The 576716-nt window shown below is 38.5% G+C and overlaps 3 protein-coding genes, 1 long non-coding RNA gene and 2 other non-coding genes across 16 annotated transcripts; 5 read left to right on the top strand and 1 right to left on the bottom strand.

Annotated features, from left to right (window-relative positions):
* Nucleotides 1-20290: 20290 nt before the first annotated feature.
* On the bottom strand, nucleotides 20291-20832 carry SF3B5 (splicing factor 3b subunit 5). Its single transcript, XM_050316507.1, has one exon. The coding sequence runs from the start codon at nucleotides 20743-20745 to the stop codon at nucleotides 20485-20487; it is 261 nt and encodes an 86-aa protein (XP_050172464.1). The 5' UTR covers nucleotides 20746-20832; the 3' UTR covers nucleotides 20291-20484.
* A 20519-nt stretch (nucleotides 20833-41351) lies between these two features.
* On the top strand, nucleotides 41352-57029 carry STX11 (syntaxin 11). Its single transcript, XM_050315463.1, has 2 exons — nucleotides 41352-41401; nucleotides 53875-57029. The coding sequence occupies exon 2, from the start codon at nucleotides 53880-53882 to the stop codon at nucleotides 54744-54746; it is 867 nt and encodes a 288-aa protein (XP_050171420.1). The 5' UTR covers nucleotides 41352-41401; nucleotides 53875-53879; the 3' UTR covers nucleotides 54747-57029.
* Nucleotides 57030-60158: 3129 nt separating this feature from the next.
* On the top strand, nucleotides 60159-66967 carry LOC126640650 (uncharacterized). The gene is made up of 2 exons (XR_007629106.1): nucleotides 60159-60266; nucleotides 61299-66967. It is a non-coding gene; the product is annotated as an uncharacterized LOC126640650 (long non-coding RNA).
* Nucleotides 60187-60269, top strand: TRNAL-UAA (transfer RNA leucine (anticodon UAA)). The gene has a single exon. It is a non-coding gene; the product is annotated as a tRNA-Leu (tRNA).
* Nucleotides 66968-67680: 713 nt separating the features above from the next.
* On the top strand, nucleotides 67681-457115 carry UTRN (utrophin). Of its 11 annotated transcripts, XM_050314404.1 has the most exons (77): nucleotides 85500-85645; nucleotides 86565-86723; nucleotides 142689-142750; nucleotides 157831-157923; nucleotides 159394-159471; nucleotides 162751-162843; nucleotides 163678-163850; nucleotides 172233-172348; nucleotides 173428-173624; nucleotides 174153-174356; nucleotides 175506-175687; nucleotides 176404-176554; nucleotides 177944-178063; nucleotides 178794-178895; nucleotides 181865-181972; nucleotides 182534-182713; nucleotides 184025-184179; nucleotides 186484-186607; nucleotides 188368-188455; nucleotides 190151-190386; nucleotides 190655-190835; nucleotides 193480-193625; nucleotides 195292-195504; nucleotides 201553-201666; nucleotides 202269-202424; nucleotides 203382-203552; nucleotides 205346-205525; nucleotides 207103-207237; nucleotides 207747-207896; nucleotides 209254-209415; nucleotides 209757-209885; nucleotides 210314-210487; nucleotides 211060-211215; nucleotides 212654-212824; nucleotides 214670-214849; nucleotides 217305-217433; nucleotides 217588-217758; nucleotides 218287-218436; nucleotides 218755-218778; nucleotides 219553-219690; nucleotides 220541-220687; nucleotides 225762-225953; nucleotides 227764-227936; nucleotides 232242-232392; nucleotides 233711-233886; nucleotides 234782-234917; nucleotides 237015-237164; nucleotides 238388-238472; nucleotides 240022-240227; nucleotides 241368-241485; nucleotides 244684-244889; nucleotides 246281-246435; nucleotides 251727-251916; nucleotides 331159-331331; nucleotides 338995-339151; nucleotides 365975-366104; nucleotides 377976-378244; nucleotides 380275-380421; nucleotides 381923-382001; nucleotides 386657-386717; nucleotides 397053-397114; nucleotides 398120-398194; nucleotides 405034-405235; nucleotides 410675-410760; nucleotides 418033-418190; nucleotides 420587-420753; nucleotides 423178-423289; nucleotides 430718-430854; nucleotides 432446-432484; nucleotides 432727-432792; nucleotides 436140-436205; nucleotides 442791-442949; nucleotides 443303-443546; nucleotides 449695-449803; nucleotides 451264-451350; nucleotides 453281-453303; nucleotides 454952-457115. In XM_050314404.1, exons 2-77 carry the CDS (start codon nucleotides 86645-86647, stop codon nucleotides 454958-454960), a joined length of 10473 nt encoding a protein of 3490 aa, XP_050170361.1. In that variant the 5' UTR covers nucleotides 85500-85645; nucleotides 86565-86644; the 3' UTR covers nucleotides 454961-457115. The 11 variants fall into 11 exon arrangements, with proteins under 11 accessions (XP_050170368.1, XP_050170361.1, XP_050170363.1 ...); XM_050314406.1 differs by lacking the exon at nucleotides 85500-85645 and having other exon boundaries at nucleotides 173428-173591; XM_050314409.1 differs by lacking the exons at nucleotides 85500-85645; nucleotides 220541-220687.
* TRNAN-GUU (transfer RNA asparagine (anticodon GUU)) lies at nucleotides 228362-228433 on the top strand. The gene has a single exon. It is a non-coding gene; the product is annotated as a tRNA-Asn (tRNA).
* Nucleotides 457116-576716: the final 119601 nt, after the last annotated feature.

The following is a 576716-nucleotide window of genomic DNA, read 5'->3' on the forward strand; positions in this document are numbered from 1 at the left end:
AAGTGCATCCAGGGGAGACAGAGCATGCAGGGATGCAACCATCTGTCTGGATGAAACTAACCACCTGTAGGGTTGTGCAGCCTTGGAGGCTTTTCATTTAGAAGATAGAATTCCATTGAGAATATGGATAAGTCAGGAAACAACCAAGATGTCATGATGCAATGAGTATGGACTTGTTTCTAAGGCACTGTGACATCTACTTCTTTGCAGGAAAGGCATTTTCTGTAATTAGCCCAGCTGATATTAATGTAACATCTAAGACTAAATTATAGCCCAAACCAAGACAAGTGATATTTGGGATTGCTGATACTTTCTCTCTTGTTTATTCAAATGCTTCTTTTTCAAGTCATGTGAGGCCAGACAAATAATCACTATATGCTGGAGAATCCCTGAGCAGAGAAGATGCAGCATACCAGCACCTTGCTTTCTGGATTTTTAGAGAACTCACTGAAGCAGGTCCTCAGCTGGCACGATCTCAAAGACCTTCTTGCCTCAACTCCTTTCATCCTCTTCGGAGCTCTTCTAATTACACCAGTTAACGAAACAGCTTTTTGGTGTTTGGCAAGCAAGCTTACTGACTCTTGACTTCTAGAATGTTTGTCATTAACTCAAAGGAAAGATAGCTGCAGGCTGTGAGATAGAAATGATGCTCCCAACAGTTTGTAGGGGCAGGTTTACAAATGGAAGAGATAGGCAGACAGAGGCATGTAAAAGAAGAATTTTAGTGAGCCAAATTGCCTAGATATTTATTGGCAACTTCAAGGGTTCTGTACTGCAGACAGTTTTGCATCTGTTTAACATTAAATCTGAGCACTGTGAAAGGATTATTTACATGCATAAGACTAAGCATCTATTTTACTTCAAGATGAATAGAAACAGTTTTAAGGATATTAATCACGTAATTCTTTTGAGTTGAAGTGTACACTAACTTCTGTTGGAGGCCACTAACAGAGAGAAAAGCGTCTGAAAGAGAGCCAGGAAATACCTTTCAGCTGTGTAAAACTCCTACATGCACCTGGTAACCACTCCTTTTCCTTATAGGTTGTCCTGTTTCATTAGTAGCATATGTACAGGTTGCTAGAAGCACAGATAGCTGCATGGTGTAAAAGAAATGCTCATTTAAAAAAAAAAAAAAAAAGAAGACAGCATAAAAGATATAATTGTTATGGGCAAATCACTAGTAGCAAATAACTTGCTGTCTTAATTTTACCTCTTCTTCTGGTGATCACTCGCCTGGAAAAAGTTTCTTTAATGTATTTTTTAATTATTTCAATTTATGTGCTTTGATAACCCTCCCACTGGAACAAAACCAAGTATTTCTGTTGTTTTCATAACAAAGTGGTTATTAATAATAATGACATGTATTCTTGAAGACATTTGGAGTATTTACCCAATTCAGTTTCTAGATACAGATTCCAAAAACAACTACCAGAAGAAAGTGAAAAGTTGTTTCAGTTAAATGAAATTGCCAGATGAATGTCAGTGGAATTTGAATTCTTGTGTGCCCATCTGGTAGACTCGTTTAAACAAAAGCTCAAGAAGAGGAGATTATGTCATTGAAGAATGCCTGCACACAAACAAGAAGCAACTAAATTTTTTCAGGCAGCTGTAGAGCTGGCATGCCTTGCTTCTTGAGTCATTTATGTCTGAAATCATATCGTTCCATGCCATTCCCCTATAGCAATGGCAACGTTTTGACCTTGGTTGAACTCGATGCTTTTAAAGGGTCTTTTCTAAACTAAATGATTCTGTGATTCTGTGACTTTTAGTCACAGACAAACTGCCCAGGACTACTCCTATTGGGCTCCATTTTAGCAGCTCCTCCTTCCCACAAAGCCAAGGCAAGGCAGTTTGGTTTCCAGCCCTGTGGCATCAAGGGCCATGACAGGAGCTGTAACTTTCTCAGTGGAGCAGACGGTCTTCTGCCTTCGTGTGCTGTGCAAACACACTTTGGTCCAGAGAGCAAACTCCATGAAAACATCTACTGAGGCATCTGGTGAGGCCACCCAGCCAGGAGGGCCTTGGTGAAGGCTGAGCCAACCACATGAAGCAGAGAAACACGGGAAGAGCAGTTGGAAAGCGCCGTGGCTTTGCTCAGGCCGTGCTGGGCGTTGGGGGTTCATGGGGTTGCAGCCCCAGAAACATATGGCACGCCAGCCTGCCACCTCCAGAAGTTGGCTATATTAGTCCACTGCTTCAAAGTGTCGTTCATTTTTTTAGATCAGCCTGCCTCAGGAGGAGTGTCTCAGTTATTGCTAACATATTAGCATCTCCTTCCAAATCCTGATTCTCCATCATAATTTTCCTGAATAGACACTAATTATCTGACATGATGAGAGTGAGTGTGTGGTGGGTTGCCCCTAGCTGGATGCCAGGTGCCCACCAAAAGCCACTCTATCGCTCCCCTCCTCAGCTGGACAGGGGAGAGAAAATATAACAAAAGCTTCATGGGTCAAGGTAAGGGCAGGGAGAGATTACTCACTGATTACAGTCATGACATGTTGCTCTTTCCTTTTTAAGACGAGAACTCCTCACATTCTTCCCCTGCTCCACTGTGAAGTCTCTCCTTGGGAGATAGTGCTCCATGAATTTCTTCAATATGAGTCCCTCCCACAGGCTGCATGAATTGTTCCAGTGTGGGTCCCTTCCATGGAGTGCAGTCCTCCAGGAACAGATTACTCCAGTGCAGGTCCTCACTGGGTCTCAAGTCCCACCAGCAAACATGCTCCAGTGTGTGCTCCTCTCTCTTCCCAAGGGTCCACAGGTCCTGCCAGGAGCTCTACTCCAGTGCACGCTTCCCAAGGGGTCACAGGCTCCTTCAGGCTTTCACCTGCTCTGTCATGGGGTCCTCCACGGTCTGAAAGTGGATCTCTACTCCAACCCTGGGCTGCAGGGACGACTCACCATGGTCTCCACCACGGACTGCAAGGGAATCTCTGCTCTGGCGCCTGGAGCACCTTCTCTCCCTCCTCCCTCTTCACTGACCTGGATGTCTGCAGATCTGTTTCTCTCACATATTCTCACTCCTCTCTCCAGCTGAATTTGCTGTTTTGCAGGTTTTTTTCCCCCTTCTTATCCCAGAAGTGCTGACACTGTCACTGATGGGCTCAACCTTGGCCTGTGGCAAATCCCTTTTGGAGCTGGCTGGCATTGGCTCTACTAGATGGGGAACTTCTAGCAGCTTCTCATAGAAACCACCCCTGTAGTTCTTCCACTCCCAAAACCTTGTCATGTGCACCCAATGCAGGATGGCAGTAAGAGATTTCTGCTCCTCTCCATTAAACTGCTTCAGCTTCTAGAGCAAATTATTATTTTCCTTTGAGTGTTTATACATATTGAGATAGCTGTGTTATTCCACAATGTGATTTTGTCAGAACAGTGAGTGTAAGAATGCCATGTCATGATCCCCTATTCCTCATCTCTTGGTGAGACTGAGTTGTTATAATTCAGCCATCACTGCCTCGCCAAACACCTTTCAACACTACAAGTAGTCAGCAATAAAATAGCAGAATATAAGTACTACTTATAAAAGTCTCTGCAAAATTTACATTTAAAGCCTGAAGAACATGTTCCCTGTGTTCCTGAACAGTGTCTCAAAACCTGAGTCCAGATTTGGGAATGACAACCTAATGAAAAGCAAGGTGGGTAAATGAAGAAAGCCCTGAAGCATGTCAAACCTGGGTGCCACTGACTGCCTGAAACGTGCAATGCCCAGCGGTATGAGATCTTTGCCAGTGTAATGTCTGGACATCAAAGTTCACACCCTGGGAACTGTCAGGAGAGAGACTAATTGACACAAACTTTGATGATGGGCACCATCAGAGATGAAACACTGGCTGTCCTGGTTCAAGACCATTTCAACTGCTAAAGCTCAGTCAGCACAATGAAGTGTTGAGTCCTGAAAGCTTCGTCATGGCAAGCAGCAGTCTAATAAAAGGTGTATCAGCTTGGCCACCCTTACCATGGGTTCTTCCAAGTTAAACACAATTGTGGCTGCTGCTACAACAGGAGAAAATGCTTCATCCGTCTCTACTGCCCACACAGTGGCAGAGCACTGAACTGGAAAGGCACACAAACTGATTCTAAACTGCAGTTCCTGCATTGCCCTTGTGCATCCACATTGCAACTGGCAGTAAGTTTGAGACATGGCACTGAAAAAAGCCTCCAGCAGAGATCTGGGGGAGTTTGGAGCTCTACACAAAACCCTGACCTATGGCATTTTGCCAAAATAAACATATTTTCATCACAACTCCAAGGGGTAGAGGCCATCTGAGTTGCGTGGAGAGACCCTAAAGCACAGCCTAGCTATGTGATGGAGAGTTTAAGACTTATAAACTCCCATTTTCATCCTCCTCTCCTTAGCTCCTACAGGAGGAGCTACAGTACTCTGACAGAATTTAGGAGTGTTGAGGGGACAGCCCAGGAGGGGCTGCCCTTACTCACTGCTCCTCTTTGCCTGATGACACCGTGGCCAGCAGCTCAGAACAGTGATTGCAGGGACAGTTCCATGTTGCCAGCCCAGGCATGGTGATTGGGATGGGGATGGGGACAGAGAGCTCTGGTCCTGTGAGGAAAAGGTTCTCACTAGGCTTAGTACTCGCAGGATGGTGAGAGGATGTGGTCTGCTTTGTGAATTTGAGAGCCTCAGAGGATTCATCTCCCAGCTCCAATAATTGTCTGCTGGACCCATATAAACTCCACTGATTTGGAGAGTTGTCCAAGCTTGTTTTCCCAACACTCCCCATGCTCCCCCACTAAGAGCAAGTGACAACCCGTTCCTAATAGTCATGGCTATAAACTCATGTTCCTGGAAACTCAGGAATGAGAAGGCAACTCTGGTTTTACAGCAGTACAGCATATTCCTTCTCTGAGGTCCTTCTGTTAAAAGAGCAGGCTATTGTTATGGTCTCTCTGGCAAGAAAAAACCTAGGATTAATCAATGACTAGGTCTTACTGTTTCCTTAATGACTGCAACTGATTTGGTCTCACAGTGTTTTTTTAGGGATATTGTTTACTCCAGCTTCAGCACTACTCAGGACACTTGGAATTCAAATAAACTGCATTGTGTTGCATTTTCTGGCAGGCACCCAGTGCAATGAGTTTCAAACTAGTGTTTTATTTTGACAGCTACAAGGCAGAGAGGCATCTCACTAGTCAAGACTAATTCTTCCAGTTGCTACACAGCATGACCCTATGAATTTACTGTCAGTCACATCACTGAGGTCACATTAACCCTCAGTAGCAGTACCCTGAAAACATGATAAAGTGAAGATGGTGATCGGCACAGTTAGAGACTTTGAACCTGTGGTACTTAATATACTTAATAATACTTAATAATCTGGAATTAACTGTGTGTGCATCTATGACATTTGGAAGAAAGATAAAATATTTTCAACCTTTAGGGTGACTCAAATATTTAAGTAGACTTAAATATCTGGAGTTATTTGTGGTTGCAGATTCTTGTGGGACAGATATGAATTTTCATTAATTAAGTAGAAGAAGAATAAATGTACTTTCTTGAGGTCAAGAAATCTTCACAAAAAATATTCCCCCCAAAGGTGATGTTTTTATATATATATATATATATATTTGCAAGTCAAGGTTTCTTAAAGAGAAAAAAAATCCAGCATAATGAGAATAAAGACAAAGTATCACTGAGACTCATTAAACCCTCTGGGCCAGGCATAGCACAGGCTATTTAAGGATATCTTTAAAGAGGAATCCTGGCCAAGGCTTCCTCCCTCCTGCTCGTTTTGCATACAGGAATTAGCTGGAGCCCCACTGGTTCCTCACACACTTCAAATAAGTCTACTGCAGCATTGAGATGTTTGTGCTTCCCCTTCCTCTTCAGAAAGAGCCCTCCTGCCAAGCAGCTCCATTGCCTAAATCTTCACATCAGCCTGGCGACTGGAAACAATACTGCCATTGCACAAGCCGATCCTCAAAACATTGAAGGGTTGTGCCTAATTTCTTCATGAATGGTCTTCCTGTCACCAGGGCCATGAGGAAGGACAGATCCCCGCCTCAGCCCTAGCTGCCACCCTGCAAGAGCAGGCTGTTCCTGCTACAGATATCAGCAGGCGCTGCTGATATCTGGCTCTTAAAACTTGTCACCCAAATGTTTCCCTCAGACAGATGGCCCCAAAGTGACAAAGGGCTGCCTGGCTGATCTCCGGGGGGCAGCTCAGAAGGAAACATGTCTCCTAGGCACAGCTGGGGCTGCTGGATGGGGCTGGAAGATGCTACTGACATGGTCCAGCTCTGCCTGCCACCTGGGCACTAGAAGGATGCTTCGCTGAACATGACACCAGCATGCTGTGAGGGGCACGGCTCTGTTGCTGTTGCCTCAAAAGAAAGATTTTTCCAGCACGTGACAGCTCTGCATACATGAAGCACCAGTTTGGAAACACACTATAGGGCCATCCTGGCAAAGCTCTTCTCTGGTATTTGTGTTATTCAGGGTGTTCTATCATTCAGCTTTGCATTGATGAAGTTTTTTGTCCTCTTCAGGGACAAGGTACCTTTATTTGAGACGCCTGGCATGGGACTGTGGATTATGGACTTTTGGGATCTGAGTGCCACAAAGGGAGAGGGAACTCAACCTGTCAGAGGAAGAGCCATTATTGGTGTGAGCACCCTGTGACTGCAGAAGGCACCTCTGAGTCTCAGGGTCCTGCATTTCCTTCCCTTTCTGTTCAGACTTGCAAGCACCCTGGAGTCCAAGTAGCATTTTCAAAAGGTCTTTTCCAATTGCACCCATTTCCCTGTCCTCTCCAGCATTGTTGCTTTGTCTTCCCTCAGTTTTCCTTTGCCTAATCATATTTCCTCTTTTTATTAATTTTCATCCCCATCCTCAGGTAGCATCTCACCATTTCTTCATCCTTGTGGTTCCCTTATTCCTTCCTTTTCTTTACCACATCTTCCTTAGCAATCCAGGGAGAAAAAGTGGAAGGAGTCTGTTGGGCTTTTCTTCCCATTATTAATAATTCCAGACCTCCTTGCTCTTACTCATCCTCTTCCCACCATCACCACTTCATCCAACTCCTCTTCCTGCCCCATCCTGACATTGCTGTCCCATGATAACTCTTGGATGACCTCCTTTGGACTTTACCTTTTCCTCACATCATTACCCTCCAACATCCTCACTAACTCTCACCTCCACACTGGTGCCTATTTGATTTCCTAGCATCTTTCCTTTCTTGCATTGATTTGCCCTGCAGCTGCAGTCTATGTTTCATAGCCACTGAAATGGATCTTGCCTTGACCATGGACTGCTCCCTTGTTCGTCTGCTTGGCTGCGATGTTGATGCCTGCTTTAACACTGCTCTCTGTGTTTGACTGGTCAATACCAGCTTCCTCTAAGTCCCTTCGGCCCTTTCCCTGGATATCATTTTTCACTTACTCTCTCCTCTGAATATGACAGTTTCTATGTCTCAGCTTTCTTCATCTTAGAATCATAGAATCAGCCGGGTTGGAAATGACCTCTGAGATCATCAAGTCCAACCCTTGATCCACTACCACTGCAGTTACTAGACTATGACACTAAGTGCCACATCCAGTCTCTTCTTAAATACCTCCAGGGACAGAGAATCCACCACCTCCCTGGGCAGCCCATTCCAATGCCTCTCCTCAGCCTCTCTAAAATCTGTCATTTCTTCTCACATCATTTCACAGCCCTCTCCCTTTCCAGTTATCTTCACTCTTGCACCCAATCCCTTTGGAGCATTATTCCCAATCCTTTTCTCCCAAACTCTCTGTTTTTGCCCTCTTGCTTCCTATCACCCACTGGCTCCACCTCATCAAAGGCTTCTCCTTCCACCTTTCAGACCTTCCCTATGTGACCACTCTTAGCCTCTGTCATCCTTCAGCCTTTGATGTTGCCTCACTTTCTCCCATGTAGGCTTTCTGCAGGTGATAAATTGCTGGGAAGGGCTGATCTCTGCTCAAGCCTCATCTCTTGAACAGGGTACTCAGTTCTCTTATTTCTGATCCTGTCTAAGCAGAATAGCTTCTCTTCTTCTGTCCTTCCTTCCTTCTAGCCCCACTGTGAAAAAGGTAATTGTACCATGACCTGTCTACCTTGGGAAACTGAGACAAATTCATTGGAACTCATTAAAATTGTGGAGTGAAACTGGCTTAATAGCAGCAGGCAGGTCATCTTGACTTTGAATGAGAACATCCATAAAGAAGATGAAGATGAGACTTCACTAATTCCCTTTGCATTTACTCTTCTAGGTAATCTAGATTATCTCTGCAGGCACTCACCTTTGAAAAATCCTCACCACATCGTGGTTATTTCTCAGCAGTCTCTGGTGCCTTGCTCTTGTATGTCTTCGCCTTTTCTGCCTGTAGATACTTCTTGGAAGGGTTCATCTCTTTCCTCCTGCCCTATAACACCCAGAAGAACCAGACTTCCACCTCTGTTGGACTCTGGCAGTACCAGGAGGAACAAGGTCTATAGGTGGTGTGCCTCAGAGTCAGGTCTGAGCTGGGTGGCAGCACCCCATCCAAGCTATACTGCAGGGGGAACAGCCATCAATTTTCTGGGAGGAAAAGAGGTTGCCTGAAGGAAAACTGCTGTTGCAAGTAGAATGCAGGATTCAGTATTTCCTCATACTTGGGATATTTGGCACAGAGGTTATGAAAATAAACGACAATCAACTCTTTTCTAGAGAAGTGGGTACAAAGATGATTTTTATGTAAATTCTTTTCAGAAACCAATTTTCCCCATGAGATTGCTGACATTTAAATGCATTTCAAGAGCTAAGAGAAATGCTTAATTTGTTCTCTGCTGCCAGACAGGAACACTATGTTTCAAATTTGTCTCAAAAACTTCCTGAGCAAGTGGGTTTGCCTTGTTAACCTCACTCTTATTTGTGGTTAACTTCCACTATGTGCCAATATTTCTATGAGCCTATTGATTGTTTTTCAGGATATGAAAGAAAGGAATGCTTTTAATACACATTGTACTTATCTTCATTGTTAACAAATTGAAATAACACATAATCTAAATAGAGATAAGGCTTCTGTTTTGAAATAAAATGCTCAGAAATTTATTTTTCATTTCTTTCTCATGAATACTGAACTACTCATTCAGATTCAGCAGGTCAAGGTTTTGGCTACCCCTCTTGGGTTTTGCTATCTTGAGCAAATGGTTTTGTACCATTCACTGAAATGGTGTAAAACTGAAAGAACTGATCTTCACTACTCAGTGTTGCCAGCCACTAGATGGCTAACCAAAGCAATCTGTTGCATTCAACACCAAAGAGATTTCCAATGGATCAATTTAAGCAAAATGTTTTTCTAAATGTCTCTAAGTTAGAGTGGTGGGAATTTAGCCTTAGGACAAACAGGGGCTAGGAAGACTGCCCCCTAGAACTGATCCAAGTCTCTAAAAGGGCAATAAAATATAAAGGCATAATTTCTAGCTCAATGAATCTGTAGGGAACAGTTGCTATATATTTGCTTTATTCTTCTCCTCTTCCCTAGTCATCAGCCTTTGGCCATCCCCAAAGACAGGACATTGATCTAGGTGAAAATCTGGTGCGTTTCAGAAAAGACATTCTGGGGCTGTGATGTGAGCTGCCACTCTGAGAGCAGCTGCTTTGGTCACAGTTTCGGCAAAAGCTCACATGTGGGCAAGGCGTCAACATCTCATGCCATCCACATCCTCCAGGAAAAAAATCTACGTGGACTTCCACCAAAAGGTAACTGAACCCAAACTGGCCCATAAAAGAGCATGAACAAGGGCTGCTCTGAATCAAACACTCCATGCATCATGAAGATGCTACAGCAGTAAAATGATTAGAGCTGACAAGTTAAGACCTCAGTACAGGAGCACTCTCCACTGCAAGGCCACAGGGGTTTAGGTGCCAGAGCCTTCCCTGAGAACTTGCATGAGGTACATGGAGCCCAGCATTGTGATCCACCACACAGGAATCAAGCTGACCAGCTTCTGGTCCATGGTACACAAATCAAGGCCAGGTCGGATGGGGCTTTGAACAACCTGCTCTAGTGGAATATGTCTCTGTGGCATGGGGGCTGGAACTATTTGATCTTTAGGGACACTTCCAATCCAAACCATTCTACCATTCTATGACAGCCATATCTGCTGGGACTGAGGCAGAAAAATGAGGTGAATGCCCATCTCTCCCCCTCATTAGTTTCCCAGTAACTGCAAAAATAGTCACTAGCATCTCCAGGGGCACAATGATTCTTGCTTTTGGTACAAGGATTCTGGACTTTGATGTTGCTTAGGTGATGATATTTTGGCTCAGTTAGATTGTGCTGATACCAGACAGGCTGGGATCACTAAGACTCCCGAGTTTGAGGCGTTATGGCCTGGGGAGCTGTCATGATGATCCAGGACTTCCTCTGCAAAACAAGGAGAAGAGAACACACATTTCAAACCCTCCAATCCAAAGGACTTTGTAAAAATTCCTTCGGTTCTAGTTTATTGACAATGCCTTAAGCTCCACCTTCTGGAGAAGGGTTAAAGTGCAGGGAGAGACAACGATCAAAGTCAAGTTAGAACTGCAAGGTTTTCAAGACAATATTATTCAAGTATAAAAATGCTGGAACTACACTAAATATTTCAGGATAATGCACTGATCTTCATCAAAGTTTCCACAAAACAGTTTTAAAAGGCATCATAGTGTTTTATTTCAAGTAGTTTTATTATGCTGGATTCCATTTTCTTCACTTGATATAAACTGTCATGCTATAAAATAAACTTTATGTTTCAACTATCCCTAACCAAAACAGTTTGGAATACCTTGTTACACAAAACCTTTCAGTATTTTATTTTTTCATTTCGTTGAAGTGAACAAAAATACACGTTGAAATGTTAAAGTTTCTCTGAGGACAGTGGCTGCTCCTCCAGCAAGACCCCAGAGCCTTGAAGTTTTGTGTTGCTCATGGACAAACAATTCTTCTCTTTTCTACGCACAGGGATAGGTGCAGACAGCATCAGAAGTTGCTGACACGAGGTTCCTGGCTTGTCGGCAAAGTCTGCATCACCGACATCCTCTCTTAGGTGCTGTTCAGCAAAGACATGGGCAATTAAAGCGTGGAGGCCAAAGCAGAGTGTCAGGTGTGTATGGCACAGTTGTGGGCAGCAGGATGAAGTGTTCAAACAGATGGCTGACCATCTCAACCTGGACTGTTAGCCTGGGCCTTTTCTCTCTTGTGCTTCTCCTCACACCTCTGCCCACCACCTGGCCAAGACCAGTCTGTCAGCCCCTTAACTAAGTCTTCCTCCCTCCACAGCTTCCCCTTCCCAGGGTTTGCCAACAGGACGAGGAATCAGGAGAAGGACAAAGGCAGCCAGAGTGAATCTTCCCACACCTTGCTCATGTAAGAATGGCAGGGCATGCAAGAGGGAGCTCAGCACAGCCTGCCCTTGCTACTTTTCCCTTTCAAGACTGTACTGACAGCAAGTCAGCAGTTGTGGGAGCCCCCTCTGTGTGCACAGGCCTCCCTTTGCAGGTCACTCTGCTCCAGCAGTGGGGACCAGGGTTTCCAGTTGCTGTTGTCTTGAAACACACTTGGTAATGGCATTGCAACCAGTGGCAGCCCAGCTTGTCACACCTCTGTCCATGAAAACCCACCCCGCTGGTAAATGAGTTCCTGAGCAACTGGGTAATGTGAAGCAGGGACTGTTTGAGTAAGGAAAGACACACGGTAATGCTGTTGAACCAATAGCTCAAAGGTCACATAACCAGCTACCCAAATAATTTAATCTGACTATTTTAAGCAGTTTTCTCTCTCTTCTCAGTAATGGCAGTGAGCACACACAAATCAAAACTGGTACCATCATAATGACAGTCTGGGTCATGAGATGACTCTATGAAGTTGTAGAAGAGCATGAAAAAACAGCAAAAAAGCCATCTCACTCAAGCTCTAACCACTGTCAAGTCTTTTGGAAGTACCATAACAAAAAATATTTTGAGGACTTCAAAGCTGAAAATAAGCAGGCATCACAGTGTCCTCCTCCAGGTACACATAGAAACAAAGAGGAAATCACAACACAGAGAGGCCTTCCCAGGAGGTACAACAATATCATTACATTAAATCAACTAGTTTGAAAAGCAAGGCAAAAATGGAAGGACAAGAGCTGCTGTTGCTTCAGAGGGCTCAAGCTCTTGTGTTATCTGTGCTGCTGACTCCTATCCTTTGGAAGATTGTATTTTCATAAGCCACAACTTCATAGCATCTAGAAGACAGATTTTCAAGATTAATCAGTCTTCCTTTAGTTTGAAAGTGAAATAGATAGTGTGATAAAGCGAAATAGAGTGTGCCAAGGTGATACTGGGAAGGAACAGCACTTAAAAACACATTACTTAACTGCTGACCCAGTCTGTGTATAATACACGTATATACACACACAGATGCACACACAAAGTGACAGTCCATCATGAGACTTTTTTACCTCTGCTGTTCCCAAAAGCCCCAGAGCTCTCTGTTCCTATGCCATGAGAGAGAAAATAATAAAACAGAGGCAGTTTTAAAGAGCAATTTGGATATGTTTTTTTCAAAGGTAGGAGAAGGATTGGATCCAGCCACCTCACGGGACACTGGGGCTGGACCGTGCAGCCAATCTTCCATTATACCATACAGACTGTCTGCACTGCCTTGTGCCCAGGGCTAAAAAGGACCTTGTCCTCACCACTTCCCTTCTTCTTATAGTGCCCCCACTCCCTGCTCCAGAAAATCCATGCCAAGGTGAAAAAATTTCCTTCCACCTAATCAGCTTGAGTCATTTCCCTGTTGATACCTTCTGACCAATTCCCAGAAACAGAATGTCTTTCCCATATGGCATCTCACTTACCAGCAGCATATGGGGAAGGAGATGACTCTGTAGAACTGTGCTTCCCTTACTGGAGGAGCTGGAAGATGGGGGCAAATGAGTCAGGGCTGAAGGACGCTCCTGAGATCCAGGAAATGACAGAGCCCCACAGAACTGTCTTACATGCAAGCAGATGTTGCATGATGTTATAGTTCCTGATCCTGGTATAGAGTACAAACTGCATTCCTACAGAGCTGGCTGCTGGATTTGGAATGATCTCCAGGAGCACCACAAGCACAAAAAGCAATTATAGCTGTACACTGTTCATCCAGCTGAGTCCCCAAAAAGAAGCCAGCCCTTTGCATCCTGATTTGGGCACCTACAGCTAGACAAAGCAACTGGTCTTCCTCCCCTTGCAGCTGCACTCCCCGATGGTGAGAAAGCCACCAGCTGCCCAGTGCAGTGAGAAAGGACAGTTCAGGTGGGATGCAGTGAGTGCTTCAGCAGGTGCCTATGGGCTGCAGCACATCGCACCAGTGACCAACCTCGCAATGTGGGTTTATCACCGCCTGGAATGGGACAGACACCACCAAAGCTGCTGAGAGTTGCTGCTCCCCATCTAGACTGCTTTTAAAAACTCCACTTTTGCTCCATTTTGCAAAACTCCATTTTACTGTTTACTCTAGCCATAGCAACTGCAGGGAAGAATTCAATTTTGGAAGGTCTCCAGTCTGGACTAGTATCTCTAAATGTGTATATATATAGCTAACTTGGAGCTGCAGCCTTCTCCAAATTATTCCGCTGGGCAGTTGACATAAGCCAGTTGCTCACTGACAGCCCAAAGCAGAGCAATTATTCATAGTCTAACAGGCTTTGCCAAAGGTTGGGGTTTTGTTCTTCAGACATCATCAAAAGAAGGACACTGAGGTATCAGCACCAGGAAGAAGTGTTGAGTGGCTACAATGTCAAGCAGTAGCAGTGCTTGTTGTGTGGGGTGTGTCACAGTGTAGATGGCTGTTTGCAGGGGAAAGGACAGAAAACAGAGTAAGGAGGGGGAAGCAGTGGTCTGCACTGAGGCTACACCAAAGCCAACAGCCAAGTTCAGCACTGAGCTCTCACTGCTGACATCAGGGATGCAGTGAATAAAAGTGAGACATGAAGGAGGTTTGGGAAAGGCCTGGAATTCATTAGTTTCCCGTTTGAGGAGGAATAGTGGGACTTTGTTCCCTGGGAATTCAGATACAATGCTGTCTTCTTTATTGCAGCAGCAACAGTCCCTTCCCTTTAATCCCCCTATGCACTAACACAGCTGGGACATGATTTATCTCTGATTAAATCCTGGCAGGTAACAAAAAAAACACCACCCTGCAAAGTGAGCCATGGAATTACATGGTAATAGTCTCCAAACCAAGCAGAAAACTGAAGAAAACCAAGTTACTCCTTTGATTCATCCTGCATGCCCCATGGTAGCTCAGCAGCTGGCAAATCAGTCGGCAAGGAAAAGGAACAAGCCACCAAAGGCTGGAGCTGTCCCTTGAAGTATGAATCCCTTCCAAATTAATACAAAGGCCTCAAGGATCCACCACTGGTTTTCAAGTGCCTCAGGTGGGTGCCTGCAGCTTGGTGGGGTAAGCTGAGTGCTGGCAGGCCTTGCGGGTACAACTGGAGTGCATGTGACCTCAGAAGCATCCCACAGCACCTCTCCTCCATCCTGCAGAAGCAACAGCCCACAGATCCACTTTGCCTGGCAAGCACCAAATGCAGCACATTCTGTTTGTGACTGGTGGCTACTGCTATTCAAAAACTCTTTGTATGTGTGGGAAGATGGCTGGACGTAAAAATTAGAGGAAACTGAGAAGCTATATTCACATCCTAACTGAAGTTATAACAGTATAGAAATTATAGGGTAAAATGCAGCTGCTGCTGCTTGGATGGAATGCTGTTGGCAGCTCCACGATGATTCCCCACACAACAGCAAGCACCTGCTAAAGGGGATGGAATGGAGGGTGGAGCAGAGTGGAGGCACCATGGCCAGGTTTTGTTGAAATCCTTGCAGGGAGGGGAACTCAGTGGTACTTTACATCTGATAAGCCACATAGCACCTGTAAATCAAAGGAGATAGGAACAGGTATCTTGCTGATGAGCCAATAACTATGGTGAAATCTCTCTCCTTGGATGAAATCGATTCATTAAAGCCTAACTGTAATATTAATGCATCCCTCCAGCCCCAAGTTACTCACCTCAAGGTACAACTCCTCTCCACTGGGCACGTGCTCTAGATTTTTTTGACTGTATCTTTAAAAGCAAAGTGAGAAAATTTTACACCAATCAGCAACAAAGGTATTTCTGACTAAAGTCACTCAAGCTCCACCTAAACATAAGGAAATAGTATAAAAGTAAGTCAAGAATGGGGGAAAAGCTAGGGAAGACTCCATTGTAATTGCTAGGATCAATCAGTGGGCTAAACCTGTCTTCTCCTCCCCTAGGGATGCCTATTGGGTAAGAACTGTACGCACACTGAATATTTTTATTGGGATTAGAACTTGTCTATGTATTGCTTTAAATACGTTTTTGCAGTCAGATACCATCACTGGCAACCTTCAAACCCATCACAATTTTATATTAGTAAAGTGTTATACTGCAAACTGTTAGTGGTGGTCCTTCCTGGGCACTAACAGTTGCCAGCAGTGGGGAACACACTCTAATAAAGTGGGAAGACTCACTGAGGGGTCTTCCTTACACTGCTGGTGTAGTTGCCTAAAAAAGGCAGTCAAATCACCCTCCAATCCAGCAGGACTGTTCAGTGAAGAGTCCCCATAACAGAACACTAACAAACTGGTCAGGCACAAGGGTCTTGGCTTTCCTAGGGCACTGACAGACAAAACACTAAGGGTAAAACCCCCACAGTAAGGGTTAAGGAAATTCCACCCTTTTCATTTGATAGTATGACCCACCAAACACCCCAAGAATCAACCAGATGAAGCTGTGACATACAAGAAGGGAAGTATTATTTTGTGGGTGTGTAAGTCTGGGTCTCTTGAATCACCTGTCCACTGGGAGAAAAGGGAGATTACTGTAAGCAAGGATTGCCCTGCTTTCTTGGCTGCCATCCCCTATGCTTTGGGACCCAGTCACAGTGCTCTGGTAAATTCTCTGCAACTCTTTGCTCCCCAGTCTGCAGAGGCACTCTTACCCTTCAGCAGGAGAGACTTACCCTGAATTACCGCAGATGGTTCCCTAAAGGGCTAACACCAAATACCTGAGAGTTACAGCCAGGGCAATCAGGGCTTAAACTTGCAGCACACTGTAGTTACCTACTTTAGGGCAGCTGTCTGAGAGATTTTTTCTGCCCTGTTTTTTCCTTGCAGTGATGAAAGGAAAGCGCCTCCAAGAAAAGAGGCGAAGACTCCATACTTGACACTAAAGTAAGGGTGTGTAATAGGCACTAGCTACAGAGCAACTTGTATATCCTCACGGTTAATTTACTGCAAGTCACTTGTTCTTGAGTCCTTATCTTCAGATAAAGTTACCTTATTGCAGGAAAAGAGCATCCCCATAGAGCAATGGCCAGGAACAGGCATTTTACTTTGCATTCACATCCTCCCTTATTTTCTTTGTGCAGACAAGGCCCGAAGTTCCCTGCTTAGCTTTGCCAAGAAAAATGCTCTGTTCCTGGTTCATGATGTTAGCTTTCCTGGGAATGTCCTTGGAGAAGTGGATGGAGGAGGGGGCAGGCAGATTAGCCTTCTGTGATTCAGTGGGAATCTCCAGATAAGATAGCAAAAGCCACATGAGATCTAGGCCTGGATGACTAACAGACTGAACGTTCAAGTGCCCTGCTCAGCAGGCTGGTAAATCCTCACCTGCAGCTGAGCAAAGCCTCAAAGGGCCAGCCTGTGGGCCTGCACTGCCCCCTCCAGTCTTGACTTTCTACCAGGACAGTCATCTTATCCTGCTGCTGAGATCCCACAGGCCTGGCTGCTTCCTGTGCCTTGCTTGATGAGCATATGGTTTGTCTCTTTCCCTTAGAGCCTCATCATTAAACAACCAGTCAAAATACTGGGAATAAAATCACAAAGTGAAGTGTTAGGGAGCTGCCTGCCAAAGTCCTTGCTCACTCCAGCTTCCCAGGGTCATCCCAGGACAGCTGCAGTTAACTTTGCAGTGCTCACAGATTTGTGGGCAAATAGCTGATTCAGAACCAGTGTCTTAGGAGGAAAACATTTTAACAAGCAATGAAAGGCAGAATATAGCTCTTTAAGCAACACTTCTATGAAGGCCTGTTTGCAGCTCCCTAACAAAGTCCCAAAACTCTGGAGTGGGTGTAAACCACTTTCCCAGCCTGCGGGGCAGTCTGCAGAAAACAGCTCACTAATGCAATTGCTTCACTGTGCAGACATTAACTAATGTACTGCTAAAAGCTAACTATTTCTGCCTATTGGAAAGTTCTACTAAATTTTTAAGGTATCCACCTATTTTTTCAAAGGATCTTTGCAAGATAGCATGTGATTCTGTTAGTTATCTGTGCCTTCAGCTGGATAGCTGAATCAATTGCTGCCCTCTAGTGTAGCAAAAAAAAAAATTAAAAATCACTTCTAATGAAAAGTAACTCAAATATAGGAACTGAGTAAACTGCCAAGATTTCTCAATTTATAAAATAATTAGCAAACCTCATTTATGCTGCCTGTTGTAAGAGACAGCCACGTTACCAAAAGAACGGTAATAAACACAATTAAAAATTAAGGGGGTAATGCACTCCTACAGTAATGATTTCTGGATTAAGTGAAACTCATTTATAAGTAAAATAAATGATCTCAGCATGAAGTTTCACATACTTTTTCTGTAAGATTCAAGCTTGCTTCTTCTTCTCTTGAATCATCTATAATTAAGGCACCGGAAGCAAACTTTTGTCTTTCACCTGGCATCCTCATACTTCTCATCATATTCATAAATCCTAGATAATATCATTTCAGTGTTTCATTTTTAGATAAAGTCATTAAATATTATATGTAATATCTATTTTTTTAAGTAAAAGCACATATATGTTCTACTCTAAAAGGAATTTACAGTATTAACTGGTGGAACAAGAACAGGTGAAATTCCTTCCTACTAAATACAATGCACATCATGTTGGAAATAATCTGCATTTCTCATGTTTCACATTATGTGAAATTAAACTACAGAAACTCAGGAAAATGAGCCAAATATCACAGCAGGAAGCCCATTTGAAGCCATACTCCTTGGATGTAAAAAAGAACATAATGCAAATATCAAGGCAATTTATAAAACAAACACTACCCTTCATCTTCCAATTAGGATAGAGGTAAAAACCAGATACATTCCAATAGGTAATTGACACTGTTCTTACAAGGCTTTACCTTTTCCAATCGTAAAACGTAAGAGTTCACTGCCTTTGCTGGTTTTAAAACTGCTTTAGGATTTAGGAAAAATACTACAGCCCAGGAACAACCTCCCAGTTCTCTTCATGTTTATCTTGAATTTTAGGAATTACAACTTTTCTTTGTTTTTCTCTATTTCCTAAGAAGGTGTTTGTAATGTTTCATCATCATTACTTAGTACAGACACTCTATAACCCCAATTCAACCACACTAAAAACAGAGGTAAGTACCTAACTGGGATTCAAGCAAGCATATCCAGAACCAGCAACTTCATTCATCACGTAACTCTTGACTTCTCCCTGAAGGCGTTTGGCCTTTATAGTGAAGAGCTGGCCTGGAAACAGGATTAATCTTTACTAATGTGTCATGTATTTCTTGCTCACATTTTAGAAAGTATTGATAATATCCATGGATAGAGCGAATTGTTAGTTTTTACTCAGAGAAATCTTCCTTGAAATGTTCTAATTTATGAAGGAGTGATTAAATCGTATGGTTTCTGGTTTTCCTTCCATGTACATGATTCAAGACTTGTCTTCATAAAACACTGCAGCTTTCAAACCATTAAAAAAAGCACCTGCTATCCTCACTCTAGCTTTTCCACTTCCCAAGGCCCAGCACTAAGGCTCAAGCTCCTTTGCCACCGCCTGTTGCACACACCAACTGCCTGCCAGCAGAGGAGACGACTTATGAAACCGCTCATGGGGCAACACGATGAAGTCATTGATGCTTCTGTTCTTGTTTTCTCTCAGAACAGAGTAGCTACAGTGTATGTAAGGCAAGAGAAACAGGAACAAGCAGCTTTTGCCATGGAACTCTCCCGTGCCACCCTTTTTCACTAAGCATGCTGCCTCTTCCTATAGGAAAAGGTAAGTTTCTAAAATCTGGTAGGAGAACAGTCTTTTAAGAGGAACTGTAACAGGAAACTTGCTTGATTTAGATATAAATTTTGTCTGATTTTTGCAAGACTGCATTGCATACAAGTGCTTGAACTCAACTTAAGGAAAAAACTTTCAGCTGCATTCCTTAGTATGTGAGGAACAGATGCTCTTCAAATTACCTGCACAAGCTTGCAGGCAAATTGAAAAACAGTTTTCTACAAATCCCCCTCATTTATTGGAAACTGAAGCAACTCCCCACAAAACTTGCAAGTAAAATTTCTTTAGGACTTCATCCATGCCCTCATCTTACTATGTGCAACCAAGTTTGAAAAATGCCACCTTTGAATTCTTCAGAAGAGGGATGTACTGAATTGAGATTACCAATTTACCAAAAAAAAAAAAATCATTGATAAACTCCTCTTAATAGAATCATAAAACACTGGATTTTCCTCTCCAATGTTAATATAAATAAACAAAAAGAGTCCACAGCAAAATCAGCCCACCCACAGTTACTATGCTTCATGTCAGAAATGAGAGCACTCTATTTCTCTAAGCAACATATCTCTAAGTTTTACTCGGAGGTCTTTCCATTCATTAGAATTCAAAATTTATTTTTACTGCAATAGAAATAGAAAGTGAATAGAAAGCCTATTTTAAGTGACAAATCAGAATCAACATGAATTCAATATGCAATCTAAGACTGTGTCACCTCAAGGCATTTTACTTCAAAATACTAGTAAATAACTCTCATGTTCTTATTCCATATTAACAGTGCTGAACCCCACGTTAATACTCTAGTTTGGCGTAATGTAGAAAAAAATCAAATGCTGTATGACTAGAAATTACAAAAAAAAGGGTAGCTAGGTTGGATCAGAGAGGATCAAGGTTTTAAAAACTTGAAAGTACAGGAAAGAGGAAGACAAGGCAAGAAAATGGGATTTAGAGAAAAGCTGTTTTAAGAGATTTAAAGCACTAGAGCAACTGACTGAAGCTATACCACGAGCCACCGAACACATTAATGCTAACAACAACTCAGACCCTCTGAGTACCAGCAAGCTTCCCCTCACTCCACAAAACAACAGAGTTCTGTAAGAAAGCATCAATCAGCCTGGCCGGGAAAATGCTATCTGTGAAGTATCCGAGACTTGCACCTCGGATGGTTGCACTGAAACCCTTAACACCGAGCAACAGCGTTCCTTTTGCAACAAAAAGCTCTTACTAGCAGATTATAAAACAGAACATTAGAAATGCCCAGCAGGCTTTATTGTTTTCCATTTGAAAAAAAATCGGAAGGGCTGTAGAGTCAGAGGAGCCGGCGCTGTCCGGAAACAGGCATTTTACAAGACCTGCCCCCGTCAGTGCTTCGAGGGACCCACGGGGGAGGGCGGCGGCGGGGCAGGAGGATGGTGGAGGAGGCGGCCTAGGACTCGTCGGGCTTGTCGGCGGGCGGCCCGCAGGGCTGCAGCATCTTCTCCATCAGGTTGAAGCGGACGCGCGCCTTGCTCTCGTTCTCGGCGATGGCGAAGTAGTTGAGCAGGTCGAAGTGGCCCATGTAGGAGCAGTACGAGTCCCGGTGCTGGTTCACCAGCCACTCCCACTTGGTGGTGTCGGCGTGCCCCGTGCCGATGTACTTGGACTGCAGGTGCTCGAGCTGGCTGTGGATAGTGTAGCGGTCCGTCATGGCGCGGCGGGGCGAGGGACGGCGAGAGGGATGGCGAGTGCGACTGCGAGTGCGATGGTAGGCGGAGGTGACGCGCCCCGGCACAGGAACCCTGTTCCGGCGGGAGCAGCGGCACTCCCTCGGCTTTTCCTGCCGCGGAGCCCGACGGGAGAGCGCCGGGAAAGGCCTCCCGGGAGCTGTAGTTCCTCTGCGCCCCGCCCTGGGGGCTGGGGGCTGCGGGGCGGGCCCTGGCGTGGTTAAATATTGATCTTGTGATAAAATAAAATAATTTACAACCCCAGGCCGGCGTCTGCAACACGTCGTTGTTTTAAGGCACGCACTTGAGGATTAAGGCCTGGCTCCGGACCTCGCGTTCTCGGCGCGGGTGCAAGGCTGCGCCCCAGTTAAGCCAGGCGCTTGACTGAGCGCCGGTCTCAAGCCCCGAGCCTCCAGTTACTTTGTATAGCACAGGCTCGGCTTTGGCGTTGCTCAGTTCGCCTGAGAATCAAAGGGGCGTGCACCATCGAATCTGGCTACAAAACGCCCAGATACATGGATCGTGGGGAACGACCTCAGAGAATCTGTGTTTTCCTGGAGATGTCAGAAAACAGAAAAGCAAAGCCCCGAGGCTCATGCTTCAGGGCACAGCTTATCATAGCTCCTGACACTGCCTCTGGATAAACTGCATCTCTTCCTAAACAAGGGACGTGGGAAGTCTGGCTCTGGAGAAGGAAAAAACTACCAGAAAAACTGCCAGGAGGTGCCAAGAGCAACCCAACACTCCTTTTCATTAGCCCTTTGCTTGGTTAGAGGGCAACACAGCCCTTTCTGTGGTAGAGAAATGGCACAAGAAGTCCAAATAGAGAAAATTCGAAGAGGTGCACCACATTTGCGGGTCCTTCCAAAACAAGAAGCTTGGTAACGTTACTTCTGCTACGTGCAGCTGAGGAAAAGTACTGTACGTCCCATCCCTGTTCCTTTGTAAGGCGGAGAGCTCTGAGTCACTCTTCCCTAGGCAGGCTGTGAAGCTGAGTAGGGTCAAGGGATTTAAGCCAAAATTGAATATTAATGTTGGAAAGGATTTTTTGACAGTGCAGATAGTATTTTATGTGGATGTTAAACTCACAAGAAGATATAAACCCCACAAAAATTATAAATTGCATTGCCTATCTTCTTTGGTGAAAGTTGCACTTGAAATAAATTTTATCACTCACCAAAGCAGTAGTCTCTTTTTTCCAGCTCTATTGAAGACCTTACATAAAGTTCAAAATGCATGTAACGATGTGTGCTTTCGTATGATAGTAGTGTTTTTAATTACTTGGTTTAAAATAGGAAAGGCACATTGCAAGAAATTTTCCAACACTGAGCTATTTCTTCCTGTCCTTGTAAATACCCTGTAGTCAAAAGAAACCCATAGAAATGTTCTGTGAAAACCCAGTTGATTCTAAGCCCCTTGTTTAAAAGCAAGCTTCCTATAAAACCAAGGCCATAGAAAGCAATGCAAAACCAATGTTCTGAAGTGTCCTTACCCTTTAATGCAAAGAACTAAATGAGGATTGCAATTTTTTATTATTATTATTACTTTTACAAAGATCTGTTGAGTCATTGCTGTTAAGGCTTATTTAGCAGAAAGCCAATTACACAGCTGGATACAGCAGTTGCATTCTGTGGTTGCCTTCAGGGAGACCAAGAGAGGAAAAACAAATAAAACTCTTCAGGAGTTTCTGTGTATGCCAGTATACAGAAACACAAAGACAGACATATTCTCAACATGGGAAAACTTTCATTTGTTTTTTACATGGCATCTTTTTATAAAGAGTGGGATGGCGTGAAGAATGCTACCTTTTAATAGGTGTTCAGTGCCAGCACAGTGACACATAGGGCTGCACATAGGGCTGTTTTGAAGTTATCCTCTTGGAAACTCTAATTCAGGAGATGTATTGATTAAAATAATCAGTCTTTGGAACAGAAAAGATTCCCAGCAGCTTGTCCATCCCTTGCAGCTGTTGCAGAAGTTTCTAATAGTAATAGGTTCATTAAACCAAACAAATGTTAGAATTCTAGTTAAAACAAACAAACAAACCAATAAACCAAAGCCAACAACAACAAACAAAACAAAAAAACCACCAAACCTGAAAGGGAAGTGTAAACCTGAAGTTTCCAGCAAGTCTTTTAGTGGGCCAGATTAAAACACTGCATTGAGGCATCCAGTGCTCTGGGAAAACATACACCAAAACTTCATTCTGTATTGGCTTTGATCAAAAGCCTTTTGAGAGTACCAGACAAGCTTACCAACACAAGGAAGAAAAAACAGGTAGCAAAATTAGTAGCCAACAGGCAAGTATCAACTATTTACAAGTCACTACCTAGCTTTAAATTTCAGTTGGAAAATAGAAGTTTCATCTGCTAGCTTTGAAGAATAATATTCAATTATATTCCCTTTCTCTTCATTTTTTCTTCTACAGAAAAATAAAATCTCTTGTTGGGCCTTGTTTTTCATGTTAGGTCCATGAAAAATTGGTGTCCACACTTGGGCACTTTCACTTCAGGTTTAGGAATACTAAATGGGTGGGGAAAAGCAGAGAGAAAGCATGTAAGTATGCAGGTGTGCACATATGTAGATACATAGAGAGAGAATTACTGCTCAGTGGTAATATGCTTGTGTGATTAGGATTCCTGAATAAATTAACATTTTGGGATATTTCAAGGTTATTGTACTGAATACCATTAAATGTAGTTATCAGAATATACAACAACCGATGCTTACTTATGGAAATCACATAACTGCTGAAATTATCCATTTGAAGAGAAACGCCGCATCCCTTCAAGCCAAGTTTCAAATGGTGGAAGACACGGAGAGGATGTAACGAACTGCGGAGGCCGCTGGATGTCAGCGTTGGACCTGCATAAAATCTTCTTCCATGAAAACAGAGTACCTGATTGCTCCTCCAAAATGTAGAGAAAGAGGGTAGAGGGGACCGCAAGACCAAAAAAGACAGTGACAGTGGCTGCCTACTGCAAGATATAACCGAATTTTTTCTACTGACTCTTTGGGTAGAAGTGTGAAGACATAAATACCCCACAAACAAGGGGATGTAACAATTGTAATAGATAAATCCAACACACAGAGAGACAGATAATAAAAGAAGTGTGCCTTCTTTTTTTTCCCAGACATTCCTCTATTCTTCACTCTGCTTCAGAGGAAAAAAATGATTGAGACTTCATTAACCTGGAAAGAATTGTGCTTATTAATTGTGCTAATTGTGCATTAAATAATGATAAGAAACCAATGTCTGCATGTGGCACGTGAACCTTTTTTTTAAGTATGCATTTCCTTAAAAAATATGTTGCTTCAGTTGTAGCAAGGTTTTTAAATCATTATTTGCAGAGGTCACATTACCACTTAGAAATTTTAGGCTGCAAAACTTACTTTTCTATAATTGCATGGTCTTTTTCTTTCCTTTCTTTTTTTTTCCTTCGTACTTTCCATGCCATCACATGCACTGTGAAAGCCTTTTGGTAATGTATGCAGTTTTGTAAGTGCTGTTAGAGCCTATGAACATTAGCAGCCTCGGAAAGCCCTTATTCTAGAAGATATTTTTACTGCTTTTCTCAAAGATACTGTGAAAAGCTCTTTTTCACAAGCAAGTCTCTTTCTCCACCTTGTTTTGCATAAAGTCCTCTAATTTCTTTTCATTGAGTTCAGAATCATGAGTCTGCTGCAGGGTAAGAATTTGCCTTCACACTGCAGCTGCCCACAGCCTTGGGCCTGCTTCTGAGACAGAGGAAACATAGTGTTTTGTTACTGCTTTGATTTTACGGTGCATAAATACTCAAACATCTGAAAGGTTCTTTTAGGGTTGCACAGCTGATTATTTAACAAAGCTATCAGATTGGAAGAACATGGAATAAAAAAACAGGGAAAGAAACAATACAGTGTGTATCATGCCATAGAAGGCATACACTTCATGCTACTCTGTATCTATGTAGTTAATCATATTATCTTAACTCAGACTGAAACTGGAGAAATTCATTGCTGAAAAATTGTCTTGGCCTGAGGTTCAGGACAGGCATCATTTAGGATTGGTGACATGCTCAGCTTTGATATGTTATGGTGTATCAAACCTTGTGACAGGTTTCACTGAGTAATTTTCATGTTCTAAGAAATGAAGTGTTGGTTTGAAAATCAACTCTTTTTAATGTCAGTTTCAACATTTTTAAGGTATTTGTGTTTTGGTTTTGTTGCACTCTATGCCACCAAGGTTATGCATTGAACTTTATTGAAAATCCCCAAACAATTTCTAAAATAATGTATTCTATTATAATACGCTATTATTGCATGGTGGAAGAGGGAAAACGTAATGGTCCTTATCAGGCTAATTGACTTTGTTTTAGACCCCTCTCTACCAAACTGAATAGACCTGTGACCTGTGCTAAAGGTGCTTTGCCTTAGGGATCACAGAGATTCCACCCCATAGCTTCACACTCCATCAGTTGCTTGCAAATATTACCGGGATGTGCTACTCCTCCTGTATAGGTCTGAAAAACAGCTGTGTGCCTTAGGTGTGCAGCACAATTTAATTAGCTGAATTTAGGTGCCATCGAGAATTTCCTAGCAAAGTGTAGGAGCATCCTAAAAGTAGAGACACGGTAGGGGTCACTGGCACAGCGCTTACAGAGGTTCTGATATAAGGTGGTGATTTGAAGAATGTGATGTGGAGGGAGAGAATGGAGCAACTCTACCAAGAGCACAGTGGAGGTCTGGGAAAGGCAGCTCTCACTTGCTGTTTAGAGCAAAGCCATCACTTTGAAAATAAAAGCTCCTCAGCTAATGTGATTAGTTACTTCTTGAGGCTAAAAATAGAGGCAACAATAGTCTGCCAGGTGAATTGAAATTGCTTGTGTCCATATATATTTATGTAATGGAAAAGGTTTATTCTTGTAATGCATTTTGAAATAAGATGAAGTCATAATAGTAAACACAACAGAACTGGAGAAGACTACAGGACTATCCAAGATGCAGCTGTATTCTGCCTATTTTCTTTGGGTGTCTTTCCTTCATTCACCTCAGATAAACTCCCACAGCTAATACAGCTATAAATTGTGTTCAATAAGGTATACAAAAGTAGCAGTGATGAAAGATACATCTTTAAATAGGCCCTAGAGAAGATATCAGAAATCTACACAAACTTAAATTAGAAGAAGTCGATTTGGTCATTGAGTAGTTCTGTGTATCATATTACTGTGTTCTTTCTATGTGTAGAAAAGAGAAAGGACAGAGGAATTGACTTTCCTTTTTTTAACTCTGACTCTGGAAGCTGCTTAATTCAGCTTTTTCTTTTTTTATCTGCCACACAAGTATTGTGTTTAGAAATACTGATTTTTACAGAATAGTACTTAAAAATGTTCTATACAAGGAAGCCTATCTGTAATCAGCCTTTTCTCCCTCCAGCTTCCCCACTACACTCACATGCACAAGTATTCATCATTTCACCTCCTCCTCTGCAGTAAGCACACAGGACATTGGTGTCATCACCCTTATCTAGACAAAAAAATCCATCATCTGTATTCTGCACAAGGTCGATTCATCTGTTAGCGCACGGCAAGTCAGTTCATAGAAGTAAAAAATAATAGCAGGAGAAGCACGGAGCCACTGAAATCAGTGAATCATCAACAGCAAAGGAGAGAGCGGGTAGCAGTGGATATTTAGGATATTAGTATCATTACAGATGGAAGAATATAATTGTTCCTTCCATGCATCTATAGGAAAAGGCATACCAGTTAACCATAGAATTACAAAATCACGGTTTGGGTTTGGGTTGGAAGGGACCTTAAAGATCATCTCATTCCAACCCCACTTGTGTGGGCAGGGACACTTTCCCCTGGACCAGTTACAAACCCCCTGCTGTGGGGTGGACACCCTCCACTAGAGCAGGTTGCTTAGAGCGCCATCCAACATGGCCTGGCACACTTCCAGGGATGGGGCATCCCCAGCTTCTCTGAGAAACCTGTTCCAGTGCCTCACCACTGCTATAGTAAAGACATTTTAAGATCAAAAGTAAGTCAATCCTCCTTCATCTTAAGGCCATTCACCCTTGTCCTATCACTACATGCCCTGCTAAAAAGTCCCTCTCCAGCCATTTTATAAACCTCCTTTCACTACTGGAAGGCTACCCTAAGGCTGCTTTATATACCACTTGTTTCTCTGCCTGGGTTGGGAACTTTGAAATAAGAAATGTACATAAACCTCATGCATTTATTGTAAAAGTAAAGCTCTCACTAATAAAGTCATGCAATGTATCTCACTTTCAGCTTTACCAAAGTTTTGCTGTTTATTACTTTTAAGGCATATAGAACATAATTATTCACAGCACCAAGCACCATAGAAAAATTAATATATTGAAATCACAACTTGTGGTAACTCAAGATAAATGACTTCTTGATGACTGTTTTCATTGTTGGCAATGTCTTATTAAGCTGAAAATTGCTTAATTGACTGGATCCTCAAAATAATAAAGTAAACCCAGAGTGTTGAGACTTGGCAAGGAATAAGCCACTGGAAGCAAGGTATTTATAGTCAGGAATGGGCAATGATAGTAATGTATGGTGATAACCATCCCATCTATGCATTTTGGAATGTGATTTGATATCTTGAAAGAGAATTGTTGGTTTTGGAAAGCAAACTTATGCAAGAAGTGCATCAGAAAGATGTTATCTCTCCAAGACTGTAATATTTCTCCCCATCAGAATTATGCAGAAACTTTGAAACCAACCAAAAGCCAAAAAACTACTGAACAAAAAAAATCAACTGACCCTGGAAATTTTAAGTAAGCTTTTAAGTAGGTGATTTTTTTGCTGTTGTTTGTAAGTAAAATGCATTATTTGCATTCTTTTTTTTTTTTAATTTTTAGCTTCTGTATTTCTCTTACTTTGTGTTTGCTTTTCTCTATAAATGTTTGAAAGTATTTATTTTTATGATGTTTGAGGGCACTTAGTTTTAGAATATTAAAGCTGAAATATTCACATATTCAACTGATTGCAGGCAAAGAGGCTTTAAGAAATGCACCAGTCATTGTGAAAGCTGTTGGCACTGGAGCCGTGATGTAGAGCCCCAACAGGATGTGCGTAGATCACATAGATGACTGCTGATGCATTTCTCAGAGTAGCTGTTGTGAAGCACAGATGATTTGATATTCACATGCAGCTGTGTGTTGAAACCCATTTTTGACATTTTGGAAAAGCCTGCAGTATGGAGTGAAAACATTTGTAAACCATAACTCTCTGTTCCCTTTTCCCTATCTTTTCAAGCCTCATGTAACTTAACAACGAGCTCCTCTTGGCTAAGGTGTTCTCCTACAGTGTTTGTATTGCAGTTCACCCAATGGAGCCTCATTCACAGCATCATGGTGGGATGGTTATAATACCAACTACCATGGCTATTTGTGATGTTCACCTCTGGGCATGGGTGACATGCCATAAAGACACCTGGTTTTTAACAGGACTAGTGGGATATATTTCTTACAGTTGGAGAGAGAGAAGTGCAGTCTATCAGGTGGCTTCTTCACTTTCAGGTCCAAATGCAGTCTAGAAGTTCTGTCAGTAGACTTAAGAACTTAGGTTAGGTATTTCTAGTGCTAAGACTATTGGCAGCAGTCGTTCATACTTGGCACCTCAAAAGGACCAAGCCTGAAGGATAAGGAGAGCTTATTGTTAGTGCCAGCAAAAAGTCAGCATTCAAGGAACAGGCTGGGGCAAAGATTACCGTGCCAATGTGTGCATGAGTCTGCGACTGCCTGTAACTGTCAGGATACCTCCACCCTTGTCACACTCAAACACGTCGGAAATTATTTTCAAGGCTAGAAAGAAAAGTCAAAGACAATTAAAGAAATTAATTCTCAACTACATTTGCAATTACAGCAAGTTATCAGGCGATTTTTATTAGTAAGGGATGAACACACAACAGTAACAACAGAAAACACTGTCAGAAAAAAATCTAATCTCTATTAGTTAAAGGACCATGAACATTGGTCAGTGTAATCCCATGACAGTTTTTGTCTCCTCCATTTAATTAATTCCTTGTGTGACCATGAGCTGAAGATTATTCTCCTGTAAAATGTATTTACTCTATCTCACATACGTAACTGCACTCAGAATAAAGGCTCCACAACCTTTTCCATACCGTGGCTGCCTACTGAATTTATCACTGTGAAAAGGGCTGCTCTGACTGACTCAGCTGTAGAACTGATTTGTTTTGTCAGTGGAGAACAGACTTGTATAGCTGCTGAGTCACAAACTGGCTTGCATAATTGGAAGGGTAAGACAAGCTTGTTGAGTGACTCAGTTTGCAATTTGATACTCATCTTATTCCCAAATGAACATGCACCTGTATTTTGAGACAGCAGGGATAGATAATTACAGTTTGAATCATTTCAGAGGTACCCATGGAATGTCTCCTAAAACATTCTGCTGTTCAGTTCTCTCTCCTGTAACCCCTGGGGACCTGGCCAAGTGTTTCTTCCTTCACAGAGGGGGAAAAAAAAAAATCTGAGTTTTCTATCACTACTAAAACCAGTCACCCTTACGATCCTAACAGATCCCCCAACGGAGATTAAATCAAAAGCACAGTATCAGTACTTTTCACCCTTTTTAAGGGACTAATATTGCCCTATTTAAAGGACTTAGCTATAAGCTCTTTTCAGTGGTAAGTTAGGCTTAGGAAAGAGGGTGGATCTTTTATATACGTGCAGACTTCCAGAAGGGTGGCGTAGAAATCATAAGCAAAAATCTCCCTGCAGGTGTAGGCATATTATTTTGACTCCTGTTTTCGGAATAAAAAGTTGGTCTTTTAGCTCAGAAGACATGATGCTCAAGAGGAATTAGAAAACACTTTGCATTGAGAGTTGTTTGTCTGATGGCAATAGCCAAAGAAACAGAGGCATATAACTGTGCTTTAAGAAGAAGCTAGCCATAACTCTGGAGAAAAAAAATTGCTTGAAGACAGTCAACTACTTTATGGATGTCATTGTTTCCTTTATAAAACATATTAGGAATTGCAGTAGTCTTTCTTCTGAGCACTGTAAGGTATCCTACAACCATTAACTCTTTACAGCTGTACTAAGAAAGGAAAATACTGTCCTAGCCAAACAGCAGGATGTTGACACAAGCAGCAGTGAAATCCCTTGCCAGAAGCCCCATGCTGACCTTGTGGCAGAGCAGGCTCCTTGCTGGTACTTCGCTGTCCCCATCACCCAGCTCTGCCTCCAGCTCCCCATGAAGGTTTCTCACTGACTCAGCTCAGCACATCACCCCTAAGTGAGGCTTGTTTATGACTGTAATGATTTGATTTGGGTAAATTAGCCCTTTGGAAAATTTTATTGTCAGTTAAGTTTCTGTTTCCTCCTACGTCCTTGAGCAGAGTCTGAACTGAGCCCACACTCACACTGACACATTTCTCACCCTTCTCACACTGCATACCAAGGAGCTCCTCTGAGAGCTGCATTTTGATTTATACACAGAGACAGTCATATCTTTAACTCCAACGAGTTCTGCTACTTCTGCAACAAATCTGAAAATTTCTACCTTCTTACCCAAACCAAAATGAAATTCTGTTTTCCCAGGATGAGCTGGGGGCAGGGGAAGGTGACTCCAAATACACTTACTTGTACCAATATGCTCCATACAAACAGCATGTTGTTCATTGGCCCTGATGATATCTTTTCAGCTGTTTGAATGCTTGAATGCAACCTTCATCTCAGGAAGCCCACAGCTATTGGTTATTAGGGAGCTGTCTGAAGACAAAGGTCACCTTCAACCTCTTCTTTACAGTTTTCTCCTGAATGTTATTAATGGCTTGTAAAAGAACACCCTTTGGGCTAAGACAGACCTTGGATAGCAGGTTTTTTTCAACGAATGATACTCTAATGAAGGTACACTAGTGCAAAGTGTTTCTTACAGCTAAGTGGTACTACTGAGTTTGAATTACTCTGTCTGTATCTGGGTGTGAACCCCTACTTCCCCAAGGTTTGGGGCATCAGAGCTGGGATTTTTGTATCAGCTCATTAGGAAGACAGGACAATAACAAATCTGGTTGTGATTTGCAGTTGTGTAAGTATCTGAGTTCTAGGGGCTAGTTTGGGCTTGTCTGTAGGATCTGGGAAGGATTTCATTAAAAATAAATGTTCTAACTGCCAAAGGCAGCTGCCAGAGCATTTGTATAATTAATTTCATTTGCTTTCTGGTTCTTATCTTAAGGGCATTGGCTAAAGGATACACATGGTCTATTCACTCACCTGGACACATGATCCTTATCACTGAATCTCAGAATGGTTTGGGTTGGAAGGCACCTTAAAGATCATCCAGTTCCCACTTGCCTGCCATGGACAGGGACACCTGCTACACCAGGTGCTGCTCACAGGCCCATCTAACTGGGCGTTGAACATTTCCAGGGATGGGGCATCCACAACTTCTCTGGGCAACCTGTTCCAGTGCCTCACAACCCTCACAGTAAAGAATTTCTTCCTAATATCTAATCTAAGCCTGGACTCTTTCAGCTTAAAGCCATTCCCCCTTGTCCTATAACTACATGTCCTTATAAGAAGTCTGATTCTCCTCTCTACTAGTAGCAAAATATCCCCCTGCCTATCCTTCATACAACGCTTCCTGTAGTTTTTAATATCAGACATGTCTCATTTGATGCCACATTCAAACTTGCATTGACTTTATTGAAAGCAGAACTTGGCAATTAATTTTAAGTTTTATAGGCTTATTAAGTAGCGCACAGTTTTTTCTATGTCATCTGTATAGCATTCATGCCTAAGAAATTATTTAAGGGAGAAATTACTTAAGTAGAAAGATGGCTGTGGAGAGTCATAAGCCCTTAGAGAAACAAAATATCTGTAAGAAAAAAGTAGAGACATGAAAAGACATGTAGTCTTTTCATGAAAAGAGAGAACTAGCACTCAGGGGATTTGGATGCAGCTTCTAGTTAGATCAAGACTTGCTGTACACCTCGAGGCATTTTGACACTTCGTGTGATTTCTTTCCCATCTATAATACATGGGTAGTAATACACATAGCAGTATTTTAAAGTAATTGCTTGCAAATTGGTTTAGGGAGCCTGAAGTGGAATGTAGTTTATAAATGTAATGCAATATTGTTATTGCTGTCACAAAAAAACCTAGCTTAGTCCATCAATTTAATTGTCACCAAAGTTACATGTATGGCGGAGTTTCTAATGTTATTTGGAAAATCATCTTGCAAGTGAAATTTTGTCCTTCAACAACTGACACGTCTCATTTCCTTTCATCTTGAGGGAATAGGATTCTGAAAATTTGCATAGAGTACAGGTTTGAAAACTGATGGGCATATTACTGGGTGTGTAAGAGAATTTGGGGAGTGCTTGTTTTCATCTAATCAATCTGTCTTATCACTTGTAATATACTGCAAACACTTGCTAAACTGTTAAACTGTCCACTACAATTCTTTGACCAAGTCACAAAGAGTCTGGATACACCTTAGCACCTACTAATCCCATATCAGCTTGGCAAAGTGCCCTGTCAGGCCACCAGCTGGTGCCAGGCGAGCGTGTTTTCTGTCTTGTGCTGACAGACAGAGTGTGGGTAGATTGCTCTACCCAGACATTTGAATGAAGACAGAGTTGTTTTCAAAGACAGCTACAAACAGATGAACTGCAGATATGTATCATTAGAAATAACAAATCTCTGGAAAATAAACTCAGTAGATCAGTAGCCAAGATTAAAATGAAATGTAGGTGTGTTGCTGTGAGAATGTTGACTCTGAAGAGCTGGCTTTGCTGTAGCAGATAATGAGACTACCTTAGACGCTGTTCATGCAGTAACAGGCACTGGATGGTGAGTCTGACTACTCTTGTGTTGTGGTATGTAGGATGCGGGATTTAAGGGCTTTCAATTTAGAGGCATCTTTCAGCACCATCTTTCAGGCCTCTACAGCTGTTGATTTTGGACCACGTTAGAATCACAGATTAGAGATACCTCAGGAAGTTATTTTCTCCAATCTCCTCTCAAAGCAGAGTCAACACTGACTACTGACCAGGTACCTCTGGACTTTGTCCAGCTGGGTCTTGAAAAACTCCAAGAATAGAGAGATTCCACAACTTCTTCAGGCAATCTCCTGTTCCAGCGCTTCATTGCCCTCATAATGGGGATTTGTCCTTGATGTCCTATTGGAACCTGCCCTATCCCAATTTATGAGCATTGTTTCTTATTCTCCTGCCATATACTTGGGCTGTATCAGTAATTTCCTCTTCAGTATGTTAAGGCTGCTGTTAGGTTCCCTACATCCTATCTTCTGTGGGCTAAACAAGCCTGGTTCCTTCAGCCTCTTCTTACACTCCAACTCTCTGACCATCTTAGTGACTCCCTGCTGGATTCACTCAAGTTCATCTACATCCTGATCATGCTGGCTATCCCAACACTGTTACTTTCTTACAAAAAGAAAGGAGAGGGAGCAAGAACTCTTTCTGTGCCTATAACATACCTCTAGGCCATGTAGCTCTACAACAACAGGGAGGGTTATTTATCTGCTTGCTCTTTATCAAGAGTAAGGAAAGTGTAAGGCAGCAGAGAGAACATTACTAAGGTTTCCTCACATCCATACATTCTCACTGACCAGAGTAGCCCCAGAGATTGACTGTGACTTTGAATTGTAAGCTAACCCATGAGGGGCTAAATCCTATGTGGAGAATCTGGTCAGAGAGAGAGAGAGCGCAATAGAGCCATATAGGTAACAGAGTAAACTTAAGAAAACTGTATATTCCAAGATGGCTGGATATGGAAATACAGGGAATCTGTCACCTCAGTGTGTCTTTTGCCTATCCCTGCTTCTCCCCTCCGTGTTTGCTGTATGGTTTAAAGGACTGCACTGCATTAATTGAGTGGATGACCTGACCCCTTTGAGGAATGAAGGGGGACAAAAAAAAATCTCTGTAAAGAAGGATTATCCTAGATGTAATTAATTTAACTGCCACTAAAGCTGCAGATATGGCAAGATTTCAAACATCGCTTCGAAAATTTTCTTGCCATGTCATATAATGGATACATTTTTCATCACAGATTGATGTGTCTATCTCCTGTCATCTTCAGGTAGTGAGCCTGTGAAATTTGATATGCAGGTATTCAGTGTTATTTAGGATGAAGTATAGATTAATTTTCTACCTGTAGTCTGAGCAATGATTATTGGTGAACTTTAAGCCAATTTGCTGTTGGATATTTCAGTGTATTAATTTTGCTTATCTGTTATTGAATTATTTTGTGAAGCTCTACTTCCTTTTAAATTCACACCAAACTGGTACTCACAACAATTGTATATGCTGTGGAGTTTATACAAGATGTGAACAGTATTTTAAATTATTATTTAGATAGTATCTTCTCTTGCATGATTAAATGTTAGTTGGGTTTTCTTTCATTTATCATGTTGCAAAAATTTATTCTGTAAGGTGGAAATAGCTTTTAACAACTTTCCTACCAATATACGTGTTACACTGCCAGTGTTGGCTACCAGGTTTGCAGTAAAAACAGTGGTTCAAGGCTGTGTAGCATAAGGGTGTGTGGCATTGTTTTCTGTGCTTGTTCCCTGTCTATGTAGTATTTCTTGGGGGAAACTGCTTACTGACATTGGTCAAGAAGCAAGGCTTACATTGTTAGGCATGGTAGCAATGCATAGTAGATGACAGACTTTTCCTGAGACAATTTGCTTTCAGTAAAAAAAGTGTAAATTAACTTCTCAGTATTAAAGTTACAGCTACCAGATTTACCTTACAATATTTTTAGTATGATATTAATAATAGATCTTCTGTAATCTCTTGAAAACCTCACTATATCATTGTAACTGTTTATTAGCTTAATAAGAAATACACACTCTGGCTTGAATTTTGAAGAACTGATTTACCCCAACTGAAGCTCTAGTCTTACATTTTAGTGTATTTAAATATTTTGCATTTCTATAAATATTTAAGTACACTTTGACACATGTAATAAGACTGAGGCTAAAAGAAGGTTCAGGAAGTCATCTAATCCATTCTCCCACCTCAATTTAAAATCAGCTATACCTAAATAACTTCTAGTAGATATTTATCCAGCTTAAAATAGAGGCACAGCCAGGATAGGTTGCATTGCTGAAGCTGAGAGTACAAGGAAGAAATAAGAACTGAATAGGTATGCACAGTGCAGTCCTCCTTATCTGCCACAGTAACATATAACCTACATAGAGATGCAACTTGTAAGATATATATATATATATATGGTATATTTTATATTATATATAAAAAACATATATTCAGACCAAATAATTCTCTCTAGATTGACAGTTTGGAATAGAAGCTGTGCGCTCTGGTTTTGGTTCACCTGCTGGCTCTTCCCCATAAGTTTGCTCACTCAGTTATGAACTGAGCAAATGTAAAGGCCAGCATCTGACGATTTCAGAGATCCAGAAGTTAAGGGTTCCGTATAACAGTGCCAGTACCCAGCTCCATCCTGATGGATGCACATTAAATTAATTTGAAGCTGATAGTTACTCTTCATGAAAAGATGACTGTATCCCTTGCTGATGATTGTACCCATTTGCTGTCTCTGAGCGCAGAGTGAGCCAGGCAAAGCTGGAAGCACCTGGGACTCACACAAGACTCCAGCAGATTTGAGTGGGTTTGATCTCTCTGTGACCAAACACCAAGGCAGTTGAATCCATCAAAAGCTGGTAGCTTTAAAAAACAGTGAAGGTTTTCAGCTGCCTCTCTGCCTTACCCACTTTCATGTAGAAATGCTTCATGTACCAAAATACTCGCTGGTAAATGAGAGTAGACTTGTGGGCTCCTGTGGCATTACTGTACAGCTGTTCAGTGCCCCCAGTACTTCCTGCCTTTGCATTTCTTAACCCTGAAGCTTGAAGTGTGGCTGGAAACAGTGGCCTCTCAGAATCCTGGGATACTTGCCACAGCCAACAGGCAGGTTTCAAAAATAAAATATAAGCCTTCACTTTTCTCAGATAAGTTCTTCAAGGTGTTTGACAAATACCCCTCTACTTTGACATGTACCATTAGTTTTTATTTTGGGTGGAGTTTTCTTCCTACCTAAAACACTAGCATTCAAACATTAACAGGGAGTTTGTTTCATTCCAAGGAAATCTATCATGCTGTTCCTGTGTCCACTACAACTTGCCTAGATACCATCCACCTGGCCATCCACAGAGGCAGCAACTGGTCATGACTGGGTTGTGAAATTCATTGCTTCCTGGCTATGTATTCCCAAATGATTCTTCACTCACCTTCAGCTAAACAAAAAGCTTTTATTTTCCTTCTTAGATCTGTTACACATCAATACCATGCTACCCTTGGGAAGGTCTACCACAAGGCATTTGATGTAGCCACAAAACCACCTGAAAGGTTTCCACTTGTGCAGCATGCTTTCGAGGAAGGTAGTCCACATGGTATAGGAACACCTGGTGCAGTTTGGGCAGGCTCCCCATCACTTTCTGGATGTTATATTGCTTGTTGAAAAGCACTGGCATCATGAATAAGGTGATCTATCAACACAGCTATGTAAAATTTATGATCGTGCAATTCTAGGATGGAATTGTTGTATTTCATCAAAACTTGATGGGTTTTAGAAAACAACACCTTTTCTCTGAATGACTATTTTGAAAAGGATGCTCCAAAAAGCTATGGAACTGTTCTCATTTTCCAATGCCTCTCTTTGTGAAGGTCTATTTATTCTTTAGCTCACTCTTCTAAACCATTTAAGGCTTTTAACTTCTGGAAAAAGAAACCTTTTTATTACCCCCCAGGTACTTCTCTCTTCACACCTAATGTACAGCCTGGTCATTTTCTGCTCAGAGAGTAGTAATGAGGCAAAAACAGGGCATGTACTTTTTGACACTATAAACTTGCCCCTAGAATCTGCTGTTACTGCTGTATCCAAATCTGAGTATCTGCTATGTGTCTTCCTTGCCTGACTCCTGTTTGCCATAAAGATGCCTTTGTCTCTGCTTTATCAGGTTGCAGAGTGCTCCCAATAGTGCAGAAGTTAACTGATCTTAATCTATGGGCACACAAATGTGCAGGAGATACCTCACTCATGTCTGATAGCAAGAGCTGGAATACCCATCTTTACCAAAGTATAGGAATAGCGTTAAGTAATACTTCTCATTAGGCCTGCTGATGTGACAGGATCCTTCTCGTGTTAGACACATGGGCTGTGCTCTTGCACTGAAAGCTGTGACAGCAGGCAGAGAAATCCAATGGCTTACCTGATAATCAGCCATGCTTTCAACTCCTAGAAATTGGTATAGTTCCACTGGCTCCAGTTAACTATGCTTGTTTACATCCATCAAGTAGATGTAATTTTGAAGTTGTTAATTTGTTGGTTACTAGCTTAATAAAACATGCTGGCACCTGCCATTGTCTCTGGAGTCAACAGAAGTCCCAGGGCTATTTCCTGTACATCCAATCTGGCATTTAATACAGCTATAACTAGATTTGCAGCTCTGTAAGAACTCATATATGGGTAATGAACCTTCACAGAGCTATGCATGGGTGCCAAGTTGTGGTTCACAAGGAATTCAGGGGCACTACACCCAGAGCTGGTTTCACGTGCCTTTCAGGCATAATTGGAGAAGAATGTTAAATTCTTTCCTAAATAAGCAAGAGACAGGGCCCTGGCACAGGGCATCCTCTGACTCCACAGCAATTACATCTGTATAGCTTTCAACACTCCATCCCTTTCTAACAGTCGTCTTCCTTCCTAATGAAAGAGAGAAAAGGAAAGCAAAAACACCTGTGGGGCTCAATACTTACAGCACTGTTATCCCCTGTAAATCCAAGTATCTCCACAGGCTTCAACAAAGAATTAAGGTGGATTTTAGCCAGCTGCAGAGACACTTGGCTTTTGAATTCTTTTCAGCAGTCTATTCTTCATGTAACTAAGAAGGATCTCCTTACATCAGCAACATTTAGCTATGAAGCTGTTCTGTAACATGAGTAGCTTTTGTGAGAGGCTACAAGAAAATGTGAAAATGTGAAAAGTCAGAACTGAAGTGTTTGATGGACCTTACTCAAGCTGGAAATACCGCAGCTGGAGAATCGGTTTCTCTGGTAAATGAACACAGTGAAAGAACTTCCTAGCATCAATCTTTTGATGTCTCCCTTCACTCACCTTGGCAACTGATAAATCATGTACTATCAAAATGACTTACTGATCCATGAGGTTAAAAGGAAAAAAGTTATTTGTACAGGACCATGAATCATTACTTTCATGGAATCAATGTAAGCTAGATTACATCAGACCTGATTCTAGTTTAGAAGAGGCTCATTTGTACTTTACATCCAGAAAAGCATACATTAATTTTATATATGTCTGAGAACTGGCCCTAGGATACAGAAGTGAACTGGCAGCAGTTTGCTCTATTTTCAGCTAAAAGTTTCACAAATGTCAATTATTATAGATTGACACTTCTATAAGTCTGTACTTGAAATTAGTACAAATGTTATGGGTACAAACTGTTTTGAACAGATGGGTAAACTCCAGACAAATAGCGACCCTTCACGGAAGGCACCTGGTGAAACTGCTCTTTCTGAAAATTGATATTCCCCAGAACTCCAGATGCCCTGAGATGCTGGTAAGTAGTAGCAAAGAGAAATCTACACATTCATGTAATTGCTAATTTCTTGGTCTTTGGAAGAAACTCAGTCAGTCTATTCCATTACTGTCCTGGTTGCCAATGTCATTAGAAGCCTCAGGCACCAGAGCAGAGAGATGATGGGTCTCCCACATGCAGACCATCCCTCTGCTCTGTGTATTGTCCTCGAAATACTGCACATCCTCAAGGTATTTTCACATACATGAGACTCCAATTTGTTTATATATTACTTTTCATTACACATTTATGAGCAATGAAAGTAATTATGCTTTTCCTCTTTCTAGAGAATGAGGAAACTGAAAGCAAAATGTGGCTCATCCAAAATAATCACTCAAGACCGAGGTCAGGATTGGGAGTCTTTAAGGAAAAAACCCATAGCTCTTCAGGGGAAAAAAAAAAAAACAACAAAAAACAAAAAAAAAAAAAAAAAAAAAAAAAAAAAAAAAAGAGAGGCTTGTTGTCTCCAGATGTATTGTCCACTTACATTGCACAAACTCCTTTAAAAAAATTATTGGCATCTGTGCAAATGAATTCTGCTTTTATCTATGTAAACTGAGCATCTCCTTTCACTGGTAAATGACAAATTTTCATTAAATATATATCCTATAATAAGACATAGCACAAAGTAAAAAAATCACTGTGTTACTTTTGTGGCTTTGTACGTAATACTGCTCAGGATTCATGGGAGGGAAAAATGACAAGACTGAAAAATCTATTAATTTTTTTGGGAAAATCACTTTTTTCTGTCTAATAATTTTCATTATCAATCTACACTGTTCATCTTATTTCAGAAGTGATTGAAATGAGCATAATAATCCAAAGCAAGTGTCTTTTGTACCCATGATGATATGAGAATCTTTTCATATGACTAATCTGGTTTTGTTTCCCATAACACCATGCAAATGGACAACTTGGTAGGATCTAGCAACATAATATGCTCAAGTGCTTCTGGATCCTTGTTTGTCAGTGGTGAATTTTTTTTAGCCACCTATTCGTGTAGCTTAATTAGCAAGATGTCTCTGAGAGTTTTCAACCTTCTTTAACCTCTTCTAATCTAGATGGCAACATTTATAGAAATAATAGTTTTCTCTCACCCTCCATTCTTTTCTTAGAAGATTAATATTTTAACAATATTGCTACCTTGCCTTCTACTCAGCTACTGAAATTTTAACTGAAGTGTCTCCCAAAGCAGAGGAGACTTGACAGTCGTCTATTTGGTCTTCCAAATCCTCCTGAAAATTATAGGCAAGATACCAGATGTTTCTAGATGAGTATTTTGCTCATTTTTGATCATCAGACACATCAATCAATGCACTCAATAGCTTTGCCTGTGCTGAAACAACAGCAGATTAATTTGTAATTCTTGTTCCATGCCATACAGAGCAGCCTGTACCTGTGATTACCCATGACATCACATCAGCATGCAGCTTTATTTTCAGCTCCAGTAGTGTTAACAACCTTAAAGGCCCATTTGCTTTCTGTGGTCCAGTGGCAAAGAGAAAACCAGCTGCCCACACACTGCGGATGCTGTAGCTGGGCTCACCAAGCAGCAGCTTGGAAAAGAAGAGAAAGCATACTCATAATTCAGTGCCTTCAGGTAGTTTTAGGAGACTAATGGGACACACCCATAAATTTCTCTTCAGCATCAAGGTCTAAGGGAAAAATGCCAGCAAAGTTCTCCACATGGAAGAACCCTGCAGTGCAGTCTTTGATTTTTCAAGGGGAAAGAGCCTTTCTGTCAGATATATTTTTAGCTAATTTTAACCATAAAACCCCTAGTATTTACATATTGCTCAATTTTTTGCTTACACAACAGCATAGAAAATAAGGAGGGAGGAAGCTTCCTGTGTCTCTTCAACTGTCTCCATCATGACAAATTTGGTCTTGGTCATGCAGGAATTGACACAATTTATGAGAAATTTTTGAGCCTTACAGCTCAGGAAAGCAACATTGCTCTTTCAGTTAAATCTTTCATCAACAGAAAAGTAACTTCTATCCTTTAAAATTTCCAGATTCAAATTGTCTTCAGTTTCTGTGGTGAAACGGTGAAAAAAGTGCTTGTTCAAAATACCTATCCAAGATGTTCAATAAACCCAAGAACTTCCCACCTCAGAGAGAGGTGAACAACCTCTTGTTGAGAGGTGAACAACTACTCGTGTGGCTTATTAATGTGTACTATTAGTGTGTATCAAACATTGTGATACCAAAGTTTTGTTAGGTTTTTTTCAGTTAGAATGATGGGGAAGGTGTTTTGTTTGGGTTTGTGGTTTGTTTTTTTTTTTTTTTCCCAGGAATGGTCAAAGTTATCAGAGTTGAAGCCAACGTCCAAAAAATGGGCTAAATTTGACCTGAACCGTGAAGCATGGTGAAAAGAGCACAGCTTCTCATCCCCACACTAAGCAGCAGCAGTTTGAATTACATTCGCAGAAGTTCCCTTGCCGTCCCATTTCATCACGCGCGGCTCGGGCCAGCAGGACGGGGGGACACGGGACGATGGGGGGACGCGGCCGGGGGAACCTGCCCCTGCCCCTCTCACGGCGTCGCCTGATCCCAGCTGTCCCCTCGCCCCCTCGGATTTCGCTCTTTGTCGGCCCCGCGTCTCACCGCACCACCGATCCCATCCCCGCGCCCTCGCAGCCCGGCGGTGGGAAAACACCCGCTTCCCGGCGAGGAGGCGAGGGCAAGAAAGGGCAGGGGACGTCCTCGGGGACGACGGCAAAGAAACGGGCCACCTCAGCGCACCCACGCTTCCCAGCACCCACGGGCGCGGACTTTCCCCGCGCTGGGACCGCAGCGAGCCGGGCACGGCCCCCAGGGCGGGGCGGGGCGGGGCCCGCCATGCAAATCACGGCTCCGGCAGCCAATGGGCGGGCGAGCCGGGCGGCGGGGGCGGGGCGCTCCACGGGACGAGCGCTCGGCCCGACGGCGCGGGCGCGGCGGCCGCATCCAAGCGTGGGGAAGCGACGTGGGACGGGACGGGACCGGCCAGGCTGCCCCGTCCTGCCCGGCGGTGAGTACCTGCCGGGGCGGGGGAGGACGAGACAGCGCTTTCCTGTCTCGGAGGGGGCCGGGCCGAGCTTGGCTTCTTCAGCCCGGGTACCTCGCTGTCGGCGGCGGGAAGCCGGTGTCGGCTCCCCGTGTCGCCGAGCTGCGCTCAGCATCAGCTGGGGTTCCCGGACGCCGACCCGCCTGGAGCTGCTGCCGGACGGAGGGCAGTGTTGGGCTGTGCCGGAGCGCTCCGGTGGTGGCGATCAGGCTGCTCCTTCACCTGCTGTAGGGGCGAACTCCGGTGCGTGCCCGGTGCACGGCAGCCAGCCCAGCCGGCTGGGCGGAGGGGCTGCGGGGCGTGCGGAGCGCTTTGCACTTCGGTTTTCCATAAGGATAGACGAAACTGACCCGTTTTAGTCGAGAGGGGAAGTCTGAAGCCCGGAGGCAGGAGGGACGCCAGGGGCTGCGGACCGGGGTTTTTGGGTCCAATGATGCCTTGTGCTAACTCTGTTCCTCATGGAGGGCAAAAGGGATGGCTGGGTTTTCACAGGACGAGTGAAAACGAGAGGCGCTTTCCAATATGAGTCTTCTGATCCACTCCCAACGTTGTCTGCATTTCCAGCTGCCTTATTTGTCTGGCCTAACGAGTATTAAGATTTCGTTCATAGTGCTCATACGTGGTTATGAATAACTCCAAAGAAGATTTTATAGAAAATTGGGTCTATGGGCAAAATTTTTCTCCTTTCTTGGGCATCATCATGGCCAGATCTGGAATCGCGTGCAAAAGTTACAGTTCTTTGATTGCTTGCTATGAATTGATACTCATTTCCTTTCCTACCAAGAAGAATTAGCACTTGTGTATGTCTGAGATAACTACATGTCACTGTGATACCAAGAAAGGAAATGACTAGAATAACAACACTGGCCTGAAACGGACGCTTGCACTTCTTGTTCCTGTTCTTCAGATGGTATTTTAGGAGCTGTTTTTTAAGCTGCCAGGGATCAAAACAGCAACATATGATTGTTTAGGAGAATACAATTTGAAAGATGCTGCTTTCTTACCAGTCATGATACTAACTATTTAAATAGTGGTGAGACTACAAGATGAGCATAACTTTTTTTTTTTTTTTCATTCAAAACAGACAAACAGGATAAAGATCAGCCTTCTTAAGAAAAGATGGCTTAGGTGCCCAACTGATGGACTTTTTTCCGCCTTTTTTTTTCACTGACTGCCTTACATGACCACTGCTCTGAAACTGAAATTGCATGTTCGGTCATATGGCATCTGGTGTTTTGGCTGAAACTAAAACTGCAAGTTAAACTCTTGTTGTCAAAAGAGATCTCTATGAAGAAACTAAGCATGGTACAGAAGACCTCTTGAGACATTAAAATGAGTAACATGTGATAATAATATCTTCTGGACACTGCAGATAAACTAGAGGCTGTGATGCCATAGAACAAAACTGCATGTTCTATCAGTCCTGGAGAATTTGGGTGCTGTGGGGTTAGGCTCCACGTCTGGCACTTTCCACTATACTATAACAGTAACCAAGATCTGCTCCAGAAGGAGAAATGGTAGTTGCCACTGCTGGGTGAAAAGAGTCACCCAGGACACACAGTGAGCCTGGGAGCAAGGGCACTGAACAAATCATGGGAATGCGAGGCCATGGGGAGACTGTAAGGCATTAACTAATACATTTGGTGCATTGTAGGTGTGTACCTAAACCAGGCCTGAGAGGGATTTCTGTATTCTGTCTCTATCCTTTAAGGAAAAGAGTCCCACAGTGCTTCCATAGAGAAATGATCGAGTTTGCAGCTAGTCACAGGCAGTTCAACACAGGTCTCATGTGTGAAACAAACTGATTACTTAGTGTGTTTCCAATGTCCATACAGGGATTAAAGTGATCATTTCTCTTTTCATAGAAAACTCCTTTTATGCATTGGAGTGCTGTGTCTCTCTCCTAGTCTTCTGCATGAAATGAGCATAATTCCTTCCACTCCTCTTCCTCCAGGGCTGTATATTCTAAACCATTAGGAGACAATGCCAAATATGCTCTCTTTGACTTTCCTAGTGCGATAACTGGTGCAGGATACACTATTCCAGCTGGGGTTTTATCTATGCCAAGCAGAGTAAAACCAGTCCTTCCCATGCCATTTTTCATATAAGACATGGGGTTTTGTTGTTTTTTCTTTTTTTACAATGCTGTTATATTGTGAGCTTGTTTTATAGCTTGCAGTCTGGTATAACCCCACCAATGCTTTTGTGCTATAAAACTAGGTGGTTGCCTACTTTCTATCTGAGTGAATAATTTTATCTCAATGTACCAGGCTCGTTTCTATTGAAATCCTTATATATTTTTGTTAATTCTTCTCTTATTTGTCAAGATCACCTTAAATTCTCGTAATTTCTCCTCCCTTCCACCACCAAATGCTTGCTTCCTCTCCCTTCCAGTTCAGCATCACCTGGAGACTGTACATGCTTGTGTTTGGTTACACTTTCCAAGTTGCTAGTGGAAAATATGGATAATCTCTAGTGTAACAGAGACACATCATAATGCTGACATATTGAAAACCAATACTGATGATGAAAAGACAGCTGCTATGTTAAGTATGAAGGTGCTGGACCAGATACACTGTCTAGTATGTCTTATCTGGCCCATCAATTTTCTTTTACTCTGGTCATCCCTCTAGGCAGGGAGGGCAAAGCATGGTGCAGAAATTACTGAGACAATGTTAATTTGATCCAACAAACTCATCTCAACACAAAATGTGGGGTTACCACTTTTTGCAGTTTTGCAGAGAGGCCATTTGTGGTTACGTCTGCATTTTGGGTTACTCCTCAGGATGTGGCCCCCCTCATTAACCATCTCTGGTGAGGAACATCATTCCCAAGGAGCAGCAGCATCACTCCTGCCTAGGACTGGCTCTTGGGAACCCCCTCTTGGGGTATAGGGAGGCTCCACATGAGGGGGAGCAATGCAATTCGGTTTCTACATCTGCTTTGATAGATTTTACTGATTGCGTCGAGTGTCTGGATATCTTATCTAGCCTATCACACAGTGTTAGGCACTTCTCATCTAGACCATATTTATGTAGTTTATCAGAGAGAGAAAATGATGTCACATATCTTGACTTCAGAAAGCTTATCATGTGTGCAGCTTTTGCTCTGTTTGCTGTGACAGTTAACATGCCAAGATTATTTTTGACTAACTCATGTTCACAAGAAGTTACTGCACACTCCAGCCTTTCCTGCTATGCCTTTTCTCTGTGCTGTGTTTATGGCAGTGACAACTCACTTATTTTTGAAAGCAAGATTAAGGTTTACTTGAGCTTTGGATATGTCAAATCAGGAACAGATTCTCTAAGTGCTGCTGGCCAGCATGTCCCTAATTACACCTATATCTTGCCTCAACTTCACCGGTACTTTGAATGGGCCTATAAACACCTATGGACTGTGAAGTAGTGTAACTGCCATAAAGGCTGCCAGCACCTGACATGTCCTGGGGCTGGGGCTGTGGGTATGCATGTGTGGCTGTGGAGCTTATTTCCTGGCTAAAACTATTTTGGTGCAGGTACAACTTTGTAGATTTTGCAGTAAGATCCCAAACTGAGCCTCATATGTACTGATCCGCATGAACAAATACCAAGAAAACACCCTGTATTTAACCTTAAAGGGATTTTTCTTAAATTAAAGAGTACTTGATCTCAGATTATAATGCTTTATTACAAGCTTTAAATATATATGTTTTTAAAAAATAATGCTATGTACTAATTTTAAAGTGTCAGTAGAACGTGTTGCTTCTGACTGATGATCACATGCAGCCTCATATTTCTACTCACATGCCAACATAACGTGTTAATCACTTATAAATACCACTGTGTGGTAGCAATAGTAGTTATATAAATGTGGTATGTACATAGCTATTTCACTGAGCCAATGTGTTTCAGGGAAGCCGAAGTGATTAATTAGATAATGTATGCACTCACGGCACTGTAGGGCCAGCACGGCCTATGAGTGGCTGTCTAATTTCCTTGCGCAGTGACTCGTAATGATGCCGAGCTGTAGTAATTGCCAAGAAATGCATGGATGGCTGTCTCACCGTTTATGTGAGCGGTATGCTTCTGTCTTAACTACTTGCTGAGCCTGTGGACGTACAGTTCATGCCCCCTTGTCTTTATCCAGGACAATTTTACCTGAAGGACAATTTTACCTTAGTGTGGCCTATGGTAGGAAGGGCACACTGCAGTAGTCAGCCTATGGCATGTACTGGAAAGCACTGAATAGACAGCCATGGTGGGATTGTTTTCCCTCTTTTGAGTAAAATACAATCCCATGCATGTTCACCAACTCTTTGTAATGTTGTTGTGTTTTTAGCAAGCTGTGTACATTAAAGCCAATTGGAGTCAGCTCACAGGTCTCAAGAATTCCAAGGATTCAGCAAGTTTTCAGTATCTGCAGTTGATAACTATATATTCTGTTTCTGGCATCCTTAAGAAAATGACGTGGCCAAATTTGGGGTGTGCATTACCTTTCCTGTTTTTAACTTCCATTTATATACAGAAGCATGATGATTTCTGGAGAGAGTTCCCAATTTTGGGAGGGGCCTCAAACAATGCACATGAAGACTTTACAATTTTCAGTGGGCCATGTAGTGAAGATGGAGACACCTTTTTTGTCTACAGCCCTGATACATCTGCTACACCCCAATCAACACCAAATCTAGTTACAATTGCTCATTTATATGACTTGTGAGAAAAACATTGAGGAGATACCGAGAATCCATTTTATCATCTATCCAGATTGAAAATTCATCAGTGGGGATCCACAGCTCTCCAGTGAAAATTTAGACAATCTAGTAAATAGTAGCAGTCAACAACCTGTGTACAACAAGCTGTCCTCTCCATGCAGGAATAATGTTTACTATTGCGGCTACTGAGCAGTATCAAGTTAAAACTTGAGAATTTTTTTGTAAGTCTCATCATAAATACGTGAAAAATGCAGTACATATTATAGTGCATGGGATGCATGCCATCAACTTCTCCTGGTTTTGATACTAATGTCTGTGAAATCTTATAACCAGTCAACGGAAAACACCAAGATGGTTAACCTTATTGAATACATCTGGGAAGTATGAGATGCACCTTAGATCCTTGAATTTATAATATGCTGTTGTACAAAAGTTGAGAGTTCCTTTATGTTGAAGAGATTGAATGCTGGTAAAGAAACTGAGATAAGTCAAAGAAGTGCCTCCAAAGTTATCAGTATTCAAGCAATTATTGCCTCATTACTTTGAGTTAGAAGCAACAAACCATCTGAATTTTAATTTTTATTCCTAAGCCTTTCCTAGCCTTTATGTTAGGAAAGGAACCACTCGAGACTTGGAGATTCTGCAAACTGTGAAACAGCATGCAAAGAATGGAGCCATCCCTACTTCTCTGAATATATCAGCTTGTAATAAAAAATGTATCCTGATACAAACAGAGAAATTGACACTTCATGCAAGCTTTTGGAAAAAAGTAATGCCCTAAAACATTTGCAACTGAGTACATTTGTCACTGGGGTGATGGCAAGTATAAAGGAGGTGTTCTGCTCTACACAGGCTTTGACGACCACGAGCAGAGCAGTGTCTAATAGTCTTCAGATGCACTTGCATCTTCTTGCTGGATTTCTGTAGCTTTATAACTTGTGTTCAGTGTTAACCAATGGATGTTCAGTCCTGGATACATTTTGTCTATTTTTAAACACTGCCCAGTCCAAGAAACTCCAGAGAGGATAACTTTCTTTCGGTGAGGCCATAAAAAATTTTGAAATGCTGATCTCTGTCATAGTTGCTAATATTGCTAATACACAGATGTGATCTTGAAACAACTCCAGAAGACAAACTGTTCTAATCATTAGATTATGATTTTTGGTGTTTCTTCAAGCTCTTAGACAGCAGAAGTGAGAAAAAAGAAAGAGTGATTTAAAAAATTCAAGCCTGCTGTGCCACTAGTGATGGACATGGTTGGGGAGACAGGGAATTTGGTCTGAAAAGATGACTACCACTCTGTTATAAGTCAATTAGAAGCTCTTATGGAAAGAGGAAAACCCACTGTAAAAAAACAGTCTGTTTTCTAAGTTAATTAATAGTCAGATGTATTATTGGACAACAGGTAAAAACATTAAATCTGGTCTAAGACAGTTGTTTCCAAAACAGAAAGTTACTAGAGATTTGTTATTAAATATGAGACTCCAACTCGTAAGGGCTTCAGCTGCATTTAACACTTTTTTTTACTTATGCTTGACTTGCATTTTAGTGCAACAGCAACATGCTATTTGTATTGTAACTGACAGAGCAAGTCCATCTTGAGTTGATTTCCATCAATACCACATCCACTACAAGCCATATGGGAAGTCACTGAAATGTGCTGACACACACTTAGCTATGAAGTAATTTTGCCTAGGAGCAGGTTATTTCCTAATTGTTCACCACTTGTTTTTTGGCTCACATCTATTGTGTGTCATGAGATCAAAATCGCATGATATTCAGAGACAGGATGAGCCACATGGGTTTGTAGTAGGACTTTTACCTCGTGAGGGAGAGAAGATCTACTGATAGAAGTTGTTTTTAACTGGCTTGTTTTGAAATATCTGTTGTTCCTCAAATAGACCACTTCATCTGAAGTAAAATCTTCATCTTGTAAGGAGGCCCTGCTTGAGGCTGAAAATATTACTGATTAGACTTTTGGTAACCCACAAGCTGGTATTAACTAGCACAGCTGCCTTTTATGAGTGCTGAAAGTAGAAACAATGTACACTGCCTTCTTTCCCAGCTGCTGGTGATGGAATATGAATGCTGTGCTGAAACTGCTTCTTTATTTCAGTGTTTGTCCCCAAAAATGCAGATATACAAATGTTAAAGCTGAAATAAATATAGGTGTTCAACTCATTTGTTTCTATAGAAATAACTTCTCATCCTTAAATTATTTCTACGTAGATAACAGGCTGAAGAACATTAGCATGGCAATGGAAATATGTTATGCAGGACTCCCTTTTGTATGTATATGCGTCAAAAAGAAAGGGGGTTTATGCATATGCAGAGTTTTTGATTTTCAGAGTGGATTTTCTTTCTTGGCTGAAATCCCATGTCATACAGAGCTGTGTGGGTCTGCAGTCTTATTGTAATAATAGAATTTGTGTCTTTCTCATGCATCATGGGCATCATTGTGGTAATTAATACCAAGAAGCAGCACACTAACGTGGAGAGATTAGTACTGAACACATCCTCAGCTGACTGCATTTGCTGAGTGTCTGGCTGCAAAGTTGTAACCTCTGCAGTCATCACCTGGTCTGCTTTTTATTTCCTCAAGGTGTGTTTGGGTGTACACGCCATGATGGACTGCAGGAGGAACTTCATTTTTACAAGGACAGATTTACTTAGCCCAAAATTACAAGCATGGAAGTACATGTTCCAGGTTGAAGATGCACAGTATTTTAAAATAAAATAAAACTGACAGCTAATCTATTAAAACTCACACTCTCAGAATTAAGGTATCTATACACTTGCAGTTGTTACACTAGAGTAGTTCATGTCTTGATATTCTAATGTTTTAGATATATCTTATGTAAACCTGTGCAAGTAGTTGAATATATTTAATATTTATATTCAAATTAGCAAAGTTTTGATCTAAGGCAGAGTACCAGAAGAATTTAGAGTAGACCTTTGGACATTAATCCAGCCTGCCTCAAAATACATGTAGGTAGTTCGGGTTGCTGAGGGCCATGTCAAGTAGACTTTTGAATATCTTCAAGGATATTTTTTTAATATCTTCAAGGATGCAGATTTTTCTGGGCCCCTTTTCTATTGTTTTTGAAGGTTTGGGGTTTTTTTCTTCATTTTCCCCCTCTCTGCTTTTCCCTTGTTTTCACTTAGGTCTGTTGCCTCTTGTACTCTTGCTGTACATTTCCATGAAGGGTCTAGCCTTGCATTAAGCAGTTGGTGACAGCAACAAGATGTCCCTTGAGCTTCCTGTTTTTCAGGCTGAACATTCCCATGTTTCTCAAGCCTCTCTTCATATGTCAGGTGCTCCAGCACCTCTGATCATCTCTGTGGCCTCCCCTGGGCTCACCACAGCATGTCTATGACTCCTGCACTGGGGAGCCCTGTGGCCTCTCAAGTGTTGGACAGGAGAGGTCCCTTCTCTTCCTTACTTTGCTACTCCAGCCCAGACATACTGCTGGTTTATTCTCAAGTTCACGTTATGAGCACACCGAGGTCCTTGTCTGCAGAGCCACTTCCCAGCCAGGGAGCCCAACTTCTACTGCTGCACTGGGCCTTGTATGAAGGGAGAGGCTGACTCTCATTTTACAGATTGAGCGCTGGTAATTGATACTGGGTATCAATATACTGCTGTTCTGATTACAAACAATCCTATCAACATAAAAGTAGATGCAAACTTTGCTGAGTAACAACAGCATCTGATAAAGAAGGTCAGCTTCCCTAACCACTGATCCGTTAAGCTGGAATGTTTCAAATTGCTGTTCCCCCTTGCTCTCCCATGCTTATTTGTTTCAGATTTTTTGTGTCAGTTCTGTCCCTGACACTATTCAAGGAATGCTTGGAAGGTTTTGTCCTCTCTTGGGAAGATCTGGTTCCCCTTTGTTTGAAATGAGAATCTGAAATAGGAAAAGACCTCTGTGGTGTTGTTGCATTCCAACCTGCTGTTTTTCTTTATGCAAAAAATCCTAAAATGTTGTTTCTCAAGGTAGCAGTTTCCAAATACTCCAAATAAATTATCTTTTTGAACATGTGTCTTTGGCCATATATTGCAAAAGGTAACCTACAGAGTACTTGAGCAGGTTCAGGCATAAAACTGAGCAGGTGTCCTCTGCAATTTATAGTGTTTGTGGCCTAATATGATGCTGAAATACAGGCAGAAAGTTATTTGCTTTCTGTCCTTCCATCCTGTCCAGGCACTGTATGTAAATAAGGAAGAGCATCTTGAAAATGTGAAGCTGATGTGGGAAGCAGGCTAGGTGATGCACTTTAGAAACAGAGTGTAAGACAGGACTGAGGCAGAATGAAATAAGATGCCAAAAAGTCCCTGATTTTGCAGGACTCTGAAGTCAGGCTTGAATAGATGGCATCCATTTGTTAGAAAAGTGCAATCACTTTGGCTGTGGAGCCATATCCCTGATGGGTACAGGTCCTCAATGCAGAGTTAAAAGACTCTAATTTTGACCTCCTTGAATGTAAATTTTGGTATGTAGTTACAAATAATGTAGGCTTTTAGAGCTAAGCTGAGGATTGGCAGTGCAATTGTAACTTGATCCTTCTGTTCCACTTAGAATTGGATTTTACTGGATCAGCTGAATCATGGAGACTGTGTGTGATGCTTTCCACATCACTGGAGATGAGCTCCTCGCAGTGGCCTTGATCCATGTGTTCATTCACTGATGTCCAGCTCATTACTCTGTGATCATACTTTCAAAGTGCCTGAGGCTTGCAGCAGTGACCGAAGTCAGAAGCAGCTGACTTCTAAACATTCCAGGTACAAGGAATTGTGCTTCATGTGTCTCAAGCGGGCATCATAACTGATCAAGAGTGATAGTGTCGTCCTTAATCCCCCCCGGACGGAAACCTGTGTCTGAGTATGAGGCTCTTGGATCTGCCCTCCCCCAAAAGACTGTTAGGAGTTTATGGAGCTTTCCAAAGATCTTGCAGGAGAAATCCCTGAGGAAATGAACAGCATTTCAGTAGCATAGTCAATGCGACAGCTGTTCGTGAACTGCATGATGAGTATTACATTTTATGTTGTACAATTTTTATTCAGCCTGTACAGACTGTAGGCAAAGACTCGGTGGAAGTGATAGTAGATAGGCCAGTGTTTAATCACATGATCTTCCTGTGTGTTGGCAACATTGTGGTGCAATCTGAGGCAACGCTTCACAGCTCCTTACTCTTCTTTTAATGCTTGACTTTTCAACCTTTCCTGCTGTATTAAAAGAAAAAAAATTGCAGTATTTTTAGAGATGCTGCAGAATTACTATACACATGAACTTGTTGCAGCATTAGTATTTTCATAGTGTAAATTACTGTGTATTTGCTTCTCCATTTCTTCCTGGGGAAGGAAGGATAGACCTACTCTTACAAAATTATGAGTTTATTATGCAGGAGCTCTTACTCAGTGTGGTTTTCTGTTTGTGTTTCCATTGCCAAGCACACACACAAAATGTAATTATTGTTGAGCCTGTTGTTAGCCTGCTCTCTGTGGAAGGCTGATGAAATTTAATTTTTCTGAAGTTTAAGAAATGGTAAGCACAAAGTTCAATGTAGTCCTGCACACATATGACTTAGTTTACATGAATGGCACCTTTCTGCTGTGGATGGCCATTTTAAAGTAAAAAAAAACAAAACTGTTTGCTGTTTCCAATTGTAGATGCTAAACAGCAAAAGAATAAATGCTGAACACAGCACATGGTAGTTAAAGGATCAGACTAGAGATGGGAGAATGATCAACTCTAGGGAAGCCAGTAAGAGTCAGAAATGGAGTCAGACAAGGAATGTGACTGGTTTTCAGAGTCACATCTACATTTCAGGTGAAAAAGATCTCAGAAAGTGATTAGAAGAGATCTGAATAATCCTGACATTGCTTGATGCCTTTGATTGTTCCATTTCCACCACGCTGTGTAGAAAATGGTCTATTTTCAGACAGGAAGCGTAGATATTGTCACTGTTTCAGTGCCTCTAGGCAAACTTGGCCGTACAGTTTTAAAGCCAAGTAAACCTGAAAACCTGACTTTTAAGCTGCAGCACACATTTTGGTTTTTACCTTTCAGATGCGGATTTTTCATCTTGATGTTGTGGCATGAGGTGAAAGTCTTGATTTTATTATTGCTGGGGAGGAGATGAGAAATCTTCTGTTTTCTAAAGCTTTCGCTATATGATTGAGTTGGATCTATGTTGCTTATGTTTTAAATTCAAACAATCATCTTACATGTGTGCATTCCTGAATGAAAGCTCTTCTCTCAGGATATTAATGGACTTGCTTGATTTACATTGCTTGTGAAAGGATAGGTGTAAGTTGAAATTTACCTTTTAACTCCAATATTAATGTGACACTTCTCAATTCCAGTATATACCCCCAATGAACCATGCAAGCCCGAGAAACTTTGCCAGTGACAGAATCTTTTCCATCTCTTCCATAACATCTTTAACATGTCTTACAGTCCCATGAAACAGATTATAATCTTGTAGTTTTAATTCACATTAGATTTAGGCCTATTATACTGGGTATATACACGAGACTTTTCTTAACCTGGGAATAACTGATGATCCTATGAAGGGGATGTGTCGTTCACAGCAGAAAGCATTTTTGTAAATGCTGTGAAGATACTTTAATTCCTGGAGAACCAAAACTGAATCCTCAAAAGAGATCTAGAGATGTCCTACTTGGTGCTCCTTCTTAACTTGATTCTCTTTCTTATTGATTTAAATGAGGTCATGGGATGTACAGCGCTTATGATGAAAAATTTTCATGTTCCTGCTTGCTGAAACAGTGCAAGCTTCTTGCTGGAGCTTTCAGAATTTATTTTCTGCAAAGACTGTAGGTCTAGATTTCAAATAGGAGACTTATGTTTTGTTACCATGTAACTGGTCTGCACAGATTACTCATTCTGTGGCTTTTTAATGAATTTTTTTTTGTAGTTAAGTATTTCTGAGGCAAACACATTGGAAATGGATCCTGATCTGTAACAACAGTGTTACTTCATTCCTTCAATAGAATTTTTCTATCATAAAAAAAAAAAAGGAGGGGGTTTGAATAGATGGGTTTACATATACAATGCTGCTATTGCTGTGTTATTTTGTTAATGCCTATGGTCAAGGATAGCATCTGGAGAAACTTGCTTTTCCTTTTTTTCCACATCAGTTTTTGAAACTTTTCTTTCCCAACTGTATTGGTAAATGCCATTTGTGTTTCTGTGAGGCTTCCTACTATTCTCCCAGGAAAAGAAATCTTAGAAAGACAGAGGAACTGTGACATTTTGGGCAGTTGATGTAATGAAGGGTCAAGAGCTAGAGGAGATTTCTCTAGTGAGCAAATTACGTTATTAACATGTCTACAGATGCTGATAACTGAAGGCTTCCTTTCAAGGGTTTGGGTTTTTTTCTCCAAGTGAAAGACTGCCATTTGGGAGGGAGGTTGAGTATTGTCTTATTATTCTTTTGGATTTGTCTTCAGGATTTGTTGTCTTCTCTCTTGCAGTTTTTTAGTTTCTAAGCTTTGTACTTTCTAGAAAAGCGTCGTAGCAGCAGAGTTTTGTATCTGATATCCATTACTGTATAAAATACTGTGAACAAATTTAAAATCTGATATTTCAAGTTATCTTTGATGTAGTTATGTTTGTTATCTATGATATAGTTATCATTATGATGTAGTTATTAGTTATGAACTTTCAACTCTTGTAAATCAATATTTCAGTTACTTCATTCCTCCTGTTCCTCTGTTTTACAGGCAAGATGAAAGACCGTCTAAGTGAGCTGCGTGAAATTGCCAGGTTACACAACCAACAGTTTTCTGATAGTGAGGATGATGAAAATTCACCCCATGATATTCTCCTTTATGAGACTGATTATGCCTTGGAAATTCTTCATAAGGACATACAGAACATCCGGACAGAAAATGACCACCTAAAAGCGGATGTCAACCGGCTCAGAAAGCAAAACACCCGCTTCCTTACTTCCATGCGCCGTCTGAGCAGCATCAAACGAGACACTAATTGCATTGCCAGAGACATTAAGGCCCGTGGAGAAAGCATCCACAGGAAACTGCAGGTGATGAGAGATTTCTGTGAAGATGCAGTTACAAAATATGGAGCTATGTCTGTCATTGCCAGGGTAGCAAAGAACCACTATGTTGACCTCATGCACACATTTCAGGATGCTATGTTTGATTACAATGCAACAGAGATGAACCAACGGGAGAACTGCAAGATTCGAATTCAGCGGCAGCTCGAGATCATGGGCAAAGACGTTTCTGGCAACCAGATTGAGGAGATGATCGAGCAAGGCAAATGGGATGTCTTCTCTGAGAATCTCTTGTCGGATGTTAAGGGGGCTCGCTCAGCCTTGAATGAGATAGAGACACGACATAAGGAGCTGGTGAAGTTAGAAGGTCGCATTAAGGAAGTTCACGAGCTCTTTCTGCAGGTGGCCCTGCTAGTGGAGGAACAGGCAGACACTTTTGATGTTATTGAGATAAATATGCAAAATGTTGAGGACTACGTAGGAGATGCTAAGGATCAAGTAAAAAAAGCTTTGGAATACAGAAGGAAACATCCCCTCAGAACAATCCTCTGCTGCTGCATATCATGTTGCAGAAGGTGACTATCACACTGGACCTATCACAGACTGACTTGAACGTCTTCAAAATCATGTGTTCTTTCCAGTGACTTTTCTGTAATGACAACCCCTAGAAATAGGGGAGCTATTTTGCAGTTGGTTTTGTTCATTGCCTTTTTTCTAAAAGTGCTGAAAGCTGTTCTATTTAAGAACTCCTAGAAATGTTGGTAAAACTATTTTTAATCCAATTTTAATTGAAATATACTCTGTTGCTGTCACTAGAGGTGCAAGAAGATCTCTGCAGTGATACTTGTTTGAGATAGGCAAGAAAGAGGAATGAATGGCCTAGGGAAGATGAACAGTTTCAAAAAGTAAGTTTGTTCTTATTTGTCAAGGTGAGGCTGCAGGCAGCGAACCCTTACCACCCTGGGTAACACAGTACACAACAGAATCAGGGGTTTTTAGCTTTAACTATCTTGGAGCCTGCTTGATGCAAATATTTGACCAGACTTTCGCTCCACTAATTTGACAAAATACCAAGCCTGTTAGCAGCAGCGGGACACAGAATTAGTTTCTCTTTCAACTTGATTTCCACCTGTCTTGAATCTCAACAGAAGTGACTGCACTTTAAATGATAGTGTGCACATTTTGTTCCATTTGTGTGCAAGTGACTGCTATTTTCCATTTTGAGTGCCTGCAACTCTGTCAAGGTGGCTAGAAGCACTGCAACACTGAGGCATCTCACTCACTTTTAACTTGAGCCGCTGTCTGTACTCTCGGTTTCAAACCTGCCATGCTTTCATGCTTCTAATACATTTTTCTGCCAATTAAGACTTCAGCCAGAAGAGATGCATGCAGTGGCCTTCTGCAGAAATACCCAGCTGTATTGCAGACAACACTTCTGGGGTTGAGAAAGCATTTTATGTCCTGGCACATACATACAAGCCATTTTAATGGAATGACTGGCTGTCAATAGACTTTTATTTTTTTATAAGTATTGACTGAATATGGGGGGGGATTATATTTATTTTAAATAAGATGAAGGATTACAATTTTTAACATGCAGTTTTATTGGTGTACAAAAATTGTAACTTTTCTCCCACTGTTAGAAATTCTCCTGGGAAAGCAAGTATACCTGAAGAAGAAAGAGTTTCATGTCATTTTAGTGCTCTTTTTGAGCTTAAAAATAACCTCTCCTTTTGTATAAGGGGAGTCTGCCCTTACACAAGGCAAACCAGTAAGTTTGGAGTATGACAAGGGAATAGAAAATGGGCAGCCTGGTAAGCACTGAGCATTTTCAGTGAAACATATATTCATAAGGTCTTGTGAGTTATTACAGCTCCTGCTTCTGGAGGTTTTCCAACTATATTTCTAAGTGGCTTTCTGATACACTGTGATCTATTGCTATCCTTTGAAACAATGCAGGACATTTTTTCAAAAGTTAGTTACTTTTTTTTTTTAAACTGATTATTCTATTTGTACCTATTTTAATAAACATATTTCAACATTTCAAGTATTTTATATTTGGGAGTTTTCCTCAGATGTGTATAGATGTGCATCTTCCTGCACTGATTGCAATGAAACTTCCCTCTTCTGTTCTTTTGCACCCTACTTTTATATGTGAAAAGACACCCAAACATTTCTTACTATTTGTATTAATATTACAAAACAGTAAAATAAATTCAACTTCCAAGCTTTCATATCCTGGTGGGAAATACTTCTTAGCCAGACAGGCTCTTTTACACAAATAGAAACTAAATGGATAACTCTTCTCAGAAAGTGAATGTCTCTTTTTCTGTAGCACCTCCCTGTCATAACATGGAAGACTCAGGAACACCAATCTTCTAAACTGTGAGGTATTTTGATATTCAGTGTGTCCTGATGATACCAGTGTTATGCTTGTCTGTGGACCTCTGCAACAACCCAATGTTCAAACTTGAAGTGGGAGAAAGGAGGGTGATGAGCTGCCACCCTTGCCAGTAGCTTTGGTGCTGCTCAAGAAGACAAAGTAATTTATTCTGTAGGTACTGCCATTCAAGTCAGTGGAACTGTGCATTTGTAGAGAAATACCCTAAAACTCTGAGGGTCAGCATGTGGGAATAAATCAGTGAAGAATGAAATATGTATTTCCTTTGATCTGGATATTCCTAGCATGTGCCAACGTTTTTGATAAAAAATATGTGCATGTTTTTCTTTGTGTTCATTCCTTTTTTTGCACATATGTATATTTACAAATGGAATAAAAGATTTAATAAGGGAAACTGAAAGCGCAGAGTGTTGTACATTGAATCAGTAGCTGTGAACAGTTTCTTGCATTGTCGAAGTTTAGTTTAAAAGTTGATGGACTAAACTCTGGAGTTGGTGAAAGATTAAACAATACCCATAAAGGAAAAAAAAAGGTAAACTAGATGTGCTGCATATTGCGAGACTTAGAAATTTTTTTCCGAAAAAAGCCAGGAAAAATTAGTTTCACGCATTGTAAGATGATTCTCTAATGCAAGAAAAAAAATAAAATTTATTCTGGCAGTTCTAAAAGATCTTGATGGTTATCTTGATGGATACACAATACTTACACACAAATATTTAGTTCAATTTGAGGTACAGGGAAAGAGAGTGAAATGAAAAGGTAAAAGAAAGGGTAATTGTAGACTTTCTCTCCTGACTTAAGGCTGTTGGTGCAAGGAAGAAAATAAGAATTATTGATATACCCGCTGAAGTCCCTTTAAAACTATTTTTAAGACACATTGTGAATTAGAGGCACTTAAAAAATGACTTCCAGTAACTGAAGAAATCATTCTCTTCCTTGCAAACATTGCTTAATACTGTGGGTTTTTCTTTGTCTTTCAGTTGTGTAAGAACTCAAATTTTGCCATCCCATGAACTTGCCTAATCACATTTAAACAGACTTCTGAAAAAAACTGATCACACTATAGACTCATGCCACACAGGATGAGTGGAAGAAGATGATAAAAGTTGCTTGACAACATGTTAGCATGCTAACGAAAGAAGCTGCAGGATGGACATCCCTCTGCTTTCTAAGGAAAGCTGCCTTTTCCTTCTGAGAGTCAGCACAACTCCTGTGTGTAGCATATTCTGTGGGTTGGTGAGGTTTTTCTTCCTCTCTTCCTTCATGTGGCAAACCCTAAAACTGGGTTTGAGGAGTGAAGTAGTTAAAATGTGAGAGGGGATGGTTTAGCTTTTAGGACTTTGGTTTAGTTTCCTACTGGAGTTGAAGCTCTTCAACCCACACAACTACACATCTATAATCTCAGCCCTTTCTAAGGAGCACAAAGGAGAACTGGCAACCAGGCACACTCTGCTCCTTCTAAAAATGTAAGACAGCACTGCCCAAATCTAAAAAAGAAAAAAAAATTCCCTATTACAAAATACAATGTTTAGTATATAAGGGTGAATTTCAAGGATATGTGTATGAGTCTCCATTTCATCTTACGTGATTTTTGGGGGTTTTTTTGAGTCACGGGTTTAATTTTGGAGAAATGGCAGTGGAACAATTGCTTCCTCAAAGTGAAGGACCCAGACTATGGACACACTTGCACAGGTATATCTGGCATGTGTCCTGGGAGAAACTTCTCCAGGTAAACGCATGGCTCTTGCTTTAAGACCTGAACCACGGTAGCTATTTGAAATTGATTTGAAAAAAGAAAGAGCTACATGTGCTTGTGCTTCTATTTCTAGGGCAGTATCACAGATAGAATGAAGGCAGGAAACTATTATTTAATAGATACTGTATGTGGTGATTATGGTTAATATTTTCAGTATTAACATGGAGCCATGCTGTTTGTTTCTCTAGTATGTAAGAAAGCAACAGCAGATCTATCTTATTGCATGTTCTTAGCATATTATGCAGTGTCTTTGTAATAGCTCAGCCAAAGCAAGTAACAGCCAACAGAAGACAGCTTCACCATCACACCTTACCTTACAGCACATACATTGTCAGGGCACAAGGCCTTGACAGGAAAAATTAACATTTAACTGTGTTTCTTAGAAATAGTGTTAAATGTGAATAGAGAAGGGGAAAACCTAACTGGTGGTATTTCTTTACTCAATACTTTGCTGAAAGGCACAACCCTACTGAATGGAGAGCAAAGCCAGCTGTGGCGTGATGTCCATTTCAAGCAAATGATACAGCATGGCAAGTTCCAATTGAAGAGCTGTTCTTTCATTCACGGGCCCCAAGTATGTAAATTAAAATGAAGGATAAAGGCATGAGTTTCACGTCTGTTCTTCACGTATATTAAATGTAAATTAATGTACAAAGTATGTAAAATGATTCACCTGTATGGTACGTGAGAGACATTTTCCCTCACAACCATGCCTAGCATACTGCAGGTCTCTGAGCACTCACAGCCTAAGGGTTCAGGCACCTGCAAATTGGAGGCCCAGACCCCTGACAGAGGGGTGTGGGCAACCAGGGTGTCCAACAACCGAGCAGGGGGTGTGTGCCTGTTCTGCTCACGGAGAAGCAGACGGTCTCTGCATGCCTCCTTGTCTGCTGGAGGCTGGCACAGTCCAGTGTCCTCAGCCTGTGCTGTATGGAATATGTTCTTTATACTTCAGGGGCAGGCTAACAGGTGGCAAAGTTTGGTGGGATAAAGGATGTTCGTTTTCTCCACTACAAAACAGCACAGAGAGCAAGAGTGGGACCCTGTGCCAGGGGGAAGACAGGCGAAGGAACACTTTCCCATTCCCCATCTGACACAGGGAAGAAGGGGAAGGTCTCAGGGCAGGCACTAACCGGGGATACTACGATAGGTGCTTCCGTAGGCCCGGCATTCAGTGGCGACCGCCAAAAAAAAAAAAAATCTTTCCCCTGCAATACTTTTCTCCTAAATAAGCGTAAGTAATACCTTTGGACTTTAGTGGTTTTGGTTCTCCTTCCTTTTACGAGCAAGGATACATTCCAGGAAACACTTGCATGGGAGTAATAAAGTGCCGGTGCTTTATGGGCGCAACCTCTCCGCAGCCCTCTCACGCCGCCGAGGAGCCACACCGGCACCACGGCCCTCCCTCCCTACTCCGAGGAGGACCGAGCCCGCAGTGCCCGGACCCGCAGTGCCCGCAACCCTCGCACCTCGCCGCCCCGGCCCAGCGCCGCCCGCCCCGCTCTCCCCTCAGGGGCGGGCCCGTGCCAGCTCCGCGCACCTCCCCCGCCTCCCCCTTCCGCTCCGGGCCAGGCGCCCGTCGGAGCGAAAGCGGCGGGGGAAGGCCCGGCCCGGGCCAGCGCGGCCCTAGCAGAGCTCAGTGGCGGGGCAGCGCTCCCCGCCGGGCCCTGCCCGCCCTGCTCCCGCTGCCGCCGGGAGAGGCCGCCCGCGCGCGCCGCCCCGTGCGCTCCGCGCTGGGAATAAAGGCGGGGGAAGGGGCGCGGAGGGGAAGGGGGCGCCCCCGAGGGTCGAGAGGGGCCCAGGGGGCGGGCGGGAGCGCGGCCATGGATGTAGGAGCGGCTGGGAGCGATCCCGGTATCTGCACCAGGATGGCCGAGTGGTTAAGGCGTTGGACTTAAGATCCAATGGACGCATGTCCGCGTGGGTTCGAACCCCACTCCTGGTAACTGACGTTTTTTTATCGGGAGCCGGCCCCGTCTCCGCTGCCGCGCAGGGCGCGATGTCCCGGCAGAGGCGCGGCCGGAGGGAGCCGGGGGCCGCCGGGAAGCGGCGGGAGGTGGCCGAGGGGCGGGGAGCGGCGCCGGAGCGGGCGGGCGGCGGTGCCCGGCAGCCCGTGCGGGTGTCCCGGCGCTGGGCGGCCGCAGGGGGCACTGCGAGCCGGGGGCAGTGCTGCGGCGCCGCTGGGGGCTCGGGCAGCCACCGCTGATTCAGCTCTAAAGCCCTTTTAAATATCATTTTTTAACGGAGTTTGCATACACACATATGCATATGTGGGTATATATATACACGTACACGCACGTATATATTATATATCTGTACATATATATTAAATACACGTATATATGCATATGCACGTGTATAGATTCATGTATACACACACATATGCATGTATACATACATATACATATGTATACACATATATAAATGTGTATACACATAAGTTTATTTCTGTATGTATATTTCGCAAGCCACTCGGCCTGGGCCTCGGTGGTGGAGCCTCGAGTGGCAGTGACAGGCACCTCCAGCTTTGTTGCCCCTGGATCATGACTTGCTGCTCTACAGCATCATTTAGGGGGGTTTTTAGTGTAGATTTTTTTTTCCCATTTCCAATCCCTTCGAAGGGTCCATGTCAACCTGTTGGAGTGCTTTTATGATGTGAAAATGAGGGTAAATGCCGCACGCACTGGAGTGCAGAACATCCACAGGTGTCGAGCCTGCTGAGGTCTCCTTGGCCGATCCCAGAGGGTGGCGGGAAGAAGCCTGGTGCAGAAGTGCTGGCTGTGCCCTAAACTCTGACATGGGTTATGCTAAAGGTTAAGCAGAATACATGTGCAGGATTTTCAGCCTCACATCCTGGTTTAGTTTTCTTTGGCCGGACAGATGGAGCAGTTGTTGCACATGTTGTAGTGTTTAATTTACTGGAGAATGGCTTTGTTGTTTGGGATTGTGTTTTTGGTTTTCTTGTTTTTAACAGGGTAATATCATTGCCTTTAATACATCAAAAGTGAGGGAAGTACAAATCAAGACTGACACATTTTTAAATATCAGTATTTGTCAGAGCATCCTGGTCAAATTCTCATACAGGTAAATATAGTTTTCTTAGCTACCCTGTTCCAAATAATTTGAGCTGAAAAATTATTCTAAATTTTTAGTTCAAATATAACCTGTAATTATACCAACTAATTAAAGGATAAACACAAAAGACATAACTCCTGGTGGGCCTTCTATGAAATAGAAGGTGAAATATGTCAGGATATTTTATTACATGCTGCATAAAATGATCTGGCATGATAAATGTGGGCATGGTATAAAATATGATAGTCAAGAGGGAATTATGGAGAGAAGTGGAGTCTGTGGTGAATTTCTAGGAAATGCAAGTACCTGTGTTGTCTTTTTTGAGTGTTACCACAGTTAAATTGTAAATGCAAAACATACCACACTTTCTAGAACTGTTCGTTAGAAAGCAGTACTGCTAGGTTCAGATATTTTATGAAGTAAACATTCATTGCTATTCTTCATTAAGGTACAAATTAGTTAAAAGTGGGTGCATGTTTGAAGCTACATTTTACCTGTAATCCAATGGTAAAATGCTGCGCTTGGAAACCCACATCTTTGCATATAAATTGTGTAGTTTTGCTTCTGTGCTTCTCTATGAACATGTTTGTACATACAATAAGTGTTCATGTAGATTTTGTGGATGCAGTGCTGATCTTGATGAAAAGTTGGTCCCAGCTATGTGTCAGTTACAGGATGAATTAGTGGTGGCTATTCTGAACTGTGAGAAAGAAAAACAGTAAAAATAATCACAGTTCTTACAAGAACAGTAATCACTGAACAGAAAAAGAAGGCAGTGTTTAGGATAAGGAAATACAGAAAACTGGATTTCTTGGTTAAAATTGTTTCTGTTACAGGCACAGCCCTTTCCTTAAGAGACTTGTTTTGCAGAGAACTTTGCTCGGTCCTCTGGTGAACCTGTGTGTTTCCTGCTTCTTATAACAGCTTGTTAGAGCACATGCTGATCTGGAATGGAATGGAAGATTTTTTTTGAACCTTTTCTGCTCTGAAGAAATACTCATAAAATCTACCTGCAACAAGGATGTCCCAACCCCTTCCTATGCTTCTCCATAAAGGAAAGGTTAATCTGTTGGGGTTATTTGTTTCTATTTTAGGTAAAGTGGCAGGGTGATGTATTGTGTTTTAATTCTGGAGCTGACCATGATTTCAAGACTTTTACTTTATTGAGCAAGTATTTTTCTTAGGTTTTACTAGCTTCCTTGTTAAACCCTCATGAATTATTGGTGGTTGCCCTTGCAATGTGACATTCTTACATGCACTTGTTGTACTCTGGCCTTTAGTTCAAACAATATTGCTTTCCACTGGACTCCGTTCTGTGGATGAGTTGTTTTTCTAAAAAGCATCCTTGCCTTGTTTGTTGAGGAAAATGGAAAAAGTATAGTGACTAATACTAGAAACTAGAATAAAAAAGAAAGGAGATTCATATGCTGACAGTTGAATGCTACCCTGATGAACCAGGACTGTTTTTCTTGCCTCTGCATATATCCTGTTTGATGAGAAGCCGGACAGTTAAAATAGATTTTTCATAAGCCATCATTTGTTTTCATGTTCCTTATTTCATGGTCTCCGCCTTGAGTACCTCAGTCTGATTTGCAGAAATGCAGAGCTTTTGCAAGCACAGGTGAAATCAATGTGTCACCTATACTTTAAGCAGTCTCTGAAAAGAATTGTATTACTTGTCTCTGAGCAGTCAGAATAACTTCAAGGAGAAGTTATTGGAGATACTTGGTGTTAATCTTTCCATGCCTCAATTTCCTGTTGTATAAAATAGAGGTAATAAAAATACACCATTTGCAAAATGGGCTGCTATGAAGTAAATTCTTTCTTGTTTCTGAAGATTTCAGATGGGCTGCTTAGATAATTGGGTCATGTTAGACATCCCATGAGTGAATCCAGAAAATAACATGAAATAGACAAGGCACAGAGCCACACTTTGAGCTGTGAATACCCTGTAAAGTATTGATTACTGAACAACTGATTGAATAACTGATTAGCCAGGAAGCACTGCATAGTGTGTGCTGAACAATGTGGGAGTCTTATAGGAAAACAGCAAGCCATAGTTTAACTCAAAATTCTGTCTCACTTCATAAACAGAAGGGGATCAAATCAAGAAGAAGGCAAACTATTGGTGAAATATTATTTAGATGATATTTCAAATTAGTTTAATCCTTTTTAAAAACTTTCAGCATCTCGAGTTGGTTTTTTTTCAGTTACATTTTAGTGTGTGATGGAAGTGTGTGAGTTGTTACTTGAGTTAAATCATTTTCCATCATTCCCAGTGACCAGGATCTCATATTGAGGAAAAATATGTAAAAAGAGCTGCAAAGTTCTTAATCTATTACATAATGTATGTAGGATGATCAGTAAACCCTCTGATTTTCACAGCAGTCTAATTTAAAGTATATCAAATAGGATTAGTCTCTTATATTAGCAGAATTAACTGCATGTTAAGTACTTGGTAATTCTTGACTTGTTCTCATTTTGGGACTTTTGTGGTAAATAAGAGGGGTAGACTCTATTTTCTGGATTTTGTTCTCAGGATGCTTGTTCAAAAATTACCACTATTTAGTGTAGACAGTTGTGTCAGTGTTTATGCATGTGTTTGCATAGGTTCATTTTCAACAAGTGCTGGGCTGTTCATCTGCTGACTGCCTTCGATCTTACCTACAGATTCTTGGAATCATTTCTGTTGGACTTGATAGCCAAAGCAACCAAGTGTCATTAGCAGTGTTAGCTAATTCTGCCTCCTTCTCCAGGGTATTACAATACACACTCCCAAGCAGATCCTTGCACTGTTTTATTGCTTAATTATTTTTCTCGGTTTTGATAAGGAAAATGAAGAGATTTTCTGCTAGGTTGGTTCAGTCCAAGCAGCAAGCTCTGGGGGTTTGAGTTGTGGTAGTACAGGGAGCTCAACCATCCTGACTGCGCTGTTGATAGGACAGAACAAGGGCCTACATATCACTTACTGCAGAACAAAGCCCTTCAATTAGTGCAGATGGAGGTAGCTTTACTCTTATGACTGACAGATGAGCCCTTCAAGTCACGATCATTTAAATCACCATCATGCCCAGCATTACCCAGAGTAGGATGGTCTGACATAGCTATCAGAAGAGACCAGGTGCCCACTCAGCTACTCCAGTTATTGTCTGTTGTTTTAGCTCAAAGCCACCTTCGCTGGCAGAGCAAAGGGCAGTAGCTTTGCGCTGGAGTGAAGAGCTGTGGACACGTGTTCCTGTTTCCCAGTTTCTTTCATCAGGAGGAATATATACAGGTGGTAACATTTTACATCAGCACAGCATTATTACTGAAGGATATTACCTAAAGTGTCAAAAGACTGGCTATGCACTAGATCACCTCCAATCTGCAAACATTCTCCCTTGTGCTGGCTTAGCTGTGGTGGCAGCAGCCTCTTTCAGAGGGATAGAACATACAAGTCATAATTTACACTACAGCAGCAAGGTTTACCAGACTCTCTACTAAATGAGGGGCCCTGAATGCCCTAAAATGAAGGCAGTATAATGCAGAATATTGATGCTAAGATTTCTGGGATCTTAGGGCATTGGGCTTAAAGTATGCTAGCAGGCATTTTCTGGGATATTTTTGGTAGACTTTAATTTACCTGAATGAATTCTTTCTTCCTGACAGGGAAGAGCTTGGGTCTGAAGACTACAGAAAATGTGCACACTCTTCTGAAAATGGTTTTCTTAAAAGTGCAGCAACAAAAGTGCCTTCTTTCCCTTAATGATTTTGAGAGTGTATTTTCCAGATTCTTTAATTTTCCTTGGTTGCTCCTTCTCTTTCGTCATCTGCTGAACTCTGACCTTCTTTCTGGCTTGGAAGTGTTACAAGATCTTTCCTTCAGACCTCATCTGCTTCATTTTTAAGTATTTGTTGAAGTGGTTCGTGCAATTCTTGGCAAGAGATCACTCGCTGACCACGTGACTTAATAGATTTGTGACACCCGTCTCTTGCTATTTCATCATGTGTTCCAAATCTTTTCATATGAGAGTGGAATCCCTGTTAGGAAGTATGGACTGCATTTATGAGTGTTGTTTTACAGCTAATCCACGTTCAATGATTGATGAGCACATGTATTTTGTTTTCACTTGTCCTGTCTTATATCTCTGTAGTTATTTTCTCTCACACTCCCATCTTTTGCTTTTTATGTGCATACCAAGAAACAGATTCAGCTGGTCTAATGCTTAGCTGCTGCTGAAAGAGGCAGAGATAATGCCTTTCCCCAGCGCTGGCTGTTCTGCACATTCCTACTGTTTACCTCTTGTGTCGCTCAGTCTTTGATTGTCAAGTAATATGTCACTGATCATCACCATTGGTCTACTCTGGCCTCCAATCGGGAGGCCTGGAGACACACCATCTCTAACGCTGCTGCTGCTTTTGAGAACACACGCAGGATCACTCTCGAGGAGAAAAGACAATGCAGAAAGAATCGCGTCTCGTCGATATCACCTGGGGAGTCTTTCTGCTGTGCCTTCTGCAACCGGACTTGTCTATCTCGCATTGGCCTTTTTAACCATCAGCGTGCTTGGAGCAAGCGTGGGCAGAGCCCCTCTCAAATCTTCATTCGCGAAGCCTAGCCATGAATATGTCACAAACCAATAATTTTCATGTCCCTTGGATCTAGAGTTCATCTCTTAGATTATCTCATTATAAGAAATGTGGAATTGGAGAGAAGTTTTGGGCTCCCTGATATAGGCAATATAGATCCACTAACTGGTTTTATTTATCACAGAATGGAAGAGGCTGAAAGGCCCCCCTGAAGATCATCTAGTCGACCTCCCAGCTCAGAGGAGGGTCAGCCTGAGCACTCATGAGTTTTGAATATCTCCAAGGGTGAAGACTCTGGGCAACCCATGCCAGTGTTTGACCACCCTCACAAGTAAAAAATTGGGGGTTTTTAATGTCTTAAAAATAAGTGTTTTCTGCAGGTTAGACTACTGTAAGTTGATCCAAGCTTTTCTTTAAAATGGTCTGGGAGCTATAGCTCCCAGACATCCATCCAATGACATCCATCTGTTGAGCTGAGAGGAGGTATTGCAACTGATAGCACTCACCTTCATCCAGTACTGTGGCTAATTACTCCTCATGCCTGATACAGAGGTTGCCTCTGAATGAGGAATTGCAAAGCATCAGCATAGTTCAGAAATCCCATTTCTGTAAAGCTTTCCAAATCCTTTTGTTACTATACCAGAACAGAAATAATTGATGTATTTAATTATTATGACTTCTATCTTTTATCATAATATTTTGGATTTTGTTTGTTTGTTTGTTTTGCAGTATTATTTGCTGTGAGAATAGCTGACTCTTTGGCTACATGTAGTTTTAATGTTTATTTAGCTAGCTTAATAGCCATGGTTTCCACAATCTGTGTTTCGATAGCACTATGACAGTGCAGTCTATATCTATGCCAGTTAACAAATCCTGTAGTGTTCTGTGACTGAAAACAGACTGAGACATGCCTAACCTGTTGTGCTGCATTCATTCGGGTGACCTGCCCCAAAAGTGATTTGACACATTAGTAAAGAAGAAATACTGAAAGCAACTGGATCCAGTGTTTGTGATGTCTCTGCCCGCCCAGTGCCTTTGAACAAAATATTTTTCTACAAAAAAGAATTATTGAGTAGGATAATAAAAAAATTTCATGGTATGAATGCATAAGTTAGATTACTTTAAGGGAAGGAAGCAGTTAGTGCCTCCTAATAGAGAGTACAGAGAGACATCATGGGTGAGAGAAAGTTTCTGCTCTGTTTGAAGTTGTTGTTAGGAGAGAGGTCAGCCATCAACACAAGAAAAAAGAACTCTATGACGAAGCAGGTAGGGTGACTGTGTCCAGCTGAAATATTGACAAACTCGAGCAAGTTACGAAATGGATGAGTATATGAGATAAGAATGGGGTGGGATTTGGAACTGTAATTAAAATGCTCTAAAACCAGAAGTTGTGGTTTGAGATTCTTTTTCTATGCCTGTTTCTCTTGCTTTTCTTGGTAAGTTGCCTCCAAGAGGGGCTTAAGTAGATTTTCGGAGTGCTCCTGTTTTAGGCTGAGCTCTGCAGAGAATGTGTCAGGAGACCTTCAAGTGCACCCTGGTACCCACAGCCCCCAAATGGAGCCTCTGTGGGTCCTTTATAGGCAGAATTAAAGGCTATGCCTTGTATTGATATGGAAGTCCTTAGCAGACTTGTCTCCATATTCAGGAATGGGCTTAGACTGTAGCATTAACTCTCTCAGAACATTTTATATTTTTAACAAAAGTTATTTTACCAAGGTAGTCTTAACTGTCAAACTGGGAGATGTTTACTTTGCATTGTACATTATTTCCTTTTATATAGTGTTAGTCGTTTACAGTCTTGGCATGACTGCTTCCCAGGTAGTAAATATTTTCCAGCATAATTAAAGCAATTGCACTTCCTTTGCAGGCAAAACCTCTGAGATGGTATCTCTGGATAGAGATGTTGGAACTGACCAAGAAGCTGCTAAATGCTATTTATCTGTTAACCAGTATCTCAGGTACCATCTTTCTGAATCACCATCCCAGACCACATCTGTATTTACGGAGACCTGCTCTGGTCCATAGGTCATTACTTGGGCGATTGTAAACATTTAGCTACAAAAAACTACTGTATTTTTTAATCTTATTTTTTAGTGCATTATATATGTTCAGCCAAAAAAAAGAAAAAAGGAATCAGAGAAAACAATTTGAAGACTTATCTTTCATCTGTGTGAAAATCCATGCAAGGCAATGTAACACAGTTAATTCTTAAGAAGGTAGCTGACTTCCCTCAGCAAGGTATCTGTATGGGATACACTTCTGAGGATATACCCAATTAGTTCTGCTGCTGCAACCAATGTTTATGGACATAAATTAATTGATCTTGATCCTGTTGCTGCCACTGTGTAAGCAGCTTGTTTATCATGTTTTGTTTGGACAGGTTCATAAGCCTGCTTGGATAATTAAAGTTGTAGCATCTGCACAATAGTTATGTACTTAAAATTACTGTGTCTTGGAGTCACCTCCCTTTATTGATCTTCAGACTAGTGCAAAATGAAATCGAAAATACAAGACATTCAGGCAAAAATACCGTTAAGTGCAGTAAAGAGTACAGGGTACTGCAGGGCTTGAAGTGCAAGGGCAGGACTACAGTATTTTTCCCATCTCACAAGAAAGTGGTAAGAGTCATCTGAATATTAAGTGAAGAAAAAGGACGTAAATCTATATGGATAAAATTAAATTATGCATAGGCAATTAGCTTCTGCAGAAGAAGAGAACGTAGGTTGTAAACTCTTTGAAAAGCCCTTCTCCCATGGCACCAAATGATTTAAATCACAGAGTATTCTTTGGGGGAATATTAGAGCTGCAAAAACTAGCCTGGCCATAACTTTATGTAATTGATAAATTAAATATGACTATTAACTCTTGACTGTTTGGAAAATAAAGGTGCAGTTTGCATTAAGGTTGATATCACAAGGTTGAACTGGATGATTTATTTTGGAAAAACACTTGAATCCTTTTTAAATACATTTTACAAAAAATGTGTAATGCTTCAGGTAGCTGCTGCATTCTGTATCTAAGCCTTTATTTGATAAAAGGCTCAGGGATAAAAAATTCTTGTACAGATATTTGGGGAATACCTTGTGTATTTCCAGGACAAATATTATTAAGTGGATTTGAAAGAGATCCACCCGAAGATGAATTTTACCAGTAACAAAAAAAAACTTTCTAAAAGGAATGCTTCTCATCAGGTGTAATCTTACTGCCTAAACAGTTGCTGTATAGTGAGATGACTGACCTTAAATTTAATAATAGCTGAAACTTGTATTCCTCAATTACACAGATGGACTGTAGATCGAGTTTGACAACCTTATTTATGATAAACTACTTTAGGAGTGAAATAATATTCTTTGTTGGCTTCTTCTGTGTTTTGCAAAGTGACAGTGTCCATTTTATAAGTGGCTATTGCAAATCAAAATGAGCCTGGAGGACCCTGGTCTGCACCCAGCCTCACAGTCAGGGCTGGCTGTGGAGGGGCAGTGAAACAACACTGCTGCCAGAGCCTGGGGAGGAGCAACCAGGACCCCACCCTATTGCCATAGGGCCTGCAATGGCCCCACTGGACTACAGGGGCTGGGTTGTACTTCTGCAAGCCACTCATCCTGGACTGGATCCTTCTAAGGAGCATCACAGCCCTTTTCACCCCCTGTTCTTGTACCATGCTGTGTACACCTAGGAATTGCAGAGGGAGTTTAGTTCCTTGGGCACAGTGTGGGGTAAATGCCCTTCCAGGGGTAAATGGGGATTGATGCAGCCTAGGCAAGGGTGAGAAGGGTCAGGCTCTGAGTGGGCAAACAAATCTGTGTACTACATCACTTCTGAGAGAGGATCCTTCTCTTCCCCATTGCTTTCTTTCAGTTTCGAGGGTTTGATGTATCCTTCCTGATACCTTGTACTAAACACTAGTTTTAGTCTCTAGGTATGGAGGCAGTTTTTAAAAGGAAATGAAGGGGGTTACCACCAGCAATGCAACCTTCTCCACAGGTGCAACCAATTGCTATATAAGAAGTGGGGCAGAGCTGAGCAAAGAGCAGAACTGAGCAGAGGTGGGCAGGCTGGGTGAAGGGACTGTGTACTGTAGGACTTACACCTCTGTATGGATCAATTACTGAATCATTCCCCTCTTAATCTGTTAGGTCACAGAAGTGTATTTCTATCAGGAACTTGCATCAGGAAACAAATGCCATGGTTTAGCTACTGTGTCTGGGGCAGGCTAGTGGGATAGTTACAATTAAAACCCTAGTGGGCTTTGTATTAGTTCTTAATTTTTTTTTCTAGGATCCTGCTCTCACCAAATTCACCCATTTAAATGGTGTTTTCATTGGCATGGCTTGCATTCATTTCTGTTATGTTGATCTGCTCATTTTTTGCCCTGGCTGGTGGAAGTCCTCAGGTGTAGGAAGCAGATGGACAGGAATTTAAAGGGGCTTCTGACAGTCCATCAGTTTCATGGTCAGTCTGGGCTGCCCCAAAAAGCAGGGGTGTGAGGGGCATGTTATAGGCAGGCAGTCTGGTCATGAGCAGAAAGCACTGACAACCTTCTTGCCTTACTAAAATGTTTATGTTTTTTAGTTACTTCACAAGAGAAAGTAGCAGAGTGTGGGAAGGGAATACTGACATCACCTATGATATAGGGTTGCATGGTCACGTGTCAGGGGATCTGAAGGTTGCCTGTATGTAAAGACTATTGACACAAAGTCTGGGAATTGTGCAGAGCTTGAGGCATGTCCTGCCTTAGGCACAGCCAGAGAGCAGCCTGAGGGCTACAACAAACCAGTCAGACTCAACTAAAAGTGAAAATATTTATGGGAGGTTGTCCGTTTTCTCTTGTGACTCGTGGATGTTGTTTCTTGTTCACCCAGGCTCTGAGCCCTATCAGTTTGCATTTAAATATAGCTTTCCCAGGTTTTCCAATCTACTGTTTTCCCAGAGGAATGTCTGTTCCTGGCATGTAGCCCTCCCTTTATCATATGGAAAATCATCTCACTCACTGAGTCTTGGTGGCTTCTAGAAGATGACCAGCAGCTTAAAGATTGCTGACTACCAGACTCCTCCTCTCTGCCTTCAGATCGAGGCATCGTGGTTCCTTTGATCCTACACTTTACAATGCCCCATGCCTGCAGTTTCTTCAGCACAGCCCTGGCCATGATCCTGAAATACCTTGCCAAGTAGAGAGCAGTGAAGGAGGTTTGCCTTCCCTGCAGTCTGAAGCAGGTGGCATGGGCAATCAACGAAGCAAGTGCTTGCAGGAGGAGTGGTGTTGTGACATGTGACGCCTACGTGTATCCAGTTCTCCTATGTCTAATTGTCACAGACAATGCCAAGCATATGTGCCAAAGCTGACAAGATCAAGTGATGTTTTTGCATATACTCTCCAACTTAACCAAATACTGTACTTGCAGGGAAATTTTCTCAAGAAAATCTAGAGGATTAGACTAAATAATATCCATGAGTGACATTTGAAATACAGAGGCACAGCACTGTGTTTAACCTCATAATTACTAATTGATAGAGATGCTCTAAACCACAACTTCCTTGCTTTTTTTTCTTTCTTTTTTTTTTTTTTTTAATAGGAATTTAATTTGCCACCTTTGGAAAAAACTTGATTCTGTATGATTCTGCTCTCAAATCAAGTCTCACTGTTGCTCAATTTTTTGAATCGTTTACAACTGCTGATTTATACATTGGTTAATGCAAGAGTGTCATGGCTAATGAATAATGGCTAGTTTAGCTGTTAAGTTTTTAAGTTCTCTTACTGTTGCTTTGGGTCAGAGAGAATAAAGGTCTGGTATTTTAAGGGATTTGGCATTTCTAGGTAAAAACATAAAATGTCCAATCTCTAAAGATAAGTAGGGAGGAATACTGGAAAACTGATATCTCAGTGGAGCTGTAATGTAACTTGCATGGTGGTTGGTTGTATTCACCAACATATCTTAGTTTTTGATTTCTACTTGTTATAAAACCTTTTGCACTTATTTTTGTATTGATTATATGAGCATTTGATGCCTGTTGTGAAGATTTTGCCACTGAAACAATTGTTTTCTGAGCACTTCAGTTCTTTAGGTAGTCCCATCAATGCTTATAGCTTTGGGGGCTTTAAAACTGAAGTTATTTTAACATATGGTAATGGTACTTGATAGTTTCCTCTGGGAATCCCACCCACTGTATTAGCTAAAACAACTGTATGAAGAATGCTGTTCTCATGGCTCAAACACTTGTAATGCTGTCCCACCCAAACTAACCTCAGTGTGAGTGTGACTTCTAATCCATGACTGCGATAAGCAATGGAACTATTTGTTACTGTCCCTCTGATTTGAAGGTATTTCTTTCAACCAAGTTAGTATTTAACTTCCTTTAGTTTACTCTTAACAAAAATACAATCATGTCATTTTTAAGTCAGGTATTTTCGTCTATTGTACTAAAGAAAGGCATCGCTGATTTGCTCTGAGCAGGTGGTATAGAATTCTGGTAGTGAAATCAAATAAAATACACAGTGTGAAAGGATATATTTTCCTAGGTGAAGGAGAAGATTGGCTTACATTAGGTGAAACATTAATGACAATTTCACTGAAATGAAATCTTAGTGCTACAGTTTGTTCTAGCTCCACTATATTTTTAAACTAGAAAACATCCTAGCAATTCATCCTAGCATGATAGCAGGACTGTTTTAAAAAAGTATCAATTTCATCATGCATGTGTGTGGATCACAAAATTCCAGAAGTATCTCAAGTTATCCTGTCATAATAATGCAGGATTTTTTAATGTTATGATAATTTTTGGATAATTTCTTCCATGATGCTTTTTCACCTAATTTCCATACTGCTGCTGCTAGCATTTTGTACCAGATGCTGTTCTGTCATAAAAGCAGCTGCTTCCTGATTCTTTTCTGCCTGAAAACTTGTCTACTAGTAAAAGTAAAGTATAGTAAAGTCTAGTTCAAATCCTGCTCCATTTCTATCATTAGACCATCCCACTGACATTAAAATTACAAATACCTTTATATGCTCCATGCCCTAAATACTCCATTATTGCTTTTGCTTTAATAGAGTGCTGTCCTTATGTATGCCAGATGTGGTTAATGGAGGTAGGTGACATGGATGCAGTGCTATCTCACTTATTTGATACCTATACCTCTTGGAGAGCCTGATTGCACTTATTTTTCTATGGAAAATCTGTAAAAGTGGGGTCAGGTCATGCTACAATGGGTAGCTGGCCCCAATGCCTACATGCACATAAGCAGAGAGAAGAATGCCTGTTCTAGCTCAAAGAAACAATAAATATCTGCCTAGTCTGTAAATTAGAGGGAAAACTGCATGGGAGATAAGATAAATATGAGCTTATCAGCTGATAATATTGCTGTTTCTCTCCCCCTGTATGCAGCAACAACCAGATGGATGGAAGCAATGGCCCTGTTGGCAGGGAACTTCGCTCAGTCCTGGAAATCCATGTGTTTGACAGCTCCAGGTTGGTATCTGAAGCTTCAAGTGGGACTTTGCTGCCCAAATGTAGAAATGAAATGCCTCTTTTTATGCTGGAGTAGATATACTGATGGCCAAAAGGGGCAATGTGTTTACTTTCTTTGCCTTGGCATCACACTCACACTGCTCCTCTTCACGCTGAAGCAGTCTGCTTTGGAGTCAGCTGAACAGCAGTGCTGGAGAAGCAGACCCAGTATGAACATGAAAGCGAGAAGGGAAAGTCCGCTCTCTGGCCCAGCCCTATCACAGAACTGCCTACTTAGGTGCCCACCTGGCCTTGCAAGTTGTCTTCTCTTTGGCTTTACAAATCCAAAGTAATTGAGCTGTTCAAGAGCAAAGTGGATCATAAAGGTGTGAGAGGCAAATATAATCTGAATATAAATCATGCATGGTCAAAGGAGCTGGGGTGGTGAAGTTAATTTCCAGGGAAGATTAAATGAATCAGAAGGCAGACCCTTTTGAGGATGCATTGCAACATACATTCTCTGAAAAAAATCTTCCCCCAGAGCTCCTGGCAATCTGCAGACCTCCCCAGACTAAACCTAAGAGCCTTCCTGTAAATAAAGAAGGGACATGCTCTGGAGGCAATCTGGATCTCTGTGAAAAGCCTCTTTGTTCCAGTCTGTGAGGTCTGGAAAGTTTGTAGACAGCAGAACTATGGATGCCGACAGGAACAACTTCTCCAGCTTCTTTGGCTCTCTGATGGGAGAGTAAGTGGCTGGTGGATCTGAGACCCCATCCCCACAGCTGAGGGAGACTGGCAAAGTTACTGAGGTATCTGGGAAATGTAAAACCTTACTTTCTCTCTCTAACTACTTTCTGCCTCTCCTGGTGCAGAAAGGTGGATGGCTTCCAGCTGAAACAGTTGATGGAAAATTCCTGTTAAGGAAGAAAAAGTAGAGGCTTAACTCTGGTAAAGACTGTAGTAATGGGCTGAGGCCAAAGCTAGGAAGGCTGGGCATAGGCTGGTGCCATCCCACTGCGCCTGTTGCCTGTGAGGGAGTCAGAGATGCTTCTACTGCTGTCAGGCTGGGGGATGGGGAATCAGGTATCCACACTGCTTTCTCTGATTGTTCCCTTCTCACTGCACCAAGTGAAGCTCAGGAAAAAATCAGAACTCAGCACTGAAACAAAGCTGGGTATGGTTAGTGTTTGGAGACGATGCTCTGTAAGAATGCAGAGAGCATCTGAATCACTTCACCACCCATGAATTATTCTACAAATAAAGTTTGTGTTGTTTAGTTATAAATTTCATGCTGGAGTGGTTAATCTTGAATGTATATAGAGAAGAGCACCCAGAAATTAGTCATACATTTATGATTAGTGACAGATTTGGCTGAATTTGAAAGTATATCCTAAAGATGAAAAGCAGTCCTCAGATTAACAGAATTTCCGATCAGCCCTAGGATATGTAGACTTCCTCAGGCATTGTTGCAAAGGTTTTGTTTTCCTTCATTTTTCCTATTCAAATTTGGTAACATTTCTGTTGCTAGTGTTACTGTGCCTCTGTTTATTGGTTACTATTCCTAAAAACAAATCCAGGGTTTGGCTTTTGTGGGAAAAGGATGTGGAGTGGGGAAAGAGAGGAAGGCCCTTCGGAAGATTTGTGGAATTTGATAATGTTACAAATGAGGCCAACCACTATTTTAAAAATTGCTGTTCAAGTGTTTTATTTCTGGCAGGAGAGGCTGAAGAAACCCTTACCCACTTTTGTTCTAAGGCTCAGGATGTTCTTCCAGTTGTGTTTTTCTCTCTACCACATACTTTTATCTTTTGCAGATGTCAGTGGAGGGTTTTGTAACACACTGCTTGAATTCAGTCTCTCATCCTGAGCTCTTGATGCAGCTTTGCACTTTGCATCTTTATAAATAAATCATAAATTTTCACAAATGAGTTACCTATTGTTTGAGGTGGCAGAATATTTTAGTTCCATCGAGGTTAAGAATTGTGATCTTTAAATGTTTGTTTTATATTTTTGGCCTGCTGCAGTTACAATTTATATCCAAAGAGGTATAAAGAAGAAGTGGGACAAAAAGCCTCACTGAGCTGCAGCTGTAACAGAGACACACACATCCTTGGTATTGTTATTATTCATGACTCCTGGTGTAACTGTAGGATGTAGGAGTCACATTCTTTGGCAGCTCAGGTCTGGGCATTGCTGAAACATAGGACTGAAACTTCCCCAAGATTTTACCTGACAAGAAATAACAAATGGAGGTATGTAGTGGAGCACAGGGAAACAGCAAAATGCCACAATGTGAAGAGGTATTTGTCTGCCCAGAGCTTGCCTGGTTTTCTGGCTGTACCAGCTGGTCATCTTAAAGCTATTCCTGCTCCCTGCAGACCTTGCCACAAGCAGTCCTGGACGCAGTGTCACTTGCAGCACATCTACCTCAATACCGGTCAGCATGATGGGCTGCAGACATCTCATACGATACATCTCAGAGCCTGCTGTAATACTCTTACTTATGATATTTTAAGAGTTCTCTCTGCTGTATTAAGAATATATAATTGAGGGTTTGCTGTTCCTTTTTGGTGAACAGCCTTTTTGGCTCTTCTTTGAGCCCTTTGGGCTCAGCACTGCACTGGGAGACATCCAAGGTTTTGCTTTACTCTCTTTTTGGGAGTGGGACCTCCAGGAGGAGTCATGCATCTCATTCCACACTCAAAATAGCAAAGCTCTTTCTGTGGAAAAGTAAACTGTGGTGGTTCCTGAGAAAATAAATGCTACTGAATGGTGCTGTGTGGACATACGACAGGGAGAACACACTTCAAAATGCAAAAAAAAAAACCTCGAAGATTTTTTTAAGAAGAAGTTAGAGAATGTGGTAGATGAAACAGGAGTAAAAGCATTTCTACTGGGCAGTACCACCCCTTTGGCTGAGGGCAGGTTGAGAGGAAGGACTGAGTGCTTCGCTAGGGCATAAACACATTGAGGTGGAGGACAGAGGGGTTCCTGGGACTACAGGGTCCCTGGCTCAAATGGGATTTCTGTGTGCTCACTGAATCCCAGCCAGAGATCCCAAGGAACATGTCTCAGGGAGTTTACTACACACAAATGTTTTAAACAAACAGCAATGAAGAAGGGGATTCGGGTTGAGCCTGCAGGGGTCTCTCCCAGCAACTGTGCTCTTGTATTTAGTAATTTCAGCAAAACTTTGCTGTGAGCATTTGCATCACTAGCTGACATATACTTGCTGAAACCAGTTTTCTACTGCACTCTAATTCCTCATATCCTTTGTCAGGACTGTTTCTGTTTTGATACTGACAAAATGTTGCTAGCTGGTGATAGCTACTTAAGGCAAAGGACAGATGATTTTATATTTCATAACAACTGTTTCACAGGATTTGCAAACATTGTTTCATTCCCAGCTAGCTTTTCCAATCATACAATTTTATATGTTGGGGTTTTTTTTTCCATGCTTGTGGAACATCATATTTCAGACTAGATTTAAACTCTGAATTTGCCAGAACTTGGATACCTTTGTATTTTAAATATACATTCATCCTTTTAACAGTAGTTACATTTATCAGATCATATTCATGGAGTTTTAAAACATACCTTCTGTCCTGGGCCAGACATAAGCTGTATGGTTGAGGGGCTTTGTTCCTCTATGTTTACATTCTGTTGAGCTCAATGGCACCTGATCCTGACAAAGTGAGGTCTTTGCTACTTCTGTGCTAGAAATAATACTGTCATCCTGTAACTGTTAAATGTTTTTAAGGTCAGTCCATAAGTACTTGAAGCATAAGAGCTTGAATGTTATGTTACAATTATGTTCTAATGGCAAAGTATAGAGGACACTCTTAAGAAGACTCTTGCTCTCACATGGTTGGAAAATTCCCTGGAAATGCTAGTAGGGCTTTATTTTCTGAAATGCAGAGTCCACATATGAATTCTCTCCCATCAAGGACAAACTTCAGCATTGCTCCCATTTCAAACGTTTGGCCTCTGCAAGTAACCTCCGATTAGATACATCAGTGATGTATTAAGAGTTTTCGTTGCTCCATTATTTTCTTTTGACAGTAACTCCAAAAGAGGATCTTTTTCAGAATAGGAAAATTGCTTCAACTCTCTTTTCATTCAGTTTTGTGGTCTCTTTCTTCATTTCAGTGATTAAGGGCTTGGCAGGGCTGGACTTCTTTTTTGGTTTGGAAGATAGCTTTGGTTTGGAACATCCGAAAATAAATTATGTCCAAAAGTTTCCTCTTTGTCTGCTGTGATTTCAAAGCAATTTTCATGGCTCAGTTCAGGGCTGCATAGTAGAAGAAAATGGAAGAATAATTACTGCCTGCAGAGCTTCTAGCACAGCAGTTATTTAACTAGCTGCAAAATAATTTAAGGTACAGGCAAATTTCTTATTCTCTGAAGAACTGTGTACTTTGAGCCAAACATTTTTCCCTGCACTAAGCACATAGTTCCTGTGGCAGTCAGGCAGCAGGCATGGCCCCAGAATGAAAGGCGTACTAGCAAGGGAACCAATGGCATTCCTGCCTGTCTTGAGATGTGAAACTCATCTCTGTCAATGCTGATCGGTGTGCTGGGTGTTGTAGCTCCCCATCGCCTCGGGAAATCTTATCCTTTCCAACACTCCCAATGACTTAAAAAAAAAAAGAGTACTTTTCGCATTGTGAAACCCACAGTGCTCATTAGGTTCAGACCTCAACCTTGGCCCTGGCTGCGCAAAGCAGACTGAAGGTGGCCCTAATGGAGCAGCCAAGATTTCCTGCTCATAAGGGAATATTTCACAATAGACAGCACAGGGCCAGCCAGATGATGGCATGTAGAGTGGGGCGGCCAGGTGACACGGCAGATCTCTGTCCTGTGCCTCACTGGGGGCGGCTCCACTGGTGTCCACTCCAGGAGGAACTTGGAGTAGGACGAGAGACTTCAATCAATATGATTTACATGATTAGCTGAAATCGCTTTGACTGTGTCGTGGTAAGTGACCTCATTCAGGCTGAGTTTTCATGAAGGGCATGGGAAAATGTTAAGTGATTCAGAGTAAGTTTACCTAGGCAGCATGGGGATGTACAAGTGGGCTTTGTCAGATGCCACAGCTTGCAGAACATCTTCTGTTTTACAGGCATAGCCAAAGAAAACCAGACACCACAAAACAAACTTGTAACAGAAGTCTTTGGTGGGTATAAAAATTTATATAAATTACTGCCTAATTTATTCTGTTGACTAAAAAGGACTATTTGTTTGCTCAGAATTAAACATTTATATACATACCTGTAAATTTTCAAATCTAGTGTTATCACAGAGACTTTATTTATTTTAGTTAAAAGCCAAAATCCTTGTCATTTCAAGTAAAGAAAAAGCCACTTGGTAGTAGTAGTTAAAAGTTATTTAAGCATTCAGCATATTAAAAAAACTACATGTTTCAGAAATGGGGGCTAATGGCAAGCCCATATGGAGTTAAGAGTGGGGTTAGGGTTAGAGGCTCCGAGGGCTCGCTTGCAGTGGCAGGTATGGCAGGACCTGGTCAAGCTTTGTCCTGGCCCTAGGCTGTCCACCTCTGGTTGGAAAGCCATATGTGTGAGGGTTTGCTTGGGGCAGTGAGAGTGCTGCTGCACAGCTTCTGGACTGTAGCAGCCTTGCAGCTGGAGGGATCAATGCTGAAGCATTTCAAGCCTGACTTCTGTCTCAGTCTTGTGTGCCCTGTGTGATTCAGGGAGGCAAAAGACACAGGCTGTCAAGTTTAGGCTATGGGAGAGTTTACTTGGATAGAAAGTATTTTGTGGGTAGGAAAATGGGACACATTATCCATAGCACAGGTTTTTGCTGGTGTTCTTGGTGTCCCAGGGAGTGCCATTATCCCAGTAAAGACATAAATGAATTGTGTTTTCCAGCAGAGAGACATGGTATTAATACTTGTGCAGTCTTGTATGTAAAACCTTAAATTCTGCTTCTAATTAGGGAACATGTTAAGGGGTTGTCGTGGTTTAACTCCGGCTGGCAACCAAGCCCCACACAGCCGCTTGCTTGCTCCCCCATCAGAGGGATCAGGGAGAGAATTGGAATGGTAAAAGCTGGAGAACTCGTGGGTTGATATAAAGACAGTTTAACAGGGAAAGCAAAAGCCACACACACAAGCAAAGCAAAACACAGAATTATTTCACTGCTTCCCATGGGCAGGCAGGTGCCCAGCCTTCCCCAGGAGAGAGCAGGGCCCTATCACATGTAATGATGACTTGGGGAGACAAACACCATCACTACCAACATTTCTCCACTTCTTCCTTCTTCTCCCCAGCTTTATATACTGAGCATGATGTCATATAGTCTGGAATATCCCTTTGGTCAGTTTGGGTCACCTGTCCTGGCTGTGTCCCCTCCCAGCCTACCATGAACTCCTATCCCTTTTGCCAGCGTAGTAGTACAAAAAGCAGAAAAGACCTTTTGCTCTGTGTAAGCCCTGCTCAGCAATAACAAAACCATCTCTATGTTATCAACCCTGTGTTCAGAACAAATCCAAAACATACTCCCATACTAGCCACTGCAAAGAAAATTAACTCTACCCTAGCTGAAACTGGCGCATTCCACCCCTTATTCCATACCATTTACATCATGCCCAGGTCCCACACTATTCAATACAACTTTATTTTTCACCACCTCCCTTCCCCTTCTTTGCTATAATACACAGGTATCGTTCCCTTAGTCTACGGACAACCCCTGAAAAATGTCCATAAAATGCCCACAAAATGTCAGATGAATTAATTTAGTACATGACTTTAGTCTCCATCTGTTCTGGTGGTCATTCGGGACAGGAGAGGTGCTGTGTTGTGTAGAGTTACTGGGCACCAAAGCTGGCTCAGGTCGGGTACCAAACTGAATGATGATACATATAAAAAATAATGATGATAATTTGTGAAAAACTGTTTTGTTTCATTTCTCCAAATTTGGTTTGTAGTCATTCTGTATTGGGAGCACTCATGGAGTACTAAGGAGCTACTATTTAATTTTGGTAATAAATTGTGTCTTCTCTCACTGCCTACCCTTGAAATAAAAAGACATAGAAAGAAATGTCCTTTCCACTGACTATTTTTGAAGACTGGTGAGTTCTTTCATTTCTAAAGTGTTTCGAAATTGTCTTTGCCCAACTATCATATTATTTCTCTTAATATATAATATGCCTATGATGGAAGATGCACTTTTTTTCCCTACTGCAAGAGTGAACCAAGTTACTAAAGTAAAGCAAGTTACCCAAGTTTCTGTGTTGTGTTAACACAGGAATTCTTTTTCTTTTCTTAACCCCTGACTGATAAACTTGATGAAAAACTGTACTTATTCTATAGTTGTACAAGCATTAGGTATTTATGTGTCCAGCCACTAAACAAACCTATGCCAATAGCACAGGCAATAGCACAGGCTAATCAAATGAGAATGGAACAGCACTGAAAAAAGAGTCATTAGTGATAGAAATACATAGAAAAACTAACTAAATAAAGAGAAATCAACTTGTGTTAGGAGTGACTGACTAAGAACTCACACCTGCCCTTGCAGAGGATTGCCTCAAGGTATTGGTCAAAGGTTCCTGTCTTGCACAGGCATTTCTACTGTTGATTTTTTTTCAGTCCTCTGCTGCAGTTAATAGGGTAATGTTGGGAGGTAAATTGATTAGTGTAATTGTTCATTAATACAGTCTAATGTACTTTTAGAGGTTATATTCTTCAGAATGATGATAAATTATGGTAGCTCCAATTAATGTCACTGCAGCTAAAGGGATGTCAGCGTTTCTATTAATACAGTGCAATTTTCTGGGGTTTTATAATTAAGCTATAAAAAATTGCTGAAACTTAAGATACAAGTTTCCAGTGTATTTTATGCACACAATATTCCCTTGAATCTGATGTAATCGATATATCGAATATATCGAATCTAATAAGATAAAAATAAAGTGGAGACAATCTACTGAGGATACAGATCCCAACTTATGGAAGTGGAAGTATACTAAGTGGAATACACTGCCTTCTCTTGGGGTTAAACCAGGTGGACCTGTGGCAGTGCAGGTGATGGGCATTTTGCTCAGAGGACATCTTGCACCTGGGGCTGGTGTCTTTATCATGATTCCTGCTGCCCTCTGCCTTACTCTGTCCCCCTCATTCTCTGCACCCCTAATGTATAGTTAACTTGGTGTAGCAGAACAGTGTTGAATTTCTTAAGATATATTGATGTTCTTGGAGGAGCTCAGAAGGAGCTTGCACATAAAGGCAACTGACCTCAGAATAAAAATGACCAATTTAACATTAAAATAAGATCCCATCCTAAGGAGTCAAAAGTAGGAAATGCTGCCCCTTTAAAAATTGTGCTGATTTTGACTATTTTAGTATCAGATACTTGGTTGAACAAGATAACTCTAACAAATTCAAATTACAGGGAAAGGATGAGAAACCAGCTAACTATGTTATCCTGACGTACTGAAGTCTTTCAAAGGTAATGCCAAAGGAGTTAGAAAAACTTGGTCACTTTTCGTATAAAGAGAGAATGTTTATTTAATATGTCCTTTTATGTATTTTTCTCCTCAGATTAACAATAACAAAAATAGTAAGGGAGTTGTACTAACTGGTTAGTGCAGTATGTCAGCACCAAAGCACCAAGGAGCTGTTACTTGAATTCAGATGCAAGTTCTGCAGGAAAAAATGTTTGCTAAGTAACAGCCTGCCTGATCTGATAACTGAGAGTGGCAACACAATGATGGGCTATACTGAAAGGGGCAATAAAGATGCTTTGCTTACAAAGCAATCCATTTGGTATCTGGTGTCTTCCTGAATATGGAATGGTTTTCTGAAATCATGACAAAATATTGATGAATGGGCGCGTGCATTATTATAGCAGTCAATCTCAAGGTAATGAGATACACAAAATTCCTAGTTATATTGTAATCCTGTCAGTTATGAGTGTATTCTAAAAACAGAAATACTAAGAACAAAGAAAAGAGAAGGAAAAGAAAAGAGAAAGAAAAGAGAGGGTAAGATGAGCTCAGAGCCTCACAACAGCATTGTTTCCATGCACCAAGGAATAAAGTATTTATTTACTTTGGTCAAAGTTCAAAGGCCTCACATCATCTCATCCCCTTTCTCCACTGTTTCTTTTTCTGTATTCCATTTGTCTTTCGTAACGTTATTTAGGAGTTAATGGACTTTTCCTTTATTTTCCTATTTTATTTTGCATATACAGAAAAGTAAGTTGTGCCACACAATCCATGTTTGCAGTACCTAAGATATTTGTAGATGAATGTAGGTTTTAGAAATACAACTGGGTGGAGACTTTTTTTTTTAAATAGTGCTAGTTATCATTTTCTAAGTCTGCAAATCACTGGAATACGAAATTAGAAAGACCTAAAGCATGCACAGGTACAGAATATTAAAGGCTAGTGTGGTTTTTCTGTGTTTTTTTTTTTTTCTCTGATGGAGTTGTGCCTAAAGACCCTGATGTAAAAATTATAGCCCTTGAACTGAGAAGCCTAAAGTCTGAACAACTGGCTCAGAAAGCTCAGGCTTTGATCAGCAGCAGAGTAAGGATGGCTCTGGACAGAGGTATGTTTGAAACATGCCAGGAAAAAAATTCTCCTGCTTCCCTAAGATAGTGTGCAGTTTCGTTATTCTATTAGCCTTCTGTTGGCACTTTGCAGTTCAAAGGAAGATAATGATGCTACTTCTGTCTAAAACAGAAAAAAAAAGAGAGAAAATACTATCAGGTTGAACCGTGTCTGGTTTTGAGAAATAATTTGTAGGTGCTTTCAGAGCAAGATTATAAAAATCGGGACCTTGGACTTTACACACAGAGATTTGAAATGGGATATACCAGTTCTCCCCTCCTGCTTATCAGCTTGACTGCAGCTTTTAGCAACCAAAGTTATTGCTACCTGATAGTGGTCTTGGGTAACCTCTGTGAAATGAGTAATCCCCTCAGTGCAGCCTACAAAAGAAAAGGCTTTCTTCCACTTAGCATTTCCTTGCATTAGGCAAGGCAATGTGGTGCTTTGGGATCCCTGTCCCTGCACTGCTGCTGGATACCCAGTAGTGAAATGACAGTTTCCATCTGTGCTGACTCTTGAGTGTGCACTGGGTTCCACGGATTTATATGTCTCTTGAACTGTATGAAAAGCAGCTGTTTTACATCTGGGTTCTGGATTTCCAGTGTTTGGGTGTATTTTTCATTATTGGACATTGGAAATCCAGCATGCAGGCGGAATGCATGGGACGGGACAGAGAAACCATCTGTTCAGTCAAGAGCATCAAGGCAGCAGGCAGGGAACAAGTGGTGCTCCTCTAACCACAAGCATTATGTTTGCAGTACAGGTTTCTCAGTGTAATGTAAATAAATAGGCATAAACACAGACAATACCTTTCCAGCAAATCCAGCCTACTGCTCAGTGCTGCCTTACAGTCAGACACTGATATCCGTGGTTTTATAGTGTCTGTCATCCATGAGTTGCAATTCTCAATAGATTCACAACTTCAGTCACCACAACATTTCTGACACACTATTCTTTAATAAGTAAGAACGAACCATTAATGACTTTGGATTACGCAGATCAAGTATGAATTAACTATTTCACACTGAATCACCCTGGAAATCTAGGGAATGATCCAAACTAGTCATCTTCACTTTTGGGGCTTCCTCAAAAAAGCACACTATCTGCCAGGCCCTCCATTGTGCAATACAGAAACAAAAGACCCAGTCCCTGTTGCACATGCACTGCACAGATCAAAGGTTGAGGAAAAAAATGTTAAATGCAGTTAGAATTACAATAACAGTAATTTACAGGTAGCATGTTTTGTTTCTTTGAGGTATCTCTTTTTTTCCTTGGGGGAAATATCAAAGTTAGGTTAGGCTAAAACGTATGCAATCATTGTTTACTCTTGTTATCTGTAGTGCCTTGTAAACCCACGAGCTATATACTAGTAAAAGACTTTTGAAGACAGATCTTTGTCATTTCACATTCCTACCAATTTCTGTTCACCTGGAGATACAGAATAAGAATGTTGCCAAGCCTGAGCTTCCTCCTTTCTGCTGGCTAATAAATTCTGTACCTCCTTTTCTGCAGACTGCTGGCCTTTGTTATTAAGGCAGTGAGGTACTCAGTGTTGGAAATGCATCTAACCTTGAAAACGTTCTGGGCTGGATGGCTGAGGCCTGGCAGGTAACACTGAGGAATTATTCAGCTACAGTTTCTCTCTGATATTGCTGAGACTTCAGACTAATGCTTACTGAGATAAATACAGGCCACGTGTTCAGCAGCCTCACAGCACAGGTGAGTGCAGATTACTGGCCTGAGCAAACATGAATAAATTCATTCCCAGATGGCAAATTGTTGCAATGAATTAATTAGTGCAAGCTAAATATTTTCCTAACGTTCATACATCAAAAATGACTACAGACACACAGCATCCAGGTCATTTTTACTCATCCATACTGTCCCTTTCTTGCCCAGCTGAAAAGCACCCGGGACTTATCGCTGCCAAGCGACCCCGTGAGCTGAGGCACGGGCACCTGGCCGGTTTCAGGAGAGCTGGTTCCCGCTGTTATGTGCATATTTGCCCTAAGTGTGCCTCAAATTTCGTCACGCTCCCTGACTTCGCTGTCCGCGGGGAGCAGCGAGACTCCGAGGTGCTGCGCGACCGCGCTGATTTGTGGAGGAAAAGGAGCAGAAGGAGAGGCGGGAGCGCACAGGTGCGGCCGGGAAGGCCCCAGCGGAGCAGCTGAGCGGTGACCACCGCCGGGCCCGGCGCTTCCTCGGGCGGTGCCGGGGGAGCAGCGGGGCCGCGCCCGCCACCGCCCGTGGGCTCGGGGCGGGGGCGCGGCCGGGACTCGCCCCGCCCCGCCCCGCCCGGCCCCTCCCCTCCGCTCTGCCCCCGCCCGGCCCAGCCCCTCCCGCCCCTCGCTCGGAGAAGGGGCTGCGGCCGGGACAACCCTCCCTCACCCGCAGCGCTGGCCCGGCCAACAAAGGGGGCGCCGGGGTAGAGGGAGGGGCCTCCACAGGGCCGGGCCGGGCCGGGAGGGGAGGGGCGGGGCGGAGCGAGGCGGGGAAGGAGGAGGAGGAGGAGGAGAGACGGCAGCGGCTCGCACAGAAAGTTGTGGGTCCGCCAGCGTAGCGTCGCGGGAGCTGCCGCCGCCGGGAGCGGGGGTGCGGGGAGGAGCCGGGCTGTGCCGTGGGGGAGCGGAGCCGCCTCCCGCCGCCGTGTCCGAGGGGTGAGTGGCGGCGGCGAGTTGCTCTCGGCGGGTGCCCCGGCAGCGGCTGGGCAGCCCCGCGGGGAGGGGACGGCGCCGGGAGGGGCGCGGCGGGGAAAGTTTGTTCCCCAACTCGAGCAGCGGTGGGGGAACAGGGGGCAGTGCCCGCGGTGGGCACACCTGCGGGCGGGGCGGGACGGGGCGGCCGCGGGGAGCCGGGGCGAGGATCGGCCCCGCCGCGGGGGTGCCTGAGGGCGGTGGCGGCGCTGCTTCGGCCGCGCACCCTGCGGGGAGGAGGTGCCGGCACGCCCGGCCGGTGCTGGGTCAAAATCCCCGCCGGGGTAGCGGGGGCGGCGGCTCTGCTGGGACGGCCGGGCGGGGGCGTGCGTGCTTGGGGCCGTGTGTGGGGCCTGTCCCGCGGGACTCGGCTCCCCCACCCGGGAGAGGGGCTGCGCGGCTTCTCGCACACGTGGCTGTCGCGCCCCGGGCCAGCCGGGGGAGCGCACCTGGCTGTGTCTCCTTCCCCGGGCACACGCCCCGGCCCGGCGGGAGCGGAGCTCCCTGGCTTTGCCACCCTCTGGAGCGGGGCTTTCCCGTTCGGTGCCAGGTGGGTGACGGGTGGTGGCGGTGATGTTGCGGCAAGGGCCATGTCCTGCCCCTCGGAGGGTCACGGGTGGGCACGGCGCGCCCTGACGCCCAAGGGTGACTGAAGCTTGGCTTTCCCGGCTGGGGATTGAACTGGCCGGCAGCACCTTTCGGGCCATCTCGCTTTTTAAATGCCATAAGGTGTCCCACGTCTGGGGCACAACGAGTGGCCGATCGGCTGCCCTGCTACGCGTGGCCATGGCCAGCAAGCCTCCATCCCTCCCGCCGTACGCGGAGTCACACCTGGCATAGCCTGTGGAGTTACCGTGCCTCTGCTCCTGGTCCTGTGCTGCAGGTGCTGACCCGGGGCCCTCCATGGGAGCCTTCCCCCGACGGATTTAGGCTCCGCCCGTGGCGTACCCCAAGCCCACGAACATGGCCCGTGTCTCCGACCCGGAGGAAGGACCTGGCGGGGGACACAGTGAATTCAGCGATATTATTAAGTCGAGATCAGGTAAGCTGTCGAGAGGAACGGTGTCTTCCTGTTTTTCCCGCTATGCATATCTTCTGACATCAGCTTGCATTTTTAAACATTGCACGTTTGTCCAGCTGTTTTTTTGGGGCATATATTGGTAGTACAGTGAATGACTGATGCTGTTCGTTCACCTCTCCTAGTGTTACTTACTAAGTAATAGTGATTGTAGGTCTCTGGGTTTGTTGGTGTTTGTTTGTTTTTTTTTTTTGGACACTATTAGTCAAGTCTGTTTGTTTGGGATCCACCTCCTGCATTATAATTACCTCTACTTTTGTAAATAACCATCTGCTTAAAGTGCTCTTATGCAAGCTAGTGTTGGCAGCTTTTGTGTTTATTCTCAGACACTGAAAATGGCAACTGTGACCGCAATACTGTACCTCCTAGAAGTGCATTGCAGTAGTACTCATGCAGTAAATTAATGTACTTCCTCCTTAATGTAAAACAGTTGTCTAAGGCTACTCACTCAGGCATTTCCTCTAGCAAAACATTCATGTAACAGATCTGAAGGTTATTGGAAAAACATGGAGTTTCTTTGGTTTTAGTGTGTTGGAGTCCCCTGAGGCTCTGATGGATGCTGGGGTTGGTAATGAGGTACCCTCACTTTAGCAGCAGGAGAATGGAGGTTTTGGAGGGACAGCTGTTTGTTGTTTAAACCTTTAGAAAATTGTGCTTCATCTAGAGACTGGATGCTCGCTTACTTACGCTCACAGTCTCCCTTTGGTTTCTTAAATGCAAAATGCTCCTGTTATCAAAAGACTTTCCTCTGTTATCTGAAACCTAGCAGTGTGGGTTTTTTTAAATGTTCCGTACATAAAAACTCCAACTATTCAATTGGTCATGATTTGATACGTCAGATTACGTAGGATGCGGGTTTGAATCTGGATCCCACTGTTGTTTGAGTAGTTTGTTTCTAAGACCTTTCTGAGGCAGTCTTCCTCTTAACTTCTGGAAGTGCAATTTATGAAACAGATGCTTGTGGTTTTTCATCTTGAATTCTGTAGCAGTGGTTTATGCTTTCTGCTGTTATTCTGAAACCTCTGGGCATAACTTAATTTGATTGTAAGTGCATAGTCAGCATCTCAAAGGGCTTTGAGTTTGGGTATGGCTTGCAGACAGTTTATGCATGTATGTGTGTAAGTATTACAGTTTTATAGGATGTGTGAGGAAACATGGCTGTATCGGAGGTTTTTCATGAATGAACTAATTGTACAGTAAGTTCTGTTGTTTTGGTTAGAACAGATCTCCTGTTAAAACCCCTTCAACTTTCTTCTTGTGTGTTATTGAGAAAATGCTCTATATTCTCATACAAGGCTAAAAGACTTGAGCATTAGATTAAAAATAGTGAGTGATGATTGATCTTAAATAATTAATGTTTTCTAAGTATTACACTGTTTTGCATCTGCATATGTGCTTTCTTTGAGTAAATTACTCTACTGCATAGTTCAGATCTGAACCATTCACTACAAGTAAACCTGTAGGAGGGATTTCTTAATGAAAGGGCTGAAGTTTCCTGAAGTACAGATGACAGCAAACTAAAGGCTGGTTGTCAAGACTGAGGAGAAAATATTTTAAGCTATGCTTTGATTTCTTTTTTCCCCCCTAGGTATCTTGGAAAGAGAATGCTAAATTTGATACTTAGTTAAAAAAAAACAAACAAACAACTAAGTTTTCCTGCTGGGACGATTTATCTGGTATGAAAAGCTCTTCAGTCTAAATTATTTGAAATACAGTACAAGTGTTGTCATCTAACTTACTAATATTTGGGGTAGCTAAGGAGTTTGGCTTTTGAGGCTCAAGAGATCAGAAACAAACAAGTTTTAGGATTACCACTTTCTTCTGTCATAGGAAATAGGCCATTACTGTGTTTCTTGCTGCTCTGTTAGTTCTTCTCCTGTGATACAGGAAATTTCTTTAACAATTTGATTACAGAGAGCATGCAAATATGCATTTAGTATTTTCAGTCAGGAGCCCCTGGTGGTCCAGTGGTAAAGGCGCCGCGCTATCACCGCGGAGACCCGGGTTCGATTCCCAGTCAGGGCCACTCCCGGGCAGGTGGAGCTCGTTAGCCCTTAAAGGCAACCCACCTACGTCCTAAGGACTCGCTACCAGTCCAAGCTCGCTTGGCCCCGGCAGATGAACCTTAGGATTAATAGGGTGAGCTCAGTTCCGCGCACACTGTGTCTCACCTAAAAAATCCAATGCGCAGGCTGGAAGGTGGAAAGACCTTCCCCGGATCTTCGCTCGCGAAGACTGGCCATTATTATTATTAATTATTATTTATTTTCAGTCAATAAATAAAATACAAAACCCACCTACAGTGGGTGAAAAATCTCTTAAATGATTTAATATGTGATCAAATGATTTAGTCTCATAACACTTTTTTAGTGCGTGTTATTCCTATGCATTTTTAAATAAGAACACAGAAAATAGTTGACTATTCTTGTAAATAAAAAGAGATAGATGTATAATGTCCTGTGTAAAGATCACTTTCTCTCTGTGTTCTCCTGGGCAATTGTCTTTTTCAACATGTTTTTCATCATTTCTTTTGAACAGATCACCAAACTGTCAGGATATCATGGTTATTTAAAAATATTAATCTTCTAAAAGTGATATTTAAGATTCATGGCTAAATATTTTTTCTTGTTGTTATAACTTGGAAGAAAATTATAATTTGAAATGCCAGAATCTTTTGAGGTCATGCCTTAACAAAGAGCGATACTAGTAAAAATGCTTCTAAATACTTGGATACAAGTGTAAACTTTAGTCTTTAGCAGCCTGTCAACTGAATATATTGTCTGTTCTGTAGTCAGGGCTGCTTTAGTGATCTTGCTTTGTAAAACTGTGAAACAATTAGAAAACTGTAAAGGTGGCATTGTCAATATGTGCAGTGCATTGGTTATTGAAAACCTGAGCCTTGATCCAAAGTCGCTCTTATGAGACTGTACTAAGACACATGAAGTTTTACATTTGCTCAGGGCTGTGTGGCGCCCACCTGTGCTTGTTTTTATTAGCAGAACAAACTACATAATTTTTGCTTATTGACTTGTAATTGGGAAGCTACCAGCATACCATGTGAAGGATGTAGGAGAACTGCAGAAAATCATAATTTTTCTGTAGAGCAATCAAAATAAATTAACAGTTTCTATTCTAATCAATTAATAGGATTTCTATTTGTTGCTTATATATATATAAAAAAGGCAACATCCTGTGCATCTCACAGGATTTCACAGGTGAGGAAGAAGTAATTTTACAAGGACTCAATTTATTCTTTGGGGAGTTCACACTGAGAGGATGAAGGATAAAACACATTTAGTTACCATCGCTGCATGTTTTTGATTATGTTGGAAGTATTTTTAATTCCAGTAGTCAGAAAGAAAACTTTAAATACATGTGCTACAGTCTGTAGTTGTTATAGGTGATAAATGCTTCATCTTCCAGAGCAGAGATTTTCCTTGCCTGTAACATCACTTCTGTTACTTGTGATACGAAAAAAAATTAAGACATTTTTCTGTTGTCCAATTAGCATTTATCATTTTCTGCTTTGGATGTAGCTCCTCCTTGATTAGGTAGTTTGTTAGCACTGATCTATATGTAGCTACAAGTTATTTTTAAGATACGTCTTCTGCACTTAGAATAGAATATGATGGTTACCAAAGCTGCCTATGAAATAACTTTTGGCTATGGTGTCTATAAAAGAAGCTGCCTTATGTTTGCAGAAGGACAAACAGTCTGCTTCCCTTCTTCCTGTACTAGTGGTGGATGCTGATGGTTAAATGATTAGTGAGTAGGATTCTTGTTCCTGGATGGTTATGTTAGGTTTATATGTTTATAATTAATGTTATTTAGTGCTATGAGCCTGTGCTATGCCTGTGTGTCTGTATGATTGCTTCCTATGGAAAAGCAGTTTTCCCTTTTTTACTTGCCTGTAGTATGAAGTAATGTTTATGGAACTGATTTATGTCTTTGGAAAACATCTTGTGAAGATAGGTGAGTTTTTCTCATTGCAATAGCTTTTGGGAAGGAATGCTGTGGGATGATTATCTTACAGTGGTAAAAACAGTGCTGTCATCACTGTGCTTGAAGAACAGATGAGTCTTTGCTATGATTAATTATGGAAAAAAGATAACTTAAAATCTGTCGTGGTAGCTTGGAATGGTAATATATAATTAAACAGTAAGACGTGACAGAAAAAACATTTCTGGAAGGTTATGCCTCTGGTGCATTTTAAGATATGAGTTCCTATCTAAAATGAGGGGAATTTAGTTCTCCCTATCTACCTTTCATTTTTAATTATATTAAATATATTTGAGTGAAAGATTGCTTTGAGAAATTGTAACTTATTTTTGGAGTTTTTGGGCAAGACTTATTCTGAGAACTGCTGCTTTTGTCTGTCTGTCCCCATGAAGCAACACTTACTTGGCTGGCAGCCCCCTTGCTCAGGGATATCCCTGTCCCACAGTGCCATATGTTGCCTTTGGAACCAGTTCCTTTGGTTGTGCCTCTTGCTGCCAGATAGCTACAGACCAAATGTCCTACTGCTTGTTTTCCATTTTGACTCCATTAGTGTGAAATTGTCAGGAGTCGTCATAGTTGCAGGCGGACCCTTAGGATTGTGTCAAGTGGGTGAGGAGTTGGTGTAGCCAGATTTTCATTGTGTGAACTCTTCAGGGACTTTTGTGCAGAGTGTGTGGACAAGGGATTAATGATGAGCAAGAAAGTTGCTACTCCTTGTTTCTTCACACTAAAATTACTTTCTTGAAGACTAAAGACTTTCTTTCCGTTGCTGTAGCCTGGCTTCTTTTCTGTCACTTATATCACTTCCTTTTCTTGGGCTGTCTGGTGGGGACAGATTGAGTGCTGCAATGAAGACAGTTCTAGGGTATTGCCTAGCGTTTATGAAATGACACATATACAAGTACCAGGCTGGTTTCTTCCAGTGTCTTGATTGGTAGGTGAAGAAATAACATATGCTGCTTCGTGTGTTTGAAGCACGACTCTGCCTCGGAATAGAAATTGAAGCTCCTCAGGGAGGAAGATAAAAAAGCAACCCAAAACCCAAACCATAAAAGTAACCCATTGATTTGTGCCAGGAAATGAGGACATAACCCTGAACAAGAACTGCTATGTGAAGCCCCATGTGTAATGTCTTAAGTGTTTCTAAAGAGGTCTAACAGTTGGTGTGGGGAGAGGCTGCTGCTGATGTGGGACCCCCCCACTGATGAGGATCCTGTGGAGGAGGGGTGCGCCTAGGTGAGAAGCAGACTGGGGCAATGTGGAGTTCCTGCCTACACCTCCCCCAGTACATTTTTGAAGCTCTGTCCTTCCTTTTCCCCTCAGCCCTTAGGTATGGGGAAAGAAGGAAGATACTCATACAGTATCATGAAAATATTTTCACGTGCGAAGAAATTCTAAAAGCTCACAGCATTGGACAGCTTAGCAAAGAGTGAGCTGTGCTGTCTAAACACCTCTCAGTAACTGCTCCTAATTTTGATCATCAACTTGACTATTTTTCTTAGAAGAACTACTTTTCTGTGGTGTGCGTTGGGATTGATTCTTGTGAGCAAGGAAGAGTAGGAAAGTATTGTTATTAAAATCTTTTTAATGCAAGTAAGGAATAGGTACATCAGTGTAGGTGTATAAGGGGAAGAGCACTTGGGCTTGAGCTGAACTGTTATTTCAGGGCAGTTTAGCTGCTCTGCTGCCAGGTAGCAACATGGATTAGTGTTCATGATGTGTTGCACAGTATCCCTCCTTCAAAGGAAAATGCACGATGGGAAGAGCACAGCTGTTTTCACTCCTCCTGGAAACTGAGGTACTCCCATCACGAAGTTGGGGAAAACTGCATTTGTTTGGATGCCTTAATAACAGTCTGCAAAATGAATAACAGGGTTTAAACATCATGTAGTGGGAGGGAGGAGTTGCATTGTCTGACTCCTTATTGTGTTGATGAAAGAATAAGTTATAGTGCTTCATACTTTGTCAGAAGTCTGTTTTATGTCTTTCTTCCCTCCCTGTGTTTTGGGGATGCAACTGAGTTGTAATTTCAGAAAGTGTCAGTATGTTCTCAAAAGAAAGCTGGAAGTTTTAAAGGTAGCAACAAATATGACAGGCTAAGGAAATGGAATAGACCTCTGGAATCTGTGGATTTGACAGAAGCAATAGTACAGCTCTGTTGCAAGCTGTAGTTTTGGGAATGAGGCAAGAAACTACTGATTTGTAAATATAGCCAGCTGCAAAGTCAGTGAAACATCTGCTATTGAGAAAGAGTCAAACTGCCATGTATTTATTTATTTATTAGGGTGTATGTTGTCTCTGAAAGGACATCCACGCCACCTGATACTGTCTTGTAGAGAGTAAAAAGAGAAACTTGTATTGTTGGACCAGAGTTGGGCTCAGCCCTGAGTGGAGCCCAAAAAAGCCCCCCACCTGAAATACAAACACTTGCAGTTATATTTTGTTGTCACTTATCTGTGGGACCAGCAGATTGGGGCTGATACACTCACTATCCCTGACTCAAAGTGCCTATCTAAGTGGTCGGGAGACTCTGACATGCTTGTGGATTGTGCCTACGGACACTGGGCCTGGGCTGGGAGCTGGTTGTCAGTGGGGAGGCTGCTGGAAGACAGCCAGATGTAACAGGGAGGGTGGGGGCAGTTGTAGTTCTTTCAGCCAAGGGCAGGGATTGAATTTGGGTGTGTTTTGGGCTGCATCTTGCCTCTGTCTGAATCAGCTCTGGATCTGGGCTGTGGCAGTGCAGGAGAGGCCAGTTACGAGTGGGGACATCGACACATCTACAACTGTGGCAGTGACCTTGTGGAAGTTTCTTATGCTCAGAAATATGTTCACTCTTTGATAATTTGCGTTTTTAGGTATTCATTAATCTGTTGAGTGCATGAGACAGATGCATGAAACATGTTGAGATGCTAGAGAGGAATAACTTGAGCATTATGCAGCTTGATTGTAGTTTCTCTTGTAAGGAGGCACCTCCTGTCCTGGGGAGACATTCTCTAGCAGCTTAGCACATGTTCAGGTGAGTGGGTCTCCTGCTGGGTGTGGAAGAAGTGGTGAAGAGCTGCTGAACCTGTATCTGGTGGGAGGCAGGCTGACTGTGTTTCAGTAAAAGACTAACTTCTCACTGGATGCATGATGGTAGAAAAGAATTTGGCTACGTGACAGAGATTAGATATGTATTCTTAAGGTTATTTTGCTGATTGATATAGGAAATGTACAGCAGTACTTTCCCTTCACCTGGTTATAAACCAGGAGGACCCAACATCCAGACACAGATTTTGTAGGAGGAATAAGACAAACGTATAAGGACTGGCTGGTCACTGGCTTATGCATTTTGCTGTGGAGAAACATGGACTTAAGCTATGAAAGAACATGCTTTGATGGGTCTATGGAATTCATTCTATAAATAGCTTTGAATTAGTTCCCTTGTCTCTGCCTCTATTTCCCAGCATCAAATGTGGGTTTTGCCCCCTTCCTAATTTAGATCATGGCAGAAGACCAAAGGTGAAATATGCTCCTAAAATGTGATGTTACAAATTATTAGTGTGATGTGTAAGTTCTGAAATGTTTTTTGCTATCTTTTTTCATTCTTAATTTACCATGCTATCCTGGATGAGCAAAGAACAGCAGTCTGTGCTTGAATAACAAATGGAGGAGATTTATTTGAACATTTTATGGCAGCAAGTTTGGAATAGAGTGAAGCCTTTTGGTTTCTGTTATTTTAATAGTTATATTATAAAATATGATTGTATTAAGAGAAGAGAATAAATAAAGTAATATTTAAATGCCAACAGACCAGGACCATTCTATTGCCTCTTTCCAGGCTTTGACTTCTGTTAAAGCTTTATAATGAACAACAGCTATGGTCAGTATAAATCATTTCCAGAGAGAGTTCATTGCCTTTTTTTTTTTTTTTTCCTGGTTTCCACATGTACATCTTGTTCTTGGATGAGACTTCTTGTGGAAATTCACAGGAACATATTGTGTTGACACCGTGCCTCTTTCAACTTCCATGGAACCTTTTCTCAAGAAAGTCTAGTAGTGTCCTTCTGAATTAGTTTTGCCCTGTCCAGGATAGTGATGTGTAATTATTTCACTCTGAATGCTTTTTCTCTGTGCTCAGGAATTTCTCTTCAACCTGGCTGTTGTGCCCAGTTCAGAGCTTGTTGGTTTGACTTACTGAGCTTCAAAAAAAAAAAAAAAATTAGCTTATTTAACACACTGTTCATTCAGAATAGAGTTTATTAAGTTTAATCTGAGAGTTCTTAAAGGTTACAATCTAGATGTGAAGTATTTACTCTGGTTTTTTTACTAAAAAAAATATATTTACAAGCTTTATAATCTCTGCAGAGGAGTAGTCTGTGTGATGGTGTCACTCATACAGTGCCCATGTACTTGCCAGTGAGGGTGTCATGTTTCATTGACAAGTTCAGATTGGAGCACTGAGCTAAGTCAGGACAAAAGGACACTTTTAAAAAAAACCCCCACCACCCCCAAACACTGTTCTGGTTTCTCCAGACATTTGAGGATTTATTAAAGCAATGAAGCGTATTTTTGGAAGATTACATTGATAGGACAAGTCAAATGTTGACCATTGTATTAATGTGGAATTGGTTTTATATTTAAGTGCACAATCAGCATGTCCAAAATTGAACTGAAGAAAGAGGAGGGAAGAGTTCAAATGAGGTTGTGTCCATTGTCCCAAATGCCATACCACTCTGAATTGGTTTATTTCTATTTTGAATGCTATTGAAACCCAATTAAAGTTCATTATTTGCCCTCTGAATGTTAACAGAAAGCTCCTTGATTACAGGAGAATCATTATTGAAAGAAAAGAGATTGAAAGCACTCTCCTATTAATAATTTTAGTGAAGTGCTTTACAGAGTTTCTGTAGATGTCGGGCTCCTAACCTGATGTTCTGCACTGCTGCCTCTCCAGGCCTGTTTCCCTCTTATTTCCCCCTCCTGGTAAAGAGCAACACATAAAAATTAGAGGTGTAGAAGTGAGGTTTTTGCAAGAATATTCCAGTGCTAGTGAGAAGGTTCAAATGCCCAGGTATATCACACCACTACCAGGAAAAGCTTTTTCTTCTATTTTTGGGCGTTGGGAAAATGATGGCATCAGTCTGTGACTTTCTTCCATGCAGATGTGTTTCTTGTCCTTTCTTATCCAAAGAAAACTAAATCCAGTCAAGACTTACAGAGCTGCTGAGATGCAAGGATGGAATGACTGCTGCATCAGCCACAGTGATATCTGTTACTTCTCAGTCCTCCAGCAGAGCCTCTTCTTGAATGACAAAAAGATTAGCGCACTGTCTGCATCTTTCTTAACCATCCGTGTGTGCGTGGCAGGAAAGATCATGAGGACCTACTATGAAGTCTCAGGACTGACTTCTTCAAGTCTTTATGTAGACCTTCCTCTGGTCAAGAGAAAACCTAAATTTTATTTATTTATTTATTTATTTATTGAATCTAAAGCAGCTGTTTAGAGGGGTTTTCATTTAGGCTGTAATGAAGTGGTTCCTGCAACTTGAGAAACTTGAAGTTAATGAATTCCATGTAAACTCTATTTTGTTGTTCATGTTTATTTTAAGAAGGGGAAATAATTTTTGTACTAGATTACCAAGGCTATTTGTCTTTCCAAACCTTTGAGCTAAAAATTTCCTGACGTTGAAACCTTCTTCTTTACTCCTAATCTGCTGAAGTGGGTTTTCTGTCACTACATGGTAAATAACTTCCCCTTCTCAGCAGGCAGTGTTAAATATTTCATCATTGCTAAAGGATAATAGTTACTTTGCTTACATAGTGACTAACAGTGTTGGGTGTGTTCATCTCCATGAAGAAAACGAAGAGACGGAATGTACCTTTTCTGATCTTTCTGATTGAAACCCCCCAACTCTTTGGTTTAAAAGATCAGTTAATTTTGAGCAAGGCACACAACAGGATTGTGGTGTGACAGATCTCTTTGTGTGTTATAGGGTACCATATCTAAAGAAAGGAAGAAATTAATGCCAGGAGTGCACTGGGGAAGGTGAGGACCCATGCATGTCTTGAGGCATCAACTGGGGCAGAGTCTTGGTGGTAACATACCATTTTCATGTGTCACACAGTGTGAATCCAGCAGTTCCCAGAATACATGGAACAAACTGGAAGAGTGTGTACTGGACTAAAGCAAAGTGTACTACAGCAAAATCCCTGCTCACCCATCTCCTGTTAGCACTAGTGGTGGTCTACTTTCACTTTTGAGACTGGGATATTTATAAATCTTACTTTGAAGCTCCATGTTGCACACATAAAATGTGATAATCTGTTCTCTTCCTGAGTGTGTATGCTTGCCTTGATGTATATATAACTGGTAGGAATTGGAAATTGTGCTTGAAAGAAGATGCTTTGGAGCATTTAACTGGAAAATGGTGGCATCAGTTTTTTCCATGCAGATGCTTTTCTTGTTCTTTCCAAAGTAAACTAATTTAGTCAAGACTAAGACTAAGAGCTGCTGAGATGCAGGAATGGAATGACTGCTGCATCAATGTGGGATCTTGAGTCAGAGATATCTATTATAGAAAGGAAAGGTTTTGTGGCACGTGCAATCCAGAGATGCATGCAAAAAACATAATGGCAACATAGAATAACCAGACTAATTTAAAACCAGGATGACTTTGTACTTGTTTATGATGTTGATTTTATTATTATTTTTCTTGTCTCTGGGGATGACTTGTGACTGAATTAGTAAAATTTAAAAATAGATGTCCTGTTCAATTCCAAGTATGAGGATAATAATTTTTGAACATGATATGCAATTAAAAATAATTACCCAAAATAAACTAAAAAACCCTAAATGTTGCTTTTTGAAAAACATACTTCTATTCTTCCCAGAAGTTGCTCTTTTTTTGCATGCATGTACGTGTTCTGTTCTTCCTCTGGCTTGGTCAACTTCATGGTTTTTCTTCCAGCTGAAGGAAGACTGCAGCGATTGACTCAGTGTGTGCTGCAAACCGTATGGAGGAAGAACAAAAGAGATAGTAATGCTTTTTTTTTTTTTTTTCCTTCCTACCATCCTCCTGGTATGAGGATGGTATGGTATGAGGAAGGGTAGAGGGACGAATGTGGTGGTGGTGGCTCCTGCTGCACTGGGATATATCCTGGTGTGTGGCAGGGCTGTGTATGGACACCTGAGGCCCCCTGTGCTTTTGTTTTTCAGGCAGCATCTCTGCTGTAATTAGAAGGTAGTTTGAGACAGTCTAAAAGTCCAGTGAAACAGGTGGAAAATGTTATACTTTTTTTTTGCTGCTGAATGCTGTTGCCTCGTTGGCTTCTTGTCCCTGGCCTGGCAGGCATTTTCAGGGAAGGAGGAAAGGAATCCTCAAGGATTTAGCTGCTGCTTTAGATTGTCTTCACAGATGATAACTCCAGTGAAGTCAGGGTTGTTTGCAGAGATATGTCTGTGAATATTTGTACAGAAAAGACTTGTTGGAAAATGAGCTGAGGGCAAAAATTACTAAGGAGAAACTCAAGGGCCTGGTGCTCCCAGAGCAGCTGGGTGAGGGAAGAGCCCTTAGCTATCCAAAAAGGGTCTAGGTGTTCTAAGGCATCTTCCTCATAAGTTATCAGAATGGCTGGTTTGTTCCATCAGTGCCAGAGTGTGTGCTTGGTGCTGGGGCAGCCAGTTGGCATCTGTCTGCTGTGCAGCAAGCACCTGGTTCCTGTGCTAAGCCCTGGACCTCAGTCATTGAGCACAGTAAAAAATGCACATCAAAAGCGGTTACTCTTTCCAAAACGTGGGGTGGGGACTGGGCACTCGTGGTAGTACCTATCTTTCCTGCAACTGCCTCTTAATTAGAGCCCTCATGCCAGCTTGTCACTGTTGACATGCCAGCTCAAATTTTCAAAGGGTTCAAACCACTGACCATTACCCTGAGCACCTGACGGCAGTGTAGGACAAGATGGGACCTGTTCCTGATATATTACACAGATAGAATGTGTACCAGGAAGAGAGTGAGGGGCCAGAGGGCATTGAGGGTATTTTGTAGAAAATCAGGCAAGCCCTAACACCTTCTGGGGAAGAGAGTGGGTGTTTATATGTGTTTCTGTACTGGAGAGGTGCTACTCAATGATCACGTCCGAGGCTGAAGGCCAAAAAAGGAGTTTAGCGGTGGATTTGGCAGTGCTACATTTGTGGTTGGACTCTATGATCTTAGAGGTCTTCTCCAACATAAAATATTCTCTGCTTCTGTGAATCTGACAGTGAGGTGTCAGTACCAAAATGATGCTGAAAGATGCTGGTCTAAGCAGAAGAGGATAGAGCTGGCTTAGAGTAAGCCTTGATTTCCCCAGGAGAAAGACATTGTCCAAGTCCAAATAATTGAGATGCTTAGAAATGAGGAGAGCGTAGGGCTATATATAGGGAGGAAATATGTCACCACATAGATAATGATGGACCCTTCTGACAAGAGGTTGAAACCATGTTAACCTGGAGGAGATGTGCGGAATGTGTTTGGAGAGCTATTTTCTTGGTTTACCTAGTGTACAAATGCGTGCTGAGCTGTGATGCAGGATGTTTACCCTACAGAGTGTGGTAGCTTGGGCTTGATGGTGCTCTGGCAGCTGTCATTGAGGTGGTGAGTGTGCTTACGGGGCGTTGTTATCCTGGTCAAGTGACTCCTACCTTTATGATGACTGGATTGGATTCATTCATATGCTGTAGTTCCATCATGAAGTGAATGATGTGGCGTGTTGTGGTTGGCACAGTTGAGGTCTTTTTCTAGATTACTTCCTGGGTGAGGTTGCTGTCCCTTGGGCTCCTGAATTCCCGCAGGAATCATGTGCTGTGTGCAACGTGTCAGTAAGTGCAGCTCTGCCCAGTGGAGGTATGTGAGTATGGTACTTTGCTCCAGGGCATTTTCACATTGCAGGAACTCTTGCATCTTGCAGCTACTTTAATGTTTCTCTTGCTTGTCAATCACTGGTCCACTTGATGCTACACTTAAATTAGAGGTTACTGGGTTAGGTCATGGATCACTCTAGTCCACTTCTGAGGCAGATAAATTTTCTTCAGTAGTGGTTGGGGCAGAAGAGAAGAGGAACACGTAATACCTACTGGATCCCATAGTTTGTGGCTCTACGTATAGAGAACGTAATTCAACGCTAATGTGTTTGTTGATTTCTGTATCACTTCTGATGTGGAAGTCTCTTTGCCTACTAACTGTGCAGAGTGCCTTTTACACTGAGAACTGGTGTGAAATCAGTGAGGGGCCCCAGAAGCCCTGAGCTGTTTTAGGCATGTCAAATTTGATTTTACTCTGTCTCTTTGCAGTACAATGTTGAGGAGATTTGGACTACTGTATTCATCCTTAAAGGATTCAGTGGCCTTAGTGTAGCTGATTAAATTTAGTTTCAGGATTAATTCCGTGACTGACAGTGAAGTCCTCTCTGAACTAGATCAGAACTGTTGAATGGCCTTTGGAGGAGATGTGATACACTGCAAAACTTGCCACTGCAGCTGGTTAGGAAAAATTAGTCAGTGTTGTCTGATGTACTCGCATGGAGGTTCTAGTGCGATTTGACCAGGAAAAAAAGTGAAATCTCTAAATTGGCTACTGATTGTTGCCTTTGAAGTCCTGATGCATCTTTTTCTCCACAGTGCTTCCCTACTGCTGTTGGTCAGGAGGAGCTGGGATCAAGCAGAAACCCTTAGTCAGGTGGTGAAAATGGACTAGTTCTAGATAACGTTCAGATAAATTGACCTCCCCTGTTGAAATAAACTGAAGACTGCTTAAAAGTGTTTTATTGATTTATTTATTTTCAATGATAGTTCTCACCACCTTTTGTTACAGCTTCTTATTTTGACCCTGAGTCTCTGGCTTAACTTACATTTGTCCCCATATAATAAATTGAAAATGTAACGTTCAGTTGAACTCCATTTTGCTACTTGGAGAAAGAAAGAAGGGGTTAAAGAACGTGAATTCTCCTGATACACTGCACTGTTGAAAGATGGTAACATACCATAGTGATCATCTGAAACAAAGATTTGTAACCTAGAAAGGTGCAACCTAATTATGAAAGTATTCTGCATAATTTATGTGGGTATGGGAAGGAGGAGAGAAATCGTGAAATGAATTGGAACTTTAGACTTGTTTCTGTCAGTTGGAAGAGTCTGTTTTCTTATGGATTTAGATCCTTATGCTCACTAATCTGACAATTTTTCCCTTCATACCACAATGCACACAATTGTTTTTCTTCTAGTGATGGAGGGAAGAAGGCAGAAAAAGGGGTTTTGTTCCTCGTGAGGTATTATGTCTACCTGATATTCTCATTTGTAATAATGTTCCTTTCATACTGTTCCAGTGCTCAAAAAGAACCTTAACTTGCTATCCTATTAAAAATCTCTTGTGCTGCCAGAAAAATGTAAAGAGACTGTAGACATTTGAGACTCAACTCTTGTCTACAATACAGTGAAAAAAAGGAAATGATACATTCTTGGCACTCCCAGATTCAGCAGAGCCAAAAGGTTATCAGCTGACAGAGTAGTTGAATTGTAATTATGATAACTAATGTTACTGGAAGTCTTTAAAAAGCAATTGAATTAATTATGTTTGATCTTGGTGAGAATCTGCGGCTGTGGGTCAGATTTTGATCTGGATCTCTCATCTGGGAAGCAGTGGGGTGTAAGTGGGGGGGAAAGTGATGTGTGTCAGTTGTGTGAGACTCGCCTTTTTAACTGCTTTCTATCTGTATTGTGGCATACGTAACAGAGACTATTTTTTTCCTTTCTTTTTGTTCCTCTGCTTTTTGGATGAATAAATTGAATGCTTTTACAGTTTGGAATCTGCAAGGTATCATAAAAGCCTTCTTGGAAAGTCTGACAAATTGTAATATCTAATATCCATGAGAATTGGTGTATGAATTGCCCCTTTTTGTGTAAGGTGGATATAGTTAAAAGTGTTATAAAACCTATTTTGCAGACAGTTATTTTGAGACCTAAGTATTGAATTTATGCAAAAAAAACAGAAACAAAAGTGAATTCCTGATTAAATTACTATTTTTTAGCTAAGATATCCTTCAAATATCTTAATCAAGGCGGACAAGATACAGTTTTTATTATATATTTGGTATTCCTTTCTTTACAGTCTTTAGACATTTCCTGCCCCCTCTCCTTCCCCCCAGGTCCTGCAGGGCTTGGAATGGTGAAAGCACAGCTGAGGAATGGGTGGGTCAGTTTGATCATGTCCAGAATTATCCAGCTTGTTACAAATAATGGTTTGCTGTTTATTTAAATATCTGTAGCATAAATAGATAACCTGTTGCTCTACCCTTCAAGTGCAAAAATAGTGCCCTTGCACTTTCTGCAAAGTAAGAACAAGCTGGTTTCATTACATCTCAATAATGGAGGGTAGTGTATTAATATAAGGTGAGAGGATTTCTTTGCTGGAACCTTACTAAAAGCTGATTCAATAATTGTAATTTCTTTTTTATAATAAGTAGAACTAGTTAAATAAGTCTTCTCAGCTCTACATATTTTTTAAAGTCCTATTTCAAATATCCTTCTGTAGAATAAACAACTAAATTAAATATGAATACATATTTAATTTTGAAGATATATTTTAAATTTTTGTTCAAAGTAAGAATATATGTATGCAAGAGAGACTACTTTGAAAATTACATCCTCAAGGAAAATATACTTATCTAATGTAAAGCTAAGTGAAGTAATGGTCCAAAATATCACCTTGGCCTTACAGTTCTTTGGGTTTTGATCTCTTAAAATGAGAAAGCCTCTTAAAAAGGGATGAAAAATGTGAGCAAAACAGAATCTGATCTTACTCCCTCCCTGCCACACCCCCACCCCAGCCTTCATGCTTACTTCTGCCTTTAAACTCTTTGTAAAGCAAGCCAGTTGGTTCCCAAACTTATTTTAGCTTTGAGCTGATGTATGTATCTGGTCGTCAGCTGCAGAAGATATGTTTGGGTATCTTTAGCCTTGTTTAGCTTCCCTTCTTAGCTGTTTTTTGTCAATATCTGAGGGATCCATGAAATATAGGGTGGTCACCTTTCTATCTGCCCCCTTGAAGCTGTTCATATAGAAACTCATCCTGACATGAATTTTCCAGGTCTGGCTTTTGGATTATTGGGAAAAAATGTGGTGGAAGCAAGGGAGTCAAAGGGAGCTTTATGCTTTATCTACAGAGAAAATTTTGGGGTTCCTGCTTTTCTCAAGGAAGGTAAATATCAAGGAATAAAAGTGTCCTGGAGTGACCAAGATTGCTTGCTTTTTTTTTTCTGTCTTAGTGGAGCTTTGTGCCTGACCTTGAATTTTGATCCCAGGGCAGAGCATTAGTGCAGTGAACTAAGCATGAATGTGGCTGTGTAGCTACAGAAGAGTGTGTTCCTTTCTGGCAGTTATTCAAGAGTATATCTGAATATTTATATGGTGAATTAGCACCATAGTGTAGAGGAGGTTTGGCAGAAAATCTGTCAGGATCTTGCAAGTTGCTGCATGCAAAGTTAGTGGTTTCTTTGCAAAAGCACATATTAAAAAAAACTACCAAAAGGCACATATAAAATGTGCTGAGTAAGGATGTTAAGAGATGAATGTAGCAATGTATGATTTTTGCAAAGGCATCTTGTTATGGATTGTCATTTGTTCAATCAAACCTTTATTTTAAAGTCTGCTTATACAGGGGAAAAGCTTTGTACCTCCTCTAATGGATATCTAAGTTTTACTGAAAATCAAGTAGTTTTATTTTGTAGACCTTTTTAAAGGTTTTTCATAAATTGCAAGTTGAACTCAGCTTTGGTAAATCTATTGGTCTGTTCTGAGTTATTGGCATTAATGTGCTGTAGAGGGAAAGATTCTCATTGTTCAGTGGAGGTGAAATTCTTAATTTCATGGAGAGATTGCAGAGTGCTTGCTTCCTTTCCTTAACTTTTCCAAGCTGATGTCTCTTAGAGTGGCCTTGTTCTCCTGTGGCAACCTGCCTGGTCAGAGGGGGAGCTGGTGTCAGCGATAAGGAATAATTCTCTTTGAAGAAGTTTGACAAATTTAAAAGAGCAATGAAGACCGTAAAAGTCACAACAACAGGGCCGGTTTAGAAATAACTTGATTTAGAGCAGCCGTAGTGTTACCAGGGAGGATTCTTCAATTGGCTTAGGGCAGAGTAATTCCAACTTAGCACCCACCTCAGCTCCTCCATGCAGGGCTCACACCTGACCCACTGCACCCACTGCAGGATGTGCTGCAGGTTACTCATGGGCACAGCAGTGGGCTCCAAGAAGGGGCAGCTATGCTACATGAGGCTGAGGGAGAAGTTACTCAACTGGATCTGTTCAGGTGGGAAGTTAAGGTTAAACTTAACCATCTGTAGGCAATTAAAATTCATGACAGAAGGTCAGGATATTACCCTCTGCCAGTCGTTTCTTCATTAACTACACCTATGCAAATATAACGTGGTCTGTTAAAATTTAACCCCAAGAGATGACTTCGTGCAAGCTTTCTAGCACATGAGAATCAGTGTTGATGCATAAAAATGGGGAGTAGGTGGAAATGCTGAAATGCCTTAGACACCTCTTTCAACTTGGTATAAAAGCATAGTGGCTGAAAAAAAGGCAATTTCTACACATAACATGCAGTAATTAGTAAGCAGTTTTGTCTAACAGGAATTGGGTGATGGAACTGGCTGATGGAAACTGTGTGCTTGTACTGTGTTTAACTACCTGCAAATTAATTTGGATACACTTTATTATTTAAGAATTCCCTTGATTTCTCAAGTAGCTAAGTTTAATCTAAGTACCGTATTTCTGTATGGCTAGTTTTATTTGGTGTGGGTTTTTTTTGTTGTTGTTTTTAAGGGAGGGTGTTCTTTAGGATGCATAACCAGATGAAATTTGAAGTGCTAAAGACCTCTGCTATAGTTTTGGATCACCATATCACAACGGTAGCTATCAATTTTTAAGTTTTTTTTTTTTTTTTTTTCTTTTCAGATGTGGCCTGTTTATATGGCAGAATAGTGTGTTTTTTTCCTTTGCTCTTAATCAGAAGGGAGAACTGTAAAATTGGTGTCATCTTTGCTGCTCTTCAGCTCTACTGATTGTCACAGACTTTGGGCTTGACAGATGCATGTAACATTTGGGTTATCCATAACTCAGATCTGTGGTTTTTTCAGGGGAAATATCAAGAACATCCACCAAGGTCAGCCTTGATCTTTAGCGGTAAAGGCTAGTCTTCCTTGGGAAAACACACAAATAATAAAAGAAAACAAACAAAAAAACCCTTACCCTGACCTCCTTGTCCTTTTCTGTTTTCTGACTGTGGATGTAGACTAATGTCTTCAAAATTGAAGGAAGATGGATCTTTGAAAGATTAGAATGTTCCTATAACTTTTTTGTTTAAACTATTAACTGAGTAAGTAGGTATCATCTGTGACCAGCTTTGAGAGAAAGGCAACAAGATTTGTGCTGGCAGAAATGGCTCAAATAAAATACTGAATACTAAATACATTAATTGGGGATAAGCAAGGTGATGGGATATACCCACAGAAGTTATTGTAAGGGTTGGGGAATGGAGATGAGAGAGTTCCAAGGGAAAAAAAAATCCCTGTTTCTGAAAAAAAAAAGTGTTTCATGAGTTTCAGCCCTCAGGGAATGACATATTTTAAAAACAGCTCCTGTTCCTACCCTTCCCCCTCATAAAGTAAATGTTAAAGTAAACAGGAATGCAATTGTGCTCTTCTGGCTTGGATGTTTCTTCCTGATATACAAAAGCACAGCCACAAGGTAAGGCTGTGGTTTTTAAGTGATGGAACAAGTTGCAATAGAGTTTTTGTCATCTTTGTTGCATATACTTTGAGAGAAGGAGGTATATGTAGATGTATATGCCTGTGCACACGTATGTATATGTAGGCCTGTATCTGTTTTCCCCTTGTGGGATTTCTGTTTGGAAATGGTGATATTCCTGAGAAATTATGCAGCCCTTTCAAGTTGAGAATAACAATACAGCAGTGTGTGCATCTGGGATTGTTAGAAGTGTGTCTTAAATGAGATGTTTCCATTTGGGTGCTTGGGAGGTTGGTAAATTCTTCCATCATGTGCTGGGGTAGAAATTCTTGCAATCTGTGCTGAACTACTCCATACCACCTGAGTTGTCCCCAGCTAGCAAGGGTGGCTTGGAGGCCAGTGTGTGTGTGCATGCTTGGGAGTGCATCACTGACACAACTGGGCTGCTCTTAGGGGTTTGGGTTTATTTCCTTGTTACATCCACACTGTGTGGAGGGCTCCTGGGCTTTGGGGATATAGAAGTTGACTCTTGAGAGCCTTGAATAAGAAGTACTAAAAACCTGATGATTGGTAATTTTTTTTTTAAAACTATCTGGAATTTGGTATAAGAATTGGTGTATGTTGCCCAAAAGTATTTTGATTTTTTTGAATGGTGGCGATGATTTTAGGGAGCAGTAGTTCTCTAGGTTGTGACTAGAATAATTTTCTGCAGACTAAAAGAATGTCACGTGGACAATATGTATTCTCACATGTTTACTTATTTTTAAAAAGCAGTGCCATAAATCTGAGTCATCCAGTGAAAGGTTTATAAGGAGGGAGAGAGAAAGCGGACAGAAGTGGCAGATTGAGGGCATTCTTGCTGCTAAATACTAGCTTTATGTGGTTAGAGACTTAATGTAGTAGATGCAGACAAAGTGCATCTCAGGGCAAACAACTGAGGGACTTCAGTTATCCAGCCTCTCTGGGATAATATTTATTGCCACTTCTTTCCTGCTCCCCCATCCCCAACCCACCCTCCTTTCCTGGTCAGCTCTGGTATCTCAAATGAAAAGCAATCTCAAACACATCTCATAACTATTCATGGATAGTTGAGTTCAGCTGTTCCACGTTGGGTGAGGTTAACTCCCGAGGTTTCTCCTGTGTGTCTTCATTTTCTGATGTCTGTCAGTTTCTCCGATATATGCCATGGCTGGACATTGGCATTTGGACTCTGATGTAGGTAGATTCACCACATCCTTCCAACTCTGCTGGAGAGAAGCTGGTAATTGTTTTTGCACTTTGTTCAGGATTTGCTAAGACTCTCCTGCTGGTCAGGGTCTGAATTTGGAACTTTGTAGCTATATTTTCCTGTCTTTCTGTATGTTTGTCATCTTCCTTGTCTGTGTACTTTCTTACTTTGTGTATGCAAGCATGAAAGTTGTGTTTTAATAGCTTCATTGAATGAGGAGGGATAGTGGTGATTTCATGAATCTGCTGGAAAATTTGAATTTCACTCCCAGCAAGAGGTCTCTGCCCAGATGTGGAAGCTGTTGCAGTTCTATGCTGGTGACTGCACGGGACTTGCTCCTGTGAACCTGGCTTTGTTGAAATAAAAACTTAACTCAGCCTTTAGGCATCATGTGTACGGTTTCCCTGTGATTTATACTGTGTTGTGATTTCACTACCATGTGCCCAGTTTTTTAGACAAGAGATAACTGCTTGATGATTTTTTTTTTCTTACATTCCTGCATGCATTGCTCATAAGTCGTAGTTAAAGATCTGGCAATAACTTGTTAATGCAAACATGAGACACATAGTTGTTCTAGTCTGCTTAGCTTCCACTTGCATAATGGATTTTGTATACAGACACAAGGGATGTATATGTGTGGTGATCTATCTCTCCCCCTCCTTCATCTATCATTTTTGCACTGTCACAGTGCCAGAAAGGGAGGAGAGACTGATTATAGAGGACTAAACTCTCTGCAGCACTTAGTTGGAAGGTACTTGGGTGCTACAGTGATGCTATCTAGAAGATTATTTGATTATTGGAGTCTTGGCAATCCAGTTTTGGAACCTGGGTTATATTAAAAGACACATGGCTTATTGAAAAATAATTCAGGAGAACTTCTGTTCAGGTTGACTGTGCTGGAACACTTTCTGCAGTGTTTCTGTGAAGTTGTTGAGGGTGAGAACACTGTTTTGTACTTGCAATGTTTACCAAGCCTTCCTAACATTATTGTGATGTGTTTTCTTCTTTTTCTAGGCCGATACAGCACTCTTTGGAGTGGAATTTAATGTCTGTTAAATTTTTTACAGATAATGAAGGAAGCCTGTTACAGCTGGCTGTGATTACAGACTACTGGCAGCATGGTGAAATGGGAACTTCTAGGGTACTGCAAGCTGAAGCAGATAAATAAGGAAGTTACCATTTCATAGTTCTATTAGCCATGAAGCTTAATTATACAGTTAACCAGTTTTACCTTCATAAATAACCCTGACTTGGAGCTGTGAAACTTCAGATGTCTGCAGGAGCCCTGTATAGTTTCTGTAAGCAGCTGGATTGGAATCACTCACCTTCTCCATGTTTCCTCCTGAGCCTTCCATTGTTTTGGGATTGCTGCTGCTGCTTGAACCTTCCTGCTCCCAGCAGCCACAGAACCTGACCGTGTCTTTTACGCTCCCAAATCATAACAAATCTCTTGGCTCTTCTGTTACAGAAGATGGGATTTAGGGGAGGGGAAAAACATGCAAAAAAGCGCTTTGTACTCTGCTCACGGTGTCTGTGGCTCATTTTTGGGTTTCAAGGGATGAGTGGGCTGTAGAATTGTTTTGGTCAGATGCTGTGGCTCAGAAATGAGACATGAGGAATTCCCTCCTGTCATCACTGTTGCTGTAAAATGGCTTTCCAGCAAACTTCCTGGTTTTAGTTTGGAAGTAGGCTGGTGAGACTGGTTTTCTGAAGTAGTGGAAGAAATAGCAAACCAACTATATTATTAGGAGTGCTTTTGGTGTTTTTGGGCAGAACTGGCTGTTGAGTGCGTGGGCAACTTGAGTGGATGGTCATAATAGTGACTGAGAGGAGCTCAGGCTGTTCTTGTAACACCACTGTTGTCTACAATTGAACAAGTATCCTTGTAATGTTCTACTTCTCTATCAATTAACTGAAATACAGACTTCGAAATGTGTTGGAGAAATTCCTCCCAATTCTTAGGGGAGGCACTGAGGATTGGAGCAAGCCCTGGGTGCTTTTCCAGGCTTGTGTGTCAGATGGAGGTGGCAAAGCTCTCTGTCTGAGCTGGGCTCAGCCAGAAACCTGGTACTGGGGGTAATATGAGTCATGGTCTAGCTAGAAGCTGAAATGTGTTTCTGGGGACATTAAGCACAAGATAGAATTCTTGTGACAGTTTGCTTGTTCCTCCTTTTGTTGTGCTGGTGGGAGAAGTTCAGTGGTTGCTCCTGGTCTGGACCCCAGACATGTCTTATCTGCTTCTTCTCCATCCCAGCTGCCTGGTCTTGTATGCAAGAGACAAAACAGGGGACATGCATGATTTATTTACAGTATTGGTAGGGATTTATACTCACTTCACTGGGATTGTACTGGAATGCAGTCAACTGGTCTGCCTCATTGATTTTGACCCTCCTGACAGAGGGTCAAAGAAATGATGAACAGCTGTGTGGCTCAGGGGTAGAACAAGGCAAGGAAGATGAAGGTAATTATGGTGGAATGGGAGGTAAAAGATTTAGTGTGACAGCATCTGATGATCATGTGGGAGTGAGAAGACTGAAGGAGAACTATCTTACAATTTGCTTTGAGAGCTGATTATCTTATTTCTTAATGGTACTGAGGGTTTATTGGTATACAGGAGGAATAACTGAGTCTTTGGAGGCAAGTGAGGAGGAAGGTAAGTTGTGGAACACAGCGAGGCTAGGGGCAACTATTTGGGTGCAAAGGTAGATTTCCAAAAACTACTGGATAATGTAGCTTCTTGACTGTATCTACATTAGAGCTACTTTTCAGTGTCCCAGAGTCTTACATGCACTTAGTAGCACAAATTTTCTCAAAGGTAGGTAGTAGTAGGTTACGTTTTTAAGCAGCATCACAAACACTTTAATTGCATTTGTATGAAGTTCTGTTTCTGAATCTTGTCACCTTTCTCCTCAGCTGCCTTGCTTATCTCACAATCTTAAGCTGTAAAGGTCTTTATTGTGGGAATTACCTTTTTTGTAACATGTTTATGAAAATAATATGTAATAGGGGTTTGTCTTTTTTCTGTGGCTTACCTGAAGTACTCATGTGATTAGAAAGTGATTTTTTTTTTAATACAAACTTTGTTATAGGGAGTGATTTTAAAATCAATCAAACAAAACCATCTGCAAGCAGATTAGAGAAAACAAGCAGAATTAATTCTATGGTCATGCTACAAAGTGGAAAAAAAGCCAAACCAAAACAAAGCAGCAGTGGAGTTTTATAATGCTTTATTGATGAAACTGCCTCAAACCAGTCCAGTTAGAGTAAGGAAACTATGCATAAATAATAGAAAAGCTTATATGACAGTGTAACTGTGGGAATACTACAGTTAGATATTAAATTATTGGTAGTGAAGGCAGCACGATGTTTGGCTGAATATAGGTATTATAGAGAACTACTCAAATCTAGGGTAAGCTGAAGGCAGAATAACAAAGAGCCCAGAGGACTACATGCTTGTGCTTTACTGAATTGCAACCGCCATATGAGCTGTTTGTATTTTGTTGCTCATCTTCTCCTTTATTTATACTGGGGTTTTACCAACCTATAAAGACTTTTTTAAAAGTACACCTGTAGACAAGTCTAATTGAGGCAACTTGCCTCAATATTAGCTTTGGGAAGTTGAAGTGGCTCTTGCCTGGGTGTCTTGGCAGGCCTGCAGGGAGGAACAAGGAACACTTTTCAGTAGCGCCTTGTTGCTGCTCAAGAACAAGAATTAAGTTTGTAAGAAAATAGCCCTGTGAGAAAGCCTATTCAGTGCTTGGTAGCAGCAACAGGAGCAAGTAGTGGAGTAGGAGAGACAAGATAAAGTAAGGAACAAACTGGTAAACATGTTGTGCCATTTGGAGCACTTTGCTTTGTGTACTAGGGAGACTGGGGTTATAAAAACCCTCTACCGATGAATGGAGTCAAGGTCCCAAACACACGGGATGGTGTGTAGTGTCTCAATCTCAATATATTCACTTGTTTTCCGAGATACCTTTATTGCATGCTCTTGTACTCATTGTGAGTGTAGTCATGATATACATATTTTTGAAATGCATGAAAGCAGCGATTGTTTATTTCAACAGGGGAGGGAAGGATACATTCAAAGGGAAAAAAGCAAATTATTAAAGGCTTCAGCTTTAAAGTGTTTGTAAAAGTAATACGAAATTTTATTGAGCCTGTTGTAACGTTGTTGCAGTAAATGTCAGATAGCTTTATAACCAGTAGTACAGAATGGGAGTGTGGAACAAACAGTGGAAAAGCTGCTGTTCAGACCATGGATGAGACTGTGTGCTTGCTCATACTTCAAGTTTAAGGTGTGATGCTTCAGTAGGGTGACCAATAACATTATTAGTGTAGTGTGTGCATCTGTTTTTAATCCTCAAATTACTTTAAAATCAGCTCATAAACGTATATGTTGTTAATGTTAAATATTTATGTGGGAATACTGTGCTGCATGCGTTGCATCACAGTAGTTGTTAAGAAGGAATTGAGTTTTGGGGCTTCTTTTTTCTGACTTGTAACTGTGTGATTTACCAGTCAGCCTTGCACAGAAAGATTTTTTTGGAACATACTGTACCTGTGACCTCTGTCTCAGCCTTCACATGATTTAAGCTTTAAATCCAATAAACACTTGGTTATGTCGGTGACAAAAGCCATACCGGTGGAGGCAGCAGTAGCGGAGTTGGTTGTTGTACCACAGCACTCTGAGAGGTACAGAAGGAGTTTGAGATGGGTTCTGTGTGATTGCAGGCTAACTTCTGCACAGTTGTTTGCTGGATTTGCTTACAAGGTTTCTGAGAGCTTTAATATCATATCTTAGTGGGTGGTGGCATTTGAAGAATAAAAGAATGCAATCCTTCTGTCCAGTGGAGCTTTGGTAATTACTCCTCTGCACACTTGAGCTTAAATAACTGAGCCCAGTGTTTTCCATTTGACCTGGCAGACGCCTGCAAAGTATACACACAGAAAGCTTGCTGAAAATTTCTTGAAAACAAGTGAGGGTGTAAACATGCAACGTTTTGCTGACTTGCAAAAGTGAATCAGCTACTGTCCCTCAGCTGCTTATCGCTGCCTGGTCCTCTTTCCACCACATCTCCACTAATGGTGGTTTGTGTGAGCTTTCCTAAGCTAGTGTGGAGCTGAGTGAGGTACCTACTAACCTACATTTTACTTATCCTGTTCAGCTGCTGTGTGAGCTGGGCTGCTCCCCAGTCTCTGTCTGGGAACCTGGGCAGGTGACTTGAGATGTTGCATTTTATTTGCGAAAGGATGCACACCTGTCTTTTTTCACTGCTGTTGGATCTCTGCTTATGAGTGTGCATGTACCATTATTTTTAGAGAGACTTGGAGCTTTTTGGTGTTGTGTGGGTCATTTCTTTCGTTAGGTAACTGTTCAGTTGTGCCATATACTTTGTCTCTTCTACACAGTCTTCTCCTTCTCCAGTCCCTTGATACACAGAAGCATATCAGTGGCTAAACTGAAGAGGCCTCCCTCTGAGAGCTTTAATTCTGCTTCTGTGGCCATAAGAAAGCAGGTTGATGCTGTATGTTGCTTTGCTCTTTGTTCTTATGTTTCCCAAAGCGAGCTGGCAGTGCAGTGTGGTGATTCTGTGTTACCATAGCTGCTGCATGATGGTCCTCTGTAAACTGACCTCAGCCTCAAGAGTAGTTTATTAATCAGTTATTTTGCAGGTTCCAGTAGGTTCAATATTTAACAAATATTAACAAACGATGTGGTTTTACCTCATTCTTTTTCTTCTGTGCTAATTGGTGAGTAATTTCAGCAGTAGTTCTAATGATGTACAATGTGATGTACTGACTTTTCTTTTAAATACTTTGTAGAGTGTTATACCTGCCAAACCATCTGAATGTTGGACTCTCTATTGAAATATGTTCTCTGGCCTTGTTACAGTCCTGGTAATACTAATCACTCAATGATTTGTATTTTGTAGCTGTTTAAAAGAGATAAGTGGCTGAAGGTTGTGAATGCTGTGTAAGCTTTTAGCAGTGAGTGCAAATTTAACTATTGGGACAAATTAACAAGTGGTGTAGTAGATCTGCAGTTAGGTGGAGGCTTTAAAGAGGATTGTATGTTTTGTGTGAGGTTTTTTTTTTTTTTTCTTCTCTTGGTAAAGGGGTCTTCCATGAAAGTAAAGGCTCATACAGTGGCAACAGTGTCAGTAATTTTAAGATGGGTTTCTGTAGTTTATTGTAAGTTATTGCTCTGGAATCATGCAAAAGGAACAGCGCTATGCCTATCCTCATCAAACTGGGCAGTATGTGGTCCCCAGGGGCCATGGGACTGCTCCAGGGGGCTGAGTCCTGAATAGCCAGTGCAGCTTTCTCATACTGAGCTGAGTAGATGTGGTTTGGATTGCTTTTTGTTTGTTTGTTTGTTTTTGGTTTTTTATTTTGTTTGTTTTGTTTTGGGGGGTGTGTGTGGTGTGGTTTTTTTTTTTTTTTTGACTCTGATATGAGCAGCACTTTTGGAAAGAGGGATGCTTGCCTTGGATTCTTGGTAGGAGAAAGGTTTGTCCTCTGAGGAGTGTGGAGTTTAGATGGGAATGCATTTGTGTTGTCTGTGTAACTGTCCTCTGCCAATAATTGCTGTATTTATTCTTAATAGACTTGACTCCAGTCAACACAAACAAGTCAAGCTTCTCGTATGTATTTCTCAAAATCTACTGTTGGACAAGAAGCTACTTGTTCCTGAGCTGCCTACAATCAGCTATATAACATAGGGAACAGACTTTGTTTTATTTTTCTTAGTTTTAGGGTGCCTCGATAGTGTCTTACTGATTTTTAGCTTTCTGGACTAGGAAAAGACAGCCTGTTTAGTTTAGGTAGCTCCCTCCAGTACTCTGGCTGTTCAGGGAAGGAATGGGGAGACCTGGGGCTCCTAATGCAGGCTTTCTGCAGAGCCTTCTTTGAGGTGAGCAAAACTCCTCATCCCCTGCACGGTAACTGGGAAGTCCAAAGAACTTCAGTAAGACTTCCTACAGAAGGCAGAGCAGCTCTGCACAGTTCTGTCCCTCTTTGTCCTCTGTGGCTTTTTTGTTGTGTAAAAGGATGAATAAAATACATTGTTGCAAACGGGAAGGGAAGTAGACTGTCTGGGTGGAAGACATTGAATGCTACTTTTAAAAAGACTGGTCATGTGTATACTTATGATGGCTCAGTGTCAGTATGCAAATAAATAGTGTGCTCCAAATGGTACAGCTGGAGAGTTAATTTCTTAGAGGGTGCTGTCTGATCACCCATGCATTGTCACAGGGCATTAAAAGACGAAAAACCAGCTTCAAGATATTTTGAGCTGCAGTTGTTGGTGGCACCCTGCTAACCGTGAATGCAGTCATCTCTCAGGCTGTGCCACTCTTGAAATGCACTTGTAATATATTTAACTGTGGATATCACCCCTCTTCCTCCTCCTGTGATAGGAGATGAGGGTTTTAGCTTTCAGGATGAGGGTTGTGGTTGCAACCTTAGCTGGTAGAGGTGTCCTCAGTGAAGGCCTGAAAGCTTTGGCAAGTGGAAGGACACGTGCTTGCTCCAGAGCTGCTCTCCCGGCTTCCTCATATGCTGTCCTTCCCCTCTGCCAATCTTGTGGCAAATGGCAGTGCACAACCCTGCGCAGTCTGCGTGGAGAAAGCTGGGAGAGTTTGAAAAGAGTGTATCAGAATATACTTCCTAAGGAAAAAAAATCTGTGTCACTTAGAAGGAAGCTTTGAGATATTTGTGTTCTAGGAGATACAGGCACTTACAAAACGAGTGACAAGAAAGAGTGCAAGTAAATTATTTTACTTATATGCTTTCCAAAACCATTGCTACCAAAGCTTTGGATTGTATTTTGGCATGTGAAGGGCAAAAGAGAAAAATGTTTTTTAGGGGAAGTGCCTTTTTCTGCAGCAGTACCTGATGCTGTGGAGGGTGTTGAGGGCAGTGCTCTGTCCTGGGTGGAATTGCTCACCAGCAGCTCTTACAGCTGCTTGGCTGCTGGGTTGGACCCAGGCTTCCCAGTCTGTCCTGCTGCAGCAGGGCAAGTGGTTTTGATAACTGTAAACCACCAGGATTGCTGTTTGGAGGAGCTGGAGCAGCTCAAGAGATGGTGCCTGTCTTGAGCTTGGGCTTCCACACTGTCACTCTGGGCTCAGTGCCAGGGCTCCTGCTGAAATACACATAATACTCCAGCATACAAAGCACACAAGGGCTGAGCTGTGCATCTGTCATGGATTGATTGGGATTTGTTTTATAAAGTTTCCCATGAATGGGCAAGTAACCTTGTTTTGGAAGGTGTGCTCAGCATTTTAAATGAGAAGCAAAATACAAAAGGCTTTTACTTCTCCTCTGGACCTGCTGTCACTTTTTGGGCTGCTGGAAAAAGGTGGCTCAGCATGTTTTGTGAAAAGCCAGGTGCTGATTGTGTTATGGTTGGGTTTCATAGGTATGATTATAATATAAGCAATACTTTTGGAAGGCTGATGTGCTCCACAGGTTTTCTCAGTATTTACATTCAAAATATTCCCTTATATCTATACAAGAAGAAAAGGGAAGCTCTAAGAGGAACTTTGAAAAAGAGTGACTGAAATTATGGTGATTCTTGAAAGGTATTACAATTTATCTACTGTTACTACTATTATTTCTTTTGCAAGATGAGTTGGTTATTTGTGGCAGCCGCAGACACACTGTTTTACAAGAACCATGTGTCAAGTACTCAGAACTCTTTCTCTTCCAGATTAGTGAGGGCACTTACTGTGTTGCTAATTTCCTTTTCAGGAGAAAACTTTATCATAGAATCAAATGGGGTGGAGAGGACCTCTGAGATCGTCAAGTCCAACCCTTGATCCACTACCACCACAGTTACTAGACTATGGCACTAAGCGCCACATGCAGTCTCTTAAATACCTTATGTTGATGTGAACCTGCTGTTTGAAAGGAGGTTTCAATAGAAATGCTAAAGACTCCTTGTTATCCATCTGAAGTTGCTGGTGCTGTGGGTTTCCTAGAAGTAGAGGTTAAACTAGTAATCACTTTCCATAAAAATGCAGCAGGCACTTGAAACATTATTTTATGTTCAAGTTCCTGCTGCCTTTTCACCATCCTTCTTAGCATTGCCTTGAAGCTCTTGTTTGCTTGCTCAAACAAGTATGGTGTGGTCTAATAATTCAAAACATGTTTGTCCAGCCAGCAAAAAAAAAAAAAACTCCTGTCATGTTGTTGTGGTGAAATAAAACATCCTGAACAAAATTATGGGATATTCATGTCCCACGGCATGAGAAATGCTTAACAAGATGCTTGTTATAGCAGTGTATAAAGGATAGGACTAAACAGGTAGCACAGGAACCCTGCTAAAGAATGTGTTCCTCATCTAGGAAGGAGGAGACTCTTGGCTTGTGTGTGATGGAGACAGAAGGCAAAGTAGAGACTCTGTACCTCCTTATTCTGCTCCCATAAGAAGTCCTTAGGTTTGTTTTTTTTTCCTTCACCATAAAAACCTGCCTTTCCCTATGGACTTATCTGGAAGAGTGGAAGTTCAGAGCAGGGTTAACCAGGGCCTACTTGGAACAAAGCTGGAAGGAGGCAGGCTGTGAAAAAGAAGCCAGTTTCCTCTTCTCAGAGTCAAGGCATTCAAGACTCTTGGAAGGTTCCCAGAAGGCAAAGAAGAAATGGAAACCAATCTCATTCTAGATTGTCTTGCATACAGGGAATTTTTATAATTAAAGGATGTTGCCCTCTGCTCCTATTGTTGTTTGCCTCTGTGAATTGTAATTTTACTCTGAGCCGAGTGCTGACTTCATGGGTGCTGAGGCCGTGATAGAGAAGTGATCTTGAGCATTTATGAGCTCATCTTCAAATGAATAGGTACAGTTATCTGAGTGTTTTCACCTGTTACTTTTCCTTTCCACCCCTTGCCTCTGTACTTTTTTGCTTTTATGTTCCCTGCTGCATGGACAGAGCTACAACTGGGGTAGTGTTTCATGTATGAAGTGTGGCATTCAGACCACCTCTTCAACAAGGACTGAATTGCCACCTAAGCTCCAGCCCTCCTGAAAACTGTTAAAGCAGGCTTGTCATGTGTTGAGTGTAGCCTTGTTCTTCATGCTTTGTTATACATGGGCAAGCATAAAAAGATGCGATTTCTACTTACTAGACATCTAGTTAGGCTTCACTTTACTTCTGTCTTCCAACCGTAGTTTCAGCTGGTCTGTTTGGCTGGTCTTTTTTATCATACATGATAAGAAGACTAGGCAGGCAGCCAGCTGCTGTTGAACTATAATAGGGCCAGTGGTATGTGCAAAATTTGATTACTGCTGTCAACACCAGAAAGAATAGAAGAGAGCACGTACTCCAGTCAGAGAGCTGCTAAATAAATGGCCTATTGAATTCAGTAGTAGTAGGAATAAGACCGTCTTCTAATGAATGAAGTGGTTTATGGGTAGAGAGTATGCTAGTGTGTTGAACTCTTGCGTTTGTTAAAAAAGGCAAAAAAATCTTCTTTTGCCTTCTTCAAAGATTACTTTGCCCAGAAGTTTATATTTCTCTTTTGTTTATCAGCTTTTCTGATTAACACATGGACTTCACACACCCAGTATTTCAGATTTTGGCAGAGGCCATAGCTTCACTTTTTAGAATTTTTCTTAAAAAAATCTTCCTGCCATCCTAAAGCTAACTTCTTTGCAGATGGGTTCTGATGTGAAACTATTTAATAATTCTGTCTTCATTTAGGCAAGAGATGCACTATGTTTAAATTAAATAACAAACCACAACCCCCTCCTAATAAATATTCTCAGTGTATATTCTTACTGAAATGCTGGGTTTTCAAGGTAGAACTTCTGTTAGATAAAAGTGGTTTCTCTAATGTACTGCTGTAGCTGCTGATGGCAAGGCAGAGCTGGAGAGATGAGGTTCTCTGGAAGCTCTGGTGCATCAATGGTTTTCTTCAACCCCTTTAATAGCTTCACACTGAAGTTCAAGGGACTGATGGAGTCTGAGATTGGTGTTTCCCTAACTGTTCTCATTGACTGCAAACCCTTTCTTTTCTGAGAAGTAAGAAATATTATAACAAAGTAGCTGACTCCTGAAACTTTTGCTTATTCTTCAGCCTTGGCAAGTGTGGATGGGCCTTATCTTGGAGTGGCAGGGACCATGGTGAGATGAGGTATTGTGTCAACAGGAGAGCTTTCTTAGGGAATTAAGACCAGTCTCATCAAGACCTGAAAAAGGAAAGCTCTGGTACTGTTACTAAGACTTCTGGCATACATGCATGGCTATCTGCTAATTCTCATCGTTTGGTGAAGTTGGCAGCATCTTTTTGTTTTGTGCTTGTAAAGTGCTTAGCACAGTAAGATTTATATTTGTATTTACTATGGCAAAATACATCTTTGTTTCTAAAATAAAAATCCTAGCTTTAAAGCTTTTATTACCTCTCCACATTGCTCCTATTTGTGTCGTTCACAGAAATGTTTGGATACAAACGTCTAATTTAGCCCCCTGAATGTATGGTTGCCTTTATTCATGGAAACAAAACTCCCTTTGTGTGAAGTCTTTCAGCCTTCAACTTTGAGGAATTCTTAAAATTGAAAAAACGCTTCCAACCCACATAAATAAGAAAGACCAATTCCTGGCCCACAAAAATTTAAAGAAAATCTGATCTTGATTTGTCTCTCCTCCCCTCCCCCAAATACTGTCTTATGTGTAACAGTGAACTGTTCCAACTGAATATTAATGGACAGATGAGAGCAGTATTTAGAGCAGTTATTTGATAGCATAGTACAATAGGACAAGCAAATCAAACAGCATCTATCTGCTTTAGAAACCAGTTCTGTTGTTCAGAATTTTCCTCTGTTGTCATGAGCTTGTAGTTATGTGTTATAGTTAATCTCTTCTTGCATTACTTTGTTGTGACCATCAGAATTTGGTACAGTTCAGTATCCTAAAGTGTTCAGTCTGGAGTTGTGTGTCTTTCATAACTACAGAATCGGTAGTCCACTTAATTTGGTTATAAAGTTGGCAGCAGTATTTTGAAGACAGAGAGACTGGATTTGCTTTCTGTGCTGGTGGTAAGCACAGTGTAAAGGCCCACTTGTAAAATAACTCTAATGCCATTGTAGCCTTGCATTACTAACATTCTGCTTTACTTTTCTGTCCTCTGTCCTATTTGGAGTTGCTGCACAGTGGAAAGGGCATGCCTAATCAGAGTTTGTAATTTTTGACTTGGGGGTTTATTTGTAGAACTTCCTTTTTATGCTGAAATCTTGTGTTTAAAATCTCTTGTGCTGTTTTGAAAGGTTGTTAGAAGAGTTGTTCTGGTTTTACATACTGTTGAATGTGTGGAAAAGGTGTTATGGTGATACTGCAAACTCATTGCAAAGTAAAGGCTAAAAATATTTAGGATTTTTAAAATGAGCATGGTGTTTGACCAGACAGGTTAATTTGAACAGAAAAGGGAAATTGCCACCTGCTTTCTGGTGAATTTAACTTGCTGGTTCTCTGAAAGCTAGCATGTCCTCCTATTTCCGTAAGGAGTATCAAAGCAGCATATTCATATGTTTTTGAAGAGAAAACAAATCTCAATTAGCTTAGAGTTCATTACTTGATTACATGCAACCTTTTAAAAGGTTTGTTTCCTGACTGGTTTTGTCAGTCACTGTGCGGCTGAACGTGTCAAGCCCTCTGAGGAAAACCAGCGCTTCCCTCCCCCTTGAGTCCCAGCATGCAGTTCTTGCATGGGTACTAGCGTGTACTTCCTCTGCATCTTCACTTTCCTGTTATTCAAAGACTGAGCTTGATGATGAGTGCTCAAACAGCCAAGAAAGTTGTGTGGAAAAAGTACAAGGTTGCTGCACCTCGAGATACCGACAGGCAGACCTGTTACCCTCCGCCGGGTGAGTGCTTACTGGTGTTCTGAAGGCTGTGGTAGATGAAGGGATCCAGCAATGCGAGATAAAAAAATCCTCTGTTTTTATCTTCTACATCTGATGCAAGCCCACTTTTCTTAACTTTGCTAAAGTTAGTTTGCGCTAACTAACAGGCTGTGGAAGGCATGGCAGGAAACGGAAAATAGGGAAAACTGTTTTCTGTGGCACTGCTCCATTGTAAGTACTGTGTGAGCTCTGGCTGCGTCACACCTGCAGCCACAAGATCCTGCTGGTAATGCTTGTGTCATGGCTTCCCTTTCACCTATAACATAAGCATAACAGGGCATAAAATTTTATTGCTGTTCTGTCTGATTGTAAGTCTTAATGCCCCCTATTGTCTTAAACTATTTGTGAAGTTACGGTGATTTCAGGATTTAGTTGTTTTGATTCTTTACAGTTCTGCTTACTGTGTCTTCTGAGACTTTTGAATGTATATGCTTATAGCAGCTCCTTTACCCCTCATAGGCTTTTCTTACCATTTTAGTGGTGTTTCAAGAGAACAATATTTCCTGTAATTTGGAAAGAATATGTTTTGTGGAGGGGTGCTTTGGAAGAGAAGGAATTTGGAATATTACTGTTTCCTTTTCTTTCTGCCATCTTTGCTACTCCTTCCAACTGAAATTTCATGTTTTATCTCTTCTGCTGTTTTGTGACTAGGGCCAAATAACATAGATTGGCAAGGAAAAGACAATTTGAGGATTCCTAGTACCTGTGAATATGCTGTTTGGATTCAGTAATTGACAGATGTGGGCTGTCTATTTTGTGGTGTCAGAACTTCACGGATGCAGACCCTCCTGATAATAGGGAATTTGGTCTCTTTGACTTAACTTTTGATGCAAGTTTTTTGGTACAAACTTGAAGTCTGAATATGGTTTTTTAGAAAGAGATACAAAAATCCTCCTACTCTGTATCAGTGTCATGACTAACTTTAGAATAAAATGATGGGCTTGGGCTCTGATCTCACGTGTGTTTGCTTCTAGAACAATGAGTTGGATTTGGATATAAGCCAGTTTAGTTGGGAGCAGAAACTTTTCCTGTGTGGCTCAGTCCAAACTCTCTTAAAACTGCCAAAAATGTCAAGAAAACTCAGTAATGTGAGTGGAGTTGCTTTTGACTGACTGTGGAGAGCTCAGTAAATTATAGGTTGGAGAGATCTGGCATTCTTCAAAGTCTGCACGTAGTCAATCCACTAATGTGAGACAGCTGCAGTTGATCACACTTGGAAGGTTAGAAGCAGGAGAAAATCAGTCTGCTTGGTTTCTAACCTGGGCTGTTGTTTGAGGAAAATGTTTCTTCTGGCTCTGCGTGTATTGCTGTGAGTTTTTTAGGAATATTTATTGGATTTTTTCCTTTCTTCTTTTATTGTTATATTTTTAGAAGAGCATAAACTCGGGACTGATGTTATAGCCAGTACTGGAAGTACTCAAGGAGGGAAAAAAAGGGTGGAGAAGTTGGGAGGGAGTGTTTGTGTAATTGTTTTCTCATGTCCTTTGCTTCTCGCAGAAATCCAGAATATAAATAACAGGGAGACTTTTGAGAAGTTTAGGAAGCAGCTTGTGTGCAGCTCTCTGGCTAGAAGTTTTAGAGGTGATTACTGCCCTGTAAACATTACAGTGTCAGCAGGGGTGCAGCTTGGGCTCTTTTGGTTGTCTGCTTGCTGTGAGAATTGGAAGGGACTGGAGGAAGGGAGGTTGAAGCTTGTATCTGATAAAGGATTTGAATGTAAATTAATTCCTTTAGGTAAAACCAAAATGGATAAGACTCCCTTCTGTCCTCAGAAGCCTAAAAGACATGAACATGTTTAGTCAGAGATTGGTTTATGGCCTAAACAATACTTAACAATTTAGCTCATCTAGTAGGATGTCCTTTATAAATGTCTAATCTCTCTTATTAACCTCTTAAGCTCTCAAGTTGGTGATAGGTGCTGGGAGTGTGGTGGCACTGGTAGGCTACTGGAGCCTAACTGGAACCAAAGCTTGCTCTTTATCTGGAAGGGGAAAAAAGAAAGGATCTTCTAATTTCTTCACCTGTTCAAACAAATGGGCTTTCTTCATTGCTGTTCCATGTCATGGGAGATAATTTATATTCTTCCAGGAAAACTTCTAAAACAGTTCCAAGGAAATGATTTGGCTATTTTTTTATATATACATACTCCTCTGTTGTGACACTATTTGATGTGGTTGTTTTCTTAAATAATTTTTTAACCTCAATTACCTCATTACTCAGATAGATGTCACCCTGTCATTTGCGGGGAGGCTGCTTAACCTGTATTATAGAGGCAGAAAAAGATGCCAGTTCTGTGAAGGGGTTGCCTTGTGGCACTGTTTCCATAAAATGTCAACTCCTGAAGCCAGTAAAGCACTCTGCACTAATTGAATAATCTATGTTAGCATCTTAGCATTATGCCACTAGATATTGTTTTGTTATTTTATTCATACAGTTGTCAACAGAAGCAAGAGATCAATTTGCATTTTATTGTGTGAACTAATTGTGTGGCCGCCACCCCAGTGATTGAAATGAGTCTTATTTTTTTAATAGCGGTAGACAGTAATGGCAATGACACGATTGCGACATTTTGCAGTAAGATAGTTTGAGAGCATACTTATTTAAAAGATAAAACTCTGCATTTAGTTTCTGTTGCCATTTGTGTCTTCCTTCTTGCTCCAGTAGTCTCCCTCTGGAAATCCCAGGAGTACTAGCCTACAAATGAAAAGCTTCCTTTCAGGTGGGAAGGAATTAATCTGTGTTCCCACAAGATATATGCACTGATAGCAGCTTGAAGTTATTTATGAGAACACACAAGCGGTTACAACAGTCAAAATAGTACTTATGATATTGTTCATATTACTATAAGCTCTGGGTTACTTAGTTGCTTAGTAGGGCCATGCTGGACCTGAAATCTGTTTGATTTCAAACAACTCTGGCTTTTAAACACCTGAAAATGGTATATTTCCTTTTTGGTGGCATGTGATGGAGGATGTGTTCTGAAATACAGTGTAGTTGTAGATAAAAACAGGTTACATAGTAATTTCATCATATTATATAGTTGCCTTTTGGGTCTTCTTCACCTGAACTGATTTTCAAGATCTGAAGGACTTAAAAAACCCTCTTATATATATTAAACTATAAAGTGCACATGCATACTGAAAAACTGGATAGTTTTCTATTGTCTTGTAGTACAGTCCCTTTTGTAAACTGTGGGGGAGTGTTTTGTTTCTGGATGCAGTCTGTGCCCCTCTGCATTGTGTTGGACAGAGTGGTGCCTGTGACTCACTTCTGCCATACGGAGAAACCATGTTCCATCGACCGGTGAATAATCTGCCGCTGGTCCACTTTTATGTTTTCACTGAAATGGTGTGACCCTTAACTTGAGGGCTCCATATGCTTCCTGCCCCCGTCCCTGATGAATAGGGCAGGAATTGGCAGCAGTGTGGTCTGCTATGTGACCTCATTTGTGCGGCGTCTGGGTGGAGTGCGCCCTAATCTTCACTAAGCAAGAGGCTGAGAAAGCGAATTGCAATAATTCCCTGGCTGATCCTTCCAGCGAGTAAGAAATGGGCTTGTGCTGCAGGGCGAGGAGATGCCTTTACTCTGATACTTGTTACGTACTGAGATGATTTTCTATCTAAGTGTTCAGAAAAGTAGCAAACGGTTGAAGGGTTCTCTGCAGAAATTAGGGAGTGTGCTGTCTGAGTTCTTCACTGTGCAGGATGGCAATCAACAGCTTTCCCTTTGTGTCTGCCCCAATCAAACCTGGCACGCAACAGTGTGCACTGACAGCTCTTGGTAATATTTGACACATAAAAGATAATTTACTATTGCATATGCAGATGGAAGCAGGATGGTTGTATCTGTCATGTTGAATTTGACTGAAGTGTGGGTTTTGTACTGCAGTTATGAAATATCTCCTCTTTATTGAGATAAAATATTGCTCAGGCTTAACTGTTCTGGGTCTGATTAACTTAAAATTAGGGCCTGAGATATACCAACTTATAGTATACAGGTGCAACATTCAGTTTTATGCCTGGGATATGAAGAGAGCTGGGCAGGTAGTAGAACTGTGACCATGTCAAAGACCACGCATTTGTCATTGTTCTGGTAAGCTGGCTAGAAGGAGCGCATCGAGTTTTCTAGCTGTGAGGCTAACTTCATAAAGAGGTGTTGTCCCTGCCGATCCCCTCCTATGCTGGTGACTGGTTCCAGCCCAGTGCTTTTCCAAGGTTGCCCCTGAGCTGTCCCCCCAGCATCAAGGCTTCAGGACTGCCTGCTTTGGGTTGAAGGAGAGCATCCTGCTTGGCTTCCTGAGCTGCTGAAGTCTGGCCTTTTAATGTTGCTTCTCAGCTATACTTTTCCCCTGCTAAAATTGTACAGCTCAATCATTTTAAGCTTCAGATTATTTTAAAAGGTTCTTAGCTGGTTTAATACCTTGTAATGCGGAATATTTTTAAAGCAATTTGTAATTTCAATGGTCTGCACAGAATGTTTTAACTTCTGCTCCTAGCTCATCTATAGTAAAATCAATATTTACTTGTCTTGTGTCACATGAGTCTTTTTATATATAAGGAAAACATTTCCAGTGCTGCTTTTAGGGTAGCAAAGAAATAGTCAAGTTATTAATTTCTGAATTAGATCCCTCTAAAGCTACTTTTTCTCTTACATACAGTCTTTATACGGATTTTTTCCCCCCTGAATTTCTCAGGCACGCTCCTTTCTGCTATCTCTCCACATCAAGTGCAGAAAATTTGAAGATCCTGAATATGATCTTTTTAGTTGCTGAAATAAATATGAATTTGGAATTCAGTATTTAAAAACTAATATGTATGACTAAATATCATCCATTTTCTTTTCTCTGATTTTCTGTAATGTAGGTCTTGCATTATAATTTTTGACCAAACAATTTACTACTAAATCTTATTGTAGTTTTTCTTCCAGTGAATAAGTTTTAAACGTAAGCTTGCTGATGTCAGTTTGAGGTGGAAGGTTAATACACTGGGATTCTTAGCATTGTGTACAGGAAAGATGTAAAATGCTGTCACCTGATGTCTCACCATCATTCCCCTATATGTTGCCATTAAATTTCATGCAAGTGTTCCTTATCTAATCTACAAGCAACTCCAGTAGCTTAAAAAAGGTTCCATCTGTGGGTTAAACAGATAACTTTCCTGTGGGAACATGTCTCCACATTTTGTTTAGTAGTCCTGAGTGCAGGTAGAGCCTCCCACAATGTTCAAGCTCATTTCTTCTGTTTAATAAAAATGAGAGAAAATATAGGTGGTGAGCTTGAGTTTCAAATGATGACTTACCGATAGTGTACGCTGCTGTAGTAAGCAATCAGTAAATTGTTGTTAAATGGAAGCCAGTATTTTTTATCCTTTTGGTTTTTGACCTGTGGACAGAACTGATTGTATATACATAACTTGTTAGCAGGAAGTTGCAAATGCTAATACCTTGACAGGATTAAACCAATCACAGTATACCTCTTATGTTTTTAGTTGATTCTGATGCACTTTAATTCCTGTCTCTAATATTGTCAAGTGGTATATTCTTGAAAATAATCAAACTGTCTGTTGTTCCCGCTTCAGTACACAGTAGTGCATCAGTAGTCTTCTGTTGGAGGTGCTTTTTATTTTGTGTATATGTACCTGTGACTAAGAAAAGTGCTTATTTTAACCAAGTGATTTTATTGGTTTTGCAACTGAAAGAGGAACCAAGGTATTGCTGACAATGCAGGATGTTATCCTTCCACGATATTTCATTTTGCAATGGATTAATATCAGAAAACACTGCTGTTTAACTCATTGTTAAGATCAAAGGATTTAGGGGTGATAGTAAGCAATGCTACAATAGACTTTGTTGCATATAGAGCATGCATCTTGTTTCTCTCTTTTTTTAATGGTTGTTGGTTTGGTTTGTGGTTTTTTAAATGTTTTTTTTTATAGCAATAAAAATAACTTCAAGAGTTTACCCTCAGGAGTTGAGCTGGAATTATTTTATGGCCACATAAACTAGTTTGCTGTCTTATCAGATGTCCTGCTCTGAGCTAAGGGGAAAAATTTTTCTGTATAAGTTGTAGTAAGTGTACCTTATTGCAGTTAATATTTTCTTCATTGCTGTTCAGTCCCTCTGGTAAGTTGACTTTGGTAGCTGCGAAATGCCCATCCATCTACTGCCTCACTCTCCCCTCAACTGGACAAGGGGAGAAAAAGAAGACTGACAAGCTCGTGGGTTGAAATGGGGACAGGGATATCACTTGCCAATTCAAACTGTGGGCAAAGCAGACTTGATTGAGGGGAAGTTCTTTTAACTTATTAACAATTAAAATAGAATAGGATAGTGTGAAACAAAGACAAAAGCTAAAACACCTTCTCCCTACCTGTTCTTGTCTTCCCACTCTTTCAATTGCACTCCTTCATTCCCAAATCCTTGCCTCCCTGCCCCAGTGGGAATGAAGAAGTCTGCTTATTTAAATTATATCTTCAATTAGAACTGGCTTTTCTTGGCAGACACATGCCATCAACTCTCAGCAAGAACATGAGCTTACTATGGTCCAAAAATTTCCAGGTGGTAAAAATGGACTCTTGATCTGAAACAAACTTAAATATATCTGAAAATAATTCCAAGTATGGTTTAGCAAATATGTTAATGCTTGTGGGAGCAGGGTTTGGGTGACAGTGTTTCCTTATACCTTTCTTTATGGTGTGTGACTCTAAAACCAACACAAACGAAACCCACGTTTGAGGCACACAGACTTGCATTAAATGTTTGCAGCATCTTGGAAATGGTCCTGATCAGCTGCTGAGCAGTGTTCTGCTGCTCTGTGTGTAAACACTACTCTTACTTTTAATGGCATCAACTGAAGGAGCCTGCAGGAGCAGTTAGACTGGTTTACAGCCAGCATGAGCGGGAGTAGTGAATGTTTTCCAGTGCCTTTTGCTAAGTCCTGGCATGGCATTCCTTATTCGCTGCCTGTTTTCCAGTCCCCTCTGTGGCACACACACAGCTGTATGTGCCTTGTAGCTGTCACTCCTCCAGAGTGATAGAGGGTGAGTCAGATATGTGACAAAATGTGTATATTCACTAGGACAAGGCTATTAGAACATCCTTGAACACTATAGTATACACAGCAGATTTATCTCAGGTAAATAATTAGCTATTGTTTTGACAGCGTAAATGTGCACTTCATCTGTAAGATGGGAAGCTATTTGACCAGCCTAAAAAATTTACTCTAACCATTAAAAATAACACCCCACAAAAAACAACCCTTCCGAATCCAAACAGAACCAAACATATCTGGGTACACAAATTATCAGTGGCTGAAGTAATCAAGAAAAATAAGTGTTCTTCATCAGTTTGGTAGTTTGGCATGTGGTCCTGCCAGAGTCATTGCTCCCTGTTCAATTAAAAATTGGATGTGACACTATGAATAAATCTGTAGCTGTCTTATTTTTTATAACACAGTCTGTGGGAGCAGAGCAAAGTTGATGATAGACTTGGTAGAAGTTCCTGTAAAGTGGCTTGGACAGCCTGCAAAGCAAGAGGTCTTGGGGAAATGCTTTACTGGCTTAGCCATAGCTCTTGAAGACTTTTCGGGCAAACAGGTAATTTCTGATTGGCTTGTGTTATTATTGACTGCTTTGCAGTGGAAGAGTGCTCTCTCATCTCTACTAAATCATGGAAGCTTTTTTTCATGTTTCTCTATCTTTGCGTATTCATTCTTCTGTTGTGTTCTCATGGCAGTATAAGTGAATTATTTAGCCTTCACCTTTGTAAGAAACAAATCATATGTGCAGTTAAGAGAGTTAAAACAAAGTTCTGAAACAGTAACTTATATTGTCAGAGGAACATTTTTTTGAAATCTCCCTGGTATAGATGAGTGATGTCGTGTGCTTTTGAACTTTGCACGTTATGATTTTGCTACTGCTGTGGTGGTTTTTTTTATGTGACCTTCAGCTTTCCTCCTTATGTTATGCTTAAGTACCTCTTTGAAGTTATTTGATAAATATCTTCCATTTCTCAGGCTCTTTGAGGGGCTGCAGTGGATGAGTTGGCTGGGCATGGGGATGTTGGTGCACTCACAGAATGCAGATGACCTCAGCTGGTTAGAGCATGGTGCTAATAAGGCCATCCCTCCTAACCTTACTATAATATGACACTTCTGTATTTATCTCTTAATTCTTCAGTTTTGGTGTTTTAACTGATACTTCTTTTCTGTCTGCATCTTTCCCCTCCTGACATATCTCTCTGCTGTCCTGTGTTTTGGAGATGGACACAATCCAGATAAAGAACTTGAATGATAGGGTTGGAGATAGTATGATAAATACAAACATCTGTGTTTCATCCTTGCTCACTCCTAATCTTATGTATTTCTTCCTCTCCCAAGAGTGAGTATCTTCACATGCTGCTTTCTTACATGGTTTCTTCCACTATGCTAAAGGCAAAGAGTAAAAGGTAGAAATTCAGGCTTTTCCTGAAAATTTCTGTGGGTTTTTTTTCTGTGGTGTTGCATGTCTAGGAGGTGTAGTTATTGCAGCTGAGCAGCTGGAGTTCTGCCATCTTCTAATGCTCCCTTACTGAGCCCAAATTTCCTTCTGCATTTGAAGGATGCTAAGACTGGTAGTCAACCTTAATTGCTTTTCCTTTTTGCAGCCACATAAAGACTTGAGGAATAACAGTATTGTAACATGATTTGAAAGAGTGGAACAATGTGACAAGACAGTTCCTGAGCTTTAATTTTAGTTTTTAGAAGTCGATGGTTTTCTTTTTATTGTATACTTATCTCTGTAGAGCTGGAGACAAGTCTCTTTCCTGTAGAAGGTTGTAATGAAGTGCACCAAAATTCAAACTAGCATAATAAGTTGCTATGTCATCTCTCAATCATACTAATTCTTTGGAAAGCAAAAATCTTCACATATATTCCTTTTTTTTTTTATCTAGCCTTGTTAGGTGTCCTTTTGACACTCTGATTCTTCCTTTGCATTCTCTCCTTTCACTTTTCACTTGTCACTTACAAAATTTGAGGGTTCTGTTTCTGGATAAACAGAAGTCTGTGAAGCTGGTCATGCCAGTTTGTAGTTGGACTGAAAAGATTCTGGAGGATAAAGCAGATCCGTACTGCCTTTTAAGCACTTCCAGAGCCCTTCTTAGCCAGACTGTGTATCTTTGAAGGGGATCATAGCAATATTTAGTAGAATAACTGTATAAAAAAGGGAATACTGTGTATCTTTTGGCCACTTGAGTTACTCTTCAAACATGAATTTTCATTTCCAAATCTGTTCGACAGTGATAATGTCTCTTGTGCTGTTTAAGCGAGTAATGGGTAGATGACTGACATTAAGGATATATTTAATCCTGCTATACCAGCTTGCAGATGTGTGTGCAGTAGCAGGAATTCTTTTATTGCCTCTTCAGGGTAGGCTTCGTGAATACTTGGGTTTTGTGAATTATTCTGCTTCTGCCACAGGTTGCTGTTGTGTGTCAGCAGTGGACAATCTGAAATATGAACACTGTACTGCAGCTTGCTCTGTGATGCTTCAGGCAGCAGTGTGCATGAGTTCATATGCCCTTCTGTACATCCTTAATACTGTTTCCCATTTTTTTACTTCTTTGCAATTTAAAAAGTTTTATTTCCTTTTTTGTTCTGCAGCTTTGCTTGTGTGTTCCTGGTCAACAAAATCCTAACATTTAAAGAGTAGCCTTAATAGAACAATACTGTGGAAAATCAGAAGTGGTAGTTGACACCAAGTGAAATTAGAGATCTTCAGATATGAAGATATAATCTGTATTATGGGAGTTAAGCTTCTTATTGTGTCAGGGATGAAAACATTTGCGGTGTTTCTTTAAAAAAAAACTAAGTGGTTTTATAGTTTAGTCATTGAGAATGTTGTCTGAAGGAACAAACAGTAGTAGAAAGATCTTGGAATAACTGTTAAATATTCAACTGATTAAGGTTTTCAATTGTATTTACTTTACAATGGGTTAAGATGATATGTTAAAGTGGAACAACTTCAAAGTTTTAGCAAATTTCATCAATCGCATAGCTCTTAGTTTTGCCCTGTGTGATGTGGGTCAGATTGTCAGAAATGCTGGTTACTTGTGACAGTTAACACAGTGTTAAAAGTAAACCTTTTTTTTGCTTTTTAGTTTATAGTATTATATATTTAATTTAAAATTGAATTAAAAATACTTTCTACATGCATTCCCACTTTGTTCCCTCACCTAGTTTATAGTACACAAAGCTAAAGATTCAAAGGCAAGTCATATGAGGACAACTGTGTCTCTAGGAGATGAATTGTGATTTTTATTTTGTAGTTTATTTCACCTTGTTTGTACCACTTGTTCTTTCTGTGATGGTAATGTTTCAGAAATAAGAATCTTTCTATTATTACCTTCATTAACGTACTATATTTGCACAAGCTGAAGAGTATAAAATGCATTTTTGGTTTTGGGTGGTTTTTTTTTTTACTGCCAAACTTTATAGTTTGTGGTAAGTTAAATGCATCATTTTATTGAGACTTTGAAATTCTTGTAAATGTGTATGAAGTTAATTTGTTATAGTGGCTTTCTCACTCAGAAATGCAAATAAATGTTAAATAGAAAGCAGGCTATTCTTAATCCCACTGAGGAAAGTGACTATTGCTTTTCTTTCACAGAGCCCGTGTTTTTACATGCTTTTAGGAGTACATCCCGGCCCTATCCCCATCTCCTTTTTCTCCTTTCTTTGACCCTTTGTCTCTGAGTAATTACACATCCATCTAGACCCTCCATAGCCTGCTCAAAGGTGTTGGAGCAGTTGGGCTTTGCTTCACCAGAGCTGTCTGGTATTTGGGAGTGTTTACATGGATAGGTCTGACAAAACTAATGTGTGGCTGGCTCTTGGGAGAATTGAGGATGTGCAGAGAAGGTGCTGAGAAGTAACTTCAGACTGGAATGTTGTACAGAACCCTGGCCTTTAAACACAGCTCTTGTCCTGTCTTTGCTAATAGCATAAGAGTGATCAGGCATTGCAATGGCCTGCCCAGAGAGGTGGTGGATTCACCCTCCTTGGAGGTTTTTAAGATGAGGCTGGATGTGGCACTGAGTGCCATGATCTGGTAATCACAGTGGGGTTGGATCAAGGGTTGGACTTGATGATCTCAGAGGTCTCTTCCAACCCAGTTAATTCTGTGATTCTGTGTATTTTGGGAGATTTGGGAAACACTTGTTCAGTAAAATTGTATGTAGTAAGAAGTATTATTTGGCACTGCTTGCAAATAGCTTTTCTTTCTGGGGTGGAGTGGAAGTGTGAAAGGCTTAGAAGAAATTCCTTCTTGCCTTATGTGACCCAGCAATGGTGATCTTGTCCTGGCTTTTTCTAGGGTGGGGGTTAATTGCTGATCTTACTTTTAGTCCACTAGGAAAGGTGTAAGTATTTTTATTGATTAAAATATCTCAGACTGAGTGCTCTGAATTTCAAGATAAACCTTTGCATTGAGGAAATGATGATTTTTGTATTACATCAAATGCTTTTGTCTGATGCAGAGGCTGTACTCGGTATTGCCTTGCTGTATAGCCTACCTTTCTTACTGGCAGAGACAGTTGATCTGCCATGCAGTTGTCAATATAAGTAAATTAGGCCAGCAAAAGCTCTTCATTAACACAGGTTTGCCTATGCCAGAGTGATGTCCATGTGCATTTGACTGTTGCTATTAGTGATGTCCACGTGCATTTTTCATGTATCAAGGTGGAGTTGTGCCAGCAAGACTCAATAGTGTATGTCTGTGTTTAAATGCTATTTTATGTTCGTTGACAGTAGAAACTTTTTTCAGACTATACCTCTGTTCTTCCTGTGCTAGTAGCTTTCATTTTGAGTCATTAAAAGATACTAAGGCCTTCTGTATGGGGAGGGAATTCCTAAGCGTTTGAGTTTAAAACTATCTAGTTAAGACTGCTTTTAAAAGGTCTTGAACACATACTGAAGTACTCTTAATCTTCTGTTGGCTATTTCAACATTGAAATTGGTCTGATGAACTGATTTTATGTTACTTATCTCTTCAGTCTGGGTGCTTGGATTTACAGTTCATGTTCAGTTTAGCAGGGGAATGGGTTACCATAAGGAGGGCTGTGCTGGGTTTAGCCAAGCATGGTGCCTGTGCTGGTGTCCACAGCTAGATACCATATACTTATACTTCTTCCATAAGCAGATCTTCAGTGGTGCTTTCTCTAATATACCTTTTTTAGCCAATTTATGGTAGTGCCCTCTTTTTTCTCATTTCTCTGGTGGTTATCATGTTTAATTTTGGTACTCAGGCTAGCAGTGTTCAGGCTGCAAACTCCCTCCTCCCTGTGAGGCATAGACACCATCTGTCTGCTGCAGGGACATTGATCTTTGGCAGAAGGTGAAACAAAGCCAGGGACTTGAAGCTCTTGAACTGCTTCACCTGGGTGATTGTGCACTGGACAAGAACTGTGAATCTTGAGCAGGCTTGGTGCCTGACTCCTTAGCACTGGGAAGGCATGCAAAAGAACGCTTTCTGAAAATGCACTCAGGACAGGAGTACACCTGTGAGTAGGACAGGAGTACACCTGTGAGTAGGACAGGAGTACACCTGTGAGTATACTGGAGTTGTTGCCAGAGGCAGCAGTAATAATGATATGTAATTATTTGCTTTCATTAGGTGACTGTTTTATTTGTTTAGCCAGTTTCCAGAAATGTAAAAGTGATATGTCTATTCCAAATAGTGCACAAAGCCACTTGATGTGTTAGAGTGACAGTAATCAAACCCTATGTTTGCACAGGTTCCATCATAGTCCTCCTAAAAGCTTGTTATTAAATAATAAAAGTATGGGGATTTGGATATGTACATGAAGTCCTTTGCCTACAGCTGAAGTTCTGCTTAAGGCTTTGTAGGCTTTGAACTTTGTTTGCTCTCCTTTTGACTGCTCTGTTGCTGTATTTTCATAATTATAGGACAATATGGGTTGGAAGGGGCCTTAGAGATCATCTAGTTCCAAACCCCCTGCTGTGGGCAGGGACACCTTCCACTAAACCAGGTTGCTCAACCCTATACAGCCTGGCCTGAAACACTTCCAGGGATGGGACATCCACAGCTTCTCTGGGCAACCTGTTCCTGTGCTTCACCACCCTCACAGTGAAGAATGGCTTCTGTATATGTAATCTAAATATACTTTCTTTCAGTTTAAAACTTTTACTCCTTATCCTCTCAGTGCACTTTCTGATAAAGCCCCCCCCCCCATTTTGCTTGTTAGTCTCCTTTAGGTAGTGGAAGGCTGCTGTAAGGTATCCCTGAAGCCTTGTCTTCTCTAGACTAAACAACTTCAACTCTCTTAGCCTGTCTTCATGGGAGAGATGTTCCAGTCACCAGATCATTTTTATGGCCCTCCTCTGGATCTGCTCCAACAGGTCCACCTACTTATGCTGGGGGCCCCAGAACTGGATGCAGGACTGCAGGTGGAGTCTCACAAGAGCAGCGTATCTTCTCCAGTTTTGTCACACTTGGGGGACTGAATCTTTCTGTATCGAAATGTTCCAAAGTATTCAGCAGGCTCACATTGTTGTTGATCAGTGGCTTGCTTGATTGCATAAATACCTGGTTTAATGCATTCCATATATTTATCTTCCAGCTGCCAAACAGAATTTATGTACTTTCAGAGCAGTTAATCGGGAAGGGATTCAGCTTTGGGGACTAATTAATGACTAAACCCGGGAAGGAAATGAGAGTTTAATTAGGATATAGGATTAGCAGTGCCTCAGCCTACTGCTGTTCTGATCAAACGACAAAAGAAAATGTTTTCCAGCAGCCATAAGAAGGGACCATTCATAGTACTTTACTCCAATTTATCCTTTATTTTTTTCTCCATTAAGGTGTCTCATTAAACACACAAAGTGAATAAGAGACTTTTATGACTGTGTTTCTTCTTGCCTCTAGAGAAAGAATACTCATTTCATCATGGACAAAGTGCTCAAAGGTTTGCTTAGCATCATATTTTTCTGAACAAAAGTTCCCCCTTCGCCAGTGGCACAATATTCCTTGACCAGAAAAGGAATGTAACTGGGAAAGGAAATAACTTATCTGAAGAATTGGACTTGGCTTTTACTTAATTTTCCTCACTAGAGCTGGGTGACAGTACCAGACACTTAACCCACTTTGGATTGGTCATGTGAAGCTAAGAGCAGGCAAACTTACGGTGATCATTTCTGTAGTGAACTTACTGGATTATTTTATGGATAGAAAGGACACTGTTTGGTGTAGTTTGTGCTAATAAATATTTTGCATTTAAATTCTTTGGATACTCTGTTCATTCTTTTTGCTTGCTTCTCCTTCATCTTTAGAGCACCATTACACCGTGTGAATTTCAGGGGCTTCCTTCCTTTAAACTTTCTAAGTTTCAGGTTTCATCTTGGTAATTTTAAAGGTCAATAGTCTGAGGTAAATAATTTACAGGCATCAGTGACTGATTCTTGACAAAATAATGGAATAGCTAATGAAGCTCAGACTCAGGCTGTCTGGAAACAAAATAGGCAATTTATGCTTTTTTAAACTTTTATTTACCTATTTTATTTCTGTAGAGACTGAGCTGAAGTTTCTTGCCGAGATTGGTATGCAATAGTTCCCTCCACTTCTATCTCCTGACTGTTGTGTGGGAATTTGTAAGGGTAACATGATGTAGTAGGAGTCTTTATTGTGAAGAATTGAAATGTACTAGTCAGTTGTTCTAAGCTGGCCACAGAAGAGTGTAGATGATTTCTAGTATGTAGTTTAAGTGACTTTCCACTAAACCATATTCCTAAGTGCCATATCGACATGCCATTTGAACACCTACAGGGATGGTGATTCCACCACCTTTCTGGGTAGCCTGTTCCAATGCTTGACCACTCTTTCAGTGAAGAAATTTTTACTATCATCCTATCTAAACCTCCCCTGGCACAGCTTAAGTAACAGTGTTATGGCTTTGTAAAGACACTTCTTTCTTGTTCTCCTTTCCTAATTTCTAAGTTAATTAGCATTGGAAAGTTCATTTTTTTATTACCTTCCAATACTAGTTGTATTTTTTCTTGGTCTTAAGACTAGATTTCTAAATGCTATCAAAGGTTTGAGAACAAGCAAACCTAGGAAATTTAACACCTTGACTTTGCGTAACTGAACTGCTCAAGTTGCTATGTTATTATTGTCTTCTGCACTGGACTGCTAGGAAAGACTTAAATTCCACAGGGTTATAAATTCCATTTGTTTTTAGATGACTCTAGTCTGCACACTGCTGTCACTGAAATGGCACCTATATGGTATCAGGCGATACTTGGTTAACTTCCTTTCAGAAACATTTAATTAGCATTTGTGCAATTTTTAAAATACATTAACAGTGTATAGTTTTTGAAATCTGTTGATTAATCTATGTTCACAAGGAAAGTAGGATACTCTGATAATGCTTATCTTCCAGTCTTTCTTTCCCCTGCATAACTTGTCCAATTTATATTAACTAGTGGAAATTCAAACCAGCATTCATAAAGCTAATTAAGTAGCTAGAGGTTCTGTGAAAATCAGGAGGCTCTGAATGCAATGCCTTCACTAAAGAAGAATTTTAAAAAAAGATATGGATGTCTTTGCTGCTGTCTGATGGATGGCCAGTCAGCGTGTGAATGTGAAGGACGATCTGTTGTATACCCAACTACCTGTAGCCTGTACCTGTGTGCTGGGATGGGGTGGGAGCTTGGAGTGAGAGACCAGAGAACTGGTGGGGGGGAGCTGACACTAGTGGGGCATCCACTAATATATAGAAAGCCAGGCATTCTTAACTTTCTCATTAGGAAATTGGAGCATGTAGTAATATGTAAGAACCAGGTATTACTAAACTGTATCTCAGGAATTGGCTTCTATTTGTGATAAGCCGTTGCCCTAGAGAGTTTTAGAGCAGGAATTATGATAGACTGTAGGAGCCTGAGTAAAAGAGAGACAGCTCTGAGGGGATGAATCTGGAAAGGTTTTAATATTTGGAGTGAAAAGACAGGGAATGATGAAGGTTTGGAGTTTTAGCCTTTGGGGTTTTGGAAAAGGAGAACTGGAAAACCTCTGGCTGAACAGAGTTGGGATAGAAGAGACTCTGGCATATGAGAGAGCAGAAAAATTCAGCATTGTGGATAACTGCAGAGTGCTACTATCTTTACTCTCCTGTCATAGAGAACAAAATAACATTGTCTTTTGTACTGTGAACATTGTTTCCTGAAGATGTTCAAACAAGGCTGCTTGTGATGTCTGCCTGATTTGAAACTCTGCCATAACTAGTGGAGAGAGCTACTCACATATATACAGTTTATGGCTTGGCTTCCTTCTCTGTCCAAGCAGTATTGCTTACTTGGGCCTGAGCAGGGTCTTTGACATCTGTTGTCTCTGCTTCCTTCTGGTATTCAGATGGGTTTTTTGTGTGGGTGGCTCCTCTGTTATGCAGGAGATTATGCTAGATGATCGCAGTGATCTCTCTGACCTTATATCCTGTGAATCACCTCCACAAGTGCAAGTGAACCTAATAATAGTTCTTATTTGGGCAGAGAAAAAAGAGCAGATGGCTAACACCAAATTGTGCAAAGCAATTCAGTTTTCTTTGTAACTGCTTAGAAATTCAAAAACCTAATCTGTGCTTGTAACAAAACTAACTGTAGTAAAGCTAGTGTGTGATTTTGTGTTCATAAATTTATTCTGTCTCTTTCTCTTACGTGCCTTACTGTTTGTGTGCTTAGAAACATCTTAACTGCCAGATTTTGGGCAGCAGTTACCAGCCTTTCTCTTCTCTTTCTGTGTGCCAGTTATGGTGGTTGGGATTTCAGAGAGATGGCAAGGACATCTTCCTCTTCTTGTGGGTGAAGTTTGTCCTTTGATATCTATAGGGTGCATATGCAGTGCACTCTCTATCATCACAGAGGTAGTTGTGATACCTTTATTTCAGGCGGTTTTGTTTCTGTGTGGTTCCCCTTCCCCCACTGTACTTGGAGATAGCTGAGACTTTGTTTTAACCAAAGATTTTGACAGAAAAGTTTTCAGGCTCAAACCGTGGTGGGTGATCATGGGCAGTTTGTGAAATGAGTGCTCAAATGTATTTATATTGCCTGTGAAAGCTTCATAGGGCTGTCTTGCACTGGGAGTTGATGCTGCTTGGTTCACCTAGAGTTAGAGTCATTGAGAGCTGTTGGAGTGAAATGTGGGGTTGCTGGGCCCTGTTGGCCTTCTGGAGCAGCCCTGTGTCGATGTTGGGACACGGCCTCCAACTCTTGGGTTTGCATTCTCATTGCATGAAAACAGCAGGGTCACTGACTGACCAGCGTGGGCTGTCAGGCTCAGTGTGTGGTGTCACAGCATTATTTTGGTCTCCTGAGAGCTTCTAGTTATCTCTACTTCACTTTTAATCATCATTCCAATGCGCTGAGACCGGTAGCATGGCATGTTGGGTTGCTTTTGTTGGGAGGTATGTAAACAACTATTTTAATATTCCTTCAGCTGTGAGGATGCCTTCCTCTAATGTATCAGTTGCTGGGGCATTATTTTTGTTGTGAAGTAAATACAATTTATCTTAGACTCACAGCATGTTTCAGTATGCTCAGAACCAGAGTGTGGTCCTGATTACTTGTCTGTGGTGTTTTGTTTTTGATAGTGTCTGCTGTTGGGAAACACCAGAGAGTGAGGTCCAGGGGTCTTTTTAGCTTTAGGTGTTTTTTTTTTGGTAATGGTTCTATTTCGTAGTTTGTTCTATATAGAGAATTCATAATTTGGGCAACTGCATTTTGTTTGGCAGTTGCTATAGGCAGATGTTGTTACTTTTTTTTTTAGACACACTATTAATATAACTGTGGCTTGCCCAATTGCTAAAGTTTGGAGAGAGAGAAGGAATGAAGAAAAGCTTTGTACACATCATTGATTGCAGAATTTAAAATTGCAGTGCAAAGGTGAAAGTTTACAAGCAAATTACTTGTTGCTGGAGCTATTTGGTGTTGCAAGAGAAGAGGAAATCTACAGAACAATCTGAACTTTTGCTTTCTGTTTCTTAAAAAGACTAAGCACCCTTTCCCCTACCTTCCCCCTGCCCCCCCCCCAAAAAAAAAACTAAACACCTAACCCAACCCAAAACCGCAGGGCTGCTGATAAAGATTATTCTGTGTTGATAAAGTCAGGGCCCAGTAGTCCCAATGAGCATCAGAGGTTGTGTGAGCTCAGTGGTCACAAACTCTGGTGCTTTGTGTCTTGCTTGGCATTTTGCCTCTTGCTGTCAGGGATAAAAGCCACACTGGTTTCCATCCTCAAATTTTAGATACTTATTTTGTGTCTTTTGATAGGTGGATTAGTCTGAGGGAGTTTGGTGAAAAGATAGTTGCTTTCAAAATGCTTTTTCTGTCCAGAAATACAAAATTTATCCCTCTTTTTGTTACTGTTGGCAGGTTTGCGTGTGTGCTAGTCCTTGGTGGTACAGTATCTACAACAGATACTCCTGATTGCCTGAAGACATAGGCAAGGGGATGATTCTAGCTTCATTACATTCCAAGTGTCTTAATTGAAACCTACAGGCTAATTCCTTCTTTTATTTCTAAATTCCTTTGCTGAAAACCTAAATAATGAGGTGGGGAAGACAAATTTAAGTCTTAAAACGTGAGATGACCCTTTTTAACCTGTGCTGGAGTGGTTGGGCAATTTCTGCACTTCATGTGCCAGTCTAGTCTGTATGCTTCTCCAGGGCATTTTCATTATAGTGCTGTTCTGCCAGCTGTTTTGAGTGTGATAACTTTTGTCTTTCAAAAGCTAAATAACACTGTTCTGTCACGTAAGCGTATAATAATGCTTTGGGGAAATAAGAAAGCTTTCTCTCAGTATGACAAAGAAGTTGAGTAAAGGACAAACCATGATGCAATGAGGCTTTTGTTTTTACCTTTACTTTTAGATAATTTAGATTGCTTTTTGCTTGCACACATGATATTCACAAGGTAATGGATTAGACTTGAACTGTGTTTTCAGGGTGCCCTAAATGAAATTAAGGGACAATGTTGTAGGTGGAAGAGGTATGTAAGGCTGCAGAAGCAGCTGTTGGGGGCAACTGAATGCCAGAACATGGACTGGGCATCTGATCACAAGAGCTGGTTGTTGTGAGCGTGCTCCAGTTGCGTGGACATACATCATGTTGTATAACACAAGAAGGCTTCAGCAAACAAGCATCCGGGATAGGAAGTTTTCCTTCTCTCCCTTGTCATCACAAGAGTTTCATTTTGTGTGTGTGTGTTTAGGTTTGTTTTTATTTCCTCTTAAAGGAACAAACTGTTCTGACATTGTCCATTACAAGTCCATTAAGTGACCAGAGGGCAGGCAGAGCCACGTTGGCTAGAGGAAACAGTCAGTAGGTAATGAAGCAGAATTTGGCCCTGAGTCAGTCCTTGGCTTTTATTGTTAGGCTGTGGCAGTGTGAAAGGAAACAAATGTTTTAGCAACTTGGTGAATTTGTTTCTCACTGGGCTGTAACTTGCTGACATTTTTAATGTCTTGTGTGAGAAGTTGACTGGCTGGAGTACTGTGTGTTTTGCTGAATGGTGATATTGTTTTTTTCACTGAATGTGGCTAATTTTTTATCCAAATCATAATGTCAGCCTCCGGGGGTTAGCTTGACAGACTCATAGGAATCTAAAGAAAATTACTTTGAGGGATAAAATAACTTGTCACTGTTACTAACAAAGCACTAGCATTTCAGTTGCAATTTTTTTTTTGCAGGGATTTATAGCAGAAAGCTCGACACAACCCTAGCTATAATGGCCAGTTACAAAAATCCTAGTTTCAGAGGCTCTTCTAAAGCAAACACGAAAACAGAGCCTGACTGGGCAAGTGTTCTCTGTGTTTTATAACTGACCAGGACGTTTTGGGAAAATGGGAATTGCTGGGTTTTGATTCCTTGCTTAAGTGAAATAGAAGTTATGCTCTGATACTGAAGAGGTAGTTGGGGTATATGCATTCATATTCTTTCTTTCACTGAGTCTTTCATCAAGACTAAGTAGTTTGTGTTTATTGGTTATGTTTCTTCTTCTATGTTTTTTTTTCCTTCCCCTTGCTAAGAAACCCTCTTTTTGAAAAGAGAGAAAAGAGGCGGTATTTTCAGTAAATGCCATGTATGCTAGTGCAGCACACATAGCATGAGCACTTACATGAACTGGACCTGAGGTGTTGGGGGAGCAGCTGTAGGAGCAAGGCCTGCTCATGTTGTCCTGGGAGGTGAAGCTGGTGTAATGCTGAAAAGAGCTGTTGCCTTTGGCTGAAAGTGTGCTCAGGAAGGGGTTGAACCAAGAGTGAGGTGTGTAGAGCTCCTACAGCACAAGATTTATAAATCCTTGACCCTTTTCATGACCATTCCTTTTACGCAATCATACAACTATTTTTAGTCTCTGTGTTTTGCCTTTATTTTGTTAAAGAGTAATACTCTTAAAAGAATGTGAGATCTCAACCTTTGGTGTTATTCTTTGTTCTCACTGAAGCTTAAGGAAGGAAAAGGTAGATGGAGCCTTAGGGAAGCATCCTGGTACTACACAGGTATGTACTTAGGGGTGTTGACAGAAAAGGGACAGACGGAGGTTACTGAGTGATATTTAAAAGGGAGAAGTATGTTTAAATCCAAATACGTTCCATTCAAATAGTATATGCAATTAATGGAAACTGAAAACAGTATCAAGAGTTGGACAGAATCTGGGATTGAGTTTTGTACAAAACTAGATTTTTGGTCCAACAGTGGCAGTTAATGATCTAGTCCATTCTTGTTTCTTTAAAGAAAAAAGAAACCCCAAACTTGTAGGGAAAAAATAGAGTAAATATGTTCATATGTGTATTTGGAATTTTCGTCTTGACCCTGTCAGTCTCCTGTGAGACGGACACTTAGGATCTACCAGAAAGTTACTTCGTTCTATCTGTCTTTGATACAAGGAGCTCTGTTTTACTGAGGGAACACAGCAGGGTTAATGAGATCTTAGGTAATTATATACCCCCAGAACAACACTTTGAGTTTCAACCACCTGTTTTAAGCATGGCCTGCTGTATGTGCAAAATAGCTATCTTGAAGCTCTTTCAGAAAAATTTTATTCTGCATTGGTCTATCTTTGATGCCTGGTTGAGCTTGAGGTATGAATCAGGAGTTGGCTGTGTTGGGTCAGCGTCAGCTGCCAAAGAAGAGAGGCATAGAAGGGTGAAACAAGGGCTTCTGGCTGACATGCACCCTTTGGCGTGCCCTAAGCAAGTTTTTCAGCTGTAGTCTGAAAGGAGCCCAAACCCAAGGTTTTATTCTAGATTGTTATGGAGAGTTTCATAAAGATCAAGTTTGTCAACTGTCATTTCCTACCAATATGAGTTCTCTTGTCTGGACTGAGCTGTAGCTGCTATTCTTTGTTCATGCCCAATAAGTAAAAAAACACTTGGTAGTTTTGTTCACAGCTTTATGGCTAGCTATATTAGACATGAATACATGAATAGCATCAGTTTCAGATGCATGTTAGGCCAGAAATGAGAAAATTTTAAAGTAATCTACCTAAGAAATCTTCTAGTATTCTGTGATTTTTTTTAAAACTTTTTTTATTTTAATAAACATCTAGATTTTTTTAGGTAAAGCTTCAGTGTATAAATCTCAATTTCTGCTGAAGTGCATGATCTTTAAAGTGGTGCCTTTTAATCATAATCATATTGCTTCAGAGTGTGTAAATTTTCATGATTTCATGAAGTAGAATGTTTGAGTGTCAGCTGTTGGTGGTTTTACCCTAGTGCAGGGGCAGTTAGTTTGAACACCATGGCAGTGTGCTGCTTTGTGGTGTGGAGCTTGGAAAAATTGATACCAGCTACCACCAAGAGGTTCTGCAAGAGAGCATTCCAGGCAGCAGTGTGCTGTGGACACCCCAAGTGTGTCTCTAGACTGGTCCGTCAAGAAGCTGGTGGAGTCTTGAAGGTCTCTTGGAGACTATGATCTGGGTTGCAGCTGTGAAACTGAGTTTGCCTGGTGGAAGGCGCTGCCTGTCTTGGCTGTCGTCTTGGATTTGGAGTTTGAAGCCTTTGAAGGCTACATGTATATATCTTCTTGGCTGCAGCAAGCAGAAGTGAAAATCCATAGTGGATCAACTTCCTTTCTTTGGTCTGGTTGGTCAGCAGCTAAATCATTGTCATTTAAGTGCAGGTGCACAATCCCACCTTTAGCAGTGCTCAGTGCAGTTTACCCAAGATGTGTCCTGTGATATGGGCAGAGCTCTGCTGGAGGTGACTCATCCTGGTTTCGTGGGACAGACTGTAAAATTGTGGGTTACTTGTAAATGGCTTCTTTAAACAACCTGGGAAGCTACTTTCTCTGTGCACAGCTGGAGGCCACTGCTCCTCCCTCTGCTTTGACCTGCAGGACTTGTCCTTCCTCCTTTCCTGCTGGGTCCTTCTGGCTATTTCCCAGATCCTAGGTGGGGGTACTTTGGTGTCACACCAGTAAGAGTATCTGAAGGTAGAGGCTGCTGAGCCCTTCTCACACTTGAGCTGAACTTGTCTGTGACTGATCATTAACATGGTTCTGAACCCAGGTGCAAAGCCAGGCTGAGGGTGGGTAAGGCTGCAAGTGCTTCAAGGGTGGTTCCAGCAGCTCAGCTACCACAGTTGCTGGGCTGTGTGCTGAAGGACGCTGTTATCTGCATCAGAAGCTTAAATAAGGGCCTTGGCACCTTTTGCAGTAATGCATCCAGGGAAAAAGGTGTTGACCAAGTCTCTTAATTAAAAGCCCATGGTTTCGTAGTTTGCTTTTCACCAGATGGGAAAGCTTGTGAATTTTATGCGTCAGAATCCTACCTGGGAGGTGAGGTGAGGCTGATTCTAATGCAAAGGAGCTGCTGTGGTTGCTAGCAAGGGCAAAACATTTGTGTGACTCTGCAGTGTCTTGTAGAAGTTTGAGCAGCTTTATTGATGGATTAGGCAGAAAATTCTTCGGGATAGTGCTTGATATGACCTGTTTTGAACAATCTAGGATTAAGAAGAATGCATTTTCACTCAATGTTTTCTTATTCTCTTTCTTCAGATGAACATAATGATGTACAGAAAAAGACCTTTACAAAATGGATAAATGCTCGCTTTTCCAAGGTAATGTTGATTTGGAAGTACTACTTTCTTTTGTTTGATTCACATTTTAGAAAATATTGCTCTTACTTTTTAGAATACTACTATTAAAATGTGTCAATGTGTAATGAAAATAGGTAAAATACTATAATGTTTGTTCTCTTAGCTTCCTCTTGCACATAAATATTTTATACTATGTCCTAAGAAGAAAAGAAAGATCCTATTTGTTAATATGTTAGAATAGTTCTTTGCATGAGCGTGTCTGGTTTTGTTCCTCTTCATACAGTTTATTTCCACATGCAGTTTTCAGAGTGCATTACAGCAGATTTTGATCTTTAATCATTGTGTTTACTCTGTGTTGCTGAGTTAGCTTTACTTACTCTGCAAACCTTCAGTTGAAGCCACCTGGTGTTGCTACTCGAGTCTTGACTGAGAAATTTTGTATAATTACTTGCTCATTTTGAATTTTCCTTGGCTCTCATGCTGTACGTTTCTTGTTTGAATTCTCTTTATTGACTTGAAACTTACTGAGGATCTTCTGTGCTTTAGGATGAGAAAGGAAGTGATGTTTGCTTTGGGATGCTATTTAAAGCTTGCTTTTTACACTGTTTTGCTGGTAGGGAAAAATGACACTTTGCCCAGAAGCACAGTTGCTGTGGGAAGTTTTTCTACTTCATAGTTTGAATATGTGAAGGAACCTGGGATATTATCAAGGAAAACTCATGTTTTTTTTCTAGCCAGCATGGTGCTACAAGTGGGGTAACTAGTAGCTGGCACCCTGTTAATGAAAAGGGGCATGTGAAATGCCGAAAGCAGATATAAACATAGAAGGAAGGGTGTGTGTGTGGAGTTGGTTTGTTTTTCTTTACAAATAAAGCAATGACAGTGCTTTAGCAGTGAATGATTGCCTCTGGAGCGCTGCCCTTCTGAAGTTCTTGATCAGCAACGTAAGGCATTTTTACCATCCTTTCCTTCCTGTGCAACAGGACTCTGGGCAATGCAAGGATTGTGGCCTTGGTTGATTCACTTTGGCTTAGGTTTGTTTTGGTTGAAAGCTGATATCCTGCACTCTTCATCCAATGCATTCTTGGCTACTTTTCTCTTCAGGGAGGGTGTGTGTATGGGTAACTGGTTTCTCTACATTTGGCTTTGACTGCTGCCCAGAGGAAAGGTGGTCCTGCAGGAGGAGCACTAGGCAGGGCAGGATCATGTAAGGAGAGAAAATGTAGTGAGAAAGAAAGGACAGTTTATGGAGACATATCCTGGCATGAAGGTGACTATGGAAATGAAAGTGATCCTGAGAATGTGCTAGGTGACTTGTATGTGCTATGGAAGTTGTACTGAAGTAGGTAACATTGGTTTGGTCTTTGTTTGTACACCTATGGATACATTTTATAGTGTCTTTGCCTTTATACCGTGTATTCAGACACATCCTGCTTAGCTCCTGGATTTTGCCAACACAGGGTATGGTCATTGGATTTGAAGGCACTCTGTAACTTGGTAACTCTGTAACTTCATGGCCCATTAAACCCACTGAAGCTATAAAAGCCATGCTGAAGAGACTCCTGCAAAAGGACATACTCCTGACTACTGCATATCCAATTAAACTCAAGCATGGCTACTTTGCCATGACAAGACAGAGATTTATGAAGATTGGCATGTTCAAATTGCTGGTGTTATAGAAATCTCCTCATATATGAAAGTCTAGTTTCAACTGTACCTTGAAGATGTAAAGGGACTGATTTCAGTCCTCTTGAAGTTTTTGTATTTACCAAGTCAGTTGGGTTGATTAAAATTCCTTTTCTGTGAACTAGATTGATTCAGCAGCTTAGCAGAATAGAGAGATCTTAGAGGCTGGGTAAATGAAGTCTGACTTACATTGCAGAACACAAAATATGGTAACTGAGCTGTTTTGTGTGGAATTGCAGATTTCACTCCAAGAATTTTACTTGTCCTTCCATGTTAATTATGTTGTACTAGTCCTTCGTTTAGACACAAAAATAAAAAGTAATCCATTTAGCCTCTGTAAACTATTTTGGCATACAAAAATCCTAGAATTGCAATTGCATAATGCTAAATTTGATTTAAGTCAATTCAATAGGGTTTTACAAGGGATCTAGAAAGAGGGCAGTGCCTTTCCCTTCTCTCATCAGAGAATAGGTAGGTAAGCAAAACACTGAAGTATCTCAAGTGTGCTGTGAGGTGCCTATATCTGCTTCGGGAGCCTATTCAGTGAGATGAGTTCTTGCTGTAGTTTGCAGTACAGTAACTTGTATTTGTGCTCTTCATTTAAACTGTGCTAGAACAATGCATTCTATTTGCATGTATTGTTTGAAATGAAGGCACAAACATTTGAAGTGGATTGAGTCTTAAGGTCAATAAATGTACTCAGCCAAGGCTCAGTGCTCAGTGTAATATTTACCTTAGCAGTGCTTTGCAGACTACAACGCACAAGCCTGTGATGGCTACATAGGATTTTTTTTTTTTTAATTACAAGGAATAAAGATTGTTAGATAAATAGTCTGTTACCAAGCTTTAACCAGTAGGGAAGTTGAACTTTGCATTCAAATGTTGATGCAGAACATTGCAGCATACGTTTATAAAACCATGTGATGTTTTTACTTATTGTATATTTTCCCATTGCTCTGTCCAGTCTAATTTCAAGAGTCAGATTTAGGTGTTCCCCTGTGGTATAGCCTTGCCAATTAAGTCACTTAGTTGTATGGATACCTAATATATGCCCTTCACACTCTGTAAAATTTTCTATGCCTTTATCCCTTTATATATTAGTCTTCATTAATACTCACCAGTTCATATGTATTAATGGTTATACTTTCAGAACACCTTTCTGCAGTGCAAGAGTACTATCTTATCAGAGTGGTTTACAGCCACAGAGAATAAAGGTAAATATCAGAAGTGGCTACCAATTTTGAGTGCTCAACTTGAGCCACTGGCTAAATTGTCCCAGAGGATTTGGCATTTCTGTCATATTTTGATATAAAACAGAGCTCTTGAGTCTTATGAAGGGGTTCAGTGTGTTCATCTCTTCTGCAAACTCAAGCAAACCATCTAAAATACCTAGTTAGTTTTTGGATGGAGCTTGATCAGCACAGAAAAGGGACTTCAAGAAGGTGTCTGTATCAGCAAGGACTGGACTTAATGATCTAAGGAAGTCTCTTAGTCTGGCACACAGTTAGTGATTGCACATAAAATTGCTGTAAATAATTCTGATTAGACACAGCGGAACTCTTGGCTAAAAGTAGAGTTTGAATTCTAGTCCATAGAATAATTTAGTGCTTCTTTAACCATTTGTTACTTGTTTCACATATGTAAAGGGTGAGTGAATAGAGATTTTATCAACCCTAGTTTTCCAAATGTCAGAATAGTTTCAGTCTGTATCTGTATCAACGAGCCTAGGGCTCTTAGTTACATCTCTCAGATCTGACTCTTCAGCTCGTAACTGCATAGCATCATGGCTGGATACTCACACTTGCAACTCTAGATGGTTTCTAGAAACTTGATAGGCATGTTGAGGAATTCAGGAGTCTTGTGTCCCACTTTAGAACTCTGCAAGGACAATTTTTTTTTTCTACCCTGCTTTCTTTCTTTCTTTACTCCTACTTTCTGACCCTGTTTTTGGTTTGTGTGTTTTTGTTTTTTTCCACCCTCCCCCCCCGCCCTTCACTTACTATTACACCCTCTTGTGTCAGAAAGCTTGCCTGCCTGACAATCCTGGGAAATCTGGAGCTCTGATTGCTCTGTTTATTTCATTCCCACTTCTGCCTTTGTCACTTAGTTGCTTTCCCAGCAAGACCCAGTTTTTCTTTTTAAAGCTATAGACCTTCTCTGCCTGTCCTTCCTTTCCCCTTTACAGGGATTGATGCTTGTGTGGTCAGTGCTATTTTTGCATCTCCATTTTCTCAGTAGTACTAACCTCGCCCTCCCTTTTCCTCCTTGCAGGATTCAGTCTTTGCTGGCTTTCGTTTTCCCATTTTCCAAGGTGGTACTTTTCCAAGTTTGCTTTCAGATTGGTTCCTTTCCTCTTCTGCTATTCCTGAACTTGGCAGATGTAACCCAGAGTCAGCACAAGAAACATGATGCCCTAAGTCTTAATTTAGAGCCATAGAGTCAGGTCTGTCACAGCCTGTCGGAGCTTAGTGCTGTCACTCACTGGAGGAAGTTCACGGATCAGTGTGGGCAAACTGTTTTCCCCAAAGAGTTGTTTCTTCATTATATTTGTGAAGTTTTTCCATAGGGATGGCAAAAAAGCTTTATTTCTAGGAAGGTTGTGCTCTGCAAAAAGAACATAAAACCCCAGAGATGTTTGCGGTGTTCGGTGAAAATGGCACTGGATTTCCCTGCCTCTCAGTTAAAAGTCTTCAAGCCAGCACTGACAGGGCTTGAAGCCAGGATGTGCCAGTTTGGATGAAGCCAGACGTCCCATGCTTTTGCAGTATCTTAAACTCTCTCCTGCTTTGTGGTCTTCCAGAAATGCTTCAGTTCAGGGTTAAATGGCAAGGAAAAGTCTGAGAGCATCTTGGGAGCAGACTCCATGTTCAGGGCTGAGCTCCAGGTTAGCCTGGAAGAAGGCAAATGCTCAGTGCTGGGGCTCCTGTGCATTGCCTCTCCTGTGCTCTGGTGTGTCCCTTCCCCTGGAAAGACACTAAGTAAGGATAAATGGGGCAGTAGGAGAACTGATGATTGTACTGGGAGTGGTTTGGGTTGTTATGGCTTTATGTGAATGTTAAAACTGAAACAATCCCTCTCTCATTATAGCAGGTCACTTGATAACTGCGAAGTCTTGTCTAACTTTCTGGGGGTTGTGCTGAATAGATGCTTTCCACTGTTTTTGCTCCTTAATTTTCTCCTTTTCTCTAAGGGCTGTTTTCTCATAATAGTAAATGTCAGACCCAATACTTCTGAAGGCATTTTGCTGTTCCACTGCTGACTCTTACCAAATGTGATAAATCTTTTTAAAGACGAAGTCATACCTATTCAAGATAATTAATTTCACATGACCCAAGACACTTGAGGTCAAAGACATTTCAGAAATGATTTTCTGGGGGGAAAGGAGAGTTATGGAGTTCAATGTATTAGTCATGCAAAAAAAAAAAAAAAAAAAAAAGAGTTCAAAAAGATTGATTAGGTGATTTTATCTGTCCAAGGAGACATAACCTAAGATGGTCTTTAGTCCTTTCTCCAGGACAATTTCTGTGGTGCAAGCAAGGAAATATTTGATGACTGACAAAATATTCCCTAGCCTAATTGCTCCTGATGTTTTTCACTGCTGAACTAAACTGTAAAGTGTAACTTCCCTCAAAGATAGTCAAAGCTTAAAAAACAACAGCCTAGGTGGAAACGAGGAACAATCTGGATGGAAAAGAACTAGTATTATGATCTGTCCTTGAAAAATTCCATTTTTAATCTACTTTTATTCTTAACTGGGTTGCTTGATCTCTCTCTATAAGAGGCCAAATGGGATGTAAACTAACCAAGAAGTGGGAAAATAAATGTTTTCTTCTCTAATCGGTTATGAGTTTTGGTAAGGATGACTACTTTATAACAGAAAAGCAATAATACATAGCAGTTCATAATCTCTCCCAGAGTTAGCCACAGAATGAGAGTTGCCAGTTTTCTGCCCTCCTCTAAAATGCTGCTGTCTTCTGCTCTAAGAACAGATTGGGGGGGATCATCTCCCTTGCTGGACTTTGAAGCTTGGTATAGTAATATGGACTGTAATTGCTGCTGACTTCAGTTAATGCTCTGGGTTTGGAAGAGAGTTTGATTCTGATTCATGGGCTTGGTTATTATCCCAGTTGTTGGAGTGTTGTGTGACCTTCTCAAGGCACTAGAGCTGAACCTGAAGCAAATCTTTACCTTTACCTGTTAATTGCTAATGAGAACAATAGTCAACCTGGTCAGCAGGATTTTTTATTATTATTATTATTTTCTTTTTTTAAGGAACCAAGTTATAATCTAGATTGAAAAATTATAAATAAAAGTTAACCTTCCAGTCTTATGGGAGAAATAATTGACTGTCCTCATATGGTCCTAGCTGCTCCTGCTGGTAATAATACTACGTAATGAGGCTTAATTGCAAGCTGAGGTCAGTATTGTTACATTAAATGTGTTATAATAACGTAAGCTTATATAAATGCATTAGTAAGTACACTGGGGAGAAAAAACCACAGCATTGCTGATGCCTTGCGGTTGTTTTTCTCACTTGCTATGTCTAATATTTGCATTGATATGTTTTCCCTCCCTCTGTCATATTGTCAGTAAAGTCTTTTAGATTTTCTGTAGATTGAACTATCTTTAGCTTTTTAGCTTTGCTGCTCCTTAAACTCATGTCTGTCATCTAAGAGAATCAAAATTTCCAGCATATCTCAGTGATGAGTTTTCTGCCTGCCACCCTGTTAGTCTAGGGTTTTAAATAACTATTTAGTTGCTTGTAACTATTTTATTTTTAAGCACCAGTAGTGATGTTTAATTTGGTCTATAAGGTGTTTTCCTCTCATGATTGTAACTTTTTTTTTTTCCACTTGCTTTTTGAATTCATAGTTTTGGTACTAGTGTCTCGTAGAGATGCCACAATTCCTTAGGCATGTTCAGTGTGGAGTAGAGCATGCTCAATGAAATGTATGTCATAGCATAGCTAGTATTTATGTATGCTGTCCTGTAACTCCTTCATGTCAATGGAAGGAGAATGGAAAAAAAAGTATCACATTTTAATAAAAATATGTCTGTAAACAAAGACTATGGTCTTAAATTAGAAATTGGCAAGATTATTTGTTGACATAGTTGTTTACTTTTTGCAGTGACCTTTTTGCTTTCTGATTTGTTTCCCACATTAAGTTCCCATGTACTGGGCTCATGATGTAGAAGCACTTGACATGTTTCTTACTTTGTACTGGTCATGATAAAGTGTAATTCTTGCTTCTTGTGTTGTTTAACTAAGTAGGTGATTGCCATTAATTCCCTGTGAATGTACTTGAACATTACAAATGGTTTGTGTTCTAGTTTAAGAGCCCAACCTGTTCCATATTTACCCCTTCTTGAGAAAAAGAGGAAAGGGTTCTTTGCAGCTCTACTGTTTTGACTGGGCATCTTAATAGATGTTAAAAATAGTCATATGTGGGTTAAAAACAATTAACTAAAGACATGTCTGAACTTCTTAAAAGTAAGTTTTGAAGATCAGAAGAATCTGATGGAAAATCAATATGTACTGCTTCCCGTGTCTTTTCAGGGTATTTTGGTGTTTCTGAAGTGGCAGATAGTATAAATGTCAACTAGGGCTTTTCCCAGCACTGCTCTGAGCAGCTGGAACTCATCTGCTGCATTCCCTCTGTGGCTGATGGAGGTTCTGTGTGTGGTTTCATGAAATGAGTTACTTTCCTGGTGACAACCAGTGTGCATTACTGTGAAACTGAGAGAACCTTTCATCCTGGTTTTAGTATTGTCACTAGGAGGTCTGAATCAGTATCACTGAGGGGGATGTGAAATAGAGGTCGCTTATCTCTTGCTCCCAAATATATTTGACATTCACTTTTTGGAAAAGTTAGATTAATAATGTACTTTCCGTAATTACTGATTTAAAGCACATGTAATTTATCTGCTGCAGATAATTACAATATAAGAGAACTGCATGTTTCTAGTAAAACAACTAGGTAGACATTAAAACTACTTTAGTGATTGCCTTTGCATGTCATGTTCAAGAACAATATACAAAGAAATAAATGGCTGCTGTTTAAAAAAAATTAAGAATTTGTGACTCCCTTTTTCTCTATAATTTACCTCAGTTTGATACAGTTCCCCATTTGTAATAAAGGGATAATTAAGCATGTTCTACTGTAGAATATACTCAAGAACAATTGCTGCCTTGCAGCTGTTTGTAACTTTAGTAGAACAAACTGTAAATGTTGATGGCTCGTCTTTCTAATGTCAGCAGCATTGGAGGACTCTTAAAAAAATCTGCTCTGGACTTTGTTTATATCTCCCTCCATTTCCTGGGAACAATTTCTAACAAGGAGAAGGAATGGCTTCTGCACAGTCATATTGGCTGGCCTGGATGACCCTTCTTTGCTAGTAATTCTAGACGCACACAAGGAAGTGTGAGTCACCCTGTTAAACTTGATCCAGGTAGCGGGGCTGAAAGATGGCCAAGGGGCATGTGAGGGCTGCTGCTGCTGTGAGGAGATCACCACGTGTGGTATCTCCTTCCCAAATAGTGCCGGTATCTTGCTGGAACCCAAGCTGATGCCTGAGGTGACTGGTCTTGCCACATATGGCTAGCATCTGGTCTCCACCTCCAAGGTCATTAATAAACCATTGCTGCCTTGTGAGATGAATCAACAGAAAAAGTCGTTTCTGCTGTGGATAACTAGCAAAAGCTCTTTGTCTCTTCTCTCCCTTACTTGTGTTAGCACTAAAGCTGGCACCAAAATACTTGTTGAAATAAATGTGACGTGGTGAATTGGATCTGCTTCTGATCCTTTGTGTCTGCCCTGTGGTGCATAACAAATGTGTCACAGTGCAAAGTTCATAGGAGCACAAGCAGGCCTAGCCCCAGCTTTCATATGGTCTCTAGCTTTTATTTTGTTCATTTCCTTTCTCTTGCTTTTCCTTCCTTTCCCTTTCTTATTGTCTCTTCCCCTTTCCCTTACGCCAGCCCTGTCAAGTGAATCAACTCCTTTCCTGCTATCAGTGCCAATTTAAACCATTGGGGAACCAACATGGCCTCTTTCTAAGTTAAATCTGTTAATTATGTTCTTCTGTGTGTTTTATCAAACCCTTGTGTCTATTACAGTAACTGTGTGCAGGTCTGCTGGCAGAACCCTCTCGAGCAGGGGGAGGGATTGGCCAGTGTTGTATGGTGTATTTTTTTTTTTCCCTTTCTGCTGTCGCAGCAAACATAAGCAAAGCTGAGAAAAACTACCTTCTGTTAACTGATAGAAGTGTTCAGTGAGGAGGATGTGAATGTTTTACACCCTGAACCGCTACAGCTCTTCTGGTATGTGGTGTGTCCCTGCCTGTCCTTTATACTATCTTTGTAGCATAATCTGGACTCTATTTTGTCTTTGAGAAAGGACCCATTATCTGCCTTGTATTTGTACAGTGCTTAGCACAATGTAGGCTGCTCCTTAAGTACTTAACAACACAACTGTGACTAGCCATTTGCCCTTGTGAAGGGTTTGGTATGGTTTGTCACTGTCACTGTTGTAAGAGAAATACTTAAATTTCTTGAGCCATTATGTGCATTGATGGACTGCTTCTCCTTACAAGATACTGGCAGGGGCTGAACTACTTCGTACTTGTGTAGTCTTTACATATCTAGAAAGTGAATAAAATGTCAGTTCTGAAAAAAAGTTTAGATTGTCTTAGTGTACTGCATGCCAGGCAGGACTCTACAGAGAGGGAGAAATACATGTACTTTTTACATACTGCAGATTGTATATTTATTTGTGTGTGTGTGTATCTCTGTGTACAGGCTTCATTTTTCAGAAGGCCAGATTGCTTTCTGGGGGTTAGGAGTATGGGCAGGGGTGGTGAGGGAAGCAGTCTGCAGAGCCCCAGGCCTTACCCTGTAGGGTGGGAGAGGACTTCTGCCCTGCCCCAGAGCGCAGGCTCTTGCTGCAGCACAGCAGACTGTCCCAGCACAAAATTGGTCCCAGGGCTGTCTGCTTCACAACAGTGCTGCCTCCATGGAACAAGTGCCCCTGTGGTGGGAGTCAGAGTGGTGGGTCAGAGACAGGGTTCAGTGTGCTCCTGACCCCTGGTTTGAATTAAGCTCTCTGACTAGAAGCACAGACTTGGCCTTAGTGACCATGGATTGTAGTTCCCAGATTGCCACAGCAGCCTGCCCCAGTAGACTCGGTGCTGGGCCCTACACGTGAGGCTGGGGTTCTGCATGTGTTTTATCCCAAGGAGATGGTGGTGGTGGTGGCAGCAACCTGGCCTGGCTCATACCTGGCACAGAAGGGCATGCACAGCTGTTTTGTTAGCATTGCCCCAGAGCTTTTCCTTGCCTTCTCTTGGGAAATGGATGTCTGGGACTATCTCTTGGGCTACCATTTAAAGAAATTATTTTCCCACACCTTTCTATGCTTAATAAACTTCATAAGTCATACAGTTGTCAGAAGCTGGGATTTATAGCTGTTATGTCTGGAAAAAAAAAGTAGAAGACTTTTCCTGGAGCACTGTGGGTTGCTGTCAGCTACACCCCAAGAAAGTGGGCCAGCATCCAGCTACACTAGAGGACAAAGCAGTGATGTTTGTGACTGCAGACCACATGACTCTCATAGCAGATCTCACATGGAAATGTGTGTTCAGGTGTGAGGAAAAAGCATGGGTGGGAGGAGGCAGTGTGAGCAGAGCAGTATGCAGCGCCTGTGCGGTCTCTGCTGCCATTGCAACATCAGCTGACTGTCTGGGCTGGCTTTGTGCCCTGATGGGACAGCTGAGGCTACCTGGGTGGCCACTGCCACCAGGTGTGTGCATGTGCTTCACGTGGGTGTGGGAAGCTGGAGGAACAGGTTTCTAGCCTTCCTGGTGGGTGTGCTGCTGTGGAGGTGATCATGGGCTCGGTGGGGTGAGTGCTGCAGCCCATTCTTAGCAAACTTGAGTCACCTCGCACTTTGGAAATACTTCCTGTGAGCTGACTTCCTGGGGTGCATCAGGCAAAGCATCACTAACTGGTCACAGGAGGGGATTGTCCTGCTCTGCTCTGCACTTTTGTGGCCTCACCTTGAGTATTGTGTGCAACTTTCGGCACCACAGTATAAGAAAGATACCAAGCTATTAGAGAGCATCTGAAGAAGGGAGATGAAGATGACAGAATATGCTGAGTTGGGAGTGGTCTTGTGCAGGGCTAAGAGTTGGACTCTGATCCTTGTGGATCCCTTCCAACTCAGCATATTCTGTGATTCTGTGAAATACAGAGGCTTCGCATATTTCTTTGTCTCTGTTTAAGGGATAGCGGATACTTTAATAAACTAGGAAGGAGTAACCTAGATTGCAGAAATAATTAAATACTCTTCTGCCAACGCTTTAAACTGACAGCAAAACATAATGCTCTGGTGGCCAGTGAAATAGAAAAGTCTAATCCTCCTCAGAAAGCATATCTGAATTATTTCCACCATCACAGCAGGATGCGTTGCATGGGGCTGGAACATACCATGACCTGTTGAAATGAATGACTGAAAGCAGGAAGTCATTCAGCTTCTTTTCATGTGTGTGAAATGAGGGGATGGAAACAAAGAAAGAAGGCTGTATGCTCTCAATATCCTTGTTGCAGAGTATTAAAGGAGGTATCTTTCTCCTTTTTCAGAAGATCCAAACATTTTAAAACTTCTGGACTGAAGGCAACAAATTTATTGAGGATATATAGTTATAGCGTTCTCAGTTTTGGTGTAATACATGTGTGCGTTGTTCTAATTTTACAAAATTGTAATTGATTGTATAATTATAAAGATCTTAAATCCATAGGGCCTTTGACAGTCTCTCCCACAACATCATTTATCACTCAGTTGGAGAGATACAGGTTTGATGAATGGACTGTTAGGTGACTAGGGAATTGGCTAGATAGCTACATCGAAAGACTTGCAGTCAACTACTCAATGTCCAAATGGAGATCAGTAACAAGTACTGTCCCTCAGGGTCCATTATGTGATCTGTAGTGTTCAGTATTATCAGTGGCATGCAGTTTGAGTTGCCCTCCAAAAAGTTGCAGGTGGCACCATGCTGAACAAGTGCAGTTGATTCACAGGTGGGAATGGATGCCATCCAGAAAGACCTTCAGGGTAGAGGAGTGGGCCACTATGAATCTCATGAAGTTCAGCAGGGCCAAGGACATGGTCCTGTCCTGCACCTGCATCAGGGCATTCTCCAGTATCAGTACAGACTTGGAGACGGATGAATTGAGAGCAGCACTCTGGAGGAAAACTGGACATGAGCTGCCAGAGAGTGAGCCATGTCCTGGGCTTCATAAAAAGAAGTATGACCAGCAGGTCAATGGAGGTGGTTCTTCCCCTCTACCCTGGAGAGACCCACACTTCAATGGCTAACAAGGTGTTTGGTGTGGTGGTTTTTTTTGTTGTTGTTGTTTGGTTTTTTTTTTTTTTTTTTTTGACAAAGTGAGTGTTTGAGTCTTACTGCATCCAGTGAGACCTCTGGTAACTCCTGTCTGCTTTTCTTGTCACACAAACAATTTCCTCATACCTTTAGAGATCTACTTTTAGTGTCATCAGTGTGGTGATGCAAATCAAGTGTAGACTAAATTTTGCTGGTATCTGAGGTAATTGCACTGTGGATCATCTCCTGTATTACACCATAAACTATAGAAGAGGCTTCTCCTCATTTATGCTTAGGTTATCCTATTCTCCATCTCATAGACTTGCAGAATGGTTGAGGTTGGAAGGGACCACTGGAGATCATCTAGTCCAGCCTCCCTGCTCAAGAAGGGTTCCCTAAACGTTTTTTCAATATCACCAGTGAGGAAGACCCCACAGCCTCTCTGGGTGATCTGTGTGCAGTCAACTTCACAGTAAAGTTCTTTCTTATGTTTAGATGGAACTTCCTCTTGGAAATTCCAAGAGGCTCCATTGTCTTGGTGCCCTTCCTTCAGATACTTATATACATTGATAAGGTCTCAGTCACTTCTTGAGGCTGAACAGGCCCAGCTCCGTCATCCTTTCTTTGTAAGAGAGATGCTCCATTCCATTTGTCACCAACTTTGTCACCTGTTGCTGGACCTGCTCCAGGAGCTCCACATCTCTCTTGTACTGAGAGGTCCAGAACGGGACTCAGCACTTCAGATGCAGCCTTATCAAGGCTGAGGAGAGGGTCAGGATCACCTTCCTCAGCCTACTGGCAGTGCTCTTCCTAATGCATCCCAGGATACCACTGACCTTCTTGGCTACAAGGACACACTGCTGACTCATGGACAGCTTGTTGTCCACCAGGATGCCCAGGTCCTTCTCTGCAGAGCTGCTTTCCAGCAGGTCAGCCTCCAGCCTGTACTGGTGCCTGGGGTTATTCTTCCCAAGGGGCAGAACCCTGCACTGGCCTTTGTTGAACTTCAGACAATTCTCTGCCCATCTCTCCAGCCTGTTGAGGTCCTCTCTCTGAAGGGCTGCACAGCCCTCTGGGGTATTGACTACTCCTCCCCAGAACTTGCTGAGGAGGCATCTACCACCTCATCCAAGTCATTGAGGAATGAGTTAGACAATACTGAACCCAGTATTGAACCTTGGGGAAGCATCACTAGTGTCAGGCCTCCAGCTAGACCCTATGCCACTGATTATCTCTGTGCCCTGTGCTGTTCAGCCAGTTCTCAATCTGCCTCACCATCCACTTCTCCAGTTCATACCTGCAGAGCTTGCTTATGAGGACATTACGGAGCACAGTGTCAAAAGCCTTGCTGAACTCTATGTATACAACAGCCACTGCTCTCCTCTATCTTTCCAGGCAGTTGTCCCATCCTAGGCTCCAGCATGCTTTAAATTTGGTTAAGTTGCTGTGCAGCTGTAAAGCATCTGAATCATCGGAGACTGGGAGGAGGGCCTTGCTGTGCTAGAGAGGCAATAGTTGAGCTCAGGAAGTGACAATATGTAATGGCTGAATGTTATCAAACACTGATATTTAGTGACTACTCCTATTTGATATTGGTCTGGCATTGCTTTCTGCACCCTTTGCCTAAATATGTGTCAACATGTGTATATACACGTTTTTAGGCATGATTTTTAAAATTAATTGGAGAATAATTCTGTCAGAAAAATTTCATTGCAAAAGTAGTATATTGGCAGACACTGGGACTAGCATCTGTGTATCTTAGGAAGTGACCTTAGTTGAAAGACTGTTCTTAGCTAAACCACTGTTTAGCTGGTTGAAATTATGAGTTTTATTTAGTTATGTTTCTGTACAGGAGACTAAAATATGGCTCCACAGCTTTTCAGCTTTAGGGTTTTTTTTTCTAGTTTTAGTAGTATCAAATCTAATTAAATTGGATAGTTCAGGAAAGCGCCCTATGAATTCTGGGGAAAAATCCACATTTGTCCAAAAAGTGGGTTCACTGGGCTATTCAGCTCTCCTTTTCTGATTTGTTAGCCAGCATTTGGCAATTACTAGCAGCTGTCAGGGCAAGAGGAGATCTATGTCAGCTAACTCATGTCATGTAAGATGGGTCTTTCACAGTCTTCCTTCTGAAGAACAATGTTATAAAGTCAAGGTGATTGAAAACGGCAATATTGGAGTTTTTGGTGGTACTTAAAAATATTTTCTTCTCAAAGTGGCACTTCAAAGGGACACTGAAAGCAGTGGTTTAATTGATTTCTTGGCAGCTAGCAGCTGAGTATTACAAAGCAAATGCACTTAGTTGCTGGCTTTCTGTGTCTTCTCCCTCTGCCCTATAGAGCTGTTCTACAATGGCCCAAGAAGGGATAAGATTAAAAGGTTAATGTGATTCCGCTCTCATCTACTGCCATTCTTTACAGGGTCCCTCCATGCCCAAAGAAAGAGAAAATTAGAAATGTGTGACTTAGAGTAGCCCTGAATTTCGCATTTGTCTTCTTTTTCTATGGTAGAGAAAGTGATTAATTTATTTCAGTAAATACTACACTAGTCTGTGTAGAGTAGTGGTACCTCCTTACACAGGGCTCAATTCCAAGTCCTTTTTTGTCTTTTGTCTTTTTTTAAATCTGAGAGAATTTGTCCCAATAACTTCTTTCTGAAAAGCCCTAGTTTCTTCTTCCTTTAAATGCAGCCAGACCAAGGCATTCTTTCTCAAATGACTCCTCAAACTTGCCAAGTTTTCTTTCTTTGCTATCTTTACGTGTTAATGCATCCACCCTAATGTGAGCCAGGATACATTGCTTTGGTTTCTTAGTACAAGCCTGTGATGCACAGAACCATAGAAATAGGGAGGGGAAAAAAAAACACTAAAGAAGGGAAGGGTTCTTTCCTGATCACTGTTGCAGTCCCCTAGCTTTCATTTGCTACTTTCAGTACCAAATAAGAATAAATTGAAAGATAAAAAGGAAAAAATGACCTGTTTTCTGTAAAGTTCTGATTAAACACTGTTTTTATTGCTACTGTCATTTCTTCTGCAGAGTGGGAAGCCCCCAGTTAAGGACATGTTCACAGATCTGAAAGATGGAAGGAAGCTTTTGGACCTTTTGGAGGGTCTGACAGGGAAACCTCTGGTAAGAGAAACATCTGAGTGCTATTTCCATTTATTAAGAAAAAACAAACCAATGGATAAACAAAACACAAACCCCAAACTGTGGCATGTTGTTTGGTTTTTTTTTTTTTCCATTTTAATTTATTTAAAACCCTATTTTGCTTGTAGTGTGTACTTGTTCTCTGAAGTTTCAGTGAAATTCCCATGAACTGCACTCATGAGATGCAGGGTCAGGCTGAAGTTTAACTGTGTAACCCTCTCTTGAGGGTTTACATACTGTCTAGCAAAGCATGTAAAACCAGTGCTGTTGTTCACATAGTGTATGTTTTTAATAGAAATCTTTTAATGGTCTGTTTCTGGATGATCAGGGAGACCAGCATTCAGCTGGTTGCCTGTGGGTTCCTCATATGCTCATGAAAGATCCCCTAAAGAAAAAAGATAGCAGATAGTAGGCAATGCAAAAATCTGGATCTACATTGAAGAATTCTGTGACCTACAGTTTGGGAAAACCTGAAAACTGCTCACATTGTATATGGGAAAATGTGTGTAGCTTAAAACTCTTCCCTGGTAACATTGATAGCTCTTCAGAAAGATACATGAGACGTAGTGAAACCTGTGCCATCAGTATTATCCCATCACTTGGGATTAAATTCTTGATTTCACTGTTTATAATAAATCTCAAATTTGTTTGTCGACCTTATGAGGAACCTTTAGCCATTTAAAATTTCACATTGCAAGCTCACCTTGTTTTTTAAACAGATGCATTTCACAAGCACTTTTTTAATAATTTGTGTTGTCATTTGAAGTATGCCCAAGACAACAGGACTTTTTTGGTTTCTAAGTTGATTGCATGTCCCAGGTTCAGCTCCATGCTCTTGCAGTGAGATCATGTTCTGCCTCAGGAGTTAAATTGTGGTGCTTAAAAGCAAATGGAGTGGCAGGTATTGTCAAGAGTTGAAGTGTTTTTTGTTTGTTTTTTTTTCCCCCCCTTGATATTAAAAGGAAGGGAAAGTCAGGAAGTACAACTTTTTCCCAGTATGCAAAGATCTAGCAGGCTTTTGGTGCCAGAAAAATAAATTGGTACTTGTTCTCTCTTGGGAGCCAAAAAATTTCAACTACTCTGGCAAATGTTCAAAAGCCTCAGATTTTCCCCGGGAACTCTCACTTTGCTTTTGTATTGCCAGTTAGTAATTCTGTAGATGCTGGGAATAAAATTGGATTTACTGAAGATAAGCTGAAACACATTTGGAATCCGAGGCTTGTTCTGTGCCTTGAATTGAGGAATATTGTTCTGGTTCTGATCAGTTTTTGTTTTCAAACTATTGTGGATAGTCTTGTTTGGTTTTTCTTACCACACAAAAAAAAGAAATAAAAAAAAAGTTAAAATCTGGGGAAAAGAGAGAAGAGAGAAAAGAACAGGAATTTTCTTTAATTTTGTTTGGTCTGTCAAATTAATTCTGATGTTGAACAGATTGTAACTTTTTATTTTCAGCCTAAAGAACGAGGTTCCACACGAGTACATGCCTTAAATAACGTCAACCGAGTACTGCAAGTCTTGCATCAAAACAACGTGAGCATGTTTTTGCACAACTTTTTGATAGATTATTTAGTTTATTCTTGTGTGTAAATGAGTTCAGAATGCAGAAAATAATTTTGAATATGTAAAATGAGAATTCAGTGAGATGGGTAAACTGTTCTTAGTTTTCCAGCAATTTTGTGATGTCTTAAAATGCTAACTTAATAAGTATTAACTAATCTGTGGTTTGTTGAGATGTGTTCATTTCCCAAGACAAAGGTGGCTTGAAGCTCTACTATTGCCCAGCTAATGAACCTGGCAGGATGAAAAACTAATTTCCAGTGATGACACATAACTTGTGTAGAAACGTGTAAGGGGATGACAGCTTTTATGGCTGTTTTTCCTGTCATGCTCTCAGTATCCCAGAGGATCGTTTCAATGACATCTGTCAGCCCTGTGCCCAATGTGTACTGTTTCTAATTTGCAGTTTCAGTAACTGATCAGAAGAACAAACAAGCAAACAAAACCAAATCCTCCTTTAAGAAAAATGAGAAGAATAATTGTTTGGTTTAATATTTGCTTTTACTGCCTGGAAACCAGTAGTGCTACAATAAAGTGATTTTAATTTTTCTCCTGAAGAACAATTCCTGAGAAGTGTGCAATCTATAGTTAGCATTTCTATTTGTGAATGTCATGGCACTAAAAAAACTTAATAAGAACATTGTGGCAATAAAATACATCAAATAAAAGAAGGCACTGACAAATTTATATACACTACTGATTGAAGAGTGATACCAACTGGCTGTATAATGCTTCAATTTCTCCTCTGTGTTGGTGGACTAGTGTCATATTTCTAGGAAGCAGGCAAAGCTAGTAGTGGGTTATTTGTTTTTGTTCTTTGAGGTACTGTAAATATTGATTAACTTTTTTCTAAGTATAAGTGATGAGTTTTTTCAGCTTGAAATTGATTTATTTTATGATGATAATAAATAATTAACACTGAATTACAATAATTAATTAGTTCTTCCTGAAGATGATAGGATCTGGGTTTCTGGAAGTAAACAGATGGTCTTAGTTAGCTGAAGGTTGCTAAGGTCATGTACTTGATTTATACATAGTGCTTACCTTCATTAGAAAGTGTGTTATATGTTAATATGAAGGGAAAAACTGAGAAGCAGTTGCAGTCTGTTGCTTGTTTGTGGGCTATGCAATATTTATAACTTGTGAAATAATTTATGAAAGTGTTTAAATATATATTGCAGAGATCAGACAAACCTAGGGTGTGGGTGATCAAGTGATCCTGAGAACCTCATCCTTTTAGCAGAATGATTCTAAGTAATGAAGTTCAATGTTTTTTATTTGTGGATCAATTCTTTAAAAATAATAATTAAAAAAAATCCACTGGAAATCATTCTGTATAACCAATATCAGTCTACTGTCTTTTATGGATTAAGTTTACTTAAGTCTCAGTAGTCCACTCACTATCCTACTGGATTGCTGACTGCATCCTGCATCCTGCAAAGCACCATTACAATAGAAAAAGGGATATATCAAGTATTTCCTTTGATGTATGGTATGGATAGCAAGAGGAATGCATTATTAGTAATATTATTCTTGATATGTGATTAAAAACTGAAGTGTTTTTGTTGTTACCTATTCTCGGGAGTGTTTTTATTCTACTAGAGATGAATAAAAAGCTCTTACAATGCAATTGCTTTATTTTTTTCACCCTTGGTCTTCAGTCTTGTTTTCTGTTCCTTGTGTTCTAGAGTGCTTTCCAGTGTGTTTTTAATGATCTGCACTGGTGATTCTTTTGACCTGTTCTTTCCTACTTTATAGCTATCTTAAAATATATGCCCTGTATTTGCAAAGAGTGTTGCTGTACTTTTCTGTTCTAGGTGCTTTAAAAATGGAGAGAGGAAAATTGAGAAATTCAACCATTTTGTTAGTACTTCAGAGTGTAATTTGTGGTTTCATGTTAGTCTTGCAATACAGTTTTGATTTGATTCTCCTAACAGAGACACCTATGGGGAACTGAAAATTGTCAAGATACATGAAAGCAATGAAGTTACAAGTACATTTTGCAGGATTGAAGCTATTTATATTTTTATGTCAACCTTATATCCTTATATATCAGCAGTATCATCTAAAACAAAATGAAACTTGGTTCCTGTCTATTCTGTTGTCATAGACTGTGTCCACTGAGAGATGGCCTCCGTTACTGTCCCATGATTGTCCATATTGTTTAATTGCTCGCCAGCTCCTTGGTGCTGATTTAGTCACTGTGACCAGTGCTGATCCAAAGCAACGTCCATGTGCAGTTCTTAGGGTTAGTGTAAACTGGGAGGTATTTCTGGTAAGCATTGCAGCTAAAACTGTTCTGAAGCAAGGGTGAGAAAGAAATTAAAAAGCTTCTCCATTGAGGTGAAATGCACTGGTGCCACTTGCCCCTGGGGCTGGAGAATGATGCCCAATGTCTGCCCTGTGTTGGGAGTGTATTGCAGCATCTGCTGTGTCGTACATAGACCCAGGGAGGTCTGCTTCATCTGCTGTAGGTGGCTGTTCCTAGCCTGATTTTTGTGTGGTGGTGACTTATACATATGCAGTGCAAGGTGGCTAGAGTTAATGCTACTTTCTCAGCATTAACTGAATGGAGACTTGATGCCCCAAATTAGTTCAGACTCCAGAGCAGCACTGAGTGAATATCTGGTCACGTGCTCCAAGCTTTGCTGCTTCTCCGGTCTGAATACTTGGGCGGGTTGCCTCTCTTGCTTACTAAAGCAATCTCCTTGTGTCTCTTTTTAATAGTTTGTTAGACCATTTTCAAGTCAATGTTGGGTCCTGTGCATGTAGGAAACTTGAAAATCTAATTTTTCATGTGAGCTTTTGGTCTCTTTTTATAAACTTCTCTCATTTTGATGCTGTTTGTGCAAAGGACAAACCTCTTCATTAACAGTTTTCATGGTTCTGCAATATCTCTGAGTTTGTGTAGGAACAAACTTACTTAACTTTTATTTTCCTGTCAGATCCTTCATACTTGCATTTCTGTTGTTCAGTTTTGACTGCTGGTATGCATCTGTATATTAGAGCAGAGAATAAAACTGTTCCAGTGGAATATCTTCTTTGGTGCCATTTTTTTGTCATGTTGTTTAAGCAGTTGTCTTGACAAATTCAGATGGACAGTTCTCTGCCAGCTCTGGTTTTCTCTTTCTAACTGTTTTTTGTTTCAGAGCACCTGGTATTACGTGGTTGGACAGCCAGGGATATGGGGTGGGGCTGTGACTTAAACCTGTGATAACAGTGTTTAATATAGAGTTGATCCAACCTCTCCAGGTGGAATTGGTGAATATTGGAGGAACTGACATCGTTGATGGAAATCACAAGCTGACACTGGGGCTGCTGTGGAGCATTATCTTGCACTGGCAGGTGAGAGGCTGCTGTGAGATCTTTTCCTTTCCAGGAATCATGTGTACTGATCTGCTGGGATTTTCACAAACCTTCCCAGGGTTTTGGTGGCAGAAAATACTGCTTCTATTTTGGGCTGGTAAATAAAGGCAGGCTGGTATTTGGTTTCTGCTCTCTTTCTATTGGCTGCCTCCCATGATACGTATTCTTGTATGTGCTCAGTTGTACTCAGCCTCTCAGTTTAGTTCCTACTGGTGTTAATTGCAGGGGGGCCTTTTCAGGCTGAAGCGTTGTATTTATATTTCTTCCTCAAAGGATTGAGGCAGGTAATTTTTAACTGTCTGGGTAGCTGTGTTTGGCTTGCATCTTGCATGCTACTGAGGTTTGTTAGTCTCATAGATTGAATTGTTCCTGGTTTATCCAGGTATCTGGGAAGATCACTGAATTCACTTGGAGGGACTTGGGCAAATGCATGCGGGTAGTACCTGAACAACAAACTGCTTTTGTTGGATGATCAGATATCCTGCTCTTGCAGAAAACCTGTGCGATCTGTATTTTTGGGGTTTATTTACTGGTGGAACCACAGCACAAAGCATAGACAACACTGAGGAGAGGGGGAGGATTGTAATGTAAGAGTAATGTGTCATTGTTACATGAGGCATTACTGGTTCTTGTAATCAGTAGAGTGCAAAGATTCCCTGAAGACTCCTATTCCCAAATTTTGTGTGAGGACTTGGGGTTTGATTCATAGCTTTTCATGGGGAAGACCCTTTCATGATTTGTGAAATCATTTTGCTTTGTAAGTAGGACAAGTGGAGCATGTGTGTGTAAGGTGCAGTTGTTGCTGTCTTGCAGGTGAAGGATGTCATGAAGAACATCATGTCAGATTTGCAGCAGACGAACAGTGAGAAGATACTGCTGAGCTGGGTTCGGCAGTCCACGAGACCTTACAGTCAGGTCAACGTTTTGAACTTCACCACTAGCTGGGCTGATGGACTTGCCTTCAATGCTGTCATCCACAGGCACAAGTAAGTAGGAAAAAGCATATCTTACACCTGGAGAAGTAAACAGCTTTTTTTCTGTGTCTTCATGCTTGAGCATTTGGCAGCTTCTAGCCTGTTTTGGTGATTCATTGTCCGGTTGTTTGTCTTTTGTTGTGGTAACAATAGCAGTGGTGGGATATTGCCAGAGCTTTGCAAAGGCTGGAGCCAATGCAGGAGTGTAACATTCAGTTCCTGCTCATGCACAAACACTTGCTAATTGGAGTGGATTTACATCCCACTTAGTATGCATTATAAAGCGAGTGTGTTGAAAGGGTCTCTGCAGGGAGAGGGAATTTGACCCATCTCCTTCACCTGTACTTCCTTCCTTCTGCCTGCCCTCCTCTGCAAATAGAAACATTTCTTCAGAGTTTGCCACTTTATTTCACTAAGGAGGTACAGAAGCTTCAAAACAAAGGAATAAGAAAGGCTATAGCTTTTCTGGTGTTTTTTAATATATCTTGCATGAAAGACAATGTATGCACTTCTTTCAGGAGAACTGTTGGGCAGAAGAATCAAAGGGTAATAGAATACTTCAGGTATCTGTGGACTATTCATTAGTTTGTTCATTATACTTTATAAGTCAGGCCAGGCAGGAGCAGGGAAGGGGGGCTGGATGGACCTGGGTGTTCCCCGGACCATTGAGGGGGCGGGTGGATGGTCCCATTTAGAGGTGGTGGGGAGATCTCCAGGCCGGGCTGGGTCAGACCGGGTGGGAGCAGTGTGGGGCCAGACAGACCTAGGGGTTCCCCGGGCCAATAGGGGGGCAGGCGGGGTGGCCTTGTTTGGGGGCCGCAGGTGGGCAGTGCGAGAGGGGGCTTGCGGTGGTGTGGTGGGGGTGGAGGGGTGAGGTTGAGGTGGATTAGGGGTGTGGTGGGGGTGGAGGGGTGAGGTTGAGGTGGGTTGGGGATCTCTCTGGGGGTTGGTGGGTTTGGGCTGGGCAGGGGCTGTGGAGGGTACCCAAGCCCAGGGTGGATGCGGGGACCCCTTACATCTGTGCCCGCCCTGCCCAGGGGTATAGCGGGATCGCTCCTGCTCGGGCACTGTAGCAGTGAGGGTGGGATGTGATGGGCTTGGCTTGGCTGCGGCTTCTGCCCAGGAATGTGGTTTTGTTTGTTTGTTTTTGTTTTGTTTTGGAATTATAGCATCTTGGAGGGGTGTTTAGGGCAAGGAAATGTGCCTGGGTTAGAGTGTAGGAAGCTGTGAGGGAAAAGCAGGGAGAGAAGGGCTTGTCCAAACTATTTCAGCGGGGAGAGGCCTGTATACCCTTATGAGGTTGCGAGCTGTGCTGGCGGCGGCGTGTGCCTCCGGTAGGGTCTCCCATGCCAGACTGGTCAAAACTGAAGGGTCTAATGTGTCCATGGGCAGGATGGGCTCACTAGCCTTCAGGTGGTCATCCTAGGAGAGGGACAACTCTAATTTCAAACCCAGGCAGATGGAGCTCACTTAGCCCTGTAAGGCCATCCGTCCATCCATCCAAGAGAAGGATACTCTAATTAAACCTACATCCTGAGGACCTCACTGTCACCATCCCAGCTTGCTAGGCCCTGGCAGATGAACCTCAGGAGTAAAGGGTGGGACCAATTCTGCGCAAGCTGAGCCTCACCTAAAAAATCCACTGCGCAGGCTCGAGGGTTATACCCACACTTGTAAAGTCCTGCAGCGACAGGTGAGGGATGAAAGGGCAGGTGATAAGGTGCACTGGAAGCCACATTCCTAACCCTGCATGCAGGCGGTTCAGGACATTGGTCACCTGAGTCTGACCCCAGAGATGACAGACTCACTTGGCAGCATCCTGAACAACCAGGCAGCCTTTTTCAAGGAGAGCACTGCTTGCTCCACACGGAGAGAGGCCTTAAAAAGGTGGCCTAGCCAAAGCTCATCTCCACCCTTCACCCAGTTGGTTAACTGCGGCCAACAGGCATCTTCTGTTGCGGTCAAATAACAACTAAGAGTCAAAGGCACACACCTGCCTTCAAAGGTGTATTCAAATTAACACTTGCATGCTGGACCATCAGAGCCATGCTCGATATTGTGAACAGTGGGCGTCCTGAGCATCGCTCTGCTCTAATTGCCCACGAATTATCACGACTCAACATCAACATCACTGCTCTCAGTGAAGTTAGTCTCCATGAGGAAGGCAGCCTTCGAGAACATGGTGTCGGTTACACACTCTACTGGTCAGGTAAACTCAGAACTGAAAAGCATCCCTCAGGAGTTGGCTTCATGATCAAAAACTCTATTGCCTCTAAACTCGAAAATCTGCCGACTGGTCATTCTGATCGTAATCATCTCCCTACGCCTCCCACTACACAACAAGCAACATGCTGTTCTCTTTAGTATATATGCCCCAACCCTCCAAGCTGACCCTGCTGAAAAAGATAAATTCTACACCGACCTACACCGCCTTATCCAAAAGGTTCCTGCAGATGATAAGATCATTATCCTTGGTGATTTCAATGCCAGAGTAGGAAAGAACTCTGAAGCCTGGAAAGGAATACTAGGCAAGCATGGTGTTGGAAACTGCAATGATAATGGTCACCTTCTGCTAGAGTTTTGTGCAGAGCAGCAGCTCACCATCACCAACACTATCTTTCAGCAGAAAGATAGTTTGAAGACAACCTGGATGCATCCTAGATCCAAGCACTGACACCTCATTGATTATATCTTGGTGTGACAGAGAGATATCCGCGATGTTTGTCACACCCACGTGATGCCTAGTGCAGAATGCCAAACAGATCATCACCTTGTGCGCTGTAAACTTAACCTCCACCTTAAGTTCAAACCTAAAAGGGGTGGCATTCCAAGAAGGAGACTTCAAGTCAACAATCTTCAAACAGCTACAGTGAGGGATAATTTCCAGGCAAATCTTCAATCCAGGCTCAAAGATCATTCCATAGATCCCTTTCCCGAAACGCTTTGGCAACTTATTAAAAATAGCATTCTGCAATCCTCTGAAGAATCCTTAGAGTTCTTCTTCAAGAAAAACAAGGACTGGTTTGATGAAAACAATCATGAGATCCAGGAATTGTTGAGAAAGAAGAGAACTACTCAGCAAGCACACCTTGCTCAGCTATCTTGTCATGTAAGAAAGGCAGCCTTTCAACTTGGATATAGCAAATTCCAACAGAAGCTTTGTGACATCCAGAACAAGCGGTGGACCAATCTAGCAGAAAAAGTTCAATTATGCGCAGATACAAGTGACTACAGGGGATTCTATGAGGCTCTGAAAACAGCTTACGGTCCTACACACCAGGTTCAAAGCCCTTTACTCAGTGCAGATGGCCAAATGCTTCTCACAGATAAAGTTTCCATTTTGAATCGATGGTCTGAGCACTTTCAGACTCTCTTCAGTACCAACCGTGTAGTTCAAGACTCAGCAATGCAGTACATTTCACAACAACCAGTGAAAACTGAACTGGATACTGCCCCCACTATGGGAGAAACTCTTAAAGCCATACAGCAGGTGAAAATTGGCAAGGCAACTGGGGTTGATGGAATCCCACCTGAAATCTGGAAGCACGGTGGCCAAGCACTCCATGCTAAGTTTCACAAATTTGTGGTGCACTGTTGGGAACGAGGTGAACTGCCTTCAGACCTTTGTGGCGCTGTCATCGTCACCTTGAACAAGAAGAAAGGAGATAAATCAGACTGCTCAAATTACCGAGGTATTACTCTGCTCTCCACTGCTGGTAAAATCCTTGCAAGAATACTTTTGAACAGATTAATACCCACCACAGCAGAGGAACTTCTCCCTGAAAACCAGTGTGGTTTCTGAGCCAACAGAGGTACCACAGGCTTGGTATTTGTTCTCAGACAACTGCAAGAGAAGTGTCAGGAACAGAACAAAGGACTCTATGTGACCTTTGTTGATCTCACCAAGACTTTCGATACTGTGAGCAGAAAAGGTCTGTGACAGATTTTGGAATGTTTAGGATGTCCCCCCAAGTTCCTTAAAATTATCATCTTGCTTCATGAGGACCAGCGTGGTCAAGTCAGATATGGCAATGCACTTTCTGAGCCCTTTCCAATAGCCAATGGTGTGAAGCAAGGCTGCGTTCTTGCACCAGCTTTATTCACAATCTTTTTCAGCATGATACTCCAAAGGGCCACGTCAGACTTTGATGAAGAAAACAGTATAAATGGTATCTACATCCGATATTGTACTGATGGAAGCCTATTCAACCTAAGGCGACTGAAGGCCCACACCAAGACCTTAAATCATCTTGTCCGTGAGCTGCTTTACGCTGATGATGCCGCCCTTGTTGCCCACACAGAGGCAGCTCTGCAGCGTTTAACATCCTGCTTTGCAGAGGCTGCTGAGCGTTTTGGGCTGGAAGTCAGCTTGAAGAAGACAGAAGTTTTATATCGGCCTACACCTCAGGAAGTCTTCCATCATCCCCATATCACCATTGGTGAAACAGAGCTCAAATCAGTCCAGCAATTTAATTACCTGGGAAGCATCATCTCCTCAGACGGTAAGATTGATGCAGAAATAGACAACAGGTTAGCAAAAGCATAGAGCTTTCAGTAAACTCCATAAAAGAGTTTGGTGTAAAAAACACCTGAAGAAAAGCACAAAGATCAGCATTTACAGAGCCATTGTACTGTCTACTCTTTTATCTGGGTCTGAATCATGGGTCATTTACCGGCACCACTTGTGTCTCTTAGAACGCTTCCATCAGCGCTGCCTCCGTACAATCCTAAACATCCACTGGATGGATTATGTGACCAACACGTCTGTCCTTGAACAGGCAGCAGTCACGAGCATTGAGGCCATGCTGCTGAGAACACAGCTGCGCTGGGCAGGGCACGTCTCCAGGATGCAGGACTGCCGCCTCCCTAAGATCGTGCTCTATGGGGAACTTGCCACTGGCTGCCGCAAGAGAGGAGCCCTGAAGAGGAGATACAAGGACTGCCTGAAACAATCCCTCAGCCTTGGCCATATTGATCACCACCATTGGTCTACCCTGGCCTCCAATCGGGAGGCCTGGAGACACACCATCTATAACGCTGCTGCTGCTTTTGAGAACACACGCAGGATCACTCTCGAGGAGAAAAGACAACGCAGAAAGAATCGCGTCTCGTCGATATCACCTGGGGAGTCTTTCTGCTGTGCCTTCTGCAACCGGACTTGTCTATCTCGCATTGGCCTTTTTAGCCATCAGCGCGCTTGGAGCAAGCGTGGGTAGAGCCCCTCTCAAATCTTCGTTCGCGAAGCCTAGCCATGATGATACTTTATAAGTGATCGTGTTAAAGCTTCTTTGCACAGATCTTTTGTGTTTTTTTCTGATTTTTGGAGAACTCTTTGGTAGTTTAAAGAAATCATTGCTACAGACTCCTATGAAACTTGCATACCTTTTTGTACTTTCTTTTTAAAAAAATTTTTCTTTCAGATTTACTGGAAAATATGTTCTAATCCAGTGTACCTTAATTGTTAAGTCAACTCATTGCTTTGCAAGGTCTGACTGTTCTTAACCATAGTAATGGTTTTAGCATGGTAATGGTATAATAATTTCTAGAATTTAACCAGACCTCCTGGCCATCAGGTATCTGACACAGCAAATGCTTTACAAATACCCATAACTTCTATACTGAGCAGATGTAAAGTGTTTGCAAAATATATGTTCACTTTGAGCCTTCTGTTCTCTGCTCTTAAGTGCCCCTTTGGCATGTGCTAACTGAAATGGGCTCTGTCACAGGCTCGCTGGCTTCAGGACTGGTCTACCCTGATGTACCTCTGTGCCTTGTGAACCAGAGCTGGCTTATGTTAAACATGCACAGGTGTGTAAGGGGGACCTGCACCACACAGAGGGCTCCTGAAAGTTTGGAAGGACTGTTATGCAAAGGCAGAGCAATACTAGTAAAGGTCTTGCTGGAATTTATCACAAATGTCCCCATGTTCCTTCTCTGATTGGGGTGAACTGTAGTGGCGGTTTCCTACTGGCACAAGTGCCGTAGTGGCTTTGCTCAGCTGCTGAGCATGTGAAGCTTTGTGGTGGAGTGTGCCAGCTTTAGACACAAATGAGACCTAGGTGACCTGAAGGGAAGCAGGGAAGGGAGAGGTAGCAAAGTTGGTTTCAGGCTGTTGTCCTTATTTCTTGTGACTGTGTGCTTGAGCTTTACATGATCTGAATTCTGCTCTTTTCAGAACACGTTAAGTAGCAAAAACCCCTGCTGAATGCTTTGAGTAATTGTGCTTTCGTATGGCTTCCTAAAATCTCTGGGTCTGCTCATCTCTGAGCCTTTTATTCCCTACTCCTTGGAACCTGACAGCTGCTAGCATGTCAGAACTCAGCTTTGCTGTCCTTGGGCACAAGTCCTTCAGCCAGGGAAGCACCACACTCTGAGAAGTTTTGACCTGGGTTTAAATTCAGGTCGTCTTTGAAAGAGAAGCTTTAAAAGCAGTTGCAAAAGAACAAGGGGTCTGGGGCAGGTTGCAGAAGTGATAGGACAGCAAATCTATTTAGCTTACTCAGGCACTAGTGCTTCCCTACCTAATAATAATGGCCAGTCTTCACGAGCGAAGATCCGGGGAAGGTCTTTACACCTTCCAGCCTGCGCATTGGATTTTTTAGGTGAGACACAGTGTGTGCAGAACTGAACCCACCCTTTAATCCTAAGGTTCATCTGCCGGGGCCAAGCGAGCTTGGACGGTGGCAGCGAGGTCCTTAGGACGTAGATGGGTTGCCTTTAAGGGCTAACGAGCTCCACCTGCCCGGGAGTGGCCCTGACCGGGAATCGAACCTGGGCCTCAGCGGTGACAGCGCCGCACCCTTACCACTAGACCACCAGGGGCTCAGTATTGCTTTTTTATTTTAGTTTGAATTGACATTTAGGAGAATCTTTGTGGATCCCATTAAAAGACTTAGTATCTTTCTTTTCTCTTTTTGTATCTATGAATAATTGTTAGCTCTTGGTTACGGTATCTAGTAACTTTTTGTAACACCTGCAGCACTTAAGGGACCTCTTACCTCATATAATTTTATTAACATTTCACTGTGCTGGTCTCTTTCGTTTTCTAATATTAGCTTAGTTTCTCTTTGAACTGAATTCTACTCTTTGGTTCAATTTTCTTGCTCATAGGTAAATACCTGGATTGTGATTTATTAAAACTTGTGTTATCCTGTCAGTGTGCAGGTACTGCACATGCAATATATTGATGGCAATGTGTTTTTCAAAGTTGGAGTCTCTGCTAAAGCTTTACGTGAATCTGTGTGGTTATTCTTGTTGCTCCTGCATGGAGGTATTTCATGAGCTTCTATGCTTCTGGCTTTTTGCTTAGCAGACCTTGCTGGCTTATGGTCTTCCCATTTCACAAATGTAATGACTTGATAGATGATACAGGATGCTCTTAAGTCAATTCACTGAATCAAATTCAACTGAATCAAATATTAAAAGAACTAAAGGTAGGCCTGCCTCTTCCTCCCCAAGTTCTATAAAGTACAGAATCAATAGCAGTGTTTTGATGAGAAGCCACTGTTGCAGGAGATGGAAGGTATTTTAATGGCTGTGTAGCCTAACAGCTCTGCTGGTGTAGCTCTTGGCTGATCATGCCCTGTTGGTGTAGGCACCGCTAGGAATGGGCCCTGTTTGCTCACCTTGCTTCCTACTCTGTGCTCTGCTCTTTCCTCTTGAGACCTTCCAGTGTGTTTTGGGTGCACAGCTGGACTGGAGATGTCATTGGGCTAACACCTGACCTTAAATGAAGGCTGTTGACACTGCAAATCAGTCAGCTCCTTGCCTGATTTGCATTGTGATTCAGGAACACATGGAATATTTTTTTTGTAGGCTGTTTTTTATTATGGGGGTGGGGGAGGGAATGGGGAGGAGTGAGCAAGTGGGGTGGAGAGTGCTGGTTGCTCCTGGCTATGGTGACCTGGGGTGGCCACACTGCAAGTTTGGAATGAGGCTTTCCAGCAATAGAGTGACTCTTGATTACTCAGGAGTACCTGGTGCAGAAAATGTGTAGCACCAATAATGCTGTGAAAGAAACAGCTGAAGAAAATCGATTCTGGGATAATTTTTAAACAAAGTTTATGAATTTTTGTTAGTAGTATTTGGTCTCCTGTTGCAGTCAATAACTGTATGTTTAAAACACATAGAATGGAAGGTGGATGTTGCTGTGGTGCTGTGGACATGCAGTCAGTTAATTGGTTTGTGATTGTCAGATTGTCACCAAAAAAAAAAAAGGCACGTATTTGTATTTATGCATTTGTGGATATGAACTCATGTTGGTATTTTGCATACGCGTATGTTTATATTACTTGGGTAGCTACTGTCATATCCATAACTTGATATTCTGCATGTTATAGAATTTTTTTTTCCAGCTAAAGTTTACTTTCTTCCTTGGTTTGTTTTTACTTTTAGACCTGAGCTCTTCAGCTGGGACAAAGTTTTAAAGATGGCCCCTGTTGAGAGACTGGAAAATGCTTTCAACATAGCGAAGAACCACTTGGGAATTGAAAAACTGTTAGATCCTGAGGGTGGGTTATAGTTACTTTACTTGAAGTTTTTTTGAGCTCTCTTGAAAGAAATTTCTTCTGTTGACATTAACTATGAATAAAAATTCTGTCATTTTTGTGCAGTGCTATTTTGTTTTGAGCCTTTAAATTTGGGTTTAAAATCATGTAATTTTTAGGGTAAGGTTGTGTCTATGTGTGCTTCTGTTTTGGCATTTGGAATATTAAGGTTCAGGTTGACTTACCATTCAGAAACTGTATAAGGGAGCTGAACTTGGTACCCTGACTGTCTTTCATTTTAGGTAGGAGTTGTACTGCAAGGGTGTGTGCTTTTCAGATACAGTAGAGCATTATGTAGAATGGGATATTTTAAGGGCCCTGATGTGTTATTCTTTATATATACACTGAGTAGCAGTAGCTGCCAGTGCTGTGAGTACATTCTGTGTAGGAATGCTTACCAGGAAACTTTTACGACTCTTTTTTTAAATACTGAGCTGTTTCTCTGCTTTGAATTGAGTGTCCAAAGACTTATTCTGTTTTATAAGCTCTCAAACTTTATAGATTCAAGCACCACCTTCTTATTAAAAAAAAAAAAAAAAAGGTATTAATTGAGTGGGTACTTCTCATAACCCAAGAGATAGCTGAACCTGAGTCAGTGAAACTCTATCAATATGAAAAATAAGAAGATTAACTGACCAATAATGGGAGTGAGGATAGAGCCCAAGTGAAAATATTTGTTTTTAGGGATACTGTCCCTGAACTGCATTTCTGCTTGGGAGATGATTGAGAATAATTTCCCCTGAATGGTTTTTATCCCTTAACAACTTCATGCCTGGGCTCTTACTTCAAAAAGATCGAGCCTTTTAATATGAAATCACTTCCAAATGTAGAAATTTTTTAAAAAAATTTTGAAGTGTTTTTTCTCCTTCTTACTTCTTTAAACGTATGTCAAACCTGGTCTTTAAGTTAAAAACTTACTAAAGGCTACTCAACAGGAGAACCTGTGATGTGCACAATATGTAAAGTCTTACCTGTATTCTAAGTAATGATTTAGAAAATCAGCTTCTTCATTTATTTTTCCCCATACTTTCTTTTTGATGCAGATGTTGCTGTACAGCTTCCAGACAAAAAGTCTATTATTATGTATTTAACCTCTTTGTTTGAGGTCCTTCCTAAGCAAGTCACAATGGAAGACATTCGGGAGGTGGAAACTCTTCCAAGGAGATATAAGCAGGAATGTGAGGATGGAGAGTTCAACATGCAGCAGGTGTATTTATTATCAAAGTCAGCCTGTCATTTTGTAAGCTATAATTTTAGCTGACCTTAATGTTTGTCAGTTATCTCTGAAACATGCCTTCTGTCTTGGACAGCACAACTGGGAAAATATGAAAAAATCTTCTTTGTCATTGACTTCAGTTTTTCTGTCTTCCTTTTCTTTTCTGATTCATGTGCAAAATCCTGTGTGTTGAGGTATAAAGTTCCATTTTTGTTATGCCTCTTGCTTTTGCTTCTGTTATATGTCTTGACCAACTGAAGAGAGTGGTCTGAAATCTTTAACTGAATTTGCCACAGAACTTGTGGTGGGGAGTGGTAGTGATGAGGTTTTGTTTGGTTGTGAGATTCACTGTTAAAAGAGTTGAATTCTATCCAGATTTTTTATTTTAAAATGAAAGTTCATTAGTAGTGACTCTGACCTTTCTCATTAAAATGTGTCCAATGCTTAATATTAACATTTTAGGAAGGACTAAAAGTTGTTCAGTTTTTAATATCATTTGGGAAGGCATCTTCTGTGTGCTTCTAAGACAACCCTTTTCTCTTGGCTACCTAGACTGTAGTACTTGAAGAGGACCAGGACAGTTCTAGAGCAGAGACTCCCAGCACAGTGACAGAGGTGGATATGGACTTGGATAGCTACCAAGTTGCTCTGGAAGAAGTTCTTACATGGTTGCTGTCAGCTGAGGATACATTTCGGGAACAGGAGGAAATATCTGGTGATGTTGAGGAAGTCAAAGAACAATTTTCCACCCATGAAGTAAGCTTCATTTGAAAATTCCTTTGTTGTGGTTTGATTTCTTTGTGTGTGTGTGTAAGCTGCAGAACTTCCATTTCCTAGTCCTACTTCAAGAACTTTCATTCTGTTTCTTTTGTCTTTCTTTTTCTAAATAAAAGGTGCCTCTGAATGTAGTCCTTGTGTGGTTGGGTTTGATTTTTGTTTGTTTGGTTGGTTTGTTTTTGTTTGTTTGTTTGTTTTTGTTTTGGTTTGTTTTTGGTTTTTAAACAAATAATGACTGCTTGAAGGTGAAAATGTACCTTTTTAGAAGAACTTAGAGTGGAACATGCTTTGAAGCTTTTGGTGGGTGGCCTACTGGTGTGCTTAATACAAAGGCAGTCTGATCCAGACTGAGTTGTACTTCCCTGCTGCCAACTACTAAAAAGCCTGGTCAGCCTTATGTCATTTGTTGTTAAAGGATGGCAGTGCTGAAATTGATAATCATGTCAATTTAATTCAGTGGTCTCCCTGTGATGATGAGGATAGTTTGTTTCAGAAACTTGAGTTGATGCTTCTAAATTACTCTTGTTTCCAAATTATTTTGGTTTGACACTGTTCTAAATCTGGACAGGTGTGCCAAAGTTGATAGAAGTTTAAAGTGTCATATTAGATGTTTTAGTTTTCTCCTGTGCCAGCTCACTATATAAAATAACATATAAAATCTGAATGCTGATCAATATGAGCAAAGTTTTCCTTGTGCTACAGTTTTAAAGCCATGAACCAAAGGAAGAGGTATTCTAGCTTTATAGTAAATATATGAATTTTTGAGTGTTGGTAACTGATAGGGCTCTAATTGCTTTCTTACAATACATTTCAGATTTTATTTTATATTCTATTGGCTATAGGTAACATTATCTTGATGAATTTGTTTGAAGGCTGTCTTCTACCAAATAGATATTTCTCTGAGGTGGTCAGCCTTTTTTTTGCAATTAATTCTGTTTTACTGGCTCCAGAATTTTTGTAGCTCATGGAAAACCTTTTGTCAAAGAGAGGAACAGGTCTGCATTGTGTGTTTGATAGTATCAACTCATTCTGCAGCAATGTTTCAAGCATGGTAATTTTTAGGGTATTTACAAATTCATAAACTCTTGTAGGACCCCACGCTGATGTCTTTGCTTGTACTATTTCCAGAGTTTTATGATGGAACTGACTGCACACCAGAGCAGTGTTGGCAATGTTCTGCAGGCTGGAAACCAACTGGTGGCCCAGGGAAATCTGTCACCTGAAGAGGAGTTTGAGATCCAGGAGCAAATGCTGCTGCTGAACTCCCGCTGGGAGGAACTCAGGGTGGAGAGCATGGACAGGCAGTCCCGGTGAGTCATGGCACATAACCTCTTTTAGAGGCACAGGACCGACCTCTGGTGCTTGCTGTGCTTTGGAGAAGTTGGTTTGCATCCATTTGTAAGAACATTTTTTTAGACTTCACACATCAGTTTGTGACGTGAAATCCACCTTCATACTTTCTAAGGTGAAACAAAAGGAAGGACCACAACTGGTTGGGGTGGGGGTTTTTATTATGTAAATAATTTGTGACTGTTATGCTATGTAGATGTGCGACACTAAATATATGGTATTTAAATGCAGTAGTTACATTAACTACCGAAAGTGTATTAAAAACATGTGTAAGTTTCTCTGTAAAGTGGATGTCGATAGCTATGGGTATTTACGCAGCTTAAAAACAATTCAGAAGAATTTTTTTCTGCATGTGGCTTACTAAGGTAAGAGCTGCATATCAAGGGAGAACTGCATTTTGTTGTGACTCTCAGCAGAGACTTTATTAGCAGCAAATCCCCGATGGAAGAAACAATCCCTGATGTAAATTGCATGATTCATGAACTTTTTTTATTGAGAAAGAGAGAAGGAAACAAGAATACTGAAGTGTGTTCCTTAGCTTAATGGTGAACATTTTATTTGATGCTAGGTAACTGTTTTATGAATGGCCTTGCTGCTTTCCTATATGAACTAGAATTTAGTTTCTTTCCTGGGAAAGCTATTTCTGAAATAACTCAGTCTGTGCTTCCCCCTGCAGCTTGCATGACGTGCTGATGGAGCTTCAGAAGCAGCAGTTGCAGCAGCTGTCTGACTGGCTGACAGTCACAGAAGAACGCATTCAGAAGCTGGAATCTCAGCTCTTAGCAGAAGATTTGGTGTCCCTTCAAAAACAGCTGGAAGAACATAAGGTAAACCTTTTTGTCTGTTATGTAATATGCATGGGAGAAGTATCTGAAAGATGTGTACACTGATGAGTTCCTTAGCTGAGAAACTTGATTGTGTCAGAAGTCATACGTGGCAGCATTTGGTGTTTGAAAAGGAGGATGATGGGGTAGAAAGGAACTGGAAGTCTAAACTGATGGCTTGGGCACTGCTGACTAGCAGGAAGTATCATATTTGCTTCATGAAGGAACTGAAACCTGTAGGGAAAAGTGTTACCCTTACTTTGTGCAGAGACAAAGACCTCTCCTGGTAAATCACTGGTGTGAGGAACAGTATGAAATATACTGTGGACTACCCTTAGTGACTGGCAGGCATGCTTGAGACCTGCAGATTAAAATAATGTGGGATCAGGAAGGGCCTTCCAAGTCACTGATTCCAGTCCTTGCTTTTACAGGGATTGCATCCTAAGAGGGTGCATAGACACTGCTGTCTTGATATGCATAATATTTTGGAATTAGTTTGTCTCTCACTTGAGTTTTTGGATGCAAGTCCAGCCTTTTTATCCTGCAATGTTTTCGTGAAGGAGAAAGGTGTCCTTTTTGATATTTGTCATGGTTTCTGCTTTAGCTTTTTGTTCTTAATGCTGAGGTTTGACCTTCTCCCCTGCATGGGACATACCTCACAGAACAAGAACAGTGGACTATTTTTGGTCTTATGTAGTTTCCTGTCCCACATTTGCATTCTGTCTTTTGTCTTCAAAGTCTGAGGAGTTTGAGGCATGTTGTTCATGGAGTAGCTTAGGATATGCTAGGATGAAAAGTGACATTTATAGTACTGTAATGGTGTATTGATCTTGCAGAAATATTTTGGAGGTAGACTTTAACCATGGAATCTGTTCTTCTATAATTTATTGTATGAATATTTAAATCTACATATTATTTTAAACTAATCAGAACTGCACGTTTTCTGCAATTTTAAACTATTGTCTTTGGTAGTTATGGGAATTATACTGTCAACTCTTAACAGATGAATGTTCGTAGTGATTTTTCCCTGTTTGGCATGACCTATGATACTTGGTTATTAACAATAACAGCTTTGTATAGAAACACTTAAGCTCTCTAACCTATAACATTAGATATAGAGAAAGTCAATGTAGTTGTCCTATCATTCTCCTAGTCAAGTATGGTGCATACAGCTTAAAGCACTCCCGTGTTTACCAATATTTCAACAGAATGGTTTTGGGTTTGTTTCTTGCAGCCTTTTGCTTACATTTACTTAAACTGTGCAGCGATTCTGTGCTTTACTGTTGAATCTGAAGTACTTCCTTTACCACAGCAGTTGTGATAGTCACTGTGGCCAGAAGAGTGGATTATCAAACGTATTCAAAGTTGGTAACCTCTGTCTTGTTCTTGCAGAGCCTGCAGAGTGATCTAGAGGCAGAACAGGTGAAGGTAAACTCCCTAACACGCATGGTTGTCATTGTCGATGAAAGCAGTGGGGAAAGTGCAACAGCTATTCTGGAGGAACAGTTGGAGGTAAAATGGTAGAGCCCTCTTTTTTTAACTGTAGTAACAGGCACTTAAAATCCTGGTGTATAATTGTTAATGTTTTTGTGTTTAAAGACAGTTTATACTAGAAAGTAATTTAAATTTTTTTAATGAATTAATGCTAACTTTAAATATTATTAAATTAGGTCAAGCTAAAACCTGCAAAAGTGCTTTGGTGACTTTCTAGCTCAATTCCTATTTGCATTCCCAATGACTTAGGCACTTTGTAGTGTATCCTTACAGCAGTTTCATAAAATGGGAAGTTACATAGCAGAACTCTTATTTCATATAAGTAATTTTTATTAAGAAGTTAAAATCTGATAGGAAAAATATTTAAAGACATTAAAATGATTTATCTGGGGAGCATCATGTGAAATATTTTCCTGTTTTTATCAGAAGTTAGGACTGTAACCTGAAGTACAGTGAGTGTGGGACATAATTTATTCAAACACAATAAACAGCTACTTTGTTTGCTCCCTTTAAAGTCAATCAAATAGCTTACTGACTTCAGCAAGAGCAGAGCTAAGGCCATAAGTGAATGTTTTTGAAAGTGTAACCTCCAGTTCTGTGCAATACAGTTGATAGCAATAACTGACAAGGAGGTAGGTATAATGTAGAAAGAAGTAGTTAATGTAAAGTAGAAATTTTTTTGAGTATCTGGTTTTGGAGTTTCTTTGTGAGGTTCGTGATCATTCACAAGTGATTCCTGCTTTTGTAGAGGCTTGCTGAGCGGTGGACAGCAGTTTGTCGTTGGACTGAGGATCGACGGGTCAAGCTGCAAGAAATACAGCTTTTATGGCAGGAGTTGCTGGAAGAACAGGTTAGTAGCTGCTCAGTTGATGACCAGTTGATTTGTGGAAGGGACCAAAGAAACCCAAGCAACCAAGACCCTGACTAGGGTGGGGAAAAAAAGCCTTGGAAAACTAGACTTAGTTATTGTTTGGATTCCCACTGTTTTTTGAGGAGTAGAATAACTCTGAAGTGCAAGAGAAGTATTTTCTGAAATTTTAAGAAAGAAGGTTTATAACACCTTGGAAATTATTTTATAAGGAATCGTGCAAAATGACCAAGAAGTGTGAATGTCCATGATAGCAAAGTGACAATGAATTCTCTAAGTATCTGGTGGTTTTGTAATTACAGAAATTTTTTTGATTAAGGTATATGTGCTTCCAACATGGATACACGTACACAACTGTGCAATCAACTAATCAATAGATAATTATTTTCAAAATCAGTAACATCAAGAATTTGGTCAATATAATGAAGCATACAGCTTGTTTCATTTTGCTGAGTTCAGGTGAACAGTTGAATTGTCGAGAAGATGGCATTGTGATTGTTCTCTTGCTTTGGTATCATGTATTTTACATATATATTAAATACTGCTCAAACACAAATTACCTGATGGCATAAAAATGTGGTAACACAACTGCGTGTGCTAGGTTTGCATGCCTAATGCTACAGCTTGCTTTGTGTCTCAGTTTAAAATAGTTGATGGGTTTTCTCTTTGAAGGTTTTAATGAATTTTTTTTTTCCTTAAATGATGATATTTATTACTATAAGCTATTTTTTAAACAGCTCAGATTGTTTAGACATTTAGAAGAAGCTGAACAGTGCTGATAAGTTGTTGGTATCAGTTGCAGCCTGGTTTCTTTGACAAGGATGTTTTGTCTGTGGTTTTTGGGATTGCTATGTGTTTCTCCCTAACCCCTTCTGTATCTGTTTGTAGTATATTGATAAACTGAATTTGTAGCTCATGTGATCTTCTTGGTATGGACCCAAGGTTAAAATTTTGGTTTATCCCATGCCAACTATCTGTTTATATATATTTCCTTGAAATACTGCTTGGTCACCTGTGTATGTGTATCCAGAAAATTGTGTGCTAACATTTTTTGGTAACTCTTGGTCATGGTAATTCTTGAGTTGACAGAGTTACCCTGAAAGGATTCCCCAGAAATCCTTGCTGTGTATGTCAAAGTATGAACTTCAAGTGCTCTTAGTTTTGGTGACTCCATGTGAACATATTTCTGTCCTCTTCTACCCTTATGTTTTTCTGGGGGAAAGTGGCCACTCATTGGCTATTACTGTACTGTTAAAAATGTCATCTTCTGTTGGAGTTGCTTTTGTATTCAGCTTTTTTAATTTGTATGTAATTATGTTGCTCTGTAGAAGTGAAACAATGGGTGTGTTTAATGTAGAATGTCAGATAGCAAATAATGAGGAAATATGAGTTTGTTTTAGTTGGTTTTTAGCCTCTGTTTGCATTCGTTGTTCAACTGAACAAGGCATTTATTACTAAGAGGTTTGAATTACAGTCCTCTGTCCTCATGAATGATCAAGTGACTTAAAAAAATTACAGTTTGAAACTATTTTAAAACTGAATACAAACACTTTGTTAACAGAAAAGTAGTTCAAACATTTAAGTACTAGCATTTTCCATTTTGGCCAACCATATGGAGAGATGAGCAACAGTGATGCATCAGCCTTTTTGTGGCTGCCTAGAAAGCTTTTGGAAACCACAGTTCTTACCACTCAGGAAACAAATTCCTCAATTGGTGCCAGATGCCAGATACTTCTTAGCACTGTGATAATTGTGTTTCAGTTTTCTAGGGGGAGTTATCTTTGGCTGCTGACTTAGCAGAAATTTACTGAATACACTGAAGGGTTTTTAAGCTCCTCTTATGCATAAAATATGTTGGCTGGGATACCAGCATGATTTTTCCACGGAGTATGTGGTGTTATAATTTTGTTTCTCACAGCCTTATGGCATTTCCACCACCATTGTATTTTCTGTCTGGACGTTTTGCATATTGGTTGACACTGGAAATGTAAACCGCATTAACCCTTTGGCCCACAAATTGCTGTAGTAAGTTCTGGGACAATGACAAAAATATACAGATAGTCTGAGGAGCCTAGTGGCTTTTGTAAAGTGTGTTGTTCAAAGAACAAAAAGGTCTGCCCTACTGTATGATTTATTTTTAAACACAGAGGAACAACAGTGCTCTAGTGGCTATGCAGACTGAGAGCTGGGCCTTCTAGTCCATGGAAACTGCTGTGCAGCAACAGCAGTAAGATGTTGCAACATGACGTATTTTCTATAAAATCTTGTCTGATATTTGGATGGTAGTTCTTGCTGGTGTTACTGCAGGAGTTCTATGTGGCTGAAGCTAAGTGAGACCCAGGACAGATTTCCTAGAAAAAAAAAGAAAAAAGTTCAATATCCCTGAGTTAGAACTATTCAGAGGAGACCACTCTAGCTTTCAGTAGTTAATGAAATAGTATTTGCTGAAGTTATTTTGCAATTGAAAGTAGGTACCATAGACAGGGAGGTGACTAATGAGTATCTTTGATCAACTACCTGGACTAAAAGATTTTTGAATTTCCAGGGGTGTAGCTTATGTGAGAAAATACTTGTAGCAGCTGGGTTGGAGTCATGGAGGAAGAAGGGTGGAAAACAAAAAGTGTACATGCCATTTTGATATATTCTTATATAATTTATAAGTCCTACGTCAGCTTTATGATGGATGTCTCTTTGCTATAAATAACTTCTGGGGAGATGTGCTCTGATTTATTGAGAAATGATTTTGTTGAAATTGTTTTGCTGGAAAGTATTACTTCGTTCCCTAATCTGATATTTTTGTCCCATTTTATCTATTATTAAAGTCAACTGAAATTCCTGCATATAAAGACTGCAGAACTGTGCTTTGAATGCAAAGATCTTAAAGAAAGAGTTGTCAATAGCTGTTGGACAAACTTGATATTTTCTTGTGCTGTTTTTCTTATGATCCGCAGTGCTTATTGAAAGCTTGGTTAACTGAGAAAGAAGAGGCTTTGAGTAAGGTCCAGACAAGCAACTTTAAAGATCAAACAGACCTGAGTGTGAATGTTCGAAAACTAGCAGTGAGTATTACTATCCTGTCAAACCTCATAGACTAAATGAATGGCAAATTACCAGTTTGACCCTAGTAGGAGCTGTGAATGCATGACACTTTGGAAGCCAGGCAGCATTCTCTCCTGCCACATTCTTTCACATGAATTAAAAAAAAATCGGTACAACTAATTCCACGGCTGTTCCAGGTTGGTGTGCCAAACTTCGGAACAGCTTTCCTAGATTATTGATGGGGTTTGGATTTTTTTTGCAGGCCATCAGTCAGCTGTGTTTTCTAAAGTGTGGGTTTGTGGTGTGGTTAGTTTTTTATTTCTTTGGAGCGTGAACTAATAATTTGTTACTCAGGATACTGCTGATTGCTCTAGAAGCTGTTTCAAGGATGTGCTCTTTAAAGAGTGACTTTTAGGGCTTTTCTTTACGTAAGACAACTGTTCATCTGACTCTGGTAGTACAGTTTTCACCCCCATCACCACTCCCACAACACACTTCACCTCCTAGACACAGAATTAAAATCTAAAGGGTAGCAGAATACTTGATGTCAGAATACTTTCAATGTTTTCTTTTAATTTCAGATTTTGAAAGAGGACATGGGTATGAAACGTCAAACACTAGACCAGCTCAATGAACTAGGTCAAGATGTGGCCCAGATCCTTGGGAATGGCAGAGCATCCAGCAAAATTGATCAGGATCAAGAAGAACTAACTCAGAGGTGGGACAGTTTGGTTCAGAAGCTAGAGGATTACTCTAACCAGGTACTTAACAGGGCTTTATTACTTGTTAGCTTTTTAGATGACTGTATGTATGCAAACTTCACTGATACTGTGTCAGCGAAATTGCCCAGGAGAGTTCTTGGCATTAGGCTAGAGAGGTAGGTGAGTGCTTTTTTCACATGAGGCTGACTTTATCTGCTGACAGATCTGTCTGCATTTTTTGGTCTTGGAAAGCCCAAGTTGTTAACCTGACTAGTACTATTACTCCTTTCTCATGCAGATTAAGCTTCATTTTTCTGATGAGTAAAGCAGGCTTGCCATGTATTATCAATCAATGCAAATGCCTTTAAACATTATAAGAGTGCTGGGACTGGATTAAATCTGATACTAAAAGAAAACAAAGGCAAAACCCAAAACCCAGAATAGATAAATAAATGGGAGTCATACAAGCATTTATGCTCTGTGAGTATGATTTCTCATCTGTTGAAAATAGAGTAGTTGTTTGTTTGATGTGTAACCATGATAGCCAAGCTGGATTGTTAAATGTTTATTTTAGTATTTTGAGTGCTTGGTAATGTTTTTATTTAGACAGAACTCCATTGGTTTCTGTGAGAATTTTATTTGACAGTTTTATAACTCATGTGCCTCTTTATGTGATATTAATATGTTGTTAAGGTGAAAGCCATGGCACTGATTCACGATCCATTTAGTGTATAGTGAATGAGTTGTGCAGTCTGAGAAGGGGTTCATTTCAGCCATGTGGCTTTAGTTTGTTCTTGTGTTTGAGTCAAAGCCCTAGAAAATGCCAAATTCTGTCTTCATCCTTTCACTCCCCTTAAATATCAAGCACGTATTTAGAACTTACAGGATGATTCCTTTGAGTCTTACTTTATAGCCCGTTTAGGAACATGGAGGGTTTCTATTGACACGAGTGAGGTTTTAGGTCAAATTCACCATGTATCAGCTCCTCATGAGAACTAGGCTTGGTTTTATGAAATATGAATACAAAATATTGAATTGTGTGTTAATAAACTTCAAGTCCCTTAGTTTTTTTTGTGAACAAATTATGAAGAAAAATAGTTATAATACTTTTTTGTTGATTATAGTTCACTTTGACTGGCATGAAATTCTAGTTGAACTGAGAGCATTGATGCTTGGTTTCCATCTGTAAGATGAGAACAATGAAATTTTTCTGTGGAGTGCATCTGTGATAAAGGCGCTTCATGTCAGCAGGTCATTTGGAGGAGTGAATGAATGGGCTTTTATGACTGCTGAATAAAAGAAACTAAGAAAAAGCAATTCAGCTTGTGTTACAAATGGTATGTGATCCTTTTCCTAAATTATTTTGTGTAGGTAACTCAAGCTGTAGGAAGTGTAGGGATGTCACAGGTTTCACAGAAGACTGCTGCAGAAGCAACACCATTGAAGGAACAGTCCAGGCAGGAGTTGCCCCCACCACCACTTCCAAGGAAAAGGCAAATTCCAGGGGACAGTGAAGCAAAGAAAAAGTAAGTATATGTCACTACCATTTTTGCTTGCTCATTAAATACTACATAGACTCTCAGGCTTGGCTTCTGATTCTTCTTTTTTGCAAGTGAGCTATACTTACGTTGCAGTTGTGAGGTTGGGTTTGGGGGTTGGACTAGATGATCTCCAGAGGTCCTTCCAACCCTAACAATTCTCTGAGTCTGTGAACATGAAGGAAATGTTGTGTACGGCCTTGTTTTCAGAGCAACAGAAAACCTGTAGCTTCCATTAATTTCCAAGGGAAATGGGTGTATTTTATTTCTCATTAAAGCAGGTCTTCAGTCCTTTGTACCTCAGCTCCTTTGCTGAAAACATAGAATTAATTATATTTACTTCCTTTTGTAAAAACATCTTCTTATCTCTGGTTAAAAAGTGTTGTGAAAGAACCAAGTATTTTGATTTCCTATTTACTTATAATCACCATAAATACATGAGAGAAGTGGGAGAAACTGCACCCAAAAAAGGCGCAGAAATCTATTCCATTTCCCTGGTACGTAGCAATAAGAATAATATTACAATGATGTCTTCTTTGATAAGTATTTCTGGGATGGCTGACTGATTTGCATATGTAGACTCATAGAATGGGCTGGAAGGGACCTTAAAGATCATCTCGTTCCAACTCCCCTGCTATGGGTAGGGGCACCTTTGCCAGACCAGGTTGTTTGGAACCCCATCCAATCTAGCCTGGAACACTTCCAGGGATGTGGCATCTACAGCTTCTCTGGGCAGTTTGTTCCAGTGTCTCACCACTGAAGGCAATTGCCAGTGTCTCTCATACTGACAAATTTCTTCATTGTATGTAATCTAAATATACTCTTTCAGTTGAAAACATTTAGTCCTTGTACTATCAATACAATTCCTGATAGAGTCCCTCCCCAATTTGCTTTTAGTACTGGAAAGGTGTTATAAGGTTTCCCTGGAGCCTTCTCTCCTCTAGGCTAATCAGTATTTAATAACTTGTGTTGAATTCTCTTTATTAAATAGCATACCTAAAACTAAAGGAATTGTTTTAAGATAAATTAAGAAAGTTATTTCTTTGAGGTGTCACTGGTTTAAATCTTCAGCAGGCTGTTTAGGGTGAGGATAGAGGGCTGCATGAAGAGTGGGGGGTTACTGTGCTAGGTGATGTGTGTTTGCACAGTGAAAAAGAGTTATCTTCATTTTTTCTGGAGGAGGAATGGCGGTTTGGAGAGGTGAGCAACCTGCCCAAACCCTCTTGAGGACACTGGTCAGATCCTCTGGCTTCACTCTCAGATCTACCCTACCTGGTAGGGGTGCTGTGTGCATCTGAGTGTCCCAGGGCAGTAAAGCAGTCAGCAACCCATCTGTCTTGTTCTCTGTCTCATGAGCTGTGGAAACTGTTTTAGATTTCAAAAGCAAAAGTGATTTATCTGTCATCTATTTGCACTGAGTTCAAACTACATTAAAGGAAGGATCAATAAAAATAGTTTAAACTTTCTGATGCTTTTGCATGATTCCATTTACTTATGTGGAAACCAACAAATGACCAGTAAGTAGAATTTTGCCAGTTATCCCATGAAAACTTTGAGTGAAGGACAGTGACTTTGCATTTATTGGGATGCTCTTATTCCCCGTTAGGATTTACACTGTTTAGTATAACAGTAATATGGCCTGGCTTGTGATCTCTACAGTATATCTGTCCTCCTCTTAAGTTCTGTACAGTATTGGTTAATTTGAGAGTTGATTTGGTTTCTTTTGGTGGTGGCAGGTTGAAATTCTGAGGTTTTAGGCTTAAGAAAGTTATTAGTATAGACATGTCCACTGTAGCCAAAAACATTAAGCTATAAGCTAATCTTTAGTCAGCTAAGTGTGCAAAAGGGTTTGTCCGCTGTCACTGCCATGAGTGCTTAAGCTGCTAGCTTTTCCTTCAAACTAAATAGTGTTGCAGACTTTTATTGAACCTAGAACTGCAATTCTTATGTCTTGATAGATCTGTTTTGTGACATATTAGAAGAAACAGTTATAGTTTGCATGAAACTATATATAAAAAATGAGAAATAAATGCATTCCCAATTTGTTCCCAAAGGCTAATACCATGGGCATAATTTTTATGGTAGTAGGTTTTTGAAAGTCAGTTGCTGCCCTACTTCCTGTGAGTAGCAATATAAGAAGCATGAATTTTGCGTGCAGTTTTTAGGGTGTTTTAGGATGGAATAACGTGCTGAACTTTAAGACTTCTGATATTTAAGACAGAACGACTGAATAGGGAAAAAACCACCCCAAAACACAAAAAACCCAAACTGCTGTCTGACCTTTTAAACCAGGTTTGATGCTGAAAGTGCTGAGCTCTTGAACTGGATTTCAAGATCAAAATCTGCCATTCAGGCAACAGACATCAAAGAATACAAGAAGATGAGAGAGACTTCAAGCATGAAAGAAAAGTTGAAGGTAAAATGAGGAGATAGACAGTGTTTCAGTGAATAGTATACTCTATCTAAGCTGGTTGTCAGCTGGGCTGATCCACATGCTTTGAGGGGATTAAGTCCTTTAGTTAAATACTTTCAGAACTGGACGTACATGGAAATCTGACCAGCTGGACACATTTTTTGCCAGTGTTGGGTTGCATAATCCACAGGAAGTTTTAAAAACGTATATTACTGATGTCTACTTTGGAGTTCTGAAAAATGTCTGTCCTCAGGATTATTATCTGTTACACTAAGTAACATTTTAGTTTCATGTTTCACAGTTGGAAATAGTGTTGATTGACACCACTTTTATAATTTTGGCAGAGATAGGCCAGTGGTGTGCTCAGAGACTCTGTGAGTTGTGCTGTGGCACTATTCACACACTGTACCACCCAGGGTCCGAAGTAAGTGTGTTGTTATAATGTTTGGACATGTTTGCTGTATTAACTTTGGAGAAAACCTGATAGTTACAACTTGTGTACAGTATTGCTGACCTGCCAGACAGAATACATAATTTTACAGAAACCTGTAGGAGCCATGAAATAACCATTTTATCTTCTATTCCTTCTGTTTCAGGAATGTATTCTTGACTTTTTTTTTTTTGTCCTTGAGCATGCTTTGTTAATGAAGGCTTACTTGAACTTTAGCAAGACCTGAAGCTACTTTTGAATTCAAAAACAATAAATACTTATAATATTATAATAATAATGATGATAATAATATAATAATAATAAATACTTAAATATACCTATAAGGAATCTCCTTCTTTGTGCTGTAGTACAAAATGGTACAAGTAGGAATGTTTGGAATGAGAGCACTGTTGAAAATGAAAACCAAAACAACCCTCCCAATAGTTTATTTATAGATCTTTATGAATGTTTATAAGCCAATTTTAAAAAAGGCTCCAAGACGAACACTGGGTTCCCATGAACAGCTGTTTTTAAATGATTGGGCTGTAAGTGGGTAGAACAGTGTTTGTTCTTCCCAACTGTGCAAATAAGTGCACGCTTCTGAATTTACTGTAGCAAGTCTAAACCAGAGTAATGACCTCTGACATGAGTTGCAAAAAGATTTTTGTTTGGAGATACTTTGTTGTAATCACAGAGGATATTGAAGTTGTGGCTTTGTGGCCAAGGAGTTTATCTTTCCTCAGTGGACATATTCTACCTATTGACTCACACAGCAATATACACCAATATGTATGACTTGAGTGAAGAACTTGTTCCAAGATTTTTAATCTTGGTAGTCATATAGAATTTACTTCACCAGTATCTTTGTGAAGGAGAGTGAAGCACTAGAGCTTATGAGAGTCTATGAAACAGGTTGTTCCCTTCTACTGGAAATCTCAGAGACTGTAGAGGTGAAGGGACTACTTAAAAAAAAAAAAAAAATTTTCTCCACTGGTTTGCATTAAAGAATTACAATTTTTGATCACAAGTGACTTGTTTCAGCTGTTGTCCCAGTATCTTATTTCACATTGCAGGATCATCAACCCTTTTAACAATATTTTATTCCTGGTGCTGTTGTACCTGCCCTTGCTTGCTTGGTGTACTTGTGGGCGCTAACTCTTTTTGCATTTGTTTCCTGAACAAACAGAACTAACAGGCATCTTAGAAGGAGATGTATTCGAGAAAATGGGATGTGCTTTGGGTAGTAGTGGGAAAGTATGTGTTACTGAGGGAAAGAGGGAAGTTGGGAAAAATAACCCTCACTGAAACTATTCTTATGCGTTTCACTTTGAAGGTGATTGAACAAGAAAGAGTTGAAAAAAGCCAAAAGTTGGATGAACTGAAACAAAGTGGACATGTTCTTTTGGATCAAATGGGAAAGGGTAAGCGACTTTTCTGTTTTGTGATTTAATCAGTTGAGTTGCTGTGAAATATTATTGAAATGCTAACTCTAGTTAAGCATCACAGTATATTCCTTCCCTCTCCCTCTGTTTACTTTCCTTCAGAGACAGTGATCGTTGTTACTGTTACTAGTTAGCCATGTGTTTTGTTTTCATTAAAGCTTATAGAAGAGCATCATTGTTCTTTTTTAATGTGCATGTGCTCATTTGCAGTCTTTTAAGAATTATTTTAAGAAATTATTTCTATTTCAGTAACAATGGCAGTTCCATGCTTTTGAGGGAAGGAATTGGTTTGATTTCAAGTATAAAGTTTTACAATATAGCTACTGTAGAGAAATGGAAACTTTGAAGCCAAATTTAAGCTTGACACATATGTGTGTATGTCTTTTATTCATAGTTTTATCTATTTTTGTAAAAACTGTCAATGTGTTTTGATGTTACAGTCACAGTTTGTGGCTCAAAGATGAGAGAAGTCTACATGATTGGGAAAATGATTTGTTGTTAATTAAAACACTTATCCATGGGATCTTATAATTAACTTCCACAAGAGTTGAATCTTAAAGCCTTGCCAAGACCTTGTTTCATAATGACAAAACTCTACCAGTGAAATGTGATCTCCATAAAAGAGATATTCATATAATCTAGAGACAGTCTTTTAGATCTGCTATACACTTGACTTCTGGTGAAGTTGCTATGACTGGTAGACAGACAGCTGACAGGATGGTATCATTGTCCTGTGTACTGAGCAGCATTCCTTATGGAAAATGCTGATTTCCATTGGATTTCTTGACTGTCACATTTTTCCAGCCAGACTCTTTGCTAATTTATATATAATAAATATAATAATAGCCCCAATTTGCTAAACATCTCCAATCCTCTCCTCCTAGTGTACTACAGCTGAGGCTTTTTTTCGGTGGGTGCCATTGCACTGAAGCTGAGGGCTGAAAGCCACTGATTTGACCTGGAGTTTGAGTTGTAAAAATTTTTATCTGTTCATTGTTTCCAAACACGGACAAAAATCCTTCCTTCCTCTCTCTTCTACAAACCCCTTCAGCTTTGATAGGTCATAACTATGAAACCAGTGTCTGTTGACCATAATAAAAAATACATAGTTGAAAAACTGCTTTGCATCAGTCAAAAGTAAGATACAGAAATTGCCCTTTAATGGTTTGTCATCTTAAATGTTGAAATCTATAGAAAAAACCCCCAATCTACAGCCCATAATGGCAGTGACTGGCTGTTGTGTGCGTGCTCCTTCTGTGTGGCTGGCTGCAGCTGCTGTGCTGTAGGTGTGCCAAGCAGATGGTCAGTGTGTGAAGCTTGGGCAGGATCCATGGAGCAGGGTCTTCAAGTGCTCTTGTAGAAGCTGGGTGGCTGCCCTGACAAGAGCATTGGACTCCACTTGTGCTAAAGCAGTGCAGCAAAAAAAACCCTCCATGTGTCTTTACTCAAAATGGAAGTGGATTATCTCACTCTTCATTTTACTATTAACATGGAGATATAGAGCAGAAACACTGTAAAGTAGTAAGTATAGATTTATAGATAGTGGACTTCTAATCAAAGCATTTTGCATATTAATGCAAATGTGCACTTATATTTGAAGAGAGGAAGGATTAAATGTCTGTTAATCAAAATGTGTTGCTGTTAATATAGTGATAATTTATATAATCTTTTTAGAAGGACTTCCTACGGTGGATATAAAAGCTGTGATGGAGAAAATATTGTCAGGGTGGAAAGATGTGGTTCAAAATCTAGAAGAAGCGGCCAGAAAGATAAAGTACCAGGAAGAAATAAATGCTTATTTGAGGGAAATAAATGAACTTGAGAAGACTTTAATTGAGAAGGATAACTGGCTTAAAAATGATGCTTCCTCAGCATCCCAGCCCTCATCAGTCCTGAAAGACTTATGTCAGGTAAGTCTGGCAAAACTTGTTAATTTTGATTGGAGGATGTCAGAAGCACAGGATGCCCCAGAGGAGCTTAGCCTAGTCAGTAAGGTAATTCAGTTTCTAAGGCATGCAGGGTGCCTGATTTGACTGGAAGACTTTGGTACCTGTATCTCAGAAGTACTTTAATGTTGTTGCCCTAGTAATGTGGAAGAGCCGTGCTGCAGTAGCTCACTAAAATCTTACTGTTAACAAGGCAAGTGTGAATTTGGCTTTTGGTTTCAATCTTTCACAGCGGGAGTTAACGCATCTTGTAAGCCTGAGTCCACGGCTGGAACATCTGAAAGCCACCTGCAAGGCACTCACCTCTCAACCCATGCCTTCAAATTTCATTCAGGAGAACTTGAATGGTTTTCTTGATCACTTCAAGTTGACTCGTCAGAAACTAGAGGAACGTCACCAACAACTGAAAGAAGGTAAAGAAATATGTATAAAAAATTATATATTTTTTTTAACATAAGGCCTCCTGCTTACCTGTGTTCTGATTTTTTTGTTTGTTTGTTTTGAGCTGACTGAGAACTCTTTGGATTCTGGTAGGGGTTTTGTATTGATTCTACTTAGTTTTGGGTCAAACTGACAAAATTATTTTATCACGTGAAAGTATATTTTTACGGCCTCCTCTGTGCACACTTTTTAAAATACATTGTTCCATGGTGTTAAAAGTGATTGTGGAAGGATGCAGCGTTCCTGAAACTTCATTTAAGGAATTAACAAGACATATTTAAAGCGGATAATATGATTTGAAAATCTGTGTTTCTCTGGCACTTACAGAAATAACTAATAATACTAGACATGAAAACTAGAAGATTAGAAGAACCTTGTTAAACGGAAGTGTGCATGTGAAATTTATTCTTTTTCATGGCTTTGAGCACATTAGTCATACATAATTCCCTTTGCAAATTTCATCTTTGAAGTGATTGGGAATCTGGCTTGCTTTTCAGGCGGTTTCTACTTGGGCTTTTGTTGCATTAAAAATTTCATTCTGAGTATTCAAACCAGTCATGCTGGTTTCTAAAGGACTTTAAATGTAGCGCACAAAATATGTAGTTCTGGTAATATATTACACTAAATAGCAAGAGCACAGACCTATAAGATTTTTTTCCCTTGGTTTTTATTTTGGAGGAATTCGAGGAAGTGTTTTATTAGTGTCCCCAAATGGAAGAGCATTGAAACTTTATCCTGTGTGTAATAAAAGTAGTCTCAATTACTAAATTGTTGGGCCATCTATATAGTGTGTTGCACCAGTCCTACATGCTTTCATTATAACCATGCAGAAAGCTGTGAATAATGTATCTGTCTGCCACTTTCAAGTTACAAGGGTATGCTTTAATTCTTACTGTGATGAATGATTATTTTATAGCTGTTTTGAGTTCATGTGCTTTTGAATAATTTTATTGATGTTGTATATTTTGGTAATTATACACCATATGACAACAAGATTGCTCATTTTTTCATACCACACCTCACTTGAGGTGTTATCAGTATACTTCAACCAGTTATTGCTGGGTAAAAACATCTTACATGTTTTAATATGTTAAATTTGTACTTGTATAATTTTTTGAAAGAGACAACCTGCAGTGAAATGATATTGCTAAAGTGCAGGGGGAAATGTCAGTTCAGGGTTTCACTTGCTTATTTACTGCATAGTTTGAATTGCTGCAAGGTAAAAGACCTTCCAGAGCCATATAACTTGTAGAAAAAGCTGGTGATGTCACTTGCACATTTATAAACTTGGTATGCTTTGACTGACAGGGCAGCTCCTTTCCTGGCTCTTCTTTGAGCCTCTGAAAGTTCCCTCATGGAGTGCTACTCAGTCACATCTCTATAGGCATTTTTTTAATGACAGTTGTGACTCAATTTTTTGTCCGTGTGAGGCTATTTTAACTATTTTCTTCTCCAGGATTTGCTGTAGTTTAGTGACAGCACACCTGTATGCTTTTTATTGAATTCTTTTTTATCCCCTTTAAATTGATCCTGGATTTTTGAGAAAAAGAAGTTAGATAACTCTGATTCTCTCTAAAAATGTTGACTCATTTTTATAAACAGTAGGACAATTCTGACAGTAAGCTGTTTAAAAGGTACCTGGTGAGTCAGAAGAAGGGTTAGATTAATTTTCACTTGCAGTAGTAGCAAAATTGCCTAGGAATCGAAGGCCAGAGAATGTGCATACCACAGTGCAGGTCTTACAGGTGAAATCCTGTTTTCTGCAGTAGTCCAAATCTGTTGTTTTCATTCTGAAATGCCAGAATGAGGTACTGTCTCCTGCCTGGGATTCCACAGAGGGCTGGCTTGAACAAATTTTGAGAAGCAGTTGAAGATTGGAAGAAGATACTCCATCCAAACTCTAATTTTCTTTTCTGTCTTCCTAAGTCCTTCAGACTTCCTAGCGTCTCTGTTCTGACAACAGGATAAAAGCTGCTATTTTTATATATTTGTGTGTGTATGTATATATATATATATAAAAAAAATGTAAAACCCCACCAAAACAAAACCCCTACTATTACACTAATATGTATTTTGTGTATGTATGTGTATATATATATATAAATACTAGCTTATATAGTTACTATATGTAGTGTGTATATTTTACGTGCTATTGACTATATGGCTATTATACATGTTATACTTGGTTTTCTATATGTAGTAGATATCTTTGTATGTGTTTGCAGACAAATAGGCGATAGGTCTAAAACTTTAAAAAATGAAAAATACTAAATTGCGGGGAGTTGAGACATGTAAATATCAAAATACTATTGATTCCATGACCCCACCCACCCCAATAGATTTAAGTGCTTAGGGGTATAAAAAAAATTCTGAAAATGAGATAGAGTGTATAAATGTTTTTGGAGGTTGTCATATTTATTATTGTGTTCTATATAATACATATTTGTACATAACATATTTAATATTTTTTAAAGGAAAAATATTGTTATCAGCAGAAGAGGCTTTTTAGCTCTTGGAAGGCTAATTATGTTCACATCTCCTTTAACTCGGGTCTCACATCTATTTCTATTTCTTTACCTTGTATTTTGTTCCATTACTCTTTTCCTGTGGTACCAGAGACAGAAAACCAGCCGAGCCGGGAGTACGTGGAGTCCCTGCAGCGGCTGAAGGACACACTGAGTGAGCTGGAAGGGAAGCAGCAGTCCATTGCCAGTGAACTGAGTGAACCCAGTAAAGTTGAGAAGGCCCTGCAGCAGGCAAAGGTAACCCCCCTTCGCAGGGAAGTGAGGAATTTGCTAACTCAACCGTAGTCATCTTCTGTTCTCCTGCCTTGTTTTCAGTGAGGTAACTAATGTTGTTCAGAGGGATGTTGGTCAGGGACTGGTGTGTGGAAGACACTTGTGGAAGTGCCTTGTTGAAAGCTGGGTTACCACAGGGACATGTCCAGCCCCAGGGCTGGGTATCCCTGAGCCTGCAGACTTCACAGCTTCCCCTGCTGCCTGTGCCAGGAGGCATGGTGAGAACTGGGACTGCTCAGCTGGGGAGAGAGGACCTCAGACAACCTTGGTGGCTTCTCAAGGCACTCTGGTGTGCATGTGTTTGTTGTGCTCATGTGTCCCAAAACAGTTGTTAAAGCCCCAGGTGACTCTGGAGGAGCTCTTGAGCTCTGGATGGTGGGTGGGGAGAGGCCCTGTCTGATTATATCCTTAGCAGAAAGTGATAATTTTTAAAAGTTGAGTAAACAAAGGTGTTTGTGCTTTGGTTTTCTTGAACTAGCAGATTAAAATAAGTTTTGATTGTTGTGTTTTCTCTTTTGTGTTGCTTCTGTATTGTTAAAAGTTGTCAGAGATTTTCTGGTCCATATGCTACTGGAATTACAATGGCATTCAGTCTTTCAAGGCTTGTCTTTTCCTGCTTCTGCCCAAATTTCACCTCCCTGTTTTCTTCAGAGAGCTAATTAACCTGAAGGGACACAGTATGCTAGTGTGGGAGCTTTAAAGAGTGTGACAGGAAATAGGAACAAACAGTAGATGATGAGCTGCTTGTGGACCTTGGGACTGTCCAGCTTCTGCACTGTAGCAGGCACTGATAAGTGCTTCAGACATAGACCTGAGGCAGGGCTTTCCTCAGCCTGTGGTCCCTTGCACAGAAAGTATATACTAGCAGAATTAAATTAATTAAATTAATTATCTTTTCATGTGTTCATTCCAAATTTCCCTTAAGCAAATTTGAAGCTGGATAACAAAAATGACAAGTTCAATGAAATGGCGTCGTTTTTCATGGCGTATACCTTCAACTGGTTTTTATTTTTATAATATTAGCAAATTAACTCTTTCAGATCAAGAGATTCTTTCTATCAGCAATACCACAGGGAATGTATTCAGATTGTATCCTCCCTTTATTCCAGCTGGAAAAGTAGTTTTCAGAGCTCTGGTATCTAGGGCTTTCTTTGCAGCTATTGTATTTTACTTTACAAAACTTTGAAGAACACTCTCAACCTGTTTGTTTGTTTTCTTTAAAAAACCCAAACACCTGTGGATGGAATGAAAATACTGAGGTCCTGGTACACCTACATTGTAGTTTCTTTTATGATTGCAGTGTAGCATAGCCACTGCTTTGTTAAGTGACAGTATTGTACAGTACAGGAGAAATGTAGGTACCTGGGCTTGTTAAGCTATGTGGCCAAGCTTTGCTATCCCTTCTGTAATCTCTGCTCCTGCACCAGTAGAACAGATGAAGGTTTTGCTGCTTAAAAGGTTGTTTGAACATTGCTGCAATAACTACAGTAACTGGAATATCACTCTTCACTGAATCTATGTGCTGAATCACTGCACAATGAAAATTTTGAAGTACTTGTGCTTGTACATGTGTATATGTTGTATGGCTAATACTGGAAGGAGACATTTTTTCTTTTTTTCTTGGTTGTAGGCACTTTCTGAGACACTGGAAGCGCAGAAGCCCAGGGTAGATAAACTTGCTGAAGAAACAAAAGCTTTGGAGGAACATGCTGCTTCAGATATAAAAAACATCTATGCTCAGGAGTTCAAAAATCTGCAGGGACAGTGGGATAAGTTAAAGCTCAAGATTTCCAAAGATGTTAAACTACTGGAGGGAATTACATCCAAGTTGAGAATATTCGAGGTAAAATGAAAGGAATTTTATTGTTACATAATGTTACGTAACTCAGTTGCTTTAGAGACCTTTCTTTCTCTGTGTTCTTGCAGGAGTCAAGATGATACTGATTGAGAAGTGAACTGGTGGTGAGCCACTAGTCTGGCAGAGGCTGAAAGCCTATGTAGTGTATTTCTAGCAGAGTAGAAGTGGACTTTTAATGTGCCCAGGATATTATTTTCTAACAACAATACTTTTCATGTAACATTAACGTCCCTCTCTTTCAATACCAGAAACAAAGGTTATGCTGAAGTCAAGAGTATGTCAGCTGTGCTTATTCGTCCCAGCAGTGGTAGATGTGTTCTGTTGTGGTTGGTGTCAGGTGTGGCTTACTAGTTTATCTAAAATTGTAATGCGATACTTGCTGCAGAAACCCTACTTCTTCAAGTGGTGTTTTGGTCAACAGTAATAAAGAGTTAGTGCAGCCTGTTAAAAAGGGAAATAAAGAAAATGCTTGGGTACTGTGAGTTTTCCCTTTCCAAATGATGGCCTCTGAAGTGTCAGGAAGGATAGTGAAAGAATTAAGGGTAAGTAGCACTCTTAGATACATATATATTATGAATGACAGAAAATCCCACTGCTCTAAAAATGAAGGGATGGAAAGCAAGAGTACATAGATGCTTAACCTATTGATAACAAGGGGAGTCATGAGAGCTTAAGTAACTTAACTGGACTCAGTATTTACTGGTTAGATTGATTTCTTTGTGTTTACTTTAACTCCTTTCTTTAGACTATTTGTATTCTTGTGGGGAGAGGAAGAAAAAAAGTAAGGAAGATGTATATATGAATATACATGAAAATATATTGTGATTTAGCCTATGATGATATTATTGTGACTCAAAAGTTAAATAGGCACTAACCATTCTTCACTATCAGCTTGAAAGTATAAGCAGTATAAAAACCCAAATACAGTGCCATCATTTTTCCGTAGAATATTGTTTAACTAGGTTTTAAATAAGTTTTATATTATTTTCCTTTTCATATTGTGTTTTAAAATTCAAAAATCAAGAAGGTGCTTTAGAGATTCTCTTATGAGGAAGGCACATTAGCTAGCAAATATGTATTTTCACATGCATTAAACATATCTTAGTCTGTGGATTTATTTGCATTCTTTTTAACAGGAGATATATCACACAGTTTATAAACATAAGCAACTGTCTGTGCACCCTCTTCAGGACACTAGTACTATACATGCCCACCACCACTTTTCCTCAAAAGTTTCTTTCAATTTTACTCTCTCTTCCCTCTGAAGCAGAAAATGATTCCTACATTTGATAGTTGATTCAAATTTAAATTTGATAGTGGGTTTTATTATTTTCATTTTTCTTTTATTTTAAGCCAGACAGGATCTTTAATGGCTACTCAAGTATAGACACGTGTTTAAGCTGAAATTTATGTTACTGAGGCCAGATAACTGACTTGCATGATGTTGCAGTGAAAGTTGGACAAGCCGTTACTGATTATGGTTCAGAAGTAGTAAAAGCCTCAATCTCATTAAAGGTTTTACTTGGTGGAAAAAAAAATTGCTGGAGGGAATAACTTGATCATGCTTGTAAAGTGTTATTCACTAATTATTTATTTCAGGACTTGAACTGCTCCCAGTGATGTGTGTACGTGATCTGTGTGTATGAATAGCATAGATATGGTAGTCCAGTCTGGACTAGTGGACTTGTAAATAGAAACCACAAACCAATTTAGGAATAGGAAGGGGAATTGTAGGCTTTCAGAGGAAAAAATGTGTATTTCATTTGTTAGGCTGTACTATCTGAAGTGCAAACATAAAAGCTGTCCCTCTCCCCAGCCCCCTCTGCCACAAGTGTTTTCAGAAACGTGTATTGTGCTTCTGCTTTTAGTCTGGTTCCTTCAAACTCATCCTTCAGTAGCTACTTGCAGCAGTCTGGGATGATGTGGAGCTGTGGAGCAGCTGGTGCTGCTGGTCAGCAGGAGCTGACAGCCCAAAGTGAGGTGGTTTGTAACTTCTAAGGCTTAGCTAAGGCCTTGGGGATTACTTTCCAACAACCACTTCCTCATTAATTTTTCTCTTGATTTTGACCTTATCTGCAATATCCCACCATGTCTCATTCGCTCACCATCACTTAATGGTGATGGTCTTAATTATTTAGCACGACAGAGTAAATATTCTGCATGTGAGTCTGCCTCAGTGTCCTTTGTGCAACAACTTTCTATCAGTCTTATTCTTCAAATGGTTATGGACTTGCGGTTGCCTTGATTAGCTGTAGCTACACTGTGCAAAACCTACTTACCTCATCAGTTTGAGCAGCGTTTTTTCCCTCCTTTAATTTGCTGTATGTGCAGAATTCTTCTTTTGCTGCACTTGGATCTTGTTCAGTTGAGTGATCTGTACATGCACCTACTTTTCTGAATCACAGCTTTAACTGTGTGAAGAATGGATCTTGAAAACTGATAACTCAGAGTATGTCATTGAGAGCAGGGTAAATATGTGCAGTATTAACATGGTGATTTTTGGTTAGTGATCAATTATTTAGTTTTTCAGTCAAAAGCGAAGCATCCTATTCTCCAGAGCTGTCCAAAGTGATATTGGTACCATATACCATGTATATGAAGCACTCACTCATGAAAGATGAGGATTTTTATGCCCATGTGACTTTTGAATTACTATGGAGAGCAGAGCATTGAGGCAGCACACTGTTTTGTGTAGATCTGAGAACAGAATTTGCTCCCAAGCAAAATGTTAAAACATTTTCCTGTTACTGTAGAAGGAAGTACAAAAACTGGAAAAGAAATGATAGCAGAAGAAACAATGAAGACAATTATTAAAAATTGTTTTATTAATATTTGCTTTATTAATATTAAATTATTATTCTTAAGTGGTTGAAAATTAAAGAAATACATGATGCTATCTGTAGAAATATGGGGCTTACATTGGGAGTGTTTTCTTATGAACTCTATTTTTAAGTATGCACTTTCTGTGTTTTCCAAATGTTTCATAAAGCTGGCAGTGGATGAACAGTCATGTTCCATACTCTTGATTTTTTTCCTTTTGAAGGAGTGGTACTAATCTATACAGAGATTTTTGTAGTCTAGCACTGTATGAATAAAAATTAGAATGTGGAATAAGTTGAGTAAAAATTCTGTATACGGCATTGAACAAACCAGTATATAACTTGTACTGCAAGAAATATTGATATGGCAGACTTAGTATGTGGTCCTGGTGCAGACACCAAATTTGACAGTAACACTGATACCAGACACAAGATCAGTTTGGAGGACGACTGGGCAGTATCTCTTTGGTTAAGAGAGAAGTTGAAGCATCCTGCTATTAAAGGGAAAAAAAAAATTGAGTGGGGGAGAAAAGAAAAAGAAAAAAAAAAGGAATAAGTAAATGCCAACCCTTGGAGAATGTGTGGTTGTGTGCAACTAGATGCAAGTATTAGTTCATTTTTAATGTTTCTTTTTTTCATAATTCACCTTTAAAAACTGACATTTCCCAAAACAACACTCCTTAGATTCAGGTTTTTGAAAAGAAACAATGTCAGTATTCTAGTTTTAACAGTGAGCAGACAGATGAGCAATGCTTAAAATGTCTTTGTTAGTCTGATGAGCAAGTCAGTGGCAGATCTGCCTATGAGTCCTGCTGCTTAGGTGGCTTTTCTGTTATTTGTGATGTGATAGAGGCTCCCCTAAGCTGACAACACATCCATTAGTGACATGATCTGGGAGTAACATTTTTCTAGCAGACTGTATTGCTCATGAGATGGGAAAAGTAGACGAGGCTATTTTATCAGTTTTGCATCTTGTATTTTCTAGAAGAAATTTTCTGTGTCTTGCATTCTGTGTTATCATAGAAAAATAATGAATGGCTCACTGTGTCTTTGATTATGTGTCACCTTCAGATCTTTTAAATTCACTGCATGGCTGTACATCATGTGGTTTTTCTAAGAGTGAACAAGTTAAAATTCAGCACATTTCATCTTCCTTCCTTCCTCAAGTTTTAAAAACTGGTCCTGGAGAAGTGAAGGCTCTGGGGAGACCTTGTAGCAGCCTTCCAGTATCTAAAGGGTGCCTGCAAGAGAGTTGAACGAGAACTGTTTACAAGGGCATGTAGGGATGGGACAAGGGGTAAGGGCTCTAAACTGAAAGAGGATAGGTTTAGATTGGATATTAGGAAGAAATTCTTTACTGTGAGGGTGGTAAGGCACTGGAACAGGTTGCCCTGAGAAGCTGTGGGTGCCTCACCCATGGGAGTGTTCAAGTGCCATTTGGATGGGGCTTTGAGCAACCTCATCTACTGTAAGATGACCCTGCCCATGGCAGGTGGGTTGGAACTGGACAATCTTAAGGTCCCTTCCAAACCAAATCATTCTATGATGTGGATGTTCATGTCTAAAAATTGTGAGCTCTTGTATGTCAACAGTCTGCACTGGTTATTTGACCACTGATAATTTATTTACCTGCACAATGAAGGAGCATTTATTTCATGAAAATTCTGTAGACTTGATTTGTGATTCAGCAAGTTATTTAAATGCGTGTCTAACTTGGAGTAATCCCACTTAATTCACTTCAGCTACTTACGTAAAAATCTTATAGTAAGAAAGCTAAATTAGTTATATGCTAAAATGTCTTGTCAAATGGCAGGCTTTATAAATATGTATTTTTTTACATTAAGCCATGGTTCACTGTTAAGCCTCCTGGGGTCTGTTTTCTGGAAAATGATGTTCAGGCTAATCAGCTGCAGGAAATTTCCCCAAAAAGGAAAAGGAATGAAGAAAATGTCATGACTTTGACCTCTCATGGTAGCATTGGCCTAAAAATAAGCATGAACTTAGTCTAATGGTTTTTCATTAGTGCAGACATTTTTTAAGAAGCAATGTGTAATGTATAGATCTTGAAAAAACTGTTAGTATGAGATTTTTAAGAAAACAAAGTGTGTTCTTTCATTCTCGGTGGCATGCAGAGTAGAAGGTGAAGCTGATGAGCTTGACTTGGCTTCTCAGTAACAGTGCTGTATGATGATTGTGTCAGGATAGAGAGATGCCATCTGTTGAAAAACCCCAACCAACCAGTCTGAAAATGTTGATTAGAAGAAGTCCAGCCATATTATTTAAAAATGGCAACCACATAACTTGAATAGGACAAGTTAAAACTCTTTGTGCTTTAAGATTGAGTTGGTTTTGTTTGTAAGGATGGTTTGGAACATCCACAGTTGTGTGGGCAAGAGACAGTGCTTCTGTCTCCCTTCCTCAGTGCAGGATATAAGGCAACTGCGAACTGTTAGATAACTCTGAAACTGGGTATGTATTTACTCTTTTCCCCAATGAGTTGCTCCAGTGAGTAAGTACAGTAGCTGCTGTTGGCCCCAAACAACTAGGCTGGTTTTTTTTTTGTTGTTTGTTTGTTTGTTTGTTTGTGGTTGTTTTGTTTTTTTTTTTAATTTTAGTGATTTGTCTAATCTTCTGTTTTTTTTTTTAACTTTTATGACTGTGTCTCTGTTATGTGAATGGCTTTCCCAGTGTGCTTTCTACCTGCTAAGTATGTTTAGCGTTATTGACTCCAACATATAAACTTTTATAGGGTCCTTTCTTTTCCTTAAGAGTGCATTTCGCCTTTCAAACGAGTGTGGTGAAAACCATGCATCATTTTTGTCATCAAGAAAACGCTATTTGCAGTCAGGTTCTTCGGGTGAACCATGTTCTTCTTGAAGCCATACTCTCTGCCTTACTTGATCCTGTGCTTCTGTGTGATAGCCTGGAGTAGTGCAGTGTCAATTAAACCGTGCTGTGGTGGATGAAAGAATATCACTATTGTAAATTTAATTTTTATGTACATTTGAGAAAAGAGAAATTTCAGACACCCTCCTAAAAGAAAACCCACAACAAAAGAAACCCCCAGATTAAACCGAAGTTGGTCTGATGCAAAACCAGGACAATGCTAGCAGCTTGTAGAATAGTCTTTTGATAGTATTTGAAGTTTAAATGCAACAACTGTACATTCTTTATCATGATATTGTATTAACTCTTCCTCACTATATTTGTTTAGACTGATGCAAAAGTTGTTCAGAAGTGGATGGATGGTGTTAAAGACTTTTTAATGACAGAAAAGTCTGTTCAAGGGGATACTGAAGGACTTCAAAGGCAACTTGACCAGTGCACAGTGAGTTTTGCTCTTTTAAGGAATCTTTTGAAATAATCTCTTCTTTACTATTTTACTTTTATTGGTAAATATTGTCCATAGCATATTCAATCAAGCCCAGCAGAAGAATCATTGTATCTTTCTTCAGGGCACATTTTAATTGGTTTCTTGTGTATAGCTATAACACTTTGTGCTTTTCAAAGGCCTTCACCGATTCCTTCCTTGTCAGTGGCACATAATGATCAGTTATGTAGAATTTCATCTTATAACAAGTAATTACAGTGTACCTTCAAACGTTTATTTCCGGTAGAGTATAAACTGAGGTATGCCAGAAACACAGGATATTTAGTGCATGTAATCTTCAAACTTGTGTTGTTCTGGTGTTGACATTTGAAAATGTTTATGCTGTGTATGGCAAACTGTATTTTGTTTTTTAGTTCCATGGTTCTGATATTTTGAACCACTAAAGGATTGTTTTAGGCAGTCTAGTATTGAACACTGTATCGATCTGCTCCTCAAAAGTTTCTCTGGAATAGTTAAAAGTTATAAAATTATTAGTAACCTGTAAATATATGTAAAATCTTGCTAAAGCACAACATTTATTTTCTCCAATGTGTGATCAGTTGTTTGTCAATGAAATGGAGACAATTGAACCATCACTGAAAGAGATGAAAGAAGTAGAAGCTGCTTTAAGAGCTCAACCTATTGCAAGCATAAATACTTGGACAAAGTCTAGGCTAGTAGACTGCCAAACTCAATGGGAGAAACTGAGCAAACAGGTGAGTTCTCCTTACACTGTTAGTACTTACTTTTTGCTGCAGCTGCCTGTTTGGTTGTGCAGCATTGGTAGGATGGTGAGGAGGTGAAGCAGTGTAATGGTGAAACAGTGGGATGAGTATGTTTTACTTGTTCCACTGCCAAAGTGACTCAAGTCCAGCTTGGCTTGGTGAATCCTCCAGTAGTGCAAGCATGTTAGGGGATACCTCTGCAACAGTAGATTTGTTTGAATACATGCTCTTCTTGGTACCTAACTGGAAGGAGCACAGTAAATCCTGTAATTGTTTGTAATTAAAAATTAATTTGTTCACTTTGTTTCATGCTGTTCTTTCTGGGGTGTGTGAGAGGGAAGTCTGACTTGTTTTTTTGCTGCTTCTGAAATCTGGAATTTTGTTCTGTCCCTGTATAATTTCTGTCTGCTTCCAAGAAGCTTTGAAAAATAAGTGGCTATAAATAGACTCCCGTCCGGTGTATTTAGTTGTTTCTTTTGGGTGGAAGCTTTCTGCTGTTTGTAGAAACACACTTCTTTTGTTGTGGTTCCTGGTGAGAATCTGTGTTGGAGAGCCTTGCTGTTCATATAGAATCCAGATTGTTTGAACTGTGGAAAAAAGTGAGGCCTGAAGAGTGTTTTAGTGCTCTGTATAAAGATATATCTAACTATATGATACTTGTAATCAGAAGAGGGTTTTATTCTGTCTTTTTACAGGGATTGTCACCAGTTTATGTGCAATGAAGGGGAAAATAAAAAGTAATTTTCCTCCTTCCCTCACCTCTAGATTTTGTTGATCTACTAAAAAGGGTTCATAAGTTTGTATGTGTGTGTAAAAGTCTTTTGTTAATTAAAAAAGCCTGAGTATGTTTTGGTAGTAAAATATTTTAACAAAAACTTGTGGCTTTTCATATATACAAGGACATTTAAGTAACAAAACTGCTGTTCCTTTCTCCACCTCGGATTCTAGATCATTAGTCAGAAAAATCGCCTGTCTGAAAGTCAGGAAAAAGCTGTAAATCTGAAGAAGGATTTGGCAGAGATGCAAGAGTGGATGACCCAAGCTGAAGAAGAATATTTGGAAAAAGATTTTGAGTACAAGTCTCCTGAAGAGCTAGAGAATGCGGTAGAGGAAATGAAGGTCAGCAATACCAGCTCATGGTAGATGCCTGATTAAAGGGAAACAAAACTTAATGGCTTTGGGGGTTGACCTTTTGTGAAAAGGAGCTCGGGTCAATGACAAGGGTAGTGGTATTTTTCATTTTTACTTTGTGGAATTTACTTTTTTTTTTTTTCTTTTTTTAAAGAATAGGACTATAAAAGCAGATGTTCTATTTGACCACAAGGTGGTAGGGATTTCATAATGAATAACAGCTTGCCCAGTTGCTGAGTCAGGCTTACTTTGTATAGCATATTAAACAGGAAGAATATGGAAAGTAGGAGATGAAACTTGAGCAAAAAAAGGTGATGCTTTACCCATCTAAATTAGTGGTTGTGAAAACATTCTTCTACTTCTAGTTCTTGGACTTCAGTTTCTAGTCCACTAGATATTGTAACTTGACATCTAGAAAATTTAAAACAGGTTTAAAACAGGTCTGTTGTAAGGTTATCTTCTGTTTATCATCTGTTGCAAACAGTGATCTTTTAATATCCTGAGTTGGAAGGGATCCACAAGGATCAGTGAGTGATGTTGGTCTCTGCTTCTCTAATTTTGGGTCTGGTGGCCAAATAAATAGAGAGGAAGAGATATTTTTGTCTTATTATAATCTATTTTCAGTTGAATAAGTAATTTTCTTGGATATAGGTACAGAGTTAATAATTCTCTCTGGCTTTTAATCTGAGAGCTCAGGCATATCTTCATAGATGTTTTGACTTGTATGTACACTTTTTAAGTAAGTATCCACTACACTGTTTCTCAATGGACCATAGAAAAGAGTTTTCTCCCTTACAAGTGCTTTGACAAAGCTATTTGAAGTTTAGAATTGTTCTTTTTGAAGGGGCTTTCTGAAGCAGTCTTTAACAAGTGTTTTAATATATTCATGTCCTTTGAAGCCATTTGAGATTCACATAGTCTGACAGCTGGCTGAACACAAGCCAAGAAAAGAAAGAATCCTCTTTTCACTGACAAATCTGTGAGACTTTGGGCACATTTACCTTTGTCAAATACAGACTATATTATGTGTTTTTAAATTTGACAGTTATGTCACTGAACCAGTAAGTTTATTGTAACACTTACAATTCCTCTTTCATTTGCAGTAACAACAGTATCCTGGGACTACTTTTAGGACTGGAAAGAGCACTGTCTGTGTTTAACTAGTCACGTTTTTGCATATAGTTTCGACCTTGCCAGTTCTGCTCACATTTGAGCAGAGTGTGGAACTCCTGCTGACATTTGAAGGAATAGTTTTAAGAGAAGACTAGAGGGTTTTTGATAATCCTACCATAAAGTGTGTTCCCCAGATTTTCCATTCTTTGTCCTTCCATTAAGTGGCTTTTTTTTTTCTTTTACCTTACATTTAGAAGACATCTTGAAAAATCTGTATGTAAACTATGTTGTCATGTACTGAATTCTACCATAAAGTGCAATGCCTTGTTATCAGAGGTACTTCATAAAACTGTTTTTGAAACCTAAAAACAAAGACACAGGACAGTCACTATTTCTGAGGGATTCTATTTGTCTCAACAGAGACAGGCTCAGACTGGTCTGCCTGATATGTCTTCCAGCTATTTTTCTTCCTGAATTCTGGTTAAAGCAAAATTTGACAACTGACAATACAATTACTCCAGACCTGTGCACTGGGAGCTGTACTGTGCCCAAGAATACATTGGCAGCAGGACTTCCAGTGTAAAATTGCACATTTTCCATTTGAATGGTGAGTAGCTGACTGTATGAAAATTAAAGACTGATCACGTAATACTTTTTTTTTTGGGCAGAGAGCGAAGGAGGATGTGTTGCAGAAGGAGGTGCGGGTGAAGATTCTCAAAGACAACATCAAGATGCTGGCCACCAAAGTGCCCTCTAGTGGTCAGGACCTGGCAACTGAGTTGAACGTTGTGCTGGAGAATTACCAGCTACTGTGCAATCGGATCCGGGGGAAATGCCACACGTTGGAGGTAAGAATGATACTTCTCTGCTTAGTCATATCTTTATTGATGATCTGGATGAGGGGATTGAGTCTATCCTTAGTAAATCTGTGGACAACGCTAAGTTAAGTGAGAGTGTCAATCTTCTGTTGGGTGGGAAAACTCTGCAGAGGAATCTGGACAGGCCAATTCAGTGGGCTGAGGCCAATGGTATGAGGTTCAACAAGGTCAAGGTCCTACACTCCAGCCACAACAACTCCATACAGCAGGATAGGGGAAGAGTGGCTGGAAAGTGGCCCAGCAGAAAAGGACCTGAGGATGCTGCTTGACAACCGTCTGAACATGAGCCAGCAGTGTGCCCAGACGGCCCAGAATGGCATCCTGGATTGTATAAAAAATAATGTGGCTGGCAGGATGAGGGCAGTGATCATTCTTCTGTACTCGGTACTGGTGAGGCCACCCCTCGAGTGTTGTGTGCAGTTCTGTGCCCCACACTGTAAGGACACGGAGGTGCTGGAGCATGTCCAAAGAAAGGCAGTGGAGCTGGTGAAGGGTCTGGAGTGCAAGTCTTGTGAAGAGCGGCTGAGGGAGCTGGGGTTGTTTAGCCCAGAGAAAAGGAGGCTTGAGAGTGACCTTATGACACTCTACAACCACCTGAAAGGAGTTTGTAGCCAGGTGGGGATTGACCTCTTTTCCCAGGTAACTGATGACAGGACAACAGGACATAGCCTTAAGCTGTGCCAGAGGAGGTTTAGGTTGGACATTGGGAGGAATTTCTTCACCAAAAGTGTTGTTAAACATTGGGATGGGCTGCCCAGAGAGATGGGGGAGTCACTGTCCTTGGAGGTGTTTAAGGAAAGACTGGACGTGGCACTTAGTGTCATGGTCTAGTTGGCTTGGTGGTGTTTGGTCATAGGTTGGATTTGATGATCTCAGAGATATTTTCCAACTTAATTGCTTCTGTGATTCTGTAAAATGGGGGCAGGTGGCACAAGAGAAACGGAGAAGGATACTGAAAACATCTGAATACAGTAGTTTCAGCATAAATGCCTTTTGCTGTGGCTCCTTTCCAAGCTTATTTTCCCTTGATATGACATCCTTGGAATCCATGAGGCACCATCTAACTTTGTTTTTATAATCCGTATTGTATTCAATGCTTCTGCAAATAAGTAACCTTGTCTCACAGCTCTGTTATTCATCCGTGCATCTTCCAAAATGGCAAAAAGGAATTTACCAGAATTTAAAGGTTGAAATACAATAATAATTAGAACATGTAGTTATGATCTGGGATAGGATTTGTATGTCCTACCTTTCAAGTGGAGTGGATGCATTTTTTTTATGTTCTTACAGAGTTAAATGAACCTGCATGTCAGTGATAGTTTTAGGATGAGTTTAGAGACTACTATGCTTAGTTCTCTGTATCTTCCTCCTATAGCTGCAGGTCTTTTGGTCTAGACCATACTGTGCCATGGCATATATTTGAATATTTTCTACTTGTCTGTTTTAGGTGAATTTCTCAGAAACATATCTATAAGTTGTTCACAGAGTATATGAGCTATTTCAGGCATTCTGTATTCTAAGCAATTTTTTTTTTCTGTTTCTCCTAGGAGGTGTGGTCCTGTTGGATTGAGCTGCTACAGTATCTTGATTTAGAAACAGCTTGGCTAAACAATCTGGAAGAAAGGGTGCAAATGACAGGAAATCTGCCTGATAAGTTGGATGCTGTCAATGATGCTCTTGAGGTATTACAATGATTCTCTTGGATTAGTAAATTTTCAGATAGCGGTATTAAAAAAAAAAGTAAATTCTACACTTCAGTAGAATGCTGAAATGTGCTGAGTATTCTGATTCTTCATGTTAAATGAATGTATTACTCTGAATCAGAAATGAATATTTTTAAAATCCTTCACCAAAAGTGGAATTTTTCTGTACAGGATCACACTGTACTTGGTACCATGATAAAATTGTATGCTGTCTCCTGGCCTGTGCAAATTGATTATTCCTTCCAACGTTATAGTATTATGAAATGATGTGAATAGGCAAGAAATGCTGTGAAGCTTAATTATCTAAAGTAAAATCACCTCTGTATTTGCCTTGTACCATCATGAATTAAGCCATAACTAATTTATCCTTCTAGAGCACTTTCAAGGCATTTGAGGTGTTAAACTTCTGTGTGTGTGGCCATATTTCCAACTCTGAAAATACAGTAATATTCAGTGCCTTGACCTTTAAAACTTTTTCTGCTAATTAGTCCCTGGAATCAGTGTTGCGTCATCCAGCTGATAATCGAACCCAGATTCGGGAACTTGGGCAGACATTGATTGATGGAGGGATTCTTGATGACATCATCAGTGACAAATTGGAAGCTTTCAATGCCCGCTATGAGGAATTGAGTCACTTGGTAAGAACTTGAGGTTGGGGTTAAAATAGGCTGAGATTTTCAGCTTAGTAGGCTGAAATGATTCTTGTTAGCTGAATTCATAGATGCAGGATTGCAATACAGGAAAAGAGTAAAAAGCATCACAGTGTTGTCAGCTGTTTTCAATTTGGAGTAATGCCAAAGAGCAAGATGCTTTTCTATTTTTAGTGACTTGAGTCAGGATTTGTTTTGCAAGCTCAACACACCCTTGTACTTCAGGGGCCCCCTGGTATTTTTTCAGGTAATTGTGACAAAAAGGCTGTTCCAAATTTAGGAGGGACAGCTCAACAACTGACATTAATATTGCCTTCCTACTGCCATAAATACTGGTGAATGGCTCACTAACTGTAAAAATGAGGAGGATGAGTGACATTTTCACTCTTTACAATAGCTAGGAAGAAGTCGCACTGAAATGAAGAACAGAAGGAAAACATTCTTGTCATTACCCATCTATTATGTTGTCTTCTTTCTCTTCTACTTCAGTCTAATCTTTTATAGATTTAATAAGTAGAGGAAGACTAGTTGTATTTCATAGCTCAGGTTGCATAGATTTTTAATTTGTGCTCTGTATCCTGGTAATAAAGGCCCCTGCCAAATTGTATGATGGGAGTTGTTTTCTGTTACTGCCAAAATGTAGTTATAGAGGGGATTTTGGTTCATGCTCATTACAGTGAGCAGCATAAATGCAGTGCCCTCAGTTGGGGGCTGAAGTTTAGCATTCACTACTGTTTTTACTGTTGCAGCAATACTTTATTGCCATTAAAAAAACCTGTCTGCTTTGGTAGCTGCAGCGCTGACACACTAGACTGTTGACAACTCTCCACATCTCTGTATGTGTATGTGCTCACACACTGGTCTGTGCAAGTGTTGATAGTAGGGAATTAAGTGACATTTCAGATGAACTAGGATGTTTTGCTGTTGAAGGAAGAGGCAATAAAGGGAAAGAACTGTGGATTTGTGTTTTGACACTGTAACAGAATGAGTTTGTTGTTTTGAAAGGAAATGCATGTGTTTAGATATCAAACAACATGTGGTGTATTGTGAAATCCCCGACTTCCATTGAATAGCTAGTTTTTGAAAGTGGTATGTTTTTAAGAGTACTTTCTTCCTGAGGTGACAGGAAAGACCTGTTTTCACTCTTCTGTATATCTAGCAGCAGAACTCTCTTTCTGTGCCACTAATTGTCCGTTACTGGTTCAAAAACCACAACAAGTGTTCTTTTTAGCCAGTCCTCCTGGCATAGGATTTTTTCTCTCTCTCCCACTTTGTTTTGAGAAAGTTTACTATAATTTGCATTGAATTACAGCTCCATCTTGTCTTCTCTTTCTGTCCTGCTCAGGCGGTGAGCCGACAGATCACTTTGGAACAACAGCTTCAGACCATGCGAGAAACCGATCACATGCTACATGTCTTGCAAGAAAACTTAACAGACCTGGATAGACAGCTGACATCTTACCTGACTGATAGGATAGATGCCTTTCAGATGCCCCAGGAGGCCCAGGTATGGTATTTCAGTACAGTTCTTCACTACAAAACGTTTTGAAATATTTCATCAGCCTAAACTTAATAGTTTATGAAGACTTCATTTCAGTCCTATGCTGATGTTCTAGGTGTTATCTTTTGTAATCTGGATTGTTCTCCTCTTTTAAGAAGGTTGTGTTGAATAACAGTGGCTTTCAATTTAGCAAGGTGTCACCAAAGATAGAATATTTAAAATAAACCTGGTGGTGTTTAAGTTTTACAGAGTAGATTTACTTCTGATGGGTAGTAGGTAAGCAAACTCCCCTTACACCCTCTATGCAAGCAGTTTTGTATTTTTTTCCTATTTCTATGAAATTGCAGAAAATTCAAGCTGAGATCGCAGCTCATGAATCCACCTTAGAGGAGCTCAAGAAAAGTGCTCGCTCTTTCCCTCCTGCTTCTCCTGAGTGCAGATCTCCCCGTGGTGGAACTCAGCTGGATGCTTTGCAGGTAAAAATATGAGAGTCACACACACTGCTGTGTCAGTCTGTAAATTGTTTGGTGCAGTCAAACAAACTTCAGAAGAAAATACTCTATGCTTTTACATGCTTTCATAAGGAAACAAGCAGCTCTAGATGAATTGAATAAGGAAGCTTAAATTTAACAGAAGTATCATGGGATAAATGCTGAAAGTCAGAAAGTCGCTGTATTTCAGTAGAGTGGAAATTTTCAAAGTGTATGATATAGAATTACAGCTTCTTGCCCCTCAGGATTAGGAGTAGGTGATGAAATTTGGCTTGGCAAATAATGGTGCCATATATACCGAGTTGTGGGAGCATGATGAGTTATAGTCTGTGATGGGAGATGCTTTAAATGTTATTTTTGAAGTGCAGCTACTAATTTGAAACAACCTTTTTACATCATATTTATTAAAACAGAGAAAGCTTCGTGAAGTATGTACAAAGTATCAGCTTTTCCAGAAACCAGCTAATTTTGAGCAGCGCATGTTGGATTGCAAGCGGGTGTTGGATGGGGTAAAAGCAGAACTTCATGTCTTGGATGTTAAGGATACTGACCCAGATGTAATCCAAGCTCACCTGGAAAAGTGTATGGTATGTATGCAATGTTCTTACCTCATACTTGGGGGTGCTTCTTTCTTGTGTGATTCTTCTTGCTTGAACTCTCTCCTGAGGAAATTTAGCTTAAAGTCCTCATGGAACTATTGCAAGTGATTGGGAAGTGCTAACAGAACAATTGCTAACTAAAAAACCCTCATATTCTAGGTGAGAACATGGAAATAAAAGTAGTGGACTGTTGATCACAGATGTGGTGAAACAACTGAGTTTATAAAAACTCCCTTCCTGGTTCATCCTTGTGTTCTGGAGAAGCATCACAATCATTAGTACTTGAACTAAACAAATACTTTATATAAGATGAAGTACATATAACAGTCTTGGAGTAATCACTGTTAAATTATTGAGCTAATTCTTCTCTTTTTTGTATGTGAAAATAAAAACTAGAATAAAATATAGAACATTGGGAGTATGAAATCTTCCTGTTAGACACTGCTGCTAAGCCATAGATGAGAGTTTAAGTGCCATTTGATGATAAGGTCCCCAAATGAAGCAAAGTCTTAAAATCTGCTTTAAAAATTTATTGCCAGTATACCCATTTGTGTTTTTAGAAACTCTATAAGACCCTGAGTGAGGTGAAATTGGAGGTTGAAACTGTCATCAAGACAGGACGGCAGATTGTACAGAAACAACAGACAGATAATCCCAAAGGGATGGATGAACAACTGACAGCGTTGAAATTACTTTACAATGACTTGGGGGCACAGGTAAGATAAATAAATATGCATATGAATATTTGCTTGCATGTACTTTCCCTTTTTTATTGCTTTGATGTCAGATGCTCTTCTGAGTTTTGAAGCTGGTACTAGGCTAGCTTCTGCATCCAGGAGCTATCAGTTGAGACATTAAAGATTATTCATAACTGTCTTGCAGTTGTGCAATACCCTTGTGCTCATAGAGTGTTCCTGGAGGAGATATAGCCTTGAAGAAAGGACAGTTCACAGAGCTTTCATGGTTATGGCAAAGCTGACCTGCTATTCATTTAAGTCTTTGAGCCCTACAAGATAATTTACAGTCAGACAGTCGTATGATAAGTTTTTGAGTCGATCTTAGTTTTTTCTGGGGAGGTGTCATGATACTTTTGAATTGTAATTCATCTAAATGGTTGCTCTCAGTATGAAATAGAAAATGCAGGCAAACCTGTACTTCCCATGAACAGTATTAAATATTGATATGAGTAATTTTCTTAGTAATCGAATAGTTACTTATTCAAGTGAAGGGCTTAAAATATGGTTAAACACTTGAGGGACAGGTAGGACTCTCTAACGACATTAAGATAGAAGTCCAAGTGGACTCAGGTGCGTTCAGAGCTCTGTGAATGAAACTGTGGGTAAGGGGCCAGATTACAGTGTTGGAATATCTTGAAATGGGCCCTGTGAAATATTTTACTGTTGGAAAGTTCAGAACATTCACTAAGGTGTGGATTCTAGTGTAACCTTTATATCTGTAACTCAGAAAGCATGTGGACAAGAGAATAGGAAAGGCAGAGTTATTTGCATTATAATGTTATGATTTTTTTTTTTGAGCTGAGAACAGAGCACAATTTTTCACAATGCCAATTGATTCTGACTGCTATGAGTTGATTTATTCTCAAGTCTGTGTTAAAGTTTGACCAGACTAATTGTGTATCCAGTGAGAAATAGAATTGATTATACTGCAGCAAACATGAAATTTCATGTTCATTTTACTGAGGTGTCTTCACAGGCAGACTAGATTTTCAGTGAAATTTTTCTTCACAGCTTTCTGCTAGCAGGTCTTTTAAAATATAAAAAAGGAATTGAATTTTAGTGTTTGAGTGACTGACTGGATTCTACATCCCCTTGAGTTTCAGTTAAAGGATCATAATAAACAATGTAAACATAATTTTGGTGCTTACTAGCTATAAATAAATTGGTATGCAGATTTCTTTGTCTCCTTTAAGTATATCTTAATTAAAAATTATTTTGATTTTATATATTCTGTGTTGTATAGAAAGATGCAGATGTTTATAAACAATCTTTCTTTTTGGGGTCCTTCCCTAACGCAAGACAACCTTAAGATGCAAGGATTTTATATATTTGGGTGGATATTTTAGCTGGCTAGCACTTTTGGGTTTGTATATATTTCAAAATATAATTTTTTTCTTTTGTCTTTTTTTTTGTGTAGGTGACGGAAGGAAAACAAGACCTTGAAAGAGCAACCCAGCTGGCACGCAAAATGAGGAAAGAGTCTACCTCTTTGTCAGAGTGGTTAGCCACCACTGAAGCTGACCTCGTGCAGAAGTCCACTGCAGAGAGCTTGCTTTCTGATCTAGATTCAGAAATTGCCTGGGCCAAAGTAAGTATGATTCCTAAATATTTTTAGATAAATTTCTAGCATTATGGCAAGACTGTGCAGAAGTGGCTGTGAATTTAAATCCATGTTCTTATTCTGAGATCTCTCACATTCTGAAATCTCACTAGATTCACTAGTTCATGTTCAGTACGCTGATCTGTTCCATCTCGGGCATCTTGCTTTAAACTTAATTGGCCAGTAAAATAATAAAGATATTACTGCATATCTGGTATTAATAGGTAATTAAGACTTATTGTATCTCTCGCACAGTTAATCAGTATAATATTTTTTAAATTATCAGCAAATATAATTGTGGACTGGGTCGAATATTTTAGTAATACAACAAATTGAAATTGCATTGAAATTTTGATGAAAAATTAGGTTTCTAACCTTTCACTGAACCAGCTTTGTCTTCAAAATTGTGACTTTGCAGAACAAAAGACTGTTTTCTTTGTTTTCTTTCACCTACAAGTTGAAACTTTTCATGGAAACAGGCAAATGTGTTAGCTATTTTGGTTCAGAGTAACTATATTTTCTCAGACTATAGAAAGTTGGATATTACTTGGAGTTAGCAACAAGTGTCAGTTGGTACAGTTCAGCAATACTGATCTTTCCAGTTTTGTTTCCAGTCACTTTTTACTTCTGGAATGAGTCTGTCTGCAATCTTAAAACTCAAAAGCTTACCAAATTGCAAACCCGTTTACACGCATTTCAGTCAGGATTAGCAATTATCAGCACTACAGTTCTGCTATGGCAGTATCCCTAAGATTCCTTTCCAAACAAACTGGTAAATACTTATTGGAAGTATACTTACCGTACATCTGTAGGAATGCAAATAATTAATGCTCTTATGCTGTACCACCAGGAGGACAGGTCCTTTATCTTGCATTCAATGTTGTCCTTTCTGTCTTGAGGTTTTCTAGAGGCAATTTTAAAATGCAATGACTTAATAATTTGCTTGTCTCTAAGATAATAAGTTATGATAATAAATTGTTTACTTCATAGATAATAAGATGTTCAAGGAGCTCTGGACACTGGTTGTGATTAGCTGCGTTCTTTGGCGTGCTGTGCACAGACATCAAAGAACTTTCTGGGGAGGCAGATACCATCAGTAATGATCGGTGATCTTAAATGGCAAGAGGTGCTGTTTTCCACATGAAAACCATATACCGATATTCTAGAGATGACATATTACTTAATTTACATGTCAGTATGCATACTTTCGAAGTATTAAAAGCAGAGATGACTTATAAGAAGCGGTAGAGCTAAAGTTATATATATTTACATATTTCTACATAGGTAATATAACAATAAGAATTCTGTAATATGTAACCAGTGAATTGACAATCTGCGGTAATGAGTTGTGATGGTTCTCAAAAAAAAAAATTCAACCTTGACCTACTACTCTTCACGTTGTTGCCAACTGTAAAAGTACTTTAATAGGAAAAGATACAGAGAATTCCAGATTGTCTCTTCAAATTTGCCTTCTGTGCTTTATAGTGAAGAAAAGAGCCTTTTAAAATTGGTCTTTACAATGTGGTGTAATGCATTTGCTTCACCTGCATACTAAAAAGGAAATGTGAAGATAAGACAATAAAGGAAAAAATTCTCAAACTAAGTTATTCAGGACACTTACATGCATTGTGCTCTTTCTCTGTCTTAAAAAAATGAGATCACTATCTACATAGAGTGAATGTAAACAGAAGGCAATTACACTTGGTTTGAATTTTTTTTTTTTTGTAAGTGAAGATCATCTATGATATACTTGTTTCCTATGGAGGTAGAGATCTGGCTCCCTTGCCCTTGCTTTTGGGAGCAGTGTGGTGTTAATAGGTCCACTTGTTTCAGAATGTGCTGAGAGAGCTGGAGAGGAGGAAGGTTGATCTGAAGAGCATCACAGAAAGTTGCACTGCTCTCCAGTCTCTGGTGGAAGGGAGTGAGACTGTCCTGGAGGAGAAGCTGTGCGTTCTTAATGCTGGCTGGAGCAGAGTTCGAACCTGGACTGAGGACTGGTGTGACACCTTGTTGGTAAGTTGCATGTGTGAGAAATATTCAGGGTAGTTCTTCCTCCACGCTCTTGGAGCAGTTGCAGTTTTCACTTTTCTCACTTTACTGTGAAATGAATTTCCGTGATGCCTCATGGACTTAACCAGATATCCTTTCCACATTTCATTAACCTGCAGATGAAAAGATAAGTCATGAGGTGGTATACAATGAGGAAGGTGGAAAACTGTTCTGCAAGTTGTTTAGATGTGTTGATAGGCGTTGGTGCCTCACACTTGATAACAGAATCTGGAGTGTGACGAAACTGTGTAAATATCCCAGGCAGACAATTAGCTTGGCCTAGTGTGTCTAGCCTGCTTAGTTGCAGAGAATAAAACTAGGCTGAACTTCTTTTGCCTTTCTCTTTCTCCTGGCTTCAGTGTTAGGACTCTTATGGATTCTTATTCTCCTTACACAGTGTGGTGTAATTTCTCTTTTTCATAGAAAATCCAGCACGCACTTAATTCACACATTTGTTTTAGTTTCTTTCTTATCTCCCTTAATGTACCACCACATCATATTTTTAATCTTTTGTACTTATTTGCATGTTTATATTCTTATCCCTCTTCTCTGGTAATGTTTTGTCACCGTCTCTTTCGCTGTACCAGTAGCACTAGCCTTTTGTGTCTACTTGTTATTTAGCTCTTAACACAATTCTTGCTACCCTTGTGCACTTAAGTAATTTTCTAAACAGTCCTAAAAAGGTGCATCTTCTACCGTACAGAGACTGAGTGGATTGTGGGACCTACAAGCATTCACAAAACTGCTTGTAGTGGCTTACTCATTAACTGGTGGTAGATGATTCTGCCAGATTAAAATGACGTGAAAAAATCCACTAGGTTATGAAAGCATTTGGTAATTTGAGCTCAGAAGTTGGATCTTGTGCTCTATATAACTTCTATAACCTGATGAATTGGTTAATGTAAGTGGAAACCAATAGGAACTAGCCCAAAAGGCTTGGTTTCCATGAGGCTGCTGTGTGTGCCGCTCTTTATTCAGCCTGAACATTCAGCTTCTGTGCCAGCATGAACAGAGTGGTTTTGTGTCCTTGAGACCCAGATGATGGCTCTTTAATGGACAATTGATAACTTCCTGGTGGTGTTCAGCTAAGCACTTGTGACTGTCCGCCTATTGCTCTTTTGGACAGCACATAAATGCAAGTGTGTGAGTATGCCAGCAGCATCTGTTTGGCTGAAGAAATGAAATACTAAGCATATTATACACTTCAAGTTGCTAGTTATGCTAAATGGACATGAAACAGTCTACAACTGATGCTAGTATCAGCCTGATGCTTTTATATAGTTAAGATATTTTGATGTTGTTCAGCTAGTTATGACAATCCACCTTCAGAAGCCCCTGATATGGGCTGAAATTGTGAAAACTTAAGCATCTACACTGATGGTGAGCCCTGTGTCTCCTGTCCAGCACCTCTTGCAGGTCATACTGTTTGTTTCATAATCCAATTAGTCCACGTTAGGAGTAGTCAGGTAGTTTGTTCTTATTTGTAAATACTGTAAGGATGCTCCACAACTAAATACTTCTAAGTTATGTACATATCTGGTGATGAGTATTGTCTGTGTGCTTTGTTAAGTTAAATTGTTCTTTTTCTATGTGAAACTGTGTCTTGATAGTGATATAGAGAGTAATCATAGGCTTCCTCTCTTTTCTCCCTCCCTTTGTTTTGTTAGTCTAAGAGATCAAAGCTTATCTGTCCTTTTTTTGGGTAAGAATCTTAAACAGAAGGGTAAATCTGATAGCTTTATTTTGTCACACAGAATAACATGTTACTTCTGTCTGTGGCATCTAATGTTACAATTTCTGACTGCATGTGAAAGCAGACCTAATTAACATGTCTACAATTTTGTGACTTTTCTTAAGAGGAAGATGTTTTAATGCAATCAGTAAAACATCAAAACTCAACTACTATGATTTGCAGCTTTGGTGTAATCCCTTTCCAATCAAAATACCCCAACAACTGCACGTAGTGCATACTATTGTACCTGCTAGTGCTGGTTAAAAAAAATGTGGGCTTTTTTGTTGACTGAATTATTGTGGTCTGGCTGTAACGTCGTAACATGTTGTTTATCCTTATTTTGTTGTACAAACTACCCCAGTCACTCCTGTTTCCCTTTCTGTGAATTAGGAACAATAATATCAAGGGGTTTAGAGTGAAAATTGAATTCTTGTAAGTACTGTTGAAGATGAAAGATATAATCTAATTTTCAGTGTTTCTTTCCAAAGTGTATCCATAACACTCTTTTTTGATCTCCTTTTTACTCATAATGTAGATTCTGGCAGAGTTGTGGGGTTTTTTATTTTTTATGGGACGTTTTGGGTTTTTTTGGGGGGGAGGGAAGAGGAGGCATGGGGATTTTTTTGTTAATTTTTTTAAGTTTCTCATATTGAAACTTTTTTTTTTTTTTTCCTCACCTGTTCCCAGAATCATCAGAGCCAACTGGAAATTTTTGATGAAAATGTTGCCCATATAAGTACTTGGTTGTATCAGGCTGAAGCCTTGCTGGATGAGATTGAGAAAAAGTCAGCTAGCAAAAAGGAGGAAACTGTGAAGGTAGGAAATGTTGCCATCAACCGTCAAAATGTTACCAATCAACTTCTGGATTCTAAATGGTGTTGTCAGGTTTGCTTACTTTTTATTTTTAAGTATTTCTTTCCTTGCCTTGCCCATAACCATTTTCATTTTTTTTTTTTTTTTCACTTTTTAGCGCTTAACGTCTGAATTAGATGATGTTAGCCTTCGAGTGGATAATGTACGTGATCAGGCTATCATCTTAATGAATGGTCGGGGGGTGTCGTGCCATGAACTTGTTGAACCCAAACTGGCAGAACTGAACCGTAACTTTGAGAAGGTCTCTCAGCACATCAAAAGTGCCAAGGTGAGGATGAACGAGCCCCAGAACATGCTTGGGACTTCTATGCCAAAATGATGTCAACTAGCTGTAGTGGATAGATCATTATTTATTGGAACAGCACTTTGCTGTTTTTGGTTCTCTTCTAAGTGTAGATATTTATATGTGAAAAATAGACAGACTGATTTTTAAACCAACTACTTTTTTTACCTTAATAGTAGGTGATGACTTGAGTTGAATGGGAAAATGTACAAACAACTGTTCAGAAAAATGTATCTATTGCAGTACATATTTATGAGCTACAGAAAAACACCATGAGCTAGTGCAACTGGAAGTTTTTCATTTCTTTTAAGACCAAAATACTCAGATTGAAGTTTTAATGTAGAAACTTGGTAATAACAACGCTGTGTTCAAACTAACTCTCAATTTTTTTATATATGCTGATATCTCATGGTCTTGCAAACTGATCTTGGAGAACTGTTTTAAATCATTAAGCTGTGTGTGACAGCTCAGACTAAATTTTCAACTTGAACAAAGATTTATTTTGCTTTGCAGATGCTTCTTGGACAAGAACGACTTCCTGTTGTGTCAGAGCCCCACGAAGTTAAAGTGGCTTTTACAGACCTGGAAAAATTTGAGAGTGACATACAGAATGTGTTAAAAGTTGTGGAAAAGCATGTGGAATTGAGTGGGGAAGATGAAAAGGTTTGTGAGCAATAGAACAATTAAATAATTGTTAACTCCCTTTCTGTTTTGTCCCCGTGTTACATTGCTGCAGACTTCACAGGGGAATTCTGAGAATCTCCTTAAGATTGGAGATCTTATGGGTAGAAAATAAAGCGAATTAGTAGGTTGTTGGAAACACTGCAAAATTTTCCGTTACTTCTATGGCTGTTGCCTCTTGTCTGGTGTACTGAGAGTAACTAGTCATACCTGAGTCTGTATTTTTATCATGATTTTGTATAATACAGGTAATGAACTCTGATTTTTGTTTATCTATCTTCTGTCTTCTATTCAAAGCAGGTCTTTATAAGGAATCCTTCCTGTGTAAGTAATGGGGTTCAAATTTAAACTGGTGTGATATATTGAATCGCAGTGCATAGGACATGTCAATGGATACTTGTGAGATAAGGTGCAAGTAGGAATCTTTTAATATGGCTCTATGTTAGAATTCCAAATAAAAACTTGGAACCAAATTTATCGTCTAGATTCTTATCTAGGCTATTCACCCATATAAAACTGTCATACTCTTGTTAGCATCTTGTCCACTCTAGCCTTGTTGCCTACAAAATTGGGTAAAGTCCTGTCAGGTCGCTCTATCTGCATTCTTTTTAAGCACTTCAAATATTATAAACTGATCTGGAAAGCTGAGTATAAGTCTATGAAAAATGCCACGTATACCACAGAAAGCACATTTTAAAAGACCTCTGTAGAAGGACCTATTGTTATAGGACATAGGCTTTCCTTTGTGGTGTTTTTATATTTGTTAATTTTTGTTTTCTTGCTGTTGTGCTCTGAGCTTGCTTATTATTGTCAAGGAATGTATAGAACAGGAGAGGAGCTAAAGTCATAGCACCCTATTGATGTGGCTGCCTGCTGCTGGCTCATTATATATCCTGCAGTGCATCTCTTTATGAAGTTTATGGAATGAGCAAGCTGGATTTTAGGATATGGTAGTTGTGGAACAGAATCTCTGCTTGAATTTATTTGGCTCCCACTTGGATAATAAAACAACAGTTTGCTAGCATTTCTGTTGATATCTCAGCAGTTAATCTTTCTAAAATTAATTTCTGTGGATAATAGAGATTTGTGTAATTTTAGCTGGATCAAGAAAGAGCTCAGATTGAAGAAGTCTTGCAGAGAGGAGGGCAGTTGCTACAGCAGCCCATGGAGGACCATAAGAGAGAGAAGATCCGCATACAGCTGTTGCTTCTGCAGAAAAAGTACAAGAGTGTGCAGGTACAGTTATGATAGTTACTATAGCTCATTTATGCAGTTTTCCCTTTGATATCCCACTTACAACCATATTTTATTGTATTTATCTGTGTTTTGCAACTTACAACTCCTTTAGCGTGTAAAATTCTCTAGGGGAGAGTTAAATGTGTGTACACACAATCTGACTCTCTGAATCTTTGCAATTCCAAAATATGAATTTTGTCATCCCTAAGTTTGGCAGGAGTGGTTTCGATTTTTAAAGTCCTTTTCACAGCTTCACAGAGGGCCACCCTATATGCATTTACACATGTGGGTGTAGTGAATTCCATTTGCTTCGTTTGTCTTTGCTGGCCCTTAAACAGAGGTTTATGTCCACCACCAGGCTGTGTGAAGAGTGACTACAATAGATACATGTAAAAAACCATATTCATTGAACTCTCAGCTGGAGATGTTTCTGTGAATGAGCTTGTTTCCAAATTTCTTTTGCTTCCTATAGAGCGTGTTAGTGGTAATTATGGACTCCAGTATGTTGTGGTGCTTTCAATGCATGCCATATTAAAAATGTTTTTGTCTAGAACAAAGGGGATCCATTTTTTTATACTCCTTTTAGCTTACCTATTTGGACCATATTAGAATTGGTAAGAAGAGATGTAGTTCAAAGGCAGGGTATGACCCTCAGGCTTGCTTTGATTACACTTCTATGCAGATAAATAGAATATAGCTATTGAAAAATAAATTACTACTATTGCATATTTTAGAATTTTCTTCTTCAGATGAATCCTACAAGTGTTTTTGTGTTTCGAATAAGTAAGACCTGTTCTGTTCACTACTTCTTTCTTTTTGTATCATATTTTCCTAATACATTGGATTGTAGGAGTACAGGTCATTTCAAAGGAAGCAGGTGGTGGAACTCTCTCCGGTGTTTTCACAGTATAAAAAGGAACATGACAATCTAATGAAGTGGCTGGATGAGGCTGAGGGTCATCTGCCACAGGGTGTGGAAGATGAACAAAAACTACTGGTAAAGAAGACTTTTATTTCTTAGAGCAAACAGTGAATGCTATGTATGAGCTTTAGAGATTTATGTATTAGGGTTTAATGGCTCTTCTTTTGACACCTCTTCAGAAAGAAATGTTTTCTAAATGACAGCATTCATTTTTCATTAGGAAATTATCAGCATATACTGGTTTGGGATTTCTACATAGTTGTCATAGGTCCAAAAGACCCCATCCCTCAGACCCAAATCTTAGAGCATGATCTGGGCAGTAGACATGATTCAGGACAGTTTCTCTTGCCAGTCTTGATCCTTGGGTTTATACTTAACCCTTTTTGATACTCTAACTCAAACAGCTTTATTTAATATTAGTTTGATGCAGGTATGATAAAATCCTCATTTGAGGCTTAAATTCAATACCACTGCATCCTGCGGTCAAGATATTTTAACCACTCTGATGCCTTTCACTGCCTAAACTTCTTAAGGAGTGATAACTGCCCTCATGTGATTGATATTACTGTACACAATGAAAATTAATAAAACAGACTAAGGTTGAAGTGTTTCTGATATTGTGTGTGTGGGTCTTGACAAACAATTTCACAACTGACTTAATAGGATGTCTGATAGAACTTACTGCCCAGAAAGTTGTATGTCTTAATTGTTGAGGGTATAAATGCTTTTTTATTTGTTTGTTTTGCTGTGGTTTTGTGGATATTTTTTGTGTGTGTGTTTTTTGAATTTATTTTTTTATTTCTCCTTTTCATCCATCAAAACACTTCTATTGCATGGTAATTACATTAATATTTTAGGCAATAACAGTGAGGAACCTTGTGAATCACTAAGTAATTTCTTAGACAAACTTGGGGTCTAGGCAGTCTGTGAAGTACTTCTCAGTTTCTACATACAAAGCTTCAAAATTAACACCTATCAATATTTTTGACTGCTCTGTAACTTTTTAACCTAGCACCAGTTAACTGGGAGGCAGGGATAAAATGCTCTGGTTCCCTTTGAGACTCACATCACAACATTATTATGTGGTGCTCCTCGTTCTCAGCTATAATGCTATGTGGCCTTCAACTGCCTGTGATAGATGGTCTGCTCTCCTTGGTCACACAGGCTATTCAGTATCAACTGTGAAAGTAAACCTTTTAAATCTGCTTCTCTTTAGAAATACTATTTCACATTATAAGCCTCCCATGTGGAGCTGGGCAGCAAAGATGGCCCCAGGGTCTGTTTAACTGTCTGACATCTGACTGCTTTGTTGGGTCTCCAACAGTCCCTGCTGGTGATGTGAGCTCCTTGGGACCTGAGTAATGTCAGGGAATTTGTTTGAAGAAAATGGGGATCCATGCACATTTAAAGTAAAACATGGTACAGTTTTTCTGTTTGACCATCGGATGCTCTGAGTCAATCAATTACTGGATTGAAACGGGAAAAAGGTGCACTTGGAGAACTCTTTGCTAATGGGAGCAGTCCAGTTGTGCCACAGACTGGTCTTTCTTGTCACCCTCAGTCTTACTGCAGGTTGACTGATCTTCTCTAAGGGAGATCCTTTGTTTTGTATAAAGCTGTTTTCCTTAGGGATATACTGCAGCTAATCCCTGCTACTTCTAGATCCATTCTTGGATTACTGAATCTGGTTGCTGAATGCAGAATATCATGTAAATTTGGATTACCATAGCAATTACAATAGACTATTGATGGAGAAACATCCTTGTTCAGAATTAGTTAAATTGTGTGAGAATATCCTTTTTCTTCCAGATGTAGCTTCTGGTCTGGCTGAGTCAGCTAGACTTTCAGAGAGGGACCATGGCTGTTTCTGTTACTGCTGTGGAAACAGAAACTGCTGTTTTGCTTTGTGTGCTTGTTTCTCTAATTTTCTGATATTTGAGGGGTAAGCCAGCCTGTAAAATAAGTTACCTTATTTTATTTTTATGACTTGCTCTTTCACCTGCTCTGCTAATTAATCTTGATCACCAAAAATGGTATGAGACCATAACACTGTTAGAGGGAGAAATAGTGTTCTTAAATATCATCAGCAGTTTAGATAATCACAGTTGCACCAGAATTTTAGTGGAGGCATCAGACTTGAAAACTGCAGTGCTTGTTGCTCATCTCAGGACTGACAAACACTAAATGAATTTTTTCACCCACAGGTGTGCAGGTGACTTAACACCTCACCTTGATGTAAGGAAGGGGCAGTGAGCAGAGAAGAGAGAAAATAGTGTTTGAAATGAACAAACAGGGAGGGAAAGGAAGTTTTCAGCTGCCAAGCTGGGGAGTAACTCCAATTAAGGTTTTATGTAATACATTATTTATTATGTTTTTGTAAACGAGTGTGTAGGAGAGGACTTATTTATGGTGCTTCAAAGGGCATATCTATATATTGATTTGCTGGAAGTAGCTGGATCATAAATATTCCTCATCATGTGTGCTTCTCGGGATTATGGAGTTAAGTGGCTCTGAAATATTGGTAACCCTTCTGCATAGCAGGTACTTCTAAGTAACCCTTGTTTTGCCACAATCCGTTAGAAAGAAAAACCTGCATTGGAAGTGTGTATCTCCTTGAGGTCCTTCTTTTCTAACCTTGCTTTAGTATTTAAATTGCTCTTGGCTCAGAATGAGGGAAAGGAAAAATTAAACTTCAACTTGCGGAGGTAATTAGTTGACTAAATTTCCTGAGAGATTTTTCCAGGTTTTAGGAAGTTGTTTTGAAGTGCTAATGATAATTTAGCAGGTGGCAAGTGAATATGCTGTTGCAGGCACAATGCGGCTTTCTCTTTAAAGTGAAACGCAGACACCATCTTAGAGGCTCTTCAAGTATTATTCCTGTAATAAAAAAAAATATTTGTCTAATGTACTTTTTATAGGATTACTTAAATGTGAATCGTATTTACTTATACATACTTATAGCTGGGTTCCCTTAAATATGAACCCTTGTTTGTCAACTGCATTAATTAACACAGAAGAATGAAATAGACATGAGATTTGAGCTTTGGAAAACCTTTTACGAGAAACCTGGCTCTGAAATATTTTGAGTGTCAGAAGGGGCAAGAAATGGTTTAAAAGTGTTTCTATTCAAAAGAATTTTCTATTTGCAGAGACAATAAATAATATGAGGTCTAAGATTTGTTTGGCTAATTGGTTAAAATGTTTATGTGGTTAAATGTGCAAGGAGGCAAATTCTTTAATTTTATTTCAATTTCTTGGGCAGTATTTTCCAAAATCCACTTGGAAGCAAGTCAGAGAATCTCCTTGAATTGAATCTTTGGTACATTTTGTTTCAAAATATTTTTAAGTGTAAAAGAGGAAAGGGAAGAAAATCCAAAATCTAATTTTGAATTCCAGGTTACACTAGATGCTAAGTATAGGAGGAAACCAATTTTTATTTTACCTCTGAATTAAGCATTTTTTTAGCAGTTCTTACTGAGAGGTGTTATTTATAAAATGTTCACTAGTAACCCCGTATTCCCCTTCTTCCTGCAGTAGTAGTTAAAGAGAGATCAAACTTAATAAACGTGTTCTGTCACCACTGAAATTTAAGTAGAACAGGGCTATTAAGCCATTGAGTCAGTTTTCCTCCTAAATAACCTTTGATTAACTCTTTTATTTGTGCATACTTAAGAAAAGCTGAGAGAGGACTGAAGCACTGCTCTTATAAAGACAGTGAGAGGGATTGTTCAGCCTGGAGAAGAGAAGGCTCTGGGGAGTTCCTTATAAAAGCCTCCCAGTACCTAAAAGGAGACCTGAAGGAAAGATGGAGAGGGACTTTTGAAAGGGCATGTGGTGATAAGACAAGGGAGAATGAATTCAAACTAAAGGAGAGTAGGTTTAGGTTAGATATTAGGAAGAAATTCTTCACTGTTGGGGGTGGTGAGGCATCAGAACAGGCTGCTTAGAGAAGTTGTGGAAACCCCATCCCTGGAAGCATTCCAGGCCAGGTTGGATGGGGCTCTGAGCAATTTGAGAAACATGTGGAGGAGGAAGATATAGAGAGGTGCTTGCAAACAGCTTTGTTAGTGGGGCTTAGTATCTTATTGTTTGGCTGCTGTGTTAGGGATTTTCATGTGTTCACCCAGACCAGACAAATTGCAAAGTGAAATTCGCTGGCTGGAATTTCTGTAAATATAAATTTATTCTTCACTCTCTTAAGTGTATTCTCAGGTGTTAGTAAATCACACAGTCCAATGCTTCTGTCTTACTTGACTCAAATTCACTAAGTACAGAATGGTGATTTGGAAATTGGTTGAATCGTTCAATATTTGGAGGTGGGTTTACTTTTTATTTGACGATTTTAAAGAACTGGGCTGTTTTCAGAGATGGTAATAGAATCTTGTTTGACAAGAAACTTTTTCAGCAAAAAAATTCTTTCAGTCTGCTTCACCTGCCTCTGCTGATTTTGCCAGGCATGGGTTCTTACAGCAGGCTTCCTAATGCTTCTGATGCAGGCCATCATTTGTGAGCCAAGAAAAAGCTGCATTAAATTACTATTCTTACTCTTATCTGCTAACATGATACTTGGCTAGATAGCCTAGTCTTGCAGCCAGAGCAGGAAACAATTGCCAAGCTCTTGAGGAGTTAGTGTCTCTTATTCCTGCAGAAAGCATATTGGGGTACTGGTGGCACACTAATTTATTTAAGAAATGATTGGGAAATGTGGTTGGAGATGGTTACTGAAAAGAATATGGAGAGGAAAAAAGTATATTGGTAACTTTTGGGAGTCCTTGATGGTAAAGGAAGCAGAGAGTGGGTTATAATGACAGCTAGGTACAAGCTCAATCAAGAAGTGTAGTTTCTGGCAATGGTAAGGATCAAGGTGAGAGAAACAGCAGTGCCCTTCTCATTCCCCAGAATTTAACCGAGAATTATACAGGATCATTGTGAAGCATGATATCTTCTGTTTTCTAACTTGTTATGTAAATGTAGAAACTGTCTTCTGCAGGACTTGGAGCTTTCTGAATTTATATAACCTTTCTAGAAAGGCCTTTGCTTTGTCTTTTAATGTAGAAAGGTATTTATTCTGAATATAGCTTACTGAATTAGAATTTTTTCATAAAATTGCTTGTGGTTTGAAATCTAAAATGGACTTTCATGTTTTCAGGCAACTCCTGTCCATCAGAGGTTAAAAGGCCAGTTTACCACAGGGGTTAGGACCTTGCCTTTTTCAGCTGAGTACTTGGTTGAAATCAACAAAGTTTTGCTGGCCATGGCTGATGTTGAACTTCTGCTGAATGCACCAGAGCTAAATACTGGCATCTATGAGGATTTTTCATCTCAGGAAGATGCACTGAAGGTACTGCATGCCTAAGCATTATATCTAGAGTGGAGAAGAGAACAGCAGAAGAAAGACCCCCACCTTAGCAACTGTATAGTTGTATTTCTGTTCTTGCTCCATATATATATATGGGATCAAAATGCACTGAAAATTAAAAACAACATTTCTGTTGACAAATTTTTTTTTCTATGCATAATCTGGATACAAAGTGCAGTAGCATGAAAGTTGGGTGGGAGGTTGAGGGAGCAGGGTTTAACTTGTTGGAGACACTTGTTTTTCATCACATAGTCTACGTAAAATATATAGTAATGCTAAAGCCACTCTCCTTAACATTCCTGCTTGATCTCCTTAATACAACTGTTGGTTTTCTGTTGTGTGAAAACAATTGCTCACGTAGAAGAGGGAGAAAGGGAAATTCTTGACTTTTTATGAAGCTGTATATGAGGCCACAAGATGATGGTCCCTATTTTAATTAGCAAAGCATCAATATGCATTCAGTGTTAAACTCCCGCTTCTTATTATTAGCCAGTGGATTTACCTGTGTGATGAATGATGAGGAAGTAGTTAAGGATTTGGCCTTTTTCAAAAGGGGATGAAGTATGTTTGAAAATACTGAATCCTGCTGTCACACGTGAGTAAAGAATGTAGAAGTCTGAGTCCCAGTTAGTTCTGAGCATACAAAAGAGCACAGACATTACCCCAGAAAACATCCATTGGAGTTGGGAATTACATATGGTGTGCTGCAGTGTTGATGTTCCTCCCTGGACTGGGAATCATAGCAGGGTCCATGTCTGAGGTAGTCAGGCTTTGCCTCTCACCAAGAGACAGATCAGATGTTTCTGCAGCTGTTTTACAGGTCCCTTAAAAGCTTTTCAGAATTTCAGTCCATTTTTCTGACCTGTTTTTTTTTTTTCTGCTGTGTACATGCTTCCATTTTTCATGTTTTGGTTTTTTTTACATAGTTTGCATAAGCAAATAGAGGAATGATACCAGCCTTTGACAACTGTTTAGTTGATAATATCATGTCCCTGTTTACTCTGCTTCTGTGCTCCCTTGAGACAAATTAGGAGTGTTTATTTTAAGATGAGTTTTAAATACTACGTTTGGGTGCAGGTGTCTCATCTGATTTTGAAGTTTAAGTATATTCTAAGGATGTTTTCAGAAGAAGCAAATAGCAGAGCATAGGATTTTTGGAAGCATTACTCTTTTAAATTAAAAAAGTTAAGTAAATTCCACTGTATGCATCGACTGTTTGTCCTCTGAATACCAAGGCAGTCTTACAACAGCATCTGGTTTAAAGGAATTTTCACATCATAGTTCAGTGATATTTGAGATTGATTACCTTAACTTTATCACTGTGATTTATATCTGAAACTTTTATGCTTTTGCAGTTCTGTGCAAATGGGCAGCCACATGAAGCCAAATTAAAAAAATATTTTGTGGTCCATATTTTTACATGAGGAAGGAGTATGTACAATGTCTTCATGATATGAGCAGATTTGTTTAATAATGAAGATACTGCTGTTTTGAGAAATATGATATGCCCCTTTACCTTAGGGACAAATTTGATATATAAAATATTTCATCTCCTTTGTAAAAAACTGAGAAGAACACATGTTTAAGAAGGTCTAATGAACTATTCAGTTCAGCTGCTAAAATAGATTTAAACTGTAAACTGCTGATACAGCTGGTCATGGTCTTATCGTAGATGCTGATTTTTGGAACAGCATTTTGAAGAGATTGCTTTTTGGTGCGTGTGTGTTTTTGTTTTTAAATTTCCTGCTAGAGTTGACTTTACTAATGCCTTGTGTCATTACTGTGCTTCCAGAACATAAAAGATATTTTGGATAAACTCGGGGACCAAATTGCAGTCATACATGAGAAGCAGCCTGATGTTATATTAGAAGCATCTGGACCTGAGGCAGTACAAATAGGAGATGCACTAACTCAGTTGAATGCGGAATGGGATAGAATTAATAGAATATACAATGATCGTAAGTGGTAAGTCAAGGATGATTGGTCTCTGTGATCACGTGGTAAATATTTTATGTACATCTTTATATAAGTGTTTTTCAAATGTACCTTAATGGTGAAGATGGGTTTGGGAGTAATCAGCTTTAATATTTAGCACTGAAAAGTAATTTCTGAAATTATTGAATGTTGAAACTGTTAACGTGCAAATTGTAGTTTGAAGATGATTGTTTCTACTTTATAAAATATAATGTTTTGTTTTTAAAACATAATTTTTTTTTTGTAAAGGTATCACAAAGCAATTCTAGAAGAATAGGGTTGAGTAGGACATTTTATAACAAAGAATTTAAAGCTGATTTTTGAAGGAGGGAAGGAGTTTGAAAGAATGGGGTCTTTAAAACACAGCACCTGTGATAGTTGTCAATACTATTAGTTGTAAGTAATTGAATAATAATACCCTGGTGGTCTAGTGGTAAGGGCGCAGCGCTGTTACCGCCGAGGCCCGGGTTCAATTCCCGGTTAGGGCCACTCCCTGGGCAGATGGAGCTCGTTAACCCTTAAAAAGGCAACCCATCTACGTCCTAAGGACCTCGCTGCCACCGTCCAAGCTCGCTTGGCCCCGGCAGATGAACCTTAGGATTAAAGGGTGGACTCAGTTCCGCGCACACTGCGTCTCACCTAAAAAATCCAATGCGCAGGCTGGAAGGTGTAAAGACCTTCCCCGGATCTTCGCTCGCGAAGACTGGCCATTATTATTATAAGTAATTGAAGATGAGAAATGACAAGATCAGAAAATTTTGTGATTGAGAAAACAAGAGAACACTGAAATCAGTGCTTAAGAAATATGTATTTCTTATTTCCTTTCCACAAATTTCTCCCCACTCCTTACAGAAGATACTCTAAATCAAAAATATCTTACCTGAATCTAATTTAAAATACCTTATCTAAATTTTAAATGTTTAAAACCAAACTAAATACTACGTGGTCAAACTTGGCAAAGTGTGTTAGATGAGTATTTTAAGTTGGAATTTGTAAAAGTGTGAAAGTATATGTTCAGGAAGTTAGCACTAAGCTGAAGGTACTCACACTGCAAACAGCAGTAGGCACTGAGATTGCTACTGTGCAAAAAATGCACATTAATGACTGAAAATTATTCTATTAAATTTAAAATTAAATGCAGAGGCTCATACTATAGTTAATTTTACATTATTTGGTTTTACATTATTTGGTTTTTAATGGTGATGTAAGGTAATGGATGATGCAGAAGTTCTGTAGAGCCTAAAGTTATGCTTAACCATGTTCACTGGCTTTGTAGCACCAGAAATATGATACCAAACACATGTGACAGCATATTTTGAAGAGATGTTTTTAGGAAGAGTGTGTATTACATAAGCTGATGTTTTTAACTCTTTCTCAGAGCACTGATGTGTGTAGGAATATAAAAATCAGTTGGTAGCAATGTCTAAGTAGAGGCTTGCAGAAATTCTGGGCCACTGGATCAGTGAAGGATCAAGATTTCTGTTAACTCAGCAGGCAATGTTATTTCACTGTGTGTTTTTTAATTAGAAATCAGCGATGCCAGCTAGGTACCACTTTCTGTGCTCTCTCTGGGTGGTCACCTGCTAGATTTGGAGACAACTACTCCAGAATCTGGTGCCCATCTATATTCATATGCCTGCAGCTATTTTCTTGTCCTCATAGACATAGTATGCACTAAGATTTAGTTATACCTTTTTTTCTACCTATAACTTACTTGAAAAGCTTTAACTAGTGTTTTAATTTTTTAAGTATGAGTACAGTTTCCTTTACTACTCAGATTTGTTTTCATTAAGTAGCCAGGGTTAACCAGAAACCTAGTCCTCTCATTTTAGAAGGTAGGTTTAATGTTTATGAATATCTGGCAAAATGCAACAGATTACCTCTTCACTTACTTACTGAATACACATTAATCTTGAACTTCATGAAGTTTGTAAAGCTCTTCATCTTAGTGAGAATATTATGGGGCTTGATTTTCACACGAAAAGGGACTACTGTACTAGCAGTTTAGAGAAATGATACACAGCTTCCTGAATGTATAAAAATGCTGAAGTATGTACTTGGATTAGTGAAGACATTATTAGTCTCAATATTAAAATACTGTATTTTGGCATTAGTATTTGTCAACCCTTTCTGTTATGAAGAAGAACTATTAGCCAAATTTAATCTTGCTTTTCCTAGTAAAAAGTAAAGTGCTAGTAAAAGCTTGTGCTAAGTAAAAGCTAGATAACTATCTTGTTAATCATCTTTGCCTTTTTTCCTATTTCTGGAGTGGATGGAGATTTTGAAATTAGGAGAAACGGCATCTGAATCCTGTGGCAAAAGATTGATTTCGTTTTCAGAGATAGTAAAGACTGAGTGCCAGCTAAGTAGTTAAACCTTTGATAAAAGCTTTGTAGCCAAGCACAAGTTGAATTAAACTGTACTTAGCTAAGCTTCTAAGTAGTCAGCTAAATCCAGCTGACCACAGTTTGACTTGAACATGTGTATAGAGTAAAATGGGTGTGTGTATTGTGTGTATATGTGGGCTTAGTGCGTTGTTGAGCTGCTTGTAACAGTGGTGGTTTGCCAGTTCTGCTCCTTCTGCTAGGGATTTTTCCCCAGTGCTAAAAAGTATTGGTGTCTTTGAAATGAGATGTAGTTTGGAAGTAGTAGATTCCTCCTGTGGAGGAGGCAATAAATACCCAAGTCTTGGTGCAATAGTCATAGGATTTAGTACCATTATCTTTCAGCGAGACAGTCTCTAAGGAAACAGCAGCATGTGCATCTGGCTCAAAACTGGAGTGAAGCTTTGTCTCATTGCTCAAAATACTGATGGAATTGTAGTCTCACATCAAAAATAGAAGGAGTTAAAGCTTTGTATCTCAGTGTTCTCCTCTGACATTTTAAAATCCCTCAAAAACTTTAATTTTTAAGGAAGTAATAAAATATTCTTTTAATCTGTTTTAAGTGCTTAGAATATATCTTCTCATTAAATGTGGAATGAGATCTATCATGAGACAATATGTTCAGTTAGACTGAAATATACCTGAGAAATAAAAGGAGATTGAGATTTGGGGTCAGTCTACAGATGGGTCTAGTATGTTGAATCAAGATACATGCAGGAAACTGAAATGGTAGAACTAGGCGATAAGGTTAGAAAAATTTAAGTAGAGATTTTTAAGACTTCTTTATCGGAATTGGCCGATATGAATAATAATAATAGCAAATAAGCCCTGTATGTATCAAGAATGGATGTCTTTTAAAAATGAGATATAATTTTGATGAAAATAATTGCCCCAGGAACTCTGAGTTCATTGAATTTAATTAGTGGAAAAAAAAGAGATGCAATGGTAGCTCTTTAAACTTTGCTTTTAGATATCTTTGATGTTATGCTGCTAATTTCAGATTGTATCTACATACATGCAATAACCCTGGAGTCTCTACTGTTGCAATTACTTGAGCCAAAAATAATGGGCTGCAAGTGAGATTGTTCATCTGTCATGTTAGAGGGTCCTGTGATTAACAGGAGACCTGGCCTCCTGTGTCTTTAAAAATGACTGTTTTTATTGGTTTGGAATAGTTAACAATCAACAAATAGAAAGCAAGCCACTCTATTCCTTTCTGGCATGGTTTCCTTGTTTAGCATTCATGCTCTGATTTTCCTAGCTTTTTAATGTAAGACAACTCTCATTTTGTTAAAAAACAACTTTCTAGCAGTAATAATTCCACTTGCTCCATGTTACAAAATGTTACCCTTCAAGTTAAGCTACACATTAATTTGAGTCTGCAAAGTTGATGACAATGAAATTCCTGTTAAATTATTTTGTGATTAAAATGTATAAGACCCACTTATGCATGCCCACTGGTATGGTTTTATATAATCAAAATCACCTTCACTTAATAAATTCCAGGCACCAGCACCCCATAGCTTATGAAGGAGGAAAAAAAAAATCTGAGCAATTAATCATATTTCATATTTCTCACTGTCTGATATCTGACACGTTTCATGATAAGGAAGAAAAGGGTTCTACAGACCAATTTGATGTAGCTAATCAATCTTTATTTTTTAAGTGATTGAAACAGAAGTTTGCTTAGGATTGCCCTTTTTTCCTTGATCTGGAAGTTAACAGCAGTCTCTGCTGTTGGCTTTCACCAGCTGCTACTATGCCAGGAAGCCTTCAGTACTGGGACTTGGTTAACCAGGCTGTACGCTAGCCTTTCTGTTCTGCAGGGAAAGTTTCTGCTCACTGGAGTGGGATTCTGAGCCTCTTCTCCGAAGTGGTTTGGATAACCTTTCAATCCTTTGTTTTCGAACAGTTGCTTTGACAGAGCGATTGAGGCATGGAGGCAGTTCCACTGTGATCTCAATGATCTCTCCCACTGGATAACGGAAGCTGAAGCGTTACTAGCTGATGCCCGTGGTCCGGATGGCAGCCTGGAGCTGCAGACAGCGGGGCTGCATCAGCAGGTATGTGTGATTAGTGCATAAAGCAAGCAAGCTGCGAAAAGTCTAGACTTTGGTCTAAAATTGTAGTTTTCTATACAGACATATGTATTAGCAGTGAGGCTGTGCAATTACACTTTAAAAAGCGGTAACTCTTGAAATTTCTATTTCAGTTGCAGTTTGAAATTATTCTTGAGGAAGAGCTCAACTCCTTATAGTATGGGGCTTTATGATCACTCTTAGTATGGATACGTTTGAGATAATTTGATAATTCAAATGTTGGCATAATTTATGTCCGTTTATAAATTTTATTACAGCTTCAAAAATATGTCAATCAGTTAAAAAATCCAGTATATTATTTCATTTACTTTCATCTCATAATTAAAAAATGGATCCAAATGATGATAATTTATAACTTACCTAACTTTAAATAAATGACTTTGGAAGATACTGCCTTGTATAAACAATCTAGAAAAAGAGAAGATTCCAATTACAGGAATCTTATGTTGTATTTTTTCAGACTTTAGTTCTGGAATTTAGTTCTCTAATGTCTTTTTAGTTATTTTACTTCCTTTTAAATAATAATAAGAAAGCATAACTTTAAAGATTTATTATTCTTCCGAGATTAATAGTTATGTAAGTGTCAGGTGTGTGTTGTGAAAGAAATGTAAGTTTCTGTCTAAATCACAGCTTGTGTTTTATCCGTGTTGCTGCTTAAAGTTTCCTTCTAGGGCATTTCACTTCTCTTTCTTGAATCATCTTATTCCTCATCAAGTAGCAAATAAATTTTTGCTAACAAGGTAAGATTTTTGTAGTGGTTAGGGATATCTGAAGGTTTAATCCTGACATCTTCTGACTTCCTTTAGCTTAATGGATTTTCTGTGGTGTCTGGGACTGTGACAGCACAGCCATAATTATCCTTGCTAAAATACTCTGAAGTTAAAGAAAAAGTTAGGGCTATAGGCTATGAAAAGAACTGGTAAAAAATGTCATACCATCTGTTAACACTACTAGGAAGTATTGTACGTTAAGAGAAAAGAAATCAAACATGAGTGTAGATTTCAACACTGGTGGTTTAAATGAATTCATGTGATTCTAAGTAGTATTTGGCAGCCTATTCTGTGTCACTTTCTTTTTATGACACTCATAAAATTGAACTAGATTCAACAACAGAACATTAATAATTTAAATCAACAGTATCCAAGTCTAAGTAAGATGGCTTTAAGTGCCTGTTTTAGTAAAATAATATGCACCCAGAATTCGTCTTGCATATCATGAGCCTCAGATCGAAGTCACTTTAGGTCAGTAATAAAATTTTGTGTGGCTTTTATGTTTCTGACAGGAACTTGAAGAGGGAGTCAACAGTCATCAGAGCAGTGTTTCAGCACTGAATAGAACTGGGGAGGGGATCATACAGAAACTGTCTGCTACAGATGGGAGCTTCCTAAAGGATAAACTGGCAGGATTGAATAGACGCTGGAAAGCAATCACCACAGAGGTCATGGATAGACAACAGAGGTAATAAGTTAATCAAAAATTTGGATGTCTGACCAGATGCATTAAGGAGAGACTCATTTAGAAGACTCTGGGAGAGAGAGTGCATTCTATCGCACGCTGTCATTAATCTGAATTTTCCTGACATTCTGGGCTCTGTGTTTAGAACTGCCTTTTAGAACAAATTTCTTGTACATGCACCTGCAGTTAACTCCTTAGTGAATCTGTGTTTACTACAACCCACAAAACGGCAACCACAAAACTTTTCTTACTGTTTTTGTTTGTTTTAAAAATAATTTCATTATAAATCCAGACATTTTTAGGAAGAATTTCTCAGCTACTTTCTCTGCCTGAAGCTGAACTTGTATGTTACCTTGATTTCTATTTTAGCATTGACAGAGATAGACTAATTGAAACAACTTGTGTTCTTGAATTTCCACAGTTATATAAAGCAAGATCGTTATGTAATTACATGTTTTTAACATCTCATCATACCTTTAGAATTTAAAGAGATCTTTCTTAATTGTTTAGTTTCAGATGTTTCATTAAAGCTTTGTGTGATTTAATGAAAGTATTAGATATGTCCCTAAAACCTCCAAGGGAAAAATTCAGTGACCCTGTAGTGGTTTACAGTGATTAGGCCTGAAGGTGTTGCCATTACTATTACTTACATTTGATGTCTTCTACAGTCTTTTAAAAGTCTATTTCGTTAATTTGGAACTGAAATTTGTCTGTCTTTAAGGTAATATTATTAATTTGTAAGTATCTTTCATTTTAATGATGATGATGGAATCTTTTGGTAGTTAAAATGAATCCTTTAAAATGCTCCAAGCATTGACTGTGGCATCACAAGTCATGTAGGACTGATGTGCTGTATTCACTGCAGAAATGCATGTGGGCTTTTTGTTTTGCTTTTAAGGCTAAAAGGAGAGAATCAGCAGCTGATAGAGTACAGAAAGAAGCTTGATGAGCTGCGTTGCTGGTTGGAAAATGTAGAAAATGCTCTGGACACAAGATTTACATTCAACCATGGAGAAAACCTGCAAGAATTGAAGGCAAGATTCATTAGTGTGTATATGTGTATACACCTGTATGTCTTGTGCAAAGCATCAGGACGTGGTTTTTGGGAAGGGGAATTTTCACACTGTAAATTGCCAAAGAAATATTATGATTCTGTGAGACAGTTTCATGAGATTACTTACACAGGCAAGGTGCCTCTCGGAATGAAGTCGGGTTGAGTTGGTAACTGTGTTATCTAGCCAGAAGATGGTGTCTGTGTATGAGAAAATGAGAAATAGATACGCTACTGATAAAATTTAGCAAGTAGAATTTCATGGGAGATGATGTCTCCATGTCAACTTTATAACTGTCAAAACTTAGAGCAAAAAGCTGATAACCTTAAATGTTGAGTAAGCACCATTGTCCCATTTACTGAGCAGTTTTAATGCTTTTTTACATGTGTAAGATTTTATTTAGCCTGCTGTTTAAACTGTCAAGGTTTTGGCCTTTTCAAATGAGTTGTGTGCATATGTATGTATTTTTCTGTTTGTTTTCTGTCTGGCTTTGACAGGAAAACATCTTTGGTTTGTAGGATGTGTGAAAGAGAACATTTCTGAAGTTCTAGAAGAATGGAGGAGTACCCAGTCCAATTAAACTACTTGCTCATTTCTTAAAAATCAGTAATTTATCAAAAGGCAACAAATCAACAAAGACAAAACACAAACAACTCTGTTAGACCAAATCTAGGTGGAAAGGCTTGAACAAGTATGTTGAACAATGCAAAGTAGTTGCAGTTGTTTGCCTAAACAAATTGACTGATGTCAGTTGAGTGTTTGCCATCTGACTACCATCAAAGTGTATTTTGTCTTACCTTCTACCTTAATATAAATGCCTGAAGTGAAGGGTAGAACTGGAATAAGGGGAGAAGGGCAGAACTTGCTAGGGAAACACTGCTAGAGCACGTTATTAAGTACCAGTTTGGCCCTGTGTAAGCAAGAGTGTTTTCAATTTTGGTTATGTAGATGAATGAAAAGTTTAAGTTGGCAACAGAACAGGTGCTAAGCAAGCTTGCTGGTCTTGTTTTGTCTAGTCAAATAAAGAACAATAAGAAGGGATATGATGATGAGAATAATGAAATGTAGGGAAGATGAGCTATTATTAAAGGATGATTATTAGGAAAATGGGAATAACTGATGTTCACTGATCAGTCAGGAATAAATACAGTTTGGGAATGAGAAGAAGAGTTCTAAGTAGAGCTTCTGAAGCAGTGTCCAGTTGAAAAGGTTGTAACATGTTTTAAGAAAATAATCCTTTTAAGGTAGACCCTTGAAAATTTAGGGAAGACACTGCTTGGTATAGTGCTTATTGTAGAAGAGTACTCTTTTCAGTGATCTCCCATCCAGGCCTGTGTTTCTGTCACTTTGCTGTGCCCACCTCCATAACAATTGTGTAACAGGTTAGTTCAAATATTGAGGCGTAAAAATATGATGTACTGGCTACTGTAATTTTTTTATTCTAGTGTTTCAGAAACAAAATTTGATACCTACTCCACAGTGCTTCTGGTCTGTGGGCAGATGATAGTACAACTGTTTTAAAGTCAGTGGGAATACAGGCATAGCTTTTTGGTTTTCTGCACATTCTGACCTGCACTTCGTGTTAAAAAACTAAGAAAGCTGTGGATGATTGATCAAAATGATGTCCTAAGGTTATGTTTAGTTTTTAAATACCTTTAGAGTATACTTTAGGAGTCAAGTACCATGTACTTGTATAATGCATGTTAGATGTAGCACTCTAGTTTTTAATTTTTTTTTTTAAATGAATGCAGGCAGCAAGTTTGATTGACAATGTATTGCCTTTTGGATACAAGTGGTATGTCCAGAGCTGCTCAATCCTGTGAGATGAGAATTAGTGTGCTTGATGTGAGGCTGTACATTGTGAAGGTTTTCTAAGTTTTTCCAGTAGCAGTAAATGTTGGTATTTAAATAGATGTTTTAATAATTCCTAGATCAAGCATAGAAACCAAAATAGAAGCTTTTCTGGTACATATTTCCAGGAAAATGTCTAAATATTGGAGTTAAAAGGAAGCTTCTCCCTTCCTTTACTTAAACGTGTATGCATTTTACTTTAGTCTAAAACTCTTCTGTCCCTTCTAGGTCTTAAGTGAAGAGATGGAAGCACAGGGTGACAAACTGGAATGGCTGAACAGAACTGAACCTGAAGTGCTTTTGGATAAAAATGTTGATCTTCAGGAAAAAGACAAACTTTCTGGTTGCCTGCAGTCCCTCAATGTGAGGTGGAACAAGGTGTGCATTTCTTGAGCACAGGGTACCTGAAGTTGAAAGGAGAGTGGTATATATGGAATGATTATTTTCCTTTACATGTATCTGTAGCATGTACATAAAATGACTTGGAAGCCACACAAGCATGAGCAGGAAATATACCCTAAATAATTTCTACATGAAAATACTGGTGGGCATTTTTCCATCAGATTGAGTTTATTTAGTTAGCTTGGGGTTTTTTGTTGATTTTTTAAATTTCTTTTGTATTGGCTTTCTCTTAAAAGATTAATCAAAAGTATTTATCAACCAGATCAAAAATGTTTTGCTTATTTGAGTCAAACAGTAATGTATTAACTTGAAATTGAAAGTTACAATAAATCTTTGCTGTATAAGAAAAGGGAATGCTTGCAGCAGTTAAGAGAAAACAAATCAAGCTGTGGTAAAGCTTAGTGAAAAAATCTTATCAAGTGTGTCTGGGATTTTTCTTGAGTATAACTACTGTAAATAGAAACTCCTGTGTTCAATCTCATTGACAAGTATATGACAAAGAACTCACTGGTTAGGGTAAAACAAGATTTTTTTTCAAGCAGAGCATTGAGATCCAAATGAAAAAGAATAGGATTATTTGAGATTATTTTACGGATCGTGGAGGTAAGAATTTGTTAGGGAAGGGGCTTTCTGATAGGTCAGGGAAAGAAAAGAAGATGTGGCTTTTTACAAACTCAGGCATGAAAATGGGGATTCCCCAACTGCTTTGTATGTTACATTTGCGTCACTACCTTTTAAAAATGTTTAAAAAGCAATTAGTCACATGTGTCTTCACTACAATGCAGTTTAGTTGTAACATTTTTTCCTTTTTAAATTAATTCCCTATTCCTCTACTTTCATGTGACTGACTATAAATCATGCTTAGTGTATATTTTCTTCAAAGTGTATTCAAATGAGTCATAGTTTTGGTACTTAGGCAGAAAAACATATGTGAACAACCTGTCTATAACAATTAATTTGTTTATTTTCAATATATAGGTATGACACTGCGATGCACTGAAAGAAAACCCACTTTAGTACCTCTTGGCATTTTTATTTATTTTTTTTTTTAAGAATACTTTAAATACAAATGAAATACGTCTGAGGCATGCCATTCTAACAGGCATGGTGTAGAATAGTTTGTTTCCCAATAAGAGATTACTCTTTTGCTTTTAATATAGGTTGTGTTACTGTTTTTGTTTCTCTCTGCTGGGCTGTAGGTGCTCAGAGAAGTGCCTGACAGAGTGAGAGAACTTGAGGCATTTGTTGGGCAGTCTCGTCTTCTTACACAGACAAAACCTTCTGGTGAGTGATCAGTCCTTCTGCTCTGCATAATTATATTGAGTTTAATCCTGTTTGCAGTCAAAAATAATCAAAAAAACCTCTCCTCTGTGAACTTAGACAAATGTAAGTAAGACATGTCGTAGAACTGCGCTCTGCTGAGGGCTACCTTCACACTATTATGGGAGAGAGGGAATGTTTGGGTAGGGAAAAAAATCACTCTACTGTTCATGATTGGGGAAGTCTTTTGGCGTTCCTACACGAATTTTGAAATGGAGAAATGTTTTAGTAAAGCTTAGATCTCCTCATAAGGACCCAGTGTACTAGGTAGAGTAAAAACCCCAAATAGCTTTACCTGTGACAGCCTGGTTTCCTGTGGATTTGTGGTTGTGCCTTTTACTAATTAAGATCCACTAGGAGCTTTCCATACAGCTAATTATTTGTAAAGTATGTCCTGCATGTAGATACTTTGCAGTCGTATAAATAAAGGCTGTTCTGTGTCTTTTGGGTCAGTTTGGGACACAGCTGTGTCTTTCTCATCTGCTGGATTCCTGAATCTGTTAGGGAAAGCTGGCTGAATATATGTTCTTGCATCAGACATTGACACTGGCAATATTTTCAAGTTGTTGAATGCAGTTCAGCAGATACAGATTGTAAACAACATACTCAGATATCCCTTTTAGAAAACTAGGTAGAAAAGCCCTTGCCTGAAAGATTTTGCAACTTAAACTTCGGTAAATTGGCTCTATTTTGGTTTTAATTCAGCAGCACTAAACAAAATTTAAAAGAGGAAAATCAATTTTTGTGTAATCCTTTTAAAGCCTTGATTCAGCATGTTTTTTTTTTCATACAAGGTGTTTGTTAAGTAAAGCTCCTGTTTTTCATTGTTTGAGGGAAATGTGAAGTACTGATGCTCCAGCTTGATGTAACTTAATGTTTCTTAGAATGGAATACGACTTCTGGAGTGAACCTTACTGTTCAGCTCATTCCACACTTCTTTGAAGTGTCAGATTAAAAAGGTAGAAAGGATGTGGCTGAACTAGTGGGCATCTGTCCCTTCTTCAGACGGTTGTGTGTTGCCAAATCCATGAAGCACTTACTGAGGAAACTTGACTGATTTGTGGTTGAGTGAATTCTGAACCAAGAGTGGCAAAGACCTTTCTGCTGCTTAATAGAAAAGCGAGGAAGGCAATTTTAGACATTTATCTTAGAAGTATTGGGTTTTTTATGCTTAATAAGGGTCAGTTCCCTTTTGTGTCTAAGAGTGTTTAGCTTCATTCTGTTAAATTTAATGTAGTTTTGTCTTTGCAAGTTTTCATCTTGTTTGTTTTAAATTCATGCTGAATCATTTGGGTGAGTCTTTGGCATGCAGTAAACAAAAAAATAGCCTTAAAGGGGCAAAAGGAACTTCTAATAACTTTGTTTCTGTTTGTTAAAGTACAATTTTTGCTCTGCTTTGTCTGTAGATGCTATTGCATGTTTATAGGAGTTACAAAAAGTCCTTGTAATTCCCAGAACTGCATGTGTGGCTGTGACTATATTTTTTTAACAGAACCCCCAAACTCTGTTTCAGATATCCAAAAGGTGGTGCAAGCATCTTCTTCATTGGAAATTCCTGTTCAGACGCAGCAGGTTTTGGAACTTTCTGCACCTGCTGATCTGGACAAAACTAGAAGTGAGCTGGCTGACTGGTTGGTATTGATTGACCAGATGCTCAAGTCAAACATAGTCACTGTGGGAAATACTGAAGAAATCAATCGGACTATTGCACGAATGAAAGTATGTGTTCTTGTGAAGGCTAGTAGAAAATTGTCTCACACTTTAATAGTTTTTACATTAAGTAAAGAAATTAAAAGCAATAACGTGTTTAAAAACGGGAAAAAAAACCACTGACAGCAACGAAGCACATAACCTGAAAGTTAACTTTAAATGCTGTTATTACACTGTATTTCCTGTTAATTCTTGTGTCCCTATGTGAGCTAAGCACTGCTATTTTTTTGTTTAAAACAAAGAAAATGGAGAATACCTCCTGAAAGATGACATCTTTTGGTGATTTTATAGTTAACTTATCTTGAAGACTTTGGAGCAGCTTTGTGATTACTTGGAGGGTGACCTTTATGATTCACTCTTTATAGGTTTCTAATGAGTTTTGGTGTGCTGTAGTTAGACTAAACTGATTTCCAGAGACATGCTAAAATGATTAGAAGTTGTATCATAAATGCTTATGATGTAAATGTTTGTTTCTGTTGATAGCTCATGCTATGCTGAGCCATGACCAAGGGCAATATTTGTGAGATGTATGCAACTGTTAAGGTTCATTTTATTTGACTTGATATCAATTAACATGAGTAACTGTAGAGTAGAAGCTGCAGGCTAAACAAGTGCTAAACTGATTTTGTGAGTGTCTAACATAATTTGGAATTTGAAATAATGTGATGTACAGTATCTTTGGAGACACTTTCTTTTAACTGAGTAATATTTGTAATATGGGCTTCTGGCACATACCATAGTGAAAGAGCTATGTTTTTTATACATTTTATAGTCTGATTGTTCCCTCCTGTCCTTTTCCTTCTCCACATTCCCTTCCTTCACTGCTGCCTCTCATATATATAAATGAGGAGAGCTTGGTAGGAAGAAAATAAGTTTTGGAAGAGTGAAAAATAGACACTAGAAAATATTGTGCAATGACCGTGATAACTATGGTTAACCTTCACCTCTGGATTTTCAGTAACTGCAATTTAGAATATTTTTCCTTTTTAAAGCAGTGCTATAATACTGTGACAGTTCAGGGTTTACAATAATGATAAGGCCAGGCATGTACTTGTGGAGACACATGTTTTTTTAATCTACAGATATAATACAGGTTAAGTTAACTTAATTCTACTTTTTAGACTTTAATCATATCCTAATTTTCAACAGATAACAAATACCGATATGGACCATCGTCACCCTCAGCTTGATTCTGTTTTTACATTGGCCCAGAATTTGAAAAATAAAACTTCCAGTGCAGACATTAGAACAGAGATCACAGAAAAAAGTAAGTTTCTTCATATCTTCTTTTCTTAAATTCTTGATTTTTAGCCTAGCTGAAGTTGTCTTCCTTTAAAAAAAAAAAAAAAAAAAAGGAAAACTTAGCACTTATGTGGCTTTCACTCAAACAGTTTAACGAAAATTCCTGGAACAAGAGTTGCCACTTATTTTCTTGATGGGCCATTTTTTCAAGTTCAAAGGTAAATATTTTTGCTGGGATTTCAAAATATCTTGTAAATAATTTGAGAACTTGACAGCCACAGACCCGGGGACAAGAATTTTATTTATTGAGAAATGGAGCTGATAGTGTATCTTTATTTTTGTTGAGCTTTGAGACACTGGACATTAAAAAAACCCATGAATGTGTTGATTTAGGACAATAGCTTTGTGTATGTACCCTGAAAATTGTTGGCAAAGAGCTAGTAGAGGTTTTAAGTTACTGACATGTACTTGAAAACTGAATTTCCAGTTTAAAGGTCTTCACTCCCTTTGAAATGTATTTCACAGGTACTTAAGGAATGAAACATATAACTGTCAAAATTAGAAACTAAGGGACAATCTCTTTTTTGAACTCTTACGCTTTGCAGGTTGCTAAGATTAGAAAATTCATGCAGCAGGGAATACCACAGGAGTAAGCATGGAAAGATGTATCTCCTTATGTGATGTATCTCCTCTGTGATGTAGTTTTCCTTTACTTACATCTACGTGAATTTCTCTAGTGTCTGTAAGATTTGGTGGAGATGACATGGTCAGATAGAAAGCCCACAGATGGATGGTTTTTCTGGGGGTCTGATGAGATGGCATCTGCTGTCTAAGGTTCACAGGACTATGGACTGGTAGGGGGAGTAAGATTCAAGGAAGTGACTTAGTTTTGTAGTTACTCAGAACTAGGGGTCAGGTGGAAACTTGAGGGGAGGAGAATAATAACCATGGGAGTTGTTCAACAAGGGGACATCTGGTCAGTCACAAAACACTCTTAGTTCTTTGGAAAAGCTGAACAAGAAACAAAGGTTAAACACTAAGTGGAATATACCAACATCTGTGAAATATAACAGACTTCTGTGAGTCTGCTGTATGTTGTTAGAGAAGTTTAATTTCTCAAACAGTGAGAAACAGAGAAAAGTTTCCTTCTCTAGAACTTCCCTCCCAGTTGCTGCATGGTCACTGGGAATTGAAACACAGTCTCATTTGGAATTCTTTCCAGTCTTTTCTGCCTTTGATGTCAGACTTTTGCCCTTGACAACTTTTTCTATGAACTTACCTAGTGAATGCACTCAATTCTGAGACTGGCAAGAATTTAACCTCTTCTGTCTTTTTGCTGCAGACTGAAAAAAGGGTAAATACGTCAGCAGAGCAGAGAGAAAAGTTAACTTGGCCATTAATAAGAAAAAGTATATGAAGAAGTATTCTTTCCATAATAATAATAATATTACGTAAACATAAAATATCTGTCTATTTCAACCAAGTTGCCGTTGTGGACAGCTATTTCTCAAGGCTGTGTTTTTTTCCTTCCAGCTTTATGAGAAGACCCTAAGCACTTGAGACTTTTCTCTGCAGTTCATTAGCCAGCACACAGGGTGTTAGTCTTTTTTCCACTCCTGCTGTTTTTTGCTTTTGCTGTTTTGGTGAAACTGCTGATTTCTCCCAGCAGCTGCTGGTTTCTTTTGAACATACTCTTTATCTAATATAGCAACTTTTTTTTTAAATATAAAAATCATACTGTTATTTCTGTTGGGTTACCGAAGCTTTCTTTTAAATTCTTCTTCAACATGAGCTACATCATGTCTCAAAATTAATCCAGAAGCTGCCTGTGCATTGAAATTGATGCATCTATATTGCACAGATTATTGGCCACCAGTAGGCTTGTCCACCAGTAATATTTACTCTGACAAGTGGGCTTTGCTGCCACAGTCTTTGAGAGCTTTGTGAAACTGAACAGAATATTGTTGAATGTATTAAAGAGATTTTCTGAAGCAGATCAAGCATAATGGCTACGTATAATTGCAAAAAGTTTAAAAAAATGTAAAATCCACTTAAATGGTTTTAATTTAAGCACAACCTTTGACATTTTTACTTTATGGAAAATTGAAGTGAGTTGAGTGTTAAGAATGTTAGTTTTCTCATAAAATAGCATACTTTCTGTTAAGATAAATACTTAGATGTCTTGCATACTACCTACCTCTTGTTTCTCAGTGTACAGATATACTCAAGAAATCCATCTTAGTTTTTTTTGGTTTTGCTTTTTTGCATTCATTTTTTTCACACATTCTTTTTTATCAAATTTTTTAGTGATATAATTTGTTCCCTGTAACTGTCATGACAGGTAATAGGGAAAACTGTTTCCACCTCTATAGACTTCCAAGTAATATTTTTTTTTTTAATGATCTGTGAGTATTCAGGAAAAAGATATGATGTAATGCATTTCTCTACAAAGACAGATTCACTGCTTTTTGTGATGCACTATTCTTTGTTTTAGGCCCTTTTGTTGTCTTTTTCACTACTTGTTTATTAAAGGCTAAAGTGTGTTTATCCATCATCTACTGTAACTATTTATTGAGAGAGGAATGGGATATTTGAAGGAAATGGGGTGTGATCAATTAAGTTCTCTCTTCTACTGTGCCATCTACATAAGCCTGTAGAAACCTGTGGTGGAATTAAACTGCCAAAATAGGTCGTTACTGGAGTCTTTCTACCTTGGCCAGAATTGTAGTACCCGTGGCTCTTGAATGCCTTCAACAGACAGTGGTCTGGAATATTTAATTCAAGGTATCCAGATCCAAACAGTATTTATTTACTTGTTTATTTGGCCTTGTTTAAATTACAGATGCACAAAGAGGACTTGCTGGTCCTATCACCTTGAAATTGTGCTCCTTGGAGCCCTGCTGCTATCATATCTCTGCAGTGCAGCTGCAGCAGATTTGCTTCCCACATGTGTGTACTTAAAAAGTAAAATAATGCCTTTGAAATGTTCCAGAAATAATAGTTGTTACCTGTATGCTGACCTGCTTAAACAAGAGGAATCCAAACACGTACATTTTTCATTTGCTTCTGTAAATATGTGAACTACATGGTGAACTAAAATATTGAATATGGAAACTACTGAATTTGAAAATGATTTATGTTATTGCCTTTTGTCCCAGTAATTGTATGTATGGCTACTTGTTCGTTTACCTCATTTTTTTGTGTTCTGTATTGTCCTACACAGTGGAGAAGCTGAAGAACCAGTGGGACAATACCCAGCATGGCGTGGAAAGGCGGCAGCAGCAGCTGAAGCATATGCTGGCGGACAGCGTGCAGTGGCATGAGCAGAGGCAAGAAATGGAGCACCTCATGGAGCAGTGTGAGATCCGTCTGCGCATGCTCCTGCAGGCCCCGAAAGAGGTGCTTGCCAGACAGATTTCAGAGAGCAAAGTAAGACTATTTACGCATTTTTTTTTTTCCCAGACCAGATTCCTTAGTCTATGTAATGATTCTGGATTCAACTGATGAGTGAATGTACAATTTAGTCATAGCACTGTCTTGGCAATTCTACCTCTTTTTGAGTATGATATATTCTAAATTGTCTGTATTTTTCAATATATCAGAATATATTAAAGAATCACGTTCTAGTAGGGTGGCATGTGTGCATGTGTGTATTTGAAAGCTTGGTTGAAATGAGTATAATGCAGCATCAAATAAATGTTGTTATGCAAAAAGCTTGAATCCCAGACCAATTAAAGTTTAATGATACAGCCACAGAATTTACTTAATAGAAATCTATTAACAGTAGTTTAGTAAATCTGGGAATGGACCAAGGTATTTAAAATCATCCTGAATTTCACTTCTCATGGGTACCAAGCATATTCAATGCTCTTTTTTTTTTTTTTTTTTTGATCCCATACAATCTTCAATGCTTTTTATATCACAGCAAGCATGCTGTGATAAATCTGTAAATCTAGTGTCCTTTGTCCTGCTGGCTCTCAGAAAAAGGGCAGGCTGTAGGTGGCACAGTATGAGAACTAAAGAAACAAATCAACAAGGAGAGGCGCTTATTAGTGCAGTATTTAGAACAGAGCTATAATAAAGTTTAAAAAAGCATGTGGGTATGTCTAGACAGATTCAGAAAAAGACAATGAAGGGGTACAGCTGGGTATGGAAAGAGGAAGGGGATATTGTGAGAATTCCTTACCAATTCATAGCTATTAGAATAAACAGTGAATTTGAATGTTTTTCATTGTCTATCTCTACCTGAACAGAGGATTAGAAGAGGACTATTAGGTGTGCTTTGCTTTCTTAAGTGAAAGCAGACCCATGCCCAAACATATAGTACAGAGGCCAAAAGATGCAACTGGACATTTATATGAAAATATTTTTTTTCAGTTAGAAATAATCTTGAGTTCATCATAATTTCAAGGCACATTTTAAGTATCATAACATAAAAGAATGAAATCAAATGCTGCACATTTCATTTATACCACTTTTAGGTGCCACTTATCATAATTTAAATGTATTCATGATACACAAAATATGAAAATGTTATTATTTCTGTTGCCAGTAAAATATAGAAGAGGATTTTTCTAACCTTTGATGGTTCTGGCAAATACAACTTCTCCTCACCTGTTAGTGTTTTGATTAGTTCATTATCAAGACACAATATTGGTAGATTTTATCTTTAAGATTTTTCTTAAAGAGAGTCAAAAAATATGCTCATTTTACTTAAAAAAAAAGACAAAACCAAGAGGCTTATAATATGATGAAATGTATATTGTGAAAAATACTCTGATTTTTGTTTTTATCTGTCTTATTTTGGAATTGCTTTTTAGCTTTTGGTACAGGATTTGCATAGAGGTGACATCACGGTAGCAGCATTCAATGATCTTTCTAATAAATTACTTCGAGAGTATCGTGATGACGACTCAAGGAAAGTGAAGGAAACCACTGACCAAATGAACGCTTGTTGGGTTAATCTGAACCAAAGGTAATTACAATGTTTCACACTGTGTAGCAGTTTGGGTCTTAAATTTTCATTCTATGTATACATGTACATTGCAGTCTCTTGTCTGTTCTACTGCATCATTTAGCGCTACTGTGCATAATTAGTCAATTACAGTCAAGGTCTTTTGGTGCTTCAAGTTCCCACAGTTCACCACGGAAGACTTCTGTGTGACTTCCCCTTTATGTGATTTTTTAAATTTTTTTTTTTTTAAGAGGGAAAAGAAGGTATTTCTCATGTTTAGTTTCAGGTTTGCCGGTGGCTGTTATTCTCTAAGCGTCTTTGAAGAGTTCCTCTCTTGTTTGTTATGTATACTCTATGTATTTGTTGCTGTCCTTTCTTTGCTTAAGGCAGTAAGTATTCAGCTTGATCTTCCGATGCATTAATTCATTAGGACCTTTCATCTAATGGACACTTTCCCTAAATGGGGCTGCACTTTGGGTTCCTGACTGTGGTGCTTCCAGCACTCTCATCTAGAAAATAGTTGAGCTGTCGGAACTGAAACTTAGTTGAAACTTCTTTCTATTCAGTCTCTATTTAAGATGAATCTGTAGATATGTCTTAATGAAAATGAGGTATTTTCCTATGCATAATTTTTTTCCTGCAAGGTAATCTAATCTCTGCAGAAATGCCTTTTAGTATTTGATATTGATAGACAATTGACATTGACCATAGTGTCTGAGTCTGCAGCTTAAGACTATATGCTTTGTGGTTAAAGGGACAGAGGACAAAACTAATCCTGTTTATGTGGGAATGGGGAAGATTATAGCCAAAGTCTGTATGTGTGTCTGAGTATATGTGCTTGTAAAAGGAGCAGCTGCCTTTGTAATGGGATGTCAGTTAATGGAATGAAAATCCTAGGTAGTAAAGCTGCTGAAGTTCATGTTAGCTCTTGAGTGAGAGGAGTAGAACTTGATAGAATTGTGGAATCACAGAATGCTTTGGATTGGAAGGGACCTTAAAGATCATCCCTTGTGCCATGGGCAGAGACACCTTTCACTAGGCCAGGTTGCTCATAGCTCCATTTAGCCTGACCTTGAACACTTCCTGAGATAGAGCATCCACAACTTCTCCTATGACAATGCCCCAGCAGTCTCACAGTAAGGAATTTTTTCCTAATATCTGATCTAAACCTACCCTGTTGAGTTTAGATCTGTTATTCCTTGTCATATCCCTACGTGCCCTTGTAAAAAGTCCCCCTCCATCTTTCCTGTAGGCCCCCTTCAGGTTTGCAAGGCTGCTATAAGGTCCCCGAGAGCTTTCTCTTCCAGGCTGAACAACCCCAACTCTCTCAGCATATCTTCATAGGAGAAGTGCTCAAGACCTCAGATTATCATTGTGACCCTCCTCTGAATCTGTTTCAATGGGTCCATGTCCTTCTTATGAAGGACCTGGATGCAGTACTCCAGATGGGGTCTCATAAGAATGGATTGGAGAGGCAGAATCACCTTCCTAACCTGCTGGCCACACTCCTTTAATGCAACCTGGGACACAGTTGGCTTTCTGGGCTGCAAGTGCGCATTGCTGGCAAGACACTCCCAAGTCTTTCTCCTCAGAACTATTCTGAATAAGTAGGTAATGAAGGAAGCAGAGTAGAATGTCTTTTTACCCTTCTTTGCACAAGGATTGTGCTTCTGTCATGTTGTGTTTTGAATGTGGCAGCTTGTTTCCTAGTTAATTAGAGGGTGAAGGAAAATAGTTCCTTGTTGGATTAGTATTGACAGTAGACTACAACTCTGTAGTAGTTTCATTCACATTCAGACTTCGCAGTGTTATGGCATAAACCTGCCCACCACTCAGAGAAGGTGACCAGGAAGAAGAGCTCCTGCCTGAAAGCCTCTATTTTTGAATCTGCTTAAAGTCTAGAATAGTAAGCTATTGTGTTTTGCAACTGAAGCTCCCCAATTATCACTATGACTGCTGTTTTGCAGTCTGCAGCCTGGGGAAGGTGAATGTCTCTGTTTTTTAACTAGTGCATGAATGTAAAGATGAACTCTGAGAGCCAGTGGGTAGCCAGAGTGGGGAGTTGCCCAACAGAACCCTATCTGAGTAGAATTAAAAGGGGGGAATGTGCAGTGCAAGCACATTTTCAAGAGGAGGAAGGCTTTTATACCTGCTTTAAATGCAAGAAATAGAAATAATAGTGACAAGCCTTACTTTTTCTAGCAGATGTTGGGTCATAAAGAAGTTGTACATGGAACACACATGGCTTCTAGAAGTGCATATCTGTATTTATAGAACAATGCTTTAAAATACCAGTCTGTTACTGTAATTGGAGGTTGTGGAAGGAGTCCTTAGTAACATTACCTGGGAAAACTGCAGTCCTGAATAGCACAAGAACTTTACTAGGAGGACTGTAGCCAGGGCATGTAAAGTTGAAGGAGCTTATTTTAAAACTGTTGGCATTAAGAGATTGAAGCTCCCCAGCTTGACATTGTGTAAATTGGATACTTTGCCCAGTGGCTATTTATGTTCTATTTTTATACTTTAAGGTGAAACTATAGCCATTCTATGTGTTTGTGCTGCCTTAGTAATGGATTATACTTGCTGTTCTGTCTCAGATGTTAGTTTCTGAATTTCTTTTGATCACACACTTGTATGCATTGCAGATTTTTAGTTTAAATCTGAAAAAAGTAATTGGGTGGAACAGAAACCTGAAACAGAGCCATGAAAACTTAAATAGTAGAGTTAAAACTTTCTTTTTCTTGGACTGTCTTTGCTAATGGAATCTGTTTAGGTTTTCTCCACTACCCCTGTGTTAAGTTAGCTGCATTTGAAAACAGTTCTCTGTCGTCTTCTCACATTTATTTCCTGCATCGTGGAAGGACCCTCTGTCTTTTGAGGCTGCTCCAATTGTGTTAGAATTATTTGAAAATCTGAGACATCTTTTTATAGCATGGGATAGTTGTTAATCTGAAGCACAGAATTCTCTATTTTTTATTTTATGTTTGAGGCCTTTACTGGAAGGCAGTGAAAGTATTTGTATCTGCTCTATAAAAGTATTGCTTGCTACTACTATACATGTCCTCTTTAAAGACATACATGTAATCTTAGAACATTAGTTTTAAATCTGTATGTATTTAGTGAAAGGATTGTTTTTTAGCTTTAATAGAGGTATACGACAATGTATATGTAATGGGACTGTAATAGATTTCATTCTTTCCTTGAATTTCAGCCAAGCAGAAAGTTTGAGAAATTATAACTTTAGGCTGAAGGCAATATTCCTCAATGAATGTTATTATCTGTGAAGTTGCTATTGTCTCAATTCCCATCTAGTACATCAGTACTTAAACTTAGAGATCTGGGTCACTTAGTGTTTCATCCTTTGGGGCTTTTCTTTTTCTTTGAAGGTCACCTTTATCACCAGTCTGTTCTTTCTGTTATCAGTCCTGTTCTTCTACCTTTAGCCTTAACCCCCTGCTAGGGAAGAAAAATCATGCAGAGGGAGAGGGTTTTGAAGTTAGAGCTCATAACTGCTTTTACTTTGTTTTTCTCACAGTTCCTTGGTGTGCTCTAATTTTATAGCTGGTGCTTGTTATCTTTTCTAGTCAATATCTGTCAAAATATTTGTAATCCGTAGCATGCTATTTATTATTTTTCTTGGGAGTGGCTGAAGCATTCCAGAGCTCCAAGTAAGAAGCAAGAATGGAGGCTTATTGCCTTCCTAGTCCTTTGCTAGTAGCGAAAACTTGGGCAAGTATGAGCTTAGGAATGATTCTTAGTGTCTTATTTTGGTTAAAGCATTTATTAACAAGTGACTTAAGCTTTTAAAGTAAGGGTTGCAACACTGTCTTTTTGCAGTCTGTCTCTAGAAAATTCAGTTGGTTATGCTAATACTTGGGAATGTAAGGCCGGCAGAATTGGGGTTGCATGAGACTTTGTCATGGTCCTTGAGGAAAAACAGCTTTTCCTTGCGTCTGTCTTTTCTGATGTGCTAGTAAACCAGGATACCTTCTTTGAAATGTCATCCTGAAAGGTGCTAAACACCCACAGCTTCTTTTCTAAAAGGAATATTTAAGTTCTGAAATTCACAGTTCCAAACAGAGTGATTCCTTAATGCTGCTGAGCAATACTTTTGCCACAGCATGGAAAGGAGGTAAGAAAGTTGAAGTAGATGGGAGGAGGCAGAAGACACAAGTTTGGGCCTGTCTGGAGAAACATGGAAATATCAAATACTGAGTGTTTTGGCCTTATCTTACTTGAAATTAAAGATCAATTTACCCCTGAAATCTTACAATGTGGTTAGTGCTCGATGTGAAAATGAAATTGAACTTTCTACTTCTTTAGCAGCAGCAGCATTCTAGCTAGTAGCTCTGTTAGGGGTTTCTGTGCAGTGTGCTGGTGTGGGAAAGCTTGTTTCTTTTGTCTTGATTTTGGGAAAATCAATGCCGAAGAATAACAGCCTCCAGTGAATGAAATTTAGTTTGTCATGCTTTAGTTAATGTTGCTAATCAGAGCTTTTTAAATTGATGACTATAATAGTTTTCCCTCGGTTTCATTTCAATGACAAGGAAACAGAACTGTTATACAGCAGTGTAACGTGATTTTTTTTTTCTAGGAATTAATTTTGAAGTTGCTGATCAACAATATAATTAAAACATTTCAAGTTATTTCATTACTTATTAGAAAAATGCCCTTACAGACACAAAGTTTTGTGTATGCACCAACACAAACTTTTGGATGATTGAAAATTTGGACTATATTCTACCAGTCTTTATTTAAATTCAAGTATGTTGAGCATGGCTTGATTGTTACGATGGCAACTTTTTGTTGGAGATAGTGTCAAAAGTTTTGTCTTCTAGCGGATAGAACCAGGTATTTGACTTTTCATCCCTTAGCACTTTTAAGAATTTATGTGACTGTTTCTGCTCATTGTAAAAGAGGAAACAAAAATCCCCCAAACTCTTCTACTCCATGTGATTTTTGTAGTTGGGAAAAACACTCACACTTTTCACACATGAGAATAACACTTCTACCATTTGGGGTAGCATAAGTCCATGATGTTAATACTCTAAAAGGAAAATCTAGGTTTTTAATTAATAACTTAGTTAGCTCTATGTGTCTTTTTAAAAAGGTCTGCAACTTGTATAACCAGTTCAGAACATCTGTGGGTAGCTATGGATATAATAACCAGAGAAAGAGTGATATAAATAAAGCAAGCTGTACAAATACATAATTACTAGAGATATCTTTCAGATTTTCTTTCATTAGTTTCGTTATGATGTATGTAATGCAGTATTTTTTGGGCAATATTCTGACAGTTGTCTTGTTTTCAGAGCTGTTGATAGGCAGAATTTCTTGGAGACAGAGCTGAAGATGGTACAGGCCTCACACAAGGATCTAGAGAGCTTCCTCAAGTGGCTTCAAGAGGCAGAGACAACAGTTAATGTTCTGGCAGATGCATCCCAGCGTGAGAACACTGCTCAGGATAGTGCCTGCATAAGGGAACTCAGAAAGCAGATGCAGGTGAGAAACTAAATAGTGTTGTTATTCATGCTTTTTCTCAAAGGCAAATGTTATAAAGGAAAGCTATCTACCAGGGTGGGGAAAGCAGCCTATTGAAAGGTGTTTAAAAAACAGTATTTTAGAAGTCAGGTGTACGAAGGAAGCAGATTTTCCTTCCTAAGGTTTGAAGCACATATTTTTGTATACGTCAGTGGCACTGAGGGCTCTTAAATGTCCTTGGAGGGTGACTGTTTTCAGAAAGTGCATGCTTGATTAAACCAAGTCATATTGTGTGATTATCCAACCAAACAGTTTAATCTACTTCCCTCCAAGTAAAGCCCTCCTGGGCTGCATTGTCTCCTATTTCTGCCTGCTGCTTTCCGTTTGCTCTTCCAGCAGTTCAAGAAGTTGTGCTTGGACTGTCTCCTCTCCCTCTCCTATTGCCCAGCAGCTCTGCAGCTGGCTTTCCTTCTTGTACAGGCCACAGACTTGGAAACCTGAGAAAAATGACTGAAGAGTCTGACACCACTTATTAAATCTTGCACTCTGGGTTTGGGATAATGTCATCTGTGATCTAAGTGGGTTTGAACAGTTTATAATGAAAAAACTTTTTGCTTTTAGTAATGCTGTTAATCTGAATATATCTAAGCTGAATTTAAATGAAACGAGACTGTTTGAAGTATCTGATAGCAAACTGTTCTCGTTAATCATAGTGAAGAGCACAATGTATTGTGGAAGCTTAGATCTGTTGAAGATGACATTGCTCACCAATGTTTGTATGATTCTTGTCAGTCAGGGAACTCATCTGTAGAGTTGTGGTGAAATGCTGAGACTAGTCTGTAGTGGCAACACCTAGAAATTAATGTTATACTTCCTATTGGCACCCCTGCCCCCAGCTACTAATGTAGTGGAGGTGGAAGAGCTAAAACAGGGCACAGGAAGCTAGCAACGGAAGGCAGTATTGTGTGTAAATAGACTTATTTCCATTACCTTGCACTTAGTCTAGTCAATCACACCAAGATAAAACCGTTGTTTCTTGATTTTTTTTTTTTTTGGTTAGTTGGTTTTTTGTTGGCTCTATGCAGCTGTGAAGCACTGCAGGTATGAAAGGTTGTTTGCTATTCTTTGTCCTTCAATGTGGTTAAAATTGCCAGGGTTGTGTTGTGTGATGGGGGAGAACTGTTGGGCAAGACTTGTGGCTGTTGGAGAAAGTCCATATCCAGCTCTTGACTGTGCGTGTTGTCCTGGCTTATAATCATTGAGAAGGTAGATAGAGATGCTTCAGACATAACCTCTTAGTTTTCAGCATGCCATTACCTGGTATTATCCATATTTTTCTGTGACTCTGTGCTTCTACACACTGTGCATGTGAAGCATGATCACTTAACTTAGCTGTGACCTGTACATTATATTCTAAGGTTTTTCTAGCTACCCTGGAAAGCATCAAAGACTGTCATAGCATAATGACTTCCAAAATGAACTTTAACTCCTATCCTACCATCTTAACAATTTTGCTTTAAATATTTCCATGGTACTGGAAAACACTCCAAAATCAATGTTTCTGTTTTTAAATATTTGTTGATTTTCTGAAAACAAAACAAAGCTGTAATGTCTTACTGCACCTTAAAAAATCAAGCCCACTCTCTTGCAAGTTCATTTCCTGTTCGTTTCATGTGGAATGGTATAAAATAACAATGGTTATTCTCTTGGTGCTTTGTTGAATATGTAAAGAAGTATTTATTTTAAATGGTTTTAAGAAGAATGCAGGGCTTGTGACTTTCTCTGCTCTGTGTGAAGGTACCTCTACCCCTGAGGCCTGTGCATCAAGTAAAACTTTACTATGAGTTTAAGGTGTGATAAATTCTAGGTAAAAAGTGCTGGACCTAGATAAAATATGAAGATTTTTTTTGTTGTTGCTGTTGTTACATGTCATGCATTTTTGAAATAGGATCATCTGTTAAACTAGTATCTGTGAATGCATGGGAGGACTATCGTCCATTACATTTTGGGGCTAACTTGTATGCTGGCAGCTCAAGTTACTCTATATGGATTCAGTCATCTGGGCACTGAAGGCTTGTTTTGCCTTCCATTGTGATACCTGAGGCTAGCAATAGTACTATGCAAATAATGCAAACTTTGAGTCTGGTAGCAATTTGTTTTTGAAAAGGAGAAAATTCATAATTGTATCATAAGTCTCGTCCATTCATTATCTTGATATCTAAATGGCTCCACTCAGGTTAATGACAGAACATTCCAGTCTGCGTTGGAAAATGTTTAGCAACCACTTGAAAGAGGTTAAAACCTAATTTGAAGCAAGGTGCCAAAATTAAACAAGGAAATAGTAGGACGTAGTGCTGGGTCAGTGTGGGAAGTCCTGTGCCTACAGATGTGAAGGTGTTCAAAATAATTTGAAAGTTTTGTTTTATTGCAAATAAAAATCAATATGACTAATGGTGTGCAGTTTGTCTCACTGCTGAATTCAAATTTGTGTAATAATTGGGAAGGACAAAAGCAGAAGTGAAAAAAAGCAGATGTGGACTGTGGGTTCTGTCTTATACAGAAGAGCCTTGAGCTCTTGCACAGTCATTTCTGAATGCCTTGGTGGTTTTGGACTTGTGCTGCTTCATAGGTTTCCTTAAAAGGTGCTTGGTAACAGGGTGTCAGCTGATAATGGTAGGTTAGAGCTGTTAGGTTAAAGGAACAGACTTGTGGTGGGAGGGAAGAGTAGATGTAAGCCAGGAGCAATGACGTAGAAGGGAATGGTTCAGATGGGTGGTGGAGATGAGGAAGGCAAGTCTGGCAAGGTGGAGAATATAGATGGGAAGATTTCTATATACAGAATAGAATGAAAGCTCTCTTTCCTCAAAATGATGTCATCATTGGTGCTGGACAGATCAAGAACAAAACAGAGTGCAGGTGAATGGGGTGGGTTTAAATGGGGTTTACCTGTGGAGTGGTAGAAACATTGATTTAGTCTTAAAAATAAAGATGAAAAGGTTGTCTTAGCAGAATTGGATGGGAAGAGTATTTAAATGTCCTGTGTGCAGAAAACCTGCACCTTGCATTAATCACACTGGTAGGCAAGTGCCTTAGAAGAGGCAAACCAGTGTATAATGCACTAAGCTATGCACTAAGCTCTGCATTATTTTGGATCATAAAAACTTGTCAGGATAGCTGTTACCTCCCTAGTGTGCTGATTGATGTGCTTGAAATGTGTTCGTACCTCTTCATGTGGCAAATGCACATTAAATAATATGACTTGTGGTGACTTACCACTTACTGTGTTGATAATGGCCTCCCTGAACCTTTGCTACAGCAGCCCCTCTGATACACGTGTAAAGTAGACTCATCATAGCACCTTTGGAAGCAATAAGGAGTAGATGGCTCTGGTTACACTGCCCTATCACCACACCTAAGGATGTGTTGGCTGTATTGCGTTGTGGGTGCGTCACTGGTAGCAAAACACCTCTATGCTCTTGAGCGTCCTGCTGTCATCCTTAGATGGCTTAAATTAGCTCAATTGGTTAGAGCATGGTGCTAATAACACCAGTGTCGTGGGTCTCACCCTGGTACAAACCATGCACCTAGGAGCTGGACTCAAAGATCCTTGTGGGTCCCTTCCAACTCAGAATACTTGGTGGTTCTGATAAGAAATAATTCTGCTTTATCGTGGGAGAAACATCAAAATTATGTTAACTCTTTGGATTCAAGGATGATTAGAGAAAGGGGTGATGATGCAACTGTATGCTTTTACTTTGTCAAAATCCTATTCTTTCTTGTCTGAAGTCATTCAGGAAAATATTTAATTGGAAATAGCTCCTGAAAAACATTGATTCTTTCTGGTGCAAGTGATAATCCTTTGAGATCCCTTTTACTAAATCAGCCTTAAGAGAGTTTTCATAGAGGTTTCATAGAAAAGAGGTTTAACCCCTGTGTTTTTTCTTTTGTATTGGGTAATCTAGTTTTGAGAAATGCCTGTGTGATTTATTATTCTTTAATGTATGGCTGATATAATTAGGGCAGGTATCCCTGTGCTCCTCTCTCAAGATTTATAACACAATCTGTTATTCACTCACTCTACAGCTCTGCCAGAGCTGCATTCAGTCTGAGAACGAGAGCATCCTTTTCCAGAGTGAGGGAGCAAATGCTCAGTCTGCTGACAGAAAGCAGTTACTAGGGAAAAACAACTGTTGTGATACACTGGAGCCGTCTTCCTGAAGGAATTCTTTTTTTGTTCCTGCAGCTTTCAGGCTTAAATTAATAACCTTTTTCTGGCTATTTAGTGCACTCCTGAACAGTGGCAGACGCTCAGCTGCTCAACTTCATCTTCCCTCTGCAAAAGCAGAGCTGAGCAGTATCGGTTAGAAGAACCTGTGAAGGCTGGGGTTTTTTTGCATTTGTTTTTTGGGGTTATTTTTGGAGACAAACTTATGCTATATCAATCTCCTTTGCCTTTGAAACGTATAAAGCCTGTAGCTTGCAAAAGCAGTCCTGGAAGAGAGCATGCTCAGAAAGCTGGCAAATCATTGTCCAGTGACCGGGAGGAAATGATAGTTGCTCTTCATTTATAATGCAAATTCTGAGGTGTCTTCAGAAGTGTGGCAAACTTAAAATGATGGCTGTGGTGAGAACGTCTCTGCAGAAAGTTGTGGTGTTGTTGCATCGTTTACAGAGGATGGCAGTTTCTTCTCCCCGCTACCAGAAGCTTTGTAAGGTAAGAAATGTAAGCCCTAAATCTCGAGTGTGTGTAATGCTAACTCTATTGTCTTTAGGAGATAAAAAGAAAAAAAAGTAGGCATGGGATGAGTGTCAAAAGTATCTAGGCTATCTAGTGTGTTTTTAAGCCTGCAATGCTCCTGTGTGTGTTTTTTTTAAAGAATGCAATAAAAGAAAAAAAGCAACCAAGACCCTTCTGTTTGTCAGAGTGATATTTAAAAAAAAAAAAAAGTGTTCTCTTGCTCACCATGTAAGTGTCTGGAAGGAAACTGTTATGATCAATGATATGTTTTTTACAAAAATACTACGCTTCTCCTTTTCCATGGGAGTTAGTTAATTCTTGGTAAATGTGATACTTTAACTCCTGTGTACCCATTATGTAGAATAGCTGTGTTTTTCCATCCCCGGTGTTTTTTTTTCTTTTGAGCTTTATGAAACTTTTAATTAGAAATGAGTTCAGCAGACTAATATGCAGCCATTAATTTCTGAATTCACCTATGAAGTTCTTTCAGAATAAAAGAAATGAGGAAAAGTTGAAGGAAAAGCGTGTTGACATAGGCTACCACTAATTGGTATTTTTGATGGTACCTATTTTGGTGGCTGTTTCTACTTCCACCAAGACTGTATTTATGTTTTGTTTTTTTTCCACAGGTTCAGTAGTTCTGAATCTTAGTACTGTGGTGATGATCTAGAATACCTAGTAAAATTCACTTGTTAAAGTAGCTTGATTGCTCATGAGATTAAAATAAAAAAATTAATAAATTTCAAACTGGTCTGCAAAGTCCATGAATTAATACTGCTGCAGTGTTGGTGCCTGTGTGGTCATACTGGGATGTTATTATTAAACTTTAATGTAAGGATCCTGTCTTGAAACTTTGGAAAACTATAAAATTTGAGAGGTCTTCATCTGTGTATATACTGATGTAACCTGATAGAAATTCTGTTTGTCTGCCTTTGAACTTGTTTTTCAATTCTTACTGCTTATAATATTTTAAAACTGCTTGTGTTTTTTGATGAAAATGTCTGTTTTGCGTCCGGGGGGTGTGAGAACCAAAGTGCACGATCATGTCTTGTTCTGATGATAAAGCAAAGCCACTATAACTCATCATACTTGCTTCAATCTGAAATGTGCTTTCATATAAAAATGATATCAAACAGATCCCATCTCTATAGTAGGGTCTGGAAGTAAGGAATGAGCATCATCAGGTTCATAATAGTGAAGCTTGTAGAGTAAGTTCTGGTATATGGGAAAATACATTGTCTTCAAATGGCTGTTTTAGTGTTCTTGTGTTTACAAAGCTGTACTAAGAGCTGTATCTTCATTATGAAGAATTGATAGTAGTTTGTGTACATACAAGCTATTTTAACAAACATTCCTCAGATGTTCTTGTCTATCAAATCTACCATTAAACAGCCTCTTTGGTTTTGTGAATAAAGCAAATGTTTATTTATTTAATGTAAAGACATGGGTTATAATTGCCTATTTAGTCACATTTTTGTGTATAAACTTGTTTGTAAAATTTGTCAAACAGCTATTTAGTCTCTTACAGTAATAATTATTTACTAATTAGCCCGAGAGCCTAGTAAATGCTTGCATACTTAATTTGTTGAGTTTAAATCTACCCAAAGGGTAGTAAAAAAATTTTCTAAAAGGCTGTTATTAAAATACATTTTCTGATTGAGAACCCATGCAGTGATAGCCTTGGGAATTACACATTGCTTGAAATTACATACTGTAAATCTTTCTGCTTGTTAAAAAGTCATGTAGATTAGTGTTTTCAGATGTCTGTGCTTAGTTTACTGAAAGTAGAATTGTTGGTCTGCCTGTAGAGTTAAATCAGACACTACTGATTGAGGAGGGGGAAGAAAAGAAATGGTTTACAATCCCAGTCACTTCCAGCAGGTGTCAATGTAAGGCAATGATATATGGAAGTCTGGTGATGGAAATGTTAATGCTTAGATGAGAAAATGTATGGAAATTACTAAAAGCAACCATGACAGCATGTCAGGAAGGATTTCTTGTAGTGCTCTGTATACTCCTGTCTTTGGAATGTCAGAAGTTTGTATGTGTCATGTGAACTCACTGGATACACTAATATAGTTCAGATCTGCCGAGGAGAAACTATTTACTGTAGAGTATATGAATTATTGTGTCAAGGGTAGATGCTTCATGAAGTAGTATCTAAATGTTTCATGTGAAGTGTTCTCTGAAACATAACAGAGGGCCAGTGAAATAAACATTTTAAAAGTGCCAATGAAATATTTAAGACAAATTCTTGAAGTTTAATGTTTGTTTTAAACTGTATTGTTTATAAAAGAATAAGCAAGGCTTTATTATTGAACTGTACTGGAGAAACTCATAATGGTTCCTCTTAGCAGCCTCATGTAGAGTAGCACTCAGCATTCATAGTTTTCATTTTGCAAATTTCTTTAAAGCAGAAACAAAAATAAACACTTTGGCATGTTACAGCATTACTAAAAAATATGAAATCCAAAGTTTAGGATATTTCTTATATTGCTGCATTTTCGTTCACTACTTTCTTTGTAGCAAGGTGAGTTCTGCCAGATAGTCCTTTTTACTAGTATTGCTATTTGATTCTTTTACACTGAAATTAGTGACATACCAGGGCAAAATGTCTGTGCTTAGCATTGTGTTGTCAATGTGTAATAAGTTATGCTGTATTGTTTTTAGCAGCTTTGTTTCATAACTGTTTTGTAAGATTTTGATGCTGACATTGAAAGCCAGAAAACTGGCATAGGCTGTCATGTGCTATGTTCTTGTGATTGCCCTTAAAGAATATCTTTTGTTATAGTTACATGCAACCAGCTCAGACTGGAATGAATTTATAACAAAAAAAGATACAAAGTACAAATTGCTAGATCTCTCCAGAGAGACCAGAGCTACAATATTACTTATGAAAATGAAGTAGAGAAAGTTTTATACTTTTCTAACTTTCCTGACAGAAGTGACAGAATAGTGCATCTCTGTCAGACAACTAAATGTTTACTTTGAAATATGTATCCTGCTTGTGGACTTTGTGATATTTTTGAAACACATTTGGGGACAGGACCATTCATCCACTGGAAAACAGGCTGAGGAACATAGCTAGTAGCTGAGATAGTATTTTCTCATTTTTATCTCACTTTTCTGATGAATCCTGGAGAAGAACCCTCTTTAAAAATAAATAAATATTCAACCCCCTTCATATAAAATCTTTGAAGTCTCAAACCTGATCCAACATGAGTCTTCACTCTTGAGGTGATACGTAGTAACTTAGGCGAGTTTCTGACTACCTCAGCTGTGAAGAAGAATGTTGCATCAGAAATACATGTGGTCCTTTTTAAAGAATACATAAAACACAGTTTTATCATTTTATGCTGATGTTTTGTTTCTTTGTAGTTTGTTTTGGTGTTTTTATTTATTTATTTATTTTTATGGCTAGTGTTATATTTATGAAACTACAGGAATTTAAAAGCACAGCAAATGCTGGCTTGAGAATCCTTTTTTTTTTTGCTGTGATAATGGTGATGCATTCCAAAAGACATTTACATTATGGTGAATTTTGAGAGTAGCAACAAAAGCTCTGCTCCTATGAAATTTTGAAAAAATGTGAATGCCATGGGGGTAGGGCAAAAAAAAAGCATGGAAGGCTAGGTTGAGAAATGGATCGGTCAATCCTGGTTCAAATTAATTCCACAAAGTTAAATTTTCTAATGTTTGCTTAACTTCAAATTGGTTTAGAAAATAAATCCTTGGCAATTGATCACATTCAGGTGTAAAATACAGATAATCAGGTGTGGATGAGGAGGAGCAGCAACACAGTACATTCATTGGACAGAAGAAGTGAGAACAAAAGTTAATTTTGGAAACATGTCCTGAAGTAGGCTACTGTATTAAGCAGGTTGTTGGTTGGAAAATGAAGCAGTGTCTCTGTCGTCAAAAGCATTGCTAAATTATGCAGACAGTTTCTTTTTTTAGATGAGAAAGTTAAGTCCAGACTGCTTGATATGGTTCTGGTTGTATAGGGACATTCTAATTAGATTTTGATCTACAAAAAAAAACCTTATGGAGGGGAGGAGTCCAGACTTAAAGGGAGCCCTGGATAATAATGACTATGACCTACTGTAATATAATGAGGGTAAAAGTGCACTGATGAAAGCAAAGTGGCTCTTTTGAAACAGGCGATTCAGTAGAGAGTGATCAGCCTCATGAGTTTAGAATTTGCCATTTTTGAAAACAACTGAGAAGTGTAACCACCCCACCTCCAAACACCCACACCTTGTTTATGTTGGAAATGATTGTAGAATTGAAAGAATTGTAGATTGATTGTAGAAGTGATTGAAGGCGTGATTTCATGAGATAGCCTCTGTGGAGGGGTGGGATGGAACATGATTTGGATGTTTGAGCAGACCAGGGTTAACATACAGCTAAATGAAGGGCAACAAGGTAGCATGGTAGTGTTTAGTGAGTGAGAGGATAAGAAAACCATGTTTGGAGAAAAGCATTTAAGAATGCACATCAGTCAGTGGTCATTTAAAATGAATGAAATGGGCATCATATCTTTTTGGATATGGCTTAAAAGTTGTAAAGCTGAAAACCTGTGGGAGAATACTTGAAATTATAGGCATCTGGAAGTCTTGGGAGATGGAAATTGATTTGCTTTTGGCCTTTATTGTAGAATAATTGCAGCAAGTACGGAAGCAATGTAAAGCTGAAGGCAGAACATTTTTAATAGCTTTAAAAAAATGAGGTAGGCAAAGGTTGGAAATGAATATTCAGTGAGTCAAAAAAAGACATGAAAACTAGAAATTTGGACAAATAAATTAAATTCCAGTTGGAAATACAATAGATATATTAGATTCAATTCTCCATTGCTATCAAATTGCACCTTTGTATACAGTCTATCAGTGACAGACAAGGACAGTTGGGGGCTTTGGTGTGTAAGCAAGGTATCATCTGTTAACTTTTAGCATGTTATTTATCAACTGATCCCCTGTGGATGGACCTGGAAAAAAAAATCAGTGGGATTTTGGAGAGATATTTTCATATTTTGATAGGCCAGAGAGGTGTGAGGTCCTGAGAACTACCATCCTCTTCCTGAGGATAGTATAAGCTGGTTCAGGTGCAGATTCTGGTTGTGTTTGGAGGAGTGTAAAAGAATGAGGAGAATTTCAAGGAGAAACAACTTGTAGGTAAAGTACTGGTAAGGCCTTTTAGTGAGATTTAGAAACTTACTAATTGTCGTTGCCCAAGAATTCCTGTCTCCTCAGTCCTTAAAGAAAAGGTTTTAGTAAGGCCCCAGGCAGTGGTTTGCCTGAGTAAGTAATTTCCAAGCATAAAAGAAGACAGGTGATTTATGGCTTTTAAGAAGGTGCCCAACCTGATTGCTTTCTGTGAGAAAGCTGTTGCTGTGTCTTTGGATATGGGGAAACCAGCACTGTTCCCTGATCACGATTTTAGAAGTGCTTTTGGCACAGTCTCTCACAGTCAAATTGGGGATATATGGACAAGGTAGATGGGCCAAAACGTTGGAAGAGAACTGTCTGGACTGTTTGTGTTCCTCAAGGGTTGGAACTGAGAGTGGTACTGTTTAGCATTGTTATGAATCCAAACAGTGAGACAGAGTGCACCTTCAGCCAGTTTGTGAATGATGTTAGACTATGGAGGAACAGTTCTGTTCCTATTACTTGGAGCCCCAAGTGGGAGGAATGGGCTGACAGGAACCTCATAAAGTTAAAAAAAAAAAAGGGGGGGGGTGGCAAAAAGACCCCAAAGCAAATTCTTGCACCTGAGAAGGAGTAACCCAATGCATTAGTACAAGCTGTGTGAGAGGGATCGTAGCCAGATAGGGAGCAGTGTTTATTTTTATCTACTTAGATTCAGGAGGTCATGCCTAGAATACCATTGGTTGGTTTCAGCCCCACAGTTTGAAAAATAGTGAGAGACTGGGGAGAGTGCAGTGCTTGGGGCTGGATCAAATGATTTAGGAGTCAAGGTGCAGGGGAACTGACTTCAGTTAGTTTGGAGAAGAGAAGGCTCCAGGGATTTCCATCTGCTGTCACTGCCTGCCTGCTGGGTTGTTATTATAAAAGATGGAGCCAGTCTCCTTCCCTGTGGAAGGAAAGACGTGGTGGGAACAAACTGCAGCATGAGAGTTGGGTGTAAGGGCTACAGCAAGTGTAGCTGAGCACTGGAGTGGGCTGCCCAAAGAGGCTGTTTTATTTCCACCTCTAGAGGTATTAACAGTTGTAGTGGATAAGGCCCTTAGCAGCCAGACCTGGCTTTGAAATTGGTTCCTGGAGTTGGCAGGAGGTTTGACCTCAAGAGATCTTTCCAGCTCCATTTTTCTGTGATTCTCTGTGCTCGTGCCCTGTTAGCTTACGAGTGAAGAATAAAATAGTCAAAACGGCAGCAGTTTTCAGCTGTGACTGAGTTGCCTCCTTCCTGTCAAAAGGAACTTCACGTTTTTATCCCATGTGAAAAATTCTTACAACTCTGCTGAATTTTGATCTAAATCTTGGCCTGCTATGAGTCTACTCTACAGCCACAGTATGTATTCATTTGCAAATCCTTTTGCTGTACTCCAGTATTAACAATGCAGTACAGTCAGGCATTTGGTGCATATCTGAATTTTGTGCCTGTGATGAGAAGGTGTTTTAATACAGCGTAAAACTCTGTCAGCTAACATTCCCCTCACTCTTGCATTTTCAGATGATGTTTTCAGAACTCAAACAGAAGACAGAAAGGTTGTGCACATCTTAAATGAGGAGGCTGACCTAAATATAACAGCTTTGTTTTCTCATTTGCCTAATTAGGATCAGTGCCAATAAAACTGTATAATAAATGGGTGCGTTATTGTAACCCCTTTTTAAAAGAAAGCTCTGCACTCTCCAGTACTCTATATATCAAGTTTCTCTTGAAATAAATATGTTTCTTTAAGGTGAGAAGGAAAAACAAAATGGGAGAGAGCATAAAGCTTCGTAATTTCAGTGTTCTTAAGTGCTGCACCAATCATTCCTATTTGCAAGCAAAATGCAACTTAACAGAAGCTAAAATAGGTTCTAGAATATAGCTTTTTTAAAATAGAATTTCAGTAGTATTGTGGAAGAGAGGAAAGGAGGGAGGAGATGGGAGAAATATTTCAGGGCATGCTTTTAGAATCCTCTTACATATATTTAAAGACAAGTCTGATTTTTGAGCTGAAAATATTTTGCTATTGCAGCAAAAAAGAAAATGAATCTAAAAATATGGGATAGTTCTATTAAAGCATAAATGTAGGATTAAGGTGAAAATTGACTTCCATGAACTTCACATGTTTACAGGAGCTGGATCAATATTTTATATGAGACGCTCTTCCCATAGTATTTTACCACAGTGCTTTTGATTGCTGACATTTTTCAAAGAGCGATTTTTTCCCTTCTTTCCCCTAGGGCTTTATTACCCTGCCCACATTCATGGAGTTGTGAAGCAGTAGTTGCCTAAAACAGCATAGTGCTTCACCAGTTTGTGTCTAGAGAACTGACAGTTTTTCTTGTCTTCTTTAGACAGATCATTTGAGCTTATTTTTAAGAAACCTGCACTCACTATGAGGCTGGAAAAATAGTGCTGTTTGAAGAGGTCTTGTCACTGTTAGTCATCAGGGACTCCGGAAGAGTTCTGTCCTCCTTTTGCCTTCCTCTCTGTTTTTAATCAAGTCAAACTGCTACAAGACATCATGTTCCGAAGTTGCCCTGCAAGCTTCCTATTTCATATCCACAGCTTACAGACCTGTGTGGTGTTCTGGCTGCCCTGTGATGTTTTCACACTGGGTACTCTTGATAAACGTTAGTGCAAAAGCTTGTATTCCAAAGCAGAAGTAACTTTCTCAGTCCTGCGTAGTTTGGTAATTGAATGTGGGTGGAAGATGTCGGTATTGTTTCTAATAATTGATTCCTGTGTTGCCCGACAGAAGGGAATTCTTCACAGTCATAGGGTAACTATATTTACTGGTGGTTTATTGTTTAGAGTAAATATGATAGGTGCTGCAAATGAAATAAAGAATTGAAATGCTGATCAACTCAATTTGTGCCAGGGGAGGTTTAGGTGAGGTATTAGGAAAAAATTCTTCACTGAAAGGGTGGTCAGGCATTGGAACAAGCTGCACAGAGAAGTGGTGGACTTACAATCCCTGAAAATATTGAAAAAATGTGTAGATAGGTTGTGTAAGGACATGGTTTAGTGCTGGGTTGCTGATTGACCTTGAAGACCTTAGAGGTCTTTTCCAATCTTGATGATCCTATAGATGCTCCACAGTTGCTGATGAGCCCTGTATCTATGGGTGCAGTGTTGTGCTAGTAGGGAAAGTGCTGGCTTCTCTGCACTGGTGTTTCAGATTTCTGACTGGAAGAAAGCATCCTTTCTGGGGAGATGGGGAGACTTTGCTTTTCAGTGCTTGCTCAATTCTTGGCATTTTGGCTGAGGATGCTGATCAATTAGTGCTAATTGTGCTGGGTTTTGGGATGTGGTCCTAGAACAGTCATCTGAGGTCGCTGCTTTCTGTCACCTGCCATATTTGGATTCAGTCTGAACTATGCTTTTTACTTTCCTATTTTTTTTTTTCCTTTCAAGGGGGAATGCTTTATTAACCCTGAAATAATCACTCACCCTTCATGTTCAAATTTCTATGTCGTGTATCAAATACTGTAAGTTTTTTGGTTAATATCCTCTTATTTTCTGCTACAAAGAGAAGTATTCATTTACTTTAAGTTTGACCACTGTGAAATGGTTGAAAAAAATGTCTTTCTCTTCTTTCTTTCTGTTACTGAAAGCAAATTTTAAATTTCAGAGTCTAAGTGAAAGTTACTCACCTAATGTTTGGAATCCTTGGGCTCCTCTGAGAAGAATGGAAGCATGATAAAAGTTACAGATTATGCAAAATCCCCTCCTCCCCATTTAGTATTTCTTTACTAGCAAACACAGCAATTTCCTCTTTTGGAAGAGGGGTAAATGGGGCAAGAAAGCAAAAAGAAAAGCCTATTAATGGAATTTTACTTCTTTGCTATTATTTGCATCAGGAGTTAAAAGGGGTGCTCAGCTATTTCAGTGAAATAGCTATATATCTGTTTGCAGACCATTACCTTTCACTTCATATAGCCCAACAGTGTAATGATAAATTAGCTCTGAATTTCTTTCTGTACTTTTCAGTAAGAAGAATAGAGTCTTAAATGATTCACCTGTTATCTGTAGGCAGATAATTTAGCCAAATAGCCAAGTTGTGGAAGACTTTCATCCCGTAGAATGGTGTTTCCAAAATGTTAAGGATACTTATAAATAAAAATAAGGGAGGCATTTGGGAGGGTTTTGTTAAAGAATTTGGGTCTGAATATGAGCAAAAACATGAACCCCCAAACCAGCCCATGGATTTTGTGATTGTGGAGAAATCTTTGGAAACTGTGATCAGGTTCTGAGGACTGTAGCAGGCTTTATCCTGCTTGTAAAAACCTCCTATTTAAGCTATCACTCAATAAGATGTTTGAGTGGAAAAATCTAAATTATAGCCTAGTTTTCTGTACTTCAGGAATGCTTTTCCTTGTCTAAAGCAGCCTCTTAAATTGAAGATTCCAGATGAATGTTGTTTTCAGCTATGGATTAAGGTTGATTCAGTAAAGGAGAAGTGTCAGAGGGAATAGCATTGCTAAAACTTAGAGCATGGCTTTATTTTGGCATTGCTGGTGAGTGAGTGCAATCGGAGGGTAGAGCTGTAACCTGCTTGTGTAATATGATGACCAGTTGAGCTTGTCTGTGGCTACTAACCTGTTCCTGTGCCTTAAAAGAGAATATTCATTTGGGAACAAAAGCAGTTGTTGGTACACATGCTGATCTGTAGATGGTAATAGTGAGCAGTAGTGCGTTTCAGTGGAATGATCTTGTGTGGCTGAAGAGCAACTAATTTTTCCGTGCGTTTGTAATGAACCTTTGGTTTTACGTTAACAAGTAATCTGTTCATACAAGAAGAAACATAAAAGAATAGTTGTGTGGAGTAGCAAGTAAAGAATAGAAAATGTGAAAACCAAAATAAAATAGCTTTGGTTAATCTGTGATAAATATCATAGAATCATAGAATGGGTTGGATTGGAAGGGACTTTAAAGATCATCCAGTTCCACCCCATACTGCCATGGGCAGGGACACCTTCCATTAGACCAGGTTGTTCAAAGCCCCATCCAACCTGACCTTGAACAGTTTCAGGGATGGGACTTCCACAGCTTCTCTGGGCAACCTGTACCAGTGCCTCACCACCCTCATGTAAAGAATTTGTTCCTAACATCTGATCAAAATGTCTCCTCTTTTAGTTTAAAACCATTCCCCTTGGTCCTGTCAATATCTTCCCATGTAGAAAATCACTCTCCCTCTTTTTTATAATCCCCCTTTAAGTACTGGAAAGCCACAATGAAGTCTCAGTGGAACCTTCACTTTCCCAGGCTGAACAACCTCAATTTCTTAACCTGTCTTCATAGAAGAGGTGTTCCAGCCCTCTGATTGTCTTTGTGTTCCTCCTCTGGACCTACTCCAACAGGTCCACTTGCTGAGGACTCCAGACCGGGATTCTGGTCTCCAGACCGGGATTCTGGACTCCACGTGGGGTCTCTTGAGGGCAGAGAAGAGGGGAAAATCACTTCCCTCAACCCACTGGACTCCAGACCTGGATTCTGGACTCCAGACCTGGATTCTGGACGCCAGACCTGGATTCTGGACGCCAGACCTGGATTCTGGACGCCAGACCTGGATTCTGGACGCCAGACCTGGATTCTGGACTCCACGTGGGATCTCTTGAGGGCAGAGAAGAGGGCAAAATCACTTCCCTCAACCCACTGGCTGTGTCTTTTGATGCAGCCCAGGAGGCTGTTGGCCTTCTGGGCTGCAAGTGCATGTTGCCGGCTCATATCCAGCTTTTCATCCACCAAGATCCCCCAAGTCTCCTCCATGGGTGTGTTCTCAATGAGTTTTTCTCTCTGTACTCATGTCTGGGATTGCTGACCCAGGTGCAGCACCTTGTACTTGGACTTTTTGATCTTCATAAGGTTCTTATGGTCCCACATTTCAAGTTTGTCCAGATCCTGCTGGATATTCAATTGAGGAATAAGCTAAGAGTATGCTTCAGTCCAAGACTTCATGATACACTCAATTAAGTATGTTTATCTTTAATATTCAATGTTCCTAATAAAAATTTGAGGAGGCAATGGAGATTTTGTTAGTGAGCAAATAGAGGCTTTAATATTTCTGAGGTCCAGTTCATTGTTGAGAAGATATATGTTCCCTCGTTATATGTTCAAGTTGGTTATGATAAAACATAAGGAACATTATTGTAGAAAAAGAGGGACATTACAGGCTGAGCAAAATATTAACAGCTGCAAACCAGAAGAAATTAAGTCTTATTTTTGCATATTTCATTAACTTGGCTGTCAGCATGCTTATTGTAAGTTTCTTGTGCCACATAGGAACTGCTGGAAGTATGTCAGTCTATGTGTAAGCAACCTATACCTTTTTTGAATCAAGGACAAAGGAAGACCATATATACATAGAATATATCTATTTTTTACCTTGTGTGAAATCAAGAGAAATGGAAAGTAGCTGGTAGTTGTTATTATACTCTCTGAATGGCAGATCTGGAACAGCATACAATAAATCTCAAAACAGAAATAAGAGGGTGTAGGAAGACTCTACGCTGTATCTTTTTTAGGCTTCAGTCCAATCGCATAGGACATATGAAAGGGAACTGTGATTTAGATCATCTTAGAAAGCCCAGGGCCTAAAGCTAAGTATAATAATTTGTCTTGTTTAGCATTGTTTAATTTGAGTATAAAGTATGTTTAAATTTTATGACTGTTTTGGTACTGTCCCAGCATCTTTGCAAGAGATAAGTCTTTGGCAGTGGCATTTGTGTAGTGACTTAGGGAAAAATAAAATGAGATTAAAGACACTTTAGAAAGAGAAACAGCTGGCTTACAGCTTATAATGATGGTATGAATTTTGTGGTCTTACCATTTCACCTAATGGTGATTTACTGGGGTGGTTTTTGAAGTCAGAGTCAACACACTTAAATCGAGAGCTGGCAGTTGATCTGCACTTGGAGTATTGTGGCTTCAGTCCATAAGGGAGCCTGGAACTTATAGAGGCAAGGTGGCCAGAGTAAATGAGTCTGCTGGAAAGAAAAAAAGACACATAAAATTGCACAACTAGGTACTGAGCTACAGAAAATACTGATTTGCCCGGTTGTTTCAGCACTGGTTTTTTCTTGTGATGCAAATTTTCAGTAGATGTTTTAGGTGAAAATAGAATACCTTACAGTTGCTGCAGGAGAATGGTGAGAGACTGGGTGGCATGAAGTAACTACTGTGGACAGTTTCTCAGTTCAGAAAGCAAGTGAGCCATGATCCCTAGTTAAATGTTGATATTTGTGTTGATTTTTTTTTTTTAACCTTTCTCCCCCTTTCCAAGACCCCTAAAAGTTTCGCCAACAGGAAATGAATGCTTCTTGTTTTCTGATACAACCCCTTCTCAGACTTCTCATTATTTCTGTGAGTTGACTGTTTCAAGCAGGAAGGTTGTCAGGGTTTGCACAAAGTACTAGGAGATAAAAGAAGCTACACCTTTTTGTTCGCTCTTGTACTGTAAATCTATGCAGATGCACAGGCCGTCACTGCCTGTGGCTTCTTTTGTTTTGTAAGAGAAAGTACATTTTAATTTCTCTCAGTGGAAGAAAGCAGAACAAAGAAAAATAAATAAAGTGCCATTCCTTTTGATATTTTGTGGCTAATTATATTCTTTATAATTTGAACATAGCCATAGGAATTCTGAATGCTGATTTCCCCTGTTACTGGAACTGGTTCTGGCAAAGTCCTTTGCATGATCATTTGAAATTAATTTTTATCCATGCTCCAAGGGAGCTTGCTCTGTCTTCCCTAGTTTTCCACTTTGTGAAGACCTACAGTGGTCACCTGTCAGTTAACAGTAAGTGCATTGAAGTGCCACCTACTGAAGACTCTGGAAGAAGAAAAGTGCCATAGCTCCAAAGTAGTGCTATCCTATATCTTGTCCACTTTTACATTTGCTACTGTCATCTGGTTTCAATAGTAAGAGTTCTGAGATGAGGCAAAGTGAAAATTACAAAAGGTTTTCCTGTGGCACCAGTGATACATAAGTTCTTTTAGGACTGGACTGTATATGAAGTATGAAATTGCACTGTGCCTGTGTGATCACAGTGAAGCTGTGCAGAGAACGCAAAGCTGCTTTTCCTTATCCAGTCTTGTCTGTCATGATATTTTTATAGATTCGTGAATGAGGTGAGCTACGTAATTCAGTCTGAGTGATAAAGTGGATTTGATTTAAAATGAGACATACTGCTGTGGAATATATGATATGACTGCACCTGAAAGGGCCTTTGAAATTACAAGTAGAATTTAGCAAGGAACCTTCCTGAGAACATCTGTTCCTGGTGATAGGCAAATGTGTGCTAAATTTGCTACTGGAGTTCAGAAAAAAAGTATAATAAGTTGGGTGCTTATGATTCTGCCCTGATATTTTCTTTTGAATTTTTAATGTGTCAAAAATATTTTTTGTTGGGGTAGAATCCCCAGTTTTCTGGTTTACATGTGGAAAAATGAGCTATGTATGGATACAAGGGTTGTGTGATGCTATGAATAGCGTTGGAGATGCACAGACTTTAGGTTTGAAATAAGTGAGTGACTCTGGAAGATATTTCCCTTTGGGGAATTCAGAACTGTACGTATGAATTCACTGAAGAAAGATTAAGTAGGCATTTGAGGTGATGTTATGTCTTCATGTTTCTAATACATTAAGAGTGGTAAGAAACAGTTTGGGTAAAAGCACAGAGCCTCGCTGTGCACCTAGTCTTAGGCCAATGCTCAGATCATCTCTTACTGTGTCACTTCTTAAGGATATTTGTCTGGTCTGTTAAACTTTTTACAACTCCTTTTAAGACAAATTCATTCACCTTTTCCAAGCTATTAAACCATTTTATAGGTATTTAATTCAGATATATAAACTAAATTTTATTCCTTGTAATTGAGAGAAGTATATTGTGAGGTTCTTCGACTTACCACAGACCTGAATTCACAGTTGGAGAGTATATTCCTATGGTAGTTTACACATATATATTGAAGGACCATTTTACTTTCTCCCTTCTAATTTCTTCTTTGTTAAGCTATCACTTACTCTTCTCTGGATAATTTGCTGTTCGTTTAACTTTTTCATGAAGCTCAGCGCCCAGAACTTTGTGCAGTTTGCTCAGGCCTTGCTAGAGCTGAGCAGAATGGGAAGTGGTGTTGCTCTTCTAAGCTTTTCTGATTAGCCTTGTTGGGTCACAATCTGTGGGGAGCCCCAGGGGTACAGTATCCAGATCGGTCTCTGCTATGCAACACTCTTGTTCATCACTTTTCACGTTTCATTTGCAGTGTTGATTTATGTTACTCAGTTACAGCATAGGACGTTTATCTTAAAGGTGTGCCTTCTTTCCGTTTTGTTTTGGTGTTTTTGTTTGTTTTTTTGGTTTTGTTTTGACGTTTTTGTTGGTGGTTTTGTTGGGTTTTTTTGGTGTTATTTTGATTTTTTGTTTGTTTGGTTTGGGTTGGGTTTTTTTTTTTTCCATACAGTAGTTCTCAAAATTGCCAAGATCCGTTTCTAATTCTTATCCTTTTTTCCAGCATCTTTGTAACTGCTCCTATCTTAGTTGTCTTTGTAAAAATCAGTAAGACGATTTTTTTTCTGTTATCCTGTTGTTAATGAAAATATTCTGGACTCAGTACAAGTCCCTATGCATTTTTTTGTTATAAACCTTGATAGTGAAATGTGGACTACTATATATAGTTTTCCAGCTGGGTGTGCTTGCACCTGGGACTATCTTGTAAGGTTTTCAACAATTAGTGAAGTCAAGATAAATGACACTTACTACCACTCCCATATTCCCAAGGCTTGTTATCCTGTCACTGAAGGAAATTAAGTTAGCCTGACATGATTGATTTTTGACAAATCATGCTGGCTGTTCCTAATTTTCTTGTTATGTGTGATGTGCTTACTGTTTTTTTCACAGGAATTCAAGTACAGCTTATGGACAGTAAATTCCTTAGCTCCTCCTTTAATCCCTAATGTAAAGAGAAGAGTTATATTTGCATTTTTCTACCATCTTCTGTTCATGCTCAGAGCTCAGAGATAACTGCTAATAACTCTTAGACACTAATAACCTATTATTTAAATATTCTTTGGCAAATTTAATAAGATATACACAATTTGAAAAAGTCAAACTTACGTAATTACTCTTTGGCCTTTTCTTGCCAGTGGAAGCTCAGATTTTTGCTACTTCATCTCTGTGGTTAAATAATTATCTGAAACATAATATTTCTCATTAATGAGAGTGGAAACAGAGGAAAGTATTGAACATTCCTTCTTCCTCAGCGTAATTTTTTAATAGCTTCCCTTTGTAGTCTTGTTACTGGTTTGAATACAAAATTGCTGTTTTCAAAAGGTAACTCCATAGATAAATACAGGAATTAAGATATCATTTATTGAATTTGTCTCTGTATGAAGGAAATAAACCGTTTCCTTAGAAGGATGTTTCATTTTAAAATCATTAATTTTTGTGGTTTTTTGTTTGTTTGTGTGGGTTTTTTTTAAATAAAAATAACAGCTCATCTTTGTGCTATTAAGAAGGTGGATCTGCAGTCAGTAAAGCAAACTTTGACAGGACAACATGGCACTGAGCGTAGAAATAACTATGCAAACAGTCTGATCTGGACCTTAAATGTGAATTGTGTATTACTGCACAAATTCTGGAATTAGTGTGTATATCTGACACCTTAGCCAGTTTTTGGAGTATCCACTTAAAAAAGAACTCATTTGATGATGTTGGAAAGCAGAGACCTCTTTTGAACAAAGATAACCTATATCTTAGGTCAAGGATTTGGCAATGTCTTCGTACTTAAAGGTAAATACGGAAATGGATGATCTCTAGTAGTAATGAGACCTACCTGTTCCTCTTCTGAGAAAGATTGATCATGTAAGGGTGTCTGTGTAGACCTTGCTGAAATGATAATATGTCAAGTTGGCACTGAAAAGTAGGAAGGGATTTTGCCTCAATTACATCCACAATGTGAAAGATGGCATTTTTGGAACGTTTTTTTGCAAAGTGGAAACAGAATATCATGGAACGTGTGTTGACAGTGAATAGTATATGGAAAATAGGCATAAAGGAGAAAAAAAACCACGACAAAGCCTCTGTTCTGATCACTTTAACCGTGGAAAATTTAAGCATGGATGAAATTAAAAAGGATTATGAAATTGTGCATTTTTACCTTTAAAGACTGTGAAAGGCTTAGTAGTAAGTAGCAAATTGTTTAAGCAGATGATGATAAATGTTTGAGGGCACTGTATCATCTTTTAGCTCTAATTAGGCAAATTTTGAAAAGCTCTGTGGTGGCTTCACAAACTGTTTTTTTCTGAAATACATAATACAGATTTGACATGAACAACAAAATAAGAAATTGTAATATGAAAAGCTAAGGCAAATGACACTTCAGTACAAAAACCTAATAATAATGAAGAAAATTGAAGACTAGTTTAATAAGCTTTTATATCAGAAAAATACTTATGTATTAGCAGAGAATACTTGCTTCTTCTGGGGTAAACAATCTGTCTTTGGTTTGTAACTTGTTAGCTGTAATGGAAGGTTTGTTTAAATTAGGTCCAGCAGTGCAACTAAGGGAAAATTACAGGAAAATACATTTATCAGAAATAAATAGCAAAAAGCCCCAAAAGATTTAACCTGACTGAGCAAATACACTATAAAACCTCTTTGCTGTTCTTATGCCTTCCTTTTGGGTGTTTTCTGCTTTTGTATGTTTTCTGCTTCACAAGCTGGAAGACAATTTCTAGGGCATCTTAGATGGGGGTAGTCTTTGGGGTTTCCTTCAACAATTTTATGAAGGACTATAATACCTTGAAAAAGTTTATTCTGCTAAAATACAGTTGCTGCTAATTACTGCTGTTTCTCATGCTGCCTCATATTTATGGTCACTCATGCTCTCCCAGTTCTCTGTAGCTGTGTTTTGCTTTGTGTTTCGGCTACAGACTGCCTTCAACTTTGGCGCTCGCTGGAGTCTGTGCTTGTGCAGTTCTCTGCTTCTTGGTGTTCTTGGCTCAGACCTCTTGCATGTGAGGATAACACAAGTGATTAGTCATAGAAAGCTGATTGTGCATTCCTAAAGTTGTACAAGGCTTAAACCATGGAGTGATACCAATAGTGAAAACTCTCAAAGCCCTGCAGTTGGCATTCCTGCCTCACAGACATCTGTGGTCTTGTCTTTTTTTTTTTCCCCTCCTTAATAATGGGTGGATGCATAGTCTTTAACCAGGTTTAAGGCAGTAGTGGTGTGCTTTTCTTTTTTTATGCTTTTCCTCCCACATACTCATGTATTCATTTATAGCATGCTCATTTGTGTTTTCTGTATTCTCAACAGGAGATCACATTTACCAGACTTGAAACAAATGCCATCTTTTTCTAACTTGAGGTGGTCATAATTTTCTATCTATCTTACTAATTGGCCTTGCTGAATTTTTGGCATCTCTTGTTGATTTAAAATTTTGGTCTGTGAACTCATGATTAGAAAACTCAGCATGCAGCAGTAACAGTCCACTATGTAAAGCTGAAGAACTATTTAGCTCTCTTCTCAATTTAATTTCCTCCATTTATGTGCTAAGAGTTAATTATGGTTTTGTTGGTTTCAAATAACAGTATTTATAGTTTGTAATTATGTCTGAATTTATTGAAAATAAAAATAATCAAGAAAAACAAGGCTTAAGCATGTCTGTCTTAAGGTAGCTCTATGATAAATGCATGGAGTGTTTAACATCCAAATAGATGAAAATTGCTTCTCTTAGAGGGGTTACTGGAGGTCAGTATTTAGCATCTGATTAATAAAATTTACCTTTCTTATAATCATTCTGTCTCCCTTGGGAATAGGGATTTATATTTTAACAGCTTCAATAAAGAATAATAAATTGCTTGAGTCTTTCAGAAGTTAGGGTTGAGTTGTTCCATAAATTAAATATTTTCTAAACAAATAAGTAATTTAAAATCATTAATTTAAATATTACCTCCATTTCCCCACTTCTATAAATTTTAACCGTAGCGTAACAGAGCATTTTACTAAGATGGAGTGGTCCAGCGGTTGCCAAAAGTTGTCTGTGATGGCTACGCATGTTAGGGTTCTCCTTCCTACTGTGCCATGAAAGATGGTGATTAAATAGAAGAGTAGAGCTGTGATACTGCTGTGGATGAAATTGTTCGTAAAAAACCCCAAAATCATGAAAGTAAAACCACTCTCTGAATGTACTGATAATGTTTAAATATTGAAAACTTTTCATATTCTAAATCTCATTTAGAACTATAACTGTACAATTCCCATCAACGTGTGACAAAAATACTCCCACTTGGTCCTAAAGGACATGAATTTCTAATATGAGCACTTTCAGATTCTCAATTTTCCATGCTTTCCTATGCTTGTTTTTTAAAGACCATTCTTGCAGGCATTCAGCATCTTCAGACTTAACAAATGGGAAAACTCATTTCTCGGTCTGTTGTATGGGTGTGATATGTGACAGGTCACCTGGGAAAAGCAGGAGTTAGGCAGTGGTCATTCCATGGTAGGCGACCTGAGTAGCCTACATAGTTACGATCAGTCAGTAGTAGTGACACTTGTCTTGGATGAAAGGAGATGTTAAAGTGAAGGACTTTTGATAGATGTTCTTTTTCCTAAAATTTCCATAAATGTCTATATTTAACATTTAGACCAATGTAATATTTTTTAAAATAAATTTGTAGGCACATAGCATGTCTCTTAATAAACAAAACTTAGTTTGTTGTTTACCAAACTTAATTTGCTAAGATATAACAGTAAGGAACCCAAAGAAAGGTGCTCTAATGCCTAACTTATGCAGGCCCTCTATACTGTATTGTTCAAGAAACAACTTTACACGATGATTAAACAGTTCTGGTGATTTACTGAACTTCAGTTTTGGTATTTGAGTACTCTTATTTTTTCCTACATTTAAAAGTTTTGAAAGCAACTGCCTCTGCAATATTGAATTAAAAAAAATAAGAGAAAAGAAAAAATTGTGTAAATACCAGTTTATCTTGATTAATGTTGCCTTTCATCTCATGCTCTGATTGCTTCTTTGGGACATATGAATGCAGGAAAGTCTGTAGGTGGGGAACTGAAATGAGAAAGATCAGATGTGGAAGTGTATTGCACAGGAAGACTGGGTGTGGGTAGCGGCAAGTAAGCTGAAGGAGAGATAGACACTTATTAATGATGACCAGGTTAATGCCTGGAAGTTAACTTGATTCAGAATCTCTTTACATCATTTGAAGATCAGAACAGTCAAAGGGCTCGTGAAGCAAGTATTCCCTTGCTTGTCATGTGCATTGAATGTGAAATGATTTTGTCCTATATTTTGACTTAGTCTCAGATTGTGTTGTGCACTGGGAAGAGGGAATTTTTGTTTTTCTTCTCTCTGCTTGTTCTTTATATCCTCATAGGGAAGAATTTTTAATGTATTGCTGTAAACCCGATGTATTCATTCCACTGCATGGAGAGTCGTGGTTTAATGTCAACTGACAAGTAAGCTTTATGCAGCCACTCACCTCCTCCCATCTGCAGTTGGGAAGGGGAGAAGAATCAGGAAAAAAACCCCAACTTATGAGTTAAGAACAGTTTAATAATTGGAACAAAGTAAAATATAGTAATGGTAATGATATTGAAGTAGACTACTATTATTACTACTAATGATAGTAGTAATGGGAAAAACCCCAAACAACCACAACTAAAACAAGAAACACAAGTGATGCACAGTGCAATTGCTTACCACCTGCTGCCCATCCCATCCCGAGGCACTGATCAGCAGGTCCAGCCAATTCCCCACATCCTGAGCATGATGTTCTGTGGTATGGAATATCCCTTTGGCCAGTTCAGGTCGGCTGTCCTGGGCCATGCTTCCTCCTGGATTCTTGTGCACCTGCTCATGGTGTAGAGCATGGGAAAATGAAAAGTCCTTGACTTGAGTGCTACTTAGCACAACTAAAACATCAGTATTTTATCAACATAATTCTTATACTAAATCCAAACATACAACCCTGTAACATCTACCAGGAAGGAAATTAACTCTGTCCCAGCCAAAACCAGGACAAGAAGGATGGGAGAAAATGCTTTGATTTGCTAAATAATGGAGAGAGTAGCTCTTTCAGACCTTCCTGCATTCTTGTATTTAGTTTGTGAAAGCATAATGCTAAATTTTCTGCTCTCGTTTCAGGCTAGACTGGGAAATAATTTGGTTCTTGCTTGTTATTGAATGATTTTAACTTTCTGATTTATCCACAATAGTATATTGCCATATCTTTTATGAGTAGTATTAATTTATGATTGTCATAAGCTATGAACCCTATCAGAATTAAAAATAAGCTGTTAAAAGACTTGGGGCGGGGGAAAGATCAACTGTTGTAGGTGTTCTGACTGTCTAACAAGCAGGAAAGTTAAGTAATGTCAGGAAGTCCTAGATCCCTAGAGCTGCTTGCTGTTACTGCTGTGGTGAGAACAGAGTCGAGCACTGGGGTCTGTAATGCTCTCAGGACTTGGGAAGAGAGATGTGGTACCCTTTTTCATCCCTTGTATTCTATTTTTTTTCTAATGATAAAAGCTAATTTGTTAATACAGCAACTTTAAAAATAATGCTAATTCTTGTTGGAGAAAAGAGTTAACATGTGAAATATAGACACCTCTAAAGTAAATGATAATTCTTTTAAGATTTTAAATGCATGCTTTATAGTATTTGTTTAGGTAAATACCTGGCCTTTAGCAAAATGTGCTAGCAGCTTAATGTAAGATGACAGTTTCTGCCTGGAGGTCTTTATTAGGTGAATTATACATTTGGAAAAAAAATATTTTTTTTTCCCTGCCCCCTGTTAAAAATCAAATTAATAAACCAGTCCAATAATCATTTGAATCACAGCCCTTACTTTTAGGAAGAGAATGGAGGAAATGTCCTCTGTGTCAGTATGGGTTAATGAAACACTGATTGAGATTCTACCACCTTCCGATGGAAGCTTTATTGACTCCCTGGTTTTATCATAAGTTTAATCACTAACTAAATAGTAAGATTTGATGTCTCTACCTGTTTCTTAGGCTGAGCAGCATAAAAGTGTTAAATATTGACTTGAAGTTCAAAATAATCTTCTAGAAATGCATCAGGAAACAACATTTGTATTTTTAGTATGGAACTGTTGTTCAGGAAATATTTTTGTTGCAGTGACCCAAGTAAAAAAATAGTTCATCTGATTAGTCATCACTTCTTTCTTGACAGAAAAATCAGATCTTGATGATTGCTTTTACTTGTGATTGAAAGTTTGTAGCCTGCTGTCAAATAAGCGGGTTGATCTTTGACCCTTTTTTGCATAGTGTTGTTGGAAGTTGAAAACAATATGCAAAATTACGTGCTGTCCATTCTGAAACAGGAAAGCACAGAGAGAGTCATTACAGGCAAGAGCTGTATCTAAATTACATAATGTGTATTTTGATGGTACCCAAAATGTGCAGCACTAGATGCAGTGCTTCCATCTGCAAGGCATTGTAGATTGTGGTGTTGTTAAGCAGATAACATCAGTTTTTATATCCTGGTGTACTCCAAGGAAGTAAGAATAACTTTTGGTCTTTTTTATTTTTATATTTTGTTTATTACATGTCACTATTTTAAAAAGAAAACAAAATTGGCTCTTGCAGCCAATGAATTTATTTAGAGTATTCATAAAGCTTTAATGAATTCCCTGTTTCTAGAAGTTTTCAGTAGCAGGTATGTCTTGAGAATGCTGCTTGCTTTTAGTGCAGTGGTATTAAATTTTTAAAAGGGGAGGAGGGGAGGCTTGCCAAATCTATTTTCCCTTTTCTCTACTGCCCAGTTGTTAAATTGCATCCATTGATTCTGGATTTGGATAGTAGCTACTTTAACTGCAATATTGCTACTCCTAAGAGTTGTTGAAGGTAAGGAGTTGTTAGCATTCAGTTAGATTATTTTGCCGCCTTCATTAATGTGTTAGAAAAGCTTACTCCCAAGTTGAGTGGTTTTTTGTCTTACCTAATGTTAGCACCTTGATTTATTTAGCCCATTTGTCATTGTTTTTTGGTTCTTTACTCTGCTGCTACTCCAGTTTGCTTTGGAGGATGAGACTGGTATAAGAATCCTGTCTGTCTTTCACAGCATCCCAGTGACCTGGATTGTGAAGTGGTTGTAGACATCTTGTTTTTTGCAGTTTGCCCTTTCTGGGTGGATCCAGTACTGGTTGGTTTAGTTTCTTGATATGTCATTACAGATCAGCTGACAAAAAGGTCATTGATAATCCTTGATTTATCTGAAGAACTGTGTTGCAAATCTCAAAACTTAAAGAGTTTCTGCAGTAAGTTCAAGCTCCACAGACACACCACAGGATGCTCTTCATAGAATCCTGATCTCTCTGGGCAGCAGGCATATGAAAGAAATCAAGAAAATCAAGAAAATGTGAATTGGTTTCAAAAATATAATGGGTGTTTTAAGTTAGTGTGTTGACCTAAGTAGAAAACAGCTTTGGATTTAGATGTGTTTATGGATGTGTATTTATCTCAATGTGGGAAATACTGACTTCACATGCAAGACTCTCGCTCTCACCTGTTTCAGCCCACTGCCTTGATATAACCTCTCTCACTGTTTTAACACCTTCTCAAGAGTTTGCTGTGCTGTACCCTCAGGTAGTTGTTTGTCCTGATGTGTGCTCTGAAGAGCAGCTGTGCCTGGCCAGTAGGCAGTAGCACTCAAGCAGTCTCCAATAAGCAGTATGCTGCCAGGCAGTGAGTGAGTGCTGTGGATTCTTGCATGAAGTTTTGATGTTCCTGGGAGGGAGTGGCACACTTTGTGCCACCCCATCCAGGTGTCTGTGTTATGACCTGATTCAGGAGATCTTCTATGCTGTGATTCCAGAGGTTGGGAGATCTGGTAATGAACTCTTTCATGACTGTAAGCAGTATAATTTTTTTCATCATTGTTCAATATTATTGCAGAGAGCAACGAGGTTATTTTTCTGGCAAATCTGTTCTTTTAGGCCTTGGCAATTAGTTCAATTAAATACAGTTTGAATACAGCTCTGGGCATGTTTCTGTAAGACATGGCGGTAAACCTAAGGTTTATGTTGGAACAAAGGCAAACAATGGTAAGGTGTCTCAAGCACACCTGAGAACTGCAAAATTTAGTTCTCCAGCTGTCCAGATAGTTATTAAAAACCTTTTCTACCTAATTAATCCGTGATAGTTTGTTACATAATAACCTGGAAGCGTCATGTACACAAAGTGACACAATGTAAAGGAAAAGTAACTGGAGAAGACTGGAGATGGCCTTGAAGTTGGATGTAAGGGGTGTAGTGAACAGGCAGCAGCAACTAAGCATGAGTTCGTGGGCTTTGTGCTGATTACTTTGCTGAAGGTATAATGCTTAATCTGTTGAAAAAACTAATTTTCATAAAACTGAGTTCTAGTAAATGTTGAGTCTTTTACAGAAAAGAAAAAAGTACTATGGGAGCTAATCCGTGGGATAAGAAGAAAACAAATCAATCTAGAAATGTAGCAGATGTGATAGAAATTATTTTCCACCAAATCACCAGACTGTGATGTTTAGAACAAATTAATCTACTTTAATCCAGTTGCAGTTTTCTGTTGGCAATAGATTAATGGTTTTAATTATCATTATGTAGGCATTTATAGTGCATTATAAGCATAGCACTTTACAGAAGTAGAAATTAAAACCTGACGAACTTGCAGAGTCTTAACCAAAGCAAGTGATAAGTATTGTAAAACATGATGACAGAGAATGTGTTCTAAACAGTGTCTGATATCTTTACTAGGTTGCAAATGCTTTGTTAGCAGACTTTTTAAGTTTTGGGTTTTTTTTTTTTTTTTTTAACAGGAGAATAAAAATAGCTGATATTAATAGTAGAAAGCAATAAGTTGTAAGTAGGAAAGCTTAGTGCACTACAAAGGGAATCTTATCCAGGTATCCATGTGGCAAGTAGGTGTAATGCATAAATTGGAGATTGAAAGGAGTCTCCAAACAGAATGTGATAGTGCTTTGAAAAGAAAATTGATGTGATCATGTTAGTTTGAGCACTGGAAGAAAATGTTTTGTGCTGGGCATATTGATTAGATTGAGTCTGAACAGGATGGTCAGAAAGGAAGAAGTACTGCAGCTAAGACAAGAAAGAAGTTTGATGTAGGAGTCTTTTCTAGCAGCTGATGAGAAATATATACACTTCATGAATATCCTAGAGGGATGGAACAATATTGATCTAAAATAAGTCATGGTGTAGTCACAGATAACTGAGAGGATAATGAGATTGTTTATGGAGCTGCTGGGTGGAAGTAAGGTAATTTGTCTGCGTAGTGTTACTGAAACAGCCTTTAGCCACAGACTCTGGTAACTCAAAAATATTAACCATTTGAACTAATCCACTTGTTAGGAGAATCAACACAAGACTTAGCAAATACTGGTTTTTATTGGAATATGGTTCTCAAGCCATTCATGCTTGAGAAAAGAAATTCAACCTGTGGTACCTCTCTTTCTTAGTTCCATTGTGAGTATCCTGTATCTTGCAACCTCATGTGGTACTGCTACTTTTCACTCATTTTATGTGAAGAATAATTTCTCAGTAAATTATAGGCTATTATGTGTTATCCAAATAGTTCAAATTCTGCATGTACAATGGAATTATGCTGTGCTATAAACTAATGCATTTTATTTATCTCCCTCAGAGTCTCTAGAAGTAATTACTTCTAGTCCTGGTTAGCTAAATATTGAATTCAGAGCTGCTCTGGGAGGAAACATCTTAAAATTCAGGACAGTATAATTCTGTAGAAGTAAAACATTTGCTTTTAAAATATATCCATAATGTTTGTCTCCATTTTTGTTGCACTGAAGTAGGGGGATTTTGTTTGTTGTAGCTTCTGTCTGGTTTTGTGAGTAAACGCACAACTCTTTTTCAGTGTTATATCTGTTTTTGTTTCCCCCTTTTTGTAGTAAAGTGCCATTTGTTCAGCTGGTAAAAAAATGGAGGATTGCATATTAACATTCATGAGGAAATCTGGGACGTAGGCAGTTATAAAGATAGCAAGAACTATTATTAAGGCAATTTTATTTATTATCAACTCAATACTTTTTTCCACATATAAAAATGACTCTGGCATTCAAATGGCTAATTTTACAAGTACTGCAAATCCCACATGAAAATTAATCAGTTGTATACAAGTGCTGCATATGCAAAGAATGAGTGTTCTTGTGATTGTACAAGATTTAAATTTAGCAACAGAAGTTTAATGAGTTTCATATTCTGTACAAAGGACTTCCTACTTTACCTGCTTTATCAGCAGAGCAGCAGAATATAAAAACTTCACTAAGGAAGGGAATGATCTTGAAAACTGTAGGAAGTTGGAATGAGACAGGGAGCTGGAGCTGGTAACTGCTGTTCAGTGGCAGTGCGATGTGGCTGTCTGTATGAGACCAGAAATGGTCTTGAGGGAAATCTCTCTTAACAGACTTGTGCCTCCTTTTTAGTTCACATCATCCAGTGAACTTGGAGTGCAGGACCTGTTCTGTATTTCAACTTAATTAGACGACGAAGTGCCAAGGCACACCGAGGTGTGGTCCAAAGGCACTGGTAAGTATGTAGCCTATAGGGTGAGTTGAGAACTAGCCTGGACCCTTGAACAGTGAAAGAGGACACATGGCTGTCAGCTCAAATGTTTGTATTCCACAGGTATGTTCCTGTTGCACTTCTGGGCTTCCTGATATTGCTGTGGCCTGCATCATGGTCTGTCTGCTACATTAATGTGCAAGAACAGTATTTTAGGCACTGTTCTAACAGTAGTTTTGAATCCATGGATGTCAGACAGGGGAAGCATTGCTGTTGCATTGCTGTTACAGTACTCTTATGAGGATAGCCTCCCAAAATCCTCCTATAGTCTTGCCGAAGGAGGTGATGTGCAAACAGAATAAAAATATTTTCCCTACTTTGAGTAATTTAAAGTGCCAAGTAGGAGATGGGTTTATATGGCTAGGCTTAGGTACATATTCAGAGTGGTAGGAGACAGAGAAATCTTCCTCCTTGTCTAAATAATTCAATGTGATAGATATAATTTAGTGATGTCATACCATAGAAGAATGTCACTTTTCTTGGTCAGTTGGGGGAACTCAGAAATGCAAATCAACTGAGAACATGTGTCTATATATTCGGTACAGAAATACTGGTGCTTCCTGACCTCCCTGTCTTGTGTTGCTTTGTTCAAGCTTTGTGTTCATGAAACAGAATAAGCTTGGTAGGTTAAGTCTGAGCATTAGCTTCACTTCTTTTGGCTTTGTGGTTGAGACAAGAGCCTATAGAGATCAGACGATTGACTCAGCTTTTCCTTTCCAATTATGTGCTTCTATTGCACACAGAATATTAGGAAAACATTATTAATATTGTCATGTTAAATAATGAAGTTGGGAGATGCTACAGTTAAGGTCACTTATGTAACCATAACTTGCCTCCCTTGTATGTATGCATTATGAATCAGTCCTTAATTAAGTGTTCCTGTTATCTTTCCACTCTTTCCTCTGCCTTTACTCGGTGCGTGAAAGCCCAATGAATACCTACTCAATTTTTTTTTCTTCCTTCTAGTTTATTATGGGGTCCAGTTCCATTTTAGATTGTGCTGCTATATGGGGCCCAATTAATTTTTAGATCATGCTGTTTAAACTATTTTGTGAGCAATATTATTTGTTAGACACTTCTTTTACAACACTGTTGCACTGTGGCACTCTAATACGCAGGTATTTCAAATATGCTAGTGAAGTTGTGTGCTAAGCTGAGCTTTGTACCCTTGATTAAGTTCTGCAATTAGAAACAGAGAAATAATGGAGAAAAATCATCCAACAGCTTCTGGATACTTGAAGCATCCAAGGTGCTTTTTCATGCTTATCTGTGTTGTAAGTGCTTGCACTTATTAATTTTTTTTTTTTTTTTGTTCATGGAACAACTTCCACTGACTTTGTCTCCACCTGCAAACCCTTGGCAGTCTGCAGACTGGTGCTGTGGTCTTAAACCTGGCATCTGAACACAAGGATCATGGGTTTGCTTCTTTTTGAGGGTGTGGGAATTGGTATAAGGTGCTATTGACAAACATCCTGCAGGATTTTTGTGTTGGAGGCAAAACTAGGTATAGATAAGGAATCTTATCATTTAGGATCTTGTCCAGTTGTTTTAGAGTAATCCTCCTTTCTTTTGCTGACAAGAAAGTGACTGAAGGAGAGGTTCCCATACTGGTCTTTTGTTGCAGGTTTTGCATATTTTTTCTTGTTCATTTTCTTCTGCAAAAGTTGATCCAACCGTAACCTTCCCAGTTCCATTTTCTTCATACTTCTGTCTTCTCTCTGTGCTGGTTTGTTCCCATCCTGGTCATCGTCTCAGCGTGTCCAAATCTTACTCCTGTGGATTCCTAATTCAGTCTATTTCTCTTCCAGTCATGCTTTTCTCCTCTCTCTGTTTCTCCTTATGCCCTTGTTTTAGGTGTTGGCTTCTCTCCAGGTTCCTTACCCAATTTACATTCTCCCCACTTGTTCTTTCTATTTTTTCTGTTGCAGATGTTTCCAGAGCATTGTCCTTCCTTTCTTCTGCATGCTTCACATCCCCATCAGTTTCTTACTTCCTTCTTTGCCAACTGTCATTGCTTTTTTTGGCATTCTCCACTCCATGTAGAAAGATTCTGCCCAGGTTTGAAACACAGAGTGGACATAAATTTGGGGCATTTAGGCTCCTAAAGCTTTAGTTTCTCCTGGCTGCAGACATGCTGGCTTTTACTTATTCATTTATTTATATATACTTGTATATATTTATTTTAATCCTCAGAGAAATAGTCAAATTTTGGTGTATTTTCTTGTTGATTGTGATTTGGTGATGTCAGGATTGATAGAGGAGACCCCCTGCTTCTGAAGCATGCTGCTATAGTTACTTTAGCTACTATTTTTGATAGATGGCAGAAAACATTTTTTTCTTGTTTCTCTATTAGGACAAGAGGAAAAAACCAGCAATCAAAATGGATAATTTTAGCTTGAATGTTGAAATTTTGCTGGAATGATGAGCAAAAGTGAAGGGTTTATAGTTACTGCAGATAACATTAAGGACTGTGCTGGTTTTATGGCAACCTCTCTTACATTAAAATAGTTGCATAACTCCTCAGTATAACTGGATGCAAATCTGGAATCAGCTGCTCTGTGTCAGGCTTCTAGAGCTGAGGACTTTATTCAAAAATTTATGTGAGGTGAAAATATGCAATCTTAAGGGGAGAGAATGGTACATTATTTGTTTTTATTATTGATATGTAGCTTATTGTTTACCCCTCGTAATATGTACGAGACCTAGACATAGACTAAGATCTCAGGGTAAAAAGTTTGAAGGAAAATGAATTCTGCCCTCATGCATTTTTGTTACAGTAGCAGATTTGGGGAATAATTTTATTTTTTTAATTGTTAAGTATTTCATAAGTAAATTAAGCAAAAATAAGACCTTCAAATAAAACAACACAAAACCAAAAAGCCAATGTATTTTAGTGTTTGAATTTTAATTTGGAGTAAGTAAATTGTATGTGTAGAGAATAAGAAGTGTGCATGACTAGGTTTAGGTCATGTCACAGATGATACAAGAGGTATGATGCTTTAGACTTGAGCAGGAATTATACCCAAGGCCAATGAGAACTATATATTTGTATATATACCTATACTTAAGAACATCTGTGTTAAAATGATTTTTTTTTTTTGTTATATATGAATACATGGGGGAAGTAGGGTAAGCCTTTCTACACATCCTATAATGCCTTTGTTTCCTCATTTGACTGAAGTGTTAGTGAAAATAGGAGGAAGTCATTAATGGGAATCAGTGCTAGAGTTCTGAGCCTGGAACAGACACCAGTGCATCAGAATATTCTGGCCTGGTCTGTTTGCAAAGTCTCCTAGAAGCATCTTGATTCTGTTCTGAAGAAATATCCTGTTAGAAGAATTTGGAAAATATATGGCAAAGGTTTTTTTGTTTTGTTTTGTGGTTTGTTTTTTTTCCTTTTTTATCCCAGAGGCATTCATTCCATGTGCAGGCACAAGAGGTGAAAAAGAAATTAATAATTCTTCTTTGGACACAGATGATTTGAAATCAGTGCTGCACTTGTACCTGATGGTCCATATTTCAGAAATGTAAATCTGTTTGCATTCAGCCAGACCCTGTTATAAGTCACTAATTAAGAGATTTATTCAGGTACTTCTGGCTGAGTGCATGTGTGCAAGACTACTGGTTGAGAAGGCATTCAAGAATGCAGCTGATTTAGGAGGCAGGGGAGCAGCACTGCTACCTGTGGCACAGTCATCCTGCATCTGCTGGTAGTGGGATTTCAGAGTACGCAGAGTTAAGATCAGCAGACAGGGACAGGTCTATCTGCTATGTTGCAACCTCTTGTTTCTCTGAAGTTAATTCAGTTTGAGTTTTATTTTGTAGGTGCAATGGTGTCCCATGGGGTGTTTTTCTTTAATTTCAACTGGTTCCTCAAAATCTGATATTTGCAAATAATAGAAATTATTTGTTAAACCTTTTTTCATTCTGATCAAACCTGAGAGCCTCTCCCAAAACGAAACTGAATAGAAAAGGTTTTAGTAAGTAGGTGCTACACTTTAAAATGAGTAGTAACCATACTACTATAATGAGGTATATTCATGCAAATCTTACAAGGGCATTGCAGAACTGGTGTTTGTGGTGCAAAATGTTTGTCCTTCACTGCTCTGCCTGTCCAGTTATGGAGAGGTGGCAAATTTCAGAATTCTTTAAAGAGTCAGAAAGTCATTTACAGAGTGATTCAGTTACACTAAAAACTATTGCTCGTTCCCCATATATGTGTATATATGTATATATAAAAGGGAGGGGAAGCTACTATTGTTGGTGCTTTTGCAGTTAAAAAACAGTAAACCCCCTGATGCTCTCATATTGTAAGAAGGAATATTTTTTTGGATTAGGTTTGTTGATGCTTCAATATGTTAGTAAATGATTTGTGGAAAGAGGATGGATAGTGGGATGTTGATGTGCACTGCTGGCACGTATCTATTAAAGACAGCAAAACTAAAATAGACCGTGAAGAGTGGCAGTGCTTTCTAAGGTGATTAAAATGTCATATGAAAGACTGTGTCAGAAGAAACAGTCCTAATTACACATGAACAGTAATTGGTTCTTAATTGGCTACACTTCAAAAAAGATCTTCAGTGTAATTCTGGATTTGAGTTTAGTGTTGTTTTAGACATAGAGTTGTCTAAACAAAAGCAAGCAAAGAAAATTTCAGGAATGGAAAGTAATTGATAGTTTCTAATAAAAGAAGAGAGAACAAAATGGAAAGCATTATTTATAATGCTACATATTATTTATATGACTGAACTGGTAAATGTTATTACTGGATAGTAAGACTTTTATTTTTGCCTTATCCTCAGAAGGATATCTACTTCTACTACAAAAGATACTGAGGAAAATAGGCAGAGGAATTGGATGTCCCAGATGGCTTAGAATGGGATGAAAGTAAATAAATTATGATTCTCAGTACTGAAAACCACATGCCCGATAGTCATCTTAATGAAGTCTATAAACTCTTTCAAGATCAGGGAGAAGATGAAGAGGGAACGATTTGATCCTTATGTCTCCTAACATGAGAAGTAGAAGGTGTCTAATGAGGCAGTAAGTTATTAAATAAAAGGAAATACCAAGTCATATGACAGAAAATTAAATTGTAGACCTATTTCTGTGAGATGATGTAGTAGCCAGATGTAAAATTGAAACTTAGCGTTTGGACAAAATCATGGCAAAAAAGAACAGTCCATCAGGGTTATTAAACATAATGTTTGGATTGTGTCTGATTCATTAAGCTCCCTGTCTCAGTAACAGTTGAAGACAAGGAGAGTGTATCAAAGGAGGGATTCCTGCTATTGCATACTGTGTTATGTTCTTTAGCCTGACCTCTTGCAGCTGCTTTGATGTTACATTCTTGGCTGTGTATCTGTTCTGCCAATCTGTTTTGCCCCCCCCAGCCCTAGTAAGAGATTTAAGGAATCACAGATCTCTTACCAACTTTAAAGATTAAGTGTGTGAGTTTACTATAGTGCAGAACAGTGAAGAATTACAAAAGAAGCAGTGGCTTATGAACGGATACACTTAGCAGTGCATCTAATCATTACTACAAAGAAAGTCTTACAGTGATTAAGAGAGAGATCCATCACCAGTTGCCCTAACTACTTCTCATCATCCAGAACGCGTTTGAGCTGGGGAGGCCCCGATCACAGCAAAGGTCTGGAGAACCCCTTCCCGGTACCTGGGAAATCCTGCACAGTGCATCCACCCATAGAGGAAGCCTCCATCTTTGCTGTGCAAGGGTCCAGCTTATATAGTGTTAAACAAACCAGCTTGCATCACTTGACTGGTCTGGAAAAACAGTCTGTCTCTATTCTCCCCCTGGTTTTCCCCTTAGGCCTGGCCAGGGCCCAAGGCAAAATCAGAGAGTCGATTTAGATTAACTAGTCTCTAAATACAGATGTCTTGACTAGTCTCTAAATACAGAACTTATGGCTACATTGATCTCTCAGATACGAACCAGCAGCAACCGTGTGAAGTCTACTGTTTCCATGACCTTTCCATGAGAAGAAAAGGAATATTTATAACATTAATATTACTAATTATTGATAATATGCTGTGTTAACAAATGTAAGTGTGTATTCTTAAAACATTACTGAGTTTTATACAGCATCTTGGTTAATAAGCAGATACCTGGCTAAATACAATACTAGGCTAATTATAATATTGGGTTGGAGAGTTCATCTTATAGGTCAACTTTGTCTCAGGGCCAATTCTTCAGGCCCCCAGAACAGTATCCTGTTCTTTGTCTTGAACCAGAAGGGAATTCATTCACCTGTTCTGCCTTTATTTAGAAGCAGAAGTAAAATGTGGATTCCTTCCCAGCAAAGAGGCTGAAGACCTCTTAAGGTTTCACAGTGTTTGTTAAGTACTTCTATTTGATAGTGTAGCACTCTTGCCAGAATGTCCTATATTGATCCTCTCAAAATGCACACTATGGTTTTGGTTCAAAACTACATTCTGTCTTGAAATAGTAATTGGTAAAATTGAAGTCTTTTAATGTTTAGGGTTTTTTTTTTACTCTGCTTTGAGCTAGGGAGGCACTTTTGTCCTCTGCGAATAAAAGGTGTTTTCATTGCCATAAGTTAGCCAACTACCTGAGAAACAGTTTGTGAGACGGAAGGAGAGGAGAAGAGGAATATGCAAGTATCCAGAAATGGATTTACAGCACAGACGTGTAAAATGCTTGCGCAGGCACACACAGCTAGATGAATCATTCGCTTGCTAGAGCTGCCCCATTTACTGCTCCTTACATTCTGACTCGTACTATTAAACAAAGTTAAACAGAAAAGCTAACAAAACTTGTTTGAACTCCCTCAGTTGTTTGCTTTAGCTAGGGTATTGTTTATTTGTATCTTTTTCTATCCCCTGTGCACCGTATCAAGCAAAGAAATGTCTATGCTCTCAACTGCGGGGTGGAAGTCAGCCTGGTGTCTGTAGGTCTCAGAGGACTATTTGGCACAGAGGGGAGGGAAAAGTGTGGATGCGTGCATGTACAGATATTTTCAGTTAATCCCTTCATAATTGGGTTACTGCTGAGCTCAGTACTGCCAGCACCAATGAGAGTTTCAGAACATTTGCACTTTTCTGCTGGGAGCTTGTTATTAGGCAATAATCTCACTTTTTTGTTTGTTTGGTTTTTTTTTTATTCGATTTTTGGTTTTTTGTTTAAAAAGTGTTACCCCCAAAAAATTATAGTGGAAACAAAGTGCATCCTAACAGCCCTTGAAACAGGATACTATTAAGCTTTTATGTTTTGACTTGTGGGTTTTGAATCTTTAGCAGTACTTGACATTTGCAACCTGATAGAATAACCTTTTCCATTGAAGTGCTGGAAATCAAAACCGAAATTGTGGTTGGTAAAAGGGATACTTAAGACTCAGTTCTGGAAATGCTGGTGCTTTCTTAGGCTTAATTTAGCCTTATACAGATTGCATTCCCTATCTTCCATGTTTTCTGTGAGATATCTACTGTCTTCTCTGAGAAAGGAAAAGCATTGATCACCAGTGTAGGAATTTTCTAGCTATTGTTTTCTTTGTCTCTCTGGTTCAGATCCAGGACTCATTTCTAATGAACTAAAATTTTTCTGATAATCCTCCCATTACAAATTCACTGAATGGAGAATGTAGGTTTTCAAACTCCTAATTTTTCTCAATGACAGCAATTTAGTATTTGGCTAGGATACTGCCTAGGAAAGGAACAATGCAAATTAAGTAGATAATCTAAATAGAAATTTTACTCTGGCAAGTGTTTGCATGTAAATGAAAACAAAGTGTATTTTGTTTTGGCTTTATGATGAAACACAGCAACAGTTTTAATGTCTCCTAAGCTGTAGACTGAAGTCAGAGTCTCAAATGTTTGCTGAATTCTGAAATTTGCTTTAAATATTAGTATTTCATGAGGTTCATACATGTTTCATTAAGATTTGAGCTATTGAGAAAATAAAAGGTATACTGACACATCCCATGTAGTAGAGGCTTTCTTTTGGCTTACTCAGATAGCTTATTGGTGAAATAGTATCACTTTTTTTAAGTTTGCTCAGTTGTTTGTTCCTACCAATCCCATCAGAAGACTATGCTAGAATCTCTGTACTCTCGTGTAGAAACCATAGTCTCTTCCATGTGCTTAATGTAAAGGAGCAAATACCAGGAGAGGATAATTAGGTCTTTAGGAGCCAAACTTAATTCTGGTTGCCTGGCCAAATCTGACCAAACTTAGTTCTGGGTTGCCTTTTGAAAGACTTTTTTGTGTGTTTCTATTGATGAAATAAATGGTGGCTCATTTTGGTTTTCAAATCCAAATCCTCTTGTTCTAGCCCAAACTTATTCATAGCTGTTTCGTAGAATTATGGAAAGCAAAGCATGGTTTCATCAGATAATTTTTTTTTTTTTTTTTTTTAAGAAAGCTAGTGGTAGTTTTTCATCCACATAGACTTAAATAGAGCAGTGAAAATATCAAAACACTGGTATGACTTACTCTGTTGTTCTATAGATAACTTTCATCTTTTGTGTTAGAGAAAAATAGTCATGCTGATAGTAATGTAGAGAAGTGTTACTAAGCGAGCGAATGAAAAGACAAGTTTTCTTACAAACCCAGTTCATATGTAATGTTGTAAACAGAAAAAAGTTGGCATAGAAATATTAGGGGTATTAGCGAGAGCAACTTATTGGGATTTGTGAGGTTTCTTGTTTGGTTGGTTGTTTTTTTAAGCAATCAAACAAAAAACCCTACCAAAAATTTTTCCTTATGGAATAACAATGACCCATTTGCCTCAAGAGATTGAAGTCAAAGACTAACCAAAGTAAAGCTAGTGAAGTTGAAGTTCCAATGGATGTTTCAGGTGAAGGGTGGAGGCTAATACCATGTGTGTTCTTATTTCACCTCTTGAAGATCAGATACTCACTTGAAATGTGAGCATGGACTCCTTCAAGTTAGACATGTGCTTATGCTAACTTAGTTACTTATAGCAGAATCTTATCCTTTCAGTTTTCTCAGGAGCAGTGGTGGGAGAAATGTTATGGAAAAAGGGTATCAGAGTGTTGAACTATGAACAGAAAGGAGATTGCATACCAATGAAATTTGTGTTAATTTGAAAATATTCTGCAAATTAGTTTTGAGACTAAATAAGTGTTTTAATAGGGTTAAAGTGTCACTTCAGACAACCTCTTCTAAGGCAGTACATCATCTGATTATTTTTAAGTCTAGATTCTGTGCTGATGTGAAACCAATTATAAAACCACAAAATTCTGCTGCATTAATCTCAGAGAAACCAAAGTACATCTCCTCTTCTGCTACAGTATGAACATTTGAAATGCATCAAGTGATAACATGAAATATTCTAATTTAATGTAATATAATGGACAGATTTCATCAATAAACAATCAACGTAAAGGTTGTGAAATCAAATTAAATATGGGAATTTATGAATGGCTTGATTTCATATTTACTTTGAAACATATGTATACCAGTCTGAATTGCACACATTATCATATTCTCTTCCTTAAAGAGACATAGATTTTATGAACTACAAATACCTCCATTAAAAAATTCCCAGAAATGTGGTAAGTACTGTTTTGCTGGCATACTTAATGCCCTAGTCTAAATTCACTAGCAACTTCCACAAATTCCTGTAGTCCATTAAGTACTTAATGCTGATGGGATGCATAGACCAGAAAAGAAACCACTGGAGGAATTAGGCACCTACAGTTTGACCACACAATTCATTTGCTGTGTTTAGCAAGAAGAATATTAATGTTACGAGTCCAGGTATGAGAATACTACTACTTCTGGTTGGCAGTGAAATGAAGATTTATTCTTTTAAACTGTGCAAGAGACTCGCATAGACACAACAAAAAGGAGTTGAATGCTTAATCACTGCAGTAAGAAATTTTGCATATTGCACTGAAGAATCCCAAATTTTTAAATAACTTCAGCTGATATTAATCATCCCTGCTAGACTGTGACAATCATTACAGACAGACTCTTGGTTCCTCTAGGGTTTTTCTTTAATTTCATTCCAAACTGTATAAGGGACCAGTGAGGAAAGTGTGGTCTGCTTCAGGATGAATACCAAACCTTAGTTTTGACACATTGGCTTGAATACTTTGCAAATATTGTACATCTGGATGTGGGTCTATAGATTTCCTTCTTTCAGTTACTATTTTGAAGAGTATTTTTTAAATGTTAATTTCAAATCATGACATATAGGAAACTGAGGAGTCACGAAAAATTTTTACAGCATCTCTCCCTGTTGTTATGTGGTTCAATGTGATTCCAGTTAAGTCATCCTCTGTTGGGATTGGTTTAGGTATCTTTAAAATGTGGACTTGTACACAAAATTTCCCCTTGTGTGAAAGTATATCAAGGGCTGATGTATATAAAAGTATACTTTGGCTAACTGACTGGTTTTAAAAATACAGAAAGCCTTACAAGATCATGAATTTCTCTTCCCGTTTTCTTCTCTGCTGCCTTGTACATTATGGAGTTCACCCTTGTTGCCCTATTTATGAAAAATAGGTAATTCCATGGAGATACTTCGGCTACTGTCTTCTGGTCTACTTCCGTAGCAGTGATCTAGGTCTTTCATGTTTAGATAGATGTTTGAAGTAGTTGATAAATGGAATGAATTTTAGCTTACTACTAATAATGATTTTGAAGAATCTTGACTGGGATAATTCTCATCTCTTTTTCTAATGTGAAACTGTGGACTGTAGAAAATCAGTTATTGACTGCAAGGGAGAAAGAGGATGCATATCTTTGTGGTAAGTTACTGACACAGCAAGGTAATTCTGAAAATCAAAAATGCAGTTCAGAAGGTATACTTCTACCATTTTTTGTTATAGCTGCAGTTTATCGCTGGCGAAAGTATGGTCCAGCTTCCCAAGATCGTGAAAAGTTGACTTTGAATCAAAAGATAATGTAAGAAGTGACTAAATACAGTTGCAGATAATGCAGGTGAAGTTTTCTTATCTCCAGTTCTCCACTGCAGAAGTCTCTGGCTCAGCTCTCTTCTGAGGAGGACAGTGTTTGTATTAGTTTGAAGCCGTAACAGTTCTTTGGGGTGTATTTCCAGCAAGGAATTTCATTAAGAATGAACCTTCTCATCAGGGAGTAGTTTGTTTTACTAGAAATGAGATAACTGCTGGGACATCGGCTTCCTTTATGCCCTTCACAGGCCAAATTACTGGGTCTCATGGCACACGTGAGCTTTGCTGGGGTCTGGGGATATGAGCCCTGTGTTGGTCACTGACATTCCCCATCCAGCAGGATGGAGGAAAGCATCAGGTATGGCATGTTTGCTTGCACAAACACACTGTGCTGTTTTTTCTGTGCTGAGCTTTTTCTCCTGAGACCTGTGCTGCTTTCTCAGGGTTCTGTCCTCTACTGGAGTGAGAGGATTAGGAGCACAAGCAAGTGGCAGCTGAAGCTTACTTGATCAACAAGTCTTGAGGAACCAGAAGAGCTCAAGTGCTCTGTGGACTAAGACGTTTCAACTACTTTGTAATACCCCAATTTTTACCTTTTGATTTTAAATGGAAAAACACAGTCATCATCATGGCTAGGCTTCGTGAACGAAGATTTGAGAAAAAACAAACAAACAAACAAAAAAACCACAGTAGTTTCCCAGTGAAAGCAAAGAAGGCATTAGCTGCCTGTGAGTAGGTGTTGGTAAAAGCAGAAATTTAAAGAAGTATTCACTCCTGCATTACTTTCAGTGCATCTAAACTGAAATAATACTGTGCAGAAAGTGCCAAGGATTTTGAGTCATCAGCTGTAGATTGGGATGTTTATTCACATGTTTTGCCAAATTAAATTTATTTCTAAGTGATGGTAAAAGCCAAATCTATCACTTAGGGTTGCACTCGGCATTGTGTTTTCATTATAGAACCTCATGTAAATGTCTCAGTCTGTGGGCAGTTATTAATGCTGCTCTATTCTAGAGGTCTGCATCATGTAATGAAACAGATGCCTAATAGATTGTTTATTAATCGAAACTCTCCAAGGGCTGGTTTGGATCTCAGTCTTGTTTGTTTTAATTTTCAGTAGGAAGTTGATTGTATGCGTGTGTCAGCCTTGTGAAACAATGTTGGAACTCTCATGTGGGGAAAGCAGCAAATATATGTTTTGAGAAAAGTAATATGCAAGAACAGGAACTTTCCGTGTTGTAGAGTATTTTACATCTTCTGAAGACTGATTTTTGGGGGCAACACTGATAAACCTGTTTAAGGAAACTTAAACTCCTTATGTGACAGGAAAGTATTCATGTCTGTAAACCTTTTTGACTAAGATAGTTCTGCTATTTGATATAGATTTTTTTCTTTCATGTCTGAAGAAAATCAGAGGGACATTAAGATAGTTTTTGGTATAAAAAACTAATATATCTGTTGATTTGTTAAAGCAGATTTACATGTCTGATTTTATTTGAAATTCTTACTGCCCATATATTTGTTTTAATGAAAGTGTCTTCACTCCTTTCTCTGAAATACCAAACTAATAATTGGCAGAGACCATGAAGTTAATTATTTTTTCCATCTCAAGTGTATAACTATTCTATATGAACAGAAAGAAAATAAGCTCTTGGATGAAATCTCTTCTAATTTACTTGTTATTATAATTAATAATTGTAATTTTTTTGTAATATTCTTGCAATTACTGGAGTTTGTAGGGGATGAAAGCTACTGCCTGAGAAGTTCAAGTAGAAACAGGTGGTGAGTAGATGAAGCGAGTTGCCTTCCCTTTTGCTTGTTTCCTATCAGTGAACAGGTTCTGGACCTAATTTGAAAAACAGTGGAAACTGATGGTCTCCTTTTTTTACTGTTTCAAAAGAAGGGAATAGGTTTGAATTTTTAAGAAGAAACTTAAAGTAGAGGTCCTGTTTTTCACATGGCAGTGTTTTTTAAGAGAATCAAGAACTTGCACAGCAGTGAAATATGCCAGAAATCTCCTGTGAAAGGAAGGGAACTTAGAAGAAATGTAGCACGTTGCTCAGCTCATTCATTTTGCCCTCGGTTGATTCCTTCTAGTCTTGAGTGTATTTTTTAGCTTATAATTAATTCAGGAGCTCATTTCTGGCACTATATTCATAATGCTGCATATAATTTTGTGTATTTATTTACAGATATTTATTTTATAGATATTTATCCCTTAGAAGATTTTGGTGTGCTGAAGGCTCTCATTCTAACGCTCTCACTTCTTGGCATGATATAGAGCCAGATCACAGTCATATTTTCTTGCAGAGTAGATTAGATAATTTCATAAGAATAAATTTTGACTTAAAAGCTTATATTTCTTTAGATGAATTTTCTGGGGAAAGCAAGTTAAGCATTTTATACATGAGTATTTGGCTGTTTTCCCTTGATTCTGTTTTTCAAAGAGCCAATAAAGGTTTAATTTTTAATAGTTTTCAATCAGTATGAGTCTTTTAGTTATATGCACAATATAGATATGTTAGTAGCTGCTAGTTTTGGTTTCCACTTGCATTGTCTTATCAGCTAATTTGCAAAGGAACATCATGTAAAATAGTTCCTATTCAAGTTCACTGTGAGTTTTTTTTTTAAGTGCCAAAATCCCATGTCTACATACTGCATTGTCCTCTTCTGTAGAAGTGAGATATTCCACTTAACTTAGGGTTGGTGAATTATTTTCTCCAAACTTAAAGTCTAATTATTCTTTTGCATAGTGAACTGTTTCTTAATTCATTGGTAATGCTAGATTATCAAAATACAAGCTGTTTTCAAAATGAATGGCAGAAGTGGTAAGGCAACTAATTTACAGTCAAATAAGCTGTTACTCTGTATTTTTGCAAAGATAATTTTATATTGCTTGAAATTTTACACACTTATATGCAACACGCTGATTTTCCAAAGTGAACAATTTCTCTTCTTGTCTTCATCATCAAAAGAATTACAGTCTTAGTGCAGATTTGCCAAGATTTTGGTAATGTTCCTTTTAATTGCCTTATAGGATACTGCTTTGCAAAAGATCATAACTTTGAAGTGGCATTTTTCACAGCATTTCATTTGTTAATTACTTCCGTGTGCGTACTCATAATCTTGCAAGTAATAAGCGTTTCCACAGTAGTTCATATGAATGTATTACAAGGAGGGGAAGATGATGAGAAATGAAAACTGCTGCCTTAATTTTTTTACTTAAGTTATTTTCAATGTGTGGTATATTCAATGAGCATTGATAAAAGTGCATAACATGCAGAATACAAAATTATGGGGGAAAACATCTCTTACTTTGAGTCATTATAAACTGTAAATTAGAAGTGGAGCATAAAGAGGAAAACACCGGTCTAAGCAGCATAACCCTGGCTTTGCAATCAACCCTGCCTTGAGCTGCTGATCTACAGAGCTTCCTTCCACCCTGAATGGTTGTGCCATTCTATGAAAGCTGAATTTATGTTCACTTCTCCCATGCACTGCAAGCACTGACCCTATTTTAATTCTTCTAATGAAACTGCATGATAAAACTCTATCAAACTGATTAGAAAGGGAATAATAATGGTCACTCATTAACTCAATTCTTCAGGGAAGTCTTACGTGTTTTACATATGGGTTTTGCCTTGGTAGTGGGCTATGTTGGCAAAGAGGAGACCTGATCCTTTTTGTATAACTTCCATGCAGTTCTAAGTCATACTTCCTAGCAGGCAGATGCTATAAACCCAACATGGCAAGAGGAATGAGTGAATACAAAAAGCATCTTGTTTGGGGGTTTTTTGCATCAAAATAAATATACAGCAGAAAATTACCCGCACAATATTTTTTAGTCTGTGCTCACGACTACTCTTTTTACCGTTAACATCCTTCTTGTAGAAAGTGAGTGTTATTTCCAAATGTTTATCCACTTGTTTTCAAGAACACTTTCAGAGATGTTTCTAAAATTTGAAGGGAGGTCAATTAGGAATCACCGTGTTGGTTCACTACCAGTGATTTTAAATGTTGCAGTTATAAAATCACTGTGTTTTCTTTTTTTCCCCAGCTACTTTCCCTCTCTGTCCAATGTACATGATACTGTCACAGTCTCTTTGGATTTTTGTAGGCAACCTTACCAATGGAGATTTTTAAACTTTTGTAGAGAGAAAGGTGAGCTTCAAAATGGAGAGAACTGTGGATACTGCTATTACTTTTAAAAGAATGACTTGGATAGGATGATGTTTTAACCTTTTATTTCTAGTCAAAAAGCTACATGGAATATGAGAATAGTTACCTCTTGCTACCTGTTAATGGGACAATTCACAAGCCTGAGATTTTCTGAAACATTTCTATTGCTGAATGGAATGAAAGCCTAGCTATTTATGATGAGAAAAGATGATTTTTCTGCCATAATCCTCTTTTGCTTTTCATGCGAGTGTCCATTGGAACTCAGATTTTATGTATAGTTGCAATAAAAGTAGAGCTGGTCATGCTTAATTTCTGGGCTATGTCTCTTATATAGTAGTTAAATGATTACCACAAATAGACTGGAGTAGTGCACTGGACCACAAATAGACTGGACTGGTGCACTGGTTTGACTCTACTCCCAACACCTGAAAACCTTGTTTTCCTAGTCTCTTGCATGGAGACTGATTTTTGTTTGTATTTTGATTTTGCTTGTTTGCAAAGACTGCATGAAGTCTAATAGATGTATTTTAAATAAATAAATAACCAGACACAACTGGAGTTTCCTAAAGATAATCACTCATGATCAGTTGATAGTCTTCTGGTCAAATATCAGCCTAAAGGTGTTCAAAATAGCAGTCAAAGAAAACAGCAAGAATAAGGGTACACAAATAGATTTTGTGCAGTGGTGTTCCCAGATTTATGAGATCTTTCGGTTTCCCCTCCCTCCAAAGTTAAAAGAACTTTTTTGTTGCCTTCTAAGTCTGAAAATGTAAGAAATAGCCATAGATGTGCTCAAGTACTCTTGCAATTAAAGATAACAGTCAAAAACTGAAATCTGATATGCTGAGGAAGCGTGTAGCTACACATTGTCTTGTTGATGGAAGATATTTAACAATGCTGAAGTCAAAAACTTTCTATACCTCCCCAGTGCACATCCTCTGAGTGTGTATATACGCACTCAGCATGTTATATATATATATATGTATATATTAAAAAAATGTATAAACCCCCCCCCCCCCAATCACACACTGGTGTAGATGCTAGTCTTAATGTCAGTAAGATTCCAAATGCGTCATGGTACTTTAAAATCAGAACTCATAAAGGATATTCAGAGATAGTTGTGGATTTTTGTGTGTGTGTGCAAGGCCACAAAGATGTTGGGAAAGAAAGTTGGATAAGAACATGCTAAATAACTCAAGAGTGTTGATCAGTGTTAACTTTGATGAAGTTGGCTTGCATGAAAATACAGTGTGCCCATGCATTCTTACCTGAGCCTGACTGGAAGGCTTTTATGGTTGTATCCTGAGTATTTGATATCAAGCCCTTTCTGTGACATCTCAGGGTATTTGTGATTAAAAAGAAATTTTAAGTGGAATGACCAACTTTGTGGTTTTTTTTTAAGAACCTCCTCATCTAATTTAAATTGCCACAGAAATGGTGAGGTATGCTAGCTGCAGATGTGTGTCTCATCTGTTACACAGGACTGGATTTGGTTTTACAGCAGGAGAGAATTACCTGTCTCAAAGGGCCAGTCTGGTGTGCTGGGCCCAGTTTCTCTTGTCACAGTGCTGTTGGTTGATTGTAGTTGGTTGACTGTGTGTGAAGCTGAACCCAGAAAGTGGTCAGCAAGCCCTAGCTTGCCTTCCTCCTGTGGGAAGTGCTGTCACTAGCAAAAGTCCTGCTGTAGAGTGAAAAGCTTGCTGACTGGCTGGCTTGATGCAACCATGGACCTTATTGCTGAGACCTGGGGTTGTTTCCAACCAGAGTGAAGAACAAATTGTTTTCATTCATATTGGAAATGTCAGCTTTTGAGCTCTTGCCGTTCCATCCACCATCCTCACTATTTCATCTTTGGATGCTCATTGGGTGGAGGTGTCTGTGTTTGACATTTCAGAAATATTGATTGTTAGATGCTAGTTCAGAGGGAGAGAATGAGGGATGAAAACCCAACTCTGTTTTGACTTATTAGCTCTGTAGCATAGACTTCTCTAGATGTCTTCCCTGTCTCCATTCCTCTCCTTTAAGATGTGATTTACTGAAGTGCTGGTTGAAAGTTGTTTGTAGACAGATACCAAGAGCAATGAAAGCTTGGATCTGTTAATGAAAGTTATTTTGAAATCCAGCCTCCCCTGTGGAATGTTTTTCTCTCCAGCAGAGCAGTAGTTTTCTAGTGGGATGATCAATGCTGCCACTCAAGGCACAGCAGTAGCATTGTGAATTTTTTGTCCTCCTGAAGGAGACAAAAGATATGTGGATCAAACTCTGATTTACTCCTTTCTGTTTGCTGCTTGTGGGTAAACCAATAACCTACCACTCTTCTAATAAATGTATGGTCTGTAGTTTTTTTTGTGTGTAATATATAATACAGAGGCAAACTCACTCAAGAAGAATGGAATAAGTCTCCGTAGTAGTGGACTATCCTGTGGATGAAAAGAACCTTTTCTTTAGGTGGCAATCAACTATTAGAAGATATTGAATGCTCACAGAGAGAGCTTGAAAAAAAAATAAGAGTAAATCTATCATTAACCTGAAGTTTCTGCAACTTCCTTTTTGATAATTCACTATAATTAAATTATTTTCTGGAGGAAACGATTAGTCAGTGCTTATTAGACAGCTGTATTTAATAATTAAGGAAAAAAGTATGTTAACTCGTTCAGATGCATGTAAAATGTCTTCTTATGCATGAGATGCATAAATTCTTTTTAAATTTTAAGAAGGAAACAGAAGATTAAAATATTGTAATTATCGAAAGTGTGGCTTCTGTTTGAGGTCGTGACATGTCTCTGATGTAATGGATGTGCTTTTTCAGCCTCTACCCTGCTTTGTGGGGGGTGTGTTAAGCTAACATTTGTAAAGCATACAGAATACGACAAACACCTGTCTGGCACTGATGACACTAATGGAAAAGAAAACTAGGCATACTGCCTGAGCCTGTGGTGTTGATCAAATGGGCCTAGAAGGTGAAAGACTTTGTCTCTAATCAAGAAGTTCAGGACTCTGCTGGATTGCTGGACTCTACACTGGGGTGGATGCACTAAAGAGTTTATTGTGGGAAACAAACTGATGGAGAGCGAGCCAGAACTAAATGTTGTCAAGAGGGAAGAAACCAAGTGAACAGAGAACAATTTGGTGCTAAGTAGTGTTAATACTTTTCCATGAAGTAGACAACCAGTGAATAAATACTGCATTAATCACAGAACATCAGATACATGATGCACTCAGGAAAGTGTTTCAAGTTTGCAAGCCTCATATTGGCATTTTGGGAAGTCTGTGGATTAAGAGGATTTCATAATCAGAATATGTGGCTGTAATAATATACAGATGTTAACCCCTTGTTATGTAATGATGTAAAGTAATAGAAATAATTTGTTTATAAAAAGAAAATAAAAGGAGAAGGAGCAAAAATATGAAACTTTGTTTTATACATAAAGCATGTATTTTATAAATGGATGAAAAACGGAAAAATTCAAATATTCTGTTCATTTAGCTGCATCCTCTTATCTAGAAGGTGAATTTTGGGGATGGTATGTTGTAAGTAGCCTATTAGCTTTACAAGATATGATCACATTTCAAACAATGATTATTCTGTGGAATAATCTTCTAAAGCAGAGAATTTTTGTATTACTGGTGGTGGAGACTATGTTCTAAAACAGGTCTTTTCTTTTTAATATTATTCATAAGCTCTTGCAAAGCATTTCCTCAGTGACAAGGAACAATTGTTTCTATTCGCTTTTTGCAGATTTATTTTAAATGCATTAGGAGCATTCAAAACGTTCTTTTTTTACCTTCTCATCTGCAATGCCAGTTTTGTTTCATGAGTGTTGTGTTTCGCTCTGGCTCTTGACTTTGTTTGATCTGTAGTATCACTGTCTGGGGCTGCCTTTGCAGATGCCTGTTGCCTCCACTCTACATCTCACATTAGCAGTTAGTTGACAAATTACTTGTAACTCCAAATGGCATTCTCCTCAATTAATGATATAATAAGATTGTAAAATATTGACTCTTAACAATTTAGTGGTGCATTGATCGTGGGTAACCTTTTTGCTATAGACATCACCTCTATAGGATCGTTCAACTCCTTGCAACTATTAGCTTTCCTACTCTCCTCCAGCCTTTACTGAAGGCAGCAGGAGGGCAGGAAAGGATGTCTGGAGTGGGGTAGATGTGCTACTGGGCTGGCAGTGCCTCATACCCTGGCATGAAAGCACCCAAGCTCTGGTGGCAAAGAAAGGACCAAAACAGAATTCAGCTCTGGTTATATTAAGTTTGATCATGTTCGAAGTAAGTAAAGAGAGAGGCTATTTTTTTTTTAAGCTGCTGTCATTAACATTGCTCCTCTTCACACAAAAACTGCAGCTGTTTGTTGAAAATGCTTATTTCAGCAAGCAGCTAATGTGTGCAGAGAAAATAGAAATAGAAATTATTTGATATGTGAATTTTGTCTTGCTGCAGTGAACCACCTATGTAGATTTGTTGTAAATTCATACATTTCTTACAAATGTTGATGTATGATCAGTTTATTTGGCAGTAGGCTTATGGCATAGGTAAATTCACTGCTTCTAGCCAGGCTATGTAGCAAAATTTTTCAGTAATAAGTGCAATAAAAAACATACTATAGCAGGAACATATTTTTTTCTTTGTGTCTTCAGTCATTTCTATAACTCATTTTTATAACCTCCTGCAACACAATAACTTGGTTTATAATGCTTTGCAGTGCAGCATTTTATAAAGGCTTGCATTTTTTTTGAATCTTAACCAAGTAGGAAAAAAACCCCAACTATTTCCTTCAATACTTCTTACTTTTTCTCTTTGGCTTTCTTCCTTTTTTGCTGTCTGTCTTTAATGCCTAAATCAGTATACTAGCTCTTCCTACTGTTTCACTGATTTTAGCATCTTCTGTATTATTTTAATTTTGTTCCTTTCTGTCTTTTAATTTAGAGTGCACTACTGGTACTTCAGAAAGTAGCTGACTGATATACGAAGAGGATGCTTTCCTTTCTATTTGTTACACAGGTCCTTGAAATGTCAGTGCCCTATGTAGTGCAGTTTTCATGCCAATAGTTTTCTTGTAGCATGTAGCAGTGAGAAACAGATTCCTATGTTTGCTATATCTCTCATATTGGCAGTAATCAAAAGAGTGGCCAAATATCTTTGCCGTACTGTGATTGGAGGGATAACCTCTCTTTCTAAAGATCCTTTGAAAAAATTGGTTACTTGGTTACATGAATAATTCCTTCTCCATGTTTCAGTGCTGCAGTATTTCTTTCCTTAAGTTCCAGGTGGAGTGGAGTTGTTGGCCGATGCTTTAGGCTCCTGCCATTTGGTAATTTTCCTTTCTCATTATAGTTGTTCTTTAAATATCAGATCACATTGCTTTTTCTGGATATATGTGGAACAAGTTTCTTCAGAAACAGTTTGACTTTTAGTGATATTGGGCCCTTGATGTGAACTCAGTTACATCTTTTCTTATTACTTGATCTTGATTCACCTCCATTGTGTCTTGCTCCCAGCAGCTCTAGATGGTGAAGCTTTTAGCTGCTCTTTTAGCCCACACTCATCAGATGGCATTGTAAGGAATGGTGTGTTCAAATAGGTGTGTTCGATGCAGTCTTCCCAGTTTCAATCCAATCATGCCTTACATCATTAATTTCTTGAGGCATTTGTATTCCAGTCTAAGGTCAGTAATGTTCCCCAGATTCTTCAGGGCCTGTCTTCCAGGATCATCAATCACTTGGCTAAGCAAGTGACAGACAAGAAAACTGCTTCGTGGACATGGCACATAACATTTATGTTGGGGCAATTGAGACTTAAGAAAAGGAAATTAAGCATAAGCTGGTAAGAGAGGCAGATGTTTCTGATTTCATTAGTAATTCAGAGCTCAAGTGCACTAATTTGCATGTGCCACTTAATCATCTCTGTCCTTCTGTCACTATCCATTCTGTTGCCAGGACAGCACAATTCCTGAACTTTCTCTCACTTGCTTAATCCTCAAATTAATCTCAGATTTGATGTGCTGCCTGGCTTAAGATAATTATAAAATTTCTTCTCCCCAAAATACACATTTTCATGTTGTTTTAGAGTTTGAAAGCCTGAGTGTTCGGTTAATACTTCAAGTTGGGAAGTAAATATTTGAAAAGCAAGTCAAATGTAACATCTGGTATGGCTTTTATTTTATTTCATTCCAAATAATTTTGATAGACTAATACAGTTACTTAAAGTATAATTGTGTAATCAAAAGGTTGTTTTGTTTTGTTTGTTTGTTTGTTTAGTTAAGTTTTTTGTTTCTCATACTCTTTCAGTCATTTTTTACTCTAGAGAATTTCTACAGAGATTTCCACTCAGAACTTCTCTATTCCAGTGTATCTGGCAGCTTCTTCAGTTTTCTCGGAGGGGAATGTTTGCTGGAGGCTGCTCAAAGTGATCACTATAAGAAAAGCATTTTTCCCGTCTCTCGTGGGATTAACCCATCATCTGTGCTTTCTGATAGTGTGAGTCAGCCTTTGTCCTTCCTTCTCTGTTAGACAAAATGGGAATTGGTGGCTACTTCAGACAGGACATTTCTTTGTGATTAAGTGAATGGAATTGGATAGGGTATGTTTTGGCAATTTAAGTGTTGAAAGGAGAGTTTTGCATATCTCGGGATGAGAAAATCTAAACTGTGTTCATCCAAATGCACAGATAAGGGCACCTAAGAAAGTGTGGTGACACTCTTGGGGGAAGAAGGAGATTATTAAAAATTATATACTTTCTACATGTGCAAGGCTTAATTTGGGTTGTTTTTAGCATCCCCTAGTGAATACTTTAAATTATATGAATTTCCAAATAGATTTTTTTCTCGATAACTTTACTAAAGGAAAGATCAAATGGGAAGCTTCTATTAATGAGACAATCTAAAATTGCAGTCTTCTTGTATTCAGCATGTTACTGGCATGAGCCTAATAGGTACAGGTGCCCCTATGTGATTTATTAGAATTCTGTGTGTTATTGAAAATAGTCTCATTAACTGGTGCTATGGGGAGAGAGAGCTATAAACATCGTGAAGTCTACTGCAAGGAATTTAGAAGGCACATTTTGTGTCCTTTCACTTCTTTCTTTCATTTTTTATGAAACTTTAGTATATGCAGATGCAAGTGCTACACTTGCCAAAAATAGAAAAGGAGTTGTTAAATAGAAGAGGCTGTGAAGGAGAAGGGAAGACTCCTTTCCCAATTTAAACATATGAAGAAACACCTCCAACAACCCACACTTACTCATTTGAACTGCGAGTTCAACACCAGATCTGAAGGTTCCTGCTTCTGCACTGGTGCAAGACGTAAGTCAGTAATAAGCTCAACAAGGAAAGACTGATGAAAATTATATCAAGACAAGGTAGTTTACAGAAACCCCACACCTGTCTGACATGATTAACTCCAACACAGGTTTTAAGTATTGGATTACACCATTGTGCAACCTTTTTAGATTAGGAGTATCCTCTATTTGAGGTTTAAAAAGTAAATTATCAAACAAGTTGTAGTGATGAAGAATTGTGTATTCAAAATGCATCTTTTCTGCAAGTGTAGTTACTTTTCAATAGGACCAATAAAGATCTATTGTGACTATACTAAAATGTGCACAAATGCAGTAATGATTCTTAATATTTTTAAATAGAAGAAAATAATCTGGAGATGTGTTGAGAGAAACACTTATGAGGTCTTATAATATCAAGTATATATTTCGGTGACCACTTTTATCAACTACTGATGCCACCCCATGTCAGTACATGTGCTTCCCAATGACTGCTAGAGTGTCTTAAATGATATTTTATTTCTTTTTAGAGTAGTAGAGTACAGTTATGGTAGAACTGATCTCAGTTTCTGCATCATATATTCAATTATTCTGTTTCCCAAAATAAGCATAAGTATGTGTGTCTCTATGTGATAGGAACACGGTAGTTTTAAAGGTTAGAAGTTCAACCTTAGGCTCCTGCAATGAAATGATTTCATAATATTTTCCATTATCTGTCTGGAAAACTATACTCTTTTCAATTGCAGTTTTTAAGTAAGCTTAATTGAACTATGCATAATAGGTAAAAACACTTTAAAAATACTTAAATTTAGATTAATCTGGTTAGGCTTTTAATTATCAGCAGGATTACCTTCAGCTATAATAAGGTACCTTCAAGCAGAGACAAGAATAGTGAAAACAGTACTGGCAGTCTCAGGAGTGATTGAAAGGATTTTGCATAAACAAAATAATAATTGAACCTCAAATAAGTTTTTGAGTTGTAGAATTTGAAATGTATAAAGGACTTTGTAAGAACTGTCTGTTTAATCCTCTTCAGAATCTGTATGTTGTTGCAATAGATTGAAAATGTTTCTTATTTAAAAATAGCAGTAATTACTCGATATTTTGCATATTTATGAAAATTGTGTGTACACAAATCCTCAGAACTTTTGCTAGTCCCATGTCAAATAATATTGCCATTGGTTTCTGCCTTTGATTCACTACAGATATTTGGTAGATTGATGTACTTGTCAACATGAATTAGCTTTTCAATTTGAAATGCTGAAAGTCAGTCAGTCAAGTTAGCCTGCAGATGATGCCCAACAGAGGTTGTTCCATCAGTCTTTTTATGGAGAATAGTATAGATGCTATCAATACAATGATTTTGTTTATAGGCTGAAGGTCTGCCAGCTAAGGTTTGGTGCTCTATTATCTAACTGAGGGTGCACTTGATCTGCTTTGCCAGTCCTTGTGTTGTGTAGTCACTTTTGATACCTTAAACAAGACTGAGTTACATTTTTGGGGGGGTTCAGTGTTCCTGCTGTGGCCATCAATTCTTCAGTGTCTCCATATTCCATCAATATTCCAATAATATCTCAGTTCCTGTAATGCAGTCATAGATGAGAGTTGTCTTGTTGTATTTGTTTCAACAGTTTTTTCCACACAGAATCCCCATTTTTATTAAAGCTGCTGTACTGAGGACTGTGTTTTAGTGGAATGTGTTAAAGATGAAGAATAGCTGAGGCTGATTTTTGGTGTTTCTAAGCATGTTCATGCCTTGGTCTGCATGGGCTTTCACTTAGAAAGCAGTACAAATTGTGTAATTTTCATGCATTTTTGAATATTTCTTGTTCCCATGGATTTTTGCTAGTGGATATTTTGAGAGCCACTAAAAAATAAAAATTAAAAACTCCTAGTGGTGTTTTAAACAAGGCCAGGTGCTTATCTAGGCTTTTACATCAGCAGCAGATGGTAACGTGGGAAACGTGGTGTTCATTGACTGAGATTATGCAGCATGGTGTGATGTTTGGATGTTTTATTTTTATTGTTGCAGAACAGCTGCATATCAGCATAACCATCTTTTCTGTCCTGGAAAAAAAAAAAAGACAACAGTCAAAAGGGTCATTTGCATTCAGTGGGTATTGACTTTTAGCAAATTAAGTCAGTACAATACCATGCAATACTTGCAAAAGTATCAAAATTAAATTAAATGGAAGAGGATATAACTAAAAAACTATAAGGGCTTTTATTCAAAGGGTCAGGGTACTAAGTTTTTGTTTCATGTCTTTTTTTTCCAGAATGTCATTGTTGAAATGTATACATTTTAATAAATTATATTCTTGTTTGGAAGGTTTTGCTGATCTCTTCTCTTGGAGTCCTTTGTTCTTTATATTACAAAAGTGTTTTGGACTTATTTGCTTTCTTTTTTAAGTCTTCTACCATAACAGCAGCCTCTTCAGACAAACGGAAAACCTTGCAAATAAACCTAAATTTGGTACCTGAGCCTTCATGAACATTATTATTCCCTCATCTCCTTACTTAATAAAAGTAGCAATAGTAGTAATTCTTCTATCCACAGATGTCATTGTACATGTTTTTCAGGCATTATTGCTTTCTAGCATAAAGGCTGGTATATAAACACTGTTTTTCTTTTCCTGACAACTGGAAGTGCTTTTTTTATTATTACTACTTGAGCTCTTCTGAGATCAGTACAGCTTTTCTCCACTTTTTTGGTTCTTTTAGGAGATATTAGGAGGCAACAGCTAAAATGGACATAAAATCCTCTGAAGTTGCTCAACTTTCCTAAATGTGCCTAATGTGCTTCATAAAATAATGATGGTCCTTTTCCACACTCTCCTTCCCCTAAGAAAGATTCTGGTTCTACCTTCATTCCCTTTGGAGGTTTCACCAATGCTGTTATATTACGCAACAACAAATCCAATCTGATTTTAAGTGTGAGCACTTAACTTGCCACTTTCTTCCCTAGCAAAATGATGTATTTATTGAGGAAAGAAAAAAGTTTTAAACTTTCGTTGAGATCACCAAAACAGTTACTTAAAGGAAAAAAAAAAAGAAGAGTGGGGTGTAATGATTTTTATTTAATAAATGTAGCCCCTTAATGAGACATTGACCTGTGCAGGTTTGCTAAGAATCCTTGTGCTTAGACTCAGCTGTAGGAAATGCAAGTGTTGATTTCCAACTATTTTTGCAGCAATGGTTTTATATTCCACTTTATATAAGTTTAGATACTAGTTTATCATTGTACAAAACTTGAGATACCAGATTTGGTTGAAGAAAAGATGTTTTCAAGTCTGCAGGTTCCTGAAGTAACAAAGGTAATTGTTGTACTCCCTTTATTTGGGATATGCCTTTCTCTTGTTTTCATGAATTAGGAAGGTAATATCCACATTTTGTGTAAGGGCACTTTGTTGATTTTTCGGAAGCTGGCAGAATTTCATAACAGGCAAGAGATTATCCACATGTTCTGAAGCCAAAATCATTTCTGTGTGGTGGTAGTGAGAGTCTCTGTCCAGAGAAGATGTATCTAATTGCTACACCACCCAGGTATGGATGTTAGCTCAAATTGAATAGCAAGTACTTTTGGTCTTGGGGAGTGCCTGTGGCATATCACTTAAGAGAAAGGTGTTTGCTGCCTTAGCATGTAACAACTTTGTCACAGTAAAGAAGAGTCCTGTTAGAATGCTGTAATTAGTGTAACTGTAGTGCTGGCAGTCCTGGCTGAAGTCGAGGTGACTGCTGGAGGAAGTCAGTGTTCATACAGGTCAAGAGGTCAAAGAAAACTCAATCTTATGTCAAGGCTGCAAGAACATGATCTGGACTCCCATTAGGGCTAAGGGAAGCCATGTGGAAATTTAACTTCAGGAAAATTTATCAGGATCCATGCATCACTGGGTCCATGGCTTGCAGATCACTTTGCTTCAAATGAGCTTGTCTACAGGTTAAATTAAACTTCATAAATTCATTTTTTTTTTGGCAGAATTAAGAGCCCATTGACCCTGTCAGAGCATGGCATTTCAAACCCACTGCTTAGACCACCGAACTCGTTTTCCACTTTCACTGAAAGATGACTGTGTTGTTGCAGGTGACATTCATTGTAGAATAGAGCTTAATGAAGGAGAAGAACTGTTTGAGCTCAGCTTTCCTTTCTCCTTTTCCCTCTGCTCAAGGTGATTTTAAATGCCTTTTTGAGTACACTGCGTAACAGACAAGGCAGCAATTATTCCATGCCAAATTTATGGTTACTTGATTATTTACATCAGCTGAAGGAGGCCAAAATCAATGGGAGCTCCTTTGTGCCAACAGTGGAACTTCATTTTATCCCTGTCAGAGACCTAATTTGCCTCAGCAACTGCTATTGTTAAAGTAGGGCAGAGCCTCTGTCCCTGAAGACCTTAGGCCAAATTGCTAATGCTGCTCTCCTTTCTGCTGTTCTAGACAGGCAGTAGACAGTCATAGAGAGAAAACTAACTTTTTAACAATTCACTGCTTGTGAATGATATCTGTTATTTCCAGGTCCTCTGTAAGACAGCTCCATCTCTTCAGAAGTATGTGGATTTTAAAGTTAAACAGTTAAAGTACATTGTCCCTCTTGAGTCCCCCTTCTGAGAAATGCCTGGGTTTTGTATTTTCGTCATTGATCCTTTTTTCTGCTACTCTGTAGAAGTCTGATGTACATTTTAAGCATTATAGGCATTAAGGTCTGTCTTAAAGATGTTTTACTATTCCTGAGGAAGCTGTTGTGCATTTAATTTCATGAATGTTGTACAGGAAATCTACAGTTCACCAACTCTCAGAACATAATGTAGCTCTTAACAAAAGAGAATTTGTGATCATGTCTAACAGTGTGGCCTGTGTACTACTTCAAGTTAGAAATATTTAAAGATGACTGACCATGGTGCTGGTTACTTTTTCTGTGTAGCAGGGCTTGAACTCTACCCTATGTTGTCATAATTTCAGTAGGACCCCGATATGAGCTCAGAACTACTTCATTCAGTTTCAAATTTGTCTGTACCTTAAACTGAGATGGCCAGAGACACCACAATGCTCACTCCTCAAGGGAGATGTAAGATCAGAAAATATGGCTTTTATGAAGTACTGGAGGAAAATACACAACTTGTTACAGGTGAGAGATTCCTTTAGGAGGTGTTAAGTTGCAGTAATAACAGTCAAGGATTCTTTGGTTTTGGAAGTGTCTGACACAATAAAAAGAAGCATTTGTCATTTACAATGAGTTTTTGGTTCTACAGAATATCATTCTCTGATGGGCTTCATTGCTTTGCAGGCAGGATTACACTCATGTTTGCTTTAGCTTTAGTTATATAAACACTAGACTTTCTGAGATGCATATTGCCTTTAAGGTCCACAGTCTCAAGGGTTGCTGCAAGTACTTGGCACCCTTGACAGATGATCCATGGTTGTATTTTAACAAATCTGCTCCATTAAAAATATGCTTTCTCTTTGCATTCCCTCTTATAATGTATGCATGAGAAGCACAGAGGGAAGAGAAACGATGTATGCACAAATATGTGGATATCGTTTATTCCTTGGTAGTTATTAAGGAGTCTCAGGGTTGTTTGGAAATTGGTCTGTGATGACACTTAGCACCTATGGGAAATGCCAGTGACCTCAAAGAACCCATTCTGGGCTGGTGTGTCTGAATATCCCTTGTTTGCTTTTCTAAGGAAACAATGGTTAAGCATGAAAGGTCGAGTTTTCATCTTGCATTAATAAACATACAGTCAATTTAAGGCTTTTTGGTGCTGTTTTTCTTAAAGTAGCCCTAGAATAGTAATATAGCTCAATATGTTGGACAAGTCACTTCCATTTAACAGAGTGCATTTGCAAGACAAGCAAAATGCAAAGAATGGAGTGTAGAGAGAGATGCACCTTGAGTATTTGCCTGTGACTTTCTGCCCTGAAAATTTTATAGCTTGATTTTACTAAATATACCAAAGACATGGGGCTTTTCATCTGAATAGGCTTGGTGGATTTTTTTTTTGTTTGGTTGGTTTGGTTTTTTGTTTGTTTTCTTTTGTTTGTTTCTTGGCTTTTTATTTTCTCCTTTGTGGTGTTTCTTCCTTTTGCCTATTTTACACCTTTTACCATGTTGAACTTTTTTCACGTTATCACTTAATGTCTGACTTGGCACAAACTTCTGAAGTGGAAAGTGTCAGCAGAAGAGACCTGTTCTGGGAATATATATTGCTCTGGACAATTCAGTTCTTAGCCTTCATCCAACTGTGTCCCACAGGTGGGGGAAATGCAAGGAGCAAGTGCCTCTGCCCTTCACAATTGTTTAGATCAGTGTGTTTGAAAAGGGTGTGCTCACCTGCCATGTCTTACTAGTGCACTGTCTTGTTCTTCTGTGCTGGTCCTATGTAAAAAGTCCATTTTAGTATTTACTTATTCCACACAAACAGGAATATGCAGTGGATTTTCCCAATCTCACAACTTAAGAGAAATTCTTGTTCTATTCTATTTTTGTTATGTGTGCTTCTTCTCCCCCTTCTCCCCTTGTTGGGACTTAAATCATGCAGAAAGGCCAACAGGATTTGATCCTGCGTGGATCCAACATCAATCAAATGCTAGCACACGTATAATGAACTGATGTATTTCTTCAGCAGCATGACTGCCAGGTCTATTTTTTGTGTCTCATACCTACAATTAAACAGGTTTTTATCTGAATCCTCAGGAGGCACTAATCTTTAAGTTATCAGAGTTACAAGTTTTTAGAAAAACTCTATATGAATGATTGTGGATATTTTTAAAATTCTTTCCCACAAATTTTCTTGTATGCTGATCACACTTTTTCAGTGCCAGCCATTTTTTGGTGAAACTCCATTAAAAAACAAATGAAACCAAAAACCTCCCTTCAAGAAGTTACTACCTAATGAAAAGCCAAAATGGGCTGAGTTGTAAATGCTGTAAGGTGACCCAGTGCTTGTGTCCTTGAGAAGCTGACTGTAACCTTGTGTCTATGCTTTTATGTGCAAATCTTCAACTTTGTTCCTCCAGCACAAACTTGGGTGCTTCTGAAAAGTAGGTGGAGTCCTTGACTTGAAATGAGAGTTAAATGAGAATAAAACCATTCAATAATTCAGTGGAAATGGAGTTTCTGACTAACATTAAACAATGAAAGCTCTGTCTGAATAAATTTGAAAACCTATTTGTTTCTTGTATAGTAGCTAGTAATAAAAAGGGGCTAGAGAAGCCTTAGGCACATTGTATTTAAATAAGCTTCTTGTTCAGGCCAGAGCAAAAGCTGCAGTTATGGATAACGCAGCTTACATTTTATTTCTAGAGAAAATATTATGATTTCAATTGTAAATGCTCTTTAGTTTTGTCAACAGGCCACTGATAAGATCACTGTGTGAGCCTCTTAGTTAACAAAATGACACAGAATGCAAAAAGGTGATAAAAACTTCTGTGAGGAATATAGTTCAGTGCTAAGTATCTTTAGTCAGATGGGGTATTTGGAAAGAAAAACTTGCTTGCAGCACTGGGAAACCCAGCAGCAAGTTCTGAGTCTCTCTGCCTGAGTGTGCTGGCAGCCCTTGGCAGCCTCCTGTCTTGTGCATGTGTCTGTTCCCCTGAGCACCAAGTATTCTGAGCTTGAGTTACCTCATACTGAGGGGGTGACAGTGCCACATGAGAGCTCGGCAGCAGCACTTGCTCAGGCATCAACATGTTGCATATGGGGACTGGTGTTAGGGCTGGCAGAGATGATAGCGCAGCCCATTTTGGCCTTTGCGCTTTGCTTTGTTTTTGAGCATATACAAAAGGATGATTAAGGTTTTTCTGTTCTCTGTTCCTTCTCTCTTCTGAATTAAACAGATTTGCTCCAGTTTTTAAGCCTTCTGTAGGTGTCTCTGTTGAAACATAAATTACTGCCAACAGCCTGTTGAATTTGAGAGCAAATTGAGCATATTCATTCTAGTTCTACTCCTTCATCCTGCAACTGGTTTGGGATTCCTGGAGCACAGCTGGTCCTGGCACCACACCTAGGGGACACTTTCTCCTCTTTTTAATATGTATTTGGGGGATGGAATAGCAGGCTTCAGAAGTGCTACAGATGCCAAAGGTGAAATCAACAGATGCCCCAAACTTAATCTTTGGCATCTATCTGCTTTTTTGGGTTTTGTACTAATTAGCCTTTAGCCAGAAAACGAGTCTGGTAAATGAACTGTGGTTATGGGAATAAGTTATCAAATAGAAAACGTGGTTATAAACCAGGCTTTAAGGCAGACTGTACTTTCTGTCATGTTCATCTGACCCTGATAAGCTGAGTTATCTCATGGAGTTTACCAAGCACCTTTCTGTCTCTTCTTCATATACCACTTAAAAGAAAAAGAAGCTGAAGGCCTGCGCAGTACGCTGAAAGGTGAAGACAGACACATAATTAAAAAAAAAAGTAAACAAAAAAGCATTTTTTGCTAGTTTGACACTTAAATAAACAAACACTAATTTACTATTAGCAACCTTATAGCAACCTTAAAAGACACAAGATAGGAGCTGTATGGTGTGGGTTTGGAAGGTGCATATAAATGGGTACTTCTTACTGAGCCTTTACATTAATTTGTTACTCTGGTAAATGCTGGGAATAATTTTCAGACTGACTTAAAAAGAGGGAGAGAAGAGACCAAAACAATCTATGTGTAGCAAAGATGATAGGCCAGTCATTCAGGCATTGCAGTTGAAAACACTTCTTGCTGTGGGAGATGCCAGAAAGATCAGCAGCTTTGTGTGAAAAACTGCTCTCAACCATCCTGTTACTTAAGAACACTTGGTATTCCCCTGGAAGTCCTTAGATAATGGTTTAGAACTTTAATGTTGGAATAAGATTTAAAATCCAGCAGCAAAAAAAACATGCAGTGACTGGCTCCCCTTGATGCCTTCCAGTAAGTCTTCTTTTTTTTTTTTTTTTTTTTCTTTTTTTTTCTTTTTTTAGTTCTTAGATTCTAAAGGTCTTCAGAGGACACTTGTCTTTTTTTTTCTGTAGTGTTTTCTAACTGCCTTGGAAACTTTTTTAAATCAGAAACAAAGGCATTATTAAGAGGATCACTGCAAGTTGAAACTTTACCTTTATTCTTTAACCTGATAATGTTGCATTACAATTTTTCAATTATGCCTCACTAATTAAAGGAGCATTAATTAATTTCTCCTTGCATGTGCCTATAAGAATATATGAGTAACAGTACTGACACTCCTGCACATGGATATCTCTCTTGTGTTCCTTCCATGTGTTTGAGTTCTAGACAATGATTGTGAGAATTCACTTAGTCATCAGCAACAGTCACGAAGTGAAACATATAACGCATATTTATGACTATATACTCTAAAGCTAATAAGGCTATTAGGTTCATGAATCTTTGAATTCGTTATGAACTTTGATTATTAGGATTGTCTTTTCTTCCCTTAATTTTCTATTCTGCTTTTGAGATTCTGATGCTGGGGAAGATAAGTAAAAAATGAAGAGAGAACAAATGAACCACAGTATGTCTTGCAGTTAGAAAGTATAAATATATTATGTTATGACCATGTTTAGGCTCTAAGATCACCTTCATGTTAATGAGGTGATGTTTATGAGCTTTTGTGATCAAAGGTCAAGTGTGAATGTCCTTGAAATGAGTATTTCTCTCACAGTCTCCTTAAATTCTGTTAGAGTACTTGAAGTGCTGTAGTGGTTTTGTGCATTTTCTCTCTGGAGCCAAATGTTGCTGCTGTGTGCATTGTATTTTTTGTGTCAAATCTAGCTTCATCAGTGGCTTTGAACGAGGGCACGTGGTGGTTTTGTTGTTACAAAAGAACTTTTTGCAGTAAGAATGGAACAGAGTTCACAAGGAGGTGCAAAGCTCTTTTCTACCTAAACACAGGTCTTCTGTGATTTCATTTTGTACCCCATTATGATGCAGGAATCTTGTCTCCAAATCGCTTGGTGGCAATTTGATTAGTGGAATTCAGCTTTACTATTTTCCTTGTCAGTGAAACATTTATTGAATTTGATAATAACCAGATGAGTTGCTTCCTTTTTATAGGGCTTAATCTTGAAAGGGAATTCTTCTGAGATAAATATGATTGAGAGCATTCATCTAGCTGCACAATGGATCAAATAGTAAATGGAGACATAAATACATACTAGGAAACTAAATAAAATGCAGTCAAGTTAGTTGGCTGAAAATGCTTGGAATTACGATTTTTCTCCTTAGTTTTGTAACTGTATTTATTTGTAATCCTTGGTAGCTGTGCAAACTTACTACTGCATTCAAATTCTTTCCAGAAAAAAGTAGTAAAGACAGTGATGGGTGTCACCTGCCAGAGCAGTCACTGGGAGATTTCTTAAGGGAAAAGGTGTGTTAAATATGCTCATTAGGATAAAATTCAGAAGAGAGAAAAATATCAGGTGTGATCATACTGGACCGTACTCCTGTAGGAGGGCTGTCATAGTATGCTGTGGAGCACGGGTGCCTGGAGGCAGTTATCAACTTGGAAATCATAACGCCTGCCAGGTACTGGGGGATGGACAGCTGAGCAGAGAAATGGATTTGCTGTAATTTTTAGAACACATACTAAATCTTCTACCTTACTTGCCATGTACATGGAAGGGGAAAGGGTTTTGTTAGGCTTTCATTCCTTCCCTCTTTAGAAGTGCTTGCTATGAACAAATGATTGCTGCTTCCTGCAGCAGCCACAGCACTGTGTGACTTGGATGCAGAGGCTGTGGAAGTTGAATTCTCTGCACTTTTCTCCAGTCTTTGTGGTATGTTCTCCCATTCTTACGTACTTCACATGGCTAACTTGAAGCACCTCCCTTAGGAAAAGTCACAGCTACGTTTTAGAGGATTACTTCCTGAAACTTTTAATTGCTTCTGTTATTCCTTAAGGTGCTGCTAAGCCATAACTGGGAGTACCTGGCAGCTTTAGTGTTATCATTACACACTGTATGTGGTAAAAAGGAGTATCATTTATTTGTTTAATGGACTACATCATTTAAACCCTAATCTTATCACCAGTTGTTAAGACTTATTCCTGCCGTTTGAAAATTAATTTAGATGTCCTATGGTAAAAGTCACAAGGCCTTTAAAGTAAGCCCCCCATCAGATACTATTCTTTCTCCACTAACAGCAAAAGTTCAGTTTGGTGGGTGAGGCACTGTGGGTTGCTGCTTTGATGCAGTATCCACAGCATGAAAAGATTTAAAATAAATGTTAATGGAACATCCTTGTAGTCCAGGTTAATTGATCTTTTTTAGTGAACTTTGAAAACAAACAAAACCATCACCTTTTTGGTAAATCGCAGTGTTATACTTCCTTATTTCTTGCCTGATTAGGAAATAGACTTTGTGGTTTGATAGAAATACTTGGTAGATGTCCATTTGCTGTATTTAGAAGAATAATTTTCTTATGGCTGTTTCACTGTGGCATGTTAAAATTGATATAGCGGCACATTTCTTGGTAAATGTTTATAAGGATTCTCACTTCATAGACAAAAAATTTACTTCAAATAAACATAATTTTTTTTCTTTTTGAATACAGATTATATCTTTCTGATGGTTATGCTAGAAATTAAAAATGCACTAGTTTTTATATAGTGAAGTCCTAGCCAATATTCAAATACAGAATTAAAAGTTCATTGTTGAAAAGCTTACAGCTGAAGCATATTTTTATGGCTGAGAGCAGAGTTTTTATTGGATGGGGAGAATCGTATTCCCAGTGGCTTTTGAAAAACCCCCGTAGACCTCAAAATCAACTAGATCCAAATAATACTTCTTCCTGCAAGAGAAGGCCACTTAGTTAACTGAGAATATAAGACAAGTTAGAGGATAAAATAATATATGGGCAGACTGAGTCGAAAGGTACTTAACCTTCGAGTATGGCAAAATGATAAATTAGGCAGAATAACTGTAATGGCACTGAATCCTCGTTAGACACTTGAGTCTAATGCTATTGCTGAGAAGTAAAATAGGAAGAAACTGCCATATATTATTTGAATGAGATTTTAATCCACAGATACAGAGTTAGTGCTGTAGAATTTAAGATGTTCTATCAATTATTTATAATAAACTCTGTAATTAAATATATTTTTCATGGTCTTTCCTCTATTTGGATTGAGTACTTGTCTGAAAACTACTAAATTAATGAGCTTTTCATTGATCAATTTTAATATCTCAAGGGATGGATGTCCTTTACCGAGTAATAAATATATAAATAAGCCCTTGCAGAAAATTCCTTTAAATATGTTTATTATGCGTGGATTGAATAAGGCTTTTATTGGACTAAGCTGTCAGAGAGCTAGAAAACTGTTTTTGTTACAGTCAAGAAAATTTTAAGGAAAACGTTTTCAGGTTGGGTCAAAATATTGAAAGCCACTTTTTTTTTTTTAGCTTGGGAAACTGAGTATTTACTCTGAGTGTGGGTTAAAGCAACCTGTAGAATCTTTTCCTTGGATGTGCTGCTTTTTGGGAGTCTGTCATGTTATATCACCACCAAACAGTCACCTTCTTTTCAGTTTCACCCTTTTTAATAGAAATGTTAATGCATTCATCTAAGATAACTTATTTGTTTCATTTCTGTGTAAAGAGAACAGAGTTAAAAATGCTATTAAAGACAGACCATGAGGCACCTTGAGGCTTTCAAATTTCCACTGTGATTATTGCAAACAAGCATCAGTATCTTATACCTGAAGAGGGAAAATGAGGAGCAAAGGCAGCTAACAGTCTTAAAAGGAGGCTTTGCCAGTTAAGTCTTTATAGACTATTGATCAATAGCAACATTTTATTTAGTCACCAGAACTAACTACAAAGCTACACCTGACAGTGAAATTCCTGTCTGGCATAAAAGCCAGACTTCAGCCATACTCAATGCTGCCTCCCTCGTTCTGTCAGTTAGGGTCAGGATTAAAACCTTCATATTTTGGTCAGTCCCCTAAGTGGAATTTAAATCTTGGTCTCTGGTTCAGTAAATTTCTTTATGCATGAAATAGATGCCATGGTGGTACTTCCTGCATACTTTCCTTTGATATCTAATCTCTTTTAGGTGTACTCCAAGTATGAGATACTTCTTTCATTTTTTGTATTCCAAGTACCTTTGAAATATTCTTCGTTTAGGGCTGGGTTCTTCTGGGAAGTTCAAAGAAGATAACAGCTTATATTCAGGTCTAAAACTTTATAAAATTACAGTTGAGTCATAAAGCTGAAAGCCATGTTTTGTCCAAACAAGTCAAAAATAAGAGGGGGAAAACTCTACCATCAAACCACCCAGCCCTCTACTAATCTGTCATGGCAGTGCAGCACTGCCTGTCATCAGGGCTACATTATCTCATCTGGAATTCTAACAAATCTTATTCTTGATATTTAAAGTCTTGTCTCATTTCTTTGAGGAAGGCCACAGTCTATCTCTGCTTACCTAATGCAGAGCTCTGTTATTGAATATTGCAGATATTGTGCAGAGCATTGAATGTGACTGGTTGATCTTTGTAAAATTACCTTTCCAAGGTAAACCAATACCCTTTCGTTTTACAGAAAGAACAAGATCAAATGATTGCAGTGCCTTGGCTCTAAGCTCTAGGAAGTCTTCAAACTCTTTCATGTAATTCATAATCTGCATTGCAATCACCAGTGTAATAGATACCTAATTGGTAATTTTGGCCTAATTGGCAGTCATATTTAAGTTACTTTTGTCTCATCCTGCTGCTTATTTTGCTCTTTATTGTAATAATTTGATTTGCTCATTTGTCCTGATGAATTTCTGGTCCTTGCAATACTGCGTTGCTTGAGTGATTTGACTTCTGGCAGAGGTTATCAGTGAGTTTCTACTTAGTTTAAACCTTGGTGTTGGGTTCAATTGATAATGAGCCTCAGTGTAGGACTGATCTTGCTGGAGCTGTGTGTTAACTCTGTATTGTGAATGCTGACCTGCTGTAGAAGTGAGAAGCGTCTCTCCCTCCTGGTCTGATCAAGAATGACACCAGATATTTTGCAAGGCAGGTGAAAGTAACACAGTGCTTTTGAACTGCTGGATTTTTTGTGTTCCTGCCTGAAACACATCTCTAGTGAAAAGAGGGTGTATTGATTTGCTGTAACCACCTATTGACCTCTAAGCCCATTACATGAGTCACACAAGGGAACATTATTCTTTTTATCTTTTTGTTGTCATTACTTGTTGTTATGAGTCACATAAGATATATGTATGCTCTGTGTATAAACAACCTGCTTCATTCACTCTTAAGGTTCTTGCTGCTGTTTATTTTTCCATGTTTTCTAGAAAAAAATATTATCTTCCCATTTCTGTAGTTTGTATTCCAAAGTCAAATTGTGTTTAGTATGACAGTTTTATTGCATTTTTTGCACACCATCACAAGTGGGAAGCAAATGCCTTATAGAATACATACTTAATATTGTTTTACACATTGAAGTCTAAAAGAATTTTATCTCTTCTGAAATTGAACTTTAGAGGTGTGTGTAAGATAATTTCTGAGTTTTCTTCCATCAGTAATGGAATAACTTTTTTTTCCCTTACCTGGTTTTGAACTCACTGGTTCTGCTGGTTTGTTTGCAGTAGCTTAACGTTCAGTTATTTCTGGGTTTATACTTGATAAAAGCAGGTTTTTTTAATTAAATCTTCACAATGCTAAGTTTTTAGATGTAAAAGTCTTCTATTAGTTTCATAATCTCTACATTAAGTGACTTACTAAGTAATGAGTCTCTTAAGCTTAAACCTGGATTTGCAGGGCATGCATTTCAGAACCCACGCCTAAAAACAGTTTCTAGCAAATCTGATTGTGTGTCACAGACTGCTGTGTTGACCATCCTTTTTCTACCCTTGATAGAAGTGCTTTTCTTTGGATGGCCCTTGCTTTTTGCAGGCTGCCATTAGTGACATTACCGTTGGCTATAAAATGCTGTTAGCTGGTTGTATTATTTTTATGCAGTGTTATGTTCTTATTTTAAGACATGTAAGAAAATGCAGCAAACTGCTTGAATAACAAAAGCAGCAAGACGCTCCACTGCACATAATCTGCAGCAGTGCCTTGAATCCATCAGCAGTACATTGCTCTCCAGTGTCTTAAATTCCCAGTTGTGGATCTTAGTATCTTCAAGAGCACTTTGGAAGGATGCTTCGTTACAGTTGATGTTGTGCTTGTTTTCAGCTGTAGATCATGTGTTTGCATGAGAGCTTACACTCACAGAATGTGAATTTCTTTGGACTCTAGCATTCAAATATCTCATCTGTGTAATAACCGTAGTTTTCATAATAAAATTTTAATTTTCACTACCAGTGGTGAATGTAGAGTTATTTTTGTGGAAAATTATGACAGCAAAACTTTAATAGTAATAAGTAATGTAAAACTGTCTTAAAATGTATTTCTGGAGCTTATGATCCAACATTATCATGTCTACAGAACTGCAGCCACTGTAGAGGCTATAGCAAATATGTGTTGATCTAGAGCTTATTTCAGTCACTTTATTTTAATTTTACAAATTTAGAATTTCTCAAATACTGCAGTGTGCTTTCATGTGAGAGGGCCACTGAAAAAGTTATTTGGTGCAATTTTCAAAGCTGTTTTACTGGAAGCATTATTCCAACATTGGGTATATATGTATATATTTGATAACCTTTTATGGAATTATGCAAATAATTCCATTAAAATAATTTCATAAAATATCCATCTCAGAGGGCATTTCATTTGCATCTAATAGTACTGAAAGATCTAGAATGTGTGGGGGTTTTTATGACAACAGAAAATTGGGAAACAAGTTATCAAAGTATGAAGTCCAAAACTTAAACGTAAAAATAATGTTATATATTTGAATTCAGTCCTGGAGTTATGAAGCTTCATTATAACCCAACCAGACACCCACTTTCATTCGATATGCACTAGCATCTCTGAAGTGGATCTAAGGACTGTTTCTTCCTGGTTTGCAAGGGTTTTTTTATCCAGGAGCAACAGAAAAAAACTTTAGTGTGCATGGGAATAGGAACTATGACTTTCTTGCAGGAGAAGAAAAGAGTTTCTCAAATAGTGATTGTAGTTAAATCTCTCGCAGAATGGTTTCACTTTTTCAATCTAATGTGTTGTTTTTCCTTCTGTAAGTGGTTAATTTGGAAAATAATATTTTGTGAACGTAATTTGAGATACTATCACATAATAAATGGGCTTTTTGCTTCCAGAAGTAGTGGAATAAATTCAGACAGTTTGTGCTGACCTGTCACATGGGCTGTAAAGCTGGTTGTGTTCTGTCACCTTTGGAAAACTTTCCTCAGTTTATTTTGCAAGCACTTTTGCGGTTTGTGTAATGTGCCCACATAAAACATACAGAGAGGAGGCAAAGTACAAATAAAACAAGGGAAAATCCTGCTAAGGCAAATATTTTAATTTTTTTCCCCTCCAGAGTTTATTTTTAAAATCCTCACCCATACTGTCTATATCAGTATAACCCACTAGCTCAGAATAATTTTAAAGACAACTTTGCTACTGGTGAATTCATTGGGACTTCATATGATGGTTGGATGAAGTAAAAAGAAAGTAAAAGCAACATGTGATGCCCAGCATGTTCCTAGGAGAAATAGTTGTAATGGGGTTTGCAAGGGATGGGTTGCTGGCTTGGTTTTAATTATACATTTGCTGACTTGCTGGCTTTATTACTGAATCTGTCTTTGGTGGTTGAGTAATGTGTGCTTGTACGGAAGGCATTAATAGTAGCTTAAATAGGCTTTCGCATGCACACGGGGTTTCCAGTGGGAATGGTTTGAAATGGAGCGATTTCCTCACAGCCACCCATGGGGTGTCAGGTTTCCTGTGGGCAAGCACAGGCTCATATGAAAACAATCTGCTTGCGCCGACCCTGCCCTCCTGAGCGGCCACGGGCCCGTGGTGGCTTTGTACAGCACTGGTTGCTTTTACAGCTCCAAAACCTGTTCAGTGACTAAATAGCCACCTTTCTGTTCAAGGGGAAGGAAAAGGGGCGAGTGAGGGGTTTTGGTCTGGGATTTCTGCAGCCTCAGGGGTGGTGGTGGTTTTCCAGCGGGGAGGCCTCCAGGAAGGGGGAGTGTGCTTGGCTGCAGAGCAACACCAGGGCTGCTGGAAGGGAGGATGCTGATTACAATAATAAACAAATGCTGGAGATAGATTACCACACAGCTGTCAGAGCAGACAGGACCAAAGGAGGAGATCCCCAGTGAAGGCTTTGGAGGTTGCAGCAGGATCCTTTGCTGGACTTTTTTTTTTTTTTTCCTAAACAAAGGAAGTTATTTTTTAGACGACTTTTAATAGGTCTTGGCTTTCTGTGGTGCATCATCTCCAGGGTGAAGTGGGCTGGAGGTGCCTGGTTACTACCATAGCAGCACCAACCCATGGTTGGCTGGCTGGCTGCAAGGAAGGCACGGAGAGGAGAGGAGAGATGGCCTCCTGTCTGCTCACACTGCTGTGTCTCCTAGGATGAAATGTGTCATCCATTTTAATTTCTCTGAGAAGCTGGCTTTTGATGCTTTCTGTAGACAGAAATTTCTCTGGGGAGTTTTCTTTTTATCCTACATATTTTTTTTTCCCTTGAATGGACCAACATGGAAGGACTCGTTCCTCCTCTCCCCCCATCATATACCAGAAGATTATAGCTTCTCTTGTTTGTGGTCACTGAGACCAAACACTGAGCTTGAGGCCCGCAAGAAGCACTTGGATCCTGCAGGCCATTGCTGAGGTGAGCTGGAGGCAGTCCTGGGGAGATGTGGAGACGAGGAGATCCCCACAGAGCTATGGGGTCAGGTTAACCCTGCAACGAGCATCACCCAGTGTCAGCAGCTCAATCCCAGGTGCCCAGCCCGTGAGAAGGAACAGGGACAGGGAGGCTGTGACAATGGCACTGTGTGAACTGTTCCTGGGGGAGCACAGTCCAGGAGAGGGGCACGCGCAGGAACACCTGGAGAATTTTGGGACTATATAGCTGGAAAAAGAGAGGAACCTTTTGAAGGCTATAGACCTGGCTTGGAGGACGTACCAGGAAAATGTAGGCTTCGGAGGACACTTAATGATGATTGGCCTGAACTTCAGCTTACGTGAGTTGCTGACAAAAGTTGAAAAGGTATGATAGGCAGTTGCATATACTTGTGCCTTTGGAAAAGGCTATGTATGCCTTTGAAAACTACGCAATAAATAAAAAGGTCAAGTTGATGTTTAACTTAGGTTTTCTGTGTTGCTGTTAATGTCCTCATGTGCCCTCTGTTTATAGAAATCTGATGCTGCTTCTCTTCCCTGTTTCAGGTCCTACAAAATAACTTTTAGAGCATGTCCTCTGATTGTGGGCATCCTCAGGGTTTTTTTTGTCTTATTTGGGGGGGTCTTTGTTTGTTTGTTTTTAATTCCATAGAAATGAAGAAAAGTTTGGGCTTTGCTAAGTTAAGGGTATAAGGGAACATTTCACGATGCCTGTGACCTTGTTGCACTGTTGACATAAAGCAAGTGCTCAGCAATTTGCTGTTAAATTTAGTTGAATGTTATGGAAGATCTCATGATGGCTTCCAATGAATATGCATCTTTTCCCATTTTTTCATTTGTTCTTCTTTTATTCAAACTTGTTACTCTTTCTCTTACCAGGTTTTTTGGTAACTAACGCTGAGAGGCTTGACTTTGCAGTGATTGTACTGATGAACGAGAGATATGAGAATGTTAAAAATCAGATTGTTTTCATCTATTTCTCAGTACTTGCAGTGATATCTCAATTGAATGTTTGTAACCATTGTTAGATTGGCTTTGCGTACTATATTATTGTTTACTTATTAAGAAAAATAATATTTCACCATACAAACTTCCTGTGTCCTGCAAGATCAGAGCACACAACAAAACATATAGTAATTTATTTACAAATTAGGATAAAACACTGTAAAACTGCGGTCACATGGCAGGAGAGCAGATTGTAAAGTCTGATTCTGTGGTTTTCTAAACTTCAGTATGTTCTGTTTTTTAAATGTAAATCAGCCTCCTCTGTAGCTGCCAGTTTGCCAGCCTCATTTACTGGAGAGGGGTACGCTCGAGACAGATACTGAATAGTATCCCAGCATGACTCTTCCAAAATTAGCTGAGAGTAACACCAAAAGCATTTGTGATACCATTTCTTCACTTGTGTAGGCCACTTCCTCCTGTCTTACTCCCAGTCTGTCATCTGATCTTCACTCTTAACTGCTTCTCTTGTAACTGCTGTTGGTAGCCTGTAAAGATTAGGACACATCCTGGACTGTGAGATGTTTCCTGACATCATTAAGACACAAGTTTTGAAACCAGTGATTCTAAAGTTTTGTGAATCATGCTAGCACTGGCTCTGCAGACTCCAGGCTCTCCCTTGTGACTTTGAATGTTCCAGTGTTGATTTCATCTACAGAGAAACTGATCATAGTAATTCTCAACAAACCCAAACCTTACAGGTCTCCCAGCTCTTCTGTATTTTTTAGCCTGAAGCTTGCTGTGAAATTTTGTTGTCTACTGTGCTGAAATTTTTAATTTGTAATGCAACATAGGAGGATGCTTTGGTGCTGGAGGACAAAGTGAACATTTTATTTGGTGGACTTTGACCACAAATTCTAAAATTTTAATCTATGCTTATTAAGCAAGTTATTCTTCTTTTTTTTTTTTTTTTTTTTAACAAGCTCCCCTCCTCCTCCCCTGCTTCATCTCTCCCTCTTATGGTTCCCCACACACCCATCCTGTTCTTCCTATGGAATTCTCTGCCAGGAGAAACAGCATTATGACAGCAATCCTGGCTTGCAAGCTACTTTCAGCTTTCTGGATTTATTAATGTATGTTCTACAGAAAGAATTATGAGCGCTGTTGCTGTGGTTGTAATGCAGAAGCCAGATGGCATTTGCAGAAGCTTGCACGACACTCCCTTCCTATGCAAGAGCAGAGTCACATTACACTGCAGTAGGCAGGGCTGCTTTGACTTTGTTCAGTCACAATTATGTGACTGCTGGAATTAGTATTAATGCATTTTCGGTGCCTCTCAGATGTTGAGTCAATGCCATGCAATGAAGGCACAGAGGTTGTTGAAGGCAGGCTGGCATTCTCAGCCTTCCTGTAAGTGCATCATCGTTCTTGTGATGAAATGAATCTTTACCTACACCGTATGTCACCTCTTATGGTACTATCCATGAGGCTTAAGTGCAAATCATTGGAATGGCATTGGAATGGGCTGTCCGGGGAGGTAGTGGATTCTCTATCTTAAATACCTCCATCCAGGTATTTAAGAGGAGACTGGAAGTGGCACTTAGTGCCATAGTCTGGTAACTGTGGTGGTAGTGGATCAAGGGTTGAACTTGGTGACCTCAGAGGTCCTTTCCAACCCATCTGATTCTACGATTCTAAGTCCAGATAACTTTTTAGAAACCTGAAGTGTTGATGCAAGGCTCTTGGTAATAGAAGTCTTTGAAAATTAGATGTGAAAAATGTCCCAGCGTGGTTTTTTCCCAACAAAGTTTTGTTTTTTCTTCATGAAGTATCTGAGAGATTAAGTAGGAATTAAATTTCCATCACATCTAAAGCCAACTGCTCTCTAAATTGCTCTAATCTTACACTATAGTCTCAGTGGCTGTAGTGATGCCCAGCCTGGTGTGTGTATCACACTTGAGATTTTTGATGTTCATCTTTATACACAATTCTGCCACTGGTGGATTTATGGTCATGGGAATCCTTCCCAAAGGTTTGCAATGTGTGCTGCTCTTCTGAATGTGAATTCATTACAAATAGATTGCTCAACAGCAACTGCTACTGCAGGCCTCTGAAAGAGCAAATGTGATGAGCCCTTCTAAAGGCATCACTGTCCTCTGACACCAGAGACTCCCTCTATGAGATTTTTTTGAACATTTTTTTACAAGAACATCCCTTTCTCCCTGCTATCCCCAGGATTTTTAAGGAAGAGATCAATAAAATCCCAGTTTCCCTTTCTCTATGACCATCCTCTATCATACCCTGATTCTTACTCCCATCTTAACAGTCATCAAAAAGTAGAAAGTTCCCAATGAAGCAGAGGCTAAAAGGAACATCTGACAAGGCAGTGGTCCCAGAGGTGATTGGCAGCACCAGGTAGAATTTCTCTGGTTCAAGATAGACTAAACAATCTGCTATTTAAAAAAAAAAAGAAGTCCATTCCCTTGCTACCTGCTGTGAGACTTCGAAGAATGACGTTCTGTCTGTCGTCTTTGCCATACAGCTATGTCATTTGGTTGCACTGACATTTTTCTTCCAGCTGTTTCTGCAGATATTTTGATGAACAGTCATCACATTTATTCCTGACCTGTGACAGAGGCAATTGCAGCATTTCTGTAACTATGTCTTTGCTGACGTGGGCGTTGTAGGTGAAGGCAGTAGTTTTTGGGGGACTTTCAATTCTGTGTACCTGCACCAAGTCTGCTGATATGTTCCAGTCACAGGCATGATTTGTATTGGGGTGAAGTACAAAACTGTCCTGGTGAAATAGCCCAGAAGTAACCTTTGCTAGGGAAAATGCAGTTTTTCAAGCTTTTTTCGTTCCTGAAGACTCAACTTCAACCTCACTAACTCCTTTTAAGATGTACATATAGTTTGAAAGCTGCAACAGCTTACCTGTATCTAGCTTGTACCTGGGGATTAAAATGGTGTTGCAGTCTGTGTACCAACACTAGTCTTGTTGCACAGCATCAGCATTGTACCTATATGTCCTTTTCTTGCAAGCCTTATGTGGTTTGTGCAGCATAACTTGCCATCCCTGCTCCGTGGTCAGATGTTTGTGAAGATTGAGTGGAATTCTGTTTCCTAGTAAACATAAAAATGATTAAAAATTGGAGTGTAATGCAGAATTCTGCTTTTTACTGTGGGTTTAAAAACCATTGGAGTAAAACGTTGGTAAATCCTGTATGTAACTGACTTAAAATCCCCTATGAAGTTAGAATTTGGTAGAGAATGCTGTTGACCTTGTTCTTGAGAGATTAAGTCAAGTTTTGTTCTTATATTTAGTAAAAAAAATATTAAGCGTTCTTGATAATAGAATCTGTAATGTTATAGGAAAATCTGTTTATTTACCTTACAGAATAAAATAACTTCCCTGTTTTCGATCTTTGTATCATAACTCCACAGCATTTTAAAATATGCAAAATGTTATTCTGTTGAATTATCACTATCAAAAATGCTGGAGTGTTCTTCCACTAGTTGTGGTTTTGTCTTCAACAGAAGGGTTTGGGCCCTTTAAAGAGGGACATACTTTTCCAGTGTTACTGTCTTCACTGGTATATTGCCATTATAGACAAATAAAATCTGAAAAAATGTGAGTGGAAGTGAATGTGCTAATAACTTAGAGGCTTGCAGAGTGAATTAGAGGCCCTCTGGGCTCATCATTTAGAAAAAAGACAAGAGAATGCCCGTTGTCATGGGAATGCTGTTGGTTTGGTTTAGAGTTATTTTGCCTTTATACAGTACTAATAGTTTCCAAATGACAATTATGCCTAGTGTTGCAACTGTTTTTAACAGATCCTTGCAGTCTGTAAGGGGGAAAGAAAAGACAAAAGTTTAATAGTTGGTTGATCTTGGAGTTGGGCTCACAAAGTTTGGTTCTATTCCAGTCTTGGTCATATGTCTTCTTTTACCCTGGACACATCACTCTGGTCTGCCTTTGGGCTGTTTTGGCAACTTCAGGTGGAGTCAACTGTGTCTTTGGGTCCTTTTCAGTATTGCTATCTGTAGCATTACTGAGTGGAACATACCATATTTATACCTTCTTTAAAGATACCTGCTCTTCAGTTGACATCATATGATAATTTAGAATTTTATTTTATAGAAATTAAAGTAAGAAGTAGGTTTCTTATTATGGAGACAAGGCTTAAAATCAAATCCAAACATAAAATGAAGTCTTGAATCCTACATGACGAGGGATAAAGAAGGAGAGAAGCCAAGAAGCCAAAGAAGGTTCAGAAAGAAAATAAGGGGAATTTTGAAATTACCAGACCAAAGGGGAAAAGACAGGCAGCACTTTGATCTTAATACTTAAAAGCAATTTAAGGAAAGTGACAATCTTCTTAATAGTCTGGCTAGGGTGAAGTACATATCTAAATGCCAATCTGGTTGTTTCTTCTCCTTTCTATCTTTCAAAACTTTCACCTTGATTTATATATAGAAAGAATTCTTTCCTCAGAGGGCATTCTTTTAATTTAGGACCTTAATCCTTCAAGCAGTTGGGCATGTAAACAAGTTTGTTGCCCACATACAATAAATTATCAATCCAGTTTAACAGATAGGTACACATAAATATTTTCAAAATTAGGGAAATGTGACATCTCTATAGTAATGCTTCAAAAAATTAGGTTGATAAAGCAAGAAGTCTACTTCTGTTTACAGTATATTTCTTTAGGTTTCCTTTTTCCTTCTTTTTTTTCTGTTGTGTTTTTGCTGGTTTTTTTCCTCTCCCCTTTTATTTGTTCTACTTGCACTGGGAGATCCCCTTTGCATTGGGCTAACAACAGTGATGGTATTTCATGGTTGTATCACCCTCTTTATGTGGCAAAAGCAACAGAATTTTTAACTCCTCTCCTCCTGCATCCTCCAGTGTGTTGTCCCTGTGATTCTGAATATGGGAACTTCCATGTGATAACAGGGAAGTGTTTATAATTTATTCTAAAGTATTGCAAAATTTAAATTGGATTAACTCTTATTAGAATTAATCCTCAGTGGGACCTGAGCAGAGATAATAAACTTCTTTCATCCTCCCCTTTTTTTTTTTTTGCCACATAGAGGACAATAGAGAATCAAAGATCAAAAAAAGGGTGGAAGAAAGAGGAAATAATAGATCAGGATGAACATGAATTGGTATATTTACAGAATGGTTATAGTTCTTCACACTTTGAAGAAAGAAATTCTAAGGGAAGACAGTCACATGTTTACAAATCTCATAAGAATTGAAAGATTTTGATAACACCATGAATAAAGGAGATTATTACCAATTACAGTAGATAGTTAGGAGGAGATGGGAGCCCATCATCCTTGTTAGCCTTCCAACAGAGGACAATATCTGAATAAAAATCTGGATCTTCTATATCGTTAGGGTAGAGGAACTAATTTATTGTGTCCATCTCTTGCCATTAGTAATTTTTTAAATCCCACCTTCTTGCTGCTCTTCTTCCATGTGCACATTGATGTGGGGTATGTTATTTGAATTTCTCTCCATCTTTTTTGAGGACTGTGATTAATTTACATTTATTAACTTTATCTGTCCCATTGGTTTATCCATCAGCTGGCAGTGCTATTTTTTCCCCCAGGAAAATGGAAATCAGAAAAGAGAAAGAGAACTTAATTAGCAAACTTTATTCTTTGAACTGAATTGTGTCAACACTGTTGTCACAGATGGGACTCAAGAATGTTAACAGCAGGCTTACTGTGCCTTAATCAATGTAACATGATAACTGGGAAGTGCAAGAATCAAACCTCACTTTGAATAAAACATTTTTGAGCATGTATGATGAAATGTCCTCTCAAGTATAATCAAAGAACTGTTTTATGAAGGTTTTAGAATGAATGGGTTTAGATTAATATTGTGGTTGTAGAATGGAAGATTAGAGATCAATTTGTTTTCAATGAAGTTGCGTTCTGTGACTTTGAAGAGTTAAAGAAGTATATTTGACATGATCAGGCTTTTGTAGCACAGAGTAGTGTGCATTTAGAATTGTAACTGCTCTATGTGGTTGTACCTCCTGCTGTGTGGGATTGAGCTGGTTTTCACTGCATCTACATGTGTTAAAGATGTGAGGTCAGGAGCTGCAAATGTTTTTGGATAAGCACCTAATTCAGCTGATGACTCTGCTGTCTTATTTTGGTTGGTTGATTATCAGACACTTCCGTTGTGCTTTCTCATTTTAAATGTCATTGTTTGTATCTGCGCTCAGAATGGTGATTTTTATCAGGTGTTTTAAAGACAGAAAAAGTGTCTTTTTAACTGATTTAGAATACTGAATCTCAGGGCAAAGAATAGGTTGTTGTCCAAAGTCACAGAGTAGCTCATCTGGACAGCCAGACCTTTGCTGATGCCTCCCTGTCTCACATCCTTCCCCACTGCCCCACCTCTCCTTCCCCCACTTCTCCAGCGATATCTTGACTTCTTTTTGCTTTCTTCCCTAACTCAAGAAAGCTTTCATACTATCTCAAATTCATAGATACTTTCCACTGTAATTTGTAGATGTGCAAGCAACCGTTCTAAGACGAAGGACTACATCTTTAGGATGGGGAGGTACAAGAGCCTCCTCCTGTTCTGCTTTTGGCAGCAGATGGTGATTACTGAGGAGTGGAAAAATAAAAACCTTTAAGGGATTTCAGTTATTTAATTTCTTCCTTTGATAAAGAAGTTTATGTACATCTGCATCAAGTTCCTGTCATAATCTTTGATGATTAATCCTGTTGAGACAACCAGTACACCTTCTGTCTTTACACATATTTACATTGCTTTATTAGAGTATACATAGATGCATGGATGTCAGAAAGCATTGGCAGTGGTGCAGGAAGTTTTATTTGCTCTTATAATGTGTTTTAAAAATAATACTGTGCTCAGTTAGATGAGGACAACATCTGTAATGTGTTTCTTGAGGCAGATGGTAGATGAGAGAATAACATGGGTATAATTTCTAAGGGGAGGAGAAATGAGTCAGCTGAATGAAAATCACAAGCACTTCTTTTTTTTTTTTTTTTTTTCAGTATTTACTGAGAAATTTAGATTGTAATACCTCCTGCTGTTTTATGTCTACCTCTCTATATATTTCAGGCCATGGTGTACAGTAGTTTAATTGTAAAAATGGACCTGTGGTTGTTGTAGTCATTTAGATGCAGTTTAAGGACATAGATTTTAGTGAAAAGCTTTCATTATGTATGACCTAGAGTATTACATGGAGTTAGAATTTCACTGGACTGTGTAAGGTTTCTGGAATGTTTTGTTTCAAAGAAGAAAGAGCCAACATAGCTAAGGCTGTATCTGTGTAATTTCTGAAAAGGAAATGACTTCTAGAGCATTTGCAAATGCCACACTGTGTGAAATGCGTGGGTGAGCAATAGACAATTAGTTACCTTCAGTGCTACAAAACATAACACCACAGAACTTCGTGTTTGTAGTTCTATTTCCTGTATCACGGTCTTGGATGACTTTTAGGCTCCTTTTCTCACACTTAAGGAAGCGAGACCTTTTATATTGACGTTAATGAGGTTGCAGGTTTTCTCATCTGTGTCTTTCATCAGGGTCACCCAAGAAAGACAGAATACATCAGAATACACACTCTGTCCTAATGCTTAGGACTACTAATGAGAATAAGCCCTCCCCTCCTTTACTTATAGCACTAAGATGTTTGAACTTTTCTTACTGGTATTTCAGGACATCCAAGCTGAGATTGATGCCCACAATGACATCTTCAAAAGCATTGATGGAAACAGACAGAAGATGGTGAAAGCCTTGGGGAACTCTGAAGAAGCTGCTCTGCTCCAGCACCGGCTTGATGACATGAACCAGCGCTGGAATGACCTGAAGGCAAAGTCAGCTAACATCAGGTGAGTAATGAAAACATCAAGGTGTGAATAGGGCACAGTTCCTCTCTTCTAAAAGGCTTGAGAAATTTGACCACAGCATTGAAGTGAAATAGCTGTTCTCTTTCAGAAAGGACTCTTAAGTGCAAATATAAAGTCTTGGTGAACTTGTTCACCAGGTAGGCTTAACTACTTCTTCTTCTTGTCTCTCTAGAGCCCCACGCTCATTACTTGCCAATCTTGTACCAAAATTTCCACAAAGTACATTGATACACAATAAGGTAAAACTCAACAGCAATGTCAGTGAAATAATTCTGTGAATCTGCCATTACTTTGAAGAGAAATCAGGAGTTTGTTTCTGTTTTTACTCCTGAAATTAGTGATTTGATAGGACTTGCATCTTAAGTGTCTTGCTCCATGTAATTGGTATTAGATTTTTTTAATTGTTGCTATTCAATTAAGAAATGTTTTCAAATACTAATTTAGGAATACATTTTAGAGGTGCCAAGCTCAAGTGTAGTAATTGTTAAAACTTTGTGATGTAATTTCTGAAGTAGATGCGGCCATATTCATTAATATGAATCAAATTCTACAGGAAAATTAATTGTATGGAAAATAGTTTCTAGAGCTTTTAATTGCAACTGCTTACTTGTTGGTTTAAGAAAATTCTTAATGTTTTAATGGAGCAGGAGAACGTTAAGCATCCATATGAATTTTACGAAGGCCAGAAAAATGATCTGAGCTTGAAATTCAGGCACAAGAGTTTCAGAGTGAGATGGAGGGGAAAATGTGACCAACCTGCTAAACAGTTAAATGAAACAGGTAAATCAACTCTGTGAAAGCCCACAGATACCAAGGAACCCAAGGAATAAAGCAGTTTGGTGTAGGGGCTTGCAGAGGCTGGCTTCACCACATAAGTAGTTTAATGCAAGAGCTGTTTAACTTGGCTTGTTATGAGCTCTACTCACAAGTAGGCCAACGTGAGAGCAAGATGAAAACATGCTCTTAAGAGAATAACTTATCAACTGTGGAGTCCTAGCAAGAACCATTCAGTTGCTTGACCGTTCCTTGGGTTGGTCATAATTTGGGAGAAATTTGTGGCCAAGAAATTGTGGGCCTTCAAGCCATTCACTGTGGACAACTATGAGTTCCAAAGCTGTAATGCCGAAAGAATGATTGTGCAGTCAATGCTCAGAAAAGTGAGAATACATGCTTTTCTGAATACAGACCCATTTCACTTCTGTGTAGATATGGCATGTGTATCCCTGTAGGCGGCATTAACATGTTTGTTGCTCCGCTGATACCTGCGGTGCTGCAGAGCCACATGTCACTGAGTTCAAAGTGGAAGATGGGCAAGAAAGAGAATACTGGTGCAAATCTAATACAAGTAAATTAACCTTTCAAATCCCAGTCACTACTGAAAAGTGGCAATTTCTGAGTTCCTGTATTTTGCACTGTTCTTTGATTGCAGACCGCTTTCATAAGGAAAAACCAAAGCACAGAACTGTTATGAAGTCTGTTTGCCTTGAATTTTTGCCTTCTTGATGTATCTTTTTACAAGGATGAATCGGAAAGCTAAACTGTTTGGATGAGTGTAGTGAGAACAGCATATATAACTGCGTTAGATGCTAGGACTGATGACTGAAAAACTGATTGTTTTGTTATGGATTTCAACTTGGGATAGTGCTTCTAAATTCATGCTTCTCTAAGTTTTTTAGAATATTTTCAGGTGTATGTAAATTCTGATTATGCTGATTTTTAATTGCTGAAAGTACTGCTTTCCCATACAGAGATAGTGTCAGTCACTGTGTTGACTTTATTTTCTTGCTACTCTAACTAAAGAGAGTTGCAAACTGGAAAAGTAGCGCTCTTGTAACATATTTTTAAATACTTGGAAGGTAATTAAACCTGTACTTGTAGTGAGTATGACACCAACTGAGAGGACTATATCTCTCTTTGGAATTACTTTAGACTTTTTTATGCTTCTTTCTTTTTCTCTCTTTATTATCTTATTCCCAGGAAGAAAACAAAGTTACAGATTTCTGGGAGCCTGCATTTTAAAGCCAAATGTTTAGGAGAGATTATTTTCTCCTGGGGCAGGAGGTGTGAGGATGTTAGTGTTTGGGGGAGGGTAGAGCTAGGAGTTTGGAAGAAATGGACAAGGAGTATATTTAGACCACCCACCAATTGCTTTTTGTTCCCTCTGTTCCCTTGTCACTCAGCAGGAAAAGTGCTGCCTCCGTAGCAGAATCAAAACCTGAGGTGGTCTCCAGCTGTGAAGAGAGCCTCTCAGGGTCAACAGAAGGGGAGTGTGTCAGAGTTGCTGTTCTTTTGGATGATTTTATTTAGGCTGGGAGGAACGGGGATGCTCTCAATCTGATCAGTTGGATGGGAGCATCTGTGTTTTTCAGGCTCATCCAGAATTCCCTTAGGAGTGCTTTTGAATACCAGGTGGTTGATGCTGGTGAGTATGTGTGCTCCAACCAGTGCTCAAAATCAATCATCTCTAACCGACCTCTTTTTGAGTAAATTCTTAAGCCATGTCTTGACCTGGTAAATTGCCAAGACTGCCAATTCTTTTATCATGTGAGCACAAACACCTGAAGCTTTGTTTGCAGGTTGTTTATTAGTAGAAGTACCAATTCCAAAACAAAGGCCAGAAATCCTGACTGAGAACAAACAAGCCCAAGAAATATTTCAGAACTTCAGCATAGTTTATTTTCTCTCTGATAATGTCTGTATGACAAATGTAAAGGTGATACCAAAGCTTTACATTGAAATGTAAATTGGAGCATATGTTGGTTCCATTGCTCCTGTGCAGCATTTGATTTGAATGGGGTTTGCTGAATGTGTGTCTTTGCTCCTCAAGAGAATTGAATGCTTCTGTCTACTCTTTAACTGCTGCATCTTGCTTTTATTTTCAGTATGGCTTTTGTAAGATTAGAAGGGTAATATTCAGGAAAAATCCAGGCTGATGTGATATATTTTTCTCTTTATTTTTTTCTCTTTAATACCTTTCTGAACTTTGAAGAGAGAGGTTAGCTCCCTTAGTGTTCAGCGAAAAATTTTCAAGTCCATCTTAGTGGAGTCAGTTTCCTCCCCACCCGTTATTACTCTACCCCTGAAAGATTAACTTGCACTTGGCTTTAAACCATGTACTAGTGATGCTTTGCTGCTGTCGTAATCTGGCATGCACACAAATAGTGGTCAATTACAGTGCATTTGATCTAGTATCATATCCCATATAATTTACATGAATATCGAACTAGTTTTTTCACTATTAATATTGCACTCTATGTCTCCCTTAAATTGTCCTTTAATTAATTGCAGTAGTTTTTTCCTTCCTCACAAAGCTCCAATTTATTTTGTATGCAAGAGTTTCACTTAATAATTAGAACAGAAGCCTCAGAGCGCTGGTTTTTAGAGGTGAGAGCTGCTTATATGTGCTAGAGACAGTAATAAGTCATGATGAATAGAGATTTCACTATTGAAAGTACAGAATGCTATAGATCTGAACACTAATTCACAGAATCGTAGAATATGCTAAGTTGGAAGGGACCCACAAGGATCATTGAGTCCAACCCTGAGCCTTGCACCAAGGGTCACACTGTGTGCCCAGGAGTATCATCTGAATGCTTTGAACTCAGGCTTCATGCTGTGGCCACTTCCCTGGGGAGCCTGTTCAGTGCCCAGCCACCCTCTGGGTGAAGAGCCTTTTTCTAATATCCAACCTAAACTCCTCTGACACAACTTCAGGGCATTCCCTCGGGTCCTGTTACTGGTCACTACAGAGAAGAGATCAGTGCCTTCACCTCTTCTTCCCCTCATGAGGAAGTTGTAGACTGCATTGAGGTCTCCCCTCAGTCTCCTCTTCTCCAGGCTGAACAGGCCAAGTGACCTCAGCAGCTCCTCATATGGCTTCTACTCAAGGCCCTTCACCATCCCTGTGACTCCTCCTTTGGACACTCTCTGGTAGCTTAATATCTTTCTTATATTGAGGTGCCCAAAACTGCACACAACATTCAAAGTGAGGCAGCACCAGTGCAGAGCAGAGCAGGACAATCCCCTCCCTTGACCAGCTGGTGATGCTTTGCCTGAAACCCCCAAGGACCCAGTTGGCCCTCCTGGCTGCCAGGGCACTGCTGACTCATATTCATCTTGCCATCGACCAGGACCCCCACGTCCCTTTCTGTGGCCACTGCTTTCCAGCCTTATTATTCCCCAGTTTGTACAAACATCATGGTTGGTGATTGCCCAGCCCTCTAATTTTTTGAGGGCTCTCTGCAGGGCCTCCCTGCCTCTGAGGGAGTCAACAACTCCTCCCAGTTTTGTGTCATCTGGAAACTTGCTCACTATCCTTTTCAGTCCTGTGTCCAAGTAATTTATGAAGATGTTGAAGGGCACAGGGCCTAAGATGGAGCCCTGTGGAACCCCACTAATGACAGATCACCAGTCTGATGTTATTCCATTCACTGTTACCCTCTGTGCTTGACCTGTGAGCCAATTGTTTACCCACCACATGATGTGTTTATCCAGCTGTGTGCTGGACATTTTGTCCAGAAGGATTCTGTGAGAGGCAGTATCAAAAACTTTACTGAAATCCAAAAAGATTATATCAGCTGGCTTTCCTTGATCAGCTAGGTGGGTTACCTTGTCATAGAAGGAAATCAGGTTTGATAAACAGGACTTTCCTCTCATAAAGCCATGCTGACTGTGACCAGTGACTACGTCATCTTTCAGGTGTTTTTCAGTACTTCCCAGAATAATGGTCTCTATGACTTTACTGAGCACTGAAATGAAACTGACAGGCCTGTAGTTTCTGGTGTCATCCTTCTTGAAAATTGGGACAACACTGGCCAGCTTCTAGTCAGCTGGGGCCTCTCTGGATTCCCAAGACAGCTCAAAAATTATTGAGGGAGGTTTTGTAATGACATCAACCAGCTTTTTGAGGGTTCTGTGATGAATCCCATCAGGCCCCATGGATTTGTAGGGATCCAGCTGGAACAGCAGATCCCGCACAGTTTCAGGGTTGACTGGGAGTTGATAATTCTTACAGGCATGGTCCTCCAGTTCAGGGCACTGAGACCACCTTGGTCCTTCATCTGTGTTGAAGAAAGAGACAAAGAAAGCACTAAACACCTCTGCCTTGCCTCTGTCCCTGTCTGTGAGGTGACCATTCTCATCCTGTAATGTACCAATTATATTTCTATACTGCCTATTCCCATTAATATACTTGAAAAAATTATTTTTTTAATTTTTATTGTCCCTCACATTTCTGACCAGCTTCAACTCCAGCTGAGCTTTGGCAAATTTTCTCCCTACAGCAGCAAGCAACATTTGTGAATTCTTCCCCTGTCATTTGACCTTGTGTCTCCTGGACACACATCTTCCTTCTTTGCCTTATATCCAGAGAAAATCCCTGCTCAGCCAACCCAGCCTTCTTCCTCGCCTGCTTGACTTCCAGCATCTGGGAATTGCTGCTCCTGTGCCTTTAGGAGGTGATGTTTGGAAAGTGACCAGCACTGATGGACCCCAGCACCTTGAAAAACATTTTCCCAGGGGACTTTGCTTACTAATTCCCTGAGCAGCCTGAAGTCTGCTCTCCTCATGTCTAGAGTTGAGGTTTTGCTGGCACTTTTCCTACTGTCAACAGAGATTTCAAACTGGATTGCTTCATGGCCACTGTGACAAAGATGGCCACCAATCTCCACTTTGCTCAGAAATTCATAAAGATGTTTTATTTTTTTAACCATCAGAGTCTTAACAGCAAAATTGTCAATTCAGATTTGGGTTGTCTTGGCTTAGATGAGAGGACAGTGTCTCTCTTCTGCCTGATTAATAGGCAGTACAACTCTCTTTTCACTTCCAGAGAGAAGGGCCAGTTCTGAGTACCTAACACCTGAGGGTAGTGTATAAACAAAGCTTTGCAGTTTGGTATATCAGAGAACACTTTTGATGCAATGTTGAGCTAGTTGTGGAAAAGAGAAGACAAACACTGTGTGTGGACTACTAGCCTGTGCTGTTGGGAGTGTATCCCTGTGTATGTCTGGGGTCTTCCTGACCATCTATGGTGCATGCTCCAGCTGGGAAGCAGGTACCTTGTGCATTAACTCGCTGTAGAGTTCATAAATGCCTGTATGGAAAGACGACTTTGGTTGTCTTGAAAGTAGTTTTGGTTAGTGAGCATTAAAGAACTGTAAGATGAGGAGAGTGGAGATGGTGCATTCCACTCAGGAGCTGCTGTCCTGCAAACCAAGGCCTACAGCAATATCTTACTTGTAATTTACTGCGTGGTGGGATGCTGACTCAGCTGTTCAGGCCTGAGCCACAAGGAGCAGGCTTCCATTCAGTGTTGAGGGAAGGGTATCAGTGAGGGCAGTAAGGGGCAATAGAAACCATAATGCCCAAGACTGTAGGTAGTAAAAGGTTGCTTCTAGCAAGTACTTAAATGTTATATTTTTTCCTGAAATAGTTACCCAAGTGTTTTGCTTCACTGGATTGAAGGAGAATAAATTCCTCTTCATAAAGTTAGTTTATCCTTTTCAGAAATGTGATTGGGGTTTTTTGGCTATGTATTTTTCTCTCCTCATACACTCCTAACGTTACTTCTTTCTTGGTTCATCTATCCTAGTATCACTGGGAGATCTCAGTGTGGCCAAACCTAAACTTATGTTGAAATTAACCTTGCAGCACACCATCCCTTCAACTGAAATATTGTCATATCATCCCAATCATTCACTCAAATGCCATTTGAGATGATACAAGAGAAACCAGGTGAAAGTTTTAAGGTGCAAGTCACGGTGAATCAGAAAAATAAAAAAATAACCCACAATGTGCAAAATAGGAAAGGGAGTAGAGTTTAGTTCATTCATCCATCAGAAGCAGGACAGGAATTTGCAGAGCTGGTGTCAGACTACAATGAAATGCATTCAGCTCTATTCCATCGCTTGTGTGGAGAAAAAAAATTTTTGTTTACTGGTAGAAACTAAGCACATGCTGGTCTTGAATGATTCCATAACATAGAATGAATGCAGTAAAAGAGGAGTAGTTGGTCCCTGTTGAAGGTTTCTATGCATCTTTTGGACATTTGAGGGAGAGGGCATCAAGTCAAGGTATTTTGAAAAGTATAGAAAAATATGGTGAAATTTGGCTTTTTTTTTGTCAAGTAAACTAAGGAACAACAGATTCACTGTGTTAATCCTTTAGTAACTCACCACTGACTAAAGAGAATGTATTAAATTACCTGTATTACTTATTGATATGTTCAGCAACACAAGCAATTTACTGTTGATCACTGCTGAGAGAGCTTGCTGCTTTTTGCGTCTTGAGAGTCAAAGTCATCGCATGAAAGAGTTCAGTTCTGCAGTGCTTTAGCTCAGAAAATTACGCTTGTGATTCATGTGCAACAGTGGTGAAGTCACAACAAAACACAGCATTGCTTTATGTTGCTTAGACATGAAGTGTTCATGGTTTTAGATGGGATAAAGCATCAGGTACATTTGTCTGTTTTCCCCTATTTCTCCTCTGCTTAGTTTGGTTTGCTGTGTGAAGTATTTGAAGTACAGGATTTTTTAACACAAAGTTGCTTTGCACTTGAAATATTCTTATCTTACTGATGGAGTGATTTTGTTCGTTCCATGGGTTTTGCTATTCAGGGCTTTAAAGGTGCTTTTATGTTGTTTCACAGGGCTCACTTGGAGGCCAGTGCAGAGAAATGGAACAGATTGCTGACATCCCTGGAAGAGTTAATCAAATGGCTCAATGCAAAAGATGAAGAACTGAAAAAGCAAATGCCTGTTGGAGGGGATGTTCCAACCTTACAGCAGCAGTATGACCACTGCAAAGTAAGTTGCTTAAGTTTTATAGACAAATATGCTACTGTGAATTATCAAATGAAGCAAATTTTTGAACAGGAGAAATGATGATTACTTCCTAGTGACTAATTTCTCCACCTCTTTTGCTTCCACCCTTACCCAGTAAAGCACAACTGGGACATTCTCTATAAAATTTCATCTAAAGGATTTCTGAGACACATATTCAGTTTCCTGTTTTTTTGGAACCCAGCCAGGTAGAACTGCTATTTTACTCTAAAATTAAGGAGGGCATAAAAAAGTAAGAACTGAACAAGAATTGTGAAAGGAATGTTGAATGTAAGTTCAGTAAATTTATGTCAAGTGCCTTTCTCCATGTTACTAAACTGACCAGTAATATCATCACCCTACCCATGCAGATTTATACTGCGAAGGTGACTCAAAACTGTTTTTGAGAACTAAAACTTATCCCTGTCTTGTACTGTTGTAACTGTAACACGTTGTTCTAGCTTTCTGATTTTGGTACTCCTGTCCTGGTTTTTTGCATAATAGGGCATTAATTTCTACATTCTCTTTGACAGTAAAAAACTCTGTTGCATCTACAACATTTCTTCATTCATGTAGACTGTAGAGTCTGTCTTGCCAGCTCTGATCAGTAATTAAGTTAGGATGTTTTTGCCATTGGAAAAATTCATTCTAGTAAAACTGGTTCCATCTTATCATATTTGTTCATCTGTATGGTGTAAATAGGGAAGGAGAACAAATGCAACTTTATGTAGCTAATTGCATGACAACTGTATTGCTCTCTGCCAACACTACACTTATATCTTTTCTGCTTTGGTGTTTAGTGAGGGCAAAAATTGAATTTGGAAAAACTACAGAAATACTTGGAGTACTGTGGGGTACTACAGAAAATGTAGTCTGAAATGAGCAGCCTTTTGTGACTTAGTTCCAAAATAGAAGAGCTTAAGGAGATCTGCATATGTTTCTCCTTAAATTAATCTTTTAAAGTAAAATTATTAGCATAAACTCAGGATCTTTGTTTCTTGAGAGTTAATCTCTTCTTGTTCTTATCCACTTAAAGCATCATGCTCTGTAGGCATATCTGCTGTGAATGCTTACTAATGATCAAATGGGAGATTATTAGTGCCAGAGTGCAATAAAAGGCTGGAACAAATCCACATACATTTTGAAGGAGGTCAGTGGAAGGTTATAGATCTCTACAGATCATTTTCTAAAGGCTTGTTTATGTCTCATGCTAGATTACAGTATGTGCATGATAATAGCAAATAATACTGGTAGTGCTTCTCATCTGAAGATCTCAAATTGATTTATAAAACTGGGGGTTTATATGTCATTCTGAAATTGAAAAATTCAGTAGTAATGGTGCTGAATGGCTCATTTGGATCACTAGTGAACTGTAGCAGTATGAAGGAGAGAGCACCTCTGGGTTGTTTAATCCTTGCCCTTATATTTAAAGAATAACTGATTTTTTTTTTATATGTTGAGGTTAAGACTCTAGTGAGTGCATTCGGGAGCTTTTGGAGGTTATTCTTTCATTTTTCAAAAAGGCAATATTCTAGCAATGTCATGGTGAGTACTGGAAATAGTTGTCTGAGTCAAGTATATAATACAGACTGTATTAGTGGTTTGCAAAAGCACGAAGTTAAAGCAACCCTGCATATCACTTTATGTTTTTAATACACCTATGCAAGCAAGAGCACAGTATGCAATTGCAGATATTTCTTAGATTATGACTGGATGACTATTTCCTAGCGGTTATTTTGGTAGGAGGAACCAAAAGATTCCTGTGTGTAATGTAATGATGCTGTGCTATGCCAAACGTGAATTATTAGCACATGGTATTTGACATTCTGTTTGTGTTGCTTATTAGTTATTGCCAGAGGAGGGGAGCTGAACCTCGTCTCTCTGTTGGTTTGATTCTCCATGGCAATGCTTCACTGCTGTTTCTTAGCAGATTCATTCCTTGCTGAAGCTGCAATTTGCTAATAAACTTCATTAAGCTGAAAAGTTGTTTTTTTCAGGTCAGAAGTAAAAACTGCAGGGTTAAAAAACCCCCAAACCAACAAAACCCATCAAAAAAACCCCCCCAAACGCCATTAGAAGTCCTTCTTCTGCTTCCTCAGCATGGTTAAGTAATTGGCTGACACGATTAGGATGTTGAATAGAGATGTTCTTGGTTGAGGAACACAATGAGTTTATTTGTGTGGTTTTTATTTTCAAAATGTTATGCCAAAACTGCCCTTTCAGTGGATTATTCATAAAATACTTTGTGATTCCATGCTGTCAGTTACTCTGTGCCTTGTGGTGGATATCGCTGACCAGTGTCACTTGCTTTGCCTTTAAGGTTCTCCATATGTAGCCTGTGTTAAACTGGGATTTTTCGGTGGAGATTTGAGGTGCAGCTCAAATGCGTATGAGATGAATTTTGTAGAGACATGACTTGACTTCTCTCTCTCCAAAGGATATACCATTTATTCTACTTCTGAGCAGTGGCTCTCCTGGTACTTTTTTTGATGTTTCTTTACCCATGCTTCTTCAAGCGTTAAACCTCCTAAACATTTCATTTTTATTTTGTAAGATTACTTTTAATCAATTCTTTTTTATGATCCTATCTTGAGCTTCTACAGCAGAAGTGGGCCTTGGAAAGGTTCTCCCAGGTCTGGGTGCCTCTGATCTCCTCTTTCATTTAGTTTCACATCTGAATGGTGCTTTGAAGTTGTCCTTTGGCAAATTGAACAGTTCAGTATGTCATTTTATCTCCACCACTCTGTGACCCATTTTCTCTTATTTCCAACTTGCTTACCTTATCTTGTCCTTGCTGGTACTTTGAAATTTAAGTGGTGAAACAGTGGCTGAGCACTGTAAGATGTGCCCCCATGTTCATGTCCTCATGTGCCCCTCAAGTCTCATCTCCTTCCCTTTATTTTTCTGGGTTCTTAATCCTTCTTGTATTAGCATTACTTCTTACCTCTGGTTACTCAGTTATTGTTGTTCTTATTAATCTCCTCTTTTTCCCCTCAAGTTCATAAGATGACTTGTTTGCTTCAGGTTAATGGCACTAATTCTATTGGTCCTGCCCTCTGTTACTCTCCCCCACTCAGCACTTGGCTTCAGCAGTGCTAGATAAATAAGTGCAGTATTTGTGACAGTTTGGTTTAGCTCACATTGTTTGTGTGCTACTGAGGTGTGTTTGGACAGGAGGAAATAAATAGTTTGCCATTTGATGTTTAATCTTGTTTTTGTTTAAAATATCACTCCTCTTATGCTGTGAAAGCAAACATTACCAACAGCAATGTTAATAAGCTAAATAAAAGCTACTGATTTAGCCTGTATTTCCTGGATTAACAGAAATCTTTCAGGATGTAGCAAATATTTTTAAATTTTGGACTGTTTTCTGTGTTGTTCAGCCAAACTTACATCATCTATAGTAGTTCATAGTCTTATCACATACTAAATGCTAAGTGCAGTCAAGCAATAGCAACATCCAGTCTGGGTGTTGAGTGTTGCTCTGTGGGGCAGGGCAAGAGGAAGTTTAAATAAGGGTATGTGAATTCCTATTTAAATTATTATCAAAATTTCTTTGAGAGTGGGCTGTAGAGCAGTCCTGAGAATACTGGAAAATTATGAAATGCTTTGGGACGCTGAGAGGAAGTTTAAAAGTACCAGAGTTGAAAAGTTGTTCATATGGAGTGTACCTATAGCTGAGTCTACATTCATAAGTCTAGGACAACAGGGAATGGTTTATAGGGAGAAGAAACTGAAGGCAGCTACCTTTTCAGAGTTTATTGCCAGTTTTTTCCCCATGATTTCAGTTTCTCACTCTTTCTAGTCCGTTGCAGCTCGTTTCATTTTCATTCTGTTCTTTATCAGTCTTCCTTATAAATATTTATTTAGGACTTTAAAGTGTGTGATGCAAAGTTTGATCAGCTGCATAGACTAGGGGAAAAAAACCCAAACACCAAATCACCCAAACCAATAAAACAAAAACACCACCCCATGCCCACTCTCCTTAACCCCCAGAAAGGACCCCCTTTATGTGTTTATTTTAGTATGCCAGAAAAGCCACAAAAATACAGTGAAAAATCAGTGGGCTGGTTTTGTGCATGTGGAAATACCTAGAGTCCCACCCGTGTAGAAGAGGAGGCAACACAAATGCCAACAACTTGTTCATTGGAGATGTACTGAGAGCATTATATCTCACTTTTCCACTGGAAGAGTTCCTGACTGTAGCTTTTTGGAAGTATGCATTTGCTAAAATACAAAACCTACCTAAATGATATAAATCACTGTGGTTTAGCTTTCAGAGAGAGAACTAGGACATTTCAAATTAAGCAGAAATGGGTACCCTCCCACATAAATCCAGTTGGCATGTGTCTGCATAAATGAACAAATGTCTAGCTAACGCTAAATAATGCATGCATCTTGGATCAAATAGATGCTTAACTTAGCTTCCTTTGAGCTCAGAATGATTTGGCCAAGGACCTGTGAATGTTTGATTGGTAATTTTATGTCTATGGATATGTCATTAATATTTCAGATATTCTTCAAACTTTTGGGGGTTACTGCCTATGTTTCACACTTGGTTTGTTAAATTAATCAAATGATGGAAGTTTCAGGTATTTTTTTCTGTTTTACTTAACTGTTGTTACTTTATCAAAAGTGTTAGCATAGCCAACTGGAAACTGCTTTCTACTTGTTGTTATATCTTCAGAGTGCCTATAATTCCATTGTTCTCTTTACCAGCAGGAAAAGTCTGTGAGGAAAAAACTATTTTTCTAACCTTAACTTTTCTGGACTCGTTCGGATTTCCTGTCTGATTTCTGGGCAATGGGTTTATTCTTGAATTAATTCCTACTTAGTTATTCTAGATTTGTTTTTCTTGGATATTTTCTGTATCAAAATCTGCTTCCATGTTAGGAACGGTTAAATCTAAGAATGAAAAGATAAACATTATGGTATTGGTGTTGCTCCTGTCTATGCTCTTAAATTATAGTCTAGAAAGGGTTTTATTAATTTGTTAGTCATCACATAAGACATGAAGCATGCATGAAATGTGTGCAGCTTAGAGGTGGTCAGCCACATTGCTGAAATATTAATTTTGACTGAGATGTGAGCTGTGAGGAGGTGAGAAAGCAGAATTAATCTGTCTATAGTTGGAAGTGGGAGATCAATACATCCTCTTGCTTAAAGGAAGAACTGCAACTGGTCTGACTGACAAGGGTGTGATTGAAACAGGAGCTTGAGCAATATGTACTATGCTGCTGTAAAGTGGCTCTTTGAAGTAAGGATGTGGTTTTAGAATCTGCATGCACTATCAAAAGGGGGAATAGCCTTCCCAATAGTCAATCAGCATTACTGAAGGTTTTGAGAGCTCCTTAGGTAAACTTGCAATGGATAAGAGTTTTCTAAGGACTCTTAAAGTTTTAAGTGCTTTGCATATTCGAGAGTCCTGAAGGTTAATTATTGTTAAAAAAAGGATTGTACTGTACCAAAAACTTGTACTGTACAAGGACAACTCATTAAGCTTTAACTGAGACTTCTTTCTTTGAGGTGTGTTTAGGAGGAAGAGGTGGAAATTGTGGGTGGGGATATTTTGTTACAGGAAAGGAAGAGTGTAGTTAATGCCTGAAGTTAAATGAGATTTCTCAGGTGGACTGTCTGACTTAGATCCATTGCTCGCTAAGGATTTACTCAAACTGATTTGTGTGTTACATGAATGATTCAGGTGTGTGTCACTGCTCTCCTGGGCTTTTTCTCCAAAAGAATGATGTGTAAACAAAAGCATGCTGCAAAGAATGAAGTGTTAAATTAGGATGCCAGCGCAGTGTATTTTTAACTTTGACCAAAAAAATGTTTCTTCTGCCTGCATTTCGTCTTGTTCCCAGAAGTGCGGTTGTCTTGTGATAAGTCAGGAAAATTGCAACAGATCAGTACTTAAAATAATAAATAACCTGGGTAATGAAAAAACAAATTATTCTGTCACTACTGCACAGTAAAGCAGGTTGTCTTATTGTGGGAAAAAAACAATTCAGAAACACTTTTTCAGTATAATAAATAAAATATTTCTGTGGAGTTTCCTTTTTAATACTATCATTTTGATGTATACAGCTCATGTAGCTCTTTTCTGAGGAACCAGTGTCTTATTTATTTTAATCAAAGGCTCCTATATAAATTTTTAGGACCTCACTGGATCTTTTGCAAACCACTGAATAAAGTCTATTCTTACCAAAGATTTTTAGATATCCTCAAATACCTAGGAGGACATTCTGACATTGCTGCGTATGAAAATGTATGTGACCGAAATTAGACTTATGCTGCAGAAACAACACATCAATCAGCCTTTCTTTTTGTCCTTAAAAGGCTGTGATGAACCCAGTGCCTCTTTCTCTGGTATCTTCTTGTTTCACATCCCAAAAGACCACTCTTCTTCCATCATTATTAGCAATGGCCCATCTACTACTAATGAAACCCTGTAATATCTTGATGCACTGGAAATGTAGCAGACATATGTTTTCAGTCCTGTGTCTTGAGGTGCAAGATGATTACTGTCTGTGGCCCGACCTTCAAGGGTGGACCACAAGCACAGCCAGTGAAGGTGATGGAGCACAAGTGTATTAGCTTTCCATTTTTAATCTCTACCCATAAGACAGCTGCTGTTTTCCCTTAGCTACCTGTGTTGTTCATCTTGCTGTGCTCTTCTGACTCTACTATATTCTTCTGGAGGTGAAGTGACTGCTGTCGCGTGTGATAATTAGGATGAAGTTGCATCAGTGTTTTATACTGTAGTAAAACATTTGTCTTTTTGTTTTGTCCTTTCTGATGATGCTTAGTATTATTTGGCTTTCTTGGCTTTCTGTTTTGTTCACAGCTGCACATTAAGCAAATCATTTCAGCTACATACCTGTCTATGAAACACCCAGGACTTTTGTTCTAAGCTTTTTCTAACTACTCAGAGAAGTGTTCAGGGATTTCAGTTTGTCTGTGCTTTTCTTTTTTAAAGATCAGTTGGTGTTTCAGTTGTATCAAAAATGCTGGGTACCACTTGAGACCTAAGGGCAATACATCCACAGATGAGCTCTCACACAGGATCACAAAAATGGACTGGTACAAGTAAATGAGACAGGGCGTTTCTTTGAATGCCAATATTTTTTTTGCTGAGGTCTGTTTTTCCAAAGGTAGAAAGGCAGGAAAAAAACACTGGCACAGCAACAGTGAGTCTGTTTTTCCACCTGGAGAGTACAACTAGATAGCTGCAACAATACAGTGTCCATTGCTGTATTTTTTTCAGGAACTTTCATAGCGTGTATTAGGTAGAGCTGAAAACTATTTGTCCTGCTCATACCTTTCATATTCTGACACCAGTTTGAGATTCTTTCTGTATAGTCACAGAATCTTCTCATCTCTCCTTGATTTTTCTGTAATCTGTTTTGATAAATACGACCACTAAGAGGAAACATGCTCTATTTAGCAAAACTGTTCATTTGTCATTCAAGATGTAGTATGGAGGTTGCAGGGATTGCTGAAAATCTTAAGAACCTCCTTATACAACTGACATTTTCCATATGCATTTTGTGCAAGTGCTGTAGAATTTTATTGTCTTTCTTCGTGTGCTCTCAATGGGCAGACTCCCACGTGCATCACTGTTTTGGAGAAACTGAAAAAGAACATTAGTTTATGATGCACTCTGTATTCTTAAGTATACACAAACAGAGAGGTTGTTGCCACGTTAAAATCCTTCTGAAACTGTCTGCATTTGCAGATAGGGACTGGTGAAGAATCTGTTTCATTTTCTGTTAAGAACATTTTAATCTAGATCCTGGTTTCTTGCTGGTGCAGGCAGACTTTTTAGGGAAGAAAAATATTTATTCCAGTTAACTCCTGAACTATTGGAACCTCAATCCCCTTTTATTACAGTCAGTAATCCACCCTAGAAAAATCAGAAAATCATAAATTGGAAAAATTGTGTTTCCATGGAAGCCGCCCACTCCTGTTTTCATGCAGATTCTAGAGATTAAAGGCTAGCCTTCAAAATATATGTACAAAATAGGGAAGGGGATGGGATTCTGATTTTTCTTATACTGTCTTGTTAGTTTTACCGTTTTTTGTTTCGTTGCATTTTTGGAATGCAAGGATAGGTATTGGTTTAATGGACAAAGTAATCTTGCTATTAGTTGCTTAGCTATTAGTTTTCCTAAACAGTTACCATACATTTCTGTCTTCCAGCCTGGTTTTCAGTGAATTTCTCTCCTGCAGGATGGTTGGTCTGAGGGGCTGGAAAACTGCTAGGAATGTTGCTAGAAACAGCTTTCTTTTCTGAATGTCTGGTGTTTCAACTTAATATGCCAAAGCGTGTCTAAAGCAAAAATGTTGCTTAAAGATTTGGAGCTTTCTTCTTTTAGGAAAATTGCTGGAGGTTATGTTTCTGCTAACATGCATTTCCTGCAATGTGAATTCAGTCTTGCTTTGCAGAAGGGTGTTATATTGGGTCTAGGATTCCTGCTCCTACACTTTCAGCTGCTGGAGGTCCTTACATACCACTTACAGATTTATCCAGACTGGTTAATTGTTGTGGGGAAAAGATTAGGTTTTTTTCTTTCATCAGATTTGGAACCTGAATACTCATCTTGTGAGGTCAGTAACATGACTCCTTGTGTCAATTGAAGTATCATCAATGATTGTCCACATTATAAGAACTTGGGTTACCATGAGCTTCAATAGTAAGGTACAAATACAATTCCTCTGTATAGTGCTGTGCCTGATAGGTCTGCAATGTCTGCAGTCATTACCCAGAGTTACTGAGATTACTTTGTTTTAATCAATAATTTACTGAATTCTATTGACCCTGGTGTAATTTAGATAGAAAGTATCTGAGTGGTGAGGTGGTTGTTGCTTATAGGTGTTTGGTTTTTTTAGGTTTGTGTCTTGGTTTTTAAGTGGTTCTTTATGCACCTTGTTCTGGAAGGAGTGCAATGTTGTTCTCACAATCACCCATTTATTACTAAGAAGCTATTTTACATGCTTGGTTGGTCATCTTATAATTAAGTACCCTGTAATGTGTGAGGACACTTTGAAAGCATCCTGTACAAAATCAAAGTTTTCTCGAGGGTCCTTTCTATCTTCTTGCTTAATGATAATGTAACATCATGTCAGGGCTAGTAGTGAAGCTACCGTTTTCTAAAGTGATTGCAACCACTTTAAATTAACTGGATGTGAAACTTTGTAACCCACTCTGCCAAATAAGGGAATATGTGCGCAGTAACTTCTATGACGTGAGCAACCTCTTCTGGTTTTGCAGTGAATGAAGATAAGCCTTAACACCAGTTTTTGATGGTCAGAGTTGACATAGTATTATAATATAATGGCCAGTCTTCGCGAGCGAAGATCCGGGGAAGGTCTTTACACCTTCCAGCCTGCGCATTGGATTTTTTAGGTGAGACACAGTGTGCGCGGAACTGAGCCCACCCTTTAATCCTAAGGTTCATCTGCCGGGGCCAAGCGAGCTTGGACGGTGGCAGCGAGGTCCTTAGGACGTAGGTGGGTTGCCTTTAAGGGCTAACGAGCCCCACCTGCCCGGGAGTGGCCCTGACCAGGAATCGAACCCGGGTCTCCGCGGTGATAGCGCGGCGCCTTTACCACTGGACCACCAGGGGCTCCACATAGTATTACTGACACGTGATTATACTAATGTTACATGGCTGCTGTTTGTTATCCTTGTACCCCAATTTCTCCATAGGACAGATTTTGGGGCATGTGGGAAGCTGCATAGGTAGTTCTGCTGAACTTCTGGCCAGTGTGGGCTGATACTTAAATGTACAGGCATAGGCTATTGTGAGAGAGAACATTTCAAACCTCTTCTCAAAGAACTTAATAGCTGCTATTAATACTAATTTATGTATGTTATGGTACAATTATAATGTTTTAGATGTTTCTTGTTTAATGAATGAGTAAATGGAGAGAAAAAATATTTATGCCCATGTTTGATGGTATAACGCAATATGCCAATGATATTTCCCAATCAGTTTCATAATATTGATGTCAGCAATTTTGTATTTGTGGACAATATTGATAAGCTTTAGAGAGAGTAAACTAAAGCCATAAATCATTAAATAAATGTTTTGATAGCTTTAGTTTTGGGTTTTCTTTGAAGTGAATTATACATTCTGTCTGCATTGCTAAATAACTTTTAGTCTAGATGTCCTAATATAGATAATGGAAAAGATTAAAAAAAAACCCACAGAAGAATTCCTGTCCCTTGAAGCAGCTGGTTTGCAACTTCTATGGTTGAAGAATTTTTAAAATATAAAGTAAAATATTTTGATTAATGAAAGGACTGTGCTTATCATTTTATAAACAATCATTAAAAATGCATAGTGTTGTAACTGTGTGATTTACTTGGGTGTAAATTAAAATTTTCAGTACCAATGGAGACTTCTATAATTGAATCCAATTATTGCTTTTATTAGTGTATTTTTCATTAAGTCAGTGAAACAGGTCAGTGAGAATTTAGTATTAGCAGTATCAGAAGAGGCAATAGTAAATTAGATAGTTTAAAAGAAATTGCTGGAACAAATACATCACCTTTTCAGTTAAATATTAGTTCAGGTCATCTAAAATTTTTCTTCCCCTTGCTCTATATTTTATAGAGTCTGTGTTCATTCACCTTGGAATCAACCTGATAGGACAGTGTTAATTTTTTCTATTTATTTTTTCAAGTAACAGTGATTTGTAAAAATTTTCCGTTTGTGGTTCCATCTTTTTGAGTGATGAATCTGCCTCAGAGGAGATAGGCTAGAAGTAAGTTTGTGTAAGCACTCACTACCCTGAAGGGATCCGATTCAAGCCAGGGAAGTAGCTCTCCAACTGAACAAAATGCTAAAACTATAACATTTTGATGCCCTGAAAGAAGAGGGAAAACTGTAAAAATATTTTAATCATCGAATAAATGCAAGGGAGGGGGAGGGCGTAATTTTTAGACAATTATTGATGATGTCTGACAATTTTGCCCTGTGTATGTGATTTTCTATCTCGAATTTTGAAGCAGAGAGACACTGAACAATACTTTGTTCTGACATCAGCACTGTGGTTAGGGTCTGCCATCACGCTGGGTAGGGATGCTTTTGGGAACCTCAGTCCCTGATAATAGAAACAAGGCTCCAGGCTTTGGCTAAAGAGTAGACTCCGATTGACCTCCCCCTCTGCTGCCCCACCTCTGCCCTCCTCCGTGCTTCAGTAGTGACTCAGAATCCTCTAAACTGGGAGTGAAAGTTATTACTGAATAATTGTAACCTAAATATTGTATTTGAGAAGCAGGAGTTTCTGCGTTTATTAGGCTTTTTCTAGAGCTAGGTGCTTAGTGAAGATTGTGAAAATTTAAAAGCTTTCTAGGCTTGAGTCATTAAAACAGGCAGTGCTTGTCTTTCTTGCATAGATCTGTGGTTTCATGTTTAGCAGCATTTTTAACATATGTAGAAATCTACATATTTTGCTGATTAAATACACAGAGAAGGGAGATGTATATTCATCATAAGGATTGAAGAATTCTTCTTCAAAAATTTAAAATTTAAGTCTGTTATGCTTTTGACAGATAATTGAGCTCCAAAACTGCTAATGATTTCAAGGTTGAAACAACAAATGCAGCTGATAGAAGCACTGTTTGGATACTTGTCAAAAGTGCCTAGAGCTAATCTACTCATGTGAAGTTGACAGAAAATACTATTTCAGTTTTCTTTTTTTTCTTTCTCATTGCAAAGTCTGGTGATGCTCATTCAGGGTTGTTGGAAGAAGAAGAAAGCTGAAGGAGGCTACTCTGAGTGCTGTATAGGTAGCTAGAGGGGAAATTGCAGAAACATGCAGCACTTAGTTTTATTTTCTTCCCCAGAGTCTTACTTGAGTGGCACAAACTGAATGTTCTGAAACTCTGCATTTGTTGTTTGTAAACATAAGACTGTTTGCAAACTCTAACAAAATCTGGAATCAATAAAAAGTGAGGGAAGAGGGAGAAAACCAAAAACTAAGAATGGTTGTCCATAGGGGGCTTTATCTCTATACCCCTCTGCTCTTGGAATAATGAATATGCTTATAATATACGTGATAAATGAGCTTAAACTGGTATTTAGGCCCAGGTTCGTTTGATTAAAAAGCATAATTTTTATTCTAACAGAATTCTACATGTGAAAATACATAATCAGTTTCTTTGTGTATTTTGGCACATTTTCCCATGGTTGATTTTCTAGTGTTTCTCAGCGGTCTGACAGCTGTCTGTTAAGAAACTTCAAATGTAGCTTCTCCCCTAGACAAATATGTGAAGACTTTTCTTCCGCTTTGGCCAACAGGCATCATCATCTGCTTGCCCTCCTCTGTGTGTGAGGGACTTGCCTGCATCCACAAACAGCTTCTGTTCCTGGCACTGCTCTTGTGGATCAAGTTGAAAGACGGAAATGTTGGATTTGGCACATGAGGCCTTTGGGGTATTCTAGAAGGTGTACAGAATCCCAACACAGTAGTTAATGTGAAGCATGATCAGTGTCTTCATGTTCTGCTTCTGTGGCTGTTCCCAGAGTCACAGAGCAGCCATGCTGTCGTCACACCAACTCTATGCTATGCAGCAGGCTTCTTCCCCAGGGAAAATGTAGGAGGTGTAGGAAACTGAAAATCTGACAGACTTCTAGTGTTAAGACAAATCTGTTAAGCTCCATACTGCTGAGGTTTTGAAAAGTTGAAAGGTCCTGAGTCCAGACTGGAGAGCGAACAGCATCTTCCTGTATTTTCCTATGCGGTAGAGTGTTTGATAACTCTGTCTTTATTAGTTCTCCATTCTCCGTGAGTTCCTGAAAATCAAACTATTTCCATTTTTCCTTGCATACGTAACAGATGATCATGTCTTTCCAGCAGGGCATCACAGATACCTATGCTAGTAACAAGTGAGTTTTTCAGTAAGAGAAATTAGCCTATGTAGAGATCTATCTGACAGCACTTATAGTGTTCTTGCAGCATACACAAACTTGGACGTTTTCCCCTTGCATTTTTGCATATGAGAAGGAGGAGGACTCCCACAGGGAATTTGAATTTCAGTGCTCCTATGTGTGAGTTATATGCAGTCCCAGGTGTAGAAAGTTGGGAGTGAGGCACTTGAAAGTACTTGAGCTCAGGTTCAAACAAGTACTGGGATATTTTTCCTTCCCTAACTCCATAACTTCCTTTATGGTATTGGCCTTCATCATTTCTCATTTTACTACCACATTCATAAATGTAGAATAACATTCTTGTTATATTTCCTGAACTTGGAAAGGAACGTTATAGAATAAACCCATCTTTAATGTTTATGAGTTAGGCAGTAAATAGATGAGCCTACAAAATTGAAAAGCTACAATGATTTTCACACATTCCATCTTATGGATGTGTTTGGCTTGTTCTCTGGAGAATGAAGAAGTAAAGGAAATACAGAGCAAATCTTCCTTTTTGTTACATTTGACTGACATGAGTCATTCAAAGTATGAAGGATATTGAGGGAAGAAAAGTACACAAGCATGTGATCAGGCTGCCATTGTTACTGCAGCAAAACACTGCAGCAAAAGTCGTGAGCCCTTCACTTTCTGGTTAACTCAGTGTGCATCCTTAATATTATGTGTATTTTAAAGGAAACCATTTCATTCATAGTGACAAGATGATTAATGCTGGATATACGTAAATATAAACTACCCAAAAAGGTGCTTTTAGAGTTGTACTTACCTAATTTATATCCAAACTTCCATGTCAAAGGGCTAAACTGAGAAATTGAGCTAAATGATGAACTATTATTTTCAATAATAAATATCCAAGCCACACTACTTTTATTTAAAAGAAGTCTTAAACTTTGCTACAGCTTTCCTTCTGTGATCACTGCTAGATCCCAGTGATGTGCTGTGATGCTATGAACCTTTCTTGGAGAAAGGAGCCTGATGAAAGATTCCCTGAATCCTATATATCTGACATTTTGCACTTAGTTTTGTGTTGGCATTCTGCACAGATCAGTTCCTTCTGCATGTATGGGCACTGACTGCGTAGCAGCTTCTCTAACACCAGTGATGTGCAAGCAATCAGCATTTTTCTCTGTCATGCTGTTTTTGTGATGCTTGAAGGTGTCTCACGTGGATTGGACAGAGCTGAGCAGAGAGGAGGTGATGTGTATGGGCAGAGAGAAGCATGCTGAGTCTGAAGCTGCATAGCAGTCATGCTTGGTTGAAATTACTCATTTTTGATAGGTCAGCCTCATTTGGGGTCATCATTTCTGATGATCTTGTATTCTTTTGTATGGTCCTGCAGATAATGCCTTCTGACACTTCTGGCTGCTACGAGATTCTTAGTCTAGTAGGCACGATTGTTTGGCTGCAGTTACTCAAACGTTTTTTTCACCTGTGTCTTCCTACTTAAGCTTTTCAAGGTGACGTGGTGCAGCAATACTGGAAGAGGAGGAAGCTATCTTTCTTAACACTAAATCCATGAAGGAGTGGCTAGTGTTAAACGCAGCACGGTACATAAAACAAACAAACAAAACCCCATGGTGTGTAAAGCAAAGATACTTTTCTTGCTGGAGAGAAAACTAAAGAACAGACACAGGTCAGATGTGAATCACATTGTTTAATGGTGTTCTGGAAAAAAAGTTTAAATACCAAGATGGATGGGTATGATCTAAAAATCTCTGTATTATGAATAAATATGCTTACTGCATTTTGATTATACTTGAATGTGAAGAGATTTCTAAGAAAGCAATGACTTCTTTTCTAAGTTAGAAACACTGAAGCTAGAGCACTGTATTAGTAAATACAGTATAAATTAACTAAGTGAAATTCCTTTACTGTTTTTAAAATCTGTGGTTTTGGAGTATACTTGTCATTAAGTGTTTCTGGGGAAAGGGAGCAGTGTATAGGTGTCTTGCTGCATTTGCATGCACTTGCATGTTTTCAATTTCTTTTTTAAATGGATTTAAGGTGATAATTTCCATTTCTTGGAAATTGTTATGTATATGTTGAAATATTCTTTGGCATCCAGTCACTAAAACCAATTGTAGTTTTTGGTTTTAAGACATTGCCTGGTTGATTCTCGGTGTTATTGTTTATACCTTCAGCATTTTACTTACTGTGTCTACTTCTCTCATTACCTTTACTAGGTAACTTTTCCATGGCATAGAGCTTGTTTCTAACTATTGAGGACTGAAAATATCAATTTGATTGTATGCTTTTGGGTTCTTTTTTGCTTTTTAATGAGAAAGTCTTTGTGGTTTCAAATTCTTATTCTGAAGAAAAAGAAATCTCATTTAAAAGATGCTAGTCTACTGCATGTGAAATATTCCAATTCTTTGCCTGAAGACCTAAAAAAAAAAAGGTTTTCATAGTGGAGAACAAATCAGACAAAGGAAATGGAGTGAGCATTAGTAATAAGTCTGTCTGTCTTGTGATCTGATGTGTCCATCCCCCTTATATTGGAAAGTATTTGTGGAGCTGAGTTAAATTTAATAGCTATACTTCATGGAAGTATTCTTTTAAGTCCCAGTATCTTTCACTAATTGACCCCAAGTTAGTGTTTGTTATATTAAATTACTTTTTTCTCATAAGCAGAAAGCCAGTTTGTAGTCATCTAAAAAAATGGTTAATGACAACATTTGCAATAAGGTCCTTCAGTAGGACCTTTTTTTTTTTTCCAAATATCAGTCATTCTTATGGAATTATTTTTAATCAAGGAACATGGTTTATGTGAAGAGCTATTATAAGAACTTACAATAGAGGGAAAATAAGGCATAGTTTTGTCCTTATTGTCTGTGGATATTTTGCAGAACATTCCCTAGATTATTTGAATTTCAATTTTTTTTTCTATTGGAAAAAAACCCCAAACAGATTGTTAAAATCAGATAACAAACTCAGTTGGATAGGATTTTGTAACTGGGTGACCTAACAGTATTTGACTAACACTGACAATTTTCAAGCAGGCTTATTCGGTATTTTTTATTAACTTATGTAAAATGAATGCCCAGTGATGTTTTAATCCTAGTTTTTTATTAGTAGGAAAGACTGAAAGCAGCACATTATTTTATTTATTTTTAATCTCTTTAATTAAATTTAGAGGTTCAGCTGGATTTTCTGTTGTTTTTGACAGATATTGTTAGATCACCTATTTGAAAATACAAAGACCTTGCACGGCTGTTGTATTGGGCAAGTTGCTGGGGCACAAATGGAACTAAATAAAGCAGCACAGACTGCTGCACCTTCTGACAAGTTTACATGTTCCTTGTTTGACAAGGGGTTAAAACTTCCAGCAGAAGTCTATTTGTTGTTTATGTTCTGTATGGTTCATGATGAGGGAAAGGTCTCTGCTACTTTAAACAAACATGCACACCCAACACATCAAAAACATCAAAACCCAAGCCCACCACAACTGTGCTGTGATACCTGCTGTACTGCTGCTGTGCCGTAGAAGATGTGAAATATTACACTTGGGGACTGCCTTTTTTAACACCCCCCCTTTTTTTTTTCTTATATGTGATTGCCTTGTAAAGACATGGCATAAGTGTTAAGTTCTTTTTTTTCCTGGTCCTGTAACTTCTGATGGCAGCTAGAATGAGACATTGCCCTTAGGGTGTTCCTTTCTCATGTCTCTCCCATAAACCCCTGGAGAATTGCCTGGAGAAGAGTATTTCCTATTTTAAACACTACTTTTTTTTTGCAGTAGTGGTTTTACAGTAATCTTGCTCTACTGAGCAGATGTTGCCTATACTAGCACATGATCCAGAGACAGGAAATTTTGGAGAAGTGACCAAAAGCAGAAAATCAATATCATCTGTTGTCACAGTAACCAACTAAGCTTTACAAAGCTTTTCACAAAGACACTGTCAGTTTAAATAGTTTTGAAAAAGGGGAAGACTTAGCAGAAAAGTGAAGAGCAAAAATGGGGGACAGAAGTAGACCGAGGTGAGGAGGACAGTTTGTTGTCTGTTTAGTGATTATTCAGTTGTCTGTCTAGACCATTTGCTTCTGAAGAGAGACTGCAGTGACTCCTAAGGAAAAGAAGTAGTTAACTTTGACAGGATTTCTACTTCTGAGAGGATTACCAGTAGCAGTCCTCTGTATGCATGCATGTTATACACAACTGAACCCAAAAACCAGAACAGGAATACTAGAGGTAGTCTCAAATTGCAACTGGTCTATTGTGTTTTGCTCCTTCAGCATTCAGCTGGGCTCTGGCATCTTTTTCCTCCTGGACAGGGGAATATTCCTCCCCTTATGCAATTGTCATACAGGAGATGCTTCTCTGAGATTTCTTTCAGAGATCTCACTTTTCTGATTATTTATAATTCATAGGTGATGTCATGTAGTACAACTCATTTTTATTTTGGTGATCACAATTCATTGGCAAGGATACTGATGTACACTTGTGCTAAGGAAGCTGGTGTACAGGAAACCTCCCTTGTATGAGACCTGGGCATGCTCACGAAGTGCATCCTATCATTATATATTGAATGAATATTCATAATGCTGCATACCGTAAAGTTGCTCTTGGGAGTCTGGACTTTGAACTGTAATTACTAAAAATCTTTCTCAAGACCTCTGCATTAATATTATTTATACCATTTAATAGTGAAATAGTATTATTTATGGTACCAAATGTATTTGACTTGTCCCATTGATTTTTTTTTTTTTTTTAAGAAATGTGGAGGAAATTTGAATCACACAAAATAAGCAAAAGCTAACCTGAGTTTAACTGCTCCTAACAACAATTCAGCACCCAACTTAATAGTGGTATCATCTTAGTTTGAAGCAAGAATCTAATGACCTGTTAATGCTGACAGTTCATCAGTTGTCAGTAATCATACAGGCTAAGCAAAGCCAAGCCAGTCTGTTGCCAGAAGCAAAGAAAGAGGAATGTGTCCTTCTTCTGTTGAAGAGGTAGATGGTTACTGTTGAGTGTGCAGGGAAATAGGTAGATGCTAATAGGATATTTGAGGGCTCTTGCTCAATTAAATAATGAGCCATTTAATACGAAGCAGATGTTTTGTGTCTTGTGTCAAGCTGGAGGCGTTGCATGTTTAGGATGCATAAGAAGAATACTTTTATTTTGGTCTTTATCCCTCCTCCATTTTCTGTATTTTCTGTCATAAAAACCAGAAGTTATACCAGCTGGTACCCATAAAGAAAAGATGCAGATTTGACACTCTGACAGTGTTTCCACCATAACCTCATTTGTGGAGTTTTATGGAACTGAGTTGTAAAACTTACCCAAAGCTATACTGTTATACACTATGCAGTGCACAGTTACACAATTTGAAACTAATTAGAGTTAGCATTGAGGACATAAATTTCCTTTGCTTCTTTAAAGGAGATACAGCTTTGATGGAGACTGTGGAAGAAATGTAACTTCTGTTCTGCAGACAGCTCTACAAAACAGTTTCATCTGAAATGGGAGGAACCTTATTTTTGATGGTCTACTGCCTTGTGTTGAAGGTTGCTTTCTAGAGGGTATAATGCCTTCAAATGCCTTCAAAATAGACTCACTGCAATGCTTTACTTGGCACTGTAGAGTGATGTTTTTCCTGTGGGGTTGTTCAGGGTTTTTTTTGGCAGACAATTTAAAATGGCATTGTATCTTTGCTGATTTCTTACTGTCAGTCCCTGGTGTCTGGTCACCAGTTCTCATACATGTTAGAAATAAAGGTTCTAGTTTGTCCCTGAGTTTGATATAAGTAGTTGTCCTGTTTCTGACAGTAGCAGGGTTTGTGGGGACAGGCAAAAGAAAAGTGTAGCAAGGAGAGAAGGTTAATTCTCTTTGCTCCATATGTTGGTCAGAGATGTGTGAGAATGCCTGTGATGATACTGTTGGTTTACAGAACCCTCAGAGACACGGTCTTCAAGAATTTGAATGGGTTCTTCATGAAAATCTGTTATGTGTTTTTGCCAGAGTTGCATAGATAGTGGAGTTTATTCTAATTCCATATACTTTAGAGGATGGAGAATTGTCTTAATGATCACTGACATTTCATTTTATCAAAAGTGTGTAGAAGTGGGACCAGTGGGCCAAAGGAGGTGATTTCTTGTAGGCCCCTTTTGGGTACTGAAAGGCTTCTGTAAGGTCTCCCTGGAGCCTTCTCTTCTCCAGGCTGAACAAACCCAAATCTCTCAGCCTCTCTTCATAGGAATAGGCTTCTTCAGGAAAAATCCAAGCAGAAATAGCATGTTCATTTTGCTTTTGGCCCTGGAAACCTAGTCATGACTTTCCTCAGAGTACTTTATAAAACAAAACAAAACAAAAACGAAACCCCAAAACAAAAAACCAACCAACCAACCAAAAACCCAGCAACAACAAACCAAACAAAAAAACCCCAAAAACCCAAACAAACAAACAAAAAAGGTCAAGTCTTCCAAGGTTGTTGACATCAGACAGCTGTCATGTTTCCTTAGTCAAGTTTGGTAGGATTAATTTCCCTTCACCAAAAGTGCATTGTAGTCCTTTTGAAGTAAAACTGAATGTGTTTTTACTGGCAGTTTGGCATTTGAAAATTGGTTCCACTGCTAGCAGGGTGATTACTGCTGTTGTGTAAAAGTAAATACTTTTTCTTCCATCACCCGGAGATTGGAAAGCTGCAACAGTTTACCTCTCTCTTCCTCTGATAGACTCCACACTCTGATTCAGGCATTTTTGCATTCTCTGGGGTACAATCTCTATGAATTCCTATATTAAATCCTGATTAGGTATGTTAAACAGATACTTTTTTCCTAAAAGCTCTGTTAAAACATAACCTTTTTTCCTGTGCATAAAACAAACCTGTTTTAATCTACTGCTTTTGTGTAGTTTTTTTATTCAAGCCATCAAATTTAATGATTCTCATACTCTTTTTTAGCTGCCATAATACAATGGATTTAAACCAAAATAGGCTCACTTAGGTTAAAAATTTTCTGGATAAGCAAAATAAGCATATACTAGCAGATTTTCTTCTATATTGTTTATATGACACTTTTTGACTTTCACTGTACTCATGGTACAGTGAAATATGAAGTAAGGATTGAATCTAAAAAATTAACTTTCTTGAAGAAGGGAAAAAGACCCAACAAAGCTAGTACAGTGGATGTGCACTGAGTGTGTAGAAAACCCATCACAACAGGGTTCCACTGACCAGAAAGGCTATGCTTCTGTGGATTTCAGTAGTTTGTTCATTAGGGAATTTGTGTTAACACACTGAGGTCTGTCTCTTCATATTACATTTCTGTAAAGAAAATAATCATATCTTTTTAAAAAATCCTTTTGAAGGTAATGCCTTTGGCATCAGCTGAAGGATATATGGTGTGAAGTTTTTTTCCCCTCGACATAGTTCCAAATCATATTTTAAAAAATTATAAATAAATAAATAGATTTTAAACAGAAAAAAGGAAAAGCCTTCAGGCATTCCATGTTTTCCAGTGCCTAAGAGTATGCTCTGTTGAGCTTCCAAAATTCTCAGGGCAATGAAATCTTGGTTATCATTGACCTAGAAACACAAATAAAGTCTCATTTCAGTGGCCTAGGAAATATGAAATCTAGTTATGTAAGATTTTTGCTGCTGGAAGACATATTAATGAACATCATTATGCCTCACTTTTTGTAACCTTTGCTCAATTAAGCAGTGTCTTCCTTCATCCCTAGTTGGATTTAGATCCTGTAGCATCTCTAGGGAATTCATGACTTGCAGCAGTTCTTTCTTTGGAAAACACTAAAGAGGTTCTTTCTTGGCAAATTTTTAACTATGTGAAAAAACCCCATTAGTTTAATTTTTAAGAAAAAAGTGTATCCCTGTACTCTTTATTCAAGAATAGCCTTTCAATTTCTTTTTTGACACGATGTGTGTGACAATTAAACTTACTTCTTCCCTTGTACTGTAATATTGGCTTCTTTTCTAGTGCACAGTGGAGGCCTTTCAAAGTCTCTGTGAGGCTATTGTGAGTGAGAATTTTCCAAATCAGCTTCAAAACATCTTTTTCTGATTTACAATGCTGTTAGCCAGAAATGGAGAAAATAACCTTATTGGTTTTGAACTACTATAACAAGTTTAGAAGGAAGTCAGTTCCCCTTTCGTAATTAAAGTGTGTCACAGAAATATACAGATGCAGTTTGAGATTGTCAGTTTATTGGTTTTTAGAATGTTAGCAACAGCTTCATGTTTCATGTCTATAAGTCTGAAGAGTAGATGATATAGCATACTTTCCTTCTTCTATCTCATTGGCAAAGCACATTGCTGAGATATAGATACTTATTTTATGTGATGAATGTCTATTAATGCATATATGGAGGTGGGTGATATTTTTGATAAATAGCCATGAGCACATGCACCCATCCAGAGACCATAGTGGGAAGGGAAATTATCAAGGGACAAATAAGTCTTAGTGAAGAAGTATACCTATTTGTGGCCTGAAGCCTCTATTTTGATAAATCAAATGAAAAGTCCTAAGTAGGCTAACATTTATTTGCCTCTAGTAAAAGATCACCAGCATTCATAGTCTAATTCTCTTTTGATCACATCTGTGCTTTTATATTCCTGTCAGTCTAGTTTCCTTTCGCCTTCAGGCAAAAAAGAGGACTTTACCATAGATTTGAATTCCAGGTCTACACTCACTTGAACCCATGTAGTTGCCACCCTATTTGCACATTCTGTATTGCCACTACAGCAGTAGAGACAGCAAGTGTTAAATTGTAAACTGAGAGACAATTTAGAAAAATGCAGCCTTTGACACTCACTTCTCTTTGGTCCTTTTTGAGATTGCTGTGTAGATTCTTCTACTAAAAAAAAAATCTGAAATAATATGTGTTTATTATGGAGGCAAACAGCTTCCTCTTCTCCCCCATATTTACCTTTCTTTCCCTATTCTGGTCATTGTTTTTATACATGTTCTGATTTATCAGAACATGTAGAATTTGGTCTCACCTTTGAAGTCCCATGTGCTGCATGTGTCTTTATATCTCCAAATATTAATGGTTGTATATTTTTCTCCATTGTTTCTCTTACCAAATAGATTAAGTATGGAATAGTAAAAGGTAAATGCATGGTGACCTGCACCATCTGAATTGAAATGTTACCCTTTATTTGAATCTTTTCTCTATCAGCTGAGGTAGATACATTATAAAACTGCTTTTTATGCAGAGATGTGTCCAGAGACCAAAGCACTTTTGAAGTTTTATGTGTACATGTTATACTAAAAAGTGTCTGATGTGCAGGAACTGCTTTTAAACATGCTATGCTTATTTTGTTTCTGCTTCATTCTTTAGTGATGCAGACAGCTGGCTGAGACTCAGTCACAACCTTTATGTCTGTGTGATCTTTATAAACAATTCCTCATTTCATTCTTTGAGTTTTCTCAATCATTTTAGTGTATGAAAGTAAAAGGAGTTTTTCAAGCACTGGGTGCAGAATAAAGATGAATAAGTAATTAAATGCTACAGGAGCTGCTGATTGGCACATAAAGCTACAGTGAGCTAAACTGATATGAGTAACAATAACGTGCATCTTTACTTCCTTGAAAGAGTATATAATGAGACTTGATTTAAATATGTTCTGATTTTAAGAAACATCCCATGTGTTTTCTTTGAAATTAGCTTTGCCTTCATCTGTTGGAACTATTAAGCTGATGTGCTCCTTGAATTATTCTGTACGTCTGTACAATTCAAAGGAGAAAAAGAGGCTGTAAATTAGCAGTCCGCTTACTATGCCCAAAGAAAGAAATAACTTTAGGTGCAGCTGAAGGAAATAGGTGTTTATAGGATACACTAAACAGTGTAAAAAATCACGAATAGCAAAGGTTTTGTAGCTTCCTGATTTTTCAAGAGTGGAAAAGATTTCAGCTACAAAGCATTCCCAACAGCAATCTTTTAATGCTTGGTTTAGGCAAATTCCTTTAGAAATCTTAGCTTGTGAGAAGAGTTGGGTTTTATATTAGAAATCATAAGCATCTCAAATGAAGAAAGGGCAAATGGGTTCAATTATCTTGTTATAATAGAACAAATGGTATATAATTTCCATAGTTAAATGTTACTAAAAGAGGAACAAATCAAAATGGAGAGTAAATAATTAGCTGACAGTTGTAAATCATGGAACCAAAGCTTTGTTCCCTTCCCTGAGAGGAGGAATGTTTTAGTAGGGTCCTGGCTTACTCTACCATAGTTGACTAACTTGAAAAATGTCCCTCATACCTGCAAAATGGATGCTGTAATGCGAATCACAGTTGTTACTTCATGTGAGGTTGTGTAAGACATTCAAGAGTGTAGGTTTATGAACCCTTGTCCATCTACCAGTGGAAGAATTCTTCAGGTTTCAAAGGAGGATTTTTAAAATTATTCTTGGCTAGTATTGCTTAAGATCAGCTCTGGAAACAGTTTGTGCTGACGTCAGCACAGCAGATTTTAGGTTTCCAGGGTTTTTTTCCCTTCTTCTATAAGAATCAAAACTGTCTAAATGGTTTCTTCAGGACTCTTTAAAAGTCCATGTCTTGGTTTATGTAGGAAATAAGACTCAATTTTCCAATGCAGGAAAACTGTGTTGGATAGACATTGAATTTATTTGTCTGTCAACTGTTAGATTACTGAGAGCTGTGAAGTTTTTATTTTAATCCATTACCTAAAGTAATATACCGTGATTTTACGATTCAGAATTGTTGTATGAAATAAGGTGGTATGAATTATGGCCAAAGTTGCATACAGACTCTTTTTGTATGACCAATATGGCTTAAAAAATTAGCGTATTTTATAAATAATAAAAAGCATAATGTAGGGAAAATAAGTGTTATCTCTCTGCTCATGTTCACTTTTTTATTTCGTCTTCACATCTGCATGCCCAACAGGACTCAAAAAATAGTTGCAACCATGTGTTTACCTCATTAGTGGAGTGTTTCAGTGTTAAGTTTGGAGATGCCTCTTGAGTCTTCTACCATATTTATTTAATCTATACCAAAACTCTAGTGCCAACTTTCTCCTAATTTTCTTCCTGAAAAGTAGAGCTAGCTACAAGGGACGAATTCTCCCTGTACCAAAACCTGTGCTACACTCAGAAGTGTACAAATGCTTAAACTATTTTAGTTCTTAATGTCAAAGGGGGAATGAAGTAATATCCTCCTCTACTGAAAGTCATCCATTCTGAGTAGCCACTGGGGAGGTGTCTTTTGCAAAACTAAATAAAACACCAAAATGCATGGTTGCACTTCTTATTACATAAAAACCTTTAACACAATAATCCAATTCAGTATAGCAGGTTTTTTGTTCTTTGCTGGGCTTCTTATGACTTACTTTTACTCTGTAGTGTTCTTGTAGATGTGATTTTTCCAATGAAATCTTTATTTTGTCCATTCAAGACAGATGATATTTGAGCTCGAAATTAGATTTATGAGTGGGTTGCCTTTTTTTATTCTGTTGCACAGAGGAAGGAATGAGAATATAATTGATATGTTTGGTTATTCTTCCATTGTGTACTCTCATTGCTGTTCTTGTTTACTGGCAGAAAGAGAGAGATAGGAAAATACATTACGTATTGCTAAGAAACAAGGAATAAAGTTAGGCAAGTCTGAGTAGCTGTTCCAAACATCATTTTTGCATTTATGGTATCAGAAAAAAAATGTATAAACCATAATCTATGAAGTATCATGTGTGTCTCTATGGTGGGCTCAAGGTACTCTTCTTTACTACTAAATGATTTTAGCGTTACTATCTCAGTGCATGGTTTCTTTCATTCTAAGAGAGTTCTTTCAAGATTATTAGTAAGGTTTGCCATGGATGACTTATGGTTGATGAGCTATAGGGGCCAAAGTCTTTAAATCTTCGTGATGTCAACCTCAATTTGAACAGCTTCAGTGGCAAAGATAGTGGAGAATTAAATCCAAGGTCTCTTAGGTCAGAGTTGATTGAAGTTTTATTGAGGGTGATCTGGAGAAATTGATGAAAGACACTATGTGAAGGTAAACAGAAGAGACAGCAAAAGAGATCCATCTCTAGATTGTTTCTAACTGCATGAAATTTCTTAAGCTCCAAATCTGACCTAGTCTCCTTTTTCTTGTTTGCTTTGGAAATACTTGGAAAATTGCATGGAGGGGGGAAAAAATAAATCTAGAAAAATTTCTTACTTCACAGTGAAGTAATCGTCCCTCTGCTTTTGACAGAAATGCTAAGTTGAGATTGTGTTTTACTGATGCATCCACACAAGTTCGCTTACTGTCTTTCTTCTTCTGAAACAAATTCCTGCATAGAGAATATTTAATGATTTTTAAAATATGGATGACTTTGAAGCATCTTATTCTGTGGTTTGTAATGTGAAATTAAAAATCAATACATTTTATGATGATCTGAAATGATTCTTCAGGAATATTGATTCTACAATACTAGAGGTTCTGTATTTTTTGTTTTAAATATGTAGGATTTGGTTTTTAAATGACAATTTTTTTTCTTATTACATGTAGTATACACTGAATCCTACAAAGAATATTATTGCTATGCAAAAGCATTTAGAGATAAGTGTTTTGAAGAGTTTTTTGTGTAAATACAATAGTTAATGGTTACTAAAGGTTGGACTGTATAACTATTCCTAAATGTAATGGAGGTTAGTGTGTTTTCAGTGATTAGTTTTTGTTGGGGTTATGTATTTTATTTGGACTAAAAGAATCAAAGTATTTGGGAAGATGAGGAAGATGAAGTAATAAAGTGGGGGAGAAAAGAGGGACAATAACATCTTGCCTTCTGCTAAGTTAAAGTCAAGAGGTAGGTGTTTTTTATGATTATGACATCCAGAGACTTAAAAATGAAAAATATAAGACAGCAGTTGTGAGACTTCTATGGCAGCTGTTTTTCACAGTTTTCTGTAGTAGAAACACGCATTGTCTTAAATAATGTCGTCAACACTTACTAAATGCATTTCTCTAGCTGGAATGGGACCTTAGCAAACTCTGTCAGCAAAATAAGCTTTGATTTTGTAATTAGAGCTAAAAATATATTGGAAAAATTAAACATAACATTTTAATAATGTTTAAAGTATTCTCTTTTGTGTTTCTACGGAAAGGAAGTAATACAAATAGAACCACAAAAGCAGAATCCTTCTAAGTGGTACAGATTTATACTTAAAATATCAAATTGAAGAAAATGCTTTATAAGAAACAGAACAGGTGACTACTTATGAACCCTTCTTTAAAAAAGGTTTGTTACACCTAAACCTTTAAAGAAGTCATAAATGCTGTATGTAGAGCAAAATATCCTGAAATTCATTTCCATCAGCTTAAAAAAATCTTAAAGAAAAATTGATGATTTTCTTTCTGTATATGTCTCAATTATTTCTGCATAATAAGGATCAAAATATTTTTATCTGATTTGAAAGGTGTTTTATCAGAATGTATTATCATAATAAAATCTTTGGTTACATTTTTTCTACATTTTAAAAATATAAATAGGAGACAAAATAAGAGGTTCCATTTTCAGGAATGCAAAATATTTTTGAATTTTTTTTTAGTATTTTATAAAATTATTTTCTGAAATTTCAGTAGATGCAATTTGCTGTTATTCCAGATATCAAAAAAGTAAAGTCTGTTGTAGTAGTCTACTATATATTAGCTAGTCTGTTAAAAGAAATAAACCCATTAAATTTACTTTTTTTAGAAGTTTAATGTAGTATTGTCAATTTCATAAAAATTACCCTTCCAGCCTTAATTTCTTGCCATTTTTGTTTTGTAAAATTTGCATTTTATCTTGCCGTCTGAATAACACATTGGTTATTACTCATTCACTAGACAGGTCTGGTCAGAGAGGTGAAAACAGAGAATTGTTCACAATGTCAAATTACAAATGCATTCTTCTCTTCCTTCCCAAAAGGCACTGAGGCGTGAACTGAAGGATAAAGAGCAAGCCATTCTCAATGCTGTGGATCAGGCACGAGTTTTCCTTGCTGACCAACCAATTGAGGGGCCTGAGGAACCAAGAAGGAGCTTGCATTCAAAAACAGGTCAGAAAATACTTCTAGGAATGGCCAAAAGGAGAGAAAAAGGACTTGCCTGTACATGGTTCATATCCTGATTATTTGGTTAGACTTCAGAATTTTCCAAATCACATCCTACTTGCTTTTATTTCAGTGATTGATCTCAAAGTGTCTCTACCCTGCTTCAGTAAGTTACTTACGTTTTAATGGAAGAAGTAGAAACATCTCTATTGGCTTTTCCAGTTTTTTATTCAAAACGCTAGTGATCAGTTCTGGTCTTTTTTTCTTAATAACGGACGGACCTTAAATGTAGTCAGATTAGAAGTTCAAAGGTGCACATTCAAATGTACGTATATCTTTATTCAGAGTTTTACTCTTCAAATAGCAGTAAGTATATTTGGTGGTGTATCTCATTCAAACTCCCCGGGCAGATGGAGCTCATTAACCCTGAAAGGCAACCCATCTACGTCCTGAGGACCTTGCTGCCACTGTCCAAGCTCACTTGGCCCCGGCAGATGAACCTTAGGATTAAAGGGTGGGCTCAGTTCCGCGCACACTGTGTCTCACCTAAAAAATCCAATGTGCAGGCTGGAAGGTGTAAAGACCTTCCCCCGATCTTCACTCGCAAAGACTGGCCATTATTATCATTCAAACTAAAAGAAATCATCTTTAGAAAGGCAGTCTTTAGAGAATCTTAGAGATTTGAACATTAAATGAATTATTGCTAAGAAATTGAACCACTGCTATCCTAGAAATTGTATCTGCATGGCATTTGTTGACATATTGGTCTATATATCAGAGACCTAAGAGAAGGGAATATTTTTTCTTCAATCCCCCATAGCCACAAAATGGAAAATTATCTGTGTAAATAAGTCCTACAATTATGTTTCTGATATAAACTGCAGCATTATGAAGTCTTAGTTACATAGAGACTGTTCTTGGAAAATGTAGTAATCTGCTTTTGTAGAACTATCAGTTGATAAAAGATGAGAATAATTTACTGTTCTATATAATTTACAAAATTGCAGCATAGCTGCTTTTGGTGAGAGTTACTTTTTCTTTCCCTATATTTTCTTATACATCTCCATGGCAGCCTTCCTAAATTTGTTCATTGGAAACATAATTTGAGTTATTTCTGTGCAATTTTAAGTGGTTTCATGTTCCCTAATTTAACTACGTGATAAAGTTTGAATGGCTGGTGATTAAAGCCAACGAACCATTTATCCCTGTGATTAGTTCTGGTACCTTAGCTGCTGTAATGTATCTTACTGTTTCTTTCTTAAACTACGGACTTCTGAAAACATTCTGTTTGTCTTTATTCTCAAACCCATTTGATATATGGCATTTGTAATGTTGGTCTAAATCAAAAGCAACCTTGTGGTTGAAAAAAAGGATTGCTTGCTGTATATTTGCTCATATTTTCACACAGAAGTTCAAAATAGCAGATTCTCCCCTCAAAAGCGTAGAACCTCTCAGCACAAACAATGCCGATGTATAAAATTTTACCAATGAAAAATGTTCATTTTCTAAACAGGAATTTATATCAGTGATCTAGTCAGCGTTGAATTGAAAGTACAAGAGCAAACTTCAGATGATAAGGTGCACCATAAATTCTTGTTATCCAGTCTATTGTGATGGATCATGATTATTATTATTTTGTGCTATAGCAATGGCAGTGATAACAGTATAGCACGTAATTCGATGACCAGGGTAAACTGCATAGCAGTAACAGCTTGGGTCTGCAAGTGATGTGTGTGTGTCTCTGGTGTAGTCATTGTGTTTAAAAACCAATGGGAAGTCTCGTAGATGTGCATTCAACTTATTTTCCTCTTCCTTCTTCACACTCAATAGTTTACTTTATTTTTTGAGAATGTGGTTATTCTTGGTTACAAGCTGAACTCCCACCCATCCATCTCTCATGTCTTCCACCTCAGTAGGATGGAGGCAGATAATGGGAAGAATAATAGTAAGAAAGCTTGTGGGTCATGATGGGGATCAGTTGCAGAGCCCTTACAGACTACTGTTGTGGGCCAGACAGGTTTTGCTTGGGGGGAAAAAAATATTGCCATTTCAAATAAATAATTAAATACTAATTTGGTTGGTAGTAGGAAACAAAAAAGACAAACATCCAAATCACAGCTTTTCTCCCTCCTTTCACAGACTCAACTTGACTCCCTCATTCCTGTCTTTTACCCCACTTTGTTGTGAGTGCAGATCACATTCACAGAGGCAACAAATGGTGTGGGAGAGTGGGAAGGTGTTAAGTCCATGGTTAGCCTAGAAGGTTTTCTCTGCTGCTTTTTTCTTCTCACATCTTTTCTCTGCATGGGATCTCCAGGTAGATTATCTGCCCTGCCATGGAGTTGCTCCTCCTCCTTTGACCTTGGTGTTCCCTCTGCAGTTTCTCCTGTTTGTTCCCTCCTCCTCTTTCTCGGGCGTTTTCTGCTGTTTCTTAAATACACTTTCCCTGAGGTGCCACCAGCATGCCTGAGGGCCTCAGGTGTGTATGATTAGAACAGAAACATGCACAAATCACTTGCAGACCATGACCTCAGCTGTGCTCCGTGGTGGGTGGACTGGGGACGCTTGTCCCTGGCACAGGGCAGCTGCAGCCTCTTCTCCCAGAGACCTCTGTGAAGCCCCCACTGCCAGCAGTGGGCACTCACTCCCCACACAGAATGGGGCCACACTATCTGTAGATTAATAGACTTTCAGGCCAAAAACTGTCTTTGAATCATTTTCTCTGATCTTGTATAAATAATAAGCTGTTCATTTTCACCCAGGACTGAGTCTAGTAATTTTTTTCTGGTAACTAATACCACCAATCTCCAGAAAGCTGCATCTCTGAACTAGAAGACAGCCAAATGCACAATTTTTCTTCTAATTAACCCCTTTTCAGTGAAGAATGTGGATGTGAGCTTACGTTTACTTTTAAAACGTTGGGTTTTTTTAATTTCATTTTCTGCCTGCTTCTCAATCACTGGTGTTCTCTGCAGTTGATTAAAGGTGACTTGTTAACTTCAGTGAAGTCTACTTCATGTTGATAAAGGGAAAGTAGTGTGGTTTTGGATTCTAAGATGACTGTCTTTAAAAAATATTAACACTACACAGCACTGTACAGTCTAGATTTGAACATTTCTCTACTGGATTCTATAATACAAGTAGCAAAACTGTTAAATCAAAGTTGCATTAATTGGAAAATCACAGTTTCTTGAGGTTAGTTCTTACTTTGTATAAGAGCAGGGGTTTTTGTGGGGACAGTTAGCTAATATGAAGAGGATGAAGGTTGTAAAATTATTTTCTATTTTCTTCAACCTCTTCATCCACTTTTCTTTTTTTTCCCCACCATTTTCTTTTTCCCCATACATGTGTTCATGCCAGGGAGGACTTTGTTGCAAGGGCAAGGAGTGAGAGAGATTTAGGAGAAAAATTATAAGAATCAGTTTTGAACTTGACTGAGAGATATTTTAAGGACCTCTGCATACATACGTTCATGAGGAAAATATTTGTTACAGGAGGCCTTATGGTAACCCATTACTGTCTATAGTGATTTTGTTAATGTCAAATATATCCCAAGAATGTAAAATTGTGTTATGAATAAGCCTTGCTTTCTTCTCTCCCAACTTTGCCTTATGCTTACTGTGTTGGCCTGTTACTGTACCATGTAGTAACTGGCACAGTCAGAGTTCTTCGTCTTCCATGAAACTTCCTTCTAAGTTAATTAGATCCGTCATCCGTCTTTTCTTCTGTTTTTGTTTTGCAATGTTTCCACAGAGAGGCCCCATCACAAAAAATGCAAGCTTCATGGTCTTCTTGGCTTTGAGCTGCTTCAGCATCTGAGTAGAGCTGATTGATAAGCTAGCAGGTCAGCTGCTGAATTTTGTAGATGGACAGGTTAAAGAAATTGAAAATGTTCTTATTTTTAGCTTTTTTTGTCACGTATCAATGGCATAGGAGAAAACTTAGATCTGAAAATATTGTCATTCTCTATGGTGTAATTACAACTGGCTTCTTAAATCTGTGTATTGTGAGTAAGGTTACAGGCCATGGAAAACAAAAAGGAAAACAGAAGTAATATTTTCTGTCCCCAGGATTCTACAAACTGATGATATGGCTTTGCTGAAATTCTTGTCCACTCAAGCAGTGAGGGAGTAGAGATAATTTTTTTAGAAGATAAGACAAATGAACATCCTAGCAGATTACCACAGGCTACTACACTGATTCTCAGTGCAACAGTGAATGTTTCTGGGAGACTGCAATATCGTCAAAGTACTTCAGCAGCTTCTAGTTTTCTCGGGACAATTAGATTCCTAGCTCTGAAAGCTGTTGTTTGGTAACAAAGGTTGTGGACATAAATGCAGGATTTAAAAATAACTATTTACCATCTGTTATCTCCTATTAATGGAATGTATAGAAAGCCCCATAAATCACAACTGTATTAATAAAAGAAATATACTAATAAGTATCAGTGAATTACATGTATATACTTTATTTAGAGTTGTGGACACAACATATTCAGACATAAATAAAAACAGAACTTTTTTTGCTTCCCACCACTGAGCACATTCAGGTAAATTCTCTACCATAATTTTTCCTTTTTGCAAGGAAGATCTCATTGAAAATATGCAATTTACTGTTTTCTAATGTATGTAGTAGGCAGCATTGCTATTCCTGCCCACTTGTGTCTGTCCTCTAGCTATCACACACTACAGCAATATTTTTTTTTGCCTCTGCTATGCAGCTGGGCTGAGTATGAAGTCTTGAGTGTGAAAATTAGAAGTACTTGGGAGAATGAAGAGGGTATGACCCACTGAATGTCAGTGGAATCATGCCCAGAAACTGCTTACAGTATTTTGAACATTACTGCCTCTGTTTTAGTTGGAACTCATTCAGTTGTAACTTTTAAGAGTTTCTTCCCAAGATTAGAGAGAAGTGCAGTTACCCATGAGAGAATCTCAAAGTAATTGTCTCACTCCTTTTCAAATAGATCTCTTAGTCACTCTACAGGTTTAATCCACTGGGGTAAAGCTTTGAAATTCTTCCTGTAGAGTCTACATGGTTGCCTGCTTGGATTCGTATTAGTAAAGTTCAATGAAACTGCTTCCACTTTCTGAGTGGTGAGGAGTGCAAGCTTTGAGGATTTTAAAGCCTGAATTTCTAATGGCATGAGGCTGGCTTGATAGTTGTTAATGTTTTTACTGATTGGTTAGGGTTTTTCTGGTGGTTTTTTATCTTGAGGACCTCGGAATATAAACAGAGTTATATTCATTCTTGACCTCTATGCTCTGTTGTGTCGCGGTTTTATCTGAAATACGGGATGCTTTCCAGGTCTGAAGCACATTCTGAAAGTTTAACTGTTGCCCTACTTAAAAGACCTGAGAAACCAATGAAACTTTGTCTGCAAGAGAGTTTTCAGTTATGATATGAGCCATGCTCATAGGTGGCTCTCAAAGAGTAATGACTCTCAAAGGTTAAGACCTTATGTGAAAGAAAATGCCTTTCTTAAACTCTGGAGCAAACATAGCTTAAAAGATTTTAAATGAGCTTCAAGAAAGCAAATTGGAAAATGCAGAATAACAAACTAAAAGTAATGTCTGTAGAGGAGAAAACAGGCTGAGAAGAGTTACTTACAAGGTCAGAAAAGTTCAGAACATGTATGTTTAATTTAAGACCTGTGTGTGTTTATTATAGGATGCCATTGAGTCAGGGAGCCTTATCTTTTGTGCTGCCTGACTTGTCTGTTTTCTGGTTTTGTGTTGTTTTGGAATAAATTAGGTGCCCTGTTTTGTTTTGAAATGCTGTTATGGGATGTATGTCTCCTGCAGTCTTGCTGAGGAGCTACCTGCCATATGTGCAGTGCCAGAAAAGCAAATCTTTATTGATCTTTGGAATAAATAAAAGGCTTGTTAAAATCTGCAGTCACAGTGCTTTGAAAAGAAACGTAGGATTAATTCCTTTCTTGCCTAGAGTAATTGAAACTCCAGGAATACTTTCCCTTTAACTGCAGTTGGAAGAAGGCACAGCTTGGAGATGCTGTAACAGTACTGTTATATTTGTGTTTTTCTGGTATTGTGGCAAGAGTGAACTAAAACTGAATGCATATGTGGTTTATGTTCCTGGAGCAACATAAACTTCGGGCATCCACTGTGCAGAAGGATTGTGAACTTCCTTTGGATCACACTATTTATTTAAAAATGTTGGCATGTTTATATTGAAAAGTGTTATGTGTGTTTGTTTATGTTGACAAATTACACTGATTGTGCTGGATAAATGCAAGGTTCTCAGGATTGCTGTGATCTTCGTTAGTTTTGTGGAGATAGATACTATGGGATGACTTAATTATCTCTTTTAACTGGAAGCTACCTCCTTTGTTTTGTGCTTGTGTGTCTTCCCCACCAATCACTAGGGGGAAATACCAATAATCGTTATTAAAGAATATGTATATATGCTGGCATTGTTCTCAGTTGTCTTTATCTGAAGCCCATACTCAGGGCCCTTTACAGAATTATTCATCATACATGAGGTTAAAAGTTTCCTTTGGTCTGCTTTTGCAATTCTGTCTTCTGTAGACCAAAGGTAATTTATCTCTTATCCTGCAGAGACTTTCCTCATTCACTCTTTGTTTAATTACATTTCTCTAGTTTGAAGAACTTTCAGTTTTGATAGAAGAATAACTACATGGGCAAAAATGAAAATGACTGTGCTCTTTTCTTGTTTTAACTAAATATGTAGTAGATATTTGAATAGGAGAAAAAGGCAACGTAGTGGGTTGTGCTTGGATGGTTGGGTGCTTGGAGTCTGATTACTGCATTTCCACATTAACCCATTGGTGCTTTTTCTTTAAATTTCCTATTGCCATCCCATCAGAACTAAGTTTTCTGTCAAGACTGTTAGAAACCCAGAGAATACTTTCTCTGGAGCAATGCTAAAGACTTCATGATACAATGACAGCACTGCTTTTGGTGGTTCTGCTTAGGAATTTAATAGTGTGCCATTGTGCCTATTCAAATGCTCTGAAAGTTTTCATAACGATTACAGTGCTGTGTCACCCATTGTTTTTTTGCTGCAAAGATCAACTGAACCAGGGAAGAGACAACACTTGACATAATGGGAGAGGGAAGGGACATGAAATCATCTGCAGTTCGAGTATATTTTATTGAGAATATATCAAAAGTGAAAGGAAATTATTGTAATTTTGACAGGATGGATCACTAGTTCAAAACCATATAATAAGGATCAAACACAGTTGCTTAAAATGAAATCTGATAGAGCCAAATAATTTTAAGAGGTCTAAAATAAATTCTTACCAAGAAGAATTTTTTCACTTGTATTCTCCATATATGTAAGCATGCAAGGAAGCTATATGCTATAAGATTCAGGCATGAAAGTTTTCCTTCTTTGGCACTTGGTCTTTGCTAGAGACACAGAAAATCTGTTGGTGCTTTGTTTGTGACAAAAAATGCTTATTAAAATCAAGATTTTTTTTTTTTCACTACAGAAGGAGGCTTTTTTTTTTTCCTACTCTTTTTCCCTGACTGCAAGGTCAGTTATTACCTTTTCTCTCTGGTAAACAGATGGTCCAGTGAATATAGACTGTTCTTACTTTCTGAGCAACTGCTGAAGTGAACATATGTAACAAGTACCATTAAAAAAAGGAGGGGGGAAGCTGATCAAGTTGATCATTGAAGAGACTTTTTATATTAAGTTGGAAGAAAAGAGCAGAAACTACTGTGTAGAACTTTTTCACAGAAAAATGGAATTCTATCTGCCAATATGTATAATGACAGACTGGTTAAATGAACTCCAAACTAGGAGAAGAAACTCTTACTGTTAGGACTTTTTTTTTTTTTTTTTTTTGAGATTTACTGTTTATGCTACATATCCTTGCTATGCAGTATCTTGAAGAATGTGGTCTCTTCTTGAAAAAAGTAGTATGTTGCTCAGTTGGGTTTTCATGGTGGAAAACATATAGTTATACAGAATATATTTCTCTTAAATGAATATGTGCTGAATGGTTTTATAACTCATAAAGGTAGGTGCTTTGCTTTATTTCCCTCTTAAATGTCTTTTTAGGGCAAGTTTACAAGTACTTCCAATGCTTTTGTAAAATAAAACAGTCTTGCAGTGAATTAATGTTTTTCAAATACAGTACGTGGTAGATATCATTGCACAGTGACAGTGGTTTGACAAATGGTTTTAAAACATGTTTCATTTTTCAGTTCTGTTGGGATACTTGTATCACTCCAATATTTCTTGAATCTTTTTCCCCTCCCAAAGAGACTAGTCTGTCATGAGTAAAGCTGCCTTGTTTTAGCTGGCCATACAAATAAAGTCAGGCTGCTGTTCCCCTTTTCTAATCCCAGAATCACCAGGCTTGGAAGAGACCTTCAAGATCATCTAGTCCAACTGCTAACATAGCACCACCATGATCACCCCTGAACCGTATCTCCAAGTGCCATATCCAATCTATTTATTGCTAGAGCCACATTTTTTCTTATTGCTTCCATTAGAGCAAGAAGCACTCACTGAATCTGTTGTTGGTATGTTTAAAGGCAGCTGAAGAGTTTTGCAAGATTTTCAGCTCTTACTGAGAGGTTTCTGCATGTTCTTTATCAAGTGACTGATCTTTTAAAAAGATCTGCTAATAATCTAGCTTAGAACTGTTGAGACCTTGCAACATCTTACTCTTTTATGCAGAATTGGTAGGTTTTGGCTCTTACAACAGATGCAACTGCATGATGTTGGTTAAAAATGGCAGATTGCAGCTTTTCATGCATCTAACTTTCACTTAGTCCAGTTTCTGGGTATGATGTCCCCTGTAACCACATGTTCGAAGATACCAAGAGAGGAGGCTTCCTCTACTGGATCTGCAGTTTTCTGTCCCCTTTCAACGAAGCTCAGTATTGCCTTATCTTGTTAAAGTATTCCAACTCTAGGTGCTCCTTAATCCTCATTTCTTGTCTTGCAGCTTTTACTCCTGGGGTCTGGTTGACCTCAACCTATACCTGTATCATAGGATACCTCAACCTGTGAGATAACCTATGATCCTAGACTTTGCCACTGCGTACAGCTTGTGTTCACAGTCCCTTTGCCACTGCACTGAAGTGGGTTCTCATTCATTCATCCATTATTGTTATATTACAATTCTCAAATGTGAATAATTCCAGAATTACTTATGATAACAACTTCTTTAATGTCTCTACATAAGTAATTTTTTTTCTAAAAGGGGATTTGGTATAGAGCTTCAGCTTTATTTCTTTTCATTTTTCTAAAATATGTTGCAAAGCTTGGGGTAAAGATCATTCCAGAACTGTGTTGTTCTATGATGTAGTTTATTCTACCAGGAAATGCTGTAAATCCAGAGACAAGGTGCAATTTATCACAGCATAGCTTTGGTCTTCATCTTTATTCTGGTCTGTCAGTTTTGCAAATTGTAGGTTACTGCTGTGTCTTTATATCCCAGCGCTACATACATAGTTCATATCTGTTTGCATCTAGTTAAGCACTGTAGGTTTTTTTCACAACTATTTCACCCCAGGTTCCTCTTCTGAAACAACTGCTTTCCATTGCGGTGTCCCTAAGCCTGTCTATAATCTCTGCTTTTTCAGGCAAAGTACACAGAAGCAGTGCTCTCATGTGATAGCTTGTGACACCCAACAATTCACTGAAATATCTTGTTAAGCTTAAAATATCTTTTGTACCACTCAGCTGCACTCTTTCTTCAAATGGCTCTCTCTCTTTCGAGGTCAAAACCACAACCTGCAGCCTGGGTTTCTGTCTCCCTTCCTTGGTGATTATGGCTCTTGTTGATTGCCCTTGCCTGCCATTCTGCTCTGGTTACCGTTCCTTGTACGTTGTTTCTCTACATAACAACTTCTCAGCAAGGTCTCTTATGCAGTGCCCTCTCCTCCCTACATCGAGGATTATAATGCAAAATGTGCACTTTGGGTTGCTCTTTGCTTATTTGTTTGTTTTTTCTCAGATGGCATTTGGATTGTGTTGTTGAATACTCTTCTAGTGTTTGTAGTCTAGCATATATCAAGATTTAATAGGGGCAACAAGATATGAAAAAACTTCTAAAAGAAAAACCAGAACAAGTATGTAGAATTGGTGGGCAGAAACTCTGGATTTGATCCAAACAACTCCCTGTTACTTTTATATCTGGGAAAAATGTGCCTGTCCTTCTAAACAACAAATTGAATGTATTCCAATGTTTTATTTTGTATTAATTACTTGGAGTATGCTTTTCTGTATTGGGTGCTGTGGAACAATAGTTGCATCACCAGAGACATAGTAAGGTAACTTTTGCTACTATAACTGTGCATTTACCTTGATGTTCCTGTAGTCTTCATAAAGCAAAAGGTTTTTTCCCATGCCATTTTTGTATGTTGTCCCCTCACCCTCCTCCACCACATTAGCAACTCCAAGCTTATAATGATTTTAAAGGCAGTCTATCAGTAAATGGAAGATTGTATGTGTCATCTGACTTGTGACAAAAATGGTACTTTCATCTTTGTGTGCTTGTGTAGAATTTATTCATAGGCAACACTTGAATTTTAATCACAAGAATACTGTGATAAATCTTTCCAAGGGTTTTACGTAGGACAGAAGAGAAGGCTAAATAGCTTAGTTTCAGTGTATATCACATCTCTCCCCTTCTTTTGTTTCCTGGTTTTTTGCACTGTATGGAGTTTCCTCTGCTTGCTTCTTTGCCTGCTTCTCTGCCTGCAGAGGCTGCAAGGTTCTTTTGTAGAAAGGGAGTCCTCTGAGCCTGGCTGTTTGTTTGTCATTACTGAAGCAACTCTTCCCTGATGAAGGAAACTCCCTGTGACTTTTTTCAGCAAATACCCTCTGAACAGTCGACAGCAGGAACTGCTGGGGATGTTTTAGGATTTTCCTTTTAGCTTTCTGTCTGTCTGGGTCTTGCTCAGTCTCAAACTGAAGACCCAGAAAAGGCATCATGTTCTCTCATTGATAGACTGTGTGACTGATATGCAGAAATCATCTGTTGTGGAGGTGAGAGAAGTCACCAGTTGATGGGTTTGTCAGTTCTGGTTGTCAGAGAGGTCTGGTGTTCAGTTCTGCCCAATATCTTGCAGACTTATCTGGGAACTGGGGATTTCAATATAAGCAATTTACTGAAATAATCGGTATTGTCTCCAGTGACTATGTCCTGAGGAGGTTGTGTGTGTGCCTGTTACAGCTTTGGTTATTGCAAAGATGAGTGGCAGGTGATCTTTGTAACTTGAATGGGATTTTCATGGTTACTGAGGTGTGTGCTATCTAGACACAGAAGCCTGAAATTTGGGAGTAATAGTCAACCATAAGCTTGACTCTTTAGATTTGGAAAACCTATTTTAACCAGCCCCTTAGGACTTTGGTGTTTACACAGAAAAATGAATGTAGAGGTGCGGGACCACTTCCCACATGGTACTCAGTATACCCTGGATTTTGCTAGTGGATTTTAGGAGACATCCTGGTAGTAGAGTGAAAGGGTGGTGAGTGATCCAGGAACAAAGCACTGTTCTTGCTCGTTCTACATGAAATGGTCCACAGATTCCCTATTGCAGTTTTTGGTAGGGAAAAAAGACCTTTTATTTCCTTCCCCCGTGCCTCCAAAAGTGACAAACCAGAATTCAGCTGCGTTTGCTTTGTGGTTATCATAATATATGGAAGTCAGGAATAGTTTCTTCTCTTCTGATCAAGTTTTATTTTGTCAGTAGGAGTGACTGAGGTTTATTTCAATTATGGCAAGGTAGACTTTCTTCTACCTTGTACCTGCTGAAATAAATTGCCAGTTGACATTGGACTTGCTGACTGTCTTGACTGCTTATCTTAGGTGCACTGTCTGTTTAATTAGACACAAAGAAACAGTGTAACTCTTCTTTCCCTTTGCAGAATTGACCCCCGAGGAGAAAGCCATGAGAATTGCCAAAGCTATGCGTAAACAGTCATCAGAGGTAAAAGAGAAGTGGGAGAACCTAAATGCCAGTGCCTGTATCTGGCAGAAGCAAGTGGACAAAGCATTAGAAAAACTGAAAGACCTGCAGTGTGCCATGGATGACCTCGATGCTGATTTGAAGGAGGCCGAAAATGTGAGGAATGGCTGGAAACCTGTAGGAGACTTGCTCATAGATTCGTTACCAGATCACATTGAGAAAACTACAGTAAGTATGGAACTCCGGGGTAATATTTAGCCTGTGTGTGTGTGTGTGTGTCAGACCTCCTCATTCTACTACCTCTAGTCACATTAGATATGTGCACACTGTGTACTTAAATTCTCATGTGTAATATAAAGTGCTCTTTAAAGACTGTATCTGAGGTCTCAAAGTCCAGTGCTGTACCACATTGACTGTGTTGGCCGGGGTTGCATAAGCACATGTGATCAGCAAACTACAGGTGTGTATAGAATATAACGCTGATTAAATGAAAAAGATGTGTTCTAGGAAGTAAATATTTTCCTCCTCTAAATGCTTTCTAATCCATAGTTAGGCTTTGGGGTTGTTTGGAGCTCTGCCCAGGCACTGGAGTATGAATGCACTGAGTCAATTGTCATTCCAGAAGTTGAGAGTAGCTCCTCTTCTTTTTGTGGTGGTGAGCTGTCAGATCTGATTGGCCATCATGTATAGTTTTCTTGTTAGGAAAACATTTAGAGCTTTTTCAGTCATACAGGCATGTATATGTAGTTTTAATTTCTGTTTCTTAACTTTTATAAACTTCACACATCTATTACCTATTTTAGTTCATATGAGTGACCATTTGCTTTTACTTTAGCCTGACTTCTCATCAGGATTATTTCAAAGTGAAGAACACATACTACTGTGTAACATTCTTGCTGCCCATGCAGGGCTCAGCATCCCAAGGCATGGCTGCTCGTGATGGGTAGTAGTCCTCCCCTGCTTAACTTCCTGGGTTGGGTAGGGACCCAGTAATGCAGAGCTCCCCAAAGAAGGGATATCTTCTGATAACTATCATCCAGGAAAGCTGACTGGAAAGAGTACAGTGCTTGAGAAAGTGCCTGAATATCAGGGATTCCAGGAGAGCACGTTGGTATGCACATGTAGGTAGAGAAAATTGCTGTTTGGGGCAAATTTAGCACTTATCACTAAGCTTCTGTTTCACAAACACAACGTTTCAGTTTTTAAGCTTTAAGGATGAATATGGCAACATCTTGGAAGACCCTGGAGTTGTGTACTTGACCAGCCATGTCTTCAGCTTGGGCTAATCCTGAATAGCTCCTTGTTCTCATGTTAAGAAGTGATTTGTCATATCTCAATGGCTTCTTCTGTAGAGAAAAGTGAAGTCTTTCAGATTTTCATTGCTGTGGAAAAACTGAAACATCTGCTGAACTAATAAGGGCCTGCTGGCTGTCCAGAAGCCCAGTGCTTCTTTCTTGACAGTATGTTCCTTCTGTTCCTTGCCCTGATGAGAGTGATTTTTGAAGGGAGGTAAATAATTGAATTATCCAAAGAAAATGCTTTTTTAACAGTTGTTTTTGGCTCGTTTCATGGTGTTCAATCAAGCCATTTATAGGACTGAACAGTTAACTGCTCACAGCAAAACAGATATTTGATGCATCTTTTTAACAGTAACTAAAACTTGCATCAATTTTGCCTTAATACTGTATTTAGTTCTTTTTGATTCAATAAACCTTTTACTTCTTTTAGTCATTTGTAATTGTTTTACTCTGTGGTTCTAATCAGGTAAAACATTGTACTCCTTTTCCTTAGAAGATAAATTCCTTCACACTTTGCTAATTCAATAATAGTTTTTAAATTGAATTTTTGTCAGCTGCTTAATACTGGAAAGCTATAACTACTGAACACATGTTTTCTTAAGAACACTTGGCAGGCTGTATGCTGCTAAAGCTCCTAATATGGCATTGTGTATTTCCTTCTGTGGTGAAAAACTATAAAGCCATATGGCACCACTAAAAAAATGATTTCAATCGTTTTAGGGGCACAATTTGCTTATGGGCATTTGAGCAAGTTTCATACTGTTTTTCTCTAAAGATGGGTATGAATGATATAGTAAGAACATTGAAGTGAGGGAACTTTGTTTGCCGAGAACTGACTAGTGTCTAGTTGTTCAGCATAAGCTGCCACTCTGGGCAGGTCAGAACTGTGTTGAGTTTACTGTGACTTTTGTGCTGCTCATATGTTCCTTGAACATAAGTGTATGTTTCTTACCCTTTAAGGCTTTTAGAGAAGAAATTGCTCCCATCAACTTAAAAGTTAAAACAGTGAATGATTTGTCCAGTCAGCTGTCTCCACTTGACCTTTATCCATCTTTAAAGATGTCTCGTCAACTGGATGATCTTAATATGCGTTGGAAACTTTTGCAGGTATTCTTCTGAATATGTACAGTAGGTGTGTGGGGAGGGATGTTTCTTTTTCTCTCCTCTCCTCTCTCTCTCTCTCCCCTCTCTCTCTCCCCTCTCTCTCTCCCCTCTCTCTCTCCTCTCTCTCTCTCTCTCTCTCTCTCTCTCTCTCTCTCTCTCCCCTCTCTCTCTCCCCTCTCTCTCTCTCCTCTCTCTCTCTCCTCTCTCTCTCTCCTCTCTCTCTCCTCTCTCTCTCTCTCTCCCTCTCTCTCTCTCTCCTCTCTCCCCTCTGATTTGTTATTACCATTTGTTTCATTACTTCTGTTGCTAAGATGTTACTCTATCGGTACCAAAGCAACAAAAAGATCTGTCTTTTCTTCTGTAGCTTAACCAAAAGCTTTTCCTTTCAAGCTGTTTCAGCAGTTTATTTACATAGGAAGCTGCGTTAAACTCTGGAGACTAGTGGGAACTATTGCTGCATGCTTTTTTAGTATATCTTATAGCAGTATATTTTATTACATGAATCTGTGTTACCAAAAACTGGTGTAAATACTTCTGTTGTGTTTCCAGGTTGTGGAAAGCTATTTTACTCTGTCTTTGAATGTTCACTTTCTGCAGGGAATTTCACTTTCAATGTCTTGAGTACTAGTAGAGCTATAACAAGATATGAGCAATAGCAATTTAGCCTTACAAAACAGAAGAGGATACACTGTAAGAGAGATTCATGTTGCATAGTTATGATTATTGTGCTTAAATGGTCTGAGAAAGATAAATCAATGTACCTGATTACTGTTGAAACTCGTAAGTAGTTTCACAGTGAATTATTTAATGAAGTTTCTTACATCAGTTAAAAATTGATGTATCAATTTTTGAAGTTTCTTACTTTTTTTTTATTTTTTTTTGTAGGACATCCTTATCACACTTCTAGTGAGGGTAGCAGGAATGAATTTTCAAAACCTGGGCAGCAGTTTCTGGGCCAGTAGTTTTGAATAAGTCACTCCTGAGAGGCAAAGCTATTAATGTGTCATATCAGACCTTTCCTTTCAAATTGAGTTAACCAAGCAACCAAACTACTACTGGGTGTGCTACTGCAGTTTCATTTAATAAACTGGGGGGGAGTCATGTCAGCAAGTGAAGCTGTATCTTCTAAAATGGTTCTGTGCTGAAAAGGCAGCCGTGAGATCAATAAAATCAAACTGAGACCTGCTGACTATGGAAATTTGGACAACAGAAGGGTTGGGAGGAGGTCAGAAACTTCAACAGTAGGCTACAGTCACCGTGAAACTACTTTTGTTTGTTATTGATCTACAATTCTCACACAAGAACGCTGCAAGATACAAACAGGATTTTCATTAAACAAGTGGAAAAAAAAGTGGCCTTGAATAGATGGATGTCAAACGAGAGCTATGACACACACAAATTAATTTCACTAAAAATGAATGCAAATAAGTGGTTTTCTTATCATGACCTTGGTGTTGCAAAGTAAATGCCAATGTAAATTTTGTGTATGTGTGTTTATGTGTAGGTATCTGTAGAGGATCGCCTTAAGCAGTTACAGGAGGCACACCGAGATTTTGGGCCTGCATCACAGCACTTTCTTTCCAGTAAGTTCTTTGAATTAATAGACATGAGAGATATGATGACTTTCTCCGACACCAACTGATCTTTACTCCAAGTTTGTCTATGGCTTGAGGAAGTTCTCCTTCTGTATTATCTACCTCCATGTTTTTGTAGGGGTAGTTCATCTTCATAACTGCACTGACAGTCTCACTAGTGTGCTTCCTACTGTACCAACTTTGCGATACCGTTGGGACCTGGTTGTTTTATTCTTTGTCCTCTGCTGCAGTGGCTAACCTGTGACTGTTCAGAATCTTTCTTGTTCATAACCACATCTTCTCATCCTCTGCCAACTCTTTCCTCTACTTCCTTTTGCTTCCACTCTTGCTGGGATGACACAAAGCAAGAGCTGCCTAGATTTTTTTTGACATTTTCTTTTTTTTTGGCATTAAAGAACTTCATGTCATACATTCCTGGAACTTCAAATAAAGAGCTGAGGAAAGCAAACATGCATCACTTCCTCAAGACCTATCTTTCCATCTTTTTCTATTTAAGGAAAACTTTGAGAGGTATAAGCCTATGTTCTCCCATATACTAATAGGGCAAAAGCAGATTTGACATAATTTGCTACAAATAAATAAGTTGTGATATCAAGATCCATGTTGATTTTCCGATGTTCTAGCCTACCTGACCATTATCAGGGCTAATGAGACAAAGTGTTAACCCAGTCACTTCTCCCATTTTTAATGGAGGGTTTCAATAATAAAGATAAAATCATTGCAGGAGTTGAGAAGTCAGCATCAAAATGAGCAGCTCTTTCCCAGAGATTCTGAAGTACTGTATATCAGTGTATAGTTAAACAGCTAATATAATTTAAAACAATGAATCATTCTTGATTTTTTTCTTGACTTATGTGACAACCGTGTTCTGATTTTAAATTGACAGTTTTTCCATAAACAAGATGCAATGTATATATAATACTACAGCTGTTATGTAAAATAGCAGTTCCTGGAGCCACTTCATCCTGTTCTTTAATTGACTGAACAAGCAAACAACTTTAAAAAGTATATGATTTATTTATTAATTAAACTTAAATCCTATTAGAAGTATAGCATATTGTTGCCACAGTGGTTTTGCCATTCTTCCAATCTCAAACTTGTAACCTTGGCAGTCACCTCCTGCTTTCACTACTGTGTCACTCTTAAGGCTGTTCTGTTCACTGTTCTTCACCTGGACCATTGCAAATATTCAGGTGACTGATAAGGGCAGGGGGATAATCAGTGAAAGAGTCCACATGTAAAACTGTCCAGGAAAAGTTGACTGGTTTTGTTTGTCTTGACCTGGATCATTTCCTTGATTTGGCTTACATCTATGTCACAATAAAAAACTGCATTCACAAGACTGAGTGGTGAACTGGCTTTCTTTCTGGTTAAAACATTCGTGGAGTTATGTCCAAAGAGACTATGCAGTGCCATATCAGCATGCCACAGCCATGCTTAGGGAATCTTCTCCAGGCTTAAGGAGACATTAATTTTGTTACATATAAAAGTAAAAAAAGTAAAGCTTCCAGAATACGTGTTGGTAGATACCACAAAGAGCTATAGCCAAGTAACACAGTTTTGGAAACAACAAATAATACGCAGTTATTCATTTAAACTCTTTGTTAAAAACAACCTCTTTCCTCGCACAAACTATGATGAAAATCTTGTTAAAAAATAAATATAAACCAAACTATTTTTAGAGATTCAGGTAAACAGAGTTAAAGAACCTATACCTACATTTTTTTATGAAGTCAGTTAAGTGAAAGCAGGGGCAGTAGCTTCAAAACTAAAGTCATTAAAAAGTCATTAAATCTGGAAAATTAAAGGTTTTATCCTGACAGGTTGCAAGACTGCATATTCTAAATAAAAATTTTCAAACCTTTTTAGTAGCAATAAATGACTTCAAACTGTGAGGAACAAGTTGAGTAGTAGTCTGAATAAGACAATCACAAACTTCTAAAACTGCGATTGATATATATGTATGTCTTGTGCAAATCTGCATCTCCAAAACTGCACTTCTGAATTAGAAGGCAGATTTTTACCTGTGCTTGTCTGACAACATCTATTTTACATTTACCTCACATACCTGTTACTCTTCCTCCAAATCCTGACAGGGGAACATAACTTGCCATCACACCGTTGTCAGCTGACTAGATCCCAGTTATCATTTAATCAGTAATTTGTACTAGCAAAACACTTATTTCTACCTGTTTATCAGATTCGTAGAATAGCCCAGGTTGAAAGAGGTAGAGTTTAAAACCTTTCATGGGATGTTATCCAGCACCCTGATTCGAGCCCCATAAGTCCAGTGATTTCATCTCTGCAGTGGCTAGAAACATTTCAGTACTAAAAAGACACAGTACAGTATTTGACACTGCTGTTTGAGTTCATGGAACACCAATTAGATGGATTCATGCAGACCATCACTAAGAAAGTGCTTTAAAATATTTTTGAAAACTAGCAAGTAACATATTAGCCCTTCCTAAAATGTTCTACAGGAGGAGGTTGAGGTAAAGCAGTATTAGTAGGCTGCTACAATCTATGATCCTTCTTTTTGCTGAGCTATTTTTTCCTCTCCCTTCATTGGCAGCCAGAGTATGTTGAACTTTTTTTCAGTGCTTTTGAGATGGAAGGTAAGCCCCTTGCAAGTTAGTTACTGATCAGTAAATTTATACATCCCTAAAACAGCTAACAGTGAAGAATCCTCATAATCCATTATTCTTTGCAAAGAGATTGCTTTGCTGTCTCCTACCTTTAGAAATAGTAACTTGTTTTTTCTGTAGTTAATTTATTTTCCAAGGTTGACAATCCACTTTTCTCTGTTGTGTTTTTGTATACTTCTAAGATGAATCCTTGAACATCCACAGAGTACTGACTCCACAAGTTCCCTAAAAAATAGCCTAGGTATTCAGTGGCCTACTCAAAACACCTCTCAGCCATACTAATACCCACAGGCCTGCTAGTGAGTGCCAGAATTGATAACTACGATGTTCAGTTTTCATCAGCAAACTGATTTTTGAAATACAGTGGTTGTCTCATTTTCCAGAAATTCATGCAGCAGAGAACTTTACAAAGGTTGTTCCCAAACAAGTAGAGTATGACTTGGTCCATAGTAATTAGTAATTTAATTGAGTACCTTGTTTAGTCCATATTTGTGTCAGTGAAGAGTACCATTTTGTCTGTCATAGCATATAAATTGTAGTTGAGCAAATTCCTAGCTGACATAATTAGTGTAGTAGTACGGGAGCCACCATATGTGCGAAATGGCAACATTCACCTACCTTGTTGATTTTATTTTTTTTTTCAGAATTATAAATGCTTATGGATTATTTTTTAGCTAACTACCTCTGTTTGAGCATTTAGCCTTTATTAGTCTTTTTTTCTTTACCTACCTCTTAATTGCAAATGTTATTTTCTTCTTTAAACAGGGAGATGGAATTTTCTCTGTTTTTTCCAGTAAATGATGTGGTTTACTTTATTCCTGTAGTTTTGCAAATATTCTTCTCAGTTAATCTATGTTTTCAGTTCATGAATGTTTCTTAAATTATAAACCATGAAATTTTGTGTGAGGTCACAACCCTTAAACCCCTTGGGAAGCAGTCACCTTGTAGCAGGGTGAGACCTGCCTCTCTCTGTAGCTGCAACAGCCTATGGGACTTACACAACTTGTTTCTTTCAAATGGATTCTTTTTTCTGAAGAGGGATGAGCTCTAAAGTGGACCATGCTTGCAGAAAATTGCATTAATTGAGAGTTAATTACTTGAGATCCAATATGGATCGAAGCCGTGTCTCATTTTAGCAAGTTTTGAAACAGGAGTGTTAGCACCCACAAGTAGGCACTCTGTCTCAGAAATGTTGCCATATGTGTGCAGTATAAATTCATTGTGATGATCATTTATTTCTACCTGTTCTTTCCATCTCTGGTTCTACAGAGAATCTAGTGAAGTGAGTTTTTTTCCATGATAAATCACTAATTACCCAGGTACTAGTCTGGTAATTTCTGGTAGGTATGTGTACCTGTGGTTTTTTTGAGTAAGTAGCTGCTTATAAGTTGTCTGCCTACAGTCCTGTTGACCTCAACACTTTTAACTTTTTATCTCCTGGGATCTTTAGATAAGCATAGTTGTAGGGTCATGTTTGACTTTATGCCTTTTTCAGTTCAGTGTGCAGAAGGCTTCTTGGTGTTATGTATGATATCTAATTAATCAACATTAATTTGAGTTGCACATAGGAACCAAGGGATGTAACTAATAAAAATAAGGTTGATATTTCTTCTTTTTTGACTGTTGCAGAGCACTAATTATAGTAGTGGAATAATTTATTTTCAAAGCATAAACTGATAATAATTGTATAGAGGCAGGAAGACTGGTGTCTACAATTTTCCTGAATAGATAACTGGCTTGCTTAGAATTTATTATCCTTCTTTGAAGTAGAATCACCACATTTGTTTTCTTTTCAGTGTGGCATCAAATAGATGCCTAGAATCATCTTGATAGATTGCCATAGTTCTCTTCTGCTGATTTTCTAATTACTGAAAATAGTCTGGGAAATTTTGTTTCCATTTGTTATAACCATATTAATTGTAAAATAAATAAAAAATAGTTAAATTTTTTTAATTTGACACGTACTTTCTAATAACTACCTTGTCTTTATTTCCTCAGCCTCAGTACAGTTTCCATGGCAGAGATCTGTTTCACATAACAAAGTGCCCTATTATATCAAGTAAGTTTGCCTTGATTCTTTTTTCCTTAAGCACAACAGAGGGTTTTATCGCCATAACCTGGCAGAAAAACATAGGGACTAAGTAGTAGCTAGAAATGTTACCAAGAGTTTCTCTACGTAGTGTTCTGCTGTGTATACTATATAGTCATGGTTATTGCTTTGCGTGCTATATAATTCAGAAATATGTAAAAAGAAATCAATGACAAACCCAAATTAAAACCTCACTCAAACAGATAGGAAACAGCAGGGACATTCCAGTATAATGTATTATCAGTGTTCAAACTAGACTTGTTCTTCTGTATGTGGCTCATCCAGAGTATAAACTGTAAAGGGAAAAAAAGCTGAATAAATAATGTATTTAAAAATACAAAGTTTATAACCTGTAGCAAAACGGTGGTGACTAATATCTATCAAGCCCATTCATCATTTTGTACTAAATTTCTTTGAAAATATACATGTGTTGACTGTCCTTCTTTCCTTTTCTTTACTTTATGGAAGTTCTTATAGTGCTTGATTTTAAGGTAAATTATGCATTAACATAAATATTTACAAAAATTTTACAAATACCTTGATTACCAAGAAGGAATGGTCAAAATACTTATTTTGAAAATAATAAGAAATACTTAGTTATCGAGGTACGGAGATTTTGAGGTGTTCTACTCAGAGCAATCCATAACTTGGCTTTTCTTATTCTATCAGCATTTATTTATGTACTGTTTGCCGGTACTTTAAAGGTCAAAGATTGCAGCTTTGAGAGGAGGATAGCCCTTTGCCTGAGAGGTAAATGAAATTTTAAGAAGGTACAGTGTATGGTAAGCGAGACCCAGAGCAGTTCATTTTAGGCAGAAGGAAATCTGTTAAAATGTTATCAGTTTGAGTTTGGGAAAAGGGTAGGTTTTTTGAGGTAGGATGATTGTGAATTAAACCTGAAGATAGTTCATTCTGAAAGAGCATAAGTGAGGTTTTTTTACTACTGCATGTTGCTCATAAATCTGAGAGCCACATTTTGTGCTTCAAACAATTTATGAGTACTTCAGAGCTTTGAAAAGCTGGTAACAGTAAATCTATGTTGATCAAACCCGTTATCATTCTTGAGGTGTGACGGTTGTTTTTAAACTGTCATATGAAGATTAATTTCTTTAAAGGCCTGGAGTACGTAACTACGAAAAGCAAAAACCTACTGTGAAGGTCCTTGAATTCTCTATGAAAGTATTTGTACTTCTCCTGATAAGTTTTGCAGGAGGCAACAAAAACTGTGACACACTGGAGAAGAGGTATCTGGCTCCATCCTGAGTGGAAGAGGAGAGGGCAAAAGTTAAATGCAAAGGTTCACTCACTGCCAAGACTCAGGCAGAAGTGCTGTTAAAGTGATCACACCTACAGCAGTAATTCAAGGAAAATGCTGAAGCAGCAAGCTTCAGAAAGCAAGAGGAAAACTACCCTAAGCCTGTGATTTTTTTTCTTATAGGTATGTCCTTACTGGATGTTGAAAGATGGCAATCCACTTTGTTGCTCTATCAGAGCTGATAGCTGGAGTTGGGAGGGTTTATCGAGTGTGAGTTGGACCCAGAGGGTTCTGTGGAGCTAATTGGTACACTCACAGTTGGGGAACAGAGATAGGAACAGGTGGAACAAACTAAGATTAAAGCTTCTTATCTGTGCTGAACAAGGCAAATATTTTAAACCTGAATATTACATGTGCGTATCCTTTTTTCATATTTAATACATTCTTTTGAGTTTCTGAGCATCTCTCTTACCCCACTTCAGCCAAAGTTCAGTTTTCGAGAAATCTTTATTTTGTCATTGCTAGTTCAGAAGAAAGTAAGTCTTTCCAGTGTGTGCCCTAGGTGCAGTCGTGCAAGCTCACCAGTTGGTGGCCAAGTATCCGCTTGTGCTGTGGGCTTGCTCTGGTGTGTTGAGCCCTAGAGACAGACTGGGGGATGAAGCCAGTTGGGACTGAGAAAGAAACCCCAGCATCTCTCAGAAATTGTTTTAATGGCCTTGCACAGAAAGTTTGGTAAAGGAGCAGAAGTGTAGGGCAAGTTCTTTAATTGTTGAGGTTTTTATAGTAGCAGAGACCACTGTTTAATTTGCAAGATGGCCTTAATGAAGTCAGCAGTATTAACTCTTGCATCTCAAAGAATACTTTTCCAGTAACCCTTCCCTACTTGCAATATGATATATGCTGTTGAAGCAATGTCTTGATTCTTGTGTCTTGAAAGAGAATGATGGTGTGTGTAACTGATAGGATTTATTTTTTGAAAAAAACTTGAGGATGAATGCTGAATTTCAGTAGCTTCATAGTCTGAAAAGCAGACTGACCTTGGCAGTTTCCTACAGTTTTTATTTCTTACTGATCTAAACATCATTGTTTTCAGAAGCACCTAGATAAATCAGAGTTGTGGAAGATAAAGCAGAAAAGAGCTGATTCTGAATTTCATTTGCTTTGTTATGATCGGGCTGGAGAGTACTCTTGGCTTTAAATACCCTTTTAAATCTTTTTGTGTTCCTTAATTTCAAACAGTTTAAAGAAGAGAAAAACAATACTGACACAAAAAACGTACTGATTGTGTGATTAGTGATTACATGAGTGAGACAATTTAAGAGAATAGGCAACAGGATTTAATGGTGGATGTTTATATGAAAAGGAATGCTAGGAAAGAGGGAAAGATTGACTTAATTTTCCTTTTTTTTTTTTTTAATTGTACTAACCCCTTGCAAAGACTCACCTTTTATGTAAAGCACTGCATGAGTAGAAGGAACAATTATGATGAGTCTCAATAACTATAATTTGAGAGCAACTATATTTACTGTATTTACAGCAAGATTTGTATATTAAGAGGGAAGGTTTAAGATACCAGTTGTTAATTTTATGGTATAAAGAATTAAAAACAGCAGAACAAAGATAACAAAAGTATGATCCAATGTGGCTGAAAAATGAGAAGTCTTAAAAATTTTGAAAGGGAAATAAATGCTAATTGAAATCAGGCTACTTCTAAATAAGAACACATACTTTTCTTAGACAACCATATATTCATATATTTACTTTGAATGCGTTTTGTGAGTGTCATTGAATGAGAAATGTAAAACATTCAGAAAGAGACATAGCTGCAGATGATGATGTAGTTGTACCTCTGTTAAGGTATTTGGGAAAAAAAAAAAAGAACAAACAGCACTCTGTAATTTTATTGCACACAGAGAATGAATTTTTTTAAAAAGTAGGGAACTGCACCTTAGAAGGCAGGAGGGCATAATTTAGGTAGCAATGAATCTGTAAGGAGAATGCCAAAATGATGCAAGATGTCTGTATTTCCAAATGAGCAGCATTTTTCTGTTTATTTTCTAACACCAGAGGCAGCTTGCATTTACATGATTAGAAAGGAGTGTCTCTGTGAAAGAGATCTTTGTGGCAGCACACCATGGTGACTTGGGAGTCCAGTTTGTTCTCCCCACTCCATTTAATAACAGTTGGCATGTCTGCCCTTTCTCGGGTTTTATTTAATCAGGTAATGAAGCATGTGGAAGATCAAAAAGCCAGTTTACAACCTCCTCTGCCCTGTATATTCAGACAGAGGCAATCTGGGTTTGGGGCATTTTGAAAAGGAGCAACTATTCTGCTTAGCTGGAAGAAGGATTTCTAATTCACTGTTCTCAGGTTTATCAAGGTGTATGTTTGTCCTGGGCTATGGTGAATATGGTGAACTGAACTTACACACATGATTTAGCCTCCTTATTTTCTCCTCTTCAATTGTCTTAATGTCTAATCAAAATTGCGAAGTAGTACTGCCTCTGTTGATGTAATTTTATTTAATCCTTTTGCCTCCCATTTGATTTTTTTTCTTAATGGCAGTTGATAAAATGTTTTGTATTTCTGTAGTCTTTGTCTTCTCTGTCAGTAAAATTCAATGAAAACCGTAACTGTAAAATCTTGATGCTACTGGAAAGAAACCTCATAATCTTTCATAATTTATAAAAGAGAATGGAACTAATGAGCATGTGGAGGGGAATACAACACAGCAGGCACAGTACTTATGAATGCACTTCAGGTAATGAAAGTGTGAAGTTTGGACAAAAGGTTTGGCAAACTTGCCATTGAATACGTATTTCATAGGTTGGTTTGTAAAGGTTTGAGATTTAATAAGGAGAATTTTCTGTTGTTCGTTTATAAGTATTTGTATCGTACAAATAAGACATCCTTGGCCTCCATAACAGTAAATGGAAAAAAAATAAAGCCTATATTGCATGGCATTTCAATAAAAATATTCTAAATGTAAACAAAGTAATAAAGGAGACACTATGTATGATAATTAAACATCCTTGAGGAAAACATGATGAATGTGTAGAAAACATAATTACCCTGGTGTTTCTCACTGTTTTTCTTTGAACTGTAATTTAAGTGTTCTTCAGCAGTGTACCTTTCAATGCTATAAGTTATTAGATATTTGTACTGTGCAGAAGAAACAAAAGGGTGATACAGAAGAGGTCACAGTAAGTTTAATCTCATGCAGGGCATTACATAGAGCAATTTCTTGGTGTAGCCATTAAATTGATCCATATCAAACACCATAGTTGCTGTGCTTACTTTTCTGTAATCCTGCAAAGAGGCTGGCATAACAAACATCTTAGAAATCCCATGTTATCACCTCCTATATCATGTTTAACTTTATGGGGCACAGGAATAAAATGTTTTCTGCTTCACGATTTTTTAAGGCTCTTAAGAAAGTCTTTCCTGATGTTTGGTTTATGCCTGTATGGGGAAGATACGGAGAACTAATGGAACAAAAAAATTTTTTTTTCCTTATTCTAGTTATAGGCATAATCCCATTCTTTTAAGGATTAATAAGTATTTCCCTTAGAAGGGAAAATAAAACCTGATTTGCAGAAAGAGGTAATAAGGGTTTGAGGTTTTGAGAGTTTCTTCAATTACCAGTTCCTGTGCTGGTCTTTGTTTTCAATTGAAGAAATGCAGTAGCACATTTACTCTGGAGTGATTTTAAAATATCTGCATATAAATTGTTTTACCAACCTCTAAGGTGCAATACCATGGGGATGTATTATGCCAACTCTTTTTTTACCACAAAACAGTATTTTCTGTTGGGCTTAAAAAGAAGATATACAGATATCTAGATAAAACACCCACATATTTATGAAGGGGGGATGTTATGCCATTTGAATTTTGGCAAGGGCCCCAAAGTCAGAGTTCTATGCAAATGACTACAGAAACAGAAAGGTACTTAACATCATGCCAGAGTACTGTTTCTTGTGGTGTTTGCCAGGGATTATCAACACAGGCCTTGCCCATGCTAAGAAATGATAAAAAAAAGACCCACAAACCTGTCTCTAGTTTTCTTTCTTGTAGAAAAAACTGAAAAAGAAAAAATGGAATTTTTTTCACAAGTCCACGGGCATCTGGAAACACCTGGAGATGTACAACCTAATCCTTTCACTTCAACAGGACTGTTCTTTTATGTCTAGAGAACATAACTTAAATGACATGCTAACTGTTCCCCAGCTTCTTATTTACAACCAGGAAGTGTTTTTAAAATGAAATACCTTTACCAATTATAATTAGAAAGCTACTACCAAACATGATCAATAAGAAATGCATAGTAAGGGCAAATGTTTGTCATGTAAACTTTAAAGCACTTCATTAATATGTGGGGGGTTTGTAATTTGGAGTATTTTATGGTTATAATTTGTTTTATTTAGTAAAATTTAGACTTTTTAAATTACAATGTCTTCTGAGGCAGTATATTAATGGATTCATGTTTTGTTGCGTGGCTTATGTTGGGTCCATAAGTTTGTCAGAAGAGAGCTAGAAGACATTTGCTCTGAATAATTCAGTCTTTTGATACTAACAAAAAAACAATGCTTCTTAGTCAAACGCTTTAAATTCTTCCCTGACTAAACCATGTGGAAAGATGTAATATGTTCATACCACTTGTGTTACTGCCCTGTAGGCCAACTCACTTCTGTGATAGCGGAAATACCTTCTTATGCCATCTACTGTGCAGAATGAAATCTAGTGACCTGTGCTCCTGTAGACCTCGAACAATTCTTTTTTTTTTTTTTTTTTGTGTACCATCTACAAGCAAGATGAATAATGAGCCCAATTTTTGTTCACTTTCAGTCAAAGGAAACATTACCTCACTCTACAAGCAGTTCTTGACGTTAGTTGTGTACTTGCATGAGAAGGTGCCTCTTGGCTCAAGCACCACTGTGACCTGGGATAGAAGTGCCATGGTAGTTGTAACAGAGAGGAAAGAATCTCAACATTTGTCTGCCCTTGGTTAAATGCTTGTTTTGAATCTTTTCAGAAGTTCAGTGAGATGAGTTTTTTATAACTCTTATTACATTTACAGTTTTATCTTTTTTTCATCATATCTGTCCAGAGTTGTCTGGCTTTGGTATCGAAGTGAAACCTACCCATAGAATATATTCAGTGGTGGTGGTAGCAGCACTGCCTGTGACAGTGAAGCTCCTGCCTCCTTTGACCTGGACAGACTGTTGAGCTGGTGATTCACTCACTCTGAACCCATTCCTCTTCTCTGCTGGATCCATGCACAGAATTGCTCAGCTGTTACCAATGGTTTCATGCTAAATGTTTTCAGATTAGGCTGGCACAGTCATGTTCACCCTCTGTAGTCATTTAGCATCTGTCGGGTAGTACTGACTTTAAGGTAACTGTGAACAAGTCTGGGAGAAGGGATTCTCTCTCGCCTTTTTTCGGTTTCACCAGGTGATGTTCACTGAACCTCCTTTCTCACATAATCAGTGTGGCATAGAAAGGAACTGAGTGATAAGATTTAAAAACCTGTTAGTTTACACACAGTCTGGCACAAATGTCTTTCTCTTGCAAATAAAATAGAAACATAAAAATGTTTTACATTTATTGTTTTATTAGGTATAAGTTTCATGTTCTGTGTTTATCTGTAAAGAGAAGATTTAACTGTTCAGGTACTTACTGCATTAAATTGAGAAACGAGATGATAGTGCAGAATATAAAGGTTTTGGTATCTCCTTCACTTTTTCTGCTTCGTGTTAAGCAAACACAAAATAGAAGAAAAACCAGATTTTTTTGCATGGCACGTTGTCACTTTTAAAGTGATTTTAGTCTTTCAGATAAAGTTGTACTGACACTTTGTATTTAAAGCATACAATTTCAATAATGAAACTGTTGTTTGTTCTTAAATCTTGGAAACTTGATTTAAGGGGTAAAGTTTGATTAGTAAAAGAAGTTCTTATTCATTGCATATTGGTTTATAAATTACTTAGAAGATGTAATCTAAATTGCAATTAACTATACTCACATCCTGATTAAGCATTATGAATGTGTAATGGAGTATATTTCCAGAGGGATAGTAAGAAAAGGGTGAGGATTTATCCAAGTATTTAACTAGTTTTTTGGGGTTTTGTTTGTTTGTTTGTTTGTTTTGTGTGGGTTTTTTGTTTGTTTTGTTTTTAATTAAAAAAAATAAAAAGAGAAAAAAGGTCTCTGGACCTAGCAAAATAAACTTTGCATTTCTGCTACACTTCCTAATAACCCACTAGTTAGAAATAGATTTGTTCATGGAACTCTATTTTTAATACTAGAAAATAGGGAACTCAGAAATAAAGGCTGCGATTCAACAAAGTCTTTATGACTAATTTTGACATCATAGTTTCTAAGGCAGTAAACAGGATTTGGTTCAGCTACACTACATGTTGTTTACATTCACTGCTTGCACTAATTATTCAACATTTAAAATAGAAATGTATTTTTATGTGTACATGTATTTATAGCTTCTGTCACAGTCCAACCACCTACTTTACTTCTAACATAAAAGTTTGAAGGTGTTTTAGTTAAGACGTTTTTTCTCAGAAATCCTAAGAAATCCTTATCACTTCTTATGTTGATAACAAAATATCCCTTTGTTTGGCATTTTGGTATTTTTGTTTTGAGGTTTGACTTTAGGAAAGTTTGGTTGAAGCAATGTCCTTAAAACAAACTTTATTAAATTGATTGCATATTGGATCCATTTCTGTGGGCAGTTGCAATGGGTTTTGTCAACAGAAATCAATCCTAATTGGCAACATGATAATTATGGCATCCCACTTAACATGATAGTGCAGACATCTGTCAGTTTGAGGAGTACTTTTAAGGTTATTTAATAAGTTGGCCCGTATGAACCATTCTATTTTCTGTTCCTATTTACTGAAGCTGTGTATGTTCTTCTTTCTATTATACTGTAGTCCTTTGACACTAGGGTATTTGAGAATGCTGCAGAGTCAATTGCCTTTACCTTGGCAAAGCACCAAACCTAGATACATCCCTTTCTTGTTGTTGGCTTCATGATGATTTATTGGTGTGCCTCTTCCAGGAAAATGATTGTCAAGCAACTCGTTTTTGAAATGACTTTTCTGGACAAGGATAAACATAGTGCTGCTTTAAAAGTGTCTGTCTAGAAAGTGCAAACCCACCGATTTAGGTACTGGCATGCATTAGCTTTGGAGTTCAGTATATCAGAGCCTTGACCACCTCATTTGAAATGTGAAACATGAATGCAATTCATGTGATGATGATGATATCAAACTGATCAAATAAAAGTTTCTGTTCAGGAAAAATGTATTCAGATGTAAAGATGTTCTTTAATGTTCATCTGAATTGAGGAGTGTTTGCTAAAGCATTTCAAAGTCAGTCAAGGTCTAGCAGAAGTTGTTTTGATTGTTGTATAAATCTCTCTTTTTTAACTATAATCATATGCAGGGCTTCTCCTTCCTTTCAGTTAACCACTAAGGAATAATCACAAAGAAGGAAAAGAAGATTTTTTTACCTACTGTATTAATAGGAAATATATAATTTTGTCTATGAACTTCCATGAAATACACCTCACAAAGTTGTGATGATGCCAGATGGACAAATGAGATCCATGGCATGGTGTGAAGCCTGATGACAGGGAGAAGCTGTCTCTGAAGACTTAGGCTAAACCCAAAGCTGGAAGGGTCACACTGGTGTATGGACTGTAAAATAAAGATAATATCCCCTGTGCTAAGACCTATTTCATGCACTTTCCACTAGTGCACCTCAGAGAATAATGTAAAGAAGGACCCTCAGCACTTCCTTTGTTAGGAGTCTGTCTCCCCATTATGATACCTGTCCTGTCCCTGCAGCTTTTCAGAGCAAAGACCTTCTACCCCATTTTTTTTTTACCACCCAGCATAAAACGGTTCATTCTTGGTTGGTTCCTCAAAAATAAATAAATTAAAAAATAAACACTGATGATAAATTATTGAGCATCCACTGAGGTACAGCCACTTATATATGCCAAATGATAATACAGTTCACTACATTTAATGGCATTTAAAGTTGTTATTTATAACAGAGTATCCCTCCCTCTACGTGGAAAAAAAACTGTGCACATTAACAATTTTCAAATGAAAACAAAGGTGAAATACATGGCATTCTCTGCTCATTACTGTTAAATTTGCTAACCTAGCATAATTTCATTTTCATTAACTTTTAAAGGTAATTCTATGATCTTTTTAACACGACTTCTCTGATTAATTATCTTGCAAATCTAATTCAAATCTAATCCTTTGTCAGTAAAAATGTGCAGTCATTCTAGCAGTTGATATTGATAAATATGTGACTCACAGAAGGGAATTGGAAATTTCAGTGGACCTGACATAATACATGTTTGGATCCCTATGGCTGCATGCTTGAAACCTTGATAAATTGAAACAACAACACTAAACAGTAGGTAAAGGGATGCTGCCTACTGCATCTCTGTTCTATGAACAGTAATGTAGAGCATGCCCTATAAATGAAGATACTTATTGATTAGCTGTGTGACAGTGATTAGGCTTTCCATTTGACTCCCATGATTTTAAAGCTCCTCTCCAACCTAAATGATTTGATAATACATACAGGTAAAGCTTAAAATCGTTGTTCTAGTATATATGTGTTCTGGTACATGTGCTCAGATATGCAATGAAGATTGAAATAAAATCTCAATACTTTTTATTTTCTAATTGTTTTTGCAAGTATGTTTATTGTTTTTACAGCCTCAGGAAATTTTTGCATTTTACCTTATTAGCTTACTTCTTAGCTGCAGAATCAGTGTTCAACTGATACAGTCACAGTTAGAATCAAAACTAAATATTATTAATATGGGTGGGCTGTTGCCTGTCTAATTTTCTGATTAGAAAATCAATGGCACGGATCATGCATTTTAATTAGTGCCTGAGGGATTTCTTGGCACTTAAATGCAGAAAATCAGAATATCTTTAGGTTTTTATTCTTTGTAAGTGTGTGAGTGTGTTTCCTGAAACTCTGATTACTTTGTTCCTTTGTAGTCATGAGACACAGACAACTTGTTGGGATCATCCTAAAATGACTGATCTGTTCCAGTCCTTAGGTGAGTGCACTTCTTAAAATAAAATATTATGTGATTTTTATTCCAAGAGTAAAAGCTGCATTTGTATGATGACCATGTTTGAGTTGCCACGAATTGTGTGTAACAGCATTTCCCGCTTTGCAGTGAGACACGGTCTGCATGAAACCTGCTGCCTTGGTCATGTCATGTGTATTTTCTTTTGCTAATACTAATTCTGAACAATATACTCTGTATGCTTTAAGGCAGTACCTTGTTTCGTTTATTTTAACTTCAAAAGGAATTGTCCAGTGCTATAGGCTGTCTGCATGTGTAAACCAGGATGCTGGTCTGCAAGGAACTAAATTTTGTAATAAATTAGCGCAACTGTGCTTTCAGTAAAGGCTAAACTGTATTATGATACAATTAGTTCAGCGTGCCCTGATAACATCAGCATTTACTGTGAAATCTCCCATTCTACGAGAGGAAAAAAAGTTACTGTACCTGTTTCTAAAATAGAGCTTACACCTATCTGACTGTCCCTTTTGAAGCACTGCTTACAAAGTAATGGCATAGAAATTGTGGCTTTAAAAAGCCATTTTTTTCTGTTACTGTGACATTTGCTGCCCCCTGTTTCCTGTATGTTATCTGATGGAGTTGTAAATTATTTGTGAAACATACTGTATTTGAGCAGTTGTCTGGAAACTATGAACCAGTGCATAATATGTTTGTAAAACTCTATCGTATGTATACGTATTACATGTGCCAAGCTAGTGTTTCTAGCTTGTTTCAAGCTAGTGTTTCGAGGATTTCTGGGGTGCCAATCTCTTAAGGTCCTGGACTATGAGAGTCAGGAGGCTTTCTCTGCAGGTGGATTGGACTGGGATCCCAAATTGTCAGGTTTTTTAATTTGCTCTGATATATCCTATTAATTCATTGCAGATAAGACAAGGGATAACAGACTTCTTCCAAAATGTGAAAATTTATATGTAAAGGAAAATTATGAACTCTATATTTAGGGCCTCTCATATTTCTGTTCTGCTGTTTCAGCTGACTTGAACAACGTACGATTCTCTGCCTACCGTACAGCCATCAAAATCCGGAGACTGCAGAAGGCACTGTGCTGTGAGTTTGGCCTTTGGGACAAATTGTTTCTCTACAGTACTTGGGGGAGGGAGGGTCGTCTTCAGTCTAACAACATTAATGTTTAGCAGTGGACAAGATTTCATCCCTGGCACATTGTCAACCAACAAAATGGCAGAAAGAATTGCCAGTAGTACGTGTCATTATTGCAAGTAAATGAAATAAGTTAATAAAGAAAGAGGTACAGCAGGTAAGTTGAAATGGTATACCCACTAAGAATGCTTTGAGAAGTGATAGGGAAATAGATTTTGGACCTCTTGAGTACTGTTCCTGATACAAGTTGGTACAAACCGATGTGGAATAAGCTAAAGTCCTGACCTGTGACATAAACTTAGGTATTTTATTATATTTTAGAGAGTTCTGTTCCATGCTGTGTGAACTTCAATTAAAGAGATATTCAGGCTGCTCAAATTATGAAGGAAAAGGATACAGATCTCTGTAGTTGCTATTGCTGTACATTTTAATCACAAAAAGCTACTAGGACAAAATAAACTACTATTATTAACAGCAGTAATAGTATGTGTATATGTGCATGTGCAATATGGGTAATGATCTTAAATTTAAATGGGAAATAACAATGCATTTAGTATGCTCATTGGATATTATGCCCAAACCTATTGGCATTTGTTCCCGTTCCCAAGCAATCTAATAATTCAGCCAAAGTGCACATATATTTTGTGCACAAATTCACTCCAAAGTGCACATATATTTTATCAGTAAGAAAGTATAGGTGTCTACTGAGTAGGCTCAGTGACTTCATTTCCAAAGTTGACATTTGTATCTCCAATTTTCTGTTCTATATTTGCTAGATATTTTAAAAAGCATTTCATATTATATCACAACTAGCAAGTTGCGTGACTACCATGTTCATTCAAAGTTTAGCAGCCTCTGAAGTGATAGGTCAGGAGATCTGCTGGTCTCTGGACTTGGAATTTCTCCAAGTCACACAACGTGTTACAGTGAGGTTCTGTGCTCTTTCTGAGTCCCCTGTGCAAAGCAAACTGAATTTTAAAAATTATTAAGACTGTGAATGGAAAAGTAAATACATAAGAACACACATCTATCAGTAGGAAAATAGGGTGAAGTAGAAAAAGCAAAAAGAAACTGGAAAATTTTGAAAGGAGATGTGGGATGTGAATGAGTGTGAAGGTTGCGGATTTTAGACCTTTTAGAAGGTCTTGGCAACAGAGGGTATAAGGATGTTGAAAGACATTAGCAAGTTTTCTTTTTATAAGTTAGGAATCCTTGCTGTGGAAGGACTTTTCAGCCCTGAAGGGTGTACAGTACTGCAGTATGAGTAGGAACACAAGAAGTGCAAAGCCATCCTAGAGATGCAAGCAAGAAAGGAGTTGCACAAAGAGGGGTCCCTACCTAACCTCCAGGTGATTAGTTTCATTTACTGCCTAGAAGACAGCTGGCTGATCTTCAGATATGCATCATACTAAATGAAGCAGTGCCTAAGATGATAACTGGCTACTCCAGAAAACTAGAGTGTATCTGTGTACAGCACATGCTCTTATGATTACCTCTCACCCCTTCTTCATATGCTGTTCTGGCTTCTCACAGAATTTCTAATCAAGTTCAAGATCTTAGATTCAAGGTTTTACACCTGGGGAAAAAACAGAACCTGTCCTTTGAAAAATTGTCTGCTGGTATTGAAAGAAAAACTATTTCTTTGGCATAGCCTGCACTTCTTTGTGCAAGAGGTGTGGTCTCATCCAAAACTATAGTTTCATCTCCCAGCAAGACTAAAGTCCATTATGAGCTTTCCACTTATCAGTGTGCAGAGTATAAAGTATTCATCAGCATGTACCTGAAAACAAAAAGCAAAGCAGGAAATCAGAAAGCAAGCTAAAATTCTCCTTGTGTATGCTGCTCCTCAGGGAAGAATGTGAAAAAACAGATGGAACATGACAGATGCTAATCACACTGCTTATTTCTGACATGCATACAGATTGTGTAGTGACCTTTGTAGACCAGACTTCACTTTCATTACTTCCATAGGCTTTGAAGAGGGCCATACTTTCTGCTCTTTTACTAAAAAATATATCCATTTCTGTGGTAAGTGCCATGGGTAGCTCTCCTCATTCACAGTTTTCAGAAGTGCCTTTCTATCGTCTCGAGTTTCAGGGAAGGGAGGTGGAAGAAGAGGACAGAAGGAAGTAGGAAGAAGTAAAGAGAATATGCTGGTTTGAAAGAGCCAGGAGTAAAACTTGTCATTTCTACAGATCCAATCTGCCTTATCTATGAAGCTGTTTGTTTGCTTCATCTCTATGCTCTGTGGGAAGAGACAATAGCTAAAAATAGTTTGTCTTTATTATACACCCATACCTGACAAAGGATTGGTGTAATTTGTGAAAACACAATATTGTGGGTTTTTAAGGAAGACATTGCAGATTATCCACAAAGCTTAATGCTAGTGAAATTTTCTCTTTCTGAACAGGAACTCATAATGATCTGGGACAACTTTAAGACAACCTTCAAAAATATAATTGGTGCTGTTCCTTTTGTCATTGTTCACATAACTGATTAGTTCTTGCTAGAGAATATGTCAAATTCCCTTTGACTGTGATGATTCTTAACCTGATTCTGTCCCATAAATGGCTGAGATAGCAAAAATGCAGCATGTGGTAGCACCTCCTCTCTAAGGAAGAGGAGACTGGTTCAGCACTCTCTACAATTTCTTGACTTCTATTTGTTAGTGGTTTTGTTTTGAGGAAGGGAAAGAGTAATCTTCTGTGCCACTGCTATTCTTTCTTTAGTCTGAGTTACTTTAGTCTTCCATTGTATTTCTTGTATTTTTAACTGTGGATGCCTTTTAAAGGTGTTTGGATGTAGAATACTTCAGAAAGGCTTATGTGCTAAGGCAAAGAAAACGTCAAAACAAATCACCACAAGTGGAGATCACTGTAAAATATGACAAATTGCTGTCACAGCCACAGTGTGTGTGTATAATGGCAAAGGCCTTTTTGGTAGGAACTTCAAGGGCACAGCTGGAACTGGGTGAACAGTCCTACTGGCACCTGATAGATATTGACTTTGCAGTGGGGACTGATAATGCAGTGTTAGTGCTATACCAACAGGTTCTGGAGTTTGTATTTTGAGAACTGTACTTTAGAAAACTTTGCTAAGGCCATATCTGTCTTCTGGGTAAGCGTCAAAACCCCATGTTTCTGATGAAGTTATTTACTACCATTTTGCTCATTCTTTTTTGGAAATAGGAAAGTAGAGTTATGTTTCATCTTGTTTTTTGGCAGGTCTCCTGCAGAGACACACATGTGCATATACCTACATTTTGCAGGTATATAAGAAGGTTGCGAGTTGAAAAGAATAAATTCTTAGCCTCTCTGTCTCTGATTATGTGAGGCAGATGTACTGGCAGTGCTTTCCCACTGTAGCAGAAGAATGGGGCCAGAGAGGGTCCTTTGTTGCAGTTGTACTGGGCAGCTATGCAGCACCAGATCCTGACTATAATATTTTATTGTCCAGCATACTTTAGCTCATTTTCAAGAAATTATAGTGCCCCAGATACTGAAGTGTATTACTGAAAGGCAAAAAAGGAACAAAATCACCTTGTATATTCAGAATTCTGTCGCTGAGTTCCTCTAGGTGATTTAAAATTTAAGAATGCTAATAGGAATATCAATCAGACAAGTTGAAGAAACGGAACATTTAGGCACATGGGACTAAAAGCGAGAGCTGTGAGCGCTTCCCTCAGTGCAGTCTCTTTGCAGGAAATTTACATTTCTGCTATCATTTACAAGATCTTTTTAATACAAGAACTCCACAGTAGTAGTGCCTGACTATTTTCCGTGGGATTACAGCAGCCTCAAGTTTGCCATTAGCAGCTGCATATAGTTAATTGCTACTGAATCAGTCACTCACATCTGCTTTAACAGTGCTGAATTATATGGTTTCTGTTAATAGTTTTTTCTTTGGGAAGATCTCCTTGCTGCAGAAAGGAAAGAAACGGTCCTTGTGCCCATTTGTTGGTTAAAAGCAGGACTGGTCATTCAGCACATTTCAGCAGTTGCAGAATGGTACTGCACAAATGCACTGAAAACTGTGTGGGCATTATGCCAGAAGTGGCATGACAGGATAACTGCCTGTACCCAAAGTTTATTTAGCCAGGTGATTGCTGAAGTAAGCAGGGATGGAAATAACTTCCGCTGGTTGTTTTCCATGGGTGGTGTCATCCAAAAGTGTAACTTTAGCTTAATTTGCATTAGTATAGCAGCACAGTTTTCTTTCCCAACTCCCTCTGGAATACTTTGGCAGAAATGTGAATGTGAGACCTTAATGCCAGCAGATCAAGATGTGAAGATAGCAGGCTTAGTGTCTGTTGGACTGCTGTTCTCAGGGCAAGGGTGGTTGTGTAAGCCAAACCCAAAGGCTAGAACTTTCTGGCATTCCAAAGCTTTCCAAGTTTATTCTGGCTTTAAAAAGGGCAGCTTTTGGGTACTGTCAGTCTGTTTGTGAAGCTTTCAGCCAACCATTAAGTACCTTACAGAAATAGGTTGGAAAATAACCAGAAAACAAAAAAAAAACCAAACAAAAAACCAACAACCCAAAAAAACCACAAAAAAAAGCAAACAAAACAAACAAAAAAGCTACCACAGCAAATCAAAGCTAAAACAAAGCCAAACCCAGCAAACCAGTTGCAAAAATTTTGGGTTTTTTCTTCCCCCCTGTATAAGTCATGAATGAAAAAGCATGAAAAGTGGCTATCTCCTGAGTTCAGTATTTATGTGATTGGATAGCAGATTATAGTTTTGCACTTGGTTTCACTCTACTTCCTCCACTTCTCCAAAAAGTAGTCAAGGTTACATTTTGACCTGTGTGTAGGCTTGTTTTGTTTTTAAATATGCCTTTTCCAGTGTATTTCTAGCTACTGTAGAAGATTATGCTGCAGTGAGCATACTGCAAAATACTTCTACCTCAGGTCAAACTAGTGGCAAGGTGTTTTGCTGCAATTACCAGTCTGCCTCTTTGATAAACACATGACTGGCATTTGTTTGCAAGCCCAAGAGATGGGCTTAAAAAAACCCCAAACAAACAAACAAAAAGAAAATGAAAAGCAAACAAATGTAAACCCCCTGTAAATCTGGTCCTGTAAAGTTAGAACAGAATGTACCAATATTAGTGCAGGGGAGGAAAAGCAAGGGCTGTGAGGTACTGTTTCTCATTTTATGGTGAAGTACCTAGTTTTCCATCCCAAGCGAGACTTACCCAATTTACATGGACTGCCCTTCTAGGGTTCTTATTTAACACTGTTACTGTCCCACTCTGCTCTGCTCTCGTGATACCACACTTAAGAGTACTATTTTCAGCATAAGAAAGATGTGGACTTGTTGGGGTGGGTCCATAGGAGGACCATGAAGATAATTGGGAGATGGAGTACCTCTCCTGGGAGGACAGACTGAGAGAGCTGAAGTGGTTCAACTGGAGAGAGAAGGCTCCAGGGAGACTTACAGCAACCTTCCAGTACCTCAAGGGGGCTTATAAAAAAGAGGGAGAGGGACTTTTTACATGAACAAGTAGTGATAGGACAAAAGAGAGCAGTTTTAAACTAAGAGAGGAGACATTTAAATTAGATGACAGAAGGTGGTGAGGCCCTGGAACAGGTTGCCCAGAGAAGTTGTGGATGCTCTGTCCCTGAAGTGTTCAAGGCCTCGTTGGATGGGGCTTTGAGCAACCTGGTCTAGTGGTTCTCATCCCTGCCCATGGCAGGGGGGTTGGAACTAGTGCTGTTTAAGATCCCTTTTAATCCAAGTAATTTTGTGATTCTGTTCGTTCTATGACTATTGGTGTAGAGCAATTCACAACAAAACTGTCATGTTGGGTTTTTTTCCTTTGAAAGATGGCATTTATAGTGCAAATGTGTCAATGACTCTTCAGAAACTGCTCAGTATGAGATTGAAATATACTTCAACTTCGTGTTGTTTATACTGTAGCAAGCATGCTAATACATTGCAACTAATTTTTTTACTGAAGTACTTGCTTCTGTAAAAAAAAGTCACTGAGAATTATACCATATATGTTTGCTCTCTTCCACTTCCTTTTGCAAAAGGAGTTTCAAAAGAATAGTTTTTATTTTCACCATGCAAGCCCCAGATTTTCACAATGACATTTGGGTGGTTTTGCAGCAAAATCCTTTTTACCTGTAAGATATCCATAGCATCACCAACTGCTGATACAAAGAATCCTGTAATAAAGGAGATCAAAATGTTTTTCATGAAAGCATACTATTTAGTGTTCTGGAAAACTACAGTAAATAGTCTCCCTGTGTCCCTCTCCCTTTCTTTTAAGCCCTAATTTAGCAACTGCTGTTCAGTTAATCAGGCCTCAGTACATTGTTAGTGCATTTAAGAGAACATTGCTACCTGAGGATTTGCTTAGCTTTAAATTTAATCAAAACTGATAGTCATTTTATGGGATTCTGCTTTATGGTCAGTGTGAAGAATCCTGTAAACCTAATATACTCTGTGTGCATCTCAAACAAGGATATTCTAATTACATAGACTACTTCAGCAGCTATTTTAATGCTGTTGTGAGATGTGCAGTGTCATTATGGTGTTCTTATTCTATTTTTAAATATATAGCACTGAATGCTGTTGACTAGTCACAGAGAATGGCTTGTCACTCTAATGTTACTAAGTGAAAGCTACTTAGCTAATTTTCTGCAGTGTTTGCTACAATGCACATGAACGAGTATTGTCAATGCTATGCTCAGGCTTCTATATTCACACCTTTTTTCTTTTCTTTTTTTTTTTTGTTTTGTTTTTCTTATTTTTTGGGTTTTTTTAATCACCTGCTGTTAGTGGACCTATTGGACCTGAACACAACAAGTGAAGTTTTTAAACAGCAGAAGTTAAGTCAAAATGACCAGCTGATTGGTGTACAGGATGTGATCAGCTGTCTCACTACTATCTACAGTGGACTTGAAGAGAAACACAAAGATATGGTGAATGTTCCTCTCTGTGTAGACATGTGTCTTAACTGGCTACTCAACGTGTATGATAGGTAAGTAAAAAGTTTTTAGTCGCAGTGTGTACCCCATGAATTTAATATAGTATTAACAAAGTATGCATCATGGAGACAAAATTGGTAATTTTTGCACATGTGACTTGTCAAAAATGCTAGGCTTATAGGAGTGTTGTGTATTTTTTTCTGAGTTACTTTCTTGAGCAAGTGCTCATAATAATAGAAAAATGATTAAAAAGTTATTTAATAAAAAGTTATACATTTTGATATTTTTGACTCGATAGTGAAAAAGTGCAGTTGTTTGCAATGAGATGTTTCTTATGCCATCCTGCTCAGATACGCTGAACAAAAGGTACACTGCTTTTATACTCCCAAAGAAATTTTGACAGGTTTTCAAGAAATGTATACATGAGTAGACGGCTAGATACACCACTTTAGCTGTGTTCCTGCTATAAATGTTCCAGATTTCCCAGACTGTTTGCCATTCATACCAGATTCTATTTCTGCCACAGATATGGACAGTTTTATTGTTTGTTTTACACTTAATTATTTGCACACCATAATGCTGGCTGAGCTCCTCAGTCCTCTGTCGAGTGGAGGTTGTTCTGACCTCAGCACTAAAGCCTGTCTGATTCCGGAGGGTCAGCAGTGTCCTTGCTCACTTCCAGCAGGTGCAACTCCTGCCATATGTGAATTCTGAGGGCTGGTGTTATGTAGTTTACCTGCCCTCATCCTGGCGACAAATGTGTATTTCCCATGGGGACTGTGAGTTTTCTTCAAGAATATTTTGGAATGCTTACAGTAAGAACTTGTGGGTTCATTTAAATACACATCTGCTATTTCCAGAGAGAGAGCTGAGCCTCAGAAAACATGAGAGAGTCCAATCCAGCAGTACCCTGTGGTGATATGGAGCTCTGCCCTGACCTTTGCTATGTCAACCTGCATGACCTACAAGCAGTATGCTTTTATTTAGTTGTGCTTTTGAGTCATGAGTTTGTTCCTCATTTTTCTAGTTATTAGAGTTATTAATTCTAATTAATTCTATTAATTAGATTAATTAGAAATAATTCTATTAATTCAAGTTATTAGAGTTATTAATGGCATTCACTATCCTCATCTCCCGTCTGTAGTAAAACCTGGGAACAGACATGAATTCCATCAGCTCCTTCATGCCCTATATTATGCCTTTTTACATTCCTTCAGCAAAGGCATTTCAGGACTACTCTGGAGCTAATGCAGTAGTGCAGTGCATGGTGTGGTCACTTCAGTGTGTCTAGTTGAATGTGTGCTTTAGTTTGGAGTTATACACAGAATTACAAATCAGAATTTCTAATCCCTCTGAGGTCCGTTACAAAATTTATTTCCTTTCTCCCTATTTGAAGATGAAAAGAGTAAAAGTATTTCTTGAATAGTAATAAAAATTCTTATACCTGGCTTTGCAAAAGAGAGCTGTTACTTGTAGATTTATGCATTATCTTCACTGTGTTCCCTCACTTAATCAGTGCCACATTCATAGCTTTTTACTTTTTTCCCCTCAGAGGATTACACACCAGTTCTCCTATTTTTTTTATAGTTACTTTTTTTGGTTTTAGGGGAGAGGGAAGGAGGGAACAGAGTACATAGAAACATTTATCATTTTATGTGCTGACTACTTATGCTTTGGCATTTGAATATTGCTGTTAAATATTGTGACATTTCTGTTAGTCGGACTCCTTGTCATTACTGATGAAAAATTGGAAAGTCCATCAAATAATAACTGGGAGTTCTTCCTGCAATTATTTTTATTTTGTAAGGTTCTGTATTGTGACTGAATAAACACATCACTTGCAAATAGAACAGAAGATCTGCTTGACTTAAATGTTATTGGCAATTTAGAGTAAGAGACTTAGTAGTGTCTGAGAACTTTTTATAGTTACTGATTGGGGTTGTTTTTTTTCAGACTGACCACAAATCAATTGCCTTTGCTTCATAACTTCAGTTAGAAGTCAGTTGTTTAATCTGTTCATATTTAAAATGCACCTAATAAGTAGAAAACCTTTCCTTCAATAACATTTCCCATTTCTCCCATTTTCCCTTGATTATTATGTTAAAAACTTAATGTAGATAATTCTTTGAGCTGATGAAATACTTTAATCTTTATTCAAACTTTGAAAAATGGAGGATGAAGCTTTACTGAGAGAAAATTACTTTTTACTGTGTGTTTCCTTGTTCCCCTTTCAAATTCACTCCGGGATGAAAAAAAAAATGCTAAAAAACCAGGCAGCAAATTTAGGCTGGAATTTTTTGGCTTCGTTTTTTAAATTGACCTTCAGGAAAGAACTGATTTCTGTCTTGGCATTTCAATTTTTTATTGCATGGGTGCTACACATACGCAGTGTTTCAAATTGTTAAACTGCCTACAAAAGGCATCTGTTAGTTGCATGCTGTTAACCTGAGATTTAATTACATATTCACAGATTAATAATAAACTGAGTAGTTTTCCAGACTTGATCTGCAGATGTCTTTGACCCTAAAGCCCTTTGGCCCTTTTACTTCTTCTAGGACTCAAAGGTTGTTCCAGGCAGTAACATCTGCCCTTATAAACAAATTCCAAACTTTAAGTTCTTTGTTTTGGCTAGTCCAGAGATTTTTTAATTTGTTTTTAAATAAACTTAAAGATAAGTGTCTTACATATTTACAATGAGAGCTGTAAAGGAAATTGTTTGAATTGTTTGCTCTATAAAATCATTTGACTAGGCCTGTGTTTATAGCATCCAAAAACAATAGCTGGTGGTTATTCTTTTGGACTATATACTATCAAATTTGCTAAAATCTCCAGACATCATTTCTATAAAAAGGACTGATACCTTTCAGTACTAATGGAATAACTTAACACCCCTAGAAATGAGATTTTTCTATATGTACTGGGCAGTTCTGGGCAATGACTCATTTCAGTGGGAATTACCGGTAAAGAAACTTCTATGTGCACTGCTTTTAATGTTTTACAGTGTTTATCTGACTTCCTGTATCTCAGCTTTTACATTTTCTTGGTTTTTGGTTGTTTTGGTTTTTGTTTTTGTTTCTTCATGTTAGGATACTTTTGATAATGCCTTCTTTTAAATTGAATTTCTTTGGCACATTAGTCTAGGAAGGCTATCTGTGGTATCTATGCCAACATTTTCCATATGATCAAAACTGTCTTTCATTATCATTCTCTATGGCCCAATCTATCCCAGAAGAATTACAACTGTATTATTTATCGTTGCTCTGATACACCTGGCAGATTCTAACACCAGGCTGAGTTAATAACCCAGGCCTTATCAGCGTGTTCATTTCAGTAAAATCTGAACTTGTGAGGAATGAGAAGAATGAGATACCTGCTCAGTCAGCCTTAGCTTTATGCCCTGGTTTTGACAGTAGCTGATGGAAGTTTTCTGCATGCACTCCAATTGCATCCCCCAAGCTGATGATAGCTGTTTTGATTCATAGAGCGCTCAGTGAGAAAAGCTCTAGCAGGCTGTGATAGCAGTAAGAAGATTTTGGGAAGGATATGGCTGTCTGTAGGGCAGGAAAATGTGGGTGATGAAGAAGAGGCACCTGTGGGGACCTTCACTGATCTAACAGGCTGCCTTCTGTTGCTGGGCTATGTAGATAACTGATAGCTGCAGTCCTTGGTGGTCCTTAGTTGAGTGTCAGTGTTGTCTAGGCCTGAGAGCTCTTTGACAAGAGAAGTCTGAACTGCAGTGGGCTCATCTTCATTCTCTAGTTTTCCTTGGTAACACCTGATGTTTTTATGCTATTGTCCCTCTTCCCCCCACGACACAGGGTCCCTCTGGACTTCATATTGCTAATCTTGCTTTCTGTTGATTTTTCAGTGATCCTTATTCTTTGGAAAAATACTGCAGGCTTTGTAACTATTTATATAATTTTTGAGAAAATGCTTTTTTGTGTGGAGAGCTAAAAGCCCTGATCTTTTAACTGCAAAGTTTTTCTGAGTTTCTGTCTCTAATAAACAAATGATATAGTCAGTCCTGAGTTAAATCCAAATAAATGTTCAGCTTTTTTTTTTAATGATTATAAGGTTAAAACACAGACAACCCTACACAGCACAGAATGGGAGAATACCTTTATCAAGGTGTAAAATGAACCATTTAGATGGTAAGGTGTGCCAGAATGATGTAGTGTCTGTGATTGAATGAGGTAATTTTAAGCTAAACTTGAATATATAAAATAGATGGCACTTTTATAACATTCTGGAAAATTGGGTCCTGATTTTCCAACTAGGTATTAAAAGTAATGGGTGTTTTTGATTAATTTGGCAATAATTTTTCTGTACCTCTGTTCCAGCTTGTGGAATGAAGAAGATAATAGTGTCTAGTCTTACTAGATTAGGCGATGATTGCGAAGAAAAATGCATTAATATTTGTAAGTTGCTTAGCTAATTTATCAAGAATCCAGGAATAAATTAATAATTTTGTATTCAGCACATTTGTGAAGTAAATCAGACAGCAGGCCATATGTTGAATGGATAGGATAAAAAGAGATATGTAACAACCAGTCCCAAAGTAATTAACATATATATCACTTCCATGTGACAGAAAGAACCAAAGTAATGTTTGAGGTGATATTAAATTTAGTGTTATCTTACTTGCTGGTTAGGGAACCAGCTAATCTTACATGTGCAATATGTACAATTTGACTACTATTATTGTGAATTCTTTTTACCACGTCTGATTTGAAGACAAATTTCGTCACTGTTTTTGGTTTTTGAAAGAAGAAATAATTCATAAGAATATTTTTCTGCACTGATATTTTGAACTTTAAAACTGTCCTTTTCCACGTAACCCGGGTTTTTTTGCTTTACTATGTGTTTGAACAGTGTTTGTCTTGCAGGCTTAACATTACTCGCTTTGATACCCACTTACCTGTTCTCAAGTTGCTTTTTCAGTGTGGATGTATTTTTTTTCATGTTGAACAAGATGAGCCTGAAATTACATGGCTTAGAAAGAACAACAGCTCCGCATCATTGAATTAGTGTGCGTGGTTGCCTATTTATGTCTTGATATTACATGTATATCAGAGCATTTTAAACATAAAAAAAAAATTAAGGGAAAAAAAGAGAATGAATTACTGTGATATGAAAACTTGGTTTTATTTCGTAGTCCTTTTGTTTCACACTGAGTAATAGCTTTTCCTGCTGTGTGCTCATGTATTTTTCCTGTGTATATCACATTATTGAATCACATGGAGAGCTTTATAGAGCTAATCGTCTGGTCCTTTGGAATAATATGTGTAAACTGCTTAGGAGGCAAGCTGAGCTTTTCTAAGGGAACAATTCTTAATGTGATTTGTAGTGTTAATTTCTTTTTTTTTTTTTTTTTTTGAGATTTGAAGTATATTTGGGGTAGAAGTTACCAATGTCTTCATATTTTTAATAGACTTGAATTGGAGTGAAATAAAATTAAACTGTATTAAATGGTCTTATCTTTATAATTTCAGTGGCCGAACTGGAAAAATTCGAGTGCAGTCCCTGAAAATTGGCTTGATGTCTCTTTCTAAGGGCCTTCTGGAAGAGAAGTACAGATGTAAGGAAGAATTTGTTTTACAAAATACTCTATATAATTAAATCATATACAATGACAAAACATATTGTAGCAAAATTTGAGGTATTTTTCATGCCTGTACAAGGCAGTTTTCTTGTAAGTAAAATAGATTTGTTTTCATTATCATCAGTGACAATGGAGAAAGTAGTATTTATATCTTGATTGGAAAGTATTGATGTCAGTTCTGCTCATCATAAGTCACAGTACTGCAGAAAAGGAGAATATAGCTGTGTGAAAGCTAAAGAAATGTTATATTTGACCAAATCTATTCTCTCTCTTGTGTGTGTATATGTTTAGTTTAGGAAAAAATCAAGCAAGTCAGTGCTGATTGCATCAGATTGCTATGGTTGATAAAGCAAGGAAATACATCAAAATCCAGCAATTGTATTTAATAGTTTATGAGAAAGATTATCTGAACTCTGAAAATTGTTTTCCACTATATGTACTTTTTGCCAGAAATGCACAATGAAAGTTTAAATTATGTTGCTTTAAGTAATCTCACAAGCTTGAGAAATACTAAGTAGTATACAAATATTTCACAAAAATAATTTCAAGAGCAGAAGAGAATTGAGTAACTTTGCAGCAAACCACCCTGATAAATATAGAAAAAAGATGAAGCATTATATTGGAGCATCCTACGTGATGGACATTTACATATCATGCACATTCATCTTAAAATTGCTGTTCTTTGTGGTAGTTCCTTGACTCATTTTGGAAACACATGAAAAATTTATAGAGACTGAATTTGCTCCATGTACCTTTGGAGCTCTGCAAAAATTTCTGCATTCCTTAAGAGCACTTGTAGGCAATCTTATAATCTTTGTTATTAACGTTGAGCAAAAGTAGGTGTCTAATGCATTGGGACATATTTTGACATTTGAATGGCATACTGAGACTTTGGGTTTTTTAGTTTCCTTATGTCATTTGACATCTATGTGAATAATTCCGTAAGTGGAGAAGGTTGATGGACATACCTTTGTTCAGTAATGACAATTCAGGGAGTAATCTACCATTTAGTGTGAAAGAAAAAACCTTCCTAAAGTACAGGAGTCAGGTTGTGGATAACAAACTGATAACCTTTGCAAAAGATGGTTTTAAAAAACTCCAAAACCTGAGAATAAACTCACATTAAATTGCTATTGGTAATACATTAGTATGTTTACAGTTACCGAATGCAGGCACTGAAGTAGACCAAAGAAATTACTAGGTGTGATTAATTTTTGTGTTATTGCTTTGTGTTTAGTAGTAAAATAAAAGTGGCAGCTGATTGTGGCTACGGATTTTACGTCTTCTGTGCTAATAGCATGGACTTCGAAAAGTCCTAAAAAAATTAGTACAGAACAAGTCTCAGAAGACTTTTGTACCAAATGATCATAACTTCAACCTGAAATACATCTGAAATTAAAGTAGTTGCTTGGGTTCTTAAACAGAGAATATTAGTCCAATAATGCATTGTTTGTGTTTTTGTAACTCCTGTGATCAGGAGCTTTGATTATTTTTCAGCTTTATTGTCCTATGAATCTTGAAATTGTCACCAAGAAAACCTCTTAAATCTGAAAGAAATTTTGCTAAAAAAAGAAGGAAGTAACAGTGTTAGGATTGGTTCTTGACTTGCAGTGGCTTTGCAGTCAGTGTTTTGGGGTCCTCTGGCACCAACCGTGTGCCAAAACTTAATCTTTGGTGTGAGCTCCTTTGCTTCTTTTGATTTTGTCACACCCTTTTAATCATCTCTTTTTGAGAGAAATCTTGTTTTACCTACTGAGCTTTTAGATACTTAAGTGAAAACTGTGATGAAAATCTTAAGTATTTTCAAGAAAGTCAGTGACTTGGAAGAAAGAGCAGGACGTCCAAACATGGGTACTTAATACAAATTACCTGCCATCTGATTTTTCTCTTTCTCAGACCAACTCCTGACATTTGCTTCTCCTTTTGGCTATGTTTCTTCTAATCATTTAGGAAGCATTGGAATTCCAGGCTCCTCTGAGTGACAGTCATCATATGGTTGTTGTTGGAACCCTAAGCAGAGCACAGATTGTGCCTTAAATGTTGTAGCGTTAGAGAAGCTTAGAGTAGTTGGTAGTAAGATAGGCAAGTTTGTTGTTTTTAAAAAACTTTTAAATGAACCCTTCACTCTCTTGTAAAACTGTTGAGCAGAATGTCTGCTAAAGTGTTCAGACTTCCTAGAGACCAGACTTTTGAGGCATAATTTCAGGACTGTTAAAACGTTTGATTTTGTCACGGTTTATTCCCAGCCGGCATCCAAGCACCACACAGCCACTCACTCACTCCTCCACCAGCAGGATCAGGGAGAGAACTGGAAGGGTAAAAGCTGCGAAACTCATGGGTTGAGTAAAGACAGTTTAATAGGGAAAGCAAAAGCTGTGCACACAAGCAAAGCAAGACAAGGAATTCATTCACTGTTTCTCATGGGCAGGCAGGTGTTCAACCATCTTGGGGAGAGCAGGGCCCCATCACGTGTACCTGTTACTTCGGAAGACAAAGACCATCACTCCAAATGTCCCTTCACTTCTTCCTTCTTCCCTCCACTTTATAGACTGAGCATGATGTCATATGGTCTGGAATATCCCTTCGGTCACTTTGGGTCACCTGTCCCAGCCCTGTCTTCTCGCTATTTCCTTGCCAGTGTGGCAGCGCAAAAAGCAAAAAAGGCCTTGGCTCTGTGTAAGCCCTGCTCGGCAATAACAAAAACATCTTTATATTATCAACCCTGTGTTCAGCACAAATCCAAAACACAGGCCCATACTAGCCACTGTGAAGAAAATTAACTCTGCCCCAGATGAAACCAGCACAGGTTAATGAAATAATATAATAAACTTGCAGGGGACAATAACTTCAGTTTACCAGTACAGTTGACTTTCATCTTTCTCTTTTACTTTTTTTCAAAAACCAAACTTTTGTTCTTTTTTCTTGCTCTAATGTTAATACTTTTTCTGTTTTTTTCTTCTTTTTTTCCCTTGTTTTGTTTGTTTGGTTTGTTTTAACAGCTACCCTCAACCACATTTATTTTCATCAAAGATAAGAACTTTGTTAGCTGTATGTTTATTTCCAATGCAGTTAAAATCTTTTCACTGGACACATTTTTTTAAAAATGATTTACCAGGGAAATTTCTGTGATTTCTTTCTTTTTAATTTAATTAAGCTGCTTTTTTAGGATTCTAGACTTCAGAGTTGACATGAGAATGGATCTTTAATTAAAAGTCCCAATTACTAAGGCTGCAATTAAAGAATGCCTATTCTTGGAAATCTAAGACATGCTTAATTTTAAACACAAATCTGGGTACTCCTGAGAATAAAAATGGACCTGCAAAAGTAATTCAGTTGTTGTGAGCTACTTCACACCTATTTTTGTAGGGCAAGGAGTCTAGGGCTTCTTCTCTGTTGTTGAGGCCAGTGCCCTGGTCTGACTGTATCCATGTTATGCTCTCCTTTCCCTTCTGACCAGGAGGGTCACTTGTGAGCTACATCAGAATGCATTTGTGTGCATTTCACTCTTACTTAGACTCATTTTTAATATCAAAAGTCCAAACTGGCAGCAGAAACAGAAAAAAAACATATGGAGTTTTTTGTATTTTTTTTATAGTGTGTGGGTTTGTAGATTTTGGGTCATATGACCCGCATCTTCTTTTTTCCTAGTTTGTTTTTTTTTTTTCATATGACTCAGGTCTGAATAATCATTTCTCTGCTCTCTCAATCATTCTTCCTGTCTTTGATAGAGTCCCTCATATAGTTTAACCTTAATATCAATGTATTTTATGTTGAAACTCATTTAATATTTATGTGCATGTTAACAAACTCCATTTACAAGAGTTTATGGCTTTTGACATTGCTGGTAGGTGTTGTATGGGGTCCCCTTTCCCACTGATGCAGGTATGGTGTCCAGGTGGTCCCTGTCAGAGCTGAAACAGGCTCTTCTCCAATACATTTGCCACTTGAGTTGCTCTTGCCATACCCGCTTCTCCAGGGAATAATTCATGAGTTAATTGAAGTAGGCAGGTAGGCCAGATAGCAAGAGCATTCTCACTTTATATAACTTTAGTTTAGGAGCTTCTCCTCCTGTGTGCCACACTGAAGGCATTGAGGGTATTGGAAAAAGAGGATACCATCCATACCCTTGCATTTGATTATGGCACTGCTGGTGTTAAGAAACAAATAAAACTCAAGTGGAGTGTTTTGGAGGACTTTGAGTTCTTCAAAGGTATTTGCTGGTTTCCTCCTACCTAATCACTCTGCCTATTACCTCTCCTGTCCCACAGTTTTTCCTCTATTTACCAGCTCCATAATCAACTGAAGTTTTAGGGCTTAGGAAATTACTTCATCTGCCTCCCAGCTCCAGCAGTTAATGACTTGTTCTTCTTTTAGTGCCTGTTTCCATGTAGACTGCTGCAGACAGAATAAGACAAACTTTTCCTTTGTTCCTTTTATTTTTTTTTAATACTATCAGTTTTTTTAAGCTGACTCTTAGAAATTGAAAAACTATACCAAATGAAGCTGAAGAAGCTAGCCAGGATCAGGGATTGCCAATGAACCCGCAGTTGGGCAGTACTAATTCTGTCACCACTGTTGTATTTGGTTGTTTTCTTTTTCAACTCTGAGTTGTGAAGATGCTATAGCTGCTGTTAGACTAGACAAGAAAGGGGTGAGAAAAATATGACAAACTTTAAAAATTATTTCAGTCATCTGGATTTTTATTTTGTGAAGATCCTTTCTTGTGCTTCCACCTCCTTTGAGAAGAAATAAAGTATGACCAGACTATCTGAAGCACGCTGACAAAACTTGACAGTTGCTCTAAGTGAAGGACAAAACAATTTACTCAGTGTAATAAGAGTTACTCTTGAGTGTTTCTGAACAAAGCTTGTCTTTTTCTTAATCAGAAGTGCAGTCAGACTGAGTTTTCAAACTTCATTTATTTCTAATCTATTAATGGTTGTTCTGGTGGGAATGAAAAAGTACATGAAAAAGTAGGGGAATAATATAAATGGATTTTTTTTTTCTTTTAAGATTACTTGAAGTTTTAATTCAAGCCAGCCACTAAGTGCCAAAGGAGAATGTAAAAGCCAACTGGAATGAACATAAGAATTTAATTCCATTTCTTCTGTAATTTATACCACTCACAGAATTTAAAAAGTATTTCTTAGATAAACTCAGAATTTAAGATGTTTTCAGGAAAGATGAATCTTGTGAATAAATGTTAATGTACAGAGCAAAATTATTGGCAGAAACATATTAAAAATTTTAGCTAAGCACTTCAACAATTAAAATTGTCCAATCTAAGAAATATGTTAAGAAAACACTTGAGAAATAATATCTGTACTGCAGGCAGGCCTGCCTGTTAAATTCAGTGCTTAACTGTGACTGTAGGTACAAGCAGTATCTTCCTTCCCAGTGCCTGTGTCTGGAACAATTTTCTTGATCCCTTTCAGCATCCATTTTTTCTGCCGTTACAGTCATCCCGGTCCATCAATTTATACTGCAGCGCTTGACACCTACCTTAGGAAAATGAAATCAGTAAAGGGAAAGGACATGGAAGCAGACACAGTTATCCAGGAAGAAAATGTGATTATTGTTAAGCTTGAGTTGTCTTACTGCCTGCTGATCTTGCTTTAAGCTATTTCGCATGGCCAGTTGTGACTTGGGGTAACTTCTAGTCTCTCTTCAAAGCAAATGTGCTTCTGTCCCCAGCCAGCTGAAGGATGGCATAAATTTTAGCATAAGATATGGATTTCTGAAATATTATTTCATGCTTCATAGAAATGTAAAATAGTTTGGTTTGGAAGGGACCTTTAAAGGTCATCTAGACCAACCCCCTTGCAATTAGCAGGGTTGCCTTCAACTAGATCAGGTTACAGAGCCCTGTCCAACCTGTCTGTGAATGTTCCCAGGGACAGTACATCTGCCATCTCTCTTGGCAACCTGTTCCAGTGTTTCACCACCCTCTTTGTAAAAAATTTCTTCCTTATAACTAGTTTAAATCTTTTAGTTTAAAACCATTACCCCTTGTCCTGTTGCAATAGACCCCGCTTACAGGTTTGTCTCCAGCTTTCTTTTAATCACCCTTTGAGTGCTGAAAAGCTGCAATAAGGCCTCTCTGGAGTCTTCTCCAGTCTGAACAACTCTCAGCCTTTCTTCAGAGGGGTGGAATATCTCTCCTATGATCAGTTTTGTGGCCCTCCTCTGGACCTGCTCTAGCAACTTCATGTCTTCCCTGTGCTGAGGACCCTAGAGCTGGAGTCAGCCCTCCAGATGGGGTCTCACCAGAGCAGAGTGTACAGAATCACCTCCCTCAACCTATTGGCTGTGCTTCTTCTGATGCAGCCTAGGACACGGTTGACTTTCTGTGCTGCAAACACACCTTGTCAGCACATGTCCAGCTTTTCATCCACCAGAACCCCCAAGTCCTTCTTAGCAGAGCTGCTGTCAGTCCCTTCATCCCCCAGCCTGTATTGATATTGAGGGTTGCACAGACCAAGGTACAGCACCTTGCACTCGGCCTTGTACTTCATGAGATACCCATGGGCCCACTTCTCAAGCTTGTCTAGGTCTCTCTGGATGACATCCTGTCCTTCAGGATGTACCTGTGTCCTTCAACTGCACCACTCAGCTTGGTGTCATCTCCAGACTTGCTGAGGGTACACTCGATCCCTTTGTCTGTGTCATTGATGAAGATATTAAATAACACTGGTCCTCATACAGACTCCTGAGGGACACCACATGTCACTGATGCCCATCAGGACTCTGAACAGTTGACCACTAACCTCTGGATGTGACCATTCAACCAATTCCTCATCTGCCCACCAAATCCATCTCTCACCAGTTGAGAGAGAAGGATATTGTGGACGACCATATCAAAGGCCTTACAGAAGTCCAGAGAGATGATATCTGTAGCCCTCCCCTTGTCCACTAATGTAGTTACTCTATCATAGAAGGCCAGGAAGGACTTTTTACTGGTGAAGCTATGCTGGCTGCCTCAAATCACCTTCCTGTCCACCATGTGCTGTAAGAAGCTGTATAGTTTCATTCATTTGGCCCTATTTCTCTCATTTCTATGGTTACAAATCAAGAAAACATACTCCAAGTTACCAAGATTAGATTAAGATAAGCGCCTGTAAATGGGACTGTGACCGTGTAACTATGACTATAATAAAAACATTAGAAGCTCGAGCTGCAGTGTGTTACTGAATGAAAGGGGGTGTACGTGAAAATGAAATGATACGGTGCCTTTTGTTGGTGTTTCAGACCTCTTCAAGGAGGTGGCTGGCCCTACAGAAATGTGTGATCAGAGGCAACTGGGCCTTCTGCTTCATGATGCTATCCAGATCCCACGACAGCTTGGTGAAGTGGCAGCCTTTGGTGGGAGCAACATTGAACCCAGTGTGCGCAGCTGCTTCCAACAGGTAGGATAGAGACCTTCATGTGAAAAAAAAACCTCTGTGAAGTCTAAAGATTCACTTGAAATGATGTAAAAAGAAGAGAGGAGTTTAAAAACATCCACTGAGTTTTGAACAGAAATGAATATGCCCCTACAACTAAGTGTGGGAAGTTATTGTGAAAATGCAGCTGTAAAAGATGGTTTATGGTTTAGGACAGGATGAAACAAATTTTATTTTACCAAAAGAATATATAGATCTTTGTGATTTTGACAGTGTTTGCAGCTCTAAAAGCTGTTAAAAATTTTTGTAGCAGCCAATTACCCTGCTTTGCATTGTTCAAAGCAACCTGATACTGTGAGAACAACGTGCTTTTCCCTGCTGGAACAAGACATGATCCCTGCTGGAACAAAAGAATGATGCTGGTAGTAATTTTTGACCTTATGAACCAGGAAATTATTTAGCATTATTTTACTGCCAAAAGCGCTTGCACTTGCATGAAACTTCAAGCATAGTCATTTATATATTGTGAGCCTTTATGCAGCAGATCAGAATATGGAATAAAGCTCTTGCAGCCTGCTGTTCGACCCCACACTACATGCCAGGGGTTAATGAAGCTGTAAGGATCATCTGTCTGTTTAAAGAAGATGAGAATTAAAAACAGGATGTTGTAATGAAACACAACTAACTGACTTTGTCAAGAATGCCTCAGCTCCAACTGTTTTCTAGTGATAGCTATACTGCTTCTGTGTGTTATTTCTGTGAAAGTGGCTGATTTGAGCATCGTCAGAAATTGTATGTGGATTAAAAATTCACTATGGTGTGTATAAAATTACTGACTTGAATATTTCTGACTTTATTGAATCAAACATTAAAGATTTTAGGGACCCTTTAGAGTATTTTTCTTTTGCCACTGTTTCACAGACATGTCTACATATTTGTCCAGTGCTTTGAAAAATGCAGTTGCGCTAACTTTTTTCAGAACTGTTAGATTAGTTTCTGGAGTCAGGTGATTAGAATCGGAAGTGTGTTTTTCCAGGTTAAGAATAATTTGGTAGGTACTTATGGAAGTTGATTTGACCCATTAACCATGCAAAACTTACCCTTATGTTCTAACACTGCTGCTTCAGACAATAAGGGATGATGCTCAACATATCTATCACTGGCCTTTAGTGGTTTAAGTCATACTGAAATATTCAATTGTTCATTTGTTAGTGGCAGACTTTCTGTGTCACAGAGGAATGATCTTGAAGTCCCTCAAGGGTCTGCCCCATCTCCCATGCTATTCACTTATGGGTGAGGGGTACTATCAAGGTAGCATTTACATACTTGATGTGTTATTACAGTTATATTGATAATGAGGTTATTCCCCTCATCTCACGCAAATTGCTCAAGTTCAGTCTCTGGTCATTAGAAAAGCATAGAGAAAATTTGACAGTTCTCATGAAAAGCGTGACAGTTCTCAGCCAAGGGAAAACAAGTATTTTGTTGGTGAGGAAAGAATGTGTTGGGTTTTTTTCATGCTTCTCCATTTTACTAGCAAAAATCAACTTGGACTATAAATAGGTAAAGAAGCCTAGAGTTGCTTTCTGTCATGCATTATCATTTAAGAATAATTTTCATTTTTAAGCTTTGTTTTATGACTTCCAGTGAGCTCAGAAATATGACCTCTGTTCTTATTGCTGTCAAAGCTGATGAATAGAATACCTTTACAGCTAGGCTTCTCTGGTTGTTACAATTTAAAGAAAATGTAGAAATGTGTTTGTTTGCTTCTTAAAACAATCACATTAATACTTCAGCTCTGCTGTATTCTTGCAGTGATTGCCTATAAAATGGCAGATTTCTTTCTCATTAGTTATGTGCCTTTTTATTTGTGTGTCTGTGTGCTTAATGTGCTAACTAGAAAGAGTACTGTGAGCTCTGAGCACAATAAAAAATGAGTTTCATGGCAATCAATAGACATATGCAAGCACTACTGACATTTAGCATTTTGTCATCGATATTAATGCGATAGACAACCATGTCTCTAGCACGTCTGAGGTGCAGAAAGTGCTTCCCTTTCATGCTTGTACTTATTTTTCAAGTCCTTTTAGTTCAAAGACAGCTTTACTATGGACTCTGTTACTCCTTTACTACGTTCTCCACCTTTGTTACCATCTGTCTATTCTATCACAGCTGTCTAGTCTCCTGTAGTCTTACTGACTAATTTGTTTTGTTTATTTGCATGTTGATCAAGGTTATTTCTTTTGTCTCATAAACGGTTTTGGATTAACCTGCCGTGAAAAGGATTCACACAGGTTGCTGTTTGGGTTTTTTCCACAGAATTCTAAGGAAAATTTGCTTGTTGAGTGTGTGTTGTTGTGTTGTTTTATTTTATTTATTTATTCTTTTTTAATTTGGATGTGGGTTCTTTCTCTCCACAGAATCACAATAAGCCAGAAATAACTGTAAAGCAATTTATAGATTGGATGCGCTTAGAGCCACAGTCTATGGTGTGGCTACCAGTTCTACACCGCGTGGCAGCTGCAGAAACAGCAAAACATCAGGCCAAGTGCAACATCTGTAAAGAGTGTCCAATTGTCGGATTTAGGTAAGAGGAGGGGAGTTAGGTGCAGTGTTTCCCTGAAAATATCCACACTTTTAACCTTTCCAACAAGTGCAGTTTTTTCTGTCTGTTTTCCACTGTTTTCCTGCTTTAAGATAGGATCTGTCACCTGGGGTGTGGCCTGAGCCAGTGCAGTTCTGGCTCCTGCAGCACCACTGTTAGACAACCAGTGACTGACAGAGGTACAGGGCAGGCTGTCATCAGGTTTTTTTGCATTGTTGGATCCAACAGATAACAAATTAAATATGAATGCACCCCATGTTTTTTTTAAGCACAAGATCAAAAGGAGGTGATCAGTAAGAAAAAATGTGGACTGTCTGTCTGCCCTCCTGCATAAGGCTTGGGAAACTAACTTATGCCAGGCAGTATTAAACACCCTTTAACATCAATCTTTCCTTGCTTAAACAAACACTGATATGTTGCTGTGATGCAACTTGCACAGTTCCTATCTCAAGCATTGAACTTAATCTAACTTTCATCTGTTCAAAGAAAGGTGTGAATTCTAAAAGAAAAAAATTATGTGGGGAATATTCTCCATATTATTCTCCTAAACTGTAGTTGGTACCCTTAGTGAGTACTGTTACAACTAGCATGCATTTGTGAATTGATTATTCCCATGTACAAAATGATGCAAAAAAATCCCCCAGAAAATCCCAGCAGGGGCTACAGCTAGAACTAAGAATAACTGGCTTTTTCCTCTACTGTGGTCATGGAGTCTAGTGTATTATTTAGGAAAAATATAAAACAGTCTTTCTCTAAGTGCTTCTAAGATTTTTCTTTAGGTATCTTGGCAGATGAGTAAGTTTTGTACCCCATGCTCTCTATATTCCATCTTTCTGTTGTTTTAAAGGCTAATAATATGAATCCTGAGGTCAGATTCATCTGACCTAATTTTAGGCATGCTGGTTTTAGTCAATGTTACAAGACTGAGCTAGCAACCCTCTTTTTTGTCATTATAAATATAGATATATATTTGCAAAAGTAATAAATCTGATCAAACTTTGTTGCCTGAGGAGATTTGAGGAGATGAAATTTTTTGAAGTGTTCTTATTGTTCTTTATTATTGCCTGAGGGAGCAGAGAGTGACAAAGCTCCAGCTCACATATGTTTTAGTTGTCTAAGTTGGGGATGATGACTCTTGTCTGTACTATGTGTAGAAGGAGGGTAGAGAGATAGATAAGAAGAGAAGGAAGACAAAAGAATGGGTCATTCTAAATAATTTCTACAATAAAGTTAGAGATCTGCAACAACAAAAGCTTCTAGCATCTTGGCAGAAGGTAAATGTGGCCATTTAATGCACAGGCTCTGAGCAAAGATTATAAACAGTTGCATCAGCATCCTTTAAAGTGAACCTTTACATTTATAGACACATATTCCCTTGCAAAACAAAACATAAAACTCAGCAGGGAAAAAATGTGGATGGGTACGGAAAACTGCTCTCAGGAAGCAATTTAATTTAAACTTTAACTATTCAGTAGCTATTCAATTTGGTTAAGTTTGCTCATTTTAGTTTCATACTAATGATATAATCTCATCCAGTCAGAACAACCATACTATAAAATCAGTGGAGGAATCTGGAATTGAATTGTTGCTTTAGTCTAAATAAATCAGCCATGTTCCTGGTGAGCACATTTAATACAAGGAATAATGTATAAGTTTCTTACTTTGTTTATACATAGTCTCTTAAAAACAAACAATACCAAAAGTAAATATATCATTGTAATTTTTTTAACTGAATTTTATATTGTTTTTATAATTCATGAATTCTCAAGAATTTCATTTTCTGAAATGTGTTTGGAATTTCTGAGCATCAAAATGAGTTACAAACATTTAAGGTAACTGTTCAGGGTAAAAACATGTAAAAGTAAACCAATTTGGCTTATAAAAGTTTTCTGAGATACCATCTGAATACTAAATAGAGGAAAAGAAAAACTAAAGTCAGTATTGTTTTAAAGTTACTAAAAACTTGAAAATTATAAATTCTTCACAGCCCATCTATGAAGTTGATACCTGTAAGATTTTCTGCTTCGAAGTGACTTGAGCAACAGATGATTGACAATGGCTTTATATGGATATAGAGACAGGAACTTCTTTTAAATACTCAGTGAGGTGTGCAGTGTAGGGAAGTTCTGTGTAGTGGGTTAAGAGGGCTGCAGGTTTCCTGTGTTCCAATGCAGCTGCTGCAGTGGGCCCTGGGTCTGCAGCTGTGATGAGTGCTGGCTGTGCCACATCCTGGTCACGCACACCCGCACACTTCAAGGTTCTTTCTAAGCTAATCCCAACAAGCTCACTGTGTTGCTGCTGCTGCTGAAAACCAGGTGACACCATTTCAGAGAGTAATTTGGTTTGTGAGGCTTAATTAGAAGTAGACGTAAGAATCTCTAATCACTTTGTTTAATGTCCCCATAGGTATCGGAGCTTAAAACATTTCAACTATGATGTCTGTCAGAGCTGTTTCTTTTCTGGCCGAACAGCAAAGGGGCATAAATTGCATTACCCAATGGTGGAGTATTGTATACCTGTGAGTACTAATTTACTTTTCTAAGAGGTAACAATTATTATTTGCATTATTTGAGGTCTAAATTTTTTATGTAGTCTTTTGTCACCTCACTTTTATCCTTTTATATTATTTTTCATATGTTTAGTAGGGTGTGTCTTCCTACATTTCTCTTTGGAAGTCATCAGGGACTTTCCTAGTGTTGCTGATTTTATGTGGACAGTGTTTGGATTCTACAGAAATGGGTATACATTAGAACTTAACGTTTGCTTTGTAAAAAGAAAGCTTATTACAATATTAAATGTAATTGTAGTACTTGTATACTCGCCTATGCACACACACTATAAGAGTGAGAACATGTCAGAGAAAAACGACTCACTTTACTATTGCCATACCATACTAAAGAATAATTTCTTTTCATTAAATCTGTAGCCTAATCTTAGGATTTGATTGATAAATTGGCATGTCAGGCTATACTCTGAAGAATATTTTTTAAGTATGTTTGTTGTTTATTCAGCGAGTTTTAATGTTTGTTTTATTTAGTCACTGTTTTTTTCTCTTCGTACCTCCTCTTTTCAGAAGTCATTTTCTGGTTTTGTTTTATACTGCTTTTGTGGTATGATATAGGGCCTTTTATATCTATGTTCTAACCCTCAGGATCTGGAGGTCTGTGCATAGACATCATTAAAAATATGGTGATGCTGATTTTTTACTTGCCTCCTTAGCCAACATAATCCAAAAATTTAAACATGTTTGGGATGTATTTTTCTGGGATTAATTTTTCATTTTCTCCTTACAGATTTCTGTGACCTCATCTTTAGCAGAACAGAAATGTTCTTTGTCACTGCCTAAAATATACTGAAAATTCAGAAATTAAAGTATAAGGGGTGTTGAAATAGATAATGCTGCTGGTCCGCAGGATAAAATGGTCTTTCTGTTGAATCAGCAAATACAGGTTATATCTGGTATGGGGTATGGTACTATCCCTAGAACAGGATAGTGTATTTCTGATGAATTCCAGGGTTTTTCTGAAGCAGCAGATTTGATATCTAAGAGAAAATTTCAGTTCTTGTTAAACATGTTCACATTACATAACTGTGAGCTATCTCCTTTAAAACTGAAGACTGATGAATAGAAACATATTCTGGAAAAAGCTGGAATCCTCTCTTGTCCCTGGGACTAGGGATGGCTTGTATTATAAGGAAGATTTCTGTTACTGCTGCAAAAAGAATATAGTTTTAAAGCAATATTAAGTGTAAAATAAAGTAACATAAGGCAAAAGTGCCTTCTTTCCATGAAATGTGGGAGGAATGAGGTGAATCCACTACAGGATAATAGATCGTTAAGATTACATTCTTGATTAGAGTGACTGAAGGAAGGCAAGTCTATAGGAGGTAAAGGAAGGAACTTGCATCAGTTTTAAGTAGAGCAGAAAAAAAGAAGTGGCTTATAGTTTAGGTGACGCGTAAAATTAGAGGTCCAGCACTGACCCCTATTAATTTGTAATCTGAATATAAGAGTTGAAATTTTACTTGGGTCCTGCTGTAAGTACACTCTGCTGGCTCCATTTCTGTAAAAATAAATGACCCATTATATGAGCAGACTTACATGCCTGTTAAACTTCCATAATCAGTACCCACATGCAATCTGTTTTAACTAATCTCATCTGCACTGGGTCAGGAGTAAAGAAAGAATTGATTTCATGAAAAAAATGCAGTATTATTTATCCTTGCTATTTTTTGGTTGGTGTGCTAATTTGTTGCTGAACTTCTCTACATATTGAATTCATTTAATGTAATACAGTAGTCAAGAATTTCCAGTTAGTAGAATAGCTTATATGTTTAAAATGAATAATACCTGAAAAATAGCATGGACCCAGGTCTGTGAAATAAAAGAGAAAGTACCAAAGGCCAGTGAATTGTTCGGTAGAATCCATTATATTACAGTACAGAGAGCCTGAACAGGAAGAGTGCATCTACTCTGCCTTTTCAACTAAATTTAAAAGCTGTTGATGTAAAAATGTTACTTTTTTGGCCAGTGTTGAAAAGCAGAGTACAAAATGCACGAACTCTTTAATAAAACCGACCTTTGCTTTCTTACTGCTAATGCATATTAATATATTATTATCAAGAATACTAGCAATAAATAGGTAAGAAAATGCTTCTGTTAATTAAGCTGACATTTAGAACTGAAGCTTAGGTGGAGGTGGAGGCGAGACCATTTAATTGTTTTCAAGTAAGCCATTAAGTGTAGGATATGAAGGGATATCTCAGAAGCACAGTAACTTCTTATTAAATTTAAAATAATTTGGAGAATAGATTAAGGAATCTATTTTTAAAATTAAATTTACAAGAGGACAGTTCTCCATTTAATGAGTTTTGTGATGTTTGCATTAGGTAAGAATTGCTTCACAATTTCAGAATATGACCATTTACGTACTCCACATAGCTATATGAAAACTAATCTGTAATGCCATTTCAACATTCATCCTACCTTGCAATTTAGTTTTCTTGATGCTGAAAATGGAAAAAAAAATTAATAATAATGACTTATGTCTCTTTTTCTTCCATCCAGGATTTAGAGATGGGTGTAACAAGCAACTGAAAACATTACTCTCTCTTAAGTAGTAGAAATGCAAAGTTATTCTAGTTAGTTTTCCACCTATTTCACCTAGTCTTTCTCTGAAAAGATGTAGAAATAGAATTTTTAATGTAGAATATTACACAGAGATGTGTAGGATGTAAGATTGTCCTAGCATCTAATTCGGGAATGCTCTTATGTAACTATCTACATGGTTTATTTTTAGCTGTTTTGGAACAGAAATCCTCTCAATAGTGTCACTTGTGTTATATTAATGTGGCTTTCTGCACCAACGGATCCTTTGAATTTCAGATGGAAATATTTACTTCATCAGTTTTCCTTCTCCAAAAGAAAACTCTCTCTTTGTTTTCACTTTGCAAATCCTATATTCCACAGCAAGGAATATTAAAAAAAAAAGCTTTCCTGGAGTAATGTACATATATCAATCACAGTTCTGAAAATTTTCTGATTGCATGTAGATTTATTTCCTTACCATAATGAAAGTAGAATCAATTTTTGTAGTTCTGTGCCACTCACCTGGCATAGCTTCTTATTTTAGGGAACTAATTTTTGGTAGTCTTTCTATACAAAACAATGGCATCAAAGATTAGCCCTTTCATTTTCCAGATGACCAGAATTTTATTTCCCTGGAAGAGCTCAGAACATGATAGTCAAGACATCAGAAATTGTTGGTTGAATGGTAGTTCACCCTAGAATTAATTTTTTTTCCAGGCACAAAAAGCTTATCTGAAATAGTGCCTGTTAAGATGTCTCCTCTAGATAAGTCATCTGAAAATTGAATTCCTACTGACATTCAGAGAAGACAGATACATTCCTGAACATCAAGCAGCCTTGGTATTTTATAAGTGACAAACTGACCTAAGTAATTCAGTGGTTTCATCTTGATATGCTTAGCAGTGCACCAGGCTTTACACTTCACTGTTAACAAAATGGGATTGTTCTGTGGGGAAGATGAAGGAAAGCAGCTAGAATGGTTGAATCTGACTATTTCATATGCATAACATTGCTTTCAGCTGTGGAGGTCAGAGATAACTCTTTGCCTTGAGAAGAATAGCTAACTTGTCAGGGTAGTCTTTGATATAGAATCAGATGAGTTGGAAAGGACCTCTGAGATCATGAAGTCCAACCCTTGATCCACTACCAGCACAGTTACTAGACTATGGCACTAAGTGCCACATCCAGTCTCTTCTTAAATACCTCCAGGGACAGAGAATCCACCACCTCCCTGGGTGGCCCATTCCAGTGCCTGATTACCCTCTCTGTAAAAAATTCCTTCCTAACATCCAACCTAAACCTCCCCTGGCAGAGCTTGAGACCATGCCCTGTTGTCTTACTGAGAGCTGTTTGGGAAAAGAGACCAACCCCCACCTGGCTACAACCTCCTTTCAGGGAGTTGTAGAGAGTAATTGAGGTCTCCCTTGAGCCTTCTCTTTTCCAGGCTAACTTCCTTGTGAGGGGAAGAGGAGGGGAAGGCACTGATCTCTTCTCTGTGATGACCAGTGACAGAACCTGAGGGAATGGCCTGATGTTGTGTCAAGGGAGGTTTAGTTTGGATATTAGGAAAAGATTCTTCACCCAGAGGGTGGTTGGCACTGAACAGGCTCCCCAGGGAAATGGCCACAGCACCAAGTATGACAGAGTTCAAGAAGCATTTGGGCAATGCTCTCAGGCACATGGTGTGATTCTTGGGGTGTCCTGCATAGGGCCAGGAGTTGGACTTGAAGATCCTTTCAACACAGCATAGTGTTTGATTCTGTGATACAGTTAAACATGTCTGTAAGTTATTGGTGAATGGCATTATTAAATTTCAATTAAAAAAAAAATTATCAGAGGAATGAAGTATCTGTGTCTTAATCTCACATCCCACATTGGGAAGTTTCCCAGCCTTCCACTGGTATCTTAACTGACAGCTGCTTCAAGATGCAACATCAAATTCGTGTGTCTACTAGGACTGCTATTAAAGAATAAAGTAAAATACTTTTTAACAATATAGATGTTATTTTATACTACAAATTTGCATCTCTGAGCATGTCATATTATACAAAACATATTTTTCTTGGAACTTGCTTGAGTACTGAAGGTTTCTTACCAGCTTCTTCATAACCCATGAATGCCTGCCTGGGCTTAGTGACAGCATACATTAGGTTCACATCTCTTCTGGGAGTCAGTTTCCATGTGTATATTAAAACAGCTAATTGGGTTTGTGTTAAATATAAGAAATGTAAGAGAAGGATGACTTAGGTGCAGACTAGTCCTTTTACTTAGCTAGGAGCAATGAAAGGAGTGAGAAATTGTTTGGGCCTCCATTATTAATTTTTCTTTGAAGAAGAAAATAGTAATAAATAAAGTTAAATATATGTATTTATTTTAAGTATTCTATATTATTTATTCACATATGTTTCATATATTTGTTATAATTTTTATATTATATATTATTTAATTTAGAGCTCTCTTACTGCTTTATTACATTCTTGGTATTACTTTTTCCCAATGAAGACTTGTTCTATTTCCAATACACTAAAAGTATACAGAAACTATTTTTTTAACCTATGTATGAAAAACATGTTTCAGCATACTCATTTTTTTCCACTGCTTTCCATGAAATTCCAGTTTTTAAATTTGTGTTGGATTATAAATAATTTTATCTGCTTTTCATTTGTTGCTTATGATTCCATTTATGCCTGGCTGGTATATTGAAGAGCACTAATACCAGTTTGTCAGTTGTTATGGATTTTCTCCTTGAGACCTTCTGGTACAGGTGGTTATTTTAGTTATGTATGTATGGCAGCCATGGATCTTAGATGTTCCTTCTTCTCCTTCCTGAACCTTGTCTTGCTCTAAAAACTGAGATTTTAAATTGAGTTTGAAAGCATGGCTGAATTTTCAGTGAAGAAAAGGATTTTTCTCTTTTCTTTTGAAGAAGTTCTGTAACAATGGTGGTATTTGTGCTATTGATTTGTGTGGAAATAGACAAGATGTCATGATGTAAGGAAGTGTGCAAGGTACCTGTTTATTTTAATTTAGAAGGTAGATTTTACACAACAGTGCCAGGCTATTGATTTTTGAAAGGAAAATGTTATAGTACATCTCCCTTGATAGGATTTTGGATTGGATTGTATAATGTGGTTTTATGCAAAAATAAGTAGAAGAAATATTTCAAAAATTTGTATCTTAGTTGCGTGTAAATTAAAATAGTTCTTTCAAATCTGCTCATATTTCACTGGTTAATATTTACTGTCTTCAGTAAGTACACAGTTTTCTTTCCAAGGAACTGGATCAGGCTGTCACACCAAATAAAGAATACACCAGAGGAAGAGTTTGGCAGCTCAGTAGACATTTATTTCTACAGTGTGTAGGTACTAAAATTTTCATTCCTTGGCCTTGGGACAGAGTTCCATCTGTTTGAGTTACTGTTGTGTGAGAATAAGCAGCCCTTTGAGTCGCCACATGTTCCTTCTTTAGATGGTGCAGTGGTTGGAATAGATGGTTTCCGTGAATGATTTTGCGAGCACTCCCAAAATCCACTTGTATTAAAATTGAGGGTTTCAAACATCTCTTAATCCCAAATTTGCTCAGTTTGTTGTTACTTGTTAAAGCCACATATGAGAAATCTACCACCCTCAGTTTATCTACAATTTCTATTACTTATCTGATCTGCATTACAGACTTTGTAACTGCATATATTAAAATACATAGGGAAGTTTTTTTATGTTATGACAACAGAGAATAGAGTCATGGAATAGCTTACCTGGTCTGCTTCTAGGCCTCTTCATACTATATCAGGGAAAAAGATTACAAAACTGGAAAGTCTTTCTCTCTATTTTCCCTGTGTTTATCCATCCGCTTTGGCAACCTTTTATGTTAACAGGCTTCTCTCAAAGCAGAGGGTATAAAAATGCAATCTGTAGTTTGTTACAGAGGTTGGACCGGAAATCTGTAGAAGCTGTTGCAAATCTTCAGCTAACTCAGGAGGTGAATGGCCACTTTACTGCAGTTGCAAGAGGAAACGTCTGATAGTAACTGCTATATGTCAGTTTTGGAAGAGCTTGCTGCATCAGTCAGGATCAGTAAAAAAAATGCTGGGAGGGATGGAAGATGGTGATTATAACTTGTAAATTTAGACTTGAAGAATCTTGTGGCTAATTTTGTCCTAGTCTTATCTTGTGGTAGTAAGGAGACAATCAGCCTGTGAGTTTGTTACTTCAGGCACTATTTGTTCTTATCAGTCCTGCTTGTGCCTTTGAACAGTGGCTGTACACTGGCTGTCACTTCATCTGTGTTGTTTGGTTTTTTTTTTCACTCTGGAATGATAGTGGTGGCAGAAAGTGCTTATGAAAAGCTTGACCATGGAGGATGGTTTAGCACATATCACTCCCATATTGTGATAAAGTTTTCCATTGTAGGTCTAGAATGGAAGGCAGTGAGTATTTTGGGGAACTCTGTGAATGTAGAGGGCTGTATCTTACCAACTGATTCTGACAAAGTGATATGCCTTTTTTTTATTTTTTCTGAAGAATCAAATTTTTGTGTTTTGTAGGAGTGGTTATGAATGTGTAACTTAAAAGTTGAACCTTTTTCAATTTTTTTCTAATTTGTAAACTAATTGGTAAGTGCACTTTTTGCTGGGAATTTGAAGCCTTGCTGTTTTGTTCGAGAAGAAAATTTTTAGATGCTTTATTGTTATTGTTATCTATTTCAGGATACTAAAAAGGCAATTTTAGCATCATTAACATTTTAAAATTCTTCCTTGTATTCTTTGTCAGGGCAGTACCAGCATTATTAATCATTAATATTGATATTAAATAAATGCTGTTTAGCAATGTTGAATTTAATTTCTTTAACTTTTTAAAGACAACATCTGGGGAAGATGTACGGGACTTCACAAAGGTGCTGAAGAATAAGTTCCGGTCAAAGAAGTATTTTGCAAAGCATCCCCGGCTTGGCTACTTACCTGTGCAAACAGTATTGGAGGGTGACAACCTGGAGACGTAAGCTTGGTTTATAGAGTCGATGGAGTCATTGACCTATTCTATTTTAAAAAAAAGAACTCAAGAAATAACCAAAAACAGTTGCAGAGCCTTGTTCTGTATTGCCTGTTTTTTAAAGTAACATATTTTATATTGGATTTTTGTAAGCATTTTGCTTTAAAGTCATTGACTTTATAATGTCCATGGCAATGGACCAAGCAGGTAATGTTGGAGGGTCCTGAATGGCTTTTAGAGAGAACACTTTTGAGGAGACTGGGCTTTTTGAACTGCACTGCTCATTTGGTTATGTCAAAATTCCTGGAATTAGAAATCTCTGAGTTAAATAGGGTCCTACAGGCATCAGAAATACAGGTGGCCTAATCAGAGAGAGCACTCTCAGTGTCTCCACAGTATTATTTGTGGTGCTGACAGAAGTGCTTCACTTTATTTACTTGCTTGGTAGTTGTCAGCAGAAGACGCTGTTACAAGAGCAAAATTAAAATGTGTTGACAGGGCGCTAGAATTAGTTTCATGGATTGACTGCCCTTCACATGCTGGAGTCTGTGGCAGTACTGCACTGTCTGAACATGGCACACTTAGCTAACAGCAGCTCATGTGAGGCTTTAGCATAGGTGCTCTGCTTTCATCCAGCAGTTTAGTGCCATTGCCCATGCTCTGTTTTCATGGCTGGAGGGCTGTGCATTTTATTTACAATAACCAAACAAAGCCTCTTCATTAGCAGTTTAAGAAACAGGAGGAAGTAATCTGAAAACTGGTAGTATTGATGGCCTCGCTTCTAAGGAAGCAATACACATTCAGGTGTTAAAATGTTACCCACTGGGGCAATCTTAAGCTGCCACCAACACAGGAAAACAAAGCTGCTTTGATGTGATGAAAGCTTGCCAATGCTGCCAGAGACTGGAATGTCAAAACTGTAATCACAGATCAGGGTAAAACTCTTTTGGTCCAGTCATGTGGGAAATATACAGATAAATTGCCAGCACCATGCTGAGAAAACTGTTGGTATTGGTTCTCTGCCCTGCAGGTGGCAAAACTCAGTAATACATTGCTTTTAATAAAAATATTAAAATAAAAAATCCTATATAGTTACTCAAGTGTGAGAATTTAATATAATATGTATTTATCTCTGATTATTTTTATGCATAAGGAAAATAAGCATTGATAACTGTGACTTATAGAGTGGGTTTTTTATTGGCAGTATTTTTTCCACCACATTTTTTCTAGTCATTTTTAGTTAGTTTAAGATGAAAGATCCAGTACTTGAGCAGAATTTAAATGAGTTGATTATAGTTTATGAACTGCAGTTCAATCAATACCTCTGATTTGGGTTTTTCTTTAAATTGATTTTTCTTTAACAAAACAAAGTATGTAAGTCAGTCTCCTGTCCCTACGTGATACATGGCAGTATCTGTTGCTGTTTCTTTTCTTCATTAATTGTTGCTGATAGAAATAATCTGGGTGGGTTGCTTGTCAAAATATTTTGCGTTTCTCCAGCTTTCTCTTGCTTAAATGACACTACAGTTGTTTCATAATTTCATTCTTTTTCTCTCTCTTTTTTTCTTTTTTTTTTTTTTTTATGTCTTCCTTACAGTCCTATCACTCTCATCAGTATGTGGCCAGAGCAATATGAGTGAGTACGCAGAACCCCTTTGTCGGGAAAGCCTAATATGCTGATTGTTTTCTTTTAGCTCAGTTGCAACTAATCTGATGTGCATGAACTATAGGGCATGACTAACCCAAAGCAATAATGCTGTCGGGAATATTGTGAATTTATTTATTTGTCATCAGTCTAACGTAATTTAAAAATAATATTGTCTATATCGTGAATTGCTTTAGACATCACTAATTGTTTTATTATTATTTTCAAACTAGTCCTTCCCAGTCTCCACAGCTGTTTCATGATGACACACACTCCAGGATAGAGCAGTATGCTACCAGGTAAGGGAGGCACAGTTTCTCACGAGTACATTATATTTTGTGATTGGTTCCTGCAGTTTTTAATATGCACTACTGGTTGGATATTATTTATTAAAAAGATATAATTCTCTGTACTTAAAATAAGTAAAATATTTCAAAATCATTAGCTTCTGATTACAGTCATATTAGATGTAAAATAAATGTGTTAAATCTATCATCTCTCATACAGAATGGAAACTGTTGCAGAATTGCATTATTTCTTAGGATGCACCATTTTTGTTTTGTTTCTTCATTTTTAACCTTTAAAATAAACCAAACTTGATGGATGTATAGTTTTCCCAGTAGAATTTTAGATCCAAGCTTTTGTTTTCTTCTGTGACAGGTTAACACTATCCACTACTGTTGACTTTTAGCAGGGCATATAATTGCAGATGTTTTATGTTCTTGCTTTTGTGGGATCACCCTAGTCCTTTTGTGATAAGGTATCTATTATGCCAAGTCCATCTCAATGTTTCTGTCTTTTGTTGAACTCTCTTCTGTACATTCACAGCTGGTGATCACAGAATCAGTAAGGTTGGAAAAGACCTCTAAAATAGTCAAGTCCAACTGTTAACCCAGCACAACCATGTGCACCATTAAACTGTCTCCAAGTGTGCCGAAGGCACTTCCTGAGAGGATGATTCCACCTCTTCCCTGGGCATCCCATTCCGATACCAGAACACCTTTTCATGGAAGAAATTTTTGTAATATTTAATCTAAACTTCCCCTGGCACAGCCTGAGGCCATTTCCTCTCATCCTGAATTAAGGATGTGATGATGGTGAAGCACTAACCAGAGGTACCCTCTCAAAACTAAGTACCATGGGAACTGACTAGGCTTTTCTTTAGGTATCTTTCTTGTTGTATCAGATCTCTACAACTAATAAACAACATTAACTTTTTCAACTTTTTGACTAAAAGTTCATTTAACTGCATTCTTATTTACGAGCACCATAAGAAAGCTTCAGAGCAGTTTCTTAAATACCTACGATACACTACATATGGTCTTTGCAGCAGGAGAAAACAAAATAGGGCTGAAGGGCTACCCACAGTCAACCTATTTTTTTATTCCCCCAAGAGCGAATATTTTCATCTTGCACTGGTAGTATAGCACAATGACACACAATGTCATTGTAGTGCATTTCAGTTACTTGGAACATGTCATTCATATAGACCACCCAATGTTTCTTTGAGTCTGTAACTTAGACCATGCTTTAATCAGTTAAAACCCCTGGACCAAATAAATTAAACTTCTCTAGAAGGCTGTGAGAATATTTTGTCTCCTTATGTTCTTTTTTCAGCCCTTGGTGCCATGATACTGTGACTTTTTGTGCCCAGATAAAGCTCATATTCTGGACTTGCCTTAGGATCAAGGGAGACCCTAGGTCCAATACCTGTTCTGCTTCTCCTGTCCCTCAGCTTTTACAAGTTCTGTTTTGGATTAGAGTTGCTGAAGGTGGACCGTGCACTAGCCAAGGCTCTTTCAGGATACAAAGCTAAATCTGTACCTGCTATGTGCAGACATGGGTATCAAAATTACAAACTTAATACTGAATACTACATAAGTAATCTATCTAAAACTACTCAGAACTGTTTTTCTTCTAGTAAAAACGAGAAGACATAATTCTGTGTCTTTCATATAATTTTTATTGTGTCCTTTCTAGTTGGACCTGTTAGGTGTGTTTTACATATAAACTAGTAAATCTTTTTAACTGTTCTGATCTTTTCAGTTAAGCTTCTTTAAAGGAATAATATCAGGGCTTCCCTAATAAGACACTGCCCATCAGAAGCAGTGTATTAAGTGTATAAAAGAAGCAGTGTATTAAGCAGTGTATTAAAGCCTTCACTGTCACTGACTGAAGAACATTCAATTCCCAATTTTCTGTTAACAAAGTCCCCTATCTGGGGATATACCTGGGGATACCATCTCCCTATTCTGTTGTGCTGCATCCACTCTGAGTTGCTTCTAATTCCCTTCCTCAGCTTTCAGTTTGTATCCTGCCTTGAAGGCTCTGCAACTCGAGTCCCTTCCCTGTCTCCCTCTGCTCCCTGATTAGAGCCATCTGCTGGTTTCACAGCAAATCCTCATTGATGGTGGAGATGGTAAACGTGATGATAATGATAGAATCTGCATTTGTGAGTTGGGATATCTATTACTCACTAAGAGATTCAGAGCAGTCTCCCAACCTCTGAAAAATACTGGGGGTTGGACTACTTCCCTATGTGACAAAAGGCCTATGAAGATTAATTTCTAAGATGGTTTCATCAAAGATTTGAAGATGCTGAGCTATGCAGCAATATAAAGGTGACTGTAAGCATGTTGCTCACTGTGAAGTAGATCTTTTAGAGATGCCCCAGAGCAGAGATGATCTGAATATCTCTGGTCACTTTGGAGCTTGTCTTTCCCTTTGGGGGAGGTGTTTGAACACAATGTCCCATCCAAACCATGGTGGGATGAGACAATGTCATCCTGTGTGGCCTTCATTTATTCTTCTTCAACCCGGAGGAACAGTAACAAATGAACAGATGGGCAAACTTGCTGCATATTAAAACACCAGAGTTCTCAATTCTTTCAAAAAGAACTTTCACACTACTTTCAAAAGAAGTTTGAAGAATAATGTCTAATGCACTTGCAAAAATATATGTGAAATTAGGATATCTTTATAGTAAAGGAAATAGCTGTATTTGGTGCAGTTAAATATATGTGCAGAGCATTGAGTGTTCCTAGACTTTTATGTATATGTCTTATGTACATAAGGTATCTCTTTCCTGGAAACTTGAATAGCTAGAAAATTTCTACAGTCCAATAATGTAGTCTTTTTAGATAAATTCCTTCCAAAATGAGGAAATATAGGCAATGACTCCCTGCAATTACACTGCTTTTTGTGTTGTTTTCCAGGACTGGTCTGTCCACAGTGTGATATTATTTGCCTAGTATAATTTCAGATGTTGTGTGTGCTATATTTAAAAAGTATTCATCCTCTTTTGTTAGTCTGGCTTTATAAAATTCAAAGAGAAAACCATCTGCAAAAACATCTCTTTAACTTATTTTACCATGAGAGTTCTGGTAATGCTAATGATAATTATACTAGAGATGGAAAATAAACTTTTTCTTCATTGTTTGGCAAGTAGAATTAGTTAATCATAATGCAAGTTTCTCATAAGAGTCCTCTGGATTTTAGGTCTTTGTCACAAAATCTAGGAGTTTATTTTTAATCATGTATACAAAGATGGCCATGTCTGAGCTGTTTCCAAGCAGACTTGATCTTCATACTGCTTCTGTTTAAATTGTGCAGAATGTTCTCTGAAAGGTGGGGTCTTTCCTTTCAGGCTTGCGCAGATGGAAAGGACCAATGGCTCCTTCCTCATGGACAGCAGTTCCACCACAGGAAGTGTGTAAGTAACTCAGACTTATTAATGCCAGCAACTTTGGTTATAAGGTATAAATCTTCATAAGTTCTAACACAGGACTTCGTCCCAATGAAAGCAGCTAATAAGTATGACCCCAAGAATGCCTGGATAAATTTAGATCCCAGCACCTATTGTAGAAATTGGTGATGTTCACTTTTTGATGTACAGGAACTCTACATTTGTCAGCCATTCTGCTTCAAAAGTAGGGATATTTCACATGACTGGTAAAAAGCCACAGTTCTGTAGGTTCTAGTTTGTAATCCTTTTCTGCTTTTACCATAGTATAAAAGAAGAGAAATCTTTCTATGTTGGACAATGGGGTGGGTCCAAAGCTTTTGCTAAACCCCTAAGACAACTTTCTCATTGAAATAAAAAGGCATCTGTATTTTGAAGATTTTGCAGAGCCCAAGGAGTCTCGCTACGTCCTGTTTATATTTCAGTTTGCTGGCTGATGATCCATCTGTCTATACCTGGGGAGATAAGCATAGTCTTATGTTAATTTTATCAACAGTGTTTTCTTTTTTTGAATTGTCTGTCACGTTTATTGTAAGAACCTTCACTGAAATGCATTGATGAATCTGGAAGGCGTAGAACCTCTTGAATTGCTAATAAATTAAGTACAACATTTTTCAATGCAAAAATATACTAATGTTTTAACCTCACTGTATCATCAGTTCAGTTAATTAAATCAGTGTAGTAAGACTGCCTCCTCTAAATTAATAACAAATACCATCAGCATTTTTAAATAGGAAACCAAAGTTGTTCTTATTCAGCTTTAGTTAGAAAATGCTATTGGTCTCAGTAATACTTTCATTTACTGTTTTAAAATCTAATAATGAAATTATTATAAATAATAAAATCTAATAATGAATTATTCTACCCCTGAGTGTACTAACAGTTTGAGATTTAAAATACTTTGCTTCAAAGAAGCAAGTGACCCCCTTTAAATGTTTTCTTTTCCCCGATTAATTAACTCTCTTTGCATACCAAATAACTTTTTTTTATGTGAACTTTTTTCATGTGTTTCTGTCATTGGCACACTCACCAGTGAGAGAAATGCAGCCAAAATATTCCCTTCTGATTTCCCTTCCAAAAAAAAAAAGAGCAAACAAACTGTCATTTGGCAGGAAAACTGAAAACTTGAAGGCAGCTAAATGCTCATACACTTGAGTTGTGTATTTTGCAATTAATGAGCCTACTCATACACAAAGACCAAACAACCACTCATCCCAATAGTAAAAGGAGGATGAATGTGCTTCATTTTTACTGGCAAATCACCTGTTGTTTTTAATGCAATTTCCTTGCTCATCTATAAAAATTGCCTTTATTTTAGGAAAAGAGTTAACACAGAGAGTTTGCATATCAACATGTGAGAGGGACTGCTGAATTTGGGTCTCAGTCCTGTCATCAAAAGGGGACTGTTACACAAACAAAATATTGACAACAAAGTAACCTTTTACCCAGCATCACCTTCTGTTTTATTTGCAGATCTGTGCTTTCATTAAGGTGTAAATACTGAAGTACTCAAAATCCTGAAGGCCTGTGGTTTAAAGTTTAAGCTACTGTCATAGAATCATTTAGCTTGGAAAAGGCCTTTAAGATCATTAGTGCAACTGTAAGCCATACATCTGCCTAGTCCTCCACTAAACCATGGCCTTAAGTGCCACATCTACATCCTTTAAATACCTCAGTGGTGACTCAACCACGTCCATGGGCAGCCTGTTCCAACAGCCCTTTTGATGAAGAAGTTTTTCCAGGGATCTACAAAACTGTGAAGGTGGTATCCCAGTTTGGGTCAGAAGTTGTTGAAACATTGGGGAATTTAGGATTATAATTTTACAATATAGCTTTTACAGTGTTGTTTCAAACATTCAGAAAATTATTGCTATTTTGGAAATCAAATTCTTTGCTTCTCATAATTGGAGTTATGTTTCGTGATCTTATTTTTATTGGTCATAAAGAGTCTTTCAGTTTACTGTGAACCTAGAACAGAGACAGAGTTCCACTTGATATTGAAAGTTTCTGCTTTGGTCTTGTCAGGTTCACAAGTTCATCAACAATCCTTTTAACATTCTTCACGCTTCAAAGATGTAAGAAGTCATCTACATTTGAATAAGAGAAATTCTGCATAATGACTTTTTTCAGGAATGTTTTGCGACATGCCATTTGATTAAGAAATCACTCTTCAAAGATAATTCTTAGGAGAAGAACAAGTAAATTAAAGACAAAGCACTTTGGAGTACCTTCTTCAGCCTTATTTTAATATTTCTCATAGCATCGCAATTCAAAGTACACTTTATTTGGACAAGAATGCATGGTGCTTAGTATGAGAGTTACAGAAAAAATGAAAACTGTCAATGAAGTAAGTTCAAATATAGCCACATCTTGCTATCTCAAATCCAATTTAGCAATCAGTTTTCTTAGGTAAAATAATGCACTGACAAAAAGTGGCAGTGAGGAGATCTGAATTTTTCTTTCCATAGCATAGGCTGATAAAAGGGAAGTTACATACAGCTTTATTTGCCTCTTACTTCCTCTATGCATAATGCATGTCTTGGAATAGACCTCTTGAAAATATATATCCACAAAGAGAAGAGGATATTTCAAAGGCTGTTTTCTCGGGTCTTCTTTGTTGAGGTGTTTTTTTCCTTTGAGATCTACTTCTTTCAAGTCTGACATTCTGGGTTGTCTTGTCTGCTGATTTCTACTATGGTGAAATGCAGAAAATGAACTGTAGTCTCTGCTGTTGAAGGACTTTGTGTACTTCTAGTTTTTTTCTCAAAGCATGCAGGGTCTTCAGTAGAATAACCACCAAGAAAGAACAAGGAGTTCATTGTGACTTGATGCTTTTGTTTTGATTGCTGATTGCCATCTTCTACCACTTGTACAGACCAGAGTCCCAGATTCTCAAAATGAAAGTATGTGCCTGACATAGAACAATGACCTTATGCTGTAGGTTATTTGAAGCCCTGTCCTTGGACTCCTGTGCTACTAATGAATAATTATATATAATTATAATCACAAGGTTTGTTGATACAAGTTCAAGGTTCTGGTTTTTTGAGCTAGTAATTTTTCAAGACAGACCAGAGCTGCAGAACACAGGTAAAAATACACTTTTCCTTCAGAAGACGTCTTTTGTCAAGTGCTTCCTCCAGCCGGTGAAAAAGCCTGCTGTCATTTGCAACGTGTGATGCCTGAAATAAGAGCAATCAATATTTGCAGCCTGACCAGTATGTTTTCTGAGACTCTGAACCAGTGGGAGAGAAGGGAAATGAAATTTTTTCTAAACTAAATAACTGTGAGACCAAAATATAAAATTACCTGTATGTAGTTGTTTTGATCTCACCTACTGGATCACAATACAGTCAAAAGTATCTAGTCATTTACTCTTTCTGGTAAACTCTTTCTTTTTTTAAGGGGTTTTATAAGTTTCATTAAAAAATGAGGTTACACCTAATGCAAAATTTTGTCAGAATCTCAGATTTAATGAATTCAAAGAAATATAATAAATCCAGCTGTACAGAGCTCTATTTTTAAAAGATCTATTTTAGATGACCTATATGTTTGTTTATAAACTAATTCGTAATTTTAAAATGTAGGCAGCAGCTTTTTGATGCCTAATTAAAATAACTAGACTAAACTACATCAAGTGAACCTTTCCTGACATCATCAACACCCTTGCACAAAGGAAGGCTGTATGTGTAGTTACAGAGTATCACTTAAATTAACATGTAAACAGTGTTCTGAAGCCTGGATGATAAAGCTGTGTTCTCTCACTAGACTGCTTTATGTTTCTGTGCTCGCTGAAGATGTGACATTGAATTACCAGCACTCTTGGATTACTGTGGTTGTTTTGGTCACAGTGAGGGTATTCTGCATGTTTTGCTGGGCTGTGTGGCAGAGTTGGAAGACCACAGAGATGTTACCTCACTTTGGTAAAAATTTAGTTATAAAGAGTAGGGTTTTTTTGTCAAGATGGCTAAAGGGTGGATAAGTACCATGAGGTTTTTGTTATCACATTGGGATCTGATCCAAAATCCATTAACTGCAATAGCTTTTGTTTTAGTTTTAAGTAGACTAATGTAAAATAATAGTGAGTGATGATGAATTTCCCTGAGATCACTTAAGTACTGAAGAAGAGAAAGCAGTTAGAGGCCTTATCTTTTTTGTAGGTAAGGGGAAAAAGAAGGAGCACTGTTACATTTCTTTTTCAGCTAACACTGTTGGATATCTCTAATTATTTTGAAAGACTTAAATGCACATATAACCCCAATTGCATTTAAATTATATAGATATACTTAATGAAAAATTCATTAGATTTATTTATTTGTAGGGAAGATCCATGTTGTCATTTCTTCTCATGAGTGTAGTACTGACTACAGCCAAGACAGATAAGAAATAAGTGAATAGAAATTATTTTCTTTTAACTTTCTAGTCATTTTTAAAAGCAAAACTCAATAATTAGGTTCCTAGTCCCATGGGTAGAACTCTCACAGGCTGGAGTTTTTTTGTTTGAATTTTTTTGTCAAGGTAGAGTGCTAGTTGAAGTACATTTCTTTGATTGTAGTAGTCTAAATTTTCGATGTCAAGTTGGAAAATGGAAGACCCCATGATAGCTTCGAGTAGATAGTGAATAGTTATCCTTACGATGAAATAATCTGGTGTTCCACATAGGATCTTCAGTAAAACATTTGTCTTAAGCAGTACTATAAAGAACCAAATCGTTTCACTGAGTGATAGAAGTACTCTTCCAAGAGAGACAAGATTCCAAGAGGAATTGGTATTTATTAAATCTTTAGTTATTCTGTCTTGCTTTTAATAATGACGATGCTGTTAAATGGATATTGATATACTGAGCTACCAAAAAATCTTATTTCAGCAGGATAAAATAGGGTCTTCCATTACACAAACAGTATGTATGCAACTCCCATTTATTCCTGTCACATGTTTTCTCCTTTTGTCCCAAGAGTTCAAATTTATTGCTGAGAAAACCCCCGATCCACATGCATGATATTTAAAACATCTAATATGTTTTACTTGTACACAGATTTATTTCCAGATTATTTCTTGCCACAGAAACAGCTGCTGTGTCTTCCAGGGTATACTTTTCTAAATAACTGTTTTTATCATTCAAATGAGACTGTACATTTGGATCTTTGGTGATGGAAGATGTTAAATTGACCAACAGGGAATTGTAAAAAGCCTCTTGAAAAGCTCCATTATACTTTTATTTGGAAAATAAATACTTTGCATATAATGAACTTCCTATTTTTTGCATGTACTTTCAAAGGCAGTCCTTGAGGTTACTTTTCATTCCATAGTTGGTTAGCTGCAGAATTCATAACTGCTACTTTCCATCAGTAGGAGGAAAAAGGTTAACACAGGAAGTATTTTTAATACAAAAAAGTCTCTTATCTAAATGGTATCTGAACATGTGTGTGCATACTGCCCATGTGTGTCTCTCTGTTGTTGGCCATGCTTTAACTGTGGGAGATCTTTAGGTTAAAGTATGTAGGGACAATACTTCCAGGTTTCATAGGTTATGCAGTCTTTGGTTTGTAATCAAGCAACGAAGGTAGTTGTAAGAAGGGTTTTCTTCAGCATTCGTACTCTTGCAGCAGTTTCTCTCTTAAAAGAAATGAATAGTATATGTTTTTCTGCTGTTGATTCATCCTTTTTGAGTAAACAAGCAAGCAAACTGGTTTTAGGACATGGTATCCTTCACTTTCTATCCATCTGACTTTATTTATGGAGAAAAACCAGCAAGTAGGGAAGTAAGGCACATCTATACAAAACCAAATTCGCTTGGATATTAAAGCATAACTGAAAGTGTCAGGACTTCTGTATCTCCGTACCTTGAGGTAATTTCATGCGAGTCAAGAGGAGGACAGTGTTATAGTTTACTTCTGTCCCTGAATCTGTAAGGAGGAGATATACTGCCCATGCAGAATTTCAAGGTATTGTATGTGTATATCAAAACAGGGGGAGAAAAATGGAAAGTATAGTGCTAATTCAAAACCTGTAGCATTATTTTTGAAGCATTGTCACTCCCTTTGTGCAGCGCACAGTGTTAGCTAGATATTCTGATGATTCATTGCTTTTGACTTCTTGGAGAATTTTGTGGGGATGTTTTTTCTCTAATTTTCTTAGGTAAATTGAACACATCAACATTATCTCCTCAAAAATATTAAAAATGTCACCTATTTATGGTTAAAAAAAAAAGGATCCAGCAGATAACTTGTAAGTTTACTTTTAAGGCATTTCAAATCACCGTCTTTTGTTTTTATTATTTCTGATTCTTGTTTTGAATTTCTTCTCAAACCACCAGCAGCATTTGTTCTTTTTGCATACATTTAACCAAACTGATCTTTTACACTATTACACGTAAATCTTTTTTCCTGTACATTGTGTGTTTATACAGTTTTCTTTCAGTATTTTTTTTAGGCTTAATTCCTTCTCTTTTAGTCCCTTTTCATAAACAAACAAAATCTCTCAGCTTGACAGAGATTTTTGCTCACATAATGAATGTTTTACTGCTGTGTCTTTATCTGTGTTGTTTTACTGTTTCAGAGAGGATGAGCATGCCCTTATCCAGCAGTATTGTCAGACGTTGGGAGGAGAGTCGCCTGTGAGTCAGCCACAGAGTCCTGCTCAGATACTCAAGTCAGTGGAGAAGGAAGAGCGAGGAGAATTGGAGCGTATCATTGCTGACCTTGAGGAAGAGCAAAGGTCTCATAATCATTCTACTGGTGTCTGAATTGTAACTTCATTGTTGTTTGAGCCATGCATGTATTATGTTGGAGATGTGAAAGAACTAGGAGTAATGATTTTAGCAAAAAAACGCCAGTCAAAGCATATGTTGTGCATAACCTGGCTCTGTTAAGTAGAAGAGGGAGAAGAAATAATTTAGTTCTACTTTGTTGCCTTTTTTTCTCCCTCATAAACCACAACTCAAGACATTGTCTTTGTATGAGCTGTGTGTGTTGTTAGTTGAAAGTGATAGCATCATTTGATATAAGAAGTCTTTTTATTTTAGTTTACTTGATCAAGTCATCATTCTCTTACTCCTTTGAATATACCAGGAGTCTGCAGATAGAATATGAGCAACTAAAGGAGCAACATCTTCGGAGAGGAATAAACCCTCTTGCATCACCTCCTGATTCTGTTGTGGTACCTCAGCATGCTTCTGAAGATGCCGAGCTCATTGCTGAAGCTAAACTCCTGAGGCAACATAAAGGTCGCCTGGAAGCAAGGATGCAGATATTGGAAGATCACAATAAACAATTGGAGTCTCAGCTTCACCGGCTACGACAGCTACTTGAGCAGGTACTTGTACACTGATGTCTTTCCCCTGTGTTGCTGTACGATGAATTTCTTGGAGGAACAAAGGCATTGTTTTTTCTGCAGATATTTTAACCGTACAGTCTTGGTCTGTTGCAGTCAATCGTTTCTAACATGAAGAGATGTTTTTCCCTACCCTCTAGTTTAAGCCATGGTGAAAGTCAAATTGATTACAAGTGCTGGAGCGATCAAGGTAAATTATGAAACACTGAGAATAACAAGAGCAAGAGCAATAGGTTTTAATTAGTTGAAAAGCACAGGAAGAAAATATGTACCCTAGTCCAAGTAATGGTGCCATTTGCACCCTGTGTTTGACTTCAGTTTTCTCATCTTTCCTTAATTAATTTGTTAATTTGTCGTCACCATTAGTCACTCAAGCCTCTTTTAGCATGCCAGAGACAGATGGCCAAAGATATCTCTGAAATGCAAAGGAGCAATGCATTACATTAGAAATCCAATTCCTCTTGAGCTAGCATATTTAGACCAATACACTACAGCAAAATGCTCTTGTGCACAAGTAAATGCTGGAGGTAAGAACCTTTTAGCAAATGGTGGAGATTGTAGGGTGTCTTTCCAGGGGGAAGGAATGCTGATTGCTTTTGAAGTCAGCACATGCACATCTAGAGTATAAAAATAACAGCAGCCACATATACCATGTGTTGTTAAGAGATGTTAATTTGTACTATATCATGTGTGGACACTTGAATGATGAAGATACATTTGTATGAATGTTTTCTCCTAACTAATCATTACACTTAGGTTAGAGTACAGTAAGGGAAATAATTCCTGCCTTCCATGAGTCAGTTGACTGGCTGTATGTAGTAGAGGATTTAACTAAGCCAAGTAACAGATTGCATAAGCCGGATATCAAAATGGCCTAAGTTCCTGCTGTAGATGATACTCTCATTACAGGGATTATAGTAGTTATTGTTTCACTGGCTGACTGTCATTTTCTCTAGATTGTTTTGGCTGAATAGGATTAAGATGCATTTGTTCCAATGGCTTCCCTACACCTTTAGCAGAGTAATTTTTTTTTTTTTTGCTACTGTTATTCTAGCATCTTTAATAGCATTTGAGTAGCTTAAATATTTAACAGGAAAGATAAAAACTGGTGCAACTGTTAACAATAATTCACAAAGTAAGGATCTTGAGATCTGTGGCCAATACTAGGCCTTTCAGAGAAGGATTTAAAATCTTATAAGAAACAGATATTGAATAGAAACATAGAAGTTATGCCAAACCCACAGTCACTTTCAGCTTAATGATTAAAGCAGAAACTTGTTCACCCTTTAAAACTTTTTTTTCCTAATGTAGCTGTGGATGATCTTACAATTTTGTAATCCTTATAACATTCTTAGTAAGACCTTTAGGGTATACATATGTGTTGTGATAAAGTGGGTGGGAGGAGAGACAGTAGTTTCCTCTTATAATTTCTGTCTTTGGAATTTCTTAGGCATTCTGCAGATTTTGGTTTCAGATAGGGTAAAGTAGAACAGAGATGACCTTTTTCAATATTTCTGATAGAATTCTCTGTGGGAATCATGCTGTACTTCTGATTGTTCCAAGTGCTATTTTCAAAGGTCTTCCTGTTTCTCCTCTGTCATATAATAAAGTGGAGGATACAAAGTCAAGTTTATGAGAAGGTCTGCATTATTGCTTTTATAATATATCTCTGACTTTTCAATATGCCTTAATACCTGTATCCTTACTATATTTAGCAGATATTTTGCAAGCTGTTTCCAGGATGTTGAAGCTACTCCCCTGATGGAGATTAAGAAATTATAAATAATTCAAATTTTTAGTAATGTTCTTTTAAATTTCTTTATTTTGACATCAATTATGAAATGGCACTGAATTCCACTGGTGCTACCTTTCTGAAAAAATGACCACTCTTCGGCATGTTTGTTGTTCTGTCAGCTAAACCACTACTGTCTATGAAAGCCTTTATCACTTTCAATGCTTGGGGAAGGACTTTACCAGAAGCTAGCTGAGGATCTCAGTATATTTATTTGTTTCTTTTGCTTTTAATGGCTGTCCCAATTATTTTTAGTGGATATAAAGAACACCTTTTCTTATTAATGAGATGGATGATTTGCATGAAAGATACTCATAAGTCCCTATGTCCAAATATATAACAACTCTGTAATTGCTAGTATTAATGGACACAACTAAGAAATATGGCATGAAATGCCAGCCATGACAAAGAAATTGCTCTTTGTCTCTTCTATCAACAGCAAACTTCTTCATTTGTGTTTTCCACTCAGCTTCTTGACTATTGTTTGCGTTAATAACTTGCCACTGGGTAAAAAATACTGGGAGTTCTTTTCTCCAAAAGATTGGAGTGAGTCTATCTACACACAGATATTTGGGTAGAAAGCTAGTAAAACTTAAAAACTTTCATGTAGTAACTGTTTAATCTAGATGAGAGCATTCTAGGACATTCTTTAGAGAGCACCTTTAGCAGAAATATGCACGCATCCTCACTGCACATTTGTCTACTTCAGGTCACAGTTTCGAGGTTACCATACTATTTTTATTTTAGCAAGCCCAAAGGATTGGTAGCTGTCACAGAATGTTGTCATTTTCGTCTGCCTGATTGATTAGAGTGCCAAAGAGGAAGGTGAAACAGAACTGGCATGTAACAGCTTTGATACCAACACGTTAATCAGACAGAGAATAAACAAAGAATCCATTTTCATTTTTTGTTCTTCAGCCTTTATAGATACTGCATTTGCAAAGTCAAAATGAGACCTCTTATGAAGGGCATTTAAAGTCTGTTTGGATTTCTATCCAGTCAGTAGCTTTTCTGAGCTACTGAATAGAGGTTTCTTATTGGATTTGGTATTGAAGTTAATGGGAGCTAAAATCATCTGTCAACAGCTATGTGATCAGACTTTGAGAGAGTAAATAGGGACATCAACTCCCTCTCCAACTAAAAGCAGAGCAGCTTTATCAGAAAAACAGAGGAGAGGATTTGTTTTTCTTTGGTAGCTGGGAGAATAAGTCTGGAGCAAGAAGAAACTTCTATAATGAATGTGGTAAGGAAATTAGCATTTTTGAGGTTTCCTGTGATTCAGATTGGGGATGCTTGGATTTAGTTTGTATTTCACCAAAAGCAACAAAAGGCAAAGAAAGAGCAGGTTTGTCTTAACTATCCATTAAGCCACAGAGCACTTCAGGCTCTTTTTTGGGAAAGGCATCAGCAGGAGGCAAAAGGAAATAAGGCACTGTAGATCAAAACTGGTTGAAATAAATATGTCTTTTGAAATGCTTTAAAAACTGCTGTAAGACAGAAAAATCCCCCAATTTTGGAATTTTCTGGAGAAGAACTTCTCTATCCCTTTATATCTTTATTTGGTTTTGCCTAAAAAGATGTTTGAAAACTCCCTGAGACTGGAGATAGAAACTTCTCCCTCATCGCTATAGAGGCATGCCCAGTATCTCCTCTTTTATTCCTTTCAAGAGCAGCAGTAGGTGTATTCTAAGATGGAGGGCTATTTGCTTTCATTTTCTGGCTTAAGAGTTGTCTGCTGAGTTGTTTTGAATAAGAATACATTAACTTTATGATGTCTGAAGTGGGTTGATGATGGAATTGCTCATATTTTGTAGGTGTTATGCAATTGGGGTTAAGTAGAACATGATCTTCTACAGGGGTTTTTTTCAGGTTCTCTAACAGCAAAATCTTTAACTCATGTAAATACATGCAGGCTTTATCCTCAACTATTTTGCATTTAACATTTTCTGGTACCTGATTATTATACCACTACCACAAATCTTCCCTTTCTGCTCCAAACCCCACTCTTCAGCTGCTTAATTGTATTGTCCTGAATTTGTAAAAAGAAAGGTTTGGTTTGTTTTGGCTTTCCTTGTTATTGCAGTCACTGGAAATATGTAGCGTAACATTTATCATTGTATTTAAATGAAAATGAAGTAATGAGACATTGCCCTCTGATTAGGAGGAGATGGTGTTTTTGTGGGTTTTGTCTTGTTTTTTAATCCAACTGCAATATTTCATTCTGGCTGCTGCAGCAATATATGGTACATTAATGTAAGGTATTCCAAGTATGTTTTGTTTTCTCTGAGTTTATCCACTGAGCCCTTATTGTTCTACAGTGGTTTTTTTGTCATTTGCAATAGTACTCCTAAGTGGTGCCTTCACTAACTCATCACCTGAGTTTGTAAGCATTTCCTTTCCATCCTAGTTAAATGCTGACTTTGCAGAACCTCACTATCCTTGATCTAGTCTATGTGTTGCTGTGCTGCGGTTTTATATGTCCAACACAGATCTTCTCTTTTCATTCACTCTCAGTCATCTTTGCACAATCCATAGTTACTGCTTGAAGAGGGATGGAGATCCAATCCAGGTGCAGGTTTGCATTTTGAATGATTCACATTCTCTCTGTTCATCTGTGGAGTGAGCAAGCTGGTGTTAGCTTCATTGTTCTATACTGAAGTGGCTCTTAACCCTTGAACAATTTGCTTCATCTCTTTGCCGTTATAGTTCTGACATCATCTTGAACAGTGGTTCCTGGCTATACAGAATTGCCTGGGGTTACTTACCCCAGGCTTTCCTGATTTAAAATCACCACACTCATTGTACCTAGACTCTGTAGCTGGATTGAAGCCTGATGCTGAGTATCAAATTACTTAGCTACTTGATAGTAATTCGCTGTTCATAAAAGTATCTTGACAGTAAAACTCTTCTCTGGCTTGAAAACATTTTCATTTTGCTTTGTCTTCTATGCAGAGCAATATTTCTTGCTTTATTCTTTTACTCAAAGCTGGTACTTGGTATTATTATACTGAAAGAGATGAGATTTAGAGGAGAAAAAAGAGGTTTGAGTGCTCAAGGGAACATTCCCTTCTAACTACTGTCTGTGGAAGAAAAAGTATCTTTCATTCTTCAGCAACCTTTTGTTGAAGATTTTTTTGTTAAACTGTAAGTTATCTCAAAAAATGGAGTATTACAATTAAGGCTGTGAGGTGCAAAGAAGAAAACTGGTGCACAAATTAACAGCTATTCTGTATTTTAACTCTTTGCATTGAGTTTCATAGCTGTTCCAGGTACTTGCTCAATTTAAAAAAAAAATCTTAAAAGCAGTTACTTTTTTTATTACTTCAGTATCTGCTTTCGGTAGTTTTACTTAAATAACCTGCTCTTTAAGCTGTTTAGAAGTAATTTGTGGATCTGCAATCAAAAAGATAAATGATAGGGGCAACCATTTCAGCTACATCCACCTCAGATGGAAATACTATTTCTCCTATTTCTGTGTTTTTCAGAACAAGCACTTCTGGAGCTCAAATATTGTATTACTACTCTCTTACTTAAAGGATTTTTTTTTTACCAGAAAGAAGGAAAAGAACAGAAAAAATGCCTGAACAAGGGCTTTTCCTATAGTTAAGTTGTTATAGTGAAGAAGTTCTATAGTCTTTTCTTATTTTTGTGTCCATATATTTATACTTACATGTCATCTCAAGCACATACATGGTTACAGCTAAATGCAATACCAACTTTAGGTGTTTTGTTCTTCAAGTGAATTTAAGAGTCCTGAAAAGCTTGTTTTCAAAGTATATAGGTTCCTCCTTGTAATTTTCAGGAGACTACGTAGTACAGCTTTTCCTGCAAATTTGGTGTCTCCACACTCTTGAGAAACAGTGTCAGCAAGAGTGATGGCTTTTTAGATTTAGCAAAGTTGTTTTGAATCTGTCTTGAGTCTTCACTTGATTCTGGAGTTTTACAAAACTGTTCATAATGGAACAGTTGTTTCTGAGCATGACTAGTCATCCTTGTAAAGCTTCTTAAGGGACCTCAGCTGAATGTCCCCTGTGTATGTGTATATGGATGTATATATCCATATGTATAAATACACAGAACATTGTTTGTATCAAGACCATCAGCTGGAGTCTCATAAGAACTATACTTAAGTCTAAATTTTCTTTTAACAACTTCTTGGTTGTTGTTTTGTGGTTTTTTTTTTTCCCCTCTTAACAGTTATATAGACCTAAGCCAGCTTGGAGAAGAAAAAAGAAAGAGCACATAAAAAAGGAAAGGAGCAAGATGGCTCCATACACTTAACACTTAACTTCTGTGGATACAATAATCTAAATTTGTGTCTTATTGTCTTTTATGTAGCCCGAGTCAGACTCCCGGGTTAATGGCTCCTCTCCCTGTGCTTCACCCCAGCACTCTGCCCTCGGCTACTCACTCGAGCAAGACACAAGCTCACAGTTTCATCAGACAGGTAAGTGCTTTGATCAGACAATGTGCTGCATGGGTCTCTAGATGACTACTAAATAGGTTTGTTGGTATCTTCTCAAAAGGTTTATAAATGAAAAGGAACTGATATTGCGATGCTTCTGCTCCATGCAGCTGGAGCTGTTGCTTCCCCACACTTACAAACAGCTGTGATGTCAAAGGAATCCATGTGACTCTGGATTACTGACTTTTGTTGGTAGACTCCTTGGTCCCATCCATTTTGACCAAGTGAATTTACTGGGCAAATCCATCCTCACTGAAAAGGGAACCAGACTTCACTGGACTGAAACGGCCAACAGCTGTTTGTCCTACAGTATGCAAATGGATCCAAGTAATCTGTCAGATCCAGGAACAAATGTCCAAATCACGTAAAATCTATGCTTCTGTATGCTTTAAAAAATCATGTGTAACCTCTCTTTTTGATATTCCTACTCCCAAAGGCTTCACATCTTTAGGAATTATCCAGTATTTATGGTATAGCCTCTGGACATCAAGGGATTTATCTCTTGAAAGATTATTTTAAATGCTTCAATATCAGAACTCAGTAATTTCACTGGGAGTTATCAGAAATAACTACAGACTATTGAATGTTCAAAATTAGGGGAAAAATTAGAAGACTTTTCTCAAGTTATCTATCTTCGGTGCAATTGGCTCCTTTTTATGTTTCTAGGCCTTGGAGTTACAGATTAAAAAGTATTTCTGTGGAAAACAGAAAAAGTATTCTCTTGTACACTGGAAATTTTTCATTCAGCATTGAGATAACGTTTTTACTTTGTCTGTAAAAACATGGAACTTCTTTGGGTCTGATATCATGCAGTGGTAGATTTATGAGAGATGCTATTTAATAAGACTTCCAGGAGCAGAGCCAGTTACGTTCCCTAACCATTCTCTTGGCTAATTTTGAGCAACATTTTACAAAGAAATGACAAAGAAGATTTTAACACTAGTGAAATGACTGGTACATTTCTTTCAGACAGCTGGTACCATCTAAAAGATACATGTTGGGGGGTTTTCAGGAAAAGGATGGTGTATTTACTCATAAAGTTACATGACAAATCATCCGAAAATGGAACAGAATTATAATTGAGCAGCTGAGTTTAACTCCCTCATCTTATAAATGTTTTATTTATTTTAACTATAAATTTTAATACAGTGGTTTTTTCTTGGCAACTTCTTGTAGTTAAAACTTGAGTACAATGGTTAAGCTTTAATAAAAGAGAAATGAGTTGTGCTGCAAATCAAAATGTAACTTTCACCTCTTCTCTCAAGGCTGGCAATTATCAATGACAGTTTCTGCACATTACAAAGGTTTCAGGTAGTATTTTCCCTTGAAATATAAAGGTGTATTTAACTGGAAGGTTAGGTGAGATCGCCTTTTAGAATGGTGTGATCCTTTTTTTTTCTCCTCGTGTTACAAAATTAATTTATTTGTTGTCATATCTGCAGATGACTTGTTAGTTCCACCTCATGATACCAACACAGATCTAACAGATGTTATGGAGCAAATCAACAACACATTTCCAGCTTGCTGCTGTAAGTTTAACAAAACATGTCTCTCAGAATAGTATTGAATTTGAGGTGTTGTTCTTGCGGTATTCAATAGGAAAAAAAATGTCTCTAATGAGATTTCTAGTCAAGATATGCAAGTTGCGTAATTCTGTTCTTTAAAATTCCTCAGTAGACATTATGTCTGAAGGTAAGTAAACAAATGTTCTTGTTTAAAGTGGAAACAATTCACTAGAAGAAAAACCTATAGCTCAATACAGAATTTCCAACTCCTCCAGTTTTGTGTCATCTGCAAACTTATTTTGTATCCCTTTCATTCCTGTGTCCAAGTAATTTATGAAGCTGCTGAAGAGCACAGGGCCTAAGATGGAGCCCTGTGGAACCCCACTAGTGACAAGTCTCCAGTTTGATGTTCCCCCATTCACTGTTACCCTCTATGCTTGACCCATGAGCCAGTTGCTCACCCGCGACATGGCGTGGTTATCCAGCCGTGTGCTGGACACTTTGTCCAGAAGGATCCTGTGAGAGACTGAAATCCAAAAAGAATACATCAGCTGGCTTCTCTTGATCAACTAGGTGGGTTACCTTGTCATAGAAGGAAATCAGGTTTGATAAGCAGGACATTCATAAAGCCTTGCTGGCTGTGACCAATGACTGTGTAGTCTTTCAGGTGTTTTTCCTCCCAGAATACCTCCCAGAATAATCTTCTACATGACTTTACCAGGCACTGAAATGAGGCTGACAGGCCTGTAGTTTCCAGGGTCCTTCTTCTCTCCGTTCTTTAAAATCATGACAACACTGGCCAGCTTCCAGTCAGCTGCGGTCTCTCTGGATTCCCAAGACAGCTCAAAAATCATTGAGGGAGGTTTTTTGATGACATCAGCCAGCTCTTTGAGAGTTCTGTGATGAATTCCTTTAGGCCCCATAGACTTGTAGGGATCCAGCTGGAGCAGCAGATCCCACACAGTTTGAGGGTCAGCTGGGAGCTGGTCATTCTCACAGTCATGATCCTCCAGCTCAGGACACTGAAACCCCCTTGGTCCATCACCTGTGTTGAAGACAGAGGCAAAGAAAGTGTTGAACACCTCTGCCTTGTCTCTCTCCCTGTTTGGGAGTTGACCATCCTCATCCTGTAACAGGCAATGATATTTCTATACTGCCTATTGCCATTAATATACTTGAAAAAACTCTTTTTATTGCCCCCCACATTTCTGGCAGCTTCAACTCCAGTTTGACCACACAAATTTTCTCCCTACAACAGCAAGCAGCATCTCTGAATTCTTCCCATATTACTTGACTTTGCTTCCACTAGGCATACACTTTCCTCTTTTGCCTTATTTCCAAAAAGAGACTCCTGCTCAGCCAGGGATCTTCTGCCTCGCCTGCTTGACTTCCGACATTTGGAAATTGCTGCTCCTGTGCCCTTAGGAGGTGATGTTTGAAAAGTGACCAGGACTGATGGACTCCAGCATCTGGAAAAACATTTTCCCGGGGAACCTTGCTTACTAATTCCCTCAGCAGCCTGAAGTCTGCTCTTCTCATGTTCAGAGTTGAGGTTTTGCTGGCACTTTTCCTCCTGTCAACACAGATTTTAAACTCATATCACTTTGTGGTTGCTGTGGCCAAGACGGCCACCAATCTCCACTTCTCTCATGAGATGCACTCTGTTGACAAGGGCAGGTCAAGGAGGGCATCTTTCCGAATCAGCTCCCTTAGGAACACAGGAAAATTCATATTATCTACTTATTTATAATGCTATAAATTTGCTAAAAGTAGATTAAATTTGTGAGGAAAGTTAGGTATCATCCATACAACACATTTCTAGTTAAATGTTTAGTCTTTTTGAGTCATTTTGTTCTTCTACAGTACGTATTTTCCTGATAATGGCTTTGTTTTTAAACTGTCAAGATGCAGATTCATGTACATTTCTAACTATTTTTTTTTTTTTCATTTGCAGCAAGTTTCACTGGCAGACCACAGGTATGAGACACTGTTACATAGCTGCATAGTCTTTGGAAACAGAGTAAAGCAAATGGCAAAGTTCTGTTAAGGCAAAGTGGCTGGGGTGGGGTTTTTTCTGTATTTTTCTCTAGAGGTCTATTAGGAAGCTAGACTGATAAAACAGGAAGGCCACATTCTAGCATAACAAATGTAACAGAAAACTTCTGCTAGATTAGGCGTTACCAAAGGTACTATGGTGTGCAGTTCTACATTGCTGACCAGATGGAATCAGCTTGCATTTATCAGGTCTAATTAGTTCCAAGCCAGCATCAACTTGCAAGATCAAAGCTGGTTTTTGCAAAGACATCCATATGTCCTTGTGCCCTGGTGCCCATAGCTCCAGTTTCAGGACCCATGGGCACCAGTGGACAAGAATCAGGAGCCACACAGCACTTCAGGCATTAGATTAAGCTGCCTTCTCCCAATAGGCAACCGCTTCACAAATCCAAAGCAGAAATTTGGCTGCTTTCAGAGTTCACAAAATTGTGGAAAACAACCTAGTATTTAGGTACTTAATCTTGAAAATAGGACTGGTATGAATTATCAGCTAAATTGCTATTATAAGTAACTGAAATAGGAAAAACGCTATAGGTTTAGTTTGCTATTGGAGCCCATGTATGACAGAAGATAATCTTGCATCATTGCAGAGTTCTTTCAAAGTTTTGTTGTTAAATAATATTTTTAAACTACCACAAATTGCTGTGTGAGACCTCAGAAGAATTAAGTGGTTGGGAGAAAGTCTGTTTACTCCCCCAAATTACTCCACCTTGTCCATTAATCCACTTTTTACGAGATCAGACCTTTCCAAAATGAATATCTAAAAATTCATAAATATTTTTTGTAAACAACTTTCTTGAATTGCAGAATCTGGGATAGTAGGATTGTCCTCCAAAACCAGAATTCCTAGAGAGAACGGGATGAATCAGGCCCTGCACTCGGTTAACTCAGACTTTCTGTTTCACTCTCTTGATAAGTTAGTGAATTAAGCTAGTTTGGGTTTTTTTTTTCAGAAATCCTTCCTATAAGCAAGCACAGAGATAGTCTTATTGACTGAGAACACTGAAAGCTATCTCCCTTGAAAAACATTTGATTTTTTGGGGGGTTGGGTTTTTTTTGTGTTTTTTTTGATACTGGATATGTCCCACACAGTCTCTCTGAGAATCTACCCTTCCCGACCTTTAGAGAGGGCACATTTACCTGTTCAGGAACAGAATCCTGAAACAAGAGCCTAGAAATAAGTTTGACGTTTGAGGGGCCAAGTCCAAATCCAGAATCTGTATAATCTCCATTTTTGACTTAGACTTCAGATAGGACAGTAGTTTACCTAAACTTTTTTCTTCATATGGGTGCAGAAGAGAGTCTCTAAGTCATATTTATACTCTGCAGACTAACGTCCTCTGGGCCTCACTCAACAAGAATTTTAAACACTGCAATATTGTAAAATTAGATTTTTTTTGAACTGTATGCCTTAGTGATTTGCTCAGTCTTGGGCCAGTACATCTAAATTTTTAAAATACAGAGGTTTTGTGAGATGGCGTCACAGTCCTTAACTGAATGAGCCCAGAGTACTTAGAAGTTTCTCTGTGTGTTAACATAGTACTGACATGGTTGTTTCTCATCATGACAGGCAATGTGAAGTGTTCATTTGGACGTCAACCAGTGCTTCCTGACGTGCAGAACAGCCCTTTTCTACAAACTGCCAACCGCGAGTTCCACTTCATCAGAAGGCTGCATGGGACCCTGGAACATGCTGTTTGCTCTGACTGCGTGTTCAACTTGAAATAGTAAAACACTGAATACCCAAAGATGAGGATGTTGTTTTTATAGTATCTTTTTTTTTCCTTCTTCCCTCTCTATGCAACTGTAAATTAATGAGCAGTGGAATATTTGTCACTGATTTGTATAAATATACAGCCAGGGAAAAAAGGGGCAGGGGCTTTATATACGTTCTTTTTGATAATCGTAAAGAGAACTGCATAAGGAGTTTGGAGCAAAACGTTACGTTTATACATTCCTTTCAGCTCTTTGCTTTTGCATTGTAAAATACTCTTAGTTATATTCTCACACATGTAATATTCTGTACTGATTATTTATATACTAACCATCTGACCATGCAGATTTCAGAAAATATCCTTGTGTTATTTTCAACATTGACATATGAAGTTCCCATAATCTGCATTATTGTTACTGGTTAACAAAAACTGCCTTTGAATGCAAGCTACAGTATTTTAATTCAGTTAAACAAGGTAAACTCTCATTTCAAGTCATAATCATCATTCTTGTGTACCAAAATGGTATTTTAACTTTCTTTTAGTTACTTTCAGCCAACACACTCCATATGGAGGATTATTTTTTTAAGCCTTACTTTACTTTTAATCAGGAGATAGCTAAAAAGAGGACTTAGATGATAGCTTAAGTTGGTTTTAGTAAGATCTAAGTTAGTGTAATCTTTCCCAAATTTGTTCAGAGACAAAACTTTGCTGTTCCCTGCTGTGCCAAACTTACTTCAAGTTTTGGAATTTACAGTCTATGAAGTAAAGCTCATTTCTGTGAGATCCCCTTCTTTTGTCTGCCTCTTGTAAATGAAGAGACATTTAGAAAGCCCTTTCCAATACTATTAGCAATGGAACTTTCTCCAAAACTGCAATGCACTTAGATATTATCATTTGGCATTGTAATCTTGCAGATCATTCTTTATCTTTGAAATCATTTATTTATGTACTTTTGGTAAGGATAATTATGGGAAAGTTATGTCACTGATCAGCTGATCTCTAGTTTTAAAATTATCCTAAGTGATTTTAATGCCTTCACAGTTTACAATGCTGCATGGACACTTGCTTTAATTCCAGGACATACTTTTAATTGGTAAAACTGCATGCAATATCTTTCATGTTTAGTAGAGAGAAACAAAACTGTGTTGTTCTTAATTATTGCAGGAAAAAGAAAACTATCTCAAAATGGTGTTGAAAGAGTTGTAAATTCTCTACTGCTACTGAAAAATGCTAGAGGACATTAAAACAGCAGGTCAGGAGTTTCTAGTGTTTTTGTGAAGTTTTGCCAACTAGACTGTCCTGCACCCACAGTATTCACTCCTGGACTGCTGCTGCTCAAGGAGTGAGGCACAGTGTTGACCACCTTCTAGTGTTGGCACCAGTGCCAGTTCTTTCTGAACCCTTTCACAAATTATTTAACCACTCTGCCTCTGTTTTCCCATCTGTAAAATGGGGATGATAGTACTTAACTCTCAAAGGTGATGTAGGACTTGCTTAGTTAGTGTCTGAAAAGCTCAGTAGAAATGCTTAATATTACTCTCAAGTGAGTGGAGCAAAATTGTCAAGGTGGGAAGAGAAGAAGCTGGCTCCTATAAATGCTTCAGCTATTAAAATGTAGTGTAGTTATTCTGAAAAGAAAAAAACCCCACATTTTACAGAAGAGGAAAGCCATGACCACCTTTCTACCTCAGACCTATCTGCATAAGTAGTATTGGAAATAGCTTTATATTCTGTTCTCTGCAAAGTACTTTTCTTTTATCAAGCTACATTATTCTCTAGGCAAAGAATCCTGAAAAATATTCCCCAACATAAGTATAAAAAGAACTCAGTAGTGAATTTGGTGGGATTTATTTTTGTTCTGAATATGAGGTTATGTATAAAGTTGTTTTTCTGCCTGTGTTTGTATGCATCCTTTGTCCTCTGCTGCCAAGTAAATGCTGCTTCAAACACTACATTGTAACATTCTTCCTCTGAGACAATAATAAATAAAAGATATATATTGCAGTAACATGAGAAAAAGTATGGAGTTCTTCCAAGTTTTGAGGTCTTCAAGGATGGCACATCTCATTGCTGCATGCTGAAAATTTCATTCTGAAGAAGATTAACATGGGAGTGCTGTGATAGTCAATTTCTATATGCTAGCTTTTTCTCAGTATAGTTTGCGTTTATATAAATGAGATTTAGCAGTGGTTTTTCTCCATATATCTTGCATATTTTCTTCAGTTTTCCATGTGTAGCGCTTTAGTCTGGAATCCTTCTCAGTTTCATGACAGGTAGTAAATTTGATCACTGAGAAGCAGACTGCTTTTATTTTTAAAATGTTATATATATGTATTACAAAACAGCAATAATGTATGAAGCCCTGTCAAATATGAGAACTGTGAATTAGTCTTCAGGTTTTGGTGGTATTCAGTCAACATGCTCAGCTGAAGCACAGCATTAGGTAATACTTTTATATTATATACTTTATAATACACAGCATCAGAAAATACTTTCTACTAAGTGCTGATTTTAGGTATTGGCATTAATGCAAATTGTGTCAATGGCTGTGTTAGAATTACTATGTGTAAAGGAGAAAAAAAGAACAAAACCCTAACCCTTCTGTTCCCTTATAGTAATAGTTGGCACTATTTTCATGTTTTATTGGGTTTTGTTTGTTTTTTTTTTTAAAGTCTAACAAATGTCAAACATAAGTGTCAAAGTAATGACCTTTTCCCTCGCTTTGTGAAAGGGTGCCTAACAAAGAAGTTGTAGGGAAGGATCATGTTTTTCGTATGGTATTTAAGTAAGTGATTCAGCAGTTAACAAGGAATTTAATTATAGAAATAGCAATATATTAAGTTCTGTATTTAGAAAAATGTGTCAAAGTGGAGGAGACTGCTGTATTAAGGAGAGTATTAAACCACACAATCTGTGATTTAAAAAAGTAAGCATTTTAATTACATGTCTGTAGAGGTGAAGGCAGCAGAAGTGTACCAGGGCCTGACTTTGTGCTTATATCTACAAGTTACATTCAGTATCTTGATTGCTAAGGTAGTCTGTGCCAGAGCTCTGTAACGCTTTCACCTGTGCAGAAGGTACTCTCAGATTAAAAAGCTTTAGTACTGTGCCACGAAGGTGCCAGTCCTTGTCAGGGGAAACAGAATGACACCCACTTTTCACCAGCTTGCCATAGGGCTTTTCTCAAGGGTGTTGGGGAAGGGCACAGGAAGAGAGCACGACCACTTCTGGTCCTCAATGCACAGCACAATGGTAAGCACTCCCTCACTTCTCCATGCAACCTTTTCCTTTATTCACTAACCAGCCTCTTACGCTGTTATTTTGTCAGGCCAGAGAAAGCCAACACGATACTTTTCCTGAGAAGAATTAGGTCTCAGTCCAAAATGCATGCCTGTCCGTCGCATCAGGAGAGACACCTTTCTGCACTGCCCAGAATGGGTAGGGTTGGTTGACAGCATATTTGTTTAATTTTTTATTACAGAACACCCTTAAGCTGAAACGTTACTAACAGATCAGTTCATTTTCTCAGAGAAGATGAAGATTTATGCATCTAATTAAAACCATAGTGCAGAATTTCTTCTGCTATAGGGGCTTCATCTGCAGGGGAACTTCTGCTATGAAACAGTCATCTTAGTAGTGATGGTATTATTTTTTTTTTGGACCAAGAGAAGGCTCCTCAGATGTTCAGCTCTTAATAAACAAGATAGATTATGAGACACGAGTCCCGCTACGTTAAAGATACTGGACACAGACTGTCAGTGTGCACATGACAATTCCTGGGACAGGGGTTCTGTCACCTCTTCTGGTATTTCTACAGTTGAAAAATGAGAGGGGGGGGGGGCTAAAGTCAGCCAAATTAAAAATGTATTAATATAATAGGCAAGCTGTGGGTTTATGCAAAAGGCCAAAATATTTTTTAAGCATTTACAGTACAAATTACCCTTCATATATATATATAATATTTATATAATATATTTTCTTCTCTACTTCAGTGTGAAGTTTCCCTAAGAAAAACCTTCCCAAAGGTAAACATTTGCTGCACTGCAAAACTGAATAATGGATCATGTCTCCTGTCACGCAGAAATGAAGATGTCATGCCATATGGCTGAGAATTCTGTTCCCACAACAGCAATAAAATCAGTCTTACAAATCCTGACAAGGTGTAAATTAATAACAGTGGGGTAAAAAAAAAACCAACAACTAAACAACTTTTACTGGAGAAAAATATTTGAGCAGGAAGATATCACTTTCATCTTACAAGCAAAAAAGCTTTTAGTAATCATCAGCTAGATGTTGTGTTCTTCAAACAATGTTCTTGTGGCCAGGAAAGGTGAAATCATCCTTGGCTCATGTCTTTGGGAGTGTATCTTTTGTCTTTAGTGCCACTTAAGCTTTCATGATGTCCCAGCAAAAATTAGTATTTGCAACTTAAATGTATGCATTAGAACAGCTGCATGCAAGTGTAGCAACCACCTTTGGAGGAGGTGGGTAGTATTTTCATCAGCTACTTTACTAATCAACCTCTGAGGCACCAGTAGAGAAGCTGCCAGGAGTGGGCTGGTTCAGTTTATTTTCCCAGGCATCCCAGCACTGCTAGAAAACTGGTGTGGCCAACACAAAGGTATTATTTAAACTGAAACCTGCTCTATGTTAGTATTCTTATTAAAAGTGAGAATCCAGGAGAGGCACATAGAATTACTAGGTGCCAGTCTTAAAGATGCATACACTGTACAGGAGAAAAAACATGACCACCATCCCTCCACACACACACCACCTTCATGTCTATGCTTTGCTATCTGTCCTATCTCATTGGCATCTCTGAAAGAGAGTATTTACAGATTAACTATTCATGCACTTATTCATCACTGTCCTTGTACAGCCAGATAAACACTTGGAAAATGTCTGGTTTTCTGACTGTGGTGGTTTGATGCTGGCTGGATGTCAGGTGTCCACCAAAGCCATTCTATCACTCCCTCCCTCAACTGGACAGAAAATATAATAAAAGCTCATAAGTTGAGGTAAGGACAGGAGAGATCACTCACCAATTGCTTAGTTGGAGACAGCTGGCACTGGCTGTGTCACACATGGAGAAGGCTTCTGGCAGCTTCTCAGAGGATCCACTCCTGTGGCCCTCCCAACTACCAGAACATTGCTATGCAAACACAATACACTGACATCTCATAATTCCTGGAGAAACTATACTTCAAAATTACTTATTTTCTGACTATGGAAGGAGAGTCTAGGGTATCTAGTTCAAGGGAATATCTCTAGAGCTTAAAAATCTAATTTCTGGAGATCCCATCTTGATAGTAAATAAAACAATACAGAATCATCAACTAGGTTATCTAGCATCATCTACAAAAGGTGACCTGGTTATTAAAAAAATGAAAATTGTTTAAAAAAAAGGCACTCAAAACAACAACAAGGAAAACCACATTGCAGCAACACTTCATCTGCACGTTATGGAATTCCTTTTGCCTGTATCTAATACCTCTTTGACTGAGATTAAATTTATTTTGGAAAATCAGAAAAAAGTAGAGGAAGGGGTAGCATCCATTACCAATGCTTTGTGTGTCTCATAAGTTTAGATTTAATGGAGTTAGGAAAAAGGCCATATGTATGAGAAAGACTGTGATAAGCCATCTGAATTTATTATGGAATTTGGTTACTTTTTTTTTTTTTTTACGAAATACAGTAACCTTTCTGAATCCCAGCCCTGGGTAAGTAGAGGTCCATTGGATAATTCATATGATTATAAGCCAGAACACTTAATACGTAATCCTGGCCCTGCAAAAACAGATATCAAACCCATTCATTTTTCTTCAATAGAGATGGCACTTGGCTTGTTGAAAGGTTATTTTACGATAAGCAGATCATGGCAACTGTGCTTCTCTATATATTTGTAAAGTGCAACTGGTACCTAACCACAAGTGAAGTTTTATACATTAATAAATCAGAGAACAAGCAGAAGATACAATAGTAACTGCCACTGATAATCCACGTCACTGATTAAAATGCAAACAAAAGTACAGCAGCCCTCAGCCTTCACATCCCTTACCCATTCTTCCTTTTTTTTTTTTGAGTAGGAGGTCCAGCAAGGTCTCTTCCCCTCACCAGCTTCCTAGTCATCTGTGTGATGAAATTCTCACTGCACTCCAAATTTTCCCTCAACAGTTAGTGCAATTCTTGCATTATGTCCTGCAAAAATATTTTGCAAGAGAAGTACAACACATAAGTAGAGAGGGACCTTTTAAACACAGGTGCTTTGGCCGATTTTGTTTAGTACCTCTGGAAGTATTTTGGTGAGCAGTTGTGAAGAGTCTAATGAATGGCAGCAACAAACAGACAAGAAAAACCGTCCAGCTGTATTTCTGTCTCTCCAGCGCCAGCAGCCCCCCTGGAATGGAAAGCGTAGCTCTGACCTACTTGCTTTCAGCAGGCTGTAATTACAGCACTTATCAATTTTCTATAAAAGTACAGATGTGAACAAATTGAAAACCTGAGTGGCTGAAACATGAGCAGAATACAATTTCATTTCATGCCCTAAGATCCAGTTCCTGTAAAGATGCTACTTGCAGACTGAAAAGTAACACCAGTTGAAATAGCAGTAAACTATCAAAATAACAATTGAGTTTATTATGAAATATGAGCCAGACTTTATACACAAACAAGATATACCACAGTGTTCATCACTCTGCTGCCTACACTTGCAATTTTTTCCTCCCCCAAATGTCTGCTTGCTCGCTGTGGAAAAAAAATTAGCAATGGCTGTAGTGGAGAGAATTATTTTGAATTTTGAACTCTCATCTCATTTCTCAGAGTGCAGGTGGTGCCACCCAGTTGGTGGCAAAGGGCTGAGCTAGGTGTCCAAAGCTGGACACAGCACCCCAACCACAGTCTCCCCAGGTTAAAGGGAATAGTCGCTCCCTTCGATCTGCAGATTAGTGTTGTGTTAGAACACCTTCCCTTTGCCACCAGAATACTCTCCCTCAGGACAATACAGAAGCCTCCATGGAAAAGAGAGTAGATGATGGATGAGGCTACTGACTTCCAGGTTAACCCACTTAACATAGAGTTTGTTACCATTTGGCAAGAAAATTCTTCTGATAACTACTTACCTTCTTGTTACTGCAGACAGTTTGGTTCTCTTTTCTGCAAATCACAACACCTGTAACATTATTTAGAAAACTGGGATTAGGAGGTAGGTATTTACTGAAATGCCACTCTCATGTATCTGCTCTTCTTCAAGCCTTGCTTTCACAGGCATCAACTCACATATGTGGGTTTGATTGACTTCTTCCATTCACATGTCCAGAGATAATCAGCATTGGAACATGAAAAAAACAAACAAACAAACAAACAAACAAAAACAAAAAACCAACCAAACAAAAAAACCCAAAAAAACCCACAAACAAACAAAAAACCCAACAAACAAAAACCAAAACAAACAAAAACCCAACAAACAAACAAAAACCAAAACAAACAAACAAACCAAAAAACCCCACAACACTTAGTGTTTTAATTAAAAATTCTATAAGCTTGTTAATTTTGTTGCTCACTTAATTATTTATGACATCTCCTGTACCTTTGAAATTGCTACCAAGTGGACAAAACCAGTACACTTTCCATTTCTCTGCCCAAAACAATGCTCCCATTGAAAGCTTCTTGAGAAGTTTGACTTAAAATAACAACTTGATGAATAGGACAATGTCATTATACACAACAAAGTTACATTTCTTACAGGCAGATTACACACATCCTCAAATGCAATCTCTTCATGCCACTGCTGATTTTAGGGCTCTTTATGGTTCAATATAAACCAAACCAGAAAGGCATCATCACTCCTTTCAAAGATGTTTGAAAAATACATTACCATACACACTGAAGCTTAAGTCTGCCAGCCTTGTCTGCAGTTGCTGCATTGCTAGTTTTTAACCCAGTTGCAAAGCGAAGACAAGATTATAGCACATCCATTTCCACACAAACTGGATAAAATATGGCAGTTTACTTCATGAGAGCAATTTTTCCTCAATATATTTTTGCCTGAATAGCTGACATAGATAAATGCTTAAGAAAATGAGGGTTTTTTTCTAGTTTCTAATAGCAGTGTTATATCTCTCTCAAACAATATGTACCTAGCAAAAAATTACATGATGGGATTAAACCCAAGGTATTCCACATGCATTACCATCCTCTCCTAGATCACCAGAAGTAAAAAAAACAAAATTCTGAGATATTAATACTATCATGAAGCACATCTAAAAATTCAGTCCTGAGGACTATCCTTTCAATAAGAAGTGCCTAAAGTAGCAACACAGAAGATGATATGGCATTATTTCCATTATTATATGTGTATATATTTATGCATGCACACTGGAGACAATTGTGTATAACAAGGCAGGGTTATACCAATGATAGTTTAATAAGCACTTACGAAAAAATAAATTAGAAAAAAAAAAATCACATCTGGCTCCTACAGCATCTGCCTTGGTACCTCCATGGAGCTCTCTCCCCATTATGGCCAGTCTCTCAGGAGAGGCACTACCGGCCCCTCAAGGCTCCCACCCCATCAGGCACTCGCAGGCCTTGTCCTCCCTACCAAGGGACAAGGCAGAGAAGGGGGATGGATATCCCAATTTAGGCTCCCCAGTGCCAGCCTGGGACCACTTAATATTCTTGTTCAGCAACAATCAAAAGTGAAAGCTGTGTTTATCTGGTGGGTATTAGCGGCATAATGTGGGTAATTAAGTAATAATCACCTTAGAAATGTGCTCTTATCTTAGAGCAGGAGAAAGAACAGTCTGAAAGCTGGGCCAGTTATCTCTTGCTTTGGCTCCAGGGAAACTAAGCACTGAATAAGCATTCATATCAAAGTCAGTAAATAATTTGGCCAATTACCTATTCCCACATTCCCATTCAAGTTTCTTGATTGAAGATTGCAAATATTTATGTTTAGCCTTCAGTTTAGCGTTTAGAGTGCCATATAGGAACTGACTCTGCATTAAAAATTTATCCATGAGTTGCTGCTTAAAATCAATGCAATCAGTACTCATGTCTCTGTGAGTGGGGACGTGTAAGAAACACTATTTTTCTGTCATCACAAACCATCTTTTATACATATAATCACTCAGTCTGTCAAGGAATTGATTGCCCTTTCAGTTCCCCAAATATCTTGATTTGACAAGGTAGAGTTGCCAGATTTAATATACATGTTATAGTATAGCATCCTGATAAACTACTCACTTTAGAATTATAGCAGGGAGTTTCAACATGCACTGAAATAGTAGGTTTTGCTACAAGTTTCCTTGCTGCTATCCTTGTCCCACAAGAAGCCCTAGAAAATGTTTTGGGAATAGGGGGGCGTCTCTTTCCACCTTCTCACTCCCACAGTGCACAAGAGGCAGGATGCAGTTACTCTGTCATTCTGAGTGTTTGCTTTGGAATGACTCCCCCTCCTTCCCTATGGTATTTCACTAGCACATACCTTTAATAAGAGTCAAGGAATAGATTTGCAAACACACTGTTTCCCTATGACATCTTTGGCAGGCTTAAGCAGATTTAAAACTAATGCAGCTGCAAAGGTGCCAGTAAAAGACAAACTTCAAGAAATTTAGGTTGTCAGCAAGTAGACAAGTACATTCTAGGCCAGAAATTTGCCTTTGTTGTTATCAGCACACAATAAAGAATAGAATCCTAAAAAAAAAATTCAGGTTGAATTTAAAGTGAATGAATGGTGTTAATACAGCGTTAGAGGGACAGAATTTTCAGAGCTGCCCTTTTCACAAGGACTCTAAAAGCAGAGCTACAGTCTAGCTCTGGGTTCTGATTACTCACTTGCAGGTATTAAGAATTTGCCATCTGTGGCTACAAGTTTCCTATAGGGGCACTGCACTTCATAATGATACGCTAATTTCTTAGGTATTGACTCCTCAACTACAAACATTTACAGAGAAATAATTAAAAAACAAACAACAACATACAAACAAACACAAAACCACACACCAAGAACTATACTGACAAGATTATTTAATCAACAATGTAGGGCCCATACTCTAAAACCGTGATTCTCAAGCACTCTACCTATGCCAGATGAGAGCCAGCATCTAGAAATTACGATTCATATCACTATATAGACAGGTTCATGTAAGAGAAGAAAAAAAAAAAAGTGGAAAACCAAGAAGAGCATAAACAACAAAATAATAATACTGTTTCTAGCGTGCTTTAGCTCTCCATCTTTTTACACACCTTGTCATACCTTTTGTAAAAACACTGTACTATGTCTATGAGTGTTTATACATGTTAAAAATCCCCTTCTCATTGGTAGTGCATGCATATCTTGGAGTGTTCTCTCCAAAATCGGTGATACTTAAAAGCTTTTCTTAAGGAATTAATCTCACAGGCTTTATAGTTCCAGTTGTTCTTATGCTGCAAATATGGAAGGATGGATAAATGACAGTAATTATGACCTCTGCCTTTCTGAGAGGTATTTTTAGTCTATCACAATGACATACTGCCATCCAAGGTTAGAAATCTATGTCAAAGTATTTACAGGATATTTCAGGGGTAAGCACTTAATCACTCTGCAAGCAACTGGATAAAGGCTTAACCAGGTAATTTAAATAAGCAAATGATGATAGTTTAAGACAAACCTAAATTTAGCAAAATTTTCTATTAAATTTTTATACAACCCATCTTAACAAACTCCCTTATGCCATTACATATACACAGACACACACACACGCATATATATATAAAAAAATACTATTTATATCTATCTATCTATATAACACAACTACATTTAAATGAGAAAACAATCCTCACTGTAAACATCAACAACTGTCAGGGATGCTTCTGTAACAGAAACAACTTCTGGGAAGAGAGAGAGCACTTTGTTTCATTCAAAAAACAAAACCAAAACCAAAAACCCATTTACCAAATGTGTAGACTGAAGAGTCCAGACATTCCACAGCAAAAAGTTAATCCTATTTCAGCCAAGAATCTACTACTATCCGCTAAACAGTCACCTCTTGTCTGCATTTATTTAACACTTCTGCATGTCAGAAGCTGTCTTTACTAGTCTGTAATCTTTTAAGTGAATTGCCTGCTAGTTTGTATGTCTCATATACGTAAACTGGATCAGTTGCTCAAGTTGCCATCAGTGATGGCTTTTCTAACTGTGTACTACCAAGGAATGTCAAGATGATTAAGGAACTGGAGCATCTTTCCTGTGAGGAAAGGCTGAGAGAGCTGGGACTGTTCAGCCTTGAGAAGAGGGAGATCAGTGTTTATAAATATCTCATGGGAGAGTGCAAAGAAGACCAAGCCAGGTTGTTTTCAGTCGTGCTCAGTGACAGCACAAGGGACAATGGGCACCAGCTGAAACAGGAGGTCTTCTAAATATCAGGAAACATTTTTCACTGTGAGAGTCTCCAAGAACTGCCATAGGCTGCCCAGAAAGGTTGTGAAGTCTCCATCCTTGGAGATATTCAAAAGCTGTCCAGGTAATTAGTTCTGGGTAGCCCTCCTTAAGTTGGGGGGTTGCTGAACAAGATGACCTGAAGAGGTCCAACCTCAACCATTCCATGAATGTCTGAAAGTATCTTAGGATTAAAAATTTCACATTTAGACTATCAGAAGGCTTTATGCTACAAATGGTTAAAAAACAATGAAGTATGAAATCACATTGATCAATGAAGTGCTTCCTAGAAACAGAGGCAGCCCTTTCTCCAGTTATTTGAATCATTACACCAGCTTTCTAGAGCCTATCCATCATTTTACCCGCTTGAACTCATAATGGAGGAAAAAACAGCTTTTCAGCCCATGTCTTTCTTGCTCTTTACTCATGGAAAGTCTTTGCCTCCTTCTTCGCTAGAGAGGAAGATCCTGAACATCAATATATGGTGGGGAGGGGGCAATACCTAAGAGCACCAGTTGCCAAAGTTACAAAATTGCTGGTATAATTTTCATATACCCTGTTGTATTCGGTATGGAGTGCTTAACTCAGGTTTATTTTTACCTTTGTACTTGAGAGCTGCACAGCTAACCACCTGGTGGCACGCTGTGAAGCACACACACATATTTCACCATTAATGATAGTGAGGCAGACTCTTCCAATCACCTCTCCCTCGACCATTCTAGGTGCAAGTGAACCCAGTCACCCCTCTGCAAATGATTCGGGCATATGTAAGAGGGATGGTGTATAAGAAAGCTAAAATGCTTTCAGATTTTGAGGAAGTCTTTATAAACAGGATAATAAAAGTATAAAACCAAAATAAATACCTAAATTCCTACTACAACCTACATATTAACAATTTTGTGTCTCTGTATTGAATTGATAGACGCACAATTGGGCCCCACAGCACCAGACAATTGTTCAGCTGAAAATCTTTCTTTGCAAATGCCCACCAGAGCCTTGTCTTAACACCCTAACTCCAGCTTATGACAAAGATGCAGCTCAAAATGCCTCCTGTTGAAACAGCTAGAGGTAAATAACAGCAACATGCACACAGAGCTGCTATTTTCCAAAGATGTTACAAATTGAATAATTCCATTTTAAGTCACAAGCACTCCAACAATTCTTCCTACTCCTCTCCCTTGTTGCCCAAAAGCAAGCCAAATCCTCTAAGTCCACTCAATAAAAAATGGATGAGAAAAGATTCATCAGATTGTACTTCTGCTATGCTCTTGGGAAACTCACTACCAGGTTAGCCTCAGGGGCTGCCACGTTTGCCAGATGCGAGCTGCATCTGTCTTTTAAATAAAAATAACAAACTTGTAAAAAAGTCAACTGAAAAGGCTATTCCCCGTCCACTTTAGTGCAAACTGACAACTATCACTGACGGATCTGTACTGCAAATATCCACATTTAAAATGGAAAGGAGCCAAACCCCAGCACTGTCAGGGGAGTTTTAAGAGGGATCAGACCTGATTGCTACAGTACTGTAAATTAGAACTGGAGACAGTCCCTTGGCTTTCACATCATCAAAAGTTCACAGCTGTGAGTGCTCCCAGGTGGCTTCAGTTTCAAGAATGTCAGACTCAGAGAAGGGGAGTGATTCTTACCAGCTCTTTGTTTCAGACCAGAGGGTTTTTAGTTTGGGTTTATTTATAGTTTATTTGATAAAAATATAGTATACCTAAAACACTTTATTTGTTATCAAATCCCAAATCCTACCTATAAATCCAACATTACTTGATCATAGTACAGTCTATTTATTTTGTCTCTATTACTGGTAAACCCTGAAAGGAATAATTTTTTGCCCTGCAGCAGTAGAAAGTCTCTAGATCCCTCAATGGTGTATCATCTACTTCTGTAACTTCATCCTATAAGAGAACCAGCAGTTAGCCAAACCTGAGCCCTCTTCTACATTATGAAACCTCACAAATCATTAGTGCTGGCATCTGAAACTACAAAGTACCAACAAACGTAGTGGCAAACAACATGAACTGACTGCAATCAGAGAAGATTATTTTCATCTTTGACTCAAATGTTTTAGATCAGGGACATATCAGCAGACACTGCTTACTCACCTTCTCTCTTGAGGATAAAGGAGACAATCATTGCCACAGAGATGCAAGTTATCCTTCAACCTTTCAACCCCTTCCTAATCCCATTTCAGACCAGGCTGCTCCCTTCTATCTTCCCCAGACCCCCAAACTCCAAAACTATCACCCTTCCCACCCCACAGCAAAGCACTAGCTCATCTTACCACCATCATCAGCTCCATCCCCATAGAGAGCTACTTACACGTGAACTGGAGAAAGGAAAGAGCAAAATGAGTCAGTGAGGGGCTGATTGCTGCTCCATCAGGCACAGCTGGGAAGTGGCTGAGCCCTCCCAGCTGTGGTTCAGATCAGCTGCCCCCACTCAGGGCTTGTTTGAACCTCAACAGCTCTTGTCTACTTGCGGTACTGATCTCCTCTTTGCTCTTCCCTACCAAATTCTTGTTTCCTGCGTGTTCCTGACATAACTTCACTGTTTTCTGAGGGAAGTGAGTGGCTGGTGGCTGAGTTGCAGAGTAAAGCTGAATCTGTGCAGTGACTGAGGCAGATGGAAGGTGTGTGATGCAGCCTTGTTTTGATGTCTGGGAAAGCACATCTTTGTTCAAAACTCATATTAGAGCACACCTCAGGGAAGACAAGCCTTCTACCTTCCTCAGCAAACATCACATGATTTTTCCATCATGCTGGCACTACCATACCCCTGAATTGTGTGTCAAGGGTTCCAGTGGCAGTGCTCATCATAACACTGCTTCAACTGGTCAAAGCCAAACCTTATTTTTGAGAAATTTGGTGCTGGATTTGGTTACTTTTCATTTCCTCTCTGATTCTCCTAAGGATTTCTTAAACAGACTTCTGAAGACAAGGGTGAAAGACAGCACTGAAAATAAAGATCCTCACAGATTTTTGAATTTAACTTAACAAGTCTAAATTCCATTGATTTAGATTCAGTGAGTATAGCCTAATCAAGTTACAACTGTTATGTTGGAAGTATGAATGACACATATATAACATAAAAATACCATTTCATTTTTCACTTGAAGTCTATAAATGTAAATTGTATATTTATGTTTATGAAGAGATGAATAAAAATTTCAATCTGGAACAAGTTCCAAGAAAGTGTCACACCTATCATCACGTAAACTATATGTGACACCAACTGCAGAAAAATATTTTCATTATAGTATTTTCACATCCACGAGGATTTGAAGCATCCCAGAAACTGTGTAGTGTTACTTCATTCTTCCTAGAGTGACAGCATCAGGCCAGCAAGGCCTCAAATGTATCAAAAATGCTACAGACCTGCTCTGATCAGGGAAAGGTTGATCTGCTGAGCTGTTCTAAAGCTGGAATAAAGTGCTGATTTAATATTTTTAGAAGCTCTGGGATGAGATTTCTTTCTGAAATGCGTTTCATGCCATGTAGAAGCTCAGGAGCCAGAAGTATGTGTAATGAACCAGACAAGGTCCAGCAGATTTCTTTGATCTGAGAGACCACGGGACAGCTGAACCTGAAGCATTCAGGTCACTCCAGAGCTGGAAAGTATGTACTAGAGCTTAAGGAAAAAACAACCAACCAGTCCTTCTTTTCCATGGCAGTAGATAAACATCCCCCTGCTAGGTGTAACCAGCTGTTCCTTACCAACTAGCTGCCCTGCAGTATTAATGGATAAGAACATGTTTTGTATAATACTTGTTTTTTTCAAGAGCAATAAAGTAAAGTTTAGAAAGAAGTGGCACTCTGTGTTGCGTTCTGTAAGTAAAGGCTTCTAGTTTTCTAGTAATTATTTTGTCCATAACTCAAAAAGTCTCCACATTTCAAAATTTAGGGCTGGGATTATTGTTCTGCATTAATGAAATGCTTTTGTAGGACAGGTACATGTAAGGTTATGTCAGCCCCTTCATTTAAAAAGTCTGTTATTCAAGGACTTCTAATATAATAGGTATTTATGCTAGATATTGTATTAGATATGTGCTGAAATATGTGTAGAAGAACTTACCTGGGAGATATTTTTGATGAGTTGAAAGAGAACAAATAAGAAAAATGACTGAGCCTTCAGGTTGTATTTGATGAACATTCATTACTTTCTTCTCTCTTGGTTATTCACTGTGTATGAGCAACATGTTCTTACCCGTGTTTCATTCTAAACTCTTGACACTGGAAGCCTATTGATGCCTAAAAGGCTCAAGGTGAGAAATGCCATATTTAGCAAGCATGTGGGTTAAAGAACTTCATGTAAGTTTTGTAGTTAAAATGAGAAATTCCTGAGTAGTGAGTGTAGATGAGTAGTCTGCACAAGAGAAGAGAACAAGGAGACCAGTTTTCTGCTTGAAAGGAGCTTCCTTCTTCCTTGCTCAGATAAGGCTTCAGAATTCAGCACAGCTGTGGGGGTACACAATGGTGGCTCTTGTACAGGGTCCATGTCCCCAGGCCTGTACCCAACAAGCCAGGGCAGGGTTGGTCTGCAGAAAGCCAGAATTCCAACACATCAGCCTGGTAGGTAATTGACATCTTAGGAGTCAAAACCAAACCCCAAAGAACCACAGGGTGGTAGAGGCTGTGCAAGGGAGGATCTCAGAGACTTGCTGCTGCCAGATCTACAGTGCAAATATTACCAATAACACCAATACCCCACGTTCAGCAGAGCAATTTGTTAGTCACATTCTGGTTAGATGATCTCAGAGGTCCCAGCACCACTGCTAGTTGCTTTCACACTGCCTGCTGTGTACAGACAGATATACTACTTCTCTGCAAGACTCTGGGAGTGAAAGTGAGAGGAAGGTCACCTCTTGTATTCCCTTAACTCAGCAGTGCCAAAATGCCAGAGAGTGGTGATTCATCACACTGCCTGCAGAAGTCATCTGGATTTCAGTATTAGATGAATTGCATTTTTAAGTTTTAGGTGGGTTTTTTGTTTGTTTTGGAGGGGGGTTGATTTTTATTTTTTCCCCCTATTATGAGTAGAGACAAGAATCCCATGTGATTTTTAAAAATCATTTTGAAGTCTGCAAGCCTTGCGCACCCCCTTCAGCATAGCTTTGTCCTGCTATCAACTATCAGAAAAATGTCACACAACCAAATTAACATACCAGATAAAGCAATAGGTGCATGTTACCTGAAGTCCTCAGTGCTCCTGTTGTATTGCTAGCATTGCCTCCACCAGGTAGTCAGATGTGATACTTTTTGGTAAAACTCAAACATTAGTTGTTGCCTCAGGATTTTCATACAGTTTCATGACACACATATATCATCTTCACATAATACTAGGTGAAGAAACAGTTTGGAGCAAAGTTCTTTTTTTGACTGTCTGATTAGTACTGGCTCCACTTACTAATAGAAGTCCTAGAACAATTGATAATGGTATGATGAAAGTCCTGCTTGCTCAGTGGATGACTGAGTTAAGCCTTATCCTTCTTGGAGAAGCTGGGTGCTCATTTGGCTCCCTGCTGATAAGATGTGTAACACATACTCTGCTCACTCGATATGTTTGCTGATCCTTGTCAATAAGCCATTGTAAATAGGATAAGAGTATCACTGTTTCTGCATTGAAACAACTAACACAGTAGTTGCTTTTGGAAGCAATATTTGTCTGCAATGGCTACAGATAGAGGAATCTCATTACTCCTGATTTTCAGTCTAAGGGTGGTGTAGTCACGTGGTCGAGAGTCTTCAGCTCTTCTTTGCAAACTGTTTTGCCATTTCCTAGGAACCCTTTCCTGTAAAGCTGTACCAATACTTATGAATATCAGTGACAGCTGTGCTGATGCTAACAGGATTGTTAGAGAGCTGCTGTGCATGTCAGTCACTTCCCTCTTCTGTACATTTTCCTACTGACAGGAAGGACAAAATGTAGTACAATAAATGTCTCTCTTTGGCTGGCCCAGCCAGTGACACTGCCTACACAAGAAGGAGTTGTAAGACAATACCTTTAAATTCAAGTATAGCTGAAGGTTATATTGATTGCCAATTACTTAATTTAAGGATCTGCAGGAGTCACTGCTATATGTAAGGGTATAAGGACAATAACCATGTGGAAAGGACAGAATGAACATAAATTATAAAAATTAGTAGACTCCTCAAGCCACTGTTTTTGCTATGTCAAGTGAACCAAACTATTAAAGAGTCTGATGATCCACAGGGTTAATGCAAACTGCCACTTGGGTATGATAAGACTCTATGTTCTAGATTTTCTAAAGCAGAGACTGCAAATTAGATTTACAGATTAATATAAGTAACTTTAAATGTTTCGTCTTTAAACAGTGTTCATATAGAGTTTATTTTGACTAAACATGATAGCTATAGAGGAGTTGTATAATTATCAGAAAAAGTAAAAAAAATAGGTATTGTTCTTAAAGCAAGTCAAATTTGTGAAAAATATCCAACATAAGCTTAATTTCAGGCAATTTTGTTCCAATTACTGGTATGTATTTAGAAAATATCTCTTCAAATTGTAATTGCTTTAGCCTCTCAGCTGAACTCTAAAACATTTTCTGTGATAGCTTCTCTTCGTATTTTAATTGATTGGCAAATTAATGCAAGCTGTAACTGAGATAATGTTGCAAAGTGATGAAATCAGGGGAATTAAAATTTTTGAGCAAAGAGGTTAGGTTTAATGCATTTTGGAGCTTGCCTTCCTGCTTTTAGCATGACTGCCATCAAAGATCAGCTCTGTCCTCATCTCATGGAAGGTTTTAGGAGCAGACTTGAGGCCTGGTCCCTGGGGCTTCACCCCAGAGCACATCTATATTTGCAACACAGTTCTTCCATGCTTGAGGCACAGCTCTGGAGATCCAGGGAGAGAAACCTCTGCAGCTTGGGCTGCTGCAAGATGGCTGGAGGGCTGGAGCTTGGTCTGTGGGAGCCAGCGGAGCAGTGTGACTTTCCATATCATATCTGCTCTCTGCCTGACAAGACACTGACCTGGGGAGAAGAGCTGAGGCAATCAGAACTTTTCTCTTCTTTATGTGTGGGATTTCGATTCTTTCAACTGCTTGGGTTTTTACTTATTTTGAAAAATGAATCATGTTCAAGAAAGTCTTGATATACTTGTTAGTTTTCTTCTCCTGAATGTGGAAAGGGAGCAACTTTCCAAGATATGAAGAAGACATTTGAGGAAAATAGATTAAGTCAGACATTAGGAACAGGAAGTTTGCTGCCCTAGCACAGTACTGAGTATGGAAGTACCTTACTGAGAAACTCAAGGAAAAGTAGATAAGATTGTTTTTCTTTTTGTCCTGTAATTTCTTCTATCACTGACAATTCATATGATCAAGTAGTTTTGTATTAATTCTTGTTACAGTACCTCACATTGATGAATATTTCTATAACTTGCAGGTAATTGCAGTTCTTACTACAGTATGATCTTCCTTCAGCCAATAGATACATCGAGTATGAGACCTCTAAAAGTTGCTTTTAGTTCTTATTCACTTTACTTTTCATGTGTCAGAGGTATCTAGGAAGCAGCTCCCACTTTTTACTCCACATGGGAGCACTGTTGCTATCATGGCATGGGGGAAGAAGTCCAAGCTCAGCTTCTTGTCCTGGCTTCACAAGTTTAGTAAAACCAGTCCTTGTTGCAACTCCCCCTCCTACCTTTGATACCTCTGTAAATGGGGAGTAGGAAACAATGAGATTTAAGCTGTATTACCTCTTCACAGGCAGAGAGTAAATGAAGAATGTTACTTTCTGCAAACACGATTGGTCATTAATGTGGGTTTGGATGCTCTAGCTTTTGCAAGAGCAGATGGTGCTGGCAATTAAACACAAAAATATCAGTGCAGCAAGTTATGTTCCTTATAATCTAGTTACAGTTATGCATTTAAAATGTCTCACCTCTAAACCTGGTCTGTAACCTGCTTGACTGTGGAAGTATCATGAAAGGTGTCCCTGTATGTCTTGGTATCAGCAGTAATTCTCTCCCAGGTTTTGTTTGCTACAGACAAGACATCCATCAGCGTTAAATCTTGGAGAGATGGCTAAGCTTGGTTTGTGTTCCCAGAACCTAGTTATTAATTTTTTTTATCACGCTGCTGTTTGCTGGAAGGCAAAAAATTCTCCAAACCTCAGCCCCCAAATCCTGCTTTTATTTTCTTTGTGTTTTCTCCTGAAAGAAGGATAAACAAAGACATGCCCACTTGTTGGCTTGATTTTGACAGAACTTTGACTGAGTAGGTTTCAACTTTGCACATAACAGATTATGTCTGTGTCTCGAGATATAACCCACCTATCCAATTTTAGAAAGTCAGTTGTGGATTAGGGTAAATAATATAACTAGAGGAAACCAGAGGGGGGCAAAAAAAGAAAAAGAATATATTAGAGGAATTGCTTATTGTAACGTGCAGAGAAGTGACTCCTTCAGTAAACCAACTGTCTGTGTGTAAGGAAAGAGGAGAAGATGGAGTTCTGGGTCAGTGGGAACTGGTGGTCTCTATTAGAAAGGCCACTGGAGGAGGAGGACTTCAGGGACAGGTTGGCTGCTGGTGAATGCATCTAGGAAACCCCAGGACTGCTCCTCACTAGCTGTATGTCAATGACACAGAAATACAACAGGACTTGGGAGTCCATCACACTCAGTACCCAGTGACTTATCAGCACTTGTCCATGAGCAAAGAATGCACATTTACTCTAGGACCTTTTCAAAATAAAAGCTAAAATCATTTTGCTTTCCAGTGGCAATTTAGTGAAGAGAGGGAGGGAACTTCCTTGTATGTGACTGAAGTGTTAATGTAGGCAGCTATTTAAATGAGGAAAAAAACCATCTTTTAATGTCACCAGGATACTGTGATGAGGGGGGGAAATTAAAATTTGTTTTAATCTAAATAGGTAGTAGTTGTATTTACAGTGAATTATTCATAATCATATGTCACTGCATGGTCTCACAACAGTTTTTCAAGCAGCTTTTACTCCCATTCCTCTGTTAATGGACCAGATTTACAGAAGGCTGCAATTTTGAATTGCTCAGAATTACCTGAAGTGATAGTTCTTTCCTTAGCTTATGAATTCATTCTGATCACCAGCTAAATTTATAACCTCTAACTTCTGATACACCTTCTTCTGCAATTCATTCCCCACAGTGATTATCTGTAAGCATGCTTTTAAAGTATATATATATATAATCAGTATAATTTAGGAACGAATTTGTGTCTCTTAACATTTTTTTTTTTTTTTAAATAAAGTGGAGTGTGATTTTCTGATTGTATAACAGGTCTTTAGTAAGTACAGTAAAAAAATTATTCCGGAATCCAGTAATGTCACAACGGTTGATATCTGTATTTACTGTAATTACCTATAAAAACAGTGCTTTTCATCATCACCTGCTGACCTGGCTACTGTTAGTGGCTCTGCCACATGCAAAGTCTCACCAGAGATTTGTCTTGATGTTTTTCAAATTGATTTGAATTTTCATATTCGTAAATAACTGCAAGCACAGAAGTATTAATACAAAGGAGCCAGAGCACATTTTATTCAGTTCACATCCCTAATTACTAGGCTTACAACAAAGACTGTTAATGTAGGAAATACACTTATGAGTTGTATAGAATATGTTCGGTTAAGAGTTGTTCTTTCCAGAAAGTTGGTGCAAAATTGGCACACTGCTTTAAAAATCCCACAGACCCTAGACCTGATTTTATTTCTCAACTTACTCTGAAGATCTTTCTAAAGAGTGGCAACACTTGCCATAATTTAAAGGTTGCAGTTAAATTATTTTGTTGCTATCCTGTTTTCTTTATCTACTCCATCTGTTCAGCAAGAGTTTTATTTTTCTCTCAAAATGTTCTACAATGCCAGGAATTTTATGCATTTTATTATTTTTAGTGTATTACTCTGTATAACAATCTCTTAATGATGCTAAACCATATCAAAATCCTTTCACAATTGCATATCACAAAGTGTGTATGGTGTTGGCACAACTTTCTTGATGTGGCTCTCTGTGACCTGTGTTGAGCCTAGGATGCCCTGCTATTTTTATCAGAAGACATGAATAACCACTTAAATAAACTACAGCAGCAGATTCTCTGTTTTCTTAAGTCGCCAAATGGAAACTGCTGATATATATGGAACTGGGTTAGGTGGTCTAATGTACTTCCTAATTTTAAAGTGAGTGGCAGTCCCTTTGAGATGGCCCTGTCCTGTTTATTCTTTGGAGTATCCCAAAAGAGAACTGCTATTCAGTCTCCCAGTCAAATTCTGTTTCACTGAGGAGATTTAACAGTCAGCAAACTGTGACTTACCTGTCCAGACAACTACCAAAAAATCCAAGTGCAGACACATAAATTCTATGTAACACCTGACTTCAAATTAAACACACAGACATGCTTGGGAAGCCTAAGATTAATTCAGGATTAGAGTACAAGTGGAGAAATTTCATATGAGTTAAAAAGTTGTTTGAACTAATGCTGTTAATGGTTGATCTAAATTACCTCTAATGATTTACTGTTAATCTATTCTGGCCAGAACCAATGTCTGCTCTCAAAGGTTATGGAACGAACAGGCTTTTTTTTCCTGTTTCTTTGACAAAGGAAGCTTTTCTGCAGGTAACATGGAGAGTTTTTTAGACCCCCTCCTCTCTGTCTTTTCCACTCCATTCCTGAACATGTTGAATAATTCTGGAATTTGCTAATGGGACCTCTAGTGAGGCCAACATGATAGTAATATGAAGCTGCTGACTGTTAATTAAGAAATCATTAACACAGGGATTCATGGAATCTCAACTACTTTAGCAGACTCCCTGTTGATTCTGAGCAGATATCACCTCTCAGTTTCCTTCTTGGAAGACTAGATAAATTCCTACGCAGCTCTAACTGAACTTTCATTTTGCTCTGGTGTGTGGGGTGTTAGTATTTGATCATGGATGTGCAGAGGAAAGTTGTTGATGCAAAAGCTGACAGCTGTTTACAGCAAATCCTAATGGTGTGCCCTAGATTAGCAGAAAGGCTTGACACATTGATGTTTGAGTCTTTTTTCATGAATGTTTCATCACTAGCAGTAATAAGTCTTTGTACGTCAATAATTTTCTACTTGATCCCTCTGATTTCCTTCCAAATTAAGTTATATTCTCGCTTGCACTATCACATAAATGCCAGATGCACAAAGCCATCTAGGCATATCTGTGCTGACTGTCACACCACAACATCTTTTAAGGCATATGGGTTTTGCTGCAAAACTCATGAATATACAGTAAGTGAATTGGCTCTTGCAGAGATGGGTAGGCACATGGGGAAGGAGTATACAGCAGCTGGTATGATGGGCAGAAGGGGTGCCCAAGCGACCCTACAGAGCAGATGTGGCTGAAGCCTTACTAGGCTGCTTGACTCATGGATGAATACCGATGTAAACCTGGTGTATAGAGCTCTGATCTCTTTCTCCTCTCTTTGCTTTTGGTCACCCACCTCATGGTTTTTCTTGTACTCCTGAGCTGTGTGTTGGGCTGCAATGAGGGCTGGCTGCTCCCAAAGGGCAGGTGAGATGGCAACTTAGGTGACTGATGCTTGCAAAACCGGCCCAAGTGGTAGCTGTGTCAGAGTTGTTCTCATGTGGAGAGGAATAAAACCTATGTCACAACACTCACCTGGAGGCAACCTCTGCACCTCTCCTCTGTGAAAGCTTACAGTTTGTAGTGGAAGAGACAGGGCAAATGACAGACTATCCCTCTGCTGTGGTGAAGTTCCTGGTTGTTCATCATGCTCCAGCAAGGTCACTGACAAAACACATGGTGTGTTTGTTGGGAGACTGAAGCTCCATCTGTTTTAAAAGCACTTCTGAGGCTTTTTGCTGACTTTAAAATTGGGCTTATTTTCCCATGTAGTAGGGGCAAGGAGCTTTTCTTCATGCAGTTACTGTGCTCTTTTCCATGGCAGTGCATGTAGTTCAAGGTATCAGACCATGTGGTCACTAATTAGATGCAAATGACACAGGATGTCAAACAAAGATGTTGAAGAAGGCCAAAGATTAAAGCAAACCATAATGCTACCTTAAGTGAGGGGCTTTTTTCTGCTGATTTCACTTCAGATTTTGCATTTTAGCCCTTAAATCTTTGGACTACTTGAGTATCACAGCTTCAATTTGCTAGGAAGACACCTCTCTAGTTTCAAAACAAAGGACAAAACCCCTGAGCCTTCAAATACCAAAGTGCTTATCTTACTTTCTTTGCCATAAAAATATATATTAAATTATTTTTAGACAATCTTAATGACCTTGTGTAGGATAGTAGATGCAGGAAGTGGCTTCTGAACATTTAAAGTACCATTAATTACTTGCATGTCACATACTTGTAGAAGTCCAGCCGGTAAAACAAGAGACAATAAATGAGGAAGTGTTTAGCCTGAAGACTGAAACTCATCATGGGACTTAGTATGTGAACCAAAGCAGCAGCAAATAGGTCAACATACTTTCAACACAGTTTGGACTTTTTTAGTCAAATTAAAAAAAACACTTTTAAAACAAATGGGTATATATAGCACATGGAACTTTAATTGTAAGCTCCTGTTGCCTCAAGTGTGTTAATAGTTGTTGGTTGGTTTTTTTTCCAGTATCATATTTTCTTCATCTCATCCACAGTTTCTCAAAAGGAATCTTATTTTTCAGATAGCCTCCACTCTCAGGTAACCACGCTGTCCTGTAGCTACGGGTCACCTTGTGGATTTTTTAGAGATGAATCAATTAATCATATCTTTAGGGAGAAAACTGGCATAGAAATGAGGTAGGAGAGGAAAGGTGCAGTAATTAATATCCACAAGAAAAATTTGTTCTCTCTTCTCCTCCACAGAGTTCCGATGTAAGCTGGCAAAGCACGTGTCAAACTGGCCACAGATAAGTAGACCTCCATTGCTTAAGCTTACATATAAGTGGAAAACATATTGATAAAACAGTAAGTTCCAATAACTTCCATCTACTACAAAGACAGTAAATGAAAAGTATAAATTATCCCCATCCATGGAGCCCTGCTCACATTGCCTCAAGTGATATCTCATGGGTGCAGTTTTAGTTGCCACAAGAAAGCTATTAGGCTATCAGAGAGTTTCCAAAGTAGGGCAACAAAAATGATGAAGGGCCTTGAGGTCAAGCCATATGAGGAGTAGCTGAGGTCACTTGGTCTGTTCAACCTGGAGAAGAGGAGACTGAGGGGAGATGTCATTGCAGTCTACAACTTCCTGGTGAGGGGAAGAGGAGGGACAGGCACTGACCTCTTCTCTGTGGTGACAAGTGACAGGACCCAAGAGAATGGCCTCATGTTGTGTTAGGAGAGGTTTAGGTTGGATATTAGAAAAAAGTTCTTCATGCAGGAGGTGGTTGGGCACTGGAACAGGCTCCCCAGGGAAGTGGTCACAGCACCAAGACTACCAGAGTTACACGGATGTTTGGACAGCACTCTCAGGCACATGGTGTGACTCTTGGGGAGGGTCCTGTGCAGGGCCAAGAGCTGGAACTCAATGATCCTTGTGGATCCCTTCCAACTCAGCATATTCCGTGATTCGGTGATTCTGGGATTTATTTGTGCCAACTGTATGTGTAGGACAAGGACCCTTAGCACTCTGCTGTGACCTGTCAGGCTACAGACCCTCTCTGTAGCTCAGATTTTAAACTCAGTAGGAGTTTTCTTGCTATTCTTTGCCACCTGTCTGTTACAGCTGCAACCAAGAAAATACCTTTTAATGCCTACAGGGCACCTAGTAGTCAACCCAGTCCATAGGGTTGGGAAGAAGAAGTACCATCCAGAGTAATTTAAAACCAGAGGGAAAATAAAGAAGAATTTGGGAAGTCTGAAAGGAATGTATGGCACATTCCTGCCATAAGGACAGCAGGTAGGGTGGGAGTGAGAATGAGGGAACCAGGGAAGAAGTGGGAAGAAGAGTGCTGACCCACTCAGGGATTGCCTTTGCTATTTGCACTGAACAATCCACAAGTCAAAAAACAGCGTATGATCTTGTTTTCTTGGTTTATTATACAAAGGTTGCTAAGCAGCTCAGTTGGTGATATTTGTCAATTCATGAGTGCCTGATCATCATAACTGAGCTGCAAGATCTCATGAAAATTGAAGCCATTATTTACTGCAATATACACAAACACAGGTATGCACATTTTCTCAAAGTAGCCCTTGGCCTAATAATGATGCTGTCCAGCTGTGGTTGAAATTACTCAGATAAAATGAGAATGAATTTCACTACTGACCTAAAGACAATTTCTAAATGAAATTTTTTGAACTCTAAATGATAAAAATTTTATATGATGCTGTATTTTAGAGCTTCTTTTAGAACATAATTCAATGTTGAAAAGATTATTTTTCTATAGTATTCCAGATACAAATGGAATAAAGATGCACAAGCAATCTTGATCATAAGTCTATTAATCTAGTTTTACCAGGCAAGAATCATCAGGGATAAGCTTTGAAGATACTATCTCCAAATAAATAAAGAAAGTAATTTATAGCTATTTTGAATCAAAAGGCAGAAATATTTAATTCCTGCAAGATTAATTCCAGGGGTTATGACATTCCATACACTCTATACTTAAGTAGTAAAAAATATTTTGTTAGCATTTGTTAGCATTTTCTGGTTAATAATTTGTTGTAGGTGAAGCAATAGTCTCCACTTAAAAAAAAAAAAAAAAGAAATTATTTTGGCTTTCCACTTCAGGTTTTTGCGACAAATATGTGTGATACCTCAGGCTACTGTTTGTGCGACAAGACGTCTATGTCACTTTGACTGAGATGCAGCTGATTTCACTTTGGTATTTCACAGAGCCCAGAAGCAATATTGCTCACAAAAAAGAATTGTAAATGGAAAGAAGCACTGAGGATAGATTACCTGTTCTAATCTATGGGTGGGAAAGCTTATGCAACCCAGTCCTGACGCCACTTGGACACATTTTACAGTGGCACCTTTAGGGGTGCTTTCTCAATTTGTCTTAGGTTGTGCAAAACCAGAGTGAGCCCTGCTAATGGTGAGGGATGAGAAGCCATCCAGTAACTTAGATGTCTTATAGTGCCAAGGAATTGCCTCTAAATGGCTTTCCTGGGGTCAGAACTGGGGAGGGGGGAGAAGAAAATATGACATTAAATGTCAAAAGAGAGAATATACAGTCAGTTGCCTTGGTGAACAAATATTGCTGCAACAGAAGCTGGATGGCTCAGGAGTGATCTTCATTTTGGCAAGCGAGACCTTGCCATTTCATTTAAGGTCAGAACCCCACAAATGCATGAGTCTACAGGAGACAGATAGGGGTCTTTCCATTAACTGTAGTAGGAATGGTTTAAGGCTTTAGGTCCCAAATCGGTTTTGTCCAAACATGTAAAAATATTATCCCACTATAGAGGCCAATATTCTGCATGCTGTTTTGGTTTTATAAAACTCCTCTGTGGTATTGCAGAACCAGTATTTACTACTAAGTGAAAAAAGCATTTCTATAGGTTTTTGTCTTTTCCAAGCAGAAAACTCATTAATATTTATTACTGAACAGGTGTAACTGAAATTATAAGAAACTTACTTGAACAGTGCCACAGTTCTCAGGTAGTTAATTTTAAAATTGTATTTAAATTTTCTCCAGCATTTTAATTACTGAAGGCAAGGGACAGGGAGCACGTATACTCCAAAAGAAAGATGAAGTAAAAGTAATTTTATTTGCACAGTTAACACTCAAATTCTAAAAAGCAATGGAAAACTTCTCCTCCAGTTTAGCTGATTCTGCTCAATGCACAAGATTCAGTCCTCCACTGCATGGCTGGTATGGTAACAACTAATTGAAAATTAAAACTACCTCAAGGAATTCAGAGCAAGCACCAGACTGACCTACCCAAAGGATGAAAGAGTGATACTGTGAACCTATTTGTGAATAAAAATTCCTTTGTAACTGTTAGAAAGTTTTCTTTTGCAATTAATGAAGTTTCTTTATCTGTGAAAACCTGGATGAAATAGGATTTTTCTTCTCCAGCTCCCAGCGCTTAATTCTCAGTCTACTACCTGACTGCTTTTCATGGAAGTCAGGAGTCCTTTGGCATTAGAACCATATTCAGAATGGGAGTAATGACTCCTCCATCTGATCCAATCAGAGGCATTAAATATAATGGTTTATTTTGTAAAAGCAACAGTAAATGTGAACACCTGCTTTATAGCTCCCAGGGCACTCTTTTCGAAATAAGCCTTCTTAATAGTTGAGATGAGCTCAGAGAAGCCATTAACATCTTCCCAAAATTACAGTTTAAAGATCACAAAGCCTTTTTTAAAGCTTTCTCTTCTCTCCCTTGCACATCCATTGGAATCTTAACACACTCTTCTCTCTTCAGGGCTCTGCCAGAGAGACAACTGCAGATGCACAGCAGCCCAGATGCTCATACAAATCCCCCATGGATGAGCAGTTCTGTGCTGGTGGGCTTGCTAGTTCATCCCAGCTGCTGTGCTATGGACACATTAATCCATGTCTGGGTTCCACCCTTGTGTAAAGAAAGTACTTCTTTATCAGGGGATATCTGGGTGAAGGCCAGCACATAAGGTATGCTGAGGTCCAGACCATGAATACAATATAGATTCAACTTCTGCCAGGTCTGACTGTGCCCTGCTCTTCCCAGTCCTTCAAAGATGTCCAAGCAGGTCTCCTGTGTCCCACACAATGTCCTAACTACCACCACCTCATCCTTGCCTCACAGCACAGAAAGCTGGCCTTCGTGGGCTTTGACAAATGCTGTCTCTAGTAGAATGGTGTAAGAAGATGCGATATGTGTAGGAGAGAGTTAATGGCTCTGATGGATATCAAAAGGCCTTCTCTACAGAATATGTCACATTTTCTCTCTGTCACAGAGACAGGTATCTGTGTTGACCACAATATGGACAGGGGGAATAAAGGATGCATCAATCCCCCAGGGGCTTCAAACCTAGTTATACGGCAAGCAGCTCTAAGTAGGGAGGAAACACAGCACCCTAATGTGGAGAAAGGTTTCAAAACACCACATACCTTCCTGCCTTAATCTACTGTCAGGAATGGAGAATTATGAGCCCTGCACAGATCACAATCCCTTTTTTAGCTGCTTTGTGAAGGAGCAGTGTCCAGGTGATGGTTGCAGAGCCCTAAGCTGGTGCCCAGCTAGGTTTGCTGAGAGTCTATCAAGTGAGCTGTTCTCCACCAGCTAGCATGCTCGCCCTTCTCAACACTCTGAACATGCAGTCAGCAAGACATTCTCCCCCAGTTTGCTGCTATCTCACAGACACCCAGTAGAGAAGCAGGGTCAGCCTGGCAGGGAAGGCTGGGAGCTTCCTCTCATTCTGCTCTGCTTTCCTGTGTTTGTTGGACCCCCAGCTCCTGCCATGCTGCCACCAACCCTAGGCAAAAAGCCAGCAGGTTCTGTGCCAGCCAATACATCACTGGGAGACCACTGTGAGGGGTGAGCAGAGCCTCAGCAGGGCTTACTGGGACCAGTGGGAACACAGGGATCTGATTAGCATTTTTCTTAACTTACTGAGAAAGAATGCCTGGAAAAGGGAACTGATAATGACAGCCAATGAGGGAACCATTTTAGAAGTAGCAACTTCCAAGCCAATCCTGTACTCCCACTGCCATTTTCCTGTGTGCACACACCTGCTCCCTGTGTTGTGCTGATCAGCTTTGAGAGGTAAGGGTGTCATAGATTTAATTAGCAGAGTCTCAAACCATCTTCTGCCCACCAGACACAGCAAAATGTGACCTACAAATGCAGTCTATGTCTATGTCTAAGATGCTGCAAAACACCACCTCTCTCTGTCAGGTAACAGCAACTGACACCACTTCTGTTTCCCTCAGTCTCATAGAACTCCTGGGATGCCTAAGATCTTCAGAGCTGCCTACCTATTGTTCCATAAGCCTGTACTAATCATATTTTAATGTTTAGGTACTCCCAGTATGAACTGTGCTTTCTGAAGATGTGCATCTTGAGTAATGTGCTCTGATATTTAAGTGAAATACTGTGTGTTGCAGCAATAAATCTTGCAGCTGTTTGCAGAGAGGTGCAGTTATTGTCTTTACTTTAAATGCGGGAAGGAAAGTGATTTTCTCATCACCACCCAGAAGAATAAGTAGAGAATAGGGTGTTTTTCTCTTGATCTTAAAACTAGTATGTATAGTTTTAAAAACATGCTGCCCCAAATGCTGTGTTGGTTTTTTTAAACTATTTTTCCACAGATACCTGCATATCCATGAGCAGAAAATCACTGTTATATTTTAAGCATATTTGCTACTCTGTGTAGCAGGTTGTGGGCAGGTTGTGTAGAGATGACCAGGATTTTTTTTAAGCAAATTTCAGGAAGAGCTAATTCCTTGTAGCCAAAAATCTTCTGTCCAAATCTGTTTTGACAAATCTTTCAATGGCAATAGATTTTGATTTTGGACTTTGGTACAGATGGAATTTTACAGGTCTCAACATAGGTCTTTTATATTCTGAAAGAGCATCCTGCATCTCACAGTGAAACATAAAAACTAGGTTTTGCTCTTGTGATTTTTCTGGTTTAATGGAAGCACAGCAAAATATCTTTCCATCATTTATATGCCAGACTTAAAAAAAAAAATCTGATGTTGCCTTAGTAGTCAGAACATAATGACCTTAATATCTCATTCATTTGAAAAACCTTCATTTGCATAGTCCTCACTGTTACTGTGATGGAATTACTTGATCTCATTAACATCTTGGGACAGAGCAGACCTTCCATGGGTTGTGCTGCTTCTGTGGAAATGCAGTGTTAGCTTGTAGGGTCCCAGGAAAGAGCCCACTTAGAAATATATATTATATTAAGATATCTTTGATAAAGATTTAAGTCCTGAATCAACACTGGAACATTTAAATATTTGATATTTTATGAATGTTCTGTTATGCTTGGCATTCTATGAAGGTAATTATGAGATACCTTGGGCTAGAGTAAAAGTCTGATCCTACCACTGATGAACTCCAATAAACATCATTAAAATTAAAGAGATTTAGTCATGGGTTTTGAGGCAAAACAAATCTCATTATGATATTATAACTTGGAGGAGGAATAAAAAAGAAAAAAATACATCAAGAAGGAAGTCTAGGTGTTTCAGTTTTGAGGTCTCAGGAAAGCTATTGATACATTAAATGTTTTGCAGCCCCCTGGATGGGAAGCCATTCTGATAGAGACCTATTTTTGGTCCTTCATATGTGCACACTGATATGGTCTCTCTCTAGACTTGTTTTCTTCTTTCTTGGAAAGATATGACTAGTCTGAAACAGAAATATATGATAAATTTGTAATGTCCTGCTTGCATGAACTTGTGAGGAGCTCCCAAAAGCAGTGTGTAAGAGGCAGCCCTTTTCTGGGATGCAGAGATGTGGGAAAGATGCATCCAGCTCTGTGAACATTTTCTTCTTTTCCATATATATGGGATATAAAAACCCAGGTGAAATCCTAGCTCTTTGCATGTTAATGGCAGAACTTCTTTGATGAGTGTTGGGCAACTCATTGTTGCTATTCTCATCTTGCACCATCTTGGGCCTGACTTGCCCCCTACAGGAAGCCTGACCCTGTTTGAAGACCAACTTTGAGGAAAGAGAGGTACCAGGGCACGGCAAGGACCAGATGCTGGTGGAAGGCAGGCCAGCCAAGGTACCCCCAGCAAAGGCCACTTTTCCCTTGCTGCTGGTCACGGGAACAGAACCAGAGGAGACCCCTCAGGAGGATGGAGAGGGCCCATGAGGGCTGGAAGTGCCCTCAGGACCCTAACAGGCAGAATGAAATCAGGAAAAATAATTTAAGTCATGCATCTGATGGCCTCTCACACAGTACTACAGAGGATTATGCCTCTCTAAAGGTGTTTTAAATCCCATATGGTTTGTCTTTTGCATATGAAATGATGTAGTGTCTAGCCATGGCTCCTTCTACTTCCTTCTTCACATGGGAATAATTCTTCTTCTTGTAACTCAGAGGAGATGCTATGAAGTCTGTGATGAAGTTCCCTCCTGAGTGGTTTATATAGCTATGCAGGTCTATATCTTTTCCTCTTTCCTTCCACATTTTGCCTGGTATGAAATTATTTCTTGGCCTTTAAATTCTATGTAATTTTTCATGTATTTCTTAAATTACAAGGTTTAAAATTGCCCACAGAAACCATCAGTCTAAACCACAGTAGCACAATTGTGGTTGAGGATAATGAACCTTCTACTGCTCAGGATGGTTTTGAAATCTCTGTATTATCTAGGATTTGCAAAAATCAAGCCATAAATCTCAAGAGACTTTTTGCCAATGTGCTTTTTAGCAGTTCTCCTATTTCCAGTGGAAATGCTATGAGGACAACCTTTTCTATTCTGGCTGTATCAATTTCATTACATTGCCAAATGCTTCTTTACCCAGAATTATGTATTACTCAGGTGTGTTTCCCTGGCTTCATTGGAGTTATAAGATTAGTCCTCATCTTTGAAGCAAACACTAACTTTCATCTAGATTTATTTATTAATATTAACACCAGAGTTTATTCCTATATTCACATTTATGCAGTAGAAGTGCTGCGTTCTGCAACAGATATCAGTACTAGAGAGATGAGTCTAATATTATACATCAGCCTCTCTATAAAAATGGTTCTGTTTCTAAGTGAAAATATGAAATTACCTGCTGTGGTAATGGAGGGTGCATGAGCAGAAAGTTAAACATAGAGCTCATCGTTAAAGCTTGTAGAGACAAATATGTAGTGGAAGTTACTTTTTTGTTGCATATAAAATATAGTCTGCCCATATTACAGTGTACTGAAAAACTTGAAAAATAACACCTGGAGGCTTTAACATTTCTTCCTACTTTGTTAGATTTCATAAGATCTCAGAAAATCTAAGTGAGGTTATCTGGAAGTTTGGAGAGTGATCTGTTTGGTAGATCTGTTTTTGAAGTATGTATGTTACCAATTCAAAAGCCTTTTGCACAGGGTGTTTACTTCTGATTCTTTCTGAAGCATTGCTTCCCTTATTTCGGAGAAAAACAAATAGCCATATCTAGGTGATATGAGTTTAAAAATAATTATAATAACTTCCTTTTTAAAGATACTAAGTTCATATATTTCACAAGAATTTGAAACTTTGTTTTGGTCAGTTCTGTCTTGCAAAGCTGTGTGAATTTTCTAGAACAAAGCAAATGATAGTAAATATTTATTTGTATTTTCAGTGTAGTAAGATGACCTGTCTGGAGGGTATATTGAGAATAAGCAAATGATATATTGTAAGATCCTTTAATTAACTTTATCAAGATTTTAATATAGCATTTATAAAAGAGTACTAATATTGTCTTTTCGTATAAGTCTGAAAGAATATTTCAAGAATACCTAATAAAAATGAACTGAACTCTTTAGAGTTTTTTTTAAAGATAGGGTGTATTAATGATATACATAGAACTTAAAGTATCTGCCAACTATTTCATATTAATTACAGATTTACACAGTTTAAGTCTATTAGTCTTAACTATAATGTTGGTATTTTATTTAATAAATGTATCTAATAAGAAAATGTGCGGATATATATATGGATGTTAAATTATCTACTGAATAGATACTATTTTGTTCTCTAATGCAATGTGAATTGTGAGAATAATCTGAGAATAAGTTGTCTTTTTATATCTATAGTGACTTTATAAAATTTTTGAATGGAAATTCATATGATTCATATTCTTTTGTGTGATAGAATAAAACCCCCATATATAACAATTGATTAAAAGGTAAAAGATTTTTATTTGCATAGAATATTCACTACATAACTGTAACGAAAGATTACAAGAATTCCTCCATTTAAAGACTGAGCAAAGAACTTTATTGCTTCAATGTCTCTGTAGTTTTCTCTCCCTTATTCCATAGATGAAAAAATCAATAGATGACTCCTAAAAGAATTTTCTTTTCTCATTTCTAGCTTATCTTATTTGCTTAAATTTGGAAAAATTATACCAAAACCCCCCAAATTTGAAAATAAATCCCAAAAAACAATCTTCAATTAGGTCTTGTCAGAAAAATATGGAAAGATATTTTTAAAAATAATAATTTTATATCACAAAATATTTTAAAAATAAATTGAAGAGGCACAGAGAATTCTAAGCAAGCTCAACACATAAAATTACACTAGCTACCTTATTTTTCCATTTTTAGAAATGGTAGAACTGTCTTGTTCTATCTCTCTCTCTGAAGCAAACTCCTCTTTTCATGACTTCATATTACAAATAAATGACATAGTTATGCCATCAACTTTTTACTCTGTCATCTGCTTTCTGTATGCTTTCATCATATGCTTTCTGTACTGCGCATTTAAAACCAAGAAATAATAGATGCAGATGAATCTTTTGTTTTGAGCCTGATAGCTGGTCATCTGGCTTTTAAATATAGTTTCATCTTCTTTATCCACAAGTGATAGTGTTCTGAGCTCCCACTCACATGTACATCTTCCTTTTCACTAAGTATTATTTCTCTTAAAACTGTCCTGTGAATATCCTTACCAGTAGGGTCTCAGAGTAAATAATTTGGGTCTGAAGCTGTCAAAACATTGACTGTTCTCTTTTGTATTGCATACCATGATCAACCTGACCATGCAAAGACCTCTGGGGTTATTGATGTCTGATGATGGTGGTTAGTGCTCAGTACTTGCTGCCGTTCAGCTTTAGCCTCAGGCAGACCTTAGAGTTGCACTTTAGTTGGCTTAAACCTGAATTCCAAGGCTTAAAAAAGAAAAGTGGTGCTCTTAGGTCATTCATCCTAATATCTTCAGGCAACTGAATTCCTCTTTCTTAGAATTTGATGACAAAGTTTTACCTGTGAGACTGACACCATTTTCTCATCAATGAACCCATGAGAAACTCAGCTGAGCTTGCTCTGGTGACTGACCTTAAGATAGTTCTATAGCTCAGCAGGAACCTGTCATAGCACAGTTCTCTTGACAGTTGCTTTTGTGCTTTCTACATGTACACTCCTCCAAATAAACAGAAGGAAATGCAGCTAAACCCACATAGTATTTCATTGTCAAAACTATCTTTCTTCTACACTACTGCAATTGAGGAAAATGTGTTTAAGTTACTGCTCAGTCTGCTTCAATGGACTTTCTGACTGTGGAAAGGCCCAACTTGATTCTTGCTTCTTATTTGCATGTCTTTATAATCACATACTTATTAGCAAGGCTAAGACCTAACAGGGCATATGTTTACTGACTGTATTCCTGACTATTGTTTTGCTAAACTTTATTTGTATCATTTTATAATATTTGTTAGTGTTCTTAATGGTGTTTTAACAATGTGTCAATACTATTCTATCTTAATTTCTTAATGATAATTCTGTAATTTATTTTAAATCACTTTCTTATACTATCTTTCAAATTCTTTTCCAGGACTCATTTCTTTCAGAAAGACATCCTTTTAAAAAACAGTTCAAGATATACATGCCCCAGAGACATCTTTCGTGGTATCTGTGTGTAGCACTTCTTCTTCACATGATCAGTTTCTGTAGTTACAGTATGGTTTACTATTGTTTGTTTCTAGTTACATTCAATCCAAGGACCTTTTTTTTTTTTTTTTTTTTTTTAATTTTCCTCTAAATATTATTCATACACCCCAATCAGTTTAAAAGTATAGTTGTACATATATACACCTACATGAAACCATTATGGAAATGCTTTATCCAACTTCTGACTGAAAAATGTTTCAGTTCCTAAAGCAATAGGAATGTTTTCTTGTCAAATAAATAACTTACTGAATGATGAAGAAATAAATAAATATTCCCTTTATCTGCAATATTTTTTCTAAATTTTTGCATTATAAAATACACATTTTTTAAACTAGAATAATATACTTCAAAATTCGCTAAACCCCTAGGTTAATACATTACATGTCACAGCTAGAAGCAACAAATCATTGCAGGATAAAATTTACTCTGTAGACTTTCTAATGTTTTATTTTCTTTAACAGGTACAGAATTCTCTTGTCCTCATTACCTGGCTTATTATTGCAAGAATTTTTAACTCTGATCATCCTAAACAAATTGAAAACCTTAATTTCTGATTTTCAGTGAATTAAACAGAAGAGGTGATACAGAAGGATTTGACATTTATACACTAATTTCTCTTTGTTTCTTCAAGTCAGTTTTGGCAACCTAATGATTAACCCAATTTTCAGTGTCCTGTGATCTCATTAGCCTCCTTCTGCATGTATGTCTTTGGAAAGCTTTGGTCTCCTTGGCCTAGACATAAGGAAAAAAAGATAGTGAGGTGAATTAATCCTTTGTATTATCAGCTTAAATGATAATTAGCAAGGTATAATCTCTGAGTGTACTCAGGCATTTCATTGCACTCCTCACAGTGTGTCTGGGTTTTCTTTCCACCTTGTCACTTGGTGCTACTTTTGTGGTTTTTAGGCCTTTTTCTTTTCCCTTTCAGACAAGCAAAAAATTACTCTCAAGAGCCTTTCTTTCCCTTTTCTCCCTTACCTAAATTTTGCCTCTTTAATCCCTTTCAGCCCTCTGATTACTCCTCTATTGGACTGTGGAGAAAGATTCCCAGAAGCCTTTAGGAAGGCTCTACCTATACAGTTTTACATGATGCTGCTGTAACAGCAATTAGAGGAATGGCTTGTAGGTTGTTTTTCTAGACTTCCAGGTCAAAAAATAGTAATTTCAGAAAATTCATTAATTTTAAATATTTTGGTATATGCATTTAGGGCCTGTTGAAAGCCAGAGTTTGGCAGCTCTGGACTGAGAAATAATTATTACAGAAAGCATAAGATGTGTTTCAAGGCTTCTAAGCAAACCCACCAACAGAGCAAGAGAAAAATTACTTAATGAACCATGATTTGGGAGAGTCTAATACTCACAGTCTGGGCTAGTGCAATCTGTGACATTTTTTTTTTTTTGAGATTAACAATTTAGTTCTCAGCTACAGTGGGATATTTTTGTTCATATGAATGACTATTTTTCAGAGAATACAAAACATATGGGTGTGTACTGAACATCAATATATATAATTACTGTATCCATAACCTCTGTCTGGGGCAAAAAATGAGTGAATGTTTCAGCCTACTAGTGTTTGCATTATCTTATTCAAGCAAAATTAAACTGTTTCATCTGAGTTTACTGCTACTTAAAATGCAGGAAACACTTCAAAAGGCATGTAGTGACAGGACAAGGGGGAATGATTTAAACCGGAAGACCATAGGTTTAGATTACATATTAGGAAAAAGTTCTTTATTGTGAGTGTGATGGGGCTCTGGACCAGGTTGCCCAGAGAAGCTATGGGTGCCCCAACCCTGGAAGTGTTCCAGACCAGGTTGAATGGGAGTCTCAGCAATCTTGTCTAGGGAAAGGTGCCCCAGCCCATGGCAGAGGTTTTGGAACTAGATGGTATGGTCCCTTCCAACCCAAACATTCAATGATTCTATGAAATAAAATTGACCCTAGTTAAATCCTACTTAGAAGTGACAATTAATTCAATTAACAAAATCTAATATGAAAACAATTTAGCTGTACTACAAATGCAGACATCTTGCTGCTCTTGCTGTTTGACTAAGCTCCACTAATACAAGCTTCTTACCACACTTGTACCAATGTTGAATAAGTTCCCTCAGTGGAGTTCCTCTGGTGTAAAATCAACTAAAAAGATGTCAGAATAATACATGTTGCATGCTAGTTCTTCTAGAACTGGCAGTCATCAAGTGCACAGTGCAAGCAATTTCCAAAACTTGTTTGCTCAACTGAAACAAAAAAAGTTTTCTAGCACTTTGTTTTCCATGGAAAGCACAATACTCTATTTCTAGCTTACACAGTGCGAGGACAACATTGTGAAGGCACTTAGAAAACTGGAAGAAATTTAATATTCATTCAAGTTCACAATGTATTTACCAATAACGTGATCTCTTCTTAACTTGATGCCTGTCAGGTGTTTGATAAATCAAAATTAGAGATGGTTTCATTTATATTTGTTATTTTTATTAGGTTCAAAACTTGGCAGATATTGCTGACACCTAAAAGACTACTCTGACGCAGTTTTATTTTTTTCTGATCTCGGTATTATTGTTATGATCAGTCTGATTACATCCCTAAGAGAAACGTTTTTCTTCTTCAGTCATCTTCATTGAAAGAATGATTCCCAATGTTTACATAAAGGCATTTTTATCACACTTTGCGTAGGAATTTACAGACTACAGGGTAGGAGGCATGCATGGAATATTTATCACACGACTAAACATTTTTCAAACTTATCCATGCTATTCAAACTTTCTACATACTAACTTAAAACACACTGTCATTACCAATTATAAATCAATACATATATAATTCATAAATTGAACTATTATAAGCAGACTTTTTTCCTCAATTCTACCTCTGGTCTCAAGTGTTCACAGCATAGTCTCCTTCTGCTGAAGTTAGCAGCTTCTTCTTTCACTCAGTGTCCAAGGTTGTCTGATGGATTCCATTGTTATCTTTGAGACCTCTTGCTGGGCAGTTATTTCTGGCTTTCTTTGCTGAACACCTGTTCGTTCTCCCACAATTCCCCCTTTTTTATTTTCTAGTTGAAAAACTGAAACCTGTGCAAAGCTATTGGGAACTAAACATGAAACATAAGAAAGAAGGCATGGCACACAAAGTGAAATACAGAAAAATACAAAAATCCCAGTTAAGACTACAATGATAATTTTCTTGAGTTTTGGTCCTAAATTAAACGTATCTAGCCAACTAAACAAACTGTCTAAACCTTGGTCCTTTTCCACCTTAAGCTGTCCTGTGAGGCTTTTTAATTGAGCAAGGCTTAGGTGAATCGACTCAGAGTGGTCAGACAGATTCATGCAACAAAGGCCTTCAAAATCTTTACAACCATGTCTGTGAGCCAATAATAGGAAATCAATAGCTGCTCTATTCTGTAAGGTAACTTTCTGAACTGCACTTACATCAGTCAGTAGGTTATTCCAAGAAGTCTCATACTTACTTAAGCAGAAATCAAGAGCCAGAGTTAATGCTCTTGGTTAATTCAAAGAAAAAAACTAAATAGAAGATTTTGCCAGCAATTTGTTATCCTTTTCATGTTTCACTTTATCTGTCTTGGCAGATGGCCAACAGATGTAAAATGTACTGCTATTTTGGAGAAAGTTCTGGAGAATTTGGTCTTAGTTATGGTTTTAAGAACCCAGTTATCAGATGAATAAATTTATCCACAAATATTTCACATGACTTTCAGAATACTTAACTATCAATTAAATTCTTTGATAATTAACTTATCTTGGTGCCTGTAACAACCTTAGCACACAATAACCATGCATGTCTTCTGTCTGGAATCAATTTGTAGCTGATATAAATCACTGCAATGGAGTCAAGAAGTCATGACAAACTACATGGCATAGTTTCTCTGAAACAGAGATTCCCATTGCAGGTATATTTATGAAAAGGCAGTTGCATGGCTTCTCAAGCACATACTCTTTTCCCTTACTAATTCTTCTGGTAAGCTGCTAAATCTTCTGGGCTGTGTTTGGTTTTGGTTTGCTTGGAGGGTGTTGGGCTTTGTTTGTTTGTGATTGGTTTGTTTTGTTTGTTTTTATTTTCTAATTGATATTCACTTCATTATAATGTAATGTAAAATATAAAGTAATATAAAAATGAATAAATAAAAAAGCATCCTGCAAGTGGCTCAGCATACCTTTTTGCAGTTTGTCTTGAGATACTTCTCAGTTCAAACTTCAGACCATACTATACAAGACAGTGATCTGAATTTGTGCAGCTGATCACAACTCTCTACTCTTTTGAGCACTGCTGACATTGCTATTACCACACAGTGCTGGAAATATTTGTTTATTTTCTGAATTACAAATCAGTATTATAACATACTCCCAGCAACTAACCAATGTAAAGTGTTTCCAAACAGTGTTTCCATAATATACTTGCTGCAGTGACACTTGAGGATGAAGATAAACTTCAGATTTTAAACATCAGTTGCTTCTTGAATGAGGATGGATGACGGTAGGTGTGGATCTTCCAGGAAATTTACTGCTGGTGCAGAGAAGCATAAATGGGTTCTTGTTAAGATCAAAGAAGGTAAAGTCTTTCAAGTTATCCCTGGGTTGATAACCCCCAACTCTTATCTCCTCTCTGAGTGAAATATGAATTTTAATCAGTAACAGAAGAGCTCTGATGATTTCCTGCCCTGTTCTTTTTTAGAAGTGTAAGGGTTTTTTCTTCTTAATTTTGAAATTTTATAAGTTACTTTCCAGTGAAAAAGAGGGGGTTTGAGAGCAGTGAGTGGCATAATCTAATCACAAGGAAGGGCTAGAAGGGCATAAAGGTTACCACTGCATATGTCACTCACAATAGTACACTACAAACTTGCAAACATCTACTTTTTCTGTGGTTCAGCTCACTGGAGTAAATGCTATCTACAAAACTGGAAAATCCAACACATTCTCTCTTGTGCTTTTGCAAACAAATGACTTGAATCTTGGGAGAAGTTAATGTCTGATCTCCAGAGTAGAGTTTGCTTTTCAGATTTTTCAGCAAGTCCCAGTTCTCTTCCACTTCAGCCTTTCAAAATATGTGATCTAAAACCAAAACGAAACACGTGGGAGTTTTTAAGGCTTCACGTATTATGCATTTATGCCTTCCTAGAATCTGCTAATGATAGGCTGATTAATTTGGGCTAACCAAGTAGAAAGACACAATTTGAAAAAATGCAAGTAACAACTTTTCCAAAGGCTGCAGTGCTCTAATTTTAGCAACTTCAGCAAGGAGTCATTTCAGTCATCCAGAAAAAAATCCCATTTTTATGTGGTATTCCACTCTGGATCTTTTGGGACTAATTCTAATTTTGAATTATAGATAAAGTATTTCCCTGGTAAACATTCCCTTGTATATTAGGAATAGAAATAAGAAAGTAGACTAAACTTTAGGACTTCTGAAATAGTTCCTTCAGAAGCATATTCACTTGTTTGCATGAATATGTACAAGTGTTTGTTTTGGATAAAACTGATAACATTACAAGTGCAATGAAGGAATATTGAATACAATGACTGCTCAGTTCAAAGACAATATTTTCTGATGTCTTCATTCTGCAAGATAATGAGCTTGAGACAGGCTTGCAAATGGGAACTATCTATTTCAGAGAGCATATTGCAGTCCCCTCAGTGCCAAGAAAGTAGATCCCAGTATCTTGTTCAGAATCCTCTTCTCTTTGGAAGACCATCTGACAAGGAAAACAGTATAAAAACAAGCTGTCAGCAAATAAAAAGCCATTAAGCATACATAAGAATGACAGGAAACACTTTATTGAATGATTAGAAGATTAAAGCAAACTTCTAATGATAACTTACTACTTAAAAGCCTGAAAAGCAAGTCAAGATTTTATTCAAGGCTTGGGCTCTTAATAGAGGATTTGTTTTAACCCTTATGCAATCAGTTTCTCCTGTAGATTTGGACCCTGTTATCCAGATCTACAAGGAGTAAATCATTTGAATGTGAGTCTGGAGCCAGGTCAGGACTCAAAAAAGAGCAGAGACTGGTTTCTGTCTGAGCCTATGTTTTGGATCAGTGATTAAGAGACATACTTTGTTCAGCAGAGCCTTCCAGATGTGTAACTGCTTTGATATTCATGTCTGAAAAACATCAAAAGCACATGCAATACAAAACTATCGAAGCACAATCACAACTGGTAGAACCTTCTGGATAGCCATGGAACACATTCTGGCATTTATGATGTTTGAAACACTTTGCTTAATTTTCTACATTGTCAGTGCAGTCTACAAAAATCTCTTAATTGTCAGTGTAGTCTACAAAACAAACCAGGCTGGTCAGAGTGATCTCAGTGTCTATAAAGTATTAGTTACATACAACTTATAGATACATATTTTTAAAAACTAAGAGAAATAAATGCAAGTTATCTTCTGAAATGACTGTAGAATGTGGTTCAAACTTTGTAAAAAGAAAAATATATTCCACTGCCCAGAGACTAAGCTTGACCAGAGTAAATCCTGGAATATCTGAAAACATAACTGAAAGGGGAAATCCTGTGTTAACTTTGGCTACTATGAATATTTGTGTTGCAATGGAAACACAACCACATACTGGAGCATATACTAATGTGAGCTCCAGCTTACACAGTTAAAATGATTATTTTTTTCTATAGAAGAGATAATAAAAGGCAGACTAAGTACCTTATTTAATTAAAGTAATACCTGTGAGTTTGTCTACTCTCTTATAGTTCTGAGTTGCCTTTAACCCAAAGAATCAGTAAAGAAGAACCAGTAGGAATGAAAGTTTCTAACACTGTTCATGCAAAAGGACTTTGTGCAATGCATTGAGGGAGTTAAAAATATAGGCTAGGTAGATTAAGTATTCAATGAAAAATACTCTGATAACACACACCTTTGATCTGCAGAGTGCCAGTGGTGGCAGCTCCAACAAGAGACAGCTCCAGTGGGAAGTTAGAGATTCCTGCATGAGAGCTTGGAAACTGCTATCTCAGTTAGTTTTGATCAGTGGACTTAAACAATTGCTTAACTATACCTTGAATTACTCTAGTGATATGAAGTTGAGGTTCTCTACAGAGAAGAAATTTAGGTATTTAACTTTTTAATATATTGCAATCTCAGTGTTGTGTTTTCCTTATGGTGATTTTGCATGTTGTTTTCAGTATTTTCCAGCCAGACTTCACAGACATAAATGGCTACTGAAATGCAGGGCAGCACTAAATTAGACAGTAGCTGTTTGGTGGAAGAGAGGATCACAGCAGAAACCACCCAAGGATGACTGCCCAGGGATGCAGGTGTTGCCTATCATGACAGGACTTTTGTTCTAGTGTGAAACATAACCATGGAAAACAGATAATAGAGAAAAACTGGAAAAACATTTCTTAGTAAAACTGTGGGTTTTCTGTCTTGTCAGATTCTTCTTTTTTTATTTCTTTGACAGTGCTCTGAACTCACTTAAGTTCAAGGAAATGCGCATTTGGCCTTATTTGCAATTAGAAGTTTCAGATGTACAACAAAGTTAGTGCAGTTAGTAGTTTCTACACAATAACAGATGACCTATGCCTCAAGCAGTTATTTTTTTCCTGCCTTTGATTTCTTACCCTCTAACCATTTTATGCTGAGAGAGATTGTGTTATTGCTTTGCAATTTCCAATAATTGCATTATACTGCAAAGAAAAAAATCAATTATTCACTCAACAATGAGGAACATGTTTTTGCTGGAAAGTGATAGTTTCTTTCATATTTTCCTCATATTTTTAGCAGGCAGTTATCTGTGCACAGAGGTAGATAAAACAGAGTTCCTGAATTCAAATGCCACTTCCTCCTTTCAATCAGGCAGACCTACAATTATCTGATTATGTTTATACCAAACCCATGAGTGAAACTGATGTATATTTTCTCATCACTCAGTATAAGCAAGAAAAAAGCGCTATAAGTCATATTCATGCTCATTGGTTCTTGATTTAACCTTTGGTCAGCTGGAAGCACCCTCAGATTGCTTTCTATTGCAGTTGACTCCAGCATCCTGTGTTGGGGCACTTATCAGCTGTGCGTGGTCCCTACAGTGGATTTCACTTTCCTCAGCGACACTGCTGCCTCTGCATTCACTGATGGGACTGTGTAGGAGGTAGCAAAGAACTGTTTCTGACTCTGTCCACGGGTCACAGCACATTCTTCATTATTAGCATAAATTACTGCCAGTAGTTTCTATTAGTGACTGACATACAAAATTAGCTGAAGATGGCTTCACACAACTTCTAATAGCAACTTTCTTTAGATCATACATTCTTTTAAACTGAACTTTATTTGGTTCTGTAGGCATTGGAAAGATGGGAAAATAGGAACTGTTTCTAGACTCAATAATTTATGAAGAATTTGATGGAACTCAAATTCAAGTTGTTATTTACAAATATATCTTCAAATTGGAATGATGACTGGTTCTCAGTAGATTTATTTTTGGGGTGGGACTGTAAAGCAATATCACCCGTTTCCTGGGAAAGAACTCGTAATATTGCCTCACAAGACAACCATGTTTCTCCAGCTTTTTGTGACGGTTTGTGTTTTTTCTTATAATTCAATTATTTAATGGGAAAGACTTTCAAGCCAACAGGAAAAGGTTTATATGGATTGCTAAGAGACACAGTTCATTCTCTGTTATTCTTGCTTTTGACTGAATTACTTGGCCATCCTTACGTATTTGCTCTTCACTGTTAATATTAAACAAATGCAAAAACATCACTTTGGTGAACAATAGTCTTCCTGATAATATTGCACAAGAGGGACGACATCAGGCATTTGAGTGAAATCAGAAGCCATGGAAGAGCTAGAAGAGCTAAGATCACTCCTAGTGATGTGGGTTTTTAAAGGAAATAAGCTGGTGTAATTTTTTCTTGATTATCAGTTTTCATGTAAACACTTTTTCATGTTAATACTTGAATCCCTGCCCATACCATTCCTTGAAGACAGAACACAGGACATGTGTCAGTTCTCAATCTTCACTTGGGTGCTCATACTTTTGTAGGTTTTGTTACCTTTTTACCCAGTTCATGATATTTGTTTCTTATCATGGAAAATAGATGTAGGCAAAAATTTATGATTCCTTGATATCTCCTGGTCTACACTGAATGGTCAAGCTGAGAAGTTTCTGTTTCAAATAGAACAGAAGTATTGTGCTGGTTTTAAATTGGATTTGACTCCCAATTTCTGATCAGTCTCTTGCATACTAAATTTTAGACAGTTGTATGGATTCAACATATCGGTTACATAATATGTGGTTATTATTAAGTGAATATGTGAATATTAAGATTGCCCTTTTAGTGAGGCTGAAGTCCTTTTCAACTCATAGATACATTCATACTAATATGAATGGCACGATAGATGGAAATAACGTGGGTGTGGCACGTGGACTGAATGGTTCAAGGTAAAACCATGAGCTGGTTGACTGTTGACGCTACAGAATCACATATAATGCTAAATGATGAGCCTCATGCAAGGGTAGGGTGTTGCCTGTGGCACCTTCTGTTTCTGGTGGCAGCCAACAAAAGTTAAACTGGTGATGTACCAGTAGGTTAATTCAATTGAGGTGGGATTTTTTTGCATGTCTGAACCAGTACTCCTTAAATTGTGATCCATTTCCTATGCATGAAGGCATCATCACTCTTCAAGTGATGGGTCAAAAATGATTCCAAGCAAAATAAAGAGCTACATAATACACAACCGTCTACTACCCCTACTTGAAACTATGCTAACAAAAAGCAGGGAGGAAGAGGGAATATTTAAAAATAGTAAACATATATGCAAATTTTATCAAACTGTTATTACATACTAAGTGAAAATTCTTATGACAATTTTGCATAGGCTGGCCTTTGGTTTTCTGACAAGCTTCCCTGGATCCCTTAGAAAAATGGAAGGGAGTTAGGAATTAAAAAGACTGAGCAGAGCAGAGTTTGAAAGTGATTTGTGTTTTCATAGAAAAAGTAACTCCTCTTGCAGTTCTCCACTAGAGAGACAGAGGTGATTGTAGAGTGAATTTCTGTCCTAGTTTTTGTTGTTTATTCTAATTTATTCTTTTTTTTTTTTTTTTTTTTCCATTGAATGTTCTTGATCTAATTCTGGGGTAAAAATATTTCTGTATGCAGACAAAGAAGCTGGAACCCAAGCCCCAAGTCACTAGTTTGCTTTCTGAGTCACAGGATTTCTTGAGGTAAGCAGCACCCTGTTGTGAGAGAGCCCTGAATATAAGTCACAGGTAACAACTCTTAGTAATATGACTTACAAAGGCCCTTATTCCTTCACGCATCTTGTTTAGTCACTTAAAGATCACATTATGTGGCATTTCAGAACCTTTGTGTATTTTTAGCTTTCCGCTCTCCCTTTGTGTCCCTGTGCGTTAATTAAAGGTACATTAACTCAAGGAGACTTTTTTTCTACATTGCTATAGCAACATACTTACATGAACCAACTCCAGCCAGCAAAAAACGAGAACTTTAAAACCTTTTTTCTGAGGTCTAACTTGATTTCTTGTTTTAATTGTCTATGGTGCTAAAGCTGAGCAGAAAATTTGCCAAGAGAAAATAAGTAAACTAACACACTATAGAAGGAGAAACAAGTTAGGGTAGGTAAAACCTGTTATTCTCTTTGTCTGCTTCCTGAGCGCTGAACACCTTGTGAAACCTCCCAAATTATTCCCTCAGTTTCCATAAAAGGTCCTTCCCACTACTTCTTCCTACAAGCCCGACTTGTTTTATGTGTCAGAAGAACATCATTACAAACACAAAATTCACAGGCTGCTTTGGCATCATTAGCTAAAATGGTAATTTACTTGAGATACTCTGGAGGAAAAAGTATAGACTTTTCAGTACATTTGTAGGTTGTTACAAATATTTCCATATTATGACTCTTTTCTAGTTTCAGTTGATAAATTACCTTTGTGAGAAACAGCTTCTTCCTTTCCTTTGCTTTTTCTTTAGGAAGACTTTTTTGTGCAATTCTTATCTAGTAGGTAGGATATACTGTATAATGGAAAACAAGCTTCAGGATTTACTACAATAAAACCAAAGATTTTTAAGTGCTCTGTCATTGACAAAAGGAAGGAATTTGTTGGAAAAGAGATATCGTCTAACTCATCATCATGGCTAGGCTTGGCGAACAAAGATTTGAGAAGGGCTCTACCCACGCTTGCTACAAGCGTGCTGATATCCTCTAACTAAATATTAAACATAATGAACAAACCTTTTTAAGGTCCTGTAGTGACTACAGAAACACAGAGAAGGTAATCATGGATAGGGTTTTTTTGTGGATTTGGGTGTTTTTGTTTGTTTGGTGGGTTTTGTGCATGGGGGAGGGTTTGTCTTGCTTTGTTTTGTTTTGGTTTTGGTTTTTGGTTAGAAAAAAAATCTCTCCTGAGTCAAAGTACCTACATATATTTGATTTTCTATATAAGCCCATAGGGAGAATGACACACTGGTGAATTACAACATGATAATTACAAGATGGTGAATTACTTAATGGTCAGATTGTGCCAAATTATTTAAATTCTAAAAAATAGCACAGTGATAGAGACAAGAATTTTCATGTACTCTGTATGTGAAAATATATACTCTTTGATCATGTGATAAGTCACACTCTTGCTATAAGTAGGAGTATCTTAAATGATGGGTGCCTCATCAGTGCCAATTTAAATGGTATTATTTTCTAACATCTGGGGCTGGCAGAATTCCCTTTTTTGTGGTTGTTTGCAAATAGTTCATGTAGCATTTTGCATTCTGCACATGGTTTTACTTCTAGGCATCCACTGGGCAGCATGGGTAAGTAATTACTAGACTGTTTATTTTAACTGTTTAAAAAACACTATATGTGACGTATTTTCTCTTCCATAATTTGACTGAAACCTTAAAATAAATAAACAACAAAAAAAAACCCTATTAAAAATATGACTAAGACAATACGTTAATTAGCCATTGCCCTTATCTGAACTATGAAAAATGCAGTAACTGTAATCTTTTCTTAGCACAACCTGAGGGGAAAAAAAACTGATGGAAGGCATTTAAAATACACACCATTAAATTGCTTGGGAGTTGCCACTCTTCATGTGTGGAAATACAGAGAAATATTCAGATTTATTGTGTGAATTATACTAATCCCAGACCTATTTCTTAATGGGTTCAGTTCTACTGGTGAATTTCCAAAGATAAGCCCTCTACTTTACTTTTTCATTTTTCTGGTTGGTTTGTACTGGAACTTTGCTCAAATGATAACTCTGCTACTAGATACTAGATATTTTTTCCCTTTCCTGAATATGTGATAGGGAAGGAGAACTCAAGGTTTTTGAATTACAGTTGATATGAAAGTAATTTCATCCTGAGAGAAAAAGAAGTCCAAAGAGTGAAAATGTTGAAGACAGAAAGAGGGGTTTATAGAAAGAATCTAAGCTTTGTTAGCTAAGCTATGCTAGTAATGTTGTGTTTTCCTATAGGGTGGGAGAGACTAGCTGATCAACTGATGTTGATCACTCATGTCCTGTGACTATCCTATGTACTAGACATGCTCCTTAGAACATCATCTCTGTGTTATGGTGGTCCATTTGTTAAATCCTGGTCTGTGTTCTCCTGGAATGATCAGTGCAACATCAAACAGAACTGATAACTCTTTAACAGTTCCGAACCATTCTGACGTTGCAATTTGAAGTGGATTGAGACAGACAGCATTGGTGATTGTAAGAGTAGAAGAGTCATGAGGAGCATTATGGTATTGTTCTTAAACAAAAGTCATTGCTCAGACAAGACTGCATACAGAGCATTGATATAGCATCACTCTAAAGACCTGCTCATCTCCCTGTTATTCAAGAAAAAAAGTTTAGCCAGGAAAGGTGAGAAACCCACAAGGCAAAACTCATGCAAAGTGCTTTAAACCTTGGTATGTCAGCTGAATAATGTGAGACATGAAGTAGCACTGAGATAGCAGGTTTTTCAGGTAGATCTTGACTGTAAAAAGCTGCAGTGGCAAGAACTGGATAAGAACTAATAGCTCTCAGGATATGTTACTGAAGCCTCTGCTAACAACCATCCTAGAAAAGAGCCTAATAGATCTCCTTAGCTGTACCTTTGTGCACAGGTAGTAGTCCTGAGTATCAGCAAGTGCTTCACCATCTGCACTACAACTGATTACCAAGAAGCTCCCAGAACGTGTCCTTACGCATTGGTGTTATCATTTTTTGCTGGCTATGAGATTTTTTTTTAATCTGTCTTGTTAATGCCATGGTTGACATTAGTACTGTGAGAGCCAGCTTTATTGCCTGAGGTGTGTTTAGTCTCATGTGCTCTGTGACCTTCACACTGTGAGCTTCATCCTCACCAATGCCAACCTTTTTCAGGGATTTACAGTGTTCCTATTTGTCACTGTTTGGACATTTCAAGTTACTTAAGAGGAAGAGGTCAAAGAGCAGAATGAGTGAGGCTATTGCTTGGACACAAATAGCTGTTGCTTGGACACTGATAGGTCTTCTAAGGACAGTAGAAGAGCAAACTCTATGATTCTCACCATTTTTGATTTGTTATGGAAAAAATAAGTCAACACATACTTCACTTAAAGCTATTTGAGAAATCATCCAAAGGTTACGTTTGAGAGACACCAGGCAAATAGCAGTGCAATTTCTTTATGTATCCAGTTTGGATAAGTCAGCAACAAAAAAAATAGAACCACTTGCAAGGTTAACTGAAAAATAGTACTGAGAATGACACTTACCAACTCTTGTCTTTCAGACACCAAAGTAGGAGGGAAAGAGGAAACCAAATATTGAGCAAAGTGTGATAACATCGACAGTATTATGCTTCAGGAGTTTGCATTTTGGATTTGTGTGAGTTAAAAATTTTTCCACTCACATCTACAAAGGATGTGAATTAATTTGTGACTATGACCCCTAAAAAAAGGTCTCTATTCATTGGGGGTCTACAGGCAAGGTAGGTATATGTGCTCCCACTATAGTCAGTGGAGACCTTGCATTCAAGACATTTGACCTGACAGAGGTACTGTTGTGCCTTTTGAGTTGTCCTAGACTTTCCAAGACCTTCACACAGTCAGATATGACATGGGACCTACGAAAGACCGGAGTCCCTCTGCATAGGTGACTGAAGGATGGGAGGGGTAACCAAGGTCTTCTTAAAGGCACTTTGTGTCTTTGTTTAATCAACAAACCTCAGGTAAAAGCTTTAGAGAAACATGAATTGCTTGCTAAACTCCATTGTCTATGTTCATACCTGGAACCCTTGAGTGGATTTTGGATATCACAAAGTAACTCAGAGAGTAATAGGTATCTGCATCTAGGCATGGGAACTGAGCCCTAGGTCTCTGTTAACTGTAATGAGAGCTTGAACACAAACATGAGTGTCTTATTTGAGTATCTCATTCTTGAAAAAAATGCCATCCAAAGTGTCCATCTATTTACATTTGCTGAGCTTGAATCATTAGGAACCAGATGTTTTTCTATAAAAAGAAGAAAAAAACCTCCTAAACCCTGCTTCAGCAATCTCAATTTTCCATGAGAAATATCAAGCAAATAAGAAGATAAACCAAAGACATAGATTGGAACTAGTTGTAGACTAATTTGGCCAAGTTTTAAAAGGGATATTGCTGCAGTGATGAAGCCTCTTGATAGAAAGTTTCAGTACTAAGAAAATACCCTCAAAATATACATTCCATAATTGTACTCTACAGGCTTTAGTAAGATGTGGATAAATATCCCAATCACACAATTATATTAGGAAAGGGAGGTTCTATAGGTTGGTTTTGCAGAAGTGGCTTTGCTTCTATGTTAAAGTGTTTGGCAGTGTCTCAACACATATAGTGAATTTTGGATTTATGATTCACCCTTTTCCTTCAGCACAGCCACTGTCAGTGCTTTTTAAGCTACTTAATCAATCTGTCATAATTTTCTACCTCTCTTCTCTGAGACTTTGTCTTTCCCCATAATTTTTCTCCACTGATAAATGCCTTTACTGTATGGTGGGAAACTTGACGTGAGAAATTTTTAAGAAATCGGCAAGACTAAATTTTTTCTCATTGTCAGTTTGCCCTGATGTTGTGGTGTATTCTGGTGATCATGGGGATCCATTACTTAAGCATTTAATTTTTGTCTCCATCTTGAACCTGAAACAGCAAAAGATAGGCAGTTCCTCTGTTCCCATCCACAGGATGCTTGCTTAATTCTAACTTCATCACTGAGCAAGTCAGGTGTTTGTGGTACTTGTGTTTTTAAAGGCCCTCAAGTGATACTGTTGTGCTTCTTCTGTCTTTACATGAAAGCTAGCTGTTTTGACTGCTGAAGGGCCTTTTGGGGAGACATAATGATATTTCATAATGTGGAAGTAGCAGGCAGCCACATATATAGCTGCATGTCAAACAGCTGTGTGAGTCTAAGAAGGGACAGCAACACATAAAATTCTTTGTGGCCCTATTGATTATTTTAGTCTTCAGTGTATTACTTCATTCCCTCTTAATGTTTCAAAAGATTTATCAGCTTTGTCCGTGACCTTCACTGGAATTTGATCTTTCATCTTAGACATTCTAAGCCAGTTGCTCATCAATATTAGCAGCCTGAAGGGTTAGGCTTGGTGAAAAGGCTGCTTTTAAAACTTTTTTTTGGAAAGTGTAAAGTTCCAAATTACTTTTTTTCACCTTGCTATAGTGCTGATGTAATCTGCTGAAAGTTATATGTAGATAATGGCCTGAGATACTGGGTGCCATGCTAGATCAGGAGTCATTTTTATGTCAAACCGCTCCAGTATCATTAAAGGAAGTGCATCCTTACTGTCATGACAGTTCCACTGCTTGAACATAAAGGATCAGTATGTTGTTCCCCAAGGCAGTAGAATATATATAATATTCTCAGTTGGTTTTTACTGGTTTTGTATACAACTGGAAGAGAGAAAGGTGACAGGATTCCAAGCTTGCCCTTTCTTTCTCATTCTGTGCTGGACTAAATATAATTTTAAAAAAAAATGCATACATGACTAGCATAAAGCTGAATTTTGCTAAAGAGACTGGACTGTACAAACAGAACAGCTGTTTCAGAAATCTCTCAGCTTTTGTACTTCATGTTTCAGGATAATGGAGTATATAATGTAGTCATCTGTTAGCGTAGCCTATATAATATTGGAGGATATAATGCAATGTAGTTCTTGTTAGCCTAGGATGTTGTATACTTTATAATAGGAAATAGAAAGAAACTTGCATATTAGAGTTACTCAAGTGCTCACATAATGGTACACTCTAGTGATGCAGTATTGCCTGTATTACTTTATGTAAATAAACTTACCTTACCATAGTTACTTTCATATGTAGGCAACTTTAGCACTAGGCATTTTGTTAGGATGTGAATCCTTTTTGAGGATTTAAAGAAAATCTTTATGGAGACACATAATTCCACGCTCTTCAGTTTGTCCCAATCTTCACTACACAGTGATCATCTGAGAATGTTGTATTTCAAGTAAGTGACTGAGTTTTAACCAAACCTTTCCTTCATGTTAACATTTAATTTCCTTCCACTCCACCAAGTCTCAGGAGAGGTTCTCTTTTGGTCTTTCTTGCCACAGTACTGTACACCATGATGAAGTGTAGCTATTCGTGTGACACAATATAGTAATCAGCAGTAAATTACACACTTTAAAATTACCATCCCCAGTCACAATGCCTAAAACAATGTGATAATTGCTGTCATAGGAACATGGGAAAAAATAGGCTAGTCATTAAACATATATTATGATCATTAATAACAAGTGCTATGTGAAATAACAATTTTCTGCTAATCACTAACCTAGTGCAAACTTCAGATTCTCTTTCATAAGGTAAACTGGCTTCATACAGCTAGAAAAAGGCATAAACTTAACAAAATATTTTGTCTGTTAATAGGTTTTATATTGTGCTTTTTACAACTCTACTTTTCCACATACACATATATATGAGTTTCTATATGCGGCAGTTACACAATTGCACTTGAATTTCTCCTTTGGATTCTGATCTCAAGTAAACGTATCAAACTCATATTCTGAGGACAAAACAGACACTCAGATATTGGTCACTTGCACTGGCAAGCCTTCCATTTTAAAAAGGAAACTCACACAGGGAAACTATATCATATCAGAAATGAAAGGTTTTAGGGCCACCTTTTTCATATTGCTCACAGATTTTTTAGTTATAACGGGGAAGAGCACTGGACAGGAAAGAAAAAAAAAAAGGAGGATATACTGGTTAATTTGGTGTGAGTTTTGAAGGGCTTTGGTGGAAAAGGGCAGCCTATAAAGAGCTTTGGTGCCTGCTTTTTCTATGATAGAGATGCTCAACCATAATGTCAGGAAGCTGAATAACTGAAGTCTTCTTATCAGACAGGGAGAGAATGAGGCAGAGCTGGGCAGCTGTGTGCATCTTCTATATGTCAACAGATGTTGTTTAGAGCCTTAAATCCTACAGTTAGCAAAAAACATCCCTTCCTTGCATAAGTAGAAAGGAAACTTGTCCTGTCAGTCTAGTGCCTACATTTTCTGAAGTAAAGGAATGTGGTTCTTCATTCACACTGGAGCACAAGCTTAAAAATAAAGATAGCTCTCCTCTCTATCAAATAATCAACTGGCTAAGGTAGCAGATATAAATGTTCAAATAGAAATATCTCTCACCTGCTAAGGAGAGGGTGAACTAGAGGCTCTGTAGCATTCATGAAGACCACTGCTGTGATTTAAATTCTGTGACTTTTAATTCTAAATGAGCTACAAGTCTAAGTATCACTTTGTACCTCCAAAGAATTAGGCGATAACCTTCAGATCTTGCCTTTTTGTTTGTTTCCTCTTTGACAATGAAGATTTTCAGCAGAAAGGTGCATCCCCCATGGCTGCCTGACCATTTTGAGTTGTAGGAACAGGTTATAGGAGGCTGAGTTACCTGTGCCAGGACAACCAGTGCCTCCTGCAGATTCCCCAAATGCTCTTACTCGTGCCTTTACTGAGAGAAGAAGAAGAAGGAGAAAGTAATAACTTTTTTTGGTGCATTTTTCAAGCTTTTCCAAGCAGGTGATGTTCACCAGCCAAAGTTGTTCCAAGGAAGGCTGAGGCAATTAATTTCTCAAAAATATTATGGAGATGGATATCATTAGCTTGTTAGGAACTCATCCTAATGCCATCCTGGTGGGCAGGGACAGGCAGGGGAGTGAACTCCTGTTTTTTTTTAATTCTGTTTTTCTCTATCAAAAACAAACAAGCCCTTCCCAGAAGGCAAGAAAAAAACCAAACCAATCCCATGCAAAATATTTATTAACCTGTTTTACAAATGACACATGTTAATTTATGTGTGTCCAACTAATCCTTCATGCACTATAAACAAGTCCTCATTTGCCTCCAGTTATTTCTATTTCTCCTTTTTAATGGTGATTTCCCAAGTTAAAAACAAGCCTGATAGCTACCTTTAATCTTTATAGCAATGGTTTTTAAAATATTCAAACGGAGTAATTTATTTTTAATGATCTGTAGCTCTGAAACTGTTTAAGCAATGTACTTTATACTCTGCAGAAAAATTCTCCTTGGTCCCCAGGGCAAACTTGCATTTTTTCAGGCCAAGCCGATTTTGAAAACCAAAATGTTTATTAAAAAGGAAGAGCTACAGAGAGGCAGATAGAGCAGGGCAAATAGTGTTAAAAGCAGTGACTGAAAAGGTCCCTTGTGACATTTTAAAAGAGAATACTGTTGAGGCTGATTTTTAATTGATTTGAAACCTCTCTGATCATTTTTACCTAGGAAAGGTTAGTAGAAAAGGTTCTTAAACAAGAACTTCCTTCATCATTTACACAGATGGGAACTTAGCCCACTGTGTTCATATTTAAGTAAAGTACTCAAAATGAAAGCTGTTTGAGAACTAGACCTCTAACATAGAAACTATAGTCAGGTGCATCTAACATACAGAAAACCTGTTCTAAAAGAAGTTGTATCCCATGATGTCTTTGAGAAAGATTTTGCAGTGAGATGTAAGTTAAATGAAAGACATCAAGTGCTAAAACAACTTTTGAAGACTTGCTAAGATGTAAGTAACATCACACAGGAAAGGCATTTATTGATTATTGAGCCCCTGAGAGGCCTATTTAGCTTGCCTCCAAAAGGCATTCCAATCTTTCCTTCATTTTTACAGTTTATGTTGCTTATATATCATTTACCTTATCCACTGTGACAAATCATTGGACTTTATCCTTGATAACTCTATCTAGTTTCAATGAACTACGCTGCCTTACATGCTTATCCTTTGTATACCAGATGAATACATTTTCCCCAGCATTTTGGTGCTCGAACACCATCCTGCTCTCCCTTAGCTGCTTGGTTACAGACCTTGAGCCTCACCACGGTTTCAGGATCATGGTTTCTCTGACGGGTGACTGATATACGGAATCGCTCTGTTCCTGTCTTTGCAGAAGGATTGTACTTACTGCTGCTAAAAATGTCCTTCCTTACCTGCAGCCCAGGTTTATTAAGACTTTTTCAATATTCTCATCATTAATTAGATAATTTGAGTTGATTGTGAGAGGAGAGGTCACATTTAATTTGATGTACTTAATTTGGTACATTTCTAATTCTATATCCTTTTTCCTGCTGATACAACTTGATATTGAAGCATCAAGTTTGATACTCCTTGTCACTTATTCAAACCTCCGAGGGGATTGCTAAATTCTCTGTCCTTCTGTAGCAGATAAATTTAATTCCATGCAATCACTTGTGGTGAGCTTCCCTTCTTTCTTTAATCTGTAAGCTATTTTCAAAACAAGGAACTTGCAATTCCTGTCCTTTTGGAATATAAGCATTTTTTTTGTCAGTCAGGCTGAGAAACACCTTCCTGCCTGTGGCACAGCAAAACACTGCAAAACTGAACTCAGGAAGCTGTGTCCCCTTTTTTCCTTCGCAGGAGACTTTTGTGACGGAGAAAATGGCCAAGATCACCGAGCTGAGGCACAGGGCTGACAGGATATGATTACACAGTAAAATGCACTTTCTGACCCTTCTGAAAAATCCACATTGGCAGTGCAAGTTTTCCAAAGGTTATATGCAGAATTCTTCAAAATATAAAATTCTGGAAGCTATCTCAGAAGCAAGACAGATAATATTGGGGTTTTTCCCATTCTATTCCTCTCCTACATTGATTTCACTGTCACTAGCAGTTTTGGTACATACATCATGTACACTATGCGTAGAAATGCTGTGTTGTGAGATTCTGTTTTCTTGAAGTTATAAGAACTGAATCATGCTAATTTCTTATACAGAAAATAAAACAAGGCTTGTGATGCTTAGATAAATTCAAATAGAATAAAGGAGTTGCAGTATCTCACCACCTGTTTGGCTTTTCAAAATCTTTTCATTTCAAGATTCACAGAGCTAGTAATGGATATTATTCATCAACTGAATAAAGAATTTAGCACCAGCAATGCAAAAATATTTACATAAATATTATAAAAATTAAGATTTTTATTTTTATTTTACTTTTAAGAGTAATAATAGATATGAAAATCAAGTGGGAAGTGACTCAGAAAATCTCCATGTAAATTTTTATTTGTGATGATGTTAATATTTTCACTAAATAGATGGAAGAAAACCACAGTAACAATTCCAAACATAATTAAAATGCTCAACAATTTCATGACAAAACCTTTTTCTTTAGGAGAAAAACGCTTTATATAAAAATGTCTTACCTGAGAAGACTGGTATTCTAAAACTTTAAATTCATTAAAAAAACCTTCTCAAATTTCTTTTTTATCTTTCTTTTTCTGTTAAAGAAAGAATTTCCTTTCAGGACAATTTTATGCATACTAAAAATCACTTAAACTTACTTTCAGTTTGCTGGAGTTTATCAGTCTTTTTCTTTTTTCTTACTAAAGCAAATGTAGGATTGCATTTCCCTACCTGCTATGTCTCTCCAAAGTGTCTAAACTATAATTTTGAATGTCATTGTTTATAGACACATAAATTTCTTATAGTAACATGAAAGTTTGCATTTTGACTGCTTTCTGATGGCAACTGCAAAAGGCTGTAGAATATCTACTGTTCCTAGAATTGTTTCTTCCTTGGATGAAGAACACGGAAAATTTTTGAATTATTAGAATGAAAAACATGAAACTGTGGTCTCTTGGGTGTAAGAGAATGCATTTATTTTCTCAGAGCAGAGGGAAAACAATGAATTTATCATCAGGATTTATATCATGTACACCTAGGGGGAATAGGGAGAACAGGAATAGCCTATCAGAACTGTCAAAATGTGATAGACATTAGTTACAATCAAGAACCAGCAACAGATAAGTTTTACTAACAATAAGACATAGAATGGGATATGTAAAAGTAACATAATTATACACTGAGAAAGAGACTACATAAATGGGCAGACACCTCTCTCCACTGTAAGAGACACTCTGGCTCTTTCCTCTTTACAGCTGTGCTTTTGTGTCCACCGATTGCACTCTCTGCTTTGCCTGCTGTCATTTTCCCCACCAGCATGATCAGATTTACTGGTCTGTAATCTGGTGATTCCTCCAGAGCCCCCTTTTTAAAAATTGGTGTCAAATTTGGCACATTCCATCCTTCCAGTACCGAGGTTAGCTGAAATGATACGCCATACACAGTAATTAATTTAGCAACCATATAATTTAATTTCTTCAGGCTTTGGGTAAAAAACCCCAGATGTTAACACAGGTGCAAGCCATTTTCCCTCTATTGCTGTCTCTTTACCTTGCATTTTATAAAAACTGGTCATCTATCACCTCATAATCTTTTTGGTAGACCACTGGCAACCGTCTTTAGTTTTCCTTCTTTTCAACTTCAGAATATTTCAGTCGGCTAAACTGTGGGATGTATGACTTACTTTCAGCTTTCCCTGTTCAGATATTGCTTTTTTTTTCTTTAGTAGGACTCACTGATTCTTCTGTTTAACTCTACTGATATTAAAGAACAGCGAGATGGAATCCCTTCCATATAGTAAAAAATACCATAGTGGTATTTTTAAATAGCTGTAATACATATGTTGTAAAAGTCAACATAAAACAAAATGTCCTGGGAGCATTTTACCCTTTAAACTACTGTTTCTTAATATTCTCCTAAGCAGCTTCCTTAGCAGTACCTAGCTCCAGTTTCTGATGTTAAGTGCTCCCATGTGGACATTTTTTGTTGTACCTGTTCTTTTCAGGACACTGACTGTGTATATCTTCTGTTCTGTGTCACTGCAAGCAGGTTTTGGAAAGGATTGATCTCTCAGATCATGTCAGTACTTTTTACACAAAAATATGATGTTGCCCAGGGCAGAGGACCCGGAGTAGTACAATTTTCTCTGTAATAAAGGGGACAGTCAGAGCCTAGAGCTAAGTAAATATATTTTCAGACTGCTTTAGCAGTGCAGGAAAAACACACTACATGGTAGTAGCATAGTGGGACACTTGCTGATCATATGTCAGAGTCCCGTAGTTGTATATGAAAAATGTGCTTTTTTTACAGAGAGTTATCTGTTGCAACACAGAGATGCTGTATGTAAACACAACCTGCAGTTCCATTTTACATCAGGATGTTAATGTTTTACCAAACATAATAAAAGAGTACATAATTTTATCATAATAATTAATCACTGAATAATTATGCAAATTTAAAAGCCTAGCATACCAAAAGAGACATTGTTTTAAACAGGATAGTTGCTCTGAGAAATTGGAAAATTTAGCATGTAATATTTACACAGCCAAAGAGGAGTCAAGTAGTAAAAAACCTTTCTGTTAGTAAATAAAAAATTGCAGAAGTGATTTTAACATGAACCACAGGTGACTACTTCAGTATCTACATGGCAGACACCTAGGATTGTGTGACATGAGGACAGGCAAGCTGATCCAGCTGGCATCAAGCTGGTCCTGAGCAACTATGACCACTTGACTCTGTACTGGTGACAGGAAGTTGACAATAAATAAATTTTATGGGTTTTGTCTTTAATAATGATTACAGGTGAAAATATTTATAATTATCTAATCTCCTCTTGGGGTAATTCTGAAAACATTCTAATGCTACATGTGATAGCAGTCTGTATATCAGTTTTTAAGTTGCATTGGAACTAATACAAAATTCTATTAATTTCAAATTGACAATGGGGAGTTTCCTCTGACCAAGAAAAATCATACAAAGCAGTATCTCTTCATGGTAGCTTTTATTTCATAAAAATGATTTCAGATTGCATTTTCCTAGGAGACAGTATACTCTTCAGCTTAAAAATATTAATGATCCCTCTTGGGAAAAATACAGTGAGAACTCAATTCTGTAAGTGAAGATTTTGAGGGCCCAGGTTGGACTTCTAATGGGACCAACAATCATGTTTCAGAAAGAACAGAAATTGTTGGAAAAAAGTGTTTTCATCTGAGTCTTCTAGGCCAATATTTCAGAGTTAGGAGATCTAGAAATGCAAACCTTATATGCTAAATGAAACTTTTCATTTAGACTTCCTAAGGTGTTAGAGTGAGAATATTTCAGATATTTTGTGCTTAATTAGGAGTGATATTAGCACTCATGGCGATAAAATGTGATTAAGTAATTTTGAGGTCAGGTATTCATATTAGTTAAAATATGCAGAATGTGAAGAATGATAAATACTATTTGCTAGGCAGGATTAAAGAAATAACTAAGTTGTGACAATGAACCCCAAGGACTTGAGATGTGTCTAATCTATTTATAACCCTCTCTTCTCCTCTTAAAAAGCAAATCTTTACTGGAAAAATAATATAATGAAATTCAGCCTGATGCAGAGAGGTCAGTTTGAGGGACTCTTGTCCCTGCTGGCAAGTGACTCAGATGATAAATTGCCAGTACAAATCATCAAACTGATGCCTGGCAAGAACTGTAGCTAGTCTTGTTCAGTATTTTTTAATTAAAACAAAAAAGAATTTTTTTCCCTAAGGAAGAGTGCTGCAGAAGGAATCAGGTAGAGGGCACAAGAAATAGGGGAAAGTGGTCTAAAAGGCTTCTTTGCATCTCAGCCAAAACCAAGAGTCGTGATGGTAATGATGTTGGGGTAATGGTAATGACCCTGATCACTGCAGCACAAGCTTCCAGGTAGCTTTCATATGGCATTTCCCAGATTTTTGTGCAGCTGTTGTAACAATGGTAAGGACAGACTCCACTGCCTCCTAATAGAGAAGGATGAGGGGCATAGGCTGAGATTACTTGAAAAAGGAATATTTTTAGTTTAAAGATCTGAACTTAATTCAGGCTAGTTTAGTGCATGAACTTCATGGGAAAGAGCCAAGGGTTTCCACCCAGCAAAATGGCATCCATATCAAAGGAAACTGGAAGCTCTCCAGAACTAGGGGGAAACCCTACAGTATGTCAAAACAAGATATTTACCGAATGTTTTGTAAACATCTTGGCTTGAGAAACTCTGGTGGTGATACAACTTCTGCTGGATTTTCTAAAGGGCTGCTCTGCTGAGTGAGCATCCAAGGTCTACAGCCATAGGTCCTCCTGCACAGAAGCACAAGCCTGAGGATGCTAGGGACTTCGGACAGGAAAAGTGACGACAACAACAACAACAACCACTAAAGGAAAAAAAAAAAAAACAAGACCAACCAACCAACCAAAAAAAAAAACCCACCCCCCAAACAAAACAAAACACACCTACCCCTCCCAAAAAAACCCCAAACAACCAAAAAGACCACCCCAAACCAAACCACAAAAATTATATTCTCTGTAGTTATGGAAAATTTCACAGTCAGGTTGCAGTTCTGAGAATATTTTTTGCTTGTAAGGGGAGCAAAATATCTGATTCCCCAAATCAGAATTCACATGGAGAGAAATAGTCCTGTCCTAGTCAATAACAAACTAGCTGAAGAACTGTAGCTGGGCAAAATAATTGTAAAAAAGAGTCCTGAAGCTTCTCTCTGATAAATGAAGGATGTCCTAAACAATTACTTTAAGAACAATGGTCTTACTGGGGCTCTATGAAGCTGAGAAAATAATTAAGCTGTCTAGATGAAATAAGTAATTCAGGCACCTCTCTTAAGACAAGAAAAATAGTAAATATTCAGTAAGGTTAAACTTCTGGTGAAGTTCACATTCAGTTCCAGTGCTTCCCTGTTTATGCAGGCTTTCTAACTTTCTGGAGTACGTTATATATCAGGACAAACCACCTATGTGTGAAGCTACAACAACCTGTCAGTCTCTCGGTCTCTTAATACAAAAATGAAAATAAAAATGCAATCCTTTGGTAACATGTCAGCCAATTTGTTCGGGCACTGGGTGGTTAAAAAGCAGTGCTAGGTGAGATGGTTGCTTATTTTTGCTGCTGTTTTTTTTCTTTTTGTAATTGCCTCTGTTGTGTGCAGAGATGAATGGGAAGAGCTATGATGAGTGTTGACTGATTCAGCAAAATGAGTTGAGTATGCTTTTGCTTTCTCTAATTAGATTGAGTCAATTCATTTTTTTGCTAGATGGTATCATTAGATTCAAATCTAGTTAAAATCATTAATTTTATTTGTATTAACTTATTTCAATGAATTATTTTGTTTTATTGTGTTATTTTTGCCTTATATACAGAAAGATAGTATTTCTCTCTTACTTTGTTAACCATAGTACTTGTTTTTTTCTTGGTGTTTGTTTGTTTGGTTGGTTGGTTTTTTCTGGAAGATCTCAGAAGATCTTTAATGTTAAATTTCTATCTTTTTCTTTTCTTCTTTGCTTTTTACAGTACATTCTTTGAGCTCCATCAGTGAGAGTTTTGTCTCAAATGTGTCCATTAAGAAAGGCTTTCAGCTTTAATATGATTTATTAAAAATATGTAATTAATCCTTAAAGAGGACTTTCAACCTTTCTTTGTTACAGTTCTTTTTAAAATGTTATGAAGATCAATCTTTCATCCTTTCAAAGTCAGAACTTGAAAGTTATAGCAATGATATTAGTATGTTTTTAAAGCAAAAGATCATATCCACACCAAATTGGTATTTTATCCTATAATCAACCTAAGCTTTTGTCAAAAGCAGAATATGGGATATTTCTAAATGGGAAGATATACCTAGACTAAATGCTGGTGGGGGTGGTTTGGGGGAGTTGACTGAAAGAAGAAATATCAGCTTTTCAGGACACCTTGCCAGAATCCATCAGACAGCCCTCTGGGAGATGACAGAAGCCTGAGAAGACTGACTTGACCATGAAGATTGTCACACAACCCAGTGCTAGGTGATGCTGAGTAGAGATTCACAGAGTCCATCCCCTTTGATGATCTTCAAACCAAGAAAAGTGTTCCCTCTCAAAGACTTTTTGTGACAAATAGTGTTGCACTGGCTGGCAACTAGTGTTACAGCAACTGTCAGCTTTCACTTTTTAATAGTAGTCAAGTGAGAATCAGCAGCTGAGAGTAGAGACGAAAGAACATGAAGAAATAAGTTTAAAATGAGTAGATAAAAATTCCCGTAGTGCCAGAGGGATATAAACTTTCCACTTGTCTACTGAAGAATCAGATTATATCTTTGTACATATGCCTATGCAAATGTGCCATTTACACCTCTTCCCCTGAAAAGGTTTCAGAGATCTTGTCCAATGTACACTGGCTGTTGGAGGAAATTCTATGGGAATGGGCCAGTACAGTCTTCCCTTCATAATTCCTCTTACTTTTGTTTCCAGCAGCCCTGTAGATCCAGGCTGAGACACTTCTGCACATTTATACACAGCCCCACTCAGGCTGTACTAGGATAAAAGGCAGCATCTTGCTAGAGCCTAACATCAGGTACCCTCACATCTCTGTGACAAGATTGGAGTCTGTGGGTTCACCATAATTTCCATAACCTTCTAACTAAAAGGCTAATGCTGTCTCTGCCTAGTCTGAGAGAGAGGGTGAGACCTCCTTGGCCAGGCAGGGGACCTGGCTGGGATAAACTGTGGTACATTTTTATCTTGTTAAGGGAAACTGCAGTAGACAGTGGGTGCCAATACAGGTGCATCCCTCCCTCAGCTAGTGTCCAGTGACCATTAATGTGCAGAAGTGCTCCCACACCAGAAATTTCAAATTACTCTCAGAGCAGCCAAGCTAGATTCCTATTGTCACTGACTCATGTAGGAGGTGGAACAAATGTCTATAGCTGAGGCACAGGTGTTGGAAAATGAGGTTCAGTCTCATGACCAAAGCTGTCAAATGTCAAAGCAGAGAATTGTTGTCTTTCACGTCCTTGGCCATGGATTTTACATGTGACACCTATGGCACAAGTGGTTTCCAATGGTGTACCCCACAATTTTTCAAGTGCCCTAAGAGCTATTTCTGAGATCGGATTAAGTGGATGTATGGATAGCTCACAAACAAAAGACTTCAATGGGAGTATCTTTCATACCAAGGAAGAATAGTGAGGGGGGAAAAAAAAAAAAAAAAAAAAAAAAGGAAAAATTAAGCACTCTGAAAAACTAATTTAAAGGCCACTTTCAATAATTTGGGGAGTTTAAAAGCTATGTCTCTGCATTTCATTTCCTTGGCTATGGAATAAGGTGATTCATACTGCCTAGTTGCACAAGAGGATCTCATTCATATTTATAAAGCACTTCAGACAGTTTCATGTGGAAAGCCCCAGTGATGAAGTTTGTTAGCCTTTTCTAATGATGTTCTGTGCAGAGAAAGATAACTTGCTGTTCATATGAGATACTCTGTTAGCTGCAGAGACACAAGACCTGTGAGGGAGATCCAATGTGTCTAACCTTGATGATGACATATGCAGCAGTATGATGCTATGTGATAACAGTTTTGTTTTTTTCCTCAGAGTTTTTAATCTGGAAAATTTTGTGCAAGAAATATGTTGCTAATGGAATTTTAATATTCCAAAATGAAATATTTGCAATCTATGAAGAACTAGAATTAAACTTTGAGATACAAGAAGAAAAAAATAATTTAAAGCTGTGATTTGAATAGGTTAATATTATATAAGCTGAGTGTTAATTTCTTTATGGCTGCTTTACCTAGCTGTAAAATTGATATGTTGTCCAATCTCACAAACACAATATTTATTGATGATTGTGATACATTTTAAACAGCCTGTTTAAACTGCAAGAGGCATCCGTAGAGAAATTAATCATTTCTCTAGTCAGCCTACACTTAACTCATGTGTGGAGAATAAGACCAGAGGCTATACCATGAATAGCAATGTTACGTACAGGTTGACTCACTCCTTGTTCATTGAATGAGACAGGAAACAATAAAATATGGTAATTTAATTAAAGCTGCAAATGCACAAGGGGTGAAAAGTCCTGCATAGTCTAGCTTAACTTCTAAAACTTCCTGCTTTCATTTTTGCAAGGTGAATACTCTTCTAATTGTGGGGACATTCATTGTGCCCTATTTTGCTTGTGTCATTACTACTTATTGAATCTCAGTTCATGTTTCGTGCTTATCAGACTGTCCTCAACAGCAATCCCTAGGGCTTGCAGCTCCAGGAGTTTTCCAGTTAAAATGATGGCTCCTGAGAAAGAATAGGTATGACACTGCCCACAACATCCCAGCTATTCCTGGGCAGGAGCAAGGTGAAAAGCTCTCCTGTAGATAATTCAAGGCAGGAAAATACAAGATAGTCAATAGTTGATGGTCTATACCTTAAATATATCCAGTGTCTTAATAGGAAAGTGATATAAAACCCAGTTTATGTGGGGAATGATAAGAAGTGGAGAAGTGTAAAAGAACTTTAACACTACAATTTGGAAATGATGTAATAAGATAACAGGGATCAGAGAAAAATGGAAAGAGGAAGAAAGAGACCAAGTCATCTCCTCTCTGTGTTTCTGCGAGATTGCTCTGAGGTGTTGGCTATAGAAACAGCAGACAAGGGACACATATGAATAAGCAGACTACACATCAGATCTCTTCCTCTATTTTGCAAATAAGTTATTGAAAATCTCTTGTCAGAGATTCCTAGCTGTTACAGTGACCCACTGTAGTGGTAGGCATGCAGAAACAAGCCAAATTCTACACTTCACTACTGGCATGACAGCTGTGTGACTGTGAGAAATGATGTCAGTCTGCTGCTGTGTCATCATGCTGATGGCAGAGAAACAGCCTCTGGACCTTCTGGTCAAAAATGTACAGCCGTCCTTGACAGCCTTTTCTTTATGTCTTACTGAAACCTAAAGTGAGCACTCCTGGAACATCCCTTGGGCATAGTTTTTGTTCTCAACAGTAATACTGTTGTGGATCAAGGATCTAAGGTTGAAGAGATTTTCTGGGAAACTTCATCTATGAGCTTTTAGGTAACATATTTATTTTTGTTAAAAGGCTATTTCTGTAAGAGGGAACATTTATTGACACAAGGGTATTTGACATATTATAGGACAGACTGGACTCTATATGTCTCCTTGCCACTTGCTTTAAAGAAAAACACAGATTTTTTTGGAACTTAAGATCAAAAATTTCTGTTTATTTGCAGAGATGTTGGTATATTATTTCAGTCACTGTTTCATCACCTGTCACTTTAAATGCTAGTGAAAGTAGAAAAAAATAAAGACTACTTGTGAGTGAATGGGATTTATCCATAGTAATCAATTATTTTCAACATCTAAGTATGTGAAAGATTAAGTTACCTTTGAAACAGAAATTGACACTTTTAAAATCCCAGTAAGTCTTGTAAAAACCTGATAAGAATTGAGGTAAGATTACCAGTGTTAATCCTGTAAGATACTGATGTTCTCAATTACCTTAAGGGGACAGGGAGAGAGTAAGATTCAAGAATATTTGAATATGTGCATCTCTCAGAAAGCATGACTCCCTATGAGTCACTCACTGCTTTCTGCCTTGGCAACCCACCAAATACAGAATTCAATTGCAAGTTTTGCTGCTACTCCTCAGTAGGACATGCTCTAGCACCCCAGGGAATCAGGTTAGTACAGAGAAAAAGGAATGTGGTTTAACATGAGTGCCACAGGCTCCCCTAAGCTTTAAGCTACCTCAGGGACTTAGGCTCAGTGGAAAAGAAATGGTTCTTGTTGGGAAACTTGCTCATTTTAGCAGTTGCATCTAACTCATGACATTGATTCTATGTTGTGTTTTCTGGTGGGACCACCCAGAAGTGTATATTTGTTTCTTGCCAGATGTTTGTAGGGACCTGAGGGACTGCTGCAGCAGCAAAAGATGTCTCATTTGGCCAGGTCTTGGTTATTGAAAATTGTCTTCTCCTGAGGTTTCAGCCTTTTGTTTTCATTTTGGTTTAACTTGAAATCTAATCCCTGTTCATATTCAGCCTGTGGTTTATCACATCAGAGCTGAGTGAGAGTGAAGAGCAGTTTGAATTACTTTTGGTACAGTAATCACTCATAGGCACAAAACTCCTGTTAAATTCCCCAAGCATAGCAATTCTGACAGCAGTCCTATCAGACTTACACTGGTTCCTAGGTCTGATAGGCAACTGATTATGTTATTTCTAAATTCCATCTATTTAAGCATCCTACTGTAAGCAGACTTTGCACTCCTGCTGTCAGGAATTGTGTCTCTCTAGAACTCATTTCTCACTGCACCATGCTGTTTATCCATATCAACGTCCTGTAAAATTAAAGGCAGCTGGGATGTTATTTCAATATTTAATCTTTAGATTTTGGAAAACTCCAGCCCAGTTCTAGCCAAAATGAATCCTCATAGGCCATTCAAACATCCCAGTATGCTTTTGACTGGTATGAAGCGGGGAATAAAAGTCTGTTAATGAAGAATACTGGTAGATTGTGAATTTTTATCTACTTTCTTATGCATATTCTGCAGGTAGATCCAAGTTTCATCTGGCGTTGACAAAGAACATCTACAACTGGATTCCCTTACAACGAAAAACTTTTTTTCCCCTGCAAATATAATTGTTCTTCAGATTTGTGGGGTTTTTTGCTTGTTTGGTTTTTGTGAGTATTTTTTGTTTTGGGGGTTTTTCTTGTGAGTCATGAAAGGGAAGAAATAACCATGGGAAATCTATTTAGGTCGCTTTCCAAACAACTTAAGAAAGTGCGATTTCTAAAAACCTGTGTCACTTTTAGTTTCATCTTGCACAAAAATCTGAAATTAAACCAAAGCTCCATTTACATCACTCCCTTAACTTAGCAATTCACTGCTTACGGCTGAATGCCTTAGACTTCATAACTTTTGTCCATTCCCACTTGCAACCCTTTGCACCCAAGTACCAAGACCAAGTGTCAGGATGTTGCAGCCTAAAGCAAGCTGTGGAGCTCTGTCTGGAGGGCTGCAGTGCCTGCAGCTGGAATGGGTACAGTAAGTCATCATTGAGGCACAAAGTCAAGCTGCTCTGTGCTAAGTTAGGTTCTAGAGAAAAGATTTCCATTGGCTCAGAGAGAAGTGAGAAAAGCGGTACTTTTCTCTGTCTTAGGTTCTGTCTTTGACTTTTAAGAAAACTTCTCTGCGATTTTTTTTTTTTTAAGTGTTGTGTTTATTTGTGTTGGGCCTAATGGTCTTTAGCACTTGCAAGGAGGGCAAATACCCCAAGCTCCAAGTGGATAAAACATACACTTTAGTGAAGGGAGAATTTGCAGTAGCAAAAGTTTTGATAGCAACTGAAAATACGTATGTAATTGCAGTGATAATGAAACTACTGTTAAGCACGAAGAAATGGCAGGCTCAGTCATCTGAAATCATATGATAGCAAGTAAATACAGAATTGTTACACTATTTAACAGTGTTAGGAAAGTAATACATAAACTCATGCTTACAATTACAGTAGTGTATACATATGGGACACAGGGGTCTGTTTCTGAATTCAGTCTCTGAATTTTTGCCTTTAACTGTGTAACTGAGAAACTCAAACTCTTCAGTTAAATTGTCAATCCCCTAGTATCAGCTAGCACTTTACTCCATGTAATGCCATTAACTGAATGTAAGGCTTGCATACAGATTATTAACCCTTCCCAAGCTTGTGGAAGGATAGTGTTATTTGCATTATAGCATGTATTTTGTTTTATTTGTCTCTGAAATTAATCTCCCTACCACAAAACTTCCTTTGTGCCCCAGTTTCTTCAGAATTACTTTTGGCAGAGTTTAATCCACATCTGTCTCTGTCAGTGACATTAGTCAGCTCTATGCACACAAAAGGTCATGTTTCTAACCTTGTTTTAGCACAAAAGTTATTAGAGCATTTCTTATCATATAAAAGAAGTCAACTGAAAAGAGTACTTAGTTTTACAAGTTTTGTAGTAAATGTCCAGTGTTCTTACAATATATTTTGTAGTGTTCAGTACAGTGCAATCTGCCACAGAGCTTCCCCTTTCACTGGCTTTTCAGTTAATGCTTTCTGTTCTCATTTGCCCTGGGGCAACACTTTACAGGATGTTTCCTATCATATAAGCTGTGCTCATGGGTCAGCTTCCATGGATTTGGATCCCCTGTACCAAAAATAGTAGAAAGCAGAAGCTGAAGGCATAAACAGCCATTGGGACAAAATTTAGGAATTCTATATTTATTTGTACCAGACAGCTAGCTATTAGCTCTGTGGGAGTCGGCTTTATGAAACTTGAATAATTTATTTGCTCTAGCACAGGATTCTTCCCAAGAGTCACACTATGAACCTGAGAGCACTGTCCAAATGCCTCTTGAACTCTGTCAGGCTTGGTGCTGTGACCACTTCCCCAGTGAGCCTGTTCCAGTGCCCAAACACCCTCTCTGGGTGAAGAACCTTTTCCTAATATCTGACCTAAACCTCCCTTGGTTTAGGGAACAACGTCAGGCTGTTCCCTTGGGTCCTGTCACTGGTCATCCTAGGGAAGAGGTCAGTGCCTGCCTCTTCACTTCCCCCATGAGGAAGTTGTAGACTGCAATGAGGTCTTCCCTCAGCCTTCTCTTCTCTAGGAAGAACTTATCAAGTGACCTCATTTACTCCTTGTATGACATTCCCCTTAGACCCTTCACCATCTTTGCACCCCTGCTTTGGATGCTCTCTAGTATATTCATATCCTTCTTAAATTGTGGCACTCAAAGCTGCACACACGACTCAAGGTGAGACCACAGCAGTGCAGAGAAGAGCGAGACAAGCATCTCCCTCAACCATCTTGAATAATTCTAAGACAAGCTATGTATCTATGTATGAAATTGAGAAATGTGTTATTCAGGAAGTGCTGATCTCATGTTTTGATACAATTACTGTCTTAAAAAGAAATCTTTAGCCTGAGATGTGTGCTATATATCACAGGAGGTTGGAATTATGTATATTAAAACTAATATGCATGTAAAATGTTTGCTGAATTATCCAGCTAATCCAAGCCAAAGGTATTCAAATGTTAAACTTCCATTGAAAGGCATTATTGGCCTAAAACTCTGATTTTCAGCACATTCTTTACAATGGCAATTAGAACAGTGGACTTCAGTACTCCTAGTAATTAATCCATGGTCTAAAATCCTTCTCCTGGAAGTTAATTGCATGTCTTGTCTCATCTCCCAGATGAGCAGAATTGTGTGAGAATGTGGTAACATCTATCCCAGGCGGCAAACTGCTGAGCAGGCTGGGAGGCGATGCACGTTACTAATGTATCTGCAGTCTGGGAGACTGACACGGTTCACCTAGAAACAGGCTTTTTTCATGATATTTTGAAACTGCATGGCCATAATGAAAATATTAAGACATATGCTTTCATATAATGATGGTTAACAGAGAGGGCAAGCCCCACTCTGCATAGATAAGTTTTGACTTTTAGGCCTAGTCATTATTTGCTCCATTTAGTAGTGTACAACTCTCTTCTACTACAATTATTTCTTAATTTCAAAGTAGGCTAGTGTTATGATTCAGAAGAAAACCACTCAACCCAATATTTTTTTCTTTCTCTGTCTCCTGTCATTGTGTAAGAAGGAGTAATGTGAAACTATTTTTACAGAATACTGCAAAGCCTTACAAGTCTTTTCACCACAACAGGACATTCATCTACTCTATTATTCACACCTAAACCAGTGAGCAACTATGTCCATTAGAGGTTTCACCACTGGTTTTGAGTCTCTGTAATTTGCTTCTGTATGGATGTTGGAGCTTTTGGGAAAAAAATGGAAGTAAGAAAAAGTTTTTAGAGAGGTAATATCTCTTAATAAACTTTTTGATCAGGAAGGTCTCATTCTTATCTTTTTCTCCTGCTTATTCTCAATTTTCCTAAAGAAAAGATATTGTCTTTCTTCAAATTCTGTCTCATTACTTTAATAGGAAGCAGTACAAAATCCTCACACGGTTGGACCAGTGACTCTCATCCGTTTTTCGTCTTATATCCCATACTGGTAAAATTTCTTTGTAGCCCCCTGAAGAGTGAAACAGTTTTCTCGTCAGAGAGAAGCAGGTTATATTTCTGTGTACCTCTCCTGGCTAACATTTGTCAGTGTGGAACAAAAGAGTTTGCTTAGTTGAACAGGATGGTAAGGTGGTTCTGGGGTTAATTCCAAGAATAGACAATTCTTTTGCTGTGGACACCTGTGCACTAGGGAATAGTTCAGTTCTTACAAGCTGCATGGCAGCATTTCTCTTTTGTTTAGACAATCCAGGTCCTTTGACTGAACTTTTCCTTTCCAGGCTTAGTTTATGATTTCTGTCAAAATATGGCTGCAGGTAGTGTCAACAGACATCAACTTTTCAGGTAAATTATGCATAACACTTGATTGCCTCCCTGAGATTTATTACAAGACTAACAAAATCACTACAAACCCCCATTAAAATGCTACTTTCAGTGACCTGTACCAGATCATTTTACACAATCTGTAGTCACAGGTTTGCCTTTTAAAAAGCCTCCATGTATAAAAATTAAAACCACCTGAAGAGCTTTTAATCAAAGAATGTCTATTTAGAAAGAGTCCTATAAACCTGACCAATACTAATGAGTCAGACAATTAAGAAATAGCAGTTGTTATAGAGTGATTTTGTGGAAAAAAAAATCCCAAACCAAACACAAAAAAAGCTAAACCATAAACTCTAGAGGAATATAATCCCATTGATTTAAGGTATTCTAACATTAATCACAAAAGGAACAGTGATCAGCGGTTATACAATAAAACTGCTCTTTTTTGTTCCTTTTCATTTCCTGTGGAAGTGGAACACAAAGCAGTCACTTTGGTTTCTTCATCAGCATTTTTAAATGCCTGATACAACTGAAAAGATATGAGACACTGTCTTTTGTCTACACCCTAGTAGTTGTGATGGTGCTGTGCTGGTGTGTAAGCCTTCTTAGAAATTCCTTTCCAAGTATATCTACAAAAATTGTACTCTGCAATTTCTAACAATGCAATATGTACAGTTTCAAGGATGGTATGAATATTTGCTATGAATATTTGATCTGCAGGTTACTTTCCCATGCAGTAGGGAAAATTCATCATATAGGTACATGAGCAACAGTCTTCGAAGAGGAGAAAAGAAAGAAAATGTGAGGCAAAGGAAATATTTTTCATATTCATATATGATGCAATGATTTCCACACAAAAGAAAAACAACTTTCTAGTGACACCTAGTTTTCCATTTCTGCCTTCATTATAACATGAAAAGGATTAAAAGCAAGATGAAAGATTTCAAAAAACCATATATCCAGGCAAAAAATTATTCTCTGTGTCAAATGTGTTAAACAACATCTGTGAGACTGGGATACTAATTTTTATACACGTGCACATGTATAAAATCATGCTATATGAGAAATGTGAGCCTACATTTCTCTTTACAGGATATGCTCATGTTTTCTAAGTAATTTAGGATGCCATTGCCAGAGGGGACCCTATCATGGAAGGCAGTTAACCTTGGAAAGCATTTAAGCATTATAATGTGAAAGCAATTCAACCTGAGTCCTTATCCAGTACTGTGGAAAAGGTGAATGAGAACTGTGGCTGTGTAAAGGAGAGAGTAATGAATACCAGGATAATGAATACCAGGAGCTAGGTAGTTTTACTTTGGCAAGTGCCATTAACAGGAGTCATACTCTTACATGTCCTTTACCTTCTGAGCCCATACTTGAAAAGGGATTTTGAAATATCTGAGATGAGAAATTTGAAAAAAAAAAAAAAAGACAATGATCTGAACAGAGTGCTTTATCTCACTGTTGCACAAGCAGATGAAGCTGGCATAACCACAGCAGTGGCTGAAAAGGGCAAGACTACCCTTTATAGATCTTCATTATTCCCTCCCTTGATTCTTCTCTTTCTTTTGCACCAGGCTATTTCAGACTGATTCACCACCCAGCCGTGCAAATACCATGTAGAAGGAACAGAGAAGGGAGCTGAGGGACAGAAGGTGGCTAGAACAGGTCTGTGTGCTTGTCATGGGGAGGGCGAGGGGGGACCTAAGGCAGGAGTGGGAATGTACTGGACACTTGAATTTGCTTAGCTTAGTGATAAAGCTGAAGTAATTTGATTAAGTGGACACTGAGTAGCACAAGATTCTTCAGTATCTACAAAGAAACAGCATTGCTAAGAGCTGCTCCTTGGCTCCTGTTCAGAAATGAAGAGAGGAAAAAATAATTTAATGGTAAGGATGCTTAAGAACTAGAAAAAGAAAATCAAGAGACTGCTGGATTGTCTCTTTTATGTTTTCAAATCAACAGTAATTGCCTTTCTGGGATACCTAAAATACCCACTTAAAGACACAACATGCTAGGTTCAGCAAAGGGAGAAATGGATGAAATGTAGTGTCCTGATATACATAAAAGGCAATACTAGTTGATCTAAGATGCCCTTCTGACCTTAAGCTCAGTGAAACAAAACTGTGGCAAGCTATGAAAATGTATTTAAAATTATATGCAGAGTTACAAAAATCTAGTAAAAAAAAAAAAAAAGATTCTTATTTAAAATTGGTTTTGCACTATTTCTGAGCAATACCAAAATAGAAAAAAATGTGAGTAGAGTTCTTGTAAAGCTACTAAAGAAATGGTGAATATTGCAGAGTGATGGGAAGCTTTTCTGCAGATACCACAGTAACTGCATGTTTCAGACTGTATTTGATGAAGTTTGATTTGTTAGTGCCCAATACTCCGATGAAACTCTGCTCTTTTTTAAAGTCACACATATTTTTAAAAATTATTTTGTTTTTTCTTGGGTCAGTAGGTTGCAGAAGACTACACCAACTCAGCCCTGAATTAGAAGGCATCTATTTGTGGAAAAGTGGCCAATGACTTTTCACAAATGTATCCACTCCCTTAATATTTGTTAATATGTGTCAATGTTGGTGATTTTGTGGCAGAAATACAATGTGACTTGGGTAGCACTGCTCCCCATAGCACGCAAATTGAGGGTTCTACTCAGTGTTCAGTGTTACGATCATTAAGCCCATGACCAGAAGGTTATTACAATTATTTGAGGCTTTAAACTACTGCTTTTGCATCACTACCTAGTGCTATGGGCTTTAATTTACAGCTGTCAATATATTTCCATTAGATTTATGGAATGCTGTGCACAGAGCATATGGTCTTGTAAAAGAAACTCATGGAGCTCCCAGGGTCTCACAAGCATAGATTGAAAACCACCAGTCTGTGTGATGATGCAGCTAAGTCAATAAAATTAGCTTTGTTACAGTTTTCCTCTGTTCAGTATGGGGAACCTAAGCATTTTATCATTTGATATGTAGGAAGTCTTACTAATAAAAGGATTCTCTAAAAATCATTCACAGTTTTATCTTCTCTTTAATAAAAATAAAGCACTGAAAACTTGCTAATGGCAATGATAGAAGTTCTAATAAATATTGCAGTAGTAGGAAAAATAATGGCACCAGATTTAAATGTGAGTCCATTACATGGACTTTATAGCAATTTTACAAAGTAAACTGAACAATTTTGAAAGCGTAGACTTTAGAATCCACTTCAGAAGTCCCTCTGTACTTCTAGTGAGTGTCTGCTCTCTGAGCCTTCCATAAATGATGGGGTAGCCACGAGTAGTGCATCAGTCAGGTGTCCATCTGGAGAATTGTGCATATCTGCATATGTTATTTGATCATAACCTGAAGGCGAAGGTCTTTCTCTTAGACATTATATCCTTCTGTTTTCTTGAATGACTGGAGAGTTTTGAACTAGGGAGGTGGTAACACATGTTTTGCAAAATAAGCAACCCTCTTTTCTGTAACTAAACGTTTTTACCTCACATCTAAAAGGTCATCCTTTTTGTGACTCAGGTGCAGCAAATTTTTGCCTCTGACTCCTGTGGAATTCACATATAAATATATATGAGAATCATTTGCCTACCTGTATTAAGTTACACTAATTTAGTGTCGCTTGGGGGGTCTAAGCACTCTCTAGTTAACAAAGAGAGAGAAACAGCTGCAGGAGTCCATTTATGCTTTAAAGACACAAAAGATACACAATTCAATTCCTGGAGATTACTCTCTCTTACCTGGAGTACTTGTTGGAGTAGTTCAGAGTATCCCACCAGATCTCTTGGTTGCCACTCAGTACAATTGAGGCATCATAATAACAGCTTGGATTTTGCACTGGCTTCTGAAATCCAGGGCCCACAGAAAAGAAGGTAAAATGCAAGTATCCACTAAGACTACAGTGACAATGTTCATTCACATGCACTCTCTACCAGTTACAGTCTTAAAATACTGTTTGTGGTTGTACTTGCTTTCCCAACAGGAAGAAACATTTTTTCTATCTAGACTTCATAGACAATACTAGGCTGTTGATAATGACAACACTTTTATTTCTGGGAAATAAGATTAGATTAAATAAAAATTGATTTTTAACTGAAACTGTACGTTAGAATTTCACAGCTGTTTTTTACTTTTTAGTAATCCATTTTACCAATTATATTTCCATTTCACTGTGTTCTGGTCTTTGTCCCTAATGCAAACTTCTTTTCAGTGAGTTTATCTTGAACTCATACTATCAAAACTTGATGAGACTAAGGCTTATATTCTAAGAGAGAATGAAGCTTTGGAAAATATCAGCATACAGACTGGAAATTAACAAGTCAAATTAGTCAAGCAGAAGAAATTCTTACACTTGGAGAAATCCTAGATCAATGTTCAAACTTTTGACCTTATTCAAAAAAATTACAGACTTTTTTTTTTTAAACTGACTATCCACATAATTTACAAGTCTTATTTCATGCTTTTCTGAAGTGGATTTCTGTGAGTGGTTTCGAGTCACAAGTCAGAGCTAGCCCTAGGGGGCATGTGGGACATGTGCTTGACATTCAGAGCATGCTGTTATATTTTCAGGCATTATCGCTCCCACTGGATCGTGACCATTCCTGTGTATCAAAACAGATGAAGACAGATGGCTGCTGTGCCATCAGCTCTAGTGCACATGTCCCAGCTGTGAGTAGATATGCAAAAATTCTACCAGTAGCTGGGACCTGCTGTTGAAACATTGGGAAAAAGGTCATACAATGAACAGACCCACCTCTGATGGAGCAGCCTGGGCACAGCTCAAATCTCATTGTGCTGTTGAAGCATCTATATAGACCAGTGACTTAACCCATAAGAATTCTGTAACTCCATGTTGTCACTTACACAGGAGCAGGGAACTTTAAAGATCCTTTGTCTCAGTTGGGCTAAATGCAGCTAAATGCAGTGAGAGAGATGCTTGTCTGTGACGCCTGGGGTGCACATTTTGCACATTTCAGTGGGGTCTAAAACTAATATAAAGTGTTTGATTACTAACTGATTTCCTACTTCACTAGCTTGATTTATTATGCTAAGAAGTGCTAGTATTCAGGCAATCAGAAACTGATAGAGCAGGGAGATTAGTCAAGTGGGAGATTTGTATCTGAGGACCATGGTACTACGCATCAGAGGATTTGCTTGTGCATAGAAAATTACCCTTGGGCAAATAAAGCTCTATTGAGCCTTGTAGCAGTGAAATAGGCAAAGTCTTTGTCCAAAATATGTAGTGGCTTCTAGCTACTTTCTGTGTGTTCACCTACTTGTTGCACTCACTGTGGGCATTCGAGGCAAAAGGTGGTCTCTCTAATTTTTTCTTTTCCCTAATTTTCAACTCAGAAAAAAAAATCCCTTTTTTCCTCTTTTGCTGTGCAGGTAAGCATTTTGCAAGAAAAATCCTGACGTTTAGCATTTGTAGTTAATGAGAACGTCCCAGTTGAGGAGGACAGGAAGACAGCCAGCAAAGAGCTTCTGGTACCTGCTCATTCAGATAAGCCTGACTGTCGCCACACTCTGCTGCTACGGGGAGCAAGGGGAACCAAGAAGGGCTGCCTAACGATACATAGCCAGTGACAAATGTGCCCTTCAATTAACATTAGAAACTCTTTAAATCAAAATGTTTTAGTTCCCCCTTCATTGATTTTGTAATCTCTCTGTGAAATCACTGGTTCCCCTAATTGGCTGATGAAATAATTAGTTGACTCTGACATTCATTTGGACTTCTTCTAATTAGAAACTCCATTCCACCAGATGTCATGTCAAAACAGGTTTCCGTCTGAGAATTTTCAGCCATCATTTTTTCCTTTGCAATTTTTTGATCATTGTGCTTCTCTGTTCTGAAAGGATCATGCAACTTTTCCAACTTTCTTATGAGCAATTAACAGTTGAAGATTTGGGTTTTTTGAATACAATTCAACATCATTTTATTTTGATTTGTGTTTAAAATATTGTATATCAGCACTTAATATATACTAATCTAGTCACAAAATAGGTATTTTAAATTAACATCTAGATAGTTTTCAAAGAACAAGGATTACCCTGTTTTAAAACTATTATTCCCCTATTAAAAATATTTTAAAAATTAATCTTAAAATGTCATCTTTTTAACAATAATTTAAAAAGCACTTTGGCACTGCAAAAGTCAATAGCAACTTTCAAAAATATTCCTTGGGAAAAAACCTCACCTTTTGTTGCTAAGGTCTTTAAAGATCCTCATCATTAGTGTCTGGAAAATCTGTAATATATCTAATAATACTTTTGTACACAAAAACCAAAATGTAATTCCAACTCCCCTATTTACTGATGTAAATGAGCTGCGTTCATTTTAGTTCTGCATAAATATATATTATTCTACCTGTGGCACAGTGGAAAAATATCACCCAAAAGTTATTTTTAGGTAGTTTATGTGAATGAAGTTGCATGCGCATGAGTGGAAAATGCATCATCTCTGAAATAATTCTGATGCAAACAATCTGCTTCCCAACTGGAGCCCAGGGAGAGATGCATTGCATTTTACTGTTTTACCGCACATAGGAAGTTGTTCCTCAGAATACTGGTTGCTCTTGAATCATAGAGAGTGACAAATTAATGGCATCAATAAAAATATAGTAGTCTAGGCTCTTCAGAGCTTTGCAAATTTTTCGTCTGGCTGAAGTCATGCTCCTAATTTTATCATTCAATATAACACTGTTTGCTTTTAATAATGCAGCAGTGAAAGAAAATTACTTCAGGTAGCCTGCCTAATGCATTTGGTTAATGCTCATAAGAGCAGTAAAAGATGCCTAATCTGTATATTTCAGCATATTTTGCCAATACATGTGGAGTAGGCAAATATACCTTGAACAGTACGAACAATACTAGAAAAAATACAGGAACTTCACATATAGATGTAATTTTCTATATTTTACTGCTTGTGGCTGCTAAGAAATAAAAATGTGGTAACATAGGATGATCCTATCAAGAAGACACAGTTGTTTAAACAGCTACTATTGTGATAGTAATTCTTTGCAAACCCATTTCATGCATGGGGAAATCCCTCATAGAGATTGTTTTTGTCCCCTAGAAAACAGAACTCTATGATAGTGGGTAGAAATGAAAATCCTATTCCTTCGATAGGCTTCTGTTCCTACCCATTCAGTGTGTATGTAAGAAGGATAGGGAGAAATACCACTCAAAATGAAGCTACTGTGGAAAGTCTTAAACATATTTTATTGTACTACTTTGCTTGTCCTTCTATGCTCTGTTTCTAACTCTTTTGCATTCAGCTCTCCTCCTCCACTACTACCCTGATCTGTCTTTTATATCCTGGCTTTTTCAGACATTGGTGATATCTTTATTATGGGCTTATGACCCAAGAGTGGTGTGAGCTATTGCCAGCTTTTTTTGCTTATATTTTGGGTTTGTCTGTCCATGAAACAGCCAGATCTCACTGCTCGTGGTTAAGGTTTGCTCTGCAGAATGCTGCAGAATGGCTTTTCTGCTCTCTGAAGCTCTGGGATGAAATGCTATGGGCCAGGGAGTTTTGTTCTGGGCAAAGTCTGAATCTGCAGCTGATCTAATGTTAGCTTTTAGCCCTGACTATATTCATGTCTGGTGTCAACAGATGTTGAGCTGGGGCTTTGGGAGGGTGAAGTGGTTGGTTTGTTTGTTGTGATGTTACTCTATCCTGTCAGTGCACCCAAAGATTTTTTACAACTTTTTTTTACAACTACTACATTTTTTCCCCCCACCCTCCAGTAGGTACCTGTATTACTTTGCACTGTGGATCTCGCATGTGCTGGAAACAAGCTCAGATTGGGTTTGCATGATTAAAAGCTTGTGTAGGTGCAGTGCTCCTGCCTCTTTCTCTCTCTTGGGATACACTTAACATGTGATTTCTTCTTTCATGTTTGTGCATAAATCTTTCTTCATGAACATGTTTTTTTCCTCTGGTTCAATCAGTCAGTTGTCTGGTGCGTAAGACTGATACTTAGTTTCCTCCTACAATTTCTGTCCTTACTTCACATATATGCAATCATGACATGATTTTTCTTCATTAGAGGGTATTGAGAGAGAGGGTATACCTCTCTCTCACTTGGCCAGGTAAGGTAAGCACACCTGATCTTTTCTCATTAATGTCTCTGCCTCAAGGATTACTCTGTAGCAGTTGATCTTCCTTTATTCCTGTCTCTCTTCTCAGTGTCCAGCGTGTGAACACTGTAATTCACTGGACTGCACATTTATTTAGTTCAGCCTGAGAATAAGTGACATCTCCTGGGAACAGCTGGATTGAACCAGAACAGCTGGAAATGTGACAATTTCAAGCTGTCCAACCTGACCTCCTGGAGGCTGTGCCATACAAGATACAGGTTCTGTACCATTGCTGTCTGCAGCCTGACATATGAAGGTGGGTCCGAATGAGGCCTGGGTTGCCTTAGATGTGCTGACAAACATACTGTAATGATTTCAGAATCACTCTTTGTGTCAGTCAGCTCTCCTTCCTGTACGGACAGAAACTAGGAATAGACATAAAGGGATGGAAGTCATTCCAGCTGTTTCTGTTCAATGTCCCAGTATTCACATGTGCTAGTGTGCCCTCCGTTTGCTTTTGAACATTGCTTATTTGAAGTTATTTTTTAAAACTGATAGTACCTTTGTCTATACCAGTATTTGCTAGACCATGATACAGCTGAGCCAACAGTAGTACCACTAGTAAATCTGAAGAATAAATGTACCATGAACTAAGTCTGACGGGCCAAATGTCATATTATGCTTTAAGAGGCTTAATTTAAAGGGTATTTATATAATTCTATATTTTTCTAAGTTGGAAAGAATGGAGTGTGCTAGTAGCATGTGTAATGGACTAATAACATTTGCATTGTGTTCTTTTAGAAGTGAATGAGACAAGCATAGGTTAATTAAATCTCACCAGAAAATCAACCATAGTGGCAGTGCATAAATCCCTTCAATGCAATTATGACCTCTTTGCACAAAAGTGCTAGCTCTATGAAATCTGTTATAGGACACTTGAATTGGTAGTTTAAAATGTCTACAGTAGTCTCTGATGAAAAACCCACCAGTTACACCAGGTGCCCTGCTAAAAGAGCAGTGATTAACACCATCACTTTTCAGGGACATGCAGGATTTGTTTTGTCAGGATTACAGCCTGACTAATTATGGCCTCTATTTCTGAGATATCATTAAGAACAGTAGCTTAGAGAGCACACTGGCAGGTGCAATCCATTTGTAGGGTATGGCTACTGGGAGTCGTAAATTAATTATATCTTCAAAATCTTCTTCTGGTTTTAGAGTTCACTTTAATACTTCTAGACCATCATAGTGAGCTTCAAATATCCACCCTTTTAAACTAAAGGTTTCTGTTGTTATTGGATTTACATAGTTAAAAATATGCAAATTGCAACGTACTGCTTTTTGGATTCAATATTTCAATCCCTGGGTCTCCAGCTGTGTTTTTCCACAGTAATGTTAATTATTGACCTTGTAACCAACAGTCACATGTAATACTGTAATGCAAATACATAGTATCAGACAGTAGATTAAAAAAATAACAAGAGGAAGATTAAAAAAAATAACCAATCTGGGATGCAGGCATGACCTGTAGCTAAACTAGTTGAAATACAGCTTCTCTCTGTGATCTTCTGTGGATAGTTCATAGCTCTCCAGACTAAAATAGACCACTTCGTCAAGCTGACATCCTGGGGGCGTTGTACCTGAGCTGACTTGGAGGGAAAGAGGGACAGGCACAGGCATCACTCACAGGAACGAACAACACCCCTGACTACCTGCTTACCTGCCTACCATCTCAAAGCAAGCACAGCCCTTCATGGATTAGACCCTATAGAACACAGGGATAGTGGGAAGTGCAAAGCATAGCAAGATTTGAAATGTTCATTTTTAAAAATTCTACTGGTACCCATCTTTTTTGTGAGTGAATGAGAATGAAGAATGAGACTGAGAGGTAACCATTTATGCAATGTTCTGTTGTGGTTTATTTTTTTTTACATCCTCTCTGATATCTGAATCACTGAAGATTTTCAGTTTTCCATCTCTCTTCTTGAGTTGGAGTCATGTAATTGCAGCATGGTATCTATGGCAGTATCAACAGAGTTGTGTTTGTTTTTTTTAATGAATAACTGTAGAATGGGACAGAGGAGAGGATGTGAAAGAAGGAGTAAAACATGGTTGATAAATCAGGTAGCATTCCCTTGTCTTTCATATTGTTCCTTACAAGATTGGACATAATTATTTGTGTCTTTATTTTAGTATGTATTGCTCAAACATTTGCAATCTTGCCACAACTGACATGAAAATCAAGGATGTTTCAGTCTCACTGGAGGCAAGTCAAAAATAACTTTGTAGATGCTTCATAGGTAGTTGCATGAGAAATCACTCAAGCAAAGCCCTGCAGCAGTGTTTCCCAAGCTGTACTCAATCTGCTTCATGAGATAGATGCTCTATGAAACTTGGATAGGTGACTGTGTCCCCAAAGCGGTTTTGAACCTCCTGGGAGGTCTTCAGGTAAACTTACCATCTTTAGAAGTGTCTCTCAAAGGACACAACAAATGCAATGCAATCAGCATGGCTGTAGTTGCCAGGTGTTTTCCAAAAGCATCTGCCCTGTCTGGGGAGACAGGAAATATCCTCCTTTCCCTTCTAGACAGCTGGGGCCGGAGGATAAATACGAAACTTATGTAGCGATGAGTAGAGAAGGAAGAATCTTTTCACAGGTGGTTAATCTCTGCGTGTGTCCTGGTAAACAAGACCTGCAGAGGATCCAGGAAGCTATCCCCAGAAACAGTGTAGTTTGGAAAGTGTGGATAATGGGAATAACCAGGCCTGAACATTATTTCTTGCTTTACTGCAGAGGGATTTCAGTTTCCTCTGCATGTGATTCATGGTCTTACCTAAGAGTGACAGGATGGTGCAGAGAGATCCTATTTTCATTCCTTCCCTGCAGTCTTTAGGTTCAGGAGTAGAGTAATTCCCATAGATATGGTAATATCCAAAAAACCAAAAGCATTAAAATGAAACTGAGGCACAGTGCAATGTGTTAGCCCTATGGTACAGGCTTTGTTGTAAGAAAATGTGTGTTATCTTTCACAGAAGGGCTTGCTGGAATTTCTCTCACTGTGGAAAGATGTTATAACTCAGGCTTTTACAAGGGTAAGTATTTTTAGGCAGTTTCAAATTTCAGGCAGGAAAAGTACGATTCTTATAGAGAGCTAAGATCAGAATATTTTCTTGCCTGTTATAAGCACAGTCATAAGTGTTTGCATTACTGAAATGTTTGGACTGCTTTACCATACCTTGCTGGCTTACTTCCTTGTCTCTCATTAGAAATCTCATCTTATAAACAAACAGAAAAACGTCTGGCAGAGAGGCTCTGCTATGTGCCTTGTCTTTAAGTGTTGAACTACTTTTGGGTGAGCTGGCATAGCTTTTCCATTTCCTCAATTTGGATGGACAAACCTAAAGGCTCTGCTTGTTTCCGGATATAAAAGCACTCTGAAACGACTACCTAAATATTTGTTTGACTTACAAAGGATCTTGCTGATCTGATAAGGTAGTCCGTTATTTATTTCTTTGATGGTATTACAGGTGCTAGAAAAATAAATACAATTTTTGAGGGAAAAATAAAAGGAAAATATTTCTGTTATAATTCAAGTTTTCACATATGTAATAATTTCAAATGTTGTTTTAGAATCTGCTATTTTATGAATTGGTAGCACAATTGCAGTCTGAAAGCATCTGGTGGCAACTCCTGGAAATTTGCTAAAGAATTATAAAGAAAACCTTTTTTTTGCAACATTAGTCATATTCCGATTACATGCAAGTGACAAATGTTGGAGTTCTGGAGCTGGGAATGTAGCGGCAGAATTTTTTTACTAATGGTCCTTTCTGAATTAGAGAAAGCTGTCATTATTTCACTATTCTTTTCATTAGTCATTGTTACTTAGATAATATGTTTTTCTCACATGCCCTTCTAATGATCTTTCTGGGAGGAAAGTAAGTTAGGTATGGTGTCAAAGCTGCAATGAAGAGGAATTCTCATTTTCATTATCCTTGTTCTCTCAAAAGGGGTTTTTCTTCACTATCTTTAAAATAGTAAATACACAATAGATATCTACATGAGAAAAATGGCTTTTTTTGATCATTAATCATAATTTCCCATATATTCTAATATTCAGCTATTGGATTATACAGTTTTTACGTCTTTAAATGAGAATTAAATTCATTACAATCTGCAAAACAAACAACATAATTGAAACGGATTAATAAAATCACTGCTATAAAAATCACTGGCTTTATATGTGTAATAAGTGATAATAGTCTGAGAGGGAAACAATGCGTTGGAAAAATTAGATTAGGATGTCTGCCAAAAATAATGGTTTAAAATCACCAAGTATTATAGGAGAAGTTGCTATTGCAACTTGTCGTTGTCATTCATGCATGGAGAAGTTTTTATAAATTAAAACCGAATATTTTTCTTCTCAGTCCAGTGAGACATTTCATTCATGTTAAAATAAATCTTTTTCTGTTTGTTTTTAATTTCGCTCTTTTACTCTGTATTTCTTGTAAACAAACATCCTTCCCCTCCTCCATTCCATGTCATCTTTTATTCTGCATAGAAGGTGAAAAACGTTACAGATTTATGGTTGTGCAGTTATACAGATTTTGTCTGATACATCTTTCTTTCTACATACATGTTTCCATATAACATAGAATATAAAAATACCCCAAAACCAGATAAGACATAAGTAGCACAGAATTGATGGTTGTGGTTTTGGTTAGTTTTCTTTCTCAACCTGAATAATCCAGTTTCTTTGGCCACTAACTTCTGATTCAGAAGTGCATGCATGCCAAAGATGATTCCAAGAGGATTGTTTTCTGGAGCTGATTTTTACTCATACAGCTTGGATTAGGATGTGGGTTTCTGGGCATTGGGATTTTTGGTGGTTTGTGGTTTTTTTGTTTTGGTTTTGGTTTTGTTTGGTTTTTTTTTAATTATTATTATTATTAATTGTATCTGAATCTTACATTTACATAGGTTACTTTATTTATTTTCCAATTTCAATAGCATTCTCTGATTAAAATGTCCAGGGAATTCCTCTTTACTCCTCCCAATAGTGAATAGATGGACTGGAGATGACATGGAATATATTTATCCTTTCAACTCTTTTTATTTTCTTTCTATTTCTGGTATTATCATAAAATATTTCTATTTTTGCACAACTACTTCTAGTTTCTTTGCTTCTGGAGAAGAGCTAGTTCCTGAGTGTTTGCATTTGAGTTGTTCAACGGATGGTGTTGCAAGATGATTAAAGTAATTCCATAATTTGGTCAAATGTTGCACTACTTAATAATGTGGCACCCGTACCTGTGTGATGACGTAGAGCATCCAGGTCAGGCACTAAGATTTCTACTTAGGAGTGTTGTATGCAGCAGCAGAGTATTGGGTTCTTCTTGACTGAGATAGAGCTAGAGACCCACTGAGCATCTTACCTGTGAGAAAGGATACCTGTCAAATTATGTTTGAACTCCTTCCCTCTCTGGCATGTAGAGACTTCAAAGAAGATGAAATTCTGGTGCTCTGCATTATTAGTCATCATTAGAAATACCTTAATACTTTTATAGAGGGAATGTAGGTGTCCAGCTTCTTCTCAGCCCAGAATGACCAGTGGTTGTCCCAGCTTGGTGTGCTGACAGAAGGTGAGCACCAGCTACTCTTGCCAAAGTCTGAGCCATTCTGCATGGTGAGGTTCCTTTGGTCATTAAGTGAATGAAGGAGACATTAAGGTATGCAGGGCAGTTATACAAAACTGTAAAAACCCCCATAAACACAATAAAGGAAAACAAAAGTAACGGTGGATCAGATATTCAGGTTTTGGAAATTGCTATGGGTCTGTCTGAGCCCAAAGAGAAGTGTATTAATTATACCTGCTGAAGTTATGCCCTATAAAGAAGAAAAAGGTTCTTTCATGTAGGAGACAACATGTCTAGATACATCAGAATGTGTCTTTGTCTCGGTGTTCTACCATAGCACAGGTGTTGGAGTAACACGTACGTTAAATGACAGTGACATAACACTCCAGACAGTACAGACCCACTTGTCTTTATCCCTCTGCCTTTCACAGCCTTCCAGGAATGCCAATGTGTATGTTTGTCTATAAGAATAAGTCACTGATTCAATTAGAGTGATAAGTGGTGTGTCTGCACTAGGGCAGAGAAAGTACATAGTACCATTTCAGGTAAAGTGCCCTTGAAGACTTTCATCACTCATAACCTGCTTGTCCCACTGCCCTGCAGAAGGAGCTGCCTTTCTATATGTCATTGTTTGGGCAGAAAGGTCATGCTTTTGTTGGTATGCTACTCAGGGCTTTCTGCAAGCAGTAAAACATTTTGCAATAAAAAAGGTATTGGAATATTTTTTTCTTTTAGCGATACTACAATGAACAAGAGCACCTTTCTCTGCCCCTGGGTTTGCAAGAAAGACAGCAAGACAAGCAATAGTGGCTGGTTGCAAAGTTAGTTTTAGGGATGAGCAATCAGGGCAATTGCTTGAGATAAGAGAGCCCAATAGGGATCCCTGGGATTGTTAGGTTGTTGTGCAAGTGACAGTAGAGTTGGACAGAAGAAGGGAATGCTTTATGCTTTAGCCCATGGATAGGTCTCCAAGAAGTCAATGCCAGCTCTCACTGACAGTGAAGATTAGGAAGGTGCTTAACATCTCTTGTCAGTGATTTCCAAATTTATGAGCATATAGTCCCAGGTAGCTCCAAACAGTAACCTCGACTCTGTCCACGAGAAACAGAGCTGTAACTGGCTTGGCTGAAACTAACCTTGTTCTACTACAGGTTTAATGTTCCTTGGAAAGATATGCATCTAATACCCACTAACCCCACATTTCTGTGAATATCTCAGTGGGATGGAGCATCAGAATTAGGAACTTGCTATTGGATGTTTGCTGTCAGAGGGGTCACCTCCACTTGTGCAAAAAAGGAGCTTTATGTATTTTCTTGCTCAGAACAGTTCTGTGAGATCCATTTTGCACAGCTGTAAGGAAAGCAAAAGGTGAATTTCAAAGGAGGAACAGTATGATACTGCTGGGCTGTATAAGCTCTCAACTAGAAATTAGTAGCAAAATAAAGCAAAAGCTAATATAAATGCAGGGAATGTGCTAATGTGTACTTGATCATCAGCTGTAACAGAAATTATGCAGTATTTTAGGGCTCAGCTCCACCTTTTTTAATGATTATGCTAACAGTCTGAGCTCAAACACAAGCAGATAAACACGGTAATTGGAGAGGACAGACGTATAACAGCTTCTCATATTCCATCACACTTGCATGGAAGAACAAAGTGTGCACTCAGATCCACCTTGTAAACCTGCTGTGCTCATGAAGGCAATGCAGCTGTGATTTTACCGTTAAAACAGACCCTCTATATCAGTCTTGCTCCAGAATTTACAAACCCTGCTGTTCTTGGATTTTTTCTAGTCTGTGATATAAAAGCTTTAGATAAAAGCAGATTGATTTTTTTTTTACAGTCCTTTAGTTTGTCAGTATTAACAAAATCAAGAATGGTGAAATAATCCCATTATGATAAGATAAACAGAAAACTTTATTCTTTATGATGTACCCTGAGTACTTACCATAATTGTAAAGAGTTGCTCTCTCTGTAGGTTTTATTGTTGGTTTTATTGTTGGCTAAATTCTAGGTCATAGCCCAAATAGCTGGCAACAGTAATATATGTAGAACTGCACTCACAAAAATGCTTTTGTTGCTTGCTTCAAGGAGCATGGAGACATTTTTTTTACTATTAATTTTATATAATTATTCCCTTTATATCTACACCTATGTTATTTATATTCAGCCCTCTACTGACATCAGTGTAGTATGTTCTCTGTTCTAAAAGCCTGGAGACCCTGACATTTACATAGTTCATAAAAAGTATCAAATAAATGAGCAATTGCCTTAGTTGCTCAACTGTGCAGCAAAATGGATGATGTAACCATAACCTTTCCTTGACCCAGTTTAAGAAACAACCTATAAAGCTGTTTTTCATAATTATTTTAGATTCCTACACTGAAAGTGTAAATCCACAATGCTGCCAACTCTTTGTTTTGATAAATTCTAGGATGCGGCAGTTTTTCACCAAAGAATTCTCTTACTGGTCACACTAATCAATCAAACTCTAGGAACTGACATCCAGAATCACCCAGAGGCAACAAATCAGGGACTCAGGCAATAACAGGCAATAGAAGAGAAGCATTGGTAATAGTAATGTCAAGCCAAGAAAATGTGGCTATCTTAAACTATAATTCTAAAATTTTTCTCTAAGTTCATAATCTTTTATGTTTTCATTACTATTTCCTTTTCCTCCCTCTTTCTGTTTCCTACAACATGTGAGTTTTGGTGTATTCTTTGTAGTATTCTCCAGGGAAGTTGTCTCAGCAACTGTGCATTAAGCAGGTGCTCAGTCAGGTCAAATTTTGACTCTGGCAATGAGGAGCTAATTCTTTGCAACAACCTTGGTTACTTGGTTTAGCAAATTTAGCCATTTGAGGCTTTCTTTCCATTCCTGACTCTTTGAGACTGCCTGTAATCACCATAGGGACTTGTGACACGGGGCTTCTCAAGCATAATTGTGTTGAGTTGAGTATGAGGAACTATCATCAGGTGCTTTAAACAGTGCCAGACCTGCTACCTTTAAATCTTTAGTGAATCAGCGAACTAATGTAGTGCAGAAAAGCAATTTGAGAGCAATGGGAGCAATCTACAACACAAAACTGCATCCTCTGGCAGCTCAGAATTTAACATAATGGGGATGAATGGTTGTTGCTGGAGATCTTAATTCTTATTGCATAAATTTCATTGTATTTGCTTTGTAAGTGTTTTTAACCAAGGGGAAAAGAAGATTTCATGGAAGTTCTAATTCTCAGTGATTAGTGCAATGCTGAAAAATAAGTCCCAAACTTTCTTGCAGTGTGAATAACTTTGTTAGGGAAATTGCTTTGTTGACATTCATCTCATCTCATCTCATCTCATTTGCAAAACATAGGCTGCTTTTTAAGCTGTTCACATTTGTAAGGTCAGCTCATTCTACCCACTGGGACATTCCATGGCAATATGAATCCCATGTAGCAGTTGCCTATCTGGAAAAATAACAAATACTGAGATATGTTTTGTGTGTCTTTCATTTATATATAGCATCCAAACCCAGGAAGGGCTAATACCGTGTAGAGAATAATTTCTTCTTTGTGCTCGGGAAAACTATTCTGTGAAAGCCATTTTGTGAAACTATTGTTGTAAACAGAACTGTTGCAGGAACATCTCTGCAGTAAAGGCCATCTCTCTAGACTCTACCCACTGAACTGCCTTAGTCTTTTTTATATAGGTAAATGCCCACCAGGGCTGAAGGAATAACCTTGCTCAGTTCCACAGTGACTTTTAATGCCTCTGACCTGAAGGACGTATTCATTCTGTAGCGCCCTAAACAGCCTCTCTCCTTCTCTTGGTATGCTTTTGTTATTGTGTTTGTTGTTCAGTTTATTTTGATTGATCTTTCATCCTAGTTTATTTATATTTTTTTAAAATTATAACTTTTGTCTTCAGCTAATGTGTTTTCCTCTATGTCCTCTTCTATTTCTAAGTGGTTGCTTTTCTTCTTTATAGACCTTCATAATATGATATAATTTATTTTACAATTCTTTCTGAGCTAGATGTTTAATATTTCCTGTATCAAGTCAGTTTTAGTCTTTCTGCAAATCTCTGTAATAACCTTATTTTGACATTTCTCTTGTTTAAATCATAGTACAAAATACGCAAATCTTTGGCAACCTTTTAAATTTACTGTAGTACTGCTGTTTTGCTGATGTTTCTTTTCCACTGTCTACACTTTCTTAGAAATAGGACATACTTTAAAGAGGATATAGTAACTTTTCTCACAAATAAATACAATTATGTTAAATATTTCAGCAAATTTTTTGCTTTGCTTTCTGGCATTATCTAGTGAGCTCTATTTGTAACAATACATTTTCCTTCTAATCACACTATTCATGACAATGCTTATTTCATCAGCACTATTCCAAACTAGAAAACCAAACCCATTTTCAGATTTTTTTTTTTCAGTGCAGGCTTCATTACCCTCACTCCTCATGAGAGAATAGAAAGCAGAGTAAACCTCTAGAAATGAAACCTGGGCCTTTTTTCATCAATATGAGCTTTGCTGTGACCTCTGTAAAGTCGACTTTTGATGTCATTGTGTGGTATGTTAATAAGGCCCACTGTTCAGAGGACACTGAGCCTAAATTATCTATTACTTTATATAGCTGTTTATGCCCATGTGTGAAGTGAGAGAGAGGCAAAATAGTGAACCTTCAGGGTTTTGTCCTCTCGATAAAAGTAAGCAGAAAACCAGACCCGTGTTCTAAATGAACAGAAAGAAAAATTCTGGATGTGACATTGACCTAAGAACCTGCACCAGACAAGTATAACTAAAACAAAAGTCAAATGGTGGTGGTTGTGGCCACCATTTATGATCTCGATATTCTTACTTCTGGTGAAGCATATAAGAGTCACAAAACTGAAATATGCATATAGCAAAACTCCATGGGGCATGAAATGCTTTGGATGCTTTGGTCTTTAGCAACTCTGGTGAGTCTTGCATTGCCTTCTCCCTAATGAGCCTTTTTTTTTTTTTTGACATTTTAGAATTATGTATATTGCATACTGACATGCTTATAATGAATAATACAGGATGATGGTGTCCACATATCCCTGTCAGTGAATAACTTGTAACCTACAGGCATTTTTATATGAGCCAGACATATATTATAATCCATGGCTTTCAGTTCTGTACAGATATCTTACAGTATGCTGAACAGCCCCAAAAGAACAAGCTTATATTATTATCTCTCCAGTTTCTTAGGAATATGTCTTTTCTTTCAAAAGTCATGCAGGCTTTCCTGAATATGAGCAATGTTTGTTGAGTAATTACTCTCTTGAACAAACTTTCAGAGCCAACTACAGCATTGCAATTTCAGATCCAAGAAGTCACTCTGACAGCAGTGATGGAAACCTAGCAGGACTTCATTTCTACTACTGCATTTTGAGTTGCTGAATGGATAGGTAATTTAATACATTTAGCAAGTTTCTTAGACTTGTAGCAACAACATTTAAATAAATGACTTAGTCAATGTATTCACTTATATCAGCTCAATCAATTAACAGTGACTCAGCATGGGGTTTGACACTGACAGCAAAACCACTAAGTGGCCAAATTCTATGGCAGCTAATTTGATACTGCTTACAGCATCCTTCCATAAGGACTATTGACATGAAGATGTAGTGGTTTTCCAGGAGAAAATCTATGAGAAAGTCTAGAGGACACAGGAAAAGCTATTTAAAACAAAAAATAAAATTAAAAAAAATCACAGATTATGCATTTTCATAGCAACCTTAATGAGAGGTTTAGATACACTTGGTTCTCTACATTTACTATTTTATAACCTGATACATTATGGATTATGCTAGCACACACTTTTGCTTGAATCAGCTATAAATTTATGATTTCAATTGAATGTGGGAACAGAGACTAAATTACTTAACAAGAGGTGCAATCGTGTAAACATATAATTGATAGGTCCTTTGCCACAAGTGGCCTGTTAGAGCTAAATTTCAAAATATATTTAGGTATCTAAAAAGTCACATAGACAGTCATGATAGAATTTCAAAGTTCTTCTGTACCTAAATCACACCTTAATGAACAGGGATTAGACACTGAGGCATCTTTGAATATCCCTGCAAAATATCTTCCTAAATGTCTACCCACTTTTACACTTCCTCCCTTACACCCTGACTGTATTTTGGAGAACTTGTTCTTCACACCCACCGAATGCAACCTGTGAGACTATCTCTACCCCTAGCATGGACAATCTGATCAAAGAGGGTAGATTAGCTGACCTGGCTGTGCCTTCCTACTCCGAAACACCACATGTGGTTTGGGAGCAGCAGAGAGCCAGAGCTCTAGTGTAAAGAACAAGGGTCCAGAATCACCAGGAGCATTTCCCAAAGAAAGATAATGTGGTTTTGTTTCCTTCATGTAGTAGCCAGATGAGCAGCCACACTGGAGTTGTTCTACAAGTTTGTCTGCTACACTTTCCCTAACCCTGTTTTACCATAGTGTCATAGATTTGAGCAGGATGTGTATTCTCTAAGTTTAGAAGTTTAAGTTAAAAAAAAGATTTGTTTTGGTGCTTTGTTTGTTTGTTTGTTTGTTTGTTTTCCTCCAAGTAGGCAGCCTCGGATGAAGTCTTGAAGAATGGGATGAAAACCATCTGAGCGCAGAACAAACTTCCTGCACAGATTTCACTAAAAAACAGTCGTTGTACCTTTTGTACTTTTTGTCACCTTTGACCCTGAATGTTTTATCTTCCTTTTTTCATGCTCCAGCCTGCTATTTGTGAGTTTGTTTCAGAGGACAGCACCTACCATGGCAGACTGTGGATAGGGAAAAAATTGTGGATGTAGCTTTTCCTGATCCATTGATGTTTTCTCATTAGTGCCCAACTGGCAACACAAAGCATCTTCAAATGGTGACCCTGTTGAGGAGAGAGGTAGGTGGTGAACGTCCTTGCAAGTTGAAAAGCCAGCAATTCTTCAACAGTCACAATGAATTACAGCAAGGGCAAAGGAGGTATTAATAGCCATCTAACAGGTTTCAACTACAATCGCTGAAGCTCAGTTATCAGAAACCTCTGCAACTTACCATTAATCACTATGTGACGCTTCCTGACCTTCCTGACAAAGATTAATAATCCTGTATGAGCATACAGGACGCAAAGACTATAGGAATAGGCAGACATTTCAGACCCATATCTCCACTCCCTTGCAAGCTATCATTTAGAGCTGTAAAACATTACCAAATTAGCAGTCAGTAAATGTTTAATCAAGGAACAATGCAAGGACCCAGCTTTTCTCTGAAAACCATTGATGGGCAATTCTTATAAAAGACAGATGTACAAGATTGCAAGAATCTTTTAAAATTCTCTGTCAGCCTACATATGCAAGCAAAGTAGAGGTAAGACCCTGAAAAGGCCAGCTTTTCAGGGTAACAAAAATGCTTCTTCCTTTAGTCAGGAACTTGAAAGAGCTTACTGTAAATCTGAAAGCTCATTTTGTCTTTACTTACTCATCCTGACAGTTGAAATGAACAATGTCCATCTTCTTGAGTTAGTCACCTCCCCTCCCCACTATGCAGTGATGTGTTTGAGCTTACCTACTGTGATTACAGAAGTCTTTTGCGTCACTGAACACCTGATTTCCTGGCTTCATCTATTGACAGTAAGAAGTGTAACTTAGGATTCATCCTCAGTGCTTAGCACTGACATACTCTCTTAGCAAGTGTAGACTGCTAATGTTTGTTTTTATTTTCAGCCTTGGATATTTCCTTTTACTGGTTTTCATATCTAGTACTGAATGGCATCCTGGGTGACAACTTAGCTTCTTTACCCTTTGGTGATCCTAGGTAGGACATGTGAAGTACTGAAGAACTATTTTAATCTCTCTTCTCAGGAGATAAAATCTGTGCCATCATATTATCCATGTATATAATATGCTTTTACTCCAAAACTTATAAATCCATTGGCCATCAGTACTCAAATCTGTGCCCCAGCTGTCTCAAAAAATAACTCTTTTTTACAAATTTCATGCAACCAGAGAGAGAGATTGAGGGATCCCATTGTGCCTTCACTGTTAGAAGGTACTAGCAAAGCCAAAGATGTGATACAGCTGTAGGAAACCAGGCTTCATTGCTTCAGCTGCCCAGGAGATCACATTTTGAATGTGTCAGTGGGCCTTCAAGCAGTAAACAATAAAATATTTGCTGAAGTACTTTAAGTGACATGGTGGTTTGGCTATAAATATATTACATTTCCCTGACGCTTTTCTGTAGGTATAAGGTCCATGCCAGCCTTTTGCAAATGGAATGAAAGGACTCAGAAAAGGTTGTGACACATGTAACCAGCACCACCCAAAGTACTGCAAAGCTGGAGTAATACAGAGCCTCAGAAAGGAGGGGAGGGAGCCTGGATGACTGCAGCTAGCTCCTGAGAAAGCGGCTGCCAGCTCAGGATGTCCCATGAAGAATGGTGAATCAGATGGGGGTAAGGTTTTCAGAGTCTCTTTGAATATTTGCCTTGGTTTTTCTTTTACATAGTGACAGTAAAAAAAGATAGAGTAAGAAGGTTTTATTGAACTGAAAATGAGCTTGCAGGAAAGTAGTAAAGAGAAAGAAGGACTGTTGAGAACAGATCATCAGCAAGGTTCTTTCAGAGATGGAACTTGGTTCTGTATAATAATTGTTGGGGGTTTTGTTTGGTTTTATTTTGTTTGTTTGGATTTTTGTTTTATGTTTTGTTTATGTTTTTGTTTTGTTTATTTCTTATGTGGGTTTTTTGTAGATTTTTTTGTTTGTTTTTTTGACATTAGTTATTTTGTTTGTCTATTTGAACCACATAGGAATTTAAAGATCAGTGTAAAACTGTTGATATTTATTTCTGAAACAAAGCTTTGGTATGCAGACTTTGATTTCCTTCGTGTTTAACAAGGAATGGATTTGGGTTTCTCTTTGAACTGGCCTGGCTGGTTTCTCTCAATCTCCTTGGAGGGGAGTGTGTCTGATCTGAAACTGCACCAAATGCAAAAGTTGTGGGAGAAGAAGAAATCATCTCTTAAAAACTAAGCCAATGAACCACAGCTGACATTTGATGAGAGATCTCCTCTGCTAGAGATTGTACAAGCTCAAAGGAAGACACAAATCTTGCTCCCTTTTACTTAAGGCAATACTTAACAGGAGAGAGTGACTAGCAATAAGATAAGAAGAGAAATCAAGAACATCTATATGGAGATTATCCTGACTCATTGCCCATGTGCAAAACTAGAGAAATTTCAAATTATGAATAATTGTGCCTGGTCACTCTAAGCTTAAAACAATCAGTTCATTGTCTGTTTTGGGATTTGCATCTGTTGGGGCTTTTTCAGGCCAAGCTGACTCCTGCAAATCAAGGTCTGGTCACTCATAACACTCTTAAGCAAGGAGTGGGAGAGACAATTCCCACAAGCTGACACACTTAAGAAATATAATAACCAACATCCCTGTCTCGTTCTACATGTAAGCTTGTCTGTGGGTAAACTTCACTCTTCACTGGAGTTTGTGTACAGTATGTGCCCACTATTGCAGCATCCACTCAGTAGTTCTTCTTGGCAGTTGCTGCTATGATTTCTGACACTGCCCAGTCTCAGTGGCCACCTCTTTCATGTTGTTCCTGTTATCTGAAGTGCAAAGGACATCAGAAGCCATGGTTCAGGATCCTTTCTGTTTGCTTAAACTCACATCACAAAGCAGTTTTCATCTGGAACTACAACCTTACAATTTCTTCAGAGGTGCTGGATACTGTTGTGTCCTCTGTGATGTCAGGGATGTTGGTGTTCAATCTCTTCCATCTTCTTTTAGGAAAGTTATGTTCTCAGTCTCCAAAATAAACTATTTGTTTACAATGGGGAATATAAATGAGCTAAGGTTTCTTAGTACTGATTCAGAAATGAGGGTTTTCTGACATACTTGTTCCCCTACACTTCTGAGTTATTTACAATTGGTTTTTGGTCAAATCATACCTGAGGAGTACAATGAAGGAAGCAATGGAACAAATTCTTTATTGCAAGGCTTTGCCAGATAGACCAGGGCAGCTGAAGGTTTAGACGTAATAAGCAAAGGATAGCTAGAACTCTGTGAAATTAAGGTAGTTTGTAAATTAAAGCCACAGTTCATTTTTTAGGCAACACAGTTTGTGGTACACAGCATGAAAGTGTGAATACCTTCATTGTTACTGAAGAAGGAAAGTTAAAAGCTTCCTGTGCTTCCCTCTGGATTGAAGAAAACTGTGTCTTATCTGGATGTCTAATTCATTATTGTTGGTAAGGGCCTGGAGGTTAGTTCATGGAAAAGAAAATCAAAAGTTTTACTGTGTTTACCGTGGCAGTCTTATTTTCTTACTAGTCATTCAAATGGCTCCCACTCCACAGCAATTTCTCATGGCCATGCTTCGATGAATTTCATGTATTTACATTCTGCATCCTGCTCAGTATAAACTATAAGAGCAGACATTCTGTGACAGTAGAACAGCACAGTTTCGGTAAGGTACGTTGTATGAGTTTGTCCTGTAAATTCTTGATGTAATCTATACTTCTCAAATTCTGTATGCCCAGGCTCCCAATGACAACATTATGCAGCATGCAAATTTCTACATTTATACTAAGCAAACAGATAGGTTTATTAATAATAACTTAGCTCCCTTTATTTAAATAGAATGGAGGCATGAATTTGCATGCTTTGATGTCTGAGCCTCATTCAACTTGTGTGTGTTGTCTATGAATTTAGTGTTCTATGAGAGTCAAGGATAAAATGGCTATTGTCCCTTTGCTCTTTTTGGCTAGCATAAATAAGTGATTCCACATAAAATATAGGGTATATTTCCCAGAGGAAAAGATTTTAGCAAGCTTTTTTTTGCTGTTATCTTCTGCCTCTACCGATAAGGTTTCCCGTAGCATGCTGGGTTGTCAGAAATGAACAAAATAATCAGAGATTAATATTTAAAGTTCTATTTTGTCCTGAGATGCATAAAGTACCATGTTTATAAGGAGCAAAAGTACAGCAGGAATAACTAGGAATGTCATCACATATGGAGATTTGCAATTAAGGTTGCGGTTTTATATTTGAATGAAGAAGCACAGCAATGAGACATCCTGCCTTTTACAAAGCCTATGGGAAGGACTAATCAGTACAGCCTTCTTGTCAATGCCTTTCTCTGACAAAAATGGCCTTGTGTTCTTTTGGTCTGTGACATTCAGACTAATCTACGTGTTTATGTATGCCAAAGTCTCCATACACATTACTAGTGCATGAAACAAGTCAGCTTGAATATAACACTTCAGATCTGAAGGCAAGATTGTCCTAAGGGCTTGAACACCTATTACTACAGATCTTTTAGTTTTCTGAATTGCATCTGGTTTATTTCTTGTCATAAAAATTTAAGGAACTACTTTTAGCAGGAAAAGAAAAGCAATCTCAGGTAATATTACAAAAGATGTGCATTTAGAGATGTTTTGATGGCACAATCTACTATCCAGATTAAAAAAACAAAGAGTGATTTAAATAAGATAGTCGCTGAGTTGGGGTGAAGGAAGAGGTTTTGTACTCATAAAGAGATGCATATGTTCAGTCACTAAGGAACACCAGATTTATGGTTTGTCACCAAATACCTGTTCTTGAATGTTTATCGCCAAAAGATCTGCTGATAATCATCTTCCTTGGGCTTCCAATTAATCTCACAGTTAATCTATTGATTTATCTATCTCATCTATTCAATTAATCTATTGATAGTTATGTTACTAATCAGTCTATGCTGAAACAAGTATGAAGTGATCGGTAACTTAAGTATCAATACATCATTAAAAAAGGGGGAAAGAGTTTTTAAGAAAATATTAATGCTCCTCTTAGTCTTCTAGGAAACCAAAGAAGGAAAAAACAGGTCTCTAATTAGTTCATATTGGTGCATATATCCACATATTTTTCTGTGAAAACATAACAACACAGAACAAAAAAGCATACTTGTCTAGTTTTGCTGAGTATCACACATGCATCAGTCATTCCTCAGATCACTCATTTCAATCAGTTTGAGAGCCACAGTAAACAAAACATCTCTGAAGGACCCATAAAGATGCAAATTTAATTATGCAATGGCCTCAGAAACAACAATTCATTTACTATATTAATAAAGAATACTCTTTGGAAAAAAGTAGGTTTGGTGTTTTAATTAACTTTTATTTATGTTATTTAGATGATGACATTAGCAAAAACTGAGAAAATTTCAAAAATAGGTATTAGATAGCTATTAGGGGAAAAAAATAAAAAATAAAAAAATGGAAAAGTCACCTGCAATGAATGAAAGCATTCATAAATTGTCATATTGTGTTATAGTAGCACAGCTCACTAGAGATTGTGTTTACAGCATTTGCATCTATTTCATGCTTTTGGTTTCCCTCAGAAACATTTAGCTTTTCTTAGACCCAGCTGAAAACTGGAGTATTCCAGGCAGATGGAATGAAAGACTCTCTCTCTCTCATTTTGTATTATCTGGGCCAGTTTGTCTCTTCATGTCATGCCTTTCTTTTAAATGATAAAAGCAAATAATTATGGTATTTTATACAAAGTGTTAATTTATTTGACTAATTCTTTAAAAGCTCTAACAAAATAATAATTCAGGTATTCTATCAATGTTTTGCTTTTGGGACGAAGGTACAACATCTGAGGATTTACGAGAGGGATGTCTTTACTGCAGAGACCCACAGATCTACCCCAGTTTTGGGATTCAAATTCTGGATTTGAATTTTCATAGACATATGGATCACACTGGAGAGTCCCATAGAAGAATCAGATTCAGAGAACTGGAAGTTAATTAAATTCTTTGGTGCTTAGTCCTGAAATATATCTGCAGGATTTGTTTGCTTCTTTGTTTTTATATTCTGATACTCAGCAATGGCTTGACCATGATTAGTTTTGAATTTCTGGTATTATTGAATACATTAGTAAAATATTCATTAAATGAATTAAAAAAACATCACATAGATCTTAGCATTCAGTTATCATTATTTTTTTCTTTAGAATAATCTTTCTGAATATATCTAGGAAGTTAACTCTTGTTACAAGAATGAATTTTATTATTTGATATCAATATACATTACTAAATACTTGGGGAAATCAATATGCTGTTACACTAAATTACTTTAGTTTTAACAGTGCTGCAGTTGATTTCCCACTGACTCCAGCAGAAACTTTTTATCTTCAGCAAGTGCTAGAGATCATCAATGTCATTTGCAGTTCCTTTTTTTTATTGTTATAAGTGAATTCCATTTCATTGGGAAGCCTTAAAAGAAGTTTAAATAGTTTGCAGTTTGCAGTATAAAATAACTTCACTGATAAATAAAAAAAAGGGGGGGGGGAGATCGAATTTCTACTTTATATCCTGAATAAAGCATTAGGAAACCAAGAATATATTCTTATTAGCATAATTCAGTACTCTGGAGAGAGGTAGCAAATGCATTTGAATCAAGTAACTTGCAAGACATTAAACAAAACTATATCTAAATAAAAATGCATAAGATAAGAGGGCCATTACTGTATCAGAGCAGCCAAGACAAACTCTGTGAGGTGTTTATAGCAGACTGAAATCTACCTACTATACAAATGGTACCCCAGTTCCTGGGGCTGACACAATTTCTCCCAAGTCCTGAGTAATTCTGGCTAGTAAACACTCTCTCCCTCTCTCAGGGAATGCAAGGACACAGGAGCATTTTGGCTACGCCAGATTTTCTCTGGTTTTCCCTTAGGCCCTGTGCATGAAACATCTTTACTTTGCCTGGGTTTAAACACACTAGGCAAGAAAGGTAACAAGCTACAGTAAGTACAGTGTTGGTGACTAAACCATGAAGGGGAGCTGGAACCTGTATTCTCCCAGCTTCTAAACTAGCTGTGAGATAGAGGAATACCTATAGATAGGACATTTTTTTACTGTGACAGTTACGGACACACTGGTATAAGCTTTAGAAGATAAAAAGCCACAATGATTTTGCCTGTTCTTAGTTATTAATGCTATACATCCGAGTATTCTGGTGATCCATGGGGTCAGGTAGCTCTTTAATTAGTGCTTCCAGCTACTTCTAAGCTCAGGATTGTGAAGTATCTAGAAGCCCATAGACAACAGCTGGGAAAACTTCTAGTTTGTTTCTGCCCTACTTACAGAGAAAGAGGAAAAACAGGATCAGTGGTCTAGCAGAAGCCATCCTAAAGATAATGTTGAGGGGAAAAGGATAAGGAATAAAATCTCTACAATGTCAGGCCTTTAAGCACAAGACAAAGAGGAACAACAGTGCTGAAGGAATTGTTCAGGAAGAAAGAGCAAGAAGGGCATGAGTTAGAAGGCAGGAGCAAAGGGAACAGCAAAGACAAGCTGACTGGTAGAGAAAATTGAAAAGAACACAGCTATTTTTGCAAAAAACTCTTAAAGACAGCTGTAGGTGAAACCCTTCTTTTTTCGAGCTATTGCTGGAGCTACTGAAGAAAAAGCTTTATGACAATCCTAGGTGAACATGTGCAGTGTGTTATGTAAAGTTCTTTGAACCTTTTATGACTAGGCTTCAAATGCCCAGATGGGAGATGTTGGGTATAGTGCCTTTAACAGCTAGCACATCTTATAAATGTGGTGTGATTTCAGTTTCCTGCTGTTTGCTCACAGCACTCCCTCTACAGAGGAAATGCATTTTGGCTTGAACACATTCTGCTATCGCATCATTTTGTGTTGCAACATCAGCACAGGCTTTGAATAGTTCAGTACTTGGCATTCTCAGAAGTTATCTCTTAATACATTTTATCGAGTACCTCTCCATCAAAATCAGACATAATTAGTTATAGGCACCCTTAGCTTTGGTATAAAAATAAATCTGCCATTTAAAGCAATTGTTCAAATATATAATTTCCATATAGAGTGCTCACTACAAGAAAAACATGCAGTGGAAGGTCCCTTCACATATGGTCCAGGCCATGATTTAGGGCAAGTGACTTGTCCTTAGTGGAACCTACCAAACGCAGATTATAAACAAAGGCAAAGAATCCTGTTAATTCAGCAAATCTGTTTCTAAGGTTTAAGACTGACTCCTGAAGCAAGGACAGGAACACAGTGTTAGCAAGTGTGGAGGGAAACCTTTGCTCTCCACCATAATTCTTTCTTCAGGTCTTTCCACTTGTAATGTCTAGTTTCAGGCAAATTAAGAAGTCTGTGACTGTTGAACTGTAAAGGTAGGAAACTCTAGGGGGAACTTAAAGATGATAAAGTAAACAGGATATTTTATTGTATTGCTCACTCATGTAAGGACAAAAGTGTATAGCTCATAAAAGGAATTTGAATGGTGTCTGCCAGAGGAAGAAAATTTAAGGTTAAAACAAAATTCTGTTTCTCTCTGCAAGAATGTCTCTGAGAAAAGGTTTCTTTAGTATTTTATATCTCCAACATTCAAAACTTACAATATGTACCTATTCAAAATTAAAGAAAGAATGAAGTTTCAGAATTTACTTCAAATTTATGGGTTGTTTGGGACATAGCTAAGTGTTCAAAAGCTTTTTACAATATTTATTGTGTGAAAAAAAAATGGGGGTAGAGCATTGACGAGTAGGTCCTAAATCCAAATTTCACGTCTGTTATAAACTCTCCTCTGACCCTGTGTGGTTCCCTTGACTTTTGCCAGTTCCGGTTCTCCTATAAACAGGAAGATGAGATGTTGTATCTCAGATGATAATCCCTTGCATACATACTACATAAGTGTCATGACACAGTTCATTTTTCAATAAAAGTCTATGTTTTTTTTTAAGCCAAATGCTTACTTTCTGTTTGTTGCGTACCAGGTGTTGCTAAATAAGATGTCACCAAATAAAACGGTAATTGGTATTTCTGCAAGAAAACCTCCTCAGTTTGTGAAATAAATGAAAACAAAATAGTTATCTTGTATTCAACAAATCATTTGTATGGGGTTTTTTGCACAGGAAACTATTCCTATTTTTTCACTGGAAAAGAATGACCTTATTTCATGTAGTACATTTGTATAAATAAATTATAATTTATTCTAATAATAAAGGCCAAATTTCTGCATAGTTTAGGGCTAATAATATTTGCATAGTGTAATTAATATTGATCTCTGTTACCTTACTGTAAGGTCAGTGTTTTTATTTAGCTCAATTTATGTTAGCTTTTATTGCTAAGGAAATGTGTATACATTAATATGTGCAGATTGTATCTCTTGTAGAGTAGCAACACATGCCAGGAAGTGCCTGTCAAAGAGAGTCAAAAACTGCACTTGGACACAAACCAGTATTTAAATATACAGTATATTAATAGTTACATCTGACAACAATTCTCTTGGAATTAATGTCACTGTCAGCTGGGTGAGAATAAAATATGAGTGAAGAGAGTGGTTCTGCTTCATCCAAACTGCAACTCATTCTGCAGGATGAGAGGTATCAAGGTCAAACTTCACCCTTTTTGGGGAACAGACCTTCCTTTGGACCTCAGGATTTTACTTTGTGCACCTTCAGGGCTACAGCTGAAACTACTTGTTGGAATGCAGCAGCAGCCCTAGAAGACTGTTGACAGCCCCTCTAATGAAAATCTAAGCTCTACTGAGAGATGTCCACACTTTACAAATGTGTTAGACTTCACAGATGGTCTGACTACCTGGAATGGCTTCAATTCTAAAGTGCGAGAGGAATGAACTGGAGCAGGCACAATACATCAGGTTCGCTGTCCAGCTTAAGCACATAGCTCTGGGCTGCAGTGTCACAGGCAAAAGTGTGAGATGCTCTGATATGCTGCACCTGGAAAAAGTCATAAGTCCCACTGTATGAATGAAGATTTAATTTCACAATAAGGTAACTCTTCGCATGCCCCACTCACTGAGTGACTGAAATCCAGGTAATTTTGAGGTGGGTTTGGATTCTACATTCCCATCCGGTGCCCAAGGATATTTGTAAATGTAAACGATACAATTACATCTGTAAATGTATCTCCACATGATTAAATGGGATGGAATAGGAAGACTATATTTATGTGATTTTATGTATTGCTGGATCATTTACACAGAATTTAATAAGGATTACCTTTCCCTGTGGGCTACATCTTCTGTTACTTTGTGAGGGGATACTGAAGTAAACGATATTATTATTGAAGGGATATACACAATAAACTGTTTTATTTCCTAATATCAAGTCTGATAGGAATTTACAATTCAGTGTGTGTACTAATGCCACACTGTGCACAGTTAGATGTCTAAAGGTGAGATCCACAAGACCATGGGATACTTTTCTAGAGGAAATGGTGGATGATGGTGCAGCTTGGGACAAAATAAACTGATTAAAAGAGAAGAAAGAAACTGAAGAAAGAGACTCCAAAGGGGGTGTTCTGTAAGGCTGACTGGAGGAGTCTTTCTCTGATGGTGTAAATGTAACAAGTCATGAGGAACTACCTGCTTCCTCTGCTTGCCAGTTTGTTGACAGAGGAGGATACCACCACAGTTTACCTGCTGAACCCTTCCCCTCACCACGAAAGCTAAGGATTGTTTTGTGAGTGGATCTCCTGGATGGATTTTGTTCTCTTATATTTGAGCTCCAAGTCATACTTCACTTTAGCACTGTTTTCTAAAATGTTAAAGGAGAGATAATTCTCCCTGGTCATAAGAGTTATATCTAAGGTCCACCATGACAAATCTTTCAGAAAATGGTCTTACAAACAAACATCTTTTTTCTTCTAAGTTCTGTGTGCAGTAACACCGCCTGCATCTCACACTGACAGAATGGTTGCTGTCCTTAAACTGTCTTGTACTGACTTTTCGTTTTGAGTACTGAAGCATTATTACACATACTTCGAGCATGATGTATTTCAGCATCTTGTTCTGCTATAACAACAGCGAGTTCTTCCACTAACTTTTTCAAGGTGACTTTTATTCTACTAATATACTTACTCCATCAGACCTATGGACTCATGCCTCTTCTGTTTCTGAAAGTAGTATGTAGCTTGCTGAGTCAGGGAATGGAAAGAGGAGCTTTGCCTCCCTAGGATATTGGCAGCAAATTATGGAATACTGGGCCCTAAGTGTTGTCAACCAGCCATGGCAAACACTTCTTGGCATTTGTCACTCCTTTTATTTTAAAGCTCTGAGTAGTTTTAAGTCAGATCTTTTGCCTCTGTGTACCTATGGCTCTGTGTTCCTTGTGTATATGTAGAATATGTAGCTGTAGGTATAGCTACGGCGCCAACGATCAAGTGATAGAAGTATACAAGATAAAATGTGTATGCTTGCAAATGTGCAAAAAGAAACTTTGAAAAATGAGTTTCTGTTCATTAGATGTAGTGATGTAGTGAGCCAAACAGATTCAGAAGCACGGGAACTAAGTTGAATCACACACACACACACACACACACACACACACCCCTACCTTATTTTGCATATAGATAATACTTCTTTTTGTTTTCCATTATCACGCAGACTGAAGAAAAAGTCAAAAAATGCTGTGAAAAGGGCTGTTCTTGCGGTTTTCTAATCAGGAAAGCACCAGCAAACATCCAAAATCTAAAAATAAATCTTATATTAATGTTATTGCCAGCGTTTAAGTCAAAGATAAAAATGTTTGGGTAAATCTCAAATAGACATTTTTGGGTTTCAATTTTATTTGAGCTATTAAATTTAACAGGTTCAATGGACTGCTTTATAATAATTATTGTATTGTTGTGGTTCTGTATATTCTTATCAGATATAAGCATAATAGATCAGTGTGGTATATGATAGTGATGCCATTAGCTTCTAAACTGAAATTAATATTATACTTTCTATTTATTTTAGCTTTCACCTTCACATTTTATTTTTCATTCCTTTGTTTTACTTGCAAAATAATATGGGGGGGGGGCAAGAGAAGAATGCAGACAGGTTGCAGACTTGTGATAAAAGGAGGTCATCTGACACATATACTTTTATACATTTAATTTTGTCCTGCGGGTGTTTGCTCTTGTAACAGATCCACAATAGTTTTCAAAGTGTGAATATTGGAAACTGCTGACTTGACTAGTATTTTGCCTCCAGTCAATTTTTAAGTGTCTGACCACCATTTAGAAATGACTTCAAAGATTTTCAGCTCTCACAGTTCCCATTTTCAATTGCTAACAGATATTCATGCAGCTGTAGCTTGGCTCTGAGACTTTGGTTTCTTTTGAACTATCTGCTTTCCCTCTTCTGCTGTTTCATGCAGTTAAATGCTGTCATAGCTCCATGGCACAGCAAGGGGCTATGAGTTGGCGTAAGAGCCTGGAAGTGCATCTTTGTGTAGTCTCACACCAGAGTACTGTTCACTTGTCTATCTATACTTTCATGGCTTTCTGAAAAGTTACTTTCCTAACAGCTTTCTCCTAAGTTCTAAAGAAAGACAAATAAGATGCTGCTGGGTAATGTGTTACTGTTTGTTATCAAGTGAAAGATCTATTATTTATAGGCTTGGAGCATTTTTATAAAAACTTCAGAGATGTGCCCAAGATAATTATTTGAAAGTACATTAGTTTAAAGTAATTATTTGAAAGACCAGCATAAAACCAGACTAAACCAACAACTATCACTCAAAATACAACTAATTAAATAGATGACACTTTGTAGATGAAGAATCTGTCAAACACACTGAACATCCCCTTTCAAGCTGTGAGTCTAACATAAAAAGGCTCCTAAAATATGTATACATATTTATATATGTATATATACATGAAAAAACAATAATGAAGACATCATCCATTAGCATTTAACCCCATGAAATTAAGAGAGACTTATCTGCTACTGCTGCATTTTGTAGCCTTGATTAGTTTTTGCAGTTTGTGATCCTTTGTCAACCTGACACCTTGTGAAACAATCCTTTACAGCAATCCTAAATTGATGTAAGATGTTACTAGTTTCGAGCAGTGACATTTTTCTTTCACAGAACTAAGTACAGAAGGACAAGAACAAGGGCAAGTTGCCTTAAGGATGGGCAGCATTTAAGAATAAAAACTTCTCAGAAGCATTCCAGCACTCTTTCTGCCTACTTCCTCTTTAAGCAGCTATCATGGAAACAGTTGTGTGGTATTTAGAAAGAGAATTTAAAATAAATCTTTTATTTCCCCTGGAATTGCTGAAGAAATATTAAATTACATTTCAGAGGATTTTAACATGTTTAGGTTGGTTTACTTTTTTAAATATACAGGGCTCTTTCTGCTTGGAATATAACATTTCTTTCAAGCTAACATGTTGTTCAGTTTCCTGGCTGTGATGCCAAAAAAAAATATGCTGCCTCTCTTTCTAACTCTCTGCAGATATTTATCTGAGTAATACAAGCTGGGAGTTTTATATATTTCCCCATGTCGAGAATCTTCTCATTTTCCTCTATTGGAGTATTCATTTTTAAGGTGATTATTTTCCATTTGAATGATCCTGGAGTTCATACTTTTAGGAAAGGCCAGCATGAAACCGTAGGGGTCCCTTAAACTCATTTTGGGAAAGTAAACGGTACATTGACTTTGCACTGGCCTTTGGCAGATGGGTAAATTCTACCTTCTCCTTCAACTCTTGATTTACAAAACTCATTTTTGAAATGCTGTGAGGCACTCAGGCCAAATAATGGATGTTTTATATTTTCTTAAAACCCACATAGAACACTGAAGTATTGTTAAATGTTCCCCGGTGGTTTGTATTTTCTCTACAAGGCACTGAATAGGTATGGCTGTAGCCATCCTTACCCACAGGCACCCACTTGGTGCTGGAGCCCTTGTTGGGAAGAACCCTTTTCACATCCCTTCCTTCCTCCTTCTATTACTGTGCTCCAGGGTAGGGAGAACAGCTTTGCTTCCCCAGGGACTCAGAGGTGGACATCCAGGCCAACTTCTTTTCTTTTGCTGGTTTCAGCTTTGTTAAATTTTCAAAATTTAACAAACTGTGTAACATCTGTGTCAGGTCTGACGTTAGAGTGAGTAATTACCTTCAACCTACAAACTGCAGTTCATAAGGACCTCGCTACACTCCAGCTCCCTCTAGTTGTGAATACAGTGTCATCTTGAAGACTGAGGTGGAAGAAAGGGAATAAAAGTAAAAAGGCTTGTGAAAGAAAAGTTCGGCCTGTTTTAATCCTCTCAGAGCTCAATCTGTAATGCAGTGCATGGGGACTTCTGTTTGCAAATCCTGTTAGCAAACAACAGGATTTACGTATGTAGTTCCCACGACGACACTTTCAAAATTGTTCTCCTTATGATTTTGCTCCAGTAACATCACTTCACAGTTCAAAAAAAGTATTCATAGAAAAAAATAATCCTTTGGGGATATCAGTAGTGCTCTGCCACTTTACAGTCTTTTTCAAGTAGCTGTCTTAGAAGAGTGTTCTCCAACTTCTAATACTCTTTGTCACCTGCATGCTTTTTCTGAGTACTTTCCATTTCATTTCTCTGTGTTGACATGTTTGTTTCTGAAACTAGCTTATCCCCTTCCATTCACTTGAATAAGAGATTTTTTTCAGTTTACACAAATTTTTTTTCAAATTCTAAATCCAGTTCTCTCTTGCATTTATGAAAACTGGTCAAAAATAAATTGTACCAAAAATGTAACTCAATGACAGTAATGGGAATGTTTTGGAAAAGAAACTGATTAATTCTTGACATTACAAAGCTAAATTTTGTGTTTAATTGCTATTCAGCATTTCTACCTTCTTCAGTTAGAACTACTCCCTTTAAAATTTAAAATAATATACAAATGTGAAAAATCTTGCTTCTTTGAAATTTCTTTATAGATTGCCTAGCAGTAACTCTCTAAGTCAGTGTTTTCCTATCAACTTAAAATATACAGGTAATAATTCTGAAAAAAGGCCTCTGTTTCATTTTATTTGTTCAGCTCTTCTACACCCATCGCTGTTTAATCCATTCCAGTTCCACTTGTTGTGAAGAGAGAGCCTACTGATGACAAAAATTTGCATTAAAAATTGCTGCCTCTTCTAGGTCATGAGTTTGCACTGGTCCAAGAAGACGGGATGTCTGAAGCTACAAATAGCACAGGAATAGTGGAATTATTCCACCGTATATTGGTGGAATATTGGTCCACTGAAGTCAACAGTCACCCGGTTCCTAATTGCCAGGCAATACTGAAGTAGTGAAAGATGTAAAGGACTGTTGAGTGAGCAGGCAGGAGATCTTAGTCTCAGGTCACCTACTGATCTACTCTCTTCCCTTTGCTTCTGGTTTATAAGCAGTCATGTAAACACACCATTCCTGACATCAAGGGTAGTAATAAACCAGGAATAAATAACCAACATTATCCAGAACTTTCTGCCCCTGAGCCACCATTCAGGGGACCGTGTGGCTACTCTAGCGTTGAGTGTCCAGGGTTGAAAGTGCCCAGAACCAGCTTCCTCCTTCTTGCAAGGGCATGTTGCAATCCTGGCTACAAATCCAGATACTGAGACAACCAGGCAACTCTGGTTATGGTGGTTACTTGGGGCAGATTTTGATGAATGGGGACAGGTAAGGAATTGAGCACATATGGGTTCTCTAGCTGCCTTGGGATGTATCTAAGCCACGACTAGATACACAGTAACTTGAGTTTTGCTATGAGACATCCACTTTTTTACTTGAATAGTAATAGAGTAAGGGACACCTTAAACAAATTAATGTTATAAGCATTAGAGTGTATTTTAGCTGAAACAAACCCAAGGCGTTTTTAGAAAAACAAGATGGAGCAGTAAATCACAGAGGATCTCATAAATGTAAATGTTGTGCCCAAGGCTTAACATTTACTTATTCTATCTCCTCTTTCTTTTTTTTTTTTTTTTTCCGTTTATTTTGTACTTCTCCAAGCAACACTTCATGGGAAACTTTACAGCATATAATAAATTTTCTTCCGACTAATAATTAGCTTACATCTGACTAATACATTTTGCAGAATTACATCACAGAACTGCTAAAATTATCTTAGGAGGACTTAGTAATGGTATGTTGCTTGAGGTTGCAGATAGTTTATAAATTCGACTATCCCTTCAAATTAAACGTACTAAAGCTTGCTTGTAGGTGAAGAGGTATGAATATTTAAACAACTGAATGCAGGGTCAAATCTATCTAGAAGTCTATTATGAAATCCAGCACATATATGAGGTGTTCTATCCCTGGAAGTAGTCTCTGAGCTCTATGATTGACCATGAGTCCTTAAAAAACAATTCTAAGGTGGATGAAGAATATTTTTTTTCAAAACCCTGTAAAATATTTAACAGCTGTTGTTAGCTATATTTACAGAGGTTTTCATGGGTAAGAAGAGTCTCTGATAAAGAGGGGCAGCATGGAAGATGGTAGAATTTGGCAATCAGATGTATTATTAGTCTCTTATTGGAGCTGATGGTCTTGAATGATAAAAAGAGTTATTTTAAGAAGTAGGATACTTCCACTGTTAATTTTCTCCATGGAACAGAAAAATAACCAACTCACTCATGACCAGCAATTTGTAACAGAGTGTAAATAAAAAGGATGAAAAAAAAGAACTTTGGAGTTACCATTTCCCTTTCAGGAACTGGAGCTTCATTAAAGAGCTCTTCACCTTGTTTTTATGTCTTCATATATATATAATTCCTTCTCTGACTTCTTCAGTAGAACTTTTTCCTTGAAAGATCAGAAGTGGGGAGAAAGTCTGACATGCCAAAAATTGACTGGCTTAAATGTGAGGACCTTTATCTATTCTCAGGAGACAAAGCAGAATTTTCTATCACTGAATGCACCAAAAGTGAGGGCAGACTTTGCAAGTTTTAATCAACAATGAGAAGACTTGAAACAAACCCCTCAATCCCTAAGACCAAGTCTTTCCTTGCTAGTTAATACCTTGGCATGAACCTATACTGCTGTATACCTGAAAATCTTTGTTTTAGAAAGGAGAGAGGTTACACTTTAAAAAGAGAAACTGTGTCAGTGACTTCAATTTTAGTAGAGTCCTTGATGATTTGGGCACATCTGCAAATTTTAGAACTTCATTATCAAAAGTGCCCAGTCCTTTCTGTTATATCGATTTGTTGGGCACACCAAAAAGACCTGGATCTTTGAAAAACAGGCTCCATGTGAACAGCTTAATCTAAGCACTCCAAACACCAGATCATGATGAAAAACCCAGGCCTTGAATTCTCTACTGAAAAAGCTGTTCTGAAAAACGAAATCCTGTTTGGGGAAAATATTTTACTTTTACTCTGTACCTTCTCTTTTGTATCTGTAATAACAATTAAGGCTTTTGACTGAAACTAATTTCCAAATTATGACTTTCACAAATGATACTTATTTTAAAAAATAATTTGAGCCCATAATAATGTATAGTTTTGGCCAAGAGAAAGTCAATTTTTTGAAAGTGGGGACAAGTTGGGACTGAGTGTTGAACTGCACTGTCCAAGGCATGAGAGTGTGTATCTAGAGAATGGTGTTGAGTGTTAGGGCCAAGAGGTGTGAAACTTAGACCAACATACTCGGATAGAGGGGACAAAGGAGAAACTTAAAAGTTTCTTTTGTTTTGGTACTACTTATTATTATAACAAAAATTTAAAACTCCACTATGTATTGAATGTTTTTGTTTTATGTATTGGTTCATAGGATAGTTCATGTCATACGGTATTTCAGGAGACCTTTAGTCCAACCTCCTGCACATAGCTCAGATCAGGTTACTCAGAGTTTTATGCAGACAAGCCTTGAAAATACGAGAATGAGGACTAGTATGGAGATGAGGATTTGTAGTTAAAGTAACAGGAAAAGAACACCTGCAATGTTAACAACAAAAAATGACATTCCAAGTAATGTGTCTGGAGTGGAAAGTTAATGTGAACAGATAAAATCCACATTTGATGGCATACTGTCATTTGCATTGACTCAGAAATATGCATAGACTCTAGATGTTGGAAGGAACTTGGGGTGCTTCAGGAATCTGAAAAAAATAGCTTCTTATTTCACTGGTAATTATTCTGTTTTGTTAGTAATCTCACTGGACATGAGAAGTAGCAAAGAACCCCAGTCTATTTTTTGTGTCTGTGCTGATTTAAAAGTAAACTGATGGGAGAAATGAATCCAACTCAAGTGAGATTACAAGTCAAAGTTACAATTTACTAAAAAGATTAGAATACATACCATGGTACAGAAGAAACTGGTTTTAACCCACAAAGACAGATATATAACCCTGCATCCTGGGACAAGAACATAACAGTGTTTGTCAAACCCTGTGGTGCAAAGTAAAAGAAAAATAAAACCTGTTGGTCCGGGTGATGATCACAGTTCTATTGAAGTTCTGGTCCTCCTCTGGATCCAAGGAGTGGTACCAGAAGTCCCAAAACCCCAAGATTATATGTGCTCAGGTTCAGGTGGGAGTGTCCAGTACCTCCCCCAGGGTGGGGAGCTTAACAACGGGTGATCTAACTCTGTGAGTGCCGGATATTTTTGGAATCTTTGGTGGTCTAGGCCTTTGCAACTGCTTACTATGCCAGTCCATTATGGTCCATTAGCAGAGATGAACCATCAGGCTGGGTGTGAAGGTGCTAATTCCTCCCTGAGGGGAGTTATAACAGCTAGGTCATTGGTGTGAAGACAAAGAAACGCTCCCCTTCTTCAAACACTCCCCTGCGTCAGGGTTCTTTAACACCCAGCTTGTAACCTGAAGTGTCAGGTGTGCCCTGGGCAGCTGCTGCAAATGATCCATTATTAACAGTCCATCAGAAATTACATAGAGGGTATAAAATACACTGTTTTGGTTACATCTGCACAGTGACAAACTGGTCTTGGCCCCTGTAACTAGGACAATGTGCTTGTTTTGTCCTACAGGTTGGCTAGTACACCATGGAAATATGTCAGCTGCAGGATCATGTTGATGAGATTTCACCTGTGTTCTGGACAAGAGATCACTCTATCCCACCATGCCCAGAGGCATCTCCAAGTCAAAAAATCTAAGAGTGGGGCATAATCCTTCAGAAAAAAGTAGAGCTCCTAGCTATCCTAACTAATTTATCCTCATGGGACTCCTGCATGACAGAGTGTATGATGGAGAAATTTTACTCATTGGGCCCTCCAGAGAAGCTTATGTATGCAAGTTAAATAGACTCATAGACTACCATGATCTTCCCTAAAGGCAGACTGCAAGATGAAGGGCTTACACAGAAGAGCTAAATTCCTAGGGAAAAAGTTGAGAAGTCTCTTTGACAGATTGATAACTGAGAAATGCTGAGTGAAAAATTACTTAGAGCTCATTCAGTGTAACATTAGTTAAACTTCTGCTCAACTAATGTTTTGTATTTTATATTCAGTCTCTTATTTTCTCCATAAGATATTAAAAGTTTCTTCATGAATAGTTTGTGTGTGTCTGGATGGTATTCTCTGCATTGTCAGTGTGAGGCCTCAGAAGGGGTCAGTAGAAAATTTGCGGTTGCTGCTCTGTCAAAGCCAGCAAAACTAGTCATGGACCACTTTACTAATCTTTTTTTATTTTTCAAAATTCGCAATGCTCTTTCCTTTATTTTCTTTCATTTTGGTATATGAATAATATTGTGTCTTTTCTTGTAACATCATGAATCAAGGGCCAAAAGTGAGGGGGTTTGTTTGATTGCTTTTTTCTTCAATGCACTGTGGACCACCACAGCAGATCTGATACACCCATGCAATATTTCTAAAAGGAGAACATTTGTCATCAGTAAGATGAGTCATGCTGTTTGCTTTGCTTCTCTGTGGGGTTTTTTGTCTTGTTTTTGCTGTTTTGTTTTTGTTTTGGTTTGGTTTTGGGTTTGGTTTTTTTTTTTTGTGTTCATGCTGAATTGAAACCCAAAGGAAAGGCTTACCCTTAGCTCCCAATTGTCATCTTAAAAAGGTAGTGGAAATGATATATTTTTCCTGGTATGGAAGAAACTTAGTGGATTAACTGATAAAATAACATTGAAATTGGAAATGAAACAAATGTGGGTTTTTTTTCTCTAAATGAATATGGTGAGAAAAAACTTACAATGACAAGGAATGGAAATCTAGCCCTGCATCTGCCCACTTTAAAAATCTCAGTTAACCACAGAACTTACATTCCTATTAAAATGTCAGGTTGCAGTTATTAAAAATAATGAATAGAAATCATCATCGTCATCTTCAATGGCTTACTGTGAATAATTAGCAGCATTACTGAAAAAATTTTGTGAGGTACTCTGCGTTATTCCTTTCAGAGTATCCCTTATTTGCCAAGGTAGCTATGGAGCTATCTTGCACATACTGGCCAAACTCTGCAATCCTTGCTACCTTCTCTCAAACTCGCCTTGGCCTTCTCTTCACCTTAGCTTAAGCTCAGCAAGTTGCTTCTCATCAATGCACGGTGTTCCCAGAGCTGGCATGACAGTTGGTAGGTATTGCTTTGGGTGGCTTTTGTATTTCATTCACAGCTGAGTGTTTTCTCCCTGCTACAGGTACCACAGCAGATGTTACCTCATCAGCTCATTCAGGGTCCTTTCCCATGGGGGTTCCCAGTATGAAGTAACTGTGGAGCATTGGGAGACCCTACAGATGAGAGCCCTGAGGGTGGAGGAACAAAAAACACCAGTGTTCTATCTGGAAAACTAAATAATGGACCCAACTGATAGTTAGCCACTTTTCTTCACTTTACAAACAACACGAAAGGGCCGTATAATTTTTGTGACAGGAAAAGAAAAAGGTACATTATGTAGGTCAACAAGAGTTTTATGTACCGTGTTTCTGCAGGGGTGAAAAAAATAACCATTTGAAGCCTAATGGTAGCAAGAATTCCTCCACATTAGGTACTTGTTCTCACATCTTATACAGAGATTTCTGATCTTAGATTCAGTCCATTATTGTACAGGAAAGAGAAAATTAGAGACTGTTTTACAGGTTTCCAAACTTTAATAGTTATAACTATTCTTCCTCTCTCTTAAAGGCTGAGCCTATTATCCTCGCAAACTTTTATCTTCCTGTCTTTTTATCTGTCTTTTTGTTTTGAAGTTGCACTTTACTCTTTTATTTCTGAGAAAGAAAAATCATATACAGAAAGCAGAAATTTAACTGAAATCAAGATGATATATAGAAATATAAAGTGTGAGAAATGGACAGAACAATGGCAAAGTGCCCTGTAAATCTGTATAGAATATCTGTCACACACCTGGGAAACCACCAAAGCCCATAAGACATATATCTTGGCTTGTAACTGGATTAAAACACTGATGAAAAAAATCTGCTCTCATAACTGAACAATGATTTTCTTGGTGTTGTGTGTTCACTGCATATCCAACCCTTCCACTGACATCAGTGAGAGACCCTCACTTTGAGAGTTGCATGTTGAACTTGAGGGCTGTAATGGCTTTGTTTGTGAGGAAGAAGATGCCATATTCATCTGTACCATAGTGATGACTCATTTGGAAGCACACACACACAAAGCCAAGCCTACCCTCTTCCTTAACTGTAGCATTTTGTCAGCTTCTGTTTCCTCTACTTCTGGGACCTTTCAATGTACTGGATATGCCAAAAGTATGTCTAATGAGCAGGGTGTGCTGCGTCTAATTTCTGCACATATGTGGCTGGAAGTTCAGAGATATGCTCTGGTATCCATGTTACTGTAAAAGAGTCAGTCCCTTATGATTTAACCTTGAAAACACTGTTTATGTCCCTGTGCCTTCCTTTTCCTTTCTGCAACATGAGTGTAGCAATACAGACCATTTTTCAGAGCAGTGGCTGAAGGATTTTATAAAAAAGCTCCTCTCTTTCCAGGTTAATAAGCCCTTCCTGTAAAGGATAAATATCCTAAGTGCTCTAACATCCCCTGACTCTGACTGCCTTGAAGCTGGCTGCACCATTCAGTAAGAAGAGTTCAATTTTCTTTTTAATTATTAACTGAAAAACACTGGGAAATAATTGCTGAGCCTTGGGATTAGTTTTCTTCTTTTACAGCCTAATCTTTCAGTCTAAAGCATGAAAAATGTCCTTCCCCAAACTTGCTTATGAGACTGAGAGCTTAAGGATCAAGTCTCCAGCCCTTTGAAACAGTTGATCTGACTTGGCATTCAGCTGTTTTACCTTTGTCTTAGCCAAGAGTGCAATTGCAAGCAAAGCCTTTCTGGAACTGTCTGACTTCCTCAAGTGAGGAAAACAGTCAAATCTGTCTTACTGAAAGCAGAATGATATCCTTTGGAGATTACCAAACAACGTCATCTTTCTGATGTTTAGGTTTTTTTCTTTTTCATGTAGGAAACTGGCAACAACACCAAATGCATTCAAAAGCCAGGAAAGAATTTTTCATGAGGGATTGTAGATAGTTTTTGCTGCTCACATCTCTTTTTTGCATACTAATCTCCATGACAAACTGTGCTTGATTCTGTTGAAATCAATGACAAAACTCCCACAGATTTTAGCTGGAACAGCATCAAACCCTATTTTGCCGAGGGTTTGAAAGAAAAATTGTATTTTATCCTAAGTTTCATATCTAATTTCTTGTCCCCTTTCTTTCACTGCCTCTGTCTAGAAGCACAGAGACCTTGTGGGAGCTTATTTTATGATATCCTGTGTTACTGTCATGGCAGAAAATTACAATGCCAAAGTCCCAAGGACTATATTGTCACAACTCATGAACAGCTCCCAGGAAAAAAGAATTCTACTAAATTTCACTGAAGGCATATGACAGATTGTGAGGAATGCCATAAAAAAAGAACAGTCTGAATCTCTGCATGTGTTTTCCGCTCCTTCCTTTTTTTTTTTGGTTTGTTTTTTTGTTTTTTGTTTTTTGTCATTTATCATGGTTTCTGCATGGAATTTAGCTTCAGCCATTAGTACCACAAGGAACAACTGTAGATACTCCATCATAGAAGAAGCCACTAGCCTGTAATTCACATCTGCAAGACAGGCAGTGTGCAAAAAGATACCTGTACCCATTTCTGTGCTGACTGTACTTCAAAAATTCTTATGTAGCTCCAAAAAAGGACATAAATTCGTATGTACACTGTATGTGTGAGTTACAGTAGCTTCATGTTTCTTCTGGAAAATGAGTTCCATGGTAACGTCAAATCCATACCTTAATTTTCAAACTAGATTCTTAAGCAAAATTCTTATTATGTTATGAGCCTTATTGGCCAAACAAGTGTGAATTCTGTGATCAATTTTTTCTATATAGAAAAATTCCTGTAAGAAGATCAGTGTAAGAATAGTTTTTTCTCACCAACATGAGTTAAAAATGAGTTAACATGAAAAAAAATAAGTTTGGGTTTTTTTTTCAAAAGTCTGAGTTTTCTCACTAACATGTGACATTAATTTATTTTACAGAACAGTGATAAAAAGTGAACAGTGATGACAGTCTCTAAGCAGCATTTGAAGAAGGATGACTTCTAAATCCATGTTGCAGTGCTCTTAAGCTAGAATTACCTTTAAAAAATTAGACTGATATAGTGTAATTAATACAATCTATTCTGTATTAATTTAACCTAATTTAGTTTAAAATGATAGTAAATGTATAGGCAATCTCTACAAAGGTGTTCATGCAGAAAGTCAGTGAGAAACCTCTGTTTCAGAAAAAATTTACTGTGTAGATAAGCCTTTTGATACAGGCAAGTGAGCACGGAATGACTGAGTGGCTGCAGCAAGTTACCTCTGCAGTCACAGGCCTGCACACTTCTTTATATTGAGCCTGCTGCAAGATGAAAAGTGTTGTCTTAGCTCATGGTAAAGGTGGTGTAAGGTCATGCAATTTAGCTGCAGTCAGGGTAGCGTGGAGACTTGAGATGCACATACTGTCTGGTAATGTGATTTGACTGAAGATCAGATCAGCCCTTGTAACAATTGCTAGAGATTGTCTGGCCACCACCCTGGCATCTGCAGTGCTATTACATTTTCTGCGTTTGACTTCATTTTCATGTCTGTGTTTGTCTTCATCTGAACTGAATGGAACTGTAAAGGACCAACAGATCAGATGATGACCTCTGCAATGAAGTAAATGGAATTTAAACTAGGTTCTTCTGGACTTTCCAGTGAAGAAGTATTTATTGGGGAATTTTGTAACTACTCCTTTCTGCCAGGTACCTAAATAAGACTTGCAGTTTACATGGCTGGTACCTTGGTTGAAGTTATCAGAACAGACATGCTCCCAGCCGTGCGAACACATCAGTTAAAACATTTATCTGACATTTTCTCCAGGGGGGAAAAAAAAAAGAAAACCCCTCTTTTTTTTTTTTTTTTGTTCTTGTTATTTTTATTTCACGATTAGTTTTTGCACAAGAGATCAAAAGAAATTCTCTTAGCCTCACAGCCTCAGTGAGAACTGTAGCAGCTAGGCTGAAGGACTTAGCAAAACAAACAAAAGCACAACAGACTGCAATTTAGAAAGAGATTTCAGATTATAGGGACAATCTCCAACAGCTAATCTTTTATTTAGTTAGAGCTGGTTTCCACTCCAGCTGGTTACAAAACCATATCCAAGGGTTCTGAATGATGTGCCAAGGAGATTTGAGGTCTGTCAGCACTAGTCTTGTTTCAGGGTTGATCGTGCAAGAATTAGAACAGGATTCTGTAAAGAAAGGTATTCATGTGAAATAAAAGTAGTCAAGGCAAAAAGAGACACATTGCCTTACTGAAGGGATATTGACAAAAGCTACATTTTAATCTAATGAGACCAGTTTCCTAAAGGACCTAGTGTGTTCTGAGCATAGAAATCAGCTACAGTTGTAGATGATTTGGAGCAGTTAAATTATTCTTTGTCTGATGTCTACCCACTTGAAGCGTCTCCACCCATTGCATTCATCCCATACTGCCTCATTATGACTTCCTTATTCTGTGCCTGGGAATGATCTGTGATGTTTTTCAAGCCATGATAGTTTGTTTTGTGCACAAACTGAGCACAACCCAAGCCATGTGAAGTTCAGTAGATGAAGGGAAATGGAAAAGGTGGAGACACATTAAGAGAAACTCATGAAGCCATTTTTCTACTGGGTGGAGGAGAAGTTGTGAGGGAAGGAAAAGGTGGGATTCTCTGTTTGTATATCTTATTAATAAGGCAGCAGAACTGTAGAACGACTTCAGGTCTGTTTACACTCCGCAGTCCAGTAATGCTGAAAGACAGCCAAGTTATGGAGCTAAAAGTAGGAGCCAAAGCAGAGTTGTGCTGTGCCCAGACTAAATTGAACTGTTAAGAAAACAACGAGCCCTAGTGGAACTTGATGCTAATCTAGCTTTGGTACCCTCAGGCCAGAACTAGTATTTCACTGAACATACTTTTATTAATCTCTAGGAGATCCTTAAATGTGGAGTTTGCTCAATGAACTGGAATAATTAGGAGGACAGATAACAAGAAAATTAATCTCTTTTGCTGTACAAATCAGAATGATTGTCTGGCTGATGCTGCAGTTAATTTCTCCTTTGAACTTTTTGTATGTGCCCTACACTAGCCAACCACTCCGCAGATTCCGTTCCAAAACGCTGTCTGATACTGGTCCTCCTTCTGATGTGGTTCCCAAATTCATATTTCTTTTCCATAATCTGATTAAGTCCTTTGGGATCACTGTTATGGGTAGGCATCCAGGATTATTTAGGTGAGGTAAACTGGAAAGTGTGAAAGGGAGGAGGTTAAATGGAATAAATTGTAGGTAGAGAGAGGGTGTTTAAAACTAACCTGGTGCTGAATATGCAAAGGAATTGTGAAAATGGTGGAATGGGCAAATGCAAGCCTTGGAACCATAGGATGATATTATGACACTACAGAACATTGAACAATTCTGCTCTGATTTTGTCTTGGTTTAAAGTTCACTCATCTAATTATAAGCAATGAGAAGATCAGGCTTTTGCATCAGGATATTGGGAGATATTGCTTGAAGAAAATGGGTAATCATGCAATGAAAATTTACCTTAGAATTTGGGACAGACTGTGTGAATGCAGACATAGAATTTGTATTATGATTTACCTTTCCCTGCAGAATGTGCCACTCTTATAGCTACTAATTCCTTCAAAGCTCCATTAAATTAACAGTTTTTGTGAATTGTCTCCTATGCAACACAAAAGGTGATGGAAATCTGAAGGAAATTAGTTTGCAAACATAGAAAAACTGAGATATAACTGAATTATCCAAAAAGCCATTTTATAATTAGAAGTAAATTGGTACCTGAAAGGAATTCATCCTACACCTGTCACCAACATAGGAAACACAAAGAGTAACTCTCTATCACTGAAAAACTTGGAGAGTTGGCAACACCACCTTTCCATCCAAAGGGAAGGGTCAAAGGGCTGCTTGAGTTACCGAAGAGGAAGGAGAACTATTTTAAATAACTCCTTGATATGCATAACTCCTTCCTATCTTTTAAGCACACCATCTCCAGAGTCTACTATATGATTATCTGGCAATATTTGAGAAATGTGTTTTAGTTTCAAAGGGCTCTCATGTCCACACATCTGAGGAATGTGTGATGTACTATGACATTATCCACCTGTGAGGGCAGCAGTTAAGGTTCAGTGAACTGACAATTCTGTAAAACAAGTTGTGAGGAAAAACCCAGAACTTGTCAAAAAAATTTGTTGAACCACACTGGTCATCAACAACATGACTGTGGCATAAGTCAGTTTTGTGCATCTGCCAGCTGAGCATCTCAGCTGTGAAAAAGTTGAGTTCTAACCTCAGAAGAGTAGCCCTGCATATTCCATAATACATTCCATTGTCTTTTAAAATTCTGACCTGGCTTAAATAGTAAGACTAACTGTGAGCCGTAAAGCAGATACAACATTCTACCCACAGGAAAGGCTGAGCCATTCTAGTGGAATAAAGTGATTCCTCAATATCTAAAACACCTTGAGAACCCAGGAGTCAAGTCCTGAGCTGATGCAATGAAAGATTGTTGCATTACTGTGTCTGGAGCTCTTGTTCCCCAAGGCTCTTGTTCCCCAGATGAGCTTCGGTTTTTATTATAGCAACTGGAAGCTTTTCTTTTCTTTCTTTCGTTCTTTCTTTTTTTTTTTTTTTTTTTAAATAGGCTGCTGTTCTGTATATGAATTGTATTTGTAACTCCCAGTATTACTCACCTCTCAAATCACCTCTGGTGAGTATAGTTAGAGTTCCTTTTGCTGAAGCATTTAGCTTACCTATATTTTCTCCTGCTGTTCAGCTCAGCAATGTATTTCACTGTGAAAGTCTTGCAGTCACTTATTCCCTTCTCAGGTGACCATCCTTATTGGAAAAGCAACCTGTACAGCACACAGGAGAACTCAGAACTGATGTGAAGCCTTCACTGGACACTGTACACATCAAGTTAACATTGAAAGTATATACATATTTTATGAGAGGTTTTTGCATGAGCAGAATGAATGAGATTTTTCAGAAGCAATGAACATCTGGTATTAAATTAAAGTGCTGTGGTTTTAAATTGTGTTAAACTGGGATGTCTTAACATAATATATGGTAGTTATCAGAAATTACCTGGAACCTGTTTAACCATGAAGTGAGATCTCAATTAGTCATCCTAGGTATTTAGTAACTAGGATTTTTTCAGCAAGTTTTGTTTATTGTATTCCATTATTCTCCAGGACAATGTGCAACTTCTTCCTCTGCTCCCCAGATGAGATCTCTAACTTCTTGTATTATATCAGCCTTATGTAATTATGAGGCATACACTTCAAGAGAAACAGGTTAGGTGTACCTGGATTACACGGATTAAAGATCCACTGCAATGGGGAATAAAGAAGAATTAAACTGGTATAAAAGAGAGAAGCACATGCAAAACAAAGTGGTGATCTTATGCATTTTTTCTGGTTAATTTCTCCAAAAGTAGAAATAAAACTAGAAGCTCTGATTCAGACCCTTAATAATCCTTGGAACTTAATCCTAGCCCTGAGTGCAACCAAATGGCAGGAAAACACTGAACTTTTCCATTCTGTTTTTCCCACAGTGATAAAAAACTAGTGGAAATGGAAGGAGTAATTTTAATTATAAATGATTGATAGATCCATTTCTCCCATATCCCTCTCTGACTTCAACAACTGTCTAGTTGGATAAGACTATTAAAAAGGAAACGGGACTTCAGCTTATGAGGTTTTCTGTTTGACTGCTTATCAGAATATGAAACACAAGATTAGGAAGGAAGAATGAGTTGAAGCAAGTTTTGTGGTAGCACCTCAAATGTAGCACTGTAGTGTTTCAGTCATATGTTATTACTAGTGAACAAAACAGTTTTATCAGCAAGCTGGAAGGACAGCTTGAAGATATGACCATAATCTTCATGTCCACCTTGGACTACCTTGGAATCAATAAGGAGCTGTTTTTAGCTTTGACTTTCTCTGACAGGGAGTTGGGAGTAAACACCAAAACAAAATATTCAATATAGTCAAGTATAATTTGGGTGTCAGTAATATCCCATGTGATACCAGTAGAAGAAAGACATAATAAAAACATGCTCTTCTGCTTCCTGCATCTTTAGGTTGGATACAGGACTGTAAATTCTCCAGGTTTTTTTCATTCACTGGAAGAAATCAAAGCCATCAAAACTGAAGGTAGAGGGATGGAAAAGTGATATGATAAGAGATATTTTCCAAAATGTGATGCCTACCAATGAGATATGTTGCTAAATTAGAGGTCTCTCTCTGCAAGAAATGTTCTCCTTCTGATTAGATAGAAAAATGAGAAACTGCTGGTCAGTACTTCACATTAACTATTCAAGTTATTATTGTTAAAATTAATATTAATATTTCTGTTTATTTTAAACCATAAAGATTAATTCTTCAAACTCCTATCATTTGACAACATTATTCAATATTCCATAATGTGCAGTCAAAGAACTTAGCTCATCTTTCTTTACAGTAACATTACTTACTATCCCTAGGTTTTCAGGAATGAATGATCAATCAACATCCTTTTAATCACTTCTGTTCTCTATTTTATTCCCGCAACATGAGAAATTTTAATTATGCTTCTGCTCATATCACTTTATGATTTTTCCTCTTCAGTTTGGCACATATGGTATTTCCCTTCTCTGATCAACTTTGTTTACACTCCTATGTTTCCTGCACTTTCTGGATTAAAACTCTGAATTCTTCCAGTTGAATTTAACTAAAACTTCTCCTGGCTTCAGCAAAGGGGTAGTTCTTTTCTCAGATATACCTTAGGAACCATGAGTTGTGTGGATTTCCATTGTCTGCAGCTTAATCCTCTATCTTCTTCAGCGTAATGGCAGTAGACTATTTTTTTAATCAATGTTACTTTAGTAAAATTTTAAGTTCTCTTTACTATTACAGGAGCCCTTGAGAAGAACCTTCATGTAGATATATTACTGAGAAGCAAGCAGATCAACCTCAAATCTCTGGCTGCTTCTGGATCTTGTGAATCTGATGCCTCATTCCTCTGTATCAAAAATATATTATTCACTAGAGTTATTTAAAAGTGCTTTTTTTCTCAGAAGCACTTAGGACTTTTAAGGCATTAATTTCATTGACCATTAAGGCATTAATTTCATTGACCATTAATTTCATTGACCACAAGCAAGACTAGCTCTGTTTCTGCATTCTGGGAAAAGAATTTCCAGATCTTCACAGTAAATTGGGAGCTACAATGATCAGTTAGTATTTACTGCCTAATTCACTTAAGTGATGTTGTTTTTCTGGTTCTGCCAGCTGACTGCAGTTTATTCAGAAGTTAGGTCAGCCTCAGTCTTTTACTTCTAAAACTCACAGCTTTAAAAAAAAAAAAAAAAGAAGTAAAAATTCTTCATTGATATTATTTATTGAGTACTTTTGAGCAGTAGGCACTTTTTAGTATGGCACAAGAAAGAGGTGGCTAAAATATGCAGATCTTTTCCAAACATGCATTGTAACTTGATGAGAAACTAGGTACTTGAAACAGAAATTTCTGGTTGAAATTCTGTGGTCTGTATAGAGTGGGATGTCAGACTGGTTATTTGCTAAGAACTTTTGAAATTTTGACCTTATGAACAATGCAATATTCACTGACCCAAATTTCAGCAGAAACAGTCATCTCATTATACCTACAGAAGGAGAGGCTGTGTTATTTTGTCATAGTTGTTAATTTTACATGAAGCTTATGTAAAAAGAATAAAAAGTTTTATCATGAGAATTCTATTTCGATCCATTTTCCAGGCACGTTTTTGTGCTGTGTAAACATCAGATAAACTTCCCAGTGCAAGAGAGGACAAAAATTGTGAAGAAACAGTGTTAATCCTGCCGTATGAATTTTAATGCTAGTATGATAAAAACTACCTTTTCACTTTATTCTTCCTTCTAGTGATGTCATGCACCATAAATCAGACTTACTGGTTTATGAATTAAGCAGATCTCCAAACATATACTGACAGAACAAAGAAAACTGTCTTCAGCCCTAAACCAGCAGAGAAGGAGAGGAACATAAAGAATTCTGTGAAGAACATCTGGTTGAATCAAAGCACCTTATATTAATACCTAATTATCTCTGCATCCAGTGATGTAGATGATCATTTTTCTTTTAGACATATGAACCTTGTTAAACATACCCTGAATATGTGAAGTTAGTCATGTGGTACACGTAGAACCAGGACTTAGAACTGCAGTATCTAAACTGAGCCAAATCTCATGTCAAATTTCAGCTTAGTTGTGTATGCCATATTTGTACTTTCTGGATTTCATGTGATTACTAATAAGTAGAATCTCTGACGTAGGCAGTACCCTCTACCCTCAATTTCCCTTTCCACTAAACATCTCTTTCCAGGAATTTTTCTTTTTCCATTGTTGCTCACATTTTGAATAGTATTACGGTGACAAAAACAATCAAAGCCATGGAGAGAGCTAAGAAAGTTACCTAAATCATGTTTGACTTAATGGATTTCAGTAAAGATTCTGCTGAAATTGGGCTGTGAATAACTACAGCACTAGCAAAGGTCAAAGGCTTTAAAATGGGATGTTATGTTATACATAAGAGGCTGGTTGTTGATTCCTCCCCATTACTCCCACCCCATGTCACCCAAAATATGAATTACAGAATCATAGAAAATACTGAGTTGGAAGGGGCTCATCAGGATCATTAAGTCCAACTCCTGGCTCTACACAGGACACCCCAAGAATCACACCATGTGCCTGAAAGTGTTGTCCAAACATTTCTTGAACTCAGACAGGCTTGGTGGGGTGACCACTTCCCTGGGGAGCCTATTCCAGTGCTCATCCAAGATGGGGTCCCAACCATGCATAGCAGATTCATGCATTAAAAATACCAAAAGGAGAGTAGGAGTAAAAAGTAAATATTAAGAGTCAGCAGCCTAAAAAATTATTAGAAAAGGAAAAATTATAGCCACACTACTGCCTTATTGTTGACAGCAGCACTGACTAAGCATTCATAGAATCACAGAACAATTTAGATGGGAAGGGACCATAAAGATCAAGCAGTTCCAACCCCCATGCCACGGGTAGGGGCACCTTCTGTTACGCCAGGTTGTTCAAAGCCCCATCCAATTTGGTCTTGAACACTTC

This window comes from Myiozetetes cayanensis, unplaced genomic scaffold (assembly GCF_022539395.1).
Source record: "Myiozetetes cayanensis isolate MyiCay16 unplaced genomic scaffold, myiCay2020 scf2-11, whole genome shotgun sequence".
NCBI lineage: Eukaryota > Metazoa > Chordata > Aves > Passeriformes > Tyrannidae > Myiozetetes > Myiozetetes cayanensis.

Coding starts and splice junctions, on each gene's coding strand:
- STX11 (XM_050315463.1), top strand. CDS start 53,880: ATGAAAGACCGTCTAAGTGAGCTGCGTGAAATTGCCAGGTTACACAAC.
- UTRN (XM_050314404.1), top strand. CDS start 86,645: ATGGCCCGTGTCTCCGACCCGGAGGAAGGACCTGGCGGGGGACACAGT. Junction 175,688..176,403: donor AGCATGGACAGGCAGTCCCG/GTGAGTCATGGC, acceptor TTCCCCCTGCAG/CTTGCATGACGTGCTGATGG. Junction 195,505..201,552: donor CCAAGTTGAGAATATTCGAG/GTAAAATGAAAG, acceptor ATATTTGTTTAG/ACTGATGCAAAAGTTGTTCA.
- SF3B5 (XM_050316507.1), bottom strand. CDS start 20,745: ATGACGGACCGCTACACTATCCACAGCCAGCTCGAGCACCTGCAGTCC.